Below are 576,716 nucleotides of genomic sequence, written 5' to 3'. Positions count from 1 at the left end.
AAACTAGACCAGGTCGACACATAAGGGGGAAAAGAAAAACAACAACACCGAACCTACAGTAAACAGTTAGTGTCATAAAGGAAATTCGAGAGGGCAATTACCGTAGTGGGCGTGGGATCGAGTATCCAACACGTCAATTGAGTGGGTAACGCGAATTGTGTGCGAAAAAAAGGTTGTAACCATTTACGCCTGCTAATTTCGAGTAACGGACATTGAAAAAGTAGATGATTAATGGTAGCAATCGACGTACGACACTGACAGAGGTTAGACGCGACCAACTTCATCCGAAATAATTGATCCGGCGTGCACATGTGGTTAAGCCGCAAACGGACAAGATTCGTAATATGACGTCGAGTATAAGGATGTTTTGTAAACCACGGAGAACGTGGGACATTCGGAAGAATTGTGAATAAGTTCCGTCCTTTTCGACACGCGGGGTTACTCCACTCAGTCTGCCAAATCTGTCGTAAAGTCTCGCAACAACCGCTCCAAAATTCCATGAAGGGCAACATCAAATAAAACGCCACACCCTGACCATGCGCAGCAGACTGCGCTAAGCGATCAGCCTGTTCATTACCAGTGATATGGGAATGACCCGGAACCCAGATAAATTTAATCTTTTTACCTCGTTGATGGAGATTGAAACAAATTTTTCGAAGATTTTGAATGTACCAATGTGAGCGGTAATTGGGATTGTGTAAAGCCTGAAGCACACTCAAGGAATCAGAAGCAATAGAGGCAGTTTCAAGGCGGGAGTACTTAACGTATAAGAGGGCTTGACGAATGGCGAAAGCTTCAGCCGTAAAGATAGAAGTCTCCGACGGGAGGGAGAATTGTTTACCTAGAACAAGATCTGGGGAGAAAAAGGCCGCCCCCACACCTGGGGGGGGGGGGGGGTGCAAATTTTGGACCCATCAGTATAGAAGACTGATGCTAATGTGTGAACATCCTGTGCCAAAATGTGATGGACATATTTCCGAGCACTTTGTGTCCGAGCCAGGCCAAAAGATGGGACCTCCCCTGACGTGGGGAGTATCATGTCAGGAACATAGTAGTTTGCCTGAAAGGGAAAAATGTAGTTAGCTGTGGACGGGTTACGCAGAATAGAGTTGCGAAGATAGCTAAATTTCCAATAAGCCCAAGCCAGCGCGGGGAATCTGTGTAACGGAGTACCCATATCTTGATAATAACGAACGAGCAAAGATAATTTAGGGATGAGAGGGTGAGAGTTTAGAAATAAAGTCCGGAGAATAAACTTGGTTGCTAGCAATTTTCGCCGCAGATTTAAGGGGAATTCCGCAGCTTCAACCAGGGTGGCATTGTTGGGGGAAGATGGTAGAGCCCCAAGACAAAGTTTAACAAATTGTACTTGCAGTGAATCCAAGTGATTAAGTTTTTTCTTGGCCGCCGTGTCGATAAACCCCGAGCCATAATCCAAAGACGATCGAATAATGTTACGATATAACAGAAGCATCGTACTGGGATCGGATCCCCAAGATCTATGTCGTAGGGCAACAAAGAGTGATTTTTTAGGAAAGGACTTATCCACCAGGTATTTGAGGTGGGAGTGCCATAGTAATTTCCGGTCAAGGTAAATACCAAGATATTTAGTAGACTGGATTATCGGGATCGAAAACCCTTGGAAGCGAATAGGCGGGTGATCTGTACGCCGAGCCCAAGAGAAAACAATCGCACGACATTTGGCGAAAGATACCTCTAAGTCAGGGCCTCTCAAACGCCCAAAATCTCACGCGTGCAGATAGAGGCGCAAGAGCTCCGTGCACTGTGCATCGCTGCCGCTCGGCATGGCTCGGATCAACGCTTCGTCTCTGGGCTACTCGGCTAAGCTCGGCTCAACTCGCCTATACTCGGCTCAAGTCAGCCCGGATTTGGAGCGCTACGGCGCAAGTGGGGCAGAGGGAGACAAGCGGAGCGAGCGAGACAGGCGTGAGGAAAGAGAGAGTAATCGCTATTGCTCCAAATCGAGGAGTGGGGGGTCTGCACTCTGGTCAACCAAGCCAAGTCGTCTTTTGCACCGTGCACAGTGCATGCACCACGCGCATGCACCCTGAGAGGCCCTGCTCTAAGTTATGATCATGGAGCATCTTTCCAAAGTCCAGTAACGTCACAGTCTAATATACACAGTCGCGAAGCTACTTAGTAATGAAATGGCATCCTGTTGTCAGGCGGAACAACACTAGCGCTCGTAGCGGCCAGCAAGCTCTAACTGTTCGGAACAGATCTCTACCCAACAGCTGAATGCACTTTCCCACGTAAATTATAAACTGTAACCACCTCGACAAATATATTAATCGTGCATTTTAATAAAATACGTTGATACACTAGACTACCGCGTGGTAATAATACCGAAGGAAAACAACAATAGTTTATTTTCGAAGGAGCAGCTGATCATACCACTGTAGTTAAGGTCTTAGCCATTTTCGAAATCCTATTATTGAACTGAATTTGGTAATTTCACATAAATCATAAAAATAGTAGTGAACTATAAAACAATTCAAACAATATTCAAACATCTCAGGAACCTAAATGGCTGGATTTTGAGCTTTTTTGTTTTATGACACTGAAAACTTTCATTGCAAAATATCACAAGATAATCTAATCTTAGTTTCACAAATAATTTCAACACTAATGACTTAGTACCTTCTCGGCATTAATGTGGAAAATCAAGTATTAACATTAGGGAATTAATAGTTTACTACATAGAAGTTAGTGAGCATACAGTCCATGTTCTCTCGGCTCCTCTGACAAACGTGCAAGTGGCTGGGCGGCTTATCAGCTTACATTTCGGAGATAGTGGGTTCGAACTCCACTGTCGCCAGCCCTGAAGATGGGTTTCCGTGGTTTCCCATTGTCAAAACAGTCTGTACCTTAATTAAGGCCATGGTTTCTTCCTTCTCGCTCCAAGCCCTTTCCTATCCCACTGTTGCCATAAGACCTATCTGAGGCGGTGCTACGTATGACTGTGTGTTGTGCTCCTTTGAGACGGGCTTTCGGTTCGAAGAAATCTGCGGAGATTCCATACTAATTTCTTTTTCTTTGCTGACATAAACTGGCTGTCTGCAAAATGATTGGCACATAACGTGATGTTATTGTACAAATAGTTCACATTTTTCTTCAATAAATCATCCCCCCTACCATTTACAAGCAATTTTCTTGCCTTTCTTCCTTTCTTAATCCGTTTACCCTCCAGGGTCGGTTTTTCCTTCGGATTGAGTGAGGGATCCCACCTGTACCGCCTCTAGGGCAGTGTCCTGGAGCGTGAGACTTTGGTTCGGGGGATACAACTGGGGAGGAGGGCCAGTAGCTCGCTCAGGCTGCCTCACTAGCTATGCTGAAGAGGGGCCTTGTGGGGGATGGAAAGATTGGGATAGACAAGGGAGATGGAAGGAAGCGACCGTGGCCTTAACTTACGTACCATCCCGGCATTTGTCTGGACAAGTGGGAAACCACGGAAAACGACTTCGAAGATGGTTGAGGTGGGAATCGAACTCCCTTCTACTCAGTTAACCTCTCGAGGATGAATGGACCCCGTTCCAGCCCTCGTACCACTTTTTCAAATTTCGTGGTAGAGCCGGGAATCAAACCCGTGCCTCCGGGTGGTGGTAGCTAATTACACTAACCACTACACAGAGGCGACAAGCAATTTTCTACACATTGAAAATCAAAACACCGCTACGTGTTAGAGGTTACGGTTGTGTTAAAACATTATTTAGGTTCATATAATAGGATGGATTTCACTATGAGTTATATTCCTGAATCAGTGATGAACGAAATGCCTACTTATCTTGTTCTCTTATCCGAAAATGTAAACTGTAATTAAGGCTTTAATGTTCAGGATCTTTAGAAAGCCTAAAGAATGATAGCTCCGGTGTCATACATACCATGTCAATTTAATAGTAAACCGATCATCTATAATGTAATTACCTCACGCTTACCTCGCAAAACGTATACAACTTACACATCCCAGAAGACCGGCAGCTTGCTGGCCACGTGGAGCGCTGCAGTCGCATGGATGAAAAAAATAAGCCGAGCTTCGCGACTGTCTATATTAGACTGTGGTAACGTCAGATGTAATGACTTATAAACCTCTTCAAGTTGTGGAAGACTGAGATATATCACGAGATCGTCAGCAAATTGGATAATACGTGCTCTGCGTGTAATAATGTTCTCGAGGGACATCGAATAGATTGAGAAGAGAATAGGACTTAGGATATCCCCCTGAGGGAGCCCCGTAGAGGTCATACGTGCTGAGATTTGTGGGAAGTGTTTGAGTTGAAGTGATCTGTGCCTTAGCATATTCAATAGGAGATTAATAAAAAGCGGCGGAAAATTGTAATTTAGCCATTTTTGGAGTAGAATTTTTAGGTCAACATGATCAAAGTAAATTGCCAACAAAGGTTCCTTCCGACAGCGTGCTAAACTGATATCTGTAACCAAAAGATTAATGGCATCAGAGGTAGAACGACCCGGGAGGAAGGCAAATTGATATTTTGGTAACAGGTTATAGAAATCGAGAGACCATTTGAGGCGTTCCAGAAGAATTTTTTGGAAAAGTTTCCTAAAGCATTGGACCAGGTAGATACCCCTATAACTATCAGGAAGGAGAGGATTTTTACCTGGTTTCAACAGGGGTACGAGATAAAAGTCATTCCATGTGGAAGGGGTTCGAGCCGTCTCAAGGCAATGATTGAAAATGTGAAGCAAATGTTGCCTAGCTAGAAGGGGGAGTTGCTTTAATACGGAATACGAGATCGCATCCCGTCCAGGTGTCGAATTGTTGGAAGTATTGATAACCAGATTTAATTCTTCTATGTCAATTGGGCTCATGAGCGACGAAAAGGTATTGGAACTAGGAGGGATAATGAAACCATACTGAGGGTCTACCGAATCCGGCGTGAGGTGATGAAAAAAGGTTATCAAAGCATCCATATTGAAATGTATAGTAGACGGTGGATTAAGGAGGCGGTTCGATAGACCAGCTATTGCTCTCCATATATGTTTGGACGGTGTCTGCCTATTTAACGAGGCAATGCAAGTTTTCCAAGCTCGGCGGCGTTTATCATTAAATACCTTTTTCGATTGTGCTACTATGACTTTATAATGTAAATAAGATTGGAACGTACCCAAACGTCGAAAGGAGCGCAAAGCTGCTTTCCGGCGTGATATTAAGGCGGTGCATTCCGCGTCCCACCAGCGTGCATAAATGATAGATTTAGGTGGAAAATATGGTTGTAGTGGATGGTAGAGATCTAGATATTCAGTGATAATAGCTGTGAAGGAACTGTAGGACACCGGTTGACCTCCTAAGGCTGCAAACTTGTGGACTAAAAATGTTGAAACTGAGAAGAATTGAAGTGGCGCATTCGTCTGCTTACTTTAACCGGGGGTTGAGCGGCGGGAAGACTGTCAGCCAACCCAATAAAGATAGGGAAATAGTCGCTGGAATGGGCGTCCTTGACGACCTCCCATTCCACACGGTGCGCCAGATTACTCGAACAGATAGTTAAATCCACAGCACTTTTATGCGTAGAAGGGGGCGTAACGCGAGTAGGTGACCCATCATTCAAAATCCGTAAATGATGTGATGCCGCTAATTTAGCTATTTTATTGCCCTTAGGGCACGAAACGTCACATCCCCAACTCCGATGGTTCCCGTTTAAATCGCCCCCCAGAAGAAAGGGGTGCGGCAGGTGTGAGAAAAAAGTCGCCCAATCAGCATAAGTGCCTTGAATTCTCGGGGGGCAATAGATGGAAATAAAATGGATGCTGTCGATCACAATAGCGACCGCCTGTGTACCAGGTATTTTATACGTTAATGATACCGACGAGTATGGTAGGCTGTTATCGACCAAAATACACGCCCCGTCAAAACCATAATTGTCATGACGAATAACAGTATAATGGGGTATATGGAAATGTTTGGCCGGAGCCAACCAACTTTCACCGAGGAAAATGATATGAGGTTTATAAGAATCAATGAGTAAGAATAATTCACGTCTCTTGTGAACTACGCTACGTGCATTCCACTGAAGAATGATCATTTAACGATATAAATGATACTAATGAATGGAGTAGTGACTGCACTTCCTCTTGCATGGTGAGGAGCATTTTAGACCATTTAGCATCGTTTTCAGCCGCCCGGGCATAAGCAGAGAGTTTGTTTGAAATAACGGTAATGGTAGCCGATACCGGGTTCGAGGCCCGGGAACTGTCTTGCTTGGAGTATACAGTAGAATCTACATGTCTGGAAGTGGCCGGGAGGTTCGTCCCCGATATGGAAGGTATAGGACGTATAGCAGTTGTGACAGAGGGAGGCTGTTTGAGAAGAGCACGATATCCCTTGACATCGTAACCTGGCGAACGATCCGGACTAGGTGGAGGCGATGAAACGACCGCCGTAAATTTTCGCTTTCTCGTCGGCTGGGGTTGAGGAAACGGCGAGGTGCTCGGAAGCGGAGGAAAGTTGTGTAAGGTCAAAAGGGGGTTGAATCGATTGGCTGTCGGAGTAAAAAAGGACGCTGAGGATAACTGAGGGACGTCCAACGCCTGCTTTTTTTTCAGTTCCTGTTGCCGTTTATGTTCTCGGCATTGAAGGGAACCCACGGAATGTTCTCCTGAACAATTGAGACAACGTCGGGTAGAATTCTTACATTCTGTAGTTTCATGTTCATGTGCGCAATTAGCGCATCGAGGGAGTTGAGCCCTACAGTTTTTTCTGGTATGGCCGTACCGTTGGCATCGCCGGCAAATCGTCGGCTAGAAAACAAATGGTTCGACCTGGGTACGAACCCGGTAGATGGAAATGAAAGCAGGGAGAGTCTGGCTGCGAAACGTGAGTTTAATGGTACCAGTTGGAATGTAACTGACGCGGCCATCCTGAAAGGAGCGTCGGTTCATTCTCTGTGCTTCGACTAAGGGGGGGGGGTTGATTCAGCAACCTTACAAATTTCCTCGACCGATAAATCTTTATCAACCCCTCGAATAACGCCTATCTTATATGGTGACGCGGAAGGAATAAACGCTATAAGGTTTTTTTTCCTTTAAGATAGGGTTGGTGAGAAAATTGTTAGCTTTTGTTCGTGAATTAAACTCAATTTGGATCCTATGGCGACCTCGCCGAGCAAGTCGAGTAATACCCTCAAATTTACGATCATAAATTTTTTTCCCAAAGCCATGGGATGTATGCTGCCCAATTTCTTACCGTCAGCAATGGCCTCCACAAATACTACGTAGGGTCCCGTATGTGTCTCATCATATGTCTGTGTGTCAGGTTTCAGAGAATACACATCAACATTAGGAGAGGGAGCACGGTTACTATCAAGTGGGGTTGGGTCATTTAACACGAGGGTGTTATCCAAAGAGAACTCACGACTATCTACCTCAATTGACTTCTCCTCCATACTCTGTCCCCCACTCGACTCCGCCATAAGGTTCGGAGGGAGTTGGGAAATTAATACATATAATTACTCACAAGACTCCCACGCCACTCCCAAGGAAGCGAAGAAACTTGAACACCATACCAAAACCGAACCTACTCGCACACTATACCGATTAATACGCTAGCACCGATAGGCACGTCCACTCGCCACCGGGAACCAGCGCGAACTGAATGTGTAGTCAAATTGTAGGAATACGCCTAAGACTTGAATAATATCGATTATTTTCAACTGTTTTGTGTGTGTAGAATGTTTTTGTATTGAGTGTTTTGTTGTTGTTTTTGTTCGCAAGATGTTTTCCATGTGTGTGAGTTAAATGTGTTCGATTATTGAGGAAATGTACTCGTGTTTTCTCGTTTTTTAAGTGCATTCCTAACATTTAGCGACCGCGACAGGACATTAGACAGTTATATAATCATAGAAACAGTTTCATAAGTACAGTAGTATCTCTAGCATGAAAGTCAATATAGCAGTGACAAAGAAATCAAGAGTGGTATTACGGCGATCAATAACCTAGATCTGTATACAATGAGCTTGACGCGTTACTGCAGATGCCGGAGAAAGATACGGTACGGAAAGTATTAGTGCACATATGGATCTATTAGAAACGAAATATCATGAATTAACAGGTGTGGATACTCTTCACTAATATGAATGAGAACGTGGAGGTTAGGGATGACGAGTTAGGCAAAGAAGACAATATGGTCAACGAGTGTAAGTTCAAATTTTATAAGGTTAAGACTGTTGAACTGAAGTTCGGAACTCAGAAGCAACTGCAATATTAGTTAATTCTAACTCGTCACTCCAAGTTAAACGTTCATACAAACTGCCTTTGTTGGAATTGAAGAAATTCGGAGGTGAACTAAAAGATTGGCTTCCTTCCTGGTCGCAGTTTAAGGAAATTGACGAAGACTCTTTTAGACCTTAACTAGCTGATGTACCCGTGCTTCGCTACGGGATTCTCAGAAAGACTGACTTTGTGGTTTTCCTAACTGAAGTCAACATACAGTAGGTCATTACACAAACGTCAGTGGGATTGTAGCAATTAAAAGCAATGTTACCGAGTTCGATAGCTGCAGTCGCTTACGTGCGGCCAGTATCCAGTAATCGGGAGATAGTGGGTTCGAGCCCCACTGTCGGCAGCCCTGAAGATGGTTTTCCATTGTTTCCCATTTTCACACCAGGCAAATGCCGGAGCTGTACGTTAATTAAGGCCACGACCACTTCCTAGGCATTTCCTATCCCATCATCGCCATAAGACGTATGTATGTCGGTGCGACGTAAAGCAAATAACAAAGAAAAAGGCAATGTTATCGTACAAAATACTCAATCAAATGAAAAACCGCACATTTTCGCACTTTTAACGAACAGTACTACGGTGCCGATCTAACAGTCCAAAGTTCCAGAGCTGGAAAGACCAGCCGCAGAGAGTCGCGAACGCTCCTCTGCAATTATTCCGTTAAATATGCACACTGATCATTCCAATCAGTGCCTCAGAGTAGCGACTGAATACCAATAATGCTATGATGAACCAATGTGTTACGTACCGGTACCAGTAGTATGAGAAAATTTATGAACCAGAGGAATGGCATGCTAAAGAAGAAAGTTATCTAACTCCTCAGCTACTTCCCACCAATATTCAGGCAAGCCGTTACATTCGGTAGACCGGGCAAGTTGGCCATGTGGTTAGAGTTCGCAGCTGTGAGCTTGCATCCGGAAGATAGTGGATTCGAACCCATTTTTCACACCAGGCAAATGCTGCGGCTGTACCTTCATTAAGACCAAGGCCGCTTCCTTCACACTCCTAGACCTTTCCTATCCCATCGTCCGCCATAAGACCTATCTGTGTCGGTGCGACGTAAAGCAAATTTTTAAAAATTACTCGGTACTAAGCAGTAATCCTATCCATCGGCAACAGAGGACACAAAGCACATCACAACAAACAATGGTCAATGTAACGTTATTGTTGACCAATTTTATGAATTTTCTATATTGTAGGCCTTCACATTTAGTTTTCTCTCGACTGTGTGATATTAGGGCGTCTTATAAAATTATTTATAACGTAGACTGTAGTTCCTTATTCTCTGACTCAACATACCGATTTTCATTAAATTCTGTTTACACATTTTCTCGTGACTCTGCGCTGATATGGACTTAACAAAAATCCAAATTCATGAATGTCTCTGTGATCATAGCCGGTACGGTAACAATGTATAAGACATACATGATCGGAAATTTAATACTATATAACTTAAGTTATGTAGTATTTACCGATACAACCACTAATAGCATAAATATTTGAGAATTAATTTTAGGCCTTCATCTAAACTACCATTTCACTCAGCGTGAATAAAATTGTGGCCTAGATTATAGCAACTTCTTTCCTGACTTTGTATACCGATTTTCATGAAGATAAGACCACTAATAACCTAAATATTTGAGAATTAAATTTTATTTCTTCCCCACTCAGCGTGAATAAAATTATTTATGACCTAGATTATAGCAACTTCTTCCCCGACTTTGCATACCGATTCTCATTAAGACCACTAATGATCTAAATATTTGAGAATTAAATTTTAGGCCTTCCCTAAACTACCATTTTTCTCGCCGCGAATACAATTGTTTATAGCCTAAATTGTAGCGACTTATTCTCCGACTTTGCCTACCGATTTTCATTAAGATACGAACACTAATAACAAATATTTGAGAATTAAATTTTAGGCATTCCCCTAAACTACCATTTCACTCATCGCGAATAAAATTATTTATGGCCTGGTTTATAGCGACTCGTTCCCCGAACTAACTAACTAACTACAAATGCTTTCATTCCCCACCCTGAAGGGGTGGGGCGGGCCACCTAGAGGGTAACGCCCACTCTCTGGCCAAGAGATGCGGGCAGGTTGGGGAGATGTGACGGAAGAAGGAGGTGGGTAAAGGATGTGAATATGTAGGAGATGGCGAGGTGCTTTATTATATCAAGTGGTTTACAATAGGAAGTACAGAAACTTTTTCAACAGTGGTATTACAGATTTACACTATTGGGTTACATACATAGAGTTTACAGATACATACAGTGTTGAAAGTATTAGTTGATTTGACGTGAAGGTGGCATTAGGGTAGGGTTGGGATGTAAGTAGGTAGAGAGTTGATGTGATGTTGACAATGGATATGGCTAGGAGACGGAGTAGGTCTAGTATCGGAAGGGGTGGTAGGAAGAAGCTAATTTGGGGAATAGGTAGGAATACGGATTGCGGGGGTGGGGTAGGTGGTGGGGTTGGCCGGGGGCGGCGGTGGGAGTTGTTGGGAGAGGAGAGCCCAGTAAGGGGTGGGAAGCGAGAGTGCTCTACTCGGTGGTGCTGGCTGTGAATTCGGACGCCGGTGGTTATCAATTGCTGTTCTTCTTCTTCGGAGGGGAGTTGAATCCGCACCATGAATGTTGGACCATTACTATTGTGGATGCGAAATGCCTGGAGGACTGGGACGCCTGCTGTTTGGAGTTTATTTTTTTTATTTGATTGATAAATAGGGTTCCAGAGACCAAGAGCTCTGTCAAGAGGAACAATACATAGATAATCACAACAATGGCGGATTAACGCATAAGGTCTAAAAGTGAAAGAGTAATAATAGTGGTTTTACACATACTTTAAGTATCACAATTTACCTAATGGATAGGATTATATTAAGTGGATTATTATCAGAGTAACAATACAGGAGGAACAACTTTTTGACTTTTAAGATTTGGAAATGAAAATATCAGAGAAATAACTGTTATACATTTATAGTGCCTAACAGGTACTTCTTAAGCTTATTACGAAATGGCACAGTTTTAGAGATGATTGCTATATTGTCAGGAATGCTGTTATATTCAGATATTAGTAAGTGTTGCACTCCCTTAGTGCCAAAACTTGTTGTATAATTTTGATGAACATGTAATTTTTTTTTTTGCCTTGTCTTATATGAATGGATGTCAGTGACTTTAGGAAATTCAAGTTGGTGAACATTTTATTATGAAAGACTTTATGAATACATACATACATTTATTGAACATAACAGGCGACTTCGCCCCTATACATGTTCACATGCAGAGTAAAATGAATAATAAAGAATAATCATAATAATAGGAAGAAGAAGAAGAAGAAGAAGAATTAGCAGTCATTAGCTGTAGCAGTCACTCACTCAATGTTCATCCAGTGTGCTTATTATGCTCTGTACTTGCGTCACATTATTTTTCCTGACCTACACCTAATCAATAAATCAAACAACAACACTCAGCATTTCAGCACTTGCATTCCAGCTAACTTTAAAACAAACAGACCATGCAATCCTGTCTTATTACCCAACTCCACATAACTAAGTACTCGGTCCCTATATTCCCTAATCCATTAGAATTTTATCATACTACCCCCTTCCCTTATACACATAACAATTCCACCCCCCTATTCCCCTGCCCACCCTCGAACTCACTCTCCTTCATTTTACTCTCGCAGGCCTTTTTTGTCGCACAAAAATACCTGTTCAATTCACCACCTTTTTCCCATTGTTTAATAATCCATCTCAGGATTGCGTTCTCATCCCCTCTCCCCAATATTTCCCGATGCTCGGCACTCAATAATCCATGTCTTAACCCCCTCGTTACCTCACAGTCTCTTAGCAAGTGAAAATCATCATTCACATCTCCACAAAGTACACACCTTGTCTTATCTCTCCCCTGTATCCACCCTGTATTCCTTTGCAAACCTAAAAGCCACCACATCATCCCATATCGTTTTGACCTATCGACGTATCTAATATTCAACCCTGCTATCTCCTCTATTTTCGTCAAAACAGTCAGCGAATTTCTTAGTCTGCTTTCCCCCAATAATTTCTGCCTATGGATATCTCTAATTCTCCTTTCCAGTATATTCATCCCTCTCACTTCTGTCTTCGACCAAACCTCCCCCCACAGGTGTCCTAATCCTATCCTCTCCAAATATCCCTTTATTTTTTCTAACCATCCACCCTTATACATGCTCTTACATTGCTGTGCATACGCTGCCCGTAATACCCTCCCACCTTCCTGTCTTTTTAAATTCATCCAGTATCTAACTATTCTTTTCACACCCTCTGATTCCAAATCCTCCCCACACATTAATTCCGGCCCTACATTTGCTGTACACCTCGGTAAGCCCATTACTAAGCAAACCTACTAACAATCCTTCTTAGTTCCTCTCTTTTCTCATCCAGCCTCCAAACTTCTGAGCCGTATAATACCCTCCCAACGATTACCGACCTGAACACTAACCTCAGTGTTTTATAACTGATCCCCGGGTATTTGACTAGCAAATTTCTGACTGAGGCTAAGGCTGCCAATCCTCTATATTTCACCCTTTTTATCTGGTCACTCCAAGTTCCTTCATCATTAAAAATAACTCCTAGATATTCCAACTTCCTTACCTGTTCCAATCTTTCTCCCTGAATTACCCAATTACCTTCTATCTTCTTTTGTCCACCTGGACTACTAATATTTTAGACTTATTTCCATTAATTCTCAATCCCCATTTCCTCGCAAATAGCGTCACTGACTTTAAGGCCCTATTCATCGCCCCTGAAGTTAGCGTCATCAATAACACATCATCCGCAAATATCAGTCCTGGTACTTCTAAACCATTAATTACTGGCACAGCCCAATTTTCTGTCCCAAACCCCTCTAAAATATCGTTGATAAATAAAATAAACAGTATTGGCGATAACTTGCATCCTTGTTTTAAACCCACCTTGGACTCTAATGGTCCACTCAGTCTCCCTTCTCCCAATTTTACACAAAACCTGACAACCCTATATATTCCTTCCACTGCCCTCAACATCTTCTCCGAAATCCCTAGCCTGCCTAATTTCTCTAATAGGGCCTCTCTATTCACCTTGTCAAAAGCTTTCTCAAAATCTATTGCTGCTACATAAACCGTACTTCTAGCCATATTCTTATACTTTTCTAGAATAGTCTTTACTATCATTATATTATCTACTGTTCTTCTCTTTTTCCTAAATCCACCTTGGTAATCTGTCAAAATTTCATTTTCTTCCGCCCACCCGCTTATTCTGTTCGCTAAAACCCCAGTATATATTTTACTCAAAGAATCCAACAGAGATATACCTCTATAACTGTTCACATTGTTCCTACTACCCTTCCCCTTGTATATAGGGCATATAATTCCTGTTTCCTATTCCTTAGGGTAATTACCTCCCTCAAATATCCTATTGAATAGTTTAACCATATCCTCTATCATTATCTCATTTTTGCTAATTTCTTTCCAAAACTTGTTATTTATACCATTACACCCCCCGGCTGACTTTGCTCTGGCTCTGCTTATCACTCTCAGGATTTCCTCCCTTGTGATTTCTTTATCCAGGTCATAAATTGCCATTCTCCTATTCCTCCAAATTACTTCTTCTCCCGAAACTCTCCATCTTTCATCCCCCTTATTCCCTAGTAATTCGTCAAAGTGTCTGACCCATTGCACTTCCTCAATACTCGTTTTCTCTGTATTCCTTCCACACTTAATAATTTTATTAATCTTATCCCAAACTCTCTCGAAATTATTTGTCTTGCAGTCATTATTTATGGCTTCCATTTGTTCCTCTAACCACGCCTTTTTTGTCTCATAAATTTTCTTTTTATACTCCTTCCTCAATCTACATAAAAACTCCCTTTCTTGGCTCCCACCTTTCCTTCTATATTCTCCTAACGCGTCCATCACCTTCCTCCGCATTCCTTCACACTCCCTATTAAACCATTCTTCTCCCTCTTTCTTATTTCCCTTTCTAGATTTAGCCTTCTGCGCTATTATCTTTATTGGATGTAGCAACAATTCCAAGGCTTTATCAGTATTATTCTCTTCTAACGCCCCTTCCCAACCATATTTCAGGAGTTGTAACTCCTCTTTTACTACCCTATTCCAATCCCGGCCCACCTTCTCTGTCCATTTATACTTATTATAACCACTCCCTCGTTTATCATTTGTCTCATCTTCCTTCATTGTACACTTCTCTTCCCCCCTTTTCAGCATAACCCTCACCGGGAAATGGTGTGATTCAATCCAGTCTCTTATTTCCATTCTTACAACTTCCTCAATCATCCCTTCCGAACTTAAAACCATATCTATCACACTACCACCCTTCTCAGTAACATATGTCAATTTCCCCGTCCTGTCACCCTCTATCCACCCATTCAGAATATACAAATTTCCCACAGTACACATCTCTAGGAGCTTCTCTCCATAACTATTTGTAATTTTGTCCTCACTCCTTCTACTTTCCAACACACACATTCCATCCTCCCTACTATAAACTGGGCTCTGTTCCCCTATTCTCGCGTTCCAATCCCCGAATAACAACATATCCTCCTCACCTGGAAACATTCCCGTTATCCTACCAATATCTACCAATAACTCTTCAAAAAATATTTATTTGCATATGCTGAAATACTAGGGTGGCAGTAAACAAAAGCCAGATTTATTTTCTTCCTCCTTCCCTCACCCCTCCCATATTCAATCTCAACCATATGGTTTCCATCATATCTGTCTCTATATCCTCTATTCTTTCACTAATTTCTTCCCTAATTAGAACTATCATCCCTCCTGGTGCTCGTCCCTTATTCCTCTCTTTTCTTCTATATTTATATTTTATCACAAACCCCTTCCATGAAATCTCCCTCCCTGTTTCCAGCCACGTCTCCAAGAGTGCCACAACATCAAAACTTTCAATTACTTCCCGAACTTTCTTGTTTCCTAATTTGTTCCTTAGTCCCTCAATATTCACACATCCTATTTTCCAATATAGTTATAACTATCCCTCCCTCCCTTCTTGGTCTCCCCCTCTATTCTTACTTCTAGTAGTTATCGTCCTCTCATCCCTCGTCTCCATTCCTCCTTCTTTAACCAACCTATACCGTTCCATGTCCTCTGTATCCTCCATCCCTTTACGTACTTTTCCCCATATATCTTTTAAGCTCCTACTTCTGACTTTACTAATATTTTTTTACCTTCCTGTCGATCTGTCCCCTCTTGTCTTTTCTTGTTCACTACACCACTGCACCCTGCTCTCACCGATTCTTGTTGCTCACCCCCACTCACCCCCTCGCTATTTTGGGCTTCTGAATCCACCTTCCCTTGTCCTTTCTTGCTCACTGCAACACTACACTCTACTCTCCCAGTTTCTTGCTGCTCACTCTCACCGTCCACTTCACTATCTTGATCTTCTGCCTCCCGGCTGCACTGCCCATTCTCTTCTGAGATGCTCTCCTCTCCTGCCACGTCTCTCCTCTTCTTTTCTTCTTTCTTCTTCCCATCTTGCCTTGTCATCTCACCACCCTCAACCCTCTCGTTTTCGTCCATCTCCTTTAGCTTCGTCACTGAATGTACTCTAACCCATCGCCCGTTTGTCACCTCCAACCTCAGACCTCTTATTCGGGCCTTTAGCCCCTGGTTCCTCGCTCTCCATAGGTGCCTATTCAAGATCCTCATATTTTCACTTCCTTCTCTTCCCATGTCTCTTTTCACCCTTATTTTCTGTCCCTGTAAATTCTTACTGTTACCTACCACATTTTCTGCCATTAGGGTAGATAAAAATTTTACCCTAATTGGCCTCCGTCCTTTAGTTTTACCAATTCTCTCTACATCGTCTATGTCACCATTACTGAAATCCATCTTCATTGTATCACGTATAACTTCGATCACCCAAGGCCGCACTAGATAGACAGGCCACAAGGCTCGGACCGTGACGTCACGCTAGTGGCTGGCGTTCAGCATGGCAGTGTAGGGCCCGCTCTCACTTTCACCATGATATTGTTCATTTATTCAACCTTAACGATAAAATTGAACACTACTTCAAATGTGGCTTCACTTAGGCTTGTATACTACACGAGTTTTATGCGGGGAGAAAACTGGAAGGGCAGTACATGTACATTTCTTTACGTAAAATTATGATGACATCTGTCACTTGTAACTCAACACGGTATCTTTAAAAGATTAGAACGCATAATACGTATACAAAAAGTTTTAATGTTACTAGGAAAATGCATGATGGCAATTCACAACAAAAGTCTGAAACCTTTCTTAGAAATTAAGCTGCAACTTAAAACTTACCTAAGAATTCCTAAGGTTTCAGTTTGTACATTTTTATTTTCCTGAGGATTTCTTCTTCTCAGCGATGAGTTTATCTACGGTAACTTTTCTATTGTTATTCAATAATATATTACAAAAGATGTATATACATCTGTCAACGAAATGTTTAAAACTATTTATTTAATCACAGCATGTTTAAACATTTTCGTTTTCCAGAACATTGTTGACAAGGGAAGTCAGAATTTTTCTCTGAGAATCCTCATGTAAAAACATTAGTATACAGGTTAACGTTTTGTAGCTCTAAAAGAGTCTGGTACAGCACCTTTTGGTAACAGGGCAGGAGCAAGCCAAGGCCGCACTAGATAGACTCAGATATTTTTTTGTCTGACTCAGAGTTGTCAAAGTCAAGATAAGTTTTCAGCTTGATTAAGCCAGTTATTTATTAAGATTTTAAATAAATGACCAGTATCAAACAATTTTTTGTGTGTGTGTTTCGTCAAATGGATTTTGAAAAGTGGTTTGTAAATTGCTTTTGCACAGCTTTTCAAACATTTTCCTGTTATTATTAGAAATTATGCATGCTACCTTATAAGCTATAGGACTATCTGTTAATACTTTAAAGACTTGCAAAGTTAGTTCTTCTAAGAAATGTCATATTAGGTTCTTACATGAAAACAAATCAACAACGTCTTTATTTTTTTAAAGACTGGATGACAACATAAAAGTTTGTGCAGTTGTAGCTAATGTAGTGTTATTTTCTCCGCTTTTACTACTAAAAGCAACTCCGTCTACCTTTCCTCCTAGCGGGCGATCTGGCCGTGCGGTTAGGGGCGTGCGGCTGTGAACGTGCATCGGGAGATAGTGGGTTCGAATCCCACTGTCGGCAGCCCTGAAGAAGGTTTTCCGTAGTTTCCCCATTTTCACACCAGGCAAATGCTGGGGCTGTACCTTAATTAAGGCCACGGCCGCTTCCCTGTTATGCCTCTCCTATCCCATCGTCGCCATAAGACCTATCTGTGTCGGTGCGACGTAAAGCCACTAGCAAAAACAAAAATGAAACCTTTCCTCCTTTATAGCTCAGCTCACGTTTTATGTAGACTCCATTCAACAAGTTACAAAATATTTCATGCTCCTTTAACAATTTTAGTTTCTTTTTTCAAGTAATTCCAATGTGAATCATCAATACCCGAATTTCCCGTGCCTAGTTTTGCAGTAAAAGACTGTGAATAACCAAGTGGGGCATTGTAAGAAACGTTGACTGTCTTATCTTCTTTTACGCCCCAGGAAATGCGAAAAATATTGAAGTGAACCATGTTATTAGAATACAGGAGTAAGATACTTTCTTTGCAAAGGCTATATTTAACTGTTCCTTAAAAAAAAAATTATCAGTAATGATACACTCATTAACTTCACTTTCAATTTCATCGATTATTTTGTGTACAGATTCTATTTTGTCGTGGACAGTCACTTTTGAGTTACGAGCAGGTCTAAACAGGAAGTTATAAATACTTTTCTAATTTGACCATTTTAATATCTTGCCCCCATCACCTAATGCACGTATATCAGGGTTATAACTCATGAAAATATCATGATAATGGATTTAAAATCAACAGCCTCGTTTAATGTTAAGGAAGTACCAATTTTCGGAATATTTTCCTCAGTCACATACATTTTGAAAATACAGACTTTGGCTGTTAAAGTTGACGGAAACTTTGTCCAAATCTAATTTGCGTTTAATACTGAAATTACCCTGAACGTCGTCGAAGTCCTTGATCCTGTCATATTCTTCCTCAGCTTTCTTTCTTTCCTTCCTCTTCCCGTTTTTCAATTTCTTCTTGTCTTTGAATAGGATTTTTGCTCGATGTTGGAAGATTTTTTATACCGATAGGCAGGCACATTTTAAAACTTAGGAATAGCATCGTTTGAGAGTTTTAAATGGTTAGGTTTTACAGTTAAAAGAGACTCATCAGGTCTTTTAACGGAATCGTCCCTGATTACGAAACTTCGTCGAAGTGTTTTATGCACACAACTGAGGTTGCTGAAGGGATGAATTCGGTTCGATGGATAGCTATGATCCACTTTTGTTTCCGAAACACGCCAGTAGGAAATTTAAACACTGAAATATTAGGCTGTTTTGAACTGTAGTTTATTCTACAACCAGGTATACAACACGACGTGGCCATAATTCACAATGTTCACACACGTTTAAATCATTCAACACCATCGATAGCCTCACTGCTGCGAAGTTCAGATCAGCTTATAAGTCACTGGCGAGAAGTGAAGCGGCTGGCGACTAGTGTGACGTAGCGCCCGAAGTGGAGGGGGAGCCTTATGGTCTGTATATCTAGTTGGCCTTGGATCACCTTGCCTATCAGTTCCAACTTGTCCTCCCTCACATCTTCCTCAACTCCATATATAAATATGCCTTTCTTCCAACTCTCCTGCTTGTACTCCTCCCCTTCTTTCTTCATCCTCATCATCTCCTCTTTCAAATATTTCACTTTCCCTCTCAATAACTCGATTTCTTTCTCATTATTGTCAACTCTTCTGCTTGATTCCTCCGTCCTCGTTTCCAGCCATTTCTTCATGTTGCCTATCTCCTTCTTCTGCTCCTCCACCATGTCCTTTATTTCCTGCAGTTTCTCCCACTGGCATTTCTCCTGCATGACTTCACTCACAACCACCATGAGTGCGGCCAAATCCTCTGTGTTATATTTTCCACTGGTATTTGGGCCTGGGTTTAATTCCACCCCCCCCCCAATAACCAGTAGCACCGCTACCACTGCCACTACCAGCACCGTTTCACTCATTTTTAATCCGTCCTTACTTATCACCAATCCATTCTTGTTCTCCTTCTTCCGTTTCGCCTGCCATTTGCCAATAGCGGCCCGGTATTGCTCGATACCAACCATATTCACCGCACGCACTACTTACACGACCTCTCTCCTCGACCGCTCGAGCTAGACTGTGGACTTTATGAATAAGAAGTGATGCGTTTAATGAGATTAATTTCTTAAGAGGTAATATATTTGTTTCAGAGTACATTTTATTTCGAGAATATAGTTGATGAAATCCATACATAAATCTAATAACCCTGTTTTGTAAGACCTCCAACGTATTTAAGTTATTTAGGGTTGTTTTGCCCCAAATGAAACACAAGTAAGAAAGTCGAGATTGTATCATTGTGAAATAAATTAGACGAAGAGTGTCAATTTTTAGTAGGTACTTAATCTTGCCAATGATACCAACCAAGACAGAGATTTTATTTTTTATGTTTAATATATGAGGTGTCCAGAAGAGGGCGCTATCAATTATTAGTCCAAGATATTTAACTTTAAACCATTTCAACTTCGTAGTGCCAAATAATATATTTGTAGTTGCATTTAGGTCATTTTGTGATTTATCGAACATCATACAGACAGTTTTTGAGTAATTGGCTTTTAGTAGATTTTTTCTCAGCCATTATCTAAGATATAACAGTCATGCTGGATATCTGCAACTATTTCATCTTCAGAATTTGATGAATAGAACAGTGAAGTATCATCTGCCAAAAGTGATATTTTACCCTTAAAAGAACACAGGGCTATGTCATTAATATATATAAGAAACAAAATTGGACCCAATATGGAACCTTGTGGTACACCAAAGCAGATCTTTTGTAGCTCACTTTTATTCATGCCAATCTGAACATATTGTTGTCGACTTGATAAGAAATCCTTAAACCAGAGCAGCGAGGGACCTATCACACCTGCCTTTTCCAGTTTGTATATCATAAGTTCATGGCTAACAGTATCAAAAGCTTTTTTAAATCAATAAACAGCCCAGCAGTCTTGTAACCTTTATCAATATAATTTTGAAGCTCAATTATAATGTCCATTAAGGCAGGATTCACCCCAGCCTTTTCTCTGAATCCATATTGAAATCTGGAAAAATAATTGCATTTTTCGAAGTAACTAATAAGCCTAACTTTGACAACAGTTTCTAAGATTTTAGATAATTCAGGTGGTACTGAGATGGGTCGGTAGTTTCCAGGGTCGGATCTATCATTCTGTTTGTGTATAGGAACCACTCTAGAGATCTTTAATGAATCAGGGACAATGCCTTTTGCCAAAGAGCAGTTGATAAATTCAGATATTGGACCAGAGAGTGCTCGATTACAGATTTTGATAAGTTTACTGGAAATACCATCACTAGCAACTGAGCGAGCATGTTTGAGAGAATTGATTATTGCAGACACTTCTTCTGGAGAACATGGTTCAAGAAAAAGGGAATTAGGATGATTATTGATTGTAGCAGTATGTTCAGGATGTGGAACAATATTTGAAGATAGTGTGGCAGGGACTGAGATCAAATGATTATTCAGGGCATTACAAATGTCACTTTTGTCTTCACAACATTCATTCCCTAGCTTGATACGTGCAATATTGATTGTTGACTTTGAAGGTTTACCAAGAACTTCGTTTATGAGTTGCCAGGTGTGTTTAGTGTTATGTAGATTGTTTTTAAATTGATTATCATAGTACGACTTCTTGAGAGTCCTTTGCAGGGTTGTAACTCTATTGCAGTAACTTTTATATTCTTCTTTAATTATACTGTTGTGTGAGTGTTTTCTCAATTTACTGCAGAGAAGTGCTTTATGCCTGCAGAGTGATGCAAGTTCTGGTGTGCACCATGCATTCAGAATGGTGTTTGCATTTTGATGATGAAATTTTCTAACTGTCGATGCATAGTCAAGACCACTATGAATGTATCTGGTTAAAGCAGCATATGAAGCATTTATGTCCACACCATCTACCCACTGGAATTGGTGTTGCTCAAAATATGATCTAGCCCTTTCATAATCTATATGTTTATATGAGTGTCGTTTTGGCTCACTGGGAGTAGGCCTATAATTAGATGTTTTTGAAATATCTAAACTAAAGAGCAAGAGATTATGGTCACTCATATCATCAATTATGTTATCTACAGACCAGTTATTAAGTTTTATGCTGCATAGAAAGTGGTCGATTAGTGAATTGTTCGAACTCAGCCTGGTAGGGTATACTGTGTTACAGTTTTTAAGGCCATAGCTCTGCATGAACGATTTATATTCATTAGTTAATACTGCATTTGAGAGTAAATTTATGTTAAAGTCACCAACAACAATTATATTTCTATGTTTTATTTTGTTGAGTATTATTTCAATGTCATCACATACCTGTGTCCAGTTTGAAGTGAATGGATTGTAAACAGCTATAATAATATAACTACACCCTGACTTAGAAATCTCCAGAACCAGAATATTATGATGCTCTTGGACATTATAGATGATATTACATTGCCACAATTTGTTTTTAGCGTAAATTGATACTCCCCCACCCTTAAGTGATTTTTCAGAAGGAATTCTAAAGGAATAAAATGCTTCATAACCTGTGATATTGTAAAAGTTAGACTCATCACCGTTTACAGACAACCATGTTTCGACAACAACTATAAAATCGATATTCTGAATTAACTCTATGCGATCAGCAATCATCTCTAACTTACCATTTCGTATGCTACGAGAATTGAGATACATTATTCTCAAGGTTGGAGCAATTGTTCCAAGTGAGGTGACCAAGTCACTATATTGAAAGTATGATTTCCACTGTCTTTCTGTCATTAGTGTAGTTTAAAAGAAGAGGAAGAGAAACAAATATACATAAATATAAAACATAAGAAGGAATCTGTGAAGACTGACAGCTCATTTAGGCCTAGATGCTGCGAGCCTAATCAATTTTTCAATATCGTCTTCACGAGTTCTTCTACTATGTCTCTTGTTGCGATGGCTGGGTCAATGCCTCGTATTACACAGCTTGGAAATGGTGGCTGCTGAGGTGCTGGTGCTACGGCGGTTGTATTTTCTTGAGAGGCTGGCTGTGCTGTGGTGGTTGCATCTGTTGGGTTGGCAGGGGGTTGCTGATGACTTGGTGGTGTAGTGTTTGGGGTGGTGATGGATATTGACATTATGGGAGAGGGGTGGGTGGTCGTGGTAGTGATAATGGAAGTAATGGGAGGATTGTAGGCCGAAGTGGTGATGGTGGTAGTAGTAGTTGGTGTGGAGGAAATGGTGGTAGGAGGTGGTGAAGGCTGCTGAGTTTTGCTAGGTTGGTATTCGTTGACGGTGGGAAGAATGGTAGGATTATTGAACATTTGTTCCAAGATGTATTCTGGGGTTGGCATCACTTGATGAATTCTGTCCTTTATCTTCGCGCCGCAGGCTTCGAGGATTGCTGTTTCATCGCCGTCTCGCAGATAAGCTAGGACCTGAGTTGAAGGCCGAGAGGTTGTTCGGTCCATGAGCCTGCGAACGTCGTGGACTCGCTAGCCGGACTTGCGAAGTTCACTTAGGATGGAGTACTCCGTGAGGGCGTATCCACACCTGTGATGAGGCAGGAATACATGAGGTATTGTGATTTAGTGGGGAGGCGACAGCCAACTAGGCGTCTGCCTATTAATTATTCTTGGGCCGACTGAGTAGCAAATAAAGTTGAGGGCCACCCAGCCGCAAAAATGTTGAGGTGTGTTGGTGATTCTGCGTTTGGTGTGGTGGTGTGTGTCGTTCCCCGACTTTGCATACCGATTTTCATTATGATACGTCCGCTAATAACATAAATATTTGAGAATTATATTTTAGGCCTTCCCCTAAATTACCATTACACTCAACGTGAATAAAATTATTTATTTCTTAGATTGTAGCGACTTATTCTCCGACTTTGCATACCGATTTTCATTAAATTCTGTTCAGCCGTTTCCTCGTGATGCGTGTACATACATACAGACAGACAGGCAGACAGACAGAAATTATGGAAAATTAAAAAGTGCATTTCCTTGTTACTGTGGACACGACTGATACAGACATACCATCCTTTTTAAATTCTGAGCAATGTACAGACCAAACTCTTATTTTATATATATAGATGATAAATTCCATTACCTCATACAGGCCACAGTTTCTGGATCCAGAGCACGAGATTTAGTTGAGAGCTTTCCTGCAACCGGGGAAAATTATCGTAAAGCAAAATCAAGTCTCAAAGCATGCTACGGGAAGAATGATTTGCTTGTAGAAGTGTACATTAGGGAGCTGTTAATTTTAATCTTACTGAATGCTGTGAGCCTAATAAGGTGTGTTTATCATCCCTCTATGATGAGCTTCAGAGCTACATAGGAGCCCTAGGGACCATAGGGTGTCGTGTGTGCCCGAGGATATTCTAAGAACTTTGGAGAGAACTTCTTCAATCGCACTCATTGGCCAGTCTTCTTCAAACTGTTCAGCTGCTGAACGGGGGGAGGGGGGGCGCTGGTGTCAGTGACCAGAGTGTGAATTCCAGGAATCGTTTAGACAGCTTCATGCAGTTTCTTAGATGGAAAGGTCAGGGTTTGGTGTTCTGCCTTCAGTAGCTGTCAACGGAAGTCTAACGAAGAAGGACAACAGCTTGAATTACACCACTAATCCGAATGAGAACATTCCTACAGCGGCAGGTTTCCTTACTGCATCTAATAGAGAAACAACAGGGTGTGTATTTTTTTCGTCTAATCACAAGTATCAAGACTGTATTAAGTCCTAGAAGACGACTTTGCAAGATCGTCGTCTTGCACTTGAGAATAAAAGATGCTGTTTTTCTTGTCTCAGGGTCGGACATCCAGCGAAGAAATGTAGAAAAGGCATAGGCGCATCATTTGTGGTCGAGGACATTTTGTGGTTATGTGTGATAAGTTGCCACAAACGCAGCTAGACTCAGCCGTAGAGAGACCGAACTCAACAGGAGACAAAATGAATTCCACTGCGCAAGTCCAGAAAGATGAGGCTTTAGCTAGTTTGTCGGACCGTTGTGGGGTGTTAATGCAAACACTACTTGTCAAAGTTCGGGGACAAGGAGTTGAGTGGACTGTAAGAGCATTAATTGATTCAGTATCCCAACGTTCCTACATTTTGAAGAGTAAAGCCACAGAAATGGGATATCAAACTGGTAGACAGGAAAATATCCATCACTCGCTGTTTGGAGGTACAACCACTGGAGTATACCATCATTGTGTGTACGCTATTTTCCCCTCTAGTCTGAATGGTAGCTACAACCGTCACTTGGAAGCATTAGACCAAATAAGAATTTGTGGTGCCATACATTTAGTGCATGAAGGTCCTTGGACTGAGGAACTAAGTAGTCAAGACATTGTTTTAAGTGACATCGAGTCTTATGGACCAATAGAAATATTCTTTTTTACAACTTGCTTTACGTCGTATCGACACACTTAGGTCTTACGGTGACGATGGGATAGGAAATGGCTAGGAGTGCGAAGGAAGCTGCCGTGGCCTTAATTAAGGTACATTCCCAGCATTTGCTTGGTATAAAAATGGAAAACCATCTTCAGGGCTGCCGACAGGGGGGTTCGAACCCACTATCTCCCGAATACTGGATACTGGCCGCAACACTGTCGTGTAGTGTTTGGAGTAACATGTAGCCCATACATTCTTGGAGCAGTAATAAAGTACCACCTGAAGACCAGTGTAAAGAAGGTACATATTTTTATTCTCAAGATTTAGTAGAACTGTTAGCTCAGAGTTTTTATGTTGACAATTGTTTGACCAGTGTAGATGATATAAACAAGTTGCAGCAGTTAATTGACGAAACAACTTATATCGTGAGTGAGAGAAAGTGGAGCTTCGGCGGTGGGAGTTCACAAACCCTTCTTTGCCATCAGCAAAGCCTACCAATGTCTTAGGGTTGTTGTGGGATAAGTCAGGAGATACCCTATACATAAATGTAGAAAAGGTAAATTCCCTTCGCTTGGAGTAGCTTGTAGTGCCACCTTGTTTCTCTTGCAGCAGACATGGGAATCAGGTATAGGTTGGATGAGGGATTTGTCATACTTAGAAGAAATCAAATGTCCCAGATGGCTACCGAGGTCAGATTCGTAAGAAAACTGGACGCTTCATATCTTCCTCGACGCAAGTCAACTCTCGTTTGCAGCTGTGGCTTACCCGCGTGTTGAACATCAGGATCAGGTTCATATCCAGACCATCCTTGCTAAAGCAAGAGTCTCTCCAATTAGTAAGCCTAACGAGAAAATGACAGTCCCGAAGTTGGAGTTGTTAGCTGCAACAATAGCTTCTAGGATATACTCTAACATTGTTCATGATTTCAACAACCCTGGTGTTAAAACAATATTTTGGAGTGACGCAATTACGGTCTTAGCATGGATTCGAAGATAAGATCAATGGGACGTGTTCATATCCAACCGAGTTAAAGAAATCAAGGAACTGACTGAAGGACAGGAAAGGAGGCACGTTCCAGGCACCATGAATCCTGCAGACCTACCATCCCGTGGCGCTACTGCCAAGTTGTTAGAATCAAGATGGTGGGAGGGACCTAAATGGCTACGAGAACAACCAAGTACATGGCCCAAGGTAGACGTACAGCTTGATGAATAAGAGACTACCCGCGGCAAGAAGAAAAGTGTTGTTTCATCCATGCTCTCAGCTACAGTTGTATCTGATTGGTTTTTTGGCCGCTTTTCTACTTCTAGGTAAAGTATGCATTTAATAAGGATGTATAGAACTAGCACTGATAGAGCGCACTGCTGTTGTACTGGGTAAGCGCAATGCGTTCTTCATTTGTCTTCTGTGTACTCATGCCGCCAAATATCCATGAATTTAAGTTGCTTAAATTGTTATTTTTGTGACTATGCCGAGCTATTGCAGTGTTCCTCTTTGAAAAAATCAGAGAAGCTCATTTTCGTTTCACCAGTTTCCACAAAATAAAGAAATGAGGAAGAAATGGTTACATGCTATTAGAAGGAAAAATTTTGGTGAGAAGAATCTGACCGAAAATATTGAAGTGTGTTCCCATTATTTTCAACCCGGTGACTTCACGAAAACTTTGTTGGGTAAGTGCGATTTATGAAGGGAAATAATTCCTATTTTCTACCTACAAACTGATTAGGCATTTTGATAACAACCACTGAATTTATGCGTTTGTATTTAAAGGTGAGAGATCAAGATTAAAACCGGGCGCTGTTCCATCGCTTTTTCCGTGGACCACGAACAGAACGAAAACAAGGAAGAGGCCAAACACCAGAAATTTGCTGGATTACCACGATAAGCCTACAATATCGGAATATGCAGAAATCACCTCCTTTGAAGTACGGGAAGAAATCGTGAATATACCGGAAGAAGAGAATGTTACATTTTTTGTGGCTCTCATTTTCAAAGACATCAGCACTCAAAAAATACTACAGGTAATTTGGTTGTTGAGCAAACAATGCGTAATCCTGATGCCATATTGCTTTATACAGGATTTGTAGACGTCCAACATTGTAATTTTGTGTTTGCTGTTCTGGGAGAAAACAGATACAATTTACAGATATTCCCTCTTCTTCTTTACAGTCATGAAGCTAAGGACCAACAAATCTGACAAAGAACTAGGCCTTAACTTTGGAATCCATAAAACTACTGTTGGGAGAATATTTAATGTTTGGATCAATTTCATGCACTTCCAATTTAAAGAATTGAACATTTGGCCTGATAGAGAAAATGCCCTTGAAAACAGCCCCCTTGCTTTCAGACAGAAATACCCCTCGACTAGAGTTATAACTGGTACAACTGAGATTATAATAGCAAAACTTGTTCCAAGGGCAAACATTCCACTTTCTTAGGGCTAACTGGCCTCAACCGTTTGGTAGGAGGATGCTGAAAAGTTTATAAATTTTGGCTGCATGTTTTTGAACACTGAATAATACCAGTCTTGGGGAAGTGCTCTAATGCGTAGCTTACAGCAGCAATGTGCTTATAACATGCCTTGGGGCCTGCTCCAGCAAAACGTTCACATTCCCTCCTATAATGTCACCAGGTACTCCTTTTCACTGAGAAGTCTGTATCCAGCATAACACAATGATTTGTAGTTGGAAACAGGTACTCCATCTATTTCCGATTTTCTAAATACGAAATAATCCATCAGATGGAAATTTGTGACAGTGATCTTCACCTTATGGCTGATGGTCAAATATTCAAAGGAACCGGCACTGGGAAACTTAAGAATATTCATATGCTTTTGGTGATGGACAAAGGCTGTATCTGCAGTTTCATGTAAGCCATCAACCTTTAAAAAAATACATGAATCGAAATGTATAAGCAAGGGGAGCAAGTGCGTGTTTAAATATCTATTTATGATTTAAGTCTTGTGGATGTACATACCGGGTGGTACAGCTGCCCCTATATTTTCCCGAATATATGCAACCAGCTAGGACGTAAATGCCTCTTAGTCCCATCTTGCGCAACACCTTACAGCAATGTTATGTGCAGTTAACCCGATGTAGACTTCTCCGCACAATGGAAAAATGGTACAAGAGGCAGTAAGTGAGGTCCATCTCAAAAACACTGTACCATTTTATGTAGAGCGGTGTCCAATACTCTACTAATTTTTACGAAATGTTGCTATACTGTACAAACCATAAACACGCCTATAGCTGTCGGTAGAGAATTGCGCACCTGATTGATCCAAGAGGCCATTTTCTTTTGATAGAAAGGGCGGTCGTGGTATCATAGAAAACGTGATAGGGTAAGACCAATTACAGACATGTCGATGCACCACCATTTTGTACAGTCTCATCACATCGAAATTGATAGAAACGTGTTTTGCTCTGTAGTTTATAATCTGTGGCACGCAAATGCTGTACAGCAGATGTGATAGCTTACGCCATGTAATCACTATCGTTAGAGCGATCAAAAAAGGCATAAAACGGGACCATAAGGCTGTAACTCATCAGTAACTTGTCGAAGCGGGAACTTCCGCTCTCCTCGTGAATACAGAGTTACAAGGATGGCGCTTGTACGTTGCAAATAGCTGCGCGGAATTACGTATGGAAGACGTACCTCGATAGGTTACTTGAAGCAAGAAGGGTTCCAACCATTCTTGAGTCATGCATTTTTAATGTCATTTCGTATTCGCCTAGGCATCGTTTACGAAGACCTTTCTGAAGTCTCCGATATTCTTGTACGGAAGTTATAATAAACAGGTATCATAAATATCGCCACATACGCACCGATTGTGAATACCACCTGAAACATAACGCTGGACTCATTCAACCAAGTAACGCGTAGAAAATGGTTGCAACTATCTGGGCGTAAGAGAGACGCGATTCTTTAGTTCACTGTGGTGTTTGCACATTCGAGTTCAGAACTTTTAACATCAACGATCAGTATCGAAGCGATAGCCTAGGTAATTCCATTAGTACAGAGCTACGAGACCAATTCTTTGTCGCCTGCAGTGGCTACATGGCAGCGAGCATACGATATGTTAGCAGGCATTTAGAGTTCGAATCTAGTTACGAGCTTTTCAATTTTATTTTTATATTATACTTGTAAGGCCATTCGTAATAAATATTTAACGTTCTTAAGTCTCAAAAGTAATTTGCCACCTTTACAAAGAAAGCATACATACGAAAGGAATAATAAAATGCGACTTCCATATGGCAAACGACTACAGGGAATGAAACGCAGTGCACGTGTTGTCAACATTCTGACCCACCCATTCAACCAAGCAACTGCGCACGTTCGACTCGAAGACCAACTAACAGCAATCTACACTTCATACGTAGGGCACATGAAACTGCATATCGTAATCCTAGCAGCAACGTGTGAGCACGTACTGTACGGTTAGCACGAAAGCAAACATTATGTATTCACGGGATGATTATGTGAATATGGTACTACCTTATGGAGAAGCAAGGCAAAATGCACGGGAAGCCAGACGCTTGTATCAAGAACGATTTCCTGGACGAAGGCTGCCAACTGCAGATATATTTCGACGTGTTGAAAGACGGTTGCGTGCAACGGGGTCATTTCATACATTACCCCCCGTTCGGGATGCTCCAGTGACGTCTGGAAATAACGCCGAAGCAGTTCAAAATGCAATTGCATACAACCCGCACACAAGCTCACGGGCCATAGGAAATGAACTGAACATCAGTCATGTATCTGTATTAACCGCACACTTTATCTTGGTGCATTTACACCCTAGTGCTGAATCGGTCGACCTCGGCGATCTTCGAGATTCGTACTGGCAACCTTTGAAACACAAACTATGAATCGCTTAAGCATCGTTGTGCGACATCTGGCGTACACTTTACGTACTAGTACTGTTGTTGTTTACACAACAAAGCCAAAGTATAGAATTCATGCTAGGAACAAGATTCGCATCGGGGAATGTTTTATAATGTTATATAATGTGTATGTGACATAGTTGTTGGCTTAAGATGATAACGGTTTAGAAAATTCATATCGATCGATCATATTCTCGATTCAATTCAGATTTCATTTTCATTCAGTTGGCAGCACCAGGCAGCACTATCGATACCGGGACAGCTCCGTCCTTACCCCTCACCGCCGTACACAAATGCACCAAGATAAAGTGTGCGGATAATACTGCGAATATTGCACCGCCATAAATTCTACCCTTTCCATCAACAGCTGCACCAGGATCTTCACGGAGATGACTTTCCAAAACGGATAGAATTTTCGCAATGGATATTACAAAGAGTTGAAGCTGATGCGAATTTCTTAATGGACATTCTCTTTAGTGATGAATCCAGATTTCACAACAACGGAACTGTTAATCGTCACAACTTCCATTACTGGAGCGTTGAAAATCCTCACTGGATCAGGGGAGCTCGATTTCAGGTACAATGGGGCGTCAACGTGTGGTGCGGGATACTAGGTGACAAGATAATTGGACCATATTTCTTCGAAGGAAACCTCACGGGACGACGCTATCTAGAGTTACTTCGTGAGTACCTCCCACTCTTATTGGAGGATGTGCCCCTTATGACACGGTTACGGATGTTGTTCCAGCAGGATGGAGCTCCCCCACACTGGTCGTTGGCAGTACGGAACCACTTGCATAGGACATATCCTGGACGATGGATTGGACGAGGGGGTCCGATCACATGACCGGCTAGATCACCTGGCCTTACTCCACTCGACTTTTTCCTCTGGGGTTATTTAAAGGAAGGAGTCTATGAGCAGGAGCCTGAGAGCCCGAATCATTTACGGCGGCTCATCACGGAAGCCTGCAGGCAGATTCCACCACATATGTTGCAGCAAGCAAGAATGTCTCTCCTCCACCGTGCTCAGATGTGCATTAACGAAGCAGGTGGTCATTTTGAACATTTGCTTCATTAATCGAATGGCCATGCATAAGCCCATCGCACCGCTGTCGGTACAATCTCACTTTATTTCAAATAGCTCTTTTAAGAGCTCCTTAAAAAACAAACATAGCTGAGTACCTGCAATATGAGAACTGATCATGATTTAGATTTGTCGTCAACAACACGACTCTCACGAACATCAACAACGCAATAAAAATATTCGTCGTACACAGGACTCGAACCGCCTACTAACAAACACCGGTACTCTCCTCTAACTTTTAGCAAGCTCGGCTATCACGGGTTGCTGTTTAGCGCTGTTGTGTTGCTGCTACTTCTAGTCATTCACCAATAATATTCTCTGTACAGGACGTTTCTGCGACACATAATTTGCACGATTCTTTACCATCAATCGGTATTTTATCATTAATGCTGATTTGCTTGACACGAATAAACGAATTATGGAAAGCGTTGTAAGAGCAGACATTGTAGTGAGTAGTCAAGGTCAATATTTTTAGGTTCGACTATAATCTGCGGGTTGCATAAAACTGCGTGAATAGGGGCAGCTGTACCACCCGGTATATTTATCAATGCGCAGTACTCAACGGCATGCTAACTCCTATTCATTATGTGGATAATAAATCGCGTTAGAATTTTCTAATTACCGCTGTACTAATTCTTCCTTCCTCCCACTAGTTTTAGCGTTTCTGGTCCGTAGCTCATATTGCAGCTGTTTAAGGCTTAAACGCTGAAAATCGTCCGTAATATACTAGGGGATATACCTATACAATTAATTAATATAGTCTTGGAGTAAAATTAGAGAAGATACAATCGGCTTTAGCTCAGAAAACTCGGTCACATTCTATACATTACTCGCAGCCGACAGGGAGAAACATAAGACGATCGCCGTGCGCTTACCCAGTAGTACACGAGCGCTATCTGGCGCGAACTTTCTCTGCCTACATCCCTATTGGTTGGCTATATCGCTTTGTGAAGAATTGTCGAACGAAATAACGTGACAGATTCCATGGTAACTTGACAACAGAATAATTAGTGGTGGCTGAGCTTAAACTTATAAATATGGTTCAGAAACAGGTTTTCTCGGGAATGAATGACCCAGAGTTGTCGAATTTGGTTCCATTCATTGATGGAATTCTACGCCTAATGACAAAAGTCGCGCATAGGAAGGATCTAAACGATTTTTGTCAACCAGCTGTTCTGCCTAGTTCCGAACATCCTGTTGTATTTCGCCTGATAATGTATTTACATAGAGAATCGTATTACACAGGTCCATAGATAATGATGACTCTCCTTAGAGAAAAGTTTTGTATCCTTCGTGGAAGACTAACTGTTCGATCAGTTCTCGATAAATGTCTTCAGTGTAAGAAGCAAACAGTCAACCATTTAGAAGTTAATCCAACATTTCTTCCTGAAGATAGAGTGCGACATGCTAAGATATTTGAAGTTACTGATGTTGATTTAGCAGGTCCGCTATACCTCAAGATGGAGAAGGGCAGTAATAAAAAGGCATGGGTGTGTTTGTATACTTGTGGAGTGTATCGAGCAGTATATTTCGAGCTTATATCTTCCCTCTTAACTGACAGCTACATTCAGAGTTTTAGGAGATTCATTAGTAGAAGAGATTGACCATCTCTTGTCTATAGTGACAATGGTATTAACTTTTCTGGCACTGATAATGCATGTAAGAAATTTGATTGGGATGCTATCAATATTTACAGCACTGTCAGAAGAATCAAATTGAAGTTTAATCCTCCAACTGCATCCTGGTGAGGTGGTTGGTGGGAGCGGCTTATTGGAATAATGAAGAGACTACTGCGTCGTGCCCTAGGACGAACATCAGTTGACTACGAGGAGATGCAAACAGTTTTGTGCGACTGTGAGGCTGTCATCAATGCTCGTCCCCTAACTTATGTGTCTTAAAATCGCAGTTATTTGACTCCTCTAACGCCCAGTATGTTTCTACAGGAACTTGAAGAGATAGGAGTTCCAGATTTTTATTTAATTGAATCCACTGATCTAAATAAGATATTTCGCTACTGGCAAAAGCTGCGAGAAGACCTCGTTCTGAATACTTGGGACAGTTGATGTTGTTAGCCAATAAACAGCAGCATAGACCAATTTCAGTTGGTGAAATAGTGTTGGTGGAAAATGACAACACAAAACGTGTAAAGTGGCCTTTAGCAAGAGTTATTAAACTCGTAAAAAGAACTGACGGTGAAACCAGACTGGTCAGAGTGAAGACCTGAAGTGGCTTGCTTCTGAGACCAGTGCAGAGAATCGACCCGTTGGAACTGGAACTTGGCCAACAGAGTGAAAGTGCAGTCATCGGCAGAATAGGAAGTTGCTGAACTACCCCAAGAGAAAACCGTGACCATCACTGAAGAGACTCCCAGTGAACTGGTGGAAACAAGATCTGGAAGGACGGTTCGTAAACCTCTGAAACTAAACCTTTGATTGTGTTGTGTAAGTTATCGTTCGACTGACCACCGTTAACTTATGTGGGAGCTTAGCCTACAAGAATACAAAGCCTGCTCACTCGCAGTGCTCTCTCGAGAAACTGTCCGCCTGGCAGTGTGCGTCTTGACCAATGCAGCGCTAGTATACTACCTTACATCAGCACTCACTAGCATTGCTAACGGGAGTTAAAACCTGCACAAATTTACCTCTACACTATACTTCCTGTATATTATATACGTTATTGAGCAGAATGAGGTATAAAATAATAAATGTTCACCTTTTACTCCTAGGAGTTCAATTCAGCTGTGGATTTTCATTTCAGATAACACACATAACTGTCGAAATTTGTCTGGCATTTAAAAGGATATAAGGTCTCCACTAGATATTTTTACTATCACACCGTAGATTTTCAGTGAAAAGGATCGACTTTAAACTTTTTCCTTGGTATTTTCTCCTCATAAATTGTTTTTCTTCTCAAGAAGTATTCTCGGCGATACTCATCTGTCAAGCCAATAGCGTAGTTAGTGACAGAGGGGTGCAGAAACTTCTGCAGTATTATTCTGCATAGTTCCTCAGGATGATCACCTTTCCCACACTGTAGAATAGGATTTTAGCAACACGTGGCAACAGTATTTCGGTTAATGTTTGTGCTATTTTTGGACTGTCCAACGTTACCGATAACATTTCGTCCCTTAAAGATCGGGCTAGCTAGGAAGACGTCTGGTCGAGCATACGCTCTTTGGGCGATCCAGCGTAGCGCATCCCCTCCTAACAGAGCTCCTGCTACAAGGACAGTTCACTGCATAAGTTTACACTCAGCTGTCGCGCGCTGCTTTGTAATTTCTCGTTATATAGTAACTGTGGTTAGTGGTGGTGTACGTTAGGCCTATCTGTGACAATATGGAAGGTGTTAAAAGTAGCCTGCATCGTAAGGTGCTAAAGAGTCAGACTCGTGCAGCAATCTCGAACGTTATAGACTTAATGGAAAGGGAGGCAGTGGAAAAAATGTTCGTGATAGATTGTAAGAAAGTGCAGGAAAGAGTAGCAGCAGCTTTTGGATTGTCAGAAAGTTCTGTGGCGCGGATTAAGAGCGAAATATGAAAAGTGATAGAATTAGGAAAACCTATGGACAGTCTGTTTGAAACACCAAACAAAAAAAGAATGCGCACAAAGAATGTTACTGGACTAGACGACTTTGACGAAGGTGCCGTACGTCGTATTGTTAACAATTTTTATTTAGTTGAAAAATGTTTACCTACAGTTTTAAAAATTGGTGCAAAGTTAGAAAAACTCTTCAAGTTCAAAGGATCCAATACTAGTGTCAAGCGAATCCAACGATCATTAGGATATCGTTGGAAAAAAACTAACACTAATAAGCGCATCCTACTGGAGAAGCATGACATAAAATACAAAAGATTAATTTATTTGAAAAAAAAATGCCCAGTATCGGGCGGAAGATAATAGTGTACACGGATGAAACCTATATACATACGTCCCATGTATCCAGCAAAGGCTGGTCTGATGATTCAATATCCGGTATATCAGCGCCCATGTCAAAAGGAAAAAACTTATAGTTGTACATGCTGGCGGGGAATTGGGCTTCATCGAGAACTGTCTGCTAATCTGGAAGTCTGGCAGCAAGAGTGGCGATTGCCACGATGATATGAATAGTGACAATTTTTTTTAAGTGGGTGAAAGGTATGTTTATTCCTAATCTTCGGCCTCGCAGTGTTCTCGTGATTGACAACGCTTCATATCACAAGGAGGTAGAACGTGCTCTGACCTCCACCTCACGTAAAGTGACGATGATATCCTGGCTAGTGAATAGGAACATTCCACACAGTGATGTGATGTACAAATATGACCTTTATGAGCTTATCAAATTGCACGAGCCGGCACACAAATCCTACTTCCTAGATGAACTCATGGGACAGTACGGACACTCGGTCCTTCGACTGCCCCCATATCACTCTGAATTAAACAGTATTGAAATAATATGGGCAGAAGTGAAAAACTGGGTAGCTTCTCACAACGCCACCTTCACTATTGACAACGTAAAGAAACTCGCTAGACAGAAATTCGCGTCAATATCCGCCGAAGACTGAAAGCGTAAATGTGACCACACAAAGAGGGTGGAGAACGATTTCATGAGGGATGAGGAACCACTTGAGTCCTTTGTGATCCAGCTGGGAGCCGACGATACGTCATCCGGTGAGGACGACAGAAGTGGTGACGGAGGACTCAGTCGAATTGAAGAGCTCTAGAGGACATTTAAAACAAGTATGTGCTCATTTTGTGAATATAATGTCATTATTTTATTATTTATTATTTCAAGTGTCATTTAAGTTATCTTTTTATTCGTACGTTGTTGCCTTTTACTCAGCATATGTAGACCCTTTACGGTGTTTCTTTTTATGAATTATATTTTGTTTCTGTACCTGAGAACCATTATATCGTTATATATGTTATATCGTTAAGCCGCATTTCTTATTTTACAAGAGGGCAACAAAATCTTGGCAGTAAGGAGTTAGGGACAAACGATCATATAGTCTAACCCTGCTTTTTCGCCTTATAGCAAAAGTGATCATTCCTTTCTCTGTGTTTTGTTCTTTTCTTAGTGCCCAGTATTTCTTCATTGTTTCTGACCTTCGTTTCCTCTCATCTTCCGAGATAATACATTTGGCTTTTAATGTAGATTTACCGGGCGAGTTGGCCGTGCGGTTAGGCGCGCGCGGCTGTTAACTTGCATCCGGGGAATAGTGGGTTCGAATACCACTGTCGGCAGCCCTGAAGATGGTTTTCCGTGGTTTCCCATTTTCATATCAGGCAAATGTTGGGGCTGTACCTCAATAAAGGCCACGGCCACTTCCTTCCACCTCCTAGCATTTCCTATCACATCGTCGCCATAAGACCTAACTGTGTCGGTAGACGTAAAGCCACTAGCGTTGGTGGTTAATGTAGATTCATCTTGTAACCTTAAATTTTCTTCTTTAGTTATTGCTTTAGCTGTTCGACCGAATAGTGAAATTTCTGTAATTTTTAATTCTACCAAGTCTTTTTCAGTTTCTTTAAACCAGTTCTGTATTGTTTTGCGGTTATGGAAGAAGACAAAGATTTATTCGGGTAATCTATTAGAGTTTGTTCTGAGGAGAAGATGACCGTAAAAAATACATACATACATACACACATACATATATACATATATATATACATGAATACATACATTATCATTATAGACTGTTATGCCTTTCAGCATTCAGTCTGCAAGCTCCTGTGAATTTACTAAACGTCGCCACAATCCTCAGTTTGCAACTAGTGTTGTGGCCTCATTTAGTTCTATACCTCTTATCTTTAAATCGTTAGAAACCGAGTCTAACCATCGTCGTTTTGGTCTACCTCTACTTCTCTTACCCTCCATAGCAGAGTCCATTATTCTCCTAGGTAACCTATCCTCCTCCATTAGCCTCACATGACCCCACCACCGAAGCCGGTTTATGCATACAGCTTCATCCACCAAGTTCATTCCTAAATTAGCCTTTATCTCCTCATTCCGAGTACCCTCCTGCCATTGTTCCCACCAGTTTGTACAGCAATCATTCTTGCTACTTTCATGTCTGTTACTTCTAACTTATGAATAAGATATCCTGAGTCCACCCAGCTTTCGCACTCGTAAAGCAAAGTTGGTCTTAAAACAGACCGATATAAAGATAGTTTCGTCTGGGAGCTCACTTCCTCCTTACAGAATACTGCTAATCGCAACTGCGAGCTCACTGCATTAGCTTTACGACACCTTGATTCAATCTCACTATATTAGCATCCTGGGAGAACACACAACCTAAATACTTGAAATTATCGACCCGTTCCAGCTTTGTATCACCAATCTGACATTCAGTTCTGTTGAATTTCTTACCTACTGACATCAATTTAGTCTTCGAGAGGCTAATTTTCATACCATACTCATTGCACCTATTTTCAAGTTCCAAGATATTAGACTGCAGGCTTTCGGCACAATCTGCCATTAAGACAAAGTCGTCAGCATAGGCCAGACTGCTTACTACATTTCCACCTAACTGAATTCCTCCCTGCCATTTTATACCCCTCAGCAGATGATCCATGTAAACTACGAACAGCGAAGGTGAAAGATTACAGCCTTGTCTAACCCCTGTAAGTACCATGAACCAAGAACTCATTCTACCATCAATTCTCACTGTAGCCCAATTGTCAACATAAATGCCTTTGATTGCTTTTAATAATCTACCTTTAATTCCATAGTTCCCCAGTATGGCGAACATCTTTTCCCTTGGTACCCTGTAATATGCTTTCTCTACATCTACGAAACATAAACACAACTGCCTATTCCTCTTGAAGCATTTTTCAATTACCTGGTGCATACTGAAAATCTGATCCTGACAGCCTCTCTGTGGCCTGAAACCACACTGGTTTTCATCCAACTTCCTCTCAACGACTGATCGCACCCTCCCTTCCAAGATGCCAGTGAATACTTTGCCTGGTACACTAATCAAAGAGATACCTCGATAGTTGTTGCAATTCTTCCGTTTCTCTTGCTTATAGATAGGTGCAATTACTGCTTTTGCCCAATCTGAAGGTAACTTACCAACACTCCATTACTCTATGAAGCCATTTCATCCCAGCCTTCCCACTATACTTCACCATTTCAGGTCTAATTTCATCTATTCCTGCTGCCTTATGACAATGGAGTATATTTACCATCCTTTCCACTTCCTCAAGCATAATTTCACCAACATCATTTTCCTCCTCCCCATGAGCTTGGCTGTTCACAACACCACCAAGATGATTTCCTCTTACACTGAGAAGATCTTCAAAATATACCTCCACCTGTCCAGTGATTCCCTGGGATATATTATGAGTTCACCTGAATTACTCAAAACACTGTTCATTTCGTTTTTTCCCCTCTTCCTAAGATTCTTTATAAATGTCCAGAAAGGTTTCCCTGCTGCTTGACCTAGCCTTTCCAGGTTGTTACCAAAATCTTCCCATGACTTCTTTTTGGATTCAAACATTATTTGTTTCGGTCTGTTTCTTTCAGCTACCTACAAATCCCTGTCTGCCTCGGCCCTTGTTTGGAGCCATTTCTGATAAGCCTTCTTTTTACGTTTACAAGCTGCTCTCGCTTCATCATTCCACCAAGATGTTCGCCTTTTCCCACCTTTACACACAGTTGTTCCTAGGCATTCCCTTGCTGTTTCTACTACAGCATCCCTGTATGCCACCCATTCACTTTCTATATCCTGAACCTGCTTACTGTCTACTGTTCGAAACTTCTCACTAATCCTATCCATGTACTTCTGTCTAATTTCCTCGTCCTGGAGATTTTCTACCCTTATTCGTTTGCAGACAGGTTTCACTTTCTATACCCTAGGCCTAGAGATACTTAGTTCACTACAGATCAGATAGTGGTCTGTATCATCGAAAAATCCCCGGAAAACTCGTGCATTCCTAACAGATTTCCTGAATTCGAAGTCTGTTAAGATATAGTCTATTATGAATCTGGTACCCCTAGCCGCCCATGTGTAGCGGTGAATAGCCTTATGCTCGAAGAATGTATTCGTAACAGCTAAATCCATACTAGCACGGAAGTCCATCAAACGCTTCCCATTCCCATTAGCTTCCATATCTTCCCTACATTTACCAATCACCCTTTCGTATCCTTCAGTTCTATTTCCAACTCTTGCATTGAAATCACCCATTAGCATTATTCTATCCTTGCTGTTGACCCTGACCACGATGTCACTCAATGCTTCATAAAACTTGTCAGCTTCATCCTCATCTGCACCCTCACATGGTGAATACACTGAGACAATTGTAGTCCTAATTCCTCCAACTGACAAATCTACCCACATCATTCGCTCATTTACGTGCCTAATAGAAACTATGTTGCGTGCAATGGTATTCCTGATAAAGAGCCCTAACCCAGACTCTGCCCTTCCCTTTCTAACACCCGTCAAGTACACTTTATAATCTCCTATCTCTTCCCCCTTATCTCCCCTGACCCGAATATCACTTAATCCTAGCACATCCAGATGCATCCTCTTTGCTGACTCATCCAGTTCTACTTTCTTTCTTCCATAAGCCCCATTAATATTGATAGCTCCCCATCGAATTCCATTTCTTTCGCCAAGTTGTTTCCAAGGAGTCCCTCGCCTGTTAAATCGGAGTGGGACTCCGTTACTCCCATAGGTCCGAGGCTTGCTTAAAATGTTCTGAGCTCGGTAAATTCATGAAGCAGTATGCTACCCTACTTGCACATAGTCCAAGCGAGGATCTCTCCTCTAACGGGTTATGGACCACCGGTGGATTGTATAGTCCTAGCCGCCTGAGCACAAGGAGGGCCAGGACTCAGAATATGTCCGAGATGCCCACTCCCATTCCATAGCAACTGGTATCCCGACTCTCGGGACCACCTACTAGGCCATCCTCCTTTTTCGCATAGTATCTGAGAGTTTTTCAATTTTCCTGTAGTGTTTTCATTCTTGATGTATATTATCTTCTTCTTCATATTATTATTATTATCATCGACTTATTTTACATGATGTGGCTCAGGTTATGAAGCCTGCTGTTATAGCAAACCATATTCTACACTGTGCATTTACATCGTCGTAAAGTTAATTTTACATTAAATTATAATTTAAAATAATGACTACGTAAATTGATACACGAAAACGATTTTCACAGCTACTATAATAAGATGTTAAATTATGTTCTAACTCCTTAAATCTATCGATCATCTGTAACACTTGTAAATAAATACTTTTCGGCTAGGTATGCCTGTAATTTACAGCTGGAAGAGAATTCCACTAACTAAAAATCTGCGGAGTGTTACATGTCAGTTATAACAAATATTTCGGCTCAACTGTACGTCGCCACGAAACTGAGCGAGAAGGGGAAGTCAGCGTTCTCGCTCCCCAGGCTCTGCTTTCTCACTCACACACTTCTCCATACCGGATGTCTTCCTAGCTGGCCCGATCTCTACTTGCCCCAGTTTTATCAGCAGTGAAACAAAACTTGGCTTTGGATACCTGAGACCTGACACCACCTCTGTCTTTGATTTTTATTAATGACGTTAGTGGAGATGGACTCTGGATACTACTAATTTTATCAACACACTCTTGACATTGCCTGTAGTCTTCGACAACTCTTACCAAATACTCTCCAATATATGCCATTGCAGCACTAGACGGAGCGGTCACTAGGGTTCCATAACTTATCCTTGGTACCACCTACACAACAGAATAAGGAAATCATTATCATCAGAACAGGATCAATAATAATAAGTAACCAAATTTTTGCCGTCACAAGGTCTGCGTATTTACTGTGCCACATCCTGTCTACTTATTACTTTAATCCATAATTCCCTAATTGGCTCTTGACAAGGGAATTCATGGAAACTAGTCCCATGAACTTTATTTCTAGAGCCTTGTTTACAAAAGTGTACGCAACAGTACACCATTGTAATATAATTGACGTATTTTAACAATACTCTTTTCTCGTTTGGTCAGTGTGTGAATTAAGCCGAAAGTGTCAGGTTCCAAGTCATCCTCAATTTACAAGAGTTTACGCATTTCACATCGGATGGTAAAATTATATTCTTTGACGTTTGCAGCAAAGAGGTGAGTGAAACTTTTTTTAATTTCCGTATAACGAATTATAATCAATTTAGCCAAATCAACATGGTATTTTAAATAATGCATATTAAGATACGTAAAACTGCAGCTGCCTAAAAGTATTCTGGAGACTATTTGAGAGTCTGTTTTAGGCAGCTAAAATAACATTTTAGCACCAAAAAATCTGAGGTCTGGTAATCCCTATATCAAGTTTCTGTGGTGGTTGGAAGTGTAGTGTATTGTCTGAATATGAAAGGAAAAGTGTTGGAACAAACACAAACACCAGTCCCCGAGCCAGAAGAATTAATTAGGCGTGATTATAATGACCCATCCAGCCGGCAGTCGAATCCGGGACCTTCAGAACCGAAGGCCTCAACGCTGACCATTCAGCCCAGGATTCGGACAAAACAAAATCATTATTAAGTTTCATTATTTCTATCGGTATTAACATTCTTCGTAGTAGACGTCACCAGTAAGCATACAACGTGTAGAAATACCGCCAACCGAGGTGTTCATGTGAGGTTGAATTGCAGTGCCTCTAGCGGCAAATATAGCATCCACAGGGCGGACAGCTATGAGTGGCTATTGGGCAGGCTTTGTATTCCTTGTAAGCTAAGGTGGGAGAAGATGTAGGAATAAGCCTAGGCCCCATTCAAAATGCAAATGTAACCGTAAACTTAACGACGTAACGTAACCGTAAAATTAACGTAAAATTTGTGATATTCACAATGGAGGAACGTAACATTAACGTAAAGAGTACACGGCAGCCAATCAAAACACTGCCATGTTATTTAGCACGGAAGTCGGGTTTTGGGCTATCTCGCAGTTTTATATTTCAGTACCTCGATGGAATCAAACAACGTGGTAGCGGAATTCATATTACTTCAAACATCTATTGCTTTGCTCCTGGGAGCTGTGTAGGCCTACCTGGAAAGGCGATCTAAAAAACGATGCAGAAAATGGGTTCATCCCTTGAATCAAAGAAGGTTATCTCAGTGCGATGTCGGTAATCTACTGTAAGAAATGATCCTCATCAGTTCGTTTTGGACATGCGTATGAAACCTGAACTGTTTGCTTTTCTTACGATTTGCTTCCCCTTTTCTAATAAAAAGAAATGTAAGGTCCTTTACCGTCATCTATGCCCCTGCCTATCACACCCCGACGAGATGTGTTTGGATGATAACCTTTTTCGTAAACTAGTAGTCCGTCATAATGTTAAAAAAGATACAGGGACACTGTTTTATTTATGAGAGGGATTGTCTCTCGCCCGTTCGCCAGTGCTGCGAGCTTGTCTCCCGCCATTTACCGTCAGATTTCATTGCTACAGGATATTTTCTTCGGTACAGCGTCTTTGTAATACTTTTTTCCTTTTATCATACATACACACAAAGATTATTTTGAAAGAGAATTACAAGTGTTTCGTCGAAAGAAGTCATTATATCGTGCACAAAATACAATGTTTACCTCTGCTCTGATTGGCTGGATCTTAAAGCTAACTTAAAATTAACCTCAAGAGCTTGGAGTTTGCAATCCCTTAATTTTACCAGGGAGTTAAGAATACATTACTCCCTGAATTTTACGGACTCGCAGTTAAGCTTACGTCGGCGCATTGTGAATGTTTTCATTATGGCCGGTCTCCACTGATTAACATTTAACAACACCTCATTGTTGGCTGCCATATTGAATATAGTCGGAAGAAAAACAAGCTCCTCAAATAAATACCAAAACTAAGTAATTACGCAAACTAAACTTGTGAAAATAACTTTCCAACACCCTTAACATCTAGACACGGTTGTGCTGTGCTCGCTTTGCTTTCTAGAGCTCGCTATCACCTCGTGCCCGTGTTTACAGAACTGTGTGACTGTACTGAATAATAGTATTATATAGACACGTGCACATAAGGGATTAGTGTTACCTGTGAGTGGGGACGAGGGTCCCCGGGACTTAGTGAGGATGGAGGAATCATCAGACGGTGGCCTAGGTACTCTATCTAACCATAATTCACTTAGCTCAGCTATAGGTACCGCATTAAACTTGTGCTATTCAGACGGACCGTTAAGTGATGTAGACCAAATACCTTCTCAAATATCTACACTACGTAAACGTGGTCTCCCGGACGAGCGTCCTGATTACTGGAATGAAGAGGGCCTAAGTGTGAAGAAGCTATCAGTGTCAATAAGTGCCAGTGAAAATTCTCATGAACATCGAACTAGCTGCCCAATTCCGCCAGCCCCATCTGTGCAGCCTGTGCAGTTGAATACGTCCCAGCATACAGCTAGCCAGCTTGCTCCAAGTCAACAGGTACGAAGCAGCGCTCAGCATGAGTCATACCTCTATAAGTTAGATGATGAAGGTCCGTTCATAGTGTATGCTGAACATAAACCCGATGAGGCAGGTGCGGTAACTAAACATATCGGCCGGTTACATCCAATGTCCGTGGGAAAGTGTATTAGGGCCTTAATTCCAGACATGCGTACTTCTATAATGAACATTACTACAAAGGGACGTAATAGGGTTCAAATAGAACTTTCTTCCGCTACCTGTGCAAACAGGCTTGCTCAGTTAAAATCCCCCTCACTCAGTCTTTACATACCAAGGCATCTAACGGTGAAGACAGGTCTTATTCGTGCAGTAGATACGTCCTTCTCGGAGGAAGAATTACTTTCAGAAATTCAGTCAGATAAGAAAATATTAGAAGTACATCGCTTTCACCGTAAACTTGTACGAGACGGACAGACTGTACTAGTGCCTCGGCAACTGTTGCGTGTTGTATTTGAAGGTCGCACTTTACCTCCTTACGTGTATATATTTAACACTCGGTGTGGTGTAGAACCTTACGTCCAGAATGTAACCCTTTGCTACCAATGTCTTAAATACGGCCACGTAAATAAACAGTGTCGTAGCAAAGCACGCTGTGCATGCTGCGGCGACAGTCACATCACTGCAGATTGCCTTACTCCAGATCCGCCTAAATGTATTTACTGCTCTGGCCCTCATCGTGCAGATGATCGATCCTGTCCAGAATACGAACGACAGCGTAGGATTAAATATAATATGGCCCATTTAAATATCACCATTGAGCAAGCACTCGAAATGGAATCTACAAGCACATATGCTAACACTGTGATGCAAAATAACACTCCTCCAGCAAGTACATCTTATCACAAGGAATTTCCACCCCTTCCTTTCCCTGCACGTGGGCCACTTCCCACCAATAACCTTTCCAACTCTTCTTTCCCTAGTACCTCTAAGGTGTCCTCTCGTTTTACACCCAAACGTTCTTCCACCCCAAAGTCTAGAGTTCCAGTTCACAACCAGTGGAAAACATACTACAATGGACAGCGTTCCCCTGCCAACTCCACTGGACCTATATACCCTACACAACAAGTTCAACCAAGTCAACAGCCTCAAACAACACCACAGGCTCTACCTACAACTCCACTGCTTGAAAACATTGTCCAGTTTATTTTGACGCTTAAAAACACGGCCTCCTCGGAAATTGATCCCTCTCATATACGTGACGTTATTTCATCACTTTTAAATCAGAATAACCATGGATACCGCACATCAACTGAATAAAATAATACAGTGGAACTGTCACTCAATACGAGCGCATAAACTTAGCCTTCAGACTCTACTGCGAGATTACTCCGTTTCAATGTGTGTAGTTAGTGAGACCTGGCTGAAGGATACTACCCCCTTTCAGCTTCCAGGCTACAATTTTATAAGAAGTGATCGTGGTGATGGTTATGGAGGGGTTGGAATTCTCCTCCAGAAGAACATCATTTATGATCAAGTAACTCTTAATCTTCGAGGATCGAAATTGGAAACATGTGCCATCAAGGTTAACTACAGGGGTTCACCGTTAACTATTGTTTCCGTATACCGATCACCTAACCAACTGGTATCTGTACACGAACTGCGTCGACTCTTTTCCCAACTTTCACAGCCTGTACTTATCTTCGGAGACTTCAACTCACACCACTTGAATTGGGGAAGTTCTTCTACTGACTCACATGGAATACAACTCATGGGTGTAGCTGAAGAAGAAAACTTAGTGCTACTGAATGATGGGTCCCCTACCCGTATTTCCCGACCTAATCAAGCTCCTTCGGCAGTAGATGTTACTTTTGCATCTCCTTCAATAGCACTCGACTTCTCCTGGCAGGTTCTACAGGACACTCTAGGATCTGACCACTTTCCAATATTATTAACATCGACTAATACATCAACCATTCCTCATACCATCTACCCAACATATCGTTGGAAAATTCGACAAGCTGACTGGGCAAGTTACAAGGAGGCAATAGATCTCATCCTGGAAGAATACTACGAAACGAATGACATTGTCAGAGACTACGAAACATTCTGCGATTCCATTAATCGAGCAGCCTGCCTTACAATTCCACAAAACAGACCATATGCATACAGCAAACGACCTCCAACTCCCTGGTGGGATAACGAATGTCAAGCTGCGTTGCATGACAGGCGTGTGGCACTCCATCATTATAAACAGGATGCTTCTGAAGCTAATTTCCTCACCGTACAACAAACTCAAGCGAAAGCAAAACGCTTATTCAAGCTTAAAAAGCGTCAAGGTTGGCGCCAATATTGTACTTCTCTCAACTCATCTATCTCTCCTGCTACGATGTGGCGGAATATTCGTCGTTTCCGAAACTCACAGAACTGCCCTCAGTTTACATCTACATGTACGATACCAATAAAAGAGGACATCCTGAGAAAAATGGCCCCTCCTTCAGCTCATATAGGTTATTTACCACGCAATGGCCATGAAGATAATTTCCATCCACTACTTCGTCCATTTGAATTTAAAGAACTTATTAAAGCCTTGAAAACTAGTAATAATACTTCCCCAGGCCCAGATAACATCCATTACCCAATGTTACTCAACATGTCTAGTGATGGACATAAGAAACTACTTAAGCTGATGAACAGGATGTGGTTTCAAAGAGTGCATCCTCCGTCATTTAAACTTATTCGTCTGGTACCATTATTGAAGAATGGGAAAAATCCACGACTGTCTTCATCCTATCGCTCACTGTCCTTGATATCCTGCTTGTACAAGACTATGGAAAGGATGATTAAGCATCGATTAGAATGGTGGGTAGAACATCACAAGCTGCTACCACCTCAACAAATGGGTTTTCGACGTGGGAAAGGTACAATAGATACACTTGTACATCTAATTACAGACATCCAACTTGGTCTGAGCAATAACAATTACGTTGTGGCATTGTACACTGATCTGTCTTCTGCGTATGACAGCGTGCTTATTCCCGTCTTAGAAGACAAATTACGCTTCCTACATCTCCCAGAGGACTTTATTGGGAACCTCAGTTGCCTTCTACAAGATAGACATCTCATCATGTTTCACAATGGCACGACAATTGGTCCTCGAATGACATCCCAAGGTCTTCCACAAGGCTCTATCTTGTCTCCGTTGCTTTTTAACATATACACAGCAGACCTCACATCTATATTTTCTCCTGAGATTCAAGTTCTTCAGTATGCTGATGATATTTGCATTTATACAGAAGCTGAATCCTTGGACAAGTGTCAAGAACATATGACGGTTGCCATGAGGACTTTCACTCCTTGGCTTCATAACCATGGATTAACGATATCTGCAGGAAAATCAGCAGTCTCTATCTACACTCGACATTCGAGACCCCCACTGGACACGATTCATCTGGGTTCCTACTTATTTCCCTACAAGGTGGTGGTGCCTTATCTAGGACTTCTCATCGATCACAAATTGACATGGTCTCCACATATTCATCATGTGCTCCGTAAGTGTGATATTTCAGTCAATATCTTACGAGCCATTAGCGGCTCTTGGTGGGGCTGTGACCCGAAAATTGCGCTGCAACTGTACAGAAGTTTGATTCGACCTCTCCTGGATTATGGAAGTGGATGCTTTGCTACGGCTTCCAAAACATTGTTAACTAAACTAGACAAATGTCAGTATAAGGCCCTTAGACTCTGCATAGGAGCAATGCAGACTACACCTACAAATGCTCTGCTACTTGAAACACTCGAACCTCCTCTTCATCTACGAAGGCAATATCTAGCGGGGAAATATATTTTCAAACTTTTTCAATACAGGGAGTCTCCAATACTTCACAAGATATCCAAGCTGACTACCCTAGTACTGACTTCACGCTACTGGAGAAAGAAACGTCAACCGATCCTAGTGGATGAATTTACCAATCTCAGTGGTTGCAGGCGTATTATAAGCACTACAGATACCCATCCCAGTTTTAACTGTTCTTTTGAAACTACTATTAAGAAACTGGATATTCGACTAGAAACATCATTTGAGATCACTGTGAACTGTAACGATGTCAGCCTGAAACGTTATCTGGCAGAATGGCCACACGCCCGACACATCTACACAGATGGATCAAAGGACTGTAATACAGTGGGTAGCGCCTATATCGATGTTCAATCCGGCAGTTGTGGTAAGTTCAAGCTACCTCCGACAACATCTATATTTACGGCTGAGCTTACAGCCATTTTGGGGGCCCTCGAATACGCTGCAAATCTTCCTGAGCGGTTGATTGTGGTGTTGTCTGATTCTAGATCAGCACTGCAGAGTCTACAAACCATTAACTCACGGACATCATCCTTGATTCTCGTACACGAGATTATTGCACAGGTACATCGACTTGAGACACAGGGGAAGAAAGTTTCATTTGTGTGGGTAAAAGCCCATGTAGGAATCCCAGGCAATGAGCTAGCAGACAAAGCAGCACGATCTGCTGCCACTGAAGGCCAACAGACTTACACGACAGTTCCAGCATCGGATTACACCTCCTTGCTTCGTCGACGGCAATTGACGGCGTGGAACAACGAGTGGCATGATACCTCCCAACAACGCGGAAAACACTATGCCACTATCCATCCAGATATTCCAAACGTTCTTTGGCACCATCAGCGTCCCTATTCGCGTCAATTCATCAGAGCAATCGCAAGAATGAAGTTTCATCATGGTTGTTTCCCTCAGCATCTGCACAAAATCCAAGTACTACAATCTCCCTTCTGTTCATGTTCAGCTGATACAGTTGCCGATCTTAATCATATATTCTTTGGATGTCCACACCACTTTGTACGCACTACTTGCCTACTTCAAAATTTATTGACATTAGGATACCAATTACCCCCTATTCTTTCGTCAATTCTCCACAAAAGTGATCAATCTGCTTACTTTGAGTTATATGCATTTCTTTCTGACATTGGACTGCGAATCTAAGTCCTTCGCCTAGCATCGAACTTACCCTATAGTACTACAACACTCCTACCTTCTTCTGATCCACGGCCTAGTCACGCGTACCACTGGATGTCCTCATAGGCATTATGATGAGAAGATGAATCCATCTCTCCTGTCTCCGAGCAACAAATAAATTAAAACATAAGTTCCTATAAAACTCCCTTCCATTCATAATTCACTGGCTGAGTGGGCTTCGACCCGAATGCCAAAAAAAGAAAAAAAAAAAAAAAAAAAATTTAACAACAACTTGTTAAATGTTAAAAGTGTTAAATGTTAACTGGTGACATCATTAACATGTTAAATGTTGAATACTGTTTCATTTAACATTGTGTCCACACTTAATAAGCACGTTAAACTTTACTTTGGTTCATCATATCAATTTGTGGTAATTCATTTAGGTGTTGTTTAGTATTTTCAAACAAGGACAATGGACTCAGATGAAGAGGATTTCGCCTTTGTTATTGCCACCGTTGCTTCTAGTTATTATTTAGAAATGCAGTTTTATTAGACACATTACCTCCCCTCATCCTGCATATTGCTTCAAAAGCAAACCATTTTGAAGTATAAACTTCGTCCGCTCCCGTCCCCCGTCCCCCCACTTCCCATTTTTTTTTTTTTTTTTTTTTTTTGCAATATTCGACTGTACTGCGAGCGGAGGGACGCTAGGTGTTTTTTCGATGCACTCACGGGAATAATTATAGATAATTTAGAGTTCCTGGGAACTGTCGGCTTTCTTCGCTTTATCTCTGTATTCCTTTGATGAGACATCCCACAAACAAGGCCTTTCTATTACGTCATTAATTAAATCCAAAGTAATATTGCTCCACTCCATTTCTGACTATAAATTTTAGTATAGTGCAGAGAGAACGACACGCGTGCGCGTACCGGTACCGGCACTGTATTCGTAGCTTATAACAAAGAGAATGAGCGTTGCGGAGTGTTGTAATTATAATCCTACTTCACGAGAAGCACGTCGTTTGCGTCGTTTAGCTATCTGTTGCCACTGAAACGTCAAGGAAGTTGCCGAAGCTGTGCCAACATCTCACGAACAACGAATTGACTTGACATGTTTTCCACTTGGAGCGGAAAACACGCCATGTTAAAAGTGTTAACCTCAACATTCTGAGTTAACATGCAAAGTCAATTGGAAGACACAATCACAATATACATGTTAAATTTAACATGCTGGTGTTAAATGTTAATCAGTGGAGACCGGCCTTTAGATAAAATGGCCGCTAACTTCTAAGTTAACGTTAATTTTAAGTTCACGTTACGTTACGTTACGTTTGCATTGAGAATGGGGCTTTAGACTTGAATAATATCGATTATTTTCAGATGTGTTGTGTGTATAGAATATCTTTGAAGTGAGTGTTTTTGTTGTAGTTTTTCGCAAGATGTCTTCCATGTGTGTATATTGGTGTTCTGTGATGTGTGTGTGTGTTAATAAATGTGTTCGATTATTGAGGAATTTTACCAGTGTTTTTATCGTTTTTGAAGTGCATACCCAACACAAATACTAAATGACATTTTAATTGTGTAATCACTCCGAACTTCTATTTAATGTGTAATTATTGTTCCTTCGGTGAAATGTTTATTGTACAGTACCGGTACTATTATTACCGCACTAAAGTTAATAGACTCAACCTTTACGTCTCTATCGAAATTCACTCAGAGAGCATTAAAAAATTTCAATTTTGATGGAATCCGCAGACATAGCACTCGCATTCCTCGGTGCTAGCCCTGGACCTCAAGAAAAGAACAAAAGACGGCATCAGCAGCGGAATACGACATAAACCAGTCCTGTCTACAAGCCTTAAGTATGTTTTCATATTTCTCAAATAACGACGGTATTTCTTAATGTGCCAGGAATTTTTCACTTGATATGTGTAAAAGCAATTGCTATGTTCCATTTGTGACAAATTTTATAGTGATATCTCGGTGATACCTTTGCGCATCATACCCGACTCAACCTTTACGTCTCTATCGAAATTCACTCAGAGAGCATTAAAAAATTCCAATTTTGATGCCCCAACCCGTCCACCGTTATAGCCATAGCCCCGCGTACTTTTTATTGTCTATACATTTTTGCCCCCCACTTCTAACTCCCAATAGCCGCCACTGTCAATAATAATAGAATAAGGGGAAATTCCTATTTGAAGAATCAAATCTTCTTGTAGAGAAGGACTTATAACGTTCTTAATAAGCATGGTACATTTTGTTCGATGGATCTTTATACTCTGTAAAGTGGTTAGGACATACTAACAGAGAAAGACGTTCTCCCAGATGATCAACATTTCTAACAGAAGAGTGCTGAGCCACATAAAAAGCAATTTTTATTTCTGGCTGTTTAACAGTGCAGCCAACTTCTACAGATTTGATCTTCCTGCGTGAATTTGCGATCCTTTCCATATGAAATTTATCGCAATGCTTTTTAGTTTTAGCATGATCTAGCAAATCCTTCTTATAAACTTTGAGTCTAGTGTGGCAATATATGCAGAATGCTTTGGAGTCCTGGCCAGATGAGTCGGGTGTTAACCATCTGAAAAGTGATGAAGACTGTTACTCACTAATTATCAAAGATGAAAAATAACATGTTTAGAACCCAGTGGTGTATGCTAGGATCAAGACGTGGACTACCACTAGACTTAGGTTACCCCTTTTTGATAGTCGGTTTGGTGAATGTCAAGCCCTAAGCGTTCTGAGCTGCAGCCAATAGAAAACAGAGTAGCCTGCTGCATTGTCAGTGCTGTTTCACAAACTACTACCCTGGCCTCTGCTACAGTCAATAATCAACACCTGATCAGTGGAGATAGTAGCCTAAGGTTTAGCAAATTAAAGTCCGTCTTGCCTTTTGTCCGAAGAGCCCGGTTCAAATCTCAGAATCAACCCCCTCGTACTCCTTAATTCCCTGGCTTGGGAACTGGGTGTGTATCACGCCTTCGCCATTCATTTTATCCTCATTAGGTCTACAACAAGCCTATACAGATGCCATGCGATATTATTATTATTATTATTATTATTATTATTATTATTATTATTATTATTATTATTATTATTATTATTATTATTATTATTATTATTATTATTATTATTATTATTATTATTATTATTATTATATAAATCGCTGGGGCCATCAAGGACCACGTTAAGTCTTGTTGCATTTGACACTGAACTTGGCCTTCTTTAGAGCTCAAATTTCCCTCATTCTTTGTGAGTGGGCCTGCTTACGCTCCTCTGTCCAAGAGGCACCGTGTCTTCTCTTCGGTTGCTCGTCTCGGTTTACCCCGTTCGTCAATATTTTCCTGCGGAAGAGCTCTCTGTTAAGGGCGTCTTCAGCTGAGATATGTAGCATTTGCATGCAGGTCTTCTTTGGTATTTCTAAACCAGGGAATTGTGGTTTTGGGGTTTGAATCAAAAAAGTGAAAGATTTCTTTAGTTAACTTTCTTCCGTCCATTCTTTTCAGATGACCGTAAAATCGCGCCCGTCTTTTTCTGATTGTGTCCTTAATTTTCTCTATTTTGCTGTAGACTTCCTTGTTGGATCTCTTTTGATGGATTCCATTTCTGTACTTTGATCCCTAGATTCCTCTCACAATTTTGCGTTCTCTTTTCTCCAGTTCTTCAAAGAGTCCTTTGTTGGCATTTAGAGACAGGGTTTCGGCTGCATATAGAACTACTGGCTTCAGAACTGTTTCATAGTGACATATCTTGGTGTTTTGGGAAAGGCATTTTTTGTTGTAGATTGTGCGGGATGTTTGGTAGGCTATTTCCAGTTTGCGTAGGTACTCGCTCCTGAAGTGCTTCCTTGTCCAGTCCATTTTTCATGATGATCTCACCCAGGTATTTGAATTTGTCTACTCGGGTGATGTCCCTGTATTTTGTATGGAGTTTTGGTGGAGCCTCTTTGATGTTAGTCATTACTTCTGTTTTCTCAAACGATATCTGCAAACCAGTTTGTTCGGCAATTTCCTTTCAAATTTCAGCTTGAGCTCTAGCGGTTTCTATATCGTTTGAGAGAACAGCAATATCATCGGCAAATGCTAAGCAGTCTGTTGCGATTCCCTTGGATTTTGTTCCTATTCTCAATGGACTGCAGTTGGTTTCCTGTAATCTCACCCGCCAGGTTCTTATGATCTTTTCAAGAACACAGTTGAAGAGTATCAGGGATAGCCCATCACCTTGTCGAACTCCTGTTTTGATGTCAAAGGAATGCGAGACACATCCGTGGAACTTCACCTTGGATTTTGTATCGGTCAGGGTGGCTCTAATTAATGCCAGCAGTTTCAAATCAACTCCAAATTCATTTAAGATGTTTAGCAGGACTTCCCGGTCAATGGAGTCGTACGCTTTCTTAAAGTCCACAAAGACAGACACATACTGCTTGGACCTTAGTGTACAATATCTGATGATCGTTTTGAGATTTTGGATCTGTTCAGCTGTTCAGCGACCTTTTCTGTACCTCCTTGGTATTCACCTATTTGATTTTCGACTTGTTCTTCCAAACGCTCCAGGATGGCAAGTGATAGAATTTTGTAAGTCACGGGTAGCAAAGATATTCCTCCGCAGTTGCTGATGTTCTTCATGCTGCCTTTCTTGTGTAATGGATGGATCAAAGCTATTTTCCAATCTTCGGGTAGGGTCTCCTTGTTCCAGATTTCTTCTATTTGCTTTTGCAAGATATCAAGTGATTCCTCTGGGGCATATTTCCATAGTTTTGCTACTACTGAGTCTTCCCCCGGCGCTTTGTTATTTTTGAGACGGGAAATGTGGCACTTGATTTCAACTTTGTTGGGTGGTCTGGAATCTGGGTACCTGAGTAAGGGTTCCTTGGTAACAATGGCGCTTTGCGGTTTAGAGCAATTAAGTAAATTCTTGAAGTAATCTGCCAAAATGCTGCAATTTTCTTCATTTGACGTTGCCAGTGTGCCGTCCTTTCGCTCAAAGCATAGAGATGGTGGTTTATAGCCAGTGAGTTTGCGTTTGAAGGCTCTGTAGTACTCTCTTCTTTCATTCTTCCTAAAGTTTTGTTCTATCTTTTCAATGAGAGATTTTTCGTATTTACGTTTCTCAGTTCTGAACACCCTAGCTGCTTGGGCACGTTGGGTTTTGTAGGTTTCCCAATCATTTTCTGATTTCGTAGAGTAGTACTGTTTCCACGCATTGAGCCTTCCTTGGAGACTAATTCGCAGGTACCATTCCACCAGGCATGCTTTTTGCTTCTCTTGATTTCTGCAACTTCTTTGGCGGCCTCAACAAGGAGACTTTTGGCGTTGTTGAAGTCACAGTCATTTGGTCTAGCCTTCTCCTGGAACTCCTCGACCCTTTGCCGAAGTTTATCATTGTCGAAGCGTGTGATCTGTTTGGTTGTCTTCCTTGTGTTTGCGGGAATTGGTTTGAATTTGATAAGAGACATATAATGATCTGAGGCCACACTGATGCCTTTCTTTACCTTGACATTCATAATCTCAGGGCTGTTTCTCCTGGAGATTGCAACGTGATCAATTTGGAACTCTCCGAGAGTTTGGACGGGAGAACGCCAAGTCATTTGCTTCCTGGGTAGATAGCGAAAGTGTGTCGACATGACCTGCAGGTTGTGATTTTCGCAAATGGACACCAGTCTTCTGCCGTTGGGATTGGTTCTTTTGTGAGCAGGGTAATTTCCTATAACTTTCTTGTACTTCTGTTCACGACCTAGTTGGGCATTGAAGTCACCCAAAAGAAGCTTGACATGGTGTTTGGGGATTTTGTTTAATTTTTCATCCAGTAGGTCCCAGAAATTATCAACTTCGTCTCGATCAGACATGTTCTTATCGTTTGTATGAGCATGTGCGTTAACTAGGGCGTAGGTTTTGTTCGCGCATTTAATTGTGAGTATAGACAACCTGTTATTCACAGGTTCGAAATTTGCAACCGATTGAAGGATCTTGGTTCCAACAGCAAATGCGGTTCCAAGCATCACAGCTCCCTTGAGGATTCCTCTTTGCGCTTTGCTCTTGAAAAATCGGTAGTAGAATAGAATAGAATGGAGTACGCCCATCCCCTAGTTCCGGATTCCGGAATTATGGGAGAGAGCACTCTTTTATTGCAATTTGTTCAATTTTGATACATGCTTAACATAACATTTTCCTCTTACATTTGTTTAACTAAACTGAATAAAATTTGTTTTGTCCTAGACGTTAGCATTGCTATATTGTCTAGGACAACATGTATCTTACCTTAGTTTATTTATACACTTAAATTAACGAAAAAATGATCATTATTTAACAATGTAACTGCTCACCTTGCGGCAAACTAACAAAAAGCACACACTTCTACTTCACAGCAGAAATAAATTAAATAAGTGTGAATACCCACTTTCCAGCAGATACTACATATTATGTGAAACCTTTTCAGGCAAGTCACAAAAGCGCCTTCACAGGCATTTAAATAACTTTTACAGGTATATCAATCTGTTCCACTGCATGCTTAAATGCCACCATGTATCTTACCATTACTATATTTGACGCAAGTGCTTGTTTAACAGTAACAATACTTGTAGTTATTGCTAATATCTTTTCGTTTCCTTCTGCCATATACTTCTTGAACTCATATTAACTCATACATATCTGCTATTTCCGAGATCTCTTTTTGTACAATCATCATATTATCTCCCTGCTGCGCTTGTAACTTTCATTGTCATCACACCTTACTCTAATCTACACATGAGAAGTGTTGAGTCAACACTAGGCTTGAGATAGGTTAGGCCTATCTCTTCCTCTCCCTACTCTACTATACTACAGCAGCCAAAACAAACTAATTAACAATCCCACAGCAAATAAAACAGGCTAACACACAGCAAACGACATCATTGTAAGGAACTAATTACTGTTAGCATATTGATGAACTAAATCTGCTACTTAGAAATATGCAATATCTAATATATGAAGGAACATTGAACAACTGTAAAAGAAACATAGTGCTAAAACTTATAACTATAGTCGCCCTTAGTTCTTAGCGACTTAAGCTCTATAATGAATACATATCTGATATTTCCGAGATCTCTTGTTGTACAGTCATCCTCATGCTCATGTATATTACATTTACTATCATTTACCAGTACTGTTATTACTTTCTGTTATTACTAATCTCATTTTAATTTCTTTCTTCCACATGTTTCTTAGAATACAGAAAAATTTAGCTAGTTTTCCTGGGGTGATCCATTCTTTATTTAACAATTTGGTTATTGTATAAAATTCTTTCTCTCTTTCTACTTTTAATTGAATGGATGAAAACCATAACGGTATAAGTGACATTTTTTAAAAAATGAGTTAAGTGCAGGATGTAACTCCGGGAGGATGTATCTTTACACCAGCAAGGAGATACAAGTGATAGCGGTAATATTCTGCGCTCTAGTGATGGGTGGTATAACTACAAATAACATGCTTTATATGAGTGTTGAAGATATTTAAATGCCTTTTTCTCTGAATGACCAAAATGCTACTTATACCGTTATGGTTTTCATCCATTCAATTTATATTCATCTCCAAAGTATTTAGTTCTCAGTGCCTCCGTTCCCTTACATGTTCTCAGTAAATGGGCTTCTCCCATTATGTCGTCACAAAATAAACACTGATTTACGTTATGGTTCTCTCTTATTCCCTTATTTTTGTATAAACCCCAAAGCCACCACAACACACCTCTTAGTTCCCTATTTGTGATTCTATTTTTTCTTATTGGCATATTTTGGATAATTCCACAAAATTCTACTAGTGTTCTTTTAGTTTCACATTCTGCCCTAATCGTCTGTCTCTCTATTTCCTTTACTCTAATCGTTAATATTTGAATGAAGCTGTTTTCTTTACCGTTCATCTCCTTATTCCAATATAGCCCCATTCCTATTTTGTCTAGCATACTTTTTACTTTCGATAACCAATAATTCTCATCCAAGTGTCTCATCTGGTGCTGGTAGGCTAGGTTTAATATTTCCCTCCCCTCTCATCTTTTTAATCTTAACCAATATTTTACTATTTTCTTACTTATGTCTGCTTGGATGCTGATATCTCCACATATAGTTCTCACTCCACTATTTGCTAAACATACTGGTAGGCCTATTATTATTTTACAGCGAGTCTTGCCTAAGCCACGGACGAGTGAGGTCGCGTTGAGCGGAGGGTCCCGGGAGTGGGAGGTGTGGGTGAAAGTGCCGAGAGCTGGAAGGTTGTGGAGAAGTGTGCCGACAATGATTAGTATAGAGCAATACAGGGCGACGGTAGGAGGATGGCAGGGAAGAATGAAGAAAGAAGAAATGAAATTAGGAAGGTGTTATATTGATTTGGAGAGAAAAGGTGAATTATTGCTATCAGCGGCGGTGATTTTAATTTTGCTATGTATAGGGGGGGTCGAATTGAACCCAGGCCCGACCCCTAGTAGAAATGAAGAAAGGGAAAATATGGACGCATTCAAAAGAGCTGTAAAAGAGGTGGTGGAAGAAGTTGGCCCTTTTGAGCAAATTAAAAATATGATTAAGGAACAAACCAGGGAATTTGAAAGAATGGAGGTATGGTTAAGAGAGAAAACGGAAGGCATAACAGTACAAGTGAGACATAACACCGGAGAAGTGGCAGCATTAAGGGAAGAAATAGGACGAATAGAAAAGGAAAACTTGAAGCTGAAAAGAGAAGTGGAAGCAAATACTTTACATCGAAGAAAGAAGTGCTTATTTATTTATGGTGTGCCTGAAGAGTTGAGAGAAGACAAAGTACTGACAACTTACAAAGTTGTGGATTTAATACAGGGGAAGTTGAAACTTAATTTTAGTGAAGTAGATATAGATGATGTGCAGAGGGTGGGAAAAATTAGGGGCAAAAGGCCTATCAAACTAGAACTGTTTTCTACGTTGATGGCTGATGCTGTGGTAAGAAGTGCGAGTGACATGCAGAGAGAGAAAATATGGATCAAGAGAGACGTTGGATGGGAGACGATTAGGAACGAGAAAATACTTAGAAAACATAAGATTCGTGCAATAAATCAAGGTTTGAGAGCGACTATTAAAGGGCAAGAGCTAGTGGTAGCAGGCAGAAATTGGAAGAAAATTTGGACTGTAAATGGACTGATTGACTTAGACAGGAGGATAAAAGAAGACGAAGAAAAAGTGAGTAGTGCAACGAAAGGTAGGAAAGTGAGGAGTGATATCAGTATTAGTATGGACTTAGAGATGAAGGCAAAGCGGGCTGAAGAAGAAGGGAGCAGTGCAGCGAGTAGTGGAGAGAATAGGCAAAATACAAGAAGTAACAGTGTAAGTGTAATTATAGGAAGTAGTTCTGAAAAGTGTCAAGAGAGACAGAGCGAGGTGCTAAGTGGAAGTACGAACAACGGTAAGGAAAGAGCAGTGGACGGACAATGCAGGAGAGAGGCTGAAGAACAAAGGGGTAATGAGGGAAAGGAGAATGAGCAACAAGAAGCCGAGAGAGCTGGGTGTAGTGGTGTAGTTAGACAAGATCAGGGTATAAAAGTAAGTCCAAAGTTAACCTATGAGTACCTCGCACAGAATTTGAGTTTGAGCATAGGGAGAGATAGAAGATATACGGACAATATGATGAGAGCTAGGTTAAAAGGAGTAAAAAACAATAATATAGTGAGTAAGTAAGTAATTAAGGGCGTGGAGGCTGAAATGTTGTGATGGAGAAGGGGTATACAAGTTATGATATGTTAAAGGGTTGAAAGATGGTGTTGGAGAAGTGGTGGTATAATATGGTGGATGGCAGTTTGTTGTTATTTGGAGCTGGAGGAGTGATGCTAAATGTGGTGTTGGATAAGTGTTGTAATTTGGCTATTTGTAAATTTTGGTTCGGTGGAAGATGGAGTTTTCGGGAGGTAATTATGATGGGTAATAGGATGAATATGAGTGTATGGCAAATTGAGCAAATTATGATATGTTACAGAGTTTAAATGTGGTGTGGGAGAAATGGTGGTATAAGAGGGTGAAGTGTAGTGTTGGAAGTATTGAAGGCTTAGTATTTAAGTTATGCTATGTTATAGGGTTGAAATGTGGTGTTGATGGCTATTTAATTTATGGAGCTGGAAACAGGTGAGTTTATTGCTATTATGTGTATTGAGATGGTTTATTTACGGATGATTGCGTGGGAGTTGGGAGGTGGTTTTATTGTATTGGTGTTTGGCATGACTATTTAATTTTTGGAGCTGGAGAGAGGTGAGTTTATTATCATTTTGTAAATTTAGGTTTGTTTGTAATATAGCGAGTAAGTAAGTTATTAAATGTTGTGAGGACGAGTGTGTGCTAGGGCTGAAATGTGGTGTTGGAAGTAGAGGTGGTAAATGGTTGAAATGTGGTGTTGGAAAGGTATGGAGAAGTGGTGGAGTACTCATGAGTAAGTTGTATTGAATGTGATGATGGTATACGAGTGGGTGGTATTTGTAGATGTTGAAATGTGGTGTTGGAAAAGTATGAAGTTGTAGTAATGTAATTTGGCTATTTGTAAATTTTGGTTTGGTGGAAGATGGAGTCTTCGGTAGGTAATTATGATGGGTAATAGGAGGAGTATGAGTGTATGGTAAATTGAATAAGTTATGATATGTGATATGTCTGTTAAATAGATTGTGTGAGTGTAATTGTCGGAGAAGTAGAAGTGGTATATATAGAAATGAGGTGTTGGAAATGTGGTTATGAGGTGATGTATGGTTTGGTATTGAGATGGTTTATTTACGGCTGAATTCGTAGGAGTTGAGAGGTGGTATTGCGTCTGGTATGAGTATCGAATTTTTAGAGTTGGAGAGAGATGATTTATTATCATTTTGTAAATTTTGGTTTGTTTGTGCAGAAGGGACGAAGAAATATGTTGTTGGAGAGGTGTTGGTATATGATTGCCGAAATTTCAATGTTATTATGGAGTGTTATGACGGAATGAAATGAAATGAAGCAATATTACCGAGGTTTTGTGAAAGTTGTGGTATGGTGGATTGGAATGTAATGACGGAATATTGTTGTTATTTTGGCTGGTTTGGTATGTATTTGTGTAATGTTGCTGTGGTAGTTTATTTTGGAGTAGGTCAGGGAACGATAAAGCTGATGAAAATGCTGAAGGTAAACATAGGCATGGTTGGCCTGAGCACAAAGCAGAGTAGGTCAAACAGAAAAACAATGGCGGTGTGGGAATGTGCTGAGTAAGAAAGGACAGTTGGTGGAAGGTGTAGTCTTGCCCCGGGATCACATATGAGATATATTGCAAGTAAGGCAAACGGTTCGAGGGAATCTACCGTTGGCCAGTTGATTATTAATATTATTATTCCTTTATTATTATTGTTTTATTATATTATTATTATTATTATTATTTGTTTATTTATTCAGCTATTTATTTAGTTGTAGGGTGGCTTAGGTAAGACTCTATTGTGAACATGTATTGGGGCTAAACGCCTGTGTTGTTCATCAATAAATATATATTATTTTACAGAATTTGTTACTTATGACATCTAGTTCTTTTTTCTCAACTTCTATACCCCATATTTCAACCCCATACAGTGCTTTTGATACCACAAGGTCATTAAAAATTTTTTTATGTAGTTTGTATTGCAAATTAGGCATCTTCTTTTCTAAGGCCTTTATACTTGATAGGGCGGCCACACCTTTTATTTTTGCATGACGTATCTGTTCCTTCCACAATCCATTCTTTGTTAATATAATTCCTAAATATTCTAATTTATTTACAACTTCTAATTTAACACCATCTAACCACCATCGCCTTTCATTTCTTGTTAATTTATTTCCTCTTTTACAAACCATTACTTTTGCTTTTTTGGTATTTATTTTCAAATTCCATGTATTACAGTATTCCACCATTTTTTTGAGGTTACTTTGCATACCTACTGTTGTTAGTGAGAGCAGCAGGATGTCGTCTGCGAAGACTAGACCGGGGATCTCTTTATTGTATAAGCAAGGGCTAGTCCTATTCTCTTTCGCTAGGCATTCTATTACATCATTAATAAAAAGCAAAAACATTATTGGTGATAGTTTACATCCCTGCTTAAGTCCAATGTTCGAGTGGATCTTTCCTATCATTAAATCTTCTTGACTTTAATTGAACATATCACTTCGGTATATAATTCTTCTATGGCTTTAATCATTTTCATTGACATTCCTATTCCGGCCAGCTTCACAACGACAGCACGTCTGCTGACTGAATCAATAGCTTTTTGTAGGTCTATTGCTGCAATGTATAGTCTACCACCTTTCTTTCTTATGTACTTATCCATTAATGTTTTGATTATAAATACCTTGTCAGTAGTTCTCATTCTTTTCCTGAATCCTGATTGGTATACCGAGAGAATAGAGTAATCTTCTGCCCATTTCATAATTCTTTTAGCTAAAATCCCAGTGTAGATCTTACTTAATGAGTCCAACAATGTAATCCCCCTATAGTTGTTCGTATTCGATCGTTCTCCCTTTCGAAAAATCGGTAGTATTCGGATTCAAAAATATCTTCATCTGGGTACCTTGTTTCCTGTAGGGCCATTATGGATATCTGATTTTCGTGAAGAGCTTTGGTGAGGGTTTTCAGCTTGCCAGTTTGTGTAAGTGAATTTATGTTGAAAGTTGCTAGAAAGGTTTTAGATTTTGGCCTGAGTTTTTGTCTCTTCCGGTTACACCGAGACGCTCCGACTCGTCTCTTGCATGATGTCGAGTCTCCCCCAGAATCCGAACGAGACTCGTGCGTCGTGGCGTTCACTCCGAGAGATTTATCCGAAGATTTACCCCCTGGGGTATGTTTCTTGAAATGTTGTGCCATCATGCTTTCTGACTTGACTTTGCTTTGGACGGGTACCCATCCTTTTACAACTAGGGTTGTTAGCCGTAGATGTTGCCTCAAGATGTTTTCTGGCTTCTGGTCATTTACCAGTCTTCGCCGTAACCCTGGCAAAGAAACAGTTTTTTTTCACGGTGGTATTTTATTTCCCTACTACCCTTTGACTCTGCTGGCGGCAGAGCCAGCGAGCTTCCCTAATTCCAATGGGACGCGGCTGATGGAGGTAACCGGTAAATCCCCAGATCTACCCGCTGGAGAGGGCTCTAATAGCTGTCCCTCGATATCTCGCTGAGTATCGCGTATTGTCTCTACTGTATTTGCTATGTACTATGAGGAAAGCATGTGTCAATTCGGAAACTTGCGGAGAACTTCTAGTCTTTGAGCTATCTCTCCGTTAGCAGTGGCGATCTGACAGACCGAAGCCTAGCACACCTATTCCTTCCTGGTCCGTGCTCCTATCGGGCGTTCAGCTGCAAGCCGTGCGAGGTGAATCGAGGGGAGAGGGATGGAGTGCCTGGGCTGCGATATCTTTCTCCGATGCCTTGCACTCAGAAATTCGAGCGACGTTTTACCTCATTGCGTTCAAGAATTTTAAATGGAACAATGTGTCATATGCTTACATTAAAATGTGCTATAGATTTACATCGTTCTCATTTGAGGTTAGGGCTTCACCGATAGCCTTGGTAGCCCTCAGTTTTCGCCACTGTTAGAACCTAACCATAACAGCAGAACAGACCACCTGCATCCGTGTACAGATGAGTAAATTACAGTAGAACCTTCAAACATTTCTAAACAGCCGTTTGTAACGGCCTAGACTTGTTGGATAATAGGAAAATCAGTTGCGGGTTTCCCTGATTAGAAACATCATGTTTGGAAATATCGTACTGTATTTTAAAATGTGCATTTTTCTGTTTGACATGATAACGAAATACATAATGTTCCATGAGGGCATTTTGTAACGTGGCATTTAAAACATTTTAAGTGTACGCAAATTGCTGAAGTACGGTACGTAATCTACTAACCTACCTAAATTTCATGAATAACTTACCTTTCAACAAGATGTCTGCTTCTCACGTCTTTTAGTATTTCTGTACGTATTTCATCTTTTCCTAGGATGTCATTATACACAGTACGCATTCTCAAAAAATAATTAATAATTCCAGAGAAATATTAACACAGCACGCGAATAGCCCGATTTTGTTAACAAACCACGCAAATAAGCTTACATCTGAATGAACTACATAGTCACAGTGAAAACTGCTTCGAGTTACGCTATCAGACTATTACCTTCACGTTCTGCGGGGATTTTTCTCCTTCATGACGTTCACAACTAGTTACTACAAACGGACCAATGAGCCATGCGCGAGACCGAAAATCTATGATTCCCCTCAGCGTCTTCCAAAAGGAATCAATGCTACTGCGGTTACTGAGGAGAAGGAGGGACAGAGAGAGAGAGAGAAAGAGAGAGAGAGAGAGAAGGAGAGCGATATGCATGCCTGTAATGTTTTGAAGTATCGGTATGCTGCAAATCTGATTAAAATATCAGTAATTTTTATACAAATACACCTATTCGCTGGTAGTCAATACAAAATAAATAATAAGGTGGTTAGCTCCGTTCGTAAAAATGACGAGAAGATGGAAACCCACGGCACGTGAAGGGATCGTACGTTAAGAGCAGCTAGAAGGGAAAATCATGACGTTGCATGATTAACTACATGATTAACATACATACATACATACATACATACATACATACATACATACATACATACATCATTATAGACCGTTATGCCTTTTAGCGTTCAGTCTGCAAGCCTCTGTGAATTTACCAAACGTCGCCACAATCTTCTATTTGCAGCTAGTGCTGTGACCGCATTTATTTCCATACCTCTTATCTTTAAATCGTTAGAAAGTGAGTCTAAACCTCCTCTATTCGCCTCACATGACCTCACCACCGAAGCCGGTTTATGCGTACAGCTTCATCCATTGAGTTTATTCCTTACTTGGCCTTTCTCTCTTCATTCCGAGCACCCTCCTGCCATTGTTCCCACCTGTTTGTACCAGCAATCATTCTCCCTTCCTTCATGTCTGTTACTTCTAACTTACGAATAAGCTATCCTGAGTCCACCAAGCTTTCGCTCACCTTAAAGCAAAGTTGTTCTGCAAACAGACCGATGTAAAAATAGTTTCGTCCGGGATCTGACTTCCTTCTTACCAGTGGCGTGCGGTGGTTTTGAAAAGTGAGTATGCTGTCCAAAATAGGACGTACTAATTACCGGGAGTAGGAAGTACAATTTAACGTACGTCATTATATAAACGAATGTAATTAAGCTGTAAACATATAGACTTAAGTGTAATCTCATGAAAATTGAAGGACTTCTAACCAGAGCGTACGGTATCATGTCAAATCATTGGCTTTTCAGGAAACACTAAATAACTAGTGACATCACATCTGTAGATTTTAAAAATCGATATGTATTTTAAAGCTGCAATTATTGAGATGTATAGGAATCAGGGGCGAAGCGTCAGGGGAGACAGGGTAGACAGCGTGTACCCTTAATATTTTGTGAACGAAATCTTGTCTAGTTAACTTTTTATAATAAGTATTTCCACATTCATGACATTATTGTATTCCCCGCTTTACTTATTTTCGTCAAACCGGCAATACTAGGGCTCCCGTCAGTTACACGAAGCACGTAGGCGAAAGTAGACGCTGTCCATTCTGTGTATGTTCCTTTGAATTTCAAAGCTTTCAGATAGAGCAAAACTAACGCTATCTGTAGGAGCTGACTGTGCAACTATGACTTTCCTATAGCGAGATTTCTCCGCCCAGTAGACAGACTTGCCAGCGTCTCTTGTTGCTCTCATTGGCTAGTATTTGGATCTCAGGTATAAATGTGCTCTTATTGGCTACCATCTCAGACATGCTTTTAATGCAATTAATTTGAATTTACTTTATTATAAGACACATCTTAAAATAAAATAATATTCAAATACGAAATATAGCACGCTTATACCTAATAAATGAATGGCAGCATGAAAACCTTTCAAGTACATTCATTTTCTTGCCCACCAATATTAGTCACGATATTATAACCCCAACAACTATTGGCTTACATTCTTAATAATGAACTCCAGAGTGTAGGTACATAATGAAACAACAAAATTGCTTAACTTGGTGCCGTATATTCCGTTAACGTCAGTTTCTAGCGATCATGCAATGGGTGCCTTCAAACGAATTAAAACCTATTTAAGGAATTCGATGACCAACCATAGGCTGTCTAATTTGGAAACTCTAGCTATATATGGAGAAGGAGCTGTTGTGGCATCTTAGCAAGACCCCTGACTTCAAAACGAGATTAATAGATATATTTGCTGAAATGAAGAACAGACGGATTGAACTCATTTACAAGAATATTGTTTAACTTGACTTGTACGAAAGCCTATTTATTTCTTATTTCTCTTATTAAATCTACACAGAAATGAAATAAGCCTCCGTGGCTCAGACGGCAGCGCATCGGCCTCTCAACGCTGGATACCGTGGTTCAAATCCCGGTCGCTCCATGTGAGATTTGTGCTGGACAAAGCGGAGGCGGGACAGGTTTTTCTCCGGGTACTCCGGTTTTCCCTGTCATCTTTCATTCCAGCAACACTCTCCATTCTAATTTCATAGCATCTATCAGTCATTAATAAATCACTTTGGGAGTGGCGACCCCATCATACTAATAGCCTATATCTGCTTCATTCATTCCATCCCTGACCCGGTCAATGACTGGAAAACAGGTTGTAGGTTTTCATTTTCATTTTCAGAAATGAAATATATTGCTATTTTTTATTCTAAAAGTATGTTGTTATTTGACAACTCCCGCTGCCTATTTAGTTTACATTTAAAATAAAACGAGTGCACGTAGGCTTATTGTTATAGGATTTGTCTTAGTTTCAGTCATTAATATAATATTAAATATAGATCTGTATGCGTCGAAAACAAAATTCAATATATAATATGATTAAAATAGTTTAAAGTAAAAAGTCTCTGTCTACCCCCTTACTGAGTTCACGCTTCGCCACTGATAGGAATAGCTTATTTATTTACAATGACAGTGCATAATCCATAAAAAACGAAAACAAGCGTGTCATTGTTGCGTTTTTTGTCTGAGAATTGTTATTTTATTCAGTTTCCTACATTAAAGTGCATCGATTATTAGAAATCGCATATATTGCATGAAGTACCCGTCATTATGTTAAAAGTCTCCTTGACCTCTTATGTAGTACCGTATCAGAAAACTCTTTGACCTGTTACACGTTTCACCCTTCAGCCTGGAAGCCGACTTGAAGTACCTCTGCCACTGATGCAACAGCATCATTCATATTACGTTGTACAGATAGGTCTATCTCAAAATTGATAGTAACTCACTTGCTACGTTTTTCTCAGAAGTTCTTATAATGTCCACTGTATGCTCCACTGTTAACAAAACTATGCATTAAGTTCCTCCGCAAATTTGTTGTTGCTTTGAGTCTACTTGAAGGTGAAATCTAGTCGTCTCTCTTGTTGTGTGAACGTTGTGATGACGTTATCATGAAATGTGTCTGTGCTTTTCAGTTGGTGCAGAACTTCCTTGTCTATGGAGAGAACTTCCAAGTCTGAGAGTCGCTCTTGACTCTGAGTTGACCTATGATAAGTTTTAATCCTCCTGAGAGCTGAAAACGATCGTTCAACTAGCGCTGTTGTACTGGAAACAGTTACTATTGGTAAAACCAACTTGTACACTTCAGGCAGGGCTGTGTCTAACTGTTTGTTTTTCAGGGAACACACTAACTGATGAGGGCGTTGACCATAAAATTCGTCAAACTAATACAGCACGGTAAGTTCATTCTTCAATCGGATAAAATCAAACAAGTCTTTATAGGACAGTATAAGATTTTCAAAATCAGAATGAGGAACAGTACCTTTGTACGTTTCATACTTCAGAGGATGCAACAAGGATGTAAACTGTAAATTGATTTAGTGATCCGAATCGTTCGTCTAATTGTACAATAATGTTGTCAAAAATAGAGTGGTATAGGAATTTCCTTGAAATTATTGGATCTTCTTCCCGACATTGTCGTTTAGTTGGAGGAGAGTCTTCGACACCGTAATAGACCAGAGTCTCGGCCCAAATTACGTCGCACATATTCCCAAGGTTTAGTACCTCCCTTTTGATTTCCTGAACATTCTGGGAGTAATATAGGACGTCTAAATGCTTGGATTGAAAGACTTTGAAACAGATATCAGTGAAGGTTAAAATGTTGCTAAAAATCAATAACAAAAAGGAAGTTTCAATGCTAGTTAGAAATTTCATGAGACCTTGTGCCGCTACTACTGTTTATTGCCCCAGTTTGAGCTTTCATCTAAAACACCCCGAAATAATTCAAGGAATGAAGTGCAATGTTCTTTCACTGTGTGAAAAAGACTAGATGAAAAAATCAACAGTGTTGGAGTATTTATAGGTATCCTCTTTGCTGTAAATTCTTTCAGTTCATGAGATCGTTTAGAAGACTTGTGAAAATTGTTCCTAATTCCGTTAAGGTCTGAAAAAATATTCTACCTTCCTTGAGACAGGAAACTGACTGTAACAAAATAAGATTAAGCTTGTGACTAAAGCAATGGATAATTATGGACTTCGGAAAGAGTTCTTGTACTTTGGTTCTTAATCCACTTGTGTGGCCCGCCATCACACCTGCTCCGTCGAACGTTTGTGCAGCCAACCTATAATTTAAGTCAAACTCAGTAACAATGTTTATCACACGTTCAAGCAAACCACTGGCTGTTCGATCTGCGGTGACATCAGTGAAAGGAATTTACCCTTCGTGAACTTTGCGACTTTCGGGATCAACGTATCTCAGAGTGGTTGATAGTTGAGACAAATTCATAACGTCTGAAGTCTCGTCAAGAAGAAGGGCAACAAAAATAGCGTGTTTTATTTCTGACTTCACTTTTTCCAAAACTTGTGACAGCCCTTAATAAGTCATTTTATATCCTGTTCGAAGTTCCGCGAAACATGGACAATGTTTCTTGGTGTGTACTTAACGTCGCATCGTAAGTGGCGAGTAAGTTCAATGCACCCAAATAATCACCCCTGTTCAAAGAATCTTCATCTTGGAATGTCCTCGGAATAGTAATTCGTGAGTATCTAAAAACCACAACGGCAATAAATCGTTTGAACACCTCTCTCTTTTTCCGAAAGGTGTCATTATATTGTACAGTGCTTGCAGGGAATTGAGCATCAAGCTGAATATCAATTCTTGATTTTACAAACGTTCTCAGCTGTAACAGTGCAGAAATGTGTGACTACGATTTCTCATGCTTTTGAATGGCACTGTGCAAGTTACTCAGATTATCATGACCAGTGTCGGACCACACACAGTTCGGTCTCTTGCAAAGAGAAAACATGGCAAGAAAAACAGGTTATTAAATTGGGAACTTCCAGCAATCCATTCTGTTTTACTGTACTGTGAAGTTTGGAAATTACGAACGTACTCTTGATTTTTGTTTTTCTGCGTTTTTAAGGTTGGGCATATCTGGAGAAGGTTTTCCAGATTGAACAATTTCTAGTTTCTCACATAAGCTCCTAGAACGAAACTGTTCGTCCAACAGTTGTTCAATCACACAAATTGAGTCAGCCATCGTAAATATTACGATACGGTTGTTGAAAGTAAGAAGAAATTATATTTCACTGAATACTTCTACATAAATACACAAGTAAGCACTCACGACACAGGCTAATTATAAGCACCGTCCACGTTGCATGTTATTATTATGAAAATAATTAGAATGTAAGCTCCTACAAACACGCCACATGCTCCACTACAACGCTGGTACCTACTAGTGGGCAAGTTTTTCTCACACTGTTACATTTAAGAAAAAACTAATTTTCAATTCTAAAAGGCACTGGATATTCGTACTTTTAAGTTTTTCACTGCTGTCAGTTGTCACTCGTTTGACTGGTTGGCTGAATGGTCAGCGTACTAGCCTTCGGTTCAGAGGGTCCGGGTTCGATTTCCGGACGGGTCGGAGATTTTAACCTTCATTGGTTAATTCCAATGGCCCGGGGCTGGGTGTTTGTGCTGTCCCCAACATCCCTGCAACTCACACACCACACATAACACTATCCTCCACCACAATAACAGGCAGTTACCTACACATGGCAGATGCCGCCCACCCTCATCGGAGGGTCTGCCTTACAAGGGCTGCACTCGGCTAGAAATAGCCACACGAAAAGAAAAGTTTCACTCGCAAGAGCTGTTTCAGCAATAAGCCAAATTAAAGACACTGCTGCACCATGCGCTCGAGCCGGGCTATTTTGAGTTGTCGGCTTACCAAGCTCGCTTACTGGCGCGGTTACTACGCATGCGTCACCTTTAACTCAACGCTGGGCGAGCCAAGCGTAGGAGTGTCGCGTACCCTCGCTACTGCAGAAATTCGCACTGCAGAATGTATATGCTGCATACTGCAGCAATTGCTGTACTTTAAAAAAATATTGGCAACTGGCAAGATAAAATTAATTGTTGCACTAACAATTGTATTAGAGCTTACTTTGTTTCTCAAATCCAACGGGTAAGCCCGGCTTAGCCTGCATACCCACAATGCACGCTACTGCTTCTTACAGAATACTGTTGATCGCAACTGAGAGCTCACAGCATTAGCATTACTGCGCCTTGATCCAATCTCACTTACCCATTACCATCCCGGGGGAGCACACATCCTAAATACCGTTTATGAAATTATCTACCTGCTCCCGTTTTGTAGGCCTATCATCAATCTGACATTCAATTTTGTTGAATTTCTTACCTACTGACATCAGTTTAGTCTTTGAAAGGCTAATTTTCATACCATACTAATTGCACCTATTTTCACGTTCCAAGATATTAGACTGCAGGCTTTCGGCACAATCTGCCATTAAGACCAAATAGTCAGCATAGGCCAGACTGCTTACTACATTTCCACCTAACTGAATCCCTCCCTGCCACTTTATACCTGTCAGCAGGTGATCCATATATACTACGAACAACAAAGGTGAAAGATTACAGCCTTGTCTAAACCCTGTAAGTACCCTGAACCAAGAACTCAATCTACCATCAATTCTCACTGTAGCCCAATTGTCAACATAAATGCCTTTGATTGCTTTTAATAATCTACCTTTAATTCCATAGTTCCCCAGTATGGCGAACATCTTTTCCCTTGGTACCCTGTAATATGCTTTCTCTACATCTACGAAATATAAACACAAATGTCTATTCCTCTCGTGGCATTTTTCAATTACCTGGCGCATACTGAAAATCCGATCATGGCAGTCCCTCTGTGGTCGGAAACCACACAGGTTTTCATCAATCTCCCTATACACCACTGATCGCACCCTCCCTTCCAAGATGCCAGTAAATACTTTGTCTGGTATACTAATCAATGAGATATCTCGATAGTTGTTGCAATCCTTCCTGTCCCTTGTATATAGATAAGTGCAATTAATGCTTTTGTCCAATCTGAAGGTATCTTACAATACTCATTGTTAATCTTACTACTCTATGAAGCCATTTCATCCCTGCCTTCGCATTATACTTCACTATATTAGGTCTAATTTCATCTATTCCTGCAGCTTTATGAAAATGGAGTTTATTTACCGTCCTTTCCACTTCCTCAAGCGTAATTTCACCAACACCATTTTCCTTTCCCCCATGAGCTAGGTTGTTCGCTACACCACCATGGAGATTTCCTTTTATGTTGAGAGGACTTTCAAAATATTCCTTCCACCTTTCCAGTGATTCCCTTTGATCTATTTAGAGTTCACCTGAATGAAGCAAAGCACTGTTCATTTCCTTTTTTCCTTCCTTCCTAAGGTTCTTTATTAATGTCCAGAAAGGTTTCCCTGCTGCTTGACCTAGCCTTGCCAGGTCATTACCAAAATCTTCACGACTTCTTTTGGAGTCAAGAACAATTCGTTTCGCTGTGTTTCTTCTATCTATGTACAAATCCCTGTCTGCATCAGCCCTTGTTTGGAGCCATTTCTGATAAGCCTTCATTTTACGTTTACAAGCTGCTCTCACTTCATCGTTACACCAAGATGTTCGCTTTTTTACATCTTTACACACAGTTGTTCCTGGGTATTCCCTTGCTGTTTCCACTACAACATCCCAGACCCAGTATGCCACCCATTCTCTTTCTGTACCTTGATCCTGCTTACTGTCCACTGTTCGGAACTTCTCACTAATCTTATCCATAGTACTTCTGTCTAATTTCCTCGCCCTGGAGATTTTCTACCCTTATTCGTTTGCAGACACGTTTCACTGTCTTTATCCTAGGCCTAGAGATACTTAGTTCACTACAGATCAGATAGTGGTCGTCTGTATCATCGAAAAATCCCCGAAAAGCCCGTTCATTGCTGACAGATTTCCTGAATTACAAGTCGGTTAAGATAGTGTCTATTATGGATCGCGTACCCCTACCCTCCCATGTGTAGCGGTGAATAGCCTTATTCTTGAAGAATGTATTCGTAACTGCTAAACCCATACTAGCACAGATGTCCTAATTCCTCCAACTGCTAAATCTACCTACATAATTCGCTCATTTACGTGCCTAACAGAAACCTATGTTGCGTACAATAGTATTCCTGATGAACAGTCCTACTGCATACTCTGTCCTTCCCTTTCTGATTATGATAATGATGATGCTTGTTGTTTTAAGGGGTCTAAGATCTAGGTCATCGGCCCCTGATGGTACGAAATGAGACGAAATGCAATGACAAAATAAAAATCCAAAATCCTCCATTGACCAGAATTCAAAGCGCGAGGACGAAAAATGGACGGATGGATATGAATTTAAAACAATCATTGGAGCCGACCCGCAATGACTCAATCTCAGAAACTGACGGAAATTTGTAATACTGACCAAGGGACTGCTTCTATAGCTCAATACTGAATCGCTGATGCATGCAAGCTAATGGGGTCCAAAATATATGTTATCGGAATCTCATAATGGTACTTATCGCTTGGAAAGTAGAACCATGGTATTTGTCATGGTGCTGTACTAATCAAAAGTATCGTAGACTCGCGGTATTCCACACATTATGGTACTACTCACAGGTAATGAAATTCGCACATGTAATACAGACCTATGTTGTTCTGCACATAGCGGCGCCATTTACAGGCAACGCAAACCTATGGTTTTCATCACATAAGTGTACTAACCACAGCGACGCGTACTATTTCGCGGTGTTCCTTATATAGTGGGTACTAATAATAGGCAAGCCAAAACCCTGATGTCGCTCATATAGTGCTACTAATCACAGGTACCGTAAAAGCCTGACCGCGCGGTGCTCCTGCGTGCTACTAATCACAAACCTATTTGGTACCTAACATAGTGGTACTACGCGCAAGTAATAGAGACCCATGGTGTTTCCCGCGTGGTGGTACTAATCACAAGTAGTTTCATGGTTGTAATCCAATCATCCCTTTGTCGCCTCTTACGACAGGCAAGGGATACCGCGGGTGTACTCTACATGTGCGTCCCCCACCCGCAGGGGTAGTGTGTTTGGTCCGCGAGAGGTATTTTATATCCCTCAAGTCCGCCGGCAAGCCGGTTAGGACCTCCCTATCCGCCACCTGGGACGCGCCACGTGGGAGTATCACCTCTCCCCCTGCTACGCCAGCGTAGTAGGTTCGTGGCCTTCCCTTTTTAACACCCGTCAAGTACACTTTATAATCTCCTATATCTTCCTCGTAATCTTCCCTGACCCGAAAATCACTTACTCCTAGCACATCCATATGCATCCTCTTCGCTGACTCAGCCAGTTCTACTTCCTTTCTCCCATAAGCCCCATTAGTATTGATAGCTCCCCATCGAATTCCATTTCTTTCGCCAAGTTGTTTCCAAGGAGTCCCTCGCCTGTCAAATGGGAATGGGACTCCGTTACTCCCATAGGCCTGAGGCTTGCTTAAAATGTTCTGCATCCGGGAGGTAGTAGGTTCGAATCCCACTATCGGCAGCCCTGAAGATGGTTTTCCGTGGTTTCCCATTTTCACACCAGGCAAATGCTGGTGCTGTACCTTAATTAAGGCCACGGCCGCTTCCTTCCAACTCCTAGGCCTTTCCTATCCCATCGTCGCCATAAGACCTATCTGTGTCGGTGCGACGTAAAGCCCCTAGCAAAAAAAATGTTCTGAGCTCGGTAAATGCATGAAGCAGGATGCTGCCCTACTTACATATAGCCCAAGTGAGGATTAAATATATTAAACCTCAAGATAAAATCGACACACTAGCATACCCAAGTATGCTATATCAATTAATTAAATAATCATGTCATCCCCATAGCCCCTCAACACTCCTCAAAAATAATTTTCTCTTAAAATTCCCTCTGACTCCTGTATCCTTCAACTTTTCCTCTAGGACTATTAAATCCCCCAGTTTTAGGGGTAAAAATCCCATAAATTGGCAACAATGATCCAATAGAAAGACAGATCGAAGTGTCCTATGCGCGAGGATGCCGAAGTGGGAGAGAATGGAGAAAGTTACTGACAGAAGGAAAGGAATATATGTCCATCTAATGTTCATGGCTTGCTCTGTCCTAATTCAAGAATGAATATGGAGTCTCTTGGTGAAGTTTAACGGCATGAGGCAGTTAATCTGCAGATGAATTCTGCATCAAGAGAAGAATTGTAGGATGAGATGTTCATGTGGAGCAGAACTTAGAGATAGCACAATGTTGATAGGATATTAAACAAGCCTATCTCTTTGTATACTCAAAAACGGTTTCCTTTCACTCTATACGTAATCATTAATAAATACTAAACTGCCTCAGACTCTTCTCCAGCACAAACTCAATTCTTCTTCTTAAGCCGTCGTCTCTAAACGGAGGTAGACGATCCACACGGCCAGCACCGATCTTGACGTTGCAGCCATGCCATGTGGATTTATTGGAATATCTCTCAGGATCTTCAATGCAGTGGTTTCCCGTTGCCTTCTGCAACCTAATGCCGTTGACCAAACTGGTTCCTCCGCCTTTGGGTACAATTTCTTGTCCCCAGGACAATAGAGTGCCCTTACACATACCCGCTCATCCACTCTCAAAGAGACTGTTGGTAGGCCTACTTGGTATAGGGGATCTCCTTATACCGGGAGATAATCGGTCCCTTCATTAGTTAGCCGCCTGCATGTACAGTATTATTTTTATATGCAGTCGTTGCTCCGTCTCTACCGCGGGGAGGTGAATGTCAGGATTTCACCGTCACTGAAACAAAGACCAAATGGCATTTCCTTGTTTCTCTGATTCTTTACAGAGGACAAACTCACTTAGAGATTTATTATGTTCATTCTGTTACCGTTCTGAGAAATGTTTACAGTCTCTTGGGGACTATGTAGAAAAGTGAACGTACATTGTATGCTGTCATAGCCGTGTTGCCTATGTGTAGGTGGTTTCATAAATGGCCATACTTATAAGTGTAAATTACTCTGTGATTCGCCCTCGTAGAAGACCAGCCTTCATGCAAAATTTCAAGTTCTTATCTGAAAGGTTTTCGGAAGAATGGATGTTGTGTTTTTGAGAGTCAACCACCTTCTAAACCCGTCAGGGAAGAAATAATTTGATGTATGCGATATTTTACACCTGGGACATAAAGGAAGAAGCTTCTCGTAAAATTACAACTTCGTACGTCAAATGGTTTTGGTGGGATGAATGATTTCGTTTCCGGAGCTAACCCCCATTTAACTCTGCAGGGATGGAACGTTTAAGAATATTTCCTATTTCAAGCCTAGGATTTAAAATATACATCGCTCTTTGGAACTTTGTCTTCGTACGTTAAACCATTTAAGAGGAATGGCTGAATACATTCCTTGTTGTATCACAGTCCCTATTTAAGTCTCTGAGAGGTTAAATTTGTTTCAAACCTTCTGATATTTAATACCTAAGACATCATTTGAAATGTTTACTTCGTATTTCAAACGGTTTCATACAAATGTATATTTTTGTCATCATTCCACAAATACTCCCACAATCAAAATCCTTATGGGCGTGCTGTTTTAAGACCACTTCTTATTTAAAATCTAAGACAGAATTTTATATTTGTAGGGGGGTGGGCACCAATCTCTGATACACATCGAGATTAAACCTGCGTTATTGTGTAGGCCTAGTGAATATTTTAAGCTTGTGGAATTTGATTCGTAATTTGAGAGTTTAAATCTGTAAACATTAGACTTTCAACGCACGAAAGAATACGTAGGCACCATTAATGATAAACAATATCAAAATATGTCCCTTCAATCGTGTACTAGGTTTAAGATTACTTCAGTTAACCCACTGAGTTTTAATACATCTTCTTGGCAATAAAGAGGAGAAATCGGAAACCCGGTCGAGTACCTTGGTTGTTGTGAAGACTTAGTTTTAGAAATTCAAAAACTCCTACAGGGGTCAAATCCTTATATACGTGAAACATTTTGAATTATGTCATATTTGACACCTACGACATTTAAATTTCTTGTAAAATTACAAATTTATACTGATACAGAGAGATCGTGGAACACAGAGTTGTAAGAAGATTTCGGGGTGAATGGGCAGACAAGGAAATTACCGGAGCACAAGTTAAAGCACTAAAATTTGAAATTTTACATCGTTCCTCTTGTTTTGAGGTTAAAATTTGATAGATAGCAAATCTGAATAAACAAGTGAGCTCGTCAACTCAGATAAAAACAGCGGACTATAAGTCCAAAAATCAGGTACAATAACAAGATAAAATTACCCACACCATAATCTACAAGGGATGAGCAATATAGTTCTACACCGGTACACTTTCCATAAGAGCATGTTTGCTCCAATAATTTACATCGTGGGAGACAGCTCCAAAAGTTACTGTAGTCCAGCCTCTCAGAGACACACGCTTCATACAAGGTTAAACTTGACATACTTCAAATAATGTACTTACAGTCACTTCTACTCAACAGTTTATTACACACTGGTCTATAAAACACCAAAATAGGGGCAATGAGTGCAATGGTCTTAATGTAAAAAAAGAAAAGGTTAGATATGACTGGCCATGGACAAAAGGCTAGGAGGCGAAATACTTGCACTCCTTTTTTAATAACTCCTGAAACTCTAAGTGGGCTTATGGTCCGAAGTTGCAGATGCTAAGCCTATTCTACAGAGGGGTGACTAAACGAGAAATATTAAATCCCAAATGTGTGTTAAAAATTTAGAAGTTTAGAACATTTTAGTCACCCCATAGCAAGTTAATGGGAATCAACAGAGGATGATCACTCTTTGTTCCCTTAGTTTACATGTTTCTCAGCAGGGATTAGAACAGAGTCCTCAGACTTGCCGGAAATCTACATTTCAACCATAAATCAGGATTTTACGTAAAATGAAAGAGGTTTGTAGCCTTCCCCTCAAGCTACCTGCCAGAGCTATCACATATTAAGAACATTCTGCATTACCTTGCTTGCTGGGCCTTCCTAACGCCGATCTACCCCCCCCCCCCCCTCCATAACACATGCCGCATCCGATCCACTAGAGCAATGAAGTTGATCAGCTTTTATAGCATTTCGAGGGGGAGTTTCCAGAACTCTTTACAGATAGACTGGATGACTGTACAAACCCTCAATTTTAATTGGCTAGAGAAACTATTTCTAAAATTCCTGTTTGGTTAATAACTAAGAAAGAAAGATGCCGTAGGAGTGTTGACAAAGTTGACACATGAATAAAACAATCTTCACAAACTTAACGTGTGCCACCTGCAAAAAATTGAAATTTCATTAAGAATTAATTGTAATCCTACCAGAGGGGGAGCACCTAGGCCGATGGTAGAGACGTCTAAGCGTTGAAAATCGAAGTATCTTGAATAACATTATTTCCAGTTCCATAACCTAGATGGCTCTATAGAAGGCGCGCAGTTTAACTGGACGGAGAAAGTGTACCCCCGGTACACATAAATCAGACGGTTTGGAGGGATGGAAAATTTTTCATGGGTGTTCACCCCATTCACCAGCCAAAAGCCTTTAGGGGTGTATTTTTAAGACCTGTTATTATTTAAATTCTAAAACGTTAAGAAGCAACCATCATGTGGAATTTTAACCTCGTATGTCAAACAGTTTCAGAGAAATGAATATTTATGTCATCAGAACTCACCCCCAGTTAAACCCCTTAAGGGGGGACCTACACCTATAAGGATAAAAATTTGTCAATTTTCAATTTATTTTTTCTACGTTTATTGATCCTTCCTCTTCAAATCACTGCAATAATTTCTTTGATATATATCATAAAGTTATGACAAGAAACGTGCAGGACTGTCACCGACGTTTTCCTACACATTTGTAACTTTGTTGCTCGTTTCCCAAAACTTTGAATTTTCAAATCCGTTTCTTTAGTAACTGCCAGTTTTTTCAAGATAATGAAGTGAAATTTAGTATACATGTGTATCCTATAGGAAAAAACTATATGACCTAGAACTGTTGCTGTAAATGTTATCGTTTTGGTTTTTCAAAATTAATCTCTGAAAAAACTTGCTAAAAAGTTACACTTTAATATAAGCTTTAAAAAAAATATTTTTTCTTTATAGATTCCGATGATTCTAGGTCAATCTGTATCTGCTTCATTAGTAAATACAATGATAAAATATTTTTTGAAAACAATGATATTCGTGTAAAATATTAGGGAAATGGTGGAACAGTGCACAATATGCAGCCGCCATTTTAAATGCCTAATTTCATGAAATGCATTCGCCATATGACTTGTAAATACACGAATATGTTGGCAAAGCATAGTGTGATTGGCAGACAAAATTACAATTCTTTAGTACTTTCTGTTTCTGAGGAATAAAAAAGTGAAATATACATGATTTTTGGTTGTTATAGGTGTAGGTACCCCCTTAAGCTTGTGTTGCCCTAAGACCACATCTTGGTTAAAAAGTAAGGCATACAGGAGCAAGCATCATGTGAAGTTTCAACATTGTACGTCAAATGGTTTCTAAGAAATAATTATTTTTCTAATCAGGCCCCAAACTCCGGTCAAAACCCCTTAGGAATTTGTTGTTCCAAGACCACATTTTACTTAAAATCTAAGATGTACAGGAGCAACAATCGTGTGAAATTTCAACGTCGTATGTCAAACGGTTTCAGAGGAATAAATATGTTTATCTTCGGATATCACCACCCCCTGCCAAAACCCCTTGGGGGTGCATTGTTTGAAGACCACTTCTTATTTAAAATATTTTTTGCTAGTTGCTTCGCATCGCACCGACACAGATAGGTTTTATGCCGACGATGGGATAGGAAAGGACTAGGAGTGGGAAGGAAGCGGCCGTGGCCTTAATTAAGGTACAGACCAAGCATTTGCCTGGTGTGAAAATGGGAAACCACGGAAAACCATCCTCAGGGCTGCCGACAGTGCGGTTCGAACCTACTACCTCCCGAATACGGGATACCGGCCGCACTTATCTTTATTTTTAAAGGAGGTTCCTAAAACTAATTTTGACGTTTGCAACATCTTTACTTCTTGTGATATAAGTATACTCATACAAAGAATTCAAAGATTTTCAATTCTATTACCCACCCTAAGTGGATTTTCGGAAAACAAAAGAATCCATCTTTCTTTATTTTTAAATGAAATTCCAAAAACCAATTTTCACATCTACAACATCTTCAGTATTTGGTATATATGTATCCTCATAAAAGGAATTCAACACTTTGTTCATTTCTTTTCACCTAGCCCGCCTTAAGTGGACCCTGTAGACTTATCGCCGAAGACCCAATGGGTAAGGGACGGATCCAATATTGTGATATTTCCTACTTTTAAAGACATTACACAAACTTATTCGTCTGATAATGTCATTCCACGCCATCTCTCCACTGACAGTTCGGAACTTACCACTTAGTCGAACTGGGTTTAAAGTCAAGTGGACAGAGGCTTAAAGGGTAAGAGAATACGGGTGTCAAACAACTTAAAATGAATGTGAACAATATTTAAAATTGTAAAATCAAAAGGTTTATTATACTCCTGATGATTGTGGAATCTGATGCAAAATATCCATATTGAATATATACATGGATCACCACAAATTTCTTAGCTAACATGTTGAGGATTGTTTAAATATATATATTGAGGACGAGACTAGTTAACCCGTCATATAATGTATTTTTTATGATCTCGCATGTACGGAATATTAAAGAAATAATCTCACTCAAGCTATCCCCATTAACAATGGGGTATATTTACACAACTTACACACCAATTCTGAGTGAATCCTAACCTAGATTTAACTTGACACCCTACGGAAAATATACACTGTCATATAGAAATAAACACCACCATAAAATGCCATGAGTCAACAATGAATCCATGACTCTGGACAAATAATATAAATGAACCATTGGGTCAGAACCAACGTCATTTCAGAACACAATCAACACGTAAAACACATGGCACAACTCATAGACAAAGAACAAATAACACACTGAAGATATCTTGTCGCCGTGGGAAACCCCACGTATTCTTGGCAGATGCCAACGAGATCCGAACCCATTTCCTACGACGATTGAACATGGGACTGAAATCCCTAACTACTACTACTACTACTACTACTACTACTACTACTACTACTACTACTACTAATAATAATAATAATAATAATAATAATAATAATAATAATAATAATAATAATGCATTTCAAAAAAGGTTTACTGGACTCTGTCGGAAATTAAATTCAGCTGAAATAGATGGGTGGTTTATATTCATAATGAAAAATTCTAAATGGTCGCCGTGTTACTCAATAAATGACACAATGTTCTCGCCATATGAACAGACTCAAACCAGCCTCCGTCTCGTCTAGGAAGCAAACAAAATATACGCACAAGTCACTCTCTGGTTAACATGGGGCGTTCTTCGCCACATAATTCACATCTTCTTAGCGGGGTCACATCGCCCCCCCCCCCCCACTAAAACACGTCGTCTCTTTAAATCTCAAATGAAACTCTCAGGACTTATGAGTGTAAGGCTCATCTCTAAAGATAATAATCAACTTGATGTCTTTGGAGTGTACAGACCGGGAAAGGGTAGCGCTGACGCTGATTCAGAATTATTTGATAAGATAATCAGCTATGTTGGAAATGATATGGAAAGGAATGTGATAGTAGCAGGTGATCTCAATTTACCAAATGTCAATTGGGAAGGTAATGCAAACCACAGGAAGCATGAACAACAAATGGCAAATAAGTTAATATGGGAAGGGCAGCTGAATCAGAAAGTGACGGAACCAACTAGAGGGAAGAATATTCTGGATGTGGTGCTGATAAAACCAGATGAGCTCTATAGAGAAACCGAAGTAATAGATGGTATTAGTGATCACGAAGCTGTTTTTGTTGTAGTTAAAAATAAATGCGAAAGAAAGGAAGGTGTTAAAATTAGGACTATTAGGCAGTACCATATGGCTGACAAAACAGGCATGAGGGAGTTTTTAAAAAGTAACTATGATCGCTGGAAAATTGTAAATAAAAATGTAAACAGACTCTGGGATGTGTTTAAAGCAATTGTTGAGGAATGTGAAAATAGGTTTGTACCTTTAAAGGTGGTAAGGAATGGTAAAGATCCATTATATTATAACAGAGAAGTAAAGATATTAAGAAGGAGGTGCAGGTTGGAACGAAATAGAGTTAGAAATGGTTGTGGAAGTAAGGAGAAATTACAAGGAAATTGAATCTAACAAAGAAGTCAGCTAAGGATAACATGATGGCAAGCATAATTGGTGGTCATACAAATTTTAGTGAAAAAATGGAATGGTATGTATAGGTACTTTTAGGCAGAAACAGGTTCAAAGAAGGACATTCCAGGAATCATTAATGAACAAGGAGAGTGTGTATGCGAGGATCTTCAAAAGGCAGAAGTATTCAGTCTGTTGTATGTAAAGATTGTTGGTTACAAGGATAATGTCCAGATAGGGGAGATGAGTAATCCTAAAGAAGTGTTAAAATTTACCTATGATGACAATGACATTTACAGTACGATACAAAAGATGAAAACTAGAAAATCAGCTGGAATTGATAAGATTTCTGGGGATATACTAAAGGCAGTGGGTTGGGATATAGTACCATATCTGAAATACGTATTTGATTATTGTTTGGTTGTAGGAGCTATACCAAATGAATGGAGAGTTGCTATAGTAGCCCCTGTGTATGAAGGAATGTGTGATAGACATAAAGCTGAAAAGGCTAGGAAAACGACAGATAGGGAATCTGCCACCTGGGCGTCTGCCCTAAATGCAGAACAGTAGTGATTGATTGATTGACTGATTGATTGATTGATTGATTGATTGATTGATTGATTGATTGATTGATTGGTTGGTTGATTGATTGATTGATTGATTGATTGATTGATTGATTGATTGATTGATTGATTGATTGATTGATTGATTGATTGATTGATTGATTGATTGATTGATTGATTGATTGATTGATTGATTGACATAACTTACTTCACTCACTCATTTCAATGTGGCATCACATAATTCATCAATCACTTTAACTCATTAATAAGGCCCTCAATATTTCGATCCACCACATGGGTTTATATTTTCTTCCAGGAGTTCCGGCTTCACTGCCTTCTGCCATCATGAACTAATTCACTTTCAACTGACGAGATGGTAATTTCTCTTCAGCTCTCTCGTAACACAGCAACTGAGTAACCCCAAAAGGAACAAAATAAACAGTAGCAAATCCCATCATGATATTCGTTATTTAAAAGCGGCCTAACATCTATATTATCGGCCATCATGATACTACTCCGACTGATAATCCATATCCATCTTTGGGGTCTAACATCTACATTATCGGCCATCGTGATACTAATCCTACGTGATAATCCATATTCTCCTTCACAATTAATTCAACACAAATACTGAACCAAAATAGTACTTTATAAACACATACATTTACAGTAAGATACAAAAGTTGAAAACTAGAAAAGTAGCTGGAATTGATAAGATTTCTGGGGATATATTAAAGAGAATTGGTTGGGATAGAGTACCATATCTGAAGTACTTGTTTGATGAAGGAGCTTTACCAAATGAATGGCGAGTTGCCATAGTAGCTCCCATGTATAAACGAAAGGGTGATAGACAAAAAGCTGAAAATTACAGGCCAATCAGTTTGACGTGCATTGAATGTACTGTAAGCTTTGGGAAAACGTTCTTTCTGATTATATTAGACTTGTTTGCGAAATTTATAACTGGTTCGATGGAAGGCAGTTCGGGTTTAGGAAAGTTTATTCCACTGAAGCTCAACTTATAGGATTCCAGAACGATATGGCAGATATAGCTATTATACAATGGAGGACGATGGTTCGGATCTCTGACGATTCACTCCGGCACTCGCTCCATCCGACGTAACTAAACTACATCAAAATAATACTCGCATGCTTGATGTTACAACTGGTTGAGTAGTAATCAACTTAAAGGAACATTCCAATGGACACTACCGGCACTAACCAATCTACAAAATTCCCTAAAAGAAAATAAAGAATAAAATTAAAAGAATCAAATCTACCAGTATTTACAAAGACCTAATTCACTCAAACTTGATACTAACTGAACACAGAGCACTTAATTAGCACATTTACATTTTAAAGAAAGGAAACCTTATCAATTATTTTTAACAAATTAATTAACTTTAAATGGATATTCTGTTGAGGTACGAGTCATGCTAGTAAATGGATGTACTCAGCTTTATCCTCCATGACACCTCGGATAACTGCAGGACGCCCATTTATCGATTTATTTCTTTGTGGCCTCCAGGTAGAGTGCTATGACGACAAAGTCCGAACTGGAACTCCTAGGATGAAACTCCATAATACTTGGTACTGGAATCTCCGCGATAACTACGGCACACAACACGCAGAGTTACGTCCATTACGTAGTCTGGTTCAAACACGCATTTTACGGCCCGATTTTTCATCCAATGTCCCGAGATCAGAAATACTAATACAGGGTTATTAACTAAACACCCGTATTTAGTTTAGTAGTGCCATCTTATTGTCCTGAGACTCTGCTCACTGTAACTATTATTATGAGGCTTCCAATAGCCCCTTCTTTGTTTTAGCTTATGACGGTAATAATAATAATAATAATAATAATAATAATAATAATAATAATAATAATAATAATAATAATAATATCAGTTCAAGTTCGTGCTCTAAATTATGATCAAATAACCCGAACGCACACTTTCATATATCACCAATATCACTTCTTCTAATACACTAAATGTGTTAAGCCATTTCCACTATTCTTTAAAATAACAGTTCGCATAGGTACGAAGGAAACTGTTATTCGTGACTGTCACACCTCTGTCCCTCACGAGATAAAAGCGCAGAATTCCTTCGGGTAACGCTTCCCACACCTTATATAAGCTGGTAAGTTTCCCCTATCAAAGTTTCCATACATCCTATTATCGGTGTATTAAAGGCACAATTGTGTGATAATCAGATGGCCAGTGATCTCATGATATGGTTATGGCTCGCCCGGGCGAAATCTGATCGCAAAATCTACAGTAATGAAAAAAATATCTGTCCTCATTTTAAAACTCACTCAAGGCACTTCCGCTGTCAAGTGGATGTCAAGACATTTAACACATGGCCTCTGTAACTTTCCTTCTTCTTCTTCTTTCCTTTTCCCTCAATGTCCTCACAGGCGTCCGGTCTTTATCTGAATTGTTTTGAAATTCACTCTATACGAGTAATTAACCCTGGTTCACTTTTCTACATAGTCCCCAAGAGAATGCGTAGAAATCCCGTCCAGCGTTATGTAACTCCTGGAGACAGCTGCTTTCGCCTTCTCATCGATGCGGAATCATCCACCGAGATCATTTTTCAGCTTACGAAACAAATGATAATCGCATAGCGCTAAGTCTGTTCTGTATGGAGGATGTTGCCATACCTCCCACTTGAATTGTTGCAGCAGTTCGGAAGTTTGGCGGGCTGTGTGAAGTGTTGCAATATCATGCAACACAATCACACCAGCGCTCAATTTTCCCCACCACTTTTCTTTAATAATAATAATAATAATAATAATAATAATAATAATAATAATAATAATAATAATAATAATAATAATAATAATAATAATAATAATAATCGTATGACCTCAGCTACCGTGTGCAGACATTTCAATTTGACGCCATCTGGCTGTCTGCTCGTCAATTTCGACGTTCCGTTTTACTCTAGGCCCCCACTAGATGGCAGACCGAGTAAACCGAAACTCTCTTGGGCGTCTATGGCTGAGATTTAATGAATTTTGTCGGGTAAACACCAAATGTGTCACCAGAGATCTTTTACATGCCGACATCGTACAACATGGAGTGTCGAATGGAGTTTTTTCCGCCCTTCAAAAATCCGACTACCTCTGCCGGGTTTGAACCCGCTATCTTTGGGTCTGGAGGCCGACACTCTACCGCAACCGGTTCAACATTTGGCAGTACGAAGCCGAGTTGATTGTCGTACCTTTCGGCATAAATTCCACGTGCACCACACCCTGCATGTCAAGGAACACTGTCGCCATTAACTTTCCTGCTGAAAGTTGGATCTTGGCCTTCTTTCGTGATGGTGATGTGGTGTACACGCATTCCATCAATGTTACCTTTGTTTCGGGGGTGAAGCAATGGTCCCACATTTAATCCCCTGTGATGATTCGCCGCAGAAACTCGTAGCCCTCCACAGAATAACGTTGCAAATATGCCAGTGAGGATGGGAAACGTTGTCGCTTGTGAACATCGGTGAACAGGCGTGGAAAGCATCTTTGGCACGGTTTACGAAAACCAAGGTCCTGGACGAGAAATTGCAAAAGCTGGCTTAGATCATTTGACAGTCAACCCAACCTTACGAAGTCGATTGAGGACTTCCGTCAGGTGATCTAAAGTACTCTTCAAAGCTCTCAGAAAACACAACGACATCATCGAGATAAAGATAAAGATATTCAAACTTGATGTAAGAGACAATCCCATCCAGCAGTTTAGTAAGGACAGCCGTGCCCATGGGGATCACGAAAGGCACGCGGTTGTATTCATACAAATTTCAATCAGTGGTGAAAGCCGTTAGATGTTTAGATTCTTCTGCCAGATGTATATCATTATATGCCTGGTTAAGATCTAAGATGCTAAAGAATTTGGAGATGCTCTTAAGTAACATGGCTAAGGGGTGGGGCAAGCTGCCGAAACCGGGCGACAAAATGGGGGGCGGCATTGGAGGTTGAGAAGGTTCAAACACTGCATTACTCGTAAAGAACGGTGCAAGTTGTCTTAGATGGCCCGACATTTGTTCCGATGTGGCAGATGTTTGTTGAGTAGCCACAGATTTCCTACTTTCAGTAGCCCTACAAAACCCCCTTCCTCGGCAAAGTTTAAAATTTGAACAGGGTCAATTTTAGCACTAGCGGCCCCAGACAACAATTGACTAACCTTATTCGACATATCCGACAGGTGTTCCAATAGATTACTCGCTTCCTTAGCATGATAACCCTTCAGTTTTAGAGACAATAGGTCTATAACCCTATTGTAGAAACGAAACAGTCTAGTCTTAAATCTTTTGAATTGATTAGCAGAAGGATCACTTACTTAAAAAACTAACTACAGAACCTAGCTCGGTGGTATTATCAGTGATCGTGGACAGGGCCTCATCAATGTCCTTCTCCCCAAATACCGGGATACAAATAGGAAGTTCCAGAGATTCCTTAAGTTTGGCAATATCTGCCAAACCACACCTCCAGATTGGATCTTCCTAATTAGAAGTCCATAAATCAATTCCTCCTTGTGCAATTACACAGGTGCAAGGACTTCGCGAGGACCGGACAAAGTGATGGACAATCTAACAAAGTTTTAAAAATTCCAACGACCAATATTTATTTTTAGAGTTCGGTGTTGTATTCTATCATTAGTCGACAAAGAGGGCTTGATTCAGACCCATTAAACCACTCTCTACTATCACTTATTCCGGAGATTCCGTGGTGGACAGAGGTGAAAGAAAGTGCGGGCATGAATGGGTCAAGCTAGGACAATCAGCAGATTTATTTAAAACTTTAAAATTGTATTTATTTCTCAGCTCTCCCTTATCTTTTTTCGGAAATAAGCCTTTACCAATTCAGTTACAAGATCATAAGATAGGGTGACAATTTTAGATCTTCGAATAAAATCAACCATGAACTTGAGGCTCACTAATTATACATTTTCCAATGAGCGCTGCGGATCCTTTCAGAGTATTCAAAATATGCAATGTTTCAAGAGAACCTTTTGCTCCACAAAATTATCTGGGTGTCTAAAAGACAATTCTCCGAACATTACACCATTACAGCCTTCCAAAGGCATCTTTCAATATTGACATTAACACTCTATAAAATTTACATTTTCAACAAAATGCCCAGGTCTATCAAAGGCACAACCTACGTTTTACAATTCAAACAGTATTTACTGTCTTAGATGCTCAACAGTCTAACATATTTCCACAGAATGAAACAGAATTTCATAGGGGTATCGAATACCCAATTTACCGGGCCTTTGTGGAATAAAACAACAGAAAAAGTGACTGGCCCAAAAATCAATATAATGTGGAGGCGGACACTTGCACTCCTTGAAATTTGCAATTAAGAGATTAAAACAGTATTTGGGCTTCTAGCCGAAGTTACAGAGGCTAAGCCTATACTACTGAAGTGACTAGATGGTGAAAATTTAAGTTAAAATAACTACAGACACAAAACGGTTACTAGGTCATACTCCCTCAAAGTCAACTTGATAGGGAACTCGAAAGGCTATCGCACTCTCTATTCCCGAATTTCGGCTAAGTTCTTTTCACTAGTTTGAAAGTTACATTTTAGAAAATTAGAGCTACATTAGTAAAGTTTGGAAACTTTCCTCCCGAGCTAGCTTTCAAAGACTATAATTTCTATAGGAGTGTCTTTACCTTGAGCTGCTGATCTGCTCGATGTTGGACGAGGACCCTGCCTCCTTAATAACCGCACACACTAAACTGGAGCGATGGATAAGACAGCCTGGTCGAAAATGTGCCAGCTTTTATACCCGAGGGAAAGGTTCTAGAGAGCTCTGACTAAGGCCCGACATAGTTCGAAAGGAAGGATTAACTAAGAATCAGAGCATAACTCAGAAGATACTAGACCTGATTGATGGACAATAATACAAGAATGCAAAAAATGAGAAGGTAAGAAAAGAATACGGGTGATTATAGAATGAAGTAGATAGGAAGTGCAACTAAGGAAGTATGGCTCAAATAGAAGTGCAAGGATGTTGATGGTTGTATGGTCCTAGGTAAGGTAGATGGTGCATACAGAAAAATCAAGGATTCCTTTGGAGAAAGGGAAACTAGGTGTATGAATATTAAGAGCTCAGATGGAAAAGACCAATCCTAGGGAAAGAAGACAAGGAAGAAAGATGGCGGGAACATATCAACAATTGTATCAAGGTAAAGTAGTAGACGATATGGATCCGAAACCAGAACAGGCTGTTGATGCTGATGAAATGGGAAACCCAATATTGAGGTCGAATTTGGCAGAGTTTTGAGAGGCCTAAATTGGTACAAGGTACCTGGAATTGATAACATACCCTGAGAATTACTGACTGCCATAGGAGAAATCAGCACAGTGAGATTTTTCTATTCAGTGTGCAAGATGAGACAGAACTGCCATGAGAATTTCGGCAGAATGTTGTTATTCCTACACCCAAAAATGTCGACGCTGACAAGTGTGAAAATGACCGCACCATTAGTTTTGTATCTCATGCCTGCAAAATTGTAACACGAATTATTTACAGAAGAATGGAAAGACAAGTCGAAACTGATTTGGGAAAAGATCAATTTAGCATCAGAAGAAATGTAGGAACACGTGAAGCAATTCTGACTTTACGTCTGAAATCAGAAGATAGAATTAAGAAGGACAAGCCTAGGTACTGTACCTTTTTCGCGGTATCAGTACATCAATAGATCATAATAGTCCCGCAACATGACGTTGAAATGGAACACCTTGGATGAGGCCTTCGACCAAGCCTGGCGCCGAAGACCCCTCCTCCCCTACTAGCGTTACAAGACAATAGCTGAGTCGACAGAGACATACGGGTCGCAGTGTGTCCTTCTAGGCAGTTATCTACTAATTTCCAGTAGGGGAATCTTAATAATGAGAGGAATACTATCAAACTAAGCAATGAGAGGAATGAATTGATTCTTTTTCCATAAGGGCAATTTAATTACTAATAAAGCACATATTTAAATTTTTGTACAGATATGCCACCGTATCAACACACAAATAACAAACACTAATATTTCTTTATGTTAGGATGTATATAGTCTTATTTCTATAACCGCATCTGCTCATAAATATGCAAAAACTTGAGAAAGCGTCCCTCCTCAGACCAATTAATTATTTAAACACTTATCACTACCCACGCATCCCTATATGCACAAACAATTTGACGGAGGCATATCGTGTGTGTTTTGCGTAACTCGAGCTATTAATTTACAAGACCAAATGACAAGCAACATCGTTACGCTGTCAAGTTAAGTGATATTTTAATAAAGTTATTTATGAGTACACTCTGAAGTACGGGAAAGTTGCCTCATCCTAACCATTTTTTAAAAACCCCTATACAACTGTCTCATAAGTAAATATATATGTACATAATGCAAATTCCATCGGGATGTTACTTTAACTACTGTACAATTCGACATCCAACGACGCTGTTCCTCTGTAACGATGCATTTTAATGAACCAAGGACCTTTAGATTAAATGATAAATCTCCTGAAAGTAATGACAAATAAATAGATACTTCACATTCATATGACAGTTAAGGGACACTGTGGTCTGTCCACAGTAGGTAGCAGTGGGTATGACTGACTGCTAGTGACTAGCAGCGATAGATGTTCCTCTGAAAATGTGGTGTGAACATCTCAGCTGAAAACCCTGAGCGGTAAGATTTATGCAAAGAGATGGTGGAATTCGCTCATCTAAGATATCTGCAGGTCTACCCCCAACGTTGATATTTTATAAGTTATTACAAGTAAAGCTGTCTTAGAGAAAGAATGCGAACTTAAACAAGCCCTTTAAAGCCCAACAGCGGTAGTTCTCTCTCTCTCTCTCTCTCTCTCTCTCTCTCTCTCTCTCTCTCTCTCTCTCTCTCTATCGCCTTCGGCCCATGAATGGCCTCCCAGATAAACGACCTGTCAGCCCAAAATACCAACACTCCCTCCAAGTTAACGGGACTTTCCCGGCCGATCTTGCGATCAATACTTCTGCTACCCATTCACTTCCCACTGTGTCACTAATATCATTAATGCGAACCGGCTCTAATCTAGCCCTCTTTATGTTCATCACAAGGAATTACTCATCGTGGTACTATTCAAATTGCTGGGCAATATTCACACTTCGTCAAACCATAGGCTCAGCATAGCCTTCTACACAAAGTTCGATTCTTACTCCCTCGACTCGGCCATACATGCAAGTTACAAAATAAGCTGTTCTATCGACTGGGGACAAATATACATCGACACTCGCGATTTTAGTATAACTCATTTATAATCACACCCACTGTCATATTGTCTTCTTGATGCTCATATATGTATCCTTAATTTACATAGGTGGGTACCTCTCTGGTGTGAAGCAGAAGTAGAAATTTCAGAATGTTTCTGAAGACTCATACAGAATATAGCTGATGTTAAACTGGAGTGAATTTTACATGAATTTCAAATCCCCTTACTCAATTACGCTGCTCCACATATATATATTCCTACTAGGCAACTATTTCATCCCTCTGAATTTGCAAATCCTAATCTACTGTCTACATCATTTGCATGCAATTTACATATTTACATTGAATTGAAACTGCGACTCTCTAATACTGCAGAATGGTACTTAACACTTGTCTAGTACACTCCAATATCTCTCCTCCGGCAGGCACGGCAGAGATCCTTAGCGCGGCATCACAGCAGCGTCAACAGCATAAGGTTCATAGTTCGATCGTAGATAGGTTGCTCTCATGATGACTTGGGTCACGTTCGTGCTGAGACGGTCTCGAAGTCCACGATGCGTCGAATAGATGACCACTAGTGCACTTGGATATGCTCCTACGGATGACGACGTTGCTGGTACATAACACAAACGAGGAGATTTTACTTAGGATAACTGTGTTATTTTGTGACACTTTATACTGCTATACGATCAGATCAAACACATGGGCTCGAGTTCCCTGATCAAACGATGGTAATGTCCCTGTAGCCCATAGCTCTCCCCCCCCCCCCCATTCGTCTCTCGAATCCACTATCAGCAATTAGGCCCTACGTGATAGACAATCTAAATTTCACTTTACTGTTTATTTGGCAACGTCATGACAAGTATGGTTTCCACTCGGCCTATTTCACACTAGTTTCTATGGGATCCAGAGTTAACTACTGCACTAGGGTTTTATTAGCTGATACCCCCCTTTCGAATTCAATATCAGTGAGCCGCTTGTTCGTCTCTCACTTCACCATTTAGTATCATACACCTAGCAAAGCTTCTCCGCTATTTTCCGACATTACTAAACTCGTATACTGAGTTCTACTGATAAGTCTCCTACCAGCGTTTAAATTACACATTAATCGCTCCTATGTAATTTATTCCATGGTTTCACACGTCACATGAATAATCACCGTCACGTCCTCGGAAAGTACGAATACCTCCACACAATTACGTACTATTATATCAATGTTGATGTTATTATTATTATTATTATTATTATTATTATTATTATTATTATTATTATTATTATTATTATTATTATTATTATTATTATTATTATTATTATTATTATTATTATTATTATTATGAAACTTGTAGACACCAACAAATAGCCACTGAATTTCACACACTTTATAACGAAGACTTGTTGAAGAGTCACTCACAACATACACAACGTCACACTGCAATTGGAAATATCGAAGTACTGTGACTATTCTGAAGCGGTCACCTTAAATAGCGAAACCGTGTTAGACCTAGTGGAGAGGGTAAACTCCACCCCCTTCTGAAAATTCACTCCGCTGGTCGGCACTTCCCACCATTAATTGTGATATCAAATTAAAGCTCGTTCACTCCAGTTTTCACAGACCGACTCTCATTACCATAGCTTCGTGCGTTTTGACGTAATCTCCATAGCGTCCTTTGGCGGCTTCGTGTGGAAGTTTGCGAATTCGTTCCCGCCATCCGTCTTCACAATCTGGCAAAAACCTGTTAGAGTATTTGTTTGCTGCGTACTTGGTTACATTTCCATTACATACAGCACTTCTTGGTGTGATAAATCTGCGTAAATTCTGCCGATCATTATGAGGTGTGACTCTTAGAAATCCGTCAAGTATTACCTGATATCTGGAATTAATTTTTCTGAAATACTTGTAGTCTTATGGACTGGTAGTGGTATTTTCGTGGGAAAAGAGCGAAGGAATTATATTTTTCCAGGGTTGAGGGCCGTGCTTGTGACCTAGATATCGGCGGGGTTTATTTTCGTCCCTCTCACACCTGACTGAGAGCGCTTTCACCCGCAGGCTAAAGTATGACTCGGTGGAGCAAGTACGCACAATGAGAGTTTGACCCATGGAATGAACAACGAGTGACTCGTATCCCGGAGAGGATAAACGTGCACTAACACAGGCACTAATTATCGTATAAGAGCGCGGAAAACGGCATATTTGAACGGTAGAATGCCATAATATATTCCTGATGATATGATGAACGATCACAGTACATATCATTCGTAGATCTAGAAATGGTATAAGAACGAAAGTAGTATGAGCTGTGGTGGTACTAAAACAATGGGAGCTGAATCAGCATTTTCCCATGAGGTCATTGACCCCATGACCACGTGACCGTGATGTCACATTGTTTACAAACAAGACCACTTGCTTAGCCACGTGCTTTTGACAGCTGTCATCTTGACGGATCCTAACCTCACTACTACCATCTTAACAGGGCCTAACCACTGCTGCCAACTTAACCACGTAGAGGGCGCGGAATTTAAAAACCACATTCTTTTGTCAGCTGTCATGTTGAGACGTCCTAACCACGTGGGCACTGAATTTTGAACGCATGAACGTCGCTAACCTCACTGCTACTACCTTAACAGGACCTAACCTCACTGCTTCCATCTTAACAACGTAGGGGCGCGGAATTTATAACCACGTGCTTTGACAGCTGTCATCTTGACAGGTCCTAACTATGTGGGTGTTGAATTTTGAACAAGTGAATTCGCTAACCTCACTACTACCATCTTGACAGACCCTAACCTAACTGTTGCCACCTTAAGCATGTAGAGGGCGTGACATTTAAAATCCACGTGCTTTTTGATAGCTGCCATTTTGACAGGTCCTAACCATGTGCACTTGTTGAACTTGTTGACAGACCCTGTTGAACCTTTTGTGTTTCAACATACTATTTGTCGTAAATGTCAGCGCTATGGCCATACAAGGAAAAATTGCAGAGCCCAAAACCCTAGATGTGCCAATTGCGCCCTCAATCACGAAACCCAAGAATGTACGGATTCTCGTAGACAATGTATAAAATGTTCTGGCGAACATTCAGTGGGGGTCCCTTCACTGCCCCGAACACAAACGCCAACAAGAATTGAAGATAAATCAGGCTATGGAAGTCCCTACTTTTAACTCTGAGTCTTTTTCACAACAGTAGAAAATCGATTTGACCCACTCTTGTCCCTCCAACAATTTCCTCCTCTCCAGCGAACTTCTCCAGTTCTTTTCTTCAACCACAGCCGTCCCAGAAAAGAAAATTCACGGTGGTTGTTACATCGCCTACACCTCGACATGAGCGTACACCAGGTTAGGATGTGCAGGGACATGCCTTCCTCTTCCACGTTTGCAATATGTCCCATGTCTTCTATCTCTGGGAAGAAAATACAGGTTCCTCCCAGGCAGGTTGATTCTAATGATCATTCGTCCCAAAAACGAGTCCGGGACTCGACCCCGATAACTGCCACAATTACAGCTATTTCGGATAAAATATCTGCTTATGCTAGGGCAGTGGAAAACGATTCTAAATGGTCCAAACTGCTCCTAACTATGCAGGAGGAAGTACTGGCACTGCTCAATTCATTAGCACTCTCTGTCTCCCCTTATGATAATTCTACAGTGTCGTACATAAGAGACACGAACTATTTTTACTGATTGATTCATATCACCCCCATGTAATTTTGATTATGAAACTTGGTTAGTTACAGCCAAACAATTTCACATACCAAACTATACTTCTATTCTCCATGACAACTATGGTTACGTTGGGGCCTGTATTTTGGTATCTAACAAACTACAATTCTCTTCGGGACCTTTGCATTATAGAAACAGCCACATTTCCGACCCAAAACTATTCATTATGCTCGCTGGTGGGATACTGAGTGTGCGGCTTTAATAGCAAAACGGTAGGCAGCACTTTGCTACTTTCGCCGTTTTGGAACATTCCAAGCGTACTTACACTATAAAGTACTGGTTGACCAAACCAAAATGGTCTTTAACGATAAACGACGCCTGGCTTGGAAAGCCTTAATTTCCTCTTTAAATAGACAGTCATTGTCCAAATATATTTGGCGAGCAGTTGCCGGCCTATCCAACCGTCTTATTAATACTCCATCTACCGTACACTTCAACATGGAGGCTCTTTTACGTTTCTTTCAACAACTTACTCTGGATTTTGTAGCCCCACATGACAGTTTCTTTCTTCCTCCTAGCTCCAATAAATTTTCTTCGCTCATTAGCCTAGTTGATATCAAAGAATTAAATCTGGCCATCAATAAATCACATACCCCTGGACGGGATGATATCTCGTATTCGGTACTAAAGCAACTCCCTCCTTTGGCTTGTCAGAAATTACTGCAGATATTCAAATCATTGCCCCGAGTCGGCTCAAGTCCCTTCCATCTCGAACGATTTTTATTTGGTCCCCCTGCTGAAACCAGGGAAAACTGTGTACTTCCCGACAGTTATAGGGGAATATACCTGGGACAATGCCTTCGAAAGGTTTTCCAAAAAATCTTCTTGAACGACTAAAATGGTCTCTAGATTTTAATAATTTTCTGCCCAAATATCAATTTGTCTTTCTACTGGTTCGCTCTGCCACTGATGCTATTAACCTCTTGGTAACTGACATCAACCTCGCACGCTATCGGAAAGAACCCTTACTGGCTATCTTTTTTATTTACGTGGAGCTTATGATAATGTTGACCTCCAAGTGGTATACCAAAAGTTTCTCCATTATAACTTCCCACCCCTTTTCGTTAATCTTCTCCTGAACATGCTGATGCACAGAACGCTTCAATTAAAACATTTTCCTCATATTCAGGCACGTATGACGTCTACGGGCCTCCCTCAAGGAGACATTCTCAGTCCTATTTTATTTACACTTTATTCGATATCCCTAGAGAAAATTATAACCCGCAGTGCTCGCATGATACAATTCGCCGATGATCTAGTGATATATCTTAGTCTCCAATCACGTGCAGCTATTTACACGTCATTACATAAGACGCTGTTGGATTTTGCTACTTGGCTTCACAATCATCAATTAGAAGTGGGCCGGGCTGAGTGGCTCAGACGGTTGAGGCGCTGGCCTTCTGATCCCAACTTGGCAGGTTCGATCTTGGCTCAGTCCGGTGGTATTTGAAGGTGCTCAATTACGTCAGCCTCGTGCCGGTAGATTTACTGGCACGTAAAAGAACTCCTGCGGGACAAATTTCCGGCACCACGGCGTCTCCGAAGACCGTAAAAGAGTAGTTAGTGGGACGTAAAGCAAATAACATTATTATTATTAATTAGAAGTGGCTTACGATAAATGTCGAGGGGTTCCTTTCTCTTGGCCCCAGCGTACAGATCACCCGCCTATACGATTTCAAGGTTTTTCTATCCCGATCGTCCAGTCGACTAAATATCTATGTATTTACCTTGACAGGAAATTATTATGGCACTCACACGCTAAACACCTTGTGGGAAAGTCTCTTCCAAAACAAACTCTATTTTTTGCCCTACGACAGAGATCTTGGGGATCGGATCTCAGTACTATGCTACTGTTATATCGCAATATTATTCGTTCAACCTTGGATTATGGCTCGGGGTTCATTGACACGGCGGCCAAGCAAAAGCTTGCTCAATTGGATTCGCTCCAGGTACAATTTATTAAACTTATTGGAACTCTGCGATCGTCCCCAACAATGCAACATTGGTCGAGGCCGCGGAATTATCCTTGCATCTGAGGAGATAATTGCTTGCCTCCAAGTTCATTCTAAGGACTCTCTCTCTTACCTTCCATCCAATCCTCCCTAATATATCACTACTGGCACGTTACTATCAAGATAGGGGTACACCACTATGACGTTACCCAGCACTTGCCTGGGCGTATTATTCCTTTAGTTCCCTTCTCACTTCTATTATTCGTACCCCGTCCACAGCGAATTACAATCTTCCCTTTCAAGCAAACTCTTATGTTCCTTCTCTTATTTCACCAGCCTTCGGTGGATCTCAACAGTTTGGCCCGGCCCGGACACACGGTGCTAGAAAATATGTCCGTCTAGCTTTGTCCCAAGATGTTCGTTCCCTTTCACCAATTTTCTATACTGATGGATCCAAAATTCTCGCCTCTACAGGAGTAGGGTCTGCCTCCTTCTCACCCGATTTGTACATTTCAAAACAATTTTCACTCCCATCGGAGGCAGCTATTTTTATGGCGGAGGCTTTTGCAATCCGTCAAGCCTTATTATACATCAAATATTCGCCTCTTGATAGTGCCTACATTACATTCGATTCCCTGAGTGTGCTCCAAGCCATAAATAATCCCAGTTTCCCGTCCAATTGGTATATTCAAAATCTTCGTCAAATCTGTTTCGATTTACACCACTTAGGTAAAAGGATTACCTTACTTTGGATTCTGGGTCATTCCAATATCACAGGTCATGAACAGGCTGATGCCTTGGCTCAGGCGGCAGCTCAAGGTCAGGGTGTTGCATACTATTTGGCGTTACCCTTCACTGATTATTGGAGTGGTTGCCGAGAAAAGATAAAACAGTTATGGCAGGACGAGTGGAGCTACCCCTCATGTCGTACAGGACGGAGTTAAACACCTTGTGGGAAAGTCTCTTCCAAAACAAACTCTATTTTTTGCCCTACGACAGAGATCTTGGGGATCGGATCTCAGTACTATGCTACTGTTATATCGCAATATTATTCGTTCAATCTTGGATTATGGCTCGGGGTTCATTGACACGGCGGCCAAGCCTTCCGAACGTTCCCCGCTCTCCGTGGTTTACTAAACATTATTATACTAGACGTCATATTATGACTAATATCCGTTTGCGGCTCAATCATATGTGCACGCCTGATCAACTATTTCGAATGAAGTTGGTTGAGTCTAACCTCTGTAAATGTCGTACTTCGGTTAGTACAATTAATCATATATTGTTTCAGTGTCCGTTGTTAGAAGTTGGTCGACTAAAACGTTTATAGTCGTTTTTCCGGAAACAATTCGCGTTACCTACTCAAATGTCATGTTGGATCCTCAATCCCACGCCCTCTAGGGTAGTAGCTTTATCGAATTTCCTTTTTGACACCAACACTTTCTTTTAATTTCTGTCCCTTTGCTCCCTCCATATGTGTTGACCCGGCCATGTGCGTGTATTTGTAGAAGTCGCCGAGATAGTTCGCTCTGGCGTGAAGCTTTGTACCTTGTACTTTGTGTCCTTATGTTACACCTATGTGTTGAAGATTAGCAGTTCAATTCATCACATCCCCTTTAACTTTATCTTTTGCTTTTTAGCCTCCTCCATACTTTGAGTTTTCTTATAGGGTCTGTGACTGGGTACACGGCTATCACATGAAGCCCATCAAATTATCAAGACAAGACAAGATATACGTTTTCGTACAGTGTATACTACACCGATCTCACAAATGAACGCGAGATGTTGTCATGCTTTGAGATTCCATGAAATGGTCAAAAAAGTTTTCTGCAGCAGATATACCACTCCATTTCGCGTGTTTTGAAACCGATCTGGTGTTATTTCAGTTCATTGGAATGGAACATCTTTCCCGTTAACGTGTAGCGATCATGGCGTTTTGAAGTGTTCATGCATCTCTTGTTGACGAAGAAATTGAATGTTTCCTCATAAATAGCGATTCTAGATATCTATATTTTGATAATGAAGATGAAGAATATCTAAGCGACGATATTGAACTACAAGAAAGTGTGACACAAAGTAGTAATGATGAATCTCATGCGAAATTGTTACCCCCTCCTCAGATAAATACTTTTTTTACACAAATGTAAATGATTTTGATAATACCTGTTCTTGGATCAACAATTTTACATTATATTTCAGTAACAGTATCACCGAGCGGAGTAGCTGCGCGTATTAACATGCTACGCCTATGGAGCCAAGCTCTGCACTCGGCAAGCGAGTGGGTTCGAACCCCACCGTTAGCTGTCCTGAGAATTTTTTGTGGTTTCCCTTCTTAACTCCCAAGTGAGTGCTGGGGCAGTTCCTATTCATAAGCCACAACCGATTCCTTCCACTTCCATACCCAGTTTCATTCACCATCATTCATTTCATATTAATTATATTCTCAACTGAGGTTTGCATCAGGAAGGCATCCGGCCGTAAAAATATAGTGTAAAATATAATCTCACTTCACCCCCGACCCCGTATTGGGCTGCGGGCCTAAAAGTATAATATGCATTCCATTAATATTATCGATAAAAATGTATTTGTAAAAGTGCTTCTTCCTTTTAAAACACCCGGCCCAGAGGTGTCACCTGGTCATCAAAGCTCGGCAGTGAAAATGTTATTTAACTGAATGTCGCGATGTTTGCGTACACTTTCCACACTTATTCCCTAGATGGAGTTATTCATAAGTGTCAAAAAAGTACTCTCAAATGTTGATGTAGCACGTTGACGATGCTCTGGGTTTAAATCCATGAACGGTTTTAGCCATGCTTCCTGCTTAAAGGCAATAATACGGTGAATGCACTCTAATTGTAAGCCTTATTCTAAACATTGAACAAGACGTTGTATGTGAATAACATACTGCTTTTTTTGGAGAAAGAGTAGCTAGGCCTAGCAGTTTAACATGCTTTAACGCATTATCAGACGGAATCATCTTGTCAACGCAAAAAGGAAGGTCAGAATGTGAATTATGGAGATCAGAAGGGAATGAAAATGTAACCTCTAACACGAAACCGCGATTAGGATCTTTAGCAGCTAGAAAAACATCGAAATGTTCAATTTCAGTTTCTGTTAGATATACAAAATATTTGTATGGTAACGCCTGTGACATTGCATACCCATACAGATTATTAACATAAAAATACATGTGATAAGAATCTTTTTTTTCTGAATCATAATTCTTGAGGTATGGATTATTTGAAATGCCACGTCTGTTAACAAGCGAAACAAGACCACCACGAATTTCACGTTCAAGAAACAAAAGCATGTCAACATCAGTAAGAAGATCAAGTTTAACACTTCTATACTTTAACATGGCCTCCCACGAAAGACCGGAGTCGTGTAGTAATAGCAAGGGTCTAATCCATAAATAGTTAAACACATTTTATGGAACTTTTCAAACACATCACAGAGTAAAATTGTGTCTACCTTTAATTACAAGTCAGCATATTCACCTAATGACTTTATATCAATCAATCAATAATCAATGATTGAATGAATCAATCAATCAATACTGATCTGCATTCACGGCAGTCGCCCAGGTGGCAGATTTCCTATCTGTTGTATTCCTACCCTTTTCTTAAATGATTGCAAAGGAATTGGAAATTTATTGAACATCTCTTTGGTAAGTTATTCCAATACCTAAATCCCCTTCCTGTAAACGAATATTTGTTCCAATTTGTCCTCTTGAATTCCTGATATATCTTCATATTGTGATCTTTAATACTTTTAAAGACATCACCCAAACTTATTCGTCTACTGATGTCATTCCACGCCATCTCTCCACTGATAGCTTGGAACATACCACTTAGTCGAACAGCTCGTCTCCTTTCTCCCAAGTCTTCTCAGCCCAAACGTTGCAACATTTTTGTAACGGTGCACTTTTGTCGTAAATCACTCGGAACAATCGAGCTGCTTTTCTTTTTCCAGTTCTTGAATCAAATAATCCTTGTGAAGGTCCCATACAGTGGAACCATACTCTAGTTAGGGACTTACCAGAGTCGTATATGCCCTCTCTTTTACATCCTTACTATAACCCCTAAATACCCTCATAAACATGTGCAGAGATATGAACCCTTTATTTACAATCATATTTACGTGATTACCCTAATGAAGGCCTTTCCTTATATTAACACCTACGTATTTACAATAATCCCCAAAAGGAACTTTCACGCCATCAACGCAGTAATTTAAACTGAGAGGACTTTCCCTATTTGTGCAACTCACAACCAGACTTTTAACCCCGTTTATCGTCATACCACTACCTTCTGTCCATCTCGCAATATTATCGAGGTCGTTTTGCAGTTGCTCACAATATTGTAACTTACTTATTTCTCTGTACGGAAAGAAATCATCTGAAAACAGCCTTATCATCTCTGATTCCACTTTTTTACTCATATCATTGGTATATATAAGAAAACATAAAGGTCCAATATACTGCCTTGAGGAATTCCCCTCTTAATTATTACAGCGTCAGGTAAAGCATCGTCTACTCTAATTCTCTGAGTTCTGTCTTCTACAAATATAGCCACCCATTTAGTCACCCTTTTGTGTAGACCAATTGCACTCATTTTTGCCATTAGTGTCCCATGATCTACCCTATCAAATACCTTAGATAGGTCAATCGCGATACAGACCATTTGACCTCTTGAATCTACGATATCTGCTATATCTTTCTGGAAGCCTACAACTTGAGCTTCAGTTGAATAACCTTTCCTAAACCCGAACTGCCGTCTATCGAACCAGTTATTAATTTCGCAAACATGTCTAGAATTTTCTTAAATGATTGCAAAGAAACTAACAATTTATTGAAAATATCCCTTGGTAAGTTATTCCAATCCCGATCTCCCCTTCCTAAAAACAAATATTTGCCCTAATTTGTCCTCTTGAATAACTGATTTATCTTCATATTGTGAACTTTAATACTTTTAAAGACATCACTCCAGCTTCCATGCAATGCATGCCAAACTTACTGGTCTGTAATTTTCATCTGTATGTCAATCACACTTTCCTTTATACACAGGGGCTACTATAGCAACTCTCCATTCATTTGGTATAGCTCCCTCATGCAAACAATAATCAAATAAGTACTTCAGATATGGCATATAGTCCAACCCAATGTCTTTAGTTTATCCCACGAAACCTTATCAATTCCAGCTGCTTTTCTAGTTTTCAATTTTGTATCTTACTGTAAACGTCATTGTTATCATAAGCAAAATTTAATACTTGTTTAGTATTAGACACCTCCTCTATCTGGACAATATCCTTGTAACCAACAATCTTTACATACTGCTGACTGAATAATTCTGCCAGTTGTGGATCCTCGCATGCACACTCCCCTTGTTCATTAGACTCCTGGAATTTCCTTCTTGGAACCTGTTTCTGCCTTAAAGTACCTATACATACCCCTCCATTTTTCACTCAAATTCACTCCTCACATAAGAAGGGAAGTAGCAGCGGAAGTTGGTCGTCAGAAGCAATCGATCGATCCACGCACCCCTTTATGGCCATTAAGTGCAGGTCGTTAACTCAGGTCAAGGAAGTGTTTTTTAAAGAAAAACCATACCAGTTGTTGATGCGTCAGAAAAACGAAGGCGTGAACTTGTGGCAACAGCAAGTACGTAATCCATCCCTGAGTTCAAAGGAACTTCTGTAGTTTTCACCTTCCATATCCCGTCTGGAAGACCCTCAGTCGACTGAGGACAGGTGTTTCAAAGTGCAAGGCTAAACTAGTTAAGTGAGGTTATGTACAAGGAGATATGACCTGTGATTGAAACTATTATAGAATGAAGAACACCTTCTGGTTTGTCAGCATTTACCATCACCGCGCACAAAGGAAGATGTTTTGCAGGCCAATGATAAAGCTCCTTATAGCCGAATATTGGAAAAAATTATTTAGCAGTGTATCTGGACACGGAAAATAAATGAAATGTTATTGGCGTTGTGTAAAATAATAATCATTACGATAAAAATATTTCCATTAGATAATTACGTAAAACACATCCTAAAACAGAACGTGTACGCGCGCGCGAGTGTGTGTGTGATGCAGACTGCTTTATTACTGTTGGAATTATAGTTAAGGCATGTGTTATCATGCGTTTCCCATAAAGGTACTTCTAGACTTCACACGTTCTATTTGTGGTGGAAGGCACAAATCCTCTTGAATTTGTGATATTTTCTCAGTGAAATTCGGCAATTTATGTGTTCTCTTCGCCAACAAATTAAATATTTGCCAATGGGAAGTTTTAGACAATGTAAATTTCTGATATGGAAATGGATCAAATTTTAATCAACGAAAGATTGTCCAACAAAATAACATTTTCAACTGTCAGAATGAAATTGAGAATAATTCCCCTGGTGCCATAATAAAATGATAGCTATACAATGTACAGTCGAAGCAAAAGGAAATATTGAGTGAGAGAAGATGAAACCATTAATTATAATGAATCATAATAGAGCTAAATAGTGCCTAATAATAGTGTTAATGAGTTGTGAAATAATAAATAATCACTTAATCTAGAGATCTAAAACAAAGAGATCAGATGATTAAGCTTAAATGGTGATAAACAATCCCTGATCAATTAATTTACGAAATAAATTAACTCTTAATTGAATCAGGGATTAAAATTATGCGGTGTGATAGTACATATATCACATCCCCGAATTATATGTAAAAGTTACATATATTATTGTCAGTATTCGATTTATTATTATTATTATCATTATTATTATCAGTATTTCATTTGTATATTTTGCCATTTATATTTATAAGCTGGAAGATATCCACATATGTAGGTATGAGTAATTTGATTTGCACGAATGGGAAAACATTGCTTTAATAACTCTGGTAATTCGGATGTCATGTGGCTACCCCTGTGTTTGTTGTGATGTACTTGTGTCGGGATATTCCATGAGTCATATATATATCCCAGCCTGATGAGATGAGCGTGTTGTTGTATTAGGGAAGTTCGTTGACTCATGTAATAAACCCCAGAGTTTGTTTATCTCTTGGAAGCAGGGAGAAGTTCAGTTCATGACAAGAGGTTCACTCCTGATTGGCTGGCAAGCACCAATCCAGACGTATCATCTGAGAGGAGAGGGATGTTGATGTCTATAAAGGTTGATCATACGGCGGCAACCGGGGTGATTGTAAAGGAACGAGAAGGGAGACAACTACAACTACAAGCAGTAACACTGTATGAAGGAACGACAACTGACACACTGTACGGGAAGGAATTGGTGCTGCTACACGGTACTGGAGTGACACGGCTGCAATGGACTGAACTTCAAACGTTCCTGGAACGTAGTCTTGTTCTGTTCGTGGAAAGTGACTGATCAACAAATTGTGGAGGGCGTACGCATTAAGTGTTGTAGTACTTGTGGAGGTCTGGCATTATATGTTGGTGAAAGCTATCTCAGATTTTCCATAATTTATGTTCAGGATCGACAAGCGTGTGTTACTAAAATGTATATATCTTTACAAGTGTTAAAATATGTGAACACAGTATTACAAGGTACAGTATCTGTGTGATGTGATAACTGCCGATTATGAGAATCGGTAAGTCGAATTGATATAGAGACAGTGAAGGGTATTTACCTTCATCCATGTACATTGTTCATCGGACTATCTACAAATGGTAGCTTAGTTTTCGCTTTCGTTTTCCCACTGTTTTTCATGGTTGTTGTTGTTAATATGGAGTCTTCCAGCAATATGTTATGTGTGTATTATATGTATAATGTTGTATGTTGATGAGGTGCTCATGCACGGATTTTGTTAAGAATATAGTTAGCTATTTTAGAATCAGTGGAGTTATTGATGAACCTAGGTGCAGTTCCTACCTATTTAGTCGTTTTCAGGAGGTTAGGTAAGGCCTGCAGCAGATGTACCAGTACGCAGCATTATGTACACGCCCTGGGATATAAAGTTTATCATGCTCTATCAAAATTCGAGGGATCCATTCTGGTGAACTCTAGCGCCCATACTACGGACATTTCGATTAAATATTTTATTAATTTATTTCAAGTATTATATGAAGTTTTTGAGCAATATTTTTTATTACATATTTTATTATTATTATTATTTATTTGGTAGTCATCATAATGTTACAGTGGATCCTAATAATAAATAGGATGCTTTCTAATAATTATTCTTGTGGATAAGTAAGCACTAATAGTCAACCGATTAAATAATTAATTATCATAATTAAAATATAAAAAACTGAAAGCTTAATTTCTGGGGAAACAAGAGAATAATGACTGTAAGTAATGTGGAATAAGTGAAAAAAGTTGTAAATAGGCAATTGTGGTTAATATAATGTAAACATTGTAAAGAAAATTAGAAGTGATAGAATGTGATCCACATGGTTATGTTAGGTTCATTATCAAGAATGCATTGGCATTATAGATAAGGGTTATTATTTTCAGACGAGTGTAAGTTAAAGGTAGTTAGGGAAGTCCTGATCTTGATTTACACAGGAGGGGAACAATTCAATTATGGCTAGTTTATTAGTTGGAATTTCAGTCCAGGAGGACAAATTCAACCCCATGTTATTAAAAATACTGTCCCAAAGTAAATGGATGGGAATTTTGATACAATTTCAGTTAATGTGTTCATCTACGAATTGTGAAAGCTTTAGGGAAGGAACCAGGTCCATCTCAACGAAATAATTAATGTTGTAAAACTCAAGAACTGCCATTTTCTGAAATATTTGTAAAATTATGCCACTATCATTCAAGGAGAAACCTATTTTTATTGACCATTGTTTAATGAAAACCCACCAATTGTTGTAATTCTTGTTTTATTTAGATATGTGTCATAGCTCTAAGCCTGTCCTGCCACATTTCTCTGTTGAATAAATTTTATCAAAATGCCTCAGTATGGTAAAGTGTAATGCAAACGTACCACGCTGGGATACCTCGTGTTCTCTGACTGAGCGACTCTGGAACTGGGGCAGTATTGTAGATGGATGTGTACAGGTGAGTAGTATATATGTAATAAATAGTTTTGGGGAATAAGATATCTTTGTTTGGCACTCCTGCAATCTGTGTGACTTTTAGTTACGTATTCTGTCCAACTCAAATTTTTATTGATAATTAAACTATAGTATTTCAGCATCATTTACTTAGACTTTATGATGTTCTATTAATTTATACTTAATATTTAGATGATAATGCAATTGATCTTCTGAAGATTAAGTATTTGTTCTCCTGAAAACAGTTTAAAAAAGTGTTTGTATCAGTGTACATATTTTCTATGACGGAGTTAACATCTTTGCCCATGCGGAAAATGTTTGTGTTGTCTGCATACAATGCGATGCGGCCTTTTTATTATAAGTTGTAATGTCGTTGATTAGGAACAATGCTGGTCCTAAAATGTATCCTTGTGGAATGCAAAGGGTTATATAATATGCTGAACTTGGACAACTATTTAAAGCAACATAGCGTTTTCACCCAGGAATGGCACGATGTTCATAAATTATGTAACATTAAGGAATTGTAGTTTCTAAACCAGTTCAAATGTACTGTTCGAACTTCTGCACTTTGCAATTTAGCTAGAAGCATTGAATCATCCACAATGTAAAAAGCCTTTGCAAAATTTCTAAATAACTCAGCATAAATATTTTTATTGTCTAGTAGCATTATTATGAGATTAACTGTTGCTATATCTATGCAGGAATGTTTCTTAAAGCCATATTGTGTATTATAAAAGAATTTGTTATTGTTAAAAATATCACCGGGAGTAGTCATATTTCTATTATTGTTCCTGAAATTTTAGACACCACATATATAGAAATACGTCTTTAGTTACTTGGAATGGCGGTAGTGTGGAATGCTGTGTTTGAGAGAAGTAAGATTAAGGACGTCACAAACACCCAGTCCCCAGGCCAGGGATATTAATCATTACGATTAAAAACCCTGACCCTGCCGGGAATCGAACCCGCGGCCGCCTGGTGACAGGTGCTCCCTACATCGTGGGGCCGGCCAGGTGAAATACCATCTCAGCTAAATATATCCTTATTGTACGCAGACAAAACAAACCTTTCCTGCATAGACAAAGATGTTAGCTCCATTAAAGAAGATATGTACAATGATACAAACACATTATATAGAAATACGTCTTTAGTTACTTGGAATGGCGGTAGTGTGGAATGCTGTATTTGAGAGAAGTAAGATTAAGGACGTCACAAACACCCAGTCTCCAGGCCAGGGATATTAATCATTACGATTAAAAACCCCTGACCCTTTCGGGAATCGAACCCGCGGCCGCCTGGTGACAGGTGCTCCCTACATCGTGGGGCCGGCCAGGTGAAATACCATCTCAGCTAAATATATCCTTATTGTACGCAGACAAGACAAACCTTTCCTGCATAGACAAATATGTTAACTCCATTAAAGAAGATATGTACAATGATACAAACACATTTTCAAAATGTTTTCGGGAGATCGAATTCTTGATTTTCTCAAGATAACTCCTGTTATGTCTGTCGTATATAAAATTAGAGGGATTTTTTATGGCTGTATTCACAAATGTTTGCAGCTCTATATTCAGGAGTAACCTATGTTATATTTCTGGCAAAATTAGGGAAATATTTCACTTATACCCTGTTTAATTGTGATTATTTTGCTATCTAATTAAAGAGAGTTGCATGCATCATTTGTTGGGCTTTTGTTATGAATTATTTCTTTCACTAATTTTTATGGTTCCTTTGGATTATTGATACAAGTTTCAAATTCATATGAGTAGTAATTTATGTTTAGGTTTCCACTGTGAGAGATTTATTATTCTTGTGAAAATTCATGTTTTAAGTGTAAGGAGTTGTCCTATAGGGGCGTTGTGTTGTCGCGGCGTTGCTAAACTCCCAATAATTTTACATATCATTTGTCTTTTCTTATAATTATTTATGCCTAAAACAGACTCAAAAATACACGAGCGAAAAATTACATCCCAACAACAAAATGGAGTTGTGCTACATAAACGAAACTCAGGAGGCGTGTTTGCACATCTGAAAGATGACTCCTGTTAAAATTGGCGCGCTTGTCGACGAAGAGTTGTACTAGTAGCGCCACTATGACCTACCAAAGCAAGTTTGCCTTAATTACCGACTGTACACTTCGTGAAATTTAGTCATTGTCCGGTGTTGTTGTTGTGAGATAGGTGTGATTCAAACATGCCTTTACGGAGACGAAGGAGGCAGTATCAGCAGCTTATTGCGATTAAAGAAGTCGTGTAATACAAAAATCAAATCAATCAATCAATACTGATCTGCGTTTAGAGCAGTCGCCCAGGTGGCAGATTCCCTATCTGTTGCTTTCCAAGCCTTTTCCGAAATGATTTCAAAGAAATTGGAAATTTATTGAACATCTCCCTTGGTAAGTTATTCCAATCCCTAACTCCCCTTCCTATAAATGAATATTTGCCCCAGTTTCTCCTCTTGAATTCCAACTTTATCTTCATATTGTGATCTTTCCTACTTTTATTTAAGAAAGAATTGGCAGGTATGTATCCACAATGTATCTGTATTGGCAACAAATTTTATTGGAAGACACTGTCTCAAGAAGACAGGCGTCCGGCCGCACACGGGCCTCTACCGAGAAGGATGGATGTGGTGGATCGTACTGCATCTGCAGCAGCCATTAGAACTCCGATAGTGAACATGCGTAATTTTCAAAAATATTCTATTTCAAAAGTACACCAATGGAATAGTTCGGAAACATATGGCATTGAGATAAGTTTCTTTGTTTTGTATCATTAAAATAACATTTATGCTCGACGATGCCGAAAACTGAATCTTAATTAAGCTCATTATAATTCAAGTTTCATTGTGATACAGGTTCTCCACCAATCAGAGTTCAGATTTTCATTATGATACAACTGTTTGACCAATTAAGCAAGGATGGCATCGCACCTGCGCTGAACGCACTAGCTTCGTACTAGTTTCCAGAATCAAACATGTCGGACACACATATTAACATCAATGAACCTTCTACTTCCAATATTCCACAACCAAACGGCACATTCCGGGAAATTCACTTCACTAACTGTACAACAAACTATTTGTATTTGAATTAAAGCTAGGTTATGATAACTTTCTATCAAAGCTTTGAAAACATATGACATTGTCAACGTCTCTGATCCACTCACGGAAAATCAATAACCCTGCGCATGCACTCTGCGCTCTGTTCAGTAAACACAACTGTCAAGCGACATCTCGACAGAAATTTACGAAAATTTAAAATGAATATTTAAAATGTCTAGTTCCCGATTCAGAGGTATTAACTGTCGACTGCCCAGTTAAAATCCTCAACCTGGTTGAATCCACGGCCCTCTGAACCGAATGCAAGCACTCTGATCATTCAGCCAAAGAGCCGGACACTAAGCAATTTGGCAAGTTCGAGCCTGGCTCAGTCCTGTGGTATTTGAACGTCTTCAAATCCGTCAGCCTCGTGTCGGTAGATTTACTGGCACGTAAAAGAACTCCTGCACGACAACATTCCGGCTCCTAAGCGTATACGAAAAAGTAGTTATTAGGACGTACAATTAATAATTATTTACGAAAAGTAAATATTATAGAGCCGTGGAGTACAAGGTTTGAAGAGAACAACGGTGTTATAAAGTATCCCATAATAATAATAATAATAATAATAATAATAATAATAATAATAATAATAATAATAATAATAATAATAATAATAATAATAATAATAAGTCAGAATAGGAAGTTGTAGTATAAAATTTTGAAATATTTGTTTAAAAGCACGACAGTCCTTCTTGTGTTAATGATCTTATATCACATGAGTTTCACTTTTTGGACTAAGATTATGGTAATGCCGATTTTCTATTTGCCTTACATTGCACCCACTCAGACACGTTTTATCGCTACGATGGGGTAGATCAAGGCTGGGAATGCGAAGGAAGTGGCAGTGGCATTAATTAAGGCACAGCAGCCTCCGTATTTGCCTGATGTGAGTATGGGAACCACGGAAAACCAGCTAACAGTGCTGTCGGCAGTGGGATGAGAACTCACTATATCCAGAATGCAAGCTAAGAGCTATACGCCGCGAGCCACGTAGTCAACTTGCTCAGTAGTAGTAGTAATGTGGGACTGAAATGAAAATCCACAACATGTTTCCAGTCATTTGACCAGGTTAGGAATGGATTGAATGAAACCCCCATTTAGCGGCGAGGATAGGAAATGTGCCGGCTGCTGAAGCCTGTCGCACTCCTCTGGGGCAATGATAAATTACTGACAGATGAAATGAAATGTTAATGGAGAGTGTTGCTGGAATGAAAGATGACAAGGAAAACCGGAGCATCCGGAGACAAACCTGTCCTGCCTCCGCTTTGTCCAGCACAAATCTCACATAGTGTGACAGGGATTTGAACCAAGGTATCCAGCGCTGAGAGGCCGGCGCGCTGCCGCCTGAGTCACGGAGGCTCCCACCATTTAATACTAAATAGTGTTATTGCATTTTTCGTCCTACCAACTACTTTGTACGGTTTTCGAAGGAGCTGAGGTGCCGGAGAATTGTCACTCTGGAGTGCCTTTATGGGCCGGTAAATCTACTGACACAATGGTGACGTATTTCAGCACCTTCAAATACCAAATATGCCAACATGGGCTCAGAAACCCAGCACTCTACTGTCTGAGCCAATCAGCCAGGCAGGATACCGTTTATCGTTTTTGGATATTTGGTCAGTTCCTACAAGAAAATAAAATTAGGCCTACCCTACACGTGCTGGATTGTGTTACACATGCAATGTAATTCTGCTAATCGCTCAAAACTGTGTACTTTAGTAAACAAACTTGATTGAAAAATGATATATCCTTTGTGTTTTCTCTAAAAATTTATGCAATTGCATGCCGCACACGTAGAGAGCATAATTTAATTGATCTAATCTGTTGAAAGTAACACATTATAAGCGGAAGAAATTATATGAATGGTGCTTAATCTATGGCGTCGCTATTTCGCCTTGGCACCACCCAGAGCTCTGTAGCAGCCATGTTAGCCACTCTATAGTCTTCTCCCTAGCTCGTTGGTATCAATACATCACTTCTATCAAAAGGAACTTACACTGTATGGTGACCAAAAGGATAATGTCGGAGTAGTAGTAGTAGAGAGAAAACAAGTGAAGTGAAAAAGTGAACAGCGTGTGAATGTGAGTCCGTGTAAATAGGTCGATATATAGTGGAAAATTGAATAGAGTGCAATAAAAGTGTGTATAGTGTCTTCATATAGAAACGAAGTGTTACATGCGTAGTTGGTTTTCCTAATCGCAGGTGGAACTGCTTCGCAAACATTTGAAAATCAGCTGGGATCGAACACAGAACAAGGGAAGCCATATTGTTGACTGTTGAAAATATTACAAAACTACTAGAGATACGAAACTCTCGCGACACCCACGAAATTTGGTAGACAGAATGGTCACCGAGAAAACAAATACAACCCAGTGCAGCAGCTGTAGCAGGAATGTCAATAACAACGAAGAGGCGATAGGGTGTGAATATTGCCGTAGTTGCCAACATTTTGAATGTTCGAGTCTTACAAAGGGAGAATTCGACGTTGTGGAAAGAAAGAAGTGCAAGCTCACATGGCTATGCACAGAATACAAAACTAAACTCCTAAATATAACAGATATAGAAGAAAGGGTGACAAAGACAGAGACTAGCAACTCAGATGAAAACCGTTATAGTGTCCATGGTGGAAAGCATACAGGAAACTATAAAGGCAGGACCCAATTCACTATCAGCACCTGTTGCGGCTTTTGTGTTGGTACTCGTCTGCCGCATTTCATTTTGTAACAGTTGGCAATGTGCTGCTGCGATTTTTTTGTTTTATAGACTGACACTGAACCAAAGACTTTAATATTACTTATCTAGACTCACAGAGCGCGCTGATGCTATGCGGAATATTGAACACTTTCGCGCATCGCCATGTTGCGGGCGCTTCAGCTTCGAATCATGGCTAGCACGTGGTAATGTTTACAGACCCTTGCATGTTTTCGATTTGATATGAATCATGCATGTTAGTGGATCTGTTTTAGTATTATATGTGACGGAGTGATAATATATTGTCAAATATTTTCAAGGAATGTGGGAGCTGATACATTACAGTAGTTTCGGCAATATTAGGCCTAAAGTTAGGCCTTACCTGTAAAATGGAAAGATATTCACGAGGGTGAATTCGTGTGCAGCCTTCATTCGTACAGGTTGCTATCGGAAGGGATCTGGTATTTTTTTTCACATGTGAGTAGAAATAGAACTGCTATAAAATAACTTTAATTTACCATAGGGCCTAATCGAGAACTAAACAGGGTATAGGGTGGTTGATTCAGAGAACGCATGGACATGAAATTTAGAATATTTAGGCTTCTTCTTTTTTTGTTTGCCTTTTTCCAATTCATCGGAGATAATGTTTTAGAACTAAACAGCTGTTCTGAAAAGGGCTGCATATTTTTTCACACAAACTGTGTTGCGGTATTACAAATTTGATAAACCTAGGCCTAGAATCCGTAAAATATGATTAATACAACTTGATAAAACCTTTTAATATTAGGGTAAGATATTTCTTCAAATTATCAATTATCTGAAAAATGATTTATTAGTATCGTATGCCTTCATTTCTCCATTTTTCCCATTTGATTTATAATAAAAGAATACAATTTTTAATACACTATTACAGAAAGATCTGACAATAGGCTATAAAATCTAAATAAAGCTCATTACAATCTTGTCAATCCTAGTCTGCAGTATAAAACGCTAATCAAATTAACTGTCCACTATGATATTAATATTTTTGTTCGCAAGTGCTTTACTTTCAGTTTCATCTATTTTCATTCTGGTGTAAATCATGGTGCTCATATTAGGGAAAAATTATAACGAACTTTCAATTTTTATGTGCTCAGATAATGTTAATTCAGAATGAGTTTGTAAAAGCAGTAATATTCAAGAAGATAATATTATGAGGAGGGTTTTACATCTTAAATGATACCATTCTTACTTAAGCCTAACCGGGCAAGTTGGCCGTACGGTTAGGACCGCGCAGCTGTGAGTTTGCATCCGGGATATAGTGGGTTCGAACCCTACTGTCGGCAGCCCTGAAGATGGTTTTTCGTGGTTTCCCATTTTCACACCAGGCAAATGCTGGTGCTGACTTTAATTAAGGCCAAGGGGTCTTCCTTCTCATTCCTAGGCCTTTCCTATCCCATCGTCGCGATAAGACCTATCTGTGTCGGTGCGACGTAAAGCAAATTGGTAAAAATATAACTTAAGCCTAAACCACACAGAGAAACTCAAACTAACCCTAGACATCCATTTCATTTTAAGAAATGCACAATAGAAGACTAGCACTAGTGTAACAAATGTCAGGCAGCATTTACCTAAATCCAAATCACACCATAATGATAAATTAACTTCTGCTCATCCAGTCACGTTATTTCATATCCAAACCAAACCAAATCAAATGGTACAACAGGCCCGAAAGGCCATGGCCTGCCAAGGGACCGCTGCTCAGCCTGAAGGTCTGCAGATTACGAGGTGTCATGTGGTCAGCACGGCGAATCCTTTCGGCCGTTATCTCACCGTCAGATACCTCCGCAATTGTAACCATGTAGGCTGAGCGGATCTTGAACCAGCACTCAGATCCAGGTACAAATCTCTGACCTGGCCGGGGATTGAACCCGGGGTCTCCGGGTAAGAAGTAGACACGCTACCCCTACACCGCAGAGCCGGCATTTCATATTCAGGAAATGATATAACATGTATCTGATTGTTTTAGAATGATTTCTTCAGTCATGTACTTTTTAAACAATGTGTTCAGAGAATTGAGTAAAATTTGGTGTAGGCCTAATGACTTATCAGAGAGGAATCGTAAGCTATGTTACCTTTCATAGAAAGATTTTATTTCACAGGTTTCCTTTTTTGTTGATATTGAAAATTATTGTTATCAGTACAGAAGTTTGTAAATATTTATGTGTTCTGCAGTCTGCTGAGAGACAGGCAATTTTTACCTCACGATATGTAATCATACTTAAGTTGTAGACTGCTTTTTGAACATGTCTTTTTAATTTCAATAAAGCTAAATTGTAAAGTCTAGGTTTCTCAAGAGACAGATTGACACGTGATCCTCGTTCTTTGTCCTTCTTGCGATACGTACAATGTTCGAACAAATTAGTTACAAACATGACCCTTATACAGTATTAAAGTGAGCGACGTGACAATTTTCGAGGTACTGCTAGTGTATTTTTCAGTCTTCTTATTGTCTGCTAAAGTTCTTTTTAGGTGCGCCACCTATGGGCTATCCAAAGTATTTGTGTAGATTGTTCAGTTTTTATACAGAAATATATTTTAATATTACCACAGTCTTCATACTACGTATATTTATTGCGTGTGTACACGGTAGTCGGTGTAGGCTGTCATTAATTTTGTAGGGTGGATGTTTTCATGTGTGTGAAATTTAAGTTAAAGCACGTATTCCATACGATATCCGCGTCAAGCTGAGGAGCGCCCGCAACATGGCGGTACGCGCATGGACATGTCTTCCCCAGTCACACACAACTGCGCAGCCAGCGGTGTGGGGCCTTGCACTGAACATGGCGACCGGCAGCAGTACACGTGTTTTGGTGTACCTCCGAATTTGTTGTACATAATGTGTAAATATGCAGTGTTTTATTCATGTGTAATAAATGTTTGAATCACCTTGTGAGTGATGTGTTTGTGTCTGCTCGTTTGGGGCAGTCTGGTCCTCCATTTGATTTGTTTCAAAATTGTATTTGTGCGCCTATGGAACTGAACTTTGTTATGTGCGGCCGATATGTTGTTTCGTCGTTCGCAACATAAAATTTTGGTCCTTCCGGGACGCGATGAGAATCATTGTGAACTTTGAACATTGTGCTAGTCACCTAAAAATTGTTATCGTCATGAATTGCTGGCTGCAATCGCCGTTTGAACATAGCAACGAGCTTGGCGCGAAAAGCATCGTGAACAGTTATTGTATAAAAGTACCAGGATGTCGTGCTTAAGGCTATTTACTACGAATGTTTGAATTCGTCATATTGAGATTTCAACGAAGTCTACATTGTTTTGGAACTGCTTTGATATCGCACGTTAACAATCTGTGGAAGTTACCACGTGCTATTTATTGCATTTGTTCTTGTGAGCTGTTTACGCCAGCCTTTATCTGATACCCTGATGTTTGAGATGTTAAATGCTACTTGGAATTTGGACTCCAGTGAACATTACATCGCAGACGTCATCCTTTGGACTTTCCAGTCACTTTGGGCATGTGATTCCAGCCAAGGAGTGTTTCCAGTGGTAGTGATGATTGATGATACAGCACCGCCATGTACTGTAAGTCTGTTCCATTTGTCTTTATTGTTCCTATCTTGACTAGGGTAGACATCCTGCCTGATATCCCAACCCTACTGCTAGCACTTTCCGTGTATAGAATAACAGATTTGTCTTGACTTCTCATGGGCATTATACGATTTCGTGCTAATAATTTGTTGGGCCGCTTTGTGTATTTTGTATAGTTTAGAACGTACGTGGTTTATTATACGTTATTTCATGCTTTTGTGCATCTACCTACATTGTTGGTTCCATTCAAAGACTGTCACTCATTCTAACAATGCAAATGAATGCAGTGCACTGAATATAGAGCTTATTGTTTGTATAATCACCATAGTTGTAAGATTGATTTCTATTATTATCTTGTCAATAATTGATTACCTGAACCATTCATCATGGTGTTTGAATCCGAAGCAAAGGCTGTTCAAAAACGTGGTCTACTTAAAATGTCATTAACTCACCTTGAAAATTACTTAAAGCAAGATAACATCAACCATCACGAACTAATTTCTAGGCAAAATAGGCTGCCAGAAATTTGGAAGGAATTCAGCATTGTTAGGGAGTATCTAGAATGTGAATTAGACTCAAAATCTAGCGAAACTCACTTTGGAGAGCATGATGAATTTGAAAACAGATATCATGCAATAGTTGCTAGGATTCAAGAATTGCTTTGCTCATTTGAGAGACCCACAAGTCCAAGCAATGCATCCATTATTTCTGATAACTCTACTCGGTCCAACTGTAGCTTGAAGCTCCCTCCCATTGAATTGCCTGTTTTTAAAGGAGATTTGACAAAATATTTGAGTTTCAGGAACACCTTTCAAAGCTTGGTTATTAACAATACCCGCATTGACAATGTGCAAAGACTACACTACCTATTGTCGTCTCTTCAAGGCGAACCCAGGGATTTGTTAGATAACCTATCCATATGTGCTGATAATTTCACTGTTGCTTGGAATTTAGTTGATGAAAGGTACAATAACAAACGCTTGATTGTTTCACAGCATGTAAAACATTTGCTCAATCTCCATAATTGTACTAGTGGATCTTCCGTTGAATATCGCAAATTGATAAACCAAGTAAAATCTAATCTTAGTGCTGTTGACAATTTAGAGGGTCAGGTTCCACTACATGAAATTTTGCTACAGGAATTGATTCTAAGTAAGATCAAGTCCAACCATAGAAGTGAATGGGAAAACAAATTTGCCTCTACTGATATTCCCACACTAAATAATTTGATTGATTTCTTGGAAAGAAAATGTCAAACACTAGAGCTAACAGAATGCAAGAAACCTGTTATTGAGCAAAAAAGAGACTTAAAATCCAACCTAAAAGCCCTTCACATTGCCAACAATAGCACTTCCTTGAATTGTAGGTTTTGCAAACTTGATAATCACAGCATTTCTGATTGTAGAAAGTTCAAACAAGCAAACATTGATCACCGTCGCAAGTTTGTGAGGGAAAATAAACTTTGTTATCTTTGTTTTTCCGCTTCTCATGTTTCTAAACATTGTAAGCAAAACAAATGCTCCCAGTGTAATGGGCCCCACAACTTATTGGTTCACAAGGAACAAACAAGTCCCAATAATAACAATAATAAGATGAATGCTACAAGTTCTGCAATTGTTTCACCCACTGCCATGAAGGCTGTTTCAGGACTAGGTTCTAATGTTTTGCTGAGCACAGCGTGTGTAGGAATAAAAAATAGCTCAGGAGAGATTATACTAGTTAAAGCTTTGTTATACTCTGCGAGTCAATTATCCTTTGTGACTTCTGATCTTGTCAAGAAGCTTGGTATCCGTACTAGGTCTTGTCGTCTACCTATTGTTGGTATAGGCAATTCGAATGTGTCTCCTGTAAGTTCCACATGTAACCTTGTTTTATTCTCCAACGTATCAGATTATACATTGAAGTTGAACTGTGCAGTAGTGAACACAATCACAAGTCCACTTCCGGCGCAGGAAATTGATTGTTCTAATTGGGTTATTCCTCATGATATTACTTTGAGTGATAGGCCATTTAATCAGCCCTCTACTATTGATATTTTGCTAGGTGCTGATGTCTATTATGAAATTGTGTCTTCTAATATTTTGCATAAGAATGGTTATCCCGCCTTATTAGATACCGCATTTGGTTGGGTGCTGTCAGGCACTTTCCCTGAGTCGTGCATTAAGAATAATGCCAAGGCTCGTCGTGCTAATCTTGTAAAACTTGATTCTATTGACACTAAACTCCAAAGGTTTTGGGAGCTTGAAGAACTTCATCAACCAGTTCTTACTCCTGAAGAAAGGGCTTGTGAAGAACACTTTGTGAATAGTGTTCAAAGAGATGATTCTGGTAGGTTTGTTGTCAAACTTCCTATTCGTGCTGAAGTGCCACCTGTAGCTGAGTCTAAGCATAATGCTGTTAGAAGGCTCAAACAGAAGGAAAATAAATTTGCTAAGCTTTCAGACTTGAAAGGGAAGTATGTAGATTTCATGCGTGAATACAGTGAAATGGGTCACATGGAAATTGCACCTCCAGAGACCTCTAACTCTTTAAGCTTTTACTTGCCCCATCATTGTGTGCTCAAGGATTCTAGCACTACAACCAAGTTGAGAGTTGTTTTTGACGGAAGTTGTGAATCATCAAATGGGATAGCATTGAATTCTATGTTAATGGTTGGTCCTACTATTCAGCCTGACTTGCTGTCCATTGTTTTAAGGTTCAGAACCTATTTTGTTGCTCTTACGGCTGACATTGCTAAGATGTATAGATGTGTGCTAATTCATCCTGACCACAGAAATCTTCAGAAAATTATGTGGCGTGAATCTACTGATGAAGAAATCAAGGACTACCGTCTTACTACTGTCACATACGGTACAAGTTCCGCCCCTTTTCTTGCCACGAGATGTCTAGTTCAACTTGCTGATGAACACAAGGAATCTCACCCCACTGCATCAGAGATCATTCGCTCTTGTTTTTATGTTGACGACCTGCTGACAGGTACTAGTTCAGTTGAAGAAGCTAAGGAGCTTCAATCAGAAATCTCTTCTGTGCTTGATAGTGCACATTTTCATCTTAGAAAATGGACGTCAAATTGTCCAGAAGCTCTTGCCAATGTCCCTGTAGAGGATAGAGAAATGTTGTCACCTTGTAACCTCACTAAGGATGAAGCTATTAAAACATTAGGTATCGTGTGGCATCCTAAATGTGATGAGTTTCAGTTTCAAATAAACTTGAAGAAAGTACCTAAGGAAGTCACTAAGAGAAGCATTCTCACTATCATTGCTTCCATATTTGATCCCCTTGGATTGTTAGGATGTGCCGTAGTTAAGTGTAAACTTATCCTGCAGTCTCTTTGGCAGTTGAAAATTGATTGGGATTTTGTGTTAGAACCTTCATCTGAAATTCTTGAAATCTGGAATGCTATCTACAGTGAGCTCCCCTTGCTTAATGACCTCAGAGTGCAAAGAAATGTAATGCCCTTTGCTAAGAATAAGGTTATTGAAATCCATTGATTTTCTGACGCTTCAGAAGCTGCCTATGGTGCTTGTGTGTATATTAGGACAGTATCTGATAATGGTGAGGTATCAGTGATCCTGTTGACTTCTAAATCGAGAGTTGCTCCATTAAAACAGCAATCTATTGCCCGTTTAGAGCTTTGTGCTGCTCTATTGCTTTCTCGCCTAATGTGTAAGGTAACTGAATCGCTGAAATTGCACATTCCTTTCTCTACATACTGCTGGACTGACAGAACGATAGTTCTGTGTTGGTTACAGAAACCCGCCAATTGTTGGAAAACCTTTGTCGCTAATAGAGTTGCTGAAATTCAATCCCTCACTTCAGTCTCAGATTGGAGACACGTACCTACCCACAGCAATCCAGCTGACCACTTGTCTCGAGGTGTTTTACCCTCACAAATGTTTTCTCTTGATGTATGGTGGCATGGTCCCTCCTGGTTGCACGAATTGTCCCCCGTGTATCCTGATTTTGTTGCCAGTAATACACCATCTGCTGTGAATGTAGAATCGAAATCCTCTTTGAGAGTCTTGCTAGTTAACATGTACCCACCTGAGTTAGAGAAGTTTTCGTCCTTTCTCAAACTTAAGCGAGTTTATAGCTATGTTCTGAGATTTATTACCAATGTTCGCTCCACTAAGGACGCTCGTGTCATTGGTCCACTCACCCCTGAAGAATTGAGGATTAGTGAAATGAAAATAATAAGTCTGATGCAAGTTAGTGAGTATGGAAAGGAACTTCATGACTTGAGGTCTAATAATGTAGTTGCCTCTTCGAGCTCATTGAAAACTTTGAATCCATTCCTCGATGATTACGGGTTGTTGAGAGTCGGCGGTCGACTCATGAATTCTCAGTTGGAATACAATGAAAAACACCACATCATTCTTTCTCCGAAACACTTTGTTACTAAACTGATTGTTAAACATGAACATGAGATGCTATTGCATTCCGGCCTTCAGGCTGTATTGTTTTCCTTGGGTAACAGATTTTGGATTCCACGTGGGAAGACAGTTGTTCGTGGTGTGATCCATTCATGCTACAAGTGCTTCATGAGCAAACCTCCACTCACCACTCACATAATGGGTCAGTTACCTTCGTATAGAGTTGAGCCATCATTACCCTTTGTTAAGGTTGGTCTTGATTATGGTGGCCCAATCATCATTAAAGGTGATAACCCGAGGAGTAAGATAAAGTTTAAAGCGTACATTGCTCTCTTTGTTTGTCTTGTCACTAAGGCAATACATCTTGAAACGGTGAAGAGTCTAACGACTCAGGACTTCCTCGCCGCATTTAGAAGATTCACGGCGCGTAGAGGATTTCCAAATCTCATCTTGAGTGATAATGGCACAAATTTTGTTGGAGCCAACAATGAGTTATTAAGATTTATTAAGGATAGTTCTACTGAAATAGAGGAATATTCATCTAATTTTAATGTGAATTGGAAGTTTATTCCACCCTCCAGTCCTCATTTTGGTGGACTTTGGGAAGCTGGAATAAAGTCCACAAAATCACTTTTAAAGCGGACCCTAGGAAAATGCATTCTTAATTTTGAAGAGCAGAGTACTCTTTTGTATCAAATTGAGTCTGTGTTGAACTCGAGACCTCTCTGTTCAATGACTGACGACCCCAATGATCAATGCTATTTGACACCTGGGCATTTTCTAGTAGGGAGACGATTGACCTCTATCCCCTCTCCAGACATATCCAACAGCTCCCGCTCCTGTCTAACTAAATGGAATTTGGTGCAACAGCTGTATCACGATTTTTGGGAGAGGTGGTCAAAGGAATACACACAATCACTTCAACAAAGACGTAAATGGTCTTCCGTAGGAAAGTGGACTCCAACTGTGGGAGATTTAGTGCTTCTAAGGGAGGATAACCTTCCTCCTCTGGTTTGGAAAACTGGTATAATCCAGGAGCTCCAACCTGGTTGTGACAATATTACTCGTGTAGTCAGTGTTAAGACTAAAACTGATCTATTGCGCCGTGCCATAGTGAAATTGTGTCCATTGCCCAAGGATGTTGTATAGTTGTATATTTGTATATGTTGTATCTGAGTTAATTTTTTTTATTAATTTGTCTGTGATGAACATGAACACTTGACTTTGATTTTGAGTGTTGAGATCCCTCAAAGGGGGGAGTATGTTGCGGCTTTTGTGTTGGTACTCGTCTGCCGCATTTCATTTTGTAACAGTTGGCAATGTGCTGCTGCGATTTTTTTGTTTTATAGACAGACACTGAACATGGCGACCGGCAGCAGTACACGTGTTTTGGTGTACCTCCGAATTTGTTGTACATAATGTGTAAATATGCAGTGTTTTATTCATGTGTAATAAATGTTTGAATCACCTTGTGAGTGATGTGTTTGTGTCTGCTCGTTTGGGGCAGTCTGGTCCTCCATTTGATTTGTTTCAAAATTGTATTTGTGCGCCTATGGAACTGAACTTTGTTATGTGCGGCCGATATGTTGTTTCGTCGTTCGCAACAGCACCCAACACAGCACACCCTATAGGCTTGCTACCGAAAAAACCACGTGCACCAAAACCAGCGAATCAGTACTCGGAGGAAGGGCAAGTACACGTGGAAAAGAGCACCCCCAGCACGACCGACCGAGAACCAACCATTCCTCTGCTCCAGCGTTGACCTGAAGACGCCTTTTCTGGGATAACAAATAGCGCATGGACCGAGGTGGTCAAACGGACAAACGGATGGACAAGACAAAGGATAGTTGGCTCAAAGGACAATGCCAGGATGAAGGCAGCACCACGCAATGCTTGGTTATATGTTGGGAGACTTCACGAAAAATCCAAAGCAGGAAACATCATTGCACATCTGCAAGAAAGGGGTATCACAGGGAACATCACGTGTGAACAGATAGATACTAGAGGGCGAAACAAGGCTTTTAAAGTCAGTTTCAACTTCGATGATCTAGAGAAAACTAAGGACTTACACTTCTGGCCACGAAACGTGATAGTACGACCCTACCGCTTTCCAAGACAAGAACCCGGACTCATAACAACCAAAAGAACCTGTAAGAACCCGCAGTGACTGCCGAACGCCAGTTCACAACAAGAAGATCAAAATAATCCAAGCACTAATGAATTGCGAGGCACGGCTGATACTGTTGGAAACAATGGCGTATGGCTTTTAGTGCCGGGAGTGTCCGAGGACACGTTCGGCTCGCCAGGTGCAGGTCTTTTGATTTGACGACCGTAGGCGACCTGCGTGTCGTGATGAGGATGAAATGATGATGAAGACAATACATACACCCAGCCCCTGTGCCAGCGAAAGTAACCAATGATGGTTAAAATTCCTGACCCTCCCGGGAATCGAATCCGGGACTACTATGACACTGATACTGTTAAATTACAGACACTGTTATAGAACATTGAGGGAATCACAAATGCATTAGACCTCTCTCCGTACCACCCAATACAACGATACGACATTGTAATAATTACAAAACCTACCTCACGAAACACCGGGAAACATAGAAGTTCTACTGCCTCCACAGGTAAACATCCCAGGCAGACAAGGGCAGGTACAAAGGCGACATTTCCTGCCTCATCAAACCAGCTCTATCGCCATTCACGAAACAATATGGAACTGACAATGTGATGCTGGTACTAACGAACAAGCTTTCGATACTGTTCGAATACTTCCAACCAGACCTGATAGAATTGGACATTTTAGAATAGACGAACTGGGCACCGCAATGACGAAAGTACCCACCATGAACCCAATTTTGATAGGTGATGACTTCAACTGCCGCAATGACGTCACGTGCAGGAAAACTTCTCGAATACCTAGAGGGAGAGGGCATATCCCTATCCAACAGACGTGACGGGAAGGTACATATAGCCTTCAACGGCACCAGCACCATTGACCTCTTCATAAGCAACGACATAAGAGCATCGCATCAGGAAATACTATCCAGCATTGTAGCAAGAAAACACCTTCCATTAGGAAATACCCTCTTGGTTAACACTGATGCAAACAGTCAAACAGCTCCGGAGCACCTACACGAAGGAAAACAGACATGGAAAAATTACGCAACGTAGACAAGGAAGGAATAATGAACATTATCATATCTGGAAACATAGACACCGCACTAATACTGACTGAGAACCACATCAAGGACGCCACTCCAGAAAATACTCAGAATACAAGTAAAACTATGGTTTACCACCGAAGAAGTAGACGCTAGCTGCATTACACGAGATATAAAGGGCACGAACACGGACAGCACTACAGGAGTATGCGGAGAAAATGAGATACTAAAATCAGGTAGTGAAAAGAGCAAAGGAAAACTATCAACAAATGGAAGAAGCTCGATTAGTCCAGGAGGCTGAGTTAAACCCGTTCTGAGCCCTGAATCCCAGGCGACACAAATTCCCGAAGGACATCCCGATGAAAACGTGGATTCAGCACCTTAACGCAACTCTGCAAGCACGAGACACCAGACCTACTCAGGACAATGACCTTTCCCAAACGGCAGTACCGATCACGGCAGAAGAAGTCCTAACCGAGATCAACAGCTGCAAGGAAAAGAAAGCATGTGGACCGGACAATATTCACTATGAGTACCTGAAAGAAACAGCCCCACTGTAGAAAGAACTATGGGGATAACCCGTGAACGAATGCCTAGTTCAAGGCCGCATACCATCAAATCGGAGGAAATTAACTTTGAAGACACTGTGCAAAGACCCGAATTCCTACCGAGGTGTTGTTTTAGAAAACACCACCTTCGGCTTCCGGAAAGGACGAAACCCCCTACAAGCCATCAACCTATTGATTTGTGCAAGATTACTAACCCTTCACATCTAATTTTAAAAGTAATTTTGACATCCTTACAATATATCCTTAAAGAATAGAACAGACCAAGGCCACTATTATTTAATTACTAATATAACCAAAACAGAAATTCAACCTATAACCAAGTGCTGCAATAATAATAATAATAATAATAATAATAATAATAATAATAATAATAATAATAATAATAATAATAATAATAATAATTTCATCCGTTTAGGAAAGCTTGTGCTGGTAACATAATGGGCTGACTCGGCCTACGCATAGAGTCCACCTCTTGATTATGAAACTATACCGGTATCTACAAATATTTACAACAAATTATTATTGTTATATCATTTAGGAAGGCTCGGCTTGTGCCGGTAACATAGTGGGCTGACTCGGTCTAAGCAAGGAGTCATCCTCTTGATTATGAAACTATAGAGATATCTACAAATATTTGCAACAGATTATTATTATTATTATTATTATTATTATTATTATTATTATTATTATTATTATTATTATTATTATTATTATTATTATTATTATTATTATTATTCCGCATCCATCACAAGGGGGCTAACTCCAACAAATATACATCGAATATACAGGGAATTCAGAAATTCAGTAGATGATTGTCAGGAGTTGGAAACCGAAACAGAAGATACAGAGGGAGAGACACAGAGGGAAACAAGAAGCTTCTCATTCACAAATGAAGATATTTTCAGAGAAATCCAACTGCTCCAGCAAGAAAAAGCAGCAGGAAGTGATCAAATTACTGGGGAGGTGTTAAAGGCAATGGGGTGGTACATAGTGCCTTATTTAAAATTTCTCTTCGACTATGTCATAAATAATAGTGTAATACCAAAGGAATGGAAGGAATCTATAATAATACCAATTTGTAAAGGAAAGGGTGATAAAAGGAAACCAGAGAACTACAGACCAATCAGCCTGACCAGTATAGTTTGTAAAGTACTGGAGAGTTTAATATCAAAGTACATCAAAGGGATATGTGATGATAAAAATTGGTTCATGAGGAGCCAGTATGGATTTAGAAAGAAATTTTCTTGTGAGGCACAACTGGTGGGATTTCAGCAGGACATATCAGACCAATTGGATTCAGGCGGCCAGATAGCTTGCATAGCCATAGGTCTTTCCAAATCCTTTGATAGAGTGGAACATGGAATATTATTAAAGAAATTGGAGGGAATAGGATTGGACGTAAGGGTTACACGTTGGGTAAAAACATTTCTAAATTCAAGGGTTCAGAAAGTCAAAGTAGGAAATAACGTATCGCAGGAAGAGAAAGTTTGGAAGGGAACTGCACAGGGTAGTATAATCGGTCCGTTACTTTTCTTAATATACGTAAATGATTTAGGGAATAATATAACATCAAAATAAGATTGTATGCAGATGACGTAATTGTTTATAGGGAAATAAATACCATTGAGGATTGTTCAGAATTATAAAGGGACCTTGAGAGTATCCAACAATGGGTTGAAGAGAATAATATGAAGGTTAATGGAGTCAAATCAACTGTTACAACATTTACAAACAGGAGTTTTAAAACTGAATTTGAATATACTTTGGATGGGGTAGTTGTGCCAAAAGACGGCAAGTGCATATACTTAGGTGTGAGATTTGAAAGTAATTTGCACTGGAAGGGTCATATTGATGACATTTTGGGAAAGCATACAGATCGTTACATGTCATAATGAGGCTACTTAAAGGATGCAACAAAGAATTAAAAGAGAAAAGTTACCTAAGTACGGTTCGTCCATTATTGGAATATGCAAACAGTATTTGGGATCCTCACCAAGAATACCTAATAAAAGAAATAGATAGTGTGCAGAGGAAAGCAGCAAGATTTGTAACAGGGGATTTCAGGAGAAAGAGTAGTGTATCAGAAATGTTAAAGGAACTAGGGTGGGAAACTTTAAGTAAGAGAAGGGAGAAAACTAGACTTACAGGATTATATAGAGCCTATACAGGAGAAGGAGCATGGGGAGATATCCGTGAGAGGCTTCAGTTGGAAAATAATTATATCGGCAGGACTGACCACAAATATAAAATTTGAAGGAATTTTAGCAGAAGCGATTGTGGTAAATTTTCATTCATTGGGAAGGGTGTGAAGGAGTGGAACAGTTTACCAGGGGTAGTGTTTGATCCTTTTCCAAAATCTGTACAGATATTCAAGAAGAGAATAAACAGCAACAGAGAAAATAAATGAAATGTTAGAGGGCATTCGACCAGTGCAGGTTAATATAAATAAAAAATGTGTGTGAAGAAATTAATTCCATCTCCTGGTCTAAGGAGTTGGGCAGCCAAAGTAGGGGACTGCCTGTAGGGGTGAAGTACAGTGGGGACTTCGATGGCCCTGGGACCGCTACGGTAGCTGTGAAGGCCCTTCAGGAACTCTGAAAAGTGGTGGCAAAAGGGGTTCTGGTTAAGACGCAGAAGGTCGTTATGTTACTTAGGTTCCAGAATGGGTAAAGGAAAAATGAATAAATAAATGCAATGTAAATTTTAATCTTATACCAATTGTACAGTATCATTTGAAGTAATTCCACATACTGTACATCAGTTGACTATATTTGTAAGTAGTACAGGAGATATTATAAGTAGAAGAATTTTGTAAACAATATAAATTTATTAAGGATGAGCTGTGTGTTTAATAGAAAAAATTGTTAGCGTAAATTGTATAATATTGTATTATAGGAAAATTTTCTTCTCTTGTTAATTTAATATTTAGTGCTTGACAATAATGTATTTTAGTGTACCATTTGCCATCGAGGTAGACACCTCATTTGCAAATAAAGATATTTTGATTTGATTTGAAGAAGATACCTCTGTCTCCTACATATAGGCATCTTAAACATTAAATTTAATAGCAATAATAACTAGACAACAAATGCACATAAGCACATGTGAGCCATTTACCGGTGTATTGAAACTCCTGTCCGTTCATTCTTCTTTCTTCGTGAATAGACAAAATCACACCCAAACAATACGCAGGTATTCACTATTCTACCCCTGCATACAAACAACATAAATAGTCACGCAGTGACCGTTGTACGGTACACTACCTTAGTTGTGCGAGTCAGTGGTGCGCGGTAGTGGTAATCACTTGTGTTTTTGCTTAAGTGTGGTGAAGGAGTGAGAAGTCATGGAGACTGATAGTGGCGGAACGTTGAAAGTGGCCGGGCATCATCTACGAGTGGGGCGTGATATTGTCGTACCCATGGATGAGGAATCCATAACTGATTCACATAGTAATACGACACAACAGCAAGGTTCTCAGTCATCTGAGACTACTGTACAGAGGCGTAGTACGGAAGTGGCAGACCGTTCTAATCCAGAACAACTTAACAAACAATCCGAGGTGTCCCCAGTAACTTCTCCCCCGGAATATTATAATCGCTTTCATCATGGACCCTTCTTTGTTTTCGTTGAATCCATTAACGATCAAAATATAGGCAGTTTACACCCTATGGAACTTGGTCGCCGATTCTATGAAACTAAGCTCAACGTCAAATCTATCCAACGTAAGGGACGTAATAGACTACAAGTCACTTTCCATACGGCTTCTCAAGCCAATGCCTTTTTTAGTAACCCTATGCTTGAAACCCTAAAAATTAAAGCTTATATTCCATCTTCACAAGTGTTACGAGTAGGCATTATTCGTGGAGTTGAAAAACGCCTATCGGATGATGAAATTTTACAGTATCTGGAATCTGAGGCACCGGTTAAAAGCGTGCAACGTCTTAATCGTCGTGCAATTCAAGATGAAAAAACCCAATACCTTCCTACAGGTTCTATAAAATTAGTTTTCAGGGCTCAAACGCTACCATCCCATGTAGCCTTATATAAGGTGTATATGGCAGTTGAACCTTACATCTTTTCACCTATTCGCTGTCGTAAATGCCAGCGCAAAGGGCATACAATTCGGCAATGTCAAGCCAAAAACGCACGTTGTGGGAGATGTTCGCAGCAACATGAAACCCAGGCTTGTACTGAGCAATTCACGCAATGCGCCTACTGTAAGAAAAATCATGTTACGGGTTCCTCAACTTGTCCTGAACACAAGTATCAAGTTAACATTAAAAGGTTAATGAATACTGAATACCTGTCTTTTCCCGAGGCTAAAGCTCGAATTGCCCTTCCAATTTACCATTCCGAACAACAAGAACAGCATTTCCTTCCACTACCATCGAATCCCTCATCTCCTCCGACACCAAACCCCCGTAAACGTAAGTTTACTCAAGTCATCATGCAATCTCCCCCTCCTACACCCGAGCCAGGCTTTGATCGACAAGGATACATGGCCATCCTGCGAAATGAACCTTCGGTTCCAGTAAATTCATTCCCGTCAACGAGTGCCATGCAACAACCTCTGCACTTATCATACCCAACAAGTTCGTCACCATCTAATGGGCAGCAACCTTCCGCTGCCCCCCAAGACATAAGCTATCCTCCTACCAAGGAACGACTTCAACAAGAAATCCAGCAATTGCTGGTAATGTTAATTCAAAGTATGAGCCACGAGCCTCAGATTCCCCATGTATTATATAAACTACGAGATTCTATCATGAACATTCTTGCATGATTACAATACCCCAATGGAATTGTCGAAGTGCCACCTCTAAAAGGCATGAATTACAAATATTTATAAACGAAACGCAAGCTAATATTATTTGCTTACATGAAACGTGGTGTCAACCACATTTCATTTTCAGATTAAGAGGTTATCAAGTATTCCGATACGGTGGTAACGGTTTTGATGGAGTCGCCACATGTGTACAAACTTCATTACCCTTTACACAATTCCCTTTGCAATATTTCATTCCACACACTTATGCAGTAGGGATAGTACACCATAATACTTGTTTTATAAATATCTATTGCCCCCCCACATTAACATTACTCAGAATCAATGGACGCAATTTTTCCAACAATTTGCAACATTCCAAACCTTTTCATTCTCGGTGATTTCAATTGCAATCACACTGAATGGGGGTGTATCATAGATACAATAAAAGGCTCCAATTTACTTGCTACCTCAAATCATCAGAATCTGTTTATTTTAAACGATGGTTCCCCGACCCGTTTAACTCCGCCTGGATCTCCACCCAGTGCCGTTGATCTTACATTATGTCGTCCAACCATGGTCCCTGTCACCACCTGGCACACATTATCTGATACCTACACCAGTGACCACTTCCCCATCATCATAACATATGGTAATCACCCAATAATTTCCCAGTTTAAGACACCTTCATGTATACGTAATGTCCGATCTTATAAAAATTTCAATATTTCAAACTATCAATTATATCTCAGTCATATCTTGCAGCAGGAACACGAGTCACCTATTACCTTTCCAACCTTACTCCCTTATTTAACCCAATATTTAAATATGTTTCATCCGTGTCGACCGCTTAACGTGACGACCCACCAACAGAAATACGAAATAAAATGGTGGGATAAAGAATGTCACGATCTCATTCAACAGCGAAAACAATTATTTAAAAAATACCGCCAATCAATGACTCAGCAGCATTATTTCCAATTGCGATATCATATTGCAAAAACAAAGCTTGTCTTTAATGCAAAAAAACGAAAAGCTTGGCAGTCTTTTATTTCTACATTAACTCCTCAATTACCAGCAGCGAGATTTTGGAACGCGATCCGCATGATAACGCGAACATTCCAATACCAAACTTATTATTCCTATCCGCGACAAGTTTTAGAAGACTTTTTATATAGCCTCGCTCCAGTATCAGTAAACCCGGCATTTCTACCCACCTCACAGGACAATTCTCGTTCTTTTACTTCGTTATTAAAGCCAATTACATATAACGAACTACAATCTGTATTATGTACCGTTAATAGCTCGTCCCCAGGACCTGATGCCATTACTTATCTCATGCTCAGGGCCCTACCCCCTCACGCCAAAATTTATTTACTACAACATTATAATAGTATTCTTGAGACATTACACGTACCAACAACATGGAACGATTTTTTCATAACTCCTATATTGAAACCAACAAAACGACCTACCGAACCTGAAAATTTTCGTGGCATAGTTTTGGGATCATGTATACGGAAAGTCTTCTGTAAAATCCTCATGAAACGAATGGCGTGGTTATTGGAATATCACTCACTATTACCTAAGTATCAGTTCGCTTTTAGACGTGGTAATAGTACACAGGAACCTATCATTATTTTCCTACTCGACATCGTATTGACAAAATGGCGGAAACAATCTACCGTGGCAGTCTTTTTGGATATTAAAGGTGCCTATGGTGCTGTGTTATTGCATATTCTCTGGGAGAAATTATTTATTTCTGGATTTCCCATCAAATTCCTTTCTATTTTAAATCAACTATTTACCAATCGACGGTTAACCATTAAATCAACTCAACACACAATTGAAAGCCGCTATACATCAAAAGGATTACCACAGTGTTCGATACTAAGTGAAATTTTGTTTGCCCTTTATATGAAAGATCTCGAATCTATTGTGACTCCATACGCTCGAATTCTAGCTTACGCGGATGATTATGTTATTTATTGTTCTCACTCCAACATTGATCATTGTAGAACCACAATATCTCGCGTTTTAAGTTTAGTCCTTCGGTGGCTAACAACCCATGGACTTTCACTTTCAATCGCTAAATGTGTAGCGATGATCTTTACAAATAAACGAACTTTTGATAAAAGCCCTATTAACTTTGATACCTATAGCATCCCCTTTGTCCCACAACACTTATATTTATTCATATATATCGACCAAAGACTTACATGGCAACCCCAAATACAGTATTTAATTCGGAAATCTGATCGTTATATTACTATCTTACGAACGGTAACGAAACGTGCATGGGGTGCTGACCCCTTGTCAGCATTACAACTATATCGTGCAACCATTCGGTCCATACTTGATTATAGCGCCCATATTATTGATTTAACCGCTAAACACAGTTTACTAGCTTTGGATCGTCTTCAATTTTCAGCACTACGTATCAGTGTGGGTGCCCTCCGAACAACACCAACTAACGCTTTACTAGTAGAAACTACAGAAAAACCACTGTATATTCGCAGGATAAAAATTTCAAAAAATTCCTACTTAAACATATTAGCAGATCGAACTCCCTTATCGTACCTAAATTAAAATCATTATATGAATATTATCAACAGCGTCGTCCACCTCATCATCAGTACCCCGCCATATATATGGCGTATGCTGAACTCCACCATCTTACTGAAACTATACTTCGCACACCACGCGTAAATTTGTATTCATATGACTATGATATTCAAACATTCCGTCCTTCTATTATCATTGCCCCTTCTGATTCATTAAAACAATGAATGCATTCACCTCATCCCAGATTATACGCCCTTAAGAAATTTAAAAGTTCAATAACCTCACCAGATAATCACCTTTTTACTGATGGGTCAAAATCGACTACTGGAGTCGGAGCAGCATTTTATGATCCACAAACACAAACTATCTTTAAATATCCGTTGCCTAATAATTTAACTATCTTTACAGCAGAATTGTCCCGTTCCTGTGGAGAACCTCAGGGCGATAGTGACCATTTGTTTTTTCATTGCCCCCAATATGCACGCCAACAGGCTATTTTAAATCTTTTATGTCCAACAGTTGCAATCCAAAAAAATAAATATATTCAGCGATTCTCAAAGTGTATTACAAGCTCTCAAATCCTTCGCCCATAATCAAAGTACATATGCCTACGAAGTTAAACACCTTATTTTACAACTCGAAACATCCGGTTTTGTTATAACGTTAATATGGATTAAAGGGCATAACCGACACGCAGGCAACGATATGGCCGATATAGCAGCAAAAGAAGCCAGTGCAGATACCGCGAACTTGTTACAAATCAAAATCCCGATTTCTGACTTCTTTCCATATATCAAAAATGAAGCTAAACACACATGGTGCACAAAATGGCGTTTATCAGCTAGTACGAAAGGCCACTATTACTATCAAATTCAACCGAATATTCCCACACTTCCGTGGTTTGCATAATGTACGTATACACGACGTCACATTACTAACATCATCAGACTACGTTTTAATCATGCCTTAACCCCGGTATATTTATCTCGATTTCAAATTACGAACGATCCAACTTGTTCCTGTGGAGAACCTCAGGGCGATAGTGACCATTTGTTTTTTCATTGCCCCCAATATGCACGCCAACAGGCTATTTTAACGCAGAAATTAATTAATGTCCACGTAATTACGATCTAGATTTTCAGTTGTTTTTTCCGACATGTTGGTGAAGTGGCATTTCTATATGTTCCGGGTGAGTGGATCTTGCACCAAGTTTTTTATTACTCTCCCATCTTGTACAGTGCAACACGTTTCTATTGCTCAAGATTAATAGGTTATTTGTGTATTCGACCAGTGCAGATAGTTTAATACTTTTCTGCCCCTACATATACATGATATCATGGTGCTTCTTTCAGTTTATCTATCTAAGTGTAATCGTGCTAAAACTGGTTATTAATGATGTAAACGTGTGCTATTGTGATACAAGTGAAATATTTCATTGGGCTCGTGACTGGGAAAGAATATATTGGTTCCCAAATAAATATCCGCAAGACAAGACAAACAACATAAACCAAAACTGCACGTAACACAGTTACATACACGTTTACAGTGAATCTGTAGCGACGGCCGAATGTTTCCGGCTTCACTAGCACCAATGCTACGAAGTATAGTGCTGCCAATCTATTTATTTGACATCTGTGCTTAACTGTGATCTTCTTTGGTTTTTTTCACTTTTCATTGTCTGCCAGTAGATGGCTCTTTAAATGGTGTTGAATCGTGAATATTTTGCGGTAATCCTATGAACAGAGTATAAACACGTATCTTCTTTTGTAATAATTTAGGATATTATTGGAGGTAAGTGGTTTAATATTATTTTATGTATATGTGCACGTCATTTAGCTATAATATTCAATAAATAATGGTAATATTTGATGCGTATTTGATCGAGAAAATGATAAAGCGTATTTCAACTATTCAGTTCATAAATCTTTCTTAGCTGGGGGTCAGGAATGAATTTTGCATGAGAATATATTATTCGGCTTTTTTCGTTAGGATATTTTTTTTTAAGTATTTGCATTGTTTGCTTGGTTTTTTTTTTTCGAGAAGATTGTTCTTGTTCTTCTTTTCGTATCTCGTTTGTGCAAAGTGTGTAAATTTCTTGCGTGTTTTTTTAAAAATCATGTGCGTGACAGTTGTAACCACGGAATGGATTAATTACATTTTTAGATAGTATGTATACTTCTCTTTTGGAACATTTTAGTTCTTGGTGCCTTATTCAAATCGTGTTTTTGAACATTAGTTTCATATTTTGGAGATATAACAATTACATGTATTGAATTGTAGGGCATTGAGAAGTTTGCTCTGTTTATTTGTATCTTTTTCTTGTTTTTTTTCTTTATCAGTAAGTGTGTATAATATTCATGTAGTTACGTAGTGGAGCCATTCCTATTTACTGTCGGCACATCATCAATTACCTAATTTCATTCAAGGAGCATAAAATATATACAATCTTGTGCAGTTGGTTTCAGTTGGTTGGGTACTTCACTTTTATTTCCGAGAGGTCTTGCTGTCGTGGTCTTCGCCGATAATTAGCGAGATAGTGAGAGGATTTAAACCCCTTTGGATCTTCCTAATACATTAGCTGAAAACTTTATATCTCAGTTGTCAAATAGAGACACGCATTATTACATGTGGAAATTATTAATAATATGATAAATTTAAATTTCGCAGAATGTGCATTTAGTTTTTACAGAGACTTGTGAAAGAGTTTTGTCTTTTGCTGCACAGTATCCGATGATATCGGTCACAGTATGCTCCGCATAATTTACACTTGCAGTTATCGTCCGGGTCATGGAATTTATCTGTTAGGCATGTCCGATGATGGAAGCCGTGTATGGTATATCTTGTCAATACATGATGGAGGTCATATCTGGCTTGTGTCCTTTCCCTACATATCATCGCATCTGTTGGGTAAAACTCTGGCCATACCTCCTGCAGTACATCAAAGTTGGCTTTGGTAGCTGGTCGAAGCGGAGGTCTTCGATGAAAAATTGCGCTCTTGCCAGTACATATGTAAGCCGGGATAATGTGTCCTTTGACAGACATAGTGCTCTTTTGAGGAAATTGGCTTGGACTTTTTCTATGTCTTCGAAATTTTTCTTCTTTAGGTGTGTTCAGATGGTTTCCAGTCCATGTGTTATGATGGGAGCAATTTTTAAGCGATACGGTGTGGTAGCTGTGGGCAGGGATAGTTGTCTTAGGTTCTTTATGCTATTAATTAATAGCCGTCTTTGCTGCGATGGTTCATCCTTTAATGCGAAGGTCATAGATATCACCACTCGTCTGAAGTGCGATCCCTAAGTAGGTATTTGAAATACGGAACGTTCTTTATCGGAATATTCATATACATGATGATGTCATTTGCTCCTCTTCTGAATGTCATTTTTACAGTTTTGCTACTATTTATAGTAAGCTCATTCTTTTCTGCCCATGTTGTAAGTTTACTGATGGCTGTTCGAATTATTGTACTTGCAAAAGTGTAAAGTAAATAAGAAAAGAAAAATCATATTTTAGCCACACTCCAGAGGTCTGTACCCTGAAGGTTTGTATCTTAATGGTGCGCGTAGGTAGGGTAATACTATCTGAATACTAAGCAAGTTTCACATCCTGTTGAGATAATTGGTTGTATATCATTTATATACTTTCTTTGTATTTTAGACTGTATCTTCCGTTTTTATCAAGTGGCATGGAATTTATACTGTCTTAGCCACGAATGTATAAATGTTATTTGGACAGTTCACAATTAATGGGGAACTCTGAAAAATTAACCTGTTTTTTATATGAGGGCTAGTTTTTTTTTTCCCAAGGTTTGATTGGTCACAAAATTAAAACCATAGTAAAAATCAAAAATTTTCAATTTGCAACATTTAGCTACATGGTCTAGCTACTTCTCTACATAGTCGCTGCTCCGACATAGAGATTTATCATAGCATGGTACCAACTTCCCAATACCCTTGACATAGAAGGCAGCTGCCTGTGCTTTTTGCCACTTCTATACACTGATCTGCAGATCATTGTCTGTGCTAAAAGGCTGTTCTCCTAGCCAGCGTTTCATGTGAGCAAAGAGTTGAAAATCAGAGGGAGCGAAGGCCGGGCTGTATGGTGGGTGACTGAACACTTCCCATTGAAAACTCTGCAGGAGCGTCTTTGTTGCAACTGCAGTGTGCGGCCATGCATTGTCATGAAGAAGGATAATACCTGATAACATTCCTCTTCACTTGTTCGGAATTGCCCTTCGTTGATGTTGGAAGAGTCACGCTGTATGAGGCTGCAGTGGTGGTCGTGCCATGTTCATGAATTCCACCAACAAAACCCCTTTTCTGTTCCAGAACACAGTAGCTATACTCTTTGTGATGTTCGCTTGCACTTCTTTGGTTCACTCGGGGAATGAAAATGCATCCACTGTTTGGATTGCTCTTTCGTTTCTTCATTTTCGAAATGGACTCATGTCTCGTTCCCTGTGACTTCTTTTTCAAAAAATCTTCTTCCTTCAACATAGTACCTCTGGAGAAGCATTGAAGGTGGCGCCCATTTGTTGTATTTTGTGATGGTCTGATAGCATCTTGGTAACCCATCTCGCACAGAGTTTGTGCTACTGAAGTGTCTCACTCACGTTGGTATAGAGAGCTGACCTTGAAATTTCGGGAAACAAATCACTCAACACAGAAATTGTGAACTGACAACTTTCTTGTAATCTCCTGATCCACTCGCTAAACAAAATCGTTGGTTAACACTTGCTTCCTTTCCTGACCGCCTGTATCACGAACGTCTGTACGTCCTGCATCAAAGTTCCTGCACCATTGCCGCACTTTACTGTCTCTCATGAAAGTTTACTGTACACATTATTCATTCGTCAATGAATTTTGGATGCAATGCACCCCCTCAGCATGAAGAAATCGACTGATAGCACACATTTCACACTTGGCGGGAGAGACTATTATTCTAGGCATGTTTACGTGCTCACTGCGTGCTCAGAACTGACAAGAGTGATATGATGTGGTCGCATACTAGAGACACTGTGCAACACTTCATCGGATTCTCACTGTGGTTTTAATTTCGCGACCGATCAGACGTTGAAGAAAAAAATAGCTCTCGTACGTTATTTAAAGACCCAGACTGCTCCACTGTATAATTAGCAAACATCATTCTTCCTGTCTTATTCCCTTAATACATTTATGACTTCTATAAATGGGAAAAAGTAGCTTAAGTTATGGACTTAAGGTTATTGGGTAAAGGCATATAGTTTCCCCTTACCGTCACCATGAAGTACACATTTAGAAATGTCAACTGTCAAAATTCTACTTTATATAATATGTGGGAAACAGAGATGTTTTCATTGCCACTGCTAGGGACCTATCAACCTATCCCAATATAAATGTTATTTGGACAGTTCACAATTAATGGGGAACTCTGAAAAATTAACCTGTTTTTTATATGAGGGCTAGTTTTTTTTTTTTCCCCAAGGTTTGATTGGTCACAAAATCAAAAATTTTCAATTTGCAACATTTAGCTACATGATATTTCATATCAAAATATCGGAAATCTTGTGGCATTTTCCATACATCCTAGTAAGGCCACCTCTATTAGCTGAAATATGCTAAATGTAGCACCACTTCTAGAATTCAACACAGATAGATTTCTACATATACTACTGAACAACAAAATCTTTCTAGCAGTAGACCTATGTAGAGCTATCGACTGGTAAGAAACAGTGTCCCTGCCATGCACACACACACTCCCTTTGCGAGGTTCAATGCTATGCACTGCTGTCATAGACTAATGGTTTTTGTCATTATCCAAGATGTGTAGGCCAATTATTAATATACAGTACACATCCTGGACTATTTAGTCCTCTAATACATGTTCATTTTTATGTGGTGACGAAAATGTCAAGCTTGAAAGTTCAACTTGCGTTCAGTGTCTTAGATTTACCAACAGTTCTTAGCTGGGGCTAATACCTGGACAGTCGTATGTGATGTGGTTTGCCATAATTGAATTTTTTTTTCTGGTTCGTTTTGGCTTACTAGGGACCTCGGGGCTTGTCTTAACTCTTCGCAAGGTCTTCTGCTTTTTCTTGGCCCAGTATGCTTTCATTTTCTGGCTGTGTGCCTGCTTCATCCTGTCAGTACTGAGATCGGTTCTCTGTGGTCTCTAATGGGATCTGCAGTTCCTCTAGGTCTGATTTTACTGAAGTGATCCACTTGGTTGTGGAAGCCTTTCCCCTATTTGTCACTGTGAGGATTCTGTTGGTGAGCCTGCAGGGTTTCAGGCGGGTCATGTGCCCGTAGGAGATCAGTCGCCTTATCCTCATGCATGTGACTACGTCTTCCTGATGTTTGTAGAGCTCGCTGTTGTGCCTGATCTTGTTGGTGCTATCCTCCTGTCTTATAGGTCATAGTATCCTTCTCAAGATCTTCCTCTTCTGAGTTCTAGTTTTCTGAGTGGGCCCTTTCAATTCATCAGGGGACCCTCAGAGGCGTTAGAGTACAAGGGCTCTTACTTCTTAGTTGTAGTGCTTCAGCTTTAGGTTCTTGGAGAGGTTCTTGGAGGTGTAGATGCGTTTACAGGAATGATAGGCCCTATGTAACGTGGTGCACCGGGTGTCTATGGCCAGAGTTTCACTCACGCTTGCTGAGATCCGTTCCCGTAAGTACTTGACTGCAGGAACTTTACTTATGATGTTGGTTCATAGTGAAATTGTAGAATGACCGTGCTTTATATTAGTGATAAACTCTGTCTTCTGTAGGTTGACCCTCAAGCCGGGTTTTGCTGCAATACTGTGGAAGCTCTGTAGTGAGTAGCCTCCTCCATATTGTTGGCCATTTGGGTGAGATCATCAGCAAGGGATAGACAGGGTACACTGAGGTTGTCTTTCTTGTACCCAAGCTTCAGTCCTGCTTCTGTGTTAATGTGGCAGTCCATTCCATGATGATCTTCTCTTTACTGAGCTCGATAACTCCAGTCGCTTAAGTGCGGCCAGTATCCAGTATTCGGGAGATAGTGGGTTCGAACCCCACTGTCGGCAGCCCTGAAGATGGTTTTCCGTGGTTTCCCATTTTCACACCAGGCAAATGCTGGGGCTGTACCTTAATTAAGGCCACGGTCGCTTCCTTCCCAGTCCCAGCCCTTTCCTGTCCCATCGTCGCCATAAGACCTATCTATGTCGGTGCGACATAAAGCCAATAGCAAAAAAAAAAAAATTCTCTAGTGCACACTTGAAGAGGAGGCCATATCCCAGTCTGACTCCTGTGTGAATGGGAAAGCTCTCGGAGAGCTCACCCCTGAACTTGACTTTGGAATGGTGTTTGTCAATGTAGCTTGGACCAGTCTGGTGGTCTTGTCAGCTAGGCGTAGTTCCCGCAGGATGTCCGGCTCCATGGCTAAATGGTTAGCATGCTGGCCTTTGGTCACAGGTGTGCCGGGTTCGATTCCTGGCAGGGTCGGAAACTTTAACCATTGTTGGTTAATTTCGCTGGCACGGGGGCTGGGTGTGTGTGTCGTCTTCATCATTTCATCCCCATCACGACACACAGGTCACCTACGTGCGTCAACTCAAAAGACCTGCAACTGGCGAGCCGAACATGTCCTCAGACACTCCCGGCACTAAAAGCCATACGCTATTTCATTTCCCGCAGGGTAGAGAAGAGGGTCTTTCTTTCTGTTGAGTTGTATGCCTTTTGGAAATCCATCGTAATGGCTACTCAGGGATGTCCCTCTTGGTTCCTATAGTGTGGATGGTCTTGAGGTTTTGTATCTGCTCTGTATAGGTCATATTGATGCAGAAACCAGCCTGGTATTCACATAGGTGGGAGTCCAGCTGTTCAGTGACTCTAGTCAGCAGGGCTCTTTAGAAGATCTTGTAGGTTATAAGCAACAGGGAATTGCCATAATGGAACATATATATAATTTTTTGCAATTTTATGCTAATCTTTTAACATTCAAAGACCGATCATTACTGCCTACTGGTCATAGGTATGTAAATACAATGCACAAGTATACTTGCAGGACCATAGGTCGGTAATGTCTTCGATGTTGAGTCAGAGGTACTTCTGAAGCCTGTGGTAATATGGTTGGGAGGACCCACAGAAAATAAACGATGGTTGGTACGTGTGGATGTTGACGGGGTGGAAGGAGTACCTTTGGTTGTAGGGCTGTTTTGTTGTCTGTTTTGTAAAATAAAAATTAAAAAAAAGTAAGGCATCATTGGTATATGTGTTTGATATACTGTACAGTACAGTTGAAGCTGTGACGTAAAACTACCTCTATTATGCAATGCGGTAACAGGTTAAAGCAGCAAGCTATCGTAAGTTACGATCTTCATTTCCATGTTGACGTTTAACCAATAATGTAGAGTTTGAGGGATGTTCCACCATTCAACACATTGCAACAATTTATTAAATTATAAGAAGACCGGTTTCGACTCCCATGGAGTCATCATCATTTCTTGGTAAAAATTAAATTAAGGGAAATCTGATAAGTCATCATAACGAAAAATCCATGCACCTATAGGTGGTTGCATGGAAATACATCATTGAGTTGATAGATATAACCTTGAAATGCAATATACACTTGGCAAGGAGAACTTGGAGCTTAGAAAGTTCCTAGTTCTGGCTCTAACAGTCTTGTGTTCATAGGACACGGAATACTGGAATTACATGTACTGGATTGAAAATATATACAAAACACAATAAGGACACTTATAATGGTATAGAAAACTTGGCTCTCTAAGAGCATTCTTGTTTTTACAGTCCTGTTTCTGTCTGAAAAAGACTGGGTGAAATACACACAATGAAGCAAAATGTATAAAGACATAGATCTAAACTGTCGCACGTTCATGTACACGGAACACTGAGAACACTTGTATTGTTTGATAACACACTCGTTCAAATGAAAACGCTTATAACCATATGAAATATTGACGTTACTAGAACGTTTATGGGTTTGGCTGTCCTGCTTCCCCTGACTAAACTAGTGAAATAAATATACATTGAATGTTAAAGATAAACTACTTGGTATTTAAAGTTCTGGTTTTTGGTTTCAAAAATTGTCATGTGTTCGTGGAACACAGAATAGAACTGCTGGTCCTGCTTCTCTCAACTGACAACTAATGCATTAACGCAGTTGAAATTAATTGATTGAAAGTTTGCACACCAATGCAAAATACTTGGCACTTTAATATTCTTGGATCTGAGTAAAATATCATTGTATGTTTACACAATGACATTACAAGCTCGCATGTCAAACACAACTCAGCTACACCAACAACAATAAACATAACATCATTGCACAGCTACAAATGGGAAAGGAGCCACTACTTTGAAACCAATGTCATCCAAATTTACGGACGCCAAAAAGACAACATGAATTGGTTCTAATAAAAAGGGGCAACACACACAGCAGAGCTGAACATATTTTACTTGAATTTCATCCATACATTTGGCAACTTTTTTAAAATTGAAAGTGTTTTATCTCACATACGCACAGGAAGACAAAACTTTTATCCATGCAATTTTACAAACTCCAAGAATAGCAGCTGAAGTGTACAACTGTGAATAAGACTTAAATACGGAAGTTAGTCGATGTATTGACCGCCAAGCAAGAACGAATGTTCATATGCATGAAGTGTTTTCTTCTTCTTCTTCTTCTTCTTTTATGACCACATAGGATCACTTCAGTCAGTCCGTCGTTCAGGTCTCTTTGAAGGGATTGTTCGGGCTTTGCGGTCCTCCCAGTACTTCTTCAGACGCTCCGATCTTCGTGCCCTTTCCTCAGTTGAAAATGTGCGTGTTGTTGGTTTGTTTTGTGTAAGGGTAAAGCGGAGGTTTGTATTCTTGAGTTTTGTATTCAATTTTATCTTATTTTTGGTGTCTTCTGTTGTAAGGCCTATTTCCTTCAGATCCTCTCTTACTTCTCTGATCCATTTACATCCTGTTGTGGTATTTTTTGAGACGAGATTGTGTTGTACTAGTTGTTTCAGAAGTCTCGAGTCCTGCATCCTCATGATATGTCCAAAGAATCCCAGTCTCCTCTTACGCATAGTATCTGTAATGGGTTCTAGCTCTTTGTACACGACTTTGTTAGGTATTAACCGCCACTGTCCATCTTTCTGATATTTTTTGTTGATACAGGTTCTTCCAATCCTCCTTTCAATTTTCTGAAGTCTTTGATTGTTTATTCAGGTAAAAGAGTTTTTCTGCTGCATATGTAGCTTCCGGTTTTATAACTGTGTTGTAGTGTTTTATTTTTGTATTTATTGATAGACATTTTTTTTTGTAGATATCCCATGTTAATTTTTGTGCTTTAGCTAATCTATTTGTTCTTACTTGGATTGAGATTTTTTCATTTAAGTTATGTGTTATTACTTCTCCAAGATATTTAAACTGAGTTACTATTTTGATTTTATTACCATTTATGGTGACTTCTTTTAGCTGTGTTGGTTTTTGGGGCATAATTTGTTTTTTTATATATTGTTTTTTATCTTGTACATATATATAAGTTAGTTTAGGAAAAGACGTGTTTTATACACTAGTTTTAAGACCTTCAACATTTTAGACATACAGTTGCAATATTGTACAGAATGACATACACGCCAGTTCACGCTAAGACGTGCCCCAATTGTATGTAACTAAATGTACATCATCATCATCATATGGCATTCCTTCAACACCACAATCTTAATCAAAGCTTCATTATATAAATATGTATGTATGGTTCAGCTGAAGATGACCTTGAATATGAGGTCGAAACCGGTCCTGTAGTTTAATATATACAATAAATAAGTATTGATTGGTGGAAATCCTCTCTTTTTTTTAATTGAATTATGATATAGCCTAATACTTTAAATTGTGACCTACCAAGCTCGATAGCTGCAGTCACTTAAGTGCGGCCAGTATCCAGTAATCGGGAGATAGTGGGTTCGAGTCCCACTGTCGGCAGCCTTGAAGATGGTTTTCCGTGGTTTCCCATTTTCACACCAGGCAAATGCCGGGGCTGTACCATAATTAAGGCCACGGCCGCTTCCTTCCAACTCCTAGGCCTTTTCTATTCCATCGTCGCCATAAGACCTGTCTGTGTCAGTGCGACGTAAAGCAAATAGCTAGTTAAATTGTGAGCTAAACAAAAAATTGTGTTATGGTGGGTTTTTTCTTTGATTGACTTCGCTGATGAAGGGAATGCAAAATGTTCCGGAAACATGAATAAATCATTTTTCAGTTATAAAAAGTGTATTGACAAGGTGGAACCAACACAAACTATTTTAAATAGCTTTTTAATAGCTTTATTGCTCTGTATATACTATGGGGTACAACTTTGGTTTTAAGAGATGATTTCCCCCTTCCAGTACATTTTAATGGCTAATCTATGGTTACATAAACTTAGCTTAATGTTAATTAGTACATGTTTCGTCCCGTTTTGTGGATCATCTTTAGCTAAAAAGTGTGCAATATAAAAACTGACATACGATCAAAACATTTGGTGATTTATAATTGATTAAAATATGCTCAACACTGGTAAAATGTTTGACATTCCAGTCTATGAAGAATGATGAGCACTAATGAAAAGTTTTGCTGAGTGTTGTCTTCTTTTCTTCCTCTTCTAGGAGCATGTTGTTATATTTATTAATACTGCATTGTAATTTGATGAGTATTTGATTGGTTGAACATATATGTATAAAATCAGTGCTGTTTACATTCTTATGGATTTTAGTTTCCCTGTGAACAGGGAGAAACTCCTTTAAAGTGTAGTTGAAGTTTGGTTAGAATATGCCTTATCTTTCGATAATAATTTGTAGTTAGGAGTTTCCCGTTGGTCCCAATGGGCTTGCTTTGCGTGGGCTGTCTGTTGGCTGAGAGTGCATGGGGTACATGCTCTTGCAGGTGATTTGAGGAAGGGAGCCCTAGTGCTCATTGCCTCAGCCAGCCCGTATTATGCATTGTCTAATATTGGACCCAGGGAAATACCTGCTATGACCAGGTGGGTATTGCCTTGGCACTTAGGTTTGGCTGCAGATGCCCCTGATCAGAATGGGTGGCATTCAGAGAGGATGTTTCCAGGCATGGCTGGAAGCAAACGTCTACAGTTTTCTCTGGGTGGTCCCCCACCCAAGTCTTTAACTTTTGATTCCCTGAGGGGGGGGGGCAACCTCCTGGGAACAAGTGCATTGTGAAGGTATGGAATCCAGCTTCCCTAGGTTCCTGGTTACAACCAGAACCGATGGAAATGACTTCAAGCTGGTGAAGTCTATTTTGTTTTGTAGACACATTGGTGTCTACGGCGAACTGGAAGACCTTAAAAAAATGTGCAACGGTAGTTTGTTGTTAAAGACGTGCACTGCTGTGCAAGCTGATTGGTTGCTCAAATGCGAGCAATTCGGCAAAATTCGTGTCAAAGTGGAAGAGCACAAAATCTTGAATCCAGTTTGTGGCGTTATCTTTCACCTCAATCTCATCTTGAACACTAACGATGAGTTGATGGAAGACCTGAAGCACTGTGGCGTGAAACGTCTGGCGCATTACACACAAAGTCAGTGACGGAAGATGTTGCCGCGGGTGCGTTCATTGTCTCTTCAGATCATCAATGTTACCAGAAGTCAAGGTAACGACATATTGTTGCAATGTGAGGCCATACATCCTGCCTTCCTTGCGGTGCTATCAATGTGAAAGGTTCGGGCATATGGTATCTCGTTCGAATCAATCTGTGTGTTGTACATGTGGAAGAGGAGCTCATGGTGCAGAAGAGTGCCACCTCCTTAAAGGTGCACTAACTGCCCTGGCCTTTATTCTCCTCGAAATAGAATTGCCTAGTCTATCTCAGTGAGAAGATGATCCACGAGATCAAGACCCTGAATGCTCTCTCCTACCAGGAAGCATGCTGTATGTTCAGTTCTATGTATGAGCCTGCTAAGACACTGGACTTCAGCATGATAGCAGAGATTCTATCAGGTTCGTTGTTTGCATCAGCAACCCCTGTGAAGATCGCTGCCCAAGGCGGTTGTTGCTCCTGAGAGCAAAGCTGCGAAGAGTAAAAACTCAAAGGTGGGGACCACACACCTTTCGACCACAAAGAAGCCTGTGCCAGCTGGGACTCTTAAGCTGGCACAGTAAAGTTGTCTTCCCCCAAGAGGTTGGCGGAGGCAGCATCATCGACCGGGGCTGGGAAACCACCTCTTATCCCATCTGAACAAGAAAAGAGGGCAGAGAAGAGGGACGTCCTTACCAGGCGCTCCCCCACTACTCCTGCGAAAGGTGAATCATGCCCTCCATCTGGAAGGTATGTGTCTGTGCCAACAGGTTTGTCTGCTTCAAAATCTAAGTGTTCCTCTTGTAAAAAGAAATCTTGCTGCTGAAAAGCATAGAAGATTTTGCCATTAGTTACCTTGTCCACTTATGAGGGGATGGATGTCGGGCATTCATCTCCATCAGCGGATGTAGATGTGATGCTGATGCTTAGGTTCAAAAGCGTCTCGCTGCTTATAACCTAACACTTTCCTTTTTTATTCCACACTATGGCACTGTTACAGTGGAATTGTGACATGCATCTTACTGAGCTGCGCCAGCTAATTAGTCAGTTTGCAGCGATTATAGTATCACCTTGTGAAAATTTGAATTTATAATTCCACCTTTACAATACTGTAATTGTCTTTATTGAAAAGACTACATTAGATTATACTCGTGATACATGTTTCGTCCTCTTATGGGACATCTTCAATTACATATACAAACATTGAAAATAAGGTGAGGACACGTTGAAATAAGTAAATAAAAAGTTTTTAGATCTTGTGACGCTGCGTGTTGGCGTCTTGTCAATCTTGAATGTTAAAATGGTGCAGCATGAACATCAAGCATGAAGTCCAGTTAAAACACAGATTAAAATGTTGTTATATGCATAGAATTGCCCAATTATAAAACATGGCTGTGCGAATGAAATTATATGCATATTGTACATAAAATAGTGTGATGATAATGCCACGTTAAAATAGCTTTCTTGATTAGATGAAGAAGGTGGAGTTATGCTGATGACGCAAGTTGAACTTGATTGTGTGTTGACAATATGGGCCTAAAAAAGAAAAAAATATGAGTGAACTAAAGAAAAAATTCAATTGAAATGTAAACCAAGTGCCCATCCGGTCACTCACCTCCTTGCCCGTCCTACGTCGACCACTCAACCTCAAGTGTTAGAGCTAACTGGGTGACATCCTCGAAGGTTGTTGAGGACTGACTAGGAGGGGAGGTTGATGGGAGTTTGATGTAAGGGAAAGCATTACTTACGCACCTTCGTGTGAAGAATTTATTAACTCCTCGAAAAGTGTATTGATTTCCTCGGATATTTCGTTCAAATTATAAATCGGCTTGCATTTTTGATCAATATTTATAAAAATGTTCTCCAAAATATTCAATAGATCTTCTTTCTTACATAAATGGAGAATTTGAAGGTCTTATTTTATGTCCGTGAATGTATGATTGGTATCGACCATATGAGAACCGAATGCCAAGAATCTGCCGTATTTGATGCATTAACATGTTCGTTATACCTTACGTTAAAATTGCGGCCTGTCTGTCCAATATAACTGGCGGAACACTGCTGGCATTTTAATTTGTAATTTCTGAAATTTGCTATTGGAGTTATTGATAGTGTGTTGATTATAGAAAAGATGCGCGTTATTATTGGTTGTCTTGAAAGAAACTATCATATTAGATTTCTTGAAAACATTCATGATTTCATATATTTTACTGTGATAAATAGTATCCAATTCATTCTTACGATCTACTTCTGACATGGGTATATTATAAGCTCTGTAAATCATACTATAAAAGGAGGCCTTCTTATGTGCTGCCTGCTGTATGGAATTTTGTCTAATTACGTTCACCGTTTGAGTAGGTTTCCGAATATTTTATGGCTATGTTTATTAAAATCATTAATAATTGTAATATCAAGAAAATTTAACGCTTTATTATTTTCACTTTCAAAAGAGAATTTAATCTGTGCATCCATATTGTTTAATTGGATGGTGTAATGCATCACTTGACCAAGCGCCAAAAGTAGATTTTGAGATATTGACACAAACGCAAAATCCTTTGTATTAATTCATATTTCCTGTTAAATGTGAGGTATTATATACCAAAATGAAGATAAAAACATAAATTTTCTTCTTAATGTATTCAATTTAGGGATATTTTAAGTATATCGTCGTAATCTAAGATAATGGTGCTTGGTCACTTGATGCTTTATTGCGGTTACATTAGTTTTTGTTTTGCATCACTCGACCAACGAATAAAATTGTCATTTAGTGATCGATTTGACTTTTAAAAATTCAGTGCAGTGTAAAATATGGTACTTGTTAACTAATTTTATTGTTTATGTAAGTACAGGATTAAATTATACATAACAGCATACAACATGACAGAAAAAACATGAATTTTAGAATATACAGTAGTATAGATATTACACTGCTAGGTCATAGTATTAAGGCATCATAAACACACAGTTTCTCCAAGTGTAATATAATGCAGGATTTTAAGAATTTTTGATTTCAAAATCCATATTTCCACAATCAAATCCATCTATATCATCTATTCCAGGATCACTAAACAAGCCTTTATAGAAAGGCTTACCATCGTTGGGAATTAGCTCCATGAGAGAGCGCAGGTCGTTCAGTTTCGCTTCTGAAACTTGTTCTCCATTTTGTCATAACAGAGTGAGCAGACCATGTAGAATGATCCATTTTCATTCTGAAGCTGCGACCAACTGAAGATTTCTTAATGTTCACTTCAACAGTGCGTTCTGCATCAAAATGCATTTTGAAGAAAATGCTAAAAGTTTTATATTTCTTCAACTCTATTTCTCTCACATGCAGCCGGTTTACCTTCTCACTATTTGTGCCTGCTTACTGTTTTACAATGTGCTTCTCCAGATGAACTGTACTATGAAAATACGGTCCGGTCATTCTGTCCACAAAAAGCAGGTTCTTCTTTCGGCACATCTTCATTACATTTATGTAGTCTTCGGTGGTATAGAGACGCTGCTGAAATTCAAAAGCACGTTCTACATCTCCAACGTCACTGTCATTAGGGAGGAAGCTATGGCCTGGAAATAAAAATATTTGTGTAATCTTTTCAATGGTAGGGTGTTGTTCCAAAACTGTTTACAGAAGTAGAACAATCTTTATATTACGATTCTGGCCTCCGCAAGAATCTGACCACAGTATGACTTCTTTGGCATTGTGCATGTTTTCCATGAGATGCTTGTACAAGCAGGATCCAACCTCCTGAGCCCCTCGTCCTGCTTTTCCTTCCAACCAGACATAACAATGACCTTTATTATCTTTCCCACTATGAATCCCTAAGTTATATAACCACAACTGGCTCTTGTAAAAAACCACATTTGTGGGAATATGGGAACATGGCAATGTTTTTTCAAGGTCAAAACAAAACGTTTCCAGTTTTTCATCCAACTTCGACTTTTCCATATCGGAGGATTTTAGGTTCTGGGCGTATGCTGCAGGGAAGAAAACCTGTGTGGAAATCTTCTACGCGGGAATCTATATTTAGCATCACACGACTAAGCGACTGCAAGCTTGTCGTATGGTCATTTGATGCGTAATTCAGACTCAGAAATGGTGGTTGGTCACTTGGTGCAAAACTTAAATTTAATGATTGAGAGGTTGGCGTTTGGTCAAAATTAATTTCCCGCGCAATCATATTGAGAATAAAAGTCTGAACAATAACCTGTGTAACGTTTACACATTTAGCTACCAGATGGTGCAATAATCTAATAAAATTCATTTTGGCGCTTGGTCATTTGATGCCTACCTCCTCTCCATTAGTAATGCTGTGATCAGTTATTGTAAATGTATCATCTGCGTATCTCAGCCAGCATATTATTCCTTTAATGTTTTTGATTATATTATTTTCAAGAAAATCGATATAAATTTCCACCACAATTCCTGAAGACCTTCCTGTGTATATATTTGGCCATTAAAGGTAAAGCACAGTCGACTCTCGATAATTTGAAACTCAAGGGACCAGAGAAAAAGTTCAAGACTATTGATCATTTGAAACTCAAGGAACCAGAGAAAAAGTTCAATTTACCGAGAGTTCGAATAACCAAGAGGGAGGGAGGGAAAAATTCAAATAAACAAGAGTTTCACTTATACTTACTCATTTCTTTTCACAACATTTGTACAATTATGAAATGTTCATACAGAAATGTTCATTTTGAAAAAAGTCCGTAATTTTCTTTTGGTGAGCGACTTCAATCTATCAGTCCAGTGAATTTTCGATAATGGTGAGAGCTGAGAAGAAATCATCACTTGTGTTCGTTCTGAGGGCGTAGGAGCGTAGGGTAGTAACTGAGGGTGTAGGAGCGTTGGGTGGGAGGAGATGTCCTTGCCTCGCTCAATGTGACTGGAATTGGCGATTGTTGTTCTTCGTTTTCTTCCTTGTCCTCGTCCAGAGAGGCTAAATCCAACAGTTCAGCATCGGTTAGGGCACCGTAAACACCGATGTCATCGTCAACTTGAATGTAATCTTCAAACGTTAACTCTCCACAGTTAGGTAGAAGTCCCCATCCTGAGTCAAAATTCGTAAATTTTGGCGGCTCTGATGACTGTTCCACGTTTTCAGTTTGCTTAAACCCGCACTTTTTGAAGCAGTTATAAATGGTGGTGGGGTTGACATTTCTCCAGACTTTATCAGTCATGATTATAGTGGTCAAAACTGTTATGTTCGCCTTCTCACATTTTTCGATGCTATCCAGCACAAGAGAAACAATTTCTCTGCGGTAGAGAGTTTTAAAATTTTGAATAATGCCTTGGTCTAATGATTGCAGTCTTGATGTCGTGTTGGGTGGGAAAAATATTAATTTTATGTGGTCTAATGGTGGTGGGTTATTATGCACGGTGCAGTGGTCCAAAAACAGTAAGATTTTTCATTTTTCCTTTTTCATGTCACTGTTAACCGAGGTCAGCCATTCATTAAACAACTCTGTCATCATCCATGATTTTTTGTTTGACCGATAAGCTGTGGGCAGTGATTTTATGCCTTTGAAGCAGCGTGGTTTCGCAGATTTCTCTATAATGAGTTGTTTCAACTTTTGAGATCCGTCCATGTTACATGCTAGAAAGACAGTTATTCTTTCCTTGCTCAGTTCCCTCCATGACACTTCTCGTCTTTGAACATCAGGGTGCGATCAGGAAGACATTTATAAAAAAAGCCTGGTTTTGTCTGTGTCGAATAATATTCCTTGGGTCATAGCCATTCAAAAGTTCATTTAGTTCATCAGTCCATTCGGAACAAATGGAATTATCCACGCTGGCACTCTCTCCGCAGATCTTTTTAAATGTGATGGCGTGTCGGTTTTTGAAATTTGAAAGCCACCCCTCACTTGCTGCAAATCCTTTAATCCCGAGAGACTGCGCAAAAGACTTGGCTTTTTCCTTCAACATGAAACCGCCCAGGGCAACATTTTGTCCTCGACACAGACAAAATCCGCTTAGGCAAGTACACTTCAAGACGGGGAAATTCACCCTGACGTGACCTTTTTCTACTCGCACTTAAAGCTTTTTCGGTGACACTATCTTTATTTTCCAAAATCATTGACAATGTTGATGTAAAATGCCGAACTGTTTGGTGACATATTTTTTTTAATTGTCCATCCTCCACAGCTTGAATCACATGCTTTTTTTCACTTATGGAAAGACACTTGTTCTTTCTTGAAATCATTTTGATACTTAAAAATTACACAAATCAAACGTTAACATACTATAACACACTTTAACATTTGAAAGAAGACTCAAGACTGTGAACTCACTCATACATCTCATTATTGATGTAAACGAACGACAGGTCTCTGCACGATAACAATACATACTGTAATCACCGACTTCAAATTATAGAGAGTAGGGAAGCCCAACTTCAAATTATAGAATGTCGGCGAGCGAGATGCCATTCCTACAACTCCAAATTACCAATGGGACCAAATAACATTGATTGTTTTTCAGTTTATAGAGTATTTTTCAAGGGACAAGGAAAAAATTTGAAATTAACGAGTGTCAAATTATCGAGAGTTGACTGTAATTATTAGCGGTGATGAACTCCAAAATATTAATAAAATCGGCTACCTCTTGCCTACTCAAATTACTGTATTTAAGTAGATTATTCTTTACAAGAATCACCAAGGCAACAGTCTGACATCCTCTTGACAACAAGAAGGTGCGTGTTCATGCAGCAGCATGTGGTCACGCATTGTCCTGCTGAAATATAGCGTCTAAGTTGTCTTGCAGAAAGGGTATAGTTACGGGTCGCAGGAAGTCATTCACGTAGGTCAAACTGGTCACAGTGCCCTGGACACGCACCAACTGTGATTTGTGGTTGTACTCAATAGCACCCCACACCATAAGGCCCTGAGTTGGCGCTGTATGTCTGCGAATGCAGTCATGTGATGCCTGTTTCCCTGTCTGCGGCAAACAAGAATGCGGCCATAATTTTCGAACAAACAGAAACTGGATTCTTCCGAAAACACTATCTGCTGCCATTCCTGTCCCCAGTGACGTCATTCTATATTATCGATTTATAAATTCTGCCGGTTCACTTGAATCATCCTCCTGTGGGTAGGTGTAGTAGAATAACACCCACGGTATCCCCTGCCTGTCATAAGAGTCTTTCATTTTCATGCTCTTCGTGGTCCTTGTCTTTCTTTGGCCGATAACTTTTTTAAGTGTCTGTTCCTTCCATATTTTCCCTCTGATTAGTGGAAATCCGCCACCACTGCCACTTGGGTGACAGCCAAAAATGCAGATCAGAGGCGATTGATTGATTCATAACCTTTTCCAATTCTTTCATACCTATGATAATCTCAGATTGGAAGAAAATATTTTTTATTTACAGTTATTTGCAAATTCTTGATTTACTGCTAACTTGACAGTTTCTGCATGGTCAGACTTGCTCTCAGCTTTGTAAAAATTATTTTCAGTGTCATTGGTTCTTAATAATTTTAATTTTATTTCATTTAATTACACCATGCAAAGCGGTATTTTAAACATCATTTAGAAATGTGGTAGAAGCATTGCTGCATTTGTCAACAATTTTGTTAGTCTAGCTGTCATATGATTGACCTTATAAGAATGTGATGAGCTCAAGAATGTCCCTTTCTATTTTAGTTATGACATCGTGAAGTGATTTCTCATAATTAGAAACATGTTTAAACCTGCTGACCCAGCAAGTGCTTTCTCAAATCACATTCAATGGCTTTATCAGCTAAGATTATTATGAATTCCTGAATTCACAGTTATTTTGTGACAACCTTAATGCTTTGCAACTCCGTATGAAAGTTGCAATATTTTACCAATTTACTTCCAAGTTAAAATACAAAAAGTTGTTGTATAAATGTGATTTAAACATGAAGCAACTGATTTTATCACGGTTTGCAAAATTCATGGCCATGAAATATTCCAGCCTCTGCTAATAGGTTAAATTTAGGTATCTTGAGGCAGTAAAACTCCCTTTATTTACACTTTTCAGGGGACTGATGTAAAAAATACTTAAATAGCAGGAAATATAAACCACAGGTACTTAAAAGCAGGGTTGTATCATATTCACAAATTTTAATAATGTAGAGTTGTTAAGCAAAAGTGATAAGTTAAACTTTACATTCATTACATTTGACAGTCAGATGAACAAACCATTCTATCAACATCAGGTGTTTCATACTTAACATCAACTGCCGGGCTGAGTGGCTCAGACAGTTAAGGCGCTGGCCTTCTAGCCCCAGTTTGGCAGGTTCGATCCTGGCTCAGTCCGGTGGTATTTGAAGGTGCTCAAATACGTCAGCCTCGTATCGGTAGATTTACTGGCACGTAAAAGAACTCCTGCGGGACTAAATTCCGGCACCTCGGCGTCTCCGAAAACCGTAAAAGAGTAGTTAGTGGGACATAAAACCAATAACATTATTATTATTTCATACCTAACATCAACTGTTAAAATTAGCATGCCATGTTATGTGGGCAGTTAGTACTTCTGTGAGGTTTGGGTAATTGGAATTCTGTTGTGCTAACTGCTTCAAAAACATATAACTAATTCCTGCTGGTATGTTGTAGTCATACATACTATATAGTTAACAATATTTAATTGCTAACTGAAAAAAAAATTACATTTAGGTTAACTTTTTTCAAAAAAGAACTCAAATTGTTAATTTTCTATTTCTTTTGCATTCTTATTAGTCCCATCTGCTTCTCCACAACACATAAGTCATTAAATGCCTCATAATCTCTCAATGCAGTTGCAGTTTACTGCTTCAAAATGGTGATAGCTTCCATTGCTTCATAACTGGTTGAGACAGTAGGTTCTTGCTTGCAGTCCTTTTCACCAGTGATTTCTTCCTCTCATTTAAGGTGATTTGAAAAGATGTCTTCAACAGTTGGTACTATTGATATGGTCAGTAGAGCATCAAAGTTTTCTTGAATGAAGAAAACTCATGCATCACAGACCATTTGTCAGGCTTTGATATATCCTTTTCCGCAAACTTAAATCCTGTCTTCCAGAAGGAAAAAATCAGGTATGATTACACAAGTAACATTCAACCATGCTTCAGCATAATACATGGCAACAAGGATTGGTATTATATGTTTTGGGTCCATAATTTATGTTTTTCTTGCATAAATTAAATCTTTTTCCTCAGGTTTTTGTATTTTCATTCAAATGTATGGACGATATCCAGTTTTATTGGTTGAAGGTCATTAGGGAGAATGAATATTAATCTAGTGTTTCTCAGCTGCAGCAGATCTTTAGGGTGTGCTGGACATCCGCCTAGCAGTTCAAGTTTTTACCAGTGACTTGCCCCATTTGATCATTTAGTGCAAGCATGGCGAATGTGAAGAGTTTGCAGATCATTCCTGTGCTTGCATACTTCCTTTCATTCTTATCAGTCTGCCGTTCACTCATCCCTTTTTTACATTCAGTACTTCCTTTCACTCTACCAGTCATTCAGTCAGTCACCCACACACTCTCAGCTGCAGTTCCATTAACTTACGTTTTTTTTTTATATATACGTTTGAAATTTTGGAAGAGGCAAGTTCTTGACATCCTCTGACAGTTCCATAGCTCTGGTTTGCGAAACGCTAATAGAAATCCTTCTGAAAGGCAGAGGTAGGGTGAAAGGTGGACAAAGAGTAACTCCTTCGCCTCTCAGAGTTGAGCTCTAAACAAGCAATGGATGTTGGAAGTAATCAATTTCTTTAGAGGCAGAGAGGGATTTCCGGAGAAAGATCAGGTCAGTTTATTTGGTTTACGTGGAACCAACTGCCAGCAATTGAAAACCTGTAGTAAATCTGTTGCTTGGTCTGTTGTCTCTTGTGTGAATGGAACAGTCTTCTGCCCGAAGAATGTCGGGGGAACAATCTAGAAGTGGTTGTCAGGAAGTGATTCCTTCATGTATGAAATTAAATCAGAATCACAGGGGCTTAAGTCCGGTGAGTGTATAGAATAGTAGAATGCATTTTAGCCCCATCAAGTGGTTAACTCAGCCATCACATATGCCTGAACTCTGCCCTGCAAAATGATCATAGGAGTCTGCCACTTCTTTTGCAACTCTGGTCGCAAGTTATGTTCCAGAAATGAACAGTAATACTATGCATTCATAGTCTGCCCTTAGTGTATACTGTACATTAGGATAACACAATCGCAGACATACTCCAGAATCATCATCTTCCCATTGCTGAGGTTCTGGCAAACTACTGATTTTCCGGGGCACTGTAATGACACTACTTCAGTTCCATTTGTAATATGCTATAGGAAAACCTTCCATTTGCATTCCCAGCGCTGTAAGTGGGTTTCTGTTGCATTGTTGGCATTTCTGCAGTTCCGTCAAATGATGCAGAAATCCCCACAATGCAGTTTTTCTCATAGCCAGACACTCCTTCAGGATATTAAGGCTAACTCACAAATTGCGTAGTTGTTATCTGTCACCAGCAGCACACCAGTAACCTGCACATACTCTTCACCAACACCAGGGTGGCCTGGCCAAGATGTGTTTGTGTTAGCCGCATGTTGGCATCTGTAGTTGAAGGCTTGCATCTACTGTGTAACTGTTCTGCAAGTCAATGTCAATTCCCCTAATGTCTTATGAGAACCATAACGACACTGCTGTGCTGATTGGCCGCGGGCAATTTATCCTGTATCTCTTTCGAGAACATTGTGGCTACTCACCTTTAGACGGTCAGCTCTCAGGCAACACCTTTCTTGGAAGCACGTCACATGCGTGGGGCCCTTTTTTAAAATCTGGATTGCGGTCACTGTTACGTGGTTCTAAAATTATTAGGGTTATCCTGCTGTCCATCTAGAAGCTTAGAATGTTTCTAGAAATATATATAATTCAAATAGTTCATGCTGATGCTTAACTTTACTAGCTTCCATCTTTTTACATAACTTTGTGTTGTTTAAAAGAATTTGTGAAGGGTTAGTAGCCTACTTATATATTTATGAACTGAATTGATTTTATGAAGTGTACTTTCAAATCTTGGAGAATCAATTTTAATGGAGAGAACTGTTGTACATCAGATAATACATTGAAATATTTAAACAGTCTTCTTTTGTTTCAGGTAGAAGATGACTGAAATATCAAGTGCTCTTATAGAGCAGTTGAAATCTGTTATTGAGATTTGTAAGGCAAATCCTGATATCCTACATCACAAAGATCTTGCCTTTTTCAAGCAATATATTATGTCATTAGGAGGTAAAATTCCTTCAATGAGGACAGATACATCAGGTGATGTACCGAGAACTGAAACAAATGCCAAGCCACCTTCAGAATCAGCTGCTGATATTGGAGAGAGTGAAGAAAGTGATATTGAATTAGACAATACTGGAGTAGTTGGTATGTGTTGCATTAAAAAAATCATTTTGAAGTAGTTCTGCATTTGTTCTTGACATTGCTGAGTGAGTGATGTTTCCGCTCTGTGCAGTACCGTATTTTCCTTCTGGATTTCACATGACAATTGAAAAATATATAAATACAATCTCCATCGTGAAACACACTTTATTTGTTTTGTTGCCAACTTAAGAATTATTCATTTAACCTAAAAGTAAAGTTTCCCTAACATACTGCCTCACCAAAACCTGCAGCCTTTTTAAAAAACAAATAATTAGGGGTTCTTAGCTTTAAGCTTATACTCGGTAGATTGTGGATTCAAACCCCACAGTCGGCAGCACTGTAGATGGTTTTCCATGGTTTCACAGTTCCACACTAGGCAAATGCTTGGGCTGTACCTTATTTAAGGCCATGGGCACTTCATTCCCACTCCTAGCCCTTTCCTATCCCATCGTCGCCATAATACCTATATGTGCTGGTGCGACGTAAAGCCAATTGTAAAAAAGCAATCCAAATAAGATAAGTAAAGTGTGTGGTGATGACAAATGCGAATGTTCAGTACAGTAACTATCACATTTAACAAACTATTAGCAACACACACTACTTCCCAATGGGAGTGCATAATAATGCCAGAACTGGTTCTGATTGAAGTATCCGTGGCTCCCGGCGAAGTAAGGTAACAGGAAAGGCCTACGTAACAATATTTACTTATATTATCATTTAGACTTTCACGGCCCGTGTAACTATTCATTGAGGTATATTTTGGGCTTATGCCATGTAATTAATTGTAAACACACACTTCGCATTTCGAAAGGAACCTTGCCTTTCTTCTTCAGGAGACAACAGAGAAATGAAACGTCACATTAAAGGTTGCTAGGAGAAAGCAACAAGGAACTTGAAATGGTGCCCTAAGATGCTAAAGGGGACGCCATTTTAGCCCTCTGCTAGAGACAACGAATGGCAACAGCAAAACATTACTCTCTACAGAGTTCCCTGTACTTGTGGCAGACTTTGAGAACGGTGTGTACTCACATCGAAGAACATACCAGATGTATCAGACTCAACCAACCTGATAAATCAGCTGTTGCTGATCATGCCTTAACACCTGGTCATGATATCTTGTTGCAAGAAGTGGATGTTCTTGCCCATATAAAGCAATATCGCCGAATAATTATCAGGGAGGCAGTTGAAATACATCAACACCCAAATAATTTCTACCGCGATACGGGTTACAACCTCAGTGTATCATGGTTACCTATTATCAGAACCATTAGAGAGTAATGCTTTGCTGTTGCCATTCGTTGTCTCTAGCATGGGGCTAAAATGGCGCCCCTTTTACATTTTAGGGCACTATTTCAAGTTCCTTGTTGCTTTCTCCTAGCAACCTTTAATGCGTCATTTCATTTCTCTGTTGTCTCCTGAAGAAGAAAGGCAAGGTTCCTTTTGAAACACGTAGAGTGTGTTTACAATTAATTACATGGCACGAGCCCAAAATATACCTCAATGAATAATATTTACTCAACTCGCTCCGTACCTATGGAGGTTATCTACAATCTTTCAACAAGTGCATTTATTGCTGCTCTTCGTCGTTTCATTTCATGCCAAAGTCTTCCCTGTAATGTATACAGTGACAATGGCACCTACTTCATCTGTGCCTCCAAAGAATTGAAGGAGCTTAAAGAATTCCTTCAAGATGTCAAGAATGAAGAGACATTATAGAAGCAGCAGAAGAAAGAAGCATTATCCAGCTCTTCATCCCACCATCTGATCCACATTTTGGCAGAGTGTGGGAATCCATGATAAAGGCCTTCAAATATCACCTGCAAAGAACAGTGGGAGTAACCGTCCTAACCTTTGAAAAGCTATCGACCATTTCCTTCCAGATAGAAGTCCATCCTCTACTCAAACTGAGTGACGATCCAACAGGTGCATCTATCCTTACCCCTGCCCATTTCCTTATTGGAGAACCTGCTCACTTCCCTTCTTGAGTGTGACCTCAAAACATGCCCACGTAGTAGCCTGACGAGATGGAAAAACATCCAAAACAACTGACTCAGAATACTTCTGGCAGACCTAGTATAAGGATTGTATAAGTGCACTGCAACTATGTCCCAAGTGGTCAAAAGACATCCCAACCTTCGCTCAGGTGGTTTGGTGCTGATAAAGAATGATACCGTAACCTACTAGCTGGCATAATCCACTTCAACATTCAGGAACGGTCTGGAAGGTGTAACTCTTCTTTTGGGTTTTCAGTTTCCTCTCTAGGAAAAAAAAGCACTGTCTAGCAATTTCCTTTGAACTGCCGAGCTTAATGTCCTTCATTATAGGTAGCTCTAAGATGAATCTTCCATTTTCTTCTTGCTTGCAGATAGTCTTGAAATGATTCTCACATTCCTTATGTTCTTGCGATAGTGATACATGGTTCACCCCTTCCAGGGACTAAAATGTTTGCATCTGAGTCTGCAAGCTAAGCTCTATTCTGATGATTAGAGATTTGTGTGTCCCTTAATTCACTAATTATGAATGTTCTCCAATTAGAATCCACTCTAAATGAGTATCCTGGCTGTTTTTTCTTTCCTGTTTATATTAGCTGTAAGAACTAAGCACCAATTAACAGGTGTGTGCCTTTAGGAAGTTGAATATATCTGGGTCGGTGAGGACATCATGCAGGATATTCCATTCCCTGTTATTTAGGGCAGAACATTGCATTCCTTACTGAAGTCACATTTGAGTCGACTTCATTATTTACGGTAGAGTCGGCTTCAATGAGACGTTTCCAAATGCTTGTAAAGATATTGTAGTTGTCTTCCTTTTTTTCTTTTTTCACTTGTTGCACTGCCTGTTTAGAGATAAAGGTTATTTTGTGAACCAGAATCTAACAGTGTGTAACAGATGAATTCTTGCGTTGAGTCCTTAAGCTTTACTTGGACTGTTTGGTTTTATATATAAATCATTGTTTGGTGATAAGCATGTGGCAAAGCAGGGCCTTTATGAAATCTCTTCCAAGAACAATAATCTTCCCACCAGAAGGAATGATATGTCGTTACCTATGGTATATTATAGAAGACGATTCACACAGATTAATGAATGAATATTTGCCATTGGGGCTTTATCCTGTATTAAGCCTTGCTAATAGAATATTGTCAGCTGCTTTGAAATTTAATTTTAAACCAGACACCAAATTCTCATTTAAATTTAGAGGAATGTTGAATGTAATGTGCACTGTTCAACAGCTGGGCAACAAAATAGGGCCATGGCCTTCCAAGCGACCGCTGCTTAGTTCGAAGGCCTGCAGAATACAAAGTGTCATGTGGTCAGCATGACTATCAAAATACTCCACTTATTTAAAAATATGCAGGCAAAACCACGAAAGAAATGGAATTCTCTGATTTGTTTTGCAAGAAATTGGTAACGGTGACTGCCCCTCTGTAGACGGTGACAGATCAAATGTTACTGAACTACCAGCCAGAATTTTAGCACATGATGATATTGTAATTGAAATTATAGCAAAATGTTCACTTCTGCGAAAGATGTTATCATTTTCTCAAAAGGTGCCATTCTTAATTTGAAAATCTTAAGGCTTATAACTGGTAATTCCAAACCATTCACTAGTGTCAACAAATTAATACTGAAGTTGAAAGCTAGCTACTTCAATTTCCTACGTACCGGGCGAGTTGGCCATGCGGTTAGGAGCGCGCAGCTGTGAGCTCGCATCCGGGAGATAGTGGGTTCGAACCCCACTGTCGGCAGCCCTGAAAATGGTTTTCCGTGGTTTCCCATTTTCACACCAGGCAAATGCTGGGGCTGTACCTTAATTAAGGCCACGGCCGCTTCCTTCCAATTCCTAGGCCTTTCCTATCCCATCGTCGCCATAAGACCTATCTGTGTCGGTGCGACGTAAAGCAACTAGCAAAAAGAAATTTCCTACGTAATTCTTGAATTCCTTGGAATTAATGGTTTGTGTCCGCATATTCTTATTCTAAAAATTGGAGCCATAGTTATACTCCATATAAATCAGAACGTTTTCCAGTGTCTCCTAAATGGAACCAGATTAGGGCCTAATTCTAAGAAGTATGTTCATCATCATCATCATCATCTGCAGTTTCCAGCCGGGTCTGCTTGGAACATAAGCCTCTCCATCTCTTCTTGTCTTCCCACCACTTCTCCCTAGTCACTCTTGTCCAATCCTCTCTTTTTCTCTGTACACACTCTTCCACTCCTTTTATCCACCTGTCTCTTGGTCTTCCTCTTGGTCGTTTAACCTGTTATCTCCATTTTATGCATCCTCCTCGGTATCCTTTTGTCTGTCATTCTCTTCATGTATCCATACCATCTAAGTCTAGATGCCTCTATCCTATTCTGTAGTGGCTCTCATCTTATCCCATCTTGTCACTCCTGTCCCGCTTCTCAGAAATTTAATTTCACTTGCCTGTATTCTATTCACGGCTCTCTGCCTCATTACCCAAGTCTCAGCTGCATGCATCAGAATAGGTATACAGTACATCCTGTATATCACCCTTTTGCTTCTCTGAGGGACATCTTTGCTCCAAACCAGGCTTCTGACACTTTTCAGGAATGCTCCTGCTTGTCTTCCACGCTCAGTTATTTCCTCATCATTTCTTCCACTTTCCTCTATGATACTTCCTAAGTACTTGAAACTCTCTATTTCGTAAGCTGTTCCCCACCAAGCATTATCCCTCTTGTAGGTCTCTCCTTCTTTCTAGTTGTGATCACTATCTCGCTCTTTTGGGCATTAATTTCATTCCATATTGTTCCACCTCATCTACCAAAGCATCTAACTGTTCCTGGATATCCTCTTCCTTTTCTCCCCAGACTAACAGGTCATCTGCAAACATCATCACTTTCATTTTTCCTTCTCCACTTTTTCTTGCCACTTTTTTCATTATCTCATCCATTGTTACTACGAAGAGCAAAGGTGACAGAATACTTCCTTGTTTTAATCCACCTTTTTGCTCAAACCAGCCTGTTCTCTCTCCTATTTTCACATAACTGATACTCCCATTGTACATCTCAAGAAGTATGTACAAAAATTAAATTTTGGAAACAATAAGTGAAGCTAAAGCTGGACAGAGAGCTCTGATCCCTCGAATTCACTTAACAATATCCGATAAAACACTTTCATTTTCTTTCAAGAGGCATCAATTGCCAATTCGCTTGGCATTTTCTATCATGATTGTAACTTTTACTGTTAATATTAATAAATATCATAATAAAATATCATAAATAAAATACTTGAAATAAATTAAATTAATAAACATAATTAATCAAAATGTCCGTAGTATGGGCGCCAGAGTTCACCAGAATAGATCCCTCGAATTTAGGTAGAGCTTGATAATTCTTTATATCCCAGGGCGTGTACATAATGCTGCATACTGGTACATCTGCTTCAGGCCTTACCTAACCTTCTCAAAATGATTAAATAGGTAGGAACTGCACCTAGGTTCATCAATAACTCCACTGATTCTAAAATATCTAACTATATTCTTAATAAAATTCATGCATGAGCACCTCAACACACCAAAATATACTTGTAATACACAAACAAAAGATTGCTGGAAGACTCGCATATTTACAACAACAATGAAAACAGTGGGAAAACGAAAGCGAGAACTAAGCCACCATTTGTAGTTAGTTCATTGAACAGTGTACATATATGTATACTAGCAAGATACCCGTGCTTCGCTACGGTATTATACTGAAATTTATAATTGAATGCTTATTGTTATAGATATATAATCCGCCGAAATTCGCGACCTGACTCGTTTTCTGCGAGAATCCGCCAAAATTCGCGATCTGACTCGTTTTCTATTAGATTACGGCAAGTTTCCTTCCATTTTCAATTTTTCTTTCCAGCAATCGACTTCGTACTTCCCTGGTTAGGTCCAGGTATTCCACCCTGTCAGTTGGGTCCCTAAATCTTGGCCATCTTTTCCTATAAGCATTTTTAATATGGAAAAAATCCTTCAGGGGATCCGGCGTGGTGTCGTCTTGGGTGCCTTGGTGGTACTGAACCCGCGGCCAGACTGCATTCTTAGTCATTACCCGTCCAGGACCCGTTTCCACCGCGGTCCGCACATTTGACGACGGTCCAGTACATTATTATTATTATTATTATTATTATTATTATTATTATTATTATTATTATTATTATTATTATTATTATTATAGGTGTTCTGGACCCCACAGCAAGATGCAAGACCGCTACTTGGCGGTAAATTACATCTGCTGCCATTGTTATTGTTGAGAATGTGACCAGCACCAATGTCGCGCGTAGGTAAGTGTGCGGGATTTCTGGCGATACGAATGACATACTTCCGTACATTATTGACCTTATTATAGAGGTGAACAATTGGACGGTCAATCTCATTCCTGTCGTTTATTTCAAATGTGTTTACATTTTTATTCATATGCCAGGAGAATCTACTGTAATATAAGAACGTTCTCCGAAGGAAAAGTTGGCTGTTGAAAACGAACCCAGGAAAGATTAAGAAGATCGGTTTATGATCAGAATAAGTACATCGAAAATATACAGCCTGTTTCCAGTCATTCGACAGGGTCAGGAATGGATGAATAAAGCCCCATCTAGCGGCAACAGTAGGAATTGTGCCGGCTGCCGAAGCACTCCTAGGGGGCAATGATCGATGAATGACAAATGAAATGAAATATTGGACAGTGTTGCTGGAATGAATGATGACAGGGAAAAGCGAAGTATCCGGAGAAAAACCTGTCCCGCCTCCGTTTTGTCCAGCACGAATGTCACATGGAGTGTCCGGGATTTGAACCACGGAACCCAGCTGTGAGAGGCCGGCGCGCTGCCGCCTGAGCAACGGAGGCTCCTTATAAGTACATTATGAACAGCAAAATCAATTGGTCTCACCTCCTTTTACACCCCACCGCCGTTAAGTTTATTTACCCCCAACCCCCACAAAAAAATTAAAAGAAGGAGTGTTTCTTTATGTTTAAAGGAGATTCCAAACCCCAATGTTCACATCTATTACCTTGAGTTTTGAGAAATAAGTATCCCCATAAAAATAATTCGCTTTTTTTTTACTTCCTTTCACACTTCTCGCCCCCCCCCCCCTTAAGTGAATTTTCCGGCAAAAAATACTTGTTTCTTTAATAGTGAAGGATATTCTAAATAGCAATTATCACGACTCTAACTTCTTCAGTTTTTGATTTATGTGTCCTCATGAAAGGAATTCAACTCCTTTCCACTCCCGCCCCCCCCCCCCCCAAGATGGTTTCCCCCACAAAACGCGTATTTCTTTGTTTTTAAAGGAGATCAAAATACCAATTTTCACGTCCGTAACAACTTTAGTTTTTATTAGATGTATGTATTCTCATACAATTAAGTCAATTAATTTTAGAATTCTTCCCCCCCCCCCTTCATTGGATTTTCCGAGAATACGCGTTTCTTTATCTTTAAAGGAGATCCCATATACAAATTTTTAGTTCTGTAATATATTCAGTTTCTGAGATATATGTATCCTCATTAAAGGCATTCAACCCACTATTCACCCTTTTACACCCCTCCTATTGGGATTTACAGAAAACGAAAAAATACTTATTCCTTTACTTTTAAAGGAGATTCTAAATGCCAATTTTTACATCTGTAAACTTTTAAAGTTTTAAGATATAGACACAATCATTTTAAAAATTCACCCCCCTTTTCACCCCCCATCATCCGGATTTTTCAAAAACGAAAATATACGTGTTTCCTTATTTTTAAAGTGGATCCCCAATACCAATTTTCAGGTCTGTAATATCTTCAGGTTCTGAAATATAAGTAGCATCATTAAAGGCATTCAACCTCTTTTTCACCCTTTTCCACCCTTCCTATCGGGATTTTCCGAAAACAAAAAAAAAAAGTGTTTCTTTATTTTGAAAGGAGATTCTAAATACCATATTTTACATCTATAAATTTTAAAAGTTTTGAGATATAGATACACTCATTTTAAAAATTCACCCCCTTTTCACCCCCATTATTTGGATTTTCCAAAAACAAAAACATACGTGTTTCTTTATTTTTAAAAGAGATCAAAGGTACCAATTTTCAGGTCTGTAATATCTTCAGTTTCTGAGATATAAATAACCTCATTAAAGGCATTCAATCCATTTTCACCCTCTTTTCACCCCTCCTATTGGGATTTTCCGAAAACAAAAAAAATACGTGTTTCTTTATTTTTAATGAAGATTCTAAATACCTATTTTTACATCTGTAAACTTTAAATGTTTTGAGATATAGATGCACTGTTTTTAAAAATTCACCCCCCTTTTCACCCTCCCATTAATTGGTTTTCCAAAAACAAAAAATACGTGTTTCTTTATTTTTAAAAGAGATCAAAAGTACCAATTTTCAGGTCTGTAATACCTTCAGTTTCTGAGATAAAACAACCGGAATCCTAATTAAAGGCATTCAACCAATTTTTCACCCTTTTTCACCCCTCCTATTGGGATTTTCTGAAAACAAAAAAATACGTATTTCCTTATTTTTAAAGTTCTAAATACCAAGTTTTACATCTGTAAACTTTTAAAGTTTTGAGATATAGATACACTCATTTTAAAATTTCAACCCCTTTTTCACCCCCTTAGCGACGGAATATCCAAAAACCCTCTCTTAGCGAGCACCTACATCTTAATATGAATATATCCTCAAAATTTCATTTCTTTATGCCCAGTAGTTTTGGCTCGGCGATGATGAATCAGTCAGTCAGTCAGTCAGGACAAGCTCTTTTATATATATAGATAAGAACCCTTCACTGTCTCTGTATCAACACGACTTGCTGATTCTCATAATCGGCAGTTATAACATCACACAGATACTGTACCTCGTAATACTGTTTTCACAGACTTTTAACACTTGTTGTAAAGATATATACATTTGAGCAACACACGCTTGTCGATCCTGAACATAAATAATGGAAAGTCTGAGATAGCTTTCACCAACATACAATGCCAGGCTACCACAAGTGCTACAATACCTAATGCAGAAGCACTCCACAATTTGTTGATCAGGCACTTTCCACGAACATAACAAGACTACGTTCCACGAACGTTTGAAGTCTAGTCCATTGTAGTAGTGTCACTCGAATACTGTATATCCAGTTTCACTCCCGTGTGTATTAGCACTACTTCCTTCCCTGACCATGTGTCTGCACTACTTCTCATACAGTGTGTCAGCACTCCTCCTTTCCTGTAGAGTGTGTCAGCACTACTCAATTCTGGTACAGCGTGTCTGGTTCCTGCCGTTTGATCAACCTTTATAGACAACAGCATTCCCCTTTCATATGATACGTCTGGATTGATCCTCGCCAGCCAGTCATGGTAGATCCTCTTGTCAAGACCATGCTGTGAACTACTCTTTGGTCCCAAGACATAAACAAACTCTCTGGGGGGTTTCACATGAGTCATAGAACTTTCCTAGTACAACAACAAGCTCATCTCATCAGACTGGGATATATACATGTCTCATGCAAAGTTTCCAAGTTCCATTATAGCAATGTTTTCGCAGCCGTACGGTCAAAACAAATTACTCATACTACATATATGGAGACCTCCCAGCTTACAAATATTAATGACAAAATATACAACTAAAATACAGATAATTAAGGCCACGGCCCCTTCCTTCTCATTCCTAGCCCTTTTCTCTCCCATCGTCCGCCATAAGACCTATCTGTGTCGGTGCGACGTAAAGCAAGTAGCAAAAAAAAAAAAAAAAAAAAATACAAATAATAACAAAAATAAATCGAATACTGACAATGATATCTCTCGCCTCTACATATAGTGTGAGGGTGTGATATATGTACTATCACATGATCAAAAAACCTCAGGATACATAAAGGTCTCTGTTTACCTCAGCCAGTTTTTAGCCAGGGCTAGTTAAATATTGCAATGTCAAGAGAGCGATATTTTAAAGTTGCAATAGTGCCGAAAAGTACAAGGAATGTACCGTGCAATGGGCTGCGTGGTTTTGGGTCACATAGCTATCAGCTTGCATTCGGGAGATACTAGGGATGAACCCTACTGTCAGTAGCCTGGAAGATGATTTTCCATGGTTCCCCTTTTTCACACCAGGCAAATGCTGGGGCTGTAGCTTAATTAACCCATTAACTGCCATGATCCCCAATTGGGGATTTCTTCTTTCCTTGGAGATTCTGTTTCTATATTTAGGTTGATAACAATGATTACGTGTTGACATTGTTCTGCAGACATTTTTGAAGCTTGTGGTTGAAGTGTTTGTTCATTGTTACGAAGGCTGTGGGTTGTAGTGCGTGATTTCTGTGATGAGGCAAGGTATTCAGAAGTTTCAACACTTCCGAATGTTCAAATAACAGTAAGTCACGTTATAATATTTTATTTCCAAATTTTGATCAACTGAATTTAATGTCTAATGCTTTCAGAAGATATAGAACACCCTTTCACCCTATCCCTTTCAGAAGATATAGAACACCCTTTCACCTTCGTTATTTTCATTTAGCATTGGAGGCTTCTAAAAGCTTGATCCCCATTTGGGGCTCATGGCTGATACCATGTAAGTTTTTGTTTTATTTTTTTCAGATCGTAATGAGTTGCTATACTGCAGTTTGTCTTAGAGAAATTGACGAAATTGTCATTGATCCAAATTTTATTGTTTGCGACGTCCATGAAAATGACTGTGATGTGAATGGTACTGTTGATATTGTTCAGCTTTCACCGGATCACGTATACATTATTTCTGACTGTGAGGACATTGACGAAACTGAATTAGAAGATACTGTCCCAACTGATGTACCGGGAAGATTGGAACTGCATACTCACCAAGAACAGGACTGTGAAGGAACTGTGCAATCTGAAGTGGAAGATGCAAACCCCGCAAGAAAAAACGTTAGGTCTAATATCACTTTAACCTTTTAAGTGCTGAGTTACCAGTTGACTGTTTGGTACCTCAGTGCTGAGTTTTTTCATTCGAATGTAAAAAAAATTGTAGAAGCCTGAATTTGTAACTTATCAGTGGGGTGATTAGCTTAAAATGTTTATAAATGTTGGTTGTTTAGAAATCTAAATGCAAATGGAAAAACACTTATTTTCAATATTATTTTGAGAGAAAACAAAATTACACTTATGTGCCCATGAGTGCATTATCTTTATACAAAGTAAAGAGCCCAAAATAATATTATTTACTAAAATCTGTAGGCAACTAATACAGGTAACTTCTTAGAAGTATATAAGTTGATATTTTAAAATACTTTCCAAACCTGGAATGTGGTTATAAGTTAATATTTTCTACTGGTTGTTTGTGATGCCGACTTGTTCAACTATCTGCACCAACTCCACTGGCACAAAAGTTTCTAAAAAATCAATGATTTTCGGGTTGTCATCAAACACTACTTGGCCCTCAGAGCCTGTCACAGCTACCTGAAACTCTGGTGAAGAAAAGTAATCCGTCCGCCATGAAATTAGTGATAAAATATCTTTTGTACTCACCGTGTTTTCCTTCTTTCGTTTAGCAGGAGGCTCTGTTTCTCTCTGACATACAATATTTTCAGCACTCTATCACTCTCACTTTCAAAATTGCTTAACAATTCCTTAAAATAATTATCTCCATCATCTTTTTCCGCTGTGGTTAATAACGGAAAGATTCTGTGATCCGAAATAACATCGCCGCAAGATCAACTAAATTGTTGTTCCGCCATGTTTGTTTACATCACAGATGAACTCCACAGACATCTACAAAAAGCTCTGTTACTTTCTGAAGCTATAATCTCTGATCAGTTAATTCTACATAATGCCCAACAGATGGCAGAACATGTTAGAGATCAAATTCGCACTCAAAGGTGAACCGGGAAACTCAAAAGAAATTAAAATTTTCGCGCACCGTCTATAGACGGGCGTAGCACTGGTGGACCGGCCGCGTCAGCCCGTCTATAGGCGGGCGTAGCACTCATCGGGTTAAGTGGATAAGGGAATACGCAACATACAGTAAATCATATCCTGACTCTCGAGAAATTGAGCAGCAGAAAGTCAGTCTGACAACAGCTCTAAAAGAAAAGACTGTTGTTGGATGTTTTGAAGAATTCTTTGATGAAACAGTACTGGGACTGTTAGTGAAAGCATTCGGTATGCCTCCCAGAACAATAATCACAGCTTCCACTATCGCCAGAATGTATCAAAAAGTTCATAGGGATTCTGCTATTCACTGGATATCATGCCCTCCCTCAAGAGCAGCTGTATTGGAATGAACGACAACTCGCTTCTGGATAACATCGCGGGGTCTGAGAGAGATAAACGTTTCAAAATTGGTCCCTTGTTGGATTTGTTAAATAAGAATTTAATGAAATTTGGCGTTGTCTCTGAAAGCCTCAGTTTTGATGAGCGAATGATATAATATTATGGGCATCATTACTTGAAGCAATTCATCTGTGGGAAGCCAGTGCGATTCGGTTTCAAGCAATGGGGCCATGTGCTGTTCCCAAAGTGGATACTGTTGTCCTATGTCTGTGTACGAAGGAAAAACGAATGATACAAATGATGTATCACTTCTAGGACTTAGTGCTTCAGTGATACTGAAAATGATTTTCCATACTACAATCTCCATAGGTTCACAAAGTCTATTTTGATAACTTTTTTACAAGTTTCCATCTGATGAAAACTAACAGAAATGGGGGGTGAGAGCGACAGGGACAGTACGAATCAATAGAATGAACAAATGCCCTATTGAAAGTGAGAACATGATGAAGGAAGAAAGAGGACCCTATGACTACAGGTTTGATAGCAACAATGAGATCTTGGCCATGATATGGAAAGATAACAGCTGCGTGAAGATGCTATCAAACCATGAGAAAATACAGCCAATAAACTATGTCAAAATATGAAGCAAGGGCCAGAAGAAAGAAATACAAGTCCCTCAACCCAACCTGGGTGGAAAGTACAACAAACACATGGGGAGCGTCGATAAACTGGATTGGAATGTACAGAAATACCGGGTCAGAATACGAGGGAAGAAATGGTATTTTCCATTACTAACTAATGCAATTGATGTGGCATTAGTCAATGCCCACACAATTTACTGTCTTACAAATGGGCATATCTCATTGCTTCAGTTCAGAAGGATGGTGGCAAGATCACATCTAGCCGATTCATTGGCCATTTCAGATCCGAAGCGGGTTGGTCGTCCGTTATACCATAAGCCATCCACTTCACGTATTCCAATAGACACCAGAACCTCTGGGAAGGGACGCATGATCGAATGTACGGACATGGGCAAGCAAGGAAAATGTGGAGTGTGCAAGAAAAATGTAAGGAAGCAGTGTTGTGTGTGCAATGTGGGACTGCACGTTGTATGCTTTGCTATTTGGCACAAGAAATGAAGATGTGAAACACGCAGAGACATCTGCCAATCGAAACCTAGATCTCCGGGAATGGCTATACAATTAAACATATGGACATAAATAGACAAAAAGCATGTAGTCCGTAAGATAAATTCATATAAACAATGTTGTGTGTGTAATGAAAGACTGCATGAAACAAAATATCATGAAGAGTAAAACTAAGTGTTATCAACCATGAACCCCATTTGGGGATCGACTTAAATATATTGATTACTTTAAATGAATTACGTTAAAAATATATATTCTTCATTTCCCAATCCTAGAAATGATCATAGTACCCAGAATATACCAAAATATTGATTTTAAAAATTTGGTAGTTAATGGGTTAAGGCCACGACCATTTCCTTCCCACTTCTAGCCATTTCCTATACCGTTGTCACCACAAGACGTGTGTGTGTGTGTGTGTGTGTGTGTGTGTGTGTGTGTGTGTGTGTGTGTGTGTGTGTGTGTGTGTGTGTGTGTGTGTGTGTGTGTGTGTGTGTGTGTGTGTGTGTGTGTGTGTGTGTGTGTGTGTGTGTGTGTGTGTGTGTGTGTGTGTGTGTGTGTGTGTGTGTGTGTGTGTGTGTGTGTGTGTGTGTGTGTGTGTGTGTGTGTGTGTGTGTGTGTGTGTGTGTGTGTGTCATAAAGAAAATTGTAAAAAAAAAAAAGAAGTAGTACAAGGAATGTTGTATATAAGGGAATCCTTCAATAAATATTTACCCCATTGACCGTCATGTCTTGATGGGTTTCAGCTAGTAGTGTTAGCTTTAATTCAGTGCTTTATTAAAGTAATGAATTACATAAAAGCAAATCATGTGATGAAAGTAGAGTGAGTTTATGTACATTTCCACTGCCACAGAAGGGAAGCACTAGGTGTGAGAAAATAGTTGGCTTAATAATTTCTCCCATCATTAGTAGTAGTCCAAGCTCTCGTGGCGGTATGTTGGTGTGAGTTTCATAACCGTCGATTGGTTGTGGAGTATATGGCAGACCTTGTATTTTACGCACAAAGTTATGAAGAATGCAAACGGAGTTTGTGAGATCAATCACCCTTCCCGTAGTTCAGCAGTGTTCAGCACTTGAAATTTTTCGGTCATCATTCCCAAAGCACATTCCACTGTTTCTCTTCCTATGCTCAGTCTGGAGTTTAATTTTTTGAACATTATCAAGAGTTCATTATGAGCCTCCATGGCTCAGGCGGCAGCGCACCGGGCTCTCTCCGCTAGATACCATGGTTCACATCCCGGTCACTCCATGTGAGATTTGTGCTGGACAAAGCAGAGGTGAGACAGGTTTTTCTCTGGGTACTCCGGTTTTCCCTGTCATCTTTCATTCCAACAACATACTCCACTATCATTTCATTTCATCTGTCAGTCATTAATCATTGCCCCAGAGGAGTGTGACAGGCCTCGGCAGCCGGCACAATTCATATCCTCGCCGCAAGTTGGGGGCTTTATTCATCCCATCCCTGACCCAGTCATTGACTGGAAAACAGGTTGTAGGTTTTCATTAAGAGTTCTTTGGGGATACGGTTGCAGTAAATATGGCGACAATGGAAAGGCTTTGTTTCAGACAAAGTAGTAAGTAAAAGTAAACTCGTGTCCTCATCCCGAAGTGGTGCAGCTCTTTTCAGGCACACCCCTGATGGAGGTGAGCTGCATGTACCATTTCAACCACACATCAGCCCTCCTGACATTCTTAAGTTTCTGGCAGTACCGGGAATCGAACCCGGGCCCCCGAGGATGGCAGCTAATAATGATAACCGTGATAAGTTATGATTTTCATTTCCGTGTTGACGTATAACATATAGTGGGAATTAATTGAGGGATGTTTCACCATTCAACGCAATGTATAAAACACGACATTTATTTAGCGAAAAGTGGTTTTGATTCCCTTGGAATCATCATCAGTTCACGATAAATAAATACATAAATAAATAGAATAGAAATGTATTTATTTAAAGTTAATTACAAGTAGGACGAGAGGTCTCTTTGGCTGTAACTAACTGCCACTTTAACTTAAATGTAACACCTAACATACAAAATCTAATTAAAGAATACATAAAAAGCGTAAGATACATTTTCCTACTGAGGATATAAGAAAAAGATTGAAAACTAAACATCTAGGAGATTACAATAATACTTTTAACATTTCATAAACATACACTATACTAACAAGGAAGTGAAGACGAAAGAGAAACCCAAGAATTTTAAAGCCGAGGATGAATTAAGAGTAAAACTGAGCATCTAAAATGTATCTAATAATAATAATCTAATAATCAACATGAAAACTGCCTTAAATACATTTACAATGGTTGACATAAAATACATATGACCATAAAACATATTACTATTTACAGAAAGTTCTTGGAATCAGGTCACAGATAACTGCAGACACATGTGACAAAAAAAAAAAGAAATTACTATTTACAGAAAGTTCTTGGATCCAGGTCACTCATAATTGCAGTGCTTTTGTACACTGTTGAACAGAGCTTTAGGAAAATGTGTAAAAACTTTCAAGTTGCAAAATACTGTGAGGTTCTTATTTATTACGCTGGGTATAAAAGACATCTGTTAGAATGTTCAGATATTCTTATTACATGTTTTTACCATCCACCAATGATTTAAGTAAGAAATTACTTGTTTTTACCATCCACCAACGATTCAACTAAGAATATCTGAACAATTAATTCCCATTATATAAATGACTAGCATGTGCCTGCCGCTTTGCCCACGTTTAGTAATTCAACTACCGGGTTTGCTGGCCGTGCGGTTAGAGGCGTGTGGCTGTGAGCTTACATCCGGGAGATCGTGGGTTCGAATCCCACTGTCGGCAGCCCTGAAGATGGTTTTCCGTGGTTTCCCATTTTCACACCAGGCAAATGCTGGGGCTATACCTTAATTAAGGCCACAGCCGCTTCCTTCCAACTCCTAGGCCTTTCCTATCCCGTAGTTGCCATTAGACCTATCTGTGTCGGTGTTACGTAAAGCCAATAGCAATTTAAAAAAAATAATTCAACCATTAGATTTCTAAACTCTTTATTTTAAAAGCAAATTAAAGCATTATATTTATTAGCTGATATCTTTTTGATGTAAATTGCATGAAATACATTATTTTATTTTTATTATATTGTTACTTTCAATGCTTACGATACCGGGTTAATGGATGGTACAAATAATATTGAAACTATGTAAAAGACCATGTTATATAATACAAAATATATTGTTTCCTTAGAGCTTCGGAATAACCTATATTAATGTCCTTCCATTTGGAGGTAAGATGTATACTGTATTGTGTTTGCCTTCCGAACTCTTGAACAATCCACATACAGTTGACAATGGCAAAAGCACCGTTTTCGAAGATGGAGTCCTACAACTTTAAGCGATTGCCTATATGTCAGAATTTCAGATCTCTGTTTGTCATAGATTTGACTGGGCTTCGCATACATACACACAATCACTTCCGAATATTACGGGCTGATGGCTCCTCGTATCACGGGCCAAAAATGGCTTCCTACTCAATGGACTTACAGTCCGCGGAATACTACTTCGCCCGCGGCATGCTCGGTCATGTTGCTGGCTTCAATAATATTCGTAATCAGTTTCAGAGCCATGTTCATTGCGGAGGGAAGGATTCATATTCCAGAGAAGGATAATCGGTGCCACAATCATCCACCCCAAGATGTTCGAGGGTACTCCAGGTGACTCCAAATTGTTCAAAATCTGTCGTGTAGTTGACAGCCTCATCTGTATGACATGTCGTGTTGATAGACTTTTCAATTTATAGGAAACCGGATAATTCTTGTGAATGTTGCTTGTTGATGATTTTGACAGCTTCATGTCTTGGTGCAAGAATTGCTCTCAGACACAGCCATGCGCCTTAGGTGAAAACCTGTGCCCACCTATGACAAACATTTTAGATCTTTATTTGGCTGGGCATCGCACACATGAGCACAGACAGACATCATGGATTGAAGTAAAATGGCTTCCTATTCCACGGACTTACAATGGCATCCTGACTGATATATGTATTACATACATACATACATACATACATACATACATACATACATACATTATCATTATAGACTGTTATGCCTTTCAGCGCTCAGTCTGCAAGCCTCTGTGAATTTACTAAACGTCGCCACAATCCTCGATTTGCAACTAGTGTTGTGGCCTCATTTAGTTCTATACCTCTTATCTTTAAATCGTTAGAAACCGAGTCTAACCATCGTCGTCTTGGTCTACCTCTACTTCTCTTACCCTCCATAGCAGAGTCCATTATTCTCCTAGGTAACCTATCCTCCTCCATTCGCCTCACATGACCCCACCACCGAAGCTGGTTTATGCGTACAGCTTCATCCATCCAGTTCATTCCTAAATTAGCCTTTATCTCCTCATTCTGAGTACCTTCCTGCCATTGTTCCCACCTGTTTGTACCAGCAATCATTCTTGCTACTTTCATATCTGTTACTTCTAATTTATGAATAAGATATCCTGAGTCCGCCCAGCTTTCGCTCCCGTAAAGCAAAGTTGGTCTGAAAACAGACCGATGTAAAGATAGTTTCGTCTGGGAGCTGACTTCCTTCTTACAGAATACTGTTGATCGCAACTGTGAGCTCACTGCATTAGCTTTACGACACCTTGATTCAATCTCACTTACCATATTACCAACCTGGGAGAACACACAACCTAAATATTTGAAATTATCTACCTGTTCTAGTTTTGTATCACCAATCTAACGTTCAATTCTGTTGAATTTCTTACCTACCGACATCAATTTAGTCTTCGAGAGGCTTAATTTTCATACCGTACTCATTGCACCTATTTTCAAGTTCCAAGATATTAGACTGCAGGCTTTTGACACAATCTGCCATTAAGACCAAGTCGTCAGCATAGGCCAGACTGCTTACTACATTACAAGAACTCATTCTACCATCGATTCTCACTGAAACCCAATTGTCAACATAAATGCCTTTGATTGATTTTAATAATCTACCTTTAATTCCATAGTCCCCCAGTATGGCGAACATCTTTTCCCTCGGTACCCTGTCATGTGCTTTCTCTAGATCTACGAAACATAAACACAACTGCCTATTCCTCTCGCAGCATTTTTCAATTACCTGGCGCATACTGAAAATCTGATCCTGACAGCCTCTCTGTGGTCTGAAACCACACTGGGTTTCATCCAACTTCCTCTCAACGACTGATCGCACCCTCCCTTCCAAGATGCCAGTAAATACTTTGCCTGATATACTAATCAATGAGATACCTCGATAGTTGTTGCAATCCTTCCTGTTCCCTTGCTTATAGATAGGTACAATTACTGCTTTTGTCCAATATGAAGTTACTTTACCAACACTCCATGCTAATTTTACTTCTCTATGAAGCCATTTCATCCCTGTCTTCCCACTATACTTCACCATTTCAGGTCTCATTTCATTTATTCCTATCTGACGGTGAGATAACGGCCGAGAGGATTCGTCGTGCTGACCACACGACACCTCGTGCAGGCCTTCAGGCTGAGCAGCGGTCGCTTCGTAGGCCATGGAGTTTGGTTTGGTTCGGATATGAAATAACGTAATTGGGTTAGTAGAAGTTAAATTGTCATTTCTATGTGATTTTGACTTAGGTAAATGCTGCCTGACATTCATTACACTGGCGCTATTCTGGCTCTATTGTGTATTTCTTAAAATGAAATAAATGTCTCTAAGTTGTTTAGGCTTAAGTAAGAAATTTATAATTGAAGATGTGAAACCCTCCTCATAATATTATCTTTTTAAATACCCGCATTACTGCTTTTACAAGCTCAATCTGAATTAACATTATCTGAGCACAAATAAAAATTGAAAATGCATTCTTATTTTTCTCGAATTTGGGAACCATGATTTACACCAGAAAAAAATGAAGTTGAATGTAAAACACTTGCAAAAAGATTAATATCATAGTTAAAAAGTCATTTTGATTAGCATTTTCTAATATAGACTAGGTTTGACAAGGTTATAGTGAACTTTATTTAGACGTTATACTGTCATTCCATTCCTGACCCGGTAGAATGACTGGAAACAGGCTGTGGATTTTCATTTTTATTTTCATTGTCAAATTTTTATGGAATAGCGTATTAACAATTGTATTCTGTTATTATAAAGCAATTTTAAAAAAAAATTGAGAACTTAAGACATACGATACTAATGAACCATTTTTCAGATAATTGATAATAATTTGAAGCAGTACTTTACACTAATATTAAAAGCGTTATATCAAGTTTTATCAGTCACGTCTTACGGATTCTAGGCCCAGGTTTATCAAATTTGTAATAACGGTAGGTCTACACAGTCTATATGAAATTCACGTTGTCTTTTTCAGAACGGCTGTTTAGTTCTAAACAATTATCCCCGATGACTTGGAAAAGGGCAAACAAGAAAAAGAAGCAGCCTAAAAATTCTAAATTTCATGTCCTTCTGCTCTCTGAATCATCCGCCCTATAACCTGTTTAGTTCTCGATTATGGTAATTGAAAGTTTTTTTTATAACAGTTCAATTTCTACTCGCATGTGAAAAGAAATACCAGATCCCTTCTGATAACAATATGTACAAATAAAGGATGCACACGAATTCACATTCGTGAATACCTTTCTATTCCACACGTAAGGCGTAACTTTATGCCTAATATTGCCGATCAGTTTAACTACCGTAATGTATCAGCTCCCACATTTCTTGAAAATATTTTACAATATATTACCACCCCGTCACATATAATACTACAACAGATCCACTAACAGACATGATTAAAATCGAAAACATGCACGGGACTGTAAACATTATCACGTGCTACCCATGCATTCAAAGCTGAAGCGCCCGCAACATGGCGATGCGCGAAAGTGTTCAATATTCCGCATAGCATCAGTGCGCTCTGTGAGTCTAGATAAGTAATATTAAAGTCTTTGTATAAGACCAAAAACGTTTTCCTACTCCCTAGACGTAAAATGGTCTTTGTATAAGACCAAAAACGTTTTCCTACTCCCTAGACGTAAAATGGCTCCTTGAATATTGTGTTCTCTACCTATCTTATGTACGTTGCCTAGCGACAGCGACTATGCGTTTAATCTTGGTGACAGCACGTTTCATTGTCATATCCCAATGCACGTTTTCCGATGGTTTTTCGTTCATAACTGACCAACGAAAGCGAAAATGAAAATTCTGGCTTCGAGATGCATTCGGACCCCTTTCCATCTACATATGTTCAAAATTTCAGATCTCTGCGTGCTGTAGATTTTGTTGGACATTGCGCACAGACAGACACACAAACACTTCCTTTTATAATTATAGATAACTGTTATGCTACAGAGGTGGACAAAGTAGTAAGGGAAGTCATAGTCATTTAAATCATCTGGTAATGGAAGGCAATGGTATGCTCAGTCCTCAATTTGCAATCCATTGCTCCATAGCTGATGCACAAAATATCCCTCCATCACTGTTCCTGCCAGCATATACAGTTTCAATAGCAATGAAAATATCATTTGCATCACAACATACCAATAGCATTATAGAGTGATACATTTTATAACTGAAGTTACTTGATCCGCTGCCGGGTAGTTTTTTCTATTCTAATGTGCTACCCATACATTCACAACTACTGTATATCACGTTGCAATCACTCAAAACCGTGTAGGCCGTGTGTAGGGAGCGTGCAACTTGAGTACCTTTGTTGCCTAGTCTCCTGTTATCCAGGCTACTGCAGTTTCTTTTGAGTAGCTCTTGTGTGAAGAGGGCCTAATACGCACTGGATTTTTAAAAAATCTTAATGTATGAAAAATAATCTGCTAAGCTTGACTTGGATGAGACTAACATCAGCGGTGTCTAGATTGGAATCTACAAAGTGTTGAATGTGATTCATAGTTATGATTTAAACTCACTGTACAGTTGTTAACAATGTACAGTAATTGGTAATTTATATGTATATGAGAGGTGCAATATTCGTTTTATCTCAAGGCCTTCTTGATATTTGCAAGAGAAATTTCTCTAATATTAAAAAGAAATTAATGGTGTTTCTGATGAATTGGGTGAACTCATTCTAGATCCAACTAAAGGGCAGAATTTTTTCCCTACATAAAAAACACCATTAAATTAAAACTGCTCATGTAAGTTTAGACACTAGAATGATGCAGACTTGAAATGCACTGCAAAACACTTTGCCAATAAAATGTTAAGAGTTTGTGATTTGTTCATTCCTATTATCTGAAACTAAGGTACTGATTTTTTTTTCCTACAGAGCCAGATAGAGATGATGCTCAGCCAATGGGTGACCCTGACAAGGAAGTTTCTGAAGATGATGTTGAGAAATCAAATGCAAAGAAGAGAGATGCTATAGCAGCTTTTGGTGCTGGTGAATTTCAAAAAGCCATTGACATTTATACTGAAGCAATCCTCTTAAATCCAGGTAAAATCTTTTATTAACAAATGTGCTGGTTTTTATTGTGAAATGGAAAAGTATAATATTGGGTTGTTAGTAAAACTATATACCTCTCTTTAGGTGGAAATGAAACAACTTCTAGATTCAAGGAAAATCTTTTAAATCAAAATACTGTACTCTCCATTGTAATGTTGTATGTATTGTTGAACTTATCTCACAAAATATTTTCACTGGATATACTCAGAAAATATTTTATTTACACACTTTTAAATCACATAGAAAGATTGAAACTGTACAAGAATGCTATTAATTAGTTTGTTCTGTTCATAATCTAACAACACTGCATCGCTTGCAGAGGGTCTAGATTGTTTACATTTAAAAAAACTAGGGAGAAAATAAATACATATTATTGTACAATACCAATGTTGTTCATTAAAAATACAACATTGCATAGTGTGCCATTTCACTGTCTGCAGTGAAGTTTATCTGGAGCAAAAATGGTGACTATGCCGTAAGAACGTCGGAAATAATACATCAACATGTTCATAAATGTTAAAAGAATGATGCTTTCATCAGGTACAAGAAGAGAATTAAATATAGAAGGCGATGAGAAAAGGCGACAACAGAATATTGTTAAAATTTATTATTGAAAAAAAAATTTGATTTCACTGAAGACATACTGGCAGAGCGTTACGCTAATCAATCAAAGAAGAAGGCTGATCATGAAGAAAGAAGTATAAAATTACAGATAAATAATAATAAACGTCCACGAGAACAGTACAAGACATCGGCGATAAAGAATATTTACAACTTCATAATATGAAACTGCACAGTCGAATCGGCAGATTACTTCAGTGCTACGTCACGAGATACCGACAAGGAGACGTACCAAGCGAAAGGAATTCAGTCTTAATAAGTTAGAGAATAATAACAACCGTTGCGCAAGACATAGAAAATATTATACTACGGTCAGAGTGAAGCCTTACTAGACATATTGAAAGACTCCAAAAACATCATAAGATATCATTATAAGAAGCAGTAGTCAGATTATCCATAGATCATGATAGGCTTTGTATCCATAAGATGACGAAAATGACCATGTCGATGTACTTTTCTGTTTCAACTGCGCAAGAAACCAACTACATCGTGTGCTAGAAAAGCAAAGGCGGAGCCTACCTAGATGCTGGTGACACGAGCCGACAAACCAAGCCTATGATGACTGGAGATGACCAAAGACCTTCCCAAATGTTTCCAAGAGGCTGATACGATGCCGTGAACCCAAACACAGCCTGTCCTGGCCAGCTGGACATGTAACAGCGACAATGAAAGCAGGAGGAAAAGATAAGTTGTCTAAGCTCATTCTTTTCGTGAGTAATTCAGTTAATATTTTGTTTGGAAAGTGCCATTTTATATTTATTTCTTGAAAGATACATGTGAAGTGCTATTTTAAGTTTTCCAAAGAAGTGATGTTAACGTGAAAAGTCAACCAAATTAGCAGTATTAAAGGTTATTAGGTAATCATCTAACATGAATGACGAGTCCATTGGAGTAGGAAGTGCTTAACCAGTGATGATTTATTTTTGTGTTCGTAATGTTGCCAATGTTGAATGAAAAGAGGTTAACTTAGCGTAAATGCAAATATGATACGATATTGTGGTTAACATTAGGTTTACATTAGGGCATGTAATGTTAAGCTGAGATGAAATAAGATCGTATATAGGTTATGATAACATCGTAGGAAGACATAGTAAGATAATTTATGGAATGTGAAGAAAATTGAGAACCAAATAGTTTATTTAGATGGATGGTTAATGATGAGAGAGTAACATGCGTCAAGTTGAGATGAATTATTATGTTTATTGTAATATAGGGTAAGACATGAAATGTGTAATATGAAATGGATGATTTATATGTGAAGAGTGGTAGAATGTTATGAAGAATAATTATGGTAATGATTATTGTTTCGTCGTGAATGAAGAGATAGATAATTTCAGCGACGATATTTAGGTCAATTGATGAAATGAAATACAAGATGGCTGTGCGGATGAAGTGCTCTGTCATTGCGCTGTAAGAAATATGTGCCTGGTCGGTTTTTAAGGCGTCGTCGCTAATTTGTACTGTTCATTCGTGAGTTTTATTAGTGCACTGATGTTATCTGGCGGAATCGTGGTTCTTTTTGTGAGTTATGGTACTTGGTTTTAATAGATTTTGGTACCAACGATAGTAGACATTTTAATCGATCTTGTTATGTCAATCATAGATTGCATGTTATCAAGCAAACCATCCGTTGAAAATAGCGCACGCATTATACTACGTTTAACTCAAATAACTGCCAATAGAGGCTGGTGAAGGGGGCCGCGATAATATGGTCCTTAGTTAACTCTCTTTGCAAGAGTCCAGTCTGACCTCTCCGTTAATTGATAATACTTCCGCCGCGATCGCTGTTATCTGGTCGCTATGGTACTCTGCCATGAATTGTTATACCATTAAACTTTGGCACTTCACTTAACCACCGTCCTCATTCAGAATGGAGATCGATTTAGAAACAAGAAATAAATGCCTTCACTGTGATAAAACCTTTTCTCATAAAGGCTTGCTTGTCCACATGGGAAAGAAGCATAAAGATAGGTTAAGCCAGGATGAGAATCAGTACTACGCCCCGACGGAACGACCTACTACTTCTACGGGCTCCACGGGAATACTGACTTCGTTAGGAAGAAATTTTAGACCAGAATATAAATATTCGGACTCTGAGACGGAAAGTGAAGATGTACAGGATGAACAAAACGAGGATACTGTGAACAGACCGGAAGATAATTCCAGTACACAAAGAACCCAGTGCCCTCACTGCGGTGGATATTTTCAAGGAGCGAGAGGTGTAAACATTTACATTAGTCGCTCTCATCCACAAATACATCGAACTACCTTGTTAACCAACTTCAGTCAATGCGTATCTCAGTCAGAAGATGATATTATTCCCATTGAGCATCAATATCCTGTTCAAGAGGAGACTACTTTCCAGTCAGAATTAAAGGAATGGAAGAACAAATTCATTCAGTTCTCCAGTGAAAACTATTCTGAGTTCGACACACTCGTGTGGGAGTTGTCAGAATTTCTGAGTAACTCTATCCATCTCTTACCTGGTCCAAAACACCCAGCTACAAAATATTATGAAGCCAGGAGAAAACGTCTTGGACATCAAGGTAAAACATATAGCAAGTCCTCGAATCCACAACGTGCGACGAAGAGAGAACGCTAAGAAAGAAAACGTAAATATGACTATCAGCTCATTCAGTTTCAGTTCTACAATCAGCGAAGGAAAGCCGTGAGGTGGGTACTTAATCCTAAATCTGAATCTTGCAACGTCGATATTTCCAAAATATCTGCCACTTACTCGGATTTATTTTCCATTGAAAATTCCAATGTAAGGCACGATTACTGCTCCAAAATCAGTGAAGTAGACCGTGTAGAGCTAGATGAAACGTACAGCCCCAGAATCACAAAAGAAGAAATCTCCGCAGCAACACGTCGAATTGCAGTAGATACCGCTCCTGGTCCTGACCGTGTCTTAGTACGTGTCATCAGGGATGATATGGTATGCGAAATCATAGCAATCATTGCGACTAGAATGCTTTCAACAGGCAAAATACCCAAGTGTCTAAAGAGTGCTAGAACCGTGTTGATACATAAGAAAGGCGATGTCGAATATCTGTCAAACTGGCGACCGGTAACGATCTGTTCGGTAATTAGACGTGTTATTGCACTCCTTTGTAACTTTCAATGAACACCAAAGAGGCTTTAACGACCAGCCAGGATGCCTTATAAATACTTCTATTCTAAGAGGACTACTCAGGACAGCAAAGACAGATAAGCAAGATGTTACCGTGATTTTTTTTATACATATCAAAAGCCTTTGACAACATCGGACATCAGCACCTAAATCTAACACTAGCTGCCGAGCCACTTCCATCTAAACTGAAGGAACTAATCATCAATCTACAGACTGACAATACAACACAGATTGAAACCACTAAGGGTAAAACGAAGCCAATTCATATGTTGAGAGGACTTATGCAGTGATCACCATTATCGCCAGCATTGTATAACCTGGCCACAGATTTCATTTTTGATGAGATAACAGAAGAAAACCTACTACAAGCATATGGCAAATCAGTTTCTGCAGAATTACCCCCTCTTAGTATTATAGTAATTGTTGGCAAAAATAAGGAAACGGCTCTTGAGTTGACACGCATCGCTATCACGTTGGTCTACAGATAAATGCCAACAAATGTGTGGGCATATGTATTGAAAAGGGGAAACTCGTGGACGGAGTGCTGGATATTCATGACAATTTTAAGGTCAGTACTATTAAAGAAAGAGAAGAAATTCGATATCTTGGTGTCAATTTTAACGAAACACTCACCTTTGATGCGAACACTTCTTTAAAAACCTTGCACAAGAAGTTAGATGCGCTTACAGCCTCACCTTTGTTAAAGGCAGATCAAAAGTTCATTGTTTTGAACAAAGCAGTCAGCCCTACTCTCGTGTATGCTTTTCAGACCGCTGAAATTAGACAAGTACCGCTTAGCTTCCTGAAAACCGCCGACAAAATGATAAAGAGCTCCCTAAAGGAAATTTTGCAGTTACCCACGGATACACCCGATAGTGCTCTGTATTCTGATTTAAGATTCAAAGGCCTCTGACTTTTCAAAGCAACCTGGGAAGTACACCTGCAACAAATAAGCGCGTGCAACGCTCTTCGCCGAGCCATCAATAGCTACGTTTTAAAGATGCGCGATCTGACATCCGAAACGATGCATTGTCTACAGGCCCTCAACATAACAGATATTAACCGATTCTCCAATAAAGGCAGTGAGTGACCTTCCAAATCCAAGAAAAATCCGCCAAGAACTAAGAAGTCGTGAAATGGCAACTTGGTGCTCTTTGCCTCAGAAGGGGATGGGTGTAGAGTTGTATAAAGAGTACACTCTGGCCAATAATTGGATTAGGCATCACCAGGGACTTTCTTGTAGCGAATGGCGAGAGGCAATCAAGATGACATTGAATGTTTCTGCAGTACGAACTATCCCGGGCAGAACTCAGGACGGAAACCTCTGTCGCAGATGCGACAGTGAGAAACACTGGCTCACGTTCTGGGTTCTTGCTCCTACGGCGAAGTACTGAGGAACTCACGTCACCACAAGATAAGATCACTGATTGCAGAAGAACTCCGTAGCAAAACTTCCGTGTATATGAAGAAGTCCACGGTTTGTCTACGACAGGGAGCACAAGACGAATTGACATAATTGCCTTTAAAGATAACAACAAGAAAGGCTTCATTATCAATCCGACCATCCGATTCGAGCACCATGTCGGCCAGGCTACTGAAGTTCATCTTATTCATAGACACCTTAACGTTGGAAATTAAGTCCCTCTTGTCCGCTAGCCACGCCTCAATACTACGGCGTATCTGACGGGCATTCATTTGTTTCACAGGAATGTGGTTAAGGGCAATACAGCCAAGCACACTACTCTGCTTTGACGTACTCTATGATGAAGTACCCAGTACTTCATAGTACCCAGCAGATGGGGTAGCGTTGATAATGCTTCAAGCCATTGCTAGAGAATGCATGACACTCCTGTCTGCGACCGAGATTTTAGACGATGCACCGTCTGCGACTTTCTATACAAGTCGCTGCTTGTGTGGGTATATTTCAATGCACCAGGATGAGATTTCTCTGCATGGCCCGGCTTGTTCAAGCAGGAAGTTATTTAAAGGGTCGCACTGTTCGCGACCGTCGCCAGCAAGGCTAACATTAGCGCTAGCCGTCGCTAGCCAGGCCAACGTCAGTGGTGCCCGCAGTAGCGAGCCCAGCCCCCGTCGCCAATGGTGCCAATTTAATATATATGTCTTTGAACTTTGTTAATTTCATCCTCCAATTTGGTATAAAATGCATCTTTTTCCTCCTTTTCTGCCTCTTCTATAGGGGCGTACACACAAAACATTGTAACATTGAAGAATGTTAAGGATGGAGTCAACCTCTTCTTCCACTCGCTTGATGGCATCACTCGGAGTCTGATCCACCCTCAGTACAGCTGATGTCCAAGCTGTGTGTCTCCGACACAATCAGATGGTCTAGAGACATCTATGTGGAGCATGTCACGGGACGACCACTTTAATCACCTCGTGCATTACAGGTTGATTTTAGGTTTCATGAAAGAGGTCACTTTATGGCTAAACGTTCTTCACAGAGACATATAGGCAGACCGCTAACATTTTGGAAAAAGTGCGCTGCGACACTCTGTCAAAGATGTTTTGAACCATACCACAGTTGATAAACAGTTGATTACCCAAGTCTGTTTTAGTAATCCTGTGTATTGACTTATATGTTCTGCTGCAATTGCTTTAATAAGTGAAGTTCAAAATTAAAAGACATGAAATAGACATTTATTTGTTCATCATTATGCAGGGTCTTTTTTTAGCTCGCTTCGTGTGTCAGGGGAACATGCACGGGAGGCAGTAGCGGGGTGATCATTTGCCGAGAGATATATTGCTTCATGACCTGCTAAGATGATCTAATGTAGAACAGTAGCGATAACTGTTGCTTCACAGCAATAGTTTAGTTTAACATCTGTGGTATTGGTAGGGTGTTCAATATGTTCGCTTTAAAATAGCATTGTTTATGTAGGAATGCTAATCGTGTGTTTAATGGGTTATGTATACAGTAGAATAGTATGTATTCATTGTGTTGTGCTATGTGAAGCATTCTTCTTATACCGAATGCCGCTTTTGATTCATTTGCAAATTTCCTGGCATCCTACCTCCCCATAGGAGTATGGTAAAATAAATTAGTAAAGAAGTTCCGCACCACCGGGTCCATTCTTAACAAGAAATCACGCAGGAGACAAACCGTTTTAACAGAGGAAAAGCTTGACGAAATAGGAGCTCTCTTGGAAAGAACTCCAACAAAATCCCTGTCGCGTCTCACCGTACAAGTTAATGTGTCATTGTCTTCTGCCCAGAAGTAACACAAAAAGCAATATTTAAGAGGACCTGACAGTTTCACTATGGTTCGGTATTGTAACTGATTGCTTCAGTCAGTTCACGAACTTTTATTTTATAGTGATGAAGCATGGCTACACACTTACGTGGCTATGTAAATAGTCAAAACAATCGCTACTGGTGTGAAGAAAATCCCCACTAGCTGCATGTCCGTTCACTTCAGGATGTAGAGATAGGAGTTTGGTGCGCAATAAGTGCTCACAGAATTATAGAGCCTATATTTTTCCATGAAAAAATAAATGCTGATTGATATATAGACCTCATTCTCAGACCATTCTTTCAAGAGCTGACAGAAGAAGAAGAAGAAGAGAGTAATGGTTACTTTATGCAAGATAATGCTTCGAAGATTGTGTGGTTACTTATCCCCCTAGATCTCCTGATTTAAATCCCTGTGATTATTACCTGTGGGGGGTGCTGAAGGGAAAAGTGTATGTGAGCAACCCTCGCACAAGAGAACATTATACAAGTTATTTCAAACATCACATGGGCTGATATTCGCCGAGTGTCTGCAAACTTATTTACGAGGTGTCAGGCGTGTTTGACAGCTGAGGGACAACATTTTGAACATCAAATGTAATGCCAGGTAGGTTTTAGACTAATAGTTTCACTAGAAATGGATTTCTATTAGATAGACAACCCCAGAAAAAATGCAGAGAGCAGCAGCAGCCTCTGTATTTTATTTTCTTTGATCTGGAAAAATCCTTTGATTCAGTACCAAGATGTGGGAACTACCAGAGGCATGCTACCATGCACTACACTTGGCTCCTACACTCTTTGTACTGTACATTTTCAGCTCGCTCTGCAGCACTACTCAGAGCACGGCATGGCTGGTGCAATGACACTCCGTCGCTAGCCGGTATAATGCATGCTTTACCTCCCCACTACTCACGGCAATTCACACTTATAGAAATCTATAAGAGCACCTCGATTTGCACGCGTGAGATTTTGGGCATTTGAGAGGCCCTACTCTAACCTATCGCTCCCAAATGTGGCTGACTGGTTCGAAGAGCACTCCATGGATGTAAAGTGAGGAGCCTCGATCTCAATCCCATTGAACACATCTGGGATGCTGTTGAGAGGGATGTGCGTATACTGGACTCTGCTCTGACTAATCTTCGTGGATTGGGGAGGGATGTGCAGCGTTCATGTACCAGTATGGCTCCCTAATGCTTCCAGTGTCTTGTGGAGTCCATGCTATGCTGCATTGTTGCTGTCATCAAGGCGAAACAGGGTGCTAGATGGTACTAGTCAGGTATCTCTAATTCAGTTGCTCATGAATGTATATTATTTATATTACTGATTTGTTCTGACTGATTGGTCAGCGTACTAACAGTTGGTTTAGAGGGTCCTGGGTTTGATCCCTGGCTGGGCTGTGGATTTTAACTGTGTACAGTTAATTCCTGTGGCTGGAGGACTGGGTATGCGTGTTCATCCTAATACGCTTCTCTTCATCTGTATACCGTACACCAAATCATTAACCGCCGTAGAAATATGCAATAGCGAATACATCTCTCCACGTAGGGTTGGCTTTGTTTATGTTCTCCACTTTTATGAAAGATCCTTCTGAAGTGTTTAGCCATTTTGCTTTTTTTTTTTATTTTATTGGCTTTTGTGTTTAATTTTCATAGTTGAAGTGTTTATAAATCTTTACATATCTCTACAGGGTCTGCATTGCTTCATGCAAAACGTGGACAGTGTTACCTGAAGCTGAACAAGCCAAATGCTTGCATACGAGATTGCTCACGAGCTTTGCAGATCAACCCTGACAATGCCTTGGCTTATAAATTCAGAGGTAGGGCTCATAGACTCCTGGGCCATTGGGAAGAGGCAGCTCAAGATCTCAGGAATGCATGCAAGATTGATTTTGATGAACAGGCTGATGAATGGCTGAAAGAAGTGACTCCAAACGTAAGTAGAAAATTTTTACATTTAAATAATATTTTATGCTTATTTGAAATTTTATTGTAAGAACAAACATGTTCAAATAGTTAAAGGAGGTTTCAGAATTATTTATTTTACTTTCCCAACTGGAATGCCTCTGAGGACAAAGTATACAATAAAAACAAGTTAAATTTTAAAATTAATTTTGAGGAGTTGATTACATTTGACAGCTGTGGTTTAATTAAAAGGTTTGGAAGTTATGGTTCTTCAGGATTTGGATTGAATATTTCAAGGCAGTCACTGCAACATCTTTTATTAATGCTTAATCAAGGTTAAATGATTGCAGAACTTGGTGAAAAGAGAGGAATCATTTCTTTAATGCCAAATCCAATGACTTTGATATCATCCAACTGGTATTCTTGTTGATGAAATAGGATGGTTGGTTCATATGTTGCTTTCCTTTCATCGTGAACCTCATTGGGTTATGTTTCGGACATTTTGAATTTGATCGTCTGACCTATTATATAGCTGTTTCAATGGTTTTTGAAGGCCATCATGTCAGTTCGATGGGTGATGCCTGTTACAGAATGCTATGAACCTCCTTGAAGACTGCAAAGCCCTAGTCACTTAATGCTTGAGTAATGGCAGATCGTATTTTATGAAGCCTTGTATTTCTCAGTGCTTCCCCATGCGAGCAGTAACAGAGGACGTGAGCAAGCATTTTTACTTTGTTGTGGCAGCACCAACAACAGTTATTGTCCATACTGCTGCCTGGAATAGCTTGTACGGCTGCTACGTTGCCTGTCATTTTCCAGGTATCACGCCATTCGCTACAAGATAATCCTTGAAGGCGACTAACCCACTAATTGGCTAAAAGGTGTTGATGAAAAAGGATAACTGCTTTCCCTTTCTGTGGGAGGTCAAACCACTTACTAAATTCAACTTCTCTCAACTTGGTTCTTATTTTCCAGGGGCCCTAAAAAAAACTTTTTAAATTCAACATGCTGCTATCTGGTGTTAGATAAAGCCTTTTTTGTTTTGGTAATATCTGAAATCTCTTTTCAGTTTTGACTTAGTTAATTTATAACCGTTAGGTTCTTTAGTCTGCCGAAACTAATTTTTAGTAATAAATTTATAAACTACCTGAAAAAGAAAACATATGATAACAGTATTATACTTGAAAAAGAAACAATAATAATAATCTCTTGCTATATTTTTCCATATAACAGGTGATAGCACAACATTTGCCGAAATGATCGCTAAAGTCAGTGAATTTGATAAGGTACTTCGAATAATAATAGCAATGGCGACAGGAACAGCAACAACAGCAATAGTAAGGGGAGCACTAAAAATAAAACGCCTAAAAGTAAAATGCAGTGTGTCATTGACCTATCCATGACTAAATGGTTAGCGTGCTGGCTTTTGGTCAGAGGGGTGCTGGGTTTGATTCCCGGCAGGGTTGGGAATTTTAATCATCCTTGGTTAATTTTGCTGGCACTGGGGCTGGGTGTATATGTTGTTTTCATCATAATTATTTCATCCTTATCACGACGCGCAGGTCGCCTACGGGAGTCAACTTAGAAGACCCCCTGGCAAACCGAACAAGTCCTCGGACACTCCGGGCACTGAAAGCCATACGCCATTTCATTTTTTTATTGACCTAGGCAGGACAGAGGGTGTGGCATAGCAGATGATCAACGGGCTGACTAGCCAGCTGGGTTTTTCAACACATCGCATTCTATGCTGGAGTGGAGAGAAAGCAGGACTTCTTTAAGATAAGTTCCAGATTTCAAGTTCATAAGTACGAGGGTTGGAACTTAAATAGTGGCAACACTGCTGTGGAGATGCTATGCAACGGAATCTAATATTGTTGCTGATAGCACACGTTGGTTACGTACCTACCTTACCTCAGAGCAAATGGACTCACCCTTCCCACATCACCTGCGTGCGCACAAGCGAGAGAAACACAGTCACGTGTGAGCTAGCGGTCTAACGTAACGTTGTCAATATGTTTTCCAAACAGGAACAACTGAGGTGGATCAAGATTGAATGTGCCAGAGGTCGTTCAGCACGACAGTGTCATCAAGGTCTTCAAGAAGCTTGCGGGGAATTCGCATACCCTTACAGAACAGTGGCACATTGGGTAGAAGCCTCAACGATAGTTGGCAAACTGTGGCGGACATTCATCGGGCAGGTCGTCCTACGATTGAGAAGAAGTGATTGAAACCAGGCGATTCGTGAGCATTCGCTTCATAACTGTTGCAGAGATTCGACAGGCAGTAGACTGCTCCATTCACACCATCAACAGACCAGGCTCTGCTAAAGGTATACTAAGGCTTCCACATCGCTAGCAATGGGTTATATGGCATTGCTTCCACTTACTTGTGCCAGGCTCCTCACTTTTATCTATCCTATCCGACCTCCCTTGGTCAACTCTTGTTCTTTTCTGACCCCGACGCTATTAGGTTTGCGAGGGCTAGGGAGTCTTTCATTTTCACGCCCTTCGTGGCCCTTGTCTTCCTTTGGCCGATACCTTCATTTTTCGAAGTGTCGGACCCCTTCCTTTTTTCTCTCTGATTAGTGTTATATAGAGGATGGTTGCCTAGTTGTACTTCCTCTTAAAACAGTAATCACCACCATCACCACCGCAACGGGTTATACACGACCTGAAAGACAGTAAAGGTTGCTAACATGTAATTCTGTTGTGTTTGTTGTAAATAAATAGTTGCCACTATTTAAGTTCCAACCTTTGTATTTAAACAAAGTTAAACATAAATTTATATACTTTTCTAAATATTTGAGTGTGATTTGATAGAATCTGATGTTATTCTTTTAAGAACAAAACATATCATTCTAATTTCAGTTGTTTCTTTGTCAAGTATACTGTTACCTTATGTTTTTTGTTTTTTAAGGTAGTTTATAAATTTATTACTCAAAATTAATTTCGGCAGACTGAAGGACCGAACAGTTATAAATTACATTAAACCTTTTCAAACAATTGAGGCTTTCTTCTTTTGGTTCCCTTGTATTTAATATGTAAGGATCTCCGGAATTAGAGAGTATTCTAAAGGCATTAATGCATTGAAGAATTGCCTCCCAACATGAATGGAATAGTCGTAGTCGCTCGAATTTTGTATGATTGTTTAGCACAGTGTCTGGCATACCAGTATCAACTTGTAAGATTTCTTTCAATGTGCTTCTGATCATTTTATCTGAATCTTGAAGGAATTTTACAGGAATTTGCTCGGAGGGAATTGTTTGGAACTTGTATACAAGAGGTGGGCAAACTGATGTATTTAGAATACAGAATTTTTTATGTTTGCAAAAGAGGTGAATGTGATAATACTCACAAAATTCACTCCCAAATATTTTATTGATTCTCCTGTAGAGTTGCTTTTTATGTCTCCTGCATAAGTTGAGATATCTTCACCAATGAGTTTACCTGGAACAATATTGATACATTCTGACGTGGGCAGATTAATGTTCAAACTAATCTCATTGAATCCTTGAACTGTCATTTGTGAGAGTTCAAGAGCAGATTGTTTATCTTCGCTGATGATGACTGTATCATCCACAAAACCTAAGATTATTAACAGCTTAAGGTTGGTTGTTGTGGGAAACCCATATTCTGTTGCAACAGGTTCCTCGTTTAGTTCTTCCAGAATATGATACGTTGCAAGATTGTATAATGCTGGAGATACAGGAGATCCTTGCAAAATGCCTTATCTAAGCAGTGACTTTGTTTTTGAGTGGTTACATTCAATTTGTGGTTTGATTTCCTTCTTACAATGAGTCAACCAGATGAAGTTTTGAGGGAGCAGCAGAATTTTCCAGTGTTCTTCTAAAATGTGCATGGTCTATGTTGTCAGAGGCTTTATAAAATTATAGTAGCTTCTTCGCACATTTTAATATCTATTGCAATATGGATGTGTTTAGTATTATGCCAGCTGAATTTGTGAAACCTCTTTGGTGTTCATTGAACACTAAGAATTCCCTTAACCTCCGGTCGAGAACTCACTTGATCACTCTTCTGAGAACTGAAACAATAGTGATTGGCTACCAAGAACAGAGTGAACTGCTTTTCTCCTCTTACTATACAGATATTGCACTGATTGGTGGAATGGTAAAGCGAGAGCAGCTTGTAAACTTAAAAAGAGGGCGTATCAGAAATGGCTCCAAACAAGGACTAATGCAGACAGGGAATTGTATGTAGAGGAAAGAAACAGAACAAAAAAAAATAGTTGTTGAATCCAAGAAGTTGTTGTGGGAAGATTTTGGTAATAACTTGGAAAGGCTAGGTTAAGCGGCAGGGAAACCTTTCTTATTTGCCTTTACCTTTATTACTGGTGACTGAACCAGTTGTGCTGCCATTTATTCACAATATTCAAGGGGGTGTTTTCCAACAGGATAATACTCCTCATGTCACTATCATCTAACGTGCTCTACAGTGCATCAGTCAGCTGCTTTGGCCTGCAACCTTTCACCCATTGAATACGTATGGGACATTATGGGATGGCAAATCCAGCATCATCCAATACCAGCAATAACCATTGCTGATTTGACTGACCAAGTGCAATAGGCGTGGAACTCCATGCTACAATATGACATACAGCATCTGCACGACACAGTGCATGCACATTTGCATGCTTGCGTGTTAAATTGTGGCAACTACAGCGGTCATTAATGTGCCACCATGTCATATGTCTTCTGGTACATACTTAAAGCTGTAACCTGGAAGCTCTAATCATATAAATACGGTATGTTGCCTAGAGAATTGCTTAGCGTAAACTGCATTTCTCTAAACTGATGTCTTCTTGTGTTGGGATTTCATTTTCTGCCAGTGTACGTTGAAAATGGCCTCTCACTCTTGGTATTACTAACTGGGGTACATACAGCCTTCACTGCAGCTTTCACAAAATGCCATATTCTGATTTCAGAAGAAAAAAAAAACAAGAGTAGCAAGCACATCAATATCTTTACTTGCTCTACAACAAATTAGATCTCTAACACTGTGTATGGTTCAAGATATTTTGATGCTAAAAATTCTTGTAGGATGGGAATTTGCATTATTATATGAGAGACTTCATCATTTTCTAAATCGCTTTTCATTATGCTTCTTGGATCAAAGAGTGATTCCATATAATTTTGTCAATTATTTTGCCATTTTGAGCCAAATTCATAAAATTTTGAAAAAAATATTTCCATTTTGTAAATAAATTTTAAAACACAACAGTTGTGTCTGCATATTATGAATTGTCATTTATAGTTTGTGGCTACGTTGGTGCTAGGAAATTAAGGAAATTTCCTATATGTTTTGAAGTAACACCTACTTTTCTACCTATTTTAGGTTACTATTGGCTTTACGTCGCGCCGACACAGATAGGTCTTATGGCGACGATGGGACAGGAAAGGGCTAGGACTGGGAAGGAAGCGGCCGTGGCCTTAGTTAAGGTACAGCCCTAGCATTTGCCTGGTGTGAAAATGGGAAACCACGGAAAACCATTTTCAGGGCTGCCGACAGTGGGATTCGAACCCACTATCTCCCGAATACTGGATACTGGCCGCACTTAAGCGACTGCATATATTTTAGGAATTCTTCACTTATCCCAGATGGTTTGTGTTACGCATCTGTTGACGTCAAGCTAATTTTTGTGTAAAATGTAACTGGTATGTCATCTTTAGAGCGTTCGCACAATGTGATTCATGATTGTTCATTTACCAGCCATTATGATTATTTTCATGTTATTCCAAACAAAGTTTCCTAGCTTGATTCACATGTCTTTTAACCCTTTATTTACTAATGGGACTTGAAAGAAAGTCCCACCTTTTAAAAATCGCTCAGGAACTGGACATTACCTGGAAACCCGACGGGACTTCTCAGTCTTCTTTAGAAATAGTTTAGGAATGTACTAACAGAAGGCCCCATTGATCACGCATCATATACTGCAGTTATCTGGCTGGTATGTGTGAATGCTGGAGTACAAAGAACATTTGATTTTTATTAGCATTTCTACTGCTCGAATGGCAAGCTAACATTTTAACTTAGTCTTTATGTAGCATTGTGCAATTCGGGTGTTATGAAATACTGGGGACATCAAAGTCCTGTCAGGTACCAGAGACAACAATTAGTGGTTGAAATTATGTTTGAAATTTACTAACTACATTAGTATTCCCAGGTTGTTAGACATCCTATTCATGGTAAATAGTATTAGTGCCAAATACAAATTACTTATTGCAGCAGTTGAGTGTTTAGATATTTTTATTACCACTCTAACGAAGTAACTGATATAGCGTATGAGCTGGAAAATATACCTGAGGACATACATACTGCTAATGAATTTAGTAATGATAGTGAGGTGGCGTTTTCTGTAGAGATCCATAATGATGAAAAGCAAAAAAGGATTTTTACTGCAGACTTCGAAAGAATGGCAATCTATATCTAATCAATCACTTGCTGAAATAAGGCTAAATAATTACTACTACAGTTATTGGTACTGTTACTACCACAGTCAGATGTTAATGCTAATAATAATAAAAATAACAGCACATGGCCTCAGGAGAGGTCTGGTGCAGGTGTTTCGAGTTGACACCCTATAGGCGACCTGCGTGTCCGTGAGGATAGGGCCCTTCCTAAGATAAATTCTAATGATGAAGATGGCACAAATACCCAGCCCCCAAGCAATAAGAAGTTAAAATCCCCAACTTGGCCGGGAATGGAACCTGGAACCCCTTATTTAGCCATGGAGCTGAACACCACTGTTAGATGAAATTTACTAATTTTTACGGTTACAATTCTTTTTTGGCTCCCATAATAATAATAAAGTAGTTTGTTATTCATCTGCAACTTGAGAATATTACAGTCAATTCTGTTGAGACTTTAAAGTCCCACGTTACATTTAGGCCCAAATTACTAATACAGGGTGGCGCACGATAAGTCACCCGATTGAATTTTGATCCTACAAGTATACTATTGGGGCATTAGCTTTCAAATTGTGCGCTCAACTTTGTGCAGTTCATAGAAATTACTTCAAACGTCGTTATGAGTTCATTGCTTCCGTTTTGAGTCCGCCATTTCAATTTGCCGCAATGGTGGACATAGGACGGTTGACCGATGCACAAAAAACGAGTATTGTGTTACTGTTCGCGGCGACAAACAGTGTTGCATTGACACAGAGAAGGTTTTGTGCTCACGGTGGGCTCCCAGCCCACAGACAATACGCAGATTATATCACCAATTTGCAGGTACTCGATTTGTTTTGGAGTGTAAGCAGCCACATGCATGTACCGCACGTTCGCCGCAAAACACTGAAGCAGTTCGAGCGACTTTGACTCGTAGTCCGAGTAAATCAACAAGAAGAGCCAGTGCCAAGTTGGAAATTTCACGCCGATCTCTACAAAGAATTATTCAATCTGAGCTTCGCTTATATCCATACAAGATGGCTGTGGCACATAAGCTTACTGCGAGAGATAAGGAGCGGAGACTGCAGTTTGCAAGGTGGGCAGTCGAGCAAAACGAAGAGGCAGTGCTACACAACACATGGTTTTCGGACGAAGCTTATTTTTAAGTGAACGGTGTTGTGAACAAACAGAATGTTCGATTTTGGGCACGTGAACCTCTGCTAATAATCCACATGAAACACCTATGGGAATAAAGTGTGCGTGTGGGTCGCGATGTCAAGCCATGGAATCATCGGTTTGTTTTTCTTTGATGCCACAGTAACTGGTGAACGCTATTTAGACATGCTGCGAAACCAGTTCTTTCGTCAACTCATGGCCACAGGTCTTCCATTGCAGACACAATGGTTAATGCAGGATGGAGCACGCCCCCATACTGCCAACATTGTGCTTGATTTCCTACACGAAAGACTTGGTCTTAGGGTATTGTCAAACAGATTTCCAGAATGTTATGAAGGAGGAGGAATGTGGTCGCCTCACAGCCCGGACATGAATGACCTTGGTGTTTTATTCAGTTATAACCTATCGTTTAATGAACATATTGAAAATATTTGTAAGAAAGCATTTCAAAGATTGGGTTGCATTACTAGATATTCTAGAGAATTTTCAAACTTTGCTACCTATCGATTGCTGTATGTGTCTATGGTACGCCCTATACTAGAATACTGTACTCCTGTTTGGAGCCCTTCTCATCAGATCTCTATCCATAGATTAGATTCAGTACAACATAAATTTCTTCATTTATATTTATTTAGAGCAGGATTCTCATATGATAATGTTGATTATACATTTTTTATAATGTGTGTGACGTAGATAAACTTACATATGTTTGCCAATGTTTCCAGTGTATATCAGCTGATGATGATGCAATATAAAGCGTCGAAACTAGGCCTGATAAAATAAATATACATGTTGTAATTTCATCTTAACAACATTTTTGGTATTGAATAAGGTGGATACGAATTTTAATAAATTGTAATCTTGGTTCAATACGGATGAATAATGAAATTTATATACTTAACTGATTATACATCCTTACAACAGTCCTTAAATATGCATAGCCTGTCACAACGCCGTGAATTATTGGATACACTCTTCATTTTTAAATTGCTTCATTCCTTGGTGAATTGTCCACAACTCTTTGCAAAAATGAACGTACATGTACCAGACAGACGCACATGGTTCAAGAATACATTGTCTACAAATTGGCATAGAACTAACTACGCATTCAATGGGCCAATTGAACGAATGTCAAGATCTCTAAACAAACTGGATATTGATATATTTAACTGCTCATTGTCAAAATTGAGAAATCACTTACATAATCTCCAAATTTGACTATTACTTTCCTGTGATTACTTGTAATATAAACTGTGTATATATCTGTACATATTTTTCTTCTTATACTCCATTGAACTTTCTTTTTAGTGTGTTTTGTTTATTCTTCTCTACTGTTATGTAAAATGGTATTACCATTAATAAAGTATTAATTAATTAACCCATGTGACTTCTTCCTTTGGGGGTTCCTTAAAGAGAAGGTGTACCACAGAAAACCCGAAAATGCAGTGGAACTTAGGGCCATAATTGTGAAGTTATACCGCGCCACTCCAGAAGATTTGTGTTGGAGAGTCGTCTCAAATGCACGTGTGCGACTTGAAGTTTTAAAACAAAACGGCAGTCATATTGAACATGTGATTCATTAGGTTGTATTTCCAAGCTGTATTCTTTACTTCTACATCAATAAATTACAAATCTTGTGAACAACAAATGTGTTATTCATGAAACAAATCAGGTGACTTTTCGTGTGCCACCCTGTAATTCTCATATTTATGGTTTCGTACATGTTTTGATTTCTAAATTTACTTATCACTAAACCATATAAAAAATTTTGTCCCAAAAAAGGAATAAAAATTCATTATTCAGTAAATAAAGGGTTAAGTTCTCATGCTGTCAAAGTTTAAATGCAAGAATTGTCTGATACTTTGCTATGTAGAGCATTAAATTGTTCAGATTATGTTTTGTTTGGACATCTCATTAATTAGTATAAATGTTTCTGTTTGAGAAGTTTACAGTGTAACTAAGTGGACATTGATAAGTATAGCTTCCTTCTTAACAAGATTTACAATGGGCAAGGACTTCTAGATACCTAGATCTAGGATTTTATTTTATTTTCATATTGGTATCTTCATGTTTTATGATAGTTGGCCTAAAAACAAAAGGATAGGATTGTCCCAAACTCTTACAAATTAAGTTGTAAGGGGTCTGCTGTCTGTAATGTAATTTATTTAACCATATTTATATACAGTATATTGATCCATATCAGGTCAACTCAAGTTCGTGTCGGTAGTTTTTAGGTTTCACGGCTGAATAGTTCTCGACCAAACTTCAGATTTAGTGTCCATTCATCTAGGAGCAGGTTTCGATATGCATATCATTTTAAAATCACTGAATAGACAAGGGGTTTATAGGTAGACCAGAAGAGCTTTCTTCAATTTTCTATTACACTGCTGATTATATCTCAACCAAATTTCATGTTTAAGAGTCTTCTCATCCAGGAGCAGATTTCAGTATGCATATCATTTAAGTCACTGACCTGACTGGGGGGTACAGGAAAACCAGAAGATTTTTAGTTTTCTCTTACACTACTGATTATACTGTATCTTGACCAAACTTGATATTTTGAGTCTACTCCTACAGGAGCAGATTTCAGTATGCATATAATTTAAAAATGACTGGTTAGACTGGGGTTTTATAGGAGGACCAGAAGAGTTCTGGTGGTTGTTTTTTTTTTTACAATTTTCTCTTACACTACCGATTATACCTCGACCAAACTTGATATTTAAAGTCTACTCATCCAGGAGCAGGTTTTGATATGCTTATAATTTAAAAATCACCAAACAGACTGGGGGTTTATAGGAAGACAAGGAGAGGTTTTGACAGTTTTCTCTTACACTATTGACTATATGTAAAATCTGTAGACTATATGTGAAATGCCCCTTCATTTTAAATCATTTTTGTATGTTTATACTGTCCCCTTTTTACCGGACATGCTCAGCCGGAGAGTGAGGGTCTCAAGGGTGGACTGTTCTCTGTCAAGCTTTGCTTAATTTTGAGGACAGGGAAAGAAACAAGGACTGACAACAATAATACAAAAAGTCAAACAACAGGTTTTGACATTTATTATCAACTAGCACTAAATGGAAATAACAAAATAACATCTTGTTATAAATCTTGATGGCAAAAAAACGATCTCAGCCGGTCTCTCTCTCTAGATACAGCTCTTAAATTTTTGATCCCATTTCAATGTTAAATAATTCTGTAAATATACAAATTAATGTTAGCCCACACCTGGCTTGACAAAATACAAAAATAAAATTTTACGTTGGGATAAATTTCCTTTTGGTCATGCTTGAAGTATTTACAAGATGAGAACGAGCAGATCTCAATAGACTATTTGCTCCGCAAATGATTTTAAATCTTCGAATTGTCAGATCTCTCCCTGACGACATTTATTACTTCAAAATAAGATTTAAATTATTAAATAATTGAATAAATTACGGTGTCTAATTCCACTAGAAACAAATACTTAATTGCGTTGTTCTACTCGTGGGTAATTTTATGTCACATTGTCCTGTTCATAAAACATGAAATTATTCAAATTAAGTCAACAAATCTTATTCAGAAAATCATCATTTCAGAATACCTTTATCAGACTCATTTCTATTGAATTGTATTCAGACAATAATTATTCCTCTAATATTCAACTGAACAACACGTAAAGTTGACCTTAAACCTCTTGACGCCTTGATAAAATTTAACATTTTAAGCTTTACAACAATGAACCTTTGTCCAAATGATTGAAATAACCCCTCCTTATTCATTGGCGTATGAAACTGTAATCTTGTCTCAACTTAATTTTTAAATAAAATTTACTAAAGGTTAAACTCCAAATAAATTAAATCACCTCGAACAACGATGTTAACAACCTGGACCCAACCTGACAAAAACACAAGACCAGGTCAAAACCACATTTCAAAAGAAGAAAATATATCGCCAGTCACAGAATTTACTACAACACACACATACCACATTCACACAAGGACACACGTGAATTATCTACAATATTTACAACAAATTCTCGTTCTTGATTTATATGATTTTGATTTTTAACCCTGGGCATGCAAATTCTTGTGATGACGATATCAGCTAAAGAAAGATTTTATTTTCGACTCTCGGATATGTTTACATAAAATCAGCTTCATGGTCCGTATCGCACTTCAATAGATTCAGAATTAAGTATTTATTTATTTTCCACCTAGTCGATACAATGATCATCTCCGATATGTGACTTCAGTGGTCACTTGATCATGGATGATGTAGATTCCACAACGTTGGTTACGGCAGCATTAGCATTAAATATCTGGAAAATTGGTCGGCTACAGACACGCACATAATACAGGTCAAATATAGCATTCACATTTATGGCTCATGAGTCACATTATTATTACTCCATTCTACATTCTCAAATTAACACGTGCTCAACAACTGAAGAAATACGTTTACCACGCATATATTTCTCAATAAAAATTCAATAAATGGATTTCAACCATTCAACAACTACATTAATTGGTCCGTCAGGATTCTGCCATATTCCAGGCCCATCTCCACTACAATTGAGCACACATAAACATCGACACAAAATCGAGCAATATTTACACTCATGACCCTTTATCCATTCATTTAACCGAAGTGAAATTCTAATAATAATTATTATTATATGCGCGAGATATTACGTGAACCAAAGCTTGACAATAAGCCAGATGACTCTAACACATGTTAAATCCAACAAGAAGGAGTTTACGTAGAAATTCAGCAGCAAAAAGAATGCCGGAAATATGTCCCACATTGTTTCCTTATTGAAAATATTCCAAAATTCAAATTATTAGTTATCGTCGAGGACGATGATTTTTAATTAATGCTAGACTATTAAATGGGACCTTTAGATTAATCACAGAAGACACACACATATCCTAGCTACACTAATAGGTTTTACTAGTCATTCACACTCAGCCTGATAACACTACCATCTCCCAGTGAAAGAAGAATGAAAATATCAATTACTACTGCAAATGTAGAAGAAATATCAACTCTAATGAATAAGGAAGCATTACTTCTACAAAGATGAACAGAGAAATATTAAAAAAAAAAAAAGGTACTTAAATGCATGATGGAACTGGATATCTGCTGGTGATCTGGAATTCCTGGATCACATGGTGTTGGATGGCTGCTTCTCTCGGTATCTCCCCATGTTAGATTTCGCCTTCATTTAGAACATCATGGCAGCAGCGAAGTTCAATGCAGGAACTCTGTAGGGTTCCTCTTCAATTTGTGGAAACATCTTGAGGTACTGCATTGGCCACGTGGTAATCCTCTTTCTTCTTATGTGGTATAAGCTGAAACTAACACAAGTCTTTAGGAAATATTCACACACAAATACGCCGAGTTTAGATGATGAACGACACTTAACTTAGCCTGTGAAGGTTCGTCAGAATCGTAGGTTATTGTACATAAAAGGATGAAATTTTAAGTCCAACTACAAAATGCTCGTGTTCAAATATTTCTGTAGAATAATTGAGAGCGCCGATTCAGTCATTCAGCAGGAGAACAAGAGCGCAAGATGGCCAGATAGCAAGAGAGTATTTCTTTGCAAAACTAAGGTATTTATTAACTTCCTGAGGTAGGTGTGGCTCCACGTCGTCTTATAATTGACTGCCGTCTTCCTCCTGATAGGTTATTATAATGCTGGAAAGTGCGCTCGTTTGAAGACACTTGTCATGCATATTCACCTTGCAGTGGCCTTGAGAGCCCTCACTGTGTCACGTGGCACAGCTGATCGCTCAATCGGAAAATAAATACTCTGCTCCTGGTTGGCTAAAACTGGTTCCCAACAGGTGAACACGTTTCTGTAACCCGGGCTGGAAATATCTCGCCCGTACAAAATAAATAATAGTCTGTTAGTTGGTTGCACTACAAAATGCTCATTATAGGCCAAATTTGATGGGGACAATACGTAGACAAGTCAATAAGTATCTGCAATTTTGCTTTAATTGTCTTTAGGTTGGCTCTGTGGCGTTGTGTGCTCATCAGCTGCTAGATGGCACCGTTGTCTACATCTGTGGTAGGTTTCAGCGTTATCAGATCAGTACAGCTTGCGCTGTTGCGACGTAAAAATGGCCGCATCACTCACTGTTTGCACCAAGGAAGAATGGCGCTCCATAGTAAGTTTTTTTGTGGTCTGAGGGAGAACCAAACCAAACCCCATGGCACTACAGCCCTTGAAGGATGTTGGCCTACCAAGCGACCGTTGCTCAGCCCAAAGGCCTGCTGAATACGAGGTGTTGTGTGGTCACCACAACGTATCCTCTCGGCTGTTATTCTTGGCTGTCAAGACCAGAGCCACTGTATCACCATCAGATAGCTCCTCAATTCTAATCACGTAGGCTGAGTGGACCTCGTACCAGCCCTCATGTCCAGGTAAAAATCCCTGACCTCGCCGGGAATCGAACCCGGGACAAGAGTAAGAGGCAGACTTGCTACCCCTACACCGCCCTGAGGGAGTACCAGAAGCAGAAAATCATAGGAGACCTTCAGCACAATATGCGGACAATATTTTGCCACACCAAAGTGTTTACCAGTGGATTGAACAGTTCAAAAGGGGTCGCAAGAGTATGAAGGATGAGGAAAGATTCGGGCGTTCATCTGCAGCTGTAATTCATGCCAGTATTGAACAAGTGCACGATATGATCCTGAATAACAGACGAGTGACTGTTGATGACGTGGCAAACCATACACACCATCAGCCATAGTTCTGAATCTTCCAGAAAATCTGTTCGTGATGAGTTCCAAAACAACTCAATGAAGAGCAGAAGCGCAATTGTATGAGAATCTGTCAGCACCTACTGGACCATCATGCTAACAAAAGTAAAACATTTCTGAAATGGATCATCACTGGAGATGAAACTTGGATTGACCACTTCAAACCAGAGAGCAAACATTAGAGTATGGAATGGAAGCATCCCGGATCCCCTGTCAAAAAGAAATTCATAAGTCAACCTTCTGCAGGAAAAGTGATGCTCATAGTGTTTTGGGACTCTCAAGGGCCAATCCTGGAACATTACCAGGAAGAGGGGAAACCGTAAACAATGAACGTTACAGTGATATGCTGTTAAACAAGATGAAACTGCAATTCACAACAAATGCAGAGGTCGATTGTCGGAAGGAGTTTTACCAGGAAGAGGGGGAAACCGTAAACAATGAACGTTACAGTGATATGCTGGTAAACAAGATGAAACTGCAATTCACAACAAATGCAGAGGTCGATTGTCAGGAGTAGTTCTTTTGTTGCATGACAATGCACGCCCATATACCGCCTCCCACACTCAAACTCTTCAGATACTGCGTTTCGAGGTGTTGGAGCATCCTGTGAACAGTCCCGATCTTGCCCCGTTGGATTACCACCTGTTTGGTCCACTTAAAAATGCTCTAAGAGGCCGTGGCTTGCTGCGCAACTAAACCTTTTTTGCAGAGGGTATCAGAAAGCTTGTGAAACGGTGGACCATGTTTGTTGAAAAGCAGGGTGACTATGTTGAAAAATGATTTCAATAAAAAGTGTGTAGGCCTACTCTTTTTGTAATAAGTTATAAAAATTTGTTGCATATACTTATTGACTTGCCCTCATAATTTTGCTTACACTTCAAGGCGGGTACTACTCACTAGGAGGCTGCAACATGCAACGCAACGGTTGCTGCAACCTTGTATAATATGTACGTTCGTCAAATCTCAATGCGAACACCAGTAGTTCCGCAGCGTTCGTTGTGTCACATGCAACCACGGCATCCAGTATACTCATCATAAATGATGTGTATATTCTGCTGCATTACCTAATCGAGGACTATAAACATCCCCGTCGTTGGTGGCAAGATGAGTTTTACAAAGGTAAAGCTAATTCCAGTTTGCTTCTGGATTTGAAATTGCAAGAAATAAGTGGATATTTTAAGAATTTCACTCATATATCACCGACCGATTTCGAGTATTTATTAAATTTGGTTGAACCGAAAATAAACAAGGGACACGAAATTTAGAAAAAGCTATATCTGTTCAAGATAAATTGGCACTTACTTTGAGATTTTTAGCCACCGGTGACAGCTTCACCAGCTTGCAGTATCTCTTCAGAATATCCAAGCAAGTCATAAATATTTTTTGTGTTTGCTTTACGTCGCACCGACACAGATAGGTCTTATGGCGACGATGGGATAGGGAAGGGCTAGGACTGGGAAGGAAACGGCCGTGCCATTAATTGAGGTACAGCCCCAGCATTTGCCTGGTGTGAAAATGGAAAAACACGGAAAAAGATCTTCAGTGCTGCCGGCAGTGGGGTTCGAACCCACTATCTCCCGGATGCAAGTACACAGCTGCACGCCCCTAACCGCACGGCCAACTCGCCCGGTAGTCGTAAGTAAATTTGTACCGCAAGTGTGTCAAGCAATCATCAGCGAATTAAAAAAATCACATAGAGGTAAGGTTCATTTAATTTCATTAAACATATCTTTTTTATATGAGACATTATTGATATTGAAATCATTTGGCACTTCACTGAAGGGTCCCATAATAATGTAGAATTGCAATATAATTCTATTAAATTTAGACAGGATTCCTCAGTTCACTCCATAACCTCTGTGCGTCCTGAGTACGAAATGTGCCTGGAACACTTCAACGAACACACTGCGCGCCGCTTTGTGTTCGCTGGAATACTGACAACCAGATGGATCACAGCGCACCTCACTGCGAATGGTTACAGCAACGAAGCTGAAGGCGTACTCATAAGAAAAATATTGTTGCAGCAACCATTGCGTTGCATGTTGCAGCTTCCTAGTGAGTACCTGCCTTCAAATGATGGTGAAAATTATTATTTTCTACGGGCTTCATGCTCTGCAGCCCTACAGTTATTTGAAGGATCCATAACAGGAGAAAATCAAAGGATCATATTATTTTGCTCGGCTTGAAAATTAACCCCACCTAATATATTCAAACATAAGGAAACATAAGGCAGAACTTTTCTTTTGGTGTCTGTCTGTGTGTTCCTAAAAGTGGAAAACTGCCGGACGTATCTCAACCAAATTACGTATTTGGAATCTACTCACTCAGGATTGTGCTATCAGGTGCATATGATGGTAATTACATGGAGTTGGTACTTATAGATAGATTATTCTCAAATATTTTTGTTAGCATTAGTTCTATCAAAAGACTGTATACTACAAACATTTAAGAATAGGTTATTTCTGTTCCTTTATGCCATGTGTGTATTTACTGTTCGACGGATAATAACGCAGATGATTACAAAAAATTGGATTTTTAGTTCAAGTCTCTTGGGACATGCCGTGCATGTCACTTCAAGATGGGTAACGGGGAAAACTAAAAGAGCCATTTTACTCTTTTCATTAGGGCATATATTAAGGAAGATATCCCCATCGTCAAAGCGCCACGCCAGTGGTCAGAGATACAATATGCAACCTGTAAACCATGGAGAATTTTGCACTTCGGACCAGGAACTATACTGCACAGTGATTTTGGAAATCATCCTTTTTCTCTCTTGACTTTTGTCCATCATCTTCATACTTCATGTTACTGCTACGTGCTTTCGTAGGAAAATACCATTTTAACATGTCACATTAAACGTGTGAACATGTAAACATGTTACTTTGCATAAATTCCTGAAGAAAATTCGTGTGCGAAGAACAGGTACAAGTTTAGTACTAAATATATGCAATGAAAATTACCCTGTCATCCCACCTTATTATTTGTTTATTTCTCTTCACTTCTATGCTGACCACTACTTACCTGTGTGTCAAATTCGTATCTGTTCATAATATGGATGTTAGCAATGTAGCTTCCTGCCCCTGTAGATCACATAACTACACAAGTGATCTAACTTAATATATTGGTGACACAGGCTGTTCACTAAAATGTTCCGAGGCCCTTTTATGAAACAGTTCAAAACAAGTCCTTATGAATCCTTAAAGATCCAGTGTAAGAGGGACAGCAATATATCCTTGCTTTCTAAACCAAATGAAATAGGCAACATGTCAATTCTTTTTGTAAGAATAGTGTGTTTTCAAATGCATGACTTTTATACTTCATTGCATTTGGTTTTATAAGAACAAGTTTTATTTCCAAATACAATTTCAGTTTGAGTGTGTTTCGATACTGATTCCTTTCCAGACCATGAGCAACGGGTTTGAGGCCTAATATGTAAAAGTCTGAATCTGATTGTTGTAAAATAGAAGTGATCAGTCTCCTCACCCTACTACAGTCCATTCTTGATCATACACATGTACTAATATGCTGTTCAGTACCGAAGCCTCTAGATCAGTAGTGCTCACGCTGGCCATTCTGTCCTGCGGGTGTCCAGCACTGTAAGGGGGCGGGCAGGCAGGCAATGAGCGTATGCCATTCAGCTATTCAACCACAGTGACGTGGCTACGTCACAGGCTGTGAAGGTTGAGCAAAGTTCTTCCAGCCACTCTCGATCACAGCAGCGATACTCAAGTTTGTAATGGAGGTGGAAAATAATGAAAGAAAGAGGGCAGAAATCCACATCATTTTCAATTTATGTTGTAAGAAATAAGTTATTTACATTCATTGCAGGTTATGTATTTTGACCAGATACAATAAAGGTTAGGCCTACAACCACAAATATTTTTACAATGTACATAATGAATTGCAGTTTTCACTATTAAATTTTAAGAGGTGCATTAGAAACATTTCTAATATAATACAGAGTTAAGGTGGATAAGCTGTGGCTTGTGGTTGTTTGAGTTTAAATTACCTGATAAACTCACCAACAATTCAATCATGTTTACCGGGAATAACATCAGTTATTTATTTGAAGGCATACATCTATCTGGCAGATATTTACATTGTTGTTATGCTTTAATCTTGGATAATAAATATCTCGTGGTTTCCCATTTTTTCACTCCAGGTAATGTTGGGGCTGTTCCTTAGTTAAGGCCATAGCTGCTTCCATCCCACTCCTAGGCGTTTCCTATCCTATCGTTGCAACAAGATCCATCTGTGTTGGTGTGACGTAAAGCAAATTGCAAAAGAAAAATAAAGCAAATATGTCCTCACTCACGATGAAACTCCCTCTCGCCATTTAGAGGCTAGCTATTATCATCAGATGTCTGTTAAATTTTAAACACTATTTTCAGAAATTCAGTGAACAGGGAAAGTCGCACAGCACTACAACATTGTGCAAAATCAAGCAGTAAACTTGTTGAATTATGTAATTATATTATTTTTTGCTTAATGAACAATAGGAATTTTACTTTTCATAAATGGAAATATTGTCATTACTATCAAAGAAATTGTAAATCGTAGGATTATAACAAAAAAAAATAATTATAACATGCCAGATTTCTTTGGATGAATAAGTATAAGAAAATAAATCTGTTTTTATCGAGCGCATTATAAAGCAATCCGAAATATCTTGAAAAGGTCAGCCTTTTTGTTTGCGATTATACCGCTTTGTTTTTAATACTGTACCTCAGGCAACCTTTCGCTGAGTAGTGGAGGAGAGCTTCATAATCACAGTTGAACCTCAAGGCTTCCTCCCTTCCCTGCGAAGTGTGTTCGCTCCCTCGCTTCACTGTGACGTAAGCTGCCCGCATTTGTCACACCAGCCCAGCCGCACTGGGCTAGGAGCACCTTTGTTCTAGATCTACAGTACTACTAGCCAGACGAGTCTCTAGTCGGTGGACTCTTAGGAGAGTTGATAAGAAGGAAGGAGAGTTGGTGAGGAGACGGGCTAATCTTTCCGCCTCTCTTTGACCCCAACCCTCACTATCCTTATTATCGTACATCATTCTTCCATTTATTCTAATTTTCAAGACGCATCATCTTATCTTCTGTCTATGTGACCCCACGCTGTTTTTAGGAAATAATATTACTGAGTTAATTTGCTAAGAGTATAGGTCATCCACCTTCAAGCTTGCATTTTGGAGGTGGTGGTTTTGAACACCTTCATTGCCAGACCTAAAGATGATTTACTGTGATTTCCCATTATTACACCAGTCATGTATGGTACTTCAACTAAGGCCATGGCTGCTGCTTTCCCAGGCCTAGCCTTTTCCTATTCCTATCCTATCGTCCCCTAAAACCCAAGAATATGTTAGTGCGACATGTAATCTGAAGGATGGGAAATGCATCTTGCTTCACAAATACATACCGAAGCACACTGGCAGTATTTTCTTAGGCTATTGAGAGCGACAGTTTTCCACTTGCTTCCCTTTGAGAGTTCAGATACTTCTAAAAAAAGTTGCTTTTTGATGGTGTGCCTTTGAGTACCCTATTTTGGTAGGATTGAAAGTAGAACTGTGTGAATTGGAGAGAGGGCAATAGTGTGCAGAGTAGAATCCTCTCATTCCACCATTCTTCCGACACGATGTTCCAATCCATGTTTCATTTTCTAATGCTACTTTTCACCAAGTCCTTCCACCGCACTCTTGGTCTTCCTGATCCTCTCTTCCCTGTCATCCGTCCTTCCAATGCTCGCCTTGGTAGTGTTACTTCATTCATCCGTTTGATATGTCCAAACCATTTCAATCTGTTTTGCTCCAGTTTGTCCTTTAATTTCTGTACTCCCAGTTCTTTCCGTATATCCGTTTCTTACTCTGATCCACCTCGTTTTTTTTACCATACTTCTCAGGAATTTCATTTCAGCTGCTTGTACTCTGTTCTCATCCCTCTGAGTCATTGTCCAAGTTTCTGCTGCATATGTCATCATAGGAACATAATATGCTTTATACGTAACTTCTTTAGCCTTCATTGGTATGACCTTGATCCATACTAGTCCTCTCACCTGTTTAGAAAGCACTCCCCAGTTGTATTCTTCTGTTAATTTCCAAATCTATCTTTCCATCTTCAGACAGTACACTTCCCAAGTATTTGAAGTGTTTTACTACTTCCAATTTCTTATCTTCCACTTTGATAATTCCCTTTCCTTCTTTCTCGCCTCTATTCATCACCACTGTTTTACTCTTCTCCACATTTATCTTCAATCCCCATTTTTCAATATTTTTATTTATTGTGTCTAACTGTTCTTGAACCTCCACTTCATCCTCACTCCAGATCACCACATTATCTGCATATGGAAATTAGATCTGTTTCATGAAATATAGTGATTACAATTGATTTATGTGCAAAGATTAGAAATAGACATACTGTAGATAATCAGCAAGTATGTAGAATGCATTAAAATGCTAATGGGAATTGAGAATTGCATAGCAAATATCAATGCTAGTATGATTTAACCATTGCAGAAACATATATTGAACATAAATCCACCCCTGTATTTGCATAGATGGATAGGGGGATAATAGGAGATCCATAATAGACCATATCTTGGAACAGGTAGGGTGCATAATGTCTTCTTTTTTCTCTTTTGCATTAGAAAAATGCTCAGTAGTGTAGCCATTATATTCTGCAATATGACAAACTGTAATAATTATTATTTTTTAATTGTTTGCTGATTTGAGTTGATCGGTCATTGTTTCAACTTTCTAGAAGGTTTTAGATTAATATATAGCATTTTTAAGAATGTTTAGATCATTTTTAATGTTTTTTAATTTATCCATTTTTATGACAAAAATGTATTTTTTTCTTACATATGGTTAAATTTGCTAAATATCTTTCATGACCTAGCAAACGGACAGCAGTTATTGGTGACTAAGAAAGTGTAAGGAAGGGATTTATACCAGTGAGTCTTGTGTTTCCAAGATATGCGCAGGAACACAGTACAGAACTCTGATAATTAGGAGAAAGTATACCCCCTGTGGGTGGGGGACGCCAACGAATAATACACCCACGGTATCCCCTGCCTGTCGTAAGAAGCAACTAAAAGGGGCGACCAAGGGATGATTATCTTGGAACCATGAAACTACTTGTGATTAGTACCACCACACGGAGAACATCATGGGTCGCTTTTATTTGCGCGTAGTACCACTATATTAGGTACCAAATAGGTTTGTGATTAGTAGCACACAGGAGTACCATGCGGTCGGCTTTCGCAGTACCTGTGATTAGTACCACCATATGAGCAGAACCATGGGATGATAGCTACCATGGGTCTGCCTTGCCTGTGGTTAGCACCCACTATGTGAGAAACAGCACGGGATAGGGGAAGGTCCCTGTGGTTAGTACTCTTATGTGATGAACACCATAGGTTTGCGTTGCCTGTAAATGGCGCCGTGAAGTGAGAAAAACATAGGTCTGTATTATATGTCGAATTTCATAACCTCTGAGTAGTACAATAATGTGTGGAATACCACAAGTCTCTGCTACTTTTGATTAGTACCGCAACAGGACAAATACCATGGTTCTACTTTCCTGGCGATCAGTACCGTTATGAGGGACCGATAACTTGGGATTTTGGACCCCCTTTAGACTGCAAGCATAATCGTTTCAGTGTTATGCTATAGCAGCAGTCCCTTGGTCAGTAATCCTATTCTTTTACGTCAGTTTGTGTGAATGTAAAGCATTGCGGGTCGCATCCACTGATTGTTTTAAATTCATGTCCATCCATTCATTCTTCGTTCTCACGCTTTGAATTCTGGTCAGTGGAGAATTTTAGACTTTTAATTTGTCATTCCATTTCGTCTCATTTCGTACCATTAGGGGGCGATGACCTCGATGTTAGGCCCCTTTAAACAACAATCATCATCATCAGGAGGAAGTATTTCCTAATGAAATGGCATATGGCTTTTAGTACCGGGAGTGTCCGAGGACAAGTTCGGCTCGCCAGGTGCAGGTCTTTTGATCTGACGCCCGTAGGCAACCTGTGCGTCGTGATGAAGATGAAATGATGATGAAGACGACATATACACCCAGCCCTCGTGCCAGCGAAATTAACCAATGATGGTTAAAATTCCTGAGCCTACCGGGATTCAAACCCGAGACCCCTGTGACCAAAGGCTAGCACGCTAACCATTTAGCCATGTGTGTCTCAACCACAAGGAATGCACTAGCCATCACCCCTGCCCATACAGCCAATCATTCACCCCCGCATACCTCAAGGCCAAGAACAAATGGAAGTGAGAAGGAATTGGAAACAACAGTTATAAGTTATATAACGTACTGCTTCAGTACAGATTTATCCTCCCAAGTAGTTCTGTGCAAGAAAAATGCCAAAAGTGAAACAATCACAAAGTTTTTTTTACATTGTACCGACACAAATAAGTCTTATAGCGATGCTGGGAGAGAAAAGGGTTAAGAGTGGGAACAAGCGACCGTGGCCTTAATTAAGACACAGACCCAGTATTTACTTGCTGTGAAAATGGGAAATCAGGGAAAACCCACTATCTCCTAAATGCAGGTTCATAGCTACATGACGCAAACCAGGCAGCCACTTGCTCAGTATCACAAAGTGTATTTTTATTCAACTAGTGAATGAATTTGGAAAAGACTTGTGTACAACAGATGGGCTTGTTTTATTTTGTAAATTCTGCAGTGTCAGAGTGAGATAATATTGTTTAACACACGTAATAGTTCCATTAGAATTCAATGATTGAGCTCTTCTTGTTGGCGTTATGGAGTGGTGTTGATGATTCTTGGTTAGGTTATGAGGCAGGCAAAATACACTGACTGACAGAGCAAATGCAACACCAAGAAGGAGTGGTTCGAAAGGGATGAAAGTTGGGGAAAAAACAGACGGCTCGGACGAATAATTGATGTTTATTTCAAACCGATATGCAGGTTACACAATGCGCATGGCATCGACTCAGTAGGATGTAGGACCACCGCGAGCGGCGATGCACGCAGAAACACGTCGAGGTACAGAGTCAATAAGAGTGCGGATGGTGTTCTGAGGGATGGTTCTCCATTCTCTGTCAACCATTTGCCACAGTTGGTCGTCCGTACGAGGCTGGGGCAGAGTTTGCAAACGGCGTCCAATGAGATCCCACACGTGTTCGATTGGTGAGAGATCCGGAGAGTACGCTGGCCACGGAAGCATCTGTACACCTCGTAGAGCCTGTTGGGAGATGCGAGCAGTGTGTGGGCGGGCATTATCCTGCTGAAACAGAGCATTGGGCAGCCCCTGAAGGTACGGGAGTGCCACCGGCCGCAGCACATGCTGCACGTAGCGGTGGGCATTTAACGTGCCTTGAATACGCACTAGAGGTGACGTGGAATCATACGTAATAGCGCCCCAAACCATGATGCCGCGTTGTCTAGCGGTAGGGCGCTCCACAGTTACTGCCGGATTTGACCTTTCTCCACGCCGACGCCATACTCGTCTGCGGTGACTATCACTGACAGAACAGAAGCGTGACTCATCGGAGAACACGACGTTCCGCCATTCCCTCATCCAAGTCGCTCTAGCCCGGCACCATGCCAGGCGTGCACGTCTATGCTGTGGAGTCAATGGTAGTCTTCTGAGCGGATGCCGGGAGTGCAGGCCTCCTTCAACCAATCGACGGGAAATTGTTCTGGTCGATATTGGAACAGCCAGGGTGTCTTGCACATGCTGAAGAATGGCGGTTGACGTGGCGTGCGGGGCTGCCACCGCTTGGCGGCGGATGCGCCGATCCTCGCGTGCTGATGTCACTTGGGCTGCGCCTGGACCCCTCGCATGTGCCACATGTCCCTGCGCCAACCATCTTCGCCACAGGCGCTGCACCGTGGACACATCCCTATGGGTATCGGCTGCGATTTGACGAAGCGACCAACCTGCCCTTCTCAGCCCGATCACCATACCCCTCGTAAAGTCGTCTGTCTGCTGGAAATGCCTCCGTTGACGGCGGCCTGGCATTCTTAGCTATACACGTGTCCTGTGGCACACGACAACACGTTCTACAATGACTGTCGGCTGAGAAATCACGGTACGAAGTGGGCCATTCGCCAACGCCGTGTCCCATTTATCGTTCGCTACGTTCGCAGCACAGCGGCGCATTTCACATCATGAGCATACCTCAGTGACGTCAGTCTACCCTGCAATTGGCATAAAGTTCTGACCACTCCTTCTTGGTGTTGCATTTGCTCTGTCAGTCAGTGTATTTGACTGTAAGTGCACACACAATTTTTCTCCACAGAACTAAAAAGCATTGTGCTCCAGTATATTAAGAACATTCTTCAAATTTTATTATGCATTTTAACTTGATGTATTTGGTAATCCGAATAGTATTTTAATGTGTATTTGTCTTTGTCTATTTTACTTATATTACAAGTATTTCGGCTGATGATGTCCACCAAGAAGGACGAAACATGTCCCGACATTTGTTAACTGCTAATTAGACAAAAAAATGTTTAGTATTGTAAAGGTGGAACCTTTGACTGAACATTTAAAAGAGTATGCTAACAAAAATATGAGCTTTGCAATGAAATTCATTTTATGCAAATTTCACATTGATATGAGTGTGGGATACGTAGGAATACCTTTAAGACATGGGGCATTAGGCTGATCGTGCGATAATCATCACAGCACTTTGTTCTTTAGGTATAGTAACAAAAGTTGATCTTAACCAGTCAGATGGAATGGAATTCTCTCAGCCTTATATACTGCACTGAACAGTGCTGTTAGCAGATTTAGGCCTCTACCATCATCTTGAGCAATGAATTTGAGAGTTTCTACATGTATCTTGTCCTGATCCTAAGCTTTACTTTTCTTTTGCAGCTTGATTGCATGTAGTTATGTCAAGACTTGCTTCTTTGCATTCCCAGTACAGGGTGGTTTGTCTGACTGCACATCGTTAAATAGATTCTCAACATACTCATTCCAGCACTTCAGCCTTACCTCAGCTCCCTCCAAGAAAATGCTATTGGCATCTCTATAGCTTTATATGGCTTGTGATATTTCCTTGGAAGTTCCTTGATTTTCTTATGGAGGTTGAAGAAGTCGTGTTTCTCATGGAGATATTCTATTTCTCTGCATCTTTCCATCGTCCATAGTGCTTATGTCTCCCTGCATTTTCTCTGCACTGCCCAGTCTAGCTTCAGTCAAATCACAGGTACAGTAGCACAGAGAGACAACCATGTTTGTTATGAGACAGACTGCACATACACTAATATACTTGTCCTTTCAATACCCGTGCCCCTAGAATGAAACAATAACAATGACTTTTGTCAAGTGACAGTTCTGGGTAAATTCAGATTCAGCGATAAGAGATTGACGAATGTTGAAATAATAGTGATTGCTATTGGAAAAGAGGTTGTTAATAATGAGGTTTGTGCTGTGATTAAGTCCATTGTGGCATGTACAAGGCTAGATATTGAGTATATACCTAAAGCAAATCAATTCTTGGAAAAGGAAGTATATTTTTGTGCAAGACACTTCATAATTGTGAAAGTGATTACTATTCCCTAGATATTTTTGTACAGTATAGAGAAGAAATAATGTTGATTCATGGAAAAGGTTATATATTTATTTGTATGTATTTACACAAAAACACAAAATCAGGTGAAACTTGCCATGGTTGGTAGAAAAGTACATGACCTGTTAAATAGTAATTTTATTAAGAACACATCCAATTACATTGGATTGACTTAATCTGGACAGTCACGCATTTGAGGAGACAGACATACAAATAGGTAGTATTTACAGAAATACAAAGTAATTCTCTTATCTAGTACTAATAACTTACAAGAAACAATTCTATAACTGCATATTTGGTAAACATATTTATTCATTAATTGGAAAGGATTGAAATTCACACATTCTTAGATTTTGCAGGGCATCAATGTTCAGGTGAGTTACATCAGATTCATACTATATATTTCAGCACTTCCCACTTCAACATATTTGTTGCCCATTTGCACATATTCATTGGTCCACTTTCAGTCAGTGGAAATCAGTTAATGCTAGAGATCCATTTTGGCAGTGATTTCTTGTGTATTTGTCTCTATGGTCAGTAAATTTGTTCATTGTGCTGTGAACTGTGTATAGTTGAGAAAATTTTAACATATATTGTAGAATTTTAAAAATTGCTCTTTGCCATATTAGGAATATGTGAAAAAGGGCAATGCTAATGATGAAAACTGTCTTTGGCAGTATGACAACATTTTATACTTCCCCCCCCCCCCCCTTTTTTTCTTTTCTTTTCTTTGTACAAATTGCAATTTGCACTGCATTGTATTAATCCAAATTATGTAATACTTCTGCTGCTTGTTTCTTGAATAGCCAATTGCACTAGACCTGCACCACAATGATCTTCTTTGAGGATGTTTGTCATTGAAATCACTGTTGGTGTTCTGACGTTGGAAAAGTCATCACATTTAAAGATTGGTCAATAAATTAAAGCTGTATGTATGATCACTTTATTTTTTGGTCTACTGACAGCTTATATGGAGATTCGTTCTTCATGGGAATTTTTACAGCTGTGGAATATTTGATATTTGTAAGTTATGCCGTTGGAATAATGTCAACATTTATGTGTAAATATTGTTTAATAATGGTTCCCAGCAGATCAGAAACTCCATATTATTTGCTGTCTTATTATAACCAGTCGGTTTTTATTCATTAGCTTCTTTGTAGACGCAGTTTATGGATGATTTTGTTTCCTAATTGTTTCTTAATTGTAAATTATAACATTCTAGATTTAACACCTTTCTCTATAGGAACAAAAGGCTTAAGGCTGGTCTTCTTGCCATTCATAATTGATGCATCATTTTGTTTATATCTAAATTATTTCAAGAATTATCTTACACAGGAATTCAAAAGTCATCTTGTTACCTACATTTTAACTCAAGCCTTCTGTCTGCATTCATAGGTTATTTGTAGTGCAAGATATTCTTTAACTTGTTTGACTTCTTTCATCGAGCTCTTTCGTTACTCAGCTCAACTTTTACTTGGTTGTTGATTGGCCAGTGCTTCATCTACAGATTTCTTATATTTTCCAACAAGTTCTGGAAGATCATAAGCTATAGCCACATCTAAACGATTAATTGGACACCCTCTAAAGTAAGTACAAGTAGCTGATAGCTGTTGAAAGTCGTATAAGGGGTTGAGTCGGAAAAAATCCCTGTAGACATCTGGATCTGGGAGGTCGTAACGGGATATATTTGTAAGTGTGCTGAGGCCTTCGTAGATGTGATAGTCTTGTGGACGTTCAATGATGTCGTCGCTTACCTTCTTGCGGTTACCAAAGAAGCCCTTGTGGTTGTAATAGGTGGTCAAGTAACAATCAACCATTTTTGCATGGTTACGGACTCGAACCTGAATGAAAAAAAGCATAACAATACTATGAATACTGGAAGTTACTGAGGTGAAATTTACAGGAATTCTTTATATTATAGTTTAATATAAAGTATTTGTGGTTACTTTAATGCAAGGAACTCATTTTGTTAATGGTACTATTGAAAGCTCAAATAATGATTTGAAAATCTCCTTAAAACTGCACAAACAATCTTGAGAATACATCGAAATGTTTTAGTCAAAGTGTAGGGAATTAAATTAGACGATGAAAACATGTGATAAATTATTAGAACATTTTGTTAGAAGAATTTAATATAGTCCAAGCTTCTAAAACAAACAGTACCAACAAGAGCAAAACAAAACTAAAGAAATATATGAGACATGATGAATTGTAAGTTCTTGCAATTCATCACCAGAATGTATAAATTTTATTGGTAATAATGGATTAGGGGATTCAGTTGGATTTGAGAGGTCATAGCAGGATGATGATGTTTGGGTCATCAGTCCAGAGTCTAGTTTGATGCGGGTCTCCATGCCCCTTTGTCCTGTGTTAACCTTTCCATTTCTTCGTAACTACTATAATCTGCTCTATAATCTGCTTGTCTCATTCATACCTTGGTGTGCTCCTACTGTTCTTACCACCTACACTTCCCCCAAAAAACCAACTGAGCAAGTCCTGGGTGTCTTAAGATGTCTTCTTCTTCTCATCATATTTAGCCAAGTCAATCTCCTCTCACCAATTTGGTTATGTATCTCTTCATTCATGATTCGATCTACCCATCTCACCTTCAGCATTTTTCTGTAACACCACATTTCAAAAGCTTCTATTCTCTTTCTTTCTGAGCTAGTTATCATCCATGTTTCACTTCCACGTGCTCCACAAGCAAGTCTTCAAAAACATCTTTCTAATTCCTATATCAATGTTTGAAGTGAGCAAATTTCTTTTCTTACGAAATGCCTTCCTTGCTTGTGCTAGTCTGCATTTTTTGTTCTTGCTTCTGCCATTGTTAGTTATTTTACTACCATGTACTTCCTTTAAGACTTCATGTTCTAATCTAATATTTCCTGCATCACCTGACTTCGTTCGACTACACTCCATTACTTTTGTTTTGAACTACTATTTTTATCTTGTACTCATTCCCCCAAGACTGTGTTCACGCCATTTAGCAATTTCTCCAATTCTTATGCAGGCTCAGATAAAATAACAATATCATTGGCAAATCTCATGGTTTTGATTTAAACTCTGTGGATTGTGATTCCCTTTCCAAATTCCTCTGATTTTGTTTACTGTCTGTTCTGTATAACCATTGAAAAGGACAGGGGACAAACTACAGCCTTGTTTCACTACTTTCTGAATTGCTGCTTCTTTTTCAAAGCCCTCGATTCTTATGACTGCAGACTGATTTTTGTACAGACTGTATATAGTCTTTCTTTCTCAGTATCTGATCCCAGACCCCTTCAGAATCTCAAATAGCTTGGTCCAATCAGCATTATTGAATGCCTTTTTTAGATCTCTGAATGCCATGTATGTGGGCTTGCCCTTAATTTGTTTCTCTAAGATCACACGTAAAGTCAGGATTTTGGCAGGCTCGATCCTGGCTCATTCCGATGGCATTTGAAAGTGCTGAAATACGTCAGCCTCGTGTCTGTAGATTTACTGGCATGTAAAAAGAACTCCTGTGGGACTAAATTCTGGCACCATGGCTTCTCTGAAAACTGAAAAAGTAGTTAGTGGGACGTAAAGCCATTAACATTATTATTATTAAAATCAGGATTGCTTTACATCTCATTTCTTCTGAAGCCAAACTGATCTCCCAACTCAGTTTCAGGTTTTTTTTTTTTTGTTTTTTTTTTTTGTTTTTTTTTTTTCTGTAAATAATAAGTGTTAACATTTTGTGGGTGTGAGGTACTAAACTAATGATGCAGTAGTTTTAACACTTGTCAGCTCCTGCTATCTTCTGTCTAAAATCAGATGGCAGTTATCCTGTATCATACATCTTACACACTAAATGGAATAAGCTTGCCATGCTAGTTTCTCCTTAGGCAGTCAGTAATTCTGAGGGTATGTCATCAATTCCAGGTGCCTTGTTCCTACTTAAGTCTCTCAAAGCTCTATCTAATTCTGACCTCAAAATTGGTTCTCCCATTTCATCAGCATCAACAGCCTCTTCTTGTAACAGATCAAGAACATCTACTACTTTTTCTTGATACAGCTGTTTTATAGGTTCCTGCCATCTTCCTAGCTTGTCTTCTTTCCCTAGAAGTGGTTTTCCATCTGAGCTCTTAAATTTCATACACCTATAGTTTTCCTTTCTTCAAAGGTTTCCTTGATTTTCCTGTATACAGCATCTTCCTAGGACCATACAACCTTCAACATCCTTGCACTTGTCTTTCAGCCATTCTTCCTCAGCTGACCTGCACTTTCTATCTACTTCATTGTTTAATTGCCACTGTTCTTTACTGCCTTTCTAGTTTTTTGCATTTTTATACTTTTACCATTCTTCAATCAGGTCTAGTGTCTCCTGGGCGACCCGTTGATTCTTACATTAACTCTTCTTTCTTCCTAACCTTTCTTCAGCAACCCTCCCGATCTCATTCTTCACAACTGTCCATTCCTCTTATGTTTCCTTCAGCCTTTTCATTTAGTGCTTGTGCAACATGTTTCTTGAAACAATCCCTCTGTTTTTACTTTCAACTTGTGTAGATCCCATCTCCTTGCATTACTTCCTTTCTTTAATTTCTTCAACTCAGATAGCACTTCATGACCAACAAGTTGTGGTCTGAGTCCATGTCTGCTCTTGGGAAAGTCTTGCAATCCAAACCTGGTTTCTGAATCTCTGCTTAATCATAATGAAGTCTGTATGATGTCTTTCTAGTGTCACTAGGTCTCGTCAACGTATACAGCCATCATTTGTGGTGTTTGAACCAAGTATTAGCAAGGGCTAAATTATGATTGATGCAGAATTCAACCAGCTGACTTCCTCTTTCGTTCCTTTGTCCCAGTCTGATTCTCCTACTGCATTACCTTCTCTTCCTTGGCCTGCTACATTCCAGTCTCCCATCACAATTATATTCTGATCACCTTTTACGTATTGTGTTAGATCTTCTATCTCTTCATATATTCTTTCAATTTCACCATCATCTGCTGAACTAGTAGGCATATAGAGCTGCACTATTGTGGTGATCATTGGCTTGCTGCCTATCTTGACAACAATATTCCTTTCACTATGCTAGTCATAGTAACTTACTTGCTGCCCTATTTTCTTATTCATTAGTAAACCAACTTCTGCATTTCCCATGTTTGATTTTGTTTGATAATTCTGTAGTCACCTGACCAAATATTTGCTCTTCCTGCCAGTGTACTTCACTTCACCAACTACATCTGACTTTAGTCTATCCATTTCCCTTTTCAGATTCTCTAAATTACCATAGCAATTCATGCTTCTGGCATTCCATGCTCCAGCTCGCAGGATGTCAGTATCCATCTTCCTGATGATTGCCCCCTCTCACGTAGTCTCCACCCAGAGATCGGAGTGGAGGACTATTTTACCTCAGGAATATTTTACCCGGGAGGGAGCTGCCATCATTACATCATTCATACCGAGAGAGCTGCATGTCCTCAGGAGTTAGTTATAGCTGTCGTTTCCCATTGTTTTCCCTGCATAGCAGTATCAACATAGTTTAAACCGTGTTAAATATTATTGCAAGACCGTTTCAGGCAGTATTCCAGACTGCTGCCCTGCGACTTCCGAAAGGTTGCTGCCCCACTCGAACCATTTGTTACTCTGGTCTCTCGACAGATACAGAGCCAATGTGGATGCACCTATGGCTTGGCTATTGGCTTCAGTGGGTTGCACAAGCCACCCCACCACGGCAAGTTCAAATGGTTTCCATGGGAGGCATAGCTGGGTACATTTGTAAATTCGCTGAGGCATTTAGATGCGATGTCATGTGAATTTTTGATGATGCCTGGTCTACATGCGTGAAGTCAGAACTGTGGTGTATGGGTATGGCTGCCTCTTATCCGGTAGCCATGGGTTTGATTCCTGCGCAGGTTGGAGATTTTTACCTGGATTTGAGGGTTGGTTCAGGGTCCAACCAACCTACGTGCTTACAATTGAGAAGCTACCCGACTGTGATTTAGCAGCCCCGGTCTAGAAAGCAAAGAAGAACAGCCAGGAGGATTTGTCGTGCAGACTACATGACATCTCATAATCTGCAGGCTTTCAGGTTAAGCAACAGTCGCTTGGTGGACCAAGGCCCTTTCGGGGTGTTGCGCCATGGGGTTTGGTTTGGTTTGAGCGTGAAATAACTTTTAGTCTCCAACAGTGACATACGGTATTCTACAAAATTCAGAAAATTCATCTACATTTGTAAATATCTACAGTAGACTCGCAATTAACATGCTCCACGTTAACCAAGGGGGGTTTTGGGAGCTAAACATACATATTTTTTGTGTCAATATGTTGCTTGGTGATGTGCAGCAACAAAGTTGAATGGTACTGCAGAAATGCACATTAGCTGGCCACTAATTAGGTTGAGCTCTGGCAGCTGCTAGGTTGAGTAGTGATGTGCTGGCTCTTGCTACTGCTATGATGAGCATTGTTATAAGAATTCGTGTTGCCTGTACCTCACTCTCCTCCCCACCTCCCCTTGCGATTTGCATAACTCCAGTCACATGTCTCGTCACCCGTCTAATATCGCACTTCAGTTATTTGTTTACTGTCGGTTCGAATCAAGCCCCTGTTACATTGTCAGTGTATCAGATTGTTACGGTAGTGTTTAAATCTGTGTAGCCTCTTCTAAGTGATTAGCGCGGTATGAATGGCAAATGGAAAATGGCTGTGGTTTCTCTAGAAACAAAATTTAACGTAATACAAATGTTAGATATAGGCAAGTCTATTAAAATGTTTGCTGCTGCTGGTGTCAGGGCAGTGTCCGTTGAAGATTGAAGATGTAAGCAGAAGGAAATTGAAAGGTGAGTCAAGGCACAAGCAGGTGGTAGTGTTTTAATGCAGGGAACGATATACAACGGTGAATATGAATAGATGTCTGAGGCTTTATTTTTGCGCTTTCACACTTGCAAGCACAGGAAGACTAGTAGGTGGTCCTATAATGCAAACTACAGCAAGAGAATTTCAAAAAAGTTTAAAGGTTTTATTACAAAGATGAATTTCATGTTTGGTTCTGTATTGACTTACAAAATTTTTAAATACAGTTAGAAGAATGAGCTACCAGTGGAAAGACCAGTTGAAAATGTAGATGTCCTCTAGTGGTGTACCCTTCTTATTAGAAGAATGTATTTATATTGGTGCACCTCTTCAATATAAACCCAGTGTAAACCATTAAAGCTAAATAATTTGCATAGTCACAAACACTAGTGGGACTAGAACATTTTTTTGACCCTATATGGGTCGTCTTCAGCTAGTGTACATGGGAACAATTCAGCTTAAAATATCCAAAGCTGAAAATGCGGATAAAAAATTATAGATGGAAAAATTCACCATGACACATTAAAACTCTTTTTAAAACATCATGCATTGTTTTACAGTCTTGATGAAATTCAAAAATGATAAGAAAGCGGGAGTGATGACCATTATAGTCTATCTAGATGGCTATAATCCAATACTGATCAAAATAATTAAAATATACCCAGCTGGAGGAGTTTCTTATGATGTTTGTAGACCTTTTTGTCGAACAGATTGTATGTTAAAATACGGCTGTCGATATGGAAGTTGAGTATGAAGTTTGTGTACCCCGATGTTATTCCTCTGCTGTGCAAAGTAAATTTAATTCTCTCTTCTCCAGCCCCTTGAGTGGGCTTTTTGAGTCGATTAATCACCGAGCTCGATAGCTGCAGTCGCTTAAGTGCGGCCAGTATCCAGTATTTGGGAGAAAGTGGGCTCGAACTCCACTGTCGGCAGCCCTGAAGATGGTTTTCCGTGGTTTCCCATTTTCACACCAGGCAAATGCTGGGGCTGTACCTAAATTAAGACCATGGCAGCTTCCTTCCCACTCCTAGCCATTTCCTGTCCCATCGTCGCCATAAGACCTATCTGCATCGGTGCGGCGTAAAGCAACTTTTAAAAGAAAAGTCGATTAATCAATACTGTAAAACAATGCATGATGTTTTAAAAAACTTTTGATAACTCACACTGAATTCTTCCATTAATTTGTTATTCACATTTCTCTCTTCAGTTATTTTAATTTGACTTGTTCCCATGTATTCTAGTTGAAGATGATCTATATGTGGTTGAAAGATGTTCTAGTCTCATTAGTTTTTGTGAATGTTCAAACCATTTAGCTTTAGTAATTTACATTAGAGTTCTTCTAAGAATTGTATTTTAAAAATTGAAGAAGGTTTCACCACAAGCTATGAATGAGTGGACAGATAGGAGAAGATATTACACAGCTCAACATTACTGGGGAAAGACAACTTTGTAGCGGCAATATTAAAGCCATACTCTTGTCACTTAATCTGACTTCACTAATACAGCCCCTAAAGCAAGGGGTTCTTGAGACAATATAAAGAATCTATCAGCGGAGGCTTCTTCACGTGTTGGTTTCCAGATCGGATGAAACGTAGGTGTAAGGGAAAGATGTTTCATATTGGATTGCAATTGTAAGTTATAATTTTCATTATGATCAGCATTAACAAGCAGTTACAATTCAAATTAAGCAAAAGTATACAATAGGTGCTCCTGTGCTTAACTTGAATTGGATTGCAATGGCGTGGGATGAAGTTAAAAACTCTACATTTCAAAGATCATGGAGAATGCTATTTGCCTAAGAAAAATACAAAGAAACTTTGCTGGAATCGGACAATGAAAATGTCTTTCAACTCGTCCAGGTAGCTAATGAGCTACCAGTGGAAAGACCAGTTGAAAATGTAGACGTCCTCTAGTGATGTAACCAAGATTAACAAATGGAGCTGACTAACGACACTGTTGTTGAAATGGTCATCAGTACTGAAGAAAATTATGAGTAGCATGACACCAACAAGAGCACTTCAAAAACATTGCATTCTGAGGGACTGAACGTGATCGAAGCTGCTATAGCCTATGTTGAACAGCAAAAACAGCCTACAGCACTTGATCTTCTCTCCTTACACTGGTTGGCGATTCATTGCAGTGTCCAAGAGAGGCAAGAGGTTAACCCTAAAAGCTATGAGACGTTTTCACAAATTAATCTTCTCATTTAACATTGTTAATCCATTTATCTTTTAATTAAACTGCATAAAGTATTCAATGTGGATTTTAAGGAATTATGTTGTATATTGTAGTCACCTAAAAGACAAGAATGAATTTGAACACTCAAAAAAACATACATATAACTAAACATACAAACATAGATTCAAACATAAGCATATTAAATACATTGCAACACACAAAATAAACTCCTTACTGAAAACTGGAAAGCTCAAGAACTTCACAGCTGAATTAGATAGGCAAAATATTCTTGTAGTAGGGCTCCAAGAAATAAGAAATTTAACAGAAGATCCATTTGCATCTCAAGATTATAGAGTGTATAATGGGAAGCCAGGCCAAAGGGTCATGAAACATTGCCCCCAGTTTGCTACAGGATTTATAGTATATTTGAAAATAATAGATTCCGTAATTGATTTTAAAGCCATCTCACCGAGAATTGCGAGTCTAACTACAAACCACAAACAAACTTTATACCATCATAAATGCTCATGTCCCTACCAATGAAAAAAAATGTCCTAACAAAAACTCTGCAAAAAGTCGATAATTTCTGGGATCTCCTTGATCAGATAATGAATAAAATAGATATGAATAACATCAAGGTCCTTACAGGGGACTTCAATGCTCAACTGCGTAAGGAAAAGAATACGGACCAAAAATGATATTTATCACATGTAAAAAGTATCGAGGCGTAGTAGGAAAGTAGGCTCCTCATAAATATACTAACAGAAATGGCCAAAGACTCATAGAAATTTGCAGAACTCTTGGACTAACTTCCAAATCTACATATTTTAAAAGAAAACCACACAAACTTAAAACTTGGAAATATCCTGATTGGACAAAAGGATAATGGCAGCTAGACCACGTGTGTATGGATCAATTCTTTCACAAGGAAATCCACAATGTCAAAGTTCTAAGGGGAACGGACACTGATTCAGATCATTACTTAATTAAAATCAAGATTAAATTTGCTCCATTAAGAAGAAGACAAAATAGAGTTGGAGAGAAAAGGACATACGGCCCTCATCAGTTAATCCAGAATGCCCAGTATCGGCAAAGCACGGCAACTACAAGACTAACAGACAATTTAGATACCTAATCCCAATTCTTAAACAGAATGCAGAAGATTTAGCTTCATTAAATCCAAGGAAAAGACATGCCTGGTGGACCTCTGATTGTGATAGAATGCATTAAGAAAGGCATCAAGCTTGGTTGAAATTTCAAGCCCACAAAATAGGAGAAAATGCCATGAACCTCAAGAATGTCAGAAAACAATTCACCCAAACTATTAGAAGAATTAAGAGAAAATATCAAAAAGATTTAATGAACTCTATTGAGGAAAATTGTTACAAAAAGAATTGGTAAACAATTCCAAAAGTACAACATTATTGTTGAAAAATAAAGATGGAAAAAATAGCACAAAGCAATAAGGAAAACTCAGAAATCATGGCGGAAGCATTTAACAAGCTCTTGAACACTGATGAACCTGAAAAGCTCTTATTGATACACATACCCCGATAAAAAATAAACCAGAAAATGTAAACCCACCTACAGCAAAAGAAGTTAAAACAGTGCTTAAAGAAATGAAGAACTACAAAGTGTGTGGAGAAGCAAATGAAGAACTACAAAGTGTGTGGAGAAGACCAGGTTTTTGCAAAGAAGTTGAAATATGCGAGCAGTGGAACTCGGACATCCCTCCATATGATATTACAGAAGATCTGTATATCATAAATATTCCCAGAACAGTGGGCAACAGCTGTATTTAATCCAATTCATAAGAAAGGTCAAAGAAGTAATCCAGACAACTATAGAGGTATACCAGGGAGGCTTTAGACCTTGGAGAAGCTGCTCTGAACAAATAATAACTTTGAAGCTAGTCATGGCACATTACAGAAAACGAAACAAGCCCCTTTCAGTAACGTTTATAGATTTCATGAAAGCTTACGACTCCATCCACAGACCATCATTATTAAAAATTTTAAGACAATTCAGACTTCACCCAAAGCTAATCAAATTAATTGAACTTGCTCTAACTAATACAATTTCTAAAATTAAGTTCAGAGGAGAACTTTCTGAACCATTCTTGGTAACAACTGGTTTAAGACAGGGTGATGGATTGTCACCTCTTCTTTTTAACTGTGCACTAGAGGACGTTATGAGGGAATAGTACAAGACTAACTCGAAAAATATAAAAATTGGAACCCGGAAGGATAACATACATTTGAGCTCTTCAGTACGGAATAATATGAACTTTATTACCTATGGTTTCCAAGCCATGTTGGGATTGCGAGAAATGAACTTGCGGACGAAGCTGCAAAGGAAGCGGTACTTTTACCTCCTAGGCCTGTGAATGTAGCCTACTTGCTAGGAATGTGTGTTCTCAGCTACGTTGATGATCCATGTTGGCATCCTTGGAATCTGAATGACTAGCTATCCAAACTCCGAACAAGCTGAGGCAATCAAGACAACTACCTTGTAGTGGTCCTCTTCTCGGCCTTCATAGAGAGAGGCCATAGTTTTGTGTACGCATGGAAGATCTACGCCGTCTTACTTCCTAAAGAGGGAAGACGACACGCCCCCGCCCGTGTGTTATTGTGATGCCAACTTCACCGTTGCCCACATCCCCACAGAGTGCGCCGATCTCTCTGGCCTAAGACGGAACCTAGGCCTTCAGGCGACACTCCGAACTCATACTAGCTGATAACACTATTACTGCTGATCTTGTCATTCGCGTTGTGTGCGAGAGTGGATTAATCAAGGGTATATAAATTTCAAGTGTTCTGTCACTCAGAGAACTTTTGATTCATTTGTGACCTTTTCAGCTTAATACAATAATTTTGTTTTATGTTAAATTATTTTTCTACTTAATTTGTTCAGCGAGAATGATTACCTAGTTGTACTTTCTCTTAAAACAAATATCACCACCACCAGTGCATGGCATTGATTGGTCCTTCAGCTTAATTAGAAGTATTGGCACAACAGTGGAGCGCTGTAATGGGTATCGCATTGTCTGCTCCCACTATTCGATGATGTTTGCTTTGGAGAGGACTTGTGCCTCGCACTCCTTTGTGACAGTTACCCTGGACCATGAACGTCTCAGGCTTCAATGGACATATGAACATACACAGTGGTGTGCAGCTGAACAACACGGTATTTTTTTCGGATGAGTCCCACTTTAACTTGCACTGCATCGGCGGCCGTATATGCATTAGGCAATATCATGGTGAGCGGTATCATCCAGCATTCGTTCTGGTACTATACTTGCTGAACAGCAGATTTGATGGTGTAGGAAGCCAAAGGGTATTGTTCGTGATCTCGGCTGCTATGTATTGATGATAATCTTACCAGCAACTAGTACATCAAGTAAATTGTAGGGGCAGAAGTCGTACCTTTCCTTAAGTGACCCTTCAGTGTGTTCTATATTCCAGCACGACAGTGCCCAAGCATATGTGACTAGGAATGTTCAAGCTTTCTTTGTAACATAGGTCTGGTTTTAAACTAGCCCTGTCAAAGCCCACCAGCTGCTAGCATCGGTGAACTGTGGACTCGGATTCAAGCAGCCTGGCGGGAAATTCCTCAGTAAGACAGCAAAAGCCTCTTTCATTGAATGCCACGATGTATAGCAGATCTCATTTTGGCTCGTGGAGGTTTCACAAAATTCTGTTTTCATGTATTTTATCCTGAAACTGATATAATTTGTTCATTTCAATATTAATAATATGCAAAATAAATTTTATTCTGTCCTCATGGCTCTTTCGTAAACATGAGTCTACCATATCTAGGATATAAACTTCATGGTTCTGATCTGTATTGAATTGTAATTACAATATAATTATTGTCATAATGGTCTACCTTTCAGTACTATAATATGCAATATTCTAAATTGCATTAATTAGGGACTAGTTTCGGCCAGAGCTGGCCATCTTCAGCTTTAATGTAAAACATCTAATAACTAAACAAATGTACATGCACACAATTGACATAAAACAAATGAAACAAATATATACAAATTGACATTAAAAACTGGGATGTAATTATGAGTAAATTTGAAAATAACTAGGTGCTAAATTCTTGCATCTTGAGTTTGCTCATCATTGAGACTCTTTCATGTATTAATATTCACAGAACTATTAGTTCTAATACTGCTTATCATTACTAATTCAATTCGCATCCTCAGAACAAGACTGTCGTAACTCCCAAAAGTTGAATTTTGAGTTACGAACACATTAAAAACTGATATTTTGTCGTCTATCAAACAGTGAAACTCTTGTAACTGTAAGTCATACCGTACCATTCAAAACATGCATACAACAGTTTTTAGGTTTTGTGAATTTGTAGAGGTACGTACTGATAAACTGTTGTAACTCTATTACGACAGTCTTCCTGTAGAACATGTTGCAGAGATACATACTGACAAACTGTTGTAAGTAGTCGTGTGTGGGGGAACATTATTATTGTCTGTATAGTGTTGACAGTGTTATGCTTTCTATAGAAAGACAGTATTGTAACAAGGCATTGGCAAGTTGCGATTGTGTACTGAGTAAAATTCCGCAAAATGATATAGATGCAATGATGTTCTGTCGAGATTGAAAAATTGTATTTCCAAGTAGAGGATCTTTACTATGTCATATTTTTTCTGGCGAATGTTGTATTAGTGTAATTGAAAGAGCAGAAGAAGTGAATGCTTCAAACTCGCATCTGATGCATGTTGACATCGATAATTTGCCATCTCAAAGAACATACATAGACCTACTGCCATGTCCACTAGAGGCCAAGAGAAATGCTGATTTAGAAAGAGCACTTCGAGGTACGATATTAAAGTACAGTGTGCGATTGTGATCTGCAGTCTGTCCTTCAGGCACCGTGTGGTGACCTATCAGTGTTTACGACGGCTAAATGTGCACAATTTAATAATTTTTGGTAATGCAACCAAAAAAGGGTTATTGTTACCTTTGGAATGAAACGTCTGGTAAGAAAGGAGCAATAGAAATTGCATCCTGTGTCTATGAATATCTCAAATCCATTGAGTGTAAAGGCGTTAGTTATATTTTACAGCGATAATTGCCCTGCACAGAACCAGAATAAGTTCCTGGCAACAATGTATCTGTAAGCAGTGTTTACCACAAATATTTAATTGTAGGAGATAACAGAATGCTGGTGATTCTATGGAGTCCTAATTAGAGAAGCAAAAGAAAAGAGCTTTAAAGAGTGGTCCATTGTATGTGCCTGTGCAGTTGACTGGAATCATAGTGTGGCACGGAAAGAGGGACAGAATATCGGGTCAGAGAGATGAATTACAATGAATTCCATGACTTCAAGAAATTAACTGACAAAATGGGTAGCAACTGCACAGTGAATGATAAAGGAGAATCAGTCAAATGGAATGAAATTAGTGTTGAAGGTTGAAAAGGGCCAGAAGTATACTCTATGCTACAAGACAGACTTCGAGTCTAAAGAGTTCAATTACATTAATATCAAGGGACGTCAAAGGGGAAGAAGGTCAACTCAAACGCATCCAATTACCCCTGCCTACACACAACAACTGTGTATCTCGGCTGAAAAGAAGAAAGACCTAATGTCATATTGTGATGGAAATGGAAAGAGTGTATTATGCTTTTTACCAATCATTGCCAGTTTCACAAACTAAATTTTATAATACTATTTATTCTTTATATTTTAAGCATTTATAGCCCATTAAATATTAGGACATATGAATTGTAATATTATTCACTTAAATAACACTTTATTATTTAAATCCTTATGATGTCTCAGCTCACTTCTGTGCATTTCCTACTGTATTGTATGCCTGATGTAACTTTTTCATTTCAACAATATACCAACACATAAACTGTCGTAACTATAGTTTGTTGTTTATTTTATACCTATTTTTGTACATTAAAGGTAAACAGTTACATTTCCAGGTGCCTGATTGATACACAAGTGTGAGTAAAAGAATTCTAGTGTCTATCTTAAAACCCTGAATTTTAAATTGCATTCAAAATCTTTTATCGCAATTTTCTCAACAGTGATTTGGTAGTTACGATAGTCTTGTTCTAAGGGTGCGAATTGTAAACGGGAACTGGTAAATGTTGATCCCGTAGTTCATCACCTAATCTAATTGAATGGTGTTGGCCGTATGCGAGTCATTGGACGCCGCTGTAAATAACCACCAGCTGACAGAGAACTGCTAAATGTTGTTTCAACATCAATCAAAGTAATAAAATGAGATGCTCTCGTGGTGCTTGTTAAATCATGCTTAAATGTTGTTGGACATTGTCAGAACGGCACATGAAGATGTGGTTGTGTCTGGTATAAAATTTGCTATTCATTGCGGAGCTCATGAAGTTAACCTGAATCAATTAGATAAAATTAAATTAATGAATTGAATGAGAGAGTGTGTTAGTTAGATTGCATAAGTTATATGAGACTTACCTCTCAATACAGCATGTGGAGTGTGGTCTGTTGTGTGTGCTTCAGGCTAACTGTTGTGAGATTCAAATGAAAATAAAGGAGTGGGCAAGGGAGAGGAGAGAGGCAAGGCGTGAGGTCGTGGAGGGGAGGGGAAGGTCGTGAAGGAGAGGGAGGAGGGGAGTTAGGGCGCGGTTGAAGGATGTGGGGAAAAGGATGGCTGCTGAGGAAATGTGCTGTGAATATTATGAAAAACTGAATTATGACCCGTTGGTTTGACGTTTCTGAAAATGGGAATTAGGAGGTCAAAAACGATATTTGGCTTCTCTGAAATGTCATTAAGATTATGATTTGGGTTGAAATGTTGATCTATATGTATGAAGCAGCTTTCGGTAATGTTAAGAAGGGGTCATTTGTTGATGATTTTGAGAATTTTCATATCTTGTTTTATGTCTGTGAATTTGTGATTGTAGTCATGCATAAGCTGTCCTACAGCTGAAAATTTATTGTATTTCAGGGCACTGACGTGTTCAGAGTACCTTATATTAAAATTTCTCGCGGTCTGTCCAACATAAGAAGAATTACAACTGTTGCAAATGATCCTGTATACACCTGATTTTGAATAACTATTGAACTTGTTTATGGATGTGGCATTATGTAAGATTTGTGCGTTCCTATTGTTTGTTTTGAAAACAACTTTTACATCATGCTTTTTAAAGATGTTGGCAACTAAGTAGATTTGTTCATTGAAGGTAAAGATAGAGGAGTTATTTTTCTTATCTTTTTTCAAGGTGGTAGGAGGTGGTATTTATATTTATTGACTATTTTTTCTATAAAGAAACTGTTGTATCCATTGGATTTAGCTATATTACGAATAGTGTTCAACTCATTTTTGAGGTCTAAAAGAGACCTTCTTTATAGAAAAAATAATCAATTCATATAAATACCGCTCTTCTACCACCTTGAAAAAAGATAAAACAACTCCTCTCTTTCTATCTTTACCTTCAACGAACAAATCTACCAAGTCACCAACATCCTTAAAAAGCATGATGTAAAAGTTGTTTTCAAAACAAACAATAGGAACGCACAAATCTTACGTAATGCCGCATCCATAAACAAGTTCAATAGTTATTCAAATCAGGAGTATACAGGATCATTTGCAACAGTTGTAATTCTTCTTACGTCGGACAGACCGGGAGAAATTTTAATATAAGGTACTCGGAACATGTCAGTGCCCTGAAATACAATAAATTTTCAGCTGTAGGACAGCATATGCATGACTACAATCACAAATTCACAGACATAAAACAAGATATGGAAATTCTCAAAATCATCAACAAATGACCCCTTCTTAACATTACCGAAAGCTGCTTCGTACAAATAGATCAACATTTCAACCCAAATCATAATCTTGATGAAATTTCAGAGAAGCCAAATATTGTTTTTGACCTTCTAATTCCCATTTTCAGAAACGTCAAACCAACGGGTCATAATTCAGTTTTTCATAATATTCACAGCACCTTTCCTCAGCAGCCATCCTTTTCCCCACATCCTTCAGCCCCGCCTTAATTCCCCTCCTCCCTCTCCTTCACGAGCTTCCCCTCCCCTCCACAACCTCACGCCTTGCCTCTCCCCTCTCCCTTGCCCACTCCTTCATTTGAATCTCACAACAGTTAGTCTGAAGCACACACAATAGGCCACACTCCACATGCTGTATTGAGAGGTAAGTCTCATATAACTTATGCCATCTAACTAACACACACTCTCATTCAATTCATTAATTTAATTTTATCTAATTTATTCAGGTTAACTTCATGGGCACCGCAATGAATTGCAAATTTCATACCAGACACAACCACATCTTCATGTGCCGTCCTGACAATGTCCAACAATATTTCATCATGACTTAACAAGCACCACGAGAGCATCTCATTTTATTACTTTGATTGATGTTGAAACAACATTTAGCAGTTCTCTGTCAGCTGGCGGTTATTTACAGCGGCGTCCAATGACTTGCATACGGCTAACACCACTCAATTAGATTTAGTGATGAACTACGGGATCAACATTTACCAGTTCCCATTTACAATTGAATTAGTAATAATTAGCAGTATTAGAACTAACAGTTCTGTGAATATTAATACATGAGAGTCTCAATGATAAGCACACTCAAGATGCAAGAATTTAGAACCTAGTTATTTTCAAATTTACTCATAATTTCATCCCAGTTTTTAATGTCAATTGTGTGCATGTACATTTTAGTTATTAGATGTTTTACATTAAGGCTGAAGATGGCCAGCCCAAGCCGAAACTAGTCCCTAATTAATGTAATTTAGAGTATTGCATATTATACTGTTGAAAAGTGGACCATTACGATATTAATTTAATAATTATATTGAGTATACCCTATGAACCACATAACTGAAGTCTTAATATTTGCCTGTTGGTATTTCTGAAAGATACTTACAGCAAATCTCCGTGCACTGGCTATCTTATTCTCAACCCTCTTGTCAATTGCAGTGCGCATATCTCGTAAGAAAGCTCTCTCCTGAGCTTGAAGTAGGCGAATGGGTGCTCCAGACTCGTATGGCAAGGACCAGAGAGAGGTGGAGTACATAACTGGAGGTTCACTGCTGGACATGAGGGGGCTAATATTCCAGATGAGCGTGCCCTGAACTCGCATTAGTTCCTCAGGTCGCACCTGATCTGCTTTGTTCAGGATAATACGAGTCTGTAGGAAAGAAAACACAAAGAAAATAATGTGAACAATGGAATTCAAGAATGTGTGTAGCTAGGTGTCAAAAGCATTGAATTATTTTTCAGTATTTTGGGTCTCTATCATGGGATGATATATCATTAATTATACGTTCCATTAAGATCACTAATATATATTTGAAAACGTCAGCAGTGATTATTAGGGTATATACAATAAATATTAATATTTTGTTAAGCTTATGAGAATGTATGCCAATGTTTATATCCACTATCTTGAAATTTTTGTACACATTTGTCACTGATGTTTAGTTCTTATGGTTGAACCATCTGTTGGTATTATTTCGCTGTAGATTCTAAGAAGGGAGACAATTTTCAGAAGTGTTTTGAATGCTAAGGAATCAGGGTGTCATATATCATATGATTTGGATCAGAAATAATGCATTTAAAGAAAGGAAGCTCAGTAGCCTGTACTGAGTTAGGGTAGCAACTGGCTCTAAGTATAGTTTTAAAAAATGTAAGTTTTAAAGCAAAAATTTGCTTTCCTCCTACTTGCTTGTCATAAGCTGTTGGAGAATAAGTTTGTTTTGATTTTGTCTGTCATTGTCAACATCTGGTGTTGTCTTACAGTCATCTGAGCTGTGTTAGCCTTGCTTACATCTCAAAAATCACAGTTAACTCCATAAGCTAAGAGTTTTTCCAAGTGGTTCTTGTTGTCATCTGAAGAAATTTTAGCTGTCAAGGTGTTTCAGGATTACAATAAATAGAATTTGGATGCTCTAAGACTTTAAAATTGTTCAAATATGGAAGCGAAATAGGGCTTTAAAAATATGAAATATGATTACATACCTGCCAACTTTCCCAATTTAGGCGGGAGACTCCCGATTTTCGACAATTTTTCCCGCCTCCCGATTATTCTAATATTTCTTCCGATTTTAACTTATTTTAGTGAACTTTAAACATTTTTCAAATCCCACCATTTCAGCTTTGTACGCAAGTGGCCGAAAGTCCTTTGCTCATTGGCCTCTTTGAAATGAAAAACATTGACGTTTATTAATACGAGAAATGCGCACGAATGTGCGATGTTTATTGAAACCTGTGTATCGCGACGCGTATATCGACTGTCAATCTCTCGTTCTCGCATGTTATGTTCCTGTTCGTTCGCATCAGTCTAGTCGATTCTAGAGACTAGTTGCTAGATTTGGAGTCTGTTTTAGTAATTTAGTGATAGAATTTCCTAATGATTTTAGGAGCCATTTGGAGACAATTCTGGCGAGTTTTAATGTATTACTTGATAAAAATAATACTGCGCTCCCTATAAACGTGCTGGCGCGAGATGCAGTATATTAATCTATGCATTTTCTAAGTAATGCCATCTAAGCGCACGACTGATTCACACGTCTGGAGCATGAGTTCATACTATTTTCGGTGGGCTTATCAGAGACCGATTATCTCGCTCACATACTTCCTGTGAGCCTCATATAACAACAGTCGTATTTTGAGACAATAAGTGTTATAATATACGGTACCATAGTACTCCTGTATTGCGCAAGATATGTAGAATAAGCAGTTTCAAGCAATTGTATCTCCTGATTCCTCCCGATTTTTCCTGATTTTCATTTCTAAATCTCCTGATTTTTGGCTTTGTAAAGTTGGCAGGTATGTGATTACAAAATAACTAAATATGATGCAAAATTTGCTGCGTATGGCCCTTTTAAAATTAAAAATCACAACTGAAAAATTTATTTTCAATTCTTAGCTAATTATTTAGTATTATTTTGAATTTCATATCAGGTTTCTGAATATACACATGTTTATTGGCTCATCTACCAAAGAGATTATCTCTCACTGCATACTGTACGCCTACCTTTCCAGTAGATTTTGTAAGAAAAACAATCAACATTTTAAAAGTTGAAATATATTTATGTTAAATCAGTAGCAAAAAACATGTCTATTTATTTACATACAGTTTTGGAAATTTGGTGCTGAAGAAAAATAGGATTCAAGAAAACTAGGAATCAGTCTTGTATTTAACATTTTTTAATACTGAATAAATACGTAGTCAAAAATGTTAAATTTTAAATTGAAATAGAAATTAAATCCCCTCTTACAAATATATTATGTTGGTCATTATGTCATGAATAAAGGAAATAAATAATACAAAACTGGCGGACCCGTGCTTCTCCGCAGCATTCCTTATTAACAGGTCAGATAACTCGTCTTGATATGCCTGCCGCAATCAGATTGTTTTGCATGCCCTTTACAATCGTTTTACGGACATTTAATACTCGTACATAACTGATTCATTCATAATGTAGTTTGTAACACTTCTTCCCATACTTTGACCATTCAGTAGTATCTCGATCTTAACATTTTCAAACGATCTTGCCCGAGTAGAGCAACATACAATTGACCGTGGTTGAATACTAGGTCGGGTAAGTATACTAACCATTTTTTTAAGAGTTTGTCCCTGCTCTTTATTAATGATCATACAGAAGGCTAGTCGACTTGATACCTTCCTGTCTGTACGTACGTAGATTGTTTTCTCTTAGCAGCATATACTGTAATTTATGCTGTAATTTATTAGGAATGTTCTGCAATCTGTTGGGTATATTCAGAATGTGAGGATGATAAGAGAATCAAAGAGTATCTAGCAGAGAATAGTATTCTTCCATGATCAGAGGAAGTGTATACTCTCTGGCTTGACAGGAAGAATCAAACATGGCTGCATGCAGTCACATTACTGATGATGAAAATCACATATAGCAGAATATTAATGAAAGTGTTAGTCACTTAGCAACCCGCTAAGTACAGAGTGTATTGCGGGTTAGGGCAAGCCTTCACCTGCAGTTGTTGGAGTGATCATTTAATGATTTGATTTTATGATTACCAACGTTGGCTGAACTTAGAGACCTATCAATGTCTCATGATTCACTGGCAGGTAATTCTGGAGAGAATAAAACAGAAAAAATGAAATGGCGTATGGCTTTTAGTTCCAGGAGTGTCCAAGGACAATTTTGGTTCGCCAGATGCAGTTCGCATTGTGATAAGGATGAAATGGTGAAGACGACACATACACCCAGCCCCCGTGTCAACAAAATTAACTAATTATAATTAAAGCTCCCAACCCTGTCGGGAATCAAACCCAGGACCCCTGTGACCAAAGGCCAGCACGCTAACCGTTTAGCCATGGAGCCGAACAATAAAACAGAAATGAAGCAAATCGATCCGGTAGAATGGACGGATTGGCCAAAGCTGTTTTTACATATAATTTAGTTAAGCAGATTGTTTTATTCCACCTATTCAATACTATTGCAATACAATTGCAATGGCAGTGCCTATGTTTACATCATAATGCTTTGCTAGGGACTAGTTTCGACCCTATTTGGGTCGTCATCAGCCTAAATAAAGTACACTTATATGTCAAATGTCCTGGAACAATATCTTCTTGTAAAGTAATAAAATGAATAAAGTGAACTGGGTGTACAATGCAATAATATTCATTGTAAATTATGGTTGAGTGCATGAAATGTGTGATTAAAATGTCATGCACTCAACCATAATTTACAATTAATGTTATTGCATCGTACATATAGTTCACTTTGTTAATTTTATTACTGCACAAGAAGATATTGTTCCAGGACATTCAACATATGTGTACTTTTTTTTAGGCTGATGATGACCCAAATAGGGTCAAAATTAGTCCCTAGCAACGCATTCTGATGTAAACATAGTCATTATAATTAATGTATAATATTGAATAGGTGGAATAAAACATTCTGTTTAACTAAATTATATGTAATCTCAGTTCAATACGCAACCAAAATGAAATCTATTGATGAAAGCTGTTTTAGTAAACTCTTTTAATATATAGATGACGGCTGTTGATGTGAAAGCAAATGACTATGTGATGGGGTCTCTTTTCGTAATTACTCCTGAAAATGCACAGCTAGAGCTGCTGTCTTAATTACTTAAATGGACTGAAATGTGACGCTTTACGCAAAATGCTCAAAACATTATCTAATGTCGAAAGAGAATATGCATTTATATGACAAATGTATGTATATTCAACCCTTCTCCCATTTCCTTAAGGGCTTGGATATGACTGAGATGTATCTTCATAGCAAGAATTTACAGCTAGATGTCCTTCCTAAAGTCTCGGATGGGACTTAAACCATAATGGCCTTAATGATCATGGCCATCTGATGGGCTGTTTATATGACAAATAGTGATCTCTTATTTGTGATTAGAAGCAACTTAATTTGCATTTAAAACCTGTTTGGTAAGCAAATAGAATCAGGGAATAAAATATGAATTTTTATAAACATCTGAGGCCGAAAAATAAGACTTTATATAAATCTTAGTTGAAACTCCTGTGTATCATCTTTTTCTACCCCTTTTCCCACACCTGTGGGGTTGCGGGTGCGAACTGTGTTGCACATGAGGATTTGGCCCTATTCTACAGCCGGATGCCCTTCTTGATGCCAACCCTATATGGGGGTGGAACTCCTGTATGTTAAAATATATATTCCTGAAAGTTAATTATGATTAGGATATGTAGTCTCCATTAATGAAATTACATTACTTTTTGAGTGGCTACCTCTCTTGAGAGTAGATCATTTGAAATTATATTAATAATAATATGTATCAGGTTACCTCAAAAGAGAACATAAATATTTTGCCAAATTCTCTAGAAACAAGTACCCTTGTTAAAAATCATATGCGTATTTCATTTACATCAAAAGATTTGACGATAGTTTCTACGTTTCCCTCATACTGTTCTTGAATTTCAGAGATACCATTGTTTTGCAGTGTTTATGAATTCTTGGTCATGAATTAGATTACATTAAAATATCTGTTGAATTTAATCTATATATATAAAATAAGAGTTTTGTCTGTACATTGCTCAGAATTTGAAAATAATGGTATTTCTGTATCGGTCATGTCCATAGTAACAAGAAAATGCACTTTTTACTTTTCCGTAATTTCTGTCTGTATGTATGTATGTATGTACACGCATCACGAGAAAACGGTTGAAGAGAATATAATGAAAATCGGTATGTGAAGTCAGGGGATGAGCCTCTACAATCTAGGCTAGAAATCATTTTACTCACGCTGAGTGAAATGGTAGTTTAGGGGAAGTCCTAAAATTGAATTCTCAACTATTTATGTTATTAGTGATCTAATGAAAATCGGTATATGAAGTCGGGGGATGAGCTTCTACAATCTAGGCTATAAATCATTTTTCTCACGCTGAGTGAAATGGTAGTTTACGGGAAGGCCTAAAATTGAATTCTCGACTATTTGTTATTAGTGGTCGTATTTTAAAGAAAATGGGTATGCAAAGTTGGGGAATAAGTTGCTACAATCTAGGCTGTCAATAATTGTATTCACGCTGAGAAAAATGGTAGTTTAGGGGAAGGCCTAAAATATAATTCTCAAATATTGTTGTTATTAGTAGTCCTATCTTGATGAAAATCGGTATGCAAAGTCAGGAAATAAGTCGCTATTGTCTAGGCTGTAAATTATTTTATTCACGCTGAGTGAAATGGTAGTTTAGGGGAAGGCCTAAAATGTAATTCTCAAATATTTCTTATTAGAGGTGTAATCGATGAATGCTACATAACTAAGGTTATATAGTATTAAATTTCCTATTATTCATGTCTTATACATTGTTACCGTACTGGCTATGATCACAAAGATATTCATGATTTTGGATTTTTGTTACTAAGTCCATATCAGCGCCGAGTAACCAGAAATGGGTAAACAGTATTTAATGAAAATCGGTATGTAAAGTCGGAGAATAAGAAACTACAGTTTATGCTATAAAATATTTTACAAATAACAGAGTCGAAAGAAAAATAAATGTGAAGGCCTACAATACAGAAAGCTCATAACATTGATCAACAATAACATTACATTGACCATTGTTTGTCGTGATGTGCTTTGTGTCATCTGTTGCCTTCATCTCCGGTAGATAGGATTACTGCTGCGTACAGAGTATTATTTATTTGATTTACGTCGCACCGACATAGATAGGTTTTATGGCGACGATGGGATGGGAAAGGGCTAGGAATGCCTTAGGCCTTAATTAAGGTACAGGTCCAGCATTTGACTGGTGTGAAAGTGGGAAACCACGGAATACCATCATCAGCGCTGCCGACAATGGGGTTCGAATCCACTATCTCTCGGATGCAAGCTCACAGCTGCGCACCGCTAACCACACGGTCAACTCGCCCAGTCGTACAGAGTGTAACAGCCTGCCTGAATATTGATGGGAAGTAGCTGGGGAGTTAGATAACTTTCTTCTTTAGCATGACATTCCCCTGGTTTATAAATTTTCTGATACTACTGGTACGTAACACACTGGATCATCATAGCATTCGGGCTATTCAATCCCTACTCTGAGGCACTGATTGGAATGAACAGTGTGCATATTTAGCGGAATAATGGCAGATGAGTGTGCATGGCAATCTGCGGCCTGGTCATCCCAACTCTGGAACTTTGGACTATTAGATTGGCACCGCAATCTAACCGCAGCACGGTTCGTTAAAAGTGATAAAACGTGCGGCTTTCCATTTGATCGAGTATTTTATATGATAGCATTGCTTTTAATCGCTACATTCATACTTACGTTTTTGTAATGACCTATGTTGATTTCAGGTTAAGAAAACCACAAAGTCAGTCTTTCTGAGAATCCCGTAGCGAAGCATGGGTACATCAGCTAGTGAGAAATATAAGATTAAAAATACAGTCAACATTTCAAGCTTTAGTGTATTAATTTTAGCTCCTATGACTTAATGTAATATAATATGAAGATGATTGTTATTATTAGAGCCCGGATTTCCATGCAAATGCATGTTTTTAAATAAGCTGGTTACAATTCTTAAACTTTGCAAATATTCGTTTTATGGCTTAACGATTCCAAATAACCGTTCTTTTTCCATGAATGTTTGCATGTTTTGGTCTTTTTAGGACAAAATTCATGCATAATGCATATTTTGAAGATTATGGATTTAATAGCGAATATTTGGACGTTTAATATTGCATAATATGACTTTTCTTGTGACTTTGGCGCATATATAATGCTAATTTGCATGATAGTGCCTTTTAGGAATGTTGGTTTGCAGAATTTGGGGCCTTTTTTCCACGTTATACAGAATGTCTATTACTGAGAAACGGAGAGAATGTATTCCTGGCATCCTATATGACAACCAAAATTAGTACATAATCCAATTAACCAAACACTTTCTTATCTGCTGCTTGAGTAAACATTGACGTAAGCCGGAAGGCCCCACGTCGATCTGTGTAATTCTTGGGATTCAATTGTCCCAGTTATACATTGTTATAAATCGAAGTATAAATTGTGAATTACTCATTGACGGCTCATTCTTTCGCCTGTGTTTGACGAACAAAATAAAACTTGTATCGCATTTCTGTGACGCCGCGTTACTGAGCTAGCAGCTGAACCCTCTTCCGTTGTTATCCTGGATTTTCCTACCGGGAACTCTTGCTCGTCACTTTTTTATCGCAGCAGGCAATCAATGCCAGTTATTGAGGAGATTCAAATGTGTCTGCCATCATCGCACGGAGAACTATAGTTGCGGCAGCTAGATATCAGTTGAGAAAAGTTATCCGTTCAAATCCTGATTTGGATTCGTCAAGCTTATATAAGACGTACTGTAGTCAAAATGCAAAAGACGTACAATTTGACCTTACTTTGTCCCAAATGTCTTCAATTAACTATGCACTGTCACTTCTTGTGACGTAGAACTTCTGTGCTTAAGGATGTGCTGACAGATAAACGGACGAGCTTAAATCAAGGCAATTTGGAGAAATTAGTTGTACAAATGTTTCAAAAGGAAGTGAATTTTGATTGTGCATATTTCCAGTTTATCGTGCATGTTTTGCTATATGATAGTGCATGAATGCATGCATACTTTGAGATTTGATAGTGCATGGAAATCCGGGCTCTAGTTATTATTATTATTATTATCATGAAAAAATATTGGACTGATAGGAAATCAAGAAATCCTCTGTATAATTGTTTAGAGTGGTCCAATGTAGGCCATAAAATGTAAAATAAATAAAAATAAAATAATCCTTATCATTACTATCGAGTGGAGTGGCCGCACATGTTAACGTACTACGACTATGGAATTAAACTCTGCATTCGGAAGACACGTGGTTTCGTACCTCGCCATCGGCTTTCCAGAGAATGGTTTTCTGTAGTTTTACATTTTCACTTCCAGGCTAATGCCAGGACAGTTTCTATTCATAGGTCGCAGTTGACTCCTTCCATCTGCCCAGTATCATTCACCGTCATTTATTTCATCTTCATTAGGTCCTCAACTGAGGTTGGCATCAGGAAGGGCATCCGGCCATAAAAATACAGCCGAACCTTGATATCTCGAACCTCCATCACTCAAATTTTCCGTATATTGAAGTAACTTTAATTTCCCGGTCATTTGTCCTATTCTTCACATGTATTTATTTCTCTGTTAGTCGAAATTTAATTACGCCAATTTCTCGATTTCTTGAAGCAAAAAATTCCCTGTAACTTGAATTTTATGCACCTTAAGTGTGCAGTATGGCATTTGTAGTTTGCGAGGAGCCGTTAAAAGTAAAGAAAGGGTTACAATGATGCTGGGAGCTAATATGACGGGAACCGAAAAACTAAAACTTCTAATGATCGGAAAATCGGCAAAGCCTCTCTGTTACCCCCTGTGGGTGGGGGACAGAGACGAAGAATACACTCACGGTATCCCCTGCTTGTCGTAAGAGGCAACTAAAAGGGGCGACCAAGGGAGAACCATGAAACTCCTTGTGTTAGTACCAACATGCAGGGAACACCATGGGTCACTTTTCCTTGTGCGTAGTACCACTACGTTAGGTGCCAAGTAGTGTGATTAGTAGCAAACGAGAGCGCGACGGCTTTTACAGTACCTGTGATTGGTAGCACTATATGAGCGACACCATGGGATGACGGAACCCATAGTTCTGGCTTGCCTGTGATTAGTACCCACTATATGAGGAACACCACGGGATAGTAAGAGTCCCTGTGCTTAGTACACTTAGATGATGAACACCATAGGTTTTGCATTGCCTGTCAATGGCACCGCAGTGTGCGAAACACAGTAGGTCTGTAATACTTGTGCGAATTTCATTACCTGTGAGTAGTACCATAATGTGTGGAATACCGCGAGTCTACGCTACTCTTGATTAGTACCGCAACATGACAAATACCGTGGTTCTATTTTTCTAGTGATAAGTACCATTATGAGGGGCCGATGACTTGGATTTTGGACTCCTTTCAACTACAAGCACCATCGATTCAGTATCGTGCTATAGAAGCAGTCCTTTGGTCAGCAATACTATTGTTTTACGCCAGCTTCTGTGCATGTGAGACACTGTTTGTCGGTTCCACTGATCATTTTAAATTCATATTCATCCATTCATTCTTCGTCCTCACGTTTTGAATTGTTCAGTGGAGGATTTTGGGTTTTTAATTTGTCATTTCATTTCGTCTTATTTCATACCATTAGGGGTCGACGGCCTAGATGTTAGGCCCCTTTAAACAACAAGCATCAATCAATCATCAAGCCTCACTGTTTCTCGGGTGTGGATTAATTTCACTGTGGTATTAATTGTATCGAATGGGTGGTGTAATAAAATACTCCTTTTGTAAACTTGTGAGATAGTTGTTTTCAGTACGGAACAATGGCAAGAGTAATGATTTGTAATGTGGATTAATTACCGGTCACGTATGAGAGCAACCCTTAAAGTCGCGGATGACAAGCTCCATCTCGGCTGCATGGTTTTGACGAGAAGTTTCAACGTTAAGGGAGGAAAGGTTAACAGTAACAAATAGAAGAGACTAATGGATTTTTTTTCCAAACCTATTAACGGAGGTATGTTTCTTGTTTCACTACTGTATGTATTGTTTCCTCTCTTCTAAGAGGTTACTATAATAAGGGATATAATTAAAGTGATGCTGTAATATAGTTTGTATATTTTAAAATACTGTTAAAATAATGTATTCAGTATAAGCCCATAGATACATACATGTGAATCAATTATGTGCTATACATGCTCAAAAACGCTGTCCTGTATATCGAAATTTTGATAACTCAAAATAAAATTTAGCTCCCAAGGTGATTTGAGATATCGAGGTTCCACTGTATATCATTTAAGTTCATCTCACTTCATCTCCAATTCTGTATCAAGAAACAGGGCTAAAGGATAGACATACATTATTATTATTTTTATTATCATAGTAATATTGTATTATATGATAAAGATCTTACCTGGTACTCTCTGCCCTTAAGTTGATCTAATATAGCTTCTGTCTCTGGTCCTACATCCAGTTTTGCTGGGTCGTACACCAAGAAAATAATATCAGCTCGGTCGATGAACCATTGACATGCATCGTTAAATGGAAACAGTCTCTCCACCTGCTTGCGGATCTCCAGTATTCCAGGGATTTCCACAATATTTACCTAGTTTGAAACAGTATTGGATTGAAAAGCTGGGATGACTACATTAAACTACCAAGAAATGAGCCCTTTAAAATCAAGTAATGTCATGTTCGTTAAGATATACACACATCTCCCTTTAATACTTGAAAATACTGTAGTAAATGATTATCATTCCTATATTGAATAACTTCTTCATTGCATTGTGTACTATGCATAGCTGAGTTTGCTAACTGCTGGCATTTCGTATCATGTGTTTAATATTAGTTTATCCTGATGGCATTTAAAAAGATGTTTAATTCTCATAATCCTATGTCTATGCCGAGTGTCTCAAACCTGTTGTGTCAAATTGAAACAGGTGATAGTGGGTGCACAACTGATTATATTGAGATTCGGAACCAATGGTTGGAAATGCATATTTATTGTTTTATGGACATACACCGCATAACAACAGCAACGTAACTCATATTAATTGTTCAAAGTGATGACTGCCAGTCTCAATGCCTGCATGACAATGGCGCATGAAGTTCTGCCACGCTCTCAAAGATCCCTGGTGTCTGTTATACCAGGGGACAGGCAGCTTGCACTCTAGCAAGCAGGTCTTCATCCATTTCTACTGGGGTTTAATACACCAATGACTTAGTGTAACCCCAGAGGAAAAAGTTCAGAGGTGTGAGATCTGGCACGCTGGCCGTGGAACAGGACCTCCCCTTCGTGAAGGATACAAACTGTACAAAGTTCGGCACTACAGCACTGCGGTGGTTAATTCATTGACAGAAGTGAATCCAGGGCTCAAAATCTGTTGGTCCCAGTGTTTGCACACTTTTTTGATGATAGGGGTGTAATACCTGTTCCGCCATTACTCTCCACACTGTATCCTTCCAAGTGTGCGTTTCACAGGCAAATTGACAGGTGTTCAGGTTGTTCAGGTACTTGCAGACATTAACATTGAAGTGGGCTGGTGCACCGTCGTGTTGAAACCACATCCTTTCGCAGACAGCAAGGGGTACAGTTTCCAGGAACTGGCAGCACATCTCTCAGGAACACCAGGTAACATGAACCAGTCAAACTGGGAGGCAGCAAATAAGGTCCTATTAGGTGATCTTGGACAATGCCTGCCAATACATTGACAGAGAATTGTTGCTCTTGGCCACCGATGTGGGTGGTGTGGGGATTGTCCTCACTCCAGACACAGCCATTGCGACTGTTGAAAACACCCATCACGGGTGAATGAGGCCTCATCCATGAACAATACAAACTGTACAAAGTTTGGCACTACAGCAGTGCGGTGGATAATACATTGACAGAAATGAATGTGGGGTCCCAGTGCTTGCACACATTCTTTACGATAGGGGTGTAATTTCTGTTCCGCCAGTACTCTCCACACACTATCCTTTGAAGTGCGTTTTGACAGGCAAGTTGTCGGTTGCTTATTGCTGGGTGGTCGGCCACATGATCCAGCACCATCTCCTCAAAGTCTGGTGTTCAGGCATGTCTTTGGCGGGACCCTTGGCCAGCTCTCTGTAGCGTGAACGACCCCGTCTCTCTAAGTTGGTATCCATGGAGATAAACTTCCTGCAGTTAGGATGACGCCTGTTGGGAAAGCATTCTCTGTCTATTCGTGCTGCTTTAAGGGCACTACATTCTATTCCACCATACATTAAATGCATGTGTGCCAACTCTTGTGATGAATAACGTTCCATCTTTTGACGCAAATGTGAGAAACGGATATAACTTGAAAACAATATTCTCTCACCCATGGGTAAATAATGCAAGTATCGAGCTTGAATTATTATTATTATTATTATTGTTATTATTATTATTATTATTATTATTATTATTATTATTATTATTATTACTTGTAATGTATGGCTATGAAATGTTTACATCCGATTAGTATTAGTATTATTGTTGTTATTATTTACGTAGTCGAATGATCACATTGTGTGAGAGGTTATGTCATGAAACATGGACTGTATATAGACATTTGTATGTAAGAACCTGCAATTAATTTATTCTTACCTGTATATATAATTTGTAATCCACTACGGTATTTTGAAAAACACTGTAACATCCAGAAAGGCACTGGGTAGGTGAGAATTATGGAGAATATTCTGTACACTATATGTATGTATTAGGCACTCTAGAATTTACAAGAAGGTATTTTGTGACTTATCTTTCTGGAAGCCTGGCCAGGCACCTATATAAGAAGGCAATCTTGATGGTAGAGGCGAGTTATTGTTTATTAAGAGTCCTGGGTTAACAGGATTTGTTTTGACCAGGCGTGCGTCGTGCTAACTAGTGTTTGAAGTATGTGAATTGGCTTAGTAAAGTTGGTAGTTGACATGCAGTGGTTGCAGTTTACATGTTGAAGTGATAGGCAGTTGTTGAAATGGCAGTTTGTTTATGTTCTTGGAGTGAAGTGTTTGTTTGTGATACAGTGATTAAGGTTATGTGCATTCAATTTGTAAATAATTGTAAATAAATCCGAGTACACAATTTGACAGCATTTTGTCTGCATCATTGTTGATACATCACTTTGACTGTGTCATGTACTGTACATAGTAACACACCTTACCATGAACACATCACAACCTGTCGGATGCAATGGACAGGTGACATCAGGGATAGTGGTGTGCGTGCGGCACAGGTTAATGCGCCCGTGCGATGCATGTGGTCGTCACATGACGTGCTACGAGCTAACTTGTGTATGGTAGGTCTGTTTGGTGGTGAGGGTGTACACTCTTTATCACCCACTGCCTGTTCCAGTGTATAACAGACACCCAGGATCTTTGCAAGAGATCGGCAGAACTGCTTGCGCCATTGCAATATATGCATTGAGACTGGCTGTCGTCACTTTGAAAAATTACTATGCGCTACGTTGTTGTTATGCGGTGTATTCTGTGTATGTCCATAACAATAAATATGCATTTCCAACCATTGGTTCTCTATCTCAGTATAATCGGTTTTGGACCCACTATAGTCTAATGTGTTTAAATTCTACCCAAAATGTTTGAGACACCCTGTAGATTTATCAACATTATTGTTGTTATTATTATTATTATTATTAATAATAATAATAATAATAATAATAATAATAATAATAATTTCTAGAATTCTACACAGAGTTTCCTCCAATTAATAGACCCTATGATATCAGGAATATACTGTAAGCCTACTTGTAATACAGTATGCGCCAAAATATACAGTACTGAAAATTGTTAGTCTTATTGTCATTACCTTACTTATCAAGATGATAGTGTAAATGTTCAAAATGTGCTCCATTGTGCTGTAGGCAGTGTTCATAACGATCACGCAGATTTTTCAACATATTCTGGAACATAGGTTGCTGCAGAGTCCCGAAGAACGAAACGATCTTCTGACGTAATGCAGGCACAGTTTGGGGTGGATCTGGACAATTGAAAATTTGCTCCTTTAACATTCCCCCCACGTAAGGATCAAGTGGTGTGAGATTAGGGGAATGTGATGGGTAGGAGAACTCAGCCCCATGGGAAATTACTTGTCTTGGAAAGGTTTTTTGCAGCATAGCCATAGTCTGTCGAGCGGTGTGGCAGGTCGCCCCGTCTTGTTGGAACCACTGTCTATTCATCTGCATGTTCCTTCTTCTTTTGGTGCCTATCCGTTTCGGATGTTGGCGATCATGATGGCTATTTTCGTCTTGTTTGAGGCAGCGCGGAACAATTCAACTGATAACATATTGCACCAGCCTCTAAGATTGTCAAGCCATGACAAAACCTTCTTAGATCCTGAATAAATGGCCTGATCACCATGTTCCTATAGCATTCCTGGTTAACAGTAAGAGGTGCACCATCATCATTCTCTATGAAATACGGACCTAGCACACAGTTTCCTGACACTGCACACCAAATCGTCACTGCACACTAAATCGTGACACCCACACTATGTAGCAATTTCTGGACTGTAGTGCCTGGCCTCTCGAAACCAAGAAAGCGAGTTGTTTGGTGATTGATAAAACCGTCTAAGTGAATGTGACTTTCGTCGGAGAACCACACGTTGAACAAGAAATCTGGATCCTCGTACACTATGGCCAGAAATCATGCTCAATATTCCACCCTGACATGCCTATCATGCTCCGTCAATCATTGCCCAACCTGTATTCCGTACGGAAATCCGCCTATGTCTTTAAACAATCGTCGAAGTGACGTAGGTCTGATATTTAATTTCAGGGCTGTTCGCCGAAGACTTCGCTTTGGAGACTGCAACACCTGATTGAGGACACGTCCATGATTTTCTTTAGTGGACACAGTTACTGGCCTACCAGACCTTCCCTTGCATTGACACAATACACTACCCTTACAACAAAATTTTTAAACAATAGATAGCATAACTGTGTTGCTAGGTGCTGCCTTATTGAAGTGTTCACGATATTGTTCTGCCACTAACTTTAAACTCGGCCCACCTTGATAACCGTTTCCGTACAAGCGAAAATAATACTCCACTATAAACACTATTTCCTCCGTTGCGAGACCCATTGTCACTTCCAATCACAGAGCACAACGTTCTTTACCCAACTAACAATTCATCATGGTTATGTAACAACACGCAGATGCTGAGGCGTGCGCATGCGCACTGCAGGAAAATGAGTACTGTATATTTTGGCGCATACCTTATTTTGTGTAAGTGCCTGCATGGGCGCATATGACAACTTCATCCCCTCAGTCACAGATAACCACCAAGCAGGGAGCAAGCCTCCTATCTCTCCCCACTACAGATTTCTGGCAGCTGAGGAAAACACGCTATCACCTCGTGTCCTTATCTTAGTGGGTTTCCCAACTCATACCATAGCCTACTCCCCCAGCTACGGATTACCGCCAGCTGTGGGTACACCCCTGTCTCTCTCAGTGCCTGGGGAATTGTGCATATAGCTTTTACCGGTTACCACTACAGTCTCCCTCCTTCCTTCCATTACTGTAACTACTGCTTTCCTGTAACTTTTGTATACATGTATTTCTAACTACAGCGAAGTACTTGCTTACATAACTAGGGTTATTCCATTCATTCTTCATCCATCTTATAGGCCTAATTTTATGATCATTTTCTCTCTGACTTAATACTAATAGTTCACTATTACTCAAAAATGTTCTTTTAATCACTATAGTTCCTTTACATACTTTTAGAAGATGAAATTATTTTCTCATTTCCCCACACAACACACACCTCGCATTGTCCTTTTCCCTTGTCCATCCCTTGCTTTTGTGAATTCCCATCATCCACCATATTAGCCCTCTTCTTTCTCTTCTGTTTACGTTACTTATCCTTACAATCATTTCCTTGTTTATCATATTAAATATTTAATATTTATCAACATATACTGTATATGAATAAATCAAATGAAAGTGGACCAGCTTTTACTGCTGTCTATTGCTGTCGTGCAGTAAATGATTGTAAGGAGAGTTGCTGAGCCTTCTGAAGAAGGTTGGGTAAAACAGAGCACTTACATACTCGCCAGCAAAAGAACAGCATAGTCACTACTGCTCACACTTGAAACCTACAAACACTGACTATTGGATTGTAAATACTTCGTCTTGGGTGTGGTTATGATTTTGGCACGATAACTCTGTTTACACTGCATATTGTCTTAAACAACTTTTACATCCTTCTCTGATGTGTCTGTTCTATTTAATACAAAGGAATGTTCTCCATACTGCAGTGATGGCTATTATTAATAGCTTTCCACTACGTTGATTACTGACCTGAATCGTGCAGATACATCCCAAGATCAGTGTCAGAAATGTTTGTCTTACTTTTATTTCACTGCCTTTTGTAAAAGAACATGTCCACAACAAACAGTGTGGTATCCTAGGGTATCTAGAGTTATGCATATAGATACTATTTTCTTTCTTTTCTGGCATCTTTCTCAATCATCTGGGGTTGGCACTAATGTGGTTTAATCCATTTTACTGTCATATGCCCTTACTCATGCCAACACTACATGGAGGGACGTATTCACTATCCTCCTCGGGCCCCGTATAACCTATAGGTTCCCAGTTTTTTTATCTCGGTCGCCAAGCAGTGCAGGCCACTACTAATGATTCCAATACCATCTCAGAGTGCAGCGTCGGCTACGCTGACTTTCAGACACTTATCTTGCCATAGTTGATCACGGTGAATGTTTACAAAATGGAGTCCACTAGTTATTGGCGGAAATCGCATCACAGTGAAAGTAAGTACACTTTTCCAGTAATAATAATAGTTCTAGTATTCTAAAAAAGAGTAGTAATGATTCTACAAGTTCACTAATACGCAATTCATGAGTAATTTTATAGGAATCGGCAAAGTGTAATGAACAGTGGCTTATTTTGTATTGATGTAACCTATAGGTTACAGTGGGTCTCACTTGAAGTAATATTTTATACAATGTTTCTTTTTTTAGGCCTTGATTCCAATGCGATTCTGGAAATTGTCAATGGGGCGTGTCCGATATGTCAGACCTTTCTGACGACGAGGATGAAAGAACTTTCGTCACTTTACTTCCTGTACCCCCCCGACGGGACACGTGTTCGGGAGGAGGATGAAGAAGATGGCGAAGGAGAAAATGATCAAGAATGTGTCCAGTACGAGGGTATCTGGAAGAGGTCTGATGTATTTGAACCATTTCCCCCAGCACCTCCACCAGAACCTGTGTAAGAGCCAAAAATACTCCCCCCTCTCTCAAGATTCTACAGATACGTTGGAAGCAACATATTTGCCACACTGACGGAGTTTACAAACCACAGATACCTATGTGACAAAGGGATTTGTTTGGATGCCACCATTATTATGTCTTACTTGAAATATCCCCGTATACGAATGTATTGGGCCAGGAAGACCCGGGTCCCACAGATTGCAGACAAAATATCAAGAGCAAGATATTTCAAGATAAGGAGCAACCTGAAACTTGTAGATGACACAGAAGTGGATGCAAATGAAAAATTGAGCGACAAGTATTAGAAGTTGAAACCACTGATCAAAAACATTCAGTAGGCTTGCCTAGTACCATTCTGGGGGCAGGTAGTTATGCGTCAGTTTGTCAGAGGAAAGCCAAATCCATGTGGCCTGAAAAATTTTGTCTTTTCTGCTCCAGATGGGCTACCAGTTGACTTTTTTTTTGTATGAAGGAAAAAGAGATAGTATTCTGAATGATGCTGCATTTCAAAATCTGGATATCGGTGCAAAAGTGGTAATTCGATTATGTAGATCTCTACCACCTGGCTCGGCAGTATACATGGACAGAATTTTCACTTCAGTTCATCTGTTGGATATTCTCCATTCTGAGTGTGAAGTACAAGGCACAGGAACTCTGCAAAAACACAGGATACCGACTGATGAGCTTCGGACTGATTCTGAAATGAGAAGGGCAGGAAGAGGAACTCTTATGTTAGTGAGAGATGACGGTCAAGTAACCATTGTTAGATGGTATGACAACAAGCCTATCATTTTATCTTCCAGTGAAGTAGGGGCTCAGCCAGTGAGTCAGTGTCGTTGCTGGTGCAGGAAAACAAAAGACTATATTTTTGTTGATTGTCCTGAGATTGTCCTCTCATACAATGAAAATATGGGAGGAGTGGATTTTTTAGATTGAGTTATAGCAAGGTATCAAATTCTTGCTTGTACCAAAAAATGGATCATACGATTGATATTCCATCTGATTAATTTTGTTCTAGCTGCTTTGTGGATAGAACATAGACGAGCTGAAGCTGCAAAAAAAAACCAAGAGGGAGAAGCTTGACTTTTTGGCTTTTCGAGTAGAGGTGGCTCACTCACTAATGAACTCACAGTCATAAGTTGAGATGGAAGAGAAAGATGAAACAAACAGAACCACATTTGGAATGTTCCCCCAAAAAAGGAAGGCAACAACATCTCTACCTCACGACAGCCTCCGCAAAAAGAATGCTGATCATCTGCCAGAAATCCCGGAAAATGTGAAAACTTCCCGCTGCCGTCTGGCAGGGTGTGACAGTCCTAAATGTAGGGTCACGTGTTCCACTTGTAAGGTGTTTCTGTGTATGAATGCAAATCGGAACTGCTACAAAGTTTTCCATGAATTATGATTTGTTGTACTTGACTTGTGTACTTTTAGTGTGTTGACTCATTCAACTTAAATTTGTATGAAAGTTTACTTTTCTCCATTTATTTTGAGGTATTTTAGTATAGAGAACTGATGTTTAACTTTAGTGCATTTTAAAGTACCAAACATTGTACAAAGAAAATATCCCATACTTTTCCATGACCAACATTAAGACCCACTGTAACCTATAGGTTACATACAGTATTGGGGCAGTAAATAGTTTCAAATTCAATATCGTGGTTTTTTTTTTTTTTTTAACTGATATTTCTAGCATCCCAAAATTCTAAAATTTGTATTCAAAACTATTTTGCTTGGACCGTGGGCCCGAGGAGGCTATAGCGTTTCCTGAGGTATTGGTAATGTGATTTGTTGTATGTACATAGATGAAGATTTATATTAAGACGATCCCAAACATCCAGTCCCCAAGCCAGAGAAGTTAATTGTTGTTGTTTGGGTCATCAGTCCATTGACTGGTTTGATGCATCCCTCCATGCTGCCCTATCCTGTGCTAGTCTTTACTAGTAACTAGTACATCCTACATCTTCTCTAATCTAATGTTGTATTCATACCTTGGCTTAAGTCCTGAGTGTCTTAAGATGTGTCCTATCAATCTATCTCTTCATTCGTGATTGAAATTTACCCATCTCAACTTCAAAATTCTTCTGTAACACCACATTTCAAAAGCTTCTATTCTATTTCTTCCTAAGCTAGTTATCCATTATTCACTTCCGTACAATACCCTGATCAGACATCATTCTAATTCCTATACCAGTGTTCGAAATGAGGCAATTTTTGTGTTAGTCTGCATTTTATGTCGTTCTGCCATTGTTGGTTATTTTACTACCAAAGTAACGATATTCGTGTACTTCCTTTTTCATTTCCTAATCCAATAATTCCTGCATCACCTGATTTTGTTAGACTGCATTTCATTGCTTTTGCTTTGGACTTATTTACTGTACTTTCATCTTGTACTCCTCCTCCAAGATTTTGTCCATACCATTCAGCAATTTTCTCTAGATGTTCTGCAGACTTGTATAAAATAACAATATCATGACAAATTTCAGAATTTTGATTTCCTCTCCTTGCATTGTGATACCCTTTTCAAATTCCTCTTTGATTTACTTTACTGCCTGTTCTATATAAACATTGAGAATGATAGGGGACAAATGGCAGCCTTGCTTCACTCCTTTCTGGATTGCTGCTTCTTTTTCAAAGCCCTCAATTTTATCACCACAGACTTCTTTTTGTACAGATTGTAGATAATTCTTCTCTCTTGGTACCTGATCCTGATAACCTTCAGAATCTCAAGTAGCATGGTCTAATAGACATTATTGAATGCCCTTTCCAAATCTATGATTACTATGTACATGGGCTTGTCCTCCTTAATTCGATCCTCTAAGATGAAATATAAAGTCAGGATTGCTTCACGTGTTCCTATATTTCTTCTGAAGCCGAACTACTAATTTTATTCCAAATCAGCTTCAACTCATCTTTCCATTTTTCTGTAAATACAGGGTGTTTCAAAAAGACTGTACATATTTCGAATGCATATATTTATTAAACTGTAAAACATACGAATATGAAACTTTACACACATAATTACGAACCTCTCAAGTTCAGATTACAGATGTTCAATATGTCCTCCATCAGCGACACGAACAATATCACATTGATACTCAAATTCCTCCCATACTCGGGCAAGCATGTCCTTCATCACTGATGTTATGACAGTACGGATCCAATTCTTCAACTCTTCCAGGTTCTGTGAGAGTGGTGGTACATAAACATGTCTTTAACGAAACCCCACAGGAAGAAGTCACAGGGTGTCAAATCCGGTAACCGTGGAGCCCGTTTCCATCAAAGAAGAATGGGCCGCAAACAGATGAACGGGATATCGCACAAAACACATTGACTTTGGGCGAACCTTGTACATGTTCAATGATTGTATGTGGGTTCTGTAGGCCCCACATTCGAACATTGTGTTTGTTCACCTGACCACTAAAATGGAAAGTCGCTTCATCACTGAACACAATGCGTTATGCGAAAGTGTTATCATTGTCAATAACATCAGGAATCTCGTTACAAATTGCCACACGTTTGCGTTTGTCATCAGGACACAGAGCTTGTAACAGCTGTAACTTGTACAGCTTCATAACCAACCAACGTCTCAAAACGCCAAATTTTTGTTGTAGGCAGTTGTAACTCCCGACTGGCATGAATTGATTTTGAAGCACTACATTGGAAAGCAGTTTCAATTCGTGCAACATTTTCTTCAGGAACTCGAGGGCGGCCAGGACTCTTTCCTCTACATTATACATGCTGTATCTACAAACTGTCGATACCATCTGCGAATGTTCCACCCATTCGGAGGATCAATTTGGTACTTCAGCCTGAAACGTCTTTGCACTGTAATCACGGAATTGCACTTCGCAAACCCGAGAACACAAAATGATTCTGCTGCGGAGTAGCTATTTTAAACATGTGATGGTTACCAAGCAAAACAGAAGACAACTGACATCTAGTGGCCGTTAATATAAACTAGACTATGTATTCGTTTCTCCAATAGCCGAGCCGTGGTGCAGCGATCGATAGTTTGGACAAAATAATACTTTGTAATACGTATATTCTTTTTGATACACCCTGTAATGCATGTTAAAATTGTACAGGCTTTCTTGGGAATAGGTATAACATCATTCTGTCTAAAATCGGATGGCACTTCTCCTTCTCCAGCTCGTCTATCTGCTTCACTAGGACACACAAGCCAACCCCACCACTTGGTTCTCAGGGCAGGAGGTATTAACTATGCGCAGTTAATATCCTTGACCTGGCCAAGAATGAAGCCTGGGGCCCTGTGAATTGAATGCCAGAATGCTGATCATTCAGAAGTAGGTAGAGAAGTAGCATTATTATTAAGCACACTAATTTTAACAATCTGGTATTTTCTTTCTTGTTTGACATCTATGATTTCATGATTGTGCGATTTGTTGTAGTGGAAGCCATTTCTTTTCACTTTCAACTCAGAACTGTTTGATCTTCAGGCTGTCAAAACTAATTCATGAATAAATAAAATGAGAAAGTACCTGAAAAAGAAAACAGATAAAAGCAGATTATACCTGAAAAAGAAACAACCAGATTTGACTACTAGAGGTGGTTTATATAGGCCTACTCTCTTCCATTACTTGATAGAAATGCATTAAATAATGCAAGTCTAAATACTAATTTAATTGTTAACACAATTGCACCTCTGTTGGTTAGAAACATGAAAAATCGTGCTATTGGAATGTAGGTTATTAAAAATCCTGTAGGGTTTATTGTAAGATGTTCATTAACATGATAAAGCACACAATCTTGAATTGGTTTTGGTATTTGAGAAGAATACAGACCTTTTCCAGAAGTTTATTTGTTAAGCGTAATCCCCTGAGTCGATCTAGAAGCCCCTGGCCAAACTTCTGCAAGCCAGAGAAGGTCCAGTCAGCGGCTAATTGTGTGCCATCAATTACCTCCTCACGGTCACCCCACATAAGGATATTGAAGTATGCTGGTGATGGCTCAGCACCTTATGTAAACATTAAATTGAAACATTGTTGGAGTAGGTAGTAAAAATGATCTTCCTATTAAAGGTTTGACAGAGAATTACTGTTTACTATCATTATTAAGTTGGCCAAACGAGATGAGTAATTTTAATAGAACTTAGGCTATACCTTGACCTGTGGGGGGAAATACTTCTGTTGAAGTCTTGAGCAATAGTGTTTATTGGAAGTTTATGGACACAGATTGAAGAGGCATGCATTCATCATATTAAAATAGTAACTTTGTCTATTCAGTGGGTCAGCTCATGATAAAGTTCCAATTTATTAGTACACTTGATCAAATTAGACAACTATTGTTAAAAATAAAAATAAAGCAACTTTAAAGAAACTAAAAAGATAGATAAGACTGAGAGATGAAATAAAAACACAAAAATGTTAACTACCAGCATACCTGCCAACTTTCCCGATTTAGGCGGGAGACTCCCGATTTTCCGACAGTTTTTCCCGCCTCCTGATTATTCTATTATTTCTCCCGATTTTAGCTTATTTTTTGGTGAACTTCAAACATTTGTTTTCAAATCTTGCCGTTTCAGCTTTTTTTATTCCAGTGGCCGGAATTCCTTTGCTCATTGGTCACTTTCAAACAAAACATCGACGTTTATTAATGCGAGAAATGTTCGCGAATGTGCGATGTTTATTGAAACCTTTATATCGTGACGCTTGTATCGATTGTCAATCTCTGGTTCGCGCGTTCTATGTTGATGTTCGTTCACATCAGTCTGGTCGATTCTTGAGACTAGTCGCTAAATATTGAGTGTTTCTTAGTAATTTAGTGACAGAATTTCAATGACAACTACTAGTGACTTTTCTAGAGAGTTTACGAGCCATTTGGACACAATTCCGACTAATTTTTATTTGTCTCAATATAAATAAAACGAGGGCTTTGTCTGAACATTGCTCAGAATTTAAAAGAATTTTATATCCGTACCGGTCGCGACCATAGTAACAAGGGGATATGCACGTTTTAATTTTCCGTAATTTCTATATCTGTCTGTATGTATGTATGTATGTATGTATGTATGTACGTATGTACGCACGCACGATCATCACGAGAAAACGGCTGAAGAGAATTGAATGAAAATCGGTATATAACGTAGGGGAATAAGTCGCTACAATATGGGCCATAAATAATTTTATTCTCGCTGAGTGAAATGGTAGTTTAGGGGAAGGCCTAAAATTTAATTCTCAAGTATTTATGTTATTATTGGCCCTATCGATAAATACTACATAACTAAAGTTATATATTATAAAATTTCGTGTCATTTACGTCTTATACATTTTTTACCGTACCGGCTATGATGATAGAGATATTCATAGATTTGGATTGTTTTTTTTCCTTGCTAAGTCGTCCATATCAGCGCCGAGGTACGTGAAAATGGGTGAACAGAATTTTTTGTAAAGTCGGGGAATAAGGAATTACAGTCTACGCTATAAATAATTTTATTCACTCTGTTCGAAATGGTAGTTTAGGGGAAGGTGCCAAAAATTTAATTTTTAATTACTTCTCTTACTGGTCATATTGAAAAGTACTACATAACAAAAGTCACAGAGAATACAATTCCCAATTATTTATGTCTTATTCACTTTTACCGTACTGACTACAATAATATTGGTGGTGATGGCGATTAAATTGTGAAGATAATTATAAGAATGAGAAAAAAGTCATGAGGAACGATTACTTAAATAACACAAGAGGTTGTCTTGAAAGAAAGGACTCGCTTGACATTAGATGCTCTAAATCACAGATTTGGAAGAAAACTAAGTGTGAAGGCCTCCAATATAGAAAGCTCATAAAATTGATCAGTAATAATATTACATTGACCATTGTTTGTTGTTATAAGCTTTGTGTATTCTGCTGCCATTTATCTCCAATAGATGGGATTACTGCTGCGTATTGAGTATAATAGCCTGCCTGAATATTGGTGGGAAGTAGCTGGGGAGTGGGGAGTTAGATCTCTCTTCTTTAGCATGCCATTCCTCTGGTTCATAAATTTTCTGATACTACTGGTACGTAACACACTGGATCATCATAGTATTCCAGGTATTCAATCCCTACTCTGAGGCAGTGATTGGAATGAGCAGTGTGCACACTTAAACGGAATAATTACACAGGAGTGTTCGCAGCTGTCTGCAGCCTGGTCATTCTAGCTCTGAAACTTTTAACTGTTAGATCGATATTGTAGTACTTTTTGCTAAAAGTGAGAAAATATGCTGTTTTCATTTTATCGAACATTTCATATGACAACATTGCTTTTTATCGCAACATCCATACTGGCATCATTGTAATGACCTATGTTGACTTTAGTTGGGAAAACTATAAGGACAGTCTTCCTGAGAATTCCGTAGCGAAACACGGGTTCATCAGCTAGTTATTTGATCCAAATAGCATTGCGCTTTGCATAATCGCACGGGCACTTGGTGCAATATATTAATCTATGCATTTGCTAAGTAATGGCATCTAAGTGCATGACTGATTCACACATGTGGAGCATGAGTTCATACTATTTTCAGCTTGCTTATCAGAGACCGATCATTTCACTCACATACTTCCTATGAAGGAATAGAGATGTGTAATTTTTAGCCTTGTAGCCTCGTATAGCTACAGTCGGGCTTTGAGACAATAAGTGTTATGAATATATTGTAGTACTGTAAGACATGTAGAATAAGCAGTTTTGATCAATTGTATCTCCTGATTTCTCTTGATTTTTCCTGATTTTCTTATCAAAATCTCCTGATTTTTCGTTTTGTAAAGTTGGCAGGTATGTACCAGGAATAGGCGTGCATGTATTATAGGATGTATGATACTATCCGTTATTTATGGGAAAGGAGGATTACTTGTTTCAATTGTCATGTAATCATCTCGAGACCAAGTCGGATGAATTCTGATATGAAATTCTAAAATAACTTGTATTTTTTTAAATTTATAACCATCAAGTGACTACGTGGTTTGGGTCATGTAGCTGTCAGCTTGCATTTGGGAGGTAGGGGGTTCAAAGCTCACTATCGGCAGCCCTGAAGAGGGTTTTCCGTGGTTTCCTATTTTTACGCCAGACAAACGCAGGCTGTACCTTAAGGCCATGATCGTTTCCTTCCCGCTCCTAGCCCTTTCCTATCCCACAGTCGCCATAAGACCTGTCTGTGTTGGTGCGACATAATGCAAATTGATAATGTAGAGTTTGAGGGATGTTCCACCATTCAACACATTACAACAATTTATTCAATTATAAGACCGGTTTCGACTCCATGGAGTCATCATCAGTTCTTAGTGAAAATTAAATTAAGGGAAAACTGAAAACAATCATCATAATGAAAAATCCATGCACCTATAGGTGGTTGCTTGGAAATACATCATTGAGTTGATAGATATTACCTAGAAATGTAACATACACTTGGCAAGGAGAACTTGGAGCTTAGAAAGTTCCCAGTTCTGGCTCTAACAGTCTTGTGTTCATAGGTCACGGAATACTGGAATTACATGTACTGGATTGAAAATATATACAAAACACAATAAGGACACTTATAATGGTATAGAAAACTTGGCTCTCTAAGAGCATTCTTGGATTTGACAGTCCTGTTTCTGTCTGAAAAAGACTGGGTGAAATACACACAATGAAGCAAAATGTATAAAGACATAGATCTAAACTGTCGTGCGTTCATGTACACGGAACACTGGGAACACTTGTATTGTTTGATAACACACTCGTTCAAATGAAAACACTTATAACCATATGAAATATTGGCGTTACTAGAACGTTTATGAGTTTGGCTGTCCTGCTTCCCCTGACTAAACTAGTGAAATAAATATACATTGAATGTTAAAGATAAACTACTTGGTATTTAAAGTTCTGGTTTTTGGTTTCAAAAATTGTCATGTGTTCGTGGAACACAGAATAGAACTGCTGGTCCTGCTTCTCTCAACTGACAACTAATGCATTAACGCAGTTGAAATTAATTGATTGAAAGTTTGCACACCAATGCAAAATACTTGGCACTTCAATATTCTTGGATCTGAGTAAAATATCATTGTATGTTTACACAATGTTTACACAACTTGGCATAGACTTGTCGAGCGGTCTTGTCACAGTCAACCAGAATATGTGAACCTTTAAAAATAAAAAATAAAAAAACAAAGACTTGTTGACTATTACAACCACACATCATATGAAACGTTTTGTGAACAGCTGAAGTTACACACTGGTCTGAGATGCTTAGTATTTAAGAGAGATCTTGGTTCTATATTAAAATTGTTACCATGTGTTAGTGGAACATGGAACTTAATTGTCGGTCCTGAATTAAGATACTGGCTGGCTTTAGTTTACATGAGCTTGCAGTATTTTATGATAGATGGAATGAAGTTATTAGTAGAATTAAGCTGGTTGAAGAGCTGGGGAACATCCTTCAATATGGAATACTTGCTATTGTAGTTGTAACTGTCGTCGCTATTGTTGTTGTAGTATGGTGATGGTATGGTCTTGGCTTATGGAAACGTGCATTGAAGGTGTCTGAGAAAAAGAGAAAGACAGAATGAGAAACTGTTGTGTGTGTGTTCGAGTTAAAATGAAATGTTGTTTTTATTAATTTACTCACTCCATATCCGCTTGTGTTGACCAGCCGTTTGAAGAGTGGGTTGTGATCTGTTCAACTCTCTCTGTGTGTGTGAGTGTGTGCGTGCATGCGCGCTATTGTTGGTTGGGAGAGGTGGGAGGGGGGAGGTGTGGCTTGCTTTGGATTGGTTGAGGTGTGGAAGGGGGGTGTGAGAGAGAGGGTGGTGGGGAGTGCTTTGTTGTCGAGCCGTTCTGTCTACATAAGTCTTGATGCTGAGGGGATGAATGGCCTCTTAAAGAATGTTTGTTTTTTTAGTGGGTTCATTCAGATTGATTAAAATTAACTTGTTGGTCTAATGATATGTAAAATATTTCTTTGATGTTGAGTAGGGGTCCCTTTTCCATGGTTTCAATAATTTGCATGTCTTTATCTATGTCGGAGAATTTATGATTGGATTCGTGCATGTGTAGACCCATGGTTGAATGTCTGTTATGTTTAACTGCATTAATGTGTTCAGTGTACCTGGTGTTAAAGTTCCATCCTGTCTGTCCGATGTAGCTTGCCAAAGGCATGTATTAAAGTATCGATTAGGTGGTAATTTAATCTAATAAGTTGATTTAACTCATTGATACGGTCATGAAGTGGACAGCTTGCGATACGAATGCTAACCAAGCAAAAAATAGTGCAAACATCTATTTTAAACTTAAGATGAAACTAGCAAAAGTAAGCAAAGATACAATATTCCTTAAAGAATGTTTGAACGAAGACCTGATATCAAAATTCTGAAAAGGTAACCAAAGGAGCAACATACGCTTAATATTCCAATCTACAACACAAAGAATAGTTAACCGTCTTTGGATCAAAAAAGAAATCAAATTTATGTATAGAAAGATATCTTTCCTTAATCGTGAGCTTTACTTAGCGCACCTCTCAGCCTCAATAACCCTAGTACCGTTAGAATGGGACTCCATGTTAAAATATAGTAGAGATAAAGTAGAGAGTCTAATGGAAAAGAAACAGGCAACATTGAATAAGAAATTAGAAAACCTAAAAAGCAATACCCCAATAAAACAAAATAAGCCACAATTTAAAGCAACCTTCAACCATGAAAAACTCCCACCCCCTGTCAAAAACTTATTGAACATGATTCTTACAGAACAAGAGTTAGAAGTGTTAGGTAAAGACCCAAATCATAACTGGCTCAGTACCAACAAAAGTCAAGAGTTAATACTAACTAGCAGAAACTGAAGCGGCCATACAGACCCTTCCAGCCGATATTCAAAATGACCTTAGGTACGAAGCTAGGAAAAGAATTCCCTCCTTAATTAAAGGATTAAAATCAAACTCCGACAACACAAAGGTAGATATAGAACTCCAACGTAAAATTAGGCAAAGTAGCATAGTTGGAACAAAAGCAGATAAGGGTGGAACAGTAGTAATACTAAACAAAACCGAATGTGTCGAAAAAAGAGAAACTTTTTTCAATAACAACAAGTTTAAGGCCATTGAGAAAGATCCCACCTTAAAAATACAACGAACAAGAAATACAGAAACTCATAAATATGAACCCAGGACTTCCAAAGGCAAGGGCTGTGCCCAAAGTACATAAAAAAGACATACCTATCACACCTGTAATTAATTTTTTCAAAAGTCCTGTATACAAAATCTCTCAATTTATTCATAAGTTTTTGACCAACAATTACATTTTTTTACAACAAAAATTTGATTTTAAAAACTCCAATGAATTTTGCAAGGTAATTAAAGATTTTAAATTAACTTCTCATGTAACATGTTTCTTTGATATTAAAGATATGAATACTAATTAATATCCCTATAAAAGACAACATCAGGATTATTAAAACAAATCTATTAGACCACAAACATATCAGTATACCAGAAATAGAAGACTACTCATAACTATCGTGAAGTTCGTGCTCAGTCACAATTTATTTTCTTTTAATAATAAAATATCATACCAACAAGACGGGCTCCAAATGGGAGTTCCGACTTAAGACATTTTAGCCAACATATACCTAGATCATCTAGAATACACTAGAATGTTTGGTCACATCGAAGGTCTGGACCTTTGGTTACGCTATATTGATGATACTTATGCCATAATAAATAAGGAACTCGATGACAGTCACAATATTCTGAACGTCTTAAATGACTTGGACCTTAATATTAAATTTACAGTAGAAGAAGATGGTTCGCTCAATTTTTTTAGTATTGAAACAATTCGGAAAAATCACTAAATGCAAATACAAACAACAAATAAATTTAATGCAGCAGTCGGAGAAAGTAAAGATCTACGTTAAGTTTACATTCAATAACCCGAGAATTCACGAAATTACAAATTGTTCAAGAACCATAACACCAAAATAGCTTTCTCAACAAATAACATCACTAAACACAGATTTTTCAAACAAAATCAAGTTAATAAAATTAAGGATGATGAATTTCAGGAATCAGGCATCTATAGGCTGACCTGCACTCAATGCAAAAACACATACGTGGGACAATCTGGGAGGAGTTTCTTAATAAGATATCAAGAGCACGTCAATGCAGAGAAGTATAGAAGGTTCTCTGCTATGAGAGCTCATATGAAAGAGGCAGATCATAAATCTACCAATATCAAACAGGACGTTCAAATTATTAGCAGGATTAATAAAGGAAGTCTCATGAACAATCTAGAAAACATTCATATTCTTCTCGATAAACTAGAGAACAAAGATCGGAATTTAAATGAAATGAATGAGCAAAGAAACCCTGTATATGAGCATATAAGTAAATATGTGGAATTGATAAACAGGAAACGTATAAACTCAACAAGTAAAATGCTCAAATATGACATCATGGAAGCACAACTAGAACCCCCTCCCTCCTCACAAGACGAAATAAATGATGAGACAGCCTTGCCTCCCCTTTCTCTGCTGAACCGTGCGCATAAACAGGCTGTGACACATCGCTATTACACCAGGTCGAGTATACAGACATCCTCAAGGTAGCGGGGAATAAAAGACACCATTCTAGAAAGAGGTGAGTTAAGATTATATAAGCTTTTCATTTTTATCCCTTCCGCGATACAGATTAAATTTGAAATCACTGTTTGTTTGTTGACATACTTCAGCAATTTTTAGTATCCTCTGCTGGTTCCAGATCGTGAGGCAAGCTGCCCAATTAGAAGACCGCTATTTCACCCAATACAAAAGTGAAATGGAAATGGCGTACGGCTTTTAGTGCCGGGAGTGTCCGAGGACATGTTCGGCTCGCCAGGTGCAGGACTTAATATAAGAAAATTTATTTTAACTTCAACCTATTCAGTACAGTACAAGATGTTAACGTATTAGTTAAACATCGTTAAAATAGTTGAGGCATGTTTCGCCCCTTTTGTGGGGCATCATCAGTCGTATCAATACCTCAAAATTCTACCAGACATCTGGTTGGAAATTATAAAAATATGTTACATGAGTGAATACATTAAAAAACATTTGCATGATCTTATCATTAACAAAATATCCAATTTATAAAAAAATGTTACACTAGTGAACACGTTGGTGAATTTTCACTTAAAACAAGGCCGTCATATGTACAGTATTGACAATAATGGTAGTTTAAAGTCTTATTTGATGGTAAGTTCGAAAACACTTTAAAATTTATATACTAACATTGTGAATGAGTGCAGAATACATATAATTACAATTGCTGTACACATATTTTACATTGTAAAGTGTTGTGGGAAAGCATTCCAAATTTGTATTAATTTCCATATTTTTCTTTTTTTTAAAATGCTTTTCCATAACAACAACAAAGAAGTTTTGTGTTGAAGACTAATACAGCTTTTAAGAAGAGCAGCTATAGTTTGGAAGTTTCCTCGGTCCGAGGTATATAGCATTTCGTCAAAAAAAATCCCAATTCAGTTAAAAAAAAACCAAAGTGTAATGCTGAAGTACGGAAGGTATTATCAATTTGTTTCGCGCTAGGACAGATTTGTAGCTTGGTGAACAGCGAAAGACAAACATATGGAAAGCAGATGGCATTGCACAGTGATTGACCTTAAGATTTCTTCCCAATAATAATAATAATAATAATAATAATAATAATATTAATAATAATAACAACAACAACCTGCCTCCTATGATCACTAAGGATCACTAAAAGTAATAGAACTGTGGTTCAGTTGAGGAAGTAATGAACCAAGACATCACTCCTAATCCACTAAAATATCTTGCAGCATGCATTGCAATTGCATGAAAATCACTTGGTTTTCTAGAACAGTGCAGATTTTCTCAAGACGCTCTTAATGATTGGATATCGATTTTGTCTAGAGAAGGGCTAATTTCTCCTACAAAGGAATAGTTCAATACAATAACTGACTTTGAAGCAATATTTTTTAGTTTCCATGGACCTGAAACCATTTCAAAGTGTAAATGTTTGATTAAATACTGAATCTTGTTTCAGTGATTACAGGCCAGTAATAACATTGTTAGTCTTTATGTAAGGCGCAGGATATTTATTCACAATAGAAATGTCAATAGAAAGATGTAAGTCCACGCGATGCAAAAACATGCTGCAAAGAAGTATCAAGTGTAGATTGCTTCATCTGCAGTAAAATTAAATAATTTTGAAGATTCTTTCCTCTGAAATAAGTGAATGTAGTCTTTTCCTTTGTGAGATACACTCATCGCATAACTGTGAATTTAATTTGTCTAATTGTCCTGTAAAGTGTGTTATTTTGTGAGACGGGGCTACAGCCAAGTCTCATTGTTTGTATATAGCGCACTCGGGTCCTCACAGCGACGTCACCCGCCTCACAGCCAGTGGCTACTGTTTCCTGTGAATCTCGCTGTATGGGCCTGTGTGAGCTTGCAGGTCAAACTAGAACATTTATAACCTACAATCAGATAATACTATTTTCATTCTCAGTACACCAATAATTTGTAAACACATAAGGTGCCTAGTATCAAACATGGTCAAAACCCATTTTGTTTATTTTTCAGTAGAGCCACATTTTTATTTCTCTATGTTAATCTCACGTTACAAATATGACAATTTGTGTGTGTCATGTTGCCAGCCCTGTGGACAATGAAACTATTTTAGACACTTAATTTCATTCTAAAGCAATGTAAAACACATTCAAATATGACAATGTCCATTTTTAAAACTAAGACTGGCTTTTGTCCAGTTTTGATACAAACATCCATGTAATTGTCCACTTTTTGAAACAAACTATCCCAAAATTTGTAATTTAAAAAAGTTGCAGGATGACATGATAGTAAACTGTTTTTAAAGGAATATATTGAAAAGATGAAATAAATAAGGTTATTCTTATCCTACTTAAAAAAAACATTTATTTGGTCTTGGGTGTAAAGTGGAACGCCCAGGTTTTGTCACCCGTGACAATTGAGTCCAAAAAGTTGTCCTGTTCGGCTGCAAAGCATTGAAGAAATGGGTGGGAAGAATCAGCTCGTTGCCGCATTTGGTCTTCAGTCAGCATGCACACCTTCCGGTATTTCAACTTTTCCGTTAAAAATCTGTTAGCGGTGCTTCGGAAAACCACAGGAACAAAATTTCAGAGATCATCCAGGGTGATCCGCTGATCTTCACGCATGATTTGCTCAACCTTCATGACTGTCTCTACAGAAATTGACGGTCTCCCGCTCCTTTGTTCGTCATGAATTTCAGTCCGACCGGCTGCAAACTCTCTACACCACTTATGAACATTTTTGACATTCATGCACAACTCACCATACACTAAAATTACAAAATTATGTATGTATTGAATAGGTGGTTATAAGTAAATGAATTTTATAATTTTAATATATCATCTTCAATACGGTTCCATTATGAGATTAATTACATGTCACCATACACTTCTGTCAATTGGCGATGGATTTCAATCGGTTCAGTACCTTTTGCGTTCAAAAACCGAATAACGGCACGCACTTCACACTTGGCGGTAACATCCGACAGGAGCTCCATTCTCAACGGCTGCCAAGCCAAGACTGAGTGCTTCAGTGCAGCGTGCGCATGTTTATATGTGAGCGCGGGAAACATTCTTCACAATATTATGTCCAACAGCCACACAAACAGAGTTCTGAGACCTTATTTTTGGGATTACCCTTGTAGCGTACCTTTTACTACTACATTGCCCCTTTTAATGCACCCGAGTACAATTCTTTTACACTGTGAAATCTTGAAATGAAGTTGACCAGCAGATTTCGGATAAATCTGTGCTTGTTCTTTCCAATCCAATGTTTCCCAGGTTTGTCCAATCACTGTGCCATACCTTTTGACCACCACCTGATATTCATCAGGACTTATTATGGCTGTCATCTTCTTGAGATCTTTTTCAGTGAGACAAATATTCTATTTGAGGGTGTAAACGAATGTCTAGTAATTAGAAATACTGGTTATTTGTCAACAGAGGATGGTGCATACACTGTAAGCCACATTGCACCCATCGCTAACATATTTATGTTTTTATTTTGGCCAGCGCAGCCATTAGCAGCCAACATGACTGAAGTGAATCCTTTTAATTCTTTGGAACTCATTGAAAACCGTTGTTGCTGTTTCATTCGATGATTTCTTTGCCTCATTCTCCAGCCACGTATAAACAGGCACATTGTCAGGGTTCAGTTTACTTTGTGATGTGCCTTTTACAACAGACAAATTGTACTGTAGAGTTATCTGGGATAATAAGCTGACTGATCACTTAACTTTGAAAAAACCAGGTTCTTTTAGCAATCATAAGACATTAAAAAAGGTAGTTTTCCTCTTTTTCCTTGATGTCAATAAAAATTCCCTGCTTGGTTTTGTGGATGGTTCTTTTCAAAATTAAGGTTGATCTTTCCTCTTCATTTTTCAAACTTAATACGTTGCTCTAGTTCCAAGCATGTACTGCACTCACTTGTGCTTGGAGCAGAAAAACCTAAATACCTGGCATTAAAAATGTGTCGAAGGTAAGCTTCCTTCACTTGCAATTCCACTTCTGTACCTTCATTATACATATGCCATAGTTTGCTGATACTTAGCTCAGATGATAAATATTTACATGCACTTTTGCTGCGACTGTAATGGGATTCTACAGCCTGAAGGCTTTTAGTGAAGTAAACGGGGTTAAAAGTCAGGTTCTGAGTTTCACAAACAGGAAAGGTCTTAGCACAGTCTCTAATTTCTTTTCCATAATCTTTTCTTTTCTTTTCTTTTCTTTTCTTTTCTTTTCTTTTCTTTTCTTTTCTTAGTCCTCCCCTTGTTTCTACTGGTGCCAAAGCACCATCCCACTTAAAGTTCTTAAGTACTCCGATGGCTCTATGCTTTAAACTGGTAAAAATGTTTCTCGGCACATGGCAAATTAACACCTGCTGTTTCATAACTGTATACTTAAATGTTGTAACATTAGGCTCAATTCCTCCCCATTGGTTTCTGTGCCGTTTTGGTTGACTTGCCTTGCAATATTTCAGGTTGAAGGCATCTTGTTTGGACTTCTATGGAATTGCATAATATGCAGCATGAAATTCCTTTGTCAGTCATGGTTAAAGTCTGCAATTTTGTTTAGAACAGTTGTTGCATGCCAGATAACTAGGAAGACCTTTTGTAATAAAATAGGAAAATAATGTGACCTTAAGATAAACTTCATATCTGTAACAATAGTCCTAACCTAATGTATTGTAGGAGTTATTATCGTTATTAACTGATTTCAAAACAACGTATTACGTTTCAGAGATAATTATAATTTACCGGGCAAGTTGGCCATGCACTTACGGGTGCACGCTGTTGTCGCCCTGCATCGAACCCCACTGTCTGCAGTTCTGAAGATGGTTTTCTGTGGTTTCCCATTTTCACACCAGGCAAATGCTGGGACTATACCTTAATTAAGGCCATGACCACTTCCTTCCTACTCCTAGCCCTTTCTTATCCCATCGTCACCACAAGACCTACCTGTGTTGTTGTGACGTAAAACAGATTTTAAAAAGAAAATTATAATTTGCTTACTAATTAAATATTGATTCTAATAAAGAGTAACATTCAATGGCAACTTAATACAATATGCTTACAGCAATTGTTTCTCTTCAGGATTTGATTTTAATTTCCTAGCACATTCAGGTAGTCTCTCCAAAACATTTTTAATCCATATTAAGCAAAAATATTTCCCAAAATACTTATAAGTAAAACACTGAAGAAAACATGAACACTAAACTTCGAAACATGCACTCGCAAGAGAATGTAAACAAATGGTCAGTATGACAGTTTGAAGTCACTTGTAGTAATCTGATTGGCTGAAATGGTCATGTATGTTTTTAATAGAAACTACGTTTGGAAGTATCCGATTAAGAAACTGCACATTTCAATGTTAAAAATTAAGTGTAAATGTTTGTTTCTGGAAGAAACAGGCCACTAATTCAGTGAGAGCATTAAAAATACTTTCAGGATTGATCCTTAGATCAATTGTATACAGGATGTCCTTGAAAAGTTTCCAATATTTACTGAGCAGGCAGCATGCAACAAACGAAGGAAAAAGATCTTCCATAAGCATTGGTTGCAAACCCAATATCTCAAAGTTATCTCTACACAACATGTGCTCAATGTGACCACCATCCATTGCACTGCAGTTCTCCACTCCCGTCGCATGGAATCATACATTCGTTGAAACACCCCTGGCTGTTGCCGAATTGCATTACAGGCATTGAGCACACGTTCTCGTAGTGTATCCACATCATTATTGAGACCGCATACACCATGGACTTTGCATGTCTCGAAAGCCAAAATTCTAAGGAGTTAAGTTCAGACGGACAGATAGGCCAAGGTATTGGCCCTCCCCGACCACCTGTTTTAGGAGTCACCAAACACTGTAATGAGATTGGGCCGGTGCCCCATCATTCATGTACCTGATTTGCAGTTTTTTACCACTAGTTTTTAGGTACAAACGTATTTCTGTGTTTGTTGCATGTGACCCTCCGTAAATTATTACAACATCGTGATCATTGATAGTTGTGGTAGCAGACCATAACTCCAAAGATATGTTGTTTGCGACCAATTTTTGTAGGGCCTTTTTTTCATTCGTTTGTTGCGTGCTGCCTCCTCTATAAATACTGGAACCTTTTTCAAGGACATCCTGCATAGGTGGCGCATGTCCGTGTTTGATATTAGGCACCTCACATCTGTATATAATACTTGAACTTATATTTTATAATTTGAGAAGTGAAGATATCCATTTGATTGTACCAAATACAGTATGTGATTCTGTGTTTAATAACATTTTTATTTCAACTCTTGTGTCTTAAACTCGATTTTTGTTTATCTTATAAATCATATTTAACTGAATAGAAAATGTTTAAATTTCACTTTATTCATTGCTTACTGCATTAACAGAAAATTAAGATAAATGACTGTGATGTGGATTGTAAACACGTCCCATGGAAAGGATATTCCCATTGCCCTTCCCAAGATAATGCTGAAAAGTTGTCAAGTTACAAAAACAAAAGATGTTCACTTGTTTATTTGTATGAATTCATATATGTTAGTGGGCTGGTTTTTCATGCAATGTGAAATTCTGTGGCCTTTTTGATACTTTTTGAGTTTTTTGTTCTCCGAGACTACACCCTATTTTATTTTTTTAACTGTTATCGTTGTTGAATATATTTCATCTATTAAGAGTATTTGTCTATGCAACATTAACTTCATTCTTAAATGTATTGCATATCATTGTAAATAATAATTTAACAAGTTATTTTTAACTATTCCTTGGATCTAAAGATGATTACCTGACAGTTGAATAGAAACATGTAACCTCATTCTATAACCCTTTCAGACCTGAAAGAAAACTGGAGGTGTGAATTTTTGTTTGTACGTCAAGAACTGACTAAAATGCTCCTCAATACACATATTAATAGTTTATTTTACAAAATAAAAACTAACATCCGAAAAACAGGACCCACACAATTGTGCATATCAAAATTCAAAACCTCGTATCACGTACGATGGTGTAGCTTCAAAATTTACGTTCACTAACCAATGTACACACTTCATTGAATATATTCCGGTATTCAGTAAAGCTTCTAGATTAATATAAACGCAGTAAATAAATACTTTCGGCACTACTGCTTCCTGCCATCTCGCCGATCAACTGTGCTTTTTAAACTCTTCTTCCTTCGCCCTGGCAGTCAAGCACATACTAAAATCAATTGAAATACACGCCACGTGTCCTGCACAATCACTGCAGTCCGGTGTAGCGCCGAAAAAACATCAAATACGGTCAGGGATAACTAAAATACGAACCCGCACAATTGTGCGTACTCGGTCTGAAAGGGATAAATGTAAGATTTTAATGTATGTATATCCTCTAATACATCTTTCTCTTCCACACATATTTTTTGTTTTATCTGTCCCACCCTATTGTATCTCATTTATTTTAGTTTCTTGTCAGTTGCCTAGGCAATCATTTTTTTTAAACTTTGTCTTATTTCTATATAATGATTGGTTGATTGTCATTTATTCCATATATAGTACTTAAAATAAGCATGATTTGAAGAGAAAATATTTTATCATATTTAACAGTTGTTATTGCACTGTAAATGAAAAATTAATTCAAAGTTTAGTCAACATAGAAATCAAGAATTTCTAGTGTCATACAAATGTTATCATCAGGTGTTTAATGCCATAGAATCAAAGGTAGCAACGGCGCCACCGTCTGCGAGAGAATCACTGTAGCGAGCGAAGCATGTTGAAATCGCTGTACTTATCAGTTTAAAAGGGTGACTTAAGTGTTTTTTTTTTTTTTTTGCTATTTGTTTTACGTCGCACCGACACAGATATGTCTTATGGCGACGATGGGATAGGAAAGGCCTAGGAATTGGAAGGAAGCGGCCGTGGCCTTAATTAAGGTACAGCCCCGGCATTTGCCTGGTGTGAAAATGGGAAACCACGGAAAACCATCTTCAGGGCTGCCGACAGTGGGGCTCGAACCCACTATCTCCCGATTACTGGATACGACTTAAGTGTGTGGATATTGATTGGTTTAAAATTCTTACATGTGAACATTCTCAGACTCTACAATATACTTGCGACGTTTCTGTCTAGTAGAAAGAAAGCCCAAAAAGAAGAAATACAGGACAAATGCTTGATAAGAGAGGACGGTGTTCAATTGCAGTTAAGTAAACAAAATCAATTTACTGTTCATGTTAACTCTTCTAACAACATACTTTTAGAATGGGGATACGTATATTTCGCAATCTTTTGTGTAAATGTAATAAATGGGCAGGACTTCGGCATAATTCTGCTCAACGACCAAAAACATTCTCTCGCGTACAAAGCGAGTAAGCAGGTTTTTAGGCCTAAAAGTGTTGGTGAGATTTTGGAGCAAAGTAGACACAATATTGTCATCGCCTGTTAAGGTGCTGGCTTTCTCAGCCCAAATTGGCAGGAAGTACCAGGCGAGTTGGCCGTGCGGTTAGGAACATGCAGCTGTGAGGTTACATCCAGGAGATAGTGGGTTTGAATCCCACTGTTGGCAGCCCTGAAGATGGTTTTCCATGGTTTTCCATTTTCACACCAGACAAATGCTGGGACTATACCTTAATTAAGGCCACGGCCGCTTCCAACTCCTAGGCTTTTCCTATGCCATCATTGCCATAAGACCTTTCTGTGTCGGTGCGACGTAAAGCAACTAGCAAAAAATAAAGACCTATGTGTGTCGGTGCGACGTAAAGCAAAATAGAAAAAAAAAGAATTTAAGTTGTAAAATGACTTCCTTTAATGGAAAGTGAGAGTGGTAAATGATATGATTGAAGAGAACTGAAAAAATCTTCACAATAATATTTTGTTTGTTTACAATTTGCTTTACATCGCACCGACACAGATAGGTCTTATGGAGACGATGTGATAGGAAAGGGCTAGGAGTGGGAAGGAAACGGCTGTGATCGTAAATAAGGTATAGCCTGGTGTAAAAGTGGGAAACCACGGAAAAGCATCCTCAGGGCTACCGACAGTGGACTATCTCCCGAATGCAGGTTCACAGCTACGTGAGCCAAAACCCGCAAGCACTCCCTCAGTATCATGCACATCAATGGCATTACAAGAAAGGAAAAGAAATGCATCAGGTTAACCTCTAAACACTGAGTATTCATGGCCATGAGGAGCGAATTATACCTGTCTATATAATCAGCGCTTTAAGAAATATGTCGAGAAATCAACATTAATTTCTGATTATGATGAAGAGTAACAGTGTATCAACCGATTGGTTATGAAACAAAATTGTCTTGTTAACCCACTTCTATCACCGGGATCATGCTTGTATGATCTGCCATCACGATGCCTATATTCGTATTTTCTTTAACTGGATTTTCTGGATATTCACTTTCAAAGACACGGCCAGTGAAAGAAAAAGGTCTTCCCTTATATTTCCTAAAACATTAATTTCAGTCTTCATGGTAAAGTCCAAAGAATCTCATTCACGCCGACAGGGAAAGAAACCGCGAAGTCAGCACAAGCAGGCCAATCCACATGACGATAAGTGTTACACAAATTATTATTTTATTCACACAAAAATGAATTTCAAATGAACGTACCTGTGATATGATATGCCATTGCCCTTTATGAACCTCCCTGTGCAGCCATAAGCTGCCCAGGATACTAATATTTTACTTAAGAGAAGTATAAGACTTCAGTTTATCGAGAAGCTCCAGTAGTAACAGTGCCAAACAATCAAGCTTTTGCCAAACAGCGTGCTTGTTCAACTTCGCACACGGCTGCAGTGCCAGTGCTACCTCTACTAACTATGTTTAATGCCATTATTCGTGGAAATTATTTTAGATCACAACATGGTTAAACCTCTCATTTATTAGCAGTTTGTGTTGTGGATATTGCAGTTTGGTCCTCGTTTGTGAATCATGGTCAACTCTTCTTATAAAATTCCCTGAGCATTTTCATGTAGGACCTATCTTCCACAGAACTTACCTGTTCGAAGGGCTGTTTGCTTGTACTCAATATCTAGAAGATAATTAATGATGGAAGACTTGCCACCACTCCATGGTCCCATGAACAGAATGAGAGGTTTAGAGAAAATCTCTGGATCTGAAACATATGTAGTTGTAATTAGTTTTTATTTATTTTCAAGCTACAGTGGGGAAAAGAAGAGTTCAAGATATTGTTGGAGAATTTAGACTGGGAGATTGCAATGACAGAGAAGACTAACTGGTGGAATTCTGTCAAGAGGAGAATATGTTTATTGCTAATACTTGGTTTCATTTACTTTCTAAAAGGCTATATACATGGAAATCACCTCGAGATGATCCAAATTGTATTGTCAGAAATCAAATTGTTTCTATCCTGATTGATAAGAGGTAAAGAAATGGCATGCATGTGGTGAAAACCTGCCCAGGGTCAGACCATACTCTATTAGTGGCAGAAGATATCTTTCAATGGGAAAAATTTCTCAACAGAACCAAAAAAGTAAATAAACTTAACTACATTGAGGAGCCGTTAGAAATGTGTGTAAGTAACATTCTTAGTGATGAACTTACGAAAGTACAAGAGTGCAACATTCGTGAAAGTTCAGAAACCGCCAAGGAAAGAAATGCAATTAAAGACTTGGCAGCAGCTGAAGGGAACATCTGCACAGAATTCGGGAAATGAGAACTGAATCAACTAAGAAAACTTGGACAACAGAAGAAATATAAAATCTAATGACGTCATGATGGAGATACAAGAATGTTAATTTAGTGAAATACAATGAAATAAGGAAGGAAAATCAGGGAGGCTAAGAATCTTGAATGATTGAGGGATGCCAAGAAACTGAAGACCTACAAAGCTAACATGATCTATTTAATTTGCATAAAAAGGTGAAAGAACTAGCCAATAAAGTTAAAATTTGGCCATACTACTATTGAATGCAGCAAACGGACTGATTTGCAGTAAAGGGGAAGCAGAGGAAAACTGATTGAAATACGTGCAACATTTGTTTGGAGAAGGAACAAAACCTAATTTCACCATTAATGAGTACAGAGCCTGGACCTGAAATTTTTTATCAGTGAAGTGCAGAAACATCCGAAACAGGATGAGCAGCAGGTCCAGATGATATTCACCCCTTTTTTAAATTTTAACACTAATTTGGAAAATCACCCTGTCCTAGCTTCTCAGATACTTCTCTAGAAAATGTTTAAAAGATTTAAACTTGGTCTCTAATTTGATTTTTAGAATCTTGTAATGATAATTTTTCTAAAATATTCAAGCAACATAAACACAGTCTTCCTGTTCCTCTGAGGTTTATTTTAAACTTAACTAACTCACTGTACTTAAGGAATGTCTGTCATCATCACTCTGAATGTTGTCTACCGTATTTAGTTATCACCTATCCATAATTGTTTTAAAATGTTCTCAGTCTTTCGTACTTTGGCAGTTTATCACTGTCAATACTATTGTCCACAATCAATCTTTTTTTTTTTTTTTTTACATGTAGGAGACCCTTCAGGAGCATAGAATATGTAACATTATGAGATGTGAAGGAATTTTACATTGACTAACTTTCCTTAAAATAATTGAATCTATTTTCTTCTCAATTTAATTCAGCTTAACTTATTCATTTTTCGTTAGCCTCAACTTATAATAGCTAAAGAAAATATGGCACCAATATTAAAATTAATAATCAAGCTGTAGACCATAATACTCTGAGCTTTCCATAATTTGAACTTGGTGATTGTTGCCTTCTTTTTTATTATGTCAGATTTTTTATAATCACTTCATGTTTATCCTACTCAACCTAGATTGTGACTAACAGCCTTGCAAACCTGGCTGTATTAGTATGTAATTTTGATTTGTAATTAATTGGACTGTTTGGTGCTATCCCAGCATTTTATGGCTAATGATGAAGAAATCAAGGAAAAATGTATTTTTGGATGGCAGAACATTAGTCATTCTGTGATAGGTTTGAGTTGTAAGAATTATCTGTACCGTCAGTTTGGCATGCATTTAGGTAGGTAGTACATGGTATAACCCTAAGGATTATCAAAGAATTTCAAAGTAAAATAAACATAAAGTATATTGTAGGCTTAAATAGTATTTAAAGTAAAATAATTCTACATGGAATGTAACTGCTCCCTCCTCTACATTAACTTGTTGCGTGGTTCAGGAAAGAGCCATATAAAATTAGTAATTTTGCATTTCCCTTGAAAATAGTCAGCATTTAGTGAATTAATATTGGATTGACACATTGAGCATTAAGGTGCTTATTTATAGTCTGTACTAGTGGTATTCACTATTTATCTTAGATATCTATTTCAGTATATAACATAAAGTTTCCAAGTACTAGTTTATTTTTGTATGTAAATATTTTACCTCCAAAGTGTCTGTTGCTGAGGTCTCTGTACTTATACAAGACCTCAAGGGGTTTGATGGCATTGTCATACACCTTCTTTAGTTCTTTGAGAGTAATGTCAACGGTCTTCGCGAGGAGTAGCTCTCGTTCAGCAGATTCAGGGTCAAGCTTCAAAATTTGTGCAATATGATCCTTTGGGCGTAGATTGTCTGGAATTATTAGTCCCTGGAAATTCAAATCAAATTTTTCTTTTACATGTATGGTAAAGGGAATGGTACTGGCCACTAAAGAATAACCCTGTATGAAAATAAATAAAAACATGATAGCACTCAAAATAAATCTTGTTAACAGTCGTTAATTGAGAAATATTGTTCACCGAAAGCTGTGCGATTACTGAAACTAAAAATATGCTATCATTTGAGCTCATAGGAGTTTACATGTTTCTTATACTTTGTGGGCTCAAAGTTATTTGCTTTAATAATATCAGTTATATATTTCGTGGATGAAGTATTGAGTTGCTTCTTATTGTCATGTATTTGTGGTCTTATTTGTCATACAAATTTAAAAGTAAAATACATTCATGTATTTTTATATTGCTCTGTTATTGCTTTTAAGCAGATAGTTGAAGAGAAGTGCTTTAAAATTTTATTTTCATTAATTTTTCTTTCCTTAATGTAAAGCAAGCAGTTAGCTACCGTAATGATTTTATTTTGCCTGCGTAAGTGGTTTTAATAAACATCAAAGTGCTGATGTGCTAAAGGAAATTTCTTAAGTAGATGGCTGCTGGGAGCATCTGTAACTTAAAACAGCTCTTCTGAGTAAAAATAGAATATATATAGTATTGGACTGTTTGGTGCTATCCCAGCATATGGTTTTCTGAGTATAAATAGGAAAGTTTTTCTGTTAATGAAATAAATTAAAGCGTTCATGCCTTTGTTTATATGAAAGTTAGTGTAGGAGAAGTTTGTAAAATAGTGATAAATAATAATAATAATAATAATAATAATAATAATAATAATAATAATAATAATAATAATAATGATGATGATGATGATGATGATGATGATGAAAAAGTGAAATGAAATGGCGTATGGCTTTTAGTACCAGGAGTGTCCGAGGACAAGTTTGGTTCGCCAGCTGCAGGTCTTCCGATTTGTCACCCGTAGGCGACCTGCACTTCGTGATGAGGATGAAATGATGATGAAGAGACATATACCCAGCTTCCGTGCCAGCGAAATTAACCAATTATGGTTAAAATTCAGCATGCTAACCATTTAGTCATGGAGCCAGACATAATAATAATAATAATAATAATAATAATAATAATAATAATAATAATAATAACAACAACAACAAATGGTGGTATGGATGTCAGCAAGATACTTACTAAAGTAAGTTCCTCTTCTGGTGTGGTTTCAACTTCAGTTGTTGGAGTAGCTTCTCCTTAAAACAAATAGTCATTGTTAGAAGAAGAATAACCTTCATATACTTAATAATAAATTTATCATCATACTTGTTAGCAGTGTTGATGTAATGGTTATGTCAAAGACAATTTGAGAATGAATCCTTTGGCAGAAAGTTACCCACTCGCTTACACCGGGTCTTCCAATTATTGGATGACCAATTAGCTACAGAAGCTGCGCAGACTACTAGGCTTTTCCTCAACGCCTGCCATGTGGTGGGAGAGGTTTGCCAAACTGCTGCATTGGCCATGAGTTTCATGTCACCTAGTCAATGCTGTTTGAACAGTGAAAATTAAAACTGTTGTTTAATCTTAAAGTCTGTTAACCATACCATCACCATCTGCTATGCTTATAACATCTCGTCACTTCACCCAAAATCTTGTACATGCAATGGTGTTACAATCCTCAGCGCCACAAAGATGTCCCCGACTGTCCTTTCATCAGCTGCAGGCAGCTTGAACTCTTAATATCTTCCGACTTAAAGGTTTTCCAATTAGGTACTTCACGTGTTCAAATTGCTCTGTTGTTTTGCAAGCAGTCTTTTTTTTTTGTCAAGAAAGTCAGGAATTATAGGAATTGCTATTTTACAAATTAGCTTGCTTAACTGCTCATTATTGCTGTCAAAAGTTGGATGTGCACATTAGTAAAGGGGATTTTGACAGTACAGGCAGGACAATGTCAATCAAAGTTTCACACACTCTGGTAGACACAAACTTTGGAACTTTGCACACAAATTGGAAAATTATGTCCATTATCCACACTAATTCCTCAGGTGGATAACACAGCTTATTTGTAGCATCTCTGCTGTAAATTGAATCTGTCAGCGGGGAACTAATTTTACTCTTGCCGATAACACAGTTTAAACTGAGTTTCCTTCTGCTTTTTATGTACCTATAAAACCCTCCAATAGACGTCATTGATGCTTGTTCCATAGTTAATGAATCAAAGACCTGAAATTTAGTTCAAAGGTGAGTGCATGCAAATTACAGTAAACGTAATAGAACATGAATAGAACATAAATAAATATTTTGAATAATATTGAACTTACTTGGGGGTTCATTAGAGCTGTTTAAGATATTAGTCACTGAGCTTGGAATAGTACTCTGCAAAACCTCTGTCCTCTGCACATTCTTGCCTGACCTGATCTTTGTTTCCATTTGTCCTTTACTTCTCTGTTTGTCGGATAATGATAAAAATAAGTCCATTTTCAATATCCTGTTCATGCTGATTGTTACTGCTCTACATTCCAACATATCATTACTTCCTGAAATATGTCTTAATTTACTGAAGAAATTATGTATTGAATCACTGTTGAATGTCCTCGTTAGAAGAAAATGAACTCCAGAGAACAGAAGGTACTTGATACATTTAACAGTCAAAGAAATGGTCAGTAGAATAGCTTCATATGTTTCTTTACTCTGAAACCCAGTAGCCTTCTCTTCACTCGATGTTTCAATTTCCGCCAGGTACACCAGAAATTCATTGTACAACCATGATAGCCTCTTTTCGCTTATGTCAAAAAAGTCCATTTTCTCTTTATGGTGGCATGCACGAGTACTATTTATATCATGAACATTGAACCATTTATTTATGAATTTCAAAAAAGTAATAGTTGTACTGCAATTCTTGAAAGCGTGTGCTTTCAACTAGGAAGAATTTTCCTTTAGATATTCCAGAGCAGTGATGACTTATATAGAGAATACTTTTCACTCTTTTTACATTAATTGTCTCCAAGTCCATAGATACGTGTTTCCTTGTTAGGAAAGGAACAGGATTAATTACTTCCATTGATTTCAGTTCATACAAGTTTTCTATATGCCTTCCTGTAATTTCTTCATATCTTTCTGTCATTATCTTTTCTAGAAATAAGTTTCCAACATTCTTCAGTATGTGGTACTGGTTGAAAGCTAGAAATAAAGGTCTGCTTTGGTCTTTCGGATGACATATTTGTGGTTTTATTGCTTTTCCTTTGGACAGTTGTCTCATAATATTTGCATTCGTTTTGTGATTATTAGTAACTAACCTAAATATTACAAAACCACGAGCCTCCTGTTGTTTAATTACTGACAGCATTAGGACATGAAGTTCAAGGCCAAAAAGTTTTTCTGAGAAGAAGTATGTCACAGGAATTTGATAGTTGGTTGATAAGCCATTTATCAGAAAGTACAATGAATGTTCCACAAGTTCTGTCCTATTTTTTCTTGCACATGGACGTATAATTGAAATAAGTAGTAAGTTAGATAAGGAAAAACATGACTCAACTGTTGACTCACAGGAGATCTGGAATGTACTTGGAAGTAGGTTAGTGTATAAGTAATATTAAGAATTGCTAAGTCAGTAGGTGAATACGGCGATTAGGTAACAAGAATGACGTGCTGCGGATAACAGATTGCTAAATAAGCAGAGCTGGAAAGCAGTGTTCTGCTGAGGATGAAATGTTGACTTTAAGAGGACTGAATAATATAGGGCAGGTCTGAAGGTCATGAGGAAATAAGTGTGTGTAAGAAGTAAGGTAGAGGAGTTTAGATTAAATTAGTCATAGGGGGGCGCTCACATAAGGATTGGTTTCTGCCTGTGTGAGCGTCCACATAATAGACTGTGTATAGGGGTGGCGCTTACGTGAGGATTGATCTCTGCCCATGTGAGCATTCGCATAGTAGAATTGTTTTTAGGAAGTGAGGAGGGAGGGAATGACATGAGGGAGGAATAGGGCGGGCCTATCCCAAAGGTTGTTAACGAAGGTGAATAGATGAAGGTCGAGAGGGAAAGAGAGAGAGACCTGGTGTGCTGGATTCCAGCACGCGGATGGCCTGTAATCAAACGGAATGGTGAGGATATTGCTTTGTCAACTGTGTAGAGGGCCGGACGTGTCGTTCCACGGAGGGCGGCTCCTTTTTTCCTCACCAGGGAGGATGGCCTGGCCAGTCAGTAAGGTAGTTATAAGGGTGGCGCTCACATGTGGATAGGTTAGGTTTCCCGCCCGTGTGAGCGTCCACATAGTAGATTTAGGATTTTTTTTTTTTTTTTTAATGTTTTAAGGGTGGCGCTTCCTTGTGGCCTGGTTTCCGTCCGTGCGAGCGTCCACATTGTAGTCTTAGTTTATTTTTATTTTGCATGGTAGATTTAGTTCTTTCCTCCCCTCCTCCTTGTAACGGGAACATGTATTTGGGCCGAAAGCCTGTAATAAATAAATATCATACCGGGTAATTTGGCCGTGCGGTTAGGAGCGCGCAGCTGTGAGCTCGCATCCGGGAGATAGTGGGTTCGAACCCCACTGTCGGCAGCCGTGAAGATGGTTTTCCGTGGTCTCCCATTTTCACACCAGGAAAATGCAGGGGCTGTACCTTAATTAAGGCCACGGCTGCTTCTTTCCCATTCCTAGGCTTTTCCTGTCCCATTTTCGCCATAAAACCTGTCTGGTTGGTGCGACGTAAAGCAACTAGCAAAAAAAAAATATATACATCTTATCATATTTTCTCTTGCATCTTGAAAAATAGGCACGTCATTGGAACTATATTCACTTCTATTAGCTGAAGTGCCCTTACGACCAAAAAAAAAATGCATCTAGTTTCTTATTGTTCTGTACCTGCTCTTTGATAGACACCTCATCAATAATTAGAGATTCGAATCCCACTATCGGCAGCCCTGAAGATGGTTTTCCGTGGTTTCCCATTTTCACACCAGGCAAATGCTGGGGCTGTACCTTAATTAAGGCCACGGCCGCTTCCTTCCAACTCCTAGGCCTTTCCTATCCCATCGTCACCATAAGACCTATCTGTGTCGGTGCGACGTAAAGCCCCTAGCAAAAAAAAAAAAAAATAATAAAATAATTAGAGAACACATTCTTTTGATTTCATTCAACCTTTCCCATTCTACTTGAACCCTGGCTTTCACTAGGTCTGCTACACCTGTTTCACATGATGTAGGCGTATTACCTATATAGGTGCTCAATGTGCTCCTTGGTGGTAATTTAAACAAATTGCTTCTAACAGAGTTGTGCCCTTTAGGTGATTAATTTTAATTATTATAGGATTTTATTTTATTTCCAAATTACACATTGTTTTAAATAATTTTCTGGCCACCTGGATGATTTTTTATTAAAGTTTACAATTTGAACAAAAATAAACCAACATTTTAGGTTGGAAGAGTTACGTTCATTTATTTCTAGCATGTTTTTTAAACATATGCAGTACTGGTTTTCATACTGGTGCAACTGCTTCCTCTGGTATTCTCCCTCCATCTCTAAATTTTTAACTTCATTTTCACGCCACAGTTTTATTCTTAGTGACGACAAACACTTTGCAGCACTTAAATTACTGTTAGCATTATTTTCCATCTGAACTCCAATGGACTTGCTGTTATGATCTGTCAGATTGGTACATTGTGCATCGTGTGTGTTTTCATCACCTCTTCTTGTTTCTGGCGTAGCAGTAACATCAATTTTTACCTTGAACTATGTACACATCGTCCAACTTCCTCTTCTTTCCACGGTTCACATTATGTTTCACAATTGCTCTCCTTTCTGCGGTTATTTTAAGTGTTTTATGTACAAGATAATCTATGAACACAGTGGGGAAAACATTATGCTTCAGTTTCTTTATCTTCAGCCTAGTGCGCAAACCAGATTCATGAAAATACCGCCCACGTACGAAAGGCGTTCTTGCATTGAAATTGGGTACAAATAGATCTCTAGAAATAGCAGAGCTATTTCTGTCCAAGCTCTGAATTGCATGGAAATGTGTGAAATGAAATTCTCTTTTACTTTTCCGCTCTTACTCCTACAGTATAGCAGACTACAGTATACCATTTTTGTTAACCGCCACCTACAACAATTAAACATGATTACTTTTCTCGGATACATACGTAAGTCTACAAATGCACAGAATAATTCAAAATAATCAAAATAATGAAATGGTTATTACAATTGAATCTACGCAACAGAAATACATACCTTACATTCCTGAAGTATGATTCTTATTCAGTCGAAGCTGATCAATAAGAAACTCATTCACAATCAAAAACACTTTGTTAATCACAAAAACATGTGTATTAACTAGGAAATGCCTACTGGAACTATGAAAGCTGTCGAGGGACATCATACTAGTGCTCCTGTGACCAAAACGTTAACTACGAGCTGTTCGCAGTTAGCATGGAAGTGGAGCCAATTGGTAAGGTGTTATAAACATAGTAGACAGCAGTGACAATACAAAGTGGCAAATATAGGCCCAGTTATTCTATTTAAAACCAATTGTTCACTTACCAGTTTTAATTTCATACACAAACTACCTGTGCTGTCAGGAGATTATTTGAAAAGAAATTCCCAGGTATTCACATTCTGTGTCACAATGCAATTCATTAGTTCATATGTTTTGTACTACAAGAAATGTTCATGATAAGAAGGGACAAAGGCTATGTTCCATACTCACAGAAGATAATCTCGACATTGCACACCCTATGAAAATTTTGCTAAATAATCTCTTGACCGTTTTTCTCAGCTTATGAGCATTTGTTATAGTTTTGTACAAAGGGCTACAAAGTTACTTAGACCCAAGTACATATATGCATATCTTAAAAAAAAAAAAAAAAAAAAAAAAATTGATCTGTTTGGCATTCCAGATGATCACCAGAGTCTAGAAGAAGCAAAGATGTAAATACCTAAAGTTTCACTCTCCATTAATAATCTACTGACACAATGCTTTAAAAGGTGCCATACAAATGGTAATGCAGAATATTCTTACAAATGTTGCATGGGTGAAATTTATTTGGGATTACATTTTGAATCAAGTGCATAATGAAGAAATTTAGATAATTCTGTTTTTGGATGAGGCCAGGTCTCTCTTACATAGATATGTTTATTCACAAAAACTGCTGACACTGGAGTGCCAAAAATCATAATCTGTTCCATGAAGATCCCCTTCACGATCATAAAAGAGGATTGTGGTGTGATGAAGTTGGTAGTGGCAAAGTAGCAGGCCCAATCTTTTAAAAGAAAACGATTAATAGGTAGTGGAAAATACGTGCAAAATATTTTGCAAAATTTTTGCTGAATCAACGAGAGGGATTGTAGTTTGTTTTGGTTTTTTGCAGCGAGACTCAGTGAGAGCTCCTATAGCCAGTGATTCACTTTCAGGTAATTCATGGAGTGTTTAACAAGAGAGTTATCAGGAACAAGATTTGGCCCTCCCAATCTTCCAGTATAAACCCCTGTATTTATTATCTGTAGAAAACATTAAAAGGTAAAGTTTGCTAGACAAATCCATACACTTTCGACAACCAGAAGGATAACATCCATCAACAGATAGATTTCATTTCTGAAAGAGAAGTAAGATGTGATCTAAGTGAGTTCTACATGTATATGGCAAAAATAAATAATGAACATTTTAAAAGAAATTGTGGTGCAAAGAAGTGTGAAAACTCAAAGCAGTAGATTGAATCACAAGCGTAGCTAGTCTAGAAGTAGGGATCTGTCCCCTCCCCTCCTACCTCACCTCCTCTGGCATTGAATTCACGTAAACAAGATCAACCTAAAGTAGTTTTTTGATGTTGCTTGAAATGATACTTTATACATTATGGAAGTTAAGTTCTGTGTTACAGTAGTGTCTGTAATACACTTCATATTATATAATTTTGTGGATTAATTCCCCATACTTGTCTCTTTTTTTTGCTAGTTGCTTTACGTCGCACCGACACAGATATGTCTTATGGCGACGATGGCAGAGGAAAGGTCTAGGAATGGGAAGGAAGCGGCCGTGGCCTTAATTAAGGTACAGCCCCAGCATTTGCCTGGTGTGAAAATGGGAAACCATGGAAAACCATCTTCAGGGCTGCCGACGGTGGGGTTCGAACCCACTATCTCCCGATTACTGGATACTGGCCGCACTTAAGCAACTGCAGCTATCGAACTCGGTACTTGTCATATTAATATAAAACTTGCACTTATAACAAGACACTAATTAAATATAAAATGATTATCTCTTTGGATTTCACTGCACAATAGCTAATTATAACAAATCTTCATAAATACAAAACTAACTGCTCTGCTTGAAAGAACATCATGGACTTGAAGTACTGAGGATAAAATGAGGTATTTACACTGAAAAAGGGAGAAGGGATGGCTTAAAATGTACTGCTACTTTTCTTTTGGCTATGTCCACCAGCTTGCTGAAGGAGGCCTCAATATGCTTCTGAATCTCCCTCAGTGATCTGGTAATAGAGGTCCACTTCGACTTGGAACTTGTTTTAGTCTAGCACAAACTCTGTGTACTAAATTGCCATGGCAATAAACTATAAACTATCGTGGTTGTAGAAAGAACTTCAGTCTGTAGGTCAAAGACAAGCAAGAAGTACTGACGATTCAATAGGGGACAGTCTTCCTATTAGAAACCCCGCCATCCTTAGTGGCTCCAACTTAACACAATGCAGAAAGAAAATGCTAAGTTGTAACATACTTTCAACATAGATGAAATAGAGAGAGAGAGAGAGAGAGAGAGAGAGAGAGATTTATTATTATTATTATTATTATTATTATTATTATTATTATTATTATTATTATTATTATTATTGATTTAAGCCCACTAAGAAGCGCTGGTGACTAGTTCTTCCTCGATGCTCTTCTTTGTTCCCAATGAGATAGATTTATAAACAGTATAGATAAACATGTAAAGTTCACCATTGAATCTGAGGAGAATAAAACTCGGAATTATTTAGATGTGACAGTAATTAGAGGGAATGAACACTTCGAGTACCAGATCGATAGGAAACCAGATGTAATAATCAGTAAAAATTACAACCACCCAGGACAACACAAAAAGCAGCATTCTATAGTATGTTTAACAGAGCAGTCAACATACCATTATGAAGAGGGGGTTTAATAAAGAGCTGAATATCATATACGGAATTGCCAACGGATAACCCAAAAGTTAGGTAAATAGTATAATGAGTAAGATTATTAAGAACTTTTAAAACCCTCCTCAGGAATAAAAAAGAAAGGAAAAGTTTACCACGTTCACATAGATTAATAGACACTCATATGGACTGGCTAAATTATTTACCAAACGCACTATTAACGTATCGTTCAGGACAAATAACATTAACAACAAAATAGCATGAATATAAATAGTCCCTATATTCGGTCAGGGGTTTATAAGTTGACATGTTAGGAATGTAACAAACAGTATGTAGGACAATCAGGGAGGAGCATAACAGTGCGTTATAAAGAGCATGTTAACGTCAGATAACATGGTAGATACTCGACCATGTGAATATGCATAGGACAGCAGTCGCCAATTTACAAACATTGAACGAGATCTGAGTTTATTACATCCATTGATCCATTACAGAAAAAAAGTTAACACGTGAATATACTTGAGAAACTAGAATGTACATGTTATATAGTTTAAGCGAACATATGGCAGAAGAAAACCCATTATTTAAATTGGTAATTCAGTATGCCAGAAAAAGAGGGGGGGGGGAGGAAAAGGAGAAAAGGAAGGACGTAACTGAGTACTTCATTCCGCCCTCCAGCACTATATATTTCTCCTACTTGCTCCCTCCCGATGTCCAACCCGCTCAACCCAGTTTCTTAACAGTCTGCCACCTCATTTGAAACTGTAAGCACATCCGCTGGACCTCTGCATTCAATGTAAGTTGCACTCATTTTATGCTTAGGTTCTTGTTTTGTTGTGAGTTACAGTAGGGCAGTTATATTAGTTATTAAGCTATGAGAATTTTAGATACAATGTAAATGTCACATTCATGATTGAATTTTATTGGATATATGTTGCCATTGATGCTTTCACGGCCCGTACTTATAGACGTGGTGGGTTTATGCCATGTAAAGAAAATAAGGTGAAATTCTTTACGTTTCGCAGAGAACTGTGCTCTGCGTCATCAGAAGAAAATTTTGACTTCCACGAGAAAGGCTTAGATGTTATAATAGAAGTGAAATGGTACGTTCATTCATCACCAGATAGCTTCCTGAACACGGTACAGTGCTAGCGTTCGAAGCGGAAGCTGACGGAATCATCAGAATCGGTCTTAAGAGGGTCACATAACATGTGTACATAACGTATGATATTGACAGGTGTATGACATTGACACAAGCCTGGAATGAAACATCTGGCAATTAGGAACGTACAAATTTGGGAAAGACCGAGACAAAATGACAATAGTGAAGGGACAGGGAAGGGAACTACCTACGTAAATCCTTAATGGCTGGCAACCAGGTATTACTTATTTGATAGCCAGTGTCCCTGTTGAAATTGTTAGAATTTCTACGTATTTCCACAACTAACAAGTAACAACTCTCATTGTTCCGTATTGAAGATGGTGTTAGGCAGAAAATCTCTAGGAATCAAATATCTAGGTGGTGATGGACACGCTCAAAATCACGTTCAAGGATAATGGTTACAGCGATTTGCAGATTCATAGAGCCCTTCATCCCAGAGAAATGACCAAGCAAAGCTCGCAGAAGGAAGAAGTGAAAGGAACTGCCTACTTGCCTTACATTCACAACACCGCAGATCGAATTGCCCAAGGTCCTCCACAAACACAATATAAAAACCATGTTTGGCACCACCACTAAAATTGCTCACAGTCTGGGTAAAACCATGGACAAATTGTCCCCACTTTTACATCTTGGGGTATATGAAATTCCCTGTACTTGCGATAAGGTATACATTGGCCAGACATGCCGGTCCATTGGTACCCGTATCAAGGAACATGAACGTAATATTCGTCTCAACCAGCCAGACAAATCAGCAATAGCTGAGCACGCTCTATCATCGGGTCATGATGTCATGTTCCAAGATGCTTGAGCTTGAGCTCTTACCTACACTAGACACTACAGGTCCAGGATTATACAGGAAGCTGTATAAGCCTGTGCAGAACTATTTGCGCAATAGTTTAGGACTGAAAGTGTTTTGGTGAAACCTTCAACAAAATCTGCAATGTAAATTTTAGTGGCAAAATGGCTCGAAATGAGCTCTGTAGCTAATAAAAACCGTAATTATCCTAAAGGAGTTTGAACACCAGAAAACATTGCTCGAGTGAAGGTGAACACCAGAAAACATTGCTCGAGTGAAGGAAAATATGGAACGAAGTCTGACAAAACTCCATCACCGTTTCTTTGCAAGTGAGAACTAAGACATCGTTGTGTCGAAACATTACCCAAAAAAGACCTACATACATATCCTTACAGATTCACTGTTGTGCATGCGTTAAAGCATCTAGACCAGGCCCATCCAGCTATTGCGCTCCGAGAGCGCGCCCGCGCTCGGGGAGCACTGGGCAGTCAGACTAGCGCTCCTTCACCTACCACCACTACAGTGTGGCAGCGAGGAGACCTGAGACGGACGATGTTCGGACCGCGCTGACTAGATACGTACGTACAGTCGTGCGTCCGTCGGCTTTTGTGGGTTTGTTGACATCATATTGATAAGGCTGTTTTGCCATAACCACTATTCCGCATATACAAATCGAAAGGTACTCCGATGTATGGAATATGCAGGAAACGAAATCAAGTGTTAAGTAGGGAATGCAGTAATGCGATTTATTCAAAACTGAAATTTGAACACATCTGAGAGGAAAAATAAAAATTTTACCAATATTATACCAATATTCTTAAACAATTACGCGAGTTTCTATCGCTCATCGTTGCGCGATGTTTACTTTTGGTAAGCTTAAGAACTGAAAAGAAACGCTCACAAATATTATACGTTGAGCCGAACATTGACAGAACTTTACAAGCATGTTTATACAAAAGGGGGTATTCTTCTTGCGGAAAGCCACTATAAAATTCTTCCAAACTTCGTGACATTAGAAAGCGGTCTTTAAGACGAACATTGCACTGCAGTTCAAGCTACTCTAATTGAAATAGCTGTGGAGCACTGTCTGCACTAAGAAAAAATGTTCGAACAATTACATCTAACACCGCTTGGGGTTCTGATAATTCTGAAAATCTCTTTTCAAATTCTTCTTGTAATTGGCGAATTGCCTGCAAGTACTCATCAAAGTAGACACCTTATTTCACTGCTTCAAGCAATGGAAAATGTACTGTGTTCCTTTCACGCAACTGGTTTTCCCACAAAATCAATTTTCTTTTGAACGCTTAAATTTCTTCCACCAAATCGCAGATATTGTGCTTTTCGCCCTGAAGCCAAGTTTTTTTCTTTTTGCTGTTGGCTTTACGTCGCACCGACACAGATATGTCTTATGGTGACGATCAGGCAGGAAAGGGCTAGGACTGGGAAGGAAGCGGCCGTGGCCTTAATTAAGGTGTGAAAATAGGAAACCACGGAAAACCATCTTCAGGGCTGCCGACAGAGGGGTTCGAACCTACTATCTCCCGAATACTGGATACTGGTCGCACTTAAGAGATTGCAGCTATCGAGTTCGGTAAGCGAAGTGTTCAAGATGGGCAGTAAAGTCACTTAAAAAGACCCAGTCCACCACCCACTTAGGATTACGCAAAAGAATTTCGGGCCGCCCTTTTGTGTCATAAAATGTATCTATTCATGGAATAGATACCTTCCATGAACAGTCTCTACATTGTGTGTGTATGTTGTGTGACAAACATTGCGATCGCTATCATTTCAGCAAGTGCAAGAATATGCGACTATTAAATAAATAAAAGGTATCTATTGCATTCCGCAAGCAAAAAACTCGATGAAGCACCTTCGTCTTGCTCAGCCATCTTACTTCTGCATGGCACGGGATATCCGGATACTCCACTTCGAAGTCATCCAAGAACTCTTTGATTTTTTTTTTTTTTTTTTTTTTTGCTATTTATTTTACGTCGCACAGACACAGGTAGGTCTTATGGCGACGATGGGACAAGAAAGGCCCAGGAATGGGAAGGAAGCGGCCGTGGCCTTAATTAAGGTTCAGCCACAGCATTTGCCCGGTGTGAAAATGGGAAACCACGTAAAACCATCTTCAGGGCTGCCAACAGTGGGGTTCGAACCCACTATCTCCCGAATGCCAGCTCACAGTTGCGCGTCCCTAACTGCACGGCCAACTCGTCCGGTACTCTTTGAATTGACGGTGCGTGAGTCCATAGGATCGAAGAAAATTTACCACTCGCACAACTGTTCCGATTACGTCTTTAAGCTTGGCGACTTTTGCACAGATTGCCTCCTGGTGTATCAAGCACTGGATCGCCGCCATTGGGGTAGTACCGCTCTGTCATTTTTAATTTTACATAGCTGAGGGACCCCGTACGTAGACTACGTAATGCAGATGCTCAATCCGTCGTTACACTCGTGAACCGCTCCCATTTTAATCCCATTGACTCAAAAACACCCCCACTGCTTTGAAAATATCTAAATCGGTAGTGGTGTCTTTGAGAGCTACCAAGTCTAGGAAATCCTCGGTGACCCGAATATCGTCATCCAGCCCTCGAATGAAAATAACGAGCTGAGCTGTTTCCGTAATGTCGGTTGATTCATTGAGGGCGACGGAAAAGGATACAGAATTTGCTGTCTTCTCCATTAATTGCTGTTGCATATCAACGGACATATTGTCTATTCTGCGAGCCACAGTTTGAGGAGAAAGAGAGATTTTGTGAAATTTCTCAACTAGCTCCATAGGACAAATACATGCCGCATGTCCATTAGGCACTCCTTGATTACATTCCCTTCCGCGAAGGGTTTCCCAGCTTTGGAAATTTGAGACGAACATTTGTAGCTTGTTCGTAAATTGGGTCCACCAAACTCACTCTCCTCAATCTCCTGTCAGACAAAAATACGGCAAGTCACAACTTTAGTGATCTTTAGATAATTCAATCATTTATTCATTCCCGTTTGTAAACAAGCATTTAAAAATTAAAACAATAATACTTACAGAACCGTGCTGCTTGAAATTTTATTTCAATTCTTCCAAATTCGATTGGCATTTGGCGTCTGTCAAATCACCGTAATCATCCCTGTGGTTGGCACGGTAGTGGTGTTACAAATTGTGTTTTCTTTAAGACATAAAATCTCAGTGGCACACTAAAAAATCGGCTGCTCTCTTCGGCCCGGCGGGCAGACCGCTCGCTCAGCCAGCCAAGCTCCTCCCTCCACTACCGAAACTACCTTCCCTCAAAGCGCTCGGAGCACTGGCTTGGAGCGCGGCCAGAGCGCTAGCGCTCGGGGAGCGCTGTTTGGATGGCCCTGATCTAGACGAACCTTCGTGTGTTGAGTTCTGCCGGTGGTTTCTGAGTGAAGTGCAGTCAGGACTTTTGTCCCTTAATTTTTCATTTCATCAGAGGAGGCCAATTCCAGCAACCTCTGTGATGTTCATTAACAATAGTCAGTCCTATTGTAAATATTTTCTGGGCCAGTTTTATTTTGCCCACCCTGTATTTAACTTATACATTTTTCAGTATTACATAAAAAAGGGCATCCGGGAGATAGTAGGTTCGAATCCCACTATCGGCAGCCCTGAAGATGGTTTTCCGTGGTTTCCCATTTTCACACCAGGCAAATGTTGGGGCTGTACCTTAAGGCCACGGCCGCTTCCTTCCAATTCCTAGGCCTTTCCTATCCCATCGTCGCCATATGACCTATCTGTGTCGGTGCGACGTAAAGCCCCTAGCAAAAAAAAAGAAACATAAAAAAGGAATTATGTGTATGCCATATTATCCATATCCTCCTATATTCGTTTAATAGGGAGCACTAGTTTGAACCCTACCATCAGCAGCCTAGAATATGGTTTCCTTTACCGTAGTTTACTACTCTTAACACCAGGTGAATGCTAGAACTTTTACGTTAATTGAGGTAAAGTTGCACAAAAGACTGAACTGAGCTGGGTTGGTGTAATGGCCACAACTTTTAACACTGAACACTTACTGCATGATGGGTATTGTTAAAATAGAGAACTTAGTATGGGCTTGATATTTTATTTTTTGACAGTTTATTTCTTAATGTAAACGAATTTACAAGTTTTCAAGACCGTGAGTTTCAAGTCATTTTCCAACACGGGAGCAGTAGATGTGCTTGTCTCACGACAATTGGCCACCTTAACTTTGAGGCAGTGGAGGCCACTAAGGTGAAGTTCATGTAGCTTCATTTTGTCTATTTATACAAAATGTTGTTCCGCATAATTTCATAACTTGTTCACTCAGTGTGTGAATCGACTCTGAGCATCCAAGTGCAGTTAGCATTGCAGTCTCTTCTGTTTCTTTTAAAACATTTTCTTTTTCTAACAATGAACTCATTAAATACTTGGTCACAGTCTGTTTTCTAACTGTTTGCCGACTAGTCTGTTGGTATCTGCGGTGATCTTCAATCCATTTATGTAATTCTTCTTACAAAAGCAGGCTCATATGTTTGGCTTAATCCGCCTTGTTCATTCTAGCTTAATTTCATTATAAATATTTTGCTACCATTATTAACACTGATTTCTACTATAGTAACCACCACTATATATATATATTCTATGGTTTGTTAATACATTATCTAGTGCTTGCCTTTGTTTTGTTACCTTTCATGTAAGTCTATTAAAGAAAGAAATCAGAATATGAATAATTTGATCTGTGAACTCACTTTGTTTGTACAAAATTCCATCAATTACAACAGCTGTGAACTCTTGTTAAATTTTTCACCTTTTCATCTTACTATACTCTCATTCCATTAGAAAATTCAACCTACTTACATAAATTGTTCCACCTGCTTCAATATTTTATGTCCCTCTTCTTCTTTCAAAGTATTCAGTTGTCAGTTATCACTGATCTGCATTTAGGGCTGTCTCCCAGGTGGCAGATTCCCTATCAGTTGTTTACCTAGTCTTTTCGTATTTGATTTCAAAAAATTTGGAAATTTATCGAAGTTTCCCTTGATAAATTATTCTGATGCATAATTCCTTTTCCTGTAAATGATATTTGCTCATTGAGTAAAACCCATATCAATGCAGAGTACTGTAAGGCTAATTTTAAACTAGCAAGTAACTGCTGCAAATTGTTGCAAGGTACTTGCTTTTCATGCAAACTAAGCAGGTTACTTTGTACAAGTTTTTCACAAGTAACTTGCGGGTACTTACATGGTACTTGCAGTGCCAGTCTACCAAAATGGTGACTTACAGGCAGATCATATGATTTGTTTGCAGCTCTTTTAATTCTTATGAATAACGAGGAAGAGAGAGAGAGAGAGAGAGAGAGAGAGAGAGAGAGAGAGAGAGAGAGAAAGAGAGGTAGGTTTGAATTAGGGACTGGATACTGAGAAGACCACAGTACGAAGCCTTCAATAATCTCCTACAAGAATTGAGAGTAGAGAATGCGGATAGCTTTAAAAAAAAAAAGTGTGTCTATACAAATGACCTGGAATGTTTGATGTTAATTAGAACAAAGTGGAAATTTCTACCTGACAAAGTTCCTGCATGATTTTCTCCAAGAAATCAAACTAGCAATAAACAGGCCCGTCCACTTCATACCTGCGGTAAACAACAAAGATATACACATCTGTTTGGTAAAAATACTGCTAGAAAATATTATTTCACTTTCCAATTCAACTATTTAAACTTCCTACGTTTTGGCACTTTATATTCGGTGCATTTGGGCACATTTTATGTCAGATAGTACAGTTAAACTTGCTCAAAGTGGAGTCACAAGGGACCAATATTTGTTTTACTAATTATGCCTTAAAACACCTATCTTCAACATCGTTACACAAAACATTATACAGTGCACAGTATTTTAATATTATTTAGAACTTACCTGTATCTGCCTACGCATGACACTCGGCTATCCCGATTGACGTACATAGTTCTGTAGTACACTGATTTGTTAATTATTATTATTATTATTATTATTATTATTATTATTATTATTATTATTATTATTCCTGTGCTTTATTATTACATATAGCATGGTACACAGTATGGCACTATCACAACACTAAGCTTTCTTCCACATATCAAACAAACTTGTTTCCTCTTCTTTCTAATTGTGTACCTCCCGGCCTTTCTCACTGCTAGAAGGGCTGTAGTTGATTCGAAAACATGGTGTGTCGTTACATTGTTCATCGCTTTGAATGATATTCTTTGCCTTGTGGGGCACGTTTCTTGCTTGACACAAGTAGGATTCTATCGTTAGACATGTCGGGAAAGTGTGTGGAGGAAAGGGTACCAGGGTAGAGTGTTATCCAGGAATTAGGTTAAGACAGATGTTGAAGAAAGTAGAAGAGAAGGAGGAGGGAAAGGAGAAAGTGGTAGTGTTTCACGTTGGTACTAACAATGTAAGACAAGCAGGTATAAGTACCAACATAGTTGGGGATGTGTGGGATCTGGTAAATGCAGCACGGATGAAGTTTAAGGAAGCGGAGATTGTTATCAGTGGAATACTGTGTAGGAAGGATGCTGACCGGAAGGTGATTGGGGATTTAAATGAGACTATGGAGTGGGTATGTGGGGAAACTGGGAGTGAAATTTCTAGATCCTAATGGGTGGGTAGGAGATAGGGATCTGCACTCAGATGGCCTTCACTTAATCTGCAGTGGTACATATAAGTTAGGAAATTTGTCTAGAAGGGTTATAGGGACGTGCATTCAGGGAAACAGGGTGCACTAGACAGTGGTGTTAAGGGAACAGGGAACTGGAAATCAAGTAGGGATGACATAAAACTGTTAGTGCTCAACTGTAGAATATTTTAAGAAAGGAATAGAATTAAGTAATTTAATAGATATATACTTACCAGATATTGTAATAGGAGTTGAATCATGGCTGAGAAATGATATAATGGATGCAGAAATCTTCTCATGGAACTGGAGGGTGTATCGTAGAGATAGGATAGGAAAGGTAGGAGGGGGAGTATTCATTCTCGTGAAAGAAGAATTTGTAAGCTACGAAAAAGTTAAAGATGACAAGCACAAAATTCTAGGGGTAAGGCTCATTTCTAAAGATGAAAGGCAACTAGATGTCTTTGGGATGTACAGATCAGGAAAGGGTAGCTCAGATGCTGATTCAGAATTATTTGATAAGATAATCGCCTATGTGGGAAACGATAAGGAAAGGAACGTGATCGTAGCGGGTGATCTCAATTTACCAAATGTCAATTGGGAAAGTAATGCGAACGACAGGAAACATGACCAAGAAATGGCAAATAAGTTAATACGGGAAGGGCACCTGATTCAGAAAGTGATGGAACCAACTAGAGGGAAGAATATTCTGGATGTGGTGCTGGTAAAACCAGATGAGCTCTATAGAGAAACCAAAGTAATAGATGGTATTAGTGATCACGAAGCTGTTTTTGTGGTAATTACAAATAAATGTGAAAGAAAGGAAGAGATTAAAATTAGGACTGTTAGGCAGTACCATATGGCTGATAAAACAGGCATGAGGTAGTTTTTAATAAGCAACTATGATCGGTGGAAAACGGTAAATAAAAATGTAAACAGACTCTGGGATGGGTTTAAAGCAATTGTTGAGGAATGTGAAAATAGGTTTATACCTTTAAAGGTGGTAAGGAATGGTAAAGATCCACTATATTGTAACAGGGAAGTAAAGAGACTAAGAAGGAGGTGCAGGTTGGAAAGAAATAGAGTTAGAAATGGCTGTGGAAGTAAGGAGAAATTGAAGGAACTTACTAAGAAATTGAATCTAGCAAAGAAGTCTTTTAAGGATAACATGATGGCAAGCATAATTGGTGGCCACACTAATTTTAGTGAAAAATGGAAGAGTATGTATAGGTACTTTAAGGCAGGAACAGGTTCCAAGGACATTCCAGGAATAATTAATGAACAAGGGGACTGTGTATGCGAGGATCTTCAAAAGGCAGAAGTATTCAGTCAGCAGTATGTAAAGATTGTTGGTTACAAGGATAATATCCAGATAGAGGAGGTGACTAATACTAAAGAAGTATTAAAATTTACCTATGACAGCAATGACATTTACAGTAAGATACAAAAGTTGAAAACTAGAAAAGCAGCTGGAATTGATAAGGTTTCGAGGGATATACTAAAGACAATGGGTTGGGATATAGCACCATATCTGAAGTACTTGTTTGATTTTTGTTTGCATGAAGGAACTTTACCAAATGAATGGAGAGTTGCTCTAGTAGCCCCTGTATATAAAGGAAAGGGTGATGGGCATAAAGCTGAAAATTACAGGCCAGTCAGTTTGACATGCATTGTATGTAAGCTTTGGGAAAGCATTCTTTCTGATTATATAAGACATGTTTGCAAAATTAATAATTGGTTTGACAGAAGGCAGTTTGAGTTTAGGAAAGGTTATTCCACTGAAGTCCAACTTGTAGGATTCCAGCAAGATATAGCAGATATCCTGGATTCAGGAGGTCAGTTCGACTATATTGCGATTGACTTATCTAAGGCATTTGATAGGGTAGATCATGGGAAACTACTGGCAAAAATGAGTGCAATTGGACTTGACAAAAGAGTGACTGAATGGGTGGCTGTGTTTCTAGAAAATAGAACTCAGAGAATTAGAGTAGGTGAAGCTTTATCTGTCCCTGTAAAAATTAAGAGGGGAATTCCTCAAGGCAGTATTATTGGACCTTTATGTTTTCTAATATATATCAGTGATATGTGTAAAGAAGTGGAATCAGAGATAAGGCTTTTCGCAGATGATGTTATTGTGTACAGAGTAATAAATAAGTTACAAGATTGTGAGCAACTGCAAAATGACCTCGATAATGTTGGGAGATGGACAGTAGGCAATGGTATGATGATAAATGGGGATAAAGTCACGTTGTGAGTTTCACAAATAGGAAAAGTCCTCTCAGTTTTAATTACTGTGTTGATGGGGTGAAAGTTCCTTTTGGGGATCATTGTAAGTATCTAGGTGTTAATATAAGGAAAGATCTTCATTGGGGTAATCACATAAATGGGATTGTAAATAAAGGGTACAGATCTGTGTACATGGTTTTGATGGTGTTTAGGGGTTGTAGTAAGGATGTAAAGGAGAGTGCATATAAGTCTCTGGTAAGACCCCAACTAGAGTATGGTTCCAGTGTATGGGACCCTTACCAGGATTACTTGATTCAGGAACTGGAAAAAAATCCAAAGAAAAGCAGCTCGATTTGTTCTGGGCAATTTCCGACAAAAGAGTAGCGTTACAAAAATGTTGCAAAGTTTGGGCTGGGAAGACTTGGTAGAAAGGAGACGAGCTGCTCGACTAAGTGGTATGTTCCGAGCTGTCAGTGGAGAGATGGCGTGGGAGGACATCAGTAGACGAATAAGTTTGGATGGTGTCTTTAAAAGTAGGAAAGATCACAATATGAAGATTAAGTTGGAATTCAAGAGGACAAATTGGGGCAAATATTCGTTTATAGGGAGGGGAATTAGGTATTGGAATAACTTACCAAGGGAGATGTTCAATAAATTCCCAATTTCTTTGCAATCATTTAAGAAAAGGCTATGAAAACAACAGATAGGGAATCTGCCACCTGGGTGACTGCCCTAAATGCAGATCAGTAGTGATTGATTGATTGATTGATTGATTGATTGATTGATTGATTGATTGATTGATTGATTGATTGATTGATTGATTGATTGATTGTTTGATTGAATGTGCATGTGTTTTTAAGCTCTTCATTCGTTTCTCCCATCCATATTATCGCTCTCTCCAAACACGTGTATTAGTTTGTCAAAATAATGGCATTGATTATATCAGCACCAGCAATGCACAAATATTGCATGTAGGACTACAATCAGTTCCTAATATTTTCCACATTGTACAAGTAGATTTTAAAGGATTCTTTCATTTTTCGTTTCGATGTCTGCGTTGAGATTCCGCATTGTATAAAAGTAAGAACATTATAAAGCCGTAAGCTTCGCCAGGACTGAGAAAATATTCCGTAGTTGACAAGTTTCCGCTTTATTCAAGTGCCACTTTGAGCATGTTTTACTGTATTACTACCCTCGGGCCTAAAATGTTCCAATGCTCGGTACTTGGAATATTCCTTGTCCTAAAATTCAGCTGCTGCTTCGGACAGATGGGTTATGAGAAATCGCATCGAAATACCATTACGTTACGCGATAGTTTAAACGTAGCTTAGTTGGAGCCTTGCCCTAACAAAACTCACCTCATCTCGTCAATAAGACAGGCGTACAATTTCTTTAACTCACAATTCATAAATGCACGGTGCATTGACATCTCAACAAGCAGCTACAATAATACATATTCTGTAATGGGAACAAAGAATTTACAAACTCACTCGCACAAAAAAAAAGAGGGGGGGGGGGGGGGCAAATATGCATACCTTTGCTAAAGGAACATAAATTGTTGCTATGCCACTCTCTATGAATTATGAATTTCATAGCAGAAAACTATTTTTACAAGTTTCTTCACTTCCTAGGAAAAAATTTGTTTTCAGGTTGTGCCATTTTCTAAGTATTTTCTCGGTGGCATGTTAAAGTCCCCTGCATTGGTAGTGAAAGCATTGGGTGCCTTAATTCTGTCTTTGAATTCACTACTGTGAACATCCCAAATTTCTGGGAAATTCTTGACTCCTTTTTTTGGTATTAATTCACCAGTGTCCCTCCTGGACCATTAAGTGGTGTGGTGTGCTCACATAAATGTAGTTTCGTTTTCTAAATTAAATTACAATATACAGAGAAATAAATGTGATCACTTACTTATCAACTTCTTCCACTTGCACAAAATAGGATCAGATTCTATCCGTGTAAGTAATTTGTGGAAGGTTAGGAAGTGTCCTTCACACTGCTAGTATGTGACTGGCTGAAAGCATCTAGCACAAGAAATTGCTAACCGCCGCGAATCAGCTTTCTGAGGAATTTAGACTTGCAATTGGCGCAGCAAGTTCCTTCGTGCAAGTAAATGGCTGCAATACTTAATAGTGTAAACCTAGCCTAAGAAAGGCGTAAAATTTCATAAAACCAGAACGCAAAGTACAGTGCATTGACATCTCAGCAAGCAGCTATGGTAATACATATTCTGTAACAGGAACAAGGAATCCAAAACCTCGCTCTCAGATGTGGAAAAAATAAAAAAAAACAAATAGGATCACCTTTGCTAAAGGAACTTACATTGTCCAAAATGTTGCTATGCTACCTGCTATGAATTTCATACTAGATAAATACAGCCACCAAGACTCGGCTGGCATTCCTGAAGAGCCACTTTATTTTTACAAGTTTTTTCTCTTCCTAGGAAAACTGTTTTCACATTGTGCCATTTTCTCAGTATTTCTTTTGGTGGTGTCTTAAAGTCCTCTGAACCGGGCGAGTTGGCCGTGCGCGTAGAGGCGCGCGGCTGTGAGCTTGCATCCGGGAGATAGTAGGTTCGAATCCCACTATCGGCAGCCCTGAAGATGGTTTTCCGTGGTTTCCCATTTTTACACCAGGCAAATGCTGGGGCTGTACCTTAATTAAGGCCACGGCCGCTTCCTTCCAACTCCTAGGCCTTTCCTATCCCATCGTCGCCATAAGACCTATCTGTGTCGGTGCGACGTAAAGCCCATAGCAAAAAAAAAAAAAAAAAAGTCCTCTGCATTGGTACTGAAAGCATTGAGTGTCTTAATTCTGTCTTTAGATTCACTGCTGTGAACGTCCCAAATTTCTGGGAAGCTCTCAATTTTTTGTACTAATTCACCAGTGCCCTTCCTAAACTGTTGAGTATATGTCTGGTGCTTACATAAATTCAGTTATGTTTTCCAAATTTAATGTGCAATGTGATCACCTACTTAACAACTTGCACCTTCCGCTTGCACAAAATAGGACCTGAATCTATCCGTGCAAGTATCTTGCGGAAGCTCACGACAAGTCATTCGCACTGCTAGCAGAAGACTGGCTGCAAGCGTCTTGCCCAAGAAATTGCTAACCGCCGCAAGTCAGCTTGCTGAGGAGTTTAGACTTGCAATTGGCACAGCAAGTGCAAGTAAATTGTTGCAATAATTTGCTACTGTAAACCTAGCCTAAGCCTATCATATTCTACCATCACACATGCTGGTCTGAGGCCTCTGTTTTAGTAGTGTACCACTTGAAAGAACCAGTAATAGAGTTTCTTGCCAATCGTGGTGTTATATGTACACTCTCAGCAATTTTATGTGGGTTGATAGTTTATTTACACTCCTACTCCCTTATTTCTGAAAGTATATAAATATATTGAACTCATTTTGATCCTGCTTTCGGTGCTCATCACTTCTGTAAATGCCCACAAAATGTCCATGCACGAGAAGCTGAGGGCGAAAGCTAGTTAAATACCATACATTCATTACAGACACAAAAGCTGCACAGATTACCAAGTAAATTAAGTAGACAGGTTGGTGGTGGTTTTAAGATGAAGCACAACCATACAACCACTGTCTCCTAACTCTCATCAGAGAGAGAAAATGGAAGAAGTTTGACACTTCGAAGAAGAACGAAGGTATGGGGGGAGAAAAGAGCAGGCGTTGGCCACGAAGGTTGTGAAAATTAAATAATCCATAGGCCTCGCGAACCAAACCCAACACCGAGAAGCTGAGGGTGAAAGCTAGTTAAATACCATACATTCATCACAGACACAAAAGCTGCACAGATTACCAAGTAAATTAAGTAGACAGGTTGGAGGTGGTTTTAAGATGAAGCACAACTGTACAACCACTGTCTCTTAACTCTCATCAGAGAGAGAAAATGGAAGAAGTTTGACACTTCGAAGAAGAACGAAGGTATGGGGGGAGAAAAGAGCAGGCGTTGGCCACGAAGGTCATGAAAATTAAATAATCTATAGGCCTCGCGAACCAAACCCAACACCGTCGGGGTCGGAAAAAAAAAAAAAAGAAAAGTTGACCAAGGAAGGTCGGTCAGGAAAGATGCAAATGAGGAATCTGGCACAAGTGGAAACAATGTCACACTCAGTGAGTGGTCCCGTGGTAACGTTTGGATTGGGGTGATAGGATACATTCACAGTATCCCCTGCATATTTTAAGAGGCCACTAAAAGGGGGACAATGGACTTTCAGACTTGGGAGCATGAGTTGGCGACGACGCTTCCCATAGCTGAGTCCAGCATTGCCTCCACTTATTTGTGCCTTACTCCTCACTTTCATCTTTTCCATCCGGCCTCCCCTGGTCAGCCCTTGTTCCCTTCCGACCCCGATGGCATCAGGTTTGCAAGGCCTAAGGAGTCCCTCACCTTGACGCTGTCCGTGGCCCCTCCCTTTCTTTTGCTGATATCTCCATTCTTCAAAGTGTCGACCTGTTCCAACCTCTCTTTGATTAGTGTTAATAGAGGATGACTGCGCTGCTGCACTTCCTCCTAAAACAATAATCGCCACCACCTGTGGTCGCCATCCAAAGCTCCTGATAAGATTCCCCTGGAGGTTCACTTTTCAGTCTCCTCTCAATTCAGCCAGGGGTACCGTGGATAGGAAGGGGACACCATGGATGATTTACTCTGCAAATATTTGTCAAAATTGACATTACAACCAGCTTATTTGCAAAAGTCAAATTACTTAGGAAATCCTCTCTAGTCTACAACATTTTGTACTTTTCAGTAAGTTATTCCTGTAAATCTTCAACAATAAGGGTGAAAAGACATTGAACCTCATCTCATCCCAGTCAACTATTATGACCCAAACACCAATTCTTCCATCATTTCTCGCTGCAGTTTATAAATGGCATACCTTATACTAACCAGCATAAACCCTCAATATATCAGATATCTTTTCCCTTCCCATCAGCATACATAATATCATTATCCTCTCAAAGTATTTCTCAGTTACTTGTCTGTTACAAAAAACTGCCTTGGACAATTCATATGAGGTCTAACATAAGTTTGCTATCTATACTCCACCAGAGATTTTGCACTTCTGCTGCTTTGACACTGTATGTGATTATCCATGTATTCTACTCTGTTTATCTTCATTCTCATTCCAATAAATTGTATAATCCAAAAACAGCTAGGATTTCTTGCACCTTGAACAGGTTTTCAATTTTAAAGTCATCTGTCTATTTCTTTTTTATGATCAATAAGGAAATTATGTAACTTCTCAAAATTTGTCCATTTCCTATTTTCCTCTATTTTGGAATTCTTTATTACATTTCAGGAAAGGTTTTCTAATGCTTTGCTTTTTATGATATCAATGTATTTCTAAAGTTTCAAAATGTCTCTCTTTTTTTTTTTTTGAACTGTACATTTATTTTCAACATTATTGCTACTTTCTACTTAATATTTCCTGTTTACATCATTTCTAGTTTGAAGCCCTTTTCTATGGCCTTCTTTCAAGTTTAGCTGTTACTCTGACTATGTTTGCCACCTGGTTGTCATTTTTACCCATTTTTACTCATAGTTCTCAGATATTCTCTTGCTGCTATTTCCAGTACTACACTGTTGTTTATCATATATTCCATTTTGTTATCTTGGACCTATTAACTGTTGATTATCTGGAAATATTTCACTGTTACCTATGTATTTTTTTTCAGTTTTAATATTCTTAAGCTTTTCAGCCCTTATTCACATGCAGACTTATCTTTCGGTATCTTGGGATGAACAGTGCTTAGTTGACTATAGTTCTGTTGATGATTGGTCTTCACACAGAATACTCATACATTCTTAACGTTTTTTAAATTACAGGTCGGTTATGATACAGTCTATGATCTATTTTGTATTCCTGGTGCCCTGAATGTTTTAGTGAAAATTACCTTGTTCATAAGACTGAATGCTCAATGACTACTGTAATTTCAAATTTCCATGCAGAAATCTGTTGTACATTTCCAATAATTCCTCATAGCTTGTCTGTCTTCCCCATACTTGCCTATCTCTTTCTGACACCTATGTATTCTAATTTCAATATTTTGATGAACATACCTAATCACATCTTAACTCTTATCACTTTTCACCCAAGTTCATTGCTCTGTCATCTATCTCTTCTTCCTTATTTCATGTTGCTTATCCATCATTAATTTTCAACAGTTCCTATTATATCCTATGCTTGCTGCCAGCTCAGACTTAGTTTCTTCATTTCATGAAGCATATTGATATTCATTTCATATTGTTGAATGTCAGTTCATTTGCCACGTTGTTTTGAGAGGTCTCTATATTATTGAATTGAAGTGTGACTCGGTCACTCCCAGGGGTAAAGATTTCTCTTCTTTGCTGATAACTTAGTCTCAACAGTACTAACACCAACTGTGTACATCCCTATGCTCTCATCTGTTCAGTGTTGCCATAGTTAAGGATTCCTTGGACAGCGGATTGTACACTACTTTGGGCATATAATGCGCCGAGATGGTAGTCTTCAAAAGCTGATTGTTGAGGGCAAAGTCCAGGGAAGCAGACAATGAGGACGAGTACCAACGCAATGGATTGACATGGTGAACGGCCCCGTACAGTGTTCTTTCAGAGCAACCCCATTGAAAGCTTTAGATAGGGAAGAATGGCGGAGTATGGTTCATCGGCTAGAGGGCTGAATATTATGATAGTTATGACGCCTCAGTCATAAGGAAAAATGAAGAAGAAGAGTTAAATTGTAACAGTTTCAACAATGACCTAATGACTATAATCCTAAAATCAGTTTGTTATTTAGTAGCATCTTACCTTCACTTGGTACTTCAGCTGATACCTCCTCTCTGCTTGCAGTAGTTTCCTCTCCACTGGTTGCTGTTTCTGTACTTTTGCCTTCTTCTGCAGCCTCCTCCTTGCTAGCTACAGCTTCCTCTTCTTTGCTGACAGCTATAGCCTCCTCAGCACTGGGGGCTTCTACACTGGCAGCTGTAATTTCCTCGCCACTCTGTGGCTGCTCTTCTATACTGACAGTTGTGTCTTCCTCGGCGCTGATACCACCTTCCTCAGCACTAACGGCCCTTCCTTCTGCACTGGCAGAACCTTCTTCGGTGGTAGGAGAGCCAGCCTCTGTACTAGCAGCATCCTCAATGCTTGTAGCCACTTCCTCTGTACTGGTTGCTCCTTCGATACTGGCAGTTACCTCTTCGGCACTGGCAGTTGTCTCTTCAACACTGGGTACTCCTTCCTCAGCACTGGCAGTTGTCTCTTCAATGCTGAGTACTTCTTCCTCAGCACTGGTAGTTGTCTCATCAATGCTGAGTACTTCTTCCTCAGCACTGGCAGTTGTCTCTTCAACACTAGATACTCCTTCCTCAATTCTAGCAGTTGCCTCTTCAACACTTTCAACACTGGATACTCCTTCCTCAGCACTGACAACTGCCTCTTCAATGCTGGCGACACCTCCTTCAGCACTGGCAGCTGCCTCTTCAGTGCTGGCGACACCTCCTTTGGCACTGGCAGCTGCATCTTCAGTGCTGGCGACACCTCCTTCAGCACTGGCAGCTGCTTCTTCAGTGCTGGCGACACCTCTTTCAGCACTGGCAGCTGCTTCTTCAGTGCTGGAGACACCTCCTTCAGCACTGGCAGCTGCTTCTTCATTGCTGGCCACACCTTCTTCAGCACTAGCAGCTGCTTGTTGAGTGCTGGATGTTTCTTCCTCAGCACTAACAACTTGTTCTTCAGTGATGGGTGAAACTTCTTCCACATTAGCAGTTGCTTCTTCAGTGCTGGCTACTCTTTCGTCAGCACTGATTGCTTCCTCTTCGGCGCTGGGTGCTTCTTCAGTACTATCAGCTGCCTCGTCGGTGCTCGGTACTTCTCCTTCGGTGCTGCCAACTGTTGCTTCAGCACTAGAAGCCCCTTCCTCTGTACTGGGAGCTGCTGCTTCTCCACTAGCTGGTCCTTCCTCAGCACTAACAACTGTTTCCTCAGTGCTGGCAGCAACTTCCTCAGCACTTTCACTTCCTGTGACCTCTGTGCTTGTAACAACCTCCTCAGCACTAACAGCAATTACTTCCTCTGTGTTAGTAGTTCCTTCCTCGGAACTTGTACCATCTAGTACCCCGCCGCTAGGATGAACTTCTTCAACTTTGGAAACCCTTTCCTCTCCACTATCTGCTGCTTCGTGTACAGTTGGAGAAGTGTCGTCATCACTAGCTACTGCTTCCTCATCACTTGGAGAACTCTTTTCCGCACTATCTGCTGCTTCCTCGGCGCTAGGCGCACCCTCCTCAGTATTGGCAGTTGTCTCTTCAATGCTGTCTGCTCCTTCTTCGGCACCAGCAGCTGTTTCTTCAGTGTTGGCTGCTCGTTCTTCGGCACTAGCAGTAACTCCTTCAGCACCAACAGTTTCTTCGTCGGAAGTGAGACCAGCTGTTTCTTTCTCTGTACTTTCTGTACTTGCATCTCGTTTTTCCCTACTTGTAACATCATCGTGTGGTTCGTGTAATTCTATGCTAGCTTTGGTTTCAAGTGTTTCTTGCGAATCTACACTCTTGCCCGTTTCTAATGTTTCTTGTGATTCAGTGCTGGCTATACCCTCTTGAGTAGTCGTTTCATATTCCGCGCTTGTAATTTCACCTCCAGTTTGCTCAGCTGAGGTGGTTTCAGCACTCTCTCTCTCTTCTCCTCCAGCTACTTCATTCGATTCTAGTTCTTGTGTCGCTTCGCTCTCTTCTCGGTCTGATTTATCTGGAAGCTGAAACAAACAAACAATTTTTATTATTATTATTATTATTATTATTATTATTATTATTATTATTTTACTCAGCAAACATCTATGAGGGTGGTTCCATAAATAACATTACATGACTTCGAATAACGTAAATAGTTGCAACTTTCTAAACATAGTACTTGTACATATAATCCATTACTTGGGACAGATTACTTTAGCGCACAGCAAACATCTATGAGGGTGGTTCCATAAATAACATTACATGACTTCGAATAACGTAAATAGTTGCAACTTTCTAAACATAGTACTTGTACATATAATGCATTACTTGGGACAGATTACTTTAGCGCACAGTCCTTGTAAAAGGCTAAGGGTAAGCACTTAAGCGTTGAAATAATCAAGGTCAAGCGCTGAAACCCAATCCTTCTACATCTAAATATTTAATGTTCCAGATATATGGATATTTTTACACCCACCCTAGTGGAGGACTTCCCAGGAGATGCCATGTCGCAAGGGGGTTACCATCTTCGTTGGCCGGTTTTTCATCAGTAACAATCTTAATCATCGTAAAGTTTTGAACTTGACGATGAACTCACTCTCGTAAGTTTCAGTGCCGTGTTCTCGAAAAGTGAAAAGTATTTACACTTTTTTAAACAAGCCGTAAGTTCATTTCCCGCAATCCCAACGTGGCTTCAAAGCCACGCGAAAGTGATTCTGGTGCCAATATCACATAACCCGGCTAGGTCATGAATCTGCTCCACCAGTGGGTGTTGCGAGAAATTGGTGTCGATAGGCGGAATTTGGAATTTTTTAAAGCACGTACGATACCGCAACAATTTATGGCTGTGTCCAGTGAAAGCCAAAGCATATTTTTGTCGTGGACTAAATTTCTGACACCATTGTACACAACAAAACGTCCTTTCCTAATGTGACCAGTAACACTTTTGATCACAGAAGCAGGAACGCACGCCTTATGCAGTACCGAGTTACAGTGGTGCGCGTCTGACTGCAACAGTTGCTCCAAAGAAAGCAACTCCTAAAACTCTTGTCTTCATCCTCATGAATTCACACTGCCGGAGGATCCTCTGGATGAGCTCTTACCCATTAGTATTAGTTGGCGCCAGCTTAGAACAGGACGATCCAATATCAAAGATAAAATAGCATAACAAATCAGGTGCAGTCTTAGCTGAGTGCTGCCTGGTTTTGTCGTGTAGTACAGTAATATGGAGCTCGTCCACCGCAGCCGAAGTCGTTCACTTATTTTGAACGTGCTGATGTTTCCTTCAAACGCAGAAATCTGATCACACTACTCACCTCAACGTCTGACCATTTTTCCACCAGACTAGGATTGCTATATCTAGCTGGGACCTCGTCGGGACACTTTGAGGTGGGGTTGTAGAAATGAAAAAAAAAAATGTTGCGGCAGAAGTAGATCAAATGATATATGCAGTATTTGCTCCACCCGTATAATCTTGTTGCTTAAGACACCCTCATACTTACGTATTCTAGTCGAAAGATACCTTCAGGAATATGTATTCTAGTTGAAAATATGATAAACTTGTCATGTAAATATTTTTGATTGAAAGTAGAAGAGAAATGAGTTCCTAAATGTATTGCTAATTGATATTGTGAATGTAATGCTCATTTTTTTCGTAATTAATTCGCTTCGTATATTTTTTTTTATTCACATTACAGAGAAGTAATTGGGACAATAGCAGTTGTTTAGAATGTTTCGTGGAATCTTAGAGAAAATTTTCTTCCCGATTATCAACAACAATGATTTGAAATATAAAGAAAGCTTCAGGTCCATCATTTATTCTGTGTAACGGGAGCACTGGGAGATACAGATACACGGCCATGACTGCTTTCTTCACTGTATCAACTTTTGGGAAACACTCATTAAATGAAGATGTTAAAGGAAATTTGTTTTGTTCTTGAATGCTCATGTTTTTTCACAGTGCAGCTTACACTACTCTCTGTAGCGGAATAGCGAGTGTTTAGAATGTGTATCCCATGGTTACTGACTGAGGAATATACTAAGATCACTATTTCGCATGACACATTTTTCACAGCCTCTTCATTTACAAGATCCGAATGTACTCCGTAGCTAGTTGATTCTGAAAATGGTCCACGAAATTTGGCTACTTCTAAATATTCCATAGGTCACAGCTTGAACTTCGAATAACTACCATGGGACTCAGGCGACTCTGGCACTGCTTCCATTTCCTTTTGCGGGTCTTCGTAATCTAATTGGCCATGGTTAACTCTAGGATTCTTCTGACTAACGATATTGGGTCTGTATGGTATAGAACAGGGCCTGCCAAACGGGCGATCACGATTGGCGACATTCCTTTTGGGTAGATTCCAATTTTTGTTTTTGAAAAAGTAAAATAAAAATAATTCCTTACGTTCATGTAAGAAATGGAGGAACTATTTTTTTAAACCCTTATTTCCTCCAGATCTATACAGTATTTGAACCTAACGATCTCTATGGAGAAAATAGAAATACCAGTAGTAAACAAAACAAAACTGAAACAAAACAAAAACGAAATAATGGCAACACGGCAAACAAGCAATATAAGGTTAACTACCTCCCTACTTCCTGGCTAAGTGATCGCATGTGTAACTCTCTATCTCTCCTGACCTAGCGTAATACCTGTGTGCTAGGATCTCCCCTCTCCCCCTCCCGCCCCCCCCCTCCGGTAACACATGCTTTACCGTCCCCCTTTCCCCCCACTGCTAGCTAGTAGTGGGGAAGGCCACCATTCTCCTGCGCTGAGTCGAGTGAAATTTTACACTTTACATGTATCAGGATTATCCTCTGCCTGGTTCATTCTCTCTCTCCTCTTGACACAACTCAGATTTAGCTTTTAAGGCGGCTGTACATCTGCGTCTAATTCTGTTCAAAAACCTACATTAATTACCGGCACACTTCTGACAATGCGTCCACAATCATATCTGCCAACTTTTATGGTTTATCCGTAAAATTTACGGAAAGTGCGCCATTTTACGGTTTTACGGATGGATGGTGTCATTTTACGACTTCGCGGAAAAATTGAAATGTTAACATTCGATAATCGCTCCACTTCCGTACAATCGATTGTTTGGTCGAAGGCAAGTCCGCGATAGTCGATAACTCATTTTTTGATATGATTGGTATTTTTAACAGTGTGATGTTTATGTCGTTATTTGAATTGAATTTAAAGCCGGGATAACAGTTCTTCCATGTGAATCCTCTTTGGTCAAGGTACGTAGAGTACAAGGTAGGGTTCGCGAGAGAGGTGCGCAGTAGCGAAGCAAAGCTGTGACGTCACGCAGGACCCTCGCGTTGAATCTGCCCTGAATGAGGTAGAGGTAGTTCGAACAAGAATCTCTGTGCACGCAGGAGCTAGGTGCTAATAATAGACGATAGTAACATATCTGTGGTGTATAAGAAACCGTGTGTGTTTATTTTATGTGATAAAACGTAAAAATCAGTACGGTAATAGTGTACACTTTTCAGTATGGTTTGTCTTGCGAGTACAGGCTGGACAAATCATAGCAGGCACGCGAAGGAACGAAACATAAACTTCCATGTATTCCCTAAAGCCACTGACCTAAATAAATGGTGACAGAACTAATCAAGACATTATCGAAAGTTATCTTTCTCAGCTTCGAGGGTTCGGAAGACTTTATGACCATCCTCTTCCGACAGCTGTGACGCAAAAGGTGAAATAATTGCTTCTCAGCCTCAATGCTTCCGAGGCGATAAGAAATTCCAACTGCTCTGCGGAAGATTATGAAACATTACGTCTAAATACGTTACATGCTACTGATGAACTCGATCAAAACTCGGATATCGTGTGCCAGTCTACGCTAAAGCCAGCGTTGAGCCCACAGCATCCTGTTCTTTACCGGAGGATGAGCAATGGTTCGTTAAAGCCCTTGAAGAACTAGTAAAACAGCGAAACCAGGGATCGTGATGAGCTGCTTGAAGACTTCACTGTCTATACAGCTTTTAGGGTAAAGAAGAAGAACCTCGATATAGAAAGCCATTACGGAGAGCAAACAGGTCCACCTACAAGGGGTGGAAATTAGATTTCAAAAACATCTAGAGACAGTTTGATGCAGCCTACAGAGAGATGGCACACCCCGATAGTGCAGATGGGAAGAAAGTTCAAAATTTTACCACGTGAAAGAACTGAAAGAGGGTTCTAACATCATCACAAACCTTACGGATATCCTGAAGAAGAAATTCCCCGAAATGTATGAGGTTACAAGTGGCTTTGTGAGGAGCCGTTCTTTTATTCGAATGGACGCTTTAAACATTCAAGAGACCGGGTTTCAGTTAATACAATACCGATGAAGAAAGAAAAGCAAAGAAATTCCACTGATGCTATAGGTAAGTGTGTTTGATATTCTTTTTTAAAAAGCATCAGCATTATTATTTGTGTATAACATACCTGTTAATTTTTTTTTATGAAAGGCAATTTATTATGTTGTATATGAAATCAGTACTAAGAATGTTAATATACAGGCTCATTAATTTATATAGCCTATCTAATGTTAACGTGGAATTTGTCAGTTCCTGGCACTTAGAGAACATTTACTGTACTGTTTGTGTTGTGGACAGTTCCTAACAATTGCTGTTTGTGTTGTTGACAGTGTATATAGTTTACAAATATTTTCTGTAACAACGGACATATTTCTTGCAGTCATCAAGCTTTAATGTTCTAGTCTGTAACAATTAGAACCCCTTGTTATCGTTATCATAGGTGTTGAGAACATGAACATATGGAACGGTCATTCCACTGCGATCTCAGTCTTAGCATTGTTACAACCTTTTATACAGATCCAAATACTTCAGAAACGCTGCTTGATTCACACTGGATTTGATCTATTATTACTGTACTTTAATAGTGAAGTGGAATGCCGTTTCTGAGGTGATGTTGAAATATCAATGAAGTTCTCTTATCTCTAACTTGTGGCTAAAACAGAATAGCTCACATCTGTGTATTAGCCTATCTCATACAGAAGACAAGGCGCTGAGGGTTCACGATGACGTTATCGACGGCCAAGCGTGGTGGGGAGACCTGCGCGTGATCCCTACCTCTTACTCTACCTACTTTGCTCTTTGTTGTGAATCTTAGGTGTCGACAAGCTCTGCTCCGAAAATTCTTTGTTACGCTCCGTCCGCTTGTTGTGATTTAACCTTTATCCTTTGACCACGTGAGTGTTGTTCTTTGTTCACGATGTTGGCGTTCTTGGAATGTTTATGCCATATTTAAATGAAGTGTTAGAGTTTTTGTGTTGTAACTTAGTGAAGCCCATTAAATTATAAAGAGGTAGAATAAGAAGAATTACATTCGTTCCACGTGTGTATGCTTTTTACCATGTGTATATTCTTTGTTACGAGGTTGGCGTCTTGTTCATTTAATGGTTTAAGACTTTGTGTGCTTTGACATGTTTTAATGAAGTGTTTGACTGCCTTGTATGTTATAATTTTATGTGACGTTCAGTGATCCTTGGCATTCAGACTTCGAACATAGTTAATGGTCTCCAGGAAACAGATAAATCCCTTTTCTTTTCATCAGTGAGAAACTACTTTTGTATTGCCTCTGACTACATCATCAAGTTTCCACTCCAGGATGATTATGTTAAAGCATGCTCAAGTTGCTAGGTTAGACAGCATTGAAGATGCACAGTTTTCTTCCATTCGTTTTTTTTTCTTTTTTTTTTTTTTTTCTTGGAAAAGTGATGAATGAGCTTCAGAGGCATATCACAGCTCTTCAGGTAGATGACACTTCGGCTGCAAATCAAGATGCTGCAAGTGATTCCAGTTGGGCACAAATATCAAGAATTCGTGGAGCCGATGGTCTTCAGTATAACCGAATTTCTAGAGTAAAGCTCTCTTTTCTCACCATATCCCATATCAATCCAGAATGTGAACGTGTTTTCACCCTTGTGAAGAAAAATAGAACAGAGTTCAGATCATGCATGTCCAATGAATTTCGGGAGTCTATTTCTATTTTGAAGACTATGAGTTCTGGTTCCTGTTATGACAAAACATTTTCTTAAGACCTTTTGGAGGAAGCTAAACAGGTTACACCTATGATTTTAAAGTCGAACTAGCGTGGATTTCCAGTGTGTATCATATTATTTCTTGTCTGTGTTACGTTAACCAAGTTTTATTGTGTAAAGCCTTTTTCAGTTATCGCATATCTGCTTAATTTATCGAGGAGGTCCTGTCATGTATGCTCCAAACTAATATTCACCACACCTGCTGCTGTTTAACATGGATTTCTTCTTGATAGTTACGTTCATTTACAAATAATTGGTCTATGATGCAAGTAGATATGATTTCATTGAAGAATCCTGTTTAAAGTATGTAGCACAGAAGTATTATTATTTTCATCAAGCCGGGGTATGTCGAAAATTGTTAGATTTTTTTATCGTGCGTGAGTTTCACTGATAGCTCTTTTCAAAAGTTGGCATGTATGCACAATGATAGGCGTAAATAAAGGTGTTGCCACAATTATGAAGGACAGGCATTCTTCCATTTATGTCCCGGGTTGTTCAGGTCATTTCATACACATCTGTGCACAAAAAGTAGCAGCCCAATTACCAGTCAATGTAGACATTTTTTTGGTTCAGTTATATTACTTTCTTGATAAGAGTTCTAAAAGGCAAAATACGTTGAAAGTATATCAGGCGGTTTGTGGCCCAGAGGGTCACAAAATTTTGAAATATGTCAGTACCCATTGGCTCTCGTTCCTTCAGTCTATTAATCGAGTTCTTGAGCAGTGGGAAGCTTTGATACTCATGTTGTGTAGTGAGCCCCACCATAGAAATGAGAATACCAAGCAGTTTGTAAAAAAAGAAAAAAAACGAGCTCGATAGCTGCAGTCGCTTAGTGCGGCCAGTATCCAGTATTCGGGACATCGTGGGTTCGAACCCCACTGTCGGCAGCCCTGAAGATGGTTTTCCGTGGTTTCCCATTTTCACACCAGGCAAATGCTCTGGCTGTACCTTGATTAAGGCCACGGCCGCTTCCTTCCCACTCCTAACCCCTTCCTCCCTCATCGTCGCCATAAGACCTATCCGTGTCGGTGCGACGTAACGCAAATAACAAAAAAAAAAAAAAAGAGAGAGAGAGAGAGAGAAACTGAAAAATCTTTCATAAAGACCCACACACAAAACTGTTTTACTACTTTCTTCAGAGTACACTTTCCATGTTTAACTCAGTGAATGGATTTCTGCAACAAGATGCTCCAGCCAATACATCTTCTTAGGAGGAAACTTACTGGTCTTTTAACTGACCTATTGGTCAGATTTGTTCAGCCATGTTCTATTCAGTCAGAATCTACCTCCCTTTTGAGTGTTAAATTCAAGAGGAGGAAATACCAGAAAGCCAATGAGGACTTGGTAATTGGTGCAAAAGCCAGGGTATACTTGAAAGATGACTGTGATGAAGATATGTTTTATTATTCTGTAAGAGAGTTTTATATAACAGCTTACAGTTACATTATCAGGAAATTTCCCCTTGATGATGCATTTCTTTATCATACCGAAATTGTAGACATCTCTCTCACAATGAAGGTTTCCTATTCATCTCTTGAATATCTTGTTCGAAGATTCCCAAGTTTGGTCAAGGAAAGTGAACATGGCAAACTTGAAGAGGAATTTGCCGTTTACCAGTGTGATACTTTCCCTGAATATATTGTACATGGACCACTGATCTCTATACATTATTATTCATTTTTACCGTACCTGCTATGATAACACAGATATTCATGAATTAGTATTTTTGTTGCTAAGTCCATATCAACGCCGAGCCACGAGAAAATGGGTTAACAGAATTTAATGAAAATTGGTATATAGTGTCGGTGAGTAAGAAACCGCAGTCTAAGCTATAAACAATTTTATTCACCCTGGGTGAAATTGTAGTTTCGGGGAAGGTGCCTATAATTTTATTTTTAAATACCTATGTTTTTGGTCCCATCGAAAAGTACTACATGACAAAAGTTATAGAGAATACCATTTCCGATCATTTGTTTTATTCCGTTTTACCGTACCGACTATGATAAGAGTGGTATTTCAGAGTCGGAAGAAAATTAAATGTGAAGGCCTGTAATATCGAAGGCACATAACATTGATCAACAATAACATTCCATTGACCATTGTTTATTGTGATGTTCTTTGTCTCTTATGGTGCCACTCATCTCCGATGGACGGGATTACTGCTGCGTACCGAGTATAACAGCCTTACTGAATATTGGTGGGAAATATCTGGGGAGTTAGAAAACTTTCTCATTTAACATGCCATTCCTCTGGTTCATACATTTTCTGATACTGCTGGTACGTAACAAACTGGTTCATCATAGTATTCCAGCTATTCGATCGCTACTCTGACGCGCTGTTTTGAATGAGCAGTGTGCACACGTAATGCAGAGGCTCACGTAGTAGTAGTAGTAGTAGTAGTAGTAGTAGTAGTAGTAGTAGTAGTAGTAGTATGACCTGGTCTAGAATTACAATTAGGCCTAATCCAACTAATCCAAATTGTAGCAGCACGGTTCACTAAATAACTCAAAATTCAACCCTGAAAAGAGCCGTTTCTTAAAAAAAAACTTCTTTCTCTTCACTGTTACTAAATTCTACATGTATTTTATTCCAAATTACGAGCAATGAAGAAGGGGTTTCTCCTCTAGCTTGGAGGAAAAATTTGCCTCCAAGTCAGATAGATTTTTCCGCCGCTAGTTTAGTGAATTGAGATTTTCCGACTCATTGAGTACTCCTAGGAAACAGGTTAGTAAAAGGGCACACTTTTTGCCCTGAGACGCTAAACTAATCCCCTCCCCCCGCCGAAAAAAAACGACCTGTGTTCACGGATCACGGTTGTCTGCGGCTTGATCGTTCCAGCTCTGGAACTTTGGACTGTTAGATCGGCAGCGTAGTACTGTTCGTTAAAAGTGAGAGAATGTGTGGTTTTTCATTTGATCGAGTATTTCATATGAAAGCATTGCTTTTAATCGCGCCATTCCTACTGACGTCACTGTAATGACCTATGTAATTTATGTTGGGAAAACCACTAAGACAGTCTTTCGGAGGATGTAAAAAGGTGGAGAATGAATGTCTGCCTTTATAATGAAAATTTCTCAACCTGATTATGACTGATGGTAGGCAGTCGGATCAACCATTACATTGAAAATTCCCTAATCCAGTCTTCGTATGAGAAAAGACGTTTGGTGAAATCCCCGTCGCGTTTCTGGGGTAACGTTAAGTGCTATGCATTCTTGCTCACAACGGGTACACTATCTAACCTAGAATTCTGTATACAATGTAGAATTCCGTAGCGAAGCACGGGTACATCAGCTAGTTAAGTATAAAATCTTAAGTAATGTTGTATTTGCAGTATTAAGAGTACCTCGCAGTAACTCCCTCACAGAGAGAGTTCTCAGTGTTGTTAGGTAAAATGAGACTGATTCGGGTCTGTATCAAGTATATCTACACTAGAATCGCTTATGATTCTAAAGACGAAAATGTCATCTCAGGGGGGAAGTATTTTTTAAGAAAACCTACACTGAAAAACAGCTGCTTAGTGCGAAACAAGCTGCAAATAATGTTTTGTCACAGAACTAACAGGTAATGAGCAATCGTTATTATGTAATATGATATACTTTAAAACAGATTGCTGTTGGAAAGGGCAAACGGGGTGCTTTGGATTTGACTCATAAACGTTTTGAGGGGGGCGCTGCGCGAGTTAAAATGGGATTACCGATTACCCACTCCAAAGGTTGGCACCTCTGTATATATACCTAAAAACCAGAAAATTAAACCTCTTCTCACCGTCGTATTTACATTTGCCACTCGCAAATTCAACACCTGATTTACTCTCATAAACATCTTTAGGTAGCTCTCTTCGTACACTCGGCTACCAGCTCTTGTTCAGCAATATATTTTGCCCTTATAATCACATGTTTCCAATACGTACCCCTTCTCATTCAGTATTATAAAACTCACCTAACCCCAGTCTATCTAAGGTGTTCTTCACCTTATCAACCCAGTAATCACCATAATCGCACTTCATTTGATACTGGTAAGCCGACTGCAAAATTAGGCCTTCTTCACCTTTTCTCAACCTGCACCAGCAACTAAGCGCTCTTTTAAAAATGTCAATCTTTATACACTCTACACATCACCCTTACTCCTGCACTCACGGCAGACAGTGGCAACCCCATAACAGTCTTGCAGAACTTACTCTCTATTTGCTCTAATACCCCACACTTTCTCCACCCCCAAACCTCAGAAGCATACAGCATTCTACTCTTTACCACTGCATTAAACATCATGCTTTGTATATCATAACCTACACCCCGAAATTTTTCTCCAGTATCATAGTTACTGAGAGTGCAGCTTGGCCTTTCCATTTGGCTCGCCTAATCTGCTCCGCCCAGCTACCATTTCTACTTATTACCTCCAGATATTCAATCTTATCCACCATCTCTATCTCATCCCCATTTATTGTCCACTTCATCTCCGGTATTGTTAAGAGAAGGCTTATGTATTTTCTCACCTTAGTCTTTTTACTGTTGATCTTCAGTCACCATTTCTCCACAAAACTACAAACCTCGTTCAAGCTCTTTTGCAGTCCCCAGCTGTCAACGTCAACAATAATACATCATTAGCAAAAATCAACCCTGGAATTTCTTGTATCCCTAGGACCGGACAGGCCCACTTTATCTCTCCATGTCCACCTAGTAAGTCGTTAATACACAATATGAAAAGAATTGGTAAGAATTTGCACCCCTGTTTCAGCCCAACATTCGATTCAGTCAATCCATTAACTACCCCCCCCCTTTCCACCTTAATGTTACAATAGACTTTTTCATATATGGTTTTAATCGCTCTTATCATCTCCCCCACCCCTACCCTCCCCAATGGAGGAACTGCTTAGAGTCTAAGTAGTAAATTTATAACGTCCTTGCATGTTTAACACTATGTTTGTGTCAGTACAATGCGGCTCTATGCCGCTTGATATCCCAGGCCTATAGAATAAGGGTTGAAGCAGTAACGGCTGCTGGCCATCAGATTGGGAGATTGGGAGGGCTGCTAATCTGGCTATATAATGATGGAGCTACATACATCGGATGTATTGTTAAGAGAAGGCTTATGTATTTTCTCAGCAGTGTAACAGTGTAATAAACATCTGCTTGCTGGCTATCCCAACCCCAGTTCTGCTGGCCACCGCTGTGTTGAAGTTTATTGGCGTGGTTAAGGGGCTGTTCATTAATAACATAAATAGTTTTAACTTTTTTATTTGTAATTGTTAGTTTGCATATTGTACGTTCATAGCAAATGCATGCATGTGTTCGGTTTCGGGATGAAATATATGTACTGCAGTAGCGTAGTCATGATCAGTCTTGGGGGGAGGGTTAATAGTTACAGAATGATGATAGAACACAATGAAGATGCTTGTGCATGTGTGGTGCGCGCATGCAACACTTGTCATTTATTATAAGGGCATTGTTACAAGTGAATTATGTTGATATTCAGATTGCGGTACACTGCATCATCTTACATTAACATATGGTACTGAACAATACGATTAAGGTGTAAAATTTTACAGCGAATGGTATATTCTGCTTACAATCTAAAATCCAACTTTCGAGGCTTCTTACAAAACAGATTCCTCATATCTGTTGGTCCTACACTTATGTCTCTGAATGTTTATATATTGTTTATTGTCAGTTTCCATTTATTTTATTTTTGTAGAATTTCCATGAGGCGGAGGGGTTCTTACCCCGACTACCCCTCCCCTCTTGACTACGACCCTGATGTACTGTATATAATTCCTTTGCCCAGAAATTGTAAGAGTACAGTAGTATAGCACCTATAACGATGCGAAATATCTCATTCGATTCGTTATAAACCAAAGAAGAGAGCAAAATTGTTAGAAACCAAAAATGTCTGTTTATAAATTTAAAAATAATAAAATAAATGTTGCGTCAAATATCACTCACTGTCTCATCTTAATATATGTCCGACACCCCGTAATGTAGAAGTTCAAATTTCACACACCCTTATACCTTAGGTGCTCATAATAAAAGCGTTTGAAAAAATTCCACCCTGGAATTGAAATAGAGATTAAAGCTCAACAATTAAAGTGTTTGGTCCTCGAAAACTGTTTCCCGCGCAAAGTTGAAATTTCACGATGGTTGTTTGTCTTACGTGTTAAAACTGATATTTGGTACTTCATTAATCTTTGTAGATGAGTATTCAACCCTGGTTACTGTATATCAAATGCCACTCACAGACTCATCGCCATATCGCTGACTCGGAACGTCGCAACTCAAAAACCGTTAATTTTCAGAAGAAGCATTTGAAATTAGTGCATATATAAAATCTAGATATCTCACCCTAATTTCGATTTGTGACAGTCTTTCCCAAAAGTGGTTATTGTCATTCGTTAGTGAATTATGGAACAAATGGAACACAGTCACTAAAAAAACCTGCAATTTTTATTTTATGGAAAAATACAGCAATAAAGGCATCAGGAATGAACCGGATGTTCTAACCACAAGGCCACATTAACTAGATATGGTAATATCTTCGTACAACATTCTTTTTAAATAAGGAGAGCAGTCCCTGCTTTTTGGCATAAAAGTCACGTACTGCTCTGGCATATATATGGACCCAGATTTCTTATATCTGGTGACATGTCTTCCAATAATTGAATGGGCGTTGTCACCTTCATTTTTGGTGCGTCTTGTTGTTAAAAATTTATGAGTAATTGATTGTAATAGTCTCCAGTTTTGAGATGGCATGGATGTACAAGACAACGGTAAACCTATTCTTAATTTTGTCCTGCGCAATTGTCAATGTAGAATACCACGTATTTCATTGATTTCTCTTCTGTTGATCCGTCAGATTTATTTTGAACTTATTCAAGTAATTTCACATGCAAGAACAGACTTCGTTATCCTCTCTGTGATTCCAGAATACTGTTTGCATTACTTGATCATGGTCAACATTTTAAAATCTATATTTGAATAAGATGGCATATCTTGAAATGTGTGGAGGTTTGAAATAACTTTGAGAAGAAAACTGGCACATCTCGAAATGATCCACTATGAAAGAAAGAAATAATCCAAGAAGCTGCCGTTACCTTATTTTGGCACTTTTCTCGAAGAAATTCGGGGTATCCACGACCAGAGTGGAGACAACTGACACAAATGCTACCTAGTGGATACTACTATGCGATTTTAACATTCGACACCTTCCCTCCTATGAATATACACCTTTTGTAGTTATTTCCGACAAAAACTAAAAAAATAACTATTTTGATTTGTCGGTTTGAAAGAAGGCATTACGATATCTCTGACACTCCGTAATGTAGGAAGTTCAAATTTCATACAATAGTTGGATAGGTGCTCACAAAGAAAGGGTTTGAAAAATGCTACCGTTATGATGGGATTCAAATGGGGGTTAAAACCCAAAATTAAAATATTCATTTCTCCAAAACCGTTTGCCAAAGTACAAATTTCACATAATGGTTGTTCTTTTATACATAGTTTACAGAAATCAGTAAAATAGGAAATTAATGTATGGTATTATTCACTGTTCTTTAAAGAAAAAAAGCCCGCCTGGTGGCCATGATCGTTTTCGCGTTGAAGTATAAACGGTCTGACACCGTGGTTAGCCGGTTCGAGTCCCGTTGGTCGGAAAAAATTCACATTCAGAATGCTGGCCGGCAGGGTAGGGTGGTATACACTTTCTAATGACTAGATTGTGTGCCAAAAGCCTGGATTAAATTCCAAATCTCTCCGCAGTGATGATGTGGAGTCAGGGCATATGACGCTGTTGGTGGTAATTCGTCCGTCGAATGGAGACGTTTAGCCTCGAGCAGACCCATTGGTGCTATTCGACAGGAGTAGGCTGTGTGCCGGCATCGGGTTTCACCCTCTCCCCTCCTATCATATATCACATCATTCGTTTCATCTCAACTCCTCGGATGAGGACGTCAGGAAGGGCATCCGATCTTAAAAACCCGCCACGACAGATTCATCCCATCTCATACCCGACCACGCAGAGAACCGAAAAACCCGCCACGACAGATTCATCCCGCCTCGTGCCCGACTCCGCAGAGAAACGGGACAAGGATTAAATAACAAAATAATATGTCCTCAAACATTCCACTGCTAAGGGGTTTATATGGTAGTTGTAAGAGCAGAAATATTAATTCCTCCGAACCAGCTTGATGTACGAAGTTAAAATTTCACATAACTGCTGGTCTTTTATGTCTCAATAAGGAATGGTTTTAAGGAGTTGAATAACAAACGTATGCGTACTAATGCCAGTGAACGTGCATTTTCTAAATTACCTGTAGAACTGGGAAATGGATCACTTTGGTCTAATCGTAGAGGGAATTTCATCAATATTTAAACAATGATATGTCAGGGAAGCTCTTATCATCAAAAACTAATATTGGGCACTTCCATTAATCCTAAATCTGTAGATGAGTATTTGGCCCCGGGTTATTGTCTCTACTCTCGCGAGGTCCAACCACCGAGTGTAACAACCCGATTTCTCAGAAACTTGACTCAGCGGAATAGGAGTCACAATTAGAGAACACATGATTCGGCTTATCCGTAGACACTCGACCGTTCCGAGAAAATGACGGTCGAAGTTTCCGACCTGCTTTACCTTCCCTTTGGAGCGTAATACGTTGTAGGTTTGGACAGACTGGAACAATCAGTTGTTTCGAAACATTAGGAGCTTGAGGTGGAGTGTTTCGATACAGTGTGCCGGCACACGGGACTGGAATTGCGCGGTAGAGAGCACTTCGTGAGGCAACATGACATGCTCCGCATCAACGGAAATGAGCCTGTGCCGGGCGTGCTGTGTGTAACGGCCAGCATAAAGCTGCACGGAACGTGAAGGAACAGTCGGAACACTGAAATTCGCGCCCAGTAATCACGTGTAAAGGCTGCTTTTAGGTCAAGATTTTTTCGGTAAATATGAAATACACTTGGCACGGTTACAGTGGCAGTACAGGTGTTTAAAGTAACTAATCCAAGGATATTTTCACTAGTTAAATGTATCGGTTTGAATTGTGAGTAATGATTGGTGTGGAACAATACAGGGCGATTATAGGAGGATGGCAGGGAAGAAAGATGAAAGAAGTGAAATCAGGAGGGTGTAAAATGGAAATGGAAATTAAAGGAGAATTAATGCTATCAGCGGCGGTGATTATAATATTGCTATGGATTGGAGGGGTCGAGCTGAACCCAGGCCCGACATCTAGTGGAAATATGAGCTGGGAAGACATGGAAGCAATCAGAAGAGTTGTAAAAGAGGTGGTTGTAGAAGTCTGCCCCTTTGAGCAACTCAAAAGTATGATTCAAGATCAAACGAGGGAGTTTGAATAAATGAAGGGATGGTTCCGATAAAGAGCAGACGACACAACATCTCAAGTGAGGGAAAAATGCCGAAAAAGTTGCAGCATTAAGGGAGAAAATAGTACGATTAGAAGTGGAGACGCTGAAACTGAAAGCAGAAGTGGAAGCCAACACTTTATATCTCAGGAAGAAGTGCCTATTTATATATGGTGTGCCTGAGGAGATGAGAGAGGACAAAGTGCTTACAACCTATAAAGTAGTGGAGTTAATTCAGGGGAAAATGAAAGTTAATTTTAGTGAAGTGGACATAGACGATGTGCAGAGAGTGGGGAGAATTAGAGGCAACAGGCCTATCAAAGTACAACTGTTTTCTACGCTGATGGCTGATATTGTGGTTGGCAATGCGAGTAACATGCAGAGGGAAAAAATATGGACCAAGAGGGACGTGGGAATGGAGGCGATCAGGAATAAAAGACTACTTAGAAAACATATGATACGAGCTAAACATCGAGGGCTGAGAGCAACTATCAGAGGACAAGAATTAGTGGTGTCAAGCAACAACTGGAGTAGCATCTGGTCTGTGAATAGATTGATGGACCTAGACATGAAGATAAAACAAGACGAAGAAACAGAGAACTGTAGCGATTAGTGGGGAAGATAGGCAAGTGAAAGATATTGATATGGGAGAAGAGGGGGAGGGTAATAATGTTAATACCGAAAGAAACAATGTGCTGCGCGAAAAGAGACAGAGGTGCCAGGTGAAAATGCGATCATAAACACCGATAACTAAATAGCAGAGGATAATGGGGCGAGAAAAGGTAGGCCTAGGCTCACTGACACAGTCACAGCGAGAGTCAAAGGAAGTCAGCAGAGTGGAAACAGTGAAGAAATGGCGGCTCGGAGGGAAAGGGAATGCTCGGAGGCAACCTGGAAGAGAGTAGAGCGGAGCTGGAACGAAGGGTGGAGCAGAAATTTAAGAAGTAGAAGCCTAAGAGACATGTGGGAAACAGGAGGAAATAATGAGGGTACTGCTAATAAAGTTAACAAGAAGAGAATTGTTACGGTGATGGTGGTAGTTTTTGGCAGGTAGTGAAGTGTGTTTATTGCTGATGTAATTCATATGTGTGTTGGTATGATAGGTATAGTAATTAGTATGTAGTGTGTAAGTGAAAGATTGTGGAGTTGAATGGAGTTTTTGGTAGGTAATGGAGAAGTGGTGGTATATGTAATGGCAGAATTTGTGATGAGAGGGATGAGAATGGAATAGTGGTGTGTGTTATGAGGTGGAGTTGGAGGTAGATGTCTGTAAGTGGCGAAGTATAAAAGTTGGAGTTGGTGGCGTAAGATTGGAAAGTTTAATGGTAATTTATATTATTTGTGTGGTTGTTAAGCAAATTTAATGGTTTGTTTGGCAAAGAATGGCGACATTGTTTTGACAATGGGGTAGTTAAAGTGTTCGTGGGGGCTGGATCAGCAGAGTAACGAGGTCAGGAGTTATGACAATAGATGTGATAGAATGTGCCGCGTCGGCTAGGCCGGTCAGGTGGAAGGTGTAGTTCTTTTTATAGCTTGCATATGTGGTATTCTAATGTTATTTTAATTATGTGTTTGCCTTTTGCCAGGGCTAACGACTCTCCGGAAGCGAGTTGACCGTGTGCCATTTGATTATATGCCTTTTAACTATACTTTATTTAAATAGCATATTCTGGAAGACAATAGAAATATTCAGGAGAGAAGTTGGACGTGGCATGAAGAGACCGACGATGGCTGCTGTGGTGACCCTCACTTTGTGGGTCACGTTTCCGGAGTATCCGACGGACTTCATGGCATGTCCAAGGAGTATTTGTCCGATTGCCTTTTATTTTATTTTAGTCTCATTTTATTTCATTTTTTTGGTTTCTTATTTTATGTCGTTTACTAGATTCTGATGTACTGTCCTTTTGCATCCTGTAACTGGCTTAGGCTATTCCAAATTTGAACCATGTATTGGGTGGAAACCTGTGAGGTTCAATAAACTACTACTACTAAAAAAATTGTGAGTAATTCTGTTCAGGATAAAACTTCACGGCACGTAAAAAAGCAGTCGGAACTCTGTTACACGCACCCAAAAAATCATGTCTAAATATTTTTATGATAAGAATGTTTCCATTCGTTCTGAAATACATCTGTCACAATTACACTGGCAGTAGATGTGTTTACAAATGTCACAATGTTATTTTCACCAATTAAAAATATAGGCCCTACTCGCACAGTTGAAGAAACATTCGGCAGTACTCTATTTACGTACACAATATACAAGCAGAACACGAAAATAAAAATTAACCACACAAGCAAGATACGAAGATAAACACAATATACAAGCAGAACACGAAAAAAAAGAATTGTGGGATATTTGATTTTAAAATATCTCGTCATTGTACCGGTTGAAGATCCCTTTGCAGACAAATTAGAACATAAATTGTATTTCACTCTTATTGTTACCATCTTACCAAAGTCTTTCCCGAACTGTTATATATATCTTACTAGGCTTCAGTGAAAACATTATTTCAAAAACAGAACACATGAAGTTATTCGCATGTACCGAAGGCCAGTTGGCGGTGCAACGGAACTCACAGAACAAAGATGATATGGCGGAACACTGCCTGTATCGACATTCGACAGTCAGCTAGTAGGCGAATGGTGAAGGGCAGTGAATAGTGGCGCTTCTGACGGGATAGCGAGTCACTGTCTCGGTCTCGTATGAGAATGTTTGGGAACAACTGACACTCGGTGATCCGGAACAGCAGAACATAACTCTGTACTGGCACAGTGTGCCGAAACAGCAACATAGTGCCCAAGCCTAATACGTTGAACTGACACGGTGGCGCAGCGTCAATCGTCGAGGCCTCACAATTTTGCGCCTCGTATGATCCATGTTTGCTAAGACTGTTTTCGCTTCTAGTATCCTGTGCTTACAGCTGTTTCAGATTGCGCTATAAATTATGATACACCCTGTATAACGTTTAGATTTTTAAAACAAATTTAACACTTCTGAGACGATACAGTACATCGACGAGAAAGTGGAAATATTCAGTGCCCATATACATGAATTGTACAACAAACACGCCCCCTAGCGCAGTGTGAGGATAACACGTCCGCCCTATCCTTGGCTGACTACCGATGTTACGACTGTGTTGAAAGAACGAGACGCACTATACGGAAACTCAACTATCTGACGTACATGAGTAATACCGTGATCTTCGAAACCGGATGAAACTATTATTTCGTAATAAGACATTTAATTATTTCCGGCATTTAAACAAAATTGGTTCCACATGGCGACAACTTCGGTCACTGGCTATTGGCAAACCACTTGTGAAGCAGACTGATCCCGAGGTGCCCTTTGATGAATTAAATACTTATTTCTCCACGGAACGTCTTACTCCTGAGACACACACTACAATAGGCCTACCTGATGAAATTCCTATATCATTCCTGACCTACATAATCGACATAATATGCCAAGATGGCGGCAACTGGGAATAGTTGTGTATTTGTACCTCCGACATATTACTTTCTTTTCTTAGTCTTTCTTGTGTGTAGAAGGGTGTCGTACTTGCTTTTGCATCTACAGTCATCCCTGAATCAAGTGAAGTGTCGTATGATTCAATTTTACAGTGGTGCTTCGCTGAACGGCATTATATTTTCTCCGCTTTGTCCGTCTCTGTTCTCCCTGTGCTTCGCCATGCTTCCTCACGTGCTGTGTTCGTAATCTTACTACTTCTTTCTGGCGACGTTCATGTAAATCCAGGACCGCTTAATGTTTATCAGAATACCCAGAGTCTGAAAAACAAATCAACTGACTGTGTACTCAGTGAACTTGAATTTAGTGGTTACCTGATTTTGTCTCGGACAGTGAACTTCCATTCTCGTCTAACTTTTCAGTGTTCCGTAAAAACAGAGGTATCGGTAAGCGTGGGGGTGGTGTTATGATTGCGGTAGGTAATAAACTTAAATCCCGTCACAGACCAGACCTAGAAACCGAATGTGAGATAACCTGGGCCGAAATTACGATCTCCAGAAGTAAAACTTGTTAGTTGGCTGCTTCTACCGCCCACCCTCCGGTGATTTCAATTCACACATATCCTGGCCATCTACAACCTCTGAAACAGCAACCGACCCTGTGGACTTATTTATTTTGTCTAATTTCATAAGCGGTCTTCATCTACATCAGTTGTGTTTAAAACCCACCTGAAATCTGGCAATATTGGACCTCCTCTTCTCTACAGTAACTAGTGTTAGGGTGGCGTGCGCCAATCAAGAGTAAGTTCTACTTCCGTAGTAAAGTACCCTTGAAGTCAGCATTCGGCGACTTCCATACGAGAGTAAATTACTTCCGAAGTATTTTAGTCCTTTCAGATACTCCTGGACCAAATTACTACAAGAGTAAAATGCTGAAGAACACCATCATGTAGTATATTACTAAAGAAGTAAATAACGCACGAATATAGGTTAGAATTTACTCTCACGTCGTGCATAGATTAAGCTAAGTTTAGACTTGTTGACTAATGATAATATCATGCCGTATATGAGAGGAAAGAAGTTTCAAACGTGTTTATGGATTACTTAGGTTATATTGACGATCTCGACGCAGAAAACGATGGGAAATGTCATAGTGCGTAGGCCTACAGTGTGTGAAAGGCGAGAGCCGTATAATGTGCACACGGAGAGTTTCAGGAACGTTTATGGTCTTAGGAAGGAATCCTTTACTTTCCTTCTAAATCTACTTGGAGATCACTTACAGCTGAATTCTTGTCTTAATTTTGTTGTATCTCTCAAATTACAGTTGTGTGTCCTACGAGTGTTTCGTACCGGAATATTTCACTACAGTTGCCGGTGATCTAATTAACGTTTACCACACAACTACTGGCCGTATCTTTCATCGCGTGGTTAAAGCACTAGTTGAGGCTAAGAGGGAGGTACGCCTGCAAATGATGATGATTGTTTGGAAAATAAAAAGGATATTCTTCACGTTGGCAGGTTTCCACACATTCGTGGGAGCAATTGACTGTGACCGCGCTGATATTCCCATTTTTTGCCGTCTCGGTGACGACGGTGAACTTTTCAGAAATCGAAAGAGGTATTTATTATTATTATTATTTATTTATTTTTTCTTAACATCGCACTGGCAGATAGGTCTTATGGAAACGATAGGGCAGGAAAGGCCTAGGGATTGGGAAGCGGCTGTGGCCTTAAAGTGCAGACTCAGCATTTGCCTGGTGTGAAAATGAGAAAATTTCGCTGTGGATGTAGGCGATCTGTATGAAGAAACCACCATCAGTTTTAATTTTTCCCGCGTGTCCATGCCTTTCTGCTTTGCTTCCGCCTTCGCTTTTAAGTCCTTCCACAGAATCTTAACTGGCTCTTCACTGCGTTTTCCGTCCCTCGAAGCATTGAATTCTTCTGTCACGACTTTCCATGAATTTCTTTTCTTATCCAGCATCTTTATGTTGTGTTTCTTACACCCTATATCCTTTGCATAGATCGTCATTATCTGCATTAACAAGCAATTATCTTTTTCGCTTACGTTTTCCCCCCGTTTCCTATCGCACATAACCTTATCCATTTAGATTTCTTTAAAGAAGGTACACAAACACAACACTACTCCGCGAGTAACGAACGCTACTTCTATAGTAGTAACTAAAAGAGTAAATTGTACTTCAACTCTCTGACGTTACTTCCGGAGTAAGTAACTCCCATAGTAATTTACTTCTGTAGTATGGATTTCTTTAGTAAACGCTACTTCCGTAGTCATTTACTCCAAGATGGTGCACGCCACCCTTAGTGTATCTGTTGGCAGAAACATTCTTAGCGCTGACTGTGACTCAATTGAAGCTACCCTCAGTCTAGCTGCTTATCGACATAAAGACTTCTCCCCCGCTGCGAGGCAAGCATTTCCTCTGTGGAGTCAAGTCGGCTGGTTAGTTGTCAATCCCTTGGTTGCTGGTTATCAGCTGAGCGTGACGTCAACAGTGCGATTTCCCTGTTTGAGGATTTAATATTTACTACTATTAAACAACGTGTACCTTTCTCCGAACCCAGAACACACAAATATCTCCCCTGGCTGAGTGCCGAAAGCAAATTGCTACTAATGAACAAAATCCGTGCGTGGTCACTCTGGAAGTCTATCCCCAATTCACACACGTATAATACTTTTAAACACCTCAGGAAAATTTCAAAATCGCATCTTAAGAATGACTACAACCGGCACATCACTTCTATAACTGGACACCTTAAAAACAACCCTAAACAATTTTGGACCCTCATTTCATCACGTAGAAAGTCACCCCGGATACCTCTGAATCTTAAATACATAGTGATGATATCCCAACTGAATTAAGGTCCCAACAATTAAATGAGTACTTTCAATCCACCTTTACCCCTCCTGCACCTGTCACAAAACTACCACCGATCAATAGTGTTTGCAGTTGCTCACTGTCACAAATATCAACGACCCCTAACGAAGTTCAAAATATTCTCAATAGTCTCCCAACAAACCGCTCCACCGGGCCTAATGATATTAGCCTTATATTCTTCAAAAATACTTCTGCATCTCTCTGTGCACCGTTATCTACAATTTTAAACCTGTGTATAGCAACTGGTACATTCCCAGACAGCTGGAAACAAGCTATCACACCTATTTTCAAATCTGGCAACAAACATGATCTCATCATACGGCCCAATATCTATCGTTCCAATACTAACCTCTGTCCTTGAAAGAATAATCCACCGCCGACTCCTCATTTTCACACAGCCGTACCTATCTGAAGAAAAACACAGATTCACTCCCGGAAAAGCATGCCTCACTAACCTCCCTGTTCTCAATCACCATATTATTTCAGCAATAGAAAATAAATCTCAGTTCGATGTAATCTATATAGATCTGGCCAAAGTAGTCGACTCAGTGGACCACGCACTTCTTCATAAGCCCGCTACCAGATTTAATATCCATGACCACGTCTTATCATTGATAATAAGTTTCCTCTCCGACAGAAAAAAGTGGTTCTCCCTGAATCTACCTCATCATGGTTAGCTGTGTTATCAGGTGTATCTCAGGGCATTATTCTGGGACCCCTACTCTTTGTTCTCTATATTGATGACATAATTCTTTGTACCCAAAATAGTCAGTGTTCCCTCCTCTTGTACGCCGACGACCTGAAAATCCTAAGAGAAGTGTCTACGACTGATGATTGTGATGAATTACAGACTGTTCTCAATTCGTGTGATGACTGGTTTAAGAAGTGGAATCTCTCTCCCAATGTTAAGAAGTACAATACAATCTCCTTTTCATTGCTAAAGCAAGGAATGAACCCTGCATATACCATCCAGGGAAATACATTGCAATCGGCTTCTCAGGTAAGAGACCATGGTGTTACAACAGACTGTAAACTAACCTTCTCCGCTCATATTCAGTCTATAATATCCCGTGCTATGCGTACCCTAGGCATTCTTTACAGGTTCACTGAAATTAATGATATTAATGCCTTAAAATTACACTTTGTCTCGTATGTTCTCCACATTATTGACTTTTGTTCCCTTATTTGGTCCTCATCTGCTATCACTAACATATCTCAACTAAAGAGTATTTTTAACTTTTTCACTTTCATTGTTAAGACTCGCAATCCTGTTTTTAAGAACAAAACTAAATCTGACATTATGAACTACCTGGGTATACTTGACCTGAGAAGCCGTTTACAGTTCTCCGATCTGTTACCTTCACAAAATAATCTCTGGTATTAACAGCAGCTAATAGTGCCTTACGCTACGGAGTGACCAAAACTGACATGAACAACCAACCATTAGATCACAAATTCTGAAAAAATCGCCGAAGGTCGAATAAACCAAAATATTGGTTGTTTGGTTGCTTAGCTCTATTTATTTCACCTGACGACATGTGGGACAGTGGCAGCACTGGTCAAGTACTCGGAGTGGGAGAGAGTGGCATGACGGGAGGAAGGGGGTAAATGGAGAAGCTCGACTAGGCACGCGTGTTGGCTTGATGTATTTGTTAGTTTTAAGTGATCTATAGTGTCAAACATGTGTTTTTATTCAGTGCAATTTAAACTATTTAATGAGCTACCAGAGAGGTGTTGTTTGGATCAAATGCAACATGTTTTGGTCCTCCGGGCCGGATTCGCAGTGTGCAAACCGTAGGCCTAATGTTCAAATTGATACGGTACTTTAGCGTAGTGTGTTTCACTTCACTGCATCGGCATCATTGTTTCATTAAATATTCCCCCTCGTGGGAGTACAGGTGGGCCGAATCCATTTCAGTGTGACTTATGCTATTTTCATTGTACATTACTAAACCGAGAACTGCTGTAACAGCACGCTTGAATCACGAGGTCGGTCCATGCTTAGAACGCCAAGGAAATAAATACGTTGCCGTCGTGCGCGATGCGAACAAGTTAGGAAGTTATAGTGTCAGAACCATTTTCAATGTGAAATCATACGCATCGAAGCAGTTCATGCCAGTGTTAAGGTGCAAGAAGAAAACTGGTGGATTTCGGCGGGAATCGCCATGTTGAAGAGCAAATTAAGCCGCGCTATCATACAACAGGGCTGCCACCACACTTTCAGCCAGTGGAGCCAACAGTGACGGTACACCTCCAGAACAAGGAGCAGTGGAGCCAACGGGGATTTCAACTTACGAGTCAGCCATCAGGAGCAGCATCATCGCGTCCTCGAAGGGTGAGTGCAGTCTGGTTCAGTTGTCATTCCTTGTTATTCCTTGCTTGTCCTTCCCATAATGGAAGAAAATCTAAAGCGCGCATTGACGAAGAAAAGGGCTGTTTTGAAATCTCGAGTTACTCGCTTAGGAAACTCTATCAGTAACTTTCAAGGAGAAAATTTAAATGATATCAAAGTGAGGCAGGATCTTTTACAAAGAAGTACCGAAGAATACAACGACGTTCAGAGTAAACTCGAAATAAATGACGACGACATTAGTCACGATTGTGATTGAAGAAATTTGTTTAGACATTCAGTCAAAAATTCAAACTCTTTTGTTAACTTAAAACTGCCTTGCCTTCCTCTCCTATAGACAGTTCAGCCACAACCAATGGCCAGTTACTGAAATTACCTGCTATTTCTTTGCCTAAATTTAAGGGTTCTATCGCAGAATTCATGCACTTTTACGACACCTTTGAGTTGCTAATCATCACTAACGATTCTCTGACTGACATACAGCGCTATTATTACTTGCTGTCATGTGTATCAGTTGAAGGTCATAAATTAATTGAAAACCTTCCAGTAACGCAAGTAAACGTCAAAGTAGCATGGGACTTAATATGTAATTGTTATCATAGCCCAAGGCTCATCTTAGATCTTCACGTCAAAGAGCTTCTATCACTTCCAGTTGTTAAGGGTGAATCGCCCAAAGACCTACGAGTGCTCATAAATCAGCTGTGTAGCAATCTCAATGCGATAGGAGCCTTGAAAATTAAGACCCCCTTGCATGAGGTCATCCTATCACATTTAGTACTCAAACGGATAAGCCTAAGTCGACGTAAACAGTGGGAGAACTCGACCTCAGGGGACAAATGCCCAAGTTTACAAGACTTAATCCTCTTTCTTGAAAGTAACTGCCAGACACTAGAAATCGTCTCCTCCCATAAGACCGGAGCAGAGAAGCAAGAAATGGGCAAGGTCAGCGGACTTTCCAAGCCTTCCACCAGTTCATACACCTCCATTCCGTCATCATGTGAACTTTGTGGTGCTTCTCACTTTCTCTATCGGTGCTCTAAATTTAAGGATATGTCTGTTAATGACCGTATCAAGTTAGAGACCACAGGCTCTGTCTCAATTGTTTGAAAGGTGACCACATTGCAAGCAGTTGCACTTCAGGCAGTTGTAGAATGTGTAACCAAAGGCATCACACCCTGCTACATTATCAGCAAGACAACCAGAGGTCATCAAATTCGACAGGCTATCCCCCACAACAGCAGTCATATTGCTCTTTGAAAGGAGCATTTCAAGAACACGAAGTTCTCCTATCAACTGCTGTGGTAGAGGGACAGTAGTGGTAGAGTTCATGAATGTCGAGCCTTACTGGACAGTGGTTCTCAGATGAATTTCATGTCGCATGGCCTTGCGAACCGAATAGTACTCAAACTAAGTCGCCATTCTATGCCAATCAGTGGCATCAGCAATATGAAAACAGTGGAATCTTCACATATTTGCCACGTTTCCATCTCTTCCAGATTTAGTGATTATGGGAAATCCATTGTTTGCTCTGTGTTAGGACAAATAACTGGTCAGCTTCCTACTACTAGAATTAACTGTGATGACTGGAACTTGCCTGCGGACATAGTATTAGCAGACTCACGGTTTAACCAACCACACGATATTGATCTCCTGGGAGCAAGTGTGTTCTATGATATCCTGCTACCCGGGCAGCGCACAATGGAAGGCTATCCCACTCTTCAAAACTCTACTCTTGGCTGGGTACTTGCTGGCTGTATACCCAACCACTCTGTACAGCATCAAAGTGCTGCAACTAAGGCTTTATTTTTAAACGGTGACATGCTGTACGCACAGGTTGAGCGCTTCTGGGCACAGGAAGAAGTGAGGACCAATCCACTCACAAAGGAAGAAAGGGAATGTGAAGAACACTTTCAGAGGCACACCACTCGCGAAGAAACGGGACGTTTCGTGGTTAAACTGCCCCTTCGTTCCAATCGGAGCAACCTAGGAGACTCACTGGACACTGCTAAGAAACTTTTCCATTACTTGGAGAGAGGACTGGAAAGACAGCTTGCACTGAAGGAGGAATATACTAACTTCATGCAAGAATATCGCCAACTGGAACACATGGAGGAAGTCGAAGCCCCAATTCAAAGTCAAGGATCCTACTACTTGCCCCATCATGCTGTTGTAAAGAAAGGTAGCACTACGACGAAGGTTAGGGTAGTCTGATGCGTCGTCTAAAACTACAACGTCAGTATCTCTTAATGACATCATGATGGTCGGACCCACAGTACAAGAAGATCTGTTCTCCATGGTCCTTCGGTTTCGTACCCACAAGTACGTCATAACTGCAGATATCGAGAAAATGTATCGCCAGATCAACGTCCATCCTGAAGACCGCGATTCACAGAGAATTGTATGGCGCAGTTCACGCCATCAACCGCTGAAAACCTATAGGCTTACAACGGTGACCTATGGAACAGCAGCAGCTCCGTCCTTAGCAACTAGATGTCTGATTCAGTTGGCAAGGAAAGAGCAACGAAGATTTCCACGAGCCTGTGGAGTTGTGACACGTGATTTTTATGTTGATGACCTGCTGACTGGAACGAACTCTATCCGAGATGCCCATCAGTTACAGGCGGAACTGACTTCGATTCTAAACACAGCAGGATTTAGGAAACGGCGTGCTAATCACCCTTACATATTGGCATCCATTCCTTTAGAATTGGAAGAAAATCAGGTCTCTTGTAATTTAAATTTTGGAGATGTAGTGGAAACACTTGGTATTCTCTGGCACCCTGTTGAAGATATATTCAAGTTCGGAGTTACATCGACTAAGGATGCTCCTCCACAGTGGACTAAACGCACCATTCTAGCTACTGTAGCAGCCATATTTGATCCTCTGGGATTACTTGGTCCAGTTATTGTACGATGCAAACTCTTCATCCAAACACTTTGGCAACAACAAGTAGACTGGGATGAGTCCCTCCCCAACCAAATTTAAATTCATGAATAAACACCCACAAATACTTATCTGCACTGAGTAACATCGTCATACCAAGGAGAGTCACATGCAACGGAGCAATGGTACGCCTGGAGCTACATGGTTTCTCGGACGCATCGGAGAAAGCGTATGACACCTGTATTTTCCTGCGGTGCGTTAGTATCAAAGGTGATGTTACCGTCTCCCTGTTGACTGCTAAGTTGAGAGTGGCACCTCTAAAGCAAATCTCGTTACCTCGGCTGGAGCTGTGGTTCTGTATTATTGAGCCGATTGATGGATAAGGTGTTTGTAGCTATCAACAGGAGAATTCATGCTCGATATTACTGGACGGACTCTACGATAGTTCTAGCTTGAATAGCAGGTTCACCCAATTCTTGGAAGACTTTTGTGGCTAACAGGGTGTCAGAAATACAGGACTTGTCAAGAGTAGAGGACTGGAAACACATTCCCTCACAAGACAATCCCGCAGACTGTATTTCAAGAGGACTTGAACCACAGGAACTTGAGACAATGCTGCTATGGTGGGCGGGACCTAGTTGGTTTCAGAATCATACATCAACTTGGCCAGTCTTAAAGGAAACCATCTCTAACATACCAGAAGAGCGAGCGCCAGCTACATGCCTCGTGACAGTTAACCATGATCTGGACAACTACCTTAGACGCTTTTCCAGTTGGTCTAGACTGCAACGAGTGACAGCCTATTTGCTTAGATTTATTCAAAATCTTCGAAGTAATGTTACTGAGAGGCGTCATGGGCCATTGACCACGGCTGAGTTACGTGATTCCTTGAAGGTTGTCGTCGGCATGTCGCAACGTTCCACCTTTGCGCAAGAACTACATAACCTGCAACAGGAGAAAACGATCCCATCTGAAAGCAAACTTATGGCGCTCCATCCTTTTCTTGACAGCGCCCATTTGATTAGGGTGGGCGGTAGACTTGAAAACTCTTCAGCCCCCTACGACCAGAAACATCCCTTCATATTGCTTCTCAAACACCATATCACCAAACTCATCATCCTGCATGAACATCATAGGCTTTTACTCGCGGGAAGTCTGTTGGTGTTAGCTTCTCTCAGAGATTCTGGTTCACTAATGGAAAATCTATCATTAGACAGGTCATTCACAACTGTCTCACTTGTTTCAAGTTAAAGGCAACCACGGCAAACCAACTCAAGGGTCAGCCAGCCCCAGCAAGGGTTAACTCCAGTGAACCATTTTCCAACTGTGGAGTTGAGTATGGAGGTCTCTTGTATGTCAAGCATGGCACCCCTAGGAGCAGGACACGAACCAAATGTTACATTGCCCTCTTCGTGTTTATGGCCACGAAAGCAGTTCATCTCGAGCTTGTTAGCAGTCTATCTACTGAGGCATTCATTGCAGCTCTACGGAGGTTCATCTCACTACGTGGACGATGCAGCAAGATCTTTAGTGATAACGGAACCTGCTTCGTTGGATCAATGAGAAAGCTGAAGGAGTTGCAGCACCTGACGAAGTCCCGCAGTCATCAGTCTGCTGTTAAGGAGTTTGCATCCAACGAAGGTATTGACTGGCACTTCATTCCACCTCATGCTCCCCATTTTGGAGGTCTTCGGGAAGCAAGAATCAAGTTAGTGAAGAATCACCGCAAGAGGGCCGCCGGAGACACATTTCTCACCTTTGAAGAAATGTACACCTTTTTAACTTAGATCGAAGCGTGCTTAAACACCCGACCAATATCCCCCTTACCCAACAATCCTGATGAATTTTCCTTCCTCACTCCTGGACATTTTTTGATTGGTGAATGACTCTCATCCTTTCCTGAATCAGACTGTCTTACTACTTCAATTTCATATGTATCCAGATGGCAGCTAGTTCAGCGGTGTCGACAGCAAATATGGAAGCGATGGTCATGTGACTATCTCTCTCAATTACAGCAGCGAATCAAATGGCACAACCCCAAGACCAACGTCCAGACAGGAACACTTGTCGTTATCAAGGAGGACAATCTTCCACCCCTTATGTGGCAGACTGGCATCATAGAGAAGGTTCATCCTGTTCGTGTGGTGTCTGTGCGCACTGCCAAGGGAACCTACCAACGACCAGTGATCAAGATATGCCTGTTTCCTACCTACTGACCCATGAGGCACCCATTATTTGTGGACGTGTAGTTGAGTGTTTTTTGTGCTATCGATTCATATGTCAATGTATCTTTTGTTATACTACAGCATCAGATGACTGAACTATGCAGAGTTTACAGTGCGATTGTTTTCCTTTTTTTCGTTTTAGTGACTTGCAATGTACATACTCCTTTGTGTGTCAATTTGTTCATTCATTTGTAGTTTGTAGTCCAAATTAGGTGGGCGGCATGTTTGGTTACTTAGCTCTATTTATTTCACCTGACGACATGTGGGACAGTGGCAGCACTGGTCAAGAACTCGTAGGGGAAGAGAGTGGCATGACGGGAGGAAGAGGGTGGAGGGGAAGAGAGTGGCATGACGGGAGGAAGAGGGTAAATGGAGAAGCTGGACTAGGCACGCGTGTTGGCTTGATGTATTTGTTAGTTTTAAGTGATCTATAGTGTCAAATAAACATTGGATCAAGTGCAACATTGGTTTATTCCTGACCTTGAACTCAGCTGTGATGAACACGGTGATTCCCACTGCACGATTCGGTACAAGTGTACATTTTTTGGTCTTTAACTTGACAAGAAGAACATCTCCGACACAAATATTACTGCCAACACATTTAATGTTCCACCTTCCCTTCAAAAAGACCACCATCGGCAAAAGGACTAACTCCTGATTCTTCACTTAAGTTACCATCAAAATCACTTTCTGAGCGTTCTTCAGCCATCTTTCTTTTTATAATTTTTTCATGATTTTGTCATCTAATCTTTACATGCTGCCTTTGGTACTTCGGTAAACCTTCTTGTTTCTAGCTCTGCTGTCGGTATGTTGTGCGTTTTCTCTCTTTCTCTCCAAGATGCGTCCGTTGAAATGCATGTTGAAGCACTTCTCCTTGGTTTTCCACTAAGTTTACAAAGCTCAGTTTTTTGGGAATGACCTGACTTGTTCTGGAGTGAATGAGTGATTCTGGTTAGCAATAGTGGTGATTGGGAATTAGAAGTGGCGGGAGCAAAAATGTACAGACAGCAAAGCGTATCCGGGTTTGTTAATAACTAAAGAAAATAAAGCAACAAATTAGCTGACAAGACAACAGGACTTGTACAAATTTGCCTTTTTTTTTATAATTCCTAGTTTCAAGCAGCTGAAATGGAATTAAAATGTAATACTTTCTCTACAAATTGCGGGGCAACTGTCCTCCCTCCGCCCCCTCTAATCGCCGCCACTGCTGGTTAGGCCTACCTGTCAAACAAAACAGTTTCTGGTAGGTATTGGTCTATTGGTAGAGGTTGCTGGATGAAACAAGTCATAATCACCTGTCTCAATTTCTTCAACTACGAATGTGGCCTTCTTTGACTGCTTATATATTGCATAGGAAATGCCGGATGATCTGCTTAGAAAGTCATCCTTAGAGAAATTTCCAAGGGTTGAAGGTTATGGGTATTTTGTGGTGGAAATCTCATTAGTACTATTTCATTTTCTCAGCAATATAAAATAAGATCTAAGCTAATACGCGGTTTGTGATTGTCAGTACCAGCCTTCTTGAATCCAATGATAATATTCTAATTATTAAATGCCCTTTGAAATGAGTGTGTATGCGTGAGTAATTTATTGAGCATTACGGGCTTTTCGACCAAATACATGTTCCCAATACCAATTCACAGAAAACAGAAGGGGCCACTAAAACTAACACTGAACAATAATAAACAGAATCTACTAAGCGGCCTCTTACATAGGCGGATGACCAGTCCACATGTAAGGGCCACCCCTACATCTAACTTAACCCTATAATCCTAACATTAACTTGGTGGCCCCCTACAACTACTGTCCGGCCGTGCCATCCCCAGCTGGTGAGAGGAGGAGTCGCCCTCACAGGGATGACACGACCGGCCCTGTCACATGGGGCCCCAAAACTAGACCCCAACATACCCTATCAGCTGACAATGCTAATTCCTCACCATTCCTTTTGCGGCAGGCCCCATGTGGGCGGAAATCCAGCTCTTCATGTTCCCCGCCTCCCTCTCTCCTTTCTCGACATGTCTTGGCGATTCTTTCACCGACTCTCTACAAAGATTTGGGATAGGTCCGCCTTATCCCGTCCTCTTTCGGTTATGTCCTGCCCTCCACACTCCCATTTCTCTCTACCACCTCTTGCCTTACATAATTACTAATTTACATCTACTCTCAACCTCTCACTACCAAAGTAAAGTCTAGCATTCCAAAACTCTTTTCATCTTGAGTTAGTCCCCAGGGTCGAGTGTATCCACACTAATATAATTGGTTACAGACGATCCTCAAGGAGCCCAACGTCCCTATCTACTCCAGCCTGGCTGAGTCAGCTAGTCAGCTATTACTTCCAAACTATACACACTTCGTACCTGACTTACTCTATGGCGTCAGCTGACTCAGTCATAGTTGTTCTACTGTTGCTGAGTGCGTGCCCTCTTTACTTCTCAACTTGCTGTCTAAACATATCTTATTTCACTTATCTACATATCAAATAACCACTTGCAAGTCCTTTTTTAAAATCAAGTCCACAACTGGGTCCACACCACCGAAACTGTTTTTAGAACACCTTGTAAATTTATATACTCACTTCTTTTAACTTATTTTCACATAAACTTCTGACCGCCCATAGATGCTTATTCAAGTCCCCTCCTCTTTCCCATTCTGAAATCACCCACCCTAAGTGGCAAATGGTAATTCACTGATCATTTCAAAATAAGCAATGTATCTACGATCTCTTTTCATGTAATCACAGGCCGAAACGTCCCACAGGGCCTCATACCTTCCGTAAGACCTCCAGAATTATCATCTTATCACAGGACATGTTCATTAGTATGTTCTGCAGAAACGATTAGCATTTCAGCCACTTACGTGAAGCATGTATCATGTTGCGTAGTAGGCACTGGGTCGTCCGTGGGCACCGATAGCTTGTTCCAGGAGTTGCGGCATCATCGCGTTTAAGGCGCGAATGACATCCTGGGGTATAGCCATCCATGCTGGATTCATCTGGTTCCACAGTTCACCTTTGGTGGTTGTCATTGTGTCACAGCGCCGCACCCGTCGCTTCACCACATCCCACACACATTCGATTGGCGATAAGTCCGGTGATCGGGCGCGCCAGGGCAACAGTCTGACATCCTGTGACACCAAGAAGGCACGTGTTCGTGCAGCAACATGTCGCGCATTGTCCTACTGAAATATGGCGTCTGGCGTGTCGTGCAGAAAGGGTATGGCTACGGGTCGCAGGAACCATTCACGTAGGTCAAACTGGCCACAGTGCCCTGAACACGCACTAACTGTGCACCCCATACCATAAGACCTTGAGATGGCGCTGTATGTCTTGTGCGAATGCAGTCAGTGTGATGCTTCTCCCCCTGTCTGTGGCCATCATTTTCAAACAGAATTGGGATTCGTCCGAAAACACTATATGCTGCCATTCCTGTCCTCAGTGACGTCGTTCCATACACCATTGTAGTCTAGCATGTTTCTGCACATTAGTCAAAGGCAGGCGGAGAAGTGGACGACGCGTCGGTAACCCAGACCGTAATAAACGGCAACGGTCTGTTACTCCTGGTAGTGTACGATGTGCTACACTGTTCCACTATTGCGCCAGAACCGAGAAGGACGCAGATCTGTCCTGCAATGTCATTCGGATGAGGTGTCGATCTTCTCGGGGGGTGGTCTGGGTGGTGCGAGCAGGCCCATCTCGTCGTGTTCTGCCTTCTGTGAACCATTCCGTACACACCCGTTGCACTGCCGACACACTTCGTCTCACACGAGCAGCTATTTCCCGGATGGATGCATCACGTTCTCTCATGTTAATAATGCGCCCTCTTTCAAACTCACTCATTTGACAATACTGTTCTCGCATACATCTGCGAGGCATCCTGCACGTGTACTCAAGTCACACTGATCCATTGCCTTCAGTTTATAGCGACAACGAGAGCCGCAGGCACATTTTACCAGTCGGTGTCGGTGCGCCGAGGTATCGATGTGGACGTTGAACCTGAGGGAGATTATGAACTTCCTATCTCTAGTCTCTCAAGGTGTTCTGGTTTTTATGAACATGAGTATATGATAGTAGGAAGGAAGAGGGTGTAATCCGGTGCCTGAACATGCCTGATCCTGTCGAATAGCAGTAAGGAGTCGCCTGCTCAAGGATTAAAAAATCTTCATCCGACAGACGAATCACCATCAAGTGTCATATGCCGTCACTCCATTTGAACACTGCAGAGAGGTTTGGAATTGAATCCAGGCTTTTGGCACGCAATCTACTGATACGAATTAGGTACCGCCGCCTCTCCTACCTGCCGGCCAATATTCAGATGGTGATTTTTTACCAACAGGATTCGAACCTCTCAACCGCGGTGTCTGACCTTATAGACTTGACGCCTTAACGATCATGGTCACCAGGCGCGCTGTTATTTGACTAAGTGATATTCCTAAATAAACAGCTTGCTGTTCTGTTTTACTGTGGGGCTGTCCGTCTATTCTAGTAGAATCTCACCGTTTGTGATTCTAGTTTTATTATATGTGATAGGAAGTTGTTGGCGAAGCGTTTTCTTATGTGCAACGGTGATTTTTCCTTATGATACATTTATCATGTTAAATTACCGCCGTTGGTATAAAATGTACGTGAAATTTTCGGTTTCGCCAGTACCAACGGCCCTGCTACTTCGGCCGCCATGTTGATTTTATGTTACGGTCTGAGTATTGGAGTCGGCCTTGGTCTAGGCCAGTTGGGAATTTCTTTATTGGCGGCGAATTGTACGTTGTAGACAGACACACTTACGGCTAGATAGTTCAACCCATGCCCGTGCACTCCACAACGGTTTGAGGAATAGCCTACGTAGTGCAATGAACATGCTTCTAAGTTACATATTAGGGCAATCATCCTCAAAATGTAACACTTTCAGCCCCATGTGTATCAATTTGATACATGGTAAGTTATGAGCTCAGCCCCATGTGTATCAAATTGATACACCGTTAAACCCAGCCAGAAAGTTGATAAATTCACCCACAGCCCAAGGCTTACCATTGCATGAACTCGTTATTCTGGTGGCCTACAGGTGTTTTAAAACAAATAAAAACATTTTCTCATCTTGAACTCTCCTAAATAAGGTGTGAGTCAATAAGATGCACATGGGCTCTGAGTAAGTTATGTATGCACTTTTCGTGTGCGTCATTTTAATACACGCACAAAAATAGTTTAAAAATATTATTTATTAATTTATTTTTATTTCAAACACTTCCATACAGATTTGGATATTGTTTTATGTTACCAGGGTTAGGTTAAGTTACGTTAGAATAGGCGAGGTTAGATTAGGTGACAAGAATTTGAAATTTTAAAAATGGTCACAGGAATCAGCATTAGGCGTAAATACATACAAAACTCAGTAGATTCCTTCAACTGATTTCTTTTACATTTTACTAAGAGCAACATTTTACTTTCTGTTACTTCGCTACATATCTATGTTTCTTGAAAAAACAGTCCATACACATGTACTTGAATTCTGGGCAACCAAAGCACATTGTTCTTACTTGACCAATATACGACCCAGCACCGTCCTGTGGTCTCACAGCCCCAGGGAGAAGACGACACTATGCTATTTCAATGTACGTGTGAATCTGAAAGCCTCACACTTTGAAGAACAAGGCCCTGTCATGTGTGTCAATATGATGCACATGGGGCTGAGCGCCTTACTTGGTGTGTATCAGAATGATTCACATGGGGCTGAGCGCGTGTTAATTAAAACATCGTGGGCTGGGAGGAAATGTGCCTTCCATACCTCTGGGGCTGAAAGTGCTAGGGCAATCATCCTCAAAATGCACAGTGTTACTGAGCTCCCATAAATATCATTCTGCCGTACGTTATGGATGGCAAGCACTTAAAAAGTGTATGAAGAGAATAAGTTCAGTTACAATAGTATGCCAGACCCAAATGCTAAATGACACTGAACAATGTGTGAGGAAAACACTATTCCAGTATTTAGCTGGTGCTGTATTCCTCTTTGTTTTATTTAGTTTTGTTTTTCAGTTATGCTGCCATGCAGAGGTATAATGATGCATTTGATTTTGGTTGACTTCATGCTGTTATCAGTGTATTCACAATACAGGTCTGCATTCCCCTCTGCTGTCGGTCGAGCGAAGGTATCCGTGTAGTTAAGTCACAGAGTACGAAACATACTGAATGGAAAGCTGAGGGTGGCTCATTTGATCAGTACTCAGCCAAAAACAGCGCTGGCCGCCGTGTTGAAACCGAGTAAACGCGAGGCAGACATCAGTGGGGGCACTTCAAGGCAGTCTAGAAATGTAAAATTGATACCGCCAAGATCCCTAGTAAATGTATTAATTTCCAAAACTCTCCTAGGTGGTCAAACCGGTAGGAGTTTGGTGTGTACGTATTTTTTACCCCCAGTAGAAAACGTTATTTCTAAAGTGTTTGTTTATGCGTTTAATGGGCTTTAAAGAATCCTAAAAGTCCAATTAATTGTTAACATCAAACCCTGGCAAACTGTTCAGGGAAATTTTAGAGATATTAGGGAGGTAATCTGTGCTAACAAATGGGAGCCGGTGGGTACCAATGCACATAGATATAACCGTTGCTGAAAAAAGCGTGTCTTTATATTTAAATTGTTTTTGCAATTGGGTGTTGAGCACCATCGATAACATTTTTCTTACATTTATCGTAAAAAATACCGAATTATAAATATTTAAAATTTTAACACCCACAATAAGCTTATATAAAATAAGTGTTCAGTTGATGGTACATACAGCTGTTCACTATTTTACCGAGCGAGTTGGCCGTGTGTTTAGGGTCGCGCAACTGAGAGATTGCATTCGGGAGATAGTGGGTTCGAATCCCACCGTCGGCAGCACTGAAAATAGTCTTCTGTGGGTTTCCATTTTCACGCCAGGCAAATGCTGGGGCTGTACCTTCATTTAAGGCCACGGCCGCTACCTTCCCGATCTTTGCTCATCCTTCCGGCGCCGAAAACCTTTGATGTGTTATTGCGATGATGAACAAGTCTAATTAAATCTCACATGATGCAAAACAAGCGATGACTCGGCAGGTTGTTCGGTTTCAACATGTGTGGCAACAACCGGACTCCGGTTAAGTTAGGCATTGCTTATACCTACTTGCACCAGTTCCGTTTGTCTTTGCTAGTCTATTGGTCAACACTCGTTCTTTTCTGATCCTAATATTATGTTAGGTCTGCAAGACCATTTCCGTTCCTCTCATAATTCTTCACTTTTATTACTCGATACTCTTTCTTCGAGATTACTCCTGTGGACGGGTGCGGTAGAATGCATCCTCAGTATGCCATGCCTGTCGTAAAAGGTGACTAGAAGGGGACTGGGAGGCTTTCATCTTGGGAGCGTGAGTTGGCAACCGCAGGTTCCCTCTCTGGTATTGCTTCCACTTGTATCAGGTTCCTCGCCTCCATCTTTCCTATCCGACCTCGTCAACTCGTTCTTTTCCCACCCTGACGGTACCTACTAGGTTTGCAAGGCCTAGGGAGTGTCATTCATTTTCACGCCCTTCGTGGCCCTTCCCTCTTGCCGATACCTTTTCGAAATATCGGATCTATTCCTTTTTAGTTCTGATTAGTGTTAACACTGCCTTTGCTGGCGAGACTTAGTGTTTACAGTGCACTGTGTCTACTGGTATAGGCAGAACAGATTTGTTATTGACCTGTCTCATCCTTGGAGCCGGGCTGAGTAGCTCAGACGGTAGATAGAGCCAAGCTCCCATCTTTCATCTCTTCTATCCGACCTCCGTTGGTTAACGCTTGTTGTACATGCTAGTTGGCTTGGTTACGGACGCTTAGCTGTGCGCTTGCATTCGGGAGATGGTGGGTTCGAATCCCACTGTCGCTATCCCTCAAGATTGTTTACCGTGGTTTCCCATTTTCACACGAGGCACATTTTAAGGCTGTGTATTTATTAAGGCCACGGCTGCTACATTCCCAACCCTATCCCTTTTCCATCCTTCGATGTTTTAATGCGAAGTTAAACCATTAAGAGCAACAACAACAAAACTTGCCGGGCAGTGTGGCTCAGGCTGTTGAGGCGCTGGCCTTCTGAGCCCAACTTGGTATGTTCGATCTTGACTCAGTCCGGAGGTATTTGAACGTTCTCAAATACGTCAGCCTCACGTCGGTAGATTTACTGGCACGTTGGAACTCCTGCGGGACAGAAATCCGGCAGCTCGGCGTCTCCGAAAACCTTAAAAGTAGGTAGTTGGACGTAAATTCAATAACATTATTATTACTATCTTTAGCATTTACTTTATGAACCTGTCTGAGATATGTGCGATGCTGATAGCGCCATTTCTTGTGCAGCCAGTTCCTGTTATGAATGGTGTGAAAATGTCGCTCATAGGGTTGATTGGTGCGTGCATTTCGGTGGGCTTGGCAGACTGATATGGAATAACAACTTCTGGTTCGGTGAGGAAAGCAAAGGGATACCACCTATTATACCTCTTCAGTGATGCCTACGGCATCTATGACAGCTGATGGTGGAGCTGTTGACGATCAAACCAGCCTTCGGGCTGAATACATACATACATACATACATACATACATAGCATTAACAGAGGATGGTTGCCCAGTTTTATATCCTTTCAAAACAATAATCACCACCACCTTTCTTTGCGATGTTGAAATTCTTCCTCCTCCATGTTCAGATTTTATAAACAGGAGCCGATAACTTAGTTTGTCCCATGGAACAACTGCCACACATCGCGAAATCTTACTTTGTTTATAAGATCGGTGAAACATTGAAAACTATTTAACAGCAAACATTCAAGCTCGTCAGGCTTATTTCAATCACGAAATTATCCAAGCTTCAATATTTTAATATTCGCAGCGAGGAAATTAGACTGTTTCCTCCTCGGAACTCAATTTTTAATGTAAGGTTTAGTTTTAACGGAAATTTATCAATTGTTTTTCGAACATGTTCCGGTTGTACACATATCCTGGCTGTATGTTCATGTGTGTTTTGTACACGTTGAAAACAAGAATTACTGTACGTTGTGAAAGCTATGGCTTTTTTTTTTTTTTTTTTTTCAGTTCCGCTCCTATTTTCGTTAAATTTTCCTGCTTAAAATCATTTATTTTCTTACCTGTTCGTCTTGTGCTGCAGTTCCATGGCTTTCTGTATCTTCACCTCCTGTTAAAAACCAAGAAAACAAATTAGTGAAGTATTTTGTTCTTATTGCATAAACATAACTTATTTCCAGTAAAAGCGTGATTTGTTCTTTATTCGTACATTTCATATAAATCACTGAAGATAATATTTTTTCTCCTCTGCACGAAACTGTAGATTATTGTTATTGAGTCATGTTTTTCTTAGATATGTGTAAAGATAAGTTTAACATTCCTTCTGCAGCATATGAATTACTCGTATGGACTCCTTTTTAAGGATTTCCCATTAACAAAACTGAAAAGGCCAAGTTCTATTACAGACCCATAACCCTGTAGTAATTATCGGTCATAAAGAACTTCCTATGATGATTCCAGAGTACAGAGCAGTGTATGCTGTTGCAGATTCTGGCTGAAAATACGTGTGTTTTACAGTTTTATCGGACATCTGTTTAATAATCAGTATAAATGTTAAATGTATGGTACGCCTCTGAATAGATATGATCTTAAATCCCGCGGGTCCTAAAATGTAGTTGTTTTATAAGCTGAGAATTTTAACACTCTTCTTTCCTGTCCAATATTACGCAGAGGTTTGTTAGGAGAATTTTCTGATAACGCTACAATTTTATCGAGTTTATTTTATAACACGACTCGTTTGCTTATTAATGTAACTCTCCATATCTTTATGCATTATCCCCACGTAAGTCTGTCTGAGAAATGTCTTTAAAAATAGCCAATATTCCTCCCTAACATGTAATTGTCTTCTAAATAAGTGCCTTAGATAAATATTCTGCGTTCTAGTATTCGAGTGTAGCGTTGGTGATATTGATAATGCTCTCATAGGAAAAAGAGCACGAGAAGACCAGTTAAAGTACGTATAGTGTCGAGCCTAATTGACCAGGAAAATTTTGGAAAACGCGAAGATCCAGAAGAAATTAAAAACATTAGTACGCTACGTGTTCATTTAGTTAGAGCACGAAATTCAGGGCTGAAAGCATTCATCTGTAGGAGCAGGCTTATTGTGATATGTGAATCTTGGAGTAGAATGTGGTCAGGTAACCAGCTCCGGGATATGGAACAACGACCAGAAGTATCAGCAACGCGAGAGGTCAGTGTCACACCGGGCCAGGTGGTATCGTTCCGAGCGCTGCGGAAGTAACGGTAGCCATTGCTCTAGCTGTTCGTGACGTCACTGCGCGGACAAGCTACACAGGCGAGTCCCACAGCTTTATTGGAAACGTCAACATTCGAATCAGTCCATCAGAATAACAGTGGGTTAGCACTTAAAATAAATTTAACAGATCACGTGATTTTTTTTTTACGAGAGATTTGTGTTGGTGGAATCACACACAGTGCAATGGTAATTTCCCTTATCTTTAAACTAGAACATAATATGATAACAATTCCACATGAAGTGATGAATACTAGACCAGTACAGTATACACAAGAAAATCATTAATGAAAACAAAACGATAATACAGAGTGGCTAACTAGAAGTTTCAAATCACAGTCCAGTGGTAAGAAAGAATGCAGCGCTTTACATATACGTAGGTCGAGTCATAAGTCATGGCAACTTTTTTTTTCTCGCGAACAGGAGACAACGCGAAAAATCTAAGATATGCATTTGGAAGCGTACGGTATGTAATTGCGTATGATGCCACTAAATGGTGTATATAAACACCAGTGTGGGTCTAAGCATGCCCCCCAGTTCAGTGTGTGAGAGCGTCACAAAATGGAAGTCAACAAGCAGGAGCAACGATCGTATATTAAAATAGCAGTTCTCCGCGGCAGAAATGCACGCCAATGCCATGCAGAGCTGCGAGACTATGATCTAATCCTCAAAGTCAAGAAGCCATTAAGTGGACAACGGTTTACTAACAAAGAGGACATCGTAACAGCATTTCGGAGAGAGGTGTCACACGTTAGCGATACACATGCAGCGAATGGTATTCAGCGCCTGCCCCACCGCTGGCAACGCACAGTGGAAACCTTGGGTGATTATTTCGAAGGTCTGTAACCAGTGGAGACCTGTCCTTTGTACGTAGTCTTGTGTATTTGCTGTCTATACCATAATAAAGCAATGTTTACCAATGGCCTGTGTTCTGTCACTTTTCTACGAGAATCTCCTGAAGTCAGAATTTGTCTTCAGGCACTACGAATAAGTACATGCCCATACAATCAGAATCCATGATGGTCTAATGCAATCCAAAGGAATCCAGCAAACAAACGGAGTACTCCAGGGAGATCCTATAAGCCCCATTATGTTTAACGTACTTACTCATGACGTGATACAAAGGATACAAACAAAAGTGAGGATGTGGCTGTACGCCGATGACATGATCCTGCTCTGAGAAAGAAGAGAGTCCCTGCAAGAAGCCATAAACAAATTGGAAGAGTGGTCCCAAGAAAATGACCTAGTTATAAATAGGGAAAAGACAAAAATAATGAAGTTCAGAAAAGGAGGAAACCTGGCGAACACTGATAGATTCACCTGCGGGGAAGAAGTACTAGAAATAGTCAAAAGCTACAAATACCTAGGACTCACACTGCAAGTGAGAGGACATGCCTTTTCCAAAGGACGTTGAAGACAGAACTGTAAGAGCAACAAAGGCGACTTTCGAGATAAAGAAACTGAATCTATTATCCATCACAACAGCCCTGAGACTATTCGACATAAAGATTGCTCCCATTGCCTCATACGGCATACAGCTTATATGGAACCACCTCACATACTCGAATCTGAAGCGATTAGAGGGAATTAAAACAGCCTACCTGAAAAGAATGCTCTTCGTCTTAAAATACACGCAAAACTGAATAACGTATATCCTGACAGACACAACCTTCTTTATAGAAGACCTGATGAAAGCTCATAATCTGATACCAACACCACAAAGCACCAGATTCCTAGAAGACAGGTGACAGAAAGCGAGGGACATCGATCCCGGACTCCTCACCACCCCAGCGATGACAAGCAACGAATGGAAAAGGGCCAACTGTCAACTGCGCAATTTATATACGAGAGATGCAGCCCACTGACTACATCACCGAATATGTTCAACCAAGGGATACCACAGCCCCACCGACAGATGTCAGTGCACCATATGTGGAGGACCATGCGACATGTATCATATCATTGAGTGCAAAGATAGGACATTGACTTTGTCACACTATGCAAATGATGCTAATTTCGTTTAATTAATTAATACAGTACCTTGTACACAATGTGTTTAATAAATTATATTATTAAAATAAGTACATGCCCTATATTTCCAAATGCATTTCTTAGATTTTCCGTGTTGTCTCCTGTTCGCGAGAAAAAAAAATAGTTGCCATGACTTACGGCTCCACCCCGTAGGGAAGGGGGGGGGGGCAAGACGGGGACATGGGGCTAGACGGGGTGGGGATTTCCTTGTCTCCATGGTGCTGCCACTGGCCTGAAAACGGAAAAAGCTTGAAGGGCAGATGTAGGTTACACAGTTCGTACGACTTCTAGTCATTGTGAGCTGTCGATATGCGTGGAGTGGCCTTTTTACTGTTTCTCACCCCTGTGATCTTATGCATCTGTATCCTTTGGACTTTGATGAGGTAAGCTGGAATTGCAATACATTTGTTCTTGAACACTATCCATTAGACTGTACCTTAATGTATATATATTGAGCTTGTGGAGGTAATTCCTAAATAAATAGATAGTTTTATCCCATTAGTCTCAATATAACATTTGGGGTAAGACGGGGACGTCCCCGTCTTGCCCCAGTCCTAATCTTGCCCTTTAGGATAAATAGTATTTCCCCTAGTATAGGCCAAGGGATCAAATACTGAGTGCAAAGGGTAGTGGATTTCTCAATCAGTCATTACCGACTGCAGTGGCTACGCTGGCTAAAGCGCAGCGATAGGTCATGGGGCAAAGCTCTCTGCTGACTCGGTAGACGCGTGGGTTCGAGCCCCACCGTCGGCTGCCCTTGAAATGGTCTTCCGTGGTTTCCCGTTTACAACACCAGTCAAATGCTGGGACGGTACCTTCTGACAGTCCACGGCCACTTCCTTCCAAACCCTTGCCTAGTTTTATTCATCTTCATCCATTCCATCTCTCATCCCGACGCGCAGGTTGCCCACGGGAGTCGACTTTTAAGTCCTGCACACGGCCTCTCAGGTCACATGAAAAAAATAGGCCATTTAAAATCCATACATTTTTACCATAAAAATTAATTTAAATGGTATTCTTGCTCATTGTGCTATCTACGAGCCTTATGATGGTTTATTATGGTGTAATACTTTACGTTAATATTAGTAATTCAAGATTATGGGAATAGATTCAAATTTAAGTATAATTTTTACTGAAAAATTCAAGTTTCAAGGCCAGTGGTAGCACCATGGAGGCAAAGAAACCTCCATTGGTAGGATGCACGACTTTTTGTGTGCGGAGTTTTTGTGTTTGACTTTTCAAAAAATATTTTGGTGCACTATGAGAAACAGATAGTGACGCAACAAAATGGAACTATTTATGAATATATTATCAACATGTATTATGCACCTGAACTACTTTTTTTCTTAGCGTCCCCATCTTGCCCTCCCTCCAACCCCTACATTCCGATGGGCTTTTCTCTAGCACTACGGTTCTTTTAGAATGATGATGGCGGTGGTTTTTGTTTTAAGAGGAAGTGCAACTAAGCAATCATCCTCTATGTAATAGTAATCAGAGAGAACAAACGGAAGGGATCCGATGCTTCGAAAATTGAAGGTATCGGCCAAAGAAAGATAAGACCACGAATGGCGTGAAAACGAGACTCCCTAGGCCTGCATACGTAATACCGATGGAGTGGGAAAATAACAAGTGTTGACCAAGGGAGGTCGGTTATGATAGATGAAAGTGAGGAGCCTGGTGCAAGTAAATTTTCTCCTAATTAGTGTAAATAGAGGATAGTTGCGCAGTTGTACTTCCCCTTATAACAATAATCGCCACTACCACCACCACCATCACCTGATTCCAGTGGCGGCGATAAAGACCCCGCAGGCCCTGCGGGAGGGGGGGCATGGCTTGTGAGGGGCCCATGACTGTTTCTTAATTCGGTAGCTGAAGAGTGATTTTACATATTGATAAAACAACATTACAAACTATCCACTTTATTGCCGTATCGATAATATAATATAATCAACATTAGAAAATATTTACACCTAATCGATACCTTTCTTTTTATTTGTGTTTGGCAGTTTATAAAATAAATAAGAATAACAGGACATGTTTCGATCGCTTTGCGATCATCATCAGCTGCATACACAAAAGCTTAGAAAAAACAGCATAAAGCAATCACATACCGGTAGTTAAATCTTTGTTGACCTTAAAAACTAATGTTAGTAACAGACGTATGAGTTGGAGGGGCGGTTGTTAGGAGGACGTTAAACTTTAAAATGAATTAAAAATACTATCTATGAGCTAAAATGTCTTTGGTATCATTTTAGGTCCCGAAGGCTTAATAAAATCACTTGTTGCTTATAAAACTGATTGGTGTGATCCTGAAGAAATGTTTTTGTGCTAAAAATATGCTTTTACTTGATTTCTAGTTCTTTTCTAAGTCGAAAGGGTGTATCCGCTGTTGGCTGAATTAAGAATTGTATTCCTAAACAAACCAGGTTGGAAAGCTTGTACGATCCCTGTGCTATGCACTTCCTTTACTTCCCGTGATTACGGGTGTAGGTCTGATTCTACTGCCCGCAACCTTGTGTAATAGCTGTGTGTGTGTGGTGTTGCCAACTTGGCAGGTTCGATCCTGGCTCAGTCCGGTGGTATTTGAAGGTGCTCAAATACGACAGCCCCGTGTCGGTAGATTTACTGACACGTAAAATAACTCCTGCGGGACTAAATTGCGGCACCTCGGCGTCTCCGAAGACCTTAAAAAGTAGTTAGTGGGACGTAAAACAAATAACATTATTATTATTATTATTATTATTATTATTATTATTATTATTATTATTATTATTATTGTGTGGTGATGATCGCAGAGCGATCAAAACATGTCCTGTTATTCTTAATGATTTTATAGATTGCAAAAGGCAAAATAAAAAGAAAGGTATCGATTAGGTGGAAATATTTTCTGATATTGATTAGAAAACTACAGCACACAACCCACTATTATTTGTATTACAGAGGGTTATTCCAAACTTAGACCGTCGTTGTGCAGAGCTTCTTTCATCAATAGGAGTACTGTAGTTATTTCTGAAAGAATGTGGGTTTTCCAACTTGTTCCGATAATAACCATCCCTTGCTGCCATTCGCAACAATCAACAAGACTTTTGAAGTAATTAGCCAGTTTTGAGAGCCCAGTAGTCAGCGAAGATGCGATAACAAAGACATCCTTCTTATCTACACTCTAAATAGCGTACTGAAGTTTCGAGCCTGTGTGTAACTTTCGTGAGTCAGTGTAGCTAAGTAGGCTTACGATGGACGGTTGAGTTGTAAATTATTCGGTCCTAGGAACGAGATTATTTCTTAATATCGTGTCGGTCAGCGTGTTTTGGTTACTGTATTTGGAATATGCATTTCTCGTGTGTGTGCTCGTACCATATAAGTGTATTATTTTAATTTCTTCGGATTTGAAAACTAAATTTATTATTATTATTATTATTATCATCATCATCATCATCGTTGCGTCGTTGTTGTTCATTGTAATAATATACAACTCTGCACTACGGAATAAACTTGTAACTTTCCTCGTTAGCAAAAGAGGGGCCCATTTCCAATTATTGCGGGCCCCCCCGAGCTTCTTAGCGCCGCTACTGCCCGATTCGTCCGTCGGATGGAGACTTTAAGTCTTGAGCAGACCTCTTGGTGTTATTCGATGTGCCGACATCGGGTTTCACACTTCCCCTCATTATCATCGTAGTCTCGCATCGAGAGACCCCAGGGGCTCTTTAACTTGGAAGCGTGGGTTACAGACTACGAGGCCCTTCGCTGAGTCTTCACTGCTTTCACTTACTTGTTCCACGGTCCTCACTTTCATCTATCCGATCCGACCTCCCTTGGTCAACTCTTGTTCTTTTCGACCCCAAGGGTATTAGGTTTGAGAATCCTAGGGAGTCTTTCATTTTCTTGTCCTTCGTGGACCTTGTCTTTCGTTAATCGATACCTTCATTTACCAAAGTGTCGCACCCCTTCCCTGTTTTCCCTTTGATTAGTGTTAATAGAGAATGGTTGCCCAGTTGTATTTTCTCTGAAAATAGTCGCCACCATCACTCCCACATCCAGACGCGCAAGTCGCCCATAGGTTTCAGGTAGAAAGGCCTGCACCAGATGAGCCGAATATGTCCTCGGACACACTCGGCACTAAAAGCCATACGACAATCAAACCATCTCCAGTGTTCTTTATACTTGATTAATCGTCGTTTGTTTGCTTAGTTTGAGGTTTTACAGCTTTTTATTTAGATACACTGGAGGATGACGTTTTGTTAAAACACGTTCTAGGCCTATAACTGCTGTGCCGATCTCGTTTGGTGCTTTATTTATGTTCACCCGATACTTTCTTCGTGATGCATTTTCTTTGAAATGACCTGTTTGTCTATGTATCATTTACGTAGTTTATGATAGACCACAATTACTTACCGGGAGTACTTTCTCCAGTGCCAAGTTGTTTCAAAGCCTTCTCGATGTAAGGCCGGCACTGGGACTCGGTGGGGGCATCCTGAAGGCCTGGGAACTCGAGTTGCTCAGCTCCCACTCCTGGAAAGAACGAAAACAAGTTGTAAACACCAAGAAAATATTATACTCCGTGAAACTTCCAGGTTATCAGGCACAGTAGCTTTTATTTTTCTTATTATATTTGACTTTGCTAATCCATTTTATGTTTTATTCTGATCTATGAATGTATGATCTAAGTATCGATCGATAGATCCCTTGCCTCTTACGTTTTGAACCAGGAGATCACTTTACCAATTCTCTTTCCTAGTTTCCGCACCATCCTTCTAATATGTAAATTCATTTAGTTTTATAGCTACACTTCATTAACTGGCACATTTGGGAAAGTGGAAGAGACCTAGCAGTTAAATTCCCTATCATTGTAGAGTGCGATTACTCGGCTTAAATTATAATGTTCTAAATACAGTATAACTAAGTCATGACGACATCGGTTCTAGCGACACCTTGCCTGTACCGTCAGGTATTGTTTAGTACCAACATATTCCTCATATGAAAAGTGTTTTACTGCCTTGCTTATTACGAAAAACATATACAGGGTTATTTAGCCAAGTTGTCCACCTCAAATAATTCTTGAACTGTTGAAGATACCGACATTCTGTGTATGCGTCTAGCTCATATATAACGCCGCCATTTCGAACCTCAGTCTGGACTGGATTTTCTGCCATCCGAGAATTTCATCAACTGAAGAAATAAATGCCACCGAAGCTGAAGATGATGTTAATGACCATGGCGATAATTTGCCGTTAATCGAATTTCTGCAGAAAGTAGGTTGTAGTATTCTGAATCAAAGGGCCTGTGAAACGTGTGCAACGATAGACGATGGCCTAGCCACTCCGAAGACATAAACGGACGACAATATTGTGGTAAGCGAAGTGAAGAATAAGGGCCACAATATCCATGAAGAAGAGGAAGAAGGAAAGTGTATCTTAATAGTGAGTGGTAATGTAGAAGCCATCAGAGTTGAGAACATGTTCTACGAAGCTAGAGAAGGTGCAGTAAAATTGTGACGCGAATTTTGAATAGACTATGATTTAGAAAGTGTGTTTCTGACAAGCAAGAGAAAAGAAATAAAAATACTGATTCTTATTTCTAACGAAGACGCTTGGTGAATAAGGTAGTTGTAAGTATAATAGCACGAGTTAAAAATATTTTATGAAAATACTGTTTTTTATTAAGTTCGTACTTCAATTTTGCAATGTAAGGGCAGGCTTAATAGTCACGTACAATCTAAACTAAGCCTAATTATGCTTTGGTCTTATCATTTACCACATCACTCGACTGGTAGCATAAATCTCGGTTACTGTGACCCTTGTTAATAACGACACAATTTATCAGTAGAATAACACCCACGGTAACCTCTGCCTGTCTTAAGAGGCGACTGAAAGAGGCTCTGAAATTTCTAGCGTGGGTTGGCGACCACGGGGCCCTTAGCTGAGCCCTGGCATTGCTTCCACTTACTTGTGCCAGGCTCCTCACTTTCATCTAGCCTATCCGACCTACCTTGGTCAACTGTTGTTCTTTTCCGACCCCGTCGCTATTAGGTTTGCGAGGGCTAGGGAGTCTTTCATTTTCACGCCCTTCGTGGCTCTTGTCTTCCTTTGGCCGATATCTTCATTTATCAAAGGGTCGGATCCCTTCCATTTTTCCTTCTGATTTATGTTATATAGAGGATGGTTGCCTAGTTGTACTCCTCTTAAAACAATAATCACCACCATCACCACTTATGTCGTCATAACCAATTTCTACTGTTATTGGCCAGGAATTCGGAAGAAGCTAAGTTTTGGTAGTTTGACATCTGAGTAGCACAACTTGCCCAAGTCGACAAATGTTCTCGGTTGTGTTAACCACCTCTGGTGTATTTGTTAGGAGAGGGATAATTAGAATTGCTATGTAACCTTCGCTTATGCGCGAATCAGGAGTGTCTTCATTCACCCAACTTGGGTTGGGATTTGATCTTGGACATTGTATAAAGAAAATACTGGTTGTTAAATAAGATATTTAACCGAGCAAGTGGCTGCGCGGTTTGGGTCACTTAACTGTCAGCTTGCATTCGGGAGACAGTGGCTTCGAACTCTGTCGGCAGCCCTGAAGATGGTTTTCCGTGGTTTCCCATTTTCACACCTGGGGCTGTAGTTAAGGCCATGGCTAATTCCTTCTCGCTCCTAACCTTTTCCTATGCTATCGCGGCATAAGACATGTCTTTGTCGGTGCGGCATAAAGCAAACTGTAAAAATGAAAAAAATATGGAAAACGTTTCTTCTGCTGCGTCACTTATCAGAATGTTATTGAGCTACTCAGTTACTTTGAACGGGTATCGCCTTTAAGATTGATAAAACGGCCCAGAATAGAACAAACTCTTGTAATACATCATTAAGCACTCCATTAGATGGCGTGCATAACATCGTGTCGTTCAGTTTTACCACGTACAAATTTTACTTCTCTCTCCTCATTTTGTTTATATACTGTACCTTGTGCCTCTACTTGACCTGACAGTTCTTCGCAGTTTATTCTCGCCTCTCACTCGGTTTTACAGATTTGTGATTCAGTCTGTATGCAGACTATTGCTGTTTACTTCTGTCGATTTGAATTAATTCCATAGACTTTTTATAATATTTTGCACCGTGACACTTGCCCTACTCAGAACGTAGGTAAAGAAACCGTTGATATTATACCAACAGATTATCGCGTATTATTATCAGAATAGGAATGTGAATAATTGGACGAAGGTTTAAAATATAAAGTACAACAAAATATCATTCTAGCTGGCGCTATCAGTCTGCAAGACTTTTGACCTATTGTACAAATCCCCGCCGTTTTACTCTGTCCATTGGTGTAGGGCTCCTTATAGCTAGGTCGTCCTGAGGTTGGTCCCTCCATCTCCGAAGTCCTAAAGGACACAGGGGTTGACATGGGCTCCTTCCGAGATCCCCTTTATTGCATGACCGTTGCTCATTCTCGTCACATATCCAATCCATTACACTCGTCAGTCAGGAACCTCTTGCTTTACACTTGGTTCCCGAACACGCCGAACAGTCCCTTGATCTTAACATTATTTCTAATGCTCCACTGTCCATTAATTTGGACGGGACTAAACATCCGACACGACATCCTATTTTTGAAAACTGTTAAAAGGTGTCGATCCGCTTTCGTCATTGTCCGCATTTCATTTCCATATGGTAGTATAGGGCGCACAGTCTTCTGATTTCTGTTTCTTTTGTGTTTTTTAAGGAGCTTAGGTTTAGAGGATGTAAAGTAAAAAAAGTTTTCCGCCTGAATTCGGATTTTAACATCTTGCTGAGGAGTATTGTGATCGTTGATTGTGGCTCCAAGATATCTAAAGGTTCGTTCAAAGGTCCTGGCGCCCATCTGCAAGCTCTTTACTCCGCCATGCTTATCCCTACTCTTTATTTCGCCCTCTTGTCCCTAATATGCACTATTGAAAGTGTCAATGTGTTCCGTTCACTTACAACCTGTTCGTCTCAAAATCATAGTTCAACCTCGTGGTAACACGACGATCTTCACGTACGGAAACCTTCTAATCCTCTAGAACTCTACGAAACAGTACGAGATCGAGACTCTAATTTACGTCCGCTTTTATACCTTGCACAGGGTCCAAAGATAGTATGAGTAAAGAAATTTCACTTCGATATTGGTTCTGACATCGATCAAAGAATGATTTCAGAGATAGCACACACTAGAAACACGTGTTGAATAAACATCGTCATGGAACCTTTATACGACAGTCGACTAAGGGTACAATAGTGAAGTGGGTGGCAACTGGGCGAGGCTTAAAGTGGAACAGAGCAGCGCCCACATAGTCCTCCTCAACAGCGGCTGAGATTCTGGATGAGCTTCTTGAAGGCATCTGAGGCGCTTACCGTCTCATCTGAGAAGGCAAGGCTGGAACTATGGTGGAGGAGGAAGAAGAAGAAGAAGACCCTTTACCTCAGCGGATTAATGTCAGCAGCTGAGCAGTTACCACCTGAACATAATGAAAGCTGTTTGGTGAAGTCCGTGAACAGCCTACGATCAGGAGTGGGAAGATCCAGGAATAACTTGAAGAAATGGGAGTTCAGCACAAGTGATACGAGGTGTGAATTTGGACAGGAACAATCCACTACTCTCATGTTTCAGCGCCCTCTGTGCCCAACATCTTGCTGCTCAGAGGATGATATCGTATAAGCCTCTCCGAGTGCATTGGGCATTGAAAAATACTAGGCATATGCACTGTAATATGAAGAGAGAATCTCGTATGTTATGTTTTCTTCAAACTGACTTTTACATTAACTGTATAAGTGTATGTTTTCGACTCGAGAATAATAATTATACTCAGTACTTTTTGCACACAGTTTGAGGATATCTTCAATGGCCTAAGCAGCGTTAAGGCTCGTCTCAGAAATGCTCATCCCGTACGTAGCGTAGTGTTTCTGCTCTTAACAACACAACAAAAATGTTAAAATGAGCGAACAAAAAAAAAACTACGCTAAAGTGAGCGACCTTTTAAGCATAGATGTGTGGTTTCCTGGACTCTTTTATAGAACCTTTCATGCTCTACGATTGTAACACACAAAGTTTGTGGATATCTTCAACCGTTTAAGTAGCGTCATGCCTTGTCTCAGGAATCGTCGGTGACTTTTTAAAGAAAGGCATGTGGGCATTCCTGACTTTTTTTGTAGAAATATGTATTTGTAGAACTTTTTATGCTCTACAATTCTTACACATCTTGTTTGTGGATATATTTAACGGTTTAAGGAGCCTAAGCCGAAAAAGTGTTCGCGTGCCGTTCCATTCTTCGATTGTTTCGTATAAACCGTAACTGGTCGGCTTCCTTTCATCATAGTTCAATATGCAATATTTGAAAACTTTCCTCGAGAGTTTCTCTAGATGTCAACGAAAAACACACAATAATCTTTTCCAGCGATTCTCGACTTATAGAATGGTCTTCCAGTACGGAGCTCAAGATTTGTAATTTCAAGGAAACATAAAATTGTGAAGTGTCGTCCTAAGGACTTCCTTGCACAGAGTTTTATGCTCTACAATCTTGACACACACAATAATACCTTTGGTTCAGGTAGTGTAAGCCGAGAAAGTATTCATGTGCCGTCGCTTTCTTCGAGTCGTTTCGCATAAACAGTTACTGCTCGGTTTACTTTCATCGCAGTACAAGAATATATGAAGACCTTCTTCGGGAGATACACTGAGCAACTTGGAAAACCACGTGAAAATCTGTCAAGTGGTTCGCGAAATGTGGAATGATCTCGTACTAGCGTAAGATTTCTACTTTTAACAAACATAAAAACTGAAAATATAGCCGAACATTTTAAGGTAGGTATGCAGTATCCAGAGACTTTTTATAGAACTTTTTATTCTCTGCTGTATAAATATACAGTGCTCTCATTTTACGAAGGAACTTCCAATCATTTAGCCACCACCGGACTTCCGCCTGCCACTCGATCGCATATCGTGCATGCGGCAGAAGCGTGTTCCATTACTATTGGCAGAATCAAGACATTTAGCAACTGAATGAAAATCTTCAACCTGTTTTCCAATCTTTGACCGGATCAGGGATGTAATGAATGAAACATATATAGGCTGTTATTAAAATGGGGTCACCACTCTCAAGGTGATTTATTAATGACTGATAAATGATATGAAATGATAATGGAGAGTGTTGCTGGAATGAAAGATGATAGGGAAAACCGGAGTACACGGAGAAAAACCTGTCCCGCCTCTGCTTTGTCCGGCACAAATCTCACACGGAATGACCGGGATTTGAACCACGGTATCCAGCGGTGAGAGGCCGACGCGCTGCCTTCTGAGCCACGGAGGACATTTAGCAACTACAGAATAAAATAAGCCACTAATTTAAATAGTATTACTATTATTAACATACTATGCATGTATACAGGTTTATTACTCACCATTTGTTTCAGATACTGTTAAAAATGATGACCTTGCGAAGTAGGGCATACCTCACGTAGCTTAAACAAATCATTTGCCATTTACTGTGATTCTGTTTCGGCAATAGCCAGTACACTATACACAATACTGGACTCTTCCATATTCTCCTGTACTAAACTGAGAGACATGCTGACAGTGGCGCACCTGGCGGCCCGACCTTGTAAATCAGGCGACAAATTTGAAACTACAAAAGTTGCATGTTAAATTTGATAGAAGTAATGCAACTTAATATTGATTTTTGCTTTGTTCGATTACGAAAGTTGAATGTTAATACTGATAGGTATAATGAAACTCAGTAATGACTTTTGTCCGAATCCTTGGGTGAATGGTCAGCGTTGAGGTCTTCAGGTCAGAGGGTTCTGGATTCGGTTTCCATGAGGATCGGGGATTTTAATCGCGTCTAATTAATTCTTCTGGCTCGGGGACTGGGTGTTTGTGTTTATTCCAACCCTTTTCTTTTCATATTCAGACAACACACTGCCCTACCAACCTCCACAGAAACATGATATAGTGATTTCTTGACCTCGAATTTTTAGGTACTGAAGTGCTACTTTAGGTGCCGAAAATGGGTAGACTCTCAAATATGAAACCCGTAATCTGTGAGTGCAACTTGTAGGCCATTGTCTGCTTTCGATTTATATAATTAATCTAAGGTAAAAATACTTGTTGAAAACTAAAAGTTGAATTTCATGTGTACACTAATATTTTACAATATTGGAATTTACTTACAATCTTTTTGTCTCGAAGAAAGCGAAAGATACATCTTCAGTATAAATAGGGGATAAAGAGTAAGGTTGTACCCTTACTGTATACGCTTACGTGGCAGGGAATTTACAACAGTCTGGATCTGGAAATTTACTTGAGAAAATTCACTTGGTACAGTTGTCGGTTCAAAGGGACGGATGGTGCTTGTTTTCCAGAGACCAAGCGTTTTAGGTCTGGTTCAGACATAGGTCACTGGAAGCCAAAGATCAGCTACCTTGACTCTGTTTCTGTACTTCGTTTTCTTTTGTGTGGAAGTAGAAAAGGTACACTCATACAGGTATGCTGTTGTGAAAAGCATTAAACGCAGCATTGCCTGTCTAGAAATTGCAGGGTATAAGGGACGTGCATGTATCCAGAAATCCATCTGAGACGTGGAGTTGAAGGGTCTTCAGTTCAATTCATTCAAGATACTTCAGCTAGTTGATTTTACTCAGGGGCGGGCAGTCGACGTCCAGTTTCCAAGAATGGATTTCTGATCCTCGAGATCTTCTCAACTAGAGGCGGAAAATATCGTGGGTGTAGATCCTAACAATTCTAGGTGTTTCACCTTTACATCACTCACACTCTCCGGTGGTATGTCTTTATTTTCAGACAAGAAATCATGACGTGATGGGAAGGATTAAAATTAACTCGTGCCGATTCGGCGTACCCATACACTCATTTTCTTTATTATTCCATCAATTTTTTTCGTAGACTGTGAAGAGTGTGACTTGTGTTCATTGCAGACTCGAATTCAAACTAACTGAATAATATTACTGATTGTACGTCCCACTAACTATTTTTATGGTTTTCAGAGAAGCTGAGGTGCCTGAATGTTCTCCCACAGGAGTTCTTTAACGTGCCAGTAAATCTACCGACACGAGGCTGACGTATTTGAGCCAGGATCGAACCTGCCAGTTTGGACTCAGAAGGCCAGCGCTCTACTATCCAAGCTACTCAGCCCGACACTTGAATTCCATTCATTCAAGTGAATTAATATATTAGCTAATCAAGCAAGTCTCGCAAGACACGAGGAATCATTAAAGAAATCTATGAAGTTGCATATTCCACCGAGAAGAAATATCCTAACTTTATCACTCAATTCAAACAAGTGGGTCAAAATTTTGCCTCTCGACAACCACCTAACCTCTGCATTCAGCATCTAATGTTCATGGTCACTCCCCATTTCCTCGCATAGCATCGAAAATAACCTGGAATTTAAATTCCTGGCTTTGATAAAATTAATAACTTTCACGGCTTCTTTCAGCAGATCATCCAATTCTATGGGCATATTGCGAGTTACTAGTGTTTCACGGTGGATGGAACAGGGAGACTACTTTACGCGAAGAGCGACAGTCTTCACTTGTACAAATATTCCTTTACCTTTTCCAGATAAAGCCCTAGCACCATCTGAAGTTTTATCTAACGCATTAAGCTAATTTCTAGACATGAATGTGTTGAGGACCTCAAAGATACATTTCGGTTGCGTGGATAAGATTGAACAAAACAGCAAATCCTCGTGGATTTTTTTTTTTTTTTTTTTCAAATTCATATCGAATGAAAGTTAATCAGTGCAATCAAGCTGCAATTGGGTAGCTTTCGCCAGTTTTCACTCTTTCCAATGTATGTCGCAAATTTGCTGCCATTCCTGCTATTCTTCGCTTTACGGTATAATCAGACAACGATATAACACCCAAATATTTTTAACATTTTTCTCTAAGTACAGTTTTGGCCATATGTTTATGTGGTTGGCCATGTTTTGCAGTTAATAAAGAAACTTGATATGATACTAAAAGAACATTTTCCTTGCTTCCCGTAACACTATCCGTGAGTACTTCGTTTTATGAAGTTCAGCAAGTTTATTGCGAATATAGTCGATTGGCTTGTAAGCTAGAGATGTTTTAATTTCTGTGGTTCCATACGCTCGTTTGATAAAACGTCACTGCACAACTCACACTGGGGCTTTTCGTCATATTCAATATTCAGCACAGTAAATCCCAGTTCTAGGTATTTATCGTCATATTTACGACGTCATTGCATTTGTTGAATAGTTTCCCGGCTGGCGATTGAGGTGTCCGTCAAAATCACTGTTCGAATGAAACGCACACCTCAATGAACCTGTCGTCAACTATAGTACCGGTATATTACAGTCCTCGAGGACTTTTAGTCTTACACTTTATTTCTGTTCGCTTCTGGATTTCTGCAGTTTGAGTTCGTGGAAGAGCGAAGGTAGTCTCTGTATATTAATATAAAATGACTGACTTGTTAGCATCAGGCAACGCACTTAAATGCGCTGGCGCAACTGCCTGTGTAATGAACCAAAGTACCAACGAAGACACTCCAAGGCACCTATTGGCCTTTTTAAGAGTTACTGTGCTAATAGTTCGCTGCTAACGTTTACCATATATCGGCCCAAGTTACGAGTTTCAATTATGGGATGTTATTGGTTCAAATAATCTGTGTTTACAAAAGAAAGTTAAGTATTTGCAACTTACATTATTATTGTGGACCCCTTCAATGATTGTCGCAGCCCCCCAGGGGCCAGCGGGGCACAGCTTGGGAAAGGCTGTGCTAACTTTCGATATGTGTTATATGTTCGGTAGAGTGGAAGTTGGCCGGTGGCTGAATGATGCTGAAGTTACCTCGTAATACGAGAGCACAGTAGTTTGTGGATACATTGAATGGTTTAGACAATATAAGCCGAGAGTGTTTCTGTATCGTCACTTTCTTCGAATCGTTTCGCATAAGTCGTTACTTCTCGATTTCCTTTAATCACAATTCGATATTTAGTATTGTCGGGAGATCCTCTGGGTAACTTCAAAAATCTGTCCAGGGTTCTCAAGTTTTGGAATGCATTTGTCGTACATAGCGCAGGATTTCTGCTGTGAACAAACATAAAAATTGTAGTTGTTGCCGAACTTTTAAAGATAAATATGCGGTCCCCGGGACTTACTTGGTAAAATTTTTTACGCTCTACAGTTCTTGCGCACGCAGTGTGTGGATATATCTGATGGTTTAGGCACCGTAAGCCGAGATTTTTTTCGTATGCGGTCATTTTCTTCGAGTCATTTCGCATAAGCCATTACTGCTCGATTTTCTTGTATCACGGTTCAGTATACAGTATACGAATACTTTCTTCGGGAAATGCTCTGGCGTAAACCTGCATTTATTATAGAATACTTGCCCACTTCCCTGCTGGACAACGCATTGCCGTGACCGCCTAGGAATTCTCTCTACCCAGTATTCGGGAGATAGTTTGTTCGAACCCCACTGTTGGCAGTCCTGAGGATGGTTTTCCGTGGTTTCCCATTTTCACACCAGGCAAATGCTAGGACTGTACCGTAAATTAAGGCCACGGTCGCTTCCTTCGTACTCCTAGCACTTTCTTATACCATCGTCGCCATAAGACCTATCTACGACTGTGCAACGTAAAGCCAAAGGAGTTCACTCGCTGGTCGCAGCGAGCACTAGTATTCGGCCATCTGTTACGGTGGTAGGCTATTATGTTCCATCGAAGAAGAAGTCGCTGTTTATCCCTTCTTTCATAGTATTAAACATACCATGAGGCTATTGTATGTATGAAAATAATCAAAGACGATTCAAATACCGGTATAAATGTGCTGAGTAAACTGTCCTTTATTGAAGATAAAACTCACTGATTACCAACCAAGATAAAGAGAACGAGTGAAGAAAATCGGTCATTGCCCCTATTATTGTGTACATTGAATAATTCTGCCCTTTTTTCGAATAGTAATTGCCATTCTTCATACACACCAGTAATCAACAGCAGGTTATATTTACTTTTACTTTTAGAACTGATCTTGTAATCTTCCACAAAGCGGCTTATTTCTTAGTGCACATTTCCTTATTTTTGAAACTTCTGTGGATCGCCTGAAGTGATTCGTAAAGCATTGTCTCAGAAACTTGCTTAGAACAAGAATACATAGGTTCTTCATATGATCCACGTTTCCTTTTGCATGGGTACAATACATTTTAGAGTTCTTGCTCAGATAGGTATCGAAAAGACTTGAGTATAACCAATTGTTTGGAATGATGACGAACGTTAGGAATAGGGAACATGCATAATTTTCAAAAATTTTTTTTTTTTTTGAAAAGTACACCAATGAAATAGTACGTAAACGTATTACATTGTGATAAGTTGCCTTGTTTTCTACCATTAAAAAATATTTAAAAGTGCCTTTCCGCAAGGCGAGTGAAACGGCCTCTGGCGTAAGCAGCGCGCTGTGACGTCACGATCCAGTACCGCATGCAGCTCTACCAGCCATTGTACATCAGCCGTTACTAAAAGCCGATTGTTTATTTTTCGTGATCGCGAATAACTTCAAAACGACAGAAGAAAGGTTCAAAACAGCACAGTCAGACAATCTACCATGTGTAGATGTCATCATTCTTGAAATATAGTGACTTTTGTGGCCGCAGATTTCACGGATAAAAAGCAAGGGTTTTTTTTTTTTTTTTTTTTGCGTCGCACCGACACGGATAGGTCTTATGGCGACGATGGGACAGGGAAGAACTAGGAGTTGGAAGGAAGCGGCCGTGGCCTTAATTAAGGTACATCCCCAGCATTGTGTGAAAATGGTAAACCACAGAAAACCATCTTCAGGGCTGCCGACAGTGGGGTTCGAAACTACTATCTCCCGAATACTGGATACTGGAAAGCAAGTTTGTAAGTGGCATATTTCATATACGTGCAATGTACTATAACTCATAGTATTAGGATAACAACGAACCTGGGTAGAAATCACACCACTTTCAACATTTCCTTTTAAACTGATTCCCATATTAAAGAATAACATTACATTTTCATCCCATGACAAGACCTGCCAATAAGACAGAATACCTAGATGATGAGATAGATGAGCATTAGTAAAGTAAGAAATCGGATTTCAGCATTAACATAAACATATAGGCAGCATTATATTACTAGTCCGCCTCTGTGGTGTACTTAATGTGATTAACTGCCACCCTCGGAGGCCCGGTTTCGATTCCCGGCTCTGCCATGAACGTTGAAAACAAATAGTATGAGGGCTGGAATGGGGTCTACTCAGCCTCGGGAGGTCAACTGAGTAGAATGGTTTCGAATCCCACCTCAGCCATCCTCGAAGTGGTTTTTCGTATTTTCCCACTTCTCCTCTAGGCACCTAAGGCCACGGCTGTTTCCTTCTCTCTTCCTTATCTATCCCTTCCGATCTTCCCATCCTCCAATAAGGCCCCTGTTGAGGATAGCAGGTGAGGCCGCCTAGGCAAGGTAATGGACCTCCTCACCAGTTGTATCACCATACCCAAAGTCTCACGCTCCAGGACACTGCTCTTGAAGCGGTAGAGGTGAAATCCCTCGCCGAGTCCGAGGGAAAAACCAATACTGAAGGATAAACTGATTAAGAAGGAAAGAAAGAAAGAAAGATCATAGTACTATAGATCTATAACCTATCATTCCCGAAAAAATATATATATTTATTGTTAGGGCAACTGGCCTACCCATTTCTGGGGCCCATGAAAGAGAAACATTAAATATCTTGGTGGAGGAAAAAAGTTAAACATGATAAAGATAAATATGACTTCATCTAGTTTTCACAAGTCGGGCTGAGTGGTTCAGATGGTTGAGGTACTGGCCTTCTGACCCCAACTTGGCAGGTTCGATCCTGGTTTGGTCCGGTGGTAGTTGAAGGTGCCCAAATACATCAGCCTCGTGGCGGTAGATTTAGTGGCACGTAAAAGAACTCCTGCAGGACTAAATTCCTGCACATCAGCGTCTCCGAAAACCGTAGAAGTAGTTAGCGGGGCGTAAAACCAGTAACATTAATTACATTTGGCTTTTAACAAACTGAGCATATCACGCAAGGAAAGTGTCTTGGTGACATTTTAGTCGTTCAATACAGGAATGTCTTTGGGTGCTGTGACGTTTACCTTTTTTTTCGTCGCACCGTCACACATAGGTCTTATGGCGACGATGGGACAGGAAAGGCCTAGGAATGGGAAGGAAGTGGTCGTGGCCTTAATTAAGGTACAGCCCCAGCATTTGCCTGGTGTGAAAATAGGAAACCACGGAAAACCATTCTCAGGGCTGCCGACAGTGGGGTTCGAACCCACTATCTCCCGGATGCGAGCTCACAGCTGCGCGCTCCTATCCACACGGCCAACTTGCCCGGTATTTTTACCCTTCGGTTTATTGACTTGGCTTGTATAACCTAAAACTTAGGCTAAGTTGGATAATATTTTAAACACCAACATCACTATTTTCACCTGCGTGCAATTATGTTGTTTATTTAATTAATATTATGATAATTATTATAATTGAACATTGTTAACTTTTAAGAACACAACAGACAAGCATTGGTTTTGTGTAGAGATATACATTTGTTAAATTCACGTTGTTTCCTTTTATGGTGTACACGCTTATTTTTTGTTATAGAGTATTTATCTATAGCCCAAATTTCTTTACAAATGTAAGCTCTTCAATAATGACATAAATAACTGCCGCATGCCAAAATAAATTGGTATAATTAGAGCTGTCAATATGGTTCATAACCCCTTTGGTTTATTACCTTGACATGGATCACCCAAAACATAGGTTAGGTTTCGAGAATACTTTAATAATCAGCATTAATTAATGCACTGTTTATTACTTTCATATAATTGAAGCATTTAATTAAAGCATCATACATTAAAATTTAAAGTTTTACCACTAGAACAGCTGACATGGAAAAGTGATTGAAAATTCAAACAAATTCAACTTACGTTAAAATGATCTTCAAAAAATAAACTGTAGACTTTTCCGATATATCATCAGCATTCCTCCGGCTCGCCAAAATCCATTTTTTCCCTAGTATTAGCGTCTTTGGAACATTTATAAACAATTTGTTTGGGATGGTATGCGATGTGCTATTGCACATCGGAACTATACACCATTTATAAGTTTTCTGCCTCACTGTCTCCGCAGGATTCATTTTAAGTCTAAAACATACCACTCAGATTATTATCCAATGTATAGACCTCGAATTTAACTATATCAGACACTAACATAAAGTAGAAATACGCAAAGTGTATCCAGCTTCTCACAGCACACACTGTGTTATTTCGTCTGCTAATTCAGTCAACCTGTACGATGACGTCAGACCAATGAGGTCGCGTACTTGCGTCACGTGACATTTTCGTACTTTAATTTAGATTTTTATCATGCTTGGAGTTATTATTTGTACATTCTGATCACATTTTTGAATTCTGCATGAAATTTTGAATCAGATTAGCATATTTTAAATTAAAACCCAGGATCATGCATCTTCCCTATTGCTGCCTCACGTCCAAGGTGGTTAGATAAAGAGGTTGGTATCACGCGCAGGTCTCTCTACCACGCTTGGTCGTCGGTGACATCATCAGAACCCAGACATCTCAGTGCCTTGTCCTCTGTGTGAGGTAATACACTTGCTGTGAGCGATTCGGTTTTGAATGGCATGCTAAAAAAAGAACGTTTTCTAACTCCCCAGCTACTTCCCCCCTGCATTCAAGAAGCCTGTTCTACTAGAGACACAGCAGTAATCCCATCTACAGTGGCTCTATATGTAGAGTCACTGTAATCCCATCTATCGGAGATGAGTGGCAGCAGAAGCACATCACAGCAAACAATAGTCGGTGTAATGTTATTGTTGATCAGTGTTATGAAGTTTCGATATTGTAGGCCTTCACATATAGTTTTCTTCCGACTCTGTTATATTAGAGCATCCAATGACTCCCTCTTGTTTTACTCTGCAAGTAATCGTTCTTTGACGATTTTCTTCTCATTTTGATAATCGTTTTCACAATTTTCGATGTCTATGTGCTGATGACCACGCGGTTTTCACCTTAAGACAATCACGAAAAACACCAATACCATCGCAGTTAACACGATTGAACAATATTTCCATGTTAGCGTTGCACGGCATTGATGTGGACTAAGCAGCAAAAGTCTAAATTCATTAATTCTGTTATTATAAATTGGTACAGTAAAACTTTGTAAGACATTAATGATCGAAAATTGAATTCTGTACAACCTTTGTTATTCAGTATTTATCGGTAGGACCTCTAATAACATAGATATTTGAGAATTAAATTGTATGTTTTCCTCTAAACTACTATTTCACTCAGCGAGCATAAAATTATTTATAGCCTAAAGTGTTGTGCCTTGTTCCCTGACTACATTTCGATTTTCAGAAATTATGTTCTGTCATTTTCTCGTGATTAACGTACATACATACAGATAGAGATGGCGGAAAATTAAACATTGCACTTCCTTCTTACTGTGGACTTGACCGATACAGAAATACCGTTCTTTTTTATTCTAAGTAATGTGCAGACAAAACATGTTATTTTATATCTATAGATATAGGCTACATGAACTCTATAAATTGTTTCAGTTTTAATCATGAGATAATATACCCGTGCAAAAGGACCAATGGGCATGCTTAATGAAAGAACGCCTTCGCCGACGACTTGGTCTTAATGGCAAGAACTGTGCTGGAAGCCTGCAATCTAATACTGTATATTGGAACATGAAAAGAGGTGCAGTGATTATGATACGAAAATTAGCATTTTCAAGACTTAAGTAACATACGTATTGAAATAGCATAAGAAGATCGGATGTCAGGTTTCGAGTAAAAAATTGGACCAGGTAGATCATTTCAAGTATTTTGGAATATTCTCCCAAGATGGTACAATGTTATCATTTTACAGGGAAACCTAATCATTCAGCCGCTGGCCGACTTCTGCACCCAAACTACTTTCAACATTTCAACCCAACTAAATCCGTTCCTGTCATTTTATATCTTTCCGTGAATGATCGATGTCAATTATGAAGAACAACGGTGGATTGCAGCCTTGGCAAATCCCTGTAACTATCCTGAACCAAGAACTCATTCCATAAATTCTCATTGTAGCTCAATTTTCAACATAAATGTCTTGAATAGCCTGTAATAACCTCTCCCAAATACCATAAACCCTCAGTATAGCTAACATCCTTTCCCTTAATATTCTATCATATGCCTGACCTAGATCGACGAAACATAACTCTCTATTTATCTCGTAGCTCTTTCATTTACTTAGTGCATACTGAAGAACCGAAGGCCTAAATAACACGTGCAGTACAGTATATTACCAAAGCTGAATTACAGTAAGTGGTAAATAATTTGTTTGAACGATGTGAGGCTTGCTGTACTGCGCAAGGAGGTCGTTTTCAGCACTATCTGAAATAAATGGTGAGTAATAAACATGTATAAATGTACAGTGTTTTTTTAATAATATTTAAATTCGTAGGTTTATTTCATTTTGAAATTCCTTAAATGTCTTGCTGCCACGCTGCGGTCGGTGAATTGGAAGTCGGTCGGCGGCTAAATGATGCGGAAGTTCGTCGTAAAATGAGAGCACTGTGAAACAGTAGAACACAGCGTAAACCATGACAATCGGGGTTCTTTAACTAAATAATGATACTAAATTCGGCACGTTGCGATAGCCGACTGCAGCCTTCGGTGCTTCAAGCAGGCAGAATGCTAGTGCCCAGTGGCTGTGAGGTGAGTTACTAGGGCAAGCAGAGTTTCTGGCGGAATTGTCGGGTCTTGTATAATTAATGTAAGTCTAGTCCTAGATCGTCTAGGCAACAACAAAATTCGCATAAATATCCTTTCAGCGGTTCTCGAGTTATAATGGTTTAGGCAGCGTTAAACCGGGCCTCAGGAATGTTCTTTCCGTACCTAGCTCAGGGCTTCTGCTGATAACAAACAGAAAATATATTTGTTAATATTGATGCTTTCACGTCTCGTGCTTGTATGACATGATATGGGCTTTTGTTTTTATGCCGTGTCAGGTAAACAAGGTGAAACTGTTCACGTTTCGCAAAGAAGCCCACAAGCCCATATGTCTATAAAATATATTGTTGTTGTTGATAGATGTGTTGTGCCAGGGTCTTTTTTATGGAACTCATTTCAGTATCAGTTCCTTTACGATATAGGCAGCCTAAGCCGAAAGAGTTGTATCGCGTATTTTCTTCCAGTTGCTTGTCAAAAACCTTTATTGTTCTATTTCCTTCCAATACAATTCAGTATTTAATGCACGAAAACCTTTCCCGGAAGATCGTCTAGGCATCCGCATAACAATCTATATGACAGTTTTCGAGTCATGTAATGCTGGTTCTTTACTTGGCGCAGAATTTCTACCGTAAAGAAACTTAATTGTTATGGGTGAAATTTTAAACATACCGGTAGGTATGTGGTTTCGCAGACTTTTGTAGTACGTTTTTATGCTCCACAATTTGTGTACATACAGTTTGTGGATATCTGTAACGGTTTAAGCAGCGTAAGCCGATAAATTTATCGCGTGATGTCATTTTCTTCGAGTTGCTTGGCAGAAATCGTTACTGCTCGGTTCCATTTCATCCCAGTTCAATATTTGATGCACGAGAACATTCCTCGGGATTTCCTCTAAGCAACCGTGGAAACCGCATAAGAATCCGTAATAATAATAATAATAATAATAATAATAATAATAATATTTGCTTTACGTCCCACTAACTGCTTTTACGGTCTTCAGAGACGCCCATAAGTATCCGTGCAGCGGTTCTCGAGTACTGGCACCAATACATACATACAGGCGTTGAGTTTCATATATGTGGAGATATTCCCAAAAGATTAGCTCCGAATTAATGACAAAAAGGAGATGCATTCGTTAAAAATGTGTTGATCTTTCTTTAGCTATGTTCTCCGTGTTCGGTGTAATTAATCTACTACATTGGGAGGCTAGTATTCACTTTGCTTTGTCCCTTAAACTAACAATCACCACACCACCAGCTACATGATAGCAAAAACATTGATCTACAGTGCATATCATAAAGTCGGTTCCTCAAACGCAACTTGTTAATTATTGTGTTAGTGAAAATAACTTTTCGTACATGAAGATACTAGCCGTAAATACCGTCACACACTCTTTTTGTCAATATTCTTTTAATATGTTAGACATAAATTTCTCATAGTTTGCATCAATCAGAATTCAAAATGTCCACCGTTACCACACACACACACATGTTTGTGATCTCTGTGGCCAGTCATCTTCCGCAGAACGGATAGTGTCAATTGGGAAATCCGCCACAACTGCCACCAACGAGCGCTTCAAACTTTCAAGGGAAGGGTGTTTTTTTCTTGCAGACCATTCCCTCTAGAACTAATCAGCGTTTATAGTCTAGTGGGTTGAGATCGGGGCTCCCAGAAGGCCACTCAGCAGTGGAGATGAAATCTGGTACCGTACATTGGTCTGCAACCACTGTTGTCATTCTTGCCTTATGAGCTAGCGCAGAATTTTGCTGGAAGGTCCGGGGCTCATTGTTGTACATTGTGTCACCAAGTCCTTCACAAGAGGATCCAGAACAGTTTCCACATACACTGGCGCTCGTTTGTACACCTTTCTCACAAAAATGAAGCTTGATGTGGCTCTCATAGCTCACCCCTCACTAAACCATGACTGAGAAGGGGTGATTGACCTCTCTAGACCTTAGGAACTCTCTCACGAGCTTCTCGAGAACTTGACGCATACACTCTATCGTTCTGTTGTTCGAAGCTCTCTTCAGTGGTGAAGAGTGTCTCATCGGTAAAACGGATTCTCTGATGTCCATTATTGGCTTACCGCTGCAGGAGCGGCAGGAGCTGCTTTGATTTAAGTTTCCTCTGCTGTTTCAGTTGCGATGTTAGGAAATGTTCGGTACTCCGCCGATAAGCTCTAAGCCCAAGGTCGTCAGAAAGTATCCTGGATATTGTTCATGACGAAATGTTGAGCTCCTGTGCTATTATCTTCTGCTTCCGGACAGGATTTCGCCCAATGCAGGCCGCCACTGTTCTCACGCTGCGAGGACGACCAACTCTTGGGCGAGCTTTCACACTGCCTGTTTCAATGAATCGCTGGATTGCCCTGTAGACGAACCTCTTGCTCGTTTTCAGTGTTTTCAAGGTTTGGAAGATCTCAGTTGGTGACATTCCAACACTTTGCTAGGCAATTGCAGCTACGGTACCCTGTCTTCGTAATCACCCCACTCCTGCTTAAGCAAAGAAGATTCAGTCTCCTTCACTGTTGAACACACACTGGTCATACATAGCTGCTTCCAATGCAACATCGGATAAACATGACCTAGTGTTACTCTTATTCAGGTTCAAAACTGAGCGTATGTGTTCGCAAGGGTATGTAAAGTCAAACGTGGTAATTAATTTGCATGACAGTGCGTGAATACACGGAAATTGTTTTTGTTTCATGTGGTTGTATAACACAAGGAAGCCACCTGGAATAATGCAATAACTATCTTTCGGAATTGTGTTACAATGAAGCCGGAGCCTACTCAAAATATTCAGAAAAGGGCGTCAGAAAATGTTTTATTCGGATGACATTTCTTCGATATTTTAAAACCATTATCGAATTGCTTGTGTAATTCTGTAAAGGCTTCACAGTGACTATCATTGTTACAACAGAACAAATCATGTGTGGTTTTAAAGATGGAAATTCCCCCAAAATGTTCTCCTGTGTATTTTTTTTTTTTCAAGCAGCGAAAGTTTCATCTTAAAAGCATGAATTATCTCCCATATAGTGCCAGTCAACACACTTTCGCCTTGCAAAGAAGCATTGAAATCACTCGCATAGTTTGTAATGTCGACCGAAAAGGCAAGGTCAGCCAGCAACTCAGCGCATGCGTTCTTGAATCACCACAGCCGCAGCGATATATCTCCAAAAGTACTCTCCGGATTTGCAAAATAAACACATCACTGAATTTGTCGCTCGATTCTTAATTGTTCTCTGGGTAAGTATAGCCCCATTAAAAAAAAAAACGAAGTTGCTACTGGTTTCTCGGTTATTACATACTAGCTGATGTATCCGTGCTTCGCTACGGGATTCTCAGAAAGACTGACTTTGTGGTTTTCTTAACCTGAAATCAACATAGGTCATTACAAAAACGTAAGTATGAATGTAGCGATTAAAAGCAATGCTATCATATAAAATACTCGATCAAATGGAAAGCCGCACGTTTTATCACTTTTAACGAACCGTGCTGCGGTTAGATTGCGGTGCCAATCTAATAGTCCAAAGTTCCAGAGTTGGGATGACCAGGCCGCAGATTGTCATGCACACTCATCTGCCATTATTCCGCTAAATATGCACACTGTTCATTCCAATCAGTGCCTCAGAGTAGGGATTGAATAGCCCGAATGCTATGATGATCCAGTGTGTTACGTACCAGTAGTATCAGAAAATTTATAAACCAGGGGAATGTCATGCTAAAGAAGAAAGTTATCTAACTCCCCAGCTACTTCCCATCAATATTCAGGCAGGCTGTTACACTCTGTACGACTGGGCGAGTTGACCGTGTGGTTAGCGGTGCGCAGCTGTGAGCTTGCATCCGAGAGATAGTGGATTCGAACCCCATTGTCGGCAGCGCTGATGATGGTATTCCGTGGTTTCCCACTTTCACACCAGTCAAATGCTGGACCTGTACCTTAATTAAGGCCTAAGGCATTCCTAGCCCTTTCCCATCCCATCGTCGCCATAAAACCTATCTATGTCGGTGCGACGTAAATCAAATAAATAATACTCTGTACGCAGCAGTAATCCTATCTACCGGAGATGAAGGCAACAGATGACACAAAGCACATCACGACAAACAATGGTCAATGTAATGTTATTGTTGATCAATGTTATGAGCTTTCTGTATTGTAGGCCTTCACATTTATTTTTCTTTCGACTCTGTTATTTGTAAAATATTTTATAGCATAAACTGTAGTTTCTTATTCTCCGACTTTACATACCGATTTTCATTAAATACTGTTTACCCATTTCTGGTTACTCGGCGCTGATATGGACTTAGTAACAAAAATCCAAAATCATGAATATCTTTGTGATCATAGCCAGTACGGTAACAATGTATAAGACATGAATAATAGGAAATTTAATACTATATAACCCTAGTTATGTAGCATTCATCGATTACACCTCTAATAAGAAATATTTGAGAATTACATTTTAGGCCTTCCCCTAAACTACCATTTCACTCAGCGTGAATAAAATAATTTACAGCCTAGACAATAGCGACTTATTTCCTGACTTTGAATACCGATTTTCATCACGATAGGACAACTAATAACAACAATATTGGAGAATTATAGTTTAGGCCTTCCCCTAAACTACCATTTTTCTCAGCGTGAATACAATTATTGATAGTCTAGATTGTAGCAACTTATTCCCCAACTTTGCATACCCATTTTCTTTAAAATGCGACCACTAATAACATAAATAGTTGAGAATTCAATGTTAGGCCTTCCCCTAAACTACCATTTCACTCAGCGTGAGTAAAATGATTTCTAGCCTAGATTGTAGAGGCTCATCCCCTGACTTCACATACCGATTTTCATTAAATTCTCTTCAACCGTTTTCTCGTGATGCGTGTACATACATACATACATACATACATACATACATACATACAGACAGACAGACAGACAGACAGACAGACAGAAATTACGGAAAAGTAAAAAGTGCATTTTCTTGTTACTATGGACATGATCGATACAGAAATACCATTATTTTCAAATTCTGAGCAATGTACAGACAAAACTCTTTATTTTATATATATAGATGTGATCGAGACGAATAGGACAGTATTTTATGAGCCTCTTAATACAGTTTAAGAATTTGTAAAACAATGTCTATATCGTTAATGAATAAGAAGATATTTGAGGTGGACAACTTAGGTGAATCACCCTATATACCACCACCTCTCTCCCCCTGCCGACCAACATTCTGATGGTTATTTGATTTTTGTTTTCCATGTACAGAACTCGAACCTGCTTACCACGGTGGCATACCATGTAAACTTGACGTCCGGTGGTAATTGAAGGTTCTTAAATACATCAGTCTCGTGTCGGTAGATTTACTGGCACGTAAAAGAACTGCGGGACTAAATTCCGGCACCTCGGTGTCTCCGGAAACCGTAAAAGTAGTTAATGGGACGTAAAGCTATTATTATTATTATTATTATTATTATTATTATTATTATTATTATTATTATTATTATTATTATTACATGTCTGACAATGAGAACTGAACATTGGCGTATTATACAACTCCCACCCCTATCTTCCAGCGACCACAATCCCTAGCTGAGTTTGGCATTATTCCCACTCAGGCTTCTCACTTTCATGTGACCTCCATTCGTCAACTCTAGTTCTTTTTCACAACCGGCGGTATTAAGTTTGCAGGGTCATGTATGGTCTTTTCCTTTGCTGATATCCTCATTCTTCCAAAAGTCGGATTTTCTCTCTCTCTCTCTCTCTCTCTCTCTGTGTGTGTGTGTGTGTGTGTGTGTGTGTGTGTGTAAAAACAAGGGGATTGTTGTACTTCCCCGAAGAATTAGTGTGGTTTGGTGAGGTATATTTTAAAACATTGATGTCTTGCCAAGAGACTTATATGTGGATACATAATTCGATTATGGTATTTACTTGAAGATTTGAAGATGCACGTTCTTGAATAGTGGAAACTTCGTCTGCCAAATTGTTTAGCTGCTAATTCGGAAACTCTTGCATTTTCTGCCATTACCTGAATTCCAACATACTCTGCCATATGCTTGTTGAATAATAATAATAATAATACCGGACGAATTGGCCGTGCGGTTAGGGGTGCGCAACTGTGAGCTTGCATCCGGGAGATAGTGGGTTCGAACCCCACTGTCGGCAGCCCTGAAGATGGTTTTCCTTTTTCACACCAGGCAAATGCTGGGGTTGTACATTAAGGCCACGACCGCTTCCTTCCAACTCCTAGGCCTGTCCTATCCCATCGTCGCCATAAGACCTATCTGTGTGGGTGCGACGTAAAGCAAATGGAATAATAATAATAATAATAATAATAATAATAATAATAATAATAATAATAATAATAATGGCTTTACGCCCCACTAACTACTTTTACGTGCTAGAAAATCTACAGACACGAGGGTGACGTATTTGACCACCTTCAGATACCACCGGACTGAGCCAGGATCGAACCTGCCAAGTTGGAGTCAGAAGGCGTGCGCTTCAACCGCCTGAGCCACTCAGCCCGGCTGTGCATGTTGATAAGGCATATTACATCATATTGGTTTCACATCATCAGAACCTGATCAGTTTTGGAGTATAGTCCTCTCCCATCGTCGGCAGAGTTCATCCACAGTTTGACTGCCTACACAATAGACGTCCTCTTCTCCGTTCATCTCGGTTGCCGCTTCGTTACTGCCTTCGTCCATATCTGGGGATTAGATCTTGCTACATGCGCAGTCTAACTCAATTTCTTGGACCATACATCATTTAGTCCAGTTTTAAGCCATATAGCCGTGTTACGGAGACGGTCCGTCAGAGAAACAATCGGAAAACTTCTTTCCATCCTCTACGGACAGACCAGAAGTTGGTTGAACTTTTTCTAATAGTTGGGGGCTATGTCTCAGCACCGTATTTGAGAACTTTTTTACAAGTTACGTTGCACCGACACAGATAGGTCTTATGGCGACGATGGGACAGGAAAGAGCTAGTAGTGGGAAGGGAGTGCTGTGGCCTTATCAGTACAGCCCCAGCATTTGCCTGGTGTAAAAATTGGAAACCACTGAAAGCCATCTTCAGGGCTGCCAACAGTGGGGTTCGAACCCACTATCTCCCGAATACTGGATGCTGGTCGCACTTAAGCGACTGCAGCTTTCGAGCTCGGTGTATTTGAGAATAGACAGAACATAAACGTCCATTACTTCTCTCTTGATGTTAAGCGGATAATCATTCTTGAGAACGAAGCTAAGTGACCGGTATTTCTTCCTGGTAATCGTTATTCTCCTGATCTGTTTACCTAACCTGCTCTGTAAGTACACCATTTGGTGTAAATAAACGTGTTCAACTTGTCATAATGTCTCCCCTTTCACTTGTATTGGGTCCTCAGGACTGTTTCTTATTAACGTGGTCTTTTCATTAACTAGTATTACCACTGAACCACTCGCTTATATGTTCATACATGTCGCTTGACAAAAACTGAAGCTCTGATTCTCTGGAAACAGGACATTTGCAAATCTCGGGTTACCATTGATGTTAATGCCCTATTTCCCATCCCAGTCCATGTCTCGAAATACATCTTCTAGCAGACTGGTGAATAGCTTAGGTGATACGGGATCGCCTTGGCGGACTCGTGTCCCGTTTTTAAAGGTCCTTCCAGCTGACTCTAGCTTTACTTTTGATTTGTTGAAGTTTTTTTGTGTAGGCTTTTGACACTCCTTGCTTGGATAAAGAACTCAAAAGTCACGCATCGAAAGTTTTCGGGAAGTCAGCAAAGGCTACATACAGTTCCTCATTGTATTCCCTGTATTTCTATGACCTGATTAACAACCTGCAGATCGTCAACCTTACTGTAGAAGAACGAGATCGAAACGCTGCCTGTTCAGCTTGTTGATTAGTATCTAAGGTATTTTCCATTCTTCTCAACAATAACTTATCTTGCTAAAAAAAAATGTATATACACAATCAGGACACTACCTAATGGATTTCAGTGGTATATCCTCCATGGAGGTATATCCTCCATGAAGGTATTTCCTCCTAAAGGAGCTGATCCGCCTGAAGCCGTTGGCTCCCTGAACTAGTCAATTCCCGCATTCGGCGTCGAATGGTCTATTCCATTAAAAAAAAAAAAGCAAAAAGAAAATTCATCTTCGCAAAGGCCTGGCCGAGGCGGTAAAGGCTTGCCCGGTTCACCCGGAAGGACATGTGTTCGATTCCCTCTCAAAAAGTCGAAACTTCAAGAAACGCGATTTCCGTTTCTGGAGATGCACATGGCCCTGAGGTTCACTCAGCCTACACCAAAGATGAAAACCAGGTTAATTCCTGGGGGCAAAGGCGGCCGGGCGTAGAGCTAATCATCCTACCTCAGCAAGTGCCGAGGTTACGGATAATGGAAGCCTTTACCTTCCACCCTTCCAAGGGCCTACATGGCCTGTACGGAGATGACGTGACTTTAGTGGAGAGGAAATAGAAATGGCTGCAGTTGCTTAAGTGCGGCCAGTACCCAGTATTCGGGAGATAGTGGGTTCGAGCCCCACTGTCGGCAGCCCTGAAGATGGTTTTCCGTGGTGTCCCATTTTCACACCAGGCAAATACTGGGGCTGAGCCTTAATTAAGGTCACGGCCGCTTCCTTCCCACTTCTAGCCCTTTCCTGTCCCATCGTCGCCATAAGACCTAACTGTGTCGGTGCGACGTAAAGCAAATTGAAAAAAAACCGAATTCGTTACTAATGTAATAGCATAAACATGAAGAGGAATTTGGTTTGTTTTCTTTACTCTGTATATTTTTTAAAGTAACATCAAGGTCATAAGCCTTCAGCTGTGGTTACACAAGAGTGACTTAATCCAACAATTTTCTCCCGTCTTCTTAATATTTAGTCACGCCAGAACGTATCTGGATACAATTAAGAGATTCGAATTATATACAAACGTAAAATATAACAATTATTTGAACTGTTAATCGAGGCAAATGGTACGGCTGTTTTAATAAGTAGTTATGATTTCTAACGAACGTTTAGTTTCGTTACGTATTGTACCCATATATTCCTGGCGGAAAGCATCGTCGCTATGTATAGCCTACCACAGCGTTGCGAGATTGTGAGATCACTCGCTCTGAATTATGTCACGGAGAGCCAAGAGTTAAATCCATCCTACAAGGACGCCTCGCTCATTTACACTGGTTCACAGGTTGAGATGCCTTTCGTTTAACATTGTATAGCAGTCCAAGCTCAGTTGTAAATCGGCAGAGCTATTTCTTTTGTGTCATGTCTGCCTCACCTGATTGTTTTATATAGTGTACTGTATGTATATATATACATGCGCCGATATATATATACATTGTTTCTGTAGGTAATGTGCATTTACACTTCCTAATACATGAAGTGGTCGGCTGCAAATTATTTTTCATGTTCCCCGAGTGTGCACTAAAAGGAAGTAGCACATTACCATGCAGATTTCTTCATTCGTTAATACATGAAGGCTATCTGCACTTGACCACTATATAGATGCGCTTTTGTGCTTTAAGAACACGTTTCAGTAATCATATTCGCTTGTCACTTTCTTAAAGAGTTGACTCAGTTTTTGTGTTGGGAAGTTGTACGTACGGCTACGTAGACCATGTGTACACGGTTTCATATGTTGCTGTTCTGTCGTAATTTTCGAAGATATATTGATTTGGCCGTGGATAGGACATGGACGTTGTCTATTGGTTTTCATGGTAGCGAGACGTAGTGCTTCCAGTGTTGATATGGGCTAGAACAAATTTTACTTGCATTGACATGTCTGTCTTATCCTTGGCTTGTACAGTAATGAAAGTGACTTACGCAAGCAGTCCCTGTTATGAATGGTTTGAAAATGTTGCTCATAGGTTCGAATGGTGCATGCATTTCAGTGAGCTTGGCGGACTGATACATAACACCACCACCTTCTGGCTCGGCGAGGAAAGCAACCGAGAAACTACCTCACTCATTTTCGTAGTGCGCTTCTGCAGTGATGCCTACGCCATCTGTGACAGCTGATGGTGGAGCTGTAGAGGTTCCAACCAGCCCTCGGGCTGAGTACTCAACATACAAAGGTTTAATATGGGGTGACCTCGTCTACTGTGCATCCGAGTGGAATAAGGAGATGTTCAGTAATTTGGCCGCATATCATCAGCAGAGACAGTAAATATTACACCAAAATTAGGTCCAATTAATTTTCATTAAATTACAAACACCGTAGCCATGCAGGTTATCAAGTTGACTTCGCTTAAGTACGCCGAGCTGTTAACCAGCATAGCTCAAGCATACAAAATCTCACGGCCATGGCCTACCAGGCGACCTCTGGTGCTCAGCCCGAATGCCTGTAGATTATGAGATGACGCGTTGTCAGCGCGACCCATCCTTTTGGTTGTTATTTTTTACTTTGCTGGTCACGGTCGCTATCTCACTGTCATGTAGCTGCTCAGTTGTTCTCACGGCGACTGAATGGACCTCGAACCAGCCCTCAGATGCATGTAAAAGAAATCTTGGCTGTGAGTCGAATCTGGGGCCTCCAGATATAAAGCTGGCTGGCATGCTGCCCCTAGACCACCCCTTGCTTGAAGAAGCAGCATCAATATAATCACAGTGAACGGGAAAATGATGTTACTTTAAAGGCGTTCGTAACATATTGCAGGAAACAAGAAGAATGTTGTTGTTTTAATACGTATCTTTATTTCCACCGTAGTACATACCAACGGTTAGGTAATAAAGATAACAAGCCACTACTTCCCTCTATGTCTAAATTTACAATCTATGAATTCTACTCTGTTGCATCCCACACATGCGCCGATATTCAGCACTGCATGTAAGATGCTACCTTAACTACAATCTACACTAACATCCTAACTACGTATTCTACTGCCTAAAACTAGATTAAAAGGACCGGCTGGTCGTGGTATCTTTCCTGGTAAGGAAAACTGCCCGTCCAACCCGAGACACCACTCTCAGTCCCGCCTCGTGTGGTCAGATATCGGACCACACAGGCAACTAGCTGACAGTGTGTTTCCTCCCATTCTTTGCGTGACAGATCACATGAGGCGGAAGCCAGTCCATCATGTGACCCGTCACATTCTTATCTTCTGGACAGCCGTTGTATACGAGTCGCCTTTCTTTCACATTGCCAGCACCCATCCTTGCTTCTCCTCTTTCCCCACGTGCGGACATGCTTAATCTCTTTTACCTTGGGGTAGGTCAGTCCCATCCCACCCTTTCACCTCATATCTCACACTCCCCATCACGTATCTTCCAGTCTGCTCTTTCACACTTACATACTTCTTCTCTCTCACCTACTATTATAGATGTCTTCATACACTTCTTCCACATTATTTACATCTTATACTGTACAATCCACATACTAATTGTCATGTTCTTAAACTATGCCATAAATTTAATATTTATACACCTCTTTACATTTACTCTCTCAGCCTTCCTTCTCCTGTCTAAATTTCTACTTTTACAAAGTATTTCACCACCACCACCACCCCCACTCCCACGCCCCCGCTCAAAATATTACCACTAGTCTCTTAATCATTCAATTATCAATATATACAAATCTCTTCTTATAATATCTACCTTGTATATAACACTCATTCTACTGACCATCATCTTGCTCATGGCGGATTACCATTCCTTTGGGTAAGATGTTAAACAAGAAGAATAGATGATATCATATTGTTCTGCAACGATTGAATGGAGAAAATAAATTACCTCCTGTCATACGTGCTTGAATTAGGAATCTTACTGTTTAGTGTGGAGCAGAGGTGCTCAGCTGGGCGCCCGTTGAGGCTAGCCAAGTGCGGCCGGACTGGCGTTACGTAAATCCGGGCAGTTCGCGTAGCAGGCATACGTCACAGTGAAGCGATAGAGCGAACGCACTTTGCAGGAAGGGAACAGTGACTTTCGATTGTCATTACGAAGCTCTCCTCCACTACTCAGGGAAATGCTAAATGGGATACAGTATTTAAGAAAAAATGCTTTAATCGCAAGAAAACCGATCTTTTCAAAATATTCCTGTTTGATTTATACTGCACTCCATGTAAACAGTTTTATTTTCTTATATTTATACATTCATAGAGAACTAACACATTATAATGTTTGTTTTGCAATTTACAAAGGTACATAGTTTAAGTGTACAAGATACTATTTACAATTCCTTGTATGGAAATTACAGTATTTCCATTTCTTAAAAAGTAAAATTCCTCTTATTTATTCAGCCAAAAAGTAGTATATTTACATAATTCAACAAGTTGACTGCTTGATTTTTTTGCACTGTGTTATTTGAATTTCCCTGTTCACTGAATTGAAAATAGTATTTAAAACTTACCAGGCGTCCGATGATAATAGCTAGCCTTTAAATGGCGAGGGAGTTTCATATCGAGTGAGGGCATCGATATTTACTATCCAGCATTAAAGTGTAATGTAAATGTATCTACCAAATAGATGTACAGGATGTCTTAAAATAAATAACCTAAGTGATGTTATTTCCGGTAAGCATGATTGGATTGTTGGGGAATTTATCAGATAATTTAAACCCAAGGAACCACAAGCCACAGCTTATCCGCCTTAACTCTGTGTTATATTAGCAATGCTTCTAAAGCACCTCTTAAGATGTAATCGTGAAAATTGTAATTCATTACGTACATTGAAAAAATATTTGTGATTGTAGACCTCTTTATTGTATCCGGTCGAAATACGTTAACTGTAATGAACAAAAATAACTTATTTCTTACAACGTAAATTGAAAATTGCGTGGATTTCTGCCCTCTTTCTTTCATTATTTTCTGCCCCCATTTCAAACTCGTGTGTCGCCGCCATGATCGAAAGTGATTGGGAGAATTTCACCCAACCTTCAGGCTTGTGACGTAACCAGAACGTCGTTATGGTTGAATAGCATACGCTCATCGCCTGTCTGCACGCGCGCTTACAGCGCTGGGCACCCGAGAGACGAAGTACCCAGCGTGAGCACCTCTGGTGTAGAGCAAGCTTGAACAACCTCAATCATCCTACGCATCTGCACTTCTGGGTACAAAATTTGACACAGAGAAAGAAGTGAGAATTCGTGAACCATTACAACAGAAGGTTGACTGATATTGGTCATATTCTCGTGTATTTGTTACATTGCTAGTCTAATAGTCAACGCCTAAGTTTCCATATCAGCGTAAACTACGTAGTTGGGGGAATTTAAAAACAGTCTAAGCAGTAAAGCACACAGTAAATTTGCGTCCTTACGAGCGAAGTGAAGTGCACTAAATTGAGAATACTATGTACCTCAAAAACGTGTTGCAAGAAGCGTCATCACAGCGTAGGTGTTGTAGCGTTCTGTTTACAACTGAGATGTTCCGAGTTCGCTCTACAATGATTTTTAAATTTTATTATCCCGAAGCAGGTATATGTGGCAAACCAATGCGTTTGCTTTATTTTCATATATGGCTCCCACTACGTCCGCGTCACATAATCAACTGGGACAGCCGTTCACTTACAGTCGTAGGCCCCACTAGCAGGTGATTCGAGGACGAGTTGATAGCCTCGCAGTGGCTTATCTGCCTCAGAAACAGAGCACGCCAACGCATTGAGTTATGTAGTTGAAGGAAAGTTGACGCGTGTTCATGGAGGTTGTCATCTACAGCGAAGATGAACATTTGGACTTCGAGATTAATTTGAACACCGTGCTGCTAAAGCGAACTGTACCATTTTGAGCAGCCGTGCGTCGGTTCTGAGACGCTTAAATGAGGCAGATTTGAAACCCTAGTGTGCTGCTTGGAGATAGGGCTCGCCGATGACCTTATTATGCTGTAAGAGTCGTGGTGGCACTGAATCCGGCCGAATATGTATTTTCCGTGGCAAATGGTAGGTCGGAAGACTGGAATCAGCATCCGACACGACAAAAACTAGACGGATAAATGCGTGGTGCGTACTGAGGATGGGTGAATGCCTGCGCGATAGCAATGCTGCACAGAATCTAACAACATTCAGATGAACGTACAATAATTGGTAAGCAGTTTGCTTACATTCTAGAAAACATCGTGTCCTTTCCGTGCGAGCTCTTCATGCTGACGATGTTAATGGACGCAGATAAAGAATACATACACGGTATCCTCTGCCTGTCGTAAGAGGTGACTAAAAGGGGCGACCAAGGGGTGGTGGATGGACTTAGAACCATGAGACTACTGATTAGTATCATAACGTGTGCATCCCACCGTGGCGGGGGAGCGGGCGCTCGGCTGCACAGACTATACTGAGTCAACTCAAGTCCTAAGCGGTCCTTTTGATGTTATATATGTTATATACACCGCTTACATTACCCGCCAGGTTCAGGACTTGCAGAGATATTGTGAGGGGGAAGAGGGGAAATGTTCACATGCGGACGGATATTTTCCTCAGTTCTTCAGTTGATTACCCGTATAACATCAGAGGGGCCGCTTAGGACTTGAGTTGACGCCAGCTATAGTATCTAGCGAGAGAGAGTGCTGAGCGCTGCGCTCGAATGGGTTGGTTCCACTGTGTTGAAAATGGGTCTGCGCTACCTATATTTGAGGAACACCATGGGTCTAAGTTGCCTGTGGGTGGTACCATAATGTCTGATACCCCGTGGGTCTACATTGCCTATGATTAATACCACTAAGTTATGGGTGAGCAACACCACGAGTACGGTATATGTGGCCTGTGATCAGCACCACTATGTGAAGAACACTACGGATCAAGCCGGCGCCCGTGATTAGTCCCACTAAGCGAGGAACACCATGGGTCTGCATTGCTCGTGTGTAGTACCGTTATGTGAGAAATAACCACGGGTCTGTTTTACCTTTGAATGGTGCCATTATGTGTGCGAGGAACACCATGAGTCTACGGTACCTGTGATTAGTACCACTATAGGAGGAACACCATGGTTTTCAGTAGCACTCATTTCCAGTCCACGAGAGTCAGTAAATTCACTGCTGGTAAATACAATAGTGTCTTCAGCAACGCGCAGGATATTGATTTTCCTTCCACCAATTGAAATTCCTCCAGTCCAGCCATCGAGGGCTTTCCTCATGACATATTCGCCATAAATGTTGTAAAGAAGTGGAGAGAGAATGCAGCCCTGTCTGACGTCCTTGGAAACTGAAGGACTCAGATGTGTGACCATCAATCCTCACAGCAGAACTGTGATTTTCATATACTATATTTTCAGCAGTGATAAGTATAGGGACGGTGCGCATTGCAAGTGTTGCGTTCTGGCGGCAATGCCGTGCATCAGCTTCCGGGAATCGTGTGTGATGTGTCTGCTTACATGTCACAGTCGTTGAGGACGGCCTTTTAGTTGAGATGATTGTGGTTCTAGTGAGTGTAACAAAACACTAGTTTGCGATGAAATTGCTTCCTCTGAAGTTTGGTTGTTTGGGGGATATTTTTGGCATGCTGAATTCAAATTCAAAGCCTGAAAGTTCCTATCCCGAACTATTTTTTTTTTAAATCTTTGTGGAAAACTTACACATCCTGTCTTAGTTTCTCTCACATTGCATTAGTGTGTGTCATCTGGAAGAGGTATCAGTTTCAAGCTGTATTGTGAAGTAAAATGTTGTGAGTTTGTAGTTCAGTACAAGAGTATATTTACCGTGTCGCATCGCTCATGTATAAATGATCCAGACCTCTTTTGTCATATATGTGGGAAATACACATTGCCTAAGCAAAGGCGTAATATTACAGATTTTGTAAAAACAAAAAAAATCACATCTTGCCAATTTTAGAACCAAACTTGGAGATCAAAGTAAACCTTGGGCACCCCACAAAGTTTGTAGAGTATGCATTGAAGATCGTCGTCATTAGGTCAACGGCAAACGACCATCGCTATCTTTGGAATACCTATGGTTTGGAGAGAGCAGTCAAACCATAGTAATGACTGCCACTTCTGTTCGTGTGATGTGAAGGGGTGCAGTTCTAAAAATAAAAAGCAAATTGTGTATCCAGTTGTTCGGTCAGCCATTTTACCTGTCCCCCAAGGGCCTGATAAACCAATCCCTGTGCGACCAGAAAATCTTGAACAGTTTTCATCCGAGTCTGATGTAGAAGTGACGGATATTGAGACGAGTGACAGTGACTAGGGGCCACCTACCAGGATCGTCTGCTGCAGAACGTGAGTGTTGTAACCAGAGTGAATTACATGACTTGGTGAGGGATCTTGCCTTCTCTAAAGAGTTAGCTGAGTTGTTGGGTTTTAGACTCCAAAGACAAAAATTTGCTGTGTCCAAAAACATCATTCTATTGCAGACGTGCCAAGTCTCCCGATTTGAGCGGGAGACTCCCGATTTTTCATCGTTCCTCCCGATCTCCCGATTTTCAGAGCAATATTCGTAATTTTCGTATTATTTTTAAACTCCCGCGGATTTCCTCTTTCTATCGATATATGGCTGAGTATGGCTGGTCGATAGTAGTTCTAATAATGATACCAGATGGCAGTACGGGGCACGGTGGCCAGTCATGTGCTACTCTTTGGTCTATAATACAGTCATTCTCTTTGCAAGCGAGTAACATTCTCTTTGGAGTAACCTAACCTCAGAAACATAGTCATTCTACCCGGGGCAAGACCTGCAGAAGTGCTCGTGTTGTGCCTTAATATTTGTTTTGGCCAAAATGTCAAAAAAAGAAATATGATGCAGTGTTTAAAAGTGCTTATAGGGAAGAGTTTCCGTGTTTGAGTGAATCCAGAAAGGGACCAACGTTCACATTCTGTACTATATGTAGGTGCGATTTTTCAGTTGCACATGGCGGGAAATGCGATATACTCAAGGACATGCAAACGAAAAAACATAAGGAGAGTGTTCAGTGTGTAGAAAGAAACCAGAAACTGAACTTTTCATGTAAAAACCAAGATATAAATCCTGTGACGAATGCCGAGGCGTTATTTACGTCATTTATAGTAGAACATAACCTGCCTGTAAATTGTGCCGATCACGCGCGACTTTTGTTTCGCAAAATGTTTCCTGATTCGGAAATAGCTAAACGATATGGGTGTGCTGGAACGAAAACAGCGGCTATCATTACAGAACTGTGCATGAAAGAAAGGGCGAAAATTGTATCATATTTGCAGGTGAATGCATTTTCTGTTGCTACTGATGGTAGCAATAAAAGCGACTTGAAGATATATCCCATTTAGTACGTCTACGTGGGGATTGAGATCGAGTTGAGCACACTTACCGTATTCAATACGATCCCCGTTTACATGTATTTGAGTATCGTATTGAATCTGCTGGTTCAGAAACGTGGACTATTAGTGCACGTGACAAGAAACGTTTGGAAGCATTTGAGATGTGGTGCTGGAGGAGGATGGAAAAGATCTCATGGACAGAAAAACTCACCAATGAAGAAGTTCTTCGACGAATAAGTGAAAAAAGAACCTTTTTAGCAACAATAAGAAAAAGAAGAGACCAGTTAATTGGCCATCTCTATAGGCACAATGGATTCTTAGTTAATGTCATAGAAGGAAAGATTCAAGGTAAAAGAGGAAGACCTAGACTGCAATATGCAAGACAGATCAGAGATGACGTAGGAACAGGCTCATATGTGGAAATGAAGAGATTAGCGGATTACAGAGAAGAGTGGAGAAGACGAATTGCTGCCAACCAATCTTAGGATTGAGAATTAAGAAGATTGAATCTGCCAGGCTACATCGACGTATACAGACGATGCAGAATTGTAGTAAAATCGATATCACCTCTTAGAATTTAAAAACGCTAAATGAAGTAGAAGCCCTGGAGATAACTTTCAGTTTTGAAAGTATGTGTGGTATTCCAAATGTAATTGGTGCCGGCACATTCCAATTTTACCCCCAACATAAGATTATCGTGATTTTTTTTTAATCGCCAGGGCTGGCCGTCTTATATGATTGCAGTTGCTGATCATTTATACAAGCAAATATACAGTATTTACTGGCTTAATATATTTGTTATTTCTACGGAACTTTAATGATGATGATTTTGTCAGAACAAACATGGAGTGTGTGCGCAATTGTTTTCAATACGATCTCAGTACGATCCGCGTTTACATGGAACTCAATTCGAACCGAGTACGATACGATCCCAGATTTTACCGTATCGACCTGAGACTCAATCCGAACTGAGTCCCCGTTTACATGGCGTTTTCAATACGGGAAGTGTACTCAGATTGATCTGAATCCTGCATGTAAACGTACTAATTGTTGTAACATTTTTTAGCCCTGAACTCAATGAAATTCAGAGTTGTCTACCTCTGTACCTAACTTAGAAGGGATGCTACTGGAGCTAACATTGCCAATCTTTTGCTCTCAACTTTTCGAGAATTCTGCATTCCATTAAAAAACTGCCTAGCTCTTGGTGCTGATAATGCTCCAGTAATGGTAGGATTAAAGAATGGTGAGGCAGGATGTTTGAAACGGGAAAATAGTAACATAATCATCGTAGGCTTCTCTTGTCACCTAATTAATCTTGCTGCCGAGAAGGGTGCGGCATGCTTGCTCGTAAATGTAGATGAAAGTATAATTGATATATTTTATTATCTTGAAAGGAGTGCAAAGAGGAAAGAAAAGTGCAGAGAATTTCGGACTTTACACAACACAGGTATCAGGAAAATTCTGAAGCATGTGCCTACTCGATGGTTATCACTAAGAAGATGTTTAGATAGGATTTTGCTTCAGTGGGACCCTTTGGTTATATTATTCCGGAGCGAAATTGTGAGTAACGATTCTCAGATGGGAACTTTGAAGACTTACAAAATTCCTAAGCACACTTTAAGTGCAGATGTGTCTTGGCTGTCTGAAAACTTTAAGGATTGTCATAACATTTCAACTCACTCCTCAGTTAAAAGGAAAACCCAGTCATCAGTTTCACTAAAAAAAAAATGAAACTACTTATGACACTAAGAGCCATGCATTGTCACGTGAAGAACGACTTTTCATGTTCCTTTCATCAAATTTACATACATCTTTTTGCCTTTTTCTCTCAAGTTTTATGGATGTCTTTGAGAATCCAAACTTACCTCTTCTGTCAAGTATGCCGCACATCCACTTATTGAGGTCAGTTTTGAAGGAACTGTTGAAGAATGTGATAGCAAGTTTTGTGAAACCAGACGTTATTAAAAGATCATCCTCTCTCCTTGATGTAGATTATCATACTCCAGCAAATTAAAAGGATGATTGTGATCTGATGATAGGGAACTCTGCGTTTGTTTTAGTGAACACCTTGAAGTCTGAGGAAAAGTGCATATTCTTTAAGTCTGTTAGAAAGTGTTTCTCTTCATCGTGTGACTACATAGTACACAAATTTCCATTCAAAGATGAAGTTTTAATTAATGCAGAAGTTGCAAATATTTCTGCTATAAGTAAGGCATCATTTTCTAGCCTTAGATTTTTCATAAACAAGTATCCGAACATTTTGACTAGTGAAACGCAACATTTGGATGAAGAAACTGATTTTCTGCATTCCCAGTTCTGTAACTTTCAGCTCGAAGAAACCGACCTGGCAAAAGGAAGAATTTATGTTCAGTGGGCATTGGTAGGTCAGATGAAATCAGCTGATGGTGTACTTAAATATCACAGACTCTCTAAGGTGATGCTTACTATTTTATCAATTACACATAGCAATGCAGAATGTGAAAGGATTTTTAGCAGAGTCACAAAGACAAAAACACAGTTCAGATCCTTGTTGTCTGAACAAACTTTGGAGAAACTTTTAGCCTTGAAATCAGTTCAGCAAGGCAAGTGCTTTGAGCAAAAATTTAGTTCCGAGTTTCTGAAGAAGGCTGTCAGCTACTGGTGTGTTGAACAACAATTAGTCGTTATGTGATCACCATGTTGAAGGATGAGAAGTCACATGTTCCTACAGTTCAGGTATGTCCAGTATTTAGTATTCACATGTGAATGGTGGAATGTATATATATGGACAAATACAATTGTTAATGTATTGAATTATAATGAATTTGTACATGTTCTGCCATCAGTGATGTGTTGCAATACATCGCGATTCGCTGCGAAATTTCTCCTGATTTTTCACTTTTAAAAGATGGCATGTCTGCTATTGGTACAGACAACGCAAAATGAATTTAAATACTCTTTCTCCGAAGATGGCTGCCTTGTATATTGCAATAATGTGAAAGGACTTGTGCTAAAACTTCGACTTCCAAACTATGATCCAAGTGAATGGAGACTGTTCATTGATGCTTCCAAGCGAAGATTAAAGGGTGTTCTCCTTCATAATAGAAACGTTTTTGGTTCAGTGCCTGTTGCCTATTCAGTGATCCTCAAAGAATCATACGCATATTTGTAACTGATGTTATTGCGAGTGAACTACAGTCAACACAACTGGCAAGTTTGTGGTGATTTTTTAAAGTTCTTACTATGCTGCTGGGTCAAGTCTGGTTTTACCAAATTCCCATGCTTTCTTTGCCTGCGGGATAGCAGGGCACGCGTTGATCACTGGACTAAGAAAGAGGATCACGCCGAGGTGCCGAAATTTAGTCCCGCAGGAGTTCTTTTACGTGCCAGTAAATCTACCGACACGAGGCTGGCGTATTTGAGCACCTTCAAATACCACCGGACTGAGCCAGGATCGAACCTGCCAAGTTAGGGTCAGAAGGCCAGCGCCTCAACCGTCTGAGCCACTCAGCCCGAATCTAAAGTTTTAGTGCCACCTCTCCACATTAAGCTTGGCTTAATGAAACAATTTGTAAAGGCTTTAAATAAGGAAAGAGACTGTTTCAAGTACATATGTGAGAAATTTCCATTGCTAACTAAAGCAAAATTTAAAGAAGGTATATTTAGTGGTCCTGATGTAAGAAAACCGATGTCATATGCAGCATTTAAAAGCACTATGGATGAAAAGGAGAAAGTAGCATGGATATATTTCTGTGAAGTTGTTTCAAAATTTCTAGGAAACAACTAGGATCCCAATTACCAAAACATTGCGGCTAACATGCTTGAAGCATACAAGGAACTTGGTTGTACCATGAGTATGAAAATTCATTTCCGGTTTTCTCACCTAGATTATTTCCCTGAAAATCTAGGATCTTTGAGCGAAGAACAAAGCGAACGATTTCACAAGGATGTGCTGGAGTTCAAAGGGAGATACCAGGGGCGCTAGAGCATCAGTATGCTTGCAGACTATTGTTGGATGTTATAGCGTTAAATACCTGAAAACAAACATAAAAGAAAAAGGAACAGGACTTTCTCAAGTAAGAAGCAAAGAGTGTAAAATTTGTGTGAAACTTTCCGATAGGGAAGTAAACAAGACAAAATTAAGCAAAAATCACTCTAGTGACATGTATTAACAACCATACACATCAATTTCAGTAAGTTGTGTATATTAAATATTTTTTCTTTAAAATATAAGTATTATGACAACGTTTGTGATGCAATTCGCGCAATTTATATAATACATGTAGTGATTTTGCAAGAATATCTTACGTGATAGAAGTACACGGATTGAAAATTCGGATTCAGCAAACCGGCATTATATAGTCACTTTTTTTTAACTTTAGGCAACAAACAAGAAGTTTAAATTCGCAGGTTAGTGTAATTGTTCTGTAGTGGGGTGTAATTATACATTCAACAACTGTTCTCCTGGAACGAAATTCTTTTGGTTTCCGAACGAAAAACAGCATACAAAAACTGTTCTCCCGGAACGAAATTCTTTTCGTTTCCGAACGAAAAACAGCATGCCCATAAAAGAAAATCCACCGTGTACTTCTTTCATTCAAACTTGATTCAAATTGATTTTTTGAGCAAGATAAATTTCTAAACTTTCTAAAACATTCATGAATTTTTCCCTTTTTAACCGAATGTTGTTCAGATGAGAACCCGCTGTATAAACTAGCGTTTAATCATTTAAGGAAGAAGGAAAATATAAAACTTGAAAATCTTAAATTTATTTCGGTATCTTTCAACATCATCTAATGTTAAAATTTTATGTAATGATAATTTTCCTAATATATCACTAATGTTTATTAATTCATTGATTGGTGAATTATAATAATACTTCTTTAGATTAGGGGTAAACGAGTTATATTTTTATTCTTTGATTGGACTTCATTGATGACGGGAATGTACTAAGTTCCTGAAACATGTCTGAATTAATGATTTTCAGTTATAAAAGTGTATTGACAAGGAGAACCAAACACGTACTGTTTTAAATAGTTTTTGATAGCTCTTAATCATATACTTTTTGTTCATTAAACATACATACGTACATACATCATCAATTATAGACCGTTATGCCTTTCAGCGTTCAGTCTGCAAGCCTGTGTGAATTTACTAAATGTCGCCACAATCCTCAATTTGCAACTCGTGCTGTGGACATGATGCAATATTTTTATATAAAACTAGGAAATAAATAATAAATATTACTTTGATTTTAACAAAATAATGTTGCTGATCGATACTAGTTTCCCGTAAACACTTGCTTGATAGACCTTCTCCTAGTCTTTCTTTCACGTTAAATATAGGCTACGAGGGTCGAGTCATAAGTCATGGCAGCTATGTTTTTTCTCAACACGGTAAATCTAAGAAATGCATTTGGAAATATAAGACATGTACTTATGCATAGTGACAGAACACAGGCCATTGGTAAACATTGTTTTATTATGGAATTGAGAGAAAATACACAAGACTACGTACAAAGGACAGGTCTCCACTGGTTACAGACCTTCGAAATCACCCAAGGTTTCCACTGTGCGTTGCCAGCGGTGGGGTAGGCGCTGAATACCATTCCCTGCATGTGTATCGCTAACATGTGACACCTCTCTCCGAAATGCTGTTACGATGTCCTCCTTGTTAGCAAACTGTTGTCCACGTAATGGCTTCTTGACCTTGGGGATTAGATCATAGTCACATGGGCTCAATAAAGCGGGTGTGGAAGAACCTCCCATCCCTGGACACTGGACGGCCTGGGCGAGGTAAATCGGCAGTTATACTCTACCCCGTTTGAACGTCTCCACCCACCTCTCCACTGTTCTATAGGGCATGGCATGCACACCCAATGCTTCCCGCAGCTCTGCACGGCAATTGCGTGCATTTCTGACGCGGAGAACTGCTATTTTAATATACGATAGTTGCTCCTGCTAGTTGACTTCCATTTTGTGACGCTCTCACTCACACACTGAATTTGGGGACATGCTTAGACCCACACTGTTGTTTACATACACCATCTAGTGGCATCATACGCAAATACATACAGTACGTTTCCAAATACATATCTTAGATTTTCTGTGTTGTCTCCTGTTCGCGGGGGGGGGGGGGGGGGGCGGGCGGAAATATAGATGCCATGACTTATGACTCGACCAACGTATGTTGGCTCATTTGAAGAGTTCTGCCTTTTTGAACTTGGAAGGTCTGAAGTATAATGGATCCTATTTTATATTTTTCGAAATCCAACGTACAAACTTTGACAGTAAAGTTCGGTGAATAGTCCTGTACTATCAACATAGATCAACAATGCACGACAGTGACCTTATTGTCCTTCGAAATAGTCCCCTCCCATAACTATGCACTGCTGAGATCGGCGATACATGTCCTGGAATCTTTGCAAGAAGGCTTCCTTTGGGATGGTGTTTAAAAGCCTGGTCACGTTTCGTTGGATGTCAGGAATATCGTCAAATTCTTTTCAAAGCAAGTTTGAGTCGTGGGAATAGGCTCTGGCCTTTTTCCGACGAGGGGATCCCGGAGAACTCCATTCCATGCTTTGCCGTTTCGTTTCAGGATCGTACTTGAGACACCAGGTTTCATCCTCAGTGACAATATAGTTCAAGAAATTTGGTGTCGCATCCGCCGTTTCGACAAAATCCTGTGAAGCCTACACGTGCCCGCTTCTGATCGTCAGTCAAGTGATGTGGCACAAGACGAGAACACGTTTTCCTCTTCCCTAATTTCTGGGTAACGATTTATCGGACGGATTCACGGTTAATCTGCAGCTCATCCGCTATCATGCGCACAGTTAATCGCCGATCGTTCGTGATTAATGTCCTCACCTTCTCAATGTTTTCGTCACTGACGGTGGTCGCCGGTCTTCCCCTTTCCCGGCCTTCTCGAAAACGGGCGAACCACTCATACACACACTTCAAGGACAGTGCTTGATCTTCATAAACATGTACCAGCATCGCATGCGTTTCTTTCGGTGTCTTGCCAAGCTTAAAACATTGATCTTTTGGTCGTTCATGTTCCTGTTCGCAGTTCAGAACCAACGCATTAAACACGCACTGTGTCAGACATGTGTTACACGGCACACACACGATACTCAACTGAACAACGTTGGGAGCAGGTGGTCAAAACCTGCTGCTACGCAGTTGCAGCGTTGTGTGTCGCCAGTGTTGCCGGATCGACCGTTCTGATTTCATTCACCGAACTTTGTCACAGGTTTTATATTGCACTTGATCGTAAATTAGTTTCCGTAGCCATATCTCATTATTGTGCGACTTCTGCTTAGAAGGGACGAGTTACTGCTTGCGAATTCCACGCGGAATAGCATACAGTAATCCCTCCCGCAAATCATGTCCGTTCTTTCCCTTCTTGCGCAGCGGGTTTGTAATGGAGGTTTTCCAGTCTTCTGGCCACTGGTCGTCCATACTTTATTACTATTACATAGTGAAAGCCGCACATCTGTACCTTCCTCATCCATCTTCTTCAGTACCTCGCTAGAAATACCTTCGATCCCTGAACATTTGTTGTTCTTGAGATTGTTTCGGACATTGTCTTCCTTACCGCGCACTATAGGAGGCTCCATAGCAAATTGAATTTTTGACCATTTTACAGAAGCATTGACTGAATCTTCTACAGAATTGTTCCCGGCAGAATGTAGCTCTATACAATATCCTTCCATCTTTCAAGAGACTCTTTCCAGTCTCTAAGTAGAATGCCATTCTTATCCTCCACCACCCATGTGCTAGGCTTAAATTCACGAGTAATTCTATAGAGGTTATCGAAGAGATCGCGAGTTTGATTATGATTTCGATGTTTCTCTATTTCTTCATAGATGCTGTGGACGAACGGTGATCTGTCAGATCTACAAGTGCGCTGTACCTCGTGGCACAGATACTTGTATCTTTCTTCGTCTCTAGCTGTTTTATACCCATCCTCTTCAGGTTTCTTCGCGCTTCAATCAACTGTAATGTCTCTGGTGAAAGTTAGGGGTGTTGTGAACGAGGAGGCATCGTTAATGGTTGTGGGATCGCCGAGAATATAGTATATTTTATTTTGTCCCATACTTGAGACACTGGTCCTTCCACACTTGGTTGAATGTTCTTAAGTTTTGGCCTTGCCAGTTTAGCAAACTGTTGGAGAGATTGCTGGTCAGTCAGTTTTGGCTGTTTTGTTGTTATCCCCTTTATGGATTTCAGTTTGATGCGTATTATCATGACCAGCAAATGGTGATCACTACCGCACTCAGCTCCAGGAAAAGTCTTGAAGTCTAAGAATTTCTCCACCGTCTCCACACTAAGAAATTCTCAATCTGGTTTCTGGTCCTGTCACCAGGTGAGGTCCAGGTATAAAGGCGTCTTGGATGATGTTGAAATATAGTATTACAGATAACCAAATCATTACCAACACAGAACTCCAATAGCTAGGGTGTTCTCCTCGTTCGTTTCTCACACCTAGACTATATGGTCCAATCACAGATCTTACGCGTGAATATTCAGTAGTGTTCCCCTCTTAAGCATTGAAGTTACCCTGAATATTACTACATCCTTGTTTCCGAACGAGTCCTCCTTAGTTCTTCATATAACTCCTCTATAATCCAATGCAGCAGCAGTGGGAGCATAAACCTGGATAATGTTGAAGATGCAGGGTGAGGAATTCAGCTTAATGGTAATTATTCTGTCACTGATGGGTTTGTAACCCAGAACTGTATTGTTAAGGAACCACAACAGCAACACCATTATGACTCATGTTGTCATTTCGCGAAAAATACACAGTACTCCTTCGTTGGACTGCAAAATAGCCACAACTCCAGTGAGTTTCACAAAGTCCAAGATTATACAGGCCAAGTGATCCAATTTCCTTATCGATGGCTGTTAGTTTGCCTGACTGCATAAGGCCACGAACATCCCATGTTTCTATCTTTCTAATAGTTCACAAGGACAGCTTGCCTCTTGTTGACATACTGTAATGGCTTTTCCCAACTCTCTCTCTCTCTCTCTCTCTCTCTCTCTCTTTCTCTTCCCCCCACCCCACCCCCGGCAGTACGACTGGGCGACTTGAAGCTCTGGATAATTTAGAACTGAGCAAAGTCTTGAGATGGGGTTGACAAGGGGAAAATATCAGTGGTGGTTCCCTGTTGCCTATTTTGTATATATATATATACACTTTTTTTTTTTTTTTTTTTTTTTTTTTTTTTTTTTTTTTTTTTTTTTTTTTTGCTAGTTGCTTTACGTCGCACCGACGCAGATATGTCTTATGGCTACGATGGGATAGGAAAGGCCCAGGAGTGGGAAGGAAGCGGCCGTGGCCTTAAGGTACAGCCCCAGCATTTGCCTGGTGTGAAAATGGGAAACCACGGAAAACTATCTTCAGGGCTGCCGACAGTGGGGCTCGAACCCACGATCTCCCGGATGCAAGCTCACAGCCGCGCGCCTCTACGCGCACGGCCAACTCGCCCGGTTTTTGTATATTTGAGAGGATAGGACACGACCCTGTCTTAACACCTATAAACACATTGAAAAATTCGGGGGTGCCGGCATTTCTCTTAGCAGCTGTTACGTGATTGTTGTTTAGATTTCTGATCATTGCTATCAAGTGTGGTAGGACACTGAACTCTATAAGCATCTGTTACGACTTTTTCCAAACATCACAGTCAAAGGCTTTCCTATAGTCGTGGAAGAGGATGAAAACGGGGGCACTTAACTTACGAAATTCCTCCATTGTTTGTCTTATGTTAATGATACGTTCTCCAGTTCGTTTTCTTTGAACGAAACCTGCTTGTTCTGCGGATATGTGAGGGAGCATGTACGGCTTCAAACTCTAGTTCAAGATGTACAGAAAGATTTTGCTTGCGTGGAGTAGTTTGGCAGTTAGAGCAGATCCTGATTGACTCTTTCGTGTGCAGCGGGATGAAGAGAGACAAGGAGAGGCCAGATCCTGCGTCCAACCTATTTTAACGAGCTTCTATGTACCTATTGGAGGACACTCAACAGTAACTCGTGTAGATGGGTTTAGTTCAACGCGTTTTTTTTTTTTTTTTTTTTTTAAGAGGTCAAATGTCATGACACAGGCTACGCTTCGGACAGAACACTAAAAGGAGAACTTTTTTTTAACACTAGCTGATGTACCCGTGCTTCGCTACGGAATTCTACACTGTATACAGAATTCTAGGTTAGTTAGCGTACACGCTGTTAGCAAGATTGTATTAAATTGCACAACTCTTAACGTTACCCTAGAAACGCGTTGGGGAAGTCAACAAACGTCTTTTCTCAAATGAAGATTGTGTTAGGGAATATTCATTGTAATGGTAGGCCCTCTTGCCTACCATCAGTCACAATTAAGTTAGGAGTTTTCATTATAATTGCAGACACTCACTCTCCACCTGCCTTTGTACATACCCAGAAAGACTGTCTTAGTGGTTTTCCCAACTGAAATCAACATAGATCAGTACAATGACGCCAGTAGGTATGTCGCGATTAAAAGCAATACTATCATATGAAATACTTGATAAAAAAGCACACATTTTCTCACTTTTAACGAACAGTACTAAGCTACCGATCTAACAGTCCATAGTTCGAGCTGGAATGACCAGGCCGCAGACAGCCGTGAACACTCATTTAATTTCGTGGGGGAGGGGGGCGTGAAGGCGAGGGAGAGGTGTGTGTGTGTGTGTGTGTGTGTGTGTGTGTGTGTGTGTGTGTGTGTGTGTGTGTGTGTGTGTGTGTGTGTGTGTGTGTGTGTGTGTGTGTGTGTGTGTGTGTGTGTGTGCGAATAGTGTAGAGTCACAGGGCAAAAACTATACCCTCTTACTCATCTGTTTAATAGGAGTACCCGATGAGTCGAAAAATCTCAATTCACTACGCTGGCGGGATAAAAATCTGACTTGGAGGCAAATTTTTCCTCCAAGTCAGAGGAGAAACCACCTCTTCACTGCTAATTTGGAATAAAATGAATGTAGAATTTAATAAAAGTGAAGAGGAAGCTTTTCTTTAAAAAAAACCGGCTCTTTTCAGGGTTGAAGTTTGAGTTATTTAGTGAATTGTGGTGCTATAATTTGGAATAGGCCTAAATTGTAATTATAGATCCGGACATACTTACTACTACTACTAATACTAATACTACTACTACTACTACTATTACTATTACTAAGCGAGCCTCTGCCTTTAGTGTGCACACGGCTCATTCAGAACAGCGCGTCAGAGTAGGGATCGAATAGCTGGAATACTAAGATGAATCTGTGTTTTACATACCAGCAATATCAGAAAATTTATGAATCAGAGGAATGGGATGCTAAAGAAGAAAGTTTTCTAACTCTCCAGTTGTTTCCCGTCAATATTCAGTCAAGCTGTTATACTCGGTAAGCAGCAGTAATCTATCGGAGTTGAGTGGCAGCATAAGGGACAAATAACATCACAATAAACAATGGTCAATATAATGTTATTGTTATTTATTTGGCGTATGATGAATAATGACAACCTATAAACTATTTACACAACCAGTGAAAGATAAGTACAGAATAAATACAAATTATCATATCTATACAGTCAAAGAAAGCAAATTACAAAGTTTGAAAGAACAAGAAGAAAACACAATATATTTACATCACTATCCACCTATCAACTCTGACAGTTCATATATACACATTGAGTGCGAGTGATGTACATCTCACTAAATGTGAATGTCCATACCCGCCACCCACTTCACTGCTTCGGGTGTTGCTGAGTTGAGGTCTTCCATGGTGCCAGTGAAAGCACGGAGTGGACATTTCTGCACTACATGTTTCAGTTTGTCGAACCACCCCACAGTCACAGTATGGAGAAACTGACCAGCCCCAAGTGTGTAAAGTAGACGCTGTTGCTCACGTCCGCAGGTATTACCTACCATTACCCTGCACGTGTCCCCCGGGTGGTGCTAAGCGAGCAACTACGATCTAGATGAGACCGAACTGTTATAAACGACCTCTCGGTCATGATAACCTATATTCGTCGAACAGTCCTTCTAAGGACTATGAATTTCAAACACGGAAGATTGGCCCACAGATCAACATCTGCCTGTTTAACATCAAAGGCATTAGTAGAGCCAAGAGTAAGTATTTATCAAGCATTTTACAGAAGCACTCAGTTGACATTGTCGTACTACAGGAAACTCAAACAGAGAACACTAAACAGTTATTGGCAAGGGGGAAAGATACCAGGATTTAAAATGATAGCAGCTCACGACCATGCTAAATATGGAATTGCTACCTACATTAGAAATAGCATTTGCAACTACAGTACCTTACCAGTAAGCGATCATCCAACCTATTTCTCCACCTCAGTACAAATAGAAGACATCATGGTAACGAATATTTACAAGTCAGGCAATTAATGTTATTGTTGAACAATGTTATGCGCTTTCGATATTGTAGCCCTTCACATTTAGTTTCCTTGCTACTCTGAAATACCACTCTTATCATAGTCCGTACGGTAAAATTGAATAAAGCATAAATGATCGGAAATTGTATTCTCTATAATTTTTGTTATGTAGTACTTTTCGATAGGACCAATAACATAGGTATTTAAAAATTAAATTTTATGCGCCTTACCCTAAACTATAATTTCATCCAGGATGAATAAATTTGTTTATAGGGACCGTGCGCGCACGAGATTTTTAGTAGCTAGCGCCCCTAACGGAAGCAGCTGCAGTCGTTTGATGGGGCACTCACGAGACCATTGACAGTGCAGTTCATTACAACCAGGGCAGTAAGCTTTGACTTGTGATTGTAAAATAAAGAGGTAAAGCCGGACGGTAATGGCTTCGACTGTAGCAGCGACCGCTATAATTTATGTAGGGTTTCAGACAGTCCAACACTCAGATTACTTCCGGGAATCCTCGCTAAAGAAAGGTGCAGATTTAAATAGCAGTAACCATGTCTTAGACGTGAAGGAAAGTTTACTGCAAGAAATATACGGCAAGTGTCTAAGGGAAACGAGTATTAATCAGTCACCATACAACGTTGAAATTAAGGTATTTATTATATTTTATTCCTATTTCGGGAAATTGTTAATTATTTATTCACAATAACTTTAGTTATAAATTATTGAATCATTGCGCGGGGCCATTGCATACACTGAGTTCTGTAAGAGTTGTAATCATGAATTTAGAGTCGCCTTTCCTGAAACACAATTCTTTCAACTGAAAATCGCACTTCAGTGACACTGGGGTTCAAACCACGGTCACTAAAGTCAGAGGCTAGCAGCTAAGCTAACATAGGGAAAGCAAGCCAATTTTTGTCAGTTATTCTACTTTATTATAAAGGAGGTAGCGAGCGGCTTGCTTCAAGTTCCGGCGACTGTGGTTCAAATCCCTACAGATTTTCACTTTATAAATAATGAGAGGAAGGACAACCGACCCGCAATTCAAGGCGACAACTTCTTGAGTGTACTTCCCCTGCGCAGGCGGGATAAGCTGTGAATGATGATGAGATGGTTCAAAGATTACAACAAAAATATGTAATTCCTAAAGGTGATGCGATAAATAATTCCTCGTTATAAGTATTTTTATTTATTTTCACATTGATAGAAACAGGAACATTGTTGACGGTGGTTGTGGATGCAAAGCAGGCCAGTCGAAACGCTGTAAGGACATTGCTGCTTTGTGTTCCTTTATTAACTCCGAGAGGGACTCCTCCAAAACAACCATAGTGCAGCAATGGAAAAAATAAACCTAAGTGTGCTCGTAAGGATCTATATTCGAAAGGAGAGAAGATAGCAGAACTGTTGAAACCATACGTCCACGTTGTTGAACAAACGGAATCAACCACTTTCAATAAAACTTGTTTCTACCAACGAGTAAAAACATATGGCGTGTGCCCTCACTGATATGCTTAAAGCCGAATGTGAGAGTGAAAATTACGTAGTGTCAAGTTCCAGTCTACAAAAAGTTATAGATGATGCTGTAGAACGTAGCGAAATTGAGGATTTGATCAAGTGTCTAAACGAAGTACAAAATCAGAATACCCATGTAGTCCATAGGTGCTATTTTGTTACAAAAATGCCCGCTGTTAAATTATCAATCAAACCCGTGATTTATCTCGATTTCTTGCCTTAAGATGTGCAACTATTTTATATCGCAAATGTTACAGTTACAACAGAACAGATGTACAAAATTGCATTTGACACAAGGTTTCAATATCGCTGTGCTGCATGGTTCAAACAAAGAAAATTACGCTTATCTGCCAGCCAGCCAGCAAGCTGATCAGATTAAGACACTGAGAAGTGGTGATTATGATCAGCTTGCAAGGTCATTTCTAATTTCCACGTCCCTTAACACACCTGCGATGAGGTACGGTAGGAACACTGAACAACTTGCGGTGGATGAGTACTGCAAACTCAATGACCGTTTTGTAAAACAGGTGGGAGTGTGCATCAAAGTAGAGCACCTATTGCTGTGTTCGAGTCCAGACGGGATAGTATTTCATCCCAATGGCGTTTCTCTCCTGGAAATTAAGTGTCCTTTTTCGTGTAAAGGAAAGCCTATTATTCAAGAGATACGGAGCAGTGTACCGTATTTGTATGTGATACAACAATTAATTTTAAACCAAGAACAGTGTGTTTGAGAGTATGGCTCCAACAAACAAAGCAAAACATGCTGCTTAACTGCATTTAAAAAATGCCAGAAAATGCTGGACTCGGGATTGGATCAAAAGAAGAGAAGAAGGTAGAGGATTGCTGTCCTTGGTCGAAAATTAGTTGAGGTTAGCAGACCAGCATTCATATAGGAATTCGGTGATTGTTTTTTCTGCCTCTCTTCTTGCATTTCTGTTTTGGTAAAGTGGCGTTTTAACTTCATACAGACAAGGATATTTCTGGTATTCGTCCAGTAAAACACTAACAGCTTCCTTAGTCTACCCGGATCCTGCCATTTTAGAAAGAAGTATTTGTTTACAATCAAGCTTCACAATCTTCTCACAACGTAGCGCCAGCATCATCGTGATGTCAGCTTCGCTGATTGGTTCGTTTCGTAAAATTAATTTTACGGAATAGAACATGTCCTATTTTATGAAAAGTTTTATCAAAGGTTTTATAATACTTGAATTTGACCGTAAGCAACAGAAATTTTATAAAATTAAATTATTGTACAATAAATTTGACGGAAAATTTTACCGTGAGCAATAGGCATTAGCAATCAACGTGATAGTTGGATATACCAAAGGATCCAGTCAAATCAACTGATTAATACAACACACATTCTTCATGGCATCTGAAAGAGGATCTGTCCCTCCACCATCAGCATTAGCCTACCCTTCAGGAAAAGTGCCAATTGCAGTGAAAAAAATGCAAGGTTTGAGAAAGATCAAGCAGTATATTCCACATGAAGCCTGCCTGGTGGCCATGATCGTTAAGGCATTGAAGTCTAAACGGTCTCACACCGTGGTTAACCAAGTCCCGTTGGTCGAAAAAAATTTCACCATCAGAATGTTGGCTGGCAGGGTAGGGAAGGTGGTGGTATACAATATCTTAATCACTAGATTGCATGGCAAAAGCCTGGATTAAATTCCAAACCTCTCCATGGTGCTCATATGGAGTGAGGTGTTGATGGTGATTCGTCCGTCGGATGGGAACGTTAAGCCTTGTTTGGTGCTATTCGACAGGAGTAGGCTTTCACCCTCTCCCTATCATATATCACGTCATTCATTTCATCTCATTATCACCCTGTTGAGGTTGACGTCGGGAAGTGCATCCGGTCATAAAAACCCGCTTCGACAGATTAATCTCACCTCATACCCGACCCCGTAGAGAAACGGGACAAGGGTTGGACAAATAAGAATTATTCCACATGAACATGTGCCATTTTTATGAGGAACTTTTCACCTGACCAACAGATAATAATCCTGCAGAGAGCGATTGAAAAGTAGTAAATTCCAAGTTTTTTTTGCCTACTATAATATTTTATACTTTCATTGGTTTTCTTCTTGTATGTGGTTCTGAATCACTTCCAGTGTAATGCAGTTTTGTAATATTGTTAATCATCAGTCTTTCATGTTATTTCCCCATGTCCTTAAGCCAATCCTTTTTAAAAGGGCAGATTTTTTCATATTCTTTTAAAAGGGCGGGGTTTTTTCATTTTTATAACCTATTTATTAAGAAAAGTAACGGATCGATTATACTACCCTGTGCAATTCCCTTCCAAACTTTCTCTTCCTGCGATACGTTATTTTCTACTTTGACTTTCTGAACCCTTGAATTTAGAAATGTTTTTACCCAACGTGTAACCCTTACGTCCAATCCTATTCCCTCCAATTTCTTTAATAATATTCCATGTTCCACTCTATCAAAGGCTTTGGAAAGACCTATGGCTATGCAATCTAACTGGCCTCCTGAATCCAATTGATCTAATATGTCCTGCCGAAATCCCACCAGTTCCTCACAAGAAAATGTCTTTCTAAATCCATACTGGCCCTTCACGAACCAATTTTTATCATCACATACTCCTCTGATGTACTTTGATATTAAACTCTCCAGTATTTTACAAACTATACCGGTCAGGCTGATTGGTCTGTAGTTCTCTGGTTTCCTTTTATCACCCTTTCCTTTATAAATTGGTATTATAGATTCCTTCCAATCCTTTGGTGTTACACTATTTATGACATAGTCAAAGAGAAATTTTAAATAAGGCACTATGTACCACCCCATTGTCTTTAACACCTCCCCAGTAATTTGATCACTTCCTGCTGCTTTTCCTTGCTGAAGCAGTTGGATTTCTCTGAAAATATCTTCATTTATGAATGAGAAGCTTCTTGTTTCCCTCTGTGTCTCTCCCTTTCTATCTTCTGTTTTGGTTTCCAACTCCTGACAATCATCTACTGAATCTCTGAATTCCCTACTAAATAGGTTTGCTTTCTCAGTATCTGTTAAATAGTGTTCACCCCCTTCTCCCACCATTGTAGGAATTTGGATTCCTCTTCTTGATTCCTGATATATGAATACAGCTTTTTCCATTTCCCTTTGTGGTCATTACCCTCTTGAAGTATGCCAGTCATATAATTCTCTTTTGCTTCCTTTTTCATTCTATTCAGTTCCCTCATTAGCTGTTTACTATTCTACATTTTCTTTTTAATTTTCTTATTTCCCTTGTATAATAAACAGGGTCTGAGGTCATTTTACCCTTCTTAACAGGTACAAATCTCTTCTCTCCTTCCCAAATGATTCCTTTAAATTTAGCCCAAAGTGTATCCACGTTACTCCCTTCACTTATCCAACAACTGAATTGTGATTTAAGGTAAGTCCCAAATTCATCAACTTTAGTTTTTCTGTACAATTTCTTGTCTTGTGTAACCCTCTTATTAAGCCTTTTTGGTACGAGTCCTACATCCATTATTACAGCCTTATGGTCTCCTATTCCTTCAATTACCTCAGTTTTATCAACAATTTCCCATGGTTTAACCAAGAATACATCTAGTAAGATATTGAGACGAGTCGGTTCTTGTACTACTTGTGTAAATCCTCCCTCCCAAATTAACTTATTTGCCAGTTTCTGTTCATGGGCTTCACTAGCAGCTCGATTCCATTCAACTTCAGGCAAATTTAGATCTCCCCCAATTATTACCATATCATTATTATTGTTTTTATGAGTATAATCTATTATTTTCTCAAAGATTTCCATATCTCTTTCCTCTCTTCCAGGCCTGTATGTTCCTATAATTCCCACCTCCTTCATATTATCACAAACTAATTTTATCCCTAATATTTCATCCCTTTCATCAGTAAACCATTCATGTGAACAGTAAGTTTCCTTCACCAGAATAAACACCCCCCCCCCTCCCTTTTTATCTCCTCGGTCTCTACGATAGACTGTGTACCCTTCTGGAAATACTTCTCTATTACCCACCCCTTCTCTCAACCACGATTCCAATCCTATCACCACATCAGTCCACTCATAAGATTCCATCAAAAACCGAATTTTAATTGTTTATTTACTACACTCTGACAGTGTACCAAGAGCAATCTCAGACCCCCTATTGCAATTGGGTAACTTGAAATTCCTTACTTTCCTGAGTTCCATTTTCTAGTTGATTGAGCCAGCTTGAAGTACAGCTGGCTCTTTCTACTAGTTTTCCTGGTCAGTATTATAACTCAAGGGAGTTGTCTTTTTTACAGTCCATATCTTAAGATTAATAAAATCTAGAACAATATTTGCTATCTTTCGTTTACCTGAATTGTTTAGATGAAGGCCATGCTTTGTGTAACAGTGTCTCTCAAAACTGCTGCTATCAATTACCTGTGTATTACGAAAATGTTTACAAATGTTAACCATATCTGTATTATCTTTGTCTACTTCAATGTTCACACACAAGTCTCTAATCAAATCATGCCTGTGGGGCACGCTCGCTACAAAGATGTTAGTGTGAGTCAGCTTACCTAGTGTACATTTAAGTTGAGAAATTACATTCTTAGCGTCCTTATGAGCTACGTCATTCGTCCCGCCGATGATCACTACTGCATCACGACTTCCGAGCTTTCTTGCTGCCTGTTCGGTGTTTTCCAATACCTTCTTGATTGGGGCTCCAGGATAGATGACGGCTGATGCTGCAATATCTTCATTGTTCATTTTCTCCGCAATTCCCCTCGCCTGGCTATCACCAAATATAAGAATGTTCGACACTTTCGCCGTGCACTGTGTGGTATTTTAGGCCTAACTTTGCCGCTTCTCATAACGGATTTTGCGCTATACGTTTGACTGCTTCCCATACGGATAAGTCCTTGCGTATCGCTTACTTCCCTCAGGGCTGAAAATCTATTTTTGGTGTCAATTACAAAGTTGTCCTTATTTAACTGTACACTTTTCCTCCTAGAATCTGAAGCAACTTGACACCACGCGCTAGAATTCACGGAGCCACCTGTGTTCTGAGTGTTTACTGGTACCGCTACTTTCGATTCCAGTAAACGTACCTTCTCATTTAAAATCTCATTCTCCGCTTTTAATGCTTGTAAATCCTGTTGCAATAAAGAGAGAATTACAAGTACATTATCATTACCTCCATCCTCCAAGGAATGAGACGCCAGCGATTCAATGACCGTTGTAGGCCTAGGTTTGTTACCACTATTCAAATTGCTCTCGCCACAGCTCACACAGGTCCAAGTATCTTCATTTTTAGCGAAACCAGCACTACATATACACTCAAAATGGTACCAAATTAAACACTTTTCACACTGGATACCATTCTTCACTCGCTTCTTATTTACACCATACTTATTCCTGATTATTTCGCAAGAGAACTGGGAGCCATCTTCACTTACATCCTTCGCTGACGCTATGTTATGCAACCTAGCCGGACGCGTTATTTTCTCTTATTTAGAAGTATGCCTGTATGCTGAAACTGAGGCCTACAGGAAATATATCTTTTTTTTTTCGCTAGTGGCTTTACGTCGCACCGACACAGATAGGTTTTATGGCGACGATGGGATAGGAAAGGCCTAGGAGTTGGAAGGAAGCGGCCGTGGCCTTAATTAACCACGGAAAACCATCTTCAGGGCTGCCGACAGTGGGATTCGAACCCACTATCTCCCGGATGCAAGCTCACAGCCGCGCGCTCCTAACCGCACGGCCAACTCGCCCGGTGGAAATATAACTAATCATACACATATGAGCACCCATGTCATTATTAACCATTTCAAGACGAAAGGTAACCTGAACGTTTGCTTTTATTTACTGGAAACTTACTTGGCATCGGACAAAGTAGTTTTGTTAGCTTCAGTGTATTTATAGCGAAGCGAAACCATTTTGACATTTCTCCATTTGGAGCTATATTTATAACTTTTGGCAGCTTTTCTGCCGACTAATAATGGTTACTCTGAAACGCTTGTTGCATGTTCTGAATTTTATAAGGTTTCGGATAGCATGGCACATGGTTTAGAAGATATTTCCATGAACAAAACGTAGCAGTACATACGACTGAGACGAGCAGGTGCAAATCTGGGTTACACCGGCAGGTCGACCGGCGTAATGTAACGTGTTGGCAAGAGTCAGTCAGTGAAGGTTGATGTTCTAAATTAGTCATTGTTTAATTACTAGTGGCGCTAAAGGCCCTGGGTTCCCGTTACTGTCTGCCGCTGGATTATTAACACTTGAAGGGCGTTGCAACCAAGTGACATCACTGGCTTCTCATACAGCCGGGCGCGGTTCGCATCCCTACCCAACACGTGTGATTTCGGAGAATAAAAGTCACGTTCGTATTGTTCGGATTGTATCTAAAACTAGGGATTTGGAGGCATTGATCTCGATATCCACAGGCCCGTTAACTTACCACTTTGCTTTTATAGTTTCCCTTTCTTGTGATTCACCAAAGCGGGCACTTTAAGCCCTCGTTGTCCATTGTATTCTGTTGGATTGGTGCATAAGTCAGCGGCGTTTTTAATACGTTTATTCTACACGTAAGATACCCAAGAGAGAAGTTAATCATCAACAATACAGTATATTCTTCTTCACTATCTACATCAGTCTGCCAATGCTGGAGTTGTTTTTCGATTCCACGCCCGTTGAAATCTTATGGTTTTGAGTTTTTTTTTTTTTTATATTTTAAGTCGTAAACCATGTTTGGGGTGCATTATCATCCGGAAAGGAAGTTCCTTGAAGATTGTTCGATAGAGAGCGGAAATCTGAGGGCGCAAGATCGGTAAATGGGGTGGGTGTCGAATTACTTTCCAACCCAACTCCTGCGTAGTAATTTTTGTCAGGTTAGCAGTGTGCGGGTGATTGTTATCGTGCAGCAGCAGCATCAGTTCATGCAATCTTCTTGGTCGTTTTTCTTGCATTGCGTCTGCAAGACTTCTCAGTTGATGGCTTTCAATATCGGCATTGATGGTTACTCTTCGGGGAAGCAATTCATAGTACAGCAACCCCTCTTTGTCCCAACAGATGTATAATATTATCTTTCGTGGATGCATTGGGCATTGTATGGGTGTTTGTTTGTTTGTTTGTTTGTTTGTTTGTTTGTTTGTTTGTTTAAGACTCGGGCAATACTTCGTTTCTGTTAGGTTAACATTAAGCCAACATTTCTCATCACTAGCAACGATATTGGTTTGCAATGGTTGATGATGTTCACGAGCCAATCGACGATAAGTAAGCTAAAATGTTAATATGACCAACCGCTGATTTTTGTGGTTTTGGCTGACGATTAGAGCATGCGGTATCCATAAACCCGATATCTGAACATTGCCCATTGAAAGCAAATGCCACAGGATGGTTGAATGGTCACAGATCATATTTGCCAATTCTCGGGTACACTAGCGTCGATCATTATGGATTAAGGTGTTTAAACGGTCTTCATCAAATCCCCAAGGTCTTCCTGAACGCGGAGTGTCACTCGTGTCAAAATGACCCTCCTTAAAACGAGAAAACTATATTCTTGTCATGCTCTCTCCGATGGTAGTGCCCATATACACAGCGCAAATGGCGCCCCTTTGTTGAATTCGAAGAGAGGAATGCAGTATGTCGGAAATGTTCCACTTTCTCCACTGGACACTCCATTTTCCAGCGTTCACAGCAACGCTCAGTCTGGAAAAATTAAAAATTCAATTCGTAACCTGAGTACAACAGTTGCACTTCAAAACAAAAATGGCAATCGGTAAATAAACCCATAGCAATCGGAATACCAACGCACACAACTAAAACGCTAAGGACTTATGTTGGTACATTATTTACCATTACCGCTATACAAAACCGTAAATCGTTGGCACCGGTATTATTTCCTAATGGGAAGTGCATGCCGTTACAGACGTACTTCGACGATATACCGGTATCGAAAGTAAAACCTGAATATTTAAGAAGGGATTTAAGTAGTTCTGATAATTTAGTGTGGCTATTTCTAGCCGAGTGTAGCCCTTGTAAGGCAGATCCTCCGATGAGGGTGGGCGGCATCTGCCATGCGTAACTGGTAACTGCGTGTTATTGTGGTGGACGATAGTGTTGCAGGGATGTTGGGGACAGCACAAACACCCAGCCCCCGGGCCATTGGAAGTAACCAATGAAGGTTAAAATCCCCGACCCTGCCGGGAATCGAACCCGGGACCCTCTGAACCGAAGGCATAGTCATTACGTTTACATAGTAAAGAAGAAGTGGCCATACTGCTTGTTTCATTGTGGTAAGCACTGGCCTGTGCAATCTACTGTTTCGTTATGTAGTGGGGGGGAATACGGCAACCTTCAGTGGGGTTGCAGTCGTAACACCTGTTGTGTGGTGAGCAAGTTAAAATAGGTAGAAAACAAATTCCATATTCCGGTACTCTGAATATTAGCGAACATCAAACACATCCAGGTGCATAATAAAAAACTACTTGGGTGTTGTGAAGGTTTGTGTACAGTTATTGTTGTTCTACGTAACTCGTGCATCCTACATCTGCTCTAATCTGCTTGTCATATTCATACCCCGGGCTAAGTGGCTCAGACGGTTAAGGCGCTGGTCTTCTGGCCCCAACTCGGCAGGTTCGATCCTGGCTCAGTCCGGTGATATTAGAAGGTGCTCAAATACGTCAGCCTCGTGTCGGTAGATTTACTGGCACGTAAAAGAACTCTTGCGGGACTAAATCCCGGGACCTCGGCGTCTCCGAAAACCGTAAAAGTAGTTAGTGGGACGTAAAGCAAATTATTATTATTATTATTATTATTATTATTATTATTATTATTATTATTATTATTATTATTATACCTTGGTCTACCCCTACCGTTCTTACCGCCTACGTTTCCCTCAAAAACAACTGCTCAATTCCTGGGTATCTTAAGATGTGTCCTATCATTGTATCTCTTCTTCTGGTCAAATTTAGCCAAATCGATCTCTCACCATTTCGATTCAGTATCTCGTCATTCGTGATTCGATCTGTCCATCTCGCCTTCAGCATTCTTCTGTAACACCACACTTCAGAAGCTTCTGTTCTCTTTCTGAGCTGGTTATCCTCCATATTTATTTCACTTCCATACAATGCCACGTTCCAGACGAAAGTCTCGAAGTGAGCAAAATTCTTTTCTTAAGAAAGTCCTTCCTTGCTTGTGCTGGTCTGCATTTTATGTCGTCCTAACTTCTGCCATCGTTAGTTATTGTACTACCCAAGTGACAGTATTCATCTACTTCCTTTAAGACTTCATTTCCTAGTCTAGTATTACCTGCATTACTTTGTTCTACTGCACCCCATTACTTTTGTTTTGGACGTGTTTTTTTCCTCCTTACCCAAGACTCCATCCATACCATTCAGCAACTTCTCCAGATCTTCTGCAGTCTCAGATAAAATAATATCATCGGCAAATATCAGGGTTTTCATTTCCTCTCCTTGGATTGTGATTCCCTTTCCGAATTCCTCTTTGCTTTGATTTACAGCCTCTATATAAACATTGAAAAGGAGGGGGAAACAAACTGCAGCCATGCCTCACTCCTTTCTGGATTGCTGCTTCTTTCTCAACGCATTCGATTTTTATCACTGCAGACTGATTTTATACAGATTGTAGACAATTCTTCGTTCTCGGTATCTGATCCCGATCACCTTCAGAATCTCAAATAGCTTGGTCCAATCAACATTATCGAATGCGTTTTCTAGATCTACGAACGCCAAGTACGTGGGTCTGTCCTTAATTCGATCCTCTAAGATCAGACGTAAAGTCAGGATTGCTTTACGTGTCCCTACATTTCTTCTGAAGCCAAATTGATCTTCCAACTGGTTTCAATTTGTCTTTCCATTCTTCTGTAAATAATACGTGTTATAATTTTGCAGGCGTGAGATACTAAACTATAATACTTACAGTACTTATTAATAATTGAATTCACCGAGCTCGATAGCTGCAGTCGCTTAAGTGCGGCCAGTATCCAAATAATCGGGAGATAGTGGGCTTGAGCCCCACTGTCGGCAGCCCTGAAGATGGTTTTCCGTGGTTTCCCATTTTCACTCCAGGTAAATGCAGGGGCTGTACCTTAATTAAGGCCACGGCTGCTTCCTTCCACTTCCTAGGCCTTTCCTATCCCATCGTCGCCATAAGACCCATCTGTATCGGTGCGACGTAAAGCAAATAGGAACAAAAAAAAATTGAATTCATGCACATCGAAGGTTTACTGTGCTATTATTTGTGCGAATCTCTGCTCTCTTGTACAGAGGTGGACAGACGTATTCAAATATATGGATATGCAGCTTTAAATTTTGAATTTATCGACTCAGAAGGTGTAATTATATATTATTTCGTGATTCCAGTGATGCGTTATAGTGTGTTTCAAACATATACGCAGTACACGAATGATAAGAATACCTGTATATTATTTAACATGTGATTTCCCTTAACAACGTTACGTTACCGTATGACACAAGTATTCAAACGCGCTTCTATGATCCAGGAGTAAAACACAGTAAACGTTGGAAATGACGTTTGAACATTCAGAATTCCACACTCTTGTCTGCTGTCATGTAGTACACAAGCAACTTCAGTTACGAGTGGCCACAGTCCAAATGGGGCGGAAAGGAAAATAGACGACTCTAGAGGAGAGAAAACTCCTCTTGCATATGCATGAACAAAACAAGACACGTAAAGAAATTGGAGAAGCTGAACACAAAAATCCGTCCGCTGTGTAGTGTGTCATCCTAAGACTTTAATATTACTTATCTAGACTCACAGAGCGAGCTGATGCTATGCGAAATATTGAACACTTTCGCGCATCGCCATGTTGTGGGCGCTTCAGCTTCGACTGCATGGCTAGCACGTGGTAATGTTTACAGTTCCTTGAATGTTTTCGAATTAAATCATGTTTGTTAGTGGATCTGTTGTAGTATTATAGGCCAATGTGACGGAGTGATAATATATTCTCAAATATTTTCAAGGAATGTGGGACGTTATGAAATACGGTAGTTAAATTGGTCGGCAATATTAAAGGGAGATAAGTTAGGCCTTACGTGTGGAATGGAAAGGTATTCACGTGAGTGAATATATGTGCAGGCTTTATACTTGTACAGATCGCTATCAGAAGGGATCTGGTATTTCTTTTTACAGGTGAGTAGAAATTGAACTTTTTTAAAAATGACTTTCAATTACCATAATCGAGAACTAAGCAGGTTATAGGGTTGTTGATTCATAGAACGTATGGGCGTGACATTTAGTATGTTTTGGCTTATTATTATTATTATTATTATTATTATTATTATTATTATTATTCTACTTCTGCCGGGCTGAGTGGCTCAGGCGGTTGAGGTGATGGCCTTCTGACCCCAACTTGGCAGGTTCCAACCTTGTGCTCAAGTACGTCAACCTCGTGCCGGTAGATTTACTGGCACGTAAAAACCTCCTTCAGGATTACATTCCGGCATCTCGGCGTATCCGAAAAACCGAAAAGGTAGTTTGTTGGACAAGCCAATAATATTATATTATCTTCTTTTCCTTGGCCTTTTTCCGATTCGGGGATAATTCTTTAGAACTAAACAGCTGTTCTCAAAAGGCATACATATATTTTTAAACAGACTGTGTACCAGTATTATAAATGTGTTATAAACGTGAGCCTAGAATCCGTAAAATATGATTGATAAAGCTTGATAAAACCCTACTGTTAGGGTAAAGTATTACTTCAAATTACACCACTCATCAAGGTTTTCATAACATAGACAAGAATAACTATTTTTAGGTAATGTGTAGGTCCTGATTACAAATATGGCCTAGGAAAATTGCCTACACGTCACATTTTTTATAAACTCATATTTTTTATTTAGCGAATTATATAAAAATATGTTATAATCTACCCACTTTGAAAAAAGGTTATTTTTTAACATAGATCTTTTACACAAATACGTATAATTTCCGTTCTTTTAAAGTAGAGGAGACCGGGGCAAGTTGACGATGATAAGCTTTCTTTCGACATTCCGCCGGAACATGGCGCGTATTACGGCTGTGATGACATGCTTATTACTGCTTACCTTTTCGTGCAACACTACTGCCATATTCAACGTTCTTGTTTAAATAGCTTTTTCATAAAGTAGTAACGTTTAATATTGTGTAAATTCGTCATCTTGCCCCATGCCCGGGGTAAGTTGACGAACCTATTGGGGTAAGATGACGAGCATTCTTCTCAACTGTTTCAACACAGAACTTCACTGAAATTTGTTAAACACGCCATCAAAACGTGAAGTAACTTAATTTTAATTATGTACTACACAAGGATATACATTTCTAAAGAACATAAATTTGAAGAACTGTTAAAATACTTTAAAATACATTTAAAATAACTTTTAGAAGTTCCTGCTAAAATTAATAACTACTGTGCACTACATTGAATACAAGAACTCTGAGGAAAACAGTTTTAAACTGGAATATACTCAGCACATATCACAGAGAAACCGTCCACTACCTTCATAACTTGTGCAGTCTTCATGCCACCACTCTTTACAGTTATTATTATCACACACTGATCCAGTTTTCATTTACAGGATGAACATAGGCGAATTTTATTCACTGTTCTTCATAATATCTTTCTGTTGTCACTGCTGGAGAGCAGTCTTCTTCATCAAATATTTGTGGGTTGAATGGGTCAATTCCACATGCTTCAAATCTTTCAATGACGTTGCATTACGAGACATCTGAGATTCTTTGGCAGCATGCATTGCGGCTATCATGCTTACTTCATCCCAGTCCCGTCTATCCGTCTTTCTAGGTAGTTCTGCAATTAGTGCAAGGGTACGGAAGACTACGTGTAAACTATACCTGGCTTGGGGTAAGATGACGAATTCGTCAACTTGGCCCCGTCATCTTGCCCCAGGCTACTTAGAAAGCGGTTTGCCCTTATAATAGACAGACGTCTTGCAATCAAGATTCGGTTAACACTGAAGTCAGTTGGAAATACATTGACATTTAAAGAAAATAAGACGGATAATTCATACTGTGAGCACACTGGTAGTAGAAGCTTCCTGCACATACCTCAGATATTTTAGTGTGACAGCGCCAGATAGACAACCCCCTACCACTGCCTGTCACAGACTGAAAGAAATTTCCTTTTATGTGTAGGTTATACGTGTGATAACGGACCCAAGGTCACACGGTTGCTAATATAGTGAACACAATACTACAAAAGTTACGGTCGATTCGTCATCTTGCCCCGGTTTCCCCTACCATTTGAAACATACTTTCTCTTTTGTGGTTTGAATGAGTGTTACCTTTCGGGATGGTTTATTGTTTTATTACCCCTATTATGCGTCTGCACGGAGGGTAGGCACATCCGGCTATAACTGACTAATGGGAAGAAGAAATGGTTGCTTGCCATTGCTGCTTCTTCTTCTTCATCATCATCCTGTTTGCAGTGTTGCCAACTTAGCGGATTTTCCGCTAAATTTGGCGGAATTAGAAGACTGTCGGCGGAGAAATATATCATTTAGCGGACAGCGGAATTTTTGGTGGAATTTCAGATTTATTATAGCGGAATTTAGTGTTTGATCCATTTTACGTTTTTAAAAATTTGTACTCCAGTCTGTCTCCGAGCTATTCCGTATTTCTTGTCAAGAGCTAGCAGTCACATGAGGAAAACATGTTATTTTGATTTTTTATGTTATGAGATCATGGTAACATAAATTTGTAATGCGTGGGGTAAGGTTACTTATCTCTTAGTTGAGAATGACGACAGATAATGAAACTGTGATTGAATAGCATTTATATTTATGCTATGAAGGAAGACCGTTGAATGAATTGGCCTGTTCTGTGGGTGGCCCTTGAGGTAGGGGATTCACCTAGTTTGTACCCGGCAGTAAAACGCCTACAAGTTTTAGCTCGCCGGCTCGCAGGCAGGGAGTTAATCCCAGTGAAACTCACAGATCAGGTGAGTGCAGACATTTACTATTATTCTTCTTCTTGCGTTCCGGCCTTCTAAGGACCACGTTACAATTTCAATTGTTCCTCAGTTGTTCTTTCCTTTTCTTCCAGTATTCTTTCATTGTTTCCCTGTGTTTCTTTTTCCTGTCTTCAGTCCACTTTGTGCCTGTTTTCTTTTCCTTCCTCCCTTGGAATCCTTCCATTTGTATGACTTTCTTCCTAAAAATCTTTCTTTCCAATAATTCTTCTTCTCGTATGTTGTTCCTTTCCAGGTCTTTCTTGGCTTCTTGAATCCAGGTGGTAGTTGATTTCTTTTCCCAAAGGTACTTGAAGATTCGTTTAGTTAGTCTATTGTCATCCATTCTGTAAATGTGTCCAAGAAATAGCAGTCTCCTTTTTCTTATTGTTTCTGATATATTTTCTACGTTCTGGTAAATTTCATTGTTACTTCTTAATTTCCAAAACTCTGCAATTCTTGGAGGACCTAATATTTTCCTTATAATTCTTCTTTCTAATATTTCTAATTTATCAAGCTTGTAGTTCAGTGCTAGACATTCGCTGGCATAAAGGCATTCTGGTTTCACTACTGTGTTGTAGTGCTTTATTTTAAGTTTCCTTGATAAGCACTTTTTGTTGTAAGTATTCTTAGTTATACCGTATGCTCTTTCCATCTTTTGTATCCTCTCCTCTATAGCAGATTTTTCTAAACCATTTTCTTGAATTGTCTCACCCAAATATTTGAATTTCTTTACCTTTTCTATTCGACCAATATCCGTTGCTAAAAACTTTGGGGCACTTTTTATATTCGTCAAAAATTTTGTTTTCTCGGCAGAGATTCTCAAGCCTGTCATGTTGGCTGTCTTTTCAAGGAGATTGACTTGCATTGCTGCATCTGTAAGGCTTTCTGAAAGTATGGCAAAGTCATCTGCAAATGCTAGGCAATTTATTGCAACACCTTTGTTCTTCTTACCCAGCATGAGTGGCAATATTTTAGATTCTTTCAGTTTTTCATTCCAAATTCTTACAATTTTCTCTATGACACAATTGAAAAGGAGTGGAGATAGACCATCGCCCTGCCTGACACCTGTATTTATTTTGAAAGGTCGAGATACTTCACCCATAAATTTTACTTTCGAGATAGTGTCTGTAAGTGTTTCACGAATTAGGTTTGCCAATTTAGTTTTAACTCCAACGGATTACTTTATCTAGGGTTTCCCTATCAACAGAGTCAAAGGCTTTTTTAAAGTCAATAAATGTTACAACTATGTCTTTGGAGTTTATTAATCTGTGTCGAATTATAGATTTCAGGTTGAAAATCTGTTCGGAGCAAGATCTTCCTTCTCTAAATCCACCTTGATATTCACCCAATTGACTGTCCAGTGTCGATTTTACTCTATTTAGTAGTATTGTTGAGAATATCTTGTAAGCAACTGGCAAGAGAGATATACCTCTGTAGTTGTTGACATCCTGCTTGTTACCCTTCTTGTGTAATGGGTGTATTAGAGCCACTTTCCAATCCTCTGGGATCTTTTCTGTTTCCCAAATTTCTTCAAAGATTGTTTGTAGATCTTCTATAATTTTTGGTTCAGCCCATTTTAATAGTTCAGCTGTTATGGAGTCTTCCCCACTAGCTTTGTTATTTTTAAGATTTTTTATTGCTTCCTTTATTTCTTCCGCTGTTGGAGGTGAATCAGCTTCTAGATTTTCCTGAATTTCTGAAAATTCTAATTTATGATTTGGCTCAGGGCAGTTCAGCAGGTGTTCCAAGTGTTTTGCCAGAATCTCACAATTCTCGGCATTGTTAAGGCCAATATTACCATTTGCATCTCTGAAGCAAATGTTCCGGGATTGATAACCTTTCTGGTTATTCTTAAAGGTCTGATAGAAATTTCGGGAGTTATTTCTTACAAAATTATTCTCAATTTCTAATAGCTGCGATTTTTCAAAAGATCTTTTAACCTGCCTTATTATTCTTGTTGTTTCCTTTCTTTGTTGTTTAAATAGCTCATAGTGTTCATTCTTTCCAGAACATTTCCATTTTTTCCACTTTTTCACTCTTTCCATAAGTGCTTCCTCACATACGTTATTCCACCATACTTTCTTTTTAGTTTTAACTGATCCAAATACTTTCTTTGCTGCACTATTAATCTGTTTAGATAATTCTGGCCATTTGCCATGCTGAGTTATTTTAATTTCTTCCTGAAAGTTTTCTATAGTTGCTTGTGTAATGTTGAGCCTATGTTGTATTTCATTAATTTTCTCGGCCTTCTTTGATTCCTGCGAGGTAGAAGCTTTAGCTTAATTTTAGAGAGGTAATGATCGGAGTCAAACTCCCCACTTCTTATTACTTTAACATTCATAATTTCCTTAATACTTTCTTGAGAAATAGCTACATGGTCCAACTGAAACTCACCTAACATCGGATTTGGGGACACCCATGTTTTAGCCTTTCTTGGAAGTTTCTTAAAGAAGGTCGACATTAATTTTAGGTGAAAGGATTTACAGAGATTAGTCTCATGCCATTTTTGTTTGTTCTTTATTTACTATTATTATTATTATTATTATTATTATTATTATTATTATTATTATTATTATTATTTGAGATCGAATTTCTTGGCGGAATTTTAGCGGATTTTTGTTAGTATTTAGCGGATCTTGAAAATATAAGTAGGCAACACTGTCTGTTTGCCCTCCAGGGTCGCTTTTTCCCTCGGACTCAGCGAGGGATCCCACCTCTACCGCCTCAAGGGCAGTATCCTGGAGCTTCAGACTGTGGGTTGGGGATACAAGTGGGGAGGATGACCAGTACCGCGCCCAGGCGGCCTCACCTGCTATGCTGAGCAGGGGCCTTGTGGGGGATGGGAAGTTTGGAAGGGATAGACTAGGAATAGGGAAGGAAGCGGCGGTAGCCTTAAATTAGGTACCATCCCGGCATTTTCCTGGAGAAGTGGGAAACCACGGAAAACTACTTCCAGGATGGCTGAGGAGGAAATCGAACCCCCCTCTACTCAGTTGACTTCCCGAGGCTGAGTGGACTCTGTTCCAGCCTTCGTACCACTTTTCAAATTCCGTGGCAGAGCTGGAAATCGAACCCGGACCTCCGGGGGTGGCAGCTAATCACACTAACCACTACACCACAGAGGCGGACGCTTGCCGTTGCATTGTGAAAATACGGTTGCTTGCTGTTGTATTATGAGACAAGAACGTTAGTTCTGATTGTGGAAGTGTTGAGAGTGATACTAGCTAGTTATTCTGCAATAGTGTTAAATGGATCGCAATCGTCGTTCATGTAAAAATTCTCCAAATAGTTTCTAGTTTCTGCTATGTTTATGGGGAATTAACTTTGAAATCACAACGTCGATCAATTATAGACAATGTAAAACAAGCATATTACTTGTATTTTGGCTATAAAGTAGGTGATCAAGATAAAAATTGGGCACCACACGTATGTTATGTAACGTGTTACGTGAAGTTAACAGAGCGATTGCGGGGGAAAATAACAATATGTCTTGCTGTTCCAATGATTTGGCGACAGCCTACCAGTCATCTGGAAAATTGTTTTCAAAGAAAACTAAACGTACCATTGTGAATCCTAATCTACCATCAACCACAAGACCCGTGCCATGTTGTCCAGAGCTTCCTGTCCTTATCCCTCCCCCCAGTGGGGAAGATTATGTCATTCCAGAGGAGCACGAACAATTAGAATCCTCAGACTCCCCTTCAACTTCCGCTGATCCTACCTACATTCCCGAACATCATAAAATACTTAATGATCTAGTTACGGATTTAGGTCTTTCCAAGGAACTTGCTGAACTGTCACATTCTATGTTACAAGAATGGAACTTATTAGCAAGAGATACCAAAATTTCATTGTTCAGAAAACGAAAGCTGACTACTTATTTTGCAATAGAAAATTCAGCGTGCAAAAATGTGATCGGGCTGATGGATGAATTAGATATTGAATACAATCCAGAAGATGGAGACTGTTCATCGATTCCCAAAACTAAGCTTAAAAGCAGCTTTATTACACAATGGCAATACAAAACATATCACTAATTTTGAATGCAGTACATCATAATGAACATCGCTGGGCAATTTGTGGCGGTTTTAAAGTAATGGCTTTGTTACTTGGATTACAATGAGGGTTTACTTTTTGTGGGGCAGTCGAGCAACAGCACAGCATTATGTGGTGAAGGAATGGCCTATCAGAAAAGGTTATATTCCTCGTGAACATAATATTAAATATCCTTCTCTAGTGCAACGAGAAAAAGTACTTCTTCCGCCTCTGCATATAAAACTAGGGCTAATTAATTTTTTATGTGAAATTTCTAGATAAGAGTGGAGAAGCCTTTTAATTCTTAAAGACTCTGTCCCCTAAAATCACTGATGCTAAATTAAAAGAAGCATAGTTGTCGATCCACAAATTAGAAAACATTTGAAGGACTGCTTTTTTTGAGAAAAAACTTAACCCTAAGGAATTAACGAGCATGGAAATATTTTGCATTTGTTGTCAAACGATTTTTTAGGGAATCACAAAGAAGAAAATTATCGCCAATTAATACTTTTTTCTTACTATTTGCTTTACGTCGCACCGACACAGATAGGTCATGGCGACGATGCGATAGGAAAGGCCTAGGAATGGGAAGGAAGTGGCCGTGGTCTTAAGTAAGGTACAGCCCCAGAATTTGCCTGGTGTGAAAATGGGAAACCACGGAAAACCATATTCAGGGCTGCCTACAGTGGGGTTCGAACCCACTATATCCCGGATGCTAGCTCACAGCTGCGCGCTGCTAACCGCACGGCCAATTTACCCGGTGCCAATTAATTCAGACGATACTAAGAAACTACAAGGAAATGGGCTGCCGTATGTCACTGAAGATCCACTCTTACATTTACATTTGGACTTCTTCCCTGAGAACTTGGGAGCTGTAAGTGATGAGCAGGCAGAGCGATTTCACCAAGACATTGCTACAATAACGGTATCAAGAAAGATGGGATCCTTCGATGATGGGTGATTATTGCTGGTTTTTACAGAGGGAAGATTCCAGTTCACATAAGAGGAAAAAGAAAGTATTTTTCCCTATTTTATTGCACGAAGAGTAGTTTTTATAAGTCTTATTAGCTGGTCAGTTACTTATAAACCAGTTCTATCATATCTAAGCTACCCTTGAAAATTTTCATACAAAAATGAGAACGAAGAGATTTTTAATAGATCAAAAATCCTGATTTATTCAATGTATTAAGTCAATTTTATACCACAAAAACGGGACGTGTTACAAACTTTTCACTGTCATTTTCGTGTTCAGCGCATGCAAATTAGTTAAGATCAGTCTATTGTATTAATGTTATGGGGTAAAAGTTCAAATTTGTTGAGTAGTGTTATCAATTTTCTGAAAAGTGATTTATTTGTACCATATGTCTTAAGTTCTCAATTTTTTACACTTGCTTTATAATAAAATTGTCAGTACGCTATTCCAGAAAAATCTGACTAGGGCTCAGTCTATAAAAAGCTCATTAAAATCCTGTGAATCTTATTCTGCACTAGAAAACGCTAATCAAACTACCTGTTTAACGTTTTTTTTTTTTTTTTTTTTTTTGCAAGTGCTTTACATTCAACGTAATTCATTTCGTGATGTAAATCATGGTGCTCATTATGTAGAAAAAATTGAAAACACTTTCAATTTTTATTTGCGCTCATATAATGTTAATTCAGTTTGAGCTTGTAAACGCAGTAATATTGGTATTTAAGAAGAGAATATTATGAGGAAGCTTTTACATCTTGAATTATACCATTTTTACTTAAGCCTAAACCACTCAGAGAAACTCAAACTAAGCTAGACATTCATTTCATTTTTTAAACATGTTTTCAATAGAGGTAGACTAGCACCAGTGTAACGATTATCAGACAGCATTTAATTAAATTCAAATCACAAAGAAGTAATAATTTAAGTTGTACTAGTCCAGTTACGTTATTTCATATCCAAACCGAACCCCATGGGCGCAACAGTCCCGAAGGGCCATGGCCTACCAAGGGATCGCTGCTCAGCCCTAAGGCCTGCAGATTACGAGGTGGCATGTGATCAGCACGACGAATTCTCTCTAGCGTTATTCTTGGCTTTCTAGACCGGGGCCGCTATCTCACCTTCAGGTGGCTCCTCAATTGTAATCACGTAAGCTGAGTGGACTTCGAACCAGCCCTCAGATCCAGGTAAAATTTCCAGACCTGACCGGGGATCAAAGCCGGGGCCTCCGGGTAAGAGGCAGGCATGTTTACCCTACACCGCGGGGCCGGCATTACATATTCTTCTGGATATGATATTTAAAAAACGTATTTCTTTTAAGAAACATTTTTGCAGTCGTGACCCTTTTAAACAATCTGTTCACAGAATTGAGTAAAACTTGCTGTAATTATTAGAGACGAATGATGAGCTATGTACCTTTCATGGAAACATTTTACTTCACGGGTTTTCTTTTTGGCCGGTCCCGTAGTGTAGGGGTAGCGTGTTTGCCTCTTACCTGGAGGTTCCGGGTTCGATTCCAGGCCAGGTCAGGGATTTTTACCTGGACCTGAGGGCTGGTTCGAGGTCCACTCAGCCTACGTGATTAGAATTGAAAAACTATCTGACGATGAAATAGCGGCCCCGGTCTAGAAAGCCAAGAATAACGGCCGAGAGGACCCGTCGTGCTGACCACACGCCACCTCGTAATCTGCAGGCCTTCGGGCTGAGCAGCGGTCGCTTGGTAGGCCAAGGCCCTTCAAGGGCTGTAGTGCCATGGGGGGGTATTTTTTTTATGTTGAAGATTCTTGCTATCAGTAGGCCTACAGGAGTTTGTAAATATTTATTTATTTATTTATTTATTTATTTATTTATTTATTTATTTATTTATTTATTTATTTATTTATTTATTTATTTATTTATTTATTTAATTGTTGCCTAATTGTATTTCCTCTTAAAACAACCACCACCACCTGTTCTCCAGTCTGCTGATAGGCGGTAATTGTTATCTCACGATTTGTAATCATACTTAAGTGGTAGACTGCTGTCATTTGAACACGTCTTCGTATTTTCAATAAAACTAATGTATAGAACCTAGGTTTCAATTACATGTATCTGTTCCGAATGTTTAAACTGATCAGTTACAAAAATGACCTTTATATTAAAGTGAGCGACGTGATAATGTTTAAGGTACTGTTATGCCTATATACCAGTTTTTTTCTGTTTTCGGCGACTGAATTTCAAATGTTTGTTTATATATTTATTTTTGTTAATAGTGTATTTTTCAATCTTCGTATTCAGTGTGTTACAAGGATTTTTTTTTAAATATGCACCACTTATAGGCTACCCATAGGATTTCTGGAGATTGTACAATAATAATGCAAAATGTATTCAGTTTTAATACATAAGTATCTTTTAAAACTACCACAGTCTTGGTATATGTATATTTATTGTGTCTGTGCATGGTGGTCGGTGTAGGCTGTCATTAGTTTACTAGGGCCAGGGAATGGCTAAGTTTCCCTGTATGAGACATTATTTGGACACTTTCCGAGATTTAATTTACGGTCCGCGTTTACCACTTTAGGCGTAGGCCGTATTCACCAACGCGAGTAAAAGCGTTTATCTTAGTTTAATGCTACGTAAACCGAGATAACAGTTAAGTTTTCATTCACCAACAATATTATCTCGGATAACGGGTATTATCCCGGTTTGAAATTTTACCGGAGATTGGTTGGCCGGTTAAATAGGAAATCTAAGATAATAGCCTTTCAAGATGGCTGCTCGTAGATGACTGGAATATTTAATTGCTAGAGAAAATCAAGCGACAATTAATATGATCGAGATGATGCCGTTAATAAACGTCCTGGCTGGATAAAAGTACGTGTGACATATTTCGAGGACTACGACAACACTGATTTTCAGACACATTTTAGGTAATCTACACCTTCGACACTGTCAGTGTAGGAGGATAGAATACTTTGGTGAATATTGGACTCTGTTATGGAGGGTAATAAAAAGCCAAGATGACGATGGTTAGACTCTGTTTTAAACGATTTATGGATGAAAAGTATAAAACTAGACGAGGCCATATAAATAGTGACAACTATAGTATGTACCAGATGATCTCTCTAGCATTTCCCGTATTAGCTTGGTTACGTTCAGATTGGACCATGATTAAGTAAACATAGTGGCCATGCCATTAATCGAACTGTCAAGTGTACCCTTCTAACGAAAGCCAGGCAAATTGGATAAATGTCATCGTGTCTTATCGTGGTGGAATAACACATTTTTGTAAGGGTCATAAAGTCCCTTAAGGTCCACCGACGTTCCAGTTAACTCCAGTTTTCATGGGTTGACATAGTTGGATGATCCCGTTGGCTCGGCCTATGCTTCGTTAACACACTCCACATCAGCAAGCAACGGCCATCTTCCTGCATGAATCCACTGCATCATGAAGTTTACAGCACAACTGGATCCTAACATTAACCCGATTTTACTCGAATCATGCCTCATGTCGCCTATTCACCTATGCATTCTAGTGAACCTTTTGTCCTCTTGTCACCTAGAATTTGAACACTGGACTGATGTACTGGACATGCTTCTGGTACCTCTTGCAATAAGTGTGGGTGTATTTATTTTTTTAATTTGAGTTATGTGTTACTGTAAACTATACTGACCCTATGTGATGATCAGTAAACAGCAAAGTCACCTCCGTACAGGCCATGAAGGCCCTTGGGGGAGTGGAAGGTAAAGGCTTCCACCATTGTTAACCTCGGCACGTGATGGGGTAGAGCGGTTAGCTCTACTCCGGCCGCCTTTGCCCCCAGGAATTAACCTGGTACTCAATTTTGGTGTAGTCTGAGTGAACCTTTTTTTAATTTGAGTTTTGTGTTACTGCACCTCCGGAAGTGGAAATCTCGTTTCTTAAATTTTACGACTTCCTGACGGGGATTCAAACCCACGTCCTTCCGGGCGAACCGAGCACGCCTTTACCGCCTCGGCCAGGAAGCCCCTGTGATGATCAGTAATGTCTTAAATATATATTTGGTACATACGTGATGCTGTGGATCGAAGAGGGTATCCCTACATCCTCGGGAAGAAAATGTCCTTTCAGTCTGATTCTCACTTCGATAAATAATTCATATCGACCCGCCATGAGTATACGGTTAGTGTTCATACATTTTTATGGGTTATCTTCTGATAGCTTGGGAATGTCCAGAACTATATTTTCTATCACAAAATTTCATCAGTAACTCTTCTGCTATAACTAATGGCACTAGAGTATATAAATATTTTAAAATAAATAATTATTAAATAACATCTCGTCACGGTGCCCTTAATGATTACATATAACCAAGAACAGGATGCTTAAATATCATTTGGTCTCGTTGTGATAGTACAAATATCACACCCTCGCACTATATGTAGAAGTGAGAGATATTATTGTCAGTATTCGATTTATTATTAATATTATCATCTGTATTTCAGTTGTATGTTTTGTCATTAATATTTATAAGCTGGAAAGTCTCCATATGTGGTATGAGTAATTTGTTTTATACAACGGCTGGGAAAACATTGCTATATTGAACTTGGAAACTTTGCATAAGTCATGTGTATATCCCAGTGTTTGATGGGATGGTCTTCTTGTTGTTGGGAAGTTATATGAATCATGTGAATAGACCAGAATCACATGAGCTTGTTGATGTAGTCGAAAATCTCCAGTGAGTCATGTGAAACACCCCAGAGTTTGTTATTTTCTTGGGACCCAGAAGAAGTTCACGGCGTGGTCTTCACTAGAGGATCCACTCATGATTGGCTGGCCAGGATCAATCTAGGCGTATCATGTGAGAGGAAGGGGAATGCTGATGTCTGTTTAGCAAGCGATCAAACGGCGGGAAGGAACACACACTGTACGGGAATGAAGTAGTGCTGACACACGATACGGGAGTGAAACTGGATATATGGTACTGGTGTGACACTGCTGGAATATACTAGACTGGACTTCAAACGTTTGTGGAACGTAGTCTTTTTATGTTCGTGGAAAGTGGCTGACCGACAAACTGTGGAGTGCTTACGCATTGAGTATTGTATCACTTTGTGGCGGCTTGGTATTACATGTTGCTGAAAGCTGGGAGGTGCTACTTTCCATCATTTATATTCAGGAACAACAAGCGTGTGTTGCTCAAATGTATATATCTTTACAACAAGTGTTAAAATCACTTAACACAGTATTATGATGTACAGTACCTGTGTGATATAATAATTGCCGATTATGAACATCGGCAAGTCGTGTTGATACAGAGACAGTGAAGGGTTCTTGTCTACTGCATAGGCCTATATGTACATTGTTCAACGGACTAATCACAAATGGTGGCTTAGTTCTCGCTGTCGTTTTCCCACTGTTTTCATTGTTGTTGTAAATACGGAGTCTTCCAGCAATATTTTGCGTGTGTATTATGTGTATTTTTTTGGTGTGTTGATGAGGTGCTCATGCACGGATTTTGAGAATATAGTTGGTTATTTTAGAATCAGTGGAGTTATTGGTGAACCTAGGTGCAGTTCCTACCTATTTAGTCGTTTTCAGAAGGTTAGGTAAGGCCTGAAGCAGATGTACCAGTACGCAGCTTTTATGTACACGCCCTGGGAGATAAAGAATTATCATGCTCTATCTAAATTCGAGGGATCCATTCTGGTGAACTCTGGCGCCCGTTCTATGCACATTTGATTAATTATGTTTATTAATTTAATTTATTTCAAGTATTTCATTAAGTTTTTGAGTAATTTTATTTATTAAGTTATTTTTATTTATGATATTTTATTATTATTTATTAGTATTCACAACAGTTACATCGGATATCAAAGAATGAAGTTATAGAAATTGTCAGGTATTTCTAGAATTACAGGTAACATACTGTAAGCCTTTCACTTTCATACTGGTGAAATAATAATAATAATAATAATAATATTGTTATAATTATTATGAACACGGTAAAGGAAATAATTCCACAGGAAAGGTGAACCATCATTCACAGTTCCAAATTACGATTTCACTTGGATAAACTCAGATCTACAATTGGTGAGGTTATTAAGGAGTTCTGAGTCATTAATTTATTTCTAATGACAACCTGTCGACACTGAAAAAATCTGCTTTTCATTAGATCATCGTAATGTAGCCATATAAATAAATAAATAAATAAATAAATAAATAAGTAGCCTTGTGAATGCCCTAAGGGCTACGGCCTCGTGCAATGCAGGGACAATGCTGAGTTTACAGTTTAACTTATCATGTGAACAGACCATATAGACGACTAAAATTTGCTTACTGGGGTGGAGTCCCCGTTCAAGATTCAACTCTTGGCTTCGTATTTCTGTAAGTCTTCAATTGAAATGCTTAGAAGTTACGAGGAGAGGATTGTTTTTCCTCATTTTCGTAAAATTATGCATCATCTGTACCTATAAAATTGTGTTAGCTCCTCGTTTCTAATGAAGCATCGAAGGCACTTCCATCACTTCTTTAACACAATCAATGACGAGAGATCTCTTTAAAAACATTTATACCCCTATGGGTATGGGGATAGAATACATCGAATATAGCTTGTCCCTGTCGTAAAGGTCGACTAAGAAAGGTGCACAATCAGAGGCTCTCATCTTGGGAGCACAGAGTGGACACTGAACCCCTGTCTGACTCTGGAATTGATTTCACATACTTGTGTCCTATTCGACCTCCCTTGGCCAACTCTTATTCTCTTCCGACCCACACGGTATTAGGTACACGAAGCTTAGAAAATGTTATATTCTCACCCGTCTTGTACTTTTTCTATATTTTGCCTAAACCTTCATTCTTCGAAGAATGGGAGAATTTTTCCTTTTTCTTCCCTGATTAGATTTAAGTACTTCTTTCATCATGATAGTCATCTGACCAGCATCAACATCACCTTAAAAATATTGTGTTAATACCATTGAATACATATCGTTGTCTTAGATAGCATGAGGTGGTCGTGGTGATTATTGTTTTAAGAGGAAGTACAACTAGGTAGCTATCCCCTTTATAACACTAATCAGAGAAAAAATGGAAGGATCCGACACTTCGAAAAATGAAGGTATCGGCCAAAGGAAGACGAGGGCTACGAAGGGCATGAAAATGAAAGACTCCCTAGGCCTCGCAACCTAATACCGTTGGCGTCGGAAAAGAACAAGAGTTGGTCAAGGGAGGTTGGATATGATAGTTGAAAATGAGGAGCATGGCTCAAATAAGTGAAAGCGGTGCTAGGACTCAGTAAAAGGCCGCGTGGTCGCCAACCCACGGCACATACCTCACAGGTAAAGACAGTCGATCCCTTTAATATGAGACATTATAATTACGGGAGGAACAACACGGGCAAGATACATTTCGTGCTAATTGGGAACATGCATAATTTTCAAAAATATTTTTTTTTGAAAAGTACACCAATGAAATAGTACGTAAACGTATTACATTGTGGTATGTTGCCTTGTTTTCTACCATTAAAAAAATGTTTAATAGTGCCTTTCCGCAAGGCGAGTGAAACGGCCTCTGACGTAAGCGGCGCGCTGTGACGTCACGATCCAGTACCACATGGAGCTCTACCAGCCGTTGTGCATCAGCCGTTGCTAAAAGCCGATTGTTTATTATTCATGATCGCGAGTAACTTCGAAATGACAGAAGAAAGGTTCGAAACAGCACAGTCAGACAATCTACCCTGTGTAGATGTCATCATTCTTGAAAAATGTGACTTTTGTGGCCGCAGAAATTCGCGGATAACAAGCAAGTTTGTAAGTGGCGTCTTTTATATACGTGCAATGTACTGTAACCCATAGTATTAGGATAACAACGAACCTGGATAGATATCACATCACTTTCAACATTTCCTTCTAGACTGATTCCCCTATTAAAGAATAACATTACATTTTCGGGCTTTCAGCATTAGTAAAGTAAGAAATCGGATTTCAGCACTAACATAAACATATAGGTAGCATTATAGTACTAGTCCGCTTCTGTGGTGTAGTGGTTAATGTGTGCCACTCCCGGAGGCCCGGTTTCGATTCCCGGCTCTGCCATGAAAGTTGAAAACAAATAGTACGAGGACTGGAACGGGGTCTACTCAGCCTCGGGAGGTCAACTGAGTAGAAGGGTTTCGAATCCCACCTCAGCCATCCTCGAAGTGGTTTTTCGTATTTTCCTACTTCTCCTCCAGGCACCTAAGGCCACGGCCGTTTCCTTCCCTCTTCCTTGTCTATCCCTTCCGATCCTCCCATCCTCCAACAAGGCCCCTGTTGAGCATAACAGGTGAGGCCGCCTGGGCGAGGTAATGGCCCTCCTCACCAGTTTCATCACCATACTCAAAGTCTCAACGTTTCAGGACACTGCCCTTGAAGTGGTAGAGGTGAAATCCCTCGCTGAGTCCGAGAGAAAACCAACCCTGAAGGATAAACTGATTAAGAAAGAAAGAAAGAAAGAAAGAAAGAAGGAAAGAAAGAAAGATCATAGTACTATAGGGCTATAATCTATCATTCCCAAAAAAATATATATTTATGGTTGGGACAACTGGCCTACCCACTTCCAGGGCCCATGAAAGAGAATTTAATATCTTTGTGGAGGGAAAAAGTTAAACATGATAAAGATAAATATGACTTCACAAGTCGGGCTGAGTGGTTCAGACTGTTGAGGTGCTGGCCTTCTGACCCCAACTTGGTTCAGTCCGGTGGTAGTTGAAGGTGCTCAAATACGTCAGCCTCGTGTCCAAGACGTAATTGAAGCATTTAAATAAAGCATTATACATTACAATTTAAAGTTTTACCACTAGAACAGCTGACATGGAAAAGTGATTTGAAAATTCAAATTCATCTTACGTTAAAATATTAAAAAAATATATATATAAACTGTAAACTTTTCCGATATATCACCAGCATTTCTCCGGCTCGCCAAAATCCATTTCTTCCTAGTTTTAGCGTCTTTGGAACATTTATAAACAATTTGTTTGGTATGGTATGCGATGTGCTATTGCACATCGGAACTCTACACCATTTATAAGTTTTCTGCCTCACTGTCTGCGCAGGATTCATTTTAAGTCTAAAATATACCACTCAGATTATTATCCAATGTATAGACCTCGAATTTAACCATACTAGATACTAACGTAAAGTAGAAACACGCGAAGTGTATCCTGCTTCTCACAGCACACTGTGTTATTTCGTCTGCTAATTCAGTCAACCTGTACGATGACGTCAGACCAATGAGATCGCGTGCTTGCGTGACGTGACATTTTCGTAGATTTTTATCACGTTTGGAGTTATTATTTGTACATTCTGATCACATTTTTGAATTCTGCATGAAATTTTGAATCAGATTAGCATATTTTTAATTAAAACCCCGGATCATGCATGTTCCCTATTGCACGTGATAATTTCAAATCCCCTTCTCCGTTATGTTCTTGTGTTTTGTTTTTACAATTTGCTCTACGTCGCACCGACACTGATAGGACTTATGGCGACGATGGGGTAGGAAAGGAGTGGGAAGGAAGCGGCGGTGGCCTTAATTAAGTTGCAGCCTCCACATTTGCCCAGCGTGGAAATGGGAAACCACGTTAAATCTTCAGGGCTGCCGGTAGTCGGCTTCGAACCCACTATCGCCCGAATGCAAGCTCACAGCTGCGTGATCCTAACCGCACGACCGACTCGCTCGGTGCTCCGTTATGTTTTGAATATTCTGCTTGAACTTTTTATGTTCATGTTCCATTAGTTAAAATAAATGTGACCGAGTTCGATAGCTGCAGTCGGTTAAGTGCGGCCAGTATCCAGTATTCGGGAGATAGTGGGTTCGAATCCCACTGTCGGTAGCCCTGAAGATGGGTTTCCGTGATTTCCCATTTTCACACCAGGCAAATGCTGGGGCTGTAACTTAATTAAGGCCACGGCCGCTTCCTTCCCACTCCTAGCTGTTTCCTATCCGTCGTCGCCAGAAGACCTATCTGTGTCGGTGCGACGTAAAGCAAATAGCAAAAAAAAAAAAGTGTGCTCTTTCCCGATAGGCATCAGATACCCATCTTTTGATACCTGTGATGCTTTGAAATAATCGGATTATGCTTGAAAATGAAAATGAAAACCTACGACCTGTTTTTCAGTCATTGACCGGGTCAGGGATGGAATGAATGAAGCCCCCATCTTGCGGTGAGGATAGGAATTGTGCCGGCTGCCGAGGCCTGTCGCACTCCTCTGGGGTTAGTGGAATTAACGCAGTGTTTATGACTGAGGAAGTAAATATATATATATATATATATATATATATATATATATATATATATATATATATATATATATATATCCTTATTTTTTAATAGTTTGACAAGTATTTTAGATGATATACGGAATTTTGTGTAGAACAGCTCAGTATTATAATTAACCATTTTTTTTTAAAAGAACGCCAGTCCAAAGAAAAAATTGAAAGTAGAGAACATATTTGAATACTTGATGCCTTAAACGTACTGAGTCTGATGTAATATATCTACATCAGAAGAAACCGTGAATAAATAATAAGCTATATAAACACAGCCCATGCTAAAAACCATAACGAAGATTTCTCCATCATCAATCAACCCGCTCCAAAAGAAATCATATCTGCCCATTTTAACTTAATAGTTGGAAACCAGAAGTCATTCGTAGAACAAGTGCGACAAATGCCTTTTACTGGTAAGAACAAACAGTGTAAGGAAACTATTGCCCATGAACTTTGCTCTAAAATGTCCTCGGAAATTACTCCCTCCACCTCTTACCCACTTCTACATCAGTCAAATGGTGTTAGCTGTTATTTCAATTTGCAAAATAACGGGATTGTCAGCTCTACTCACCAGTCAGTGACGAGACGTATGATATTCGAAGTATCAATAATAATTGATGTTAATGAATATTGAAGGTCTGTTTCGATTAATAATGTTATTTGTTTTACGTCCCACTAACTACTCTTTTACGGTTTTCGGAGACGCCGAGGTGCCGGAATTTAGTCCCGCAGGAGTTCTTTTACGTGCCAGAAAATCTACCGACACGAGGCTGACGTATTTGAGCACCTTCAAATACCACCGGACTGAGCCAGGATCGAACCTGCCAAGTTGGGGTCAGAAGGCCAGCGCCTTAACCGTCTGAGCCACTCAGCCCGGCATTCGAAGTATCAAAAAGCTTCCTTAATTCTAAACCTGGTATAATAATAATTATCATTACCGTTATACAAGTTGCTATTGAAAGTATAACATTATAATTATTTTATCACACACACGTATGTAGGATTGATGAAATACGATATCCCATTCTGCTAAATTAAAACAGAAAGAGATGATTTAATGATGCCAAACACTTCCTGGTGATGCGTCCTTCGTACACTATCATAAGTAAATAATTAAAGTTGTTTTAAATCGTTATGCATATTTTCATGACTTTAACATTATTACCTATTATTACGTACTTAACACTTACTATTCGTTGCATAAATTGTAAAATAAATGTTGAAAAATATGGGCTCGCCCAATAGAAATATTAGTGCAAACGTCACTTGAAAACAAGTAATATTTGCAAGATTAAAAGTTGACCAAGACAGTAGCCGAAATGTTTCATCAGTTTGGAGGATAACGTAGTGGGATTGTTAAAAAGAGAAATAGGGTACAGTCTCAAAAACGCGCATGAAATTGCTCTCCGTGTAAAGTATCAACCGACGGTCATGTTTCATTGCAATTGAGATGAATGGCTGCTGGATACCCCCACCCCTATGCTCTCTCTCTCTCTCTCTCTCTCTCTCTGTACGCCGACGTCTTCCTAGACATGCGTCACATCATTGGCTCGAACAGAATCTGGCAGCTGTTCGTCGTTCGATTAAAAGGTTTCATAGATAAAGTATTTTTGCTTGGCTTCTCACTAGCGTTAGCACGTTCAGTTAGAACTGATTCTCGAATGCAATATGATATTACTCTGAATCGATGACAGGTATGTGCTTTGTCCCATATCGTCCATCTGTTATATACAGTAGTTCCCTGTCATGCTATGTAACACCCACCGAGACTTACCTTATTTCATTTTCTCCGCGTGCCATTTATTTTCCTTGATAGAATATTGACTAAGGTCTGTTATTCATCAGACTGCAACAAACATGACTGTATGTGTAGTAGACGTCAGGATTAAAACGACAGAAACCCCTATGAAATTATTTATTTTTAATTAAGCTTAGGTTAAAATTACCGTTACCTGTTAACTTTAACCCCTCCCACTTCCTGTCTCTTCACCAATTTGTTACAGATGACAGAAACGTGGGCGTGTCTTGATATGTTCGTCCTTCATAAGTTACTATTTTACTGAATAACAAGATTCATAATCTACGATTGTATGTTCTGAAATGGTGCTTAATTGACATTTAATAACGATTATCCTAATATATCTAAGATATATGTCTGCATTTGAAATTATCAATAGGTTTATAGATGCTTTCTCGTCGGTGATTATTGTTACCGCTACTGTTTTTCTCATACCCATCCCAAAACGGTCTTACTTTCCTTCTCCTATAGTTGCTGATTACTAAGATTGTTATGGTACGCATATATTGTTGTCATTTGCCATGTCTAGCTGAACAATCCTGATTTCGTGACCTCAACTACAAAATTATTCGTTTAGAAAACCAGTTGCCCTTAATCTCTGCGTATTTCACCAGCATTCATAACTCGTTATATTTCGTATTTTCCTCTGTTATCCCTACATATGAAAGCCTATATAGAATATCGTTTCCTCGTTCACTTAGCCTATGACCTTGTTAGAAAATCAAATTGTTGTTCTTCTAACTAAAATGCATTTGAAACCATTGATGCCTTTAAAATTTAAATAATACCAAGCGAGTTGGCCGTGCGGTTAGGGTCGCGCAGCTGAGAGCTGACGTTCGGGAGATAGTGGGTTCGAATCCTACCGTCGGCAGCCCTGAAGATAGTTTTCTGTGGTTTCCCATTTTTACACCAGGAAAATGCTGGGGCTGTATCTAAAGGGCACGGCCGCTACCTTCCCAATCCTATCCCTTTCCCATCCTGCCGTCGCCGAAAACCTTCGATGTATTAGTGCGACGTTAAACAAGTAGAAAAGTGATTTAATGTCACATGTGCTGTTAGTGTATTGTCCCTAATGGTCATCTATAGGCTACCTGAAAATCATTGTTAACTTTTGAGTATAACATTTCTAAATGCCTTTAATGTTGTTTTCTCGGATTCTGCACTGTTGTCTTACCATTTTCATGAATATTAGGATCCATTTCGTAGAACAAAATAATGCGTTTATTTTTTATGACAGTAATGTTAAGAAAATGTTATTACACCATTCTTTAACTTTCCGTTTATGCAGGCGTAATATTATTCTTTTCGTGTTGTAGAAACTATGAATATTGGCTGTCGATGTAGGTTACTATAACTGTAACTCTAATTTAGAATTGTAACGTTTGCACCATGTCTGATTTTCCTACTTCATCGATATATATTTATATCGGTGATAACCCAGATGATGAATGGCGTAGATTTCTGTCCCGGGACACATTAAGTTCTATTGACTAGATATCGGCTTACCTACCTTTTCTTTCACCGTATGGTTTTACCTTCGCATAAGTTAAATTATTGGTAAACCATACATTGTAAATACTTAATATATTTGATTGTTTTTAGTAGTGCTCCAGTTTCCGCTAATAACATATGTTACCTTCGTAATACAACACTCACTACCGACACAGTTAACACTCACTTGGACATAAACACTTCTTCCCCTTCTTTTCTGCCCATTATGTATAATATGTATAATATACATAATGTGCAAAGTGGAAATGTAATTGGCAATGACACATTGTGGTGATTTAAAGAAAGCCTGTAATTGCTTCCAGCCATTTTCCAGACCTCGTGACCGCCAGTCATTGGAACCCTGGCATTTTGCCATTTCCAGCCTTCCCCGGTTTTTATGTTATGCAATAAAGATGCTAATTATCTGCCGGGACGGTACCTTGCAGGTTGCTCGTCACCAGGACGGTGGCGGTGGCGGCGAGTACACTCAGCTGGAAGAGGAGGAGGCTGCGGCCAGTCATGATGGCCTCCTTGTGGACTGCAGCTCACTTCGCACTCTTGCTCACGATCTTAGCACTAATACATTCGCCACTCCACCGTGGGACCCCACCAGTACACGTCGCGAGTAGCATTCGGACTGGGCTGACGTGCACAGCGACTCGGCGTTCTTCCCCCACCACTGACTCGCAACCCTAAGACATGAGGGCCTGGAACAAGAAGAAGAATGCTTCTATCACGTCCAGTCGCTGTGAACACGCGCTCCGATGAACAGGAAGAAAGAGCTCGTTGCCTACAACTTTACCACTCGGATCAGTCGTACCATCGTCTTCGATCTGCATCGCTATGAGCCCCTGGTTGCTATTATCGTGGTACCATTCGAAGATTTTACAACACAGCAGCAATTTTCGTTAGTCTTAACTGATTGATATGTTGAAATGTCCTTAAAATAGTGTCGATCTTTATTTTACATCGTCAATTATTCGAAAAACTGTAATTTGTCTTCCAACAGACCGACTCGGTAGAAGAACGGCTTCGCTGCTTGCATTCTATACACCAGAGTCAAGTGCCCGATTCGAACCTTCGGATGGGATTTAGTAATGGTATATCCTCGATAAAACAAACAAAATAGATTGAGTGGAAAAGACTTCATGAAATTGCTACAATACCTTAGGGTGTCTTTGTGGTACATCTTTGCTTAGCTAAGTGGCCAGTAGAGCAGTCACCAAGACTCGAAAATTGACAGTAACATTTTCAAAATAAGTCGAGATACATGAGCTGTCAGGTCCCCCCCCCCGTGAGTTGAATTTTTCTCGCACTGTAATTAGTCATGTTTCATGAAGTAGGTAGGGTATTTGATCAGTTAGAAAACTGTGGGTGTGGATATCAGGTGGTGTGACTGTGACGGGTTACAAGATAGACTCGTTGGTGTTAGCCGATCGGGCCCGGTGGGAAGAGCTCCCGGGAGCGCACTCTTCCGACGCCGACGATATATTTAGAGCGCCGCCGTGGGACCCTTATATGGCACGCATCAGTCGAGCCTCTCCTCTCCTCTGCTCTCAGATGCTCCCATGCGGCAGCTATATAATGCACACACTTGTCTGCCGTTGGCGTCCGCGGTACAACCAAGACAAAATATTGCTACTCGCATCCTTAACTTCCTATGACGATCTTGACGTATGATTTTCAAAATCCAATTCATCTTTTTAAGTACTAGTCTGTTCTTGTCCTTGATCTATTTTGTATGTTCGTTTTTAAAGCATTATCAGAGGGCTGTGGTACTGTTTAACTATACCTTGGAAGCAGATGTCCCATTTCCTCTTAATCTTGTTATAAATGAGTTTCTGTCAAATATCGACCACCTTTCTCCATGTCACCATCCCATCGATCTCAGTCATTTTCTCTAGAAAGAATTATTGAAGTGCTTATATTTTGCAGTATAATTTAAGAATTAGATTCACAAAATAGTAATGATATATTCTAGAATATTGTATAAAGGAGTGATGCCTAAAGTAGTGTTGATTACTAATGTGGTAGGGAAAGGAAATTCAAAATTAGAAAATTACAATCTCAGAATTGTGATAAACGTTCATTTTTATCGAGTAATTCATTCAATGCATATGTGTTTTTTTTCTTTGTTTCTGAAAGGCAAAAGTTTGGTACGCATAGAACCTATTGCTAAAGTTACTTGTAACCAGTAAACGTGGTGAGCGGTATGGAGATGGAATATATGAATGCGGCGTCCTCACTGATGGCTGGTTGGATCCTCAAGAGATCCATCATCAGCTGTTATAGGTAGCCTAGGCGTCGCTGAAGAGACGCGGCAGAGAAATGAGGAATGAGGTAGTTTATCATTGCTTTCTTCGCCGAGCCAGAAGGTGCTGTCACATCAGTCTGCTAAGCCCACTATAATGTATACCCAACCGACCGAATGAGCAACATCGTTCGTCACAGAGACTGGCTGCATAAGGAATGATACTATTAATAATACTCATACCTCAGTCACTTTTGTATCATCAAACCCAATGATGAGACAGACAGAAAAATGAATAATAAAACTCGTTCTAGCCCATACCAGAAGAGAGTGCTCTCTGCATACTGTATCTCGCCCGGACTGAATCTGGGCAGAATTACAGAACTGTAAAATATTGTAGTTTAAGCAATATTGTCAACCAGGTTAAGTTACTGCCATTGTATTGGGAATGCATGATTAGTAGGAATGTTGGGTTTAAATCGCCAGGGAAAATTTTCCCCGCGGTGTCTCCCCCACCCCCCCCACCCCCCCCCCCAACCCCAACCCCACCGCTCTTTCTACGCTAGGTGAATGATAGTATCTTTCTACCAAGCGAGCTGGCTACGCGGCTTGAGTAATGTATCTGTTGGGTTGCACTCGAGAGATTCTCACATCAGGCAAATGCTGGGGCTGTGCCTTAAGGCCACGGTCACTTCCTTCCTAATCCAAGCCCCGTTCAATCCCTTCTTCGCGGTAAGACCTGTCTGTGTCGGTGCGACGTAAAATATATAGCAATAATACTTCTCCCAAGGTCACAGTTATCACCTTCGTATCCTTGCCTCAAAATACACGTGAAATCAATGTTACTTAAACGCAATGTATTAGAGGGAAGTCATGCAACTATTTCATATTTATTTGTGCATTTTGATATTGCATTAATTATTTACTTCCTGTTGTGAGGGGATATCAATACTTTAGATAATGATAACTTAGCTAGTGGCTGCGCGGTTTGGATCACGTAGCTGTCTGGTTGCATTCGGGAGATAGTGGGTTTGAGCCAAACTTTCGGCTGCCGTGATTTCCCCATTTTTGCACCTGGCAAATGTTGGGATTGTACGTTAATAATACGTTAATAGTAATACTCGCGAAGCACTTTGATAAAGGAAGATTATGCAGAAGTGAAGAAAAGGGCACAAGATCCAGAGATGTGGAGGTCACAGTCATGACAGGACTTGCCGGATGGCAGAACAACCTATGATGATGATAAACTGCCCTGAACCCGACCATAAGTTGGAATTCTCTCAAACAACTGAAAATCTGGAAGAAGATATACCACCCACTGCTGAAGAAATTAAAGAAGTAATTAACAATCTAGAAAATAATAAAGCTATTGGAGAAGACTCTATAATAGCTGAACTTTGAAATGGTCTCAATCAAAAATCATTGAAGAGCTGCAGTTAATCTTTGAAGATAATTGGAGAACAGAGAGAATTCCAGAAGAATGGAAAGTGGCTCTAATACACCCAATGCATAAGAAAGGGGACAGACAAAAGGTTGATAACTATAGAGGCATCTCTCTTCTGCAAATTGCATACAAGGTATTCTCAAAAATATTGCTGAATAGTGTAGAAACATCACTTGACAAGCAACTGGATGAGTATCAAGCTGGATTTCGAGAAGGTAGGTCTTGTTCAGACAAATATTTAACTTAAAATCCGTAATTCGCCATAGGATATTGAATTCAAAGGACATTGTTGTGACTTTTGTAGATTTTAAAATGGCCTTTGACTCGGTTCATAGAGAAACCATAGATAAAACAATTCGTGAATTTGGAGTGAAAACTAAATGGCAAACCTAATACATGGAACACTTACTGGCACAATTTCAAAGGTGAAATTTATGGGTGAGATATCGAAACCTATTAAGATAAATGCAGGGGTACGGCAAGGTAACGGTTTGTCACCTGTTCTATTCAACTGTGTTCTAAAGAAAATGGTAAGAATTTGGAATCTAAAGCTTAAAGAACATAACATTTTGCCGGTAACTTTGGTGAGAAAAAACAAAGACATTGAAATGAATTGCCTAGCATTTGCAGACGATTTTGCTATATTGTCAGAAAACTTAACAAGTGCAACAACACAAATCAATCTCTTGGAAGAAATAGCCAAGAAGACAGGTTTGAGAATCTCCGTAGAAAACCCAAATTCATTACAAACGTCAAGAATGCTCCAAAATTTTTGGCAACAGATATTGGCCCAGTGGAAAGAGTAACGAAATACCAGGGAGAAATAATTCAAGAAAATGGTTTAGACAAATCTGCAGTAGAAGGGTACACAAGATGGAAAGACCGTATGGTATCACAAATAATTTTTATAACAGCAAATGTCTATCTAAAAATCTTAAAATAAGGCATTACACTACAGTGGTGAAACCGGAATGCCTATATGCAAGTGAATGCCTAGTACTAAACTATAGTTTAGATAAACTTGAGGTACTAGAAAGGAGAATCTTGAGAAAAATCTTAGGCCCTGTGAAAACAACAGAAGTATGGAAATTAATATTTAATGAGGAACATAGAAAGCATAACAGAAACCATAAGAAAATGGAGATTGCAATTTTTTGGACATATTTACAGAATGGATGATTCCAGATTAACAAAAATGTTTTTAAAGTACCTTGGGACAAAAAGGCAACGACTAGCTGGATTCAAGACGAAGTAAAGAAAGATGTAGAAAAAAATAATATAAGAGATTAAGAAGCTATTGACAGAGAGATTTTTAGAAAAAGGGTAGTAAGTATGGAAGGATTCCAAGGAAAATTGAACAAGAAACCTGGTGCGAATTGGTCCGAGGACAGAAAGAAACAGCATAGTGAAAGGATGAAAGAATATTGGAAAGAACAGAAAAGAAAACAACAAAGTATGAAGAATTGAATTGAAATTGGCACGTGGTCCTTAGCAGGCCTCATCGAAAAGAAGAATACGTCCCACTAACTACTCTTACGCTTTTCAGAGACGTCGAGGTGCCAGAATTTAGTCCCGCAGTAGTTCTTTTTCGTGCCAGTAAATCTACCGTCACGAGACTGACGTATTTGAGCTCCTTCAAATAACATCGGACTGAGTCAAGATCGAACCTGCCAAGTTGGGGTCGAATTTATTATTATTATTATTATTATTATTATTATTATTATTATTATTAAGAAAACTTCCAGAAATGGACGGCAATCATATGAACGTGCATATTGAGACTCTATAGAGGAAGACCTCCCGCCACTTCACCACTACAGTGTGTCGACGTCACAGTCAAGCGATGGAGTGAACATATTCGGTTCGGCACAGGAGTAGTGACGTTTGGTTGTGACTACGAAGCTTTTCTCGCACCAGGTTCGACGAGATGTTGATTGCTGTACGGCAAAAAACAAAAACACCATAATCGTAAGAAAAGCTTTTTCTTCTTCTTCCCCCCTTCCTTCTCTATAGCGCTTATCCCTCGTAATTCCAGAATCCGTTTTTCTGCACTTCGCTTTCCATCGCTTCCGATCTTTGGCGTCAACTGGAGTATTGCCCACCAAGCACCTGACCTCTCGTGGTGTGTCGTCGGCCGTCCCTGTGGTCGACGGCCCTCAAGGTTCAAACACCCTGTGAATAAGGCCGGTAGAACACCCACGGTATCTCCTGCCTGTCGTAAGAGGCGACTAAAAGGAGCCTCAGGAGCTCTTAACTTGGAGCGTGGACTGACGACCACGTGGCCATTAGCGGAGTCTTGGCATTGCTTCCACTTACTTGTGTCAGGCTTCTCACTTTCAAACCTCCACCGGGCGAGTTGGCCGTGCGGTTAGGAGCGCGCAGCTGTGAGCTCGCATCCGGGGGATAGTGGGTTCGAACCCCACTGTCGGCAGCCGTGAAGATGGTTTTCCGTGGTTTCCCATTTTCACACCAGGCAAATGCTGGGGCCGTACCTTAATTAAGGCCACGGCCGCTTCCTTCCCATTCCTCGGCATTTCCTATCCCATCGTCGCCTATCTGTGTCGGTGCGACGTAAAGCAACGAGCAAAAAGAACCAAACTTCCCTGCTCAACACGTTTCTTTTCCGACCCCAACGATATTACGTATGGAGGCCTAGGGAGACTTACATTTTCACGCCGTTCGTGGCCCTTGTCTTCCTTCGTCCGGTACCTTCATTTTTCGACGTGTCGGATCCCTTCCATATTTCCTCTATTAGGATCACCACCGTCAGGATTCAAATCTAATGCCACCTTCGCAACTGAGGTTCTACTGCTGCACAATACGTGACCATACCATCTCAGGCGAGTTTCCCGCATTTCATCACTAATTGGACCCACTTGAAATGCCGCTTTGACATCCTGGGTTCTTACCTGGCCACCGAGCGAGATGGTCTTGCGGTAACGAATGACCGGTTTAAATATCTTTGATTTTATGTACAACGGGATCTTCCTGTCGAAATGGACTCCCGTAACTTGGCGCCAGTTCATCCAAGGTGCGTTTACTCTGTTCCTTGCATATGGCAGTGCATCACTTTCTGAAATGATCGATTCCAAAAATGTAAATCTATTTGGTTTGGGAAGATCAACTCCTTCGATGTTAACGGACCCATTTGTTTGCTCTCCACACTCCAGGTATTGCATTTCCCTGGCATTAAGTCGCAGTCCATATTTATTCAAGTGACTTATCCAGTGAATGACTAACTGTTGTGGGTCTTGCCGAGATTCGCAGACGACCTTGATCATCAGCATGAACATGAGTCGAAGGATGTGGTGTTTGCAACTCTGCCGTAATGGTGTCCAGACATAGAATTAAGAAAATGTGGATAAAGCCGATCCCTGATGCACCAACTTGGATAGTAGGCCTAAATGGTCCAGAGATTCCTGCAGCACATCGGACATAGCTGGTGACATTCCGGTACAGGAGCTGGGCCCATCGAACATAAACTTCCGGTACACTGTGCTGCCAGATTCCTTGTCAAGATGTAAGAATGCCACATGGAGTGGTTTCCTTTGCTCTTGGTGGCGTTCCATTAGGAGGCGTGCGACATATATGGTGTCCACCGTTCCTCTACCTTTCACAAAACGACATTGGTTCGGAGTGGTGTCAACAATAACGTGAAGACGCTCACTCAGTACACGTTCGAAAATCTTCATAGGGGGAGTATTGGTCTATAAATGGAGTATCTGACATCATCTTTACTTTCCCATATTGGAACTATGATGCTAGTAAGACATATGGAAGGGCTTTATATTCATCAGTGATTTTATTGAACAAAAATGCCAGAAACTGAACTGCCTCAGGCCCAAGCAGCTTCTGTTCTTCAGCTGGAAGATCATCTGGTCGGTCGCCTTTCCATTTTGTTGATACCCGTGGCAACTTTTTCAGCATTGATGGCTGGACCTGGTCCAAGCACGAGTTCCACCTATGGTAATGATGGATGCGGACATTCTTTGTTGCAGTTAGTCTGAAAATGCTTTTTCCAAAGGCTAAGGATCTCGGCTGTGCTTTGCTGTAGCTTCTGGTTTTCATCCTTTATGGTCATGGCGTCCCATATCCTGCGCATAGCGATGGCGATTATTTGCTAGCTAATAGATCCCTTTAGCACCCTCTGGTGTGCCCATTCGATCGTAAGACAGCCTTATAGTGGTCGTCTTTTCTACTTCTACTTTTGCCATAGACATCCACTGTCTGTATGTGACGATCCTAGTTGAGTCCCGACTTAAGACATCTTATAGGCTAACTTATTTGCCTTAATAGCGTCTTGCACATGTTCATTCCACCATCAAACCTCCTTGTTGAGGAAACGACAGCCAGATTTCGTTGTGCACACAATGGTTGCGGCACGTGTTTTAAAGCCTTAGTGGTTTTCAGCTGTGCGTGGTACTGGTTGAATTGCCACCATTTAATTCGTTCTTCTTTGGTCTGGAGTGCTTTCTAGGTGAATATCCAGGTGAATCCTGAAACTTAGGAGTAGATGATGATGGGGTGTGATGATGTCTCGCGGAATAACTTTTGTGTAATTCAATGCGCATTTCTTCCACCGTTGCTGTAGGTGATAAGATGTAACGGACGCTTCCTGAAAAATGTGTTGACCAGAGCTAAATCCTATGCTTCAACACTCCAGGATTCGGTTTCCGCCCTCATTCCGTAATCGAAAACCCTGACCACCATGCATTCTATTATAACCGTTTCGACTTTGTCCGACGTGCCCATTGAGATCGCCGCCAACGAAAAAGAGCTCTTTCTCGTCGAGGGATTGCAGATAAGTTTCAAGGCTACCCCCAAAATCCTTTTTCATTATGGGCACGCCCAGTTTGTAGAGCATAGTAGGAGACCACTCACAGGACATTTTTTCCACTATCAGTCTTAAGACATACAGGGTACCCATTTTCTAGTAAACAGAGAAATCAGAGAGAGCTCAGGGAAGTACAAATGCAGAAAATATACAGGGAAATGACTTACCACATCAAGAATTAAGCTTTCGATCCAAAACTGGACCCAAACAAAATTATCGAACGAGGCTGATTTGTAGACGCTACGCGAGTCATACGCAGCGATTAGTACATTGAGAGAAAAATAGAGACAGAGTGAGCGCGTATGGTAGTGAATGAGAGTGAATGAAAAATATAGACATACTTGCGCTAACCGCTCAAAGGTTGCAGTACACGAGGCGTGCGACGGATCTAGTATTGCATGAGTTATAGTGTGATGTAGCTTATAATTCACTGTTAATGATAATTTCAGGTCTTAACTTTGATAGTAAAATTAAATGTTAATTGATAGTAACTCTTCCCCATTAATTTGTAAGTGCTTTGTTCTCATTAAAGAAAAACTTATAATATTACACATCTCAAAAACCTTCTGCATCACATATAGTTCGGGTTTCTAGGTTGCTGATGACCCCAGGAAATGTGTGGGATTCAAATACACACTTCATGTCAAGAGTAACATGATTGATGTAAAGAAAAAGCAACGACAGGCGCAATACAAACACCATTCTTAGGCAACGTGCATCCGCCTATAATAATAAGGGCGTATGGCCTCCGGAGAGGCCTGGCGCATGTCTTTTTCACGTAGACGGCTTATTAGGCGACCTGCATGTCTGTGAAGATGAGGGCCCTCCCTAGGATGTTTTCTAATGTTGAATACGCTACACACACCCAGCCCCCGAGCCACTGGAATTAACCAATTAAGGTTAAAATCCCCGACCCGACCGGGAATCGAACCCGGGACCCTCTGAACCGAAGGTCAGTACACTGACCATTCAGCCAACGAGTCGGACATCCACCTATAGAACATGAGAATCTGATTCTGCCTCTCGATAGCTGGTATCCACCCCGTGCAGTGAAGCATGATTGGACCCGTCGTTGCATGCTGTCTACAAGTAGGTTGAGGATGTCCTGGTCGATTCTGTTCCTCTCTTTGACAGCAGCCCTCTGGCCAGGTGAGAGGTGGATTCCTTCGTCGTTGCATTGCCTGTTTCAGCATATTCCAGGCACGTTCAGTGGGATGCATGTCCGGAGACATCGCAGGCCTTTCGATCCAATGGATGTGGGCATCCTTGAGGAAGAGATTCACAAGATTGGAGTGGTGTGGGTGCGCATTGTCATCTTGCAGAACGAATCTGTCTTCAACAAGAGTCAGTATGTTTGAACAGTGGGCCCAACGATTCTTTTCCAGTATTGTGTACCAGTCATATTGCCCTCTACGACGATGAATGGCATCCGACGTCCATACATAATTCCGCTCCAAAACATGATAGATCCGCCTCCCTGATGGGCGTGTTGGATGGAGTACAGAACTCGTCTGGCATTACCTCACTCTCTCCAACCCTCCTCCAACGACTATCCAGCATCAGACACATTCGTCACTCATCCGTGAAGAGGACCCGCTGCCATTCTTCCAGAGTCCACTCCAAATGCTCTCTTGCCCATCTGTACGTGGCGCTGCGGTATTGGGATATACGTGCAGGTGTTTGCCAAGGAACTCTTTGAGTGTAGGTGGTCCCTATGCAGACTATTACGATTATCTGCGTAGACACCGTGCTACTAGTTGCCTGCCTCATGGCATTATGCTGTTCTGTTGCGGTGTCTGCTGGGTTCCTGCGAGCCAGGATTTGTACGTAACGGTCGTCAGCTCCTGTTGTTCACCGCGGACGACCACTGCGAGGACGATCTTCAACATTTTGTGTCACACGATAGCGGCTGTATGTCCTGACAACATTGCTGCGGTGTACACCAACCACACCGGCAATTGTCCTCACAGACAGGTCTTGCTGACGCATTGTCACTATGTGTGTATGGTCAAAAGCGGTATGAAATGGCGTATGGCTTCTAGTGCCGGAAGTGTCCGAGGACATGTTCGGCTCGCCATGTGCAGGTCTTTTGATTTGACTCCCGAAGGCGACCTGCACGTCGTGATGAGGATGAAATTATAATGATGACACATACATCCAGCCCCTGTGCCAGCGAAATTAACTAATGATAGTCAAAAGCGGTAATGACTTGTCAAGGCATATCTCTATACTGCACATGACACAAATGTGCTCTTGTCATGTTGTGTCCACATGTGACAAAAACAGCACCCTCTTCTGGACTTTTCTTAGACTGCATGTATTACCTCCATGTCCACTAACAGGTAGCGTTAAAAGTCTTTCGGATGTCTGTCATGCAACTACTTCAGCGAACATCCTTCACGAATACAAAAAATGCAAGTGGTGCAAACATTTTTTTGAGGTGTGTGTTATAAATTAAAAAAGTCAATAACTCTTATCTTCTTAAAGTTCTTTTTAAAAAGCCCAGTGTTTTAAAAGCTACCCGTGTAATTTACATAACGTAGAGGTGCTGAAATGAAATGACGTATGGCTTTTAGTGCCGAAAGTGTCCGAGAACAAGTTCGGCTCGCCAGATGCAGGTCTTTTGATTTGACTGCCGTAGGCGACCTGCGCGTCATGATGGGGATGAAATGATGATGAAGACGACACATGCACCTAGCCCCCGTGCCAGAGAAATTAACCAATTAAGGTTAAAATTCCCGACCCTGACGGGAATCGAACCCGGTACCCTTGTGGCCAAAGGCCAGCGCGCTAACCATTTAGCCATGGAGCCGAACACGTAGAGGTGCTAACTACGTATTATGGACTGCCCGTAATTAGTACGGATTCCGCCTCAGTGTTAAGGAGAAATTATCACGGAAGAATTCTTCAAATAATGGAATGTGTCAGTGGTGCTTGATTCGGTGCACACTAGTTGACCAGCACACGTATTCGAATGACACTTCCACTTGGTAAAGAAAGTGTGAACTTATTCCTGAGTTTCTGAATACTACCCCATACGTTTCTGTTACGAGTGTGTTTAGAAACTGGCAAGCGCACTCACACCAATTTCAAGAACAAGATCCCTGATGAGCACAGGCGTTAGTTTGAAGAGTGCTTGACTGATGGCTAGCTGTGAGCATTGTAGTTCATTTTCGTTTGTTGTAGTGTTTCTTGTAGTTACTGTGTGCGATGGGGATTACTGATATAATCCGCTTCACAGATTGGTACTTTATGGTGTTTTAGCTTGTTTGACATATGGTACATTTATTTCAAGTTCTTTGTCATTGTAAATGTTTTTGCAAAGTATGTTGTAAGATTATTTTCTCTCTCTCTCCACTTCAAACTTACAACAATGGCCTCGCCATTCGGGTTTCGATGTCTTTCCGTGGTGGAACAATTTATATCCTCCGATTTCTTTAGTCTTAGAGCCGGTTCACTTGGTTTCTTTCATGCAGAGTATGTCGATGTGACGGTTCTTCAATGCATCAGCTAGCTCACGACAGGACCAGTGTTGATAGTGGCCAATCGAATTTTATGGACTCGCATCTTTAGCCCATACCGCCTTTGAGTGGGTAGCCCTAGCCCATTTCTCGTACCATTGGGCGAAGATGATGCGCGTCGTTTAATGTGAGGGATGCCCTATCAGTTCGTGCGATAAGATTCCTTTCAGTCATCTGCATGAGATGCGCCAAATGGCTGTTTTTTTTTTTTTTTTTTTTTTTAACTAACTGGATTGTCACAAAGCCTCACGTTGAAGCATTTTATCCCTGCTACCAACCATTTTAAGAGGCCTTTCCTAACCTGAAGAACAGATGCTGCATGGTGGTTTCCAGTGACATTTCCTCCACTGAGCGGACCCCCACCCCACCTAAGGGGGTTCATCCGCCCAAAGCCGTTGGCCTCCTTAGACGATCGACTTATTTCCCACTGCCTTGACACTCGACGTGGAGTCGCTGGCTGTACGCTCTACTCCATTACAGTAGCATACCTGCCAACCCTTCTGATATACCCGGAAACTTTCCGTTTTTTAACTCGTCTTCCGGTTTTCCGATTTATTTTTACTTCTTCCTATTTTTTACCATTATAACCTCCAGTACGGTCAATATTCTTTCCCTATGATAAATTCTCATGTCCTTGCGTAATTTACGCAACCTCATTTTCAAGCCTATTTATTTCATGCTCTATTTAGCGAGTGTGTCAACCGTCGCCTTCGTGTATCGCATTTCCCGCTCACTACTGCAGTGTGTGTTGCTGTTCAGCTGGGAATTCGGGACTGCAATCGTCCTACAGGCCAGAGAAGCTAGTGCGTACTAGCGACTCCGTTAATCGGGACGAAAGAGTGAGTTCGTTAGAGGTGTGACGGTCCAGATATAATGTGTCACTGCTCCAACTGCTCCAGTGACATGTTGCCGGTCCAGTGACAAATCGGTCCTGCCACAGATGGAGTTGAGGAGCATGGCATAGCTACGGCAGAGCGCGGTGTCACGCTGCCGGCCCAGTGACAATCGGTACAAGCATTAATGGAGCTGAGGAACGTAGCATAGCAGGTTTACGTAGCCAGGGGATGCACGATTTGCTCTGTTCTTCGATGATGTCATGATCACGCCTGTCTTACCTGATTCGATAATGGCATACTGGTGGTAGGTTGAAAGACTCGAAAATATTTTTTTATCTTCAATTAATAATTACATACATAATAATGTTATTTGTTTTACGTCCCCATAACTACATTTACGGTTTTCGGAGACGCCGAGGTGCCGGTAGTTTGTTCTGCAGGAGTTCTTTAACTTGCCAGTAAATTTACTAATAATAATCGTATTTGCTGTACGTCCCATTAACTATTACGGTTTTCTGAGACGCCGAGGAGCCGAAATTTAGTCCCACAGGAGTTCTTTTACGTGCCTATAAATCTACCGACACGAGGCTGACGTATTTGAGCACCTTCAAATACCACCAGACTGAGCCAGGATCGAACCTGCCAAGTTGGGGTCAGAAGTCCAGCTCATCAACCGTCTGAGCCACTCAGCCCGGCGGTGTAAGTGACTCTACTGACCGAGCAACTGGCTATACGGTTTGGGTTACGTATCTGTCAACTTCCACTCGGAAGATAATGGGTTCGAAACCCACTATCGGAAGCCTTGAAAGTGGTTTTCCGTTGTTTCCCATTTTCACAACAGGCAGATGCTGGGTATGTTCCTTAACTAAGGCCACGGTCGCTTCCTATGCCGTCATCACAAGTCCGTGTCAGTGCGACGTAAAGTAGATTGTAAAAAAAAAAAATCATAGAAAAAATAAAGAAGACGATATGAGGCTGTCGAATTTGAGCACTTTCAAATACCACTGGACTGAGCCAGGATCGAATCTGCTAAGTTGGGGCTAGAAAGCCAGCGCTGTACCGACCAAGCTACCCAGCGCAATTTTATTTCAAGAAGTAAATTACAGGTAGAAATTACTTTTTGTAACACGTGACGATTACAAGTAAACTTTGCTATGAATGTAATCGTTACAAGTAATCCGATTACTTTTACCCAATTACTTCCCAACTCGGAAAATGAAAGCATTTTGTGTGCAGTTCTTACCTAAGATTCTGACATGTGAATGACCTATAATTTTAGACATGATACTGTATCATGTCAATAAGTACGGGCCGTGAAAGCATCAATGGCAACAGACCTATAATACTGTTTAGAGATCGCTGAGAATCATTTTGAAACATCTGACGTTTTAAAAGTATTCAGTGTTGTGAATTTAAAATGTTCATTGATCATATTCGCCTGATTAAACGTTTAGTTATAGTATCAAAAATGACGTTTGACTCTATTTTAACTATAAGAAAAACAGCCATTAATAGTAATCACATGAAACAATGTCTCCGTCCTGTTCTTGTCACAATCTTCCTAACGGTACGGGACGACGATGGCTGGATCACTGGACGTTTGCGAACAGCAGTAACAACACTTCCCGGCACAGCAAACTGCGAGTCGCAGTGCAAGACTGTTACAGTAGCAGTGGACCCGGACCGGACAGCAAACTGCGAGTCGCAGCGCAACACCGTCACAGTAGCAGTGGACCGGTAGAGAAGAGACTCCTGGAGCAGGTTGTCACTGCTCCATTCCGAAAATAGGTGACGCGTACCGGTTCACCAGTACCGACACACCTCTAGAGTTCGTTATTGTGTGGTTCGCGCGCTCATTTCCGTGCGTAGTTTCGTTGGAGTTGTAGGCCACGTGTTTTTTTTTCTTGCGGTTCTGTGCTTTTCCCCCGGTCGAAATCGTATGTTAATAATGTACGAGACATATTGATCTGTTTTGTGTGTGTTGTTTCGCGTATTTCAATGCTTTTGTGTTCGTTCTTAGTTCATAATTTTAATGACATGTATTTCAGCGAGTTGTGTCGGTGACAGTTTCTGGTATTTTCTCTTCACATTCTGACCACAAAACATAACAAACGTTATCTCCAAGTGTTCACGGATACCTATAAAATTGTATTTTCCGTTCATTTTACAGTCTAATAAAGGAAACTGTTATGCATTTTTTCTGTGTGTGGGTGTGATATAAACATATCGCATGGAGGGAAGACAGATATCGTAGCTCACAAAAAATTAAGCTTTTTGTAGGCGGGAAGGAAGATGATGCAGTCACTAGAGCAGAATGGTTGTTCACGGCGTTCATTGTCGCACATAACCTTGCATTGTCTTGTTCTGGTCACGCAGGACCGTTGTTCAGAAAGATATTCCCAGATTCAGAGAGGGTGGTGTTGGTGGTGGTGGTGGTGGTGGTGGTGGTGGTGGTAGTGATTATTGTCTTCAGAGGAAGTACAACTAGGCAGCCATCCTGTATATAACATTAATCAGAGGGAAAAAATGGAAGGGATCCGACACTTCGAAAAATGGAGATATCGGCCAAAGGAAGACAAGGTCCACGAAGGGCGTGAAAATGAAAGACTCCCTAGACCTCGCAAACCTAATAGCGTCGGTGTCGGAAAAGAACAAGAGTTGATCAAGAGAGGTCGGTAAGAATAGATGAAAGTAAGGAACTTGGCACAAGTAAGTGAAAGCAATGCCAGGATTCAGCTAAGGGCCCCGTGGTCGCCAACCCACGCTCCATAGTTCAGGGCCCCTGAGGCCCCACTTAGTCGCCTTTTACGACATGCAGGGGATACCGTGGGTGTTGTCCTACCGCCCGGACCCATAGGGGGACCCAGTTTCAGACAGCGCCAGATAAACAAGACGAGGACACAATTCCGATCGTCTCTGAATGACGAAAATTTCATTAAACTACTTCTTCTTCTTCTTTTCCTACCGCTTTTTCCACACTTGTGTGGTCGCGTGTGCGAACTGTGTCGCACATGTGGATTTGGCCCTGTTTTACGGCCGGGTGCCCTTCCTGACGCCAACCCTATGTAGAGGGATGTAATCGCTATCGCGTATTATGTGGTGGTTGGTAGTGTAGTGTGTTGTTCGGAATATGAAGAGGAAAGAAGAATTAATCAAAGGCGATTAAAATCCCCGACCCGGCCGGGAATCGAACCGGGGACCCTCGGAACCGAAAGCCTCAACGCTGACCATTTAGCCAATGAGTCGGACCTCAGCAAACTAATGGTGGTCAAATCAAGTCTGAGTGGAAAGTGTTATGAGCAGCAGTATAGCAATGCATTTTTGAATAGGGCAAAGTTAGCTGCCAGTTCAACGCAAAACAAGTAAACACAGGCGTCTCTGTCACCTACATGTGTACATTTTTCACCATTTGGTAAGTTGTCAGTTCTTGACTTATCTGTCCAAAGTTAATGTTCGTATATATGTCAATTGATTTAAAAAATCTTATAGGTTCCACCTTTTTCAGTACAAATACAATGTTGTTTTGCTGTGTTTTACAACATATCTTTAATTACAGAACTAGTTTCGGCGTTCATGACGCCATCATCAGCTGCATAACAAGTGAAGAGAAACTTGGCGATACAATAATATGCAACAACATATCAATAACAGTTAACTCCTTGGTATCCTATACTAATTTTATGTTAAAAATCTCTAGTTTACTACAAGATAACACTTACGAGTCAAAATTGTAAAATAGTACAAAAATCTCATCTCAAGGTGATGAGTTAACTTCAAATATTTGGCAATAGCTAGGTATCTTTTATACACTCGTAAGCATAGAAAGTCCAAGTTACGAGTACTCATAGCACTGAATTCAACCCTCTGTGTGTGGCGGACGCAGATGAAGAATACACCCACGGTATCCCCCGCCTCTCGTAAGAGGCGACTAAAAGGCGCGACCACGGGATGGTGGAATCAACCATGAGACTACTTTTGAGTAGTACCATAACGTTAGGAACATCATGGGTGGACGTTACTTGCGATTAGTACACGCAAGCACAGAAATGGTGTCGCGATATAAACAAACCATGCAGTACCCCACCCCCACCTCCTCGCTTAACGCATTGCTGCAGCTACAAGGCTGTTGTGATTGAAATTGGCACAGTGGTGGATGTTTAGCAATACACAAACTGTGCCTTCAGCAATACCCGTCCATTCCCTTCCCCTCCATTTCGGTACTGGAGCGGCCTTCAACACTACCCGTTCACCCCCTCTCCTCCTTTTCAGTACTGGAGTGGGGCAGTGTGGATTGTTTATGTCAGGACACCATTTCTGTACATGCGTGTAACACCATGTGAGGAACACCCGGGTCTGGGCGTTGCATGTTATTAGTATCATCGTATGCTTACCACCGTGGAGGGGGGGGGGGGGCGCTCTGCTGCAGAGACTAGCGTCTAACGGGAATGGGCAAGCCGAGCTCTGCGCTCGAATGTGTTTGATCCACTGTGTTCAGAATGGGGCTGCGTTACCTATTATGTGCGGAACACCATGGATCTGCATTGCTTGTGAGTCGTTCCCATTATGTGAGGAACACCACAGGTCTGTGTTACCTGTGAGTAGCCCATTATACGTGGCATACCTCGGGTCTACATGACCTGTGCTTAGTACCATCATGCGAGGAACACCACGAGTCTCTCGTTAGCTGTGATTAGTACGACAATACGAGGAACACCATGGTTCTGCTTTACCAGTGATGAGTAGTATTATGAGGGGTCGGTGACCTGGATTTTGGACCCCTCTGGAATACAGGCATCATCCCAGAAAAAAAGGCATTTTGAACTGGATCCAATTATTGTTCTGGATTCATGTTCATTTAGCATCATTCTCTTTAGATTCTAGTCAGTGGATACATTCTGAAGTTGTAATTATCGTTTCATTTCGTTGCACCTCATACTATTAGGGGCCGATGACCTATCTGTTAGGCCCCTTTAAACAGCAGTCATCATTAATATCATCACAGTGAATTCACTGTATTTTTCAACCCACATGTTAAAATAAGACAAGATGAATAAAGCTCCTCGGTTTGCTTACTGAACTTCTTGCACTCATCTTCATAACCTTCTTTCTCCATCTGAGACATTATCATCTTGACTTGAAATGGAACACATTTTGACTCTAACCTACTTTCAGTTGAAGGTTTTACATTTTATTGTTAATGTTATTTATTTTACGTCCCACTAACTACTTTTACGGGAAGTTTTACATTTCCAAGTATTGACTGCATCTCTTTCACAGATATCCCCTCTCTGCAGTGCATCAACATTCACGTGAAACATTCCCATTAAAGATTGAACAAGTAACAAGTACATCTCACTATATATCACTTTAGATGGCTGTGACCGAGACAAAAAGAAAGACCTTGTGTACATTTTAAGCAGCCTGTCCGCTGCAGGAGAAATTGACAACTATGGTATCTCGTCTCGCAGTGAATTAAATGTCCACAAACTGACAGAAATCTTTACACTTCTTACAGTGTATGCACTGAAATCATTGTAAATTTTCAGCACCACTGATTGTATATCAAATTTAAGGGCATCCATACCTTAGTAGTTAAGTAGTTAAGTAGCAAATGAGCAGGACATTCATTACCAGCCGGTTGAGGCGCTGGCCTTCTGACCCCAACTTGGCAGGTTCGATCCTGGCTCAGTCCGGTGGTATTTGAAGGTGCTCAAATACGACAGCCTCGTGTCGGTAGATTTACTGGCACGTAAAAGAACTCCTGCGGGACTAAATTCCGGCACCTTGGCGTATCCGAAAACCGTAAAAGTAGTTAGTGGGACGTAAAGCAAATAACATTATTATTATATATTTCGCTGGGGCCATCAAGGACCACGTTAAGTCTTGTTGCATTTGACACTGAACTTGGCCTTCTTTAGAGCCCAAATTTCCCTCATTCTTTGTGAGTGGGCCTGCTTACGCTCCTCTGTCCAAGGGGAACCGCGTCTTCTCTTCGGTTGCTCGTCTCAGTTTAGCCCGTTCGTCAATATTTTCTTGCGGAAGAGATCTCTGTTAAGGGCGTCTTCAACTGAGATATGTAGCATTTGCAGGTCTTCTTTGGTATTTCTAAACCAGGGAATTGTGGTTTTGGGGTTTGAATCAAAAAAGTGAAAGATTTTTTTAGTTAACTTTCTTCCGTCCATTCTTTTCAGATGGCCGTAAAATCGTGCCCGTCTTTTTCTGATTGTGTCGGTAATTTTCTCTATTTTGCTGTAGACTTCCTTGTTGGATTTCTTTTGATGGATTCCATTTCTGTACTTTCATCCCAAGATTCCTCTCACAATTTTGCGTTCTCTTTTCTCCAGTTCTTCAAGGAGTCCTTTGTTGGCATTTAGAGACAGGGTTTCGGCTGCATATAGAACTACTGGCTTCAGAACTGTTTCATAGTGACGTATCTTGGTGTTTTGGGAAAGACATTTTTTGTTGTAGATTGTGCGGGATGTTTGGTAGGCTATTTCCAGTTTGCGTACTCGCTCCTAAGTGCTTCCTTGCCCAGTCCATTTTTCATGTTGATCTCACCCAGGTATTTGAATTTGTCTACTCGGGTGATGTCCCCGTATTTTGTATGGAGTTTTGGTGGAGCCTCTTTGATGTTAGTCATTACTTCTGTTTTCTCAAACGATATCTGCAAACCAGTTTGTTCGGCAATTTCCTTTCAAATTTCAGCTTGAGCTCTAGCGGTTTCTATGTCGTTTGAGAGAACAGCAATATCATCGGCAAATGCTAAGCAGTCTGTCACGATCCCCTTGGATTTGCTTCCTATTCTCAATGGACTGCAGTTGGTTTCCTGTAATCTCACCCGCCAGGTTCTGATGATCTTTTCAAGAACACAGTTGAAGAGTATCGGGGATAGCCCATCACCTTGTCGGACTCCTGTTTTGCTGTCAAAGGAATGCGAGAGACATCCGTGGAACTTCACCTTGGATTTTGTATCGGTCAGTGTGGCTCTAATTAATGCCAGCAGTTTCAAATCAACTCCAAATTCATTTAAGATGTTTAGCAGGACTTCCCGGTCAATGGAGTCGTACGCTTTCTTAAAGTCCACAAAGACAGACACATACTGCTTGGACCTTAGTGTACAATATCTGATGATCGTTTTGAGATTTTGGATCTGTTCAGCTGTTCAGCGACCTTTCCTGAACCCTCCTTGGTATTCACCTATTTGATTTTCGACTTGTGCTTCCAAACGCTCCAGGATGGCAAGTGATAGAATTTTGTAAGTCACGGGTGGCAGAGATATTCCTCTGTAGTTGTTGATTTTCTTCATGCTGCCTTTTTTGTGTAATGGATGGATCAAAGCTATTTTCCAATCTTCGGGTAGGGTCTCCTTGTTCCAGATTTCTTCTATTTGCTTTTGCAAGATATCAAGTGATTCCTCTGGGGCATATTTCCATAGTTCTGCTACTACTGAGTCTTCCCCCGGCGCTTTGTTATTTTTGAGACGGGCATTGTGGCGCTTGATTTCATCTCTGTCGGGTGGTCTGGAATCTGGGTACCTGTGTAAGGGTTCCTTGGTCTCAATGGCGCTTTGCGGTTTAGAGCAATTAAGTAAATTCTTGAAGTAATCTGCCAGAATGCTGCAATTTTCTTCGTTTGACGTCGCCAGTGTGCCGTCCTTTCGCTCAAAGCATAGAGATGGTGGTTTATAGCCAGTGAGTTTGCGTTTGAAGGCTCTGTAGTACTCTCTGCTTTCATTCTTCGTAAGGTTTTGTTCTATCTTTTCAATGAGAGATTTTCGTATTTACGTTTCTCAGTTCTGAACACCCTAGCTGCTTCGGCACGTTGGGTTTTGTAGGTTTCCCAATCATTTTCTAATTTCGTAGAGTAGTACTGTTTCCAGGTACCATTCCACCAGGCATGCTTTTTGCTTCTCTTGATTCCTGCAACGTCTTTGGCGGCCTCAACAAGGAGACTTTTGGCGTTGTTAAAGTCACAGTCATTTGGTCTAGCCTTCTCCTGGAACTCCTCGACCTTTTGCCGAAGTTTATCATTGTCGAAGCGTGTTATCTGTTTGGTTGTCTTCCTTGTGTTTGCGGGAATTGGTTTGAATTTGATAAGAGACATATAATGATCTGAGGCCACATTGATGCCTTTCTTTACCTTGTCATTCATAATCTCAGGGCTGTTTCTCCTGGATATTGCAACGTGATCAATTTGGAACTCTCCGAGAGCTTGGACGGGAGAACGCCAAGTCATTTGCTTTCTGGGTAGATGGCGAAAGTGGGTCGACATGACCTGCAGGTTGTGACTTTCGCAAATGGACACCAGTCTTTTGCCGTTGGGATTGGTTCTTTTGTGAGCAGGGTAATTTCCTATAACTTTCTTGTACTTCTGTTCACGACTTAGTTGGGCATTGAAGTCACCCAAAAGAAGCCTGACATGGTGTTTGGGGATTTTGTTTAATTTTTCATCCAGTAGGTCCCAGAAATTATCAACTTCGTCTGGATCAGACTTGTTCTTATCGTTTGTAGGAGCATGTGCGTTAACTAGGGCGTAGGTTTTGTTCGCGCATTTAATTGTGAGTACAGACAATCTGTCATTCACAGGTTCGAAATTTGCAACCGATTGAAGGATCTTGGTTCTAACAGCAAACGCGGTTCCAAGCATCACAGCTCCATTGAGGATTCCTCTTTGCGCTTTGCTCTTGAAAAATCGGTAGCCTTCGGATTCAAAAATCTCTTCATCTGGGTACCTTGTTTCTTGTAGGGCCATTATGGATATCTGATTTTCGTGAAGAGCTTTGGTGAGGGTTTTCAGCTTGCCAGTTTGTGTAAGTGAATTTATGTTGAAAGTTGATAGAAAGGTTTTAGATTTTGACCTGGGTTTTTGACTCTTCGGGTTACACCGAGACGTCTCTTGCATGATGTCGAGTCTCCCCCAGAATCCGAACGAGACTCGTACGCCGTGGCGTTCACGACGAGGGATTTATCCGAAGATTTACCCCCTGGGGTATGTTTCTTGAAATGTTGTGCCATCATGCTTTTTGACTTGACTTTGCTTTGGACGGGTACCCATCCTTTTACAACTAGGGTCGTTAGCCCTAGAGGTTGCCTCAAGATGTTTTCTGGCTTCTGGTCATTTACCAGTCTTCGCCGTAACCCTGGCAAAGGAACAGTTTTTTTTCACGGTGGTATTTTATTTCCCTACTACCCTTTGACTCTGCTGGCGGCAGAGCCAGCGAGCTTCCCCAATTCCAATGGGACGCGCCCGATGGAGGTAACCGGTAAATCCCCACACGGGATTATTATTATTATTATTATTATTATTATTATTATTATTATTATTATTATTATTATTATTATTACGACATTCATTCCCTATTAATTTATCCCCAATGAAGGTTTTCAACTTTGAGTATACGTTGTATTACATCGTATTACAGTTATCACCGGAAAAGGCAATAGTTTTTTTTCTGTAAGGTTAAACGTTTCGAGTGATGTTTTCACATAATCTGCAATAGTTTGTACAGTCACATTAGGCTTAATTTGGAAGTCTAGATTTTAGATTGTATTCCCCATTTTTCCAATCGAAGTATTGAGTCAGAATGGGAAGCAACTTTCCTGCTGGGTGATTGCTAGCGTCAGTAGCCACACCACAAAACATTATTTTTATTGTGTCCAACACTGTTTGCACTGCATGAGCTGACAACATCGAATGCACAGTTACTTGAGATTTTCTTCGCAATTTTAGAATTTGGGAATATTTTCTCATAAGAGGAGTGGTACAATCTGTTGACTTATAGCTTTCATGATGCTTCATATAATGGAAAGCCGACGTTCCTTCTGCTGCATAATCATCATCGTTGGCTTCTGGTTGTACGATGAAAGTCGTTATTTTTGATGACATTTTTTCACCTTAAACACACTTTTTGTGTTTAGCAGTTTGAACATTAGCTTCCAAATCCTACTATCCTTTGCGACCGAAATAAAGGTACTTGCATTACAAACAGTGCACTCGGCTTCGTATCCATTCCGTTCATTTCCAAAACATCCAAACATTCCCTTCATTTCGTCTGTGAACTTTTATTTACGTTTAAGCATGTTTACAAATACACTTCAGTACAAACTATGAAAATGTATCAAGACTGTAGGTTTCAAACTACAGTTCATAACAATTCCAAGTAAAAACGAAGGGTTTCGAATTTACAACAAGATAGTCCATGGCCGACTCGATATCCAACGTTTCACGTGATCCCACTCGACTGAGATCGATAGGCCAGCAAGCGTGATAAACGCTTATTTCCAACTCTATAAAGTTTTCTGAAGCAGAGATGATTCATACAAAACTGATTTGGTGGCTTACTCTTCACTTCATTTATAACATTAGAATTGTATGACTCCGAAATGAAAATCCGGACAATTCCATCCTTTCGTGAAAACCCGGCTAGACTGTTTCTCGGTAGACATAAACGAGGACATGTCCGGGGAAAAGAGGATGTATGGTATAAAAGAGGACATGTCCGGGGAAAAGAGGATGTATGGTAACCCTGCCTCGCCCAGCATTGATCATCACGGTCTCTGGACATAACCACGTCGTCACTGTGGCTCACGTACACAGACTGGCCACCTGCCCACCCACTTATATGCTGTGTGCCTGCAGAACGAAAAGTCTTGCGTGAGTTAGCCTACACTGTTGCGTGAATTATATTAAGAGATAAAAATGTGTGGAATAATTTGTTTAAAATGTTTATGAAATTGTTACTTGGGAGTTACAGGAGGTCATAATGTTATACCTTAGGGCTTCAATGTAGCAGTTACGGGTAGCTCTAATCCACCGTTTTATGCAATTGAATGAACTCTTTTATTTTATAGACGTTTGAGATATTTTAGTACATAAATGAAGGAGCACTATGTACGTGATTTTAATTCCTGAATGACTTACTTTTACAAGTTACTCACTTCAGTAAATTGTACATAACTTATGTAGTTTTAAACATTATTCAAATTTGGACACAGCTACACTGGTCACATGTTACTGAGTGGTGAAACTAAATAAAACCCTGCGATGTAGGAGTGAAATAGAGATTAATGTTGCATTTCGGTGTTCCGTCGCATCCTACTATTTAACGTCGGGCCAGTGGCCTCTTTCATCTCGTCATATACCCTATCATTATATACATTTGTTTTTGTTCGATTAGATGTACTGTTCTATCTCTTCATATATCGTTACACGCACTTGTTTTTGTTGGATTAGATTGTACTGCATACACATTTCTGATACCATGTCGAAGAAAGTCGTCTAGTCAAGTCAACTTTCAAAATGGACAAAATATATAAAGAATAAATATGAGAGTTTTCAGACCCCTCCCCCACTCTGGGTGGTGGTAGAATAACACACATGGTATCCCCTGCCTGTCGTAAGAGGTGGCTAAAAGGGGCCCGAGTGGTTGCTAACTTGGGAGCGATGGTTGGCGACCGTGGGGCCCTTAGCTGAGTCCTGCCATTCCTTCCACCTACTTGTGCCAAGCTCTTCACTTTCATCTATCCTATCCGACCTCCCTTGGTCAACTCTTGTTCTTTTCCGACCCTGGCGGTATTATAGCTTTTGAAGCCTATGGATTCTTTCATTTTCACGCCGTTCGTGGCCCTTGTCTTTCTTTGGCCAATACCTTCATTTTTCGAAGTGTCAGATCCCTTTCATTTTCTTTCTCTGATTAGTGATATAGCCTGTAGAGGATGGTTGCCTAGCTGTACTGCCTCTTAAAATAATAATCACCACCACCACTGTCAGAAACACAATAAATAAATAAATAAATAAATAAATAAATAAATAAATAAATAAATAAATAAATAAATGTGTGTTCAAATTGTCCCTTTTTCTCTACGGAGTCTTGTATGAAGCGAGGTGAATCTTAGTTTTACGAGTGGATGCCCTTCCTGGAGCCAACCTCATCAGAGTTAATATGATATGAAATGAATGACGTGATATATGATAGTAGGAAGGGTGAGAATGTAATCCGGTTCCGGCACTAGCCTGCTCCTGTCGAATAACATAGGAGTTTGCTCAAGTATTAACGTCTCCATCCTACGGACTAATGGCTATCAATAGCATCATTTACCATCACTCCATATGAACATTGCGGAGAGGTTTGGGATTGAGTCCAGGATTTTGGAACGCAATCCAATGATTATAAATTGTATACCCCATCTCTCCTTCCCTGCCGGCCAATGTTCTGATAATGAATTGTTTTCGACTAACTGGCTAACCATGGTGTCAGATCATATAGGCTTGACGCCTTAAAACGCCGTAAATAAAATAAATTTTCCCTACAGGTGCCGTATCCTTGTCCACTTTAGAAGATCCGTCATAATTGGCTCGACGGCCCTTCGTGGCCCTTGGCCCTCCTTAGAAGTTTCTGTCAGTCTTTCCTGTTCAGTGCCATGCTCCTCCAGTTCTTAATTCCCAGGGTCCTGATGTCCTGATGCACACTGACCCAATTCTCAAGTCCAGTAAACGTTGGCCACGTCGTAAAGAAATTCGATCGGCTAATTTTTCTTTGGATTTCAAAACGAGTTTGAGGGGTTGGGTTGTCAGCCCTACGCCAAACCTCAGCAATCTCAGAAGACCGGTATTTTCTCTTAGGGTTCTCCCCCTTGATTGATGGATCCTCATTGCAAAAGCTTGTGGAACGTGCTTTTCTACCATTGCCTGACTTGGCCATTTAAACGTTGTCCAAGGGCCATGGCGTGGACTTCCATTCTTCGGACTTGTTAGAAATAAATGGAATTTCCAGTGTTTTATTAGTACACTTTTATCAGCAAAAAGAGCACCCGCAGGACCACATTGTACTCGTATAAAGTATAATATTTAAATATTACTTAATTCTGTCTGACTTCTTAGCTGAATAGGCAGAGGGCTGCGGGTTCGATTCCCGGCCGGGCCCAGGATTTTAGCTGCTTATAATTAATACATTCACCTTCATTTACATACAGCACACCATACTACCAACTACCACAGAAACGTGCAATAGTGAGTCAATTTCCTCACTTAGAGTTGACATTAGGATGGAAATCAGCCGTAAAATTGGATCAAATCCTCTTCAATTGGGGAAAAGGCGAGGAATAAGAATATGACTTAATATTGTTAAACATTAAATGGCGGAGTTCGTGGATAACTGTAGAGAGCTAGGGCGTTTCGTTTTGCATTGTAATGTGTATTTGTTCATGGGCATTGTTACAATATTGCGATGATCAGTCAGAAAGTTCTGTATTTGGAGGAAGAATTGAGGTTCTCCAGAAATATTGTCACAGGCTGACTTTTTTTTAAATATGCTTTACGTCGCACCGACACAGCTAGGTCTTATGGCGATGATGGGATAGGAAAGGCTAGGAGTGGGAAAGAAGTGGCCATGGCCTTAATTAAGCACAGTCCCAGCATCTGCCTGGTGTGAAAATGGGAAAACCACGGACAACCATCTTCAGGGCTGCCGACAGTGAGGTTCGAACCGCGGGCTGATTTGTTGAAAGTTTTTTCTCTAGTAGCTTTACGTCGCACCGACACAGATAGGTCTTATGGCGACGATGGGATAGGAAAGGCTTAGGAGTTAATTAAGGCACAGCCCCAGCATTTGCTTGGTGTGAAAATGGGAAACCACGGAAACCATCTTCAGGGTTGCCGACAGTGGGATTCGAACCCACTATCTCCCGGGTGCAAGCTCTAACCGCACGGCAAACTCGTCGGTGTTGAATGTTGGAGGTGAAAGGATACTTCCCCTTCCCACCCTAATGAGACTCGTTATTTCTTTCGCGACTAACTTGTTTTTCAGTTAAAGGGCTGAATATTTAGGACTTCAGCTTTTTGAACTACAGTGGTTTTCATGAAGTCAGATTTAAACCAGTTGCTTCTTTCGTTCCTCTTATTTATTTATTTATTTATTTATTTATTTATTTATTTATTTATTTATTTATTTATTTATTTATTTATTTATTTATTTATTTATTTATTTATTTATTTATTTATTATTTTCGAGCACGGACAATGCTACACTAGAATTGTATGGTTCTCCTGCGTTCATTGAACGTATACTTTTCTCACACAACATTTTCGTTATTCTACGGATTGGGACTCTTCCTCCTTCATTGATGGTCTTTCCTCGTCTTTAGTGTAACGATTAGCTCTATTAGTTGCCATCCTCGGGCTCCAGAAAATGAAGATTGGCTTGAGGGCTGGTATGAAGTTAAAAAGACACATGCAGTTCACCACATCCATTGAGAGTGTGCCTGAAAAGAGCTGTGCCACCTCGGGTCGAGGGCACGAATTTACATTATTTACATTAGTAGACTGATGATGTAAATGACAAATCCTTAAAGCGAAACATGAATTAATCATAGATTGGTGCCTTCGACCAGACGACATCAAATCAAACGGCCCAGAATAATAGATGACCGGACGAGTTGACCGTGCGGTTAGGGGCGCGCAGCTGTGATCTCGCATCCGGAAGATAGTGGGTTCGAATCCCACCGTCGGCAGCCCTGAAGATGGTTTTCCGTGGTTTCCCGTTTTCACACTAGGCAAATGCTGGGGCTGTACCTTAATTAAAGCCACGGCCGCTTCTTTCCCATTCCTGGGCATTTCCTGTCCCATCGTCGCCATAAGACCTATCTGTGTCGGTGCGACGTAAAGCAAATAGCAAAAAAAGAATAATAGATGTTATATACTTTTGAGTTTGTGCCGTGTGAAAGAGACAAACTGCAGGGGAATCATTACATTTCACGAAGACTTTGTTCTGCTTCCTCAGACGCGAATTACGACTGTTATAATGTGTACACATGGCATAAAACCAAAAGAATAGCATATATATGAATTAACTTCACTATAATCAATCAATCAATCAATCAATCATTACTGATGATGAACCACTGTTCGGAAGAAAACAGCGGTGTACTGAACCTTAACCATAATCTTTCCTAGTTATATTTTCTCCAACTGAAACACTAATTTTATATCTGGTTCCTTGCGGAAGACATTCACTAGCCCGTTGAATACCATTGGCATGGAAGATCATAGGTATGTAAGGAGAGGGACTATATTTACATGCCGGGGGTAGCGGACGCTGTCGTATTGCAAGGGAGGAAACGTCAGACTAGCTATTTCTGTTTCCCCATCCTTGGCCCATCCACAAGAGACGACCTGCCGACCGTGATAATGTCGCGGGATTTGGCACGATGCTTTCAATGATCTACCAAGTGCAGTAGCCGCATGCTTTGCACGAATGTTGTACGTCAACGAAGAAACTTTCCTAACTTGTGATTAGTTAATTAGTTGATCGCCTCCAGCGTGGAAATTAGCTAGTCGTTTGCTTCTTTGTCCTGTTTGGAAACTATCCAAAATGAACTATAATTTCCTCCTATAGGTGGGGGCGGTAAAATCGCCTGCCTATCGAAGGAGACTACCGGGCGACACAGGGGCTTTCGTCTTGGGAGCTTGAGTTGGCAACCACGGGTCCTCCAGCCAAGTCTGACGTTGCTTCCACGTACTCGCCAGGCTCCTTGTCTTCATCTTTCCTTTTCTGACACTTCTTTCATGTCCGACTCGTTGGCTGAACGGTCAGCGTACTGGCCTTCGGTTCAGAGGGTCCCGGGTTCGATTCCCGGCCGGGTCGGGGATTTTAACCTTAATTGGTTAATTCCACTGGCACGGGGTCTGGGTGTATGTGTTGTCTTCACCATCATTTCATCCTCATCACGACGCGCAGGTCGCCTTACGGACGTCAAATAGAAAGACCTGCACCTGGCGAGCCGAACCCGTCCTGGGAATCACGGCACTAAAAGCCATACAACATTTCATTACTTCTTTCATAGCGTTTAGTCCCTCATTGGTGCAAGGTCCACTTGTCTTGCGACCACCTTTTGGTTAACTCTTGTTCTTTTTCGACCTCTTCCATTTTCCTTCTGATAGTGTTAATCGAGGATAGTTGCACAGTTGTACTCCCTGTTAAAACAGCAATCGCCACCACCACCACCACACCACCACCACCACCACCACCACTGTAGCATACTCATTAATATACGTGGAGATGAATCGGGCATATAAAGAACTGAAAGGCACGTCGATTTTAATGGAGATAGTTTGTAATTTCTACAAACTGCTACGTACCTTGGTGTAGGAGTAGCGTTATTACCTCTTAACCAGAGGCCCCACGTTCGATTCCCAGTCAGTCACGTGATTTCAGTTCTGGACTGATGGGGCTCACTCAGCATCGTGAGGCCAATGGTGAGGAGCTGTCTACGATCGAGAGGCAGCGGACGCGGTCACGAAAGCCATGCAATATAGCTGAGGCTGTCGTCAAGCCTATCACGTGACATTTCGTTATCCTCAGGCTGTCTGGGTGGGTCCTTTAATAAGCCGTTGCATCATGAATTTGTTTAACTTCAGTTGATTAATGAAAGGATACGCCGTTAGCTTCCCGTCCGCCATTTTTTAGGCAGTTGGTTGTATGAAACAGCTGCCTTAATTAGTGCAATAGCGATTTCCTCTTCCAGCGAATTAATGACCGTATCCTGGTAACTTCCGATTTCGTACCGGTATATTACTATTTTGTTTGATTAAAAATAATCATTTGTATCAGTCAGTCCTGGGAGTGGTGGTGGTGATTGTTTTAAGAGGAAGTACAACTAGGCAACCATCCTCTGTATAACACTAATCAGAGGGAAAAATAGAAGGGATCCGACACTTCGAAAAATGAAGATATCGGCCAAAGGAAGACAAGGGGCCACGAAGGGCGTGAAAATGAAAGACTCCCTAGCCCTCGCAAACCTAATAGCGTCGGGGTCGGAAAAGAGCAGGAGTTGGCCAAGGGAGGTCGGATAGGATGAAAGTGAGGAGCCTGGCACAAGTAAGTGGAAGCAGTGTCAGGATTCAGCTAAGGGCCCCGTGGTCGCCAATCCACGCCCCCAAAGTTCAGAGCCCGTGGGGCCCCTTTTAGTCGCTTCTTACGACAGGCAGGGGATACCGTGGGTGTTATTCTACTGCCCCCACCCACAGGGGGACGTCCTGAGATACGTGTTTCATGATCAGTGGTAGAGTGTCTGCTTCCGGATCCCAATGTTGTGGGTTCAAACTCGGCAGAGGTAGTCGGATTTTTGAAAGGCGGAAGGAGTCCATTCGACACTGGCGTGTCGTATGATGTTGGCATGTAAAACATCCCTGTGACACATTTGGTGTTTACCTGAAAAAAATTTTAACACACCATAGAACAGGGCCTCTCAAACGCCCAAAATCTCACGCATGCAGAGCGAGGCGCAAGGGCTCCGTGCACTGTGCATCGGTGCCGCTCGGTATGGCTCGGATCAACGCTTCGTCTCTGGGCTACTCGGCTATACTCTGCTCAACTCAGCCCGGATTTGGAGCGCTACGGCGCAAGTGGGGGAGAGGGAGACAGGCGGAGCGAGCGAGAGAGGCGTAAGGAAAGAGAGAGTAATCGCTATTGCTCCAAATCGAGGAGTGGGGGGTCTGCACTCTGGTCAACCAAGCCAAGTCGTCTTTTGCACCGTGCACAGTGCATGCACCACGCGCATGCACCCTGAGAGGCCCTGCCATAGAACGTCCCGAAAAAATATCCGTTTTACTCTGCTGTCTGTATTGTAAAACGGAACGTCGAAACCGACACCAAAGCAGCCTAGATGGCGTCAGATTAAAATGTCTGCACATGGTACCTGAAGTCATAAGATTATTATGTATCAATGATTTTAAGAATGGTGGCATTTTATTTGCTGTAATAATCGTGCTTTAAAAGTAGACTAAGTTTTGTTTGTGAAGAGTTTGGTTCAATAAACCTATGTACAAGTCTACCCCTCTCCTCATTTCCCTAGTACCGGTACACCTCTTCATTGACAGCTAAGCTTTCTGTGAGAACTAACGGTCGAGCTGTTGGGAGACCCAACAGGCGTTCAAACTGAGAACTCTGCATACACATACCCCACCCATTTACCCTGAGTTCACTGTCTGCTTCTGCCATTAATTTAAGGCTGGTTTGAGGGACTGAAGCAGAATGGCCATAGGCTCAAGTTACCGAGTTGGGGAGAGAAATAGGTTTAAAGAAATGGGTAGGTGTTATTTCAAGTCTCCCCACGTAAACTCCCTATCATGATAGCGCCTATGCTCTTCGCAGTCTCAACCGAATTACACATTCGTACATCAGTACCGACACTTTGTTGATATAGATTGTCAGATAAGACTTTCCCCCAGGGATTCACAATTTGGGAGCATTGAGAGGCGCTCATAGGGCATATGCTGTAGTTCAGGAGTTCAGTCTGTTGCTTCCACTTATGCCAGGCTCCTCGCTTTTATCTTTGCTGTCGACTTCCGTTGGTCATCTCTTATCCTCTTTCAACACGACGGTATTAAGCTTGCGAGATCTAGCGAATTTACACGCCTGTCGTCTTTCACTTTTCTGTGCCGTTGCCTTCATTCTTCGAAAGTTCAGACCTTGTACTCAAAGTGTTGTTTGAATTTTCCAGAATGTTGGCGTGCTTTCTTACAGTGGTGTGCAGGAATTTTGATTTGACGTCATCTCGACTGCCTGCATATCAGTTTCGACGTTCCATTTCATTCTACCCGATGGCAGAGAAACGGATCGCTGTTGGGCGACCTATGGTTGAGTTTTAATTAATGTTATCGGGTAAACACTAAATGTGTCACCTGAGATCGTATAATATGGCATGCTGAATAGATTTACCTGCCCTTCAAAAATCCACCAGGTGTGAATCTGCGATCTTAGGATACGGAGGCCGACACTCTTTATCACTTGTCTGCATAGGGAACTAGATGAATAAATATATGTAACAGTGATTATATGTGAAACAGGTAATATCAGCGTCACATTACAATGACACTCATTAACACATTTTCATTGAAAATATGTAAAAGGCTTTGTGTTATAGTGCAAGATGGTGAAATGCATTCATTCACAAAATATTTAGGTCTAGTTTAAGTACCATAGTCATCTGCATTTTAGAATCAACATACTTAGTAGATAAATACACTCTTGTTCTAGAAACTATCCAAGACAGGAGTGGCAGCTTGTGGCTGAGGAGTTGGTGAAGAACTGGTAGGGGAAAAAGAAATTGCACATAGTTTATTACTTGTAATAATCTTTAACTTGACGCTGCAGTCCACTCCTGGTGGTACTAGCAAATGCGACATCATCTGCATATCAGAGAGTCGAAGGGATACTCTTCTACAGGTCCCATGTGATTGTGTCCATGACGAGGGCCAAGAGCGCTTCCTGGGTTTTCCACATGGCCCTCTTCTGACAGGACCCAATCTCAAAGCTGTATTAGCGATTGAATCCACAGCCTTTCAGACGTGCCCATACCCCTTTCAGCCGCGGCTTCCACATCTCTTCTCTGTACAAGAAGGAACAGAGTCAAAAAGGCATCAGAGAACTTGTAAATGAACCAATTTTGCAGCACATCGATGATAGAAATATAAATTAACAACTATTAATAATGAATCAAGAAAATTAATAGTATTACTAGTCTAAGAAACATTGGAATACTGTTATTTAGTCCAGAATTATTGAGATTAAAGCAATGGGCCTTGGCTGCCAAGACAACTGCTCCCCAGCTAGATAGTCTACAGATACTAAGGAGCCCTGGTGTCAACATCATGACATCCTCAGCCATATTGCTTGGCTTTTGCGACTGAGTCTGCTGTCTCTTGCATCGAACAACTTCTCAATTAAACTCATGAGGCTGAGTACACCCCTTTGCAGGGGCTTATAAGTATGTTCCACATAAGTACTAGTACTTGTAACTTACTAGTGAATTGGGAAGTATTCTCTACCAGTGAAAGGACAATAATATATAAATGTACTAGTGCTATTTAAATATACCTAATTCAGAATACATTTTGATAAATATGTGGTCTAGCAGTAGTGATAGTGATGGTAATGAAAATGAAAACTACCGTCTGTATAGGGAAAGAATAAACTTAGAGTTTAACACTATTTGAATACAATGAGCATTTTAGGTTAAGCACAATACAAGTGGAAGAACTTTTGATGGATAATGGGCATAGGTTGAAACATCCTACGAACCAGGGCCGGAACTAGGAGATTCGTCAGTGGGGGGGGCAAAGATCAGTTTGCCACCCTCCATCCCCTGAGCCCCTCCCTCCCCCTACCGCTAAAATATAATACCTCCGTAAGCTATATTTTTAGCTGCGGCAGCTCAAATTACACACCATATGTATACTATTAAGAAGTTTTATTTATGAAAAAAGCACTTATATTAATATACTTATACATGACTATTACAAATAATTTGTTTGTAGTGTAACTCAATTGTAACTACGCAAAAATTTGTTATGTATTGTACCTCAAAATTGAATTCTTCGAGCTTTCTTAGCTGCAAATGTACTTATGATGTCATCAAAGTTGATAAGGGATGCTTGTTTGTGTTCAGTTGATATTATACTTAGATTAGAGAGTCTCTCCTGTCCCATTGTACTTCTCATGTAGTTTTTGATGATTTTGAGTTTGCTAAAACTTCGTTCCCCAGGTGGAACTGTAACTGACAACGTGCGGAACATTCTCAGTGCAGTAGTGTAATGTTAGGGTAGCCTTCATCTAGTTTATTTTTATAAATAAGACTTAACATTTATCTTGATGTGGCTCCCTTTAAATTTCCGTCAACTGATAAAGCGTGGTGCTTGAAACTTTCCATTTCAAATTTAAATTCTTCATTGTCGAGATCGGCAGTGTAGATATTTGCCAATTCTTCTGCTTTCATTTTTAGATCTTTTGTTTGCATTTCTTTAATTCAAACTGCATTCAAAAATCCAAACTTGCTGTTTATGTTGTCCAAAGCCTTAAACCTGTCACTGAGTTCCGTAATCATCTGGTCAATAACCTCTAGCATAGCTACTTGGTACACATTCACATTACTTGTCGGGGCTTCATCGCTACACAGCTCAGACATTTTTTTTTGTGTTTTATCTTTTTTTTTTTTTTTCTTTTTGAGAACTCAGATGGAAGATCACTCATGCTTGCTAAGAATTTACCCTACGTAATGGCCTCAGATGGAGCAAACTCTCTGCAAGACTTCAAGAACGTTAAAAGTTCTTGAAGGTTTCGGGTAGCCAAATCTACTGTTACATCTTTTCTTTGCAAAAACGCATTGACATGATTGATCTTTTTGAAGAAAGCATGCCAAAAACATGTGAAAACGATGAATTCAATAATAATAATGTTTTAATGCAGCCACTGGCCATAAAACAAGAATACAATCATATATATACATCCATATCTGCTTAGTTCGGGCGGAAATCACTATCCCTATCAGGCTTTCACAAATTCACTAATTGAGCACTTTCTCTCGGAGCATTCCTGTATATGATATCGCCCGCAGATTTGACCACAGAGCTTGCACACACACTGATCACTTGGGTCATGGAATTTCTTCTCTGAGCACAACTTAAAATGGAAACCATGGACCGCCATTCTTGTAGCGATGTGGCGCAGCTGGTAATTTGTGCCCATCCACCTTCTGTCCATCTTGGCTTCGGTAGTGTAGAAGGAATCCCAAATTTCCATTTTCTTGGCTTTCAGATCTTGTAGAAGCTTCTCGTATGCCACATTAACTGGCAGTATCAGCTCGTTCCGAAGGTCCTCTATCAGGTACGTTTCCCTCGTTAGCTCATATACCAACCGCGATCGGGTTGACTTTGATACTCCCAGGACCCTTTTGAGGTAGCGAGCTTTGATTTTCTCCAGTTCCTCCAGTTGTTTATAAGTAAGGTACTCTCTTATGAGTTCGAGACCATATGTCAGCACCGGTATTACCTTTGCCTTAAATAGCTGCATAGCTGTCTCTACTGCAATAAGGGTAATATTCCCTACGTCGTTCATTGCTCTGATCGCAGCAACCATCCTGGATCTGATGTGTATTCGAAAGCAATGCCCACTTGTTTGCAGAGTTAGCCCTAGATATTTGAAATGATTTACTCTTCTTAGACGCGATCCTCTACACATTATTTGGTCAGCCTCCGCGAATTTACCACCCTTCCTGAAAATCATCATTTCTGTTTTGTCCTCGTTTAACCAGATTTCATTTTCTTCTGCCCATTCCACGAGTAGGTCCATAGCTCGTTGCAGTTCATTGATGTTCTCTGAAGCGATCGCCATGTCATCCGCATAGATATACATTTTCGCATTGGTACTTTCTTTTATCTTTACACCTACATCGCATGTGAAGGCGTTAAACAAGATTGGACTCAGTGGATCTCCTTGGAGGACCCCTATTTTCTGTGGTATCCACTCTGATATGCCTATCTCATCGTCCATTTGCACATAATTTTCCACTAGTATATTTGATATAAGCGTCGTCATATTAGATCTTCCAGTCAATTTCTCCAGCTTCTTGACTAGGATCTCCCTGTTCACTAAATCGAAATCCTTCGAGTAGTCTACAAATATCACGTAGAGTTTTCCTCCTGGTGTTTCCAACGTAGATTTGATGTGTCCTAGCAGATTTTCCATAGCCATGATAGTGGACCTTCCTTTTCTGAACCCGAACTGTTCGTCGGGTAGCAATGGATCTATCATTCTCTCTATTCGCTTGGTCAGGACTCGTGTTAGCAATTTTAGGCTTGTGGACTCTAAGGCTACTCCTCTGTAGGAGTTAGGGTCGTCTGTGTCTCCTTTACCTTTGTATAAAGGCTTTATTGTGGATTTCTTCCATTGTGTTGGTATTCTGCCTAGTTCTAGACACTTATTAAGCAGTGCAGTCCATATAGATATAGTTTCTGTCACTGTCTTTTGGATATGCTTATTCCTACTACCATCTGTACCTGGGGCCCTGTTTTGCTTAGCTTTACTGATGGCCCAACTTACTTCTTCTGTTGTCAAAGGCTGGGGCTCATGACAGACCTCTGACTGTCTGAACTGAGGCCTGGTTTCCTTCGAGCAGATGACCTTGCGCAGATGCTCCTCCCAAGTTTCCATCGGTATGTTTGGCTGGAATCTTCTTTCTTTGGGGCGTAGTGCTTTATATGGATCCCTCTTGGCTTCCTCTATAATTTTCTGTTTTTCTCTTTCGATGTTGTCACTTATTTTCTTTTTCAAGAGCTTTTTGTACACCGTTCTTTTGGCTCTATATTCCTCGAGTACTTCTGTAGTTTTTATATTCTTAGCCTTGTGGAGTGACTCTATCGTTTGTTTTCTTTGTAAGTAACACTCTTTGTCAAACCAGGGTTTTCCTTTCCTTTCAGATCGCGGTAATACCGCTGCCTTAAGGAGTCTTTCTAGGGAGAGAGCTGCTTCATCTAAATTTTCCTTCTCTATCAAGTTCTCTATATATCATTTTTGAGTAGCCTCAGCCTTTATTTTCCCAATGTCAATTTTCTTGCCAAGTGTGTTGTCATTCATTATTTCTTTAGTCTCGCTTATACTTGAGATGATCTCTGTGCTTACCGGGATGTGTTTTCTCACGACGGCTTCTTCTGAGCAAACTGGTTTAGCTGGGCCAACTATCTTGAATCCTTTAGTAAAGATGAGATCTATAGTACTCCCTCCGTTTGGACAGACATACGTCCAGTCGGATTGTCGGTTTAGCAGCTGTAGGCCTTGTGATTGTAGGAACTCCATAACTTCTCCGGTTTTCCCTTTTTGCTTATCTATGGCACAGTTTAGATCACCTGCTAATATAATTCTCTCATCTTTTTTTATCTTGTTCAAAGCTATGCCGAGACTGTCAACAATATCCATTGCAGAGCATTCGGGGTTGAAATACGCTGCCAAAATTACTCCAATCTTAGTCCGTATTACGAGTATGTCATCTTCTCCCATTAGCTGTTTACAGGGGGAGAGATGGGGTTTAACCAATACTGAGACTCCTCCTGATGGTCTTCCTCTTCCTCCAGGCATTTTTGCTGTTACCTCGTAGTGGTAGAATCCTGGTATAATGATTCTTTATGTTCTATGATGAAGGTTTCTGTCAATACGCAAATATCGTACTTTACTATTGTGTTCTTCGTCAGTAGGTTCAGGGCACCTCTTAATCCTTCAACATTCCAGTTCATAATGTTAATAGAGTTGCTGCAAGCCTCTAAACTTCCAGGGTTGCCGAAAGGGCCGGCAGAACACGCTAGAAGGCCAGAAGGAACTTTTGTGAACTCTCTCAAGATCAATCATTGGAATCCCTATTTTGAATGCTCTTGAGCCGGGTTTCTCACTAACTATATCACAGTAAATTCTACCCTTCACTTCGTTTTCTCTTAGGTAGTCTACAGTATCAGCCTCGGTAGTGTCTGGGTCTAGTCTTCCTATGTATAACCAGGCAGTTCTCTCCGCCACTTTCAGTCTCGTAACTCCTTCTCTCGTACCTCGTACTGATTCCTTCCGTGAGTGTTCTTTGTGTTCAAGGGTTTCTTGTGTTGTTAATCCTCTGGTATCTTCTAAGTTCCTGCGATTCGTTTCTCTTTGTTGGTCTGCTTTCCTTTTATTTATTTTTCCATAAACGTTACTAGTACTTTCCTCCGGGTTGTAGTTGTCCTCCAGGTCAATTATGTCCCTTTCACGGTCGTTTTCAATACGGTATTTTCTCTTGTATGCTATTTCGTGGGGATCCCTGTCTCCTTTGGCTTTTCCTTCCCCTTCTGAGGTAGTTTCCTTCTTTTCTTCCCTCTCTTTTTCCAAAGCTTTGGAGCTCATTTCTTCTTTTTCGTGCTGTGGCTCTATTGCGGGTCCATCATTTGCCACACTTGCCTTACGTCCCATTTTTCCTCGTTGATGTGGGGTTATAGTATCTGTAATCATTGCTGAATGCGGGTTCGGTGGTCCGATATTCGAAGATGATCCTTCCCCTTGTTTTTCGGGAGGACATGGCGCCTTACACTTAGTTACTGAAGATCTGCAAGTTTCGAATTCCTTCCGCAACGCATTGTGCAATTTCTTCAAAAGGGAGCTGCCCTCACTCTTAGTTTGAGGTGTTGAGAGATCATGGTTTTTAAGATCCTCTGAGCCTGCACAACTTTACCATAATGTTTATACACATCTTCGACCGCATCTAATCTTGCAGACCATCTTGTATTGCTTTCAGGTTTCAATGTCAGTGGCACATACTTTCGGAGAACTTCCCAGCGTGAAGTTGAAACCACAAAGAAAAAGTACATACTATTCAAAGTTTCGAAAAAGTTCTGAGCCATAATAGTAGCGGTGACCGCATTAACACCAACTAAATTGAGGGAGTGAGCATCACATCGGACAAAATATGCTAGCTCGTTATCCTGAAGTACGGTAGTCTGGACTGAACTCCTTTATACTTCCCGGATACCGGGCGAGTTGGCCGTGCGCGTAGAGGCGCGCGGCTGAGAGCTTGCATCCGGGAGATAGTAGGTTCGAATCCCACTATCGGCAGCCCTGAAGATGGTTTTCCGTGGTTTCCCATTTTCACACCAGGCAAATGCTGGGGCTGTACCTTAATTAAGGCCACGGCCGCTTCCTTCCAACTCCTAGGCCTTTCCTATCCCATCGTCGCCATAAGACCTATCTGTGTCGGTGCGACGTAAAGCCCCTAGCAAAAAAAAAAAAAAAAAAAATATATATACTTCCCGGCCATATTTGCCCCATTGTCGTAGGATTGGCCTCTGCAGTTATCTAACTTTAGTCTATCTTTGTCTATTTTTTTTAGGATTTCTTGGCTGAGACCTTCACCTGTTTTGTCACTAACTGGTAAAAAATCAATAAAACTGTCTTCTACCTCCGATATATTTGCTTTGACGTAACGAACTACTTGAGTCATTTGCTCACTGTGGCTGATATCCGGAGTGCAGTCAAATATTAAGGAATAATATTTCGCATCCAAAATGTCTTGTATTATCTGTTGCCTTATGTTATTGGCAATAATTTCAAGGAACTCATCTTGTATTTTATGTGAGAAATACGAGATTTGCCTTTTCTTACGCCGCTCAATATGTTGTAGAAGAGGGACATTGTAATGCGATATAAGTTCTACTGTGTTCAAGAACTTTCCACTGGATGGGTCACTGAAACCACAGTCTTCTTTAGTTCCTCAGAATGGACTCCCTTTGCTTTGCTAGGAATAGAATAGCATCGATAATGCAGCGCAATACCGCCTTCCAGTGAGACTCTTCTTGATGGATCTGGTTTTGGAGTTCTGCATCAATACCTCTCTTTCCTAAACAAGATTCCAAAGCTTTGCACAAACAAAATCAAAGTTTGTGGATGGATGAATTTTCATGTTCAGGCAATTTTTCACTGAGTTTTCTCCAATTAGTAAGTCCTTTTTCTTTAGCTAAGGAAGGCACTTGATTTGATGCTAAGTGTGAAAACAGCCTGCAGGGAACACAATATAGAGCTTTCTTACTTTCACTGTAGCTTAACCATGATCTCTTTACTTTTTCTCCATTTTTGAGAACTTTATCAAACCAATCTTTGGTTAAGTTATGTCCTTCTCTGCTGCTATTACTTAAATTTGGCTCAATCAGATTTTCAAAGCTCATTTTTGTTATGTAACCCCTTTCAGAATCTGAAAAACTCTGTGGTCATGAACCAGGATCCCTAAAATCAAAGGAAAACTCGGATGTTTCTTCAAGACCAGTTGTAGGGTCTGGACGAGATGATAATTCATCTTCATTCGCCTCACCAAAAGGAATGAGTTTCTTGCAAAGTTCGACATGTTGCGTACCTTCCTCTCCAGCTTCAACGTCATCTAAAATATTAAAAGCCGGGATTCAGATTCAATCAGTAATATGATATATTACAAAATGAAGTGTTAAAAAATGGTTGTAAAGTCCGATAAGGCACAATTAATTCAGCTCTTCCCTAATGTGCTATAATTTAATTATTGAAATAAAAATTAATATTTACTTACCTGATTTTTCTTTTCAGCCTTCATCTTCATTAACATTGTGTTTGTGACAGCACATCGCTTTCTTTCTTCCTTTTTTCTTTGGCAAGTTTTCTATACTCGGCTCCACTGAGTCATTTTCTGCCATCCATAATTTGGAAACTGATAAAAACGCAGCTCAGAGTGTACTAAACAATTCCGTTTTCCAAACGATGATACACGGTAACATGAATAACTAGCCAACACTCCGAACACCAATAACTAAACAGTAAATGTAAATAAAATAAAACAACTGTCGGTTCGTATCAACACACGCAGACAACATTCTATGCAGGCTGCATGTGTAGCCGTCGATAATGACAACGATGACTGCAGGTGTCTGTTTAGCATGGGGAGAAAGGGGGTGAGGCAGATGAGATGCTCGCGCATCGCGGCAAGGTCAGACTGTTTTCGAGTCCCTGACCCCGCTGCCGAGCGCTCAGGCTACTAATTATTCATATCAGTAGTAGGCATAACAGTATAAGACTCACTTCAGACCCATGAAGTACGTTAATTCTTGTGTCGTATCTTATAATGAAGAAAATAACTTGGTATACGGTGTCAGTGTAATAAAGTTGATAAATTGGGCAGCAGAAGTAAATAAAATTAAACAGTATTAATTGTGGTATTATTATTTTGAAAAATTAAATAACTTATTATTTTTTATTAAACTTTTCAAATTTTGCCGCCCGGGGCACGTGCTCCCCCTGCCCCGCCCTAGTTCCGGGCCTGCTACGAACAGAAATAAATCTCTCTCTGCTAAACAACAGTTAGGCCTACTAACAACACTGCTTTGGCTAGGAAATTGTGGTCAGTGCCGTGGTATTGCACATATGCATGGGATGGCAAAATCTTCGGTCTGTAGATCAGTACATTCTGTGGTAGCTGCAATAAATGTTATAAAATTTCCTCAAATTGTTCGTTGACCTGAAAATACTGAACAAACATGTTCCAAGAAGGACATTCCTGGAATCATTAATTCCAAGTAATTCCAATCATTAATCCAACTTTTCCCCTCCTAAGCTCCATGAGCTTTTCCAAATCAAATATTTCCATCCAATCCTTTATTTTGTCTTGTTTTTTCAGACTCTCGCTGAATGCACCGAAATGAATATCTTGCCTTCTTTCTATTTCCCTCCTTGACACCATTTTAACAATTCGTGCAGAGTGTGCAGTTTTGTAACAATTAAGTTTGGCGGCCGAATGTCGTTATTAGCGGCATCTGATTCCAAATGACAGACCAAGGTGGGTATGTCAGACTATCGTGGAACATATGCGAGGATCGCGGAAGAACAGAATGGGTGATAATAACGGAGTAATTTCCTATCGTCATAGAAATAAACTGAAAAATAACATTGTAGCATTGAGAAATTCACAGAAATATTAGAGTTCTTTGAATCATTGCTACATAATTTAACTTAAAATACGATATTAAGATTAATGAGGCAAGCATAACCTAATTCAACGAATGGAATATGAAGATCAACAGCTGATTCATGCTATGACGTAGTATGTTTATTGATATGTTGTCACTTGTAAAACTTGTAACAATTCACTAGTAATATACAAGAGACTATCAATCTTTTGTGGAACAGAAATGTACACCTCCATACATTACAAGAATCCACACTAGTAACTTGTAATGTACAAGACCATACTTTTGAGGAATAGGTCGCAGCACTGACTGGGAATCAAACCTGAGGCCTCCAGATACGAAGTAGGCATGCTACCCCTATATCAGGCCTCTTCGTCCGTCTGGCGCTTTAAGGTCAATAGTAGTTTGAAAATTTTGTATATTCGAGGTAGTTCCCAGACAGGACAAGGAAGTAAAAGACTTGGGAAATCAAACCCAGATAGTCTGAGTAAGAGGCCCATACACAACCCCTTCATCACAGGCTAGCACTGACTTAGGTATTCTTAATTACTTGTGGACTGGACTAAAATTCAATCTGTCATCCTTGAGTACAAAAGGCAAGAGCTGAGACAACTGTACTACTCAGCCAGTAAGCTGTAAGCATTGCAGGCTGCAGTCAAATCCTCTACATTGAGCACTAAAAGAAAGTGCCTAAATAATTGTGCTATTCAACCAGCTGAACTTACAGTATTGCAGACCATTATCATCATTATCATGAGTTTTAATTTCCAGATGTTGATAAAACTTCATTGTAATGTACATTAGCTTTAAAGGAGTCCCTGCACCCTTACACTTTTGTTTCATTATAAAACTACAGTATAATTGTGGAGTGAATTAATGATGATGCTGGTTGATACCATGCAGATAGAAGAAAGTGCCAATCAAGGTACCATACAAGAGTAACATTGTGATGCATAGTAGAATAAAAATGACTACGTAGTCATTGGTATTTACCCTACATTGGAAATGTTTGCACTAGAGTATATTTTATTAAATCTAAATCACTGTTTGGGTTTTAAGGTATTGTGTGCTGGTGGTGTACTACATACAGAGCAAAAATCTACAAACATATGAATACAACATATCGCACTTCCCCACTTGTGCAATTTAATGCACAAACGTACAGAAACTGCTTAATATGCTTGTGGCCTTTTTAGCTATTTATACAGAATTTTCTGTTCATTATTTAATTCTTTTGTGCTGTACCAAGTTCTAAAAGTGCATATATTGTTGATTGTTACAGGCACGCAAATTGGAAGAACATCGTCGCAAGTATGAGCGCAAACGTGCTGAAAAGGATATGAAAGAGAAGTTAGAACGTGCCCGTCGTGCTCGTGAAGAACATGCTAAGGCAGCAGCGGCAGCTGCTGCTGCATCTGCTGGGAGTGGTGGTGCAGATGAAAGTGGTGCTCCTGGCATGGGAGACTTCTATAAATTCCTCAATGATCCAGAAATCTTAACTGCTTTCCAAGTATGTGTCTTCTGATACATTCTAGCTGGTGGTTTAGGGTACATTTAGTAAATCCAGGTTGCTTATTTTGAGGAAAAAGGCCTTCTCATGAAGGAGACAAGTACTCTATGAAGCGTAGGTAAACTTTCTTCGACATTTAGATATTTTAGATATTTTTTTAAAGATATTTTATTGCTTCCACCATCAAGTACAGAAAATGTACACTAGGTACTGACAGTATTAATAAAAATAATCTATAGACAATATCTTAGCCATAATGCCTGAGTCATTAGAAAAATTATTTTAGCTACCTATATTATGTCAGTTTTTGAAATACCACATTCTGGATACTCTTCTACACTATAAAATGCCTTTTTCCTTAAAAATTCTGACAGTATCCTGTTAAATGCACTATTGTCTAATGTTCGAATGGGTAGTGGAAGCTTATTGTACATCTTAAGCTGTTGATAACAGTGGCTGTTTGTGCTTTTACTAAGCCTGGAGTAAGGAGTATCCAGATCAATTTTCAATCAATACTGATCTGCATTTAGGGCAGTCGCCCAGGTGGCAGATTCCCTATCTGTTGCTTTCCTAGCCTTTTCCGAAATGATTTCAAAGAAATTGGAAATTTATTGAACATCTCCCTTGGTAAGTTATTCCAATCCCTAACTCCCCTTCCTATAAACGAATATTTGCCCCAGTTTGTCCTCTTGAATTCCAACTTTATCTTCATATTGTGATCTTTCCTACTTTTATAAACGCCATGCAAACTTATTCGTCTACTAATGTCATTCCACGCCATCTCTCCGCTGACAGCTCGGAACATACCACTTATGTCTCAAGTATTATTACAATATTATAAGTCCACCTGTTCAATACAATACAATATGATCCACTATTTCATATGGTCAAATATTTTTTTATACATAATAGGCTACATAAAAGTCAAAGGTACATGTTTCACCCTCCTTACGGGCATCATCAGCCTATATCAATCTTAAAAATAATACATATACTTATAAATTATAGGTTAAAATGTTGAAAAATGATTTCGTAAAACATTACACAATAACATCTAAAACAACGATAATGCACCAAAGTATGTTAAAAGAGAGTGAATTAACAGTTTTGAAGATTAAAACGTGATTAAACATGAAATTTTGAGAGTTTAAAACTAAAATGGATCCATATTTTTATAATATCATTAAGATTGTGATGGCCTTTTGAGTATAAACACAATCATCAAAGGAGGATGTTTCTTCAATTCCCAAGTTGAATCCAAGGTGGTAAAATCACTGTCAGTTATTTAAAACGGAAGAATGTAATAAACAAGTTAAAATGTATATGTTTGGGATATCTGAAAGTCGAGAAGAAAACGTATGTCAAAGCTAGCGGAGTTTGGAAATTATGTGGTAGTCGAATGGATCTAAAAGATAGTCAAGTTGATGTGATAATTCCGTTGAAACTTTTGTTGGAAGAAATGTTCAGGATTTTCTGAAACAAAATGTAGAAGAAAGTTGGTGAATAATACCGTACTGTACAAGAGTAAGTACTGCATTAGCCATCTTTGACGTACGGGAAGTCTCTTGTACAGTACGGTATTATTCACCAACTTTCTTCTACATTTTGTTTCAGAAAATCCTGAACATTTCTTCCAACAAATGTTTCAACGGAATTATCACATCAACTTGACTATCTTTTAGATCCATTCGACTACCACATAATTTCCAAACTCCACTAGCTTTGACATACGTTTTATCATAAGCAACGCCTCTACAGAAGTTCCATTTTCTTCTCGACTTTCAGATATCCCAAACATATACATTTTAACTTGTTTATTACATTCTTCCGTTTTAAATAACTGACAGTGATTTTACCACCTTGGATTCAACTTGGGAATTGAAGAAACATCCTCCTTTGATGATTGTGTTTATAACTCAAAGGCCATCACAATCTTAATGATATTATAAAAATATGGATCCATTTTAGTTTTAAACTCTCAAAATTTCATGTTTAATCACGTTTTAATCTTCAAAACTGTTAATTCACTCTCTTTTAACATACTTTGGTGCATTATCGTTGTTTTGGATGTTATTGTGTAATGTTTTACGAAATCATTTTTCAACATTTTAACCTATAATTTATAAGTATATGTATTATTTTTAAGATTGATATAGGCTGATGATGCCCGTAAGGAGGGTGAAACATGTACCTTTGACTTTTATGTAGCCTATTATGTATAAAAAATTATTTGACCATATGAAATAGTGGATCATATTGTATTGTATTGAACAGGTGGACTTATAATATTGTAATAATACTTGAGACATACGTCAACTTCAATACGGAACCAAAATGAGAATAGTTACTTGTAACATACCACTTAGTCGAGCAGCTCTTCATCTTTCTCTCAATTCTTCCCAACCCAAACATTGCAACATTTTTGTAACGCTACTCTTTTGTCGGAAATCACTCAGAACAAATCAAGCTGCTTTTCTTTGGGTTTTTCCCAGTTCTTGAATCAGGTAATCCTGGTGAGGGTCCCATACACTGGAACCATACTCTAGTTGGGGTCTTACCAGAGACTTATATGCACTCTCCTTTACATCCTTACTACAACCCCTAAACACCCTCATAACCATGTGCAGAGATCGGTACCCTTTATTTACAATCCCATTTATGTGATTACCCCAATGAAGATCTTTCCTTATATTAACACCTAGATACTTACAATGATCCCCAAAAGGAACTTTCACCCCATCAATGCAGTAATTAAAACTGAGAGGACTTTTCCTATTTGTGAAACTCACAACCTGATTTTTAACCCCGTTTATCAACATACCATTGCCTGCTGTCCATCTCATCACATTTTCGAGGTCACGTTGCAGTTGCTCACAATCTTGTAACTTATTTATTACTCTATAGAGAATAACATCATCCGCAAAAAGCCTTACCTCCGATTCCACTCCTTTACTCATATCATTTATACATATAAGAAAACATAAAGGTCCGATAACACTGCCCTGAGGAATTCCCCTCTTAATTATTACAGGGTCAGACAAAACTTCACCTACTCTAACTCTCTGAGATCTATTTTCTAGAAATATAGCAACCCATTCAGTCACTCTTTTGTCTAGTCCAATTGCACTCATTTTTGCCAGTAGTCTCCCATGATCCACCCTATCAAATGCTTTAGACATGTCAATCGCGATACAGTCCATTTGACCTCCAGAATCCAAGATATCTGCTATATCTTGCTGGAATCCTACAAGTTGAGCTTCAGTGGAATAACCTTTCCTAATACCGAATTGCCTTCTATCGAACCAGTTATTAATTTCACAAACATGTCTAATATAATCAGAAAGAATGCCTTCCCAAAGCTTACATACAATGCATGTCAAACTTACTGGCCTGTAATTTTCAGCTTTATGTCTATCACCCTTTCCTTTATACACAGGGGCTACTATAACAACTCTCCATTCATCTGGTATAGTTCCTCTGACCAAACAATAATCAAATAAGTACTTCAGATATGGTACTATATCCCAACCCATTGTCTTTAGTATATCCCCAGAAATCTGATCAATTCCAGCCGCTTTTCTAGTTTTCAACTTTTGTATCTTATTGTAAATTTCATTGTTATCATATGTAAATTTTATTACTTCTTTGGCCTTAGTCTCCTCCTCTATTTCGACATGATCCTTGTAACCAACAATCTTTACATACTGCTGACTGAATACTTCTGCCTTTTGAAGATCTTCACATACACACTCCCCTTGTTCATTAATTATTCCTTGAATGTCCTTCTTGGAACCTGTTTCTGCCTTAAAATACCTATACATACCCTACCATTTTTCACTAAAATTTGTATGACTGCCAATTATGCTTGCCATCATGTTATCCTTAGCTGCCTTCTTTGCTAGATTCCATTTTCTAGTAAGTTCCTTCAATTTCTCCTTACTTCCACAGCCATTTCTAACTCTATTTCTTTCCAGTCTGCACCTCCTTTTTAGTCTCTTTATTTCTCTATTATAATAAGGTGGGTCTTTACCATTCCTTACCACCCTTAAAGGTACAAACCTGTTTTCGCATTCCTCAACAATTTCTTTAAACCCATTCTTGTATCGTGCATGTGAACTGTAGATCTTTCTTTAAATTTGGAAAGATTCTCTTTCACATGCATAATATTTATAAGAATATATAAACAGGGAACTGTCATAATTTTTAGGCTCACAAAGGAAGTTTTACAGGAGTCTCTTAATTCTAATCCAGCAATTTCTCCCATGCATGCTGTACATTAGACAGCCAATTTAGCTGGATGTTTAAGTTTCTTGTAATAAGGTATGCCATGTGTCATAACTAGGGCCTGAATTCATATGCACTAAAAATTTTGAAAATATGCTCCAAAATATGCACTAAAAATAAAACAAAATACACTTACCAAACACATTATTTAATTTTAACTCTGTGTTAAATTGACAAACATGTTTCATTCCTTGAAAAATGATGCATGGCAGTAGGTTTCCAACAGTTTTTCAATGTTCTCAGGGGTCAATGACTTTCTGTTGTTGGACGTAATTCATTTGTAGGCCTACGCTGAAAATGATCATTCTACGCCAACAGTCATAACTGGGCAGTACTTGTTCACCGGCACTGACTGCTCGGAACATTTTTCTGGCAATGACTGCCTGATTTCACTTATGTAGTTGCTTATGGATTGAATCTTCTTAAGTCCTGGGTGTGAGTCCAACACTGCACTGAGTTTCCTTTTTCAATTTTTTCTCCCGTGTTACCATGGACACCATTGAACGAACTGATGGTGATTTGAATTAACTGAAGAGATCCGTGTAGGAGTGCACCACGAGTTTCTTCGCCTTCAAAATTCAAAATTGACGAATAATGCACTTGGATGAAACTGATATCTTTATATAGTTTCAGATTCAAATGCACACTTTGCTTCACGAACACACGCAGTATGACTATCATCAAGACTTTTAACTACATCTTTCACTTGATCAAAGTTCTCCTGGTAGAACAATACTGCGGATAAACAAGTTCCCCTTCTTGTGAGAACAGGTCCCGGTGGAAGAGAATCCGGACACAGATGAGTGTTGTACAACTGTACACGATCCGGTGCTCTTAGGAACAGTTGTTTCCCACTTGAAATTTTTTTGTTGACAGATGGAAAGAGGGTAGTATATCTTCTGAAATACGATGCAATCCATGCGCCAAACATGTGACACGGATGAAATTTGGAAAAAATACTCGAAGAGACTGACCACCTTTCAACATGTACAAAGCTGCATCTTTGACTAAAAGGCGCACTTTGTAACAATCACTCTCCGATTCACTAGGCCACAAAAGTCGCAGGGAATCGTTAACAAATTTTGCAACTGTAGCGTGGTTGGTTTTTTCTAACACTTTGCACGAAAGTAAATGAGGTTTGCCGGGTTCTTCCGGACATAATTGGCCCACTGTGAAGTTTGCAATGTATCGAACACACTAATTGGTTGTTCATCTACCAATATCCAAATGCAGTTCCTTCTAGTGTCAGGTCATATCGAATCAACGACAGAAGCGTGCAGTGAAAGTAAAACGTAGTTCTTCCTAAGGGTAGGTCCATCTGGCATGCTTTGATTAGCACAGTACTTTTCAAGAAACGAACGTAGATTTGGATTATTCAATTTATGTAGCAGAATGTTGCTGCATACAAAAGCTTTACAAATATCAGCGGAAAATGTACTAACTACACACAGAGTTTTCACGTCGGTTAAAAGTAGCTGTTGCATATTGTTACACTGTTCTTTTAATCTGAGATGTGAAGTTGTTTTCGAATGCTGTTCAATTTGAAATTTTTATTGCATTTTACACTTTTCTCAATTAGAATTCAAGAAGGTTCAACCTGTTCAATACATAATGTGTTGTACAAGGTGTTCACAACATATTATTTATTATTACTAGTACCGGTTTCGACGCTTAATGGCGTCATCATCAGCTAGAAATCACAAAGTGGGCATAGTACATGTCATAAAAGTTGTATAGATAATACATGCATTGCAAAATACAAATGATAGGCTGTTTTCTCATTAAAAGCTAGAAGAATGATGTGTAAAATGTGGTGATATAGTATAACACATAAAGGCGTTATAGTCTAATGAGGCAAGTGAGTATTATACAATAAAATTGGTCTGATGAATGAGAACAAAAGTCTTCATATGATAATAAAACGATGCAATAAAATTGTCCACTCTTCTATTGTTGTTCAATGGAGACATATATAAGTCCAGGTCCAGTGTTGTATGTGGTTGGCAAGACCATCAAATATTTGTCTAAGGCCGGGACACCTGACGTTGAGAAGTTGAATAAGATTGATTTTTAAGGTTGTCTCAGCTCAACGTGGGTGGTGAAGCTTAAAAGGAAGAAAAAACTAAGTTAATGAAATGGATGGCTAAAAATGGGATCGTGGCCAAATATAATAGGATATGAGACTCACAGCCTATCCTTTGTATTTTGCAATGCATGTATTATCTATACAACTTTTATGACATGTACTATGTCCACTTTGTGATTTCTAGCTGATGATGACGCCATTAGTGTCGAAACCGGTACTAGTAATAATAAATAATATGTTGTGAACACCTCGCACAACACATTATGTATTGAGTAGGTTGAACCTTCTTGAATTCTAATTGTGAATCTCAGTTCAATACGGGAAAATGAAGTTCTTAACTTACAATTTTACACTCTTGTCGCACACTTGGCAATACACTATATCACCATCTTTTGAATGGTCGCTATTGCCTGATATCCACTGTTTAATTAAAAATGACTTAGAGTTCTTATCTTTAGGCATTTTTACAGTTTAATCTAGTGAAACATTCCAATAGAAGAACAGCAAGTTAACAGATGAATGCACTTGTTTAAACAAACCTTGGGAGGCTACTGTAAGGAGAAAGGAATGTCACAAAAAAGGAAATAGCTGTTGTGGAATGGGTCATTATCCATCTACCTGCTTGTATTACGACACTGAAAGCCCTTTCTTTGATCAGGGAAGGCTTCTTGTGTTGCCAAGGGATGTACAACATATAGAGTTCATTAGATATTTCATTTTGTTCAGCAATCTTAGATAATTGATCATACATAAAAGAAAAATATGTCTATACATGCTCTATCGTTCAAAATATGCATTTTTAAAATATCCAGACCCTGGTCATAACATAAGGAAGATATAAATCTGATGCAGAAATTCATGGTCCATTGTATCTTCCTAATGTTTATTTTTTAAAGTATGCTGAGAAATTTTGTCTTGTTACTAATACATCAAAAGAGATGTTTAATAAACATGCAGATTATATCAGAGGGTCTAGCTGGAGCTAAAACAAAAGTAAGTCTGCATGTTAAAATTCACCCCACGCATCTATAAGCTACAACTTCTTTGCTTAACCTGCCGTGATCATTTCTATCTGTATAAACAACAATATTAGAGTTAATGGAATGCATAATTAAAATGCCATTCAATGAAATAGTTTGATTGAATGAGTACAGACACCTAAAAATGAGATTATTTTGAAGTCTTTCTTAGGGAGCAGTCCAAATAAGAATAAGCTGCCTTATTAATGGCTCAGATTACATTGGACCGCTTGTTTCCTCTAATGCAGTATTAGGAGTTTCAGTGGAATTTTTTTATTTTTTAAAATTCAGATTTAGATTTTGCTGTTCATAGTTGTATACAGTCACACATTATCATTCACTCATAATGATTCATGCCATTGGTTTCTGCATCTGTGAGGTACTTTTTTTCTGTATGAAGCCTTAAATGACTCCTAAAGAGTTTATGCTGCAGATGTTTGAACAGAGTTCCATAAACTAGTTCCTGTCACAATGAATGAATGAATGATTATAGGCAGCTGAACTGCTAAAAGGAATGTTGAGCATGGTAAGAGAGTGTGTTTTATGCTGGTGAAAAAAGGAAATGTATGTACGTTTTGAGGATAGGTAGTGGGAAGGTCTTTCGATTAGGGATCTGAACACCAATACGGCTAGATGAATATTTTTCTCAGTTCTTCAAAGATCAGGAAGGAAAGTTGCTTCTAATAAGATGTGACGTATGTCATAACAAGGAAAATATAAATCTGATGCAGGAATTCGTGGTCCATTGTGTCTTCCTATAGTGTTTTATCTTCCTAATGTGTTTATTATTTGCATCAATGATCACAGCATCACAGTAATAGAATATTGGAACAACTTATGTTTCTATAAGCCTGACTTTCATATTTAATGCTAATATGTTTTTGTGGCATTTCAGAGTACAGAGTAAGGCATATATACTCTTATTACAGATACAAGTGACATGTTCATTCCAATTTAGATTCTCATTTATGATGATTCCTACATTATTTACTGAACAATCATATGTAATTTTGCCAATAGAGTGAAGGGATATGGGAAAAGGTATGAAGAAGGAGAGAAACTAGTTGAGTTTTGCGAGAGGAATGGAATGGTTGTAGGCGACACATGGTTTTGGATGAAAAACTGCAGGAAAATTACAAGATTGAGCTGGGATGATAGAAGAATAAATCAGTAATTGATTACTGAAAGGACAAATCGCAGACAGTTGATGGATGTCACAGATTTACCAGGAGAAGCATTCGATGGAGATCATAGAATTGTGATAGCAAAAATGAGAGTGGGGAATATAGAAAAACTAAAGGAGATAAGAGATAGTAGAATAAAAGTATAGAAATTATAAAATAAGAATGTACAGGGAGAATTTCTGGAGATACTGAAACAATAAATTCTGGTTACTGAAGCAGGAAGTGTGGAAGATAAATGGTCCAACTTCAAAAGGGTATTTGTAAATGGGGAAGAGTGTAGCTGTGGTAGATTGTCAACAAGAGTGAAAGAAAAGGAGACACGTGGTGGATTGAGAAAGTTAGAGAAGCAGTGAAAGAAAAGAAGAAAGCATGGCAAGAATGGCATAGAGATTTAAAAAAAGAAGAAAACATTGTAGGAAATTTGTATGTGAAGAAAAGAACAGTTGGGAATTTACACAAATGATGAAAATGGATGGAGCTGGCAATAAAAGAATGCTGTATGTAATTATACAAAGTAATAGGAAAGAAAGAGTTTATAAAAAGCTGATGAAAGAGGAAGGTGGAGATTTGATAAAGCATCCAGAAGAAATAAAGAGGAGATGGAAGGAGTTGTGTGATAAATTGCTGAATGTGAGAAATTGTGCACAGAAGATGGTATGCGATGACTCAACATTAGAATATGATATAACAATGTTAGAGGTGGAATTCGCAGTCCGTAAAATGAAAATGGGAAAGGCACCAGGGATGGATGAAATTGATGTCAAAATTGTAAAGGCTCCTGGATCTTTTGGACTACCGTAAGTGCACAGATTGTTAAAGTGCATATGGAAACAGAAATATGCGCCAGAAGACTGGGGAAAGGGAGTAATAATACCAGTCTTTAAGAAGGGATAACTAGATAACTTAAGAATCACTGTCTTACCACAAATGACAAAAATACTGTAAAATATATCAGAAAGGGGAATGAGGAGAATGGTAGAAGAAGAGTTGCATGAGGAATAGTATGGCTCTAGAAGTGGAAGATCTACAGTGGAGCCAATCTTCAGCATGAGGTAATTAATGGAAAAGAATTGAGAATATCGAAAGGATCTGGTAGGGACATTCATAGATCTAACAGAGGCGTGCAATAATGTTGCTAGGAAGAAGTTTTGGGAATCCATGGTCAAAAAGAGACTGGGTACACAAACTGTAGAAATGGTGCAAGCAATGTACAGCAACTGTGTCAGCAGTGTACGGATTCCATTTGGAAAGACGGAATGGTTTAGAAATGAAACTGGACCAAGACAAGGGAGTGTGCTGTCACCTGTTTTGTTTCTAATGGTTATGGATGAAATTATAAACGAGACAAAGAAAGCACATGGGAATAGGGAGATGTTATTACTATTTGTAGATGATATTGTGGCCTGGGGAATGAACAGCAAAGAAGTACAAGAACAACTTGATGTACTGAACGAGAAAATTAAAGTATGGTATGAAAATTAGCACAGGGAAAAGCAAGACTATGGTAATATCAAGAGGAGAAAGACAAGGGAATGGCATTGTAAAAATTGGTGGTCAAAACAGACATTTTCAAATACCTAGGGAGTGAATTAATGCAGAATAGGCCTATAAGGCTGGAAATGGAGATTAGCAATAGGATGCAACAGAGCCCCCCGTCGATGGTATCTTTACCTTGTCGTGGTGGTGGGGCTTGTGTGGTCAAAAGATCCTGAGAGCTATGCCGGCGGTAGCTTAGCTACTGATAAGGCCTCCCTTGCCGGACAGGTCGAAGGTGATGATCCAGACTAAAAGGGATACCCTGGTCCTCCAGGTTGGGAGTTGGGCATAGGGTTGACAACTCTATCCCATTAAAAAATAACTGTTGAGAAGCCGCAAAGAGTAAGAACAAACGGGACGGATAAAATTGATAAACGACCTAGGCGAGGAAATGGTTATGGATTGGTATTAGCGACTTGGAATGTGAGAAGCCTACTCCAGCCAGGGAAACGCAGAAAACTAGAAGAGGAACTAAGAAAGAATAATGTTGAAATCGCTGCTCTACAAGAAATTAGATGGCGGGATATTGAGATGTTCGATTTACAGGATTATACTTTAATCAATAGTGGGAATAGTGATAACATCTGTGGAACAGGCTTTATGATATCGAAACAACTGAAGCATACCTTAATCTCTTATAAAGCAGTAAATGAAAGAATCTGTATCATGAGAATCAGGGGCCGTTTCTTCAATTATACACTTATAAGCGCACATGCACCTGCGGAAGAAAAGGAGGGTGAACTAAAGGATAAATGTTATGAAGAACTAGAGAAACAGTACGATGAGGCACCTAGACATGACATTAAAATAGTAATTGGGGACTTCAATGCAAAAGTGGGACAAGAGGAAGAATTTAGACCCACAATAAGAGCACAGAGTTTACATTTGGAAAGTAACAACAATGGGTTAGGGCTTATTGACTTCGCTACAGCAAAGGATATGGTAATCAGTAGCACTACATTTGAGCACAAGAGAATTCATAAAAAAACTTGGGAGGCACCAGATGGGAACACCAAGAATCAAATCGACCACATACTGATTGATAAAAGACACGCGTCAGATGTACAGGATGTGCGTACTTATAGAGGTGCGGATATAGATTCAGACCACTATTTGGTGAAAGCTAAATTGAAACAAAAGCTTGCGGTAAGAGTCAGAGGTAAAGCAGAAAGGAGGAAAGGATTTAACCAAGAACAACTTAATGATGATGCAAGGAGGAAGGAGTATGTAAGACAGATTGAAGAAGGTTTCAAAAACCATAAAAATGCAGTAACAGTGGATGAATCATGGTGGGTGATTAAAGAAGCCATCACGAATGCAGCCCAGGAGGTACTAGGAGAAAGAAAGAAACAGCCAAAGAAGGATTGGTATGAGGAAGTAAAGCTAGCCTTGGAGAAAAGAAATAAAGCAAGGATGATATATATGCAACGGGCAACAAGAGCTACTCACCAAACATATATGGAATGCAGAAGGGAAGCCAAGAATCTTTGTAGAAAAAAGAAAAGAGAAATGGAAAAAGATCTGCTAAAAGAGATGCAACAAGATTTTTAGCATAAGAGAAGTAGAAAGTTTTATAGCAACGTAAAGCAGAGAAAAGGTGGATTTCAACCAAGAGTAAGCTGCATACAAAATAAGGATGGGCAACTACTTGGAAATACCCAGGAAATATTAGATAGATGGGCGGAATATTTTGAGGAGGTTTTGAATCCAGTTAAAATACAAAATGAAGAATATGAATTAGAATTGCCAAATAGTGAATCTAATGAAGATGAATCTGAGGAATGCAATAGTGAACTACCCACTTTGGAAGAAGTAAAAGGTGTCCTCTTATCGATGAAGAATAATAAGTCACCAGGAGAAGATGGAATAACTGCTGAGTTGTTAAAATATGGTGGAATGGTATTGATACAAACATCGTATAAGTTGATACTGGAAGTCTAGCGAACAGAGAAATTACCAGAAGAATGGGAAACAGCTTTGGTGTACCCAATTCTTAAGAAGGGAAATAAATTGAAATGTGAAAATTACAGAGGGATATCTCTGCTTTGCATAGGCTTCAAGATCTTTACCATAATAATAGCTAAGTGTCTAACACACAAAGCAGAGCAGGATCTTGGAGAATATCAGTGTGGATTTCGTGCAAACCGTTCAACAATAGATCATATCTTTACAATCAGGATCATCCTGGAGAGGTGCTATGAATATAACACCACTGTATCAACTGTACGTTGATTTTAAACAAGCGTACGATTCAGTGCAAAGAGGAAAACTACTCATCGAAATGAAAGCCCTTGGTTATCCTGGGAAGCTGATTAGGTTGGTAAAAACAGCTTTGAGTAGAAGTAAATCTAAGGTATGCGTACAAGGGAAAGTATCGTGAACCTTTGATGTAAAAGTGGGTTTGAGGCAAGGAGATCCAATGTCTGCTGTCCTCTTCAATATTGCTTTAGAAACAGCTGTGCATACCATCACTGCAAATCGTGAAAGGAACATATATCATAGACTGATTCAAATATTGGCATATGCAGATGATGTGGCCATAATTTCTCGTACAAAGAATGCACTTCCACCTATGAAGAATTGGAGAGGGGAGCACAGCAAATTGGACTGGTAGTGAATAACAACAAAACTAAGGTCCTAGTGAGTTCCAGACCTAGTCAACCTACAAATGCACTTAGGTGTGGAGAAAAGTGTTTTGAAGGGGTACAGGAATTTAGATATCTAGGCTCTCTGATTACTTCACAAAATGAAACAAAAAAGGAAATAAGCTCTAGACTGGCTGCAGGAAATCGATGCTATGCTGCCTTAATTCCAACATTAAGAAACAAACAAATATCCAGGAAAGCTAAGTTGACCATTTATAAGAGTGTCATTAGACCAGTGGTTACATATGGAGCTCAGACCTGGGAATTAAATACAACACAAGAATATAGGTTAATGACATGGGAAAGAAAGGTATTGAGGAAGATTTTTGGGTCAGTAAAAACTGAACTGGGATGGTGTATTAGATCTAATCAGGAGCTTAGAGACCTGTACCAAGAGCAGGATATAGTATATTTGATGAAGACTGCTAGAGTGCATTGGCTAGGACATGTTCATCGAATGGAGACTACAAGAGAACCTAAGAAAGTGCTGGAGGGGCATCCAGGTGGAAGACGATGTAGAGGTAGACCAAGAAAGCAATGGATAAAAGAGGTGGAGGCTGATCTACGTACCATGGGAGTCCGGAGATAGAGGACCAAGGCAGTCGACAGAGAGCTTTGGAAGAAGATTGTTGCGGAGACCAAGGTTCTGCAAGGACCATAGTATCAAGGAGTAAGTAAGTATGCAACAGAGCCATGCATTCTACCAGAATGGAAGAAACCTTGTCTGGAATAGGAAGTGTAAAGAGATAATGTACAAAATGTATTATGCATCCATATTGACTTATGCGGCTTAGACCTGGACAGTGACAAGTTGGGAGGAGAGTAGAATTCAAGCCAGCAAAATGAAATAGGGTATCTAAGAAGTGTGATAGGAAAGATATATTGAGAAACAAAGACGTGGGAAAGAAGGTTAGAATGGAAAACGTAAATGAGAGAACTGATAGGAGTAAACTAAGATGGTTTGGGCTTGTAAAGAGGATGGTGGAGAAAGGAATATCAAAACAGATGGTGGAGATGAAGTTGGGTAGGAAAGCGATAGGGAGACCTAGAACAAGGTGGATTGATTCAATAAAAAGGAGTGCAAGAAGAAGAAACCTGGACTGGGACAAAATATTGGAAGAGGAATGGTGGAAGGTGAGGGGAAGGTGGAGGTGCCATAAGCGTCCCGACCTGGCAGGAGCTGGACAAGGGGTAAGCAGGAGGAGGAGGAGGAGGATGATCGTAAGTTGCTGATAGTCGATGTAGAACAAAGGCAGGCACATTTCGTCCCAGTGAGCAGGGCTCCAACTCAGGCAGGTAAAAGAGCAGAGTATGCACTCTTGACGGAAGGTACAGCCTAACAGCTGCTTGCACGGTTCTCTGTTACAACTAGTGAAGGTGCTTGTGTCTTAAATGTATGTAAACTTTTAACAGTTTTATTGTGCTTAATGTCTCGTTCTATTCAGAGCATTAGATTATGATGAAGAAACCTCCTACTACTACTACTACTACTACTACTACTACTAAATTGTTTTCATTCTTCCCCTCAAGGGGCAGGAGGGACTCATAGATAATGACACTGTTTCTCAGGCCAGAAGATTTGTGATGGTGATAGAGATGTGTGGAGAAGATGAGGGGTTGGCAGCTGTGGAGTATTCTAGGAACTGTACCGGTATTCGCCTTAGTACAGGAGAACGGAAAATCATTCTTATGACAGCTAATGGTGGGGCCAGCCCCCTCTATCTCCCAAATGCAGGGGTGAAAAGCCATGGTAAAGTCATAGCCACTCGCCCCTTGCTTGGTTGGTCGGTCAGAGTGCAGAGCTGTCGGACCAGCCGTGGCCACTTGTAGGCTGAAACCTACTCTGCAACCGCCAATTGAGGAAACTAGATAAGCTATTTTGTATACAAACACCTTGTGCTAATAATTATATTCATTTCATCAGGTTATGTGTAGTAAACAAAATTAATTATTTCTACATGTGATAACTAAATACTCCTTTGATTAACACCTGTACTTGTTCGACAGCTCTCTTACTTTTGAGAAGCTCTGCATGGACTGCACGTCAAAGGTATCCACTAGGAACAATCTCCTCAAGAAATTGCTTGGGTCACAGTGTGGAAGTCGTCCTGATACCATCCGAACATCTGCAATGGCACTATGTTATTCTGCAGCAAAGTATGCCCTTCTTGTTTTGTATAGATCCATGCATGCCAAACAGGTGGATGTAGCTGTTAATGAAACGTGTAGACTTATAACAGGCTGCTTGAAATCCACTCCTGTTCAATGGTTATACCACCTCGCAGGAATAGCATCACCTCCTATTCAGAGAGGAATAGTTGCCAATACGGAAAGAAAGTGGAACAGGAAAGAACCCATCTCATGCATGGGTGCAAACCTCATCTGCAGCGATTGAAATCAAGGACAAGTTTTCTTTGAATCACTGTTGAAAAAGCTAGGCTACAACTATTTGAGACTACGACCTACCTTCCCTCTAGTTGGAGGAGAATTTTGGAAACTTCGCTTCTTGGCCATGATGAGGAATGCTGCCTTGGAAGTCCCTGAATAAATTGAGATCTGGAATGAGCAGATCAAAGGTTAATTTAGCCAGATGGGGATATGTTTCTGACACGAGAATAATAATACAGAACAAGTAGTTTCACTATGAAAAGGGACACAATATTAACTTGAAAAATAGTTTACTGAAATAGGAAGACAAAAAAAATAGGATCTTGGGGATAAAGGCATTTCAGAAGACAAATTTTTGAGTCAACCTACAGTATATAGAGGGGTTAAATGAGATAAAGTGAATTTACATAAGTTACATTTTTAGAGTTTGATACAAATGAACTTTCAAGCAAAAATATTTCCAAGGGATCTAGGTTATCTTAATCTCAATAAATATTACAAAATTGAATAACAAGGTGGGAATAAAGGGACGGGAAAGGAAACCGAGAAACCCACAACATGGAAAGTAAGTTATTCAGTGCACACTTGAAGATTCCCATAATGCATTCATATAAACAAGAATTTGATTCTGCCCGAAGAATAAATTTGAAGTATTTGGTTCTTTTTCCTGGTTAAACTGTATTGTTGTTTTCTGTACGTTCCGTACAGTTTACCAACATTTAGAATACATTGCAGTATTTTTTGTCGAGACAACTGAAATACCCCTGCTAGTGCGATTCCTGCCTGGAAGACTGATTACCTCGGATCCACGTGCGCCATGTGCTTCATACATTTCCGTCAGGTGAGAGATACAGAGAAATATAAAATGTAACATAAAATTTCATCATCTTTCTTCTGGAGTGTTGGCAGAGTTGGGGGAGTGACTGACATGAGGGGCCACTATTCTGTTCTGGTTGAGGGACTATTATCATGTTCTGAACAGTTCAAATTTATCTTAGAAGTGAAGCTGTCTGACAAAAGTCCAATGTGCATGGGCATCCACACTGATCCCACTATCAGTTCAACCTGCCCATCAGAAGAGGCTGTGCATGTTTGTATGGTAGAAAGTCCTTTGAGAAGGTACGAGAGGGAAAGCAACAGGTTAGAGAACTGACCTCACGAAGACGTAAGAGTCAGCTGATTGAACAACATGGTAGCCAGTACATTGTTGGCGAGATTAAGCAAGAGTACAATAGAACGGAGTACGGGAAATATATGAGATGGGCTGTATGAGGTATGTCCAAAGTAAAAAAGTAAATAGTGGAATTCACGCAATTAAATATGTGGGACAGCACAGCTTCACTGGTGCAATTTCTCGTGAATTCTAACAGTTCCTATGGATGTTTTCATGGCCTGTAACTGTAGACATGACATAGCTTTTTGGGCTTATGCCATATCAAGAAAATGTGAAATTCATTACGTTTTGCAGAGAACTTTGCTCTACATCTTGGGAAGAAATTTTTGACTTTTTACGAGGAAGACTTCTCGATCTTGATTTACTAGTTTCATTTCCATATTGATAGTTTACATATTAATAGACAAGAAAGGGTTCCACCTTATCAATTCAGTTTTTAGTGTAAGAATTAGCTTACAGGACCGGTTTCAACTTTAGTCATCATCAGCTGAACATGAATACCTTTACATGTGTGTCAAGCATTAATTGGTATTGCCCTTTCTAAAAGGAGATGCCGTATGAAAGCATCATGTCTGAGTGTCCAAACTGGGCATATTAAGTGTAAAATGATTATATATTATAATTTTGGCATTCAGGTACTTGGGTATAAAGCTATCTTCTTCAGGACTAGAATTTGTCTATGAAACCTAACCTAAGCTTAAATCTAAGTTACAAATACATTAAACACATTAAAATACACAGTACATGTTAAAATCCATTAAAATAATGAGTATAAAACATTTCATGGAATTGAATGTGTGTGTCTTGTGTGTATCTTCATTCTCATTTTTGAGCCCAATGTTGTAAATAATTCAGTACTTGCGTTCGTAGGCAATGCTGTAGTTCTCTTAAAAAGTCTTATTATTTACTTAAATGATGTCTTCACTTGTATGTGTGGTGAAAAGCTTCTATTGTTAACAAAATTCAATTGTATAGACAGAGGTAAGTATGTGCAGCTGTGAGTGGAATCTTATTCTTTAAGTATTGGAAGCAGATGTGGTCTTGGTCATGCGTAAGTATTTCTTGATGCAGAGTAGTAGTGGTGGCTCCTTCCTCATCTATATCTATGTGCTGATATATATTATCTGTGGAAGACGAAAATAAAGTGTGAGTAGAGTGTGTGTGTGTGTGTGTGTGTGTGGGTGGGTGGGTGGGTGGGTGGGTGTGTGCGTGCGCGCGCGCGCTTACTATTGTTTTCATGGCTGGGTTGCATTTGATCTGAGAGCTTGGTATGTACTGCTTCGTGTTCTCCTTAGGTTTGTGTCTGCTGCTGCGAGGGGAGTGGATAGAGGGGTAGGGAGAGTTGCTGTTGTGGGGGTAGGGGTGGAGTTGGGCGTGTCGTTCGACGGTACTATGGCGCGTGTTATGTTCTGTTTATTGATTATTTTGAGGTAGTCATTTTTTAAGGCGGGGATGGCTTTATTGAAAATGATATTGGTTTTTTCTGTAATTTCAACACATCTCTAAAGAAAAAATAGAAGACTTAGCAATCAAAAACCAGAATACACTAAACAAGAAATTAGAAGCCGTAAAACAACCATCTAAACCAAAACCAACGACCGAAATCATGAACGTGAATCCTCCAACCTACTCCAATAAAGTCATTGAACACAGATTTCACCCAGCAGTAAAACATTTCACAAAAACCACATTCAACGAAACGGAAACTGAAATATTGAGCAAGGGACCCAAACATAACTGGGGCAACATGTCGGCCTTCCAGAACATTACAACCACCGTTACGGAAACTGAAAACGCCATACAAAAACTTCCACGCTATTTACACGAAGAAGTCAAACACGAAATCATAAAAAGACTTCCACAATACATCAAGCAAAATTTGAAACAATAATCCAAACAATAATATCACTAATAAAGTACATATAAATAAACTTAAAAACAAAATAAAACAGAATAACCTACTCATAACGAAAGCCGACAAAGGCAACACCACTGTTATCATCGATAAGGATGAATACATAACGAAGACTAAAGAATGCTTCCAAGACAACACTTTTCTAATCCTACATAAAGACCCAACTAACAACATACAAAGAAATTTCAAACCCTTACTAAAGAACACACATTTTTTTCTTACTGAAACAGAATCTACAAATCTTATAGTAATGAACCCCCAACTACCGACTGCTAAAGCCTATCCAAAAATACACAAAGAAAATATACCAATGAGACCTATCATAAATTATAGAGCAAGCCCAACATATAAACTCTCACTATTCATCCAAAAATTCCTTAAGAAGCATTACTCATTCCTAGCAAACAAAACTATACGGAATTCAATAGATTTTTGTAACAAAACCAAAGAACTAAAGATAGAGCAGTACCATACCATAGCATCATTCGATATAACTAGCATGTATCCCAATATCCCCACCAAAAAAACTATATAAATAATTGAATCTAATCTAAGGAACCACAGTAATCTGAGCACTCTAGAAATTGAGGAATTTATGAAGCTACTTGAATTCGCCACTAATAACAACTATTTTAGATTTCATGACACAATCTACCAACAACAGGGCCTACCAAGGGGGTCTCCTGCTTCTGGCATACTGGCCAAAATTTACATAGACTATTTAGAATACACATCAATCAGCAAAATAGATAATATATTATTTTGGTGCAGATTTGTTGACGACATTTTTGTCATCATTGATAATAGATCCACTGATGATAATATCATATTGGATAAACTTAACACAATAGACCCCTACATAAAATTTACCAAAGAAACTGAAAACAATCACACCTTAAACTATCAGGATATAACAATAACTAGACACGAAAACCATTTATCATACAAAATATACTGAAAACCCACACATACGGAAATTCTAAATTCCCATGCAGGGAATCAGATAATTTTCCACCAATAGAGCATATCAAAAATCAGTGTCTAGTGTCAGACCTAAGACGAAATGCTGGTTAATAGAGCAAACGCCTGAAAAGCCATACATCTAATTTTTGAACCCACACATACTTCGAACACGATCAAAATAGAATCCATCCATCTCAATACACATTAAAAAAAGCAGCTTATTACAGCATGATCTATTGAGCTTTTAATATACTGTTAACAGAAGATGACTTAAGAGGATGTACAACTAATCCACAAAATAGCTAAAAATAATGGATACAAGAAAGAAATGGTCAGTACAATTATTCACAAAATTAAATCTCAACCCAAAACCAGATTGACAAAAATACACAAACCTAAAAAGGATTACGTATCATTTACTTTCAACAACCCACACATATATCCCATAACTAATATCTTCAAAAAACATAACTTAAAAATAGCATACAAAACCACGCACAATAGCACTAACATCTTACACAATACCAAGACAGTTAACAGTAATAACAAGTACAATCAATCAGGAGTATACCGCATCAGGTGTAACAATTGTGAGACCCGCTATATTGGACGTACCGGTAGAAACTTCACAATCCGATATAATGAACACTTAAACGCTGTAAAACATAATCATTTTTCCGCAATAGGCAAGCACATTGAAGAATATAAACACAGCTTCACGAACATCACAAATGACATGAAAATATTAAATATAAATCCTAAGGACCCCTTGCTCAATATAACAGAAGATTTTTACATATCGTTAGATCAATACGCCAATCCCAATTACAACATAAATGAAATTGCAGAAAAAACTAATATCATTTTCAATAAAGCCATCCCCACCTTAAAAAATGACTACCTCAAAATAATCAATAAACAGAACATAACACGCGCCGTAGTACCGTCGAACGACACACCGAGCTCCACCCCTACCCCCACAACTGCAACTCTCCCTACTGCTCTATCCACTCCCCTCGCAGCAGCAGACACAAACCTGAGGAGAACATGAAGCAGTACACGCCAAGCTCTCAGATCAAATGCAACCCAGCCATGACAACAATAGTAAGTACACATTCACATTAACACACACACAGGCATTCCTTCAGCTTATAACTCTCTACTCTCACTTTATTTTCGTCTTCCACAGATAATATATATCAGCACATAGATATACATGAGGAAGGAGCCACCACTACTACTCTGCATCAAGAAATACTTACGCATGACCAAGACCACATCTGCTTCCAATACTTAAAGAATAAGATTCCACTCACAGCTGCACATACTTACCTCTGTCTATACAATCGAATTTTGTTAACAATAGAAGCTTTTCACCACACATACAAGTGAAGACATCATTTAAGTAAATAATAAGACTTTTTAAGAGAACTACAGCATTGCCTACGAACGCAAGTACTGAATTATTTACAACATTGGGCTCAAAAACGAGAATGAAGATACACGCAAGACACACACATTCAATTCCATGAAATGTTTTATACTCATTATTTTAATGGATTTTAACATGTACTGTGTATTTTAATGTGTTTAATGTATTTGTAACTTAGATTTAAGCTTAGGTTAGGTTTCATAGACAAATTCTAGTCCCGAAGAAGATAGCTTTATACCCAAGTACCTGAATGCCAAAATTATAATATATAATCATTTTACACTTAATATGCCCAGTTTGGACACTCAGACATGATGCTTTAATACGGCATCTCCTTTTAGAAAGGGCAATACCAATTAATGCTTGACACATATGTAAAGGTATTAATGTTCACCTGATGATGACTATTTAAAGTCGAAACCAGTCCTGTAAGCTAATTCTTACAATAAAAACTTTATTGATAAGGTGGAACCTTTTCTTGTCTATACATATGAAGACTTCTCCAGTAATGGTTTGAATTTGCATGTTAGTAATCGGAAGTGGTACGTTCATTAGTCACCGGATGGCTCACTGTATACTGGTACAGCACTAGCATTCCAAGTGGCAGGTGACGGCACCATCTAGTGTTGGTCTGGGATGGGGGGGTGGGGCATAACAGGTGTACATACATATGAAAGTATGACACTAAGACAAGCCTGGGATGGAAAATCTGATGGTGAAGAACGTACGAATTTGGAAAACACCAAAACAGAATGACAATAGTGAAAGGACATTGAAGAGAATTATCTTTGTAAATCCGTAATGACTGGCAACCTCGTATGACTAAATTGTTAGCCAGTGTCCCTGTTGAAATTGTTAGGATTTCTATGTATTTCTGAGCTTCCCGTATAATCGTAGACCTGTAGAGTGTTTAGTGTGGGTAAGAGCTCGAACATCTTGGAACACAACGTCATGATCCGATGATAGGGCGTGCTCAGCAATTGCTGATTTGTCTGGCTTGTTGAGACAAATATTTTGCTCATGTTCGTTGGTGCGAGTACCAATGGACCAGCATGTTTGGCCAATATATTATCTTGCTGCAAGTACAGGGAATTTTCCCCAGGGTGTAATGGTGGGACAATTTGTCCTTGGTTTTACCTAAATTGTGAGCAGTTTCAGTGACAATGCCCAACACGGCTTTAACATTGTGCTTGCGGAGGACCTTGGCAATTCAATATATTTTATTATGAATGTAAGGCAGGTAAGCAGCAGTTCCGTTCACTTCTTCTTTCTGTGAGCTTTGCTTAGTTGTCCTGGGATGCAGGGATCTATGAATCTCTACATCGCTGTAACCTTTACTCTTGAATTTACTTTGAGTGTGTCCATCTTCTCCTGGATATTTGATGACTCACAAATTTGCATCGCCCTCTTGGTGAGTGTCATGAGAATGCCCTGTTTTTGTGGTGGATGGTTGTGAGAATCTGCATGGAGACAGTGATTTTTGTTGGTTGGCTGGTAGGCTTATGATAGTATTTCCTAAGGAGCCATCCAGTTTCTTTGTTACTAGAACATCCAAAAAGGAAGGCATCCATCCGACCCTATCTCCATAGTTAATTGTAGGATGTTGCTGGTTTAGGTGGTTTAGAAATGGCTGAAGTTTCTCGGGACCTTCTGTCCAGATGACAAATGTATCGACAGCGTACCCCCACCAAATCATAGTGTTGACGGGCGCTGAAGCAATAACCTCCTCCTCAAAATGCTCCACTACCAGCGAATCCAAATTCGTATGTTCCTCATCACCAGATGTTCCATTCCAGGCTTGTGTTAGTGTCATACTTCCATACATATGTACACCTGTTATGCCCCCTCCCAGACCTACTTTAGATGGTGCCACTTGGAATGCTAGTGCTGTGCCAGTGTACAGGGAGCCATCTGGTGACTAACGAACGTACCCCTTCCAATTACTAACGGCCAAATTCAAACTTTCATTATTGGGGAAGTCTTCCTCGTGAACAGTCAAGATTTCCTTCTGGAGACGCAGAGCAATGTTCTCTGCAAAATGTAAAGAATTTCACCTTATTTCCTTGACACAGCTTAAGCCCCAAAAGCCTTTATCATGTCTAACAGTTTCTGTTTGCTATTTTTAATGTCTCAATGGGATTGGAGTTTAGACAGTTAATTTCTTTACTGATTCTCCTTTCTCAAACTTTTCAGTTAATTCAAGCTTTTGTTTTAAAGTGATAGGCACTTTCTTTTGCTTCGTAGCCATGACTGCTATCACAGAACACAAAGAAAGAACTGCTATACAGTACATTGTTTTGGTGTTTAGTTCTCAAACAAAGATGCTGCCAACACACTTGCATTTGAGAACACGCTTGAATTTCAAGTATGCATTTCACATGTATTCAAAATGCCATGACAAAAATTAATGAAATACAATCACCTTTTCAGGGGTGCACGGATAACCTGCAAACCGGATAATTGGGAGTTTGCTGTACGTGATTTAAAAAGTAAACAGTTATTGTTTCATGTCTGCTCCTGTCAACAGTTCTACTAGCCCCAGTGAAGTTCTTAGCACAGACAGATGAAGCAGAACAGTACAGTACTGTAGTTGTTTCCTGTGCAGAGTAGCAAAACATTTAATGAGGACAATCACATCATGGTCTTGGAGTGGAAGTGAGATAAATTTAATCTAGGAATTTCACCCATTGACTGGGATAGCAACAAAGAACAGCTGTTGACATGGATGGTTACAGGCTATAATCAATCCTCTTTTTCTTTTTTCTGGCATTCTTTCCATCTTATGTAGTGTCTGCCTTCTTGCATTTTGCTTAGTCTTCAGCGTCGGCAAAGTGAACACCCGCAACTCTTATTTCCTCCCTCCACCACGTTCTGGCTGGCCTCAAGACCACTGTCCATCTTGGCTGAGTGTAAGCACTCGCTTCACAGTAGATTCTGCATCAGGTCTGGCCATGTGACCATACCACCTCAGCCTTGCCTATCTCTCATTTTGTCAGGAATTGGGGCTTCTCTAAGAGTGTTCCTGACCTCTTCGTTCTTAGTGTGGTCTAGTCATGTGGCTCCCAGCGTCCATCTAAGCATGTTACATGCAGGATTCGCTCGTGTCTCTTTGTCACAGGCCAACTTTCCACCCCATACAGTATCACTGGGGAATGACTGTGCGGTAGGTCTCTAATTTGAGACACAGCGGGTTCTTGTGATCACAAAAGATGCCCATAACCTGGTGTCACTTCAACTATGTGGCGTTAACTTGTGCTCGAGCATCTACCAAGTGTGTCGCTGTTAGCTGTCACATGGGATCCAAGGTAATGGTACGCAGATGTCTTCAGCAGTGGGATGATATCAATCAATATTGTGCTATTTAGTTGGGTGCTGCACTCCAGGTATTCTGTTTTTGTTAGATTTAGATGCAATCCACATGTTTCCAGCCTTAGTTTTCACTGGCTAACTAATTCATTATGCCTGTAATCCTTTCGTCATAAAATTGCTCCTTAACAATCACAAGACCAATTTTGGCATATCTAGTGACAACTGAAAGGTACTAAACTGCTTGTTACAGAATCCATTATCAGTGCTAGGAGAGATATATTATTCAAAGCATGTGATATATTTCGACTGTTCAATGGACGACCAAGATAGGAGAATAGTAATTCATATACCTAATGGTTAAATGTTCTACATGAACGTACCTGCAGAATAGAACTTGCTTTCTTGATCTCTCATATTAGCAAATGATAAGTCTACTGTAAAGCTAGTTGTTCATATTATGGTTGGGAGTGGTCTCCTTAAGGACTTCTGAATTTCAGGGACCCTTTATTCTTTTGAATGCCGGGCTGAGTGGGTCAGATGGTTAAGGCGCTGGCCTTCTAACCCCAACTTGGCAGGTTCGATCTTGGCTCAGTCCGGTGGTATTTCAAGGTGCTCAAATACGACAGCCCCGTGTCGGTAGATTTACTGGCACGTAAAAGAACTCCTGCGCGACTAAATTCCAGCACCTCGGCGTCTCCGAAGACCTTAAAAAAAGGTAGTTAGTGGGACGTAAAACAAATAACATTATTATTATTTATTATTCTTTTGAATATATTTTCTGTTTTGGTATTAAATTATACTATATTTTGTTTTTTGTTTTCTTCCTTGTAAAATATTTTGTTTATTCTTCAATCATTTTAGTTTTCGTCTACCACTTAATTTATCGAAAGGCTAATAGTTATGTTGTTTGTCCCACAACTCGTTACTTGGCAAGTTTGTGAAGAGACAAAGTTCAATAATAAAGTACAATTTCTCTACAGCAAATGGAAAAAAGAAGGCACACTAATCCAAAAGGATATCGCTAGGTTAATTCATTTCCTTATTTTCTGTATGGAAGCACCAGAGTCATCCATTATGCTTATCAAAAAAGTTGTCCATGTGAATGCGTTATAATACAGAGCACATCACATGGTAGTAGTGGTAGTACCTGCATTATGTTTCACATCAAGCCACATAAGCTTGTATTTTCACATGTAGATAGATGATCGTACAGGTGACAAATATCCTGCAGTATTATTTCAAACCTCTTACACCTGTTGTTGCAGTTGTGCAAGGTTAGTAGTTGGCTGTACAGACTTGCGTCAGGTGTCGTTCCATCATGTCCTAAACATGTTCAGTGGGAAAGATGCATGGGGATTATGCTGGCCAAGACAGTTGTCGAACACCACGAAGAGCACATCATATACTGGTAGTGGTAATACCTGCAGTATGTTGATAAGTAGTATCCAGCTGAAACAGTACATCACCTTCTTGTTGCAGGAGTGACAGCAGGAGGGGGTTGAACAATGTCCTGAATGTAGGAGGCACTGTTTGACACACCCTCCATAAACACCAAAAGTAAGCAAGAATTGTAACTTATTGCACCTCACACTATGATGCCAGAATTTGGGGTGAATGCACTCTGGAATATGATTCTCAGAAGGTCAACATCACGCACAAAAACAGCCATCTTTTGTATGAAGAGAGAACCTGCTTTCATTGCTAACACAGCAGAGCACCATCCCATTCTCCAGGCAATCCCTGCCTTACACCACAAAAGATATGCATGAAGGTGTTGTGACAGAAGAGTAAGCTGGGTCAAAGTCACGTGTCACATGCTGCAAGTAGACAATTCTTCGTAGTATGTTTGAACACCCCTGGTGCCACATTTGCTCGGATCTCTGTTTCAGGATCAACGTGTGCAGCAATCCATTGATTTGTCCACTCCACCTTGCCAAGTCCCTCGATGCAACTCTCTCAAATAGCTAAGCATCTTCGAGGCATGCCTATAGCTTGACTATAGACATGTAAACAACATTCAGCCTTCAAGGCTTACACAATACTGCCTGACTGGACACGGAACAGCAAAGTGAAAGGTACTACACCGTCTGTCCCTGGCTGATGTCCTTGTTATGTTCATCAATTTACCTACAATCCTTCAGTATTCAACTGTTGTACCCATGTTCAACTGGACTTTTTTTTTTTTTAGTCAATGTAATCCTACACATAGGATCCTATTTAAAGTTTATGCTCCACAGTGACACAAACCACCGACCTTCCCTCTTCATTCAAAATAAAAAAAAACCCTAACCAGAGGTTCCCGTAAGCATTAGTAAATGCTTATTTAACCAGTACAGAGTATACACGCATTGGATAACAGCTAGGCTATCGGGGCTTCTCATTGTGGGCTTAGCCCTGGCAAACACAAGACAGTTTGGAGTTGAATCCACATCAACTAGCATAGCAAACAAAAATAGCATGGAAGAAAAAATACATTTACGGTATTTTAAAACGCATAAAGAAGGAAGGAATGCAAGAAGAAATACAGAGGTTGACATACTCCTGTACATACATTTCTCTTTCAAATCAAATCAAATTCTCTTTATTTGCAAATGAGGTGTCTACCTTGGTGGCAAATGGTACACAAAAATACATTATTGTCAAGCACTGAATATTAAATTAACAAGAGAAGAAAATTTTCCTATAATACAATATTAAACAATTTATGCCAACAATTTTTTCTTATAGTCAATTGGTATACAGTATGTGGAATTACTTCAAATGATACTATACAACTGGTATAAGATTAAAATTTACATTGCATTTATGTACCTTTTTTTTTTTTTATTACCCATTCTGGAACCTAAGTAGCGTAACGACCTGCTGCGTCTTAACCAGAGCCCCTTTTGCCACCACTTTTCAGAGTTCCTGAAGGGCCTTCACAGCTACCGTAGCGGTCCCAGGGCCCTCGAAGTCTCCACTGTACTTCACCCCTACAGGCAGTCCCCTACTTTGGTTGTCCAAACTCCTTAGACCAGGGGATGGAATTAATTTATTCACACACATTTTTAAAATTTTATTTACAATAACCTGCACTGGTCGAATGCCCCTCTAACATTTCATTTATTTTCTCTGTTGCTGTTTATTCTCTTCTTGAATATCTGTACAGATTTTGGAAAAGGATCAAACACTAGCCCTGGTAAACTGTTCCACTCCTTCACACTCTTCCCAATGAATGAAAATTTACCCCAATCGCTTCTGCTAAAATTCCTTCTAATTTTATATTTGTGGTCAGTCCTGCCGATATAATTATTTTCTAACTGAAGCCTCTCATGGATATCTCCCCATGCTTCTTCTCCTGTATAGGCTCTATATAATCCTAGAAGTCTAGTTTTCTCCCTTCTCTCACTTAAAGTTTCCCACCCAAGCTCCTTTAACATTTCTGATACACTACTCTTTCTCCTGAAATCCCCTGTTACAAATCTTGCTGCTTTCCTCTGCACACTATCTATTTCTTTTATTAGGTATTCTTGGTGAGGATCCCAAACACTGTTTGCATTTCCTTGGTTGGGATGAACAACACAACGTGCCAACTTGAATGCTTGTATTTTTATTACATTCTCATCAAAGATATTTCATTAGACTTTCACGATCCGTCTCGAATGAAGATGTTTTAGGCAGTATGACAAACAAATCAAAGTATCATAGAAACGGTAATATGAACCATATGAAAAAATGTAACATTGAAAGAAATGGCTTGCAGAAAAACAATTCCGTTCAAGACGAGAGGAATGTGATTTTTATCCTCCTTCCTCCAAAGAAAAATATATAAGGTCAAATCTGACATAACAAAGAACCCAAAGGAGCAAAGAAGGAAAAGGAAAACAAATCGCGCAGAGCTCACGTACAGACATGGAAGCTCACCTAAAAATATGTTAGAGACCGAAATATAAAGAGGCAAGGTTGCCATGGTAACTAAATAACAAGACCAAAATAATGGAATAAAAGGACCTTCTACCAAAGACAATTATGTTTAAGAAAAACTATGATATTGATTAATAAATAAATGGACAAATCTTTGCATAGCAATGGCATATGGTCATTTTCTCATGTCATCCTCCACAATCAATCAGAGGCTACAATCATACAAATGTAGTGTCATAAAACAAACATTTCACATGATACGTAGGTTTCAGATATTGTCCAGGACAAGGAGCTCCGAAAGGTCTAGACCAAACGTGCCCAACACACTAATTCCAGAAATTGCAGCACTTCTGTAATCATTCCTTACCTTCTCAACCTTCAAGGTAACCTAATCTTGCCTAACATAGCTTCGACTACAAATCTCAAAGCCTGTCAGAGAGACAATTAATCAAACAATTGAACTCTAGACCAGGCTTGCCATATGTTGCCGATGTTAACAAGACAAATGCTTTTCTCCAAAGCACATATAAAACACAACCACACCGAACACACAGTTAAATGAACAATCTGCATGCCACCCGCTGTGGTAAGCGACAAAATAAAACGTAGAACACCCATATAGTGTTAAAATAAGTGAATCTAGAACTCGCACAAACATTAAATAATAGGCTAGAGCCATGGATGGAACGTAAAAACATCAACAGGGTCCAAAACATAACCAAACTAACAGTCAACTACAATCATTATATCAAGAAAACATTTTGAACGTTGTGGTAACAGGGAGGCCCAAAATATTTAAAACTCTAAAGCAAGTATAAATTCACTGATAACATAAGATAGAACTGCCGTGCATTATAGTCTTCATTTTTCTTCTTAACTTCGGTAAATATATATTTCAATCCAAGAACCCAAATGGGTAAACAAGTCTGAGAGGAAATCTCCAGCTGAGATGGACTGCTAGTGTCGCCTAGCAAAACAAGCAGATACGAGTACTAAGACTGCAACTAGTATAGGATACAAGATAGATGAATATATACAAACTCGGGTATGTAATGAAACCAAGAGCAAGGTCAAGGTATCAAAATATAGAGACACAGAGTTGTCTCAACAGTTACTTTAACCCTAGAGGGGTGGAAACATTTTATGGCTGTACGCCGACCAAAAATATTGCAAATTAAAACTCATCCATAATTATCAAAATTTAGCTATAAACATGCATATGTATGTAATATTAATTACCTTGAATATTGGATGTACTCCAATGCAGGTCCGTAAGTTTTTTTTTTTTTTTTTTTTTTTTTTTTCATCAGTATGTTAGCATGAAAAAGGCATGAGTCATTCCATAAATAAGTTAATATGCTGCTAGTGGCTGGCCTTGTGCTAAGACTTACCAGCTAATGCGGTTCCATCGCTGCCCTATCATCAGATAATTGTGTGACCTAGTAGTTACTAAATGTATTCTAAGTTACCTGATCACTTTATTTAAAAATTTGTTGTTTTTTTTTCTCTTAAGGATCCTGAAGTAGCTGCAGCTTTCCAAGATATTTCTACAAATCCTGCCAACATAATAAAGTACCAGAACAATCCAAAGATTGCTGCAATAATCACAAAATTGGCAACTAAATTTGGTGGAGGAAGTGGCTTGGGTGGTCTTGGAGGAGGCTTCCCAGGCTTTCCTGGATCATTTCCAGGCAACTTTTCTTCTGGCGAGTCTCCCCGTGCTCCCAGTGATGATGTTGGATTGGACTAAACATATTGCCAGTGAGTAATGTTGCTGCATTGTGTTCTGATTTACTCCTAGTGATGGGTTGCAAACTGTGCTTTAATCTCCTTCCCTTTCACACTGTCTCATTGTTATTCAGAACATTAATTAGAATGGTCCCATTAAATGTTCTCAGTGTAAACCCTGCACAGTTCAAAACAAGCATGTAGTTTGTGACTGTTGATATAGTGATCACAGCCAAGTAACCTCCAATTTTATGTGGAATCTGAACCACGTGGACACAAATCATTTTAAAAATCTCACATGCATTGGCTGGATTCAAACTATTGCTGGCTTGGTGAGAAACCAGTGACAAAATCACTTAACTATCATGCTCCCTGCCTGCACAGTTCAGGCTCTGATTAGTGAGTGGGGGAATGGGGTGATGATCGGGGGGCCTGATTGAATCTGAAATTACTTCCAGCCTGGCTCCTCACTTTCATATTTCATGGGTGATTTCCCTAGGATGAGTTTTGTTTTCTTCTAATCTTAAATTATTAGGTTTGTGAAGCCTAGGTGGTGTTTTTTTTCCTAGGGGCTTTACGTCGCGCCGACACAGATAGGTCTTATGGCAATGATGGGATAGGAAAGGCCTAGGAGTTTGAAGGAAGCGGCCGTGATCTTAATTAAGGAACAGCCCCAGCATTTGGCTGGTGTGAAAATGGGAAACCACGGAAAACCATCTTCAGGGCTGCCGATAGTGGGATTCGAACCCACTATCTCCCGGATTAAAGCTGACAGCTGTGTGCCTCTATGCACATGGCCAACTCACCTGGTATTTTTTTATTTAAGCATGCTCCTCAGGGCCCTACATTTACTTTTCCAGTGCCCTCATTCTTCAAAGAATGGTCCTACTTGCTCTTTCTGATTTCAGTTCACTGAGAATGGTTATCTACACTACAAACTGATCTAAACACTGTACAGTGTGGTATATGTTGATTGGGAATATCATTATATTGAGTGACTTGAATTTCATGTTCTTGTTGGTGGTCTTGCCCTTCCGTATCTTGATGAATGTGGCAGTCCCTGTTCAAAGTCATTGCAAGACAATTGTCTCTGTTCAAGATTAAGGCTTCATTGTATTATTACTGGAACTTAAATTAATCTTCATTGTAAGAGACTAGTAATATACTGTATATTAGTGTTTTTCATGTTCTATAAGTGGGATAAGTACACAGTATTCCTTGCTCATTTTAAACTGAGACATCTGTTTTCTGCTCAATGGAAGGTGTTCTTTGTGGATTTTTATGTTAAAAAGTTTTTAGTCACCATAAGAGAGCATGTTGTTGTTGTTGTTGAGTCATCAGTTCATAGGCGGGTTTGTGCAGTTCCCCCATAGCAGCCTATCCTGTGATAACCGTTTCATTTCTACATAATTACTGCATCGTACATCTGCTGTAATCTGCTTGACATATTCATACCTGGGTCTATTCTTACCATTCTTATCACCTGCACTTCCCTCAAAAACCAACTGAACAAGTCCTGGGTGTCTTCAGATGTGTCCTATCATTCTATCTCTTCTTCTGGTCAAATTTAGCCAAAGCAATCTCCTCACCAATTGATTCAGTATCTCTTCATTCATGATTCAATCTATCTATCTCACCCTCAGCATTCTTCTGTAACACCATATTTCAAAAGCTTCAATTTTCTTTCTATCTAAGCTAGTTATCGTCCATGTTTCACTTCCATACAATGCTATGCTCCAGACAAAAGTCTTCATAAACATGTTTCTAATTCCTATAGGCCTATCTATGTTCAAAGTGAGCAGATTTCTTAAGAAAGCTCTTCCTTGCTTGTGCTAGTCTGCATTTTATGTCCTCCTTACTTCTGTCATCGTTGGTTATTTTACTTCCCAAGTAATGATACCCATCTACTTCCTTTAAGACTTCGTTTCTTAATCTAATATAACCTTCTTTACCTGTCTTTGTTCGACTGCACTCCATTACTTTTGTTTTGGACTTATTTATTTTCATCTTGTACTCCTTCTTCCATACCATTCAGCAACTTCTCCAGGTCTTCTGCAGTCTCAGATAAAATAACAATATCATTGGCAAATCTCAGGGTTTTGATTTCCTCTCCTTGGATTATGATTCCATTTCCAAATTCCTCTTTGATTTATTTTATTGACTGTCCTACATAAGCATTGAAAAGAAGGGGGGACAAACAGCAGCCTTGTCTCACTCCTTTCTGGATTGCTGCTTCTTTTTCAAAACCCTCGATTCTTATCACTGCAGACCGATTTTTATACAAATTGTAAATAATTCTTCATTCTCGGCATCTGACCAATCAGTAATTCAATCAATCAATCAATCCATCACTACTGATTTGCATTTAGGGCAGTCGCCCAGGTGGCAGATGCCCTATCTGTAGTTTTCCTAGCTTTTTCTTTAATGATAGCAAAGAAATCAGAAATTCATTGAACATCTCCCTTGGTAAGATATTCCAATCCCTAACTCCCCTTCCTATAAACGAATATTTGCCCAATTTGTCCTCTTGAATTCCAGCTTTATCTTCATATTGTGACATTCCTACTTTTAAAGACACCACTCAAACTTATTCGTCTACTGATGTCATTCCATGCCATCTCTCCACTGACAGCTCGGAACATGTCTCCTTTCTCCCAAGTCTTCCCAGCCCAAACTTTGCAACATTATTGTCATGCTACTCTTTTGTCTGAAATCACCCAGAACAAATCGAACTGCTTTTCTTTGGATTTTTTCAGTTCCTGAATCAAGTAATCCTGGTGAAGGTCCCATACACTGGAACCATACTCTATTTGAGGTCTTACCAGTGACTTATATGCCCTCTCCTTTAGGCCTATATCCTTACTACAACCCCTAAATACCCTCATAACCATGTGCAGAGATCTGTATCCTTTGATTACCCCCAATGAAGATCTTTCCGTATATTAACACCTAGGTACTTACAATGATCCCCAAAGGGAACTTTCACCCCATCAGTGCATTAATTAAAACTGAGAGGACTTTTCCTATTTGTGAAACTCACAACCTGACTTTTAACCCTGTTTATCATCATTCCATTGCCTACTGTCCATCTCACAACATTATCGAGGTCATTTTGCAGTTGCTCACAATCTTGTAACTTATTTATTTCTCTAGACAGAATAACATCATCTGCAAAATGCCTTATCTCTGATTCCACTTCTTTATACATATATATATAAGAAAACATAAAGCTCTAGTAATAAAAAATAATAAATAAAATAAACATTACAAAGAAAATTGGTGGATAGCAAAAAAGAACAATCAAAAGAGGGAAGAAGAACTGAAGAACAGTGTGTGAAAAGGGAGGCATTTGAAGTGTGTTATGTTATTCTAAGGGAAGTCAATGACAGGTTTAGCTTCACTATGAAAAATTTCCTTTTAAGAGTCTGAAAGCTGCAGTAATATCATATCCATTCATTAATGAGAGCAAAATTTGCACAGAACTGTCTGTAATCTACACTAGAGAGGAGTTCCAAAAATGTCTAGTGCTATGTGTTTAATGGACTTCATTACAGACAATAATTTGTTTGCTTCATTTAGTGAAAGTGTTGAACTGTTGAAAGTGCTGTTAACCATTCTGATGCCTACTGTAGAAGCAGGATGGTGTTTCTCCACTCTAAATAGAGTAAAAATGTTTCTGCGGAACACAATGTTGCCAAGACAGGTTTGTCAGCTCTGGCAGTGCTTTCAATAGAGCGAGAATTTGTAATGAGAATCAGTGACTTTAATGCAAAATTTATTGATATGTTTGCCAGGTGTAAGGAGAGGAGGGAAAATTTGCTGTATAATTAGGTGAAAGTGTTTCATTTTAGTATGGTAAGACATTACATACATACATACATACATACATACATACATACATACATACATACATACATACATACATTATCATTATAGACTGTTATGCCTTTCAGCGTTCAGTCTGCAAGCCTCTGAGAATTTACTAAACGTCGCCACAATCCTCGATTTGCAACTAGTGTTGTGGTCTCATTTAGATCCATACCTCTTATCTTTAAATCGTTAGAAACCGAGTCTAAACATCGTCGTCTTGGTTTACCTCTACTTCTCTTACCCTCCATAGCAGAGTCCGTTATTCTCCTAGGTAACCTATCCTCCTCCATTCGCCTCACAAGACCCCACCACCGAAGCCGGTTTATGCGTACAGCTTCATCCATTGAGTTCATTCCTAAATTAGCCTTTTTCTCCTCATTCCGACTACCCTCCTGCCATTTTTCCCACCTGTTTGTACCAGCAGTCATTCTTGCTACTTTCATGTCTGTTACTTCTAACTTATGAATAAGATATCCTGAGTCCACCCAGCTTTCACTCCCGTAAAGCAATGTAGGTCTGAAAACAGACCGATGTAAAGATAGTTTCGTTCCACCCAGCTTTCACTCCCGTAAAGCAATGTAGGTCTGAAAACAGACCGATGTAAAGATAGTTTCGTCTGGGAGCTTACTTCCTTCTTACAGAATACTGCTGATCGCAACTGCGAGCTCATTGCATTAGCTTTACTACACCTTGATTCAATCTCGCTTACTATATTACCATCCTGGGAGAACACACAACCTAAATACTTGAAATTATCGACCTGTTCTATTTTTGTATCACCAATCTGACATTCAATTCTATTGAATTTCTTACCTACTGACATCACTTTAGTCTTCGAGAGGCTAATTTTCATACCATACTCATTGCACCTATTTTCAAGTTCCAAGATATTAGACTGCAGGCTTTCGGTACAGTCTGCCATTAAGACCAAGTCGTCAGCATAGGCCAAACTGCTTACTACATTTCCACCTAACTGAATCCCTCCCTGCCATTTTATACTTTTCAACAGATGATCCATGTAAACTACGAACAGCAAAGGTGAAAGATTACAACCTTGTCTAACCCCTGTAAGTACCCTGAACCAAGAAATCATTCTACCATCAATTCTCACTGAAGCCCAATTGTCAACATAAATGCCTTTGATTGATTTTAATAATCTACCTTTAATTCCATAGTCCCCCGGTACCCTGTCGTATGCTTTCTCTTGATCTACAAAACATAAACACAACTGCCTGTTCCTCTCGTAGCATTTTTCAATTACCTGGCGCATACTGAAAATCTGATCCTGACAGCCTCTCTGTGGTCTGAAACCACACTGGTTTTCATCCAACTTCCTCTCAACGATTGATCGCACCCTCCCTTCCAAGATGCCAGTGAATACTTTGCCTGGTATACTAATCAATGAGATACCTCGATAATTGTTGCAATCCTTCCTGTTCCCTTGCTTATAGATAGGTGCAATTACTGCTTTTGTCCAATTTGAAGGTACCTTACCAACACTCCATGCTAATTTTACTACTCTATGAAGCCATTTCATCCCTGCCTTCCCACTATACTTCACCATTTCAGATCTAATTTCATCTATTCCTGCTGCCTTATGACAATGGAGTTTTCTTACCATCCTTTCCACTTCCTCAAGCATAATTTCACCACAATCATTTTCCTCCTCCCCATGAGCTTGGCTGTTTGCAACACCACCGGGATGATTTCCTTTTACATTGAGATGATGTTCAAAATATTCCCTCCACCTGTCCAGTGATTCCCTGGGATCTATTACGAGTTCACCTGAATTACTCAAAACACTGTTCATTTCCTGTTTTCCTCCCTTCCTGAGCTTCTTTATTACTGTCCAGAAAGGTTTCCCTGCTGCTTGACCTAGCCTTTCCAGGTTGTTACCAAAATCTTCCCATGACTTCTTTTTGGATTCAACGACTATTTGTTTCGCTCTGTTTCTTTCATCTACGTCAAATCCCTGTCTGCCTCGGCCCTTGTTTGGAGCCATTTCTGATAAGCCTTCTTTTTACGTTTACAGGCTGCTCTCACTTCATCATTCCACCAAGATGTTCGCCTTTTCCCATCTTTACACACAGTTGTTCCTAGGCATTCCCTTGCTGTTTCTACTACAGCATCCCTGTATGCCACCCATTCACTTTCTATATCCTGAACCTGCTTACTGTCTACTGTTCGAAACTTCTCACTAATCCTATCCATGTACTTCTGTCTAATTTCCTCGTCCTGGAGATTTTCTACTCTTATTCGTTTGCAGACAGATTTCACTTTCTCTACCCTAGGGCTAGAGATACTTAGTTCACTGCAGATCAGATAGTGGTCTGTATCATCAAAAAATCCCCAGAAAACTCATACATTCCTAACAGATTTCCTGAATTCAAAGTCTGTTAAGATATAATCTATTATGGATCTGGTACCCCTAGCCTCCCACGTGTAGCGGTGTATAGCCTTATGCTTGAAGAATGTATTCATAACAGCTAAACCCACACTAGCACAGAAGTCCAGCAAACGCTTCCCATTCCCATTAGCTTCCATATCTTCTCCACCTTTAACAATCACCCTTTCGTATCCTTCAGTTCTATTCCCAACTCTCGCATTGAAATCACCCATTAGCACTATTCTATCCTTGCTGTTGACCCTGACACGATGTCACTCAGTGCTTCATAAAGCTTGTCAACTTCATCTTCATCTGCACCCTCACATGGTGAATACACGGACACAGTTCTAGTCCTAATTCCTCCAACTGACAAATCTACCCACATTATTCGCTCATTTACGTGCCTAACAGAAACTATGTTGCGTGCAATGGTATTCCTGATAAAGAGCCCTACCCCAGACTCTGCCCTTCCCTTTCTAACACCCGTCAAGTACACTTTATAATCTCCTATCTCTTCCTCATTATCTCCCCTCACCCGAATATCACTTACTCCTAGCACATCCAGATGCATCCTCTTTGCTGACTCAGCCAGTTCTACCTTCTTTCTTCCATAAGCCCCATTAATATTGATAGCTCCCCATCGAATTCCATTTCGTTCGCCAAGTTGTTTCCAAGGAGTCCCTCGCCTGTCAAATGGGAGTGGGACTCCATTACTCCCATAGGTCTGAGGCTTGCTTAAAATGTTCTGAACTCAGTAAATTCATGAAGCAGGATGCTACCCTACTTGCACATAGTCCAAGTGAGGATCTCTCCTCTAACGGGTTATGGACCACCGGTGAATTGTATAGTCCTAGCCGCCTGAGCACAAGGAGGGCCAGGACTCAGAATATGTCCGAGATGCCCACTCCCATTCCATAGCAACTTGTATCCCGACGCTCAGGACCACTTACTAGTCCACTCAGACATTGCCCATGGTTCACGAACTAGGACGTGACTACAGTAACCCACAAACATGAACATGGTAAGAGAGTTTTCTTAATTAGGCATATATATATAGGAAAAAAAGATTGTTAGTGAGTTGTTGTAATATTCCTGAAAATAGAAATGTAAAATGTTTTATTTTTAAATATTAAAAAGTATTTTTGTTTATATGGATTTGAAAATTAACCTGTAATCATATCATTGGTAAATATTGTGCACCACTGAACTTTTAATCCACCAGTTTCCACTGATAGGGACCCAAGTTGTTGTACAAGCTCTAATTTAGATTTTGTGTTCTAAATATATAATAAACAATTGCATCATTGAACATTAATTGCCTCCGGCCTCTCACTGTTGGGTTCCGTGGTTCAAATCCCGGTCACTCCATGTGAGATTTGTGCTGGACAAAGCGGAGGCGGGACAGGTTTTTCTCCCGGTAGTCCGGTTTTTTCCCTTTCATCTTTCATTCCAGCAACACACTCCATTACCATTTCATTTCATCTGTCATTCATTTTTCATTGCCCCAGATTAGTGTGACAGGCTTCAGCAGCCGGCACAGTTCCTATCTTCGCCGCTAGATAGGGGCTTCATTCATTCCATTCCTGACCCAGTTGAATGACTGGATTGTATTGTCAATTATCAGTTGATCAACATGAACTTTGTGCAACATTCATTGTCCTTATCGACATGTTTCATTGGCATTTTCGATGATAACAAACATTAGAACATACTCAATTTTATTTTTGGTGATTGCTTTTGTTATACTTGATATTATTACTATTATGGCTTCTATTGGCTGAGGATGACCTTCAATGTTAAAAAGAGGTTGAAACTAGTCCCACAATGTATAAAGTACAGATACAACTAATTAAGTGTATTGAATTGGTGGACCTTTCTTACTTTCGATTGTGACGTGTTATCCTCACTATCCAAAGATCTTTCATCTAATTTGTTATCTGAATCAATGAGATGAAGAATAGTTTCATCATCTAAACGAGCATGCTTAGCAGTTAAGTACTGGAAAAAATGCAATGAAATATGTGCACGCAATGTGACATCTATAACGTGATCCTAGAACTACGTCATATGTTATGAATTTCATTATGGTCCGTCATGACAATTGATCACTATCAAAGGGTAGAGAAGGGTCCACCTATTCAATACCATTAGGGGACCCTTCTCTACCTTTTGATAGACATAGAACTACACTCGGCAAAAAAAGAGACTAGATACATCTCGCCCAGTTCTGGAGCGTTGTTAACGATGTGTGGAATCATATAGACTCAAAATACCTACCAAACACTGTAGAACTGAGTTAACACGTCACACCCGGTGTGTTTTTTTATTTAATGTGTGCTCTTGACTTTATTCCAAATCTTGGTACACTCCCTACTCAGTGGTGCAGCAAGGAAGCATTCTGAAACAGAGTGCACTTAACCCTTTGCATTCCTTTGTCAAGTGGGACTTGATATTGAAATATTAGCCATCCACTTTGATGTTTTATGTTCTTACTTCATACTGCTGCCCATGCTTCAGAAATTAGGAGTTATATGGGATAAATAAAAAGTTACCCTGTCGCTCGTTAATTTCAATATACCATGACTGTTATCTGGTATTTCAGATATAAATTCAAATCAAAATTTATTTCTCCAAGAATATAATTATATAAAACAGAACAATTATATTTTCCTTTCATCAAAGTACCCTCCGTTGGATTTAATGACTGCCTCACAAACTCACGGCATGCAGTCAATCAGTTTTTGTAGGTATTTTGAATCTATATGATTCCACACATTCTTAACAACGTTCCAATAATGTTCCTTGCTGGATATATGAACTTCCCTAATATGTCTGTCTACTTCATCCCAGATCGTTTCATTGGGATTACAATCCGGATTTTGGAACGGCCAGACAGTATCTTTCAGTACTTTCTGTTTTTCCTTTGATGCAGTGTACTTCTTACAGAATGTTGACCAATGTTTTGGATCATTATCCTGTTGTAAGGTGAACCCTTTCCCTGTTAAGCACAATCCACATGGTATTGTATGATAATGAAGTATGCGGAGGAAGTGCTTTTGATCCATACATCCTATTTTCACAATGTCTCCCTCTCTACCTCTTGGAAAACACCCCCAAGCCAAAATAGAACCCCCACCGTGTTCTCGTAACTGTTGGTAGAACGCACTGCTGGGCCACCTTTCCTCCTTCATCGGCGAACAGATATCCTTCTGGTTCCAAAAGTCTCAATCTTAGATTCATCTTTAAATAACACTTTTTTCTGCTCTTCATGTGTCCAGTTAATGCTGTTTTCTAGCCCATTCGATTCTCTTCTTTTTATATATAGGCTTCAAAAAGCGTTTCCTTGCTGCCACACATCTTTTCAAGCTGGCTTCATTCAGTCTCCTTTTTACTGTGTTGCAACAGATATTTGTTTCTTGGTAATTTCTACCAGTTCTGCACAAATCTGTGGTGCTGTTTTGAACCTATTTCTCTTACTAGTAATTCGGATTAATTTATCACTTTTAGTTGTTTTACGAGGTTGTCCTGGTTGTGGCCTGTCCTTGTTGTTACCTGTTGTCTGATGGTAAAGGGTTTATTGCACTTACCCTATAGACACGCTACATTGTTTTGCAATTTGGCGAATTGATAAATCTGCTTGTCTGAGTGTTACAATTGCAGCACATTTTTCTATGGATATCTCCACTCTTGGAGCCATAATAAAGATATGCACACTGTCAACTGTCACTAAGGAACTGAAATGCAGGAACCAAATAGTATGTACCTTAGTAATGTTTGACGAACACTGCGGACATCACAGCACTACAGGCAACAAGAGAGGTGCATCAAATGAGCCTTCAGTCATCAACTAGGTAAAACAAACATACCAGTTCAGGTATCAATTGTTTATGTACACAACATTCTTTTGGGGTAATATTGCATCTAGATGAAAACAAACACACAAACCTGACATATTTTCAAGTGTTGTACTGTTCCCTTGCTTACTCAAGTGAAACCATAGTATTATATTGTATCTACAGGGAATTAGATATAAATTATTAGGTGCATTGAAATTAATGCGCAGTAGGGTATGTTCCCATGGTTCACATTCTGCTTAAAACTAGAGATCCTGTAGCTAGGTCATTTTATCAACAGTCACTTAAATATGCTTGCCATCCCTATATTGAGCAAATACTACTATGAAAATAGTAATATTAGTTGATTTGTCGTGTATTTCTTGCAGTATCATAAGTAAACTTGAGCATTGTGTAGTGGTTAACATGGAATATTGTGAAAGAATGCCCTACCAAATCTATAAAATTAAGTACTTACTTACTTACTTACTTACTTACTTACTTACTTACTTACTTACTTAGTCGATCCTGTTCTACCTTGCGGTGTCGAGGTTTCCCAGCGGGTTCTGTCTCGGGCCAGCTCCTTCACTTTCCTCCATTCGCCACCCCTGGCTTCCACAGCTGCCTTTACATTTTCTTCCCACATTCTTGTGGGTTTGCCACGTGGTCTAGCTCCTTGCATTCTGGCATCCAAAGCTTGTTTAGCCATTCTCTTATCCTCCATTCTTTGGACATGTCCAAACCAGCATAGTTGGCTCTGTTCAATTTTCTCTAGAACAGATGAGATGTCAAGACTGGTTCTGATGGTCTGATCCCTGTTTCTATCCATTCTTGTTTTCCCTTCAATTTTGCAGAGAAATCGCATTTCTGATGCTTGAATTCTACTCCGGTGTTTGCTGGTCAATGCCCAGGTTTCACAGCCATAGAGCAAGGGTGGCAGATATATCACCTTGTACACACGGAGTTTCGTGGATTTAGACACAGAAAGGTTGTTAAGAAATTTCCTCTTCAGTGCTTTGAAGAACCGCCCAGAGGCTTGGGATCGAGCTATAATTTCTCCATCTATTCCGCCATCTTCCTGTAATGTGGCTCCATGGTATTTAAAATGAGTGGTCTGCTCCAATATTGTACTGTCATTCAGTGCAATCTGCTGTGAGGTAGGCTGCCGTGACATCATCATGCTCTGAGTTTTTCTTGCATTGATTTTCATGCCCCTCTTTTTCAGCTCTTCTTCCCAGATTAACAAGTTCTTTTGTAGATTCCTTTCCGAATCTCAGAGCAGCAATATGTCATCAGCAAAGGCGCAATGGGTGATATACACTGGCCTCAGAAACTTATGGCCGAGCTTGAATTTCTGCACCTTCCCATTATACGATTTGATCACATCATCCATTAAGGTTGTTATGGGGATACCCGTGGAATGCATAGGTGAAAGAAGGTGCGGGCTGGAATGGGTCTAACTACAAAGCTGAGATATTGATTAAAATTGCATTAAAGGTTATATTTTCGAAAATAGCAAAACTAACAATTTTCACATAAAACTTCAGACTTTAACAAATAACAAGTCAAATCAGGTACAAGACCAGGAAAGCCAAGATTTAGAGACAATTTAACAATGTGGGCCACAAGCCCTAATTTTTACCATTTCTGAGCTCTCAGCTCACAAACACCTATTACCAAAGGGCAGAAATCCCCTAATTACATGGAGCACTTGCTCCCACCTAGCAATGTCAAGCCTCCTAGAGGCACATTTACCACAGATAAAAGAGCGGACCCGCTCTCGATATTCTGAGCCTACCAAAGGCCACAACGGACTTTACCATTAACAGCCCTCAAGGCACACTTACAAAGAAACAGGGGTATCTTGTACCCAATCTACTGGGCCTTAGCTGAAAAAGAATAGGTTAATTTAATGGCCCAAAATACAAAATGAATGGAGGCGAGAACTTGCACTCCTGAATACACATTTTAAAACGTAAAAGGCACTAGGCCGATGAAACAGGGGCTATTCCCAAGCTATGGAGGTGACTCATATACAGAAAAAATTTAACACATTAAGGAAGAGTAGAAAAACGGTTACAAAAACGTAGTCACCTCAAATCCAACATGAAGGGGAGCTCGAGAGGGTAATGCACTCGCTATCCCCGATTTGCAGTTATTTATTTATTTATTTATTTATTTATTTATTTATTTATTTAAATTTTGTAACAAGTACTTCAGTTGGTCTTCAGTAAATTACGTTTTCTAGGTTACGTAGACTAGCTAGGTGTACCTTGTTTCGAATTTAGGTTTAGGAAATACTTCAAGTAATAATATTAACTTTAAAAATATTTGTAAATATCTGTAGGTTCGTCGGTTATACTAACAAAGGCGGATTATCATAAGGAATAGTACCGTAACTTCTGCAGCAACTTCTCCGGTATTTCGTATAGATATCCGTTCAAACTATCGCGAAGGTAATAAATTACTACATTAAAAAACACGATACGCCTGTAAACTTCTATTTAAAAAGAAGTTAAAGAGATTACACGGTAATAGTTAACAGTCATATTGTTATTGATTATTGTTGCTCCTCACATTCAAATATTGCATTGTTGGCTACAGTCGTGAACAAAGGGTGCAATGTAGTCAAGTAAATATAAATAAAAATCAGCTGACCTTGTATTACATTCATTTGTACTTCTGAGTAGGTAGTTAAAGTATCCGTAATTTATATTACGCTCCCTCGATCTTTCAGTATTTAGGAGCGGTTAGCTAATAATAATAAACGTGGTTTCCCATTTTCACACCAGGCAAATGCTGGGGCTGTATCTTAATTAAGGCCACGGCCGCTTCCTTCCAACTCCTAGGCCTTTCCTATCCCATCGTCACCATAAGACCTATCTGTGTCGGCGCGACGTAAAGCCCCTAGAAAAAAAAAATAATAATAATAATAAAGTTCATATATCCCAGTAATTGTAGATAAAGTCCCTGGAGTAGTAGTAGTAGTAGTAGTAGTAGTAGTTTTGATAGAAATATTTGAGAAATTATTGTAGACAACCTTGTATTTTTCAGTAGGCCTAATTAAGGACACTTTTATACTCCGTCCCATGGAGTAGGGAAAATAATAGTAATCCACCAGCTGTAATAATCACATAACCACATTTCAGTAGAATTGTTGTGAAGATAAGGTATAATATATTAGATAGTATCTTGCCAGTTATATTCGTGTTTTTCTTCGTGTACGGCAATCCTTTTGATACTTAAGCATTTAACCAAACGCAGTGTAGTGTAGTATAGATACAGTACATTTAGATAGTGCCGTATCTTGCCTGCTATATTCGTGTGTTATCTTTCGTGTGTATCTATTAGACCGTAATACTAATAATAATTTGTCTAAGCATTTAGCTTCGTTGGTAAACTTTGAGTACAGTAGTTCTTGCAAATTTCATTTCTGTTGTGCTTAGTAGTGACATACGGTACGGTACCGGTATCGTAATTAGGATACGTCTGAAGGTAGTTTAAAATTACTCTAGTGTACTGTACAGTAGTATACGAGTAATATCCTATTAGAATTTAGTGTGCTTATTTTATTATTGTAAAATATTTGTGTAGTACTGGTGTAGTAGAGGTATCCGTAGAAACTCTTACTAAAATACTGTTGTTGTAATTAGGATAGGCTTAACTGCAGTTTGGAATTGTGTAGTTCTTGTGTATTACTTTTGATATTCAGTAATTAACAGCAGTTTTTATCCTGTTAGGGGTTGTAGGATTTAAAAAATAGTGCATGACTAAGTAGTATTGTAGTGTAGTCGTATATTAATTACCTTATTGTTGTGTACTATCCCAGACAATATATCCCTCCGTTCATTTATTTTTTGCAAATAAGTTATTTTATTTTTAATTTCATTTTTTCCCCGTAAAGCATGGCTAAGGAGCGCAAGTGTACTTACTGTGGGTGTGGCGAGGTATTGTGGGGTATGAGGGAGGAGTTGGAAAGTTTGAGGGAGATAATTAGGATTCTCACAGAGGACATGAAGGAAGATAGGACTCCCTCAAACAATGTACAGGTTACAGTAGGTGTACAAGAGAGAGGGGAAGGAAAGGGAGGAGTTGTAGAAGATAGGTGGTCTAATGTTCTAAGGGGAAGGAGATTGCAGGCTAAGGGCTCTATTCAGGATCAGAATTCAGGACATTTGTCTGTGCGAAATCAGTACGAGTCACTCCAGGTACAACAACAGAGGGAAGATGAGGGACAGGGAACTGTTGCTGAGATGTGTGGAAGTAGGAGGAAGGGAAAAGATAGGAAAGGGAAATGTAGAGTAGAGGATAGGAAAAGACAGGTGGAACAGGGTCATGGGAAGGAGAAAAGGGAGGAGGAAGTATCTTCTGCAGCTATCAGGAAAGAAAGGGCTGACCAGGAGGGGAGGGGATCAAATGAGGTGGGTAGGGTTAAGGCTCTGGTTCTGGGGGGATTCGATCGTTAGACACGTGGGGAAAGTGTGTGGAGGAAAGGGAACCAGGGTAGAATGTTATCCAGGAATTAGGTTGAGGCAGATGTTGAGGAAAGTAGAAGAGAGGGAGGAGGGGAAGGAGAAGGTGGTAGTGTTTCACGTTGGTACCAACAACGTAAGGCAAGCTGATATAAGTACCAACATAGTTGGAGATGTGTAGGATCTGGTAAATGCAGCACGGGTGAAGTTTAAGAAAGCGGAGATTGATATTAGTGGAATACTGTGTAGGAGGGATACTGACTGGAGGGTGATTGGGGATTTAAATGAGACTATGGAGTGGGTATGTGGGAAACTGGGAGTGAAATTTCTAGATCCCAATGGGTGGGTAGGAAATAGGGATCTGCACTCGAATGGCCTTCTTTTAAACCGCAGTGGTACGTATAAGTTAGGAAATTTGTTTGGAAGGGTAATAGGGAGGTACATTCAGGGAAACGGGATGGCCTAGGGAGCGGTGATAAGGGAACAGGGAACTGGAAATCAAGTAGGGATGAAATAAAATTGTTAGTGTTGAACTGTAGAAGTATTGTAAAGAAAGGAATAGAATTAAGTAATTTAATAGATATATATTTACCAGATATTGTAATAGGAGTTGAATCATGGCTGAGAAATGATATAATGGATGCAGAAATTTTCTCAAGGCACTGGAGTGTGTATTGTAGAGATAGGATAGGAATGGTGGAAGGGGGAGTGTTCATTCTGGTGAAAGAAGAATTTGCAAGCTACGAAAAAGTTAAAGATGAGAGTCATGAAATTCTAGGTGTAAGGCTCATTTCTAAAGATAATAGGCAACTTGATATATTTGGAGTGTACAGATCGGGAAAGGGTAGCACTGACGTGGATTCGGAATTATTTGATAGGATAGTCAGCTATGTGAGAAACGACATGGAAAGAAATGTGATTGTAGCAGGAGATCTGAATTTGCTAATGTCAATTGGGAAGGAAATACGAACGACAGGAAGCATGACCAACAAATGGCAAATAAGTTAATATGGGAAGGACAACTGATTCAGAAAGTGATGGAACCAACCAGAGGGAAAAATATCCTGGATGTGGTGCTGACAAAACCAGATGAGCTCTATAGGGAAACTGAAGTAATAGATGGTATTAGTGATCATGAAGCTGTTTTTGTCGTAGTTAAAAATAAATGTGATAGAAAGGAAGGTCTTAAAAGTAGGACTGTTAGGCAGTACCATATGGCTGATAAAGCAGGCATGAGGCAGTTTCTAAAAAGTAACTATGATCGGTGGAAAACGGTAAATAAAAATGTAAACAGACTCTGGGATAGGTTTAAAGAAATTGTTGAGGAATGCAAAAACAGGTTTGTACCATTAAGGGTGGTAAGGAATGGTAAAGACCCACCTTATTATAATAGAGAAATAAAGAGACTAAGAAGGAGGTGCAGACTGGAAAGAAATAGAGTTAGAAATGGCTGTGGAAGTGAGGAGAAATTGAAGGAACTTACTAGAAAATTGAATCTAGCAAAGAAGGCAGCTAAGGATAACATGATGGCAAGCATAATTGGCAGTCATACAAATTTTAGTGAAAAATGGAAGGGTATGTATAGGTATTTTAGGGCAGAAACAGGTTCCAAGAAGGACATTCCAGGAATAATTAATGAACAAGGGGAGTGTGTATGTGAGGATCTTCAAAAGGCAGAAGTATTCAGTCAGCAGTATGTAAAGACTGTTGGTTACAAGGATAATGTCGAGATAGAGGAGGAGACTAAGGCCAAAGAAGTAATAAAATTTACATATGATAACAATGACATTTACAATAAGTTACAAAAATTGAAAACTAGAAAAGCGGCTGGAATTGATCAGATTTCTGGGGATATACTAAAGACAATGGGTTGGGATATAGTACCATATCTGAAGTACTTATTTGATTATTGTTTGGTCGGAGGAGCTATACCAGGTGAATGGAGAGTTGCTATATTAGCCCCTGTGTATAAAGGAAAGGGTGATAGACATAAAGCTGAAAATTACAGGCCAGTAAGTTTGACATGCATTGTATGTAAGCTTTGGGAAGGCATTCTTTCTGATTATATTAGACATGTTTGTGAAATTAATAACTGGTTCGATAGAAGGCAATTCGGTTTTAGGGTAGGTTATTCCACTGAAGCTCAACTTGTAGGATTCCAGCAAGATATAGCAGATATCTTGGATTCTGGAGGTCAAATGGACTGTATCGCGATTGACCTGTCTAAAGCATTTGATAGGGTGGATCATGGGAGACTACTGGTAAAAATGAGTGCAATTGGACTAGACAAAAGAGTGACTGAATGGGTTGCTATATTTCTAGAAAATAGATCTCAGAGAATTAGAGTAGGTGAAGCTTTATCTGACCCTGTAATAATTAAGAGGGGAATTCCTCAGGACAGTATTATCGGACCTTTATGTTTTCTTATATATATAAATGATATGAGTAAAGGAGTGGAATCGGAGGTAAGGCTTTTTGCGGATGATGTTATTCTCTATAGAGTGATAAATAAGTTACAAGATTGTGAGCAACTCTAACGTGACCTCGAAAATGTGGTGAGATGGACAGCAGGCAATGGTATGTTGATAAACGGGGTTAAAAGTCAGGTTGTGAGTTTCACAAATAGTAAAAGTCCTCTGAGTTTTAATTACTGTGTTGATGGGGTGAAAGTTCCTTTTGGGGATCATTGTAAGTATCTAGGTGTTAATATAAGGAAAGATCTTCATTGGGGTAATCACATAAACGGGATTGTAAATAAAGGGTACAGATCTCTGCACATGGTTATGATGGTGTTTAGGGGTTGTAGTAAGGATGTAAAGGAGAGTGCATATAAGTCTCTGGTAAGACCCCAACTAGAGTATGGTTCCAGTGTATGGGACCCTCCCCAGGATTACCTGATTCAAGAACTGGAAAAAATCCAAAGAAAAGCAGCTCGATTTGTTCTGGGTGATTTCCGACAAAAGAGTAGCGTTACAGAAATGCTGCAATGTTTGGGTTGGGAAGAATTGAGAGAAAGAAGAAGAGCTGCTTGACTAAGTGGTATGTTCCGAGCTGTCAGCGGAGAGGTGGCGTGGAATGACATTAGTAGACGAATAAGTTTGAATGGCGTTTATAAAAGTAGGAAAGATCACAATATGAAGATAAAGTTGGAATTCAAGAGGACGAACTGGGGCAAATCTTCATTTATAGGAAGGGGAGTTAGGGATTGTAATAATGTACCAAGGGAGATGTTCAATAAATTTCCAATTTCTTTGAAATCATTTAGGAAAAGGCTAGGAAAGCAACAGATAGGGAATCTGCCACCTGGGCGACTGCCCTAAATGCAGATCAGTATTGATTGATTGATTGATTGAAAGATAGATGAAGTTTTTACAGAATTCTACATGTTTAAGAGATAGGTTACATAGTAAAGATTTCGGACCTTCCCCGCGAGTTAAACTGCTGAGCTGGCAAGAAGTAAAGATGTTAAGCGGCCATTACCTTATTGAAGAGCTACTGCCGGATGAAAGAGACGCTTCCAGCCTCCTGCTACACTTCCATACACTAGGCTAGTTGTTGTTCGAGTGGCCGAGAGACAAGAAAACAGCAGTTTTTATAACCTCGAGGAAGGTTCGAGACCTTTCATGAATAAAACAGCCACACCCACTCAATTTTATTGGTCAGAGTAGACCGTACACTTAAAATCGGAGAAGAAAGACATGATTGGTGAAAAATTAATTACAGAAATAATTGATTGGCTCAGTTCAAAAACTGGCAGAAAGAAAAGATAAATATTGCCAACCCACAAATGAAAGAACAAAATTTAGTAATAAGAAAACTTATGTATACAAAATTTCTTCAAAAAAGTTCCTTCACTTCGCACCAGGGTGCATAATCATAGTTTTTTTAGTAGAGACATCTATAAGAGAATGTCCACACTTCTTGATCAATGGAAACAAAACAAGTTGAAATCCACACAGTATTGACAACTTCGTAATCACAAAATTTACGGTAGTAACATCTTCTGATAAACTTATGAGTTGATCCAGTTTTTAAAGTTCAGTTTTAAAGTTTAAAATTGCGGCATAAGGGTGTACCGCCCGGTACAAAGGTAATGAAGAGAAGTGGGCTGAGGATGCAGCTTTGTTTGAGTCACACTGAGGTCTCAAACACCTGAGACTCTGCATTGCAGGTTCGAACATAATTCTGTCATCGACTGTACAGGCTTTGAATTGCTGCTGTTATCTGTTGGTCAACATTTCTTTTCTTTAGTATCTTCCAAATTTCAACTCTTGGAATGGTGTGAAAGGCTTTCTCTAGGTCGATGAAGGCGAGATGAGTCTCTTTTCCATACCTCATCAGTTTTTCGCTGATTGTCCGATGGTGAAAATGTGGTCTTGGGTGCTTCTTCCCGGCTGAAACCCCCACTGCGCTTCATCGAACTGTGGTTCTACAACTTGCCTTAATCTATCTTCCAGGATCCTTGCATATATTTTCCCCGGCATGCTCAGGAGCGATATGCCACGATGGTTTGTGCAATCTCTGTTGTCCCCTTTCTTGAATATTGGAACTATGACACTGTACTCCCAATCAGTTGGTACCTTCTTTGTTTTCCAGGCCAGGTTGATAATACGGTGGAAAAAATCTTCACCACTTTTGCCCATAAACTTGAGCATTTCAAGTGCTATCTGGTCGTGGCCTGCAGCTTTGCCTAGTTTCATTTTCATCAGTGCACGCTTTAGTTCCTCAATACGTAATTCCTCACAGGTCCCATCTTCCTTTTGGTGCTGCTGTTTTCCTCCTGCTTGATCGTTATCCTCAATTTCCATATTTCCTCCGAGCAGTTCTTGAAAGTGTTCTTTCCACCGTTCCATGGTGTCATTTCCACTTCGGAGGTGGTTTCCGCTTTTGTCCTTTATGAACTTGCGAGGACACTGCTTCTCTGTTTGCAAATATTTCAGTACCCTGTAAAATAGCTTTTGGTTATTTTGTAGGTTTACTTCCATTGTTTCTCCGAACTTTGCTGGTCAACTTTCAATGCATTCTTCACTGCAATCCTTTTTTGTAGACCTCACGTCACTTGGGTGTTTAGTGAGTAAGTATTTCTTCCACAATTCCTTCTTCTCCCTGACTAGTTCCTTCACCTCTTCTGTCCACCATGGTGTCCTCTTCTGATGCTGCCCTCCCCTAGACTTTCCACAGACCTCGGCTGCAGCTTCAAGGATTACCTCCTTGAACAGGCACCCTGTCTCTTCCAGTTGGCCTTCTCCCGCAGGTGGCAATTCCAGTCGATCAATCCCTTGTTTCACAGCATCTTGGTATGCTTGCTGGGTGGTCTCTTCTCTCAATTTATGCACCTTTATTCTTTCTTTAGGTTTCGTCCTGGTAACTGAGTTGTTGGTCTTGATGTTAATGTGAAGCCGCGTAACTACCAAATAGTGATCACTTCCAATCTCATAACCTCTGTACACTCTGGTATCTAAGATATATCTCCACTGGCTACGTGGTGCTAGGATGTAGTCAATGATGGCGACTTCTCTTGTGTAGCGGTGTGCTTCTCTGTGTGGGAACATAGTATTTGCTATTACAAAGTCATTGCCTGCACACATGTCCAGGAGTCTTCTCCCAATGTCATTCTGGTGAACCTCTCCGTATTTCCCAAGCAGGCCCTCAATTCCCTCTGTGTTGTTTCCAACCCTGCCATTGAAGTCACCAAGGACAAAAATGGTTCCCATGGTGTCGTCTACTGTTCTTTGCAATTCATCATAAAACCTGTCTTTCTCTTCTGGGATGTCATCTTCATTTGGTGCATATACGGCAATGAAAGTAGTGTCTTCATTGGTGCTGCTGTTGAGAATTAAAGTCACCGACATCATTCTTTCGTTGATGAATTTCCAGCACTTGATGTAATGTTTGTAGCCTTCGGGGATAACTATGGCGACTCCTCCGTATAAAATTAAGTATGGATAAAAAATCATTTTTTGTTTATTATTGCTTGACAATAGGTGCTTAAAAATCAGTCCTTTTTTATAAATATTTTCCTAGTGGTTTAGCACTAATACATCAACGGTTTTTCGGTGACGCAAGGAAGGTAAAGGCCTAGGATTGGGAAGATTGCAGTCATGGCCTTAATTAAGGTACAGCCCCAGAATTTGCCTGGTATGAAAATGGGAAACCACGGGAAACCATCTTTAGGGCTGCTGATGCACAATACGTCAACAAATGGACATAAATCAAAAAATAAACCTTTTTTGTCTCACTTGTCCATCACACGAAATGAATTACAAATGGTTGCTAAAAAAGAAACCCCTAGCCAGCTTAAACTCCCTCGGTGAACAGAGTGAACGTTTCAAAGCGACTCTATTCGACCGACCCGAGTTGTTACCTCCACACTTGCCAGTCAACTCATTCTTTGTTCACATAAGTGTTTCAGAGCAAAGTGAGTATTTGTAAAGGTAAGAGCTTCCTTTTATGATGAACGTTTGGTAAATATGTTTTCTGTAATATATCTGGGATATGTAAAAAAAAAAAAAAAAAAAAGGCCAAAACATGTCTCGAGATTTCTGCAGGAATATCTTCTTTCAACATTTCTCTTTGTGTTTATCAGTAATTTATGTGAATTTGTCTGCAAGTTTGACTTTTATTACTTATTTTTCAGGATTATGTTCCATGAAAAACAAATACATATTTTGAAAGATGGATTTCAACCACTGGTGCTAGTTGGAAGAAGGCAGAATTTCTGAAGGCTATTTGTAGCTTTTTATAAACTTCAAGATTGCTCAGAAGATGTGTTCAACAGTTTAGATAAATTTAGTGCATTGCTGCATGTGAACTTGAGCAGAAAATGGCAGATGTCGCACAGGGTTCCACTAGTTTATGTAGCTAAAAATGAAAAGTAACTCAGTTGTGTGTGCATATTTCCAGACTAAATAACAACATTGATAAATGCTCGGTGTCAGAGTAAAGAGAACACCAATGGAACTTGCTCTGTTTTGGTAGGACTATTAAACGGTTTGATACTGTTCGCTAAAAATAAAGAAAAGGCGTGTGGAATCTCTTGCTGCTAAAGAGGCAGCATCTAATAAGAACAAAGTAACAAATAATGAACAGTCCAGATACCTATCAGTTATGCAAGCTTTAACCCTATTTGTAGATCGAGATCATTCCGAAAGGCAATGCAACACTTACAAGGGAACATCGGCAATGGTTAAGTCGCTGATCGCGATGAAACTTGGAAAACACATTGAGGTACACATAAAAACTATGTCAGCATCAATTTTGGGTGCCGACATTCATTACGGCATTAACTAAGGGGTCTAAAAGTTGCAACATTTCAAGTTCTGCGCGATCAGCGATCAATACCTGCTGGCCAATGCTAAGCTGGCACACTGCCTGCCTTGAGAAACACCTCTGCACCTCCTCCCCTCCCCACTCCAACTGGTTCGTCACCGCACGTTTCCGTTCTCCCCGCGCTTGCCGGCTGCTTAGCTGTTGAACGGGACCGGCTCTATATTTTGCTTCTTTTCGTACTATAATTATTGAAATCCTTTAAATAGCGTTCCGTTTCACACATAATGATAAGCAAAACTAATATACCCATATTTTATTCACATTTTATATTTTCATTCCTGCTAATTCTAATGTGTTGTCACATTCGTGGGTACAGCCCCGAGTTAAGCACCATCGGGCGTGGTCAAATGTGGGATGGGGTACCGCATCCGACCTACGCTTAAATTATTATTTACTTCTAAAATGCCTTCAAGCTCTTGGTAGTGTCCTTTAGAGTGAACATACGTTATGAAATTAATTAAATTAAATCACCCACCTTTAAACAACATTAAATATCTTTTTATTTAAAGAAATTACGTGCCTGGGTAGAGGATCTCAATGAATGTAATGAGATTCGGTACCTCGGGATATCAAAACCTAGTTACAGGTCCAGATCTTCTTTTTATGTCCCCTCCCCCCACCCATTTTGTGTACGTTATCAGTTGTGTCATAACAAAACGAAATTGCGGACGACGACGACAACAATTATCAACTGCGAGTTTGAAACTACTGGAATTCTCCGTATTGCATACTCTTTTATAAGGAATATAGGTAAAATATTTTTATTTGTGCTTGTACTGAACGATTTATTTATGTTTTGCAGTGACAGACACAACACATTTCAATTGCAGCAATGGTTGTCAAATATAAATCAATTTAAAGCATAGACAATGTTGATATGTGTATGACATGGAATGTAGTAAAGTTTGACATAATAAGAAAAACCTTGAAAAATAGAAAAGATGTGCATTTATATATGCAGTAGATATACAATAATCACAGGAAGACCTGTAGTACTTTTGCGTTATAGCTGACGAAGGTCTATGTATTCAACAAGTACCCATATTAAAGTATCACACTACAATCTTCTGGGTACAATGGCAGTTACATACGCAAAAATTTAAATGGCTATTGTACGAGCTGGTACAACAACAAACAATTACAAGGTAACACAATAAATGATTCCGTATACATTACATCGGGTAAACTCTCTGTCAATAACTGATAGTAAACAAAAACAATCTTTGGTCTATTCGAAACATTAAAAAATAGTGAAAAGAAAACTGAAACAAAACCCAATTAACAACAGGCACCATACTTTTATCATGGGATGTATGCTTTACAATAGTGGTGTTCCTGGGATGTACAGATTGTCCACCGGGTGAGTTGGCCGTGCGCGTAGAGGCGCGCGGCTGTGAGCTTGCATCCGGGAGATAGTAGGTTCAAATCCCACTATCGGCAGCCCTGAAGATGGTTTTCCGTGGTTTCCCATTTTCACACCAGGCAAATGCTGGGGCTGTACCTTAATTAAGGCCACGGCCGCTTCCTTCCAACTCCTAGCCCTTTCCTATCCCATCGTCGCCATAAGACCTATCTGTGTCGGTGCGACGTAAAGCCCCTAGCAAAAAAAAAAAAAGAAAAAAAAAAAAAAGGCAGATTGTCCAGGATCATCAAGGTATCCAGTGCGGTACCACAAGTACTTCCACATGTTTTTGAATTGAGGAGATGTCAGCTGGCCCCGTGATATAGGGGTAGAGTGCCTGCCTCTTACCCGGAGGCCCCGGGTTCGATTCCCGGCCAGGTCAGGGATTTTTACCTGGACCCGAGGGCTGGCTCGAGGTCCACTCACCCTACGTGATTATAACTGAGGGTTGTGGCCAGAGAAAATATAACAATAAAATATTTTGTCTATCGGGTAACTTGGTTTCAAGATGCCATTATACAAGCTCTGAACTTCTGCTTTGCCCATCTTTCCAGATGTGGTGCACACGACATTAATATTTTCATGTGAAAATATTATTTTCTTAACAAGGGAACCAAAAACACCATTTCTTTCCTTTAAAACTATTAGCAACGGGGAGAGTAGCTCACCTTCTGTTGACACAGTAGGCATAATCATGTAGCTGTGCGTAGTAGAAGGAATTTATTGGACCACCGTGCTAATCGACGTTTCACCAATATTGAAAAAGACATGAAAATACTTAAAATCATAAACAAAGGCCCCCTCTTAAACACTACTGAAAATTGCTTTATTCACCTTGATCAATACTTCAACCCTAATTTCAATGTAAACGACATTTCTGAAAAACCCAATATCCTTTTCGATTTCCTAATTCTTCTTCTCAAAAATTCTAAATTTCAAAACCCCAATTCTATTTTCCATGCCTTACAAAGTTCCTACCCACATTTTCTACCTCCTATAACCCACCCTCCTAACCCACCCTAAACTACCCCTCCTTCATCTATATCCGTATCTTATCCTTCCTCAACACCATTTAATTTCAATTTCTTTTATTCTTATCTTATTCCACTATTCCTCTTCCTCTATTAATTTATTTTTCTTTATTAAAAAAAAAATCAATTCCACCTTCATTTCGGTTCTTCCCATTCATACTCCACTCCTGTCTTGCGCCGATTTCGACTACTTCAATCAAGAATACCAATATAAATAGTCCGTTATTGGACATTATAAATTTTCCAGCTAACTCATTCCTGGTTGCCAGCGTTTCGCCTCCGTGTGCTAGGCTGGGCTCATCAGTTGGTACCTAGCACACCTACCAAGACGCTGGATAGTGCATACCGCGGAGGCCACTGCGTAGGCTAATTGTAGCCACCGGCAGTGCCAATGCACTATGAGAGACATTGTCTCATTATCAAAAATTGATGCCTGCTTGGCCATCAGATTCCCTATGGGAATCAACATCTACATCATACTTCAATCAAGACCTGAATTTTTTACGTTTTAAAAAATTGCGCACTGTGCATATACGTTTTCATTTGTTTCCGGTATTGCGCTTTTTACTATATTTTTTTCTCTTCACAATTGTTTTTTCACGTCAACTGTTCTAAGTATTCTATAGGAGCACAATTACTCATCCAATTATATTGAATTGTATTATATTTATCTATATACAGTACTTACTTTCCCGCGACCGAGGAAAATTACTGGATCTTCAAGCTATTCTCCATTTTACTTTGGCGTTTGAAACCACAGTGCCTGATATTGAATATTTCGCACTGATCACCGGGAGCTGACAAGTTGCTTCAATGGATCTACTCGTCCTCAACTCCTGCACGATCATGGATCTTCGATTGTGATGTGACTTTGTGCCTGACAGTGTTTAAAAACTTGCTCGTATAACCGTTCTCCGCTATTCGTAAACATTGTGAGACTTTGCCGAGCGCTGCGTGTGCCATGCTGCCGCTCAGAGAATTGCGCACTGTTTTCTTTGACTGACTTTCATTTTACTTCTTCTGATTTTTACAGTGTCTACCCCCATTCATTTATATCGCCTCTTCTACTGATCCGGAGTGTACTTAATTTTTTCCTTTTCCTATGCATTGTTTTTCATGTTTTAATCGCCTGACGATGACCTGGATTAGGGTCAAAACCGGTACCATTTCTAATTATTCTACATTTCTTATTCTTTTATATTGAATAGGTTGAATCTATTTATCAGTTATTTCGTTTTAACTTTTCTCCTCAGCACGCTAACGTTCTGCCGGTGCACATTTCCAATTTAAAGCCGCTTTGGTCGCTGTGATGGACTGTGTAACTGTACCTTTTTCTCTTACGTTTTCCACAAACATTTCGGCTTCCACCATAACGTCAGTTTCCCTATCAAGTTTTTTCGTTGTTGTCACAACAGTAATTTTTTGGGATGTGATTCCAAATTTGTTTTTGCAGTCATACAACCAGCCTGAGGACGCTTTAAAGTCATGGATCCCTCAAGAGCGGGCACTTTGCATTGCCCACTGTTTGATTGTGACTTCAACGTAACCGTCATTATGCATAAAGCTGATTACATCCAAAAAACAAAAAACTTTTTCAACGATGACTCTTTTTCTCTTGTTAAGAAAGACCCAGCTCAGTCTTTACAGAAGCAATTGAAACAAACATTGAAAACATCTTCATTCCTCTTTAATGAATATGAGAAGCAGAAATTAATTAGCATGAACCCCCGCCTTCCTACCGCTAAAACGCTGCCAAAAATCCACAAGGTCGATGTCCCCATTAGGCCAATTATTAATTACAGACCTAGCCCCCTTTACAAATTAGCGCAGTATATCCAAAAATTCCTTAAACAACCTTACAGATTCACGGCAAACAAATCCATAAAGAATTCCATAGATTTCACTAAAGAATTAATTAAATTCTGATTACAGGATTACCACACTATACATTATTTTGATATAGTAAATATGTTTCCTAACATCAAAACCAATAAATTGCTTCTCATCATTGCCAAGAATCTGAAAAAATACAGTCACTTAAGCAAGCTAGAAATCGATGAATTCATGGCTGTTTTAAAATTGCTGATCAATAACAACTATTTCATTTTCGACCAGATTATTTATAAACAGAATGGCCTTGCAATGGGGTCTCCGGCCTCAGGAATTTTGGCAGAAATTTATTTAGATTTTTTAGAGGAGACAAATATTTGACAATGAAAAATTAAAGAATGTTCTATTTTGGTCTAGGTTTGTAGACGATGCGTTTGTTATCCTAGATGAACGCATAACCAATGCTTCTACAACTCTTCATAATCTTAACACTATAGATACGGATATAAAATTTGCTTTAGAATCTGAAATAGAAAAATCTATTAATTATCTGGACCTAAAGATTATTAGACACGCCTCTTCATTTTCTTTTAGTATTTACAGAAAACCCACACAAACAGTTACAATAAGATATGATTCAATCCACCCCTTAACTCACAAATGTGCAAACTATAACAGCTTAGTGAATCGCGCTTTTAGGATACCAATGTCCAAACGAAATTTGGACAAGGAAATGAACATCATTCGAGCTATGGCTAAAGCTAACTGTATTAAAGGGAATTTTATGGAACGAATAATAAACAAATTCAAATATCGCCCTCATACGAATCTGATGAAAGATAGAACAGAAGCAAAGGAAATCGCAACTTTCACATATAATAAAGACGTGTATAGAATTACAAATATTTTCAAGAAACGTAACATTAGGATTGCATTCAAGACAGATAATAGAAGTGCAACAGCTCTACATAATGCTTCAAATGTCAACAAAGTCGGTCCCTATTTTAAATCACTCGTATATAGATTTGAATGTAGAGACTGTGGAAGCGGATACATAGGGCAAACTGGGCGTAGCTTCAATGTCAGGTATCACGAACATCTCAACACTGTAAAATATTGCAGATTCTCAGCGGTAGGCCAGCATATCCATGAATACAAACATAAATTCACAGATATAGATAAAGACCTTGAGATCATGGAAACACTGGCTAAAGGACAGAGGCTTGACATTACGGAAACATGTTTAATACATCTAGATCAATATTATAACGCTAACCTTAATCTGAACGAAATCTTGAAAAAACCTAAGGTATTATTTGATTGTTTGATTCTATTACTCAACAATTTAAAAATTCCAGAAAATTCGAACGTCTTTCGAACTTTACGTGACAACTTTACGTACTACAGTCTACGTCCACAACGCCCCCCGGACCTTCTCCTAAACAGTCAACGTTCTGGAAACACCCCTTTACCGCCCCTACTTCTCCTTCCCTAACGCTTCATCACACAGTACAAGACACAAGCAGACACACTCGTTGCGCCGCAGCCGTCAAGCAAGGTATACAGCTTTAGAGGTGAGTCAGCCGTATCAACACTTAGATTCAATCGGTTTCTCTATCAATTTTCTCGCTTTTCTTTCTTTTAACATAGGGTTTCATCATTACAGGTTTCCATTGAACTGAGAATCCATGCCCGCTTAACAACTGTAGGGCAAATTAATATCACAGTTCAACCACTACACGTGCAGCATTAAAAATACTACGTTTTTATACTCAACAAAGATAAGAAAACGGCTCAGTTTTAATAATCCTATTGTTTATAACAAACTTTTAATCCAACAAAGTAACATATACAAAAAATGAATATCTTAATATCAAATGGACTGCATTCAACTTCAACCCTATAATTTTAGGATCACATGTGAAGCCAATATTATGAGTGTATAAAATCATAGACATTAAGGAATTGAAGACCACTCATATACCAAATGAGGAATTTTATATTTTAACTTGCAAGAGTTTCCTTGTCACACATTATAGTTTTAATCTAGCATAATAAGGTGTTAATATTTAGTTATAACAACATTCTATTGTCTGTATATATGGAGTTAAGTATGACAATATGCTGTTCATTGTTTTGATCGCCAAGTTTCTATACACTTTCCATGCAGCTGATGATGGTGTTAAAAATTGTACACCGAAACATGTTCTGTATCTGTAATAAATAATGTTGTAAATATCATCCAACAACATTGCATATGTATTGAAAAGGTGGAACCCGCTATATGCTAATTTAATTGTGTATACAGTGTAAAGCAAGCAAAGAAAGAACTTTTGCCCCAACCTATTTCAGTCACTGAAACATTGCACAGGTAGACCTTCAAGAACTTTTGTATAAAACTGTCGGAAGCATTTCCAAATCTTTAAATTATAAGAGATTGCAACAGTGAAATTGAGCTATAAGTGGGGATTAAATGGCAGTGGAGGTCACACTATTTACAAGCAGAAACATAATGATGCTGATGTTGAATATGCAGATGAATACATGTTTTTTGATTAATAATAATAATAATAATAATAATAATAATAATAGTAATCGTATGGCCTCAGCTACCATGTGCAGACATTTCAATTTGACGCCATCTGGCTGTCTGCTCATCAATTTCGACGTTCTGTTTTACTTGAGACCCACTAGATGGCAGATCAAGTAAACCGAAAATCTCTTTGGCGTCTATGGCTGAGTTTTTTTTTTTTTTTTTTTTTTTTTTTTTCCTCGGTTAAACCCCAAATATATCACGAGAGATCTTTTACATGTCGACATCATACGACATGGAGTGTTGAATGGACTTTTTTCCGCCCTTCAAAAATCCAACTACCTCTGCCGGGTTTGAACCCGCTATCAATCAATCAATCAATCAATCAATCAATACTGATCTGCATTTAGGGCAGTCGCCCAGGTGGCAGATTCCCTATCTGTTGCTTTCCTAGCCTTTTCCTAAATGATTTCAAAGAAATTGGAAATTTATTGAACATCTCCCTTGGTAAGTTATTCCAATCCTTAACTTCCCTTCCTGTAAATGAATATCTGCCCCAGTTTATCCTCTTGAATTCCAACTTTATCTTCATATTGTGATCTTTCCTACTTTTATAAACGCCATTCAAACTTATTCGTCTACTAATGTCATTCCACGCCATCTCTCCGCTGACAGCTCGGAACATACCACTTAGTCGAGCAGCTCTTCTTCTTTCTCTCAATTCTTCCCAACCCAAAAATTGCAACATTTTTGTAACGCTACTCTTTTGTCGGAAATCACCCAGAATAAATCGAGCTGCTTTTCTTTGGATTTTTTCCAGTTCTTGAATCAGGTAATCCTGGTGAGGGTCCCATACACTGGAACCATACTCTAGTTGGGGTCTTACCAGAGACTTATATGCACTCTCCTTTACATCCTTACTACAACCCCTAAACACCCTCATAACCATGTGCAGCGATCTGCACCCTTTATTTACAATCCCATTTATGTGATTACCCCAATGAAGATCTTTCCTTATATTAACACCTAGATACTTACAATGATCCCCAAAAGGAACTTTCACCCCATCAACGCAGTAATTAAAACTGAGAGGACTTTTCCTATTTGTGAAACTCACAACCTGACTTTTAACCCCGTTTATCAACATACCATTGCCTGCTGTCCATCTCACCACATTTTCGAGGTCACGTTGCAGTTGCTCACAATCTTGTAACTTATTTATCACTCTATAGAGAATAACATCATCCGCAAAAAGCCTTACCTCCGATTCCACTTCTTTACTCATATCATTTATATATATAAGAAAACATAAAGGTCCGATAATACTGCCCTGAGGAATTCCCCTCTTAATTATTACAGGGTCAGATAAAGCTTCACCTACTCTAATTCTCTGAGATCTATTTTCTAGAAATATAGCAACCCATTCAGTCACTCTTTTGTCTAGTCCAATTGCACTCATTTTTGCCAGTAGTCTCCCATGATCCACCCTATCAAATGCTTTAGACAGGTCAATCGCGATACAGTCCATTTGACCTCCAGAATCCAAGATATCTGCTATATCTTGCTGGAATCCTACAAGTTGAGCTTCAGTGGAATAACCTTTCCTAAAACCGAATTGCCTTCTATCGAACCTGTTATTAATTTCACAAACATGTCTAATATAATCAGAAAGAATGCCTTCCCAAAGCTTACATACAATGCATGTCAAACTTACTAGCCTGTAATTTTCAGCTTTATGTCTATCACCCTTTCCTTTATACACAGCGGCTACTATAGCAACTCTCTCTTCATCCGGTATAGCTTCTCCGACCAAACAATAATCAAATAAGTACTTCAGATATGGTACTATATCCCAACCCATTGTCTTTAGTATATCCCCAGAAATCTGATCAATTCCAGCCGCTTTTCTAGTTTTCAATTTTTGTAACTTATTGTAAATGTCATTGTTATCATATGTAAATTTTATTACTTCTTTGGCCTTAGTCTCCTCCTCTATCTCGACATTATCCTTGTAACCAACAGTCTTTACATACTGCTGACTGAATACTTCTGCCTTTTGAAGATCCTCACATACACACTCCCCTTGTTCATTAATTATTCCTGGAATGTCCTTCTTGGAACCTGTTTCTGCCCTAAAATACCTATACATACCCTTCCACTTTTCACTAAAATTTGTATGACTGCCAATTATGCTTGCCATCATGTTATCCTTAGCTGCCTTCTTTGCTAGATTCAATTTTCTAGTAAGTTCCTTCAATTTTTCCTTACTTCCACAGCCATTTCTAACTCTATTTCTTTCCAGTCTGCACCTCCTTCTTAGTCTCTATTTCTCTATTATAATAAGGTGGGTCTTTACCATTCCTTACCACCCTTAATGGTACAAACCTGTTTTTGCATTCCTCAACAATTTCTTTAAACCTATCCCAGAGTCTGTGTACATTTTTATTTACCGTTTTCCACCGATCATAGTTACTTTTTTAGAAACTGCCTCATGCCTGCTGTATCAGCCATATGGTACTGCCTAACAGTCCTACTTTTCAGACCTTCCTTTCTATCACATTTATTTTTAACTACGACAAAAACAGCTTTATGATCTCTTAATACCATCTATTACTTCAGTTTCCCTATAGAGCTCATCTGGTTTTATCAGCATGACATCCAGGATATTTTTCCCTCTAGTTGGTTCCATCACTTTCTGAATCAGCTGTCCTTCCCATATTAACTTATTTGCCATTTGTTGGTCATGCTTCCTGTCGTTTGCATTTCCTTCCCAATTGACATCTGGCAAATTCAGATCTCCCGCTACAATCACATTTCTTTCCATGTCGTTTCCCACATAGCTGACTATTCTGTCAAATAATTCCGAATCCGCGTCAGTGCTACCCTTTCCTTGGGATCCGGAGGCCGACATCTACCACTGATCCACAGAGTAGGCTTGTTTTTGATTGTCTTATCCCTATTCAATTGATTGCTTTTATATCTGGAATAGTTCTATGGTGTAATGACAGTCTAGGATCAACACCGTACTGTAGACCTGTTAGATTCGTTGTCTCTAAAGAATTGTGAGAATTGGTTTTATGAGAAGAATCTGACATCAAGACGTGTATTGAGAGTCTTGGGTACTTGACCCTTGGTGACCATACATTTGCATTCAATTTGCATTTAACTATGGTAGATGGCTGCGTGTGGAACATTCTTGAGTGCAGCCTACACAGCCTCAAATTGTTTTGTTTGTAATGCAAAACCAACAGAAAAAATTCAACTAAACCTTGTGATAAGCCTGCAGACAAAGCCCTCTTTTCATTTGGTTTCGTCCATTCATGCCATGATAAGAACTTTTGAATATTCATTACATATTGCATATTGTCTATCCTTCAAATCATGGTGGATTTGGAGGTCCATAAAAAAAAGGACGTTTTTGTGGAAGGAAGAAAAAGGAGACTCAAACTGAGTTCAAAGAGAAACTGGGCCTGATTGTTGATAAACCCAAACAGGGCTTTGAGTCCTCTAACAATGGTAGTAATGGCCAGAAGGTTCTTTGCCAATCCTGAGAAGGTTTTCTGAACTAACAGGCATAGATGAACCCCTCGTTAGAAACGTATCTGTGATTTTACTGTTAGTTGTTAGTGGCAGAGTTACTTCTTTCTTCTTCTTTATTCGAATCAGAAGTACAAGAGAATAATACTACATTTAATAGAAACAAACTATACACATAAATATATACAAGTAAAAGGTCTACAACAATTTATGTCATACAGATTCGGCCCAAAATTTGGCCACTTCGAGGGCATTTGGATTAGCCAGCACCAAGTCTTCCATTGTGCAGTTTGATAGACACAAGGGACAACATAGCAGGCGTTCAGTTGTCTGAAGTTCACCACAGTCACACAAGGCCGTATCGATGGGGAAGTTCCATTTCTGTAGAGTCGCTCTGGTTCTACCCACTCCAGATTTAAGTCTGTTTAAGGACCTCCATGTCAACCAGTCCTCGGTGTGACCGGGAGGCAACACTTCCCGTGGTTCCATCCATTTCAAAAGGCCAGGGGTCTTTTGTTTCCATTTGGTAATCCTGGCTTTGTCCGATGATCTTTCCAGGTGTTCTGAAGATGTTAAAAATGCTTTCCTGGACTTCAATCTTCGTTGGGCAGGTTGGTATCCAAAGAGTGGATGTGAAGGCATTAAATTTGTTTTAAGCCTTTCGTTTTTAGCAGCAACCTCTCTCCTAATTACTTAATTTTGCCATTAGTAACAACTACTTTAAATTCCATGATACTATCTATCAGCAACAGGGTTTACCAATGGGATCTCCCGCTTCTGGTATAATTGCCGAAATTTACATAGACTATTTAGAGCACACATTCATCAACAAAATAGACCATATATTTTTTTGGTGTAGATTTGTTGATGATATCTTTATTATCCTCGACAATAGGTCCACAAATGAAACTGATATATTAGATAAACTCAATACAATAGATTCCCATATAAAATTTACCATGGAATCCGAAAACAATCACAAACTGAACTACCTGGACATAACGGCAACTAGACATGATGACCACCTTTCTTACAGAATATACAGAAAACCCACGCATACCTCAAATACAATTAAAATGGATTCCGTTCACCCCAACATACACAAAAGAGCAGCCTACTATAGCATGATACACAGAGCATTCAATATACCGTTAACAAAAGAAGATCTAAACAAAGAATTACAATTAATTCATGACATAGCTAAAAACAATAGATTCAAGAAAGACATGGTTAACAAAATCATTCATAAAATAAAATCCCAACCCAAAACCAAACTAACAAAAGCAAACGAACCCAAGAAAGACTATGCACTATTCACTTTCAATAATGTACACATATACCCCATAACTAATATTTTTAAAAAACATAACCTAAGAATAGCATTCAGAACTACACACAATAGTTCCAACATCATACACAATGTCAGGACAATCAACAGCAACAACAAATACAACCACTCAGGGGTATACCGCATCAAATGTAATAACTGCGAGACCAGCTATATCGGACGTACCGGTAGAAACTTCCTAACCCGATATAACGAACACATAAACGCAGTGAAACACAATCATTTTTCCTCAATAGGACAACATGTCGCAGACTATAAACACAGTTTCACAAACATCGATAACGATATGCAAATCCTAAACATAAACCCCAAAGGCCCCCTGCTCAACATAACAGAAGAATTTTACATCACTTTAGATCAGTATACCAATCCAAATTACAACATAAATGAAATCACAGAAAAAACTAACATCATCTTCAATACAGTTATCCCCGCCCTAAAAAACCCTTACCTTAAGTTAATCGATAAACAGAACGCAACAAGCAACAGAAAAACACCAAACAACACACCCAGCTCCATCCCTACCCCCACAACAACAACTCTCCCTACCCCTCCTTCCCTTCCCCTCACAGCAGCTAGTATAAGCCCAAGAAGAACACGAAGTAGTACATTACAAGCTCGCACGTCAAACACAACTCAGCTACACCAACAACAGTAAGTACATATTCCAATTCACACACATAACCCTTAGACATTCCTCCACACAATATCACTTATAACTCAATCTTATCTTCCACAGATAAACATAACATCATTGCACAGCTACAAATGGGAAAGGAGCCACTACTTTGAAACCAATGTCATCCAAATTTACGGACGCCAAAAAGACAACATGAATTGGTTCTAATAAAAGGGCAACACACACAGCAGAGCTGAACATATTTTACTTGAATTTCATCCATACATTTGGCACCTATTTTAAATTGAAAGTGTTTTATCTCACATACGCACAGGAAGACAAAACTTTTATCCATGCAATTTTACAAACTCTAAGAATAGCAGCTGAAGTGCACAACTGTGAATAAGACTTAAATACGGAAGTTAGTCGATGTATTGACCACCAAGCAAGAACGAATGTTCATATGCATGAAGTGTTTTTATATATTGTTTTTATCTTGTACATATATATAAGTTAGTTTAGGATAAGACGTGTTTTATACACTAGTTTTAAGACCTTCAACATTTTAGACATACAGTTGCAATATTGTACAGAATGACATATACGCCAGTTCACGCTAAGACGTGCCCCATTTGTATGTAACTAAATGTACATCATCATCATATGGCATTCCTTCAACACCACAATCTTAATCAAAGCTTCATTATATAAATATGTATGTATGGTTCAGCTGAAGATGACCTTGAATATGAGGTCGAAACCGGTCCTGTAATTTAATATATACAATAAATAAGTATTGATTGGTGGAAATCCTCTCCTATTTTTAATTGTGCAATTGTCAATACGGAAATGAAAATTATAGATTACGAAACCTCTCTCCTGACGTCACAAGGAGCAATACCGGCAAGGTAATTGATTTTCTCGAGAGGAGTTGGCTTCAGGACACCAGTAATTATTCTACAGCTTTCATTGAGTGCCACCTCAATCTGTTTTGCATGGGCAGATTTGTACCACGCTGGACAGGCATATTCACCAGCGGAGTAACATAAGGCTAGTGCAGTAGTTCTAACAGTTTGTGGGTGTGTGCCCCAAGTAGATCCAACAAGTTTTCTAAGTAGTGTGTTCCTGGAAGAGACCTTTTGTTTTTACATTCATACAGTGCACCTTGAAGGTGAGACTGCGATCGAGAGTGATGCCCAAGTATTTGGGATGGAAGCAGTGGTCTAGCGTAGCTCCATTCCATGTCACAACGAGTTTCCTCTTGGCTTGTCGATGTCGTAGATGGAATGCACAAACTTGCGTTTTGCTCGGGTTTGGCACAAGTTGGTTTTGATCATAGTAGTTGCTGAGTTCTTCTAGAGCAGCTTTCAGGGTGCATTCTATCTCTTCAAAACTATCTGACTGGACAGCGAGAGCAAGGTCATCAGCATAGATAAAACTCTTGGTGTCTTGAGGCTGTGGCTGATCATTTGTGTATATATTAAATAACAAAGGCGCCAGTACACTTCCTTGAGGCAAGCCATTCTTTTGAGTTCGCCAACGACTTCGCCAACCCTGAAATTCAACAAAGAATCGGCGGTTATGAAGAAGTGTAGCTACCAGTCGTGTTAACTCAAGATCTTTAGTAAGACAGTGATATTTTTTTAACAGGAGTCTGTGGTTTACCGTGTCATACGCCACTGTGAGATCAACAAATGCGACGCCTGTGACTTTTTTTAACTCAAAGCCATCTTCAATGTGCTGAGTTAGATGCAAAATCTGGGAGGTGCAATTTCTTCCAGGTCTAAATCCTGCCTGCTGTGGAATAGGAAGTTGGTCAATAACTTCAGTAAGGCGATTCAAAATCATTCGTTCCATGATTTTATACAAGTGGCATAGAAGAGATATTGGTCTATAACTTTTTGGATCTTCAGGGTTTTTGCCTGGTGTTAGGATTGCAATCACCCGTGCCTTCCGCCAAATCTTTGGGATGTTGGATTATGCTATGCATTTGTTGAATAATTCCACGAGCCACAACTTTGTTCCAGAACCGAAGTGCTTTATTTGCTCAGTACAGATATCGTCCAAACCTGCAGCTTTACCACTTTTGCACATTGTAATACCAGTTTTGAATTCATTGAGATTAAATGGTCTGGCTAAAGTACTGATAACCTCAGATTCCCCGGTCACAATTTTTGACTCTGATTTCCTAACAGTTGATCGTGATTTGTCATTATTAAGCAACTGTGAAGCAATATGATTGGCTGTAACATTAGCATGGACTGAACATTTGGTTGGGTCACTGTTCAGTTTTTTTCAGAAGTCTCCAAGCCTTTTGACTATTAACTTCAAAATCTGTTTCCTCCATCAGTTTCAACCAAGTTTTCCTTTTGTTTTCTGAGATTGAAAAGAGTAAGTCATGTCCGGCTGAAATTGTCTCTTTGCTGAAAGGGTTCACTTCGAAGAGGGCAAGGTAGTTCTCTAGGTAGACTTTTGCATCAGCAGTTAAACCTCGGTAGTAGTATGTTCTGCAACCTCTGGGTATTGATAAACATGAGGCTCTCGATACTGCATCAACAAAAGTGTCGTAAGATTCTGGTTCTGGAGGAATCTCCCGTATAAAGCTGTCAAGTGTATTGCAAAATTTTTCCCAATTATACTTTTTGAAATACTGGGCAGAGTCACTGATGTTGACAAGTTTGAAGTTCTTATTTGTGGTACCAAAGAATACTACCTAAGGTTATGCAAATGGTATGACATGCCAAGTAGTTTATACATGGAATAGATATACTACAGTCCTTTGACTTACCTGTTGGAAAGTTTTCTGAAGAGGCTCTAGAAGCCCTCCACAAAGTCTTCCGCCATATTAGGCTGAATCATACATGGAAAACTTCTCGATCCAGAACTTGGTGGGTTTTTTTTTTTTTCTTTCCAAATTGGTTTACATTGCATTGAGACAGATAAGTCGTATGGCGACGATGGGACGGGAAGGGGCTAGGAGTGGGAAGGAAGCGGCGGTGGCCTTAATTAAGGTACAGCCCCAGCATTTGCCTGGTGTGAAAATGGGAAACCACGGAAAACCATCTTCAGGGCTGCCGACAGTGGGGCTCGAACCCACTATCTCCCAAATACTGGACACTGAGAGTTACAATAATTGAAAATCTTCCACCTTTTTGATACTTTTTATTTGCTTTTTAGCAAATTTTTATTTGTAAACAATACATGTTTCGTTCTCACTTGGGAACATCATCAGCTGTTGTTAAAGTTTAGATGAATCGCTAAGTTTTTAAACACGTTATTTGCAAGTACATTGATTCTCTTAAAAACTACTAGAATACCAATTAAATTAAATGATATTAAAACAATGTGGGGGCTAATGGGTTAATGAAATGAGACTGGATGATTACATAGTTGGTCAGCTTAAAAACTATATCTATTCATTGGAATAGTTGTTAAAAGTTTCACTTTGTTACATTAAAAATGTCTGTTTTTCTTCCGGTTAAAAGGTTTTAAAAATGATTGACTTCATGACACTGTTCAAATTGTTGTTGAATGTTTTTTCTCTTTCACTCCTTCCAGGTAAGCTGTTACTTATTATGAGCTTGATTAAAGTGCCCTAAATTGAGTCTAATGCGGAACTTTGAAACTTTGAAATTGAGACGAAGCTCCCTTCCCAAAAATTGACCAGCAATCAGCTTCAAAGTTCCACATTAGACTCAATTTAGGGCACTTTAAGCAAGCTCATAATAAATAACAGCTTACCTGGAAGAAATGAAAGAGAAAAAACATTCAACAATAATTTGAACAGTGTCATGAAGTCAATCATTTTTAAAACCTTTTAACCGGAAGACAAATGGACATTTTTAATGTAACAAAGTGAAACATTTAACAACTATTCCAATGAATAGATATAATTTTAAAGCTGACCAACTATGGAATAATCCAGTCCCATTTCATTAACCCATTTAACCCCCACAATGTTTTAATATCATTTAATTTAATTGGTATTCTAGTAGTTTTTAAGAGACCTATCTGTGTCAGTGCGACGTTAAGTCAATAGCATATATATATAGTTTTTAAGAGAATCAATGTACTTGCAAATAACGTGTTTAAAAACTTAGCGATTCACCTAAACTTTAACAACAGCTGAAGATGTTCCCAAGTGAGAACGAAACATGTAGGCCTACTGTTTACAAATAAAAATTTGCTAAATGGCAAATAAAAAGTATCAAAAAGGTGGAAGATTTTCAATTATTGTAACTCTCTGTGATTAGATTTTGATACGGAAAATGAAGCTGATTACTTACTGGACACTGGCCGCACTTAAGCGACTGCAGCTATCGAGCTCGGTCAGAACTTGTTTAGACATGATGATGCACACACTTGTTGTATCCTCAAAGCTGTATGGAAAACAAGGATTTCTTAGACTATGATGGTAATGACTGATCTGAGAAAAATCTAGACATTTTTAAGTAATATGTTCAACGCACTGTGGGATGTGAACCCACCATCTCCTGAATGCAAGCTCACAGCTACACGACTCTAACTCACTCGGTTTATAATATAATAAGAGCCTCTAAACTTATGTTACTTCATATGATGATAGATCTTAATTTTGAATTGTATATACTGTAATGTGTGCAAGTGAAACATCTGATATTCAAATTTAGTAATTTAATCTTTTCTCTTGTTTTCAGGTCAAGGTGCAGTGTGATGGCTCAACTGATGGCATATTATTTTATTCCTAATTAGTTGTTTGTTTTTATTTTTAATAATTTCTTTTAAATTGTTACACAGTATAATTATGCTATTGGAAGAGCATCTTTACTTTTATTGCATCTTAAGACTGAATACAATTTCTCAATACAAATATTGATGCTCACTTAGTTATATCTTGTGAAATTTTTGTAGTAGATCAAAAGAGTTTGTAACTTTTATATATTATTTACAGTGAGAGGGGAGAGAGAGAGAATGTGTGTGTGTGGTTCTTTTTTATTACTCCATCTGCATTGTACTGCTCTAGTTCATATTGCTCATAGTAAACCTAGTTTGTTACAGTTGTTACTTATAAAATCCCTAGTCAGGATTGTTTTGCCCTCAAGGAAACCCAATCAGTGGATTGTATTTACCTGTTTTGTAAAATGATGTCGTTTATAACTAACTGGAGGTAATCTTAATTACCATGTGGGATTGTTACTAGGTTGTATGCAGGTAAATTATGACAGTTCTGTATCATTATTATCATTATTTTGACCTAAATGATGTTTTGGGGAAACTTTAATATATAATAAAATTATTACAGTCTATATTATAATTTATTTTTGTCTTGTTTTCATCCATGTTCTTCCCAGATGTGAAAGAAATTCAAATACTGAAAAGGTGCAGCAAACAGTGTTTCAGTATGTTTATATCTGTCTGAAGAAAATACAAACTTGAAAGAGTTATATAGTATTATACTGACTTTAGTACTGAACTCTGTAGAGTTTTCATTTCTCTATCATCAGGAAACACCATTCTCTTCAGATAGCTTTCATCCTAAGAAACAGAAGAAGAGTCTGCTAGTGCCAAATTGGACGAATTAGAGGGCTGAAGTAGAACAGGTTTTACTGATAATTCACAAATGCATATCGGAACCAAACCAGACCCCATGGCACTACAGCCCTTGAAGGGCCTTGGCCTACCAAGCGACCGCTGCTCAGCCCGAAGGCCTGCAGAGTATGAGGTATCGTATGGTCAACACGACGAATCCTCTCAGCCATTATTCTTGGCTTTCTAGACCGGGGCCACTATCTCACCGTCAGATAGCACCTCAGTTCTAATCACGTAGGCTGAGTGGACCTCGAACCAGCCCTCACATACAGGTAAAAATCCCTGACCTGGCCGGGAATTGAACCCGGGGCTTATAAGGCATAGCAGATGCATAGTGCGATTCAAGCATCCTTTTGATGTATTTCTGTGCGTTTTCCTTGTTTACTGTATGCTGCAGCTATTCAGTAGATATTGAGATACAGTATTACCCCTCTTTTACACTTTTCAAGGGACCCAGGAATACTGGTGTAAAAGGGGGGAAAGTGTAAATCGTGGGAAACAACTTGTACAGGTATATATATAAAAATGCTCTGGGAAAGGAGGTAAATGTTACACAAATGCATATTATTAATTTATAGAGTATTTCAATCTCAATCGATTTACTCCACTTACCTCAAATAAAGGTCCTTGTAAGTTAATTACTGTACTGTATTAACTGTTGACTGCACTGCCTTTGTAATTCTGCTCATCCTTTCCCCAGGAGAAGGTTACCGGTTGGTGGTTAAAAATTTGTGTAATATATTCTTTTAATATACAGTAGTTGCTTTCTTAGAATGGCTATAAAATTATCTAAGATGCAATATTTTCTCTGAATGAAACATTTTAATTGCTAGTGTTGTACCTGAATTTACAACATTAACACAAATTTATTCCAGATGGACAACTACACAATCACTGCTTCCTACCAGAATAGTCCAGAATCGATCTCTGGTTACACTTCTTATTTCTTATGACCTCTATTTGTTTTTCAAGCTCATAAAGGTTATGAAAATTATTTTCATCCCCCTCTACAGATGACAGATACCTGGTTAAACATCCACTGCTGCACTTGCATCAGCACTGGTAAGCATCACTTCACTGTCTTCCTCTGCTTCATCACTGACACTGGTGGGAGACTCAGCTGCTGTTTGCTCAGCAACCAGCTCTTCCACACTTCTTTCCTCTGCAGTGATCACAGAATCAACTACCCGAAGAAAATCTTCAGTAGTGCAATCTGATGGTATGTGAATGATGTTGATCCACAAATATCACTGTAATATTTGTCACGTAACATTTGTCACAAATGGAAGATAATCATTGAATTTACTCAAATAAAGTCTCAAATTGGAGGTTGATTAAGAAATACCATCGTAACTAGCAAGAAATATGTATACGTACTTACTGGCTGTAAACAGGAATCCATTATGTTGCATTCCGCTGCTTGCGCCATCTTTTGTTTCTTTCTTGAGGTTCAGGGCTGGCACCGATGAATGGGAGTGCTATCAAATACAGTAGAGACAATATGCGACACTCGGCGAGATATCGAGGGACAGCTATTAGAGCTCTCTCTAGCGGATAGACCTGAGATCTACTGATTCTGTCATAAGAGCATGTGTATTTGTGTGTGAAGTTTTTGGTGTTATTTATGAGTTTTCAGTCAGTTGACATAATTAAATAGTAGCATGTGTCATTCCTTGATATCTCCTCTCAGCATAAGGGGAAAGGTATGTGCTGTGTTTGGGTGCCGTAACTATGAAGTAGAGAAGAATGCGCAGTCTTTCTTTCGCTACCCTCGTGACAAGAAAATGTAAGTAATATTGTGTTTGCATATATATTCTTCCAGTGACAAAGAGATTTTTATAGTACTTCATAATCTTCTGACCTGCTTGACCTGTATTTTAACTGGCTTAAAATATAATACGCATATTGTATAGTGCAGCAGTTAACCTTCAATACCGATGTGTTGTTGTAGGTGTGATCTGTGGGTTTTGAAATGTCACAGAAGTGATTTGGATAAGATGTACAAGAAAGAAGGGACGTTACGCCTATATAAGAATTATAAGATCTGTTCAGATCATTTCCAGGCCAGCGACTTTAAAAATCCTGGACTATACAGCCAAGGGTACGTTACATTTTTACTCTAATTGTATGTAAATATTCCTCAAAGCATCACTATCGACAACAACATCTTCATACTTTTCTTTCTTTTATCCCTCTTCTCAGATTAACGCTGGGATTTTATAGATTTTCTTTCTGTTAGTAGGCTTCATGTTAAGAGGAAAATTGTCCAGCTTTTAAATGTTAATTCATTGCATCATGTGTGTAAGGATATTTTTATTGACAAGTGTCTTAATGTGATGATACAATGTTTTTTAAATGAGAAAAAAGACAAATCTAACCGTAAAAGTTCAGGCAGGAATGCTAAAGCAAAAAAAAGTAATGCATAAATGAAAGATTTCACAGCAGTCCATTTCACATCTTGTTTATATGTCTAATTTCAGTCTTTAAATAATAACCTTTTAAATAATTCTTCATTCATTTATCCAGAATTACTTTAGCAACTTAGAAGTTAAAATGTCAATAATACTTTCTTTCTAGACGTAATTTATTTATACATTTTCGTATATGCATTTCCATTGATATTTGAATTTAGCGCGACTTTTCAGATCGAGTCACTAGGAGCGCCACCGTCGAATTGTCTCCCATTTTAACGAGGCTAAATCCGTAAGTGTCGCGTATTGTCTCTACTGTATTTGGTGCTATGTCTGTGATTTTTGTTATCTTTGTCCATATGTCTTGCATTCCGCTGCTCGCGCCGTCGTTTGTTTTATTGTGTACAAATGTGCATGGACAAAATTCTTATGAGCAATCGTCTGTACAGAATTTTGTTAAGAATTCTATTCTCAGTTTACACTTAAGTATGTGATAGCGTTCACAAAGTTCGTCGCATCGTAAGCAATTACTATCTTCTATTTGTGACAAATATTACAGTGATATTTCATGCATCAACATCATTCACGTAACCCAGTCTGACTGCAGCATTCTCCATACATCAGGTAGCAGACATTATTCTTCTTCTGGCAGCTGAGATTCGGCGTGATTCTTGAAAAAACCTGCTTTCAAGAAACAATTTGAGATGGTAGTCTGCTTTACGGCTTTCCAAGTCTTTGCAATGAAGTGAAGCGCATCCAGGATTGAAACTTTAAATGATGATGGATTCTTTCCAGCATCCATAAGGAATAAAATTTGCTGCACCGGGTTCTTCTTATAAAGTGACTTAAAGGAGTGAGTAACCCCTAAATCCATAGGTTGTAGCTTGCTTGTGCAGTTAGCAGACAGAAATTCTAACTGCACATTCCTCAAATTAACATCCACGAGATGTGCAGGACAACGGTCGATGAAAAGAAGGATCTTCCTATTTTGTGCACCCATCTTTTAATCCAGAGCAATTAACTGCTGTTACTTTATACTCTTTCGAGTGATCCTTATTACTGTTGTTGTTATTATTGTTATTATTGTTGGTATTATTATTATTATTATTATTATTATTATTATTATTATTATTATTATTATTATTATTATTATTATTATTATTATTATTAACTGCTGGTGGAAAAGATCTGAGGTCATCCAAGCTTTATGGTTGGCATCGTAGGCAGTAGGTAATGATCGCACATTCTTGAAGCAACGAGGCTTTTTTAATTTCCCTATCACATAGGGGTGGAGCTTCTCAGAGCCATCAGCATTGGCTCCCAACATCACTGTGAGCTTCATCTTGCTGTGTTTCCCACCATGGCATTTATCTCCTTTGAATACCAAAGTCTTGCTGGGCAACACACTGAAAAACAGTCCAGTTTCATCTAGGTTAAAAATATTACTGGGTTTGTAATCCTTGGTTAGCTCCTGCAATCTTCTATCAATCCATTCTTCCACATTTTCATCACTAACTGCGTTAGATTCCCCACAAACAGTTTTATAGGTTAGGTTTTACCTTTTCCTAAATCAAATTATATCGAATGTGAAAAATCAATAAAATGACACCAAAGAACTTCATTGAGCAAAGACATCACACACGACAGTGTTGGACAAACAAAACACTTGCAGAAGCTCTGCGACGTAGCAGAAATAGTACTTGTAAGGCAGTAAAGTATGTATTCTCTAAAATAAAATATTTCGTATTATTTCTTAATCAACCTTTGATTTGAGACTTTATTTGAGTAAAAGCAATTACTATCTTCCATTTGTGGCAAATATTACAGCGATATTTCGTGGATCAACATCATTCATGTAACTCAGTCGACTGCAGCATTCTCCATACATCAGGTAGCAGGCATTCTTCTTCTTCTTCTTCTTCTTCTTCTTCTTCTTCTTCTGGCAGCTGAGATTTGGCATGATTGGATACGCTGAAATTTTCAATGCCAAGAATGTTTGCCACTTTAAACGTCTTTTGCCTTAAGAGCACACCATCAACTGGAATGCCTGCGGCTCTTGAAGTTTCAAACAAACTTTTTACAATTTTTTTCCACTTTCTCGTGTTTGCATTGTGACTCATACTTTCTATTCTTGGAGTTTGCTCCGCATTCTGAAGCACTTGATGTAATGCTTCCTCTGTTTTTCACAATTGTATTCAACGTGAATACAGGAAGCTGCAATTCACTTGCCAAAGAAACACGTGTTCCGCGGTACCGGCACGAATCAACCTTTTCTAATATTCAAACTTCCTCATCCATAGTGAAAGTTTTTCTTTCCTTCTTTTTTTTCCTTTATTAACAGGAAAACAATAAAGAAATAACAAAGGATTAACAAATACACACAACGGGAAGGAAGATCGCAGCAATTCACGTGAGATATTTTTTCAGAATGACATGATTATTATTATTCTTGACCACTCAACTCACATAACAAGAACAAAAAATATAACAAATAACAAAAATACAGTAAATGTGACGAATCGGCGACAATAACTAAACGCAAGTGTAAAACAATAACCGTGAAATAATGAACTTGGACAAGACAAACACCAACGCCGTTTATTAATAAGACTTTAATATAACTTTTATACAAGGTTTATATACCGGTTATGTGAAATTCATTACTAATAAACCATGTATAAGCCTCCTATGTATACATCTGTTATAGTTATATAGACCAGGACCCTTGTATAAGCGTTGTATAGCAGCGAGTAGCGGAAAAAGAAATGAGTGAGCAGTTTATTTTCGTGGTATTTACTGTCTGCAGTAATATGATCGTGGTGAAATATTCGACTTCCATTTAATGTTCAACACACATTGAAAGAATGGACGATAACGTTGATGATCTTCACGATATTTTAAACATAGAAGACATACACCATTTAGAGGTTGTGGAGGCTAGACATCTTCATAAAGTAAAACACTTTAAAGAGACGGAATGACAATGAAAAACTATAAAAAGAAATGATGGTTGGGCGTATTTTTGTGTAATAATGTGTTACTGCTCAATAGACTTTTGAAATTGAGAGTTTATTGTACATTATATGCCTCTACGAAGATCTTTCTCAAATTCGAGTATAAAAAGGGACATATTCTTGACATAAAAGAGGTATAACTTGAAAACTGTACATAATATGATTTTCGTATGTTGTAGTTGAATACACAGATATATGATGTATAGATGCCTAATAGAAACTTTTTTGATCAAACCTTTCTTTTAGCTACAAAACAGTTTTTCCTTTCTCCTGAAAAGTACGGATTTTGGAATGTGTCCCCTTTTCAGTTCACCTATTCAATTACAATTGTTTACGTTTTCCGTACTATCCCAGTTAGGAGCTCTTGCTCTTTTCTTAAGCTTTTCCATTTCTTTCGTGGCGTTCATTACACAAGTAAGATGGAATTCAAGAGGACAAATTGGGGCAAATTTTCTTTTTTTAGGTATGGGAATTAGGGATTGGAAAAACTTACCAAGGGAGATGTTCAATAAATTTCCAATTTCTTTGCGATCATTTAAGAAAAGGCTAGGAAAACAACAGATATGGAATCTGCCACCTGGGCAACTGCTCCAAATGCAGATCAGTATTGATTGATTGATTGATTGATTGATTGATTGATTGATTGATTGATTGATTGATTGAAATGTTGGTATCAATATAAGCCAATTTCCAGCTGTCTCACTTTGTGTTGCCACTGCCTTTTCGATACGCCGTGCTACTCCGCGACTTTCCGGAAAGTTTTGCTCGTAGATAACCAGCAGGAGCGATCATAAAGGCGGTGGACGTGCGAAATACGTCAGTGAACTGCAGGAAGAGATTTCTACAACTTGGAACGAGTGTATACGTGCTGTATGGTAATACAGTGCGTATACCACGTTTATTAGTAAGAAAAATATACAACGCTTATACAGGGTTTAATCACTGTATAACTATACAAGTGTTAAACAAGAATCACTTGATTGGCTTATACTGTACTTAGCAATAAAGCAAACACCTGATATCTCCTTCTTCTTTGCGGTTTTGTTAATTCAACTCGTCGGATTTGAAAATAAGGTTTAAGACGTTGTGGAAGTCGCCTGATATCAAAGAATGCGTTCTGCGTTGGTTAATCGGAAGTTCAATACTGAGAGTTCTAAGAGTTATTATAGACCATGGTTGTTTGATTCGGTCGTTATGCCATGGTTACTCGAAGTGTTTTAGGTTAGTTGTGACGCCATTTTACCTCAAATTTTTTCCTCTCGAACGGCCAGTCGGGCGGGAAGCATAAAATGTCGCAAACGTAAATTTGAAGATTTTAATACATAGTGAGCATTGGAAATCTCAGGGGACCAACAAGAAATGTTGTAAAAGCCGGAAATGTAAATGCGGGCTAATACTGTAGTTTCATTCAAACCATATGATACAAACTGAACCTAATCAAAACAATAATCACCACCACTCTATCTATCTAACTGTCTATATATTGTACCCTTAACATTAACTTTGGAATGACCAGCAATCGTATTGAATAATGAGTGCGACATCAACCGCCAGTCGTATTTGGAGTGACGACACAGCCAACTAGTCAAGGCCAGCCATCAGGTGTGTGTGTGTGTGTGTGTGTGTGTGTGTGTGTGTGTGTGTGTGTGAGCAGTTGTGTATTGCGGTATGTTTTTGCATCATACGGAAGAGAAATGCGTGGTCATTCTTTAGAAACGAGTGGAGTTGTTAATAACCAGGTTTTGTAGTATAATTAATGCATATTACATATGCAATTGTGATTTGGAGTAGTTTTATTTTAATAGTGCATATTTTGTGCTTTCCTCCTGTTAGTGTGTATTTTGAACGTATTCTGCATTTTGAGCGTAGACATCAGCATCTGCAGGACAATATTGGAAAATATGGCATGTATTTGAGATAAATTAAGTGCTGGAAACCTGTGCGTAACTCATGCCATGTTCAAGAAGTTGAGCTTGGCTGTTATCGCCAGATAGCAAGGGACTACGTTAGTAATATATTGAAAGCATGTGTACGTGATTTTGAAGGCTTTTCAACTGACAGAAGTATTTTTTAATTTTTACTCTTTATGTAATGTATCCTCATTTGAGATCTGCCATATGACGAAGATAACAATCATAATATTAACCATAATTATTACAGCTATAAAGATGGTTCCTCTGAATAAAAATAGATCCTCTTAAGGAAATGAGAGCAATTGAATTGAGAAGTTCCTTATCCAAACCTTGGCTCATCCAAAACCGGTATAACAGTTTCAGCACTGTTCCCCACGCACCAATCATGTGTCCTATAATAGTTTTATCTTGAAGATCATGCTTTTCCTTATAATATTTGATGGTTGGTACTTAAATAGGTTTCTTTTCAGCATCTACTTCCTCAGGCTGACCCCTGTGTGACTCAAAATGAATGATAGGATCAATGATCACTCTGCTCTTGCATGATAGTTCGTTGCTGTGATGGCAACTTGAACTTGAAACAAAAAATACCAGCCTCCTGTAACCACAGCTTTAGTTAAACCTGGACCAACACTAAGTAAATTCAGTGAAGACTTGTGTAAAGTGTGAGACCTTTCATATTATGACATGAAACCTTTCATGTTATGGGAACAAAAATTGCTGACAGCATGATTGCATTGCGGCAAGTAATAATTACGAAAAGGACAACGACCGTATGTAACGTGAATGTAGATTGATAAAAAGTTATAGAAGACTTCGGATGAAGCATTTTCTGTTTAAAAAACACTGCCTTTAACTTTGTTATTGGTGATTGTTCAAGATTCATGAGTTTTAAAGTGAAAGAAAAATAGTTGATAAGAAAAATAATCAGTTATAAAATTTGTTATTACAGCAATTGATGAGAGATTATGAAACATAAGTATAGTAAATAATGTGTATGATAGCATATACAGTATACGAATTTGCACAGTAAAATATTTATTTGATATACATAATTATATCACAAAAGGCAAGTGTCGTCGCTAATGGTACAAATGTTTGAGTGATATGAAGAAATGGGTATTGAAATGTGTTTTCCTGAAAATTTGACCTGTAATATTGTGGAGTGTTAAAAAAACAGAGGAGATAGGAACTCTGATAGGTGATCGTTAACAACCCAGGACCAGAGACTGATGAAGTCGATAAACGAAATCAGTAAATGATGGCAAATACAGTCAGCAAAGATGAGTATTATCGCTTATTTTTCTTTATTTCAGTGTAGAATAATATAATTAAAATTGAAAATGTAGAGATTTCTTTTCATAGCTACCGGGCAGGTTGGCCGTGTGGTTAGGAGCGCGCAGCTGTGAGCTTGCATCCGGGAGATAGTGGGTTCAAATCCCACTGTCAGCAGCCCTGAAGATGGTTTTCCGTGGTTTCCCATTTTCACACCAGGCAAATGCTGGGGCTGTACCTTAATTAAGGCCACGGCCCCTTCCCATTCCTAGGCCTTTCCTATCCCATCGTCGCCATAAGACCTATCTGTGTCGGTGCGGCGTAAAGCAAAATATCAAAAAAATAATAATTTCATAGCTGTGTTTTGGTTAATATTTATTTGTCATGTTAAGTAAGTGCTGACAGATAATTTGAAGAAGATAATAATGCTATGATGATATGAAAGGTTTCATGTGACATCGTAATGGTATCTTTATTAGACTACACCTACAACAGTTGATTGTAAATATTCTTTTGAGAAATGATAAATGATGTAGGGCCATGAAATTTCTGTGATCAGTGTTCATATTGACGATTAGGTTATGGTGTAGAATTAAGACAATATCAAGTATAATGCCCTTGTAGATCATAGTATTAGTTATCAGGTTAATAGATTTCAACTACGGAAGTTGCATTCGATGAAGGTAAGTCATACATATTATGCGTGATAGAATGGAAGGATACGACGGCTATACCGAAAGTTTTTAGTAGCCTGTAAATCGTAATTCTGAGGACAATGGTATTCTTTTCATTTGAAAGGGCAATGTTTCTCTACCTTGGAACTTGCACGCGTAACCCCTCCCAGTGGTGGTTCCTCCACAGTGCAGGAAGAAAGAACAGGTAATGCTGAGTCAGACACGATGCAAGATGGATCTGTCACACCGCGGTTTTCGCGCAATGATTTTATGATTATAAAAGAATGTAAGTGCCAAAGAATGCCATTCTTCTTTGCTGCATGATTTTAGTGAGGCTTCCCCTTCTAGGACCACAGTTGGAAATTGGTTTAGCAAGTTTTCAAGGGGTTGGCGGTCAATTGAAGATGAACCTCATCCCACTCGCCCAGCATCAGGTAAACTTTGATGCTATGAGGGAAATGATCAAGGAAGATCCACATCTTACATTTTGTGACATTGAAGGGATCTTAAATATTGGGTCAGCAGCAGCGCAGACCATCATTCACAATTATTTAGGCCTTGCCAAGAGATGTGCCCATTGACTGCCACATTCCCTGACAGAAAGCCAAAAGGAGGCGAGAGTGGACTTGTCTTTCATGCTAGAAAAATTCAGTGGAGGGCAGTCCCAAACCACCTACAATATCGTCACAGGTGATGAAATATGGGTCTGCAATTATGACCCTGAAATGAAGAGACAGTGTTCTGTGTGGTGCTTTCCAGGGCAAGAACCATCCACGAAAATTCAACGAAGTCAGAGCTCTGGAAAGAATATGGTGGCAACTTTTTTTTTTTTTTTACAAAAATGAGGCATCTCAACCTCTGTGGCCTTGGACACATGTCGTACAGTCAGTGCTGAATGGTACGTGAATGATTGTCTTCCCAAAGTCCTCGCCACATGGAAGTCACAGCATCCGAAGTCCAAGAGTGGACACCTTCTGCTGCATCACGACAATGTATCTATGCACAGGGCTGCCAGAACAATGGACTTTTTGGAAAAGGAAATAGTGCGAGGGTTACCTCATCCCCCCTCTTCACCTGACCTGGCCCCATGTGACTTCTTTCTGTTCCTAAGACTAAGGAAAAACTTTGTAAGGCAACAGTTTACATAGTCATATGAAGAGGTCATTGCAGCGTACGAGAGTGCACTAAGTGACATCCCAAAAGAAGCTTGGAGTGAGACATTTTCTAAGTGGTTTCAGAGAATGGAAAAATATATGTGCTAATGAAGGGTATTTTGAAAATTTGTATTTGTTGTTTTGCAAATAAATCTTTTTTCTCACACTCTGCTAAAACCTTTCATGAGATAAGGTAATGTGAATATAGGTGATTAGAAGTGAATTATAATAAATAATAATTTAGTACTTTTATTTTATGTCAGGATATGAAAGGTGATGAATTATGAAAGATTGTTTAACGAAATTGATATTTATATATTATTGAAAGGAGGTTAAATATGAATCTTGGTTAGGTAAGCATTTGAATATGAATGAAGATACAAGATGATCAAACATGATATGAAACATGTTCGTAATGTAATTTAATAATACTGAACTGTAACTAGATACCAAACCAAACCAAACCCCATGGCACTACAGCCCTTGAGGGGCCTTGGTCTACCAAGCGACCGCTGCTCAGCCCGAAGGCCTGCAGAGTACGAGGTGTCGTGTGGTCAGCATGACGAATCCTCTCGGCCGTTATTCTTGGCTTTCTAGGCCGGGGCCGCTATCTCACCGTCAGACAGCTCCTCAGTTTTAATCACGTAGGCTGAGTGGACCTCGAACCAGCCCTCAGGTCCAGGTAAAAATTCCTGACCTGGCTGGGAATCGAACCCGGGGCCTCCGGGTGAGAGGCAGGCACGCTACCCTTACACCACGGGGCCAGCTACTGTAACTAGATGCCCGATACAAACGTAACTGCGATTGAGATCCAGGATATCGTATGTGGATATCATCTAGAAGTATTCAAAGTTTCATTTGAGTAATATTATTCTGCTTAATCATCTGAATGAATTTTCATATCAGTGTTGTTTAAATACCATTTAGAGACTTTAATAGCATTTTGATTCAGGATAATTAGTATTTTTAGATAGAAATTGAGTGAGTAAACTGTAGATTGTAGTTAAATTGTGGTAGTATCATGTTTGTTACATTTCATGTTAATTGTCAGGACATATATTTTCGTAATATTTTATTGATTTTTGGTGTCGATGTGCAATATTCCTTATAATGATGTTGATAGTTTATTTCAGTTAGTGTATTGGAATTACCTATTTATGAGGGTGAATCGAAAAGTAAGTTACACATCGAAGTTATGACCATTTATGAAACCACCTACACATAGGCAACACGACTGTGACAACATACAATGCAGGTTCACTTTTCCACATAGTCCCCAAGAGTCTATAAATATTTCTCGGAACGGTCAACCAACTTTTCGATTCCGGACGCGTAGAAATCACCTCCAGCGCTATGTAACCATCTGAAGACAGCTGCTTTCACCTCCTCATTGTTTCAGAAATGTCATCCACCGAGGTCCTTTTTCAGCTTACTGAATACATGATAATCGCATGATGCTAAGTCTGGACTGTATGGAGGATGTTGCCATACCTCCCAATTGAATCACTGCAGCAGTTCGAACGTTTGGCGGACCGTGTGAGGTGTTGCGTTATCATGCAACAAAATCACACTGGCACTCAGTTTTCCCTGCCCCTTTTCTTTAATTGCCTAACACAGTCGGTTCACCGTTTGATAATACAAAGCCAAGTTGATTGTCGTGCCTTTCTGCATAAATTCCATGTGCACCACACCCTCCATGTCAAAGAACACTTTCGCCATTACCTTTCCTGCTGAAGGTTGTACCTTGGCCGTCTTTCGTGGTGGTGATGTGGTGTGCATCCACTCCATCAATTTTCTCTTTGTTTCGGGTGGTAAAGTGATGGAACCACGTTTCATCCCCTATGATGATTCACCGCAGAAACTCATTGCTCCCCACAGAATACTGTTGCAAAAATGCCAGTGACTATTGGAAATGTTGTCCCTTGTGAACATCGGTAAGCAGACGTGAGACCCATCTTTGACACAATTTACGAAATCCAAGGTGGTGGTGAACAGTGGAGAACACACTACCATACGAAATGCTCAGCATGCTGGCAATGTCCTGCCATGTTATGCGCCGATTCTCTCTAACGATCCCATCCACGCGGCCAACATTTGCAACGGTACTGTTCGTTGCAGGCCTGCCTTTGCAATATTTGTCCGTGAGATCTGTACATCCGGCGTCAAATTGCTTGCACCACTTTACAATTCCTGGGTGAGAAATTGCATGCTCACCATGTACAGCAGTGATTTCACAATGAATGTCCGTGCAATTGAGCCGTTTAGCCCATAGAAATCTGATCATTGTACGCACCTCCAATTTGGAGTTAACATCGAGTTGATGTGCCATGGAGCCTAGCCGACTCTGCACACACAACATGACAGGATACCGCACCGACCTTCCTATCAGATGTATCAGCAGTTATTGTAGCTTGCACCACATTGGCCACGGTCACGACACACAGCGTGCTTTCGCGAGAAGCTAGTGTAACTTACTTTTTTATTCGCCCTCGTATTTGGTATGAAACTTTTCAATGATGTGGCATTATTTCTTACAGTTTATTTAAATATAAGATGATATTTAGTTAAATGACCTTGATGTTGTTCCATCAAGAAGAAATTTCATTTTATAAAGGAAAATTGGGGATAACTCAATGTTTTAAAACCATAATGGGATGTCGGGAAAACACCATAATTGGAATATTGGAAATAAAGATATCTGTGATTGGATTAAATCATGCTATATTTTCCATATCAATTTAACATTTCTAAAATAATTTCTAATCTTCAAGATTGAAGCAGAATGATTTAATATTTCAGAATATAATTTGTAATGCAGACCATAGTTGTATCTCAATAAAACTTTCTCATTTTATTTATTTTCAATGGATTGTTGTTTAATTTCAATAAATAGGATTGTTATAATTGTTGGTGTTATTATTTTGTATTCATTGAAACTATTTTTATTTTTGATTCAGGAAAGCGAGAGTTGTTTTAATTAATTGATTTAGGTGTACCTCAATGAACTCTTAGTTTAACCCAGTGTATCTGAACCACGCTTGTTTTGAACTTACTCCCTGAAGAAAAGGGATGAATAAAAGAAGAAATGTGAATGCTTACGATGGGCGGTGGGGAGGGCAAAGAAGACTGAAGATTTCACATTTAATAAGCATAGCTGTGTTCAGCGATGAATCTTTCATCCACGTACGGGTACGAGCATTTGTCTTGGCAAACATAACATTGGCTAAGCTAAACAAATAAGGGTGCTATTCATAAACATTCACTGATCATGCCTTAGTCCATATTAAAGTTAGGTCTAATTTAGGCTAGACTAACTACAGGCCCCAAAAACGTTATTCATAGACAAGGATTATCCACATATTAAGATAGTTTAGAGATCATCCTTGCAACAAAGCGGAGCGCGGCCAACTTGATGCGCCGCTCTAGCAAGAGTAGTGTAGATTTAGTTGGCTGTGTTCAGAAACATCAGTAACAACTCACGTTCATTTCCTGTTCACACATGATTCACAATGACTGATAATGGACGGCGATAAGATGATTTGAAAAACCAACTGGAGCTGAGAAGAAAAATTATTCCTCTTTTCAGTGTGGAGAAGGGATTATCAGGAGTGGAAAATAAATTTGCTTCCACAAATTCAAAGAAGATGGAAACATGGAAGAATATCCATGCAGAATTTTGATCACATTTTTCCAACTTAAAAAGCATTTCATGCCTGAAAGAACAATGGAAGAGAATGAAGGGAAGTGCAAAATCGAATGTAAGGTATATAAGGTATGTGATCACTTTTTATATTTGAACATTGGATTATGGCAGTTCCGTGATGACCTACTTAAAACCATATGACTGTTACACAACACAAGAACATATGAAGAAAACCAGAGGTGGGTGTCCTCCAACACCAGACGTGCCAGAAGTGGTAAACAATTAGGACTGGGCAAAATTCATTCATTTCTGCTCCGTGAGTTTGTTTTGGATATATCACAGTTTAACTCGGATTCTATACATGAGTGATCTTTGAATATATTGTATTATATAGATCTTTACACGTTCCCTGCAGCAATGAATTTTGATGACTTCATTTTACATCGTATCGGCCCATATACAAATGCAAATGTAAAAGATCCACCAAATCAATGCATTATATATGTAGATAAAATTATTATTTGACAGCAAGTACTGGTACATGCCTTGTCTACTTAGTGGATATCTTCAGCTAATACCATCACAACTAAACCATTAACACTAAAATTTTAAAAGAACAATGGAATTAAAATCTGTGGAGAAGTAGTGTATGACTCATTAAAATCTAAAATGAAACATCGAATTAAAATATGAAAAGAAAGTGCATCTATCACACATATTTTGGCAAGCTAATCACTAAAGTAAAAAAATTGCACTTTGATATGATGATACACAAGGTCTGAATGTGGTGAAATCCAAATTATGTCACACAAAATGTACATAAAAAAGTTTAAAATTAGTTCAGTGACGTCAGTACGGAACCAAAATGAAATTTTTAATATGTAATCGCTTCGGCCCACCGGTAACCCAATACTGTCTTTAGTTGTTTTAGGTTTGGATCACAGTGGCCTGATCAAATTTGACTTTGGTTAGTCCCTGCTATGATATCCAAAAGAATGCAGATGCACTTGTTGTGTGCATTATTGTTGAAGAGACATTCCAACGTATTTACCTCTGCAACAGTTTATCGATTCAACAAACCTGTGACCCGGAAATGGCCCCGGAAGTAAATGTTAGTTTAATAATAACGTTATTGGCTTTACGTCCCTCTACCTACTTTTACGGTTTTCAGAGATACCAAGGTGTGGGAATTTAGTCCCACAAGAGTTCTTTTACGTGCTAGTCATCATCATCATCATTATCATCATCGGTTTGACCTTCCAGCGAGCTGGGTAGGGTGTTTGAAAACGAGCGTCTTCCAAAGTTGCCTATTTAAAAAAATTTTGTTGTTCATGACAAATTCCCAATTCCATCCTCTTCTCTCCACATCTTCTCTCAGTTGGTCCATCCATCTTCTTCTTGGTCTTCCAGCTGGTCTTCTACTTGTTATTCTCTTTTCCAAATAAACACATGGTAACCACATGCCCAAACCATTTAAGTCTAGATGACCTAAGTCTTTCCTCCATCGATTCATTTAGACCTAGATTAGATCAGATCTCATTTTTCACGTGATCAAGTCGTATCTTTTGGAGGGCAGTGCTAAGAAATTTCATTTCACAGGCTTGAATCCTGCTACAATCCTTTGATGTTAGTGTGCAGGTTTCCAGAGAATATGTAAGCATGGGAATGAATATGACTTGTACAGGGTCATTTTTGTTCTTTGTGGAACCTTCTCCTCCCCTAATAGATGTCTAACAATACTGTAAAAGTTAGAGCCTTTGGTTACTTTGTTTGTTACTTCTATCTCAGCTCTATTATTACTAGCCATTAAACTTCCTAAATATCTGAATTGGTGTACTACTTCAACTTGGTGGTCCTGTATTTTTATGTTGCCTTCTGTATTATGTCTGCTGATTTTCAGTGCTACTGTTTTTGATGGGTTCAATTTAATTCCATAATCATCAAACTTCTTACACCATGCATTCAGATTATTTTGCACTCCCTCCTCTGTTTCATCCCATATTGCCACATCATCTGCAAACACCAGAGCCTGAAGATTTTTAATACCTTTTCCTTTTAGTTCCTTTAAAATGGTATCCATAACTGCTATGAATAGAAGAGGTGATAAGGCACTTCCCTGTTGTACTCCTTTGGTTGTATTGAACCATTCAGAGTGACCATCTCCAATTCTGACACAGCTTTTGCAATTAGTATATAGCATTTGGATCTTCCTAATAAGATACACCAAGTTTTCTAAGACTTTTCCAAATAGTTGATCTAGGAACATTATCATACGCCTTTTCAAGGTCCATAAACACAATAATTAGATCTTTTCCTCTTTCCTAGTGTTTCTCTGCCAACATCCTCAAAGCAAATATCAGTTCTATTGTGCTTCTTCCAGCCCTAAAACCATGTTGTTCCTCTTCTAAGATAGGCTCTAGTATATCCCTTACTCTGGCTTCAGTGATCTTCTCTATAATTTTAAGGCCGTGTGATAAGAGGGTAATGCCTCTATTTTCACGTTTCCTTCTACTCCCTTTCTTAAAGATAAGAACTATCACCCCTTTTGTCCAATCTTCAGGTATTTCGTTATCCTTCCATATTGTTCTGAGAACTCTATACAGCCACTGTATTTCTGGCAGACCAGCAGCTTTAATCATGTCAGCTGTAACTTCATCAGCTCCTGATGATTTACCACTTTTCATCCTATGGAGAGCTTGCTTTATTTCTGTCCATTTGATTGGGATATCTTCCTCTATTGTTTTCTGTCCTACATCCTCAACAGAGATCTCATTAGGGTCATTTAGGAGCTTGTCAAAATACTGTCCCATTGTATCCGTGATATCTTTCATATTGCGAACTATATTCCCATCTGCTGTCTCCAGAGCTTTAATTGTTTTTTTATCTGATCTTTTACTTTTTACTATTCCATATATCATTTTCATATTCCGTTTACTGTCTACTTTCAGTTTAGTTGTACATTCTTTCCAACTTTTCTCTTTTTTTTCCCGTACAATTCTCTTGACTTCCAACTTTCTGTATCTATATTCCTTTGCCATATCTTCCAATTTATTGTTGTCTATTTGGTCGCTGTTGATTCTTCTGTCAGACTTAGCCACATCAAGAAGTTTTTTGGCTTTATTCCTTTTCATTATGGCTTCTTTCACTTTATCGTTCCACCAAGATGTTCTTTTCTCTCTAACTCTTCTGCTTGTTCTTCCACACATTTTATCTCCACTATCTCCACTACCCACCACACTTGCCTTAAAATCATTCCATTCTTAATTACCTTTTATTTGTGTCTGTTATTGGTATTTTAGCTTTGATTTCCTTTTGAAAGTGCTGTTTGACTTCCAGATCTTTAATTTCCAGTCTTCAATTTGTGGTTTTTTCTTCTTGTTTACTTTAATAATAGGTTTGATGACTCTTAGGTCTGCAATGAGGAGTCTATGATCACTATCAAGGCTCTCACTAGGTATCACTTTTAAATCATGCACCTTTTCTCCACTTGACCTATTTGTGATGATAAGTTCTATCACTGATCTATACGGACCATCCCAGCTGTATCTCATCATCTTGTGCTAGTAAATCCACCAACACAAGGTTGACGTATTTGAGTACCTTCAAATACCACCAGACTGAGCCGGGATCGAACCTGCCAGGTTGTAGTCAGAAGGTCAGCACCTCAACTGTCTAAGCCACTCGGCCCAGCAAAATATATTAGTTTCTTGCTCATTGATCTGTTTTGTTATGGGAATATGATAGACCTATGTTAATTATTTTCATATTGTGCTTAGTAGCAAAATCAATATCACAAAAGACAAAGAATATCAAATAAGAATAATATTTACTACATGTGAAAAAAGAATTAAACAGCTATTTACAGTTAAAATGGAACAAAAATGTACCATCTATATATATATATATATATATATATATATTTTTTTTTTTTTTTTTTTTAATCTATATTTTTCAGAAAAGTCATCAGGTAAAATGATTGGTTTTCAGAAGAAATATAAAACTCTGTGACTGTTGCCTTTTATATATTTGCTGGCACTTTTTCACAAGAGTTTCATTGAAGCCCTCGAAACACATTTTTGGTGCTCCTGGACACACCACAGAATGTCACCACCTTCTTCGTTTTGTTGTGTGAGACAAGTAACTGTCTTGGAGGCTGCGCGTAGGGTCATCGTCAGATACTGGAGAGAAATCACCATCACTATATCACTTTGTTCCAAATAATTAGCAGTTCATCCGGGATCCAGTGCCGTCCTAAACCTCTTTCTTTTCCATGCCATTGATATGCCAGATGTGAAGGCTGCATACCTAAAAAAATAAAGAACATGAACTTGGTTGTAAATATTGTGTAGGGAAAACAATAAACATGCCAATAACTACTATAATAAACAGAAATCTGAAAACTTATATTTGCTTACCTTAGAGCAATGTAAAAAGGAATAGGTTACACGGGATATAAAAAGGATGCTACTCTTTGTATTAAACAGCAATCTGCCATCTGAAAGCAACAACATTGTAGGCTTCATTCACTGTAACTGTACTAAGTGATTTCCATGAAAAAAGGATAGGTTAGACAAAAATCCCAACACAGGGTGACCCAAAGCAATATGAATGGAAAATGCCAAAAAATTCCTTCGGATCACCAATGGGATGCCAATGCCTCGATCCTTTACTTCAATATGAACACGATATTGCCATTAGTTATTGGAAATTTGTAACTAGGACAATGATATTTACTCCACAATTTTGGGAAATTGGCACCGACTACTTAATATATATTACAATATCTACTACTTATATCTACTGTTCTTGTTCGGATCATCAGTCCATAGACTGGTTTGATACAGCTCTTCATATCACCTTATCCTGTGTTAACCTTTTAATGTCTATGTAACTGCTACATTGTACATCTACTCTAATCTGTTATGTTCATGCCTATTCAATGCATACATATCTCCATCATTAGATGGAGTAATAATAGTCATACAGATTTCAACTCACTTGAGCCATCTTCGGTGAAGAAAGGTCAGGCCATTCGAGAGGAAAACTATTTAATAAGTAAGTTTAAAGTTTTCTTCACACTTATTTTTTACTTATTAGCCCAAGTTTCTCATACAACCTCATTTTTCCATTACAGATTTGAACTTCATTGGCGGTTTCGCCTATGTGTTACATACATTTTACCTGGCACTTGTTTTCTTCTCATACTTAGTTTCTCTAGTTTTCACTGCCATCTTAACTATTTGGATGGTGACTCAACGAAGACAGACTGTCATTTTAAATTTTAGCACAGTGATTTTGTCCTCGTTTTTTAATTGTAAGACACTGCAAGTTTTAGAGTAAGAGGTCCACAATCTCGTCATAATCACTTATTGTTTTAATTCCGTCATGTCTCATTTGTTTTCATTCTTTTCTTCATTATGTTTTAACACATATTTTAGCATAAATTATGTAAAAAAACTTGAACCTGTTTTCACTGAAGATGGCTCACACGAGTTGATTATTACTCCTTCTAATGATGGAGATGTTGTATATATTGAATTGTTTTAATTTCCGTTATGTCTCATTTGTTTTCATTCTTTTCATTATATTTTAACACATTTTCTTAGCATCAATTACGTAAATAACTTTAACCTTTCTTCACTGAAGATGGCTCAAACGAATTGAAACAAGTATGACTATTATTACTCCATCTAATGATGGAGATATGTATGTATTGAATAGGAGGACATATTAAATTTCCTTTGTAAGGTGAAAACCGTCAATACAGTAATATTTTGTAATGGAAATGCCATCCAGGCTGGCAAGAAAGCCAACCTTTATTGCAATCTTAAAATAAAGGTTGCCAAATTAGGGAAATACTTCAATGACTTAACCACCAAATTTCTAAAATTCACTAAGAAAACTTGTAGGAACACAGCAAAAACTTGTGCGACTCAACTTAAGACCAATAAAATTTGGATTAAAGATGAAATCAAATTTCTCCATAAAAAGAAATCTCTTCTGAACCACAAACTATATGAAACTCATTTAGAAGTTTTCACTCTTCCTTACCCCCTCGAATGGGCATCCTTTCACTTACACGTCACTAACGAACTTAATTATACTTTAATAAAGAAACAAAACACTTGCCAAAAAATGGAATGCTCCTTCAAAATCAATGCTTAGCAAACATAATACCCCAAACAGCGTAAAACCTAACGAGTTTCATCAACCTGTAGTGAACATAAGAAAAATCAATCTCGATGCCGATGATCTCGAAGTGCTGAACAAGGGACTAAACATAATTGGGGTAATCCTTCTAACTGTGATCATTTAATTTCCACCATAGCTGAATCAGAATTAGTCATTAATAAGTTACCCATAAACTTACAAGAAGAGGTCCGACATGAAGTCAAACGTAAACTATCCTTTATCCTTAATCAACAACAAACCATTAAACCCAACACTGAACACATAGCTAAAGTCCACAAACTAAAGAAAATAGTCAAAACAATGACTTATTAATAACAAAAGCCGAAAAAAGGGAACACTACTGTAATCATGGATAAAAGTGACTTCAATAAAGAACGAATGTTTTTTTCAGAAAACAACTTCATAACCTGTAAAAAAGATCCAACAAATAAAATACAGAGACACCTGAAAACCATTATTAAGAACGTTTCGTTTCAATGACCATGAAAATTCGAAAATGATTATCATGAATCCAAAGCTTCCCACAGCAAAAGCGCTACCCAAGATCTATAAAGCTGACATCCCCATAAGTCCCATTATCAATTTCAGAAATAGTCCTACTTATGAAGAATCTCAGTTCATTCACAAATTCCTTAAATCACAGTATCATTTTCAAGCCAATACATCAGTGAAAAATTCCATAGAATTTTGCAATAAAATTAAGTATTTTATCCAAACACCACACATTTCATTCATTTGATATTACTAACATGTATGCTAATGTGCCCATTAACAACACTACAATTGATTAAGAACAATCTTTCCAAGTTCAGTAAATTAAGTATTGGCAAAATAGATGAATTTATTGAGATTCTGGAATTTACATTGAATAACAATTTCTTCACTTTCAGTAATGTAATTTACCAGCAGATGGGTCTTCCCATGGGGTCACCAGCTTCAGGGATCCTTGCGGATATTTACATTGATTATTTAGAACATTCTCACATCTTTTGTATGGTTAATGGTATTCAACATTGGACACGCTATGTAGATGACACGTTTGTTATTTTAGAATCCCGAAGTACTAACAGCAGCACAGTACTGGAACTTTTCAACTCCATTGATCCACATATAAAATTCACCATAGAGTCAGAAAACAATAATGCCATTAATTACCTAGACTAAAGCAACTGCAAGAACACTTTATCCTTTAATATATACAGAAAACCCACCCACATCATGAATACCATGCAACAAACTTCTCTGCACCCAGACATACGTAGGTCGAGTCATAAGTCATGGCAACTATTTATTTTCTCGCGAACAGGAGACAACACAGAAAATCTAAGATATGCATTTGGAAACGTATGGTATGTACTTGCGAATGATGTCACTAGATTATGTAAACAACAGTGTGGGTCTAAGCATGCCCCCAAGTTCAGTGTGTGAGTGAGAGTGTCACAAAATGGAAGTCAACAAGCAGGAGCAACGATCATAGATTAAAATTACAATTTTCCATAGCAGAAATGCACGCCGTTGCTTTAGGTGGACAATGGTTTGCTAACAAAGAGGATGTCGTAACAGCATTTCGGAGAGAGGTGTCACACGTTAGCGATACACATGCAGCGAATGGTATTCAGCGCCTGCCCCCCACCCGCTGGCAACGCACAGTGGAACCTTGGGTGATTATTTCGAAGGTCTGTAACCAGTGGAGACCTGTCCTTTGTACTTAGTCTTGTGTATTTGCTGTCTATACTGCACCCATCATGCCGGGCTCAGCTCGGCTGGTGAGCGAGGATCTCCAGGGGGTAGATCGTTCGCTTATCGGCTGTGCGAAAATTTTAAGTGCAGGGATAGATGATGAACTAGTGGCAAATGAGAGAAAGCTAAATAGGTTTCACACATTTATTACAACTACTGCTCTTCTCAAATTCTACAAATAATTTACAAAATCTAGGGATTTTCATATGACTTGTCTTCTTTTATGTCGTTACCAACATGGACACTCCATCGATAAATGGAACAGCAAATGCCTGAGTCTGTAAATATAATATTTAGATTTTTAGTTGAAAAAATTAATTAAATGATTAATAATAATTAATTTGAGATTATCTCTTCCATTAATAATTAAATGATTTGAAAATAAAATTTCCATCCTCAATGGACTTAAATCGAGTTTGAAAATGATCATTTTCACTCCTTTCTGAAAATTAAATAAAAAAATTTTCTCCCATGAAATTATGGTTGAATCGTCTTCCTTGACCTTTAAATTAGTTAATAAATTCTCTTTCATAATTATTCAGTAGTTGATCTTCACACAATAATTTGGAATTTGACATCATGTCAACCTACATTTACCCATTGATTGAAAGTAATTAGTTATATTTCGCTTACAACTTCGATTTTGTGAGTTCAATCCACTGACATGGCCTATACTTATTTATATGTATTCGCTAGTTAAGACCCTATTCTTCCTTAAAAACGAATAAAATTCATTAAAGGTTTAAATTCTATCAAATAGTGAACCACTAAAGTTGGCATAAAATAGGCCAAAAATCCACGAAACAGCGAAGAGCATCATCACAAATATGGACTGTAAAATTACAATAAGCAAAATGCAGACAAATCACACTCACTACATTCACACAAAGATACACGGAAATATTATATACATATTTACACGAATGCTAGCCCTTGATTATTATTTTCATGTTTAGTCAAAGTCAGGGAAAATATTCTCATGATGACAATATCGTGGGGACTTCCTCTCATCAACTTGAGATGTGATAGAGCAATGATTATCACTTTATTGAAGAACTCAGTCATACGACGATGTTCAGAGAAAATTTACGAGCAAAAATCATCCGAAAATCATCGACAAAATTGCCTAAACACAGGTCAGAATTAACATTCCGCACACGCGGTTCATGAGCTGCGATATTTATTTTTACCTCTCCACCATAATTGTGGCTCTCAATTAATCTGCGCTCACAACGAAGAAATTACGTCAGGTAACATATTTTCTTCTTAAATTGACTCAATAATGGATGCACAACTTATCTGCTAAATTCAATAATATCCATCTACCAGTCAACTAATTATAATAGCACAGCACAAATATATATAAATGTATCGGTCAGATACTGCCATTTCCCAGGCCTAAATTAATACAAATGAGCGCACATCAACCTTATTCAATAATAATTATTATTATGCTCATGACCTTAGGTGTTCCTTTACGCGATAATTAGGTCAATTTATTTTTATTATTATTATTATTATTATTATTATCATCCCTGGGCGTGCAAGATCATACATGCGGAAGCTACTGCACAACAATATCTCAGATGACTCTGTCGCACTCAGAATCCAACCATACGTCGTATAATCGAGGAATGAACTCTGATATAATGGAATCCACGAAATTACTGTCCCATTTGATCTCAATTCGAGTATAAAAATTATTCAAATAATCCTAGTTTAACGTTGAGGTCGTATTACATTTATCTCTCCTGCCACAATGAACTCGGGACAGTTGAAACACTTCTCGATGACATTCACTCTAACAAGCTAATAGGTTCAAAATACACACACTCATTCCCAAACTACCTTCACCAAGAAAGAAGAGGTGGAAAAAATTCTAACTAATAGAAATTCTTCTAAGCAAATAAGTAGAGGCTATATCATTACATTTTACATTTACAAATAGGAAAAAAGAATAACAATGTTTAAATATTACTTGGTGGTGACTGTCGATCGTAGAACTCGGGCTGATGACCTAGTGCATTACCACGTTACGCACCATCGATCCTGGTCTCGCCCGTCTGAGCTGCTTTACATTCTACTCGTTCATTGAGGACATGCTGGCGCGCTGGAAACCATACCATTCATCTCGTAGGAAGACAGGCATCCTGACTTGCACTCGAACCAATGATCTCCTCTGTAGAAGTTCTTGTGAAAGCTGAAACTGAAAATTAAGTCTGAGACAAGTCCAAAACACACGCCGCTGTTTGACGAGATGGAAAAGCAACTTATCTTTTAATATCTTCAGTGAATTGTAAGTAGAATCCGTGAACGTCTGAACTGCTATTTGCGACAAGTTGGAAGCTCTAAATAAGACGAAGTTCCCCAGTAAGCAAAGTGCGTCTTCTCACGTCTGTAGTTGAAGTCAGAATAAATTCACACTCGTCGCGTTCAGAGGTAGAAATTTCAGAGTAAAGTTTCCTTAGGAAAATCCATAATTCACCGTCTTAAGACAGGGGTGCGTCTTTTCATTATACACGATTGGTCACTTCATTAACTTCACACCAAATCGATCACTTGATTGGCTGCCATAGTCAGACGTCATATACCTTTACTAATATCGATCGAGCACTTGACACACATTTCGCCTGATCACGTGGTATTCACGGCTGATTTGAAGGTTACTTGGCTAGCGGTATCTGCTCTCTCCCCCTTGCTCGCCCTTGGCTGGGATTTCCGTACACCTGGTGTCTGGTTCTAGTCGACTCGACGTGCTAAAACTCCCTTCCTGGTTCACGAAATAATGTTCCAATTCACAGTAGAAATAAAATATTCTCCCTTAAATGATTTTTACCACTTTTGAAGGGGACAATACCATAATAAAACAGTGTTTACCAATGACCTGTGTTCTGTCACTTTCCTACGAGAATCTCCTGAAGTCAGAATTTGTCTTCAGGTACTATGCGTAAGTACATGCCCTATATTTCCAAATGCATATCTTAGATTTTCCGTCTTGTCTCCTGTTTGTGAGGAAAAAAAGTTGCCATGACTTATGACTTGACCGTCGCACATAAGAAAGCAGCTTACAATAGCATGGTACTCGGAGCATTAACTGTTCCTTTATCTCACAAGAATTACAAAAAAGAAATTAATACTATTTACAATATTGCAGAATTCAATGGTTTCAGTAGAACTTTCATCAACAGACCCAAGACTACCCTAGAAAATTATTCCACTCCTAAAGAGAAGTTTTCCAAATTTCTAATATCTTTAAAAAACACAACATTAAAATAGCAATTAGAACCTCCCACACCAAATCCTTTCCACACTGTCAACAATAACAATAAGAACAATATTAATAGATACTTGATCTCTGGAGTTTACAAATTAGAATGCCAATCCTTTAATTCCAGCTATGTCAGTCAAACAGGCCGCAGTTTTGTCATAAACACGCCGAACATCGCAACGCTCTTGTAATCGTTTTTCAGCTATGAGTGAGCATCATAAAGAATTCAGTCACGAATACACAACAATAGATAAAGATCTTAAAATATTGCGTTATGAGCAAAAAGGCACCTTGCTCAACATTCTCGAGAACATTCACATCGATATAGATCCATTTATGAACTCCTCTCGTAAATGAAATCAACGGAAAAAAAAAAGAACATTCTACTTGAAACATTCATTCCATATATTTGTCAGAACTTCTATAATAAAAACAAACCCCGCCTCCATCTCTCCAACTCAACACCACTCCTCCCTCCTGCCCTTTCCCCACCAGCCCTGCACCCCCTCCCCTTCTCACTTCACTCCTCCCATCCTCGCAAACACAGTTTGTCCCAATGGGTCACGTTTTTAAGCCTCTTTCCACTACATTTTTGGCCTGGCTAACTTGCCAATGAAATTTGTATCACCTTGGAATTTTATTCCAATTTGCTTTTAATTTTATTTCCTATGCGACTAGATCACTAATTGTAATTGCATCTTCTCCGTTAGCGGAGTAACTTTCCATCGTTTACTGACGATGTGTCTCATGTTGGCTCACTCGCTGTTGCAGTTTGCCTTTGTAGCATGAAGTCAGTTCATTGTCGGGAACCATGATGATTGGAGGCTTAGTGCGGTCGCTCTTAGTAAGAGCATTTACCCATCGCAGTATGCCTGGATAACATGTAATGAATATGGGCTAAGGCCCTGAAGTGTTTAGGTTTAAATTTTTATTATCTTCTTACCTGGAGTGGACGTCTGGTATTTATTCTACTTAATTTGAATTCTATGAGTATGTAAGTAAACTACATCTCAACTGACTCCATGCGTTAGTTTTCTTCCATGGACAAAATGTAAGTCTACCTTCAAGGTATTTAAATTTTTCTTTCCTCCTGGAGTAGGGGCTGTCTGGCCGAGGCGGTAAAGGCGTGCTCGGTTCGCCCGGAAGGACGTGGGTTCGAATCCCCATCAGGAAGTCGTAAAATTTAAGAAACGAGATTTCCACTTCCGGAGGTGCACATGGCCCTGAGGTTCACTCAGCTTACACCAAAAATGAGTACCAGGTTAATTCCTTTACCTTCCACCACTCTAAGGGCCTTCATGGCCTGTACGGAGATGACTTTTCTTTGCTTTTCTCCTGGAGCTGGATTGCCTCATCTCAAAACCTTAAATTAATTAGTGGATATTATTCCGTTCTACGATCACCGATTCTGATAGACCTTCATTACGAATGAACTTGGAAATTTCATAATGTGTAAAGTTTTCCACTTACTGACTGCACTGTTTAAACTGACTGTGAGTGAAAGTAAACCTTTTTGGCAAAATGTTCTGGGGACTAAAAGATTTTTCTGTTTTGGATTATGTTAAAGAAGTTGGGAGTATTGTAGTTTAAAAATGTAAAGGCATCTATTATATGGTTTGAGATCACGAGATTATCTCCATGGATCGGAATCTGTTTCTGCTTTAATTTGATCTTTTCTGTCCTTCTTGTCTTTAGGTGAAATTTCCTTTTATGCTTCGGTAACGCTCACTCTTGTTGACGTTTCCATGGCAACAGTCGTCCATGGGAACTATTGTATGGGATTATTGAAAAAGTATTGATGATGATTGACATTTAATTTTAATTTGTGACGAGCGTGTCATTAAGTTGGGAGCTGTTGGCTCTTTATTCTTCTCTTTAATTGATTTATGATTTGAATGTGGGAGCTTCTCCTGGTGGATTGAGCTGCCTTGCACTTTATGCCAATTTGATTTTATGTGCGCACACTCCAGTATGATTTGAGCTGCTTGCTCTGATAATTAATGATTGAACTCTACTTTTGGTGGGCGCGCTATCATCCTTTGTGCTATCTTGTTCTTCCATTTCGAAGCGTGCTGAATTTCTGGGGTCATTTGGTGGCCTGTTTCGTGTCTATTTATTTTGGTGAGTACCTTTCATTTTGGATATGCCTTCTGTGCACATTAATTAATTTTCCAGTTGTGCCTATTGTGATCTGGTTCAGGGGAAAAATCTCGCGGCCTCACCTTAGCATATTTTCACCTGTTGTACAAAATAATTCCTGGAGAAAGAATTAGTTTTTTTTAAATTATTAACATACAAGTAAATTCTTGTAAGTTTAAGGTACTTACTCGAGCCCTTCCGACGGGCAGTAAAAATTAGTCCATGGACATTATTGACATTTAATTACCTTGTAATTTGATCTTGCTTCAAGTTTACCTTTAATTAATTACTTTACATCAGAGGACGTCCCTCGACTCTAGGTATCCTTTGGTTTTCAATTCAAATTTATTTAGTTAATCAATTTATTAATTTATTATTTTAGCTCAGAGTTTATTTTAATATCAATTTACCATTTAGGTAATTAATCCGATAGTTTTGTAAAAGTGCACCCCCCTAAAGACTATGGGTTTTGCTTTACAATCATATGTAACCTTCTTCTCACAGTATTAAATAATTTAGTTCTTTTGAAAAACTCAACAGCGTTTTTCTTTCATGTTTTCTGATATTTACTACCGTGAAGCTCTTTTGGTTACGATCTGAGTATCCTCTGGTTTTTGGCCCATTACTGAACTTTGGTGAGTATTTGCTGTTTCCTTTTAATGTTTTTCATGGATCTTTGCTATCTCTTGTTCTTTGTTTACTTGTACCAGTAATTGCCGGTACGACTGGTATAAGTTGAGCCAACAATAGACACGATCAGTAAGAACCGGAACGTTAAATTTGAGAGTCAGGCTGTTCAAGAAGACAACTATTTAGTAAGTAAGTTTAAAGTTTGCCTCACACTTATTTTTTACTTATTAGCCCAAGTTTCTCATACAACCTCATTTTTCCATTACAGATTTGAACTTCATTTAGCGGTTTCCACTATGTGTTATCCACATTTTAACTGGCATTTGTTATCTTCTCAAACATAGTTTCTCAATTTTTCACTGCCCACCTGACCGTTTAAAAATAAGGCAGGCACAGCTGAGCCAACATTGGACACAATCATTGACAAAGGGACCGCTAAGTTTTGAGAAGGTCAGGTCTTTCGAGAGTGCAACTATATAATAAATTTGAACTTCATTGGCGGTTTCCACTATGTGTCACATACATTTTACCTGGCACTTGTTTTCTTCTCATACTTAGCTTCTCTAGTTTTTGCTGCCCTCTTAACTATTTAACTATTTGGATGGTGACTCAACGAAGACAGACTGTCATTTTAAATTTTAGCACAGTGATTTCGTTCTCATATTTTAATTGTAACATGCTGAAAATTTTAGATTAAAAGGTCCGCAACCTCGCTATAATCACTTATTGTTTTAATTCCGTCATGTCTCAATTGTTTTCATTCTTTTCTTCATTATGTTTTAACACATCTTTTAGCATAAATTATCTAAAAAACTTGAACCTGTTTTCACTGAAGATGCCTTACACGAGTTGATTATTACTCCTTCTAATGGTGGAGATGTATATATTGAATTGTTTTAATTTCCGTCATGTCTCATTTGTTTTCATTCTTTTCTTCATTATGTTCTAACACATTTTCTTAGCATCAATTATGTAAATAACTTTAACCTTTCTTCACTAAAGATGGCTCAAACGAGTTGAAACATGTATGACTATTATTACTCGATCTAATGTTGGAGATATGTATGTATTGAATAGGAGGACATATTAAATTTCCTTTGTAAAGTGAAAACTGTCAATATGGAATGATTCTATTATCTTGTTTCTGAACTCATGTAAAAATCTTGATGAACTATTGTTGTCGGAACACACGTTTGAGGAAGCTAAGTAATGGCTTAACATAAAGGTTTTTCCTTAATGAAGGGAAACCTGAAAGGGTAATTTTTAACTTCAAAATCAAGAGAATGAATTAAAGTACACAGTTCAAAAAAATTAGGGGAACATGTTTTTGAACATATGCCATGCTCCACAAAACAATACCTCACACCCAGCTATAATTCCAACTAAACCTTTATTCTTCAGCGTTGAGGTATGCAAAAGATCATCGATGGATTCGCGTTTATTTTCAGAACACAAACGGAAATGTCCAAATAGGGGCAAGAACAAAATGATAACAGTCCACCAGGGTGGATTTTTATCACAGTTGGAGAGCTTCAGTATGGTGTATGTCCTCCACAAGCTTTTATCACAGCTTGGTACCTACGTGGCATGCTCCATATAAGTCAATGGAGGTCACGTTGTGGTATCAGGTCCCATTCTTCAATGAGAGCCTGTTCGAGGTCTTGGAGACTCTGTGGTGGAACAGGACACCACGAACATTTCTGTCAAGCCTATCCCACCCATGCTCAATGGGATTAAGGTCGGGACTCACTGCTGGCCATTCCATCTCTTGAATGTCCAGTTCTCGCAAGACAGCTGTGGTGATGCGTGCTACATGAGCCCTGTTATTGTCGTGCACGAGTACAAATTCAGGGCCAACACTGTATGCAGCAACCAACACATGCTGTAGCAGTATCTGCTCAACGTACCCCACAGCGGTAAGATTACCACGGACGACGACAAGATTCATACAGCCATCAATACTGATGCCATCCCACACCATGATAGAACCTAATTTGAATCGGTCACCTTCCTTGACAACATTTGTCATGTACTGCTCACCATGGCGTCTCCATACACGTTGACATCCATCATGCTGTGTCAGGGGAAATTGGACTCACCTGTGAACAACACAGGCGAAGTTGTCAGTTGACATGGGTATACGCAAACAGAAGGCGAGCTGCGCGATGTTGCTGCATCAAATGGGGCACTCGAACACGACGTCTGGGTCATAAGGACACTTCTTTTAACCTGTTCCTTACTGTCTGGTCAGACACCGTGACTCCAGTGACCCTCTTGAGGTCTTGTTGCAGATCTCTGGCAGTTACTGAACGATGCCGCAACGCACAGATGGTCAGATATCGGTCATCCTGTGGGGTATGTCATGCATCCATGACCTTGGGGAACCCTCTTGTGAACTGGCCTGACTCATTGTAGCGATTCCACAAGCATTGAATAACTGACAGAGAGACATTGAGATCCACAGCAACACAATGAAAAGTCCATCCTTCCTGGATCAAAGTGATGGCCCTTGTGACTTGAACCTCGTTAAGATGTCTCATGGGATGTGCTGGTTTACGTACAACATGCTCAAATGACCGCAGTAGTCTGTGTACCTCATAACAACACATGGACGCACCGCTACTCACTTTGTTTTTGAGGGGTCACATAACCGTTAAATGCATGGCTATCCCTACAGATGGAGTATAACTTCAATTGAATATACCCTGAGCAGCTAAGATCTCATAGTATGCTGTATGACCATTGGAACCCCATCTACCAAATTAACGTTCACATACCAGATGTTACAAAATATGTTCCCCTAATTTTTTTGAACTGTGTATGTTAAACTGCTTGGATTACATCTCAACACAAAGCTAACATGGAAATACCACTTTAACCATATTTGTGTCAGACTATTCCAAGTAGTATACCTACTCCGTCATTTTCAGCATATAGTAACTAAAGCATATGTGCGTTCTGCATATTTTGCATTTTTCAGAGTATTTTTGGCTATGGTATGATATTTTTGGTAACAGTATGCAAGTAGGTGATATTTTAAAGTTGCAAATGAAAGTTACTCGCACCATTGCCGGCTTTTCCCCTTACACTCGCTGTAAAGCACTATTCATTGAGCTGTCTATCTTAAAAGTAATCAGTTTATGCATAGATAATCTTCTGATACATACTTGAAGATTAAGGTTAGTAAAGATTTGCCAGGATGGCGGAAAACCATACATACCTATGGTACCAGGTCATCTTATCATCTCGATATGCCATGATATAGGTTAAAGAAAACGCAAAATTGTCATATGGTGTTAGGTATAACCCTATATAATCATTTTTGCTAGTGGCTTTACGTCACACCGATAGGTCTTATGACGACGATGGGATAGAAAAGGCCTAGGAGTTGGAAGGAAGCGGCCTTGGCCTTAATTAAGGTACAACCTCCGCATTTGCATGGTGTGAAAAAGGGAAACCACAGAAAACCATCTTCAGGTCTGCCGACAGTGGGATTCGAACCCACTATCTCCGGGATGCAAGCTCACAGCCGCACACCCTTAACCGCACGGCTAACTTGCCCAGTGTGTAATAAATTAGGTCAAGAATTCCATCAGCTCCCATTGGACAGTTTCAGACAACATCTTTATAAAGGGTTGTTGGTGAATCCATTGTACTCCATTGCCGAGTGCATCGAGGAGGACTGGAGCAGTCTACACTAACTTCGAGTGTTAATTCCTAGGTTTCTGTATCTTCAGAAGGGGTAATGTCTTCCACCGCATTTGCTTAAATGCAGTGTACGTATATCTAGTTGTTCATATGCGCTATGTATAAATGGATTCACCAACGATACCTTTATTTTTTAATTTAATTTTTTTTTCTTTAAGGACACTACGCATTGAACTGGATGAGAGTCATCTGCCAGATGTTACTGGATTCAAAGTCGAGATGTGCTGACTGAGAGTGTGGAAGGACAACAGCATCACTGCACTGCTGCTGGACTTTCTTTTTACTATATCATAATTAATTTGTTTTTACTCTCATATCTGTCAATTTACTTGAAAAATTGTGTACTTTTTTTTGTAGTTGCTTTACGTTGCACCAACACAGATAGGTCTTATGGCGACGATGGGACAGGGAAATGCTGGGAGTGGGAAGGAAGCGGCTGTGGCCTTAATTAAGGTACAGCCTGGTGTGAAAATGGGAAACCACAGAAAACCATCTTCAGGGCTGCCGACAGTGGGGTTCAAACCTACTATCTCCCAAATACTGGATACTGGCCGCACTTAAAGTGACTGCAACTCTCGAGCTCGGTTTGTGTAGTTTTTACAGAGCATAAGTTTATATTGATACAGAAGGGTATCCATTTGCATATAAGATATTTTGAGGTGTATATAGTTTTATTATGGAGTAAGCTTGTTTAGTTTATATGAATAATATTTGAATCTGTATACATTAATTTATTATGACAAAGGCTATTGCACTTGTTAACACCAAATAAATGATTCAATGATATTTAACCTTGTTGTTCGGAACTTTTCACTAACCATATTCGCGTGCTTCTGTCTAATGCTTTCCTCTACACTTATTCTTGTGCAGACAGATTTCACCTTCTCTATGCTAGTTCTAGAGATCCTTAGTTCACTACAGATCAGATAGTGGTCTGTATCATTTAAAAAATCCCCAGAAAGCCAACACGTTCCCAACAGATTTCCTCAATTCAAAGTCGGTTGTGATATAATCTATTATGGATCAGGTGCCACTGTTAATTAAGTGATCTTGTGATGACTTTTGAAACTTTACAATTTTACAATTTACAACTTTGCAATTTTTACAATTCAGACTTTTTGTCAAACAGCAGTTTCAAGAGGAAATCAGAGCTAAAATACCAATAACAGACACAAAGAAAGGTAATGAAGAATGGAATGATTTTAAGGCAAGTCTGGTTGGTAGTGCAGATAAAATATGTAAATGGTAATTCTAAATTCCCATGAAGGGAATTAGATATTTTTCCACCAATAGAGCATATCAAAAATCAGATCAAAAATTAGATGTTGGCTTTTCAGGCGTTTGCTCTATTAACCAGCATTTCGTCTTAGGTCTGACACTAGACTCGTCAGAGTGGGATGTGTCAGACCCTACCCACTGATGCTGGGGTGTATGCAGGTGAACTTATCAGAAGCCTCTTATGTGGCACAGTCTGATAACTGCATACGGGAGATAAAACTCCACAATGGAATTAATGCCCGCCTAGCAATTCCAAATGGTAATTCTAAATTCCCATGAAGGGAATTAGATATTTTTCCACCAATAGAGCATATCAAAAATCAGATCAAAAATTAGATGTTGGCTTTTCAGGCGTTTGCTCTATTAACCAGCATTTCGTCTTAGGTCTGACACTAGACTCGTCAGAGTGGGATGTGTCAGACCCTACCCACTGATGCTGGGGTGTATGCAGGTGAACTTATCAGAAGCCTCTTATGTGGCACAGTCTGATAACTGCATACGGGAGATAAAACTCCACAATGGAATTAATGCCCGCCTAGCAATTCCAAATGGTAATTCTAAATTCCCATGAAGGGAATTAGATATTTTTCCACCAATAGAGCATATCAAAAATCAGATCAAAAATTAGATGTTGGCTTTTCAGGCGTTTGCTCTATTAACCAGCATTTCGTCTTAGGTCTGACACTATCTCCCGTATGCAGTTATCAGACTGTGCCACATAAGAGGCTTCTGATAAGTTCACCTGCATACACCCCAGCATCAGTGGGTAGGGTCTGACACATCCCACTCTGACGAGTCTAGTGTCAGACCTAAGACGAAATGCTGGTTAATAGAGCAAACGCCTGAAAAGCCAACATCTAATTTTTGATCTGATTTTTGATATGCTCTATTGGTGGAAAAATATCTAATTCCCTTCATGGGAATTTAGAATTACCATTTGGAATTGCTAGGCGGGCATTAATTCCATTGTGGAGTTTTATCTCCCGTATGCAGTTATCAGACTGTGCCACATAAGAGGCTTCTGATAAGTTCACCTGCATACACCCCAGCATCAGTGGGTAGGGTCTGACACATCCCACTCTGACGAGTCTAGTGTCAGACCTAAGACGAAATGCTGGTTAATAGAGCAAACGCCTGAAAAGCCAACATCTAATTTTTGATCTGATTTTTGATATGCTCTATTGGTGGAAAAATATCTAATTCCCTTCATGGGAATTTAGAATTACCATTTGGAATTGCTAGGCGGGCATTAATTCCATTGTGGAGTTTTATCTCCCGTATGCAGTTATCAGACTGTGCCACATAAGAGGCTTCTGATAAGTTCACCTGCATACACCCCAGCATCAGTGGGTAGGGTCTGACACATCCCACTCTGACGAGTCTAGTGTCAGACCTAAGACGAAATGCTGGTTAATAGAGCAAACGCCTGAAAAGCCAACATCTAATTTTTGATCTGATTTTTGATATGCTCTATTGGTGGAAAAATATCTAATTCCCTTCATGGGAATTTAGAATTACCATTTGGAATTGCTAGGCGGGCATTAATTCCATTGTGGAGTTTTATCTCCCGTATGCAGTTATCAGACTGTGCCACATAAGAGGCTTCTGATAAGTTCACCTGCATACACCCCAGCATCAGTGGGTAGGGTCTGATACATCCCACTCTGACGAGTCTAGTGTCAGACCTAAGACGAAATGCTGGTTAATAGAGCAAACGCCTGAAAAGCCAACATCTAATTTTTGATCTGATTTTTGATATGCTCTATTGGTGGAAAAATATCTAATTCCCTTCATGGGAATTTAGAATTACCATTTGGAATTGCTAGGCGGGCATTAATTCCATTGTGGAGTTTTATCTCCCGTATGCAGTTATCAGACTGTGCCACATAAGAGGCTTCTGATAAGTTCACCTGCATACACCCCAGCATCAGTGGGTAGGGTCTGACACATCCCACTCTGACGAGTCTAGTGTCAGACCTAAGACGAAATGCTGGTTAATAGAGCAAACGCCTGAAAAGCCAACATCTAATTTTTGATCTGATAAAATATGTGGAAGAACAAGCAGAAGAGTGAGAGAGAAAAGAAAATCTTGGTGGAATGATAAAGTGAAAGAAGCCATAATGAAAAGGAATAAAGCCAAAAAAACTTCTTGATGTGGCTAAGTCTGACAGAAGAATCAACAGCGACCAAATAGACAACAATAAATTGGAAGATAGATACAGAAAGTTGGAAGTCAAGAGAATTGTACAGGAAGAAAAAGAGAAAAGTTGGAAAGAATGTACAACTAAACTGGAAGAAGACAGTAAAGGGAATATGAAAATGTTATATGGAATAGTAAAAAGTAAAAGATCAGATAAAGAAGCAATTACAACTCTGGAGACAGCAGATGGAAATATAGTTCGCAATATGAGAGATATCACGGATACAATGGGGCAGTATTTTGACAAGCTCCTAATGGCCCTAAAGAGATCTCTGTTGAGGATGTAGGACAGAAAACAATAGAGGAAGATTTCCCAATTACATGGACAGAAGTAGAGCAAGCTCTCCATAGGATGAGAAGTGGTAAGTCATCAGGAGCTGATGAAATTACAGCTGACATGATTAAAGCTGCTGGTCTGCCAGGAATACAGTGGCTGTATAGAGTTCTCAGAACAATATGGAAGGATAACGAAATACCTGAAGATTGGACAAAAGGGGTGATAGTTCCTATCTTTAAGAAAGGGAGTAGACGGAAAAGTGAAAATTACAGAGGCATTACCCTCTTATCACATGGCCTTAAAATTACAGAGAAGATCATTGAAGCCAGAGTAAGGGATATACTAGAGCCTATCTTAGAAGAGGAACAACATGGCTTTAGGACCGGAAGAAGCACAACAGCTCTGATATTTGCTTTCAGGATGTTGGCAGAGAAACACTAGGAAAGAGGAAAAGATCTAATTATTGTGTTTATGGACCTTGAAAAGGCGTATGATAATGTTCCTAGATCAACTATTTGGAAAAGTCTTAGAAAACTTGGAGTATCTTATTAGGAAGATCCAAATGCTATATACTAATTGCAAAAGCTGTGTCAGAATTGGAGATGGTCACTCTGAATGGTTCAGTACAACCAAAGGAGTACAACAGGGAAGTGCCTTATCACCTCTTCTATTCATAGCAGTTATGGATACCATTTTAAAGGAACTAAAAGGAAAAGGTATTAAAAATCTTCAGGCTCTGGTGTTTGCAGATGATGTGGCAATATGGGATGAAACAGAGGAGGGAGTGCAAAATAATCTGAATGCATGGTGTAAGAAGTTTGATGATTATGGAATGAAATTGAACCCATCAAAAACAGTAGCATTGAAAATCAGCAGACATAATACAGAATGCAACATAAAAATACAGGACCACCAAGCTGAAGTAGTACACCAATTCAGTTATTTAGGAAGCATAATGGCCAGTAATAACAGAGCTGAGATAGAAATAACAAACAGAGTAACCAAAGAAGGTCCCACAAAGAACAAAAATGACCCTGTACAAGTCATATTTCATTCCCATCCTTACATATTCTTTGGAAAGCTGCACACTAACATCAAAGGATTGTAGTAGGATTCAAGCCTGTGAAATGAAATTTCTTAGAACTGCCCTCCAAAAGACCCGACTTGATCATGTGAAAAATGATGAGATCCGATCTAACCTAGGTTTAAATGAATCGATGGAGGAAAGACTTAGCTCATCTAGACTTAAATGGTTTGGGCATGTTAAACGAATGAATAGCACAAAGTTACCATGTGCTTATTTCGAAAAGAGAATAACAGGTAGAAGACCAGCTGGAAGACCAAGAAGAACATGGATGGACCAACTGAGGGAAGACGTGGAGAGAAGAGAATGGAATTGAGAATCTGTCTTGGACAACGAAATGTTTTTGAATAGGCAACTTTGGAAGACGCTTGTTTTCAAACACCGTACCCAGCTCGCTGGAAGGTCAAACTGATGATGATGATGATGATGATGATGATGATGATGTATCCTTAGGCAGTTTGTTATAGAGTAACATACATATTGGCTGTGGTCCATCTTTTTAGTGCTATGGAAACTCATGTGGTAATCATTCCTATTACTTGTGTTACAATTGTAGATTTCCCTGCTACTTATAGCCAATGCTTTTATTGAGTTTAATAAATAGAATATATATATATATATATATATGGATATGTGGAAGAAAGTGTCACAATATCATTAGCATGGCTTGGAAGTTGAAGACCTATAAATTGCCAGAAAAAGACTCAAAAATACCCATAAATGGGCCCAAAAACTGGCAAAAAGGATGTAAAAATGTGATCCATATTCATTCATAACTTTAGTTTTAATTACTTATTTAATGAAGGACTACAATGTTTTAAAATGTTTAATTCTGGTGGTATGCAGCATACAATACACAAATACATGAGAGAAATACTTCTTTCAGACATTATATATTTTTAAATTAACATAATTTTTAAAATGGAATTCACTCTTTGTTAAAAGAGTACTTGCAGAATTTAGAATGAAATGTTTTATCCACCTAGAATGAATTCAGCAAACCCACAATGGACATCCTGGAGAAAGAAATTGAAATTGGTATAACTGGAATCATATTTGGCTCAACCACACTAGGATTACAGAAATTGGAATTTGGAAACCTTATCTCAGTTGGCTTTGCAGTGTATCACAATAGTTATATCCAGGTTCTTAGGTGTAAAGGATCAATGGTTTACAGACAGCACATTGCAAAACACAGAGAAACTTCTGTCCACATCAACGGATGTTAAGGGTTCATACTTAAAGCATACTTGAACACTCGCATCAACATTTTCTCCTTTTAATATTTCATTATCTTGCACATAATTTGATACCCCTGGTTTTTTCCAGCATGTTACATTTTTTTAATTTCATACCAAAAGAGTCAAAAAAGGACAAATATAAGCCACCATTTTCTGGCCTACAATAACCCAGAATGAACATATGTTGCGTCTCGTCTTCGGACACTTATGAAGAAAAGGCTTTTTCCTCAACTTCCGAGTCCTAATCGTGAGTTATGAAAGAATGTTTGTAAGTACTTTGATTCAGAATGCAAAAGATGATCCTTAGAGCTTTTTTTTTTTTAAAGAATTAAAAGTTATTCCAAATATTTATTTGCCTCACAACCGCAGACAACTATCTTGTAGTTTAGACTTTCAGTACCGGGCGAGTTGGCCGTGCGCGTAGAGGCGCGCGGCTGTGAGCTTGCATCCGGGAGATAGTAGGTTCGAATCCCACTATCGGCAGCCCTGAAGATGGTTTTCCGTGGTTTCCCATTTTCACACCAGGCAAATGCTGGGGCTGTACCTTAATTAAGGCCACGGCCGCTTCCTTCCAACTCCTAGGCCTTTCCTATCCCATCGTCGCCATAAGACCTATCTGTGTCGGTGCGACGTAAAGCCCCTAGCAAAAAAAAAAAAAAAAAGACTTTCAGTAATATATTTGTATCTACAATTTTTTATATTTTAATCAAAATATTTCTAATGTTCACTGTTTACAGAGACAATTAACATGATTCTTCCAAGATATATGTCTATCTACAATAATGCCTAATAATTGAGTACAATCTGTTGTTTGGAGGTATATGCCATTTAGCCAAATACTTATATCATCATTCCAATCCCCTTTAAAATTGAAGTTCACCACATTAGTCTTGTGAGGATTCACCACAAGGGGATTGGAAGTGAAAATTCTGTTTATATGTTTTAAGGATCATTCTTGCTACTTTCATGTCTGTTACTTCTAACTTATGGATAAAATATACTGATTTCACCCAGCTTTCAATCCCCAATTAATAACAGATGTGTCATCTGCATAGGATACAATGATGGTGGAGTTTACAAGTTCTAGCATTTCATTAATATATAGGAGATAGAGATAGAGCGACAGATTTAGGAACTTCCTTCTTTCTTTCTTTCTTTCTTTCTTTCTTTCTTTCTTTCTTTCTTTCTTTCTTTCTTTTTTTCTTTCTTTCTTAATCTGCTTACCCTCCAGGGTTGGTTTTCCCCTCGGACTCAGCGAGGGATTCCACCTCTACCGCCTCAAGGACAGTGTCCTGGAGCTTCAGACTCTGGGTCGGGGATACAACTGGGGAGGATGACCAGTACCTCGTCCAGGTGGCCTCACCTGCTATGCTGAACAGGGGCCTTGGTGGGGGATGGGAAAATTAGAAGGGATACACAAGGAAGAGGGAAGGAAGCAGCCGTCGCCTTAAGTTAGGTACCATCCCGGCATTTGCCTGGAGGAGAAGTGGGAAACCACGGGAAACCACTTCCAGGATGGCGGAGGTGGGAATCGAGCCCACCTCTACTCACTTGATCTCCCGAGGCTGAGTGGACCCTGTTCCAACCCTCATACCACTTTTCAAATTTCATGGCAGAGCCAGGAATCGAACCCGGGCCTCCAGGGTGGTAGCTAATCACACTAACCACTACACCACAGAGGAGGACAAGATTTAGGAACAATGTGTTGTTTTTGGTTGTTTTGTACTCGTACCTCGTACCTGTGACTGGCGGAGGGTCCAGCACGTGACCACGATTTATTGAATTTAATGTTTCGTCATGACCACAAAAAGCTAGTTCTTGCTAACACTGCATCAATTACCAACTGAAGGAAAAGCCTATTTAAATGTACATTTTCACTGAACTGTACAATTACAATATACAGTCTGGCATTTTCCTTCAGGACATCAGAGATCGTATTTTGGTTTGTTTCCACTGTCATGAAATCTAGCTGCTGTATTTTATGTTCTGCAGAGTCTGAGTGCTTATGTAAAGAACGTGTTATGTTCAAAAGGGCTGAAAATCCTTCTTTATTCCAAACATTATTTTATTGATAAAACGCAAGTAGGCCCAACAAAACAACTTCTGTAGAGCTGGAGAGGAGCACAACCATGGAAATTCCTTAAGCCACGATCGTTTGAAACTAAGATTGTAGGATTTACCGGAATGTTTCACTTCTTTTGTAGCACAAATTTGCAGTGATTCAGTAGGGCGATCAGAACGTAGAACATCATTCTGATCTTCGTTTCTCCAGCGTGAAAATGGTGTTTATAATAAAATGCACACTATGTCATAAATAGGATACATATTTAAATAAAACAGCACAACACTACGAATGAACCACGATGCGTAAGTACTCGTACTTCACACAGGACGACGCAGGGAAGACGAAACATTCCGTTCTTCTGACAACTTCACTAGCACACTCCACTATGTGGAAAGTACGCGGGTGATGTCATGGTTGTCATGGCAACCGCCAAGGCCAAGCACTAGAAGGGAGCACTTGGGAGGTAGAGGCAGCTGCGGAATCTCTCGTCGTCACTCAGTTTCACGCGCCGTACTGCGGCCAACAGCCGGCGCTTTCATGAGTTCCCCTGATTCTCATCAGGTGATGAGGTGCTCCAAACGCTGTACAATAAAACATTTTCTTTCCGTAAAACCAACAAATGTCATAAGAAAAATAAATTTAAGTAATTCATTATGGTAAAAATAAGTGGTGAAGTGGCACTTCACCTACTTCACCTGAAAAGCCGCCCCTGCATAATTTACATCAATGCACTACTTATGCTCTTGTAAGCAAGAAGTTAACAGAGTGCCAGGCCGAGTGGCTCAGACGGTTAAGGCGCTGGCCTTCTGACCCCAACTTGGCAGGTTCGATCCTGGGTCAGTCCGGTGGTAATTAAAGGAGCTCAAATACATCAGCCTCATATCGGTAGATTTGCTGGCACGTAATAGAACTCCTGCGGGACTAAATTCCAGCACTTCGGCATCTCCAAAAACTGGAAAAGTACCGTAGTTAGTGGGACTGAAAAAATATCTCTTCAGAAGTTAACAGATATAAAGTGACACCATGGACACCCTAGTTTTCTAGTTTCTGTTGCAATAGGTCATGGACTACACTGTCAATGGCTTTAGATGAGTCTAACTAAATGATTACAATCAATAGTATTTAAAACATTATTAGTTAAAGTTGCTAGAGCAGTAACAGTTGACAAATTTCTAAAAAGTGAATCTTTACCAAATCATGCAGGCAGCTGATTTAAAATAATTTTCTCAAGGAAAAGAAGTTATAGTTATTGCTCTGTGGTAGGTTATATTATCGGCTGCTTCTTTCTTATGAACAGGTTTAATGGTACTAGTTTTCAGGCATTCTGAGAAACTTCCATTCATTACCATTTGGTTTACAAGGTACATTAATGGGATAATAAGCTTATTCTTGCACTGTTTCAACAATTTTGAAGAGATTCTATCCCACCCAGTTGAAAGAGAATTTCCTAGACTTACAGTGGCTGATTCTAATTATTGGTTAGTCACAAGGAATATGTAAACTGATTTACCGAATCTAGGTAGATGTTAAATCTCATGAAGACAATTTCCTGTAATTATTTTGTTAGTGG

At 39.5% G+C, this 576,716-nt stretch overlaps 2 protein-coding genes across 4 annotated transcripts; one reads left to right on the top strand and one right to left on the bottom strand.

Moving 5' to 3' along the window:
- Positions 1–129,607: 129,607 nt before the first annotated feature.
- Positions 129,608–534,965, top strand: LOC136866085 (putative protein FAM10A4). Of its 2 annotated transcripts, none has more exons than XM_067142747.2 (7): positions 129,608–129,737; positions 151,531–151,805; positions 173,437–173,604; positions 182,304–182,548; positions 465,689–465,916; positions 495,268–495,515; positions 534,349–534,965. In XM_067142747.2, the coding sequence occupies exons 2-6, from the start codon at positions 151,538–151,540 to the stop codon at positions 495,502–495,504; spliced, it is 1,146 nt and encodes a 381-aa protein (XP_066998848.1). In that variant the 5' UTR covers positions 129,608–129,737; positions 151,531–151,537; the 3' UTR covers positions 495,505–495,515; positions 534,349–534,965. The 2 variants fall into 2 exon arrangements, with proteins under 2 accessions (XP_066998848.1, XP_066998849.1); XM_067142748.2 differs by lacking the exon at positions 129,608–129,737 and adding an exon at positions 129,980–130,112.
- LOC136866084 (uncharacterized) lies at positions 208,428–423,913 on the bottom strand. 2 transcript variants are annotated; one of them, XM_068226602.1, is made up of 12 exons: positions 423,697–423,913; positions 343,356–343,472; positions 335,743–335,789; positions 296,192–297,423; positions 295,479–296,128; positions 269,940–269,995; positions 268,573–268,777; positions 266,197–266,313; positions 248,491–248,663; positions 236,851–237,042; positions 226,299–226,562; positions 208,428–210,239 (listed from the first exon to the last, which is right to left on the bottom strand). In XM_068226602.1, exons 1-12 carry the CDS (start codon positions 423,776–423,778, stop codon positions 209,862–209,864), a joined length of 3,513 nt encoding a protein of 1,170 aa, XP_068082703.1. In that variant the 5' UTR covers positions 423,779–423,913; the 3' UTR covers positions 208,428–209,861. The 2 variants fall into 2 exon arrangements, with proteins under 2 accessions (XP_068082703.1, XP_066998847.2); XM_067142746.2 differs by having other exon boundaries at positions 295,479–297,423.
- Positions 534,966–576,716: the final 41,751 nt, after the last annotated feature.

This window comes from Anabrus simplex, chromosome 3 (assembly GCF_040414725.1).
Source record: "Anabrus simplex isolate iqAnaSimp1 chromosome 3, ASM4041472v1, whole genome shotgun sequence".
In the NCBI taxonomy this organism is placed as follows: domain Eukaryota; kingdom Metazoa; phylum Arthropoda; class Insecta; order Orthoptera; family Tettigoniidae; genus Anabrus; species Anabrus simplex.
Note: the sequence above shows the minus strand (reverse complement) of the source record. Positions and strands in the feature narration are given on the sequence as shown.

What these genes read in the sequence shown, in the direction of transcription:
- LOC136866085 (XM_067142747.2), top strand. Translation starts at nt 151,538, where the DNA reads ATGACTGAAATATCAAGTGCTCTTATAGAGCAGTTGAAATCTGTTATT. An exon ending in AGCAATCCTCTTAAATCCAG is followed by an intron (nt 173,605 to 182,303) that starts GTAAAATCTTTT and finishes ATATCTCTACAG; the next exon opens with GGTCTGCATTGCTTCATGCA. An exon ending in TGAAAGAAGTGACTCCAAAC is followed by an intron (nt 182,549 to 465,688) that starts GTAAGTAGAAAA and finishes TGATTGTTACAG; the next exon opens with GCACGCAAATTGGAAGAACA.
- LOC136866084 (XM_067142746.2), bottom strand. Translation starts at nt 423,778, where the DNA reads ATGACTGGCCGCAGCCTCCTCCTCTTCCAGCTGAGTGTACTCGCCGCC. An exon ending in GCAAACAGCCCTTCGAACAG is followed by an intron (nt 248,664 to 266,196) that starts GTAAGTTCTGTG and finishes TGTTTACATAAG; the next exon opens with GTGCTGAGCCATCACCAGCA. An exon ending in TTAAGGGCAGAGAGTACCAG is followed by an intron (nt 226,563 to 236,850) that starts GTAAGATCTTTA and finishes TCTTTCCTACAG; the next exon opens with ACTCGTATTATCCTGAACAA.